The 548,626-nt window shown below is 36.2% G+C and overlaps 4 protein-coding genes, 2 long non-coding RNA genes, 3 other non-coding genes and 4 pseudogenes across 29 annotated transcripts; 7 read left to right on the forward strand and 6 right to left on the reverse strand.

The window, feature by feature from the left end:
- The first annotated feature begins 1,016 nt into the window (after positions 1–1,016).
- On the forward strand, positions 1,017–3,735 carry INSM2 (INSM transcriptional repressor 2). The gene has a single exon (XM_038544031.1). The coding sequence runs from the start codon at positions 1,017–1,019 to the stop codon at positions 2,688–2,690; it is 1,674 nt and encodes a 557-aa protein (XP_038399959.1). The 3' UTR covers positions 2,691–3,735.
- Positions 3,736–4,752: 1,017 nt separating this feature from the next.
- RALGAPA1 (Ral GTPase activating protein catalytic subunit alpha 1) lies at positions 4,753–246,871 on the reverse strand. Of its 15 annotated transcripts, none has more exons than XM_038544497.1 (44): positions 246,271–246,871; positions 206,619–206,729; positions 205,902–205,951; positions 201,151–201,208; positions 195,595–195,638; positions 194,059–194,236; positions 191,984–192,099; positions 190,206–190,344; positions 188,749–188,957; positions 186,536–186,775; positions 177,321–177,518; positions 166,194–166,331; positions 162,543–162,691; positions 159,135–159,264; positions 157,192–157,429; positions 155,943–156,104; positions 150,999–151,139; positions 138,829–140,376; positions 138,055–138,135; positions 136,935–137,059; positions 135,296–135,512; positions 134,098–134,274; positions 128,018–128,170; positions 127,130–127,323; positions 126,784–126,882; positions 126,128–126,283; positions 124,193–124,321; positions 119,425–119,550; positions 116,306–116,364; positions 112,643–112,751; positions 111,215–111,325; positions 106,942–107,010; positions 98,871–99,005; positions 98,270–98,453; positions 89,928–90,792; positions 87,512–87,583; positions 69,312–69,435; positions 60,026–60,181; positions 36,692–36,850; positions 34,865–34,992; positions 14,312–14,436; positions 8,054–8,056; positions 7,569–7,622; positions 4,753–6,130 (listed from the first exon to the last, which is right to left on the reverse strand). In XM_038544497.1, the coding sequence occupies exons 1-44, from the start codon at positions 246,374–246,376 to the stop codon at positions 5,982–5,984; spliced, it is 7,914 nt and encodes a 2,637-aa protein (XP_038400425.1). In that variant the 5' UTR covers positions 246,377–246,871; the 3' UTR covers positions 4,753–5,981. The 15 variants fall into 15 exon arrangements, with proteins under 15 accessions (XP_038400425.1, XP_038400428.1, XP_038400426.1 ...); XM_038544507.1 differs by having other exon boundaries at positions 4,757–6,130; positions 140,209–140,376; positions 246,271–246,865; XM_038544504.1 differs by lacking the exon at positions 7,569–7,622 and adding an exon at positions 13,683–13,713 and having other exon boundaries at positions 6,005–6,130.
- On the forward strand, positions 75,817–76,293 carry LOC119872837 (annotated as a pseudogene).
- Positions 185,158–185,262, reverse strand: LOC119873055. Its single transcript, XR_005363858.1, has one exon. It is a non-coding gene; the product is annotated as a U6 spliceosomal RNA (small nuclear RNA).
- LOC119873137 lies at positions 224,318–224,464 on the forward strand. The gene has a single exon (XR_005363938.1). It is a non-coding gene; the product is annotated as a U12 minor spliceosomal RNA (small nuclear RNA).
- LOC102154198 lies at positions 229,215–229,626 on the reverse strand (annotated as a pseudogene).
- Positions 235,850–236,160, forward strand: LOC100687270 (annotated as a pseudogene).
- Positions 246,872–270,446: 23,575 nt separating the features above from the next.
- Positions 270,447–301,027, forward strand: BRMS1L (BRMS1 like transcriptional repressor). 3 transcript variants are annotated; one of them, XM_038544513.1, is made up of 10 exons: positions 270,447–270,739; positions 273,918–274,008; positions 278,292–278,419; positions 280,170–280,249; positions 294,030–294,126; positions 295,180–295,263; positions 296,149–296,213; positions 297,100–297,139; positions 297,550–297,697; positions 299,422–301,027. In XM_038544513.1, exons 1-10 carry the CDS (start codon positions 270,598–270,600, stop codon positions 299,537–299,539), a joined length of 993 nt encoding a protein of 330 aa, XP_038400441.1. In that variant the 5' UTR covers positions 270,447–270,597; the 3' UTR covers positions 299,540–301,027. The 3 variants fall into 3 exon arrangements, with proteins under 3 accessions (XP_038400441.1, XP_038400442.1, XP_038400443.1); XM_038544514.1 differs by having other exon boundaries at positions 270,451–270,739; positions 297,571–297,697; XM_038544515.1 differs by lacking the exon at positions 270,447–270,739 and adding an exon at positions 271,693–271,798.
- A 10,388-nt stretch (positions 301,028–311,415) lies between these two features.
- On the forward strand, positions 311,416–311,524 carry LOC119873053. The gene has a single exon (XR_005363851.1). It is a non-coding gene; the product is annotated as a U6 spliceosomal RNA (small nuclear RNA).
- Positions 311,525–346,443: 34,919 nt separating this feature from the next.
- On the reverse strand, positions 346,444–373,594 carry LOC111096996. Of its 5 annotated transcripts, none has more exons than XR_005362839.1 (8): positions 373,479–373,594; positions 369,469–369,532; positions 363,547–363,716; positions 362,499–362,544; positions 359,072–359,163; positions 358,182–358,327; positions 356,169–356,305; positions 346,444–347,138 (listed from the first exon to the last, which is right to left on the reverse strand). It is a non-coding gene; the product is annotated as an uncharacterized LOC111096996 (long non-coding RNA). The 5 variants fall into 5 exon arrangements; XR_005362837.1 differs by having other exon boundaries at positions 373,291–373,588; XR_005362840.1 differs by having other exon boundaries at positions 362,482–362,544; positions 373,291–373,588.
- A 111,102-nt stretch (positions 373,595–484,696) lies between these two features.
- On the reverse strand, positions 484,697–485,065 carry LOC100688958 (60S ribosomal protein L36a-like). Its single transcript, XM_038544084.1, has one exon. It carries the CDS (start codon positions 485,063–485,065, stop codon positions 484,697–484,699), a length of 369 nt encoding a protein of 122 aa, XP_038400012.1.
- A 32,123-nt stretch (positions 485,066–517,188) lies between these two features.
- Positions 517,189–519,218, reverse strand: LOC111096998. The gene is made up of 2 exons (XR_005363142.1): positions 519,024–519,218; positions 517,189–517,297 (listed from the first exon to the last, which is right to left on the reverse strand). It is a non-coding gene; the product is annotated as an uncharacterized LOC111096998 (long non-coding RNA).
- Positions 519,219–527,500: 8,282 nt separating this feature from the next.
- On the forward strand, positions 527,501–528,022 carry LOC100682569 (annotated as a pseudogene).
- Positions 528,023–548,626: the final 20,604 nt, after the last annotated feature.

Raw genomic sequence — 548,626 nt, forward strand, 5'->3', positions numbered from 1 at the left:
TTCTGTAAAGTATTACTTGTGCAGGGGGAAGCAGATGTAATCCTGATTCTGCCAGTGTTTCTCACTCAATCTGCTCCATGCTAAACAGGTCAGTTAGGCACTAAGTCATGTCTCTGGGTAGTACAAGTGGAAGGTGTGAACGGAGAAACCACTTTATCTGAGGACGGTCGAAAATTAGATCCTACTTTCCCCCTCCCTACTCCTTTTTCCCGTCGGGGAGGGGACATGTATAAGCCCTGAGGACCAGGGTCCAGAAGCCGGCCGGCGTCCTGAGCTCCAGGGGCTCGGCAGCACGCACGCCCTCCGGCCCTGAGAGCCCTTCTTCCCAGATGAATTCTCATAGTGTCACAGACGCGCGCAGTGTCGATCGATACGGGCCGGCGGACGAGCTGCCGCCGTCAAGGGCAGGCACAGGGCGGTGGATTTAGCCGCCCCGCCGCTCTGCCGCGCTTCTCATCAGCCCACGAAGGGCAGGGCACGTTCACCCGTCCCCCCGCCGCCCGGGGACCCTTCCCCTCGGCTTCCCCCTCCCGGCTGGCATCCGAGCCCCGAGCCCCTCGCGTTGGGGCGGCAGGGAGGCGGCCGCTCCGCCTGGCTCCCCGGACCGTCCCCGGAGGCAGCCGAGGCAGGCCCCGCCGAGCGTCCTCGCACTCTGACCTTACCTTCCCGCATCTCGGTCCGCGCGGTGGGCGGCGGGGGAGGCGGCGCTGCCGGGCCGCGCCGAGGCCGCTTGGAGGTCGGGCGGGGGCGCGGGGCGCGGGGCGCGGGGCGCAGCCTGCCTCTCGGGCCCCTGCGAGCCCAGCCGGGCGAAACCCCGCCCCTGGCGCCCGCTCCCACTCCTGATTGGCCGGCCCAGCCTGAAGGCGACCGGGGGTCCCCCGGCCCGAGTCTCAGCTATAAAGGCAGCCCACGCATGACGGCTCTGGCGAAGCTCGGGTAGCTGCGGCGCCTGCCCGCTCGCAGCCCCCGCGGCGCCCCCTTTGCTCTTTGCCCCCCTGAGCACTCCCGACTCCACCATGCCGAGGGGCTTCCTGGTAAAGCGAACTAAACGGACGGGCGGCTCCTACCGAGTGCGCCCAGCTGAGCGGGTCTTGCCCCTGCTGGGGCCCCAGGGGGCGCCGCCCTTCCCCGAGGAGGCTTCCAGTGCCCCCCAGCCCGGTGCGCAGCAGGTGGCAGCCCCCACCTTGGAGCAGGCGGCGGCGGCCCGTGACCTGTCGGGGTCGCCCTGTCGGGCGGCTAGGGTGAGCCCGGGGGAGGGCGGGCAGGAAGGTGATGCGGCGTGGAGGGCGGATGGCAGCGGGGGTCCCGGGCCCAGCCCCAGCCCCACGAAGCCGGCGGGCGCGGAGCTGCGCCGGGCATTCCTGGAGCGCTGCCTCAGCTCACCCGTCTCTGCAGAGTCCTTCCCCGGGGGTGCCGCCGCGGTGGCTGCTTTCTCCTGCTCGGCGGCGCCAGCAGCTGCACCGACCTCGGGGGAGCAGTTCCTGCTGCCGATCCGGGCACCGTTCCCAGAGCCGGAGCTCCATCCAGACCCTGCGCCCCTCGCGGCCGCCCTGCACGGCCTGAAGCGGGCAGCTGGCAACGAGCGCCGTGCCAAGGCACCTCCGGGCTGCACGTCTGGACCTGCGGCCGCCGGAGTCAAGAAGCCGAAGGCCATGAGGAAGTTGAGCTTCGCCGATGAAGTGACCACGTCCCCTGTCCTGGGCCTGAAGATCAAGGAGGAGGAGCCCGGAGCGCCGTCCCGGGGCCCCGGGGGCAGCCGCACGCCGCTGGGGGAGTTTATCTGCCAGCTATGCAAGGAGCAGTACGCAGACCCCTTCGCTCTGGCTCAGCACCGCTGCTCCCGCATCGTACGCGTCGAGTACCGCTGTCCCGAGTGCGACAAGGTCTTCAGCTGCCCGGCGAACCTCGCCTCCCATCGCCGCTGGCACAAACCGCGTCCCGCAGCGGCAAATGCTGCCACGGTCTCTTCAGCCGACGGGAAGCCGCCTCCCTCGTCTTCCTCGACCTCCCCAGACTCTGGGGCTGTTGCATCTTTCTTGGCGGAGGGGAAGGAGGACAGCCGGGCAGAGCGAGCGGCAGATCAGCACCTGCCGGCGAGGGACAGCTCCAGGGAGGCGCAGCACCAGGACAGCGCCCCACACCAGGGCCTCCAGGTGCTGTCCCATCCCGAGCCGGCCCTGCCTCAGGTCCCCTGCACGGAGGGGGTGTTAGGGCGCCGGGTGCCTGGGTCAGGTAGTGCCAGTGGTGTCGGGGGACCCGAGGTCTTCATGTGCCCATATTGCCACAAAAAGTTCCGTCGCCAAGCCTATCTGCGCAAGCACCTAGGCACTCACGAGGCAGGCTCCGCTCGTGCGCTTGCCCCGGGCTTTGGCTCCGAACACGGTGCCCCACCGGCCTTCGCTTGCCCACTGTGCGGGGCGCACTTCCCGTCCGCAGACATCAGGGACAAGCACCGGCTGTGGCACGCGCTCCGCGAGGAGCTGCTCCTGCCTGCTCTGGCCGGGGCGCCCCCTGAAGCGCCGAGCCCAGGCGGAGCGTCCGACGGGAGTGCTCAGCAAATTTTCTCGTGCAAGCACTGCCCTTCCACCTTTTTTAGCTCCCCGGGGCTGACCCGGCACATAAATAAGTGTCACCCCTCAGAAAGTCGGCAGGTACTGCTGCTGCAGATGCCGTTGCGGCCTGGCTGTTGAGGAAAGAGATGAGGAAGATTGTGCGGTTGGCCTTGGAGGAAACAGATCATGGGAATTTCTGTGGGGATTTCTTGAAATTTGCAAGTTTACCCTCTTTCCTGCTTATGTTTTTTCTCTCCTAAAACTCCCGGTAGTCAATGTTCCGCCAGAGAAGCGGACAGCAAAATGTAAAATCCCTCTCTAGAGCAGGTAGGTATGTATCTGGTATAAACATTCGCGGTCAAAGACTGTCACTTTTAAAAAGCCTTCTTGCTTTCCCCACGAAAATAGGATTTCCCCCCTCACTCTGGAGACCCTAACGAATCCTATATGACTTGTAATTCCTATGGAAAGTCGTAGTGAATGCGTGCATGTCTCAGTATCTACAAAGGATTCTAGCTACCAAAAGTGGTAGTCGTTAATTTTTCTTTTTCTCTTGCCATCGCGGGCGCCTATGTAGTTTCTGTCTCAATAGGGTCAGATACCTTGCATTGTATATTCTGTGAATTGAAAGTTATGTGATTGGTGCCAAACTTACAGGGGGGTGGGGAAACACTCAAGACCTGTGCCTGAGGGCAGAAATATGAGAGGATGTTTGCGCTTTGGGGGTGTGTGTGTGGGGGGGGTCAACGTTCCTTCTCTCAAGTATTAGTTCATTCTTAAGTTAGTGCTTGGAGGTGGGGAGGGTGCTACTTTACTTGGAGGGAGTTGAGACACCCCCAAAATTCTCACCTTTAGCTTTTTTTGGTGTGTTTTCAGGAAGATACTTTAAAACTGTGAATAACAGCTTTTTGGAAACACAACCCATTTCCAGAAGTTTGACTGTTTTCCTTCTGTTGTAAATCTCATACAGTGTTACGTATGAAACTATGTTCAGTTTAAGGAAGATGTGAATACCTATAATTCACTATGGAACTGAATGGCGACTCAATTTTTCAGCAGCAACATGTTTTTGAATTTTTGTAAACCATATTCAGTGTACACTCTGTACCCATGCTCTAATAGCCAGAGTTTGGGACACTGGCTGAGTATCACTTGACAGATAGCCCATTATTTGTAAGATGCTTACCACCAAATAAATGTACATAGCTGGTGCTTTGTTGTGTTCTGTGTTTGTCCTGAGAATTTCATTGAACACAGGCTATTTTTCAGAGTCACATTTCTTACCTCCTTAAAGCCAGTATCCTACTTTAGAATCTTAGTGACCCATTTAGACAGAGTACAGACGGGAAAAATTGTATTTTGTAAATGAATATAATGGTGCAGAAATGCAATGGGAAAATTTGTTTTGAAATATGCCTTGCACAGACTGAGCTCCAAAAGGCTTTAAATCTAAAGATACTATACTACCTAAAAATGTCAACAGAAAATATTTCTTAAAAAAAAAAAAAGCAGTTTTATTTGAAGATGAAAAAAAAAATCACGTTAGCTGTGCAAATTAACTTTACTATTTCCAAGTTGGTATTTTTGCTCCATTTTGTTACATGTCATCAGTCCATTAGCTGTTCATTTTTAAGAAATGAAAGCACCATAGAAATGTGTAAGGTTACTTTGATTTTCCTTTTCGAATTCTTCACCTTGGTTGTGGGAAACTGTCTATATTGTTTAACCTTGTTCTCAGGGACTCTATCTTCTACATTAGCTTTATTTTCTAGTTTCATAGGAATCTATTTTTTAAGAAAACAAAAACTTAAGTGCACAGAACTCTGAAAGACTGCTTTAGAAACTGTCTGCAAAAAGTTTCCCCCTTCCCCCAAATGTGTATCATAAAACAAAGTGAAAATTTAAGCATGAGGCTAAGATTAATTGATGCTTTAACCAAGTGCATTGGGTAAAGTTTCTGCCCAGCCGTTAGGAAGGTGTAAAATTTGCCTGCATTTTTAGTGACTGTGGTAGAGTCTCTGAGAAGTTGGGATGTATCCTAACAAGGGAATTCAAATTTATTTTTTAAGATTTGCTATGTCAACCTAGGTTTATGCTTTATATCTCTCCATTATCATATAGTTCTGCTTATTAAGCCTGAAAATATATTAAAGACAAATAGACAAGAGAAATATAAAAGACAAAACAATGCTCATGGACATAAGTGATAAGAATATTTTTATTGTATTATTAAATACCATATCTTTTTCTTTCACTGTTACAAATTTGTAGATACTACATGAATGAATGATGATACATAATTTATATTTTATAGTTTGCCCGTATGATGTATTTACACATGCAGTTAGTACTGATGTCATGCTACATTTCCTTAGGAGATGCCCGTTCAAAACAAAATATGAACAAAATGTGAGCAGCTTATTTACTGTAGGAAAATATTTCTGCAGGGTGGAATGAATACCAACCTCCATCAGCAAGTTCAGTATTAATAATATTAGATTTAATTTAGACTCCTGGGTCATGTTCCTTTTTCTTTTAAAATATACATAATTTAAGCAACACATTTATATTAGAAAAGTTTTTCTTTTTCTTTTTTTCTTTCTCTCCATCCCCCCAATTACCCTCTTTTTGCTATTTAGGAAAGAACATGGATATACCAGGATCTAGCAGCCAATAATACAGGGCCACAATCTTAAAACAAAAATGGCATTTAACAGTGATACCATTTAAAAAAACAAAACATTAGAAAAATATTTGGAAGCTAAACATAAATCAAAGTTCAGCACAGTGATTTTTCTGGGTATTAAATATATCATGGCATCATCTGCACAGCCACAAAATGAGGCATTGCTTTGGGAAGAAAAAGTTAATGCTAAAATTATGTCAGTGGGAACTTGAGATGCTAAAAGACCATTTAAAGTGTTTTATTTTCATAACATAAGCAATCAATACACAACCTGTGTATTAAGATTTGCAAATTTTGCTATAATTTTACAAATGCTTAAATTTAAAAATTTACATTTGTAAAAAATGATATATTTACTGAGCCATAAAGTTGCAATGGGGCACGATAAATAAAATACTGAGACTATTTGTCCAATTATATTTTGGCTCAAAGTTAATCACAAAATTAAAAGTGAAACTGCTTAAGACTTAATTATCCAGGAAGGTAAGGGTCTAGAATAAAGCTCCACCCCCCAAAAAATATGGCAGCTTAGAGTGTTGTGTGTGTGTGTGGGGGGGAACCAACTGAATAAACAACCCAAATCTAAAATATTAAGTTACAAATTATTTAAATCCAGTGTTTTCTAAAATTAATGTTCAGGAAGAAACATGCATGCTATGGTAAACATGAAGGCCTGAAAGGGTTAACACTATGTTCATGCTAAGGTTGTTACTGCTGATCACACTGCTGGGCTGCTTGTCTCCTTAGGATTTATTGGCTGAACCAGAGGATCGACGCAGTTTCATGGACATGCGGCTTTTGCTAGTTCGAGGAGACATTGGAGAGGCCAGGTCAGCCCCATCTACCTGCGTTGCTGTGGGAGTTTCACTGGATAGAATCTCTGGGTAGGAGCCTGTGGGAAATAGCAAAAGCATTAGTACAAGCCGTCTGGCTTCTCATCATATAAGAAATAATCTTTCTGCTACTGATCTGTAGCATGGATCCCAACCCTTATTGAAGTCTTTTGAGGGGAAAAAGCAAGACCAAAACTTGCCTGTTAAAACAGCCTACTAATATTTTATTTAAAACCCAGTAATCTAGTGGCTCATGTAATCATATTAGCAAGAAAGAACCAATCATTATTTCCAGAGCCAGAACTAACCAGAGAGGTCCCTGGAAAAAGCAATGGGAAGCAAAATCTTTGGGCCAGACAGGACAGGGATCCAAAGCATCATTAGCATGCAAGGAAGGGCTTAAGAAGCAGGTGAGAAGGACCAATTCCTATCTCTGGGGTACACGGTATACCTTCATTGCTCAAACTTGAAAATAACAATACCAAATGGTTCCAAAAAGGAATTCAACACTATGAGACCATCCCATAGCTGGGTATTTAAATATGCTTCTAGAAAGGAGCAAGATAAATTCCTAGGACTGAAGGAGCAGGACAAGAACTCTGATCTGAAATTTAATAAAAAAAGACAAATTGATCTCTCAAAATGTCTCCAATTAGAAGAGATAAGCAATGCTTTTGTTTTCCTTAAATTTTTGCAGCTAGCTCTATCTAGTCACAGCAAGTAGGTAACCAGTAGAATAGATATAAAAATTTAAAAGAAGCAAACACAAAATCAAATTGGATTTTTTTTGGTGTCATTTACGAAGTAGTTCTTTACCTCTGCACTGTTTCTATGAATTATGATTCTCTAATATATAGTAATGCTACAGAATGGCACACTTGTAGGCTCTCAAATATGTAGTATAAAAATTACATTAAAAATAAAAGCCCTTCAAAAAAACAAAAAAAAATCTGCAAACAGAACAATACAATTTTTAAAATTCTGTGTATTTTAAGGTACTTTAATCTAGATTTTCTGGCCTTATATATGTGAACATTTTCTTTATGTCTGTCAGCACACACATCACACAGTTTGCAGGCTTATTATACATCTCCTCACTCTGCAGGAAAACTTTTGGCATGTCTGTTAGCCAATGTAGCGCCTCACAGAAATTTCAAGCATGGAAATAACCATACTAACACTTCCAATTAATGAGACATTTGTGCCTATACTAAAGTTATGAATATTGAACAATCAATATTGTTCCATAAGGGGTACTGAGCTTATAGAGATATATTAATCTATCTTGGTAGAACTCTTCAAAGTGTTTTTAAAGTGAAATCTATAATTATACTTAAGAATACACATACATTGTCTAGGAAGAAATATTTTCTCACTACTTGGAATCCAGGTTAATTGCCTTTCTTTTCAAAGTAATTTCTCCAACATTCTCTCTTTTCTAACTGAAATGAGGTTGGCCTTCAAAATACAAGGAGAAGGAAATATATTTCTGTTCACCTTTACTCTTCCTGAAGATCTGAATTGGTTCATACTGGACCCATACTGGAAAACCTAGAGGAGAATATGAATCCAAGGCCCTTTTTAGGGAAGCGCTGCAGATGGATGGCAGAAGGAAGGTGAAGAGCGGTAGCTCATGCTTTTCTGGTAATGCATTTTATTCCCAGCCAATCATGAGAGGCCTTCCCATGGCTGTTTACCTTGAGATGGCCAATGTTTTCTAGCGGAGGTTTTGGGAGGAAGAGAACTATCACTGCATTTCTTTCTTTGTTGTGAATGAAGAAATGGAGTAGCGAGCAGAAGTGAGAAAACAAAAGAGAAGACAGGTAACAGATATGAGAGACATAGTGCAGAATTTTACAGGTGTTAACCGAGGAGCAGAGAAGAGAGTAATCAAGTTTTATTATGGAATTGGGCATGCAATGCATTAGGGTGATGGTGTTTCACAATGGACAATGCTTTGTAAATTCAAATGTTATACTTACCAACTAACAAGTTCAAATAGGGAAGAAAGAAAAGAAAAAAAGTCTATAAGAGATTCTATAAACATCTACCTTTTAAAGTGTTCATTGTACTGGTGGCAGGCTATCCTAATCACTAAGTCATAAAACCTCCAGAGCTGTACTGTGCAAGACAGTAGGCACAGCCATATTAAAATTTATTAAAAGTTAACATTAAAAATAAAAAATAAAAATGTGGGTCCTTCGTGTACTAGCCACATTTTAAGTGTTAGGCAGCCACATGTGATTAGTGGCAACCAAAATGGACCCTGTGGACATAGAGTATTTCCATCATCATAGAAAGTTTTATTGGAGAATATTGCTTTAGAATATGCCAGAATCAAAGAATATATATATATATATTTTCCTCAAAAACAGCAATTTCTCTGTTTTCCTTAGTGCCTGCAGTGTGAAATCCCCCTTCAATAAACGGAGAGTCAAATCAGGCTTTTTAGTGTGTGTGGTATTTAGCTTATCAGTACCTCCTCACGTTTTGGCAAATCATATTTGTGGAATATACTCAGTATACTCAAATGCTATAAATACTTTACAGTTTTAGATGTAAAGAATACAGTGATCCCTACTCTTCATTTCATACTCTATTCTGCCCAAGTATTCATTTCTATCACTTGAGTCATAAAGAATGTTGATTTAATCACTTCTATTATTAATATACCCTCAAGTGAAAAGTATCTATGGGCTCCTATGTTTACGCATACTTTATCTCTAATATTATTACAGTACTCAATACACACCTTATCTTGATGGTGTAACAGATTCATATATTGTGCAGTGGTTACTATGAATTATTAAAAATAACATGCTGAATAGGACTTTGGGAGTCTATACAGATTATCAGTGGATTGTTATTTATTGTGGCTTTGTACTGCTTGCTGACAGGTATGACCGGTTTAAAACTGCTAAAGTTATTGGATAAATGATAGCCTCTAGAAAATATTGTGATTTTGAAAGTAGTTCCATTGAATATTGACCTAAGAGGCACTGTGATGTGTTAGGAAGAAGTGGGCATGGGTTAGACAGGCCCAGGTTAAATGCCAAATCTGGCATGTTACTAGCTGTTGGATCTTGGGCAAACTGACCTAAGAGGTTTTGTTTTGTTTTTGTAAAATGGAGACAATAGTAGTTTTTTGCAAGTTGTTAGGGATGAATAACTACATATATAAAGATCCTGGCACACAGCAGGTCCATAAGTAAGTGTAGCTATATAATAGAGCTACTAAGCAGGTAAGAATAAAATTTAATAGAATTTGAATCAGAACAGATGAGGATTAAAAGAGACAGAAGAAATATTTTTGAAGAAAATGACCACTTACAAAATATAACCACTGAAACGTGGAGAACACAATATACTGTTTAGTTTTGAGAACATTAAAGAATTTATCCACTCTTATGCTGATATTCCTACAATATATATAACCTTACTTGTTAAAGTTTATAGACTACCTAATAATCTTACTGCCTTAATATTGTTAAAAAGGAGTTGATCAGTGATTAAGATTAGCATGTATGCACCACCACTGGATGTCATAAAGCAAATAACATATATATCTTTTTTTTTTTTTAAAGTAATCTCTATGCCCAACATGGGGCTTGAACTCACGATCAAGAGTCACATGCCCTACTGACTAAACCAGTGAGGCACCTCTAAAATTAAATAGTACAGAAATACAGGCAAACGAAGTGGTTTCATCTTGAAAATATTCAAAAACTGCCATTATTGCAGACCTAGAATGTATCAGTCTAAGGCTTGTCATATTTTATCTCCTTACAAATAGAGAAACTGGGTTTTGTGGATAATAAATAACAGAACTAGGATTTAAATCCAGTTCAGTCTGATTCCAAAGCCCATACTTCTCCCATGGCAACGTTAGCTATTAACAATTTTTTTTTTCAGTAGATGGAAAAGTAGAGTCTTCAAAATAAGAATCTTTAGCAATTTGATTTATAAAAATGACAGGTTGTAGGATGATTTCTCTCTCTCAACAGCAAGAAAGGACTGAAAATATTTAGATTACATAAGTAATTATAACAGTTAAGATCACGGACTCTAAAGTCAGACTCTGGCTTTACCAAGTATCAAGTGACTCTGGGGTAAGCCCCTTCACCACCCCCCCCCCCCCCCCCCGCCACCGCCATAGAACTGCCATGAAGATTAAATGAGAGAATATAGGTATAGTTCTTAGCACAGTGCCTAGCACTCAGTAATTGTTCAATTATTCTTTTATTATTTTCATTACAAAAGTCTTACATCTGAATGAATATCCTATGTGGAAACTGAACCTAGTAATTATTGTCACAAAAGGTTAATAGGACTTTAAGACCAGTATTATTTGCCTCTTGGACAACACCACATACACCCGCCACATTTTCAAGTTCAAAATACTAAAAACAGGATATAATTTGGCTGCTTATAATTTCAGGCTAGCCTAGTGATATATAAATACGATTAAGAATCTGTTTTAAAAACATAGCAAACAAATATATAGCTTCTGTTGTATGTTGAAGGAAACGGACTTCCTCTTGGCACTTACACATAATATTTAGGTTATGTATAAAACAACTATCTTCTGAGGAGCTATAACGTGTTCTTTCAGATCATTTCAAAGCCTGGGAAGGGGAGCAAAGTTTAAAATAACTTTTAAAGAGGGACACCAAGTTCAAGGGGTTACCTAAAACAATGGTTAAATTTTGATAATTTATCCCATTTGAAGATTCAATGAAATAGATTTGACCATCAAAATACTATCCCATTTATATGTGGCGAAACAGATTTTGTGAATTAAGAGCAAAAGTGGAATTAGAATGAAGATTAGATGCAGCAGCATCACTTTACCTAGATTATCTCTTATTTTGATGGCATAAAAATATTTGAATCTTATTACTAATTTTCATTATTTAAATAGGAACCTATATAAATTGAAAGGAACCTATAGGTAATGGGTATGTATGCAGAGATATATGTATATTTATGTGTATATGTGCCTATATGCATAATAGAGAAGAACACCAACCCTCTCAAATTTATTAAAGAAAAAAGAAAAGAATGTGATGTTAGGGGAAAATATCTAGATTTTTGAACTACCTTTGTAACCTGGTCAAGAAAAGGAGTAATTGAATCTTAAAGTTTAAAGTCAAAGGAAAGCTGTCCATGAATATAAAAAAACTTAAAAAGGAGGTCACTGCAAAACTTTTGATATTTTCCACACACATGCCTGACAAAGATAAAGGGATTTTTTTCCTGTAATTTTTTTTTAAAATAAAGGACAAGAAAAATCTAATAATAGTTTAATGTAGTTATGGAAGATCAACAAAGTGTGACATCACAATATCTCCTTCAATGACCTTAGGGATAAAAATAATTTCCCTTAAGTATCAGTCTACTGTCACAGAGCCCATTTTGAGAAAATACAGTTATGAAATTTATGGATCAACTATGATACACAAAAAATGTTTTTTCATATTTATTTAAATAATATTAAAAATCATCCGGAAAAGAAATTTTTTTTTTTGGACTTCAGTTCAAACAGTTGGTACATTAGTGTTAACCAGAAAGCAGGTTTTAGATAATCCTGAACCAAGTTAAATAAAGTTAAAAAATAGTATTTTTCCACCCTAGTCCACTGAATAGAATTATAGGGATAGAAAGAACAGGTTATATTCATTATATGATTATCATACCGGCATTTCTTTAAAATTTACTTTCAAATTATTGCATGTTATTGATTAGCACTATTTTATATACATGGACTATGCACAGGAGAATCTAAAGTTGATTCTCAATTGCAATTATGAATGCATTTCTTCAGCGTGACAATTACATTTTATCATTATGCTAAAAAAGTAAAAATGAATCTAAAAAACTTCACAGTATTAGGTAATTTTTGCAAACCATCAGTAATATCCCTATTGCTATGATATGGTTCTTTCATTTCTTCTTTCTCCCACTTTGACTTATAACTTTAAAGGGAATTCTATCTGTATGGAGTGGTTTATGGTAGGAAAATAAAAATCTGAGATGACCGAAAGAAAAAGAGAATCATTCTTCAGATATCATGTTTTTGCTACTATAGAAGGAGCAAATATTTCGCTTTTATAGTATTGTATTGAGAACCACTCTGATAAAAATTAATGTCTGCAAAAAACCCACCAAAAATGTAGTCAGTAATACTAAAACAAGTTATTTACAGATAAAAATACTCTTTTAAAACTTAGAATGCATGTTTTTATAAGGATGACTCCTACAGGCAAAGACAACGTAAAAAAATTAACTGAAAATAATTTGTAGAATAGTATTTTTTTTGTTTTTGTAAAATAGTATTATGTTAAAATTCACATCCTTATTACAATTGAGATAACAAAAATTTAATAAAGTAGTAAAATACATAAAAAAATGAAGCCAAAAGAACCCTGACTTGGTTGCTATGTCTCAGAAAGTGAGAATACTACTTCCCATATTAAATATCTGGCCAAATGTGCAGGATAGTATGCACAATATGAGAACATTAAGAAGGACTCCAGTTGGTAAACAACTACAAAATGAAAATTGATGGCTTTTATAAATCTCAGGGGGCAAGTTAGTGTGTGGAACTTACGATTCAACTGTGTGATACATGAAAGTATTATTCATATCTATTTTAATAATGTAGTCTGCTGTTTTTCAGATACTTTTTACTGAAAAATGAAATTCCCAGTTGTACTTAACTAGTTTTTATTTTGTTCATTATTTTGGTTTTAGTATCTTTTTCTTTTTTTTACCATCATTCTTAATGCCAAACTTACTTTAGATAGGGTTGACCCCTTGATGTAAATCTTAAGACTTTTTAATCTCTTTCAAAAGATTCAACCTAGTCTAGACAATTTTCCTCTTTGCTAGGTCTTTTATATTATGAAAGGGCTCTAAGTTTTTTTGGAAAGAATTTTTATAATGGCTAATTAAATGATTACAGGAATGGAAAATTTTATCAACTGAAATCTCAATTGAGAATTAGTCTTTTTTCCCTTCCGAATAAACTAGGCCAGAAAAGGGCTACTATGCCTTTTAAATTTATTTAATATAATAAAGAAAACCTACATATCATAAAGAGAATTTGAAGGTTTCTTATGATGAATTTCAAGTATCTTATTTTTTTCTTGTTCTTTTGAACACAATTAAAATAGTCATCTTTGTATTTCAGGTGCCTAGTACAGTGCAAGGCACACAGCAGAGGAAGTATCTGATGAGTTAAGATATCCAATAACAATGCAACACATTACAAAATACAAAGACACACCATTTCAGCTCAGTAGCACTATTTTTTTTTCATGCTGAGAAACAAAAAAGGTCAATACAATAGGTGTAACTAATTTCAATCAAGGGTTGCTTCTATTATTAGTTATTTTGATCCCAGAACCAGTGTTAGTGTTTCATGCAGACCTGGGTTAGTAAGTATAATTCCGGAAGAAATTTAGTGACAATTTCTGAAATGTTTAGTATGAATGAGGGCAGTGTTAAATTTGCTTATTGTCTGAGTTACAAGCTTAGTGCTTGCTAGTTTTTTTAAAAAAAGGAAATGGGGGAAGAACAAAGGGTGTTTTGGTTGACACTTTGTCTTACCTTCAGATAAACAGAACTGATATTTAATGATCTAAAGAGGGAAAATAAAATAAATGAAACAATCATAAGGAGTGCAAAGTATTACAGAATAGGAAGGCCATGAGTCATTTATTTTCTTACTGATTTTTTCAAAATTAGTTTAATTGTAAAAATGCAGTACCCTCTTACAGTCTTTAAATATTATAAAATAATTTACTGTGCCAAGTACTTCTCAATCTAGACAGTTATTTAACTTTATTTGTAAACTGAGAGATAAGGCAATATTCTTAGCCATAACATTTGATCCTCTAAAGGTGAGAGGGAATGCATGTTCAACTTGTGTTTCTTTTGTCGATACTTTAGTAATGATCCCATGAAACACAACAGTTATTGGCCAGTAGCTCGGATAAAATGTGGTGCATGTACTTTTACGAAGATTGTTGACTTCTAAAGGAACTGCTTTTAGGTAAAAGAAAGTATAAACTAAATTTATAGGCCAAATTCAACTCTTAAATAATGAAAAATGTATTTCAATGACTGGAATCTTTTACTCAAGCAAGTTTTCTATTATTTTAAGAGTTTGAAACAAAAGGGTATTGCATTTCAAGTTCCAGTAATGACAAGTAACTAATACTTGTTTTTAATCTTACCGGCATCAGATGGTAAATGATGGTAGGGAGCTGGAGAAAAAACCTGTGCTGCAAAATCTTCAAATGTCGTTGGTTCTAAATGGTGCTGGACAATTGTTTGCAGGTATCGTGCTCTCTCTTCATAGCTGATTTACCTTCAGTTAAGGACGTAGTTAAATGCAGCTTACAGTGGAAAAGAACAGATCTTATCAAAAAGGACTACTCTGATTGCTAAGCTATTACTTCTTAATAAATGTAATTATTCACTACTCTTGCATATCATTTAAAAGTATGGCTTTTTAAGAGTAATAAAACTCCTACATTTTTAACATAAGTTTACTCTTCAGGTGATACCACTATACATGGCAGCTTAAGAGAGACATTTATTAGAAAACAATGATAATACTAAACTGTTGAAAGAAAGAAAGGTAACCATTTACTTGAGAAAAGGTTCAACTGCTATCAGGTCAGCCTAGGCTCATTTTTATCTTGTTAAATTGGCTTCAATCTGCAGATTCACTCTGAAAAGCCACACAATAAATACTAGAATCCTGCTTAAAAACGGTCTGAAATTGTATATTTTTCATTTGTAAAGACTTATTGTGAGAAATTCCTGCATATCTTCTTTTTCTAAAATCCTTGTATTTTCCCAACAATTGTTCTCATTTTGAATGGAAGACTACTGTTGCTGTAATCCGCGAATAACTCCATGCGGTTAAGAAAAATACATAGTTGAATCTGTATGTCAGGAAAAAATATCTAGTCAATTATAACACTGAAACAAGCAGGAACATTTGCAGAGAGTCCACAGGACTCCTAAATACTGTGTAACAAAGCATCTACAGGGCACTGACACTGACAGAAAAATACTGTACTTCTCTTTCACCACATTTTCTTCTCTGATATTATTGACAAGCAACCAGTACCTTGAAGTGTTGTTGCTTTTGAACAACCCACTCCAGGCTTCCTGTTTCAGCAGGCCTGATTGTGCTGTTAGCACAGAGAGGGCGAGAAAGAGAGAGAATATTTCTGTTGTTCACGAAAGCAACTATGGAAATGGCTGTCAAAATGTAGAGCAGCAGGCAGCAACATACAATTATCAGGAAAAACTCACATGCTGACTTCATGTCGTATAGTTCCTGAACTGAGAAATCAGTTAACCTTTCTTCTACAACTTTTAAAAGTTTTCCTGCTGTATCAGTGTGCTATGTTGCTGGCTTTCCATAAGACATTTATAGAACTATGAAGGCTAATAAAGATTTGCCTTATTGGTTTTTCTTTCTTCACTGATTTTTTTTTTCCAAAACCCATTATGTTTTCCTCAAAATTCTTTATTTTTTTAAAACTGCAATTCAATTACTATAGTTCTACAATTCTAGAAATTGTAGACCAAGCCTACAACCAAGACCAAGAAAAAAAATTTGTAAGGAAGATAATTGAAAGTGATTAATTCAATCGGAGCTAACACAGCCATAGTTACACTTACAAAAGGTTATTGACTAAGAGGACAAAAGCTAAGAGTTAAAGGTAAGACTACAGTCACTAGTTACTTAGACTGTGAGGTCTTTTGCCCTCTAAATGACTTGAGTACTCTCTTCTTGTATTACAATTTATTTTATGCATGAAATATTTAAATCTGAATTCCAATTTCTTACAATCCATTATTTTCAATTCTGTACACTGGGACTGAACTTTGAAGAATTCTACTTCTCAGGAGAAGATGCTATATTAAAGTGATCAGTGGAAAGGATTTTATGGAAGAAACATATTTTTGAATGTTACCTTAGAAAAGTAATATAGCACACTTTTAAAAGGAGGTATATGGTTATAAGTGGAAGAGGATGAAACTGATGGTTCAATCTAAATAATACCACATATCTCACAACTTGTTGGAAAGTACTTTTTTCATTGGGGGAGATTCACAGCTGCCGAATTTTCTGCAGTTAATAGAGTCCTTTGATTCACAGCAGTGCCCCTTGTACAAAAAATACTGGCCTTTGTGTATTACCAGAAACTAATTTTCTATTTGGCTGAAAAGGGAAAAATGGGGTTATTGCTTCTCCCTCCTACAGAGCTTTTCATTATGCCTGATGCACTCAACTTCTAAGCTCTTCTGAGAAAAAAAATAACTGAAGAGGCAAGAGGTAGAAAAATGAGCTTGTTAGCACATTAGAAGTGAAGTATCTTGGTGGGCCCTAGAAATTCCCAGTGGTGTGTTAACTTATCACTCTATGCATGCTGGCACTGATAGTCTCCCAATTGATCACTCTCTTTTCGCACCAAAGGTGCTGCCAGGAAGCAAAGGCTGAAGGCCCACAGGAGAACAGTCTGCTATCAAAACAAGCTGTTTTTAAAAGTCTGCTTGAATGGGTAAAATGCTTCATGAAAAGTAGGGTGGAGACACCTACCTGCTTTCAAAATGCTCTACTTTCAGAAGGCCTATAAATGAAATATTTTACTTTATCTTATTATATTTAGAGTTTACACAAAAATTAGGCAGACAGAAAGAAAATGTTAATATTTCTAAAGCCAGGAGGATATTTCCAATGTAGTAAAATTTAATAACGGAATGAATATCTACATAAAATACATCTGGAGTATAATTCTATTTCACTCTTACAAAACTCTGAAGAAACTCAAATACAGAGCTATACAAAATAAAATTATCCAGCTATAATGTATTAATTTTGTGTAAAAACACACGATGTATTTAATTACAAAAAATTTTATTAAGTAAAATGCTCTAAAACAATTTTTAAGAGTTCAAGTTTACGTGGCAGAGTCAGTGAATGGTTGAATTTAAATGAAAAACTAGCACTTATCACAAATTAGGCAAGTTAATGTCTGAAAGCTTCCTTTTGGGGGGGTTATCTTCAGAAAACACTGTTAGCTTAGTAAATAATTATAGTCTATGGTAACTCACCTTCTAAAAGCTAAATATTCTTTATAATTTTTCAAGTTTGATGTAGCCAAACATCGAAACAAACCAACCTAATTTATAGTACTTACATTTCTCACCCCTTTTAGGAAACATACATTAAAGAGATATAAGGAGCTCTATTTAAGCCACAGCTGAGTCCATAACAGGATGTTCTGTGATTGAGATGATGATAAAGTTAGTTAAAAACAGTGCTGTCAGCATCTGCAATGGTAACCATAATCCAAAATGGTTATTTCGTTTATCTCCTCATAATAGATGAGACACTTATTCCTTAAAAGGCAACTCTCTAGGGAAGAGTTATTAGTACCTATAAATTGAGTGGCATACACAAACTTGATCGCTAGCAACAACAGGATAGCTCAAGCTATATTCCTACTGTGAGTGCATGTTGCCATTGGCATTGAAATTAAAAAAAAAAAACTGAAATGGGTGAGATAATAGAAAGGGAATGGTAAACGAATTCAAAGCAAAATTTAAAGTACAAGTCTAAGTTGAAATACAGTTTTTGTTGTAAATTTAAAACAACTCAAGCCAAAACTAGCTAATAAAACACTATTTGATGAGGGAGACTTTTAGCTGGTAGGAATCTTTAATACAGAACTAGCCAATCAAAAGAAATAACACACAGGTGCTGCAATCATAGCAATATAATTATCCACTAATCCTCCTTCCTTCTACTTTCTGCAAAAGCAGAAAAGGAGGGAAGGAATATTGCTATTCCAAAAATAATAAAGGGAACTAAACATTTTCTGTAGTATAAATACTTTAAATCTAATTGGTGCTTCATTAATATTACTATTCATTTTAAGTAACTACTTTTGATTTTAAACTTATATGAAGGGCAGCCTAGGTGGCTCAGCAGTTTAGCGCCCGCCTTCAGTCCAGGGTGTGATCCTGGAGATCCAGGATCGAGTCCCATGTCAGGCTCCCTGCATGGAGCCTGCTTCTCCCTCTGCCTCTCTGTGTGTCTCTCATGAATACATACATAAAATCTTAAAAAAAAAAAACTTATATGAAATTACTTATGGCGCTCTGTCACTGTGTCAAGACCAGATGTCAAGAAACTGGGGTTCAATTTCAACCTAGTCCTGGAAAGAGAAGCATGAATTCTCTCTGCTGCAGTTTATCTGTATGTTAAATGGGTAATAGGGATGCTGAAGATAAAGGATATAAATATAGGGTAACCCAAAAGTCTGCCTACATCTGTGTTAAACATAGTTTTTCTGACTTTTGGTTCAAGTCTTTGTAAATTGCAGGTGCTGTCTCCCTGAGGGCAATTTTCAATGTCTGATTAAGTAATATACCTTTATTCATGCCCAAGAACTCTGGTAATATTTCTTGTTTGTGATGTGTACAGAGGGACTTTTGACTTATTCCAATGAGAGGAAAAGGATTTCTCGTGAGAAAAAGACAGTATGAAGAAAAGCTACTACAGAAGGATTATTTAGTACACTTTTCAATTTTACTAATGCGTAGGGAAGATATATACAAGGTAGATTTGGTTTTAAAGAAGCAACTACCTTTCATTTTCTACAATAATTTTCTTAACAACTGAATGTGATTTTGAACTGCTTTTGCTTGAAATTAGAAAAGGCAAAACTTTCAGTTCTGTGATCACTAATTCCATGGCATGCCCAGTAGGTTCTTTAAACATTTAGCTCAGCTGTAATTTGTAACTAGTCTCAAAAAAAAAAAAAAAAAAATGCAGGAGTGTGAGTGTGAGTGTGTGTGTGTGTAAAATGTACACAGCAAGAATGAGTATGAAGTACTTTTCACAAAAAGGAATTATGGAAATTGTAATTTTAATTTTACCTATCACTGCTTAATTTCCTCGAGTTCAGATTTAATGTTTTCTTTCCTCAATAAGAAAAAAATATTGGCTTTTTAAAGTAAAGGCGAAGTATGAAATGTTTATATCTATGCTCATTATCATAGCCTCAGAGATTTTTAGGCCCATTCTGAAATTCCTAAATTAGTAAGCACTTGCCTGCACTCAGATTTTCTGTGGCTTCTTTGCTGTTTTAATACTTAGGGATTTTATCTCCCTTCTCTGTACAGAAAATTCCAAGAACAGTAACTGTAGGAAGAGGGAGGAGAGTTCTGCCTACTGACTTAAAATTTGGAAAGCACTACTTACAATATATATCAAGTTTGTAAGATAGTTGGTGAGAGTTTTCACATCATAGAACTCAACAAATGCCACAAATCAGGGCCTCCCCCTGCCCTCAGCGCCAATTGTTAAATACCAAGTGTGTTGTGTCTTTTTCTTTGTGTTTGTTCTCCTAATAAACTAGTGGGGAGACTAATGTTACAGGGGCAGAGACCATGTCCTTCTTATTTTTACATATCCTGCACCTAACACAAGGCCCAGAAGTACTCAATGACTGTTTACAAAATTATAGAATAAATAAAGCTGGTCTGATATTTGATACACTGGTATATGCAGATAACCCCCTTCCTGTAATCCCAATTTGGCTCTCCAGAAAGCAAAAACCCTTTGGGGCCAATATAGTTGGGACTTTTCTAAGATTGGATTTATTTATTTATTTATTTTTTTAAAGATTGGATTTAGAGACAGAGTTTGAATCCTCCTGTGAGTTTGGTTCCATCCCTACCCTTGATCTTGCTCACCTTTGGAAGAAGAAAGAGTGAACGAAACACAATGTATTTATACGTAAGGTGTAATAATAAGAAAAAAGAAAACTAATAACTTTTCAAAAAAAAATCGTAATTGCCTAAAGAAGAAATTCTATAAATCTTCAAAGTAATTACAACTGATTACAATTTAGCATGGAAATATTTTGCCTCACTGGTTGGGACAATTTTTTAAATTTAAAGAAATCTTTGAAGTTTTCATAAATTCTACAGCGGTATGAAGCAAGAAATTTAGTTAATAAACTAATTCTATTCATATTTAAATGGCCATCTATAAAGAAAGAAAGGGAAAATAATGTCAAGAAATTCTCTGTAGATAAAAATCAGATGAAGTTTAATTTCAAAACTATTTTAGGCAGATCTCCAAAACTGCTCTGGTACACTATAAGAATAGATGTAGCAATACTCTTGAAAAATAATACTCAGAAATTTATTAAGGTTTTTAAAAAGACTATCTTGAGAGGGTTTATCCCAGGGCATCATTTACTGAGAATATTTTAGGACAGTCTGAACTAAAGGAAGGATATAACAATCATCTTACCAACATTACTTTCAGGAAACTTAGCAAAATCAGCAAAATGTTTATTCGGCAATAAGTCTTGCCTGGATGGAGAATACAGAGATTTGTTCAGAAAAACAAAGCTGATCTGTAGAGTTGGCACTAGAACATTGGTCATTTAATAGTCCAGTGCTCTTTCTATATCCAATCTCAATGATTTGAGTTTTGTGTGGAGAAAAGAAAAGGCCTAAGAGGCATTTTAGTTAGTTCTAGGATGGCCAACACAATGATGATTAGCTTAAATTTGAAGATTGCCATTTTTGAAAAATGTTTGTTTCTATACCAGAATATCATATATAATACAGAAAAAACCCTTGGCATGCTCTAATGAAAATGAGAAAATAAATTACCTTTGGCTTTTTAGTTCTAAAAGGCCTTGACATATCTTCAAATATTCTGAAGCAATGTCATTACACAGGGTCTTGGAGAAATAATTGAAAATAAAAACTTATTGAGATATAGGATATATGTAAATATATTTTCCAATTACATCTCTAGAATTACATGGCTATTAATGGTCATATTTTCTTGAAATATCCAGGACAATTAAATACCCCATGGACTAATAGGCACTGTTTAACCATAAGATGAAAGTAAACTATACTTGCTTACATTAACAAGATCTGGTAAATTAATACTCCATCACTTCTTTTCTTCAAGACACATGCAGTGTAGCTCAGTGAAAATTCCCCCCAAGTAAATGGAATGAATCTAGGTATTAACATTGTTTATTTTTATTATGTTAATAGAAATTCTTCTGAAAGTCTGCAACAGGTTCTAACAAATTGTGTATGATTTTTATGATGTATTATACTAATGAAATTCTTTAGTAGTTGCTACTATCTACGCAATGAAGGAAAAGCTGTGATTTGTCAGAGTAGACAAAGCTGGGCTTTAATCCATCCTTTTAACCATACTGCCAAGTCTATATTGTTTTCACTGCGTCTCAATTAGGAGACAGGCAGGACACCTGGTACTTCTTTATCTAAGTCCCATGGGCTGCCAGATGACTCAAAATCCATAACAGGTGCTAAGGCAGTGTGAGGATAGTCGTATTATTGAAAGCTGGAGTTGAATAAAATTTGGACCATATATAATTGCTCATAAATCAGTCAATTACTAAATGAAAACATTAAGTAAAAAGTTGATAAGCCCAATTCTACCAAAGTTCATGTAAATACATTTAAAAAGATTAACCTTAAATAAATAGGATTAAAAATTTAAACCTCCCTAAAGGTTCTGAAAATCTTTCCTGATTTAATAATCCAATAATCACTGGTGGTTTCTAAAAAGGACTAACATGATTATGAAATATGTATATTCCACTTTCATGAAAGTTCTATGAGTAAAATATCTAAAAGAAAAACTGAGTTACCTAGATTTCAAATTTAATGACATTAAAATTATAGATTCTAATTCTTGGTAAGATGTACTTGAAAATATTAAGTAATAACAAGACTTTAACCATCAACAGAGAACTGCTTCAGAATCACATGTATTAGATTAAGAGTTTAAAAAACATTGGAGGATGACTAGAAACATTTTGTATTGTTTCTTCTGGGAACGAAAATTTCAGTACATTAAAGTTGAGGAAATGAATGCATGTGTTTGAACTAAACACTGAACTTGGATTCTTGTTAGAAGACTGCAAAAAAGGAAAAAAATAAGTGAAATTTTACAGTGTACAATTACTTATGTGTTATCTCTACCTAAATGTGTACTAACTTAATTAAGATTTTGTTTAAATGCTATAATTATCAGGAGTACAGAAAAAGTGATTTATTATCATGGTATGTAGTTACAAAGTACAACAAACTGTCATTTAAGACTGTGTCATAGAATCTATGATAAACAGTATATTGGCTTAAACTAATGCACTATATGCCCCTAGGGAATGATGGGCTTAGAGACTGGACTTTAACAACAAAATCTACCCATTAATCTTGACTTAAATATAATCTATTCTGCAGTAAAAGGAAGAATGGGCATTCAATGAATTACTGTTTTTGAAATACTGCACTGGTGCCCATTTACTAAAAGCATTTAAGGGGACATGAGGAGATGGACGACTAGTAAATTTTACAGACTGTTACTATTTAACAAACATGCATTTGATTTTTCACTAACTTAGCAAGACTATCCCATTTAAAAAAATTATAAATAAAAGGACATGTTGCAGAAATTATAATGTTGCAATATAATTTAGTCAACTTAGGTTCAGCTGAAAGAACCATCCATGGAAATATGCTGTAGGGTCAGGCTCCTGGGGGCTGAAGTAAGCTGAAGTAGATCAGTGTTTCTTTGCATCAGAACCACCAAATGCTTGATTAGACTGAGCAGAAAAAGAAATGGGAAGGCCAGCAGTTAATACAAATACCACTGCATACAATGCTTCATAAAAAGGGAAGCAACCCTCACATTTTTAAATATACCTGAAATAGACTTCAAGGAGACGGAGAGAAAATCAGGAATGACTGAAATAGTTATGAGTTACTCATTTGAATGATAAATCCAGGATTTAACCTTAAGATTTGCTAGTTTATCTATAGGGGATTATTTTAGAACTTGGAATTGTTATGCATAATATTAATTTGCATTTCTATATTAATATAACTTGTAGGTATTCAGATATTTGGGAATTCTAAAAAAACATGGTATAAAGGAAATAGGCCAAATTTGTCTTTTATCTGAGATATGGATTGTGGTGGTTTTAATCCATTTTTCCTTATCTTAAAGAATTTTGGTTAAGATTAAAAAATATATTTTCATCTAAATATAAAAAATATAAAGCAAAACTGACTTTTCCTTTATTTTAATCTTGTGGGTTTAAAATAGATAATGGCCATGTTAACAAGGAATTACTACAGGTGGTTGCTTAAATATATTTGCTTTTTTTTTTTATAGTAGGTATGTGCTAAATAAAAGTCAACACTCCTATCAAAAGAGTAAGTAAATGTACAAACATCAGTTCTACAACAGCTATTTTTGCTCCTTCTCTATTCTGAACAGCAATTAGTAAAGCAACCCCTTCCCCTCCTCCCTAGTGCTGTCAAGCTGTTCAGAGCAGTTTGCAACTCAACAATGGTACCATTGTGAATGCTCTCTGGGCTTCCTTCCCACAGAGAGTTAAATGGGCAGTTCCTGCTGCCCATGATTGGTGTCCAGTGAAATAATACTCAAGAGCCAGGTTTTATCAGCTTCACGCCAAAGAAGTGAAGCCAGGGAACCCAAGCCTTCATATCATACTGGACCATATGCCAACCCTGATGGCCCCAAAGGTTTATCACTATGAATCAGGATCCATCATGTCCCTTGTGAAATTTCACTTCACATACCTTATGTGAAATGCAAAGCTTCACTAAAAACCGAACCTTCTTTACAATTGGCATGAACAGATGGACGGTAACAGTGGTTTGGCAAGCAAAAGTTAAGATTTAAATAGGCTGTATTCTAGTGTTTGAGAGGAAAAGCAGTTAGAAGAAAATGGGGGAGAGATTTGTGACCCATAGTTTAATTTTAATTCCATTATTGAGTTATTAAAAATTCAATGGCAAACACCTTATGTTTAGTAAAAGGGAAAGAAAGGATTAAAAGCACTGCAATTCCTATGTCAAACAAGGTTAGAGACTAATTTCAGCTTTCTATCCTTCATTCTTTGCACTCTGAAATCCGCAAATAGCATCTAAATCTACTGCTGTTTTTATATTTAAACAAAGACTAGAATAAAACTTGTACAGTATGTACTAGGTGTAGGGAAGGATAATGTGAACATACCAGTGCACCTTCATCACTAATATTAAAAAAGTAAGGGTTTAACAGAGGAAAAAAAAGTCCCTGTTCTATCACAGGTGAAAATTTAATAAAGATGGAAGCAGAGAAACTTCATTTTGTAATTTTTAAAGACAGTTTGCCCAACACCTGATAGAGTTCTCTACTTCCTTGTACAGTATGCACTATGATATGATCCAACTGTTAAGACTGGTATATGTGGACCATACTGCCACATTGGACTTGACACAACAGGTTAAGATGGTGGTAGTGCTTTCTTTTCCTTTGCTATTTTTGCCATGAAGACAATATACTATACAAATAGAATTAAAAAAATCCTCATTTATCAGTAACATAAAAAAGCATAATAATGTGTAAAAGCACAATATGATATAAAAGTACTTTACAGGAAAAGTGTAAAGGTTTGTATGCAAGAATGTGAGTCTATCATAAGACTTGAGATTATGAAAATCTCAAATGCTCTGGCAAATATATGTAAATATTATCAAACACTTAAAAAACTTCTAAGTCTTATTAAGAAAAATACAACTAGCTATTACTGTAATTAGCTTGGAAATTACTCTATGACTAAGCATTAAAATATTTTATTTAATCTATAAACCAACTCATTTTAGAAAAGGAAAATACGTTCAAGCTGTGCTCTGCTATTCAAGAAGCAAAAATTATATAAAAGCAGGAGGAACTGTCACCTTAGACACTGGCTGTTATATTATTGGTAGTAACATTAGAAAACCAAGTTTATGTTTTGTTTTCCTGCTTCACTGCGTTATCTGGTTTGGACTTCATCTGCTATTACTCTTCCCTTTGCTTTATACCACCCAATACTGAGGACCTCCTTGTATTTCTTTTGTTTTTTTCCTCCTTGTATTTTTTAGTCACATTACACTTTCATCTTTTCATGCTTCCTTGGTAAAACTATTCCTAATTTCCTCCTCCCCACTATCCTCTCTCACTGTAATAAAATTAATCACGTTTACCATCCTACTTTGTAGATATCACCACTGCTGGACTCTTCACCAGAGGGCACTTCATTTACTCAATACTCACTCATTCACACATTCACCCATACCCATCCAGAGTATAAGCCCCATGAAAGTAGTGACTATCTTTCTATCCCTAGTTTTTCTTCCACAGTGTCTCCTATATAGCAGGTAGTCAAGAAATATTTGTGAATAATTGAAAGATCCCAAAGTGCTTAGTGACCTTTGTTTTGGGTGAAGAAATAAATAATAGACTTTTATTTATTTTTACATGAACAAGTTTGAATGCCACTCAACTTCTATTGAGATAGCCACTTTGTCCCTTTTATATAGACTTATTTTATAGATTTTATTCCTTTATTTCTGAGAGGATCTTAAACATACTTATTTTAGGATTTTGGCCTTATTTTAAGGTCATTTTGATGTTGTTCAATATAGCTTTTAAAAATACTTAAATACTTAAATCTGTCATTGGTGCATTATGTGTTCTATAAGAGAATAAAAATTGAAAATATCTCTAGAATTAATATAATGAAATAGAAAAAGAAGCTGGTCATATCCTGAAGTCATTTTTGTGAGCTCCCATTATTTAAATATAGCAAAAGTAATTATTATTGGTCTATATTAGTAAAGTGATCATCTCTAGAGAATATTAGAAGATGCCATTTTCATTGGTATAATTCTATAGAATAAACTTCATTATTATCAAAACTTTATTACATATCAGAGAGACTTATATTTATTGCCTTTATATCTTTTTTTTAAAGATTTTATTTATTTATTCATGAGAGACACAGAGAGAGAGGCAGAGACACAGCCAGAGGGAGAAACAGGCTCCATGCAGGAAGCCTGACGTGGGTCTCCAGGATCACACCCTGGGCTGAAGGCAGCGCTAAACCGCTGAGCCACCTGGGCTGCCCCCTTTATATCCTTTTTAAAGGCAAAGGCGGATTTGCTAGACCAAAACTAACATCTTGAAAGGTATGCAATAAAATATTCCCACAATCATTTTAAGGAAATCTCTCAAAATACCAATAACATCATCAATTGGCATATATTGCCATTTTTAAAAAAGAACAGCTGAATAAAAGAATATATTAGAGTCATAACAGAAGTGTTTTACATATCCAGGGTCCCTGTTTAAATAATTACTCTGTGTGCACAGACTGTAAGGTTTAGGCCAGGGGAGGGGGATGTTTAATCACAAGCTTTTCAAAACAACAACAACAAAACTTTAAATAGTGATGTCCGCCTCTTTAACACAGGAGACTGAAATGCTCCCATTACAGAGCACATTGTTCAGTAAATAAGAACGTTTGTGTGATCTTAGAGAGGTCCCACCACAATGGTTAATATCAAAGGCACAAGGGCTGCAAGCATTTCAAAAGTCACAAAGCCTGGATAACTTAGTTGATAAGACATTTTATGTAAAGAATTCTTCTTTTGAAGTATGAATGACTATAATTGTAAATCTTAGAGTTTGTAACAAATAATCAATTTGTCCATGAAGTTTAAGACTTTCACTTAGAAAAAAAAAAAAAAAAGACTTTCACTTAGAAAGTATGTAGAAAGAATGGCACTTAAGATATTGAGAGCTCCTAATGGGAATCACTGATGTAGGGGGTGCAAAGGTTCAAGAAGTAAAACTGAGGACCTCAGCAGTATGTAGACTCCCATAGCTGCCCCTCCCAGCTCTCCTAAGGCCTTCCTTGCCATTCAGCAGGAAGTGTAAGCCTTCAGGACTATAGCCACTGCTGCCTCTGTCCTTAGGGAGTGGAGGCCAGGGACACTAAATTGTACTCTTCCTAAGACAACATCTGTCACTTCATGAAGACACAGGTGTCTTGGCTCATTTTTCTCCTTGACAGAGCCTGCCTGTCCCCTCCCCTCCACCTCCCCCCACTCCCCAAGAAGTGGAGGGAAAAACCTCATCGACTATTGATCTCTGAAAATTATTTTCATTAAACTGTAATGACCTCTTAATAAAAATATAATGATGAATCAGTCAAAATACACCTTTGTGTGTATGCTATTCTGGCTTATTCATGTATCAGAGGCAGTTTCTACTGTTCTTAGGTTTCCTTTTCTTTCTATCCAGCATGCTCTTATATTTGTAGCCTAGACTAATACAAACTACCAATTATAACAACAAGCAACTTATTTTTAAAAGTATATTGGGAAATGAACAGAAATTTTGTTAAAAAAGAAAAATGAAAAATGGTTAATCCATCTACCCATGAATCCATCTACCCTGTCCTGTACTACTTACAACAAATTGCTAGCCACTTATCGCTGTGCTAGAAGTTACTACAACCAGGATAAGGCTTATTAATATGTGCGCACACAATAAGCCCTATAGCAAAATATACCTACTTTGTAGATATCAAAATATACCTACTTAATATAGGTATATTTTGTATATTATATACAAAAATATAACTGTATATTATAAGGCAGTGTGTTGCTTAGTGAAGGAAACTTTTTTTTTTTTAATACAAAGTTTGGGTCATGCAGAACGAGTATGTTAGGTGAAAGATAGTAGAAGGGCATTCTTGGGGCAAAAACAAAAAGAGACAGGCATTCAGGGATGATAAATATGGTCTAGCTAGACACATAAAGGGTGTCAGTGTGATGGGAGATGAGAGCAAGGATGAGGGGCAGAGCTGGAAGGAGTACAGGTATGTTTGACAAATGCAATAAGAAATAGGAGGTTTGGAGGGTTAAGCTAATAAGAACTGCTTGCATGTAGTTAAAGAATTCACATAAGGGGATCCCTGGGTGGCGCAGCGGTTTGGCGCCTGCCTTTGGCCCAGGGCGCGATCCTGGAGACCCGGGATCGAATCCCACATCAGGCTCCCGGTGCATGGAGCCTGCTTCTCCCTCTGCCTGTGTCTCTGCCTCTCTCTCTCTCTCTCTGTGACTATCATAAATAAATAAAAATTAAAAAAAAAAAAAGAATTCACATAAGAATTTCAATACACAGTCAAGAGTTATCACAAGTCTTTTAGCATACTTACGTTTTATTTTAGAGGAATACTTCCAATGCAGAGCGTAATAAATATCATCAACTATCAGGTAACTACCAATTTTTGAGCTCTTGCTACATAACAGGCTGCTTAGTGCTTCATGTAGATAATTTCATTTAATCCTTAAACAGTCTTAAATTTGGTGCTCTTTTTACAGATTAAAATAAAATTAGACAAAGAGTGACACAATAAGTGGTTCTGGACTTTGAAACCCAGGCTGATTTGCCAACAATCAGCTTCCACATTTTATTATTTTTTTTAAGATTTTTATTTATTTAAGAAAGAGGACTGAGCAACAGAGAGCACAAGTGAGGAGGAGAGCAGGGAGCTGTATGTGGGGCTGGATCTAGGACCCTGAGATCATGACCTGAACTGAAGGCAAGACCGCTTAACCAACTGAGTCACCCAGGTGCCCCTGCTTCCACATTTTAAAATATAATTGATAAATTAAGGGCAGTCCATATTTATGAATATGATCTTCTGAAGAAATAATCTTCAAAAGACAATATACATAAAATTATGTAGTTTCTCAATAAACTCACTTTCTTCTAACACGAAATGGCAGCAATATTGATGGGCCTCCCTAAGAGGTTTTATAATGTTCTATCATAATGAATGGCAAACTACATTAGTGGAGCCAATCAATTACATTTCATTTCATTTTGGCTCTCATACTTTTGCAACAAGTTCCTTACATGTGAGTAGTAGAACTGTAGGGATAACAAACTGTGACTAATTGAAGAATGATCATTGACTTCTGGTAATTTGTCTGATAAAGTTAAACAGAAACCCAATTCTGGCATTTATAAAAAGGTCAAATCTAAACAGATTAGAACAAATCAAATAATATTGGATGGGTAGGAAAGAATATTAAACCTAGGAAGAACGTGTTTTTTAAAGATGCCATTGAATTTTGTAATATCCCCCATACTGTATATTTCATAATATCATGTATATATTATATGTATACATACAAAGCCCCTAGATATAAATTACAAGAATTATAATAGACATATTGCATTCCATCTACTAAAATCTCACCCTCTGAGGACCAGATTTTCTATGCATTCTTCCTTTATTTTTTACTCCGAAAGTAATAACTTCTTCCTTAGAACTCCCAGAGCATTTTATCTATAACCCTACCATGTCACATTTTATCTTGTGTTATAATTATTAATTTGCATATTATTTTCCCCACTATTAAATTATAAGCTTATTGGAGAAAAAAATTACCATCTACAGCTGTCTGTTGAACATGCAGGTTGGGGGGCCAATACCCCATGCATCCCCCAAATCTTTTAACTCCCCAAAACTTAACTACTAATAGCTTACTGCTGATCAGAGCCTTACTGATGACAGTTTATTAACACATATTTTGAATGTTACATGCATTTCATAATGTAGTTTTTTTTAGATTTTATTTATTTATTCATGAGGGGGGGAGAGAGAGAGAGAGAGAGAGAGAGAGAGAGAGGCAGAGACACAGGCAGAGGGAGAAGCAGGCTCCACGCAGGGAGGCTGATGCGGGAATTGATCCCAGGACTCCAGGATCACACCCTGGGCCGAAGGCAGGTGCTAAACCACTGAGCCACCCAGAGGATCCCCTCATACTGTATTCTTAAAATAAACTAGAAAAAAGAAACTATTAAAATCATAAGGAGGAAAAAAATACATTTACAATACTATACAGTATTTTATAAAAAAAAAAAAGCCATAAATAAGTGGACCTGAGCAGTTCAAACCTATGTTGTTCAAGGGTCAATTATGATTTGTCTCTACGTGTTTCTCAAATTTTTACCACTATCATAAAAGTGATCAGTAAATATTTTTGATAGAGAATAGTACAGTTTTATTTCTTGAGATGGTGGTGGTTAAATTGTAATTATTCACCATATACTACATTTAGAATAATATACTTATTTCAAATTATATTTTACAGTACAAAAGGTTAAAAAGAAAAAATGAAGAAAAATGGGATATGTGAGACAGTTAATTTTATGTCAACTTGGCTAGGTCATGGTATCCAGTTCTTTTTTATTTTTTTTTTTTAATTTTTATTTATTTATGATAGTCACACACAGAGAGAGAGAGGCAGAGACACAGGCAGAGGGAGAAGCAGGCTCCATGCACCGGGAGTCCGACGTGGGATTCGATCCTGAGTCTCCAGGATCGCGCCCTGGGCCAAAGGCAGGCGCTAAACCGCTGCGCCACCCAGGGATCCCCATGGTATCCAGTTCTTAAACACCAGACTTTGTGTTGCTGTGAAGGTATTTCTTCAGACATGATTACCATTTAAAACCAAGAGACTTTGAGTAAAGCAGATTATCCTCCATAATATATGTGGGTAGGCAGGCCTCAACCAATCAGTTAAAGGCCCTAAGAGAAAAAACTGAGGTCCCCACGGAAGCAAGGAATTCTACCTCCAGATGCTTTCTGACTCAGATTATAATATCAACTCTACCTAAGAACTCCTGCAGATTTCAGACTTGCCAGTCCCCACAAGTATGTGAGCTAATTCCTTAAAATTAATCTTTTTCTCTTTATGTATGTATATATCTACATCCTATGATTCTGTTTCTCAACATGATTATATACTGTAACTTCTGAAAATTTCTTTGTGTAATGAATCTGTTAAAAAATAGAAACAGTACACACATGAAGCATCATATTTAACATTTGTACAGTTGAAATGTCTCTAGGAGTGTAACAAAAAAATTGCTTAAAATTTTTATTTAAGGTTTAGAGTTATGATAGCTAAGATCATGAAATTAATATTATGAAATTGTTATTCTCATTGCAAAAAAAGCCCCCCCAATCCAAAACCAACAACCCAACCCCAACACACACACACACACACACACACACACACACACACACACACACTCAACAGGTAACTAACAAATGATGTCTAAGATCAACCTGAAATACCCCTCAGGTCCACTGGTTACCCAGAACCTGCCTAGAACCTGCCTATTCTTCCTCCCAGGCATTGCATTTCAATTCTAATTGCATGATCAAACCAACAAATTGGGCTCGAGACAAAAAAAAAAAAAAAAAAAAATCACCCAGCTGACAAAGACCGAGGTTGCAAGAAAATGCTTTTCAAGTACAAGTAATGCAAGAAATGACAAGTGAAGTGAAGGAGAGGTTTCAAAGCTTGAAAGACAGTCATCAATACTGACAGATTACTGTAATTCTGGCTGCCAGCATGATCGATTTGGACAGCATATGACAATCAATATTGTCCTCATTTAGTGAACAACATTAGATTCATAGTTACAGAAGATGTTCCCAGGATAAAATTTAAACTGTATTTAATGATCATAAATAGCACAATTTATGCTGTGGAATCTTAGTGGGTACTTTTATTGGGCATAAAATAACTAACACAGCAGTACAATTATCTAAATATAAGTGAGTTTATTATATATTCTTTTATCCCTTTATTTCTCTTATGAGGATTAAAGTAGTAACTGGTGGTTTTCAAAGCCTACTTCTATTTCAATTTCTGTCGTAATTTCTGTTAAGTTCTATTGATCTGTTTTAGAACACATGATTTTTTTCCTTAATGGAAACCTACCTGATTCCTCAAAAACATACATTTTAAGGTATTTCTGATATGTATTTTTTATTTAAAAGTTAAAGACATTTATATTTCAAAATCTTAAAAACACCTAGTTGTAATTTAGTATATAAGGTTGCATTTAAAAATCAAGTAATCTACCTGTATGAGATCATTTCCCCTGACATTTAGAATCAATATAGAACTTTGTGAATCCTTGTAAAAGGTGACTATGTATTTCTCAGATTAGTAAAGGCTAGGAGCACCTTTATTATATCTTTAAATAGTATGGAGAAATAATTTCCATATACCTTCTAAATTCAAGCTTCTGAGTCAAGAAAAATTTCTTTGATCTGTCTGATTTTATGTTTTTATTCTGAGTGTTCCAGAAATGGTCTCACTGAAGGAAATTGCTCGTATTTGCTGTGTAAATGAAGTGTTCATGTTTATTCTTTTCATCTGAAATTATCTCTCTTCATCTTAGAAATTTTTTCCAATGTGGTATGTATTAATGTCTCAGAAAGATTAACTATTAAAAAACTTCAAGAAACAGGCCTGAAAATCCAATTCAATCAATTAACCTACCAACCAACCAAACATAAAAACTCAATTAAAAAATTCCTTGGTTTTGGGTAGAGTTGTTTTAATACTGACTGTAATCTTTACACATAACAGAATTAATCTCTCCACAAAATAATGTACCTTATTTCATTTACTAAGCACATCTAAATTCATTACTTCATTTAATCTTCAGAATAATTTTGAGATGGGTATTATCTTTTTTATAAAGAAAGTGAAGTTTAGAAATTTGTGACTAGCCTAAGATCACAAGGCAGAGCTTGAGTTAAAATCAATTATTTTCTAACTGCAAATCCAGCCACCATACCTCTAGTATAACATGCAAATCCGAAGTAGTTCTCAAGAGTATGAACTTAGGTGCAGGAAAAAGAAATTAAGCCATAGCCCCAATACTTTTAATTCTGCTACTTGGTAAGGTATGCATCTTAAATGTTTGTACCTTGGACCAGAAATAGCTTGTGTTTGCTAAAAAAAAATTAGTTCCTGTTTTATGACACAAGAGGCAAATACAGCTTTGTCCTACAATCTTTTTTTTTTTAATTTATTTTTTATTGGTGTTCAATTTACTAACATACAGAATAACCCCCAGTGCCCGTCACCCATTCACTCCCACCCCCCGCCCTCCTCCCCTTCTACCACCCCTAGTTCGTTTCCCAGAGTTAGCAGTCTTTACGTTCTGTCTCCCTTTCTGATATTTCCCACACATTTCTTCCCCCTTCCCTTATATTCCCTTTCACTATTATTTATATTCCCCAAATGAATGAGAACATATAATGTTTGTCCTTCTCCGACTGGCTTACTTCACTCAGCTTGTCCTACAATCTAATCTCTCTCATCACTTTCCCAAAAGATTTTTTTTTAAAGATTTTATTTATTTATTCAGAAAGAGAGAGAGAGAGAGAGAGAGAGAGAGAGAGAGAGAGAGAGAGAGGCAGAGTCACAGGCAGACGGAGAAGCAGGCTCCATGCAGGGAGCCCGACGCGGGACTTGATCCTAGGTCTCCAGGATCACACCCCGGGCTGCAGGCGGCACTAAACCACTGCGCCACCGGGATTGCCCATTTTCCCAAAAGATTTAAGGCATTCTTTCAACTGTGTCTTAAATGAAATGGTGGAGGACACTAACCTTAAGTGAACATCAGGATGAGGCAAACTGTAAGGAGGCAAAAATCTGAAAGAAGACAACCTCAGAGGAGTTGACAATGTGGATAAAATTAGTTTATGGGTAATAATCTGTATATTCCTTGTATATATCTGTATGTATCTATATAATCTGTATATAACTCTCTAGAGATATTATGGAATAATAAATAGAATCATTACATTTTACAACAATGACACTTCAAATCTGAGCTTTCAACTTAAAGTGAAGATATAACTGTCACTAATAAATGCTATATCCATGTCCTTAAGCTTAATCAATGTATAATAATGCCACGGTCCACCTATAATTCCATTTCACAGTGTCAGAATACAGGAGAAATTACATAGGAATCAGACTGCTTAAGTAAATTTTCATCATCAAAAGAGAATATATGTGGCAGACTTACAATAAATCCATTTCATGTGGAACAGAACATAGGATACTTTAAAAAACCTTCCCTATAAAGCTTAACAATTTATTAAGTAAAAGAAAAATAACTGAAATGCTTTTAATCATATAGAAAAGATACATGGAAACACAAATTCGTTTTAGAAAGGAATATCAGAAAATAATTTAAAATTGTATACATATTATGTCCCAGGCATTGCTCTGAGCTTTATACGTATTGATTCATTCAGTTCTCATAACACAATGAATTAGATGTTATCATTCTCATTTTATAGATATGGAAACTGAGACTCAGAGAGGTTAAATAATTTGCTCAAGGCTAGACAGCTAAAGAAGTAATGGCCAGCATTTGAGTCCAGAAATCTGGCTCCAGAAGCCATGTCCTTAAACACTCCATATCCTCTCCTACTTCCATGTCTTTATCTTGTTCCCTTTGCCTGGAATGCTCCTCTCAATTTCATCCACCCAATTAACTCTTTATTCATCATCCTTCAGTATTTAATCCTCATATTTCTCCTAAGTATTTCCTGACACCACTATCCCTCTTCCAGCTGAGAGGCTGCTTGTCATTATACATCCGGAACACTGTACATAACTCTGTTACCACATATACACTAAAAACAGTATATTTCCTCAACTAGATTGAATACTTTATGATGACTGGTTATTTCTATACATTTAGAGTATAGTACCTCGCAGTACTCTAGAGTATTAAAGTACCCCTGATGGGGCCCTAATAATTAACCAAAAGATAAGCACTCATTAGTAGTGTATAAAAGAAAATACATCACTCAAATATAACTGCTCAAATACTAGGGAGGAACTCTATCATCTATATATCAATAAACACAAATTCACCTAACACATAAGAAATACCTACCTTGGAAAGTAGACATGTATTAGAGAAGAAACCATAATGTTGAAAAGGATACAAGTTTTGATACAATGGAATCAGAGATTTCAGAGCACGGCTTGCATTTATAGCTGTTGCTCGAACCATAATGGGTAGGACCTTTCCATTCACAATAGCGCCATCAAAAAGTGGACCAAAGAAAGGAACCTGGTTGAGAATTTAGAACATAATTTTATATTCATATTGGAGAAAGATTAAAAATTAAAATAATCAAGACACTGTACACAAAAATGGTTTTACTTCCTCTTTAGTTTTTCCTTCAGGAGAAATAGTATTCAAACTAATTTCTTCTCCATGATTCACACTTAAAAAACAAAAAATGCTGAAGGTCTATAGAGTTTCCCATTCAAAAGAACTTTGCTTCATTTAATTGACTAAATAATTCATATTCTCTGACAGTTTTCAAATTTTCGTAGCCTCAATTGTACACAAAAATCTAACACTGGAAATAAATTCCTTCTCCTCCACTGCATAAATTTAGTAAAGATAATACATTCTTATAGGCAGCAAGTTAGTTTTTCATTATTTTTGTGTGATGCCAGTTCTACTTCAGAACCTAAGAGACATTTATTAGAAAATATCTATGCTTTGATATTTGTCATTTCTACCAGATGACTGACAGTTTCAAAGTTATTCTATTTGCATATGGTTGGGACAAATGACAGCTGAAGGCAAGGATGGGAGCTGTGGATAATATAGAATACAGTAAATATTTCAGGCTTTGTGGCCATATATTGTCCCTGATATGTATTTTTTAAATTTTTAAGAAAGATTTTATTTATTTATTTGACACAGATTGAGAGAAAGAAAGCGCACCAGCAGGGGGAGTGGCAGAGGGAGAGGAGAAGCAGACTCCTCCCCCTCTACCCTTCCCCCTGCTGAGCAGGGAACCTAACATTGGTCTTGATCCCAGGACCCTGAGATCATGATCTGAGTTGCAGGCAGATGCCTAACTGAATGAGCCACCTAGGCAACCCATCTTCTTTGATTTTTAAAAAAGAAAAACTGGGGGCGGGGAGGGGGGGGGAGATCACTGAAAACAAAACAAAAACAAAAACAAAAGAACAAGGAGAAAAAAACTCATTAAAAATGTAAAATCCATTATTGGCCTGTAGGCTATACAAAAATAGAAGTGGGCCATAGTTTGCTGACCTCTGGTTTAGATAAACCCTAAACAATCTGACTATAAATTTAAATTCACATATGGGAAACTTAGTACAATTCAAGAAATTCTAAAGATTCATGATCAACTGTCAAAAAATACGTTTTCCAAAAATTCAAAAAGTATTCAATTAAAAAAAGAAAGACCCCAAAACACTACCATACTTTTTTAATATTATTTTGAAAGAAAAGACTTCTGCAACTGTGTTTCAACCCTATGCTATAAGAGATCCAACTAGAACAACTTTTTTTTTTTTGACTTTGTAGAACTTTCATTTATTAAGGAACATGACTAAATAATCATGACATCCTTAGTAAGATATATCAACTAAAAACACAGGAATCTTACATTCCTATCCTAAAGGGAGTGATTTCTTCTTATTGCATATTTTAGGAAACTATTATCATCCTCTTAATAAAAGGTAATCCTTTTGTGAGCATAGTAGAGAGGAATTTCTATTCTGGTATCACCTTAGCCTTCTCCCATTTGAACACAGTTTCTTTGCTATTTTTCCAGTTTTAGCTCCTTCTGAACTAGACTTAGACAATTTACATAGTTTCCAGAGTCTGTGTCTCATTTCTGTTTTTACAACCTGATATGCCTAGTTTAATTCTTCTGAAAGGAGAAACTCACAAACCCATAAAGAGCTCAAAATATATGAAGTGTAGGATAAGGAGTTCTTACCTCTGGTTTTTTCATTATTTGAATACTGAACATATGATTTTTCATTGGATATATTATAATAAGGACATCACCAAATTCTGTAGGAATAATTCCTCTCCTGTAGTCTCTAGTATGCTCTGACCAAACAATGTGTACTTCATCATTTCCCAAATGTCTCAACTGGAAAACCAAGAAAATAGTTGATAGTGCTTTAGAAAAAAGATATAGCTTTTCATACAGTTACTGACAACATACTATAAAAAGATTAAAAAGTAAAGAAATTAAAAAAACTCATGAATTTCCTTTGATCATTTTTCACATGCAACACAAACATTCAAAATATTTGGAGACACTGCAGGAGAAAATTTTCAGCTGTCTCCTGTCAATGAGAAGCAGAGAATAAAAAATATTCACATACAGCATAGACACTCAACTAGTAACCATACTAGTTTCCCACTACCAAACCTTTTAAAAGATTGTTTAAATGTTTAAAAAAAAATGAGCAATACAAGATTCTTCTTTTTTCTAACCACTCTTTCAAAGGGCTAATGAGCAGTAAAATTGCCTAAAGAAGGCAACAGGAAGAGAAGGGAAAAAGAAATAGATAATTCATAAACTGGGTAAATAATCTATTAAGTAAGAGGAAGTTGATTGTATATGGTTCAACAGGTTTTTTTCCAGGGTTTGCCTATGAAATGTTGTGTATAAAATTCTGGCAAACAGACTTCTTAAAATGTGTTAGACTCTCAAGATATTGTTTAAATATATTTTGTGCTGCTTACAAAGGTGCTTCTGGCAATCAGAAAGAGTTAACATTATGATAATTAAAATTATAAAAATTTAAAACATCCAAAAGTTGGATTTCTAAGTTACTAAAAAATGAATACATTACCCATTAGTAATGAGTTTCAATAAATTGTAAAGTTTTCTTCACAGAAATTATCATATAAACATGTATTTTAATATAAAATTTGGTTATCTTAGTAGATTAATTGATTCTGTCACTACAAACACTCGAGTCCATTTTTGGTGCTTATCTCACATGGGTTTCTTTACTACTTTCAGATAAATTGACATACTGTATGTGTGACACATTGAAGGTTTAGAAGCTTTGGAGGAGAGAACTAGGATAAATGCCATCAATATTTTCTGTATGAGCTAACATACAAGCAATTTTTAAAGTATGTAATCTACTTGGCTTTAAGACCACAGAGTAGGAAAAAAGTTAAATGTGTCATTTCAACCAATAAACAAGAAGTCTAATTAATGAAAGGCTCTCTTCTGTTATCCTTAACCCTGAAATTGTTTTAAAAAATTTTTAAAGTAAGCTTTACACCCAATGTGGGGCTCGAATTTATGAGCCAGAGATCAAGAGTTGCACACTCTACCAAATGAGCCAGCCAGGTACCCCATTACCCTGGAGTTCTTAACTTGGGCTCATGGGGTGTGAATATTGAAAATTATGTGTAAAATTTTATTTGTGTATTTTTCAGAGGAGAGAGTCTATCAAATAGGAATACATAACAAAGAAAGCCAAGAACCAGTGTGCTAATGTCCCTCATGGCAGTCTATCTAGAAAATCTTAATCACAATGAATGTCATTAAAGTATCTGAAAACACGAGGCAAATTCCTGAACTTTAACATTATATTCCTAAGCAAGAAATGCCCCCTCAGACACTTCAAAGTTTTGTAAGACAGGACTCAGGTTAAATCTAGGGAATAGAATCTATTATTTTAGAAATACAGTATACAAATATTTATTTTCTTTTAAGGAGACTTTTTTTCAGTTTTAAGCATATTAATTTTTTTTTCTTTTTTGGAAACCATACTTATTGTTCCTACTGTATGATGTTAGGCCTAACTATCAAAATATTGTTTAAATTTTAATTGTCAAAAAAAAAAATAAATTTTAATTGTCATTATTTACACCAAACCACACACATGTGTAGATACACACACCCCTTGAATGATATACATTTAAAATTTAGTACTTGAGCTCTGGGACATTTTTAAAAACCAAATGGATTACACAACTTAGAAGAGCCATGGCTCTATAATTTCATTTTTTAATCAAAATACTTTAAAAATATCCTTCCTATACAACCATCCCCATGTGTCAGCTTCCCTAATAGGTTTATGTTAACTGAATACAAAAGAAATGTGAAATAAATTTAACCAGGAGGGATGATCCAATCTAATTTTGATACATTAATGTCATATGCTGTACATGTTACAATAGCAGCCAGATCTAATACTAAGCTCCAGGCTATACTGAGATTTCCAAATGGCAGATTGTTCTAAGTGATATCAAGTATAATTGAAGTAATAAACGATAGTAAAAGCTGAGCACACTGTCAGGAAGAATTTAAGTATTTACTTTTTAAAATTAAATGAGTTAGGTTAGGAAAGACAAGACAACTGAAATAATGCAGGTCTCAATTTACAGAAAATTCCTTTTATTTATCTGCTACATTAACCCTTGAACTCTTGCCAAAGCTATCTATAATTTCTAGTGTCCACTTATCTAAAGAAATGAGAGAAAAGGGCAACTAAAGTTTTATCTTATAACCCAGCTTGTCTTCAAATATCTACCACAGAGTATTAAAAGTCTGTTATAGAAGTTTAATGGAAAAAAACAATATATTTTTACTAAGATGCTGTAATACAGATACTTGTGGCAAAGAACCACACATATAACAAAGTCATTCTAAATATGTTCAAGCATTCTGAAGGGAAAGCTTCAAGAACATCCTTATCATTTTTGAAAGAGTAATTATGTTGTTCTGATTAGGCATGTTTTTGTAACCTTAGGTCTTTAAAACCTGCTATATAATAAACACAAAGTGAGAAACTGCTAATCACTGCTATGCATTATCTTAGGAATTTTTGAAAGATTACTGTAAGAATGAATTTTGAGTAGTAACAGAAATTAAGAAAAATTTCAGTAGTATGTTTAACATATTTAACATAAATATATATAATATTTCATGTTTATTATTTCATGTTTATCTTTTATGGACTTACAAGTGTACTGTGTATAACTCTCCAGGTTTTTCTATACTCTGAGGACTCTCAAAGAATTCCTACCTATATGTTTTTGTACCCAGATGCCAGTCACTTCTGAAATGGAGTACAAGACTTTGGGATAAATCTGTTAAAATGATTGGCAACCAAACGATTCTTCCAACTCTTCAAATGCTGCTGAAATAATTTTATTTCAGGGTATATAATATAGGCTGAGATTATCCATAATCAGTTCATAAAGATAAAGTACTTAAATGAAATTCAACATGTGTAAAACTGAAGTCCTCAATACACTATAGAATATCAGCATTGGAAGAGACCCTAAAGCTCTGATTTCCCACTGCAGTATCCCTGACAAGTAATCCTGCTTCTGTCTGAATACTTCTAGTTGGGAATTTACACCTTCATGAACCAGCTCATTCATTTTTAAAGAGCTACAATCAAAATATTCTTTATACTGAGCTAAAATTTGCTTCCGAAAGCTAGTTCTTCTAATATGACCAAGTAAATCCAGTCTATATTCTATATATTATGTTTCCAGATATTTGAAGAATGGCCTAATATACATCTCAATTATTTCTTTTCCATGTTAAATGTGTCCTTAGTTCCTACTCTTTAGCTTACAAATCTGTTCATTATCCTGTATTATTACCTCAGTTTACTGATGTTTCTATTAAATTGTGGTATCCGGAATTGAACATATTATTAATATATGCTCTAATACAATCAGTCAACAAAGGATCACTTCCTTGTTCTGTTAACTAAATTATTTTTTACATTTTTATAGAGTTGGCTCAAATAGAAGTTGTAGTCAATTCAAACTCTTAAGTCTTGTTATTACAAAGTTCTAAGCAAGTAAAACTGACTGCTGGAACTAAAGGGAGATTTTCATATTTATTCTTATCAAATTTCACCTTGCCAGTTTCAGATTATCTTTAAACCTATCAAAGTCTTCTGTTAGCCTGACTCTGCTATTCAATGTGTTGGCAGTATCTTTTCCCAGATTTGGGTTACCCTTATATTCAATTTCTTATGTGTCTTCATTAGATTTTGGATTAAAATGTCAAGTGGGACAAGTCTGGGTAACAAAGAGCCTTATACAGCAAGTCATCATGAATGTTCCTCCTAGTTGGAATAATAGCCAACATTTATTAAATTCTTACTCTTCTAAGTGCCTTGGCATAATTTAGTTTTAACAACAATGTTACAGAGTAAGTACAATTATTATTACCCCTGTTTTTACAGGTGAGGAATTGAAGCTTAAAAAGATAAATTAACTTGCCTAATGTCACATGACTAGTAAGTGGCAGAGTTAGAAATGAAGCCGAGGCAGTCTAATTTCAGAAACCATACTTTAACCACCTTCCTATATGTCTCTTTAATAATTAATTTATGTCTCTAGGTAAGATTATATAACCAGTCATGAATATACTTACTGAACTATTTTTAAGACCACATTTCTTCAACTTGTTCACAACAAACAACTTAGCTAAATGCTTTATACTGTCTATGGCCTTCCCTGATCTAGCAATCCTATTAAAACAAATTAAGTTACTTTGATGTGATTTGTTATGGTGAACTCATGGTGGTTCCTAGTGATCACTACTTCATTACCTAAGTGCTCAGAAACCATCTGTTGAATAATCCTATTTTGTCAAGTATTGACATGGAGCTCATGAATATTAGTAATTTTTGTAGTTAGTAACTGTTCCACACTCTTTCATGAAAATCAGATGTTTGTCTATCTTAAGACTGTGTTTTCATTTTCCATGATTATCAGAGATTACATTCAATTCTAGATTTCCTCAATGCCTCAAAATATCATTGATCTGGAGCTGGAGACTAGATTTCATATTTAGTAACTACACCACCATCAGCTTACTCTCTGACTTCCCCATTTCTGTTAAAAGGACCAAATGACTAATTATAATTACTGAGGGTCAAAATCTGGAAGTCTTCAATTTCTGTTGTCCTTACAATATCTTCTAAGGAGGTCTTCACTTAAAAAAAAAAAAAAAAAAAAAAAAAAAGAACATTTGTTTCTTTTCTTTCCTTCCTATTCCCTCTCCTGTTGCCTTAGGTCATGTTAGTCCTCCTACATACCTGAAGTAGTTCATGAGTTCTTAAAAAGCCTTTCCCCCTCCTATCCACTTTTCTCCATACATTAGCAAATACTGAAACCTGACTAAATGTGTTGTGCTGCCTAGAGTGTAGATACGATGGTGAAAAAAACCCCAAACAAACCAGACATAGTCTCTGCTCTCACAAAGCTTCAAGTCCAGTGGAGGAGACGGAGTAAAATAATTAATAAATAATTAATGAGACAGATAATCCTCTAAATATACTTCTCTGGATGCAAATAACAAAGAAAAGTGATGTATAATGGTACTTGAAGAATGCAGAGAAGTTAATTAAGTTAGGCAATTTATGAGATAGTGGTATACCTGTAGAAACTGAAACTAAGTAATACTGCCTCAAGCACTCATTCTTTCCCTCATCTTCCAAACACCCACATGTAGCAAAAGAGAAACTATCAAATACTCTTCAATCATGTTATTGATTTTAGGTTCATAGGTTTAGGATTATGCATATTTTCATATGTCCACTTGCTGTCTGGATCATTCATTTTTAGTAATTAACTAAAGCTTCTTAAATAGGCATGGTGTTTAGGATATAATTACCTTAACGGGGTGGGCACTCAATACAAACTGCTAAGTATTAAAAAGATAGCTTGAAAATGCTATTGAATTGTGTGATTTATGTGTAGAAGATGTGTTTGAGAAGACCGTAGCTTGAAAACTGGTTTAAAATGTTTCACCAACCAACTGAAAAAAAGGGAAAATCCCTACTGGACTTGACTTCTAGTATAATCAAAAGCCTGGTATGAAATTTTCCTTTAAAATATTTTCCATCACAGAAACTCAAAAAAACAAAGCTATTATATTGGGAAATTTTTGGAATCTGAAGTTTTAGAGAAGGAGAAGCAACAGTTTTTAGACATGTGGGATGACTTCTTTTTTGGTTAGACTTAGACCTAAATGAGAACTTTAACAGTTCTTGGAAGAACACCAGAGGGGGTTCAAGTCTGTATGCTTGTTGTGTTGAAGAAATGGAGAAACACAGATGGGAAAGAAAAAGGATGACAGAAGAAAGAGACTTAAGAAAGGGCTCAGAGAAAGAACTAGAGTAAGACATGATCAGGTTAAGTCTAGTTATAGTATCGCAGTACTTATCCAGGTAACTTTTTTGTTATTACATAGCACACAGCATGAAAAAAGAATTATCTGCAATTACGGTATCCATTTAAAGATTCCACTTCGATGGTGACCAGAGGTATAAGTGCTATAAAGAGTATAAAATAGGGTAATGTGGTAGTGTTGCTGGGTGAAGGGGATTCTTTTAGCTAGGATGGTTTGGAAAGGTCTGAGAAACTGTCATGTGAATCTGAGAACAGAACAATGAGAATGAAAAAGCCTGATGATGTAGAGAAAGAGCATTTCAAATGGAAAGAACAGTAAGTGTACAGCCTCTGAGATGGGAATAAGCTTGACAAGCTGGCAGGTTAGGATGATAGCCAGTGAGGCTAGATTGTGCTAAATGAAAAGTAACAGATGAGATGAGATCAGAGAGATAGGCAGGCAGGTGGCCAAATTATAGGGCATTGAAGGCTATAGTGAAGAATTAGAACTTTATTCCACATACAATAGAAACCTACTGCTATAGCATCCAAATCATACCATTTGCAATGGTGAGATAAATTTACTCTGAACCACTTATTTTCCAGTTTCTTTATCCTCTATTCTTTTTAATTTTTTTTAAGATTTTATTTATTTATTCATGAGAGACACAGAAAGAGAGGCAGAGACATAAGCAGAGGGAGAAGTAGGCTCCCTGTGGGAAACCTAATGAGGAACTCGATCCCAGGACCCGGGGATCACGACCTGAGCCAAAGACAAATGCTCAACCACTCAGCCACCCAGGTGCTCCTATCCTCTATTCTTATCATAAAAGTATATTTACAGAAATTGGGGTTAAGGACAGAGTCTAAGATATTAAAATAGAATTATATTATGTAAGGCTGTTACTTTGGGATTAAAACTATAATTCCATTTATTAATCAATTATACTAACTACACTTTTACTAAAATAATGAAAATTTTATTATTATTTCTTAAATTTGTTTTTGAATTCATTTTCCAGACTATATTTAGCATAAAAGTTCTTTGGAAAGTAGAATATATTTCAATTTTATTTATAGACAAAATAAAAATAGATTTAAAATTAAAATCAGACCAATTAGGTCAATTAAAGCTCGTGTATTTGGGAAACTATTGTGACCAAATTACAAAACAGAAAATGAAGTGCTATTACACTAACAATATTTCAGAGGAAACTGACTTAAGTGCCTCTTTCTCTTCTTTTGGGGGGGTGAAGGAAATGATAGACTGGAGACTCTAAGTGGATTACAATAATCTCAACTTGATCTTCATAAAAGTTCTAAAAGGGTGATTCAGCTACTTATGAAGCAGAGTATCACTAAGTGGCCAGAACAAGGAGACCAAAGAAACGAGACAAGCTCCTCTGAACACTTTATACTAATGCTTGCAGTATGTTTGATATTTAAGAGTAAATAAAATAAACTCAGTTAAGTGATTTTTTTTTCCCATCAATCTTCCGCAGATAATTTATAGAACAGATAGCTTTGTCTAGGGTTATATGAGGATTTTTGATATGGTAGTATAATATTTCTAAGAGAGTTCTTTGTTCAACTGAATGTTTGATTCTTTTGTTCAAAAAGTAGATTCTATGTTCTAAAAATTCTGCTGCTATTGTCTTGAGCCTGAAAAAGCTTCTCTTCACAAGAAATAAAACACTATACTTAAACAGGTTCAAGGATATTTACCTCTCATTCTGAGAAAATAAAATGCTTAAAAATAATTTACAAAATCACCATATTTTAAATAAAAAGTGAGAACTAAAATTAGTTTCTATAAAATAGATATAAATGATTTTCTTCTATCAAGTTTAAAACAAAGAATCAGAGTCATAAATAATTCTAGCTTGCCAGAGGCACGGCTATTTCTTTATACTGACTGTGGACTACCTAATTTAATTAGAGGTATTAAACTCCATGTTGAGGTCAACGAGCCTTACTTCCTCCAATATTACACTTCAACCAGTGCTCATTAATGTGTCTACTGAATGGATTAACACACCTAAAGATATATCTACAGAGGAAAGGGGACAACCTAATGATATCCAATTGTTCATTTGTAATAGGACACATGTTCTAGGCCTCAACTTATTACCACTAATGTGGAATTTATTAAATTCAGGAGAAAAAATACCAATACAGAAAGTGATTTTTTTATTAAGGAGAACTGGTATAAGACAACTGGTTTCCACGATTACGTTTAAATATTTAACCTTTTATTAAAAAGAAATTGATACTATAATAGAGCTAAAATGTAAGCCCGTTAGAAAAATCTTACGTAACTAGGACTCTGAAGAGCAGATTAAGGGCAACATTCATAGTGAATTGGGAAATGAAAAACTCAGTATAAAGAGAAAAGTAAATGATAAGGGTTTCTTTTTTTCCTCCTATAAAAAGAGGGTTTAGAATAGTTATACTGAATTATGAGACCAGGTATATTTTCCCTTTCTACTGGATTAAAAGATATGTTGCCTCATTTAGTCCCAATCTGATACAGGTATTATTTAAACTGATTTAAACTACTTGAGAACTATACCTTCCAAAATGATGTTGCTTTATTACAAATTGTTTATAATTTTGATGGACTTCACTTTCATAAGGTAGGTCCTATACATGTGAAAGCAATGACATTGCTTTCTTGCTAAAACAAACCGGGATCCCTGGGTGGCACAGCGGTTTGGCGCCTGCCTTTGGCCCAGGGCGCGATTCTGGAGACCCAGGATCGAATCCCACATCGGGCTCCCGGTGCATGGAGCCTGCTTCTCCCTCTGCCTATGTCTCTGCCTCTCTCTCTCTCTCTGTGACTATCATTAAAAAAAAAAAAAAAAAAAAAAAATTAAAACAAATCAAGCCTTTATATTGCTTTAAGTAAAAGAGTCCATTTAATTATGGCAATTTTCTTCAATAAAACAGGCATGAAAAAGAAACACCCCCCCCCAAAAAAAGAAAACCCAACAGGTATAATTATTATAACTGAAATAATATGCATGCTTGCATTACAAAAATTTTAAAAATTACAAACATGCTTACATTTGAAAAAGTCACAATACTCCTGGCGTCTCAATATTAAACAATTGGAATATTATGCCATGTAACTGTGTCCTTTCTCCTTACTAAATAATTGGAAAAAATACCAGCACTTTTCCAGTTGGTAAATTACCAAAAATTTTAAATTTAGAATTAGCTTAAAAGAAAAAAAAGTCAAAAGTTTTCTTAGGGTGTGATGTCACCAAACTGGTGCACCAAGGAAGCTCCAAGCTTTTAGTCCTCCACAGAAACACTGAAAAAACATGATCTTATATACAGAAACCTCTGATTCCACAGAAACACTGTTAGAGCTAATACGTGAATTCAATAAAGTTGCAAGATACAGAATTAACACCTGAAAATCAGTTGCATTTCTATATACTAACAGTGAACAAAACAAAAGGAGATTACAATAATTCCATTTACAATTGCATAAAAAAATAAAACAATGGAAAACTTAACTGAGGAGGAAAAAGACTCATGTACTGAAAACTATGAAACAGAGCTGAAAGAATTTTAAAGATTATAGAAGAGAATGGAAAGATATCCCATGTTCATGGAATGGAAAACTTAATATTGTTAAGATGACGATATTACCCAAACTGATATAAAAATTCAATGCAATCTCTATCAAAATCCCAAAAAGTTTCTTGGCAGAAATAGAAAACTCATCCTAAAGTTCATCCGAACTCTCAAAAGAACTTGAATAGTAAAAATGACACAGAAAAAAACAAAACAAAACAAAACCCAGAATAACGTTGTAGGACTCACATTACTTGAGTTCAAAACGTACTATAAAGCTATAGTAATAAAAGCATTTAATTAAAGTAAAAAACCCACTAGGCATTTAGACCAAAGGAAAATTATAATATAGAGTCCAGAAAAAAAAACCCTTGCATAGAAAGCCAACTGATTTTTGACAAGAGTGCCAAGATCATTCAATGAGAGAAAGTGCAATCTTTTTAACAAATAGTGACTGGAAAACTAGATTATCACATGCAAAAGAATGAAGTCAGATCTTTATCTCACACTATATACAAACATTACTGTCCCAATCTGATACAGAAAGAAAATGGATTCAGAAATTAAATGTAAAAGCTAAAACTATAAAATCTTAGAGGAAAACATATGAGAAAATCTTTATGACATCAGATTTGGCAGTGATTTATAGAATGGACACCAAAAGCAGAGGCAACAAAATAAAAAATAAATTGGACTCCATCAAAATTAAAACTTTTGTGCATCAAAGGACACTATCAAGAGAGTGAAGACAAGCCACAAAATGGGAGAAAATATTTGCAAGTCGTATATTAGATAAGGGATTAACATCTACAATATACAAAGAACTATACTTCAATAACAAAGATGTAAACAACCTAATTAAAAATGAGTTAAAGATGGAACAGACATTTCTCCAAAGAAGATATACCAATGCCAATAAGCAGTGAAAAGATACACATCACTAGTCATTTGCATTTCTAATTCAAAACCACAATGAAATACCATTATGCATCTATTAGAATAGCTACATTTGTTTTTAATGGAAAATAACAAGTGTTGGCAAGGATATGCAAAAATTGGAACCCTTGTGCATTCATGGCAGAAATGTAAAACTGGCACAGTAACTGTGGAAAATAGTTTGACAGTTCCTCAGAAAGCTAAACATATGATTTCCATTATTACCCAGGAATTTCACTCATAGGTATATATCTAAAAGAACTGAAAACAGGGATTCAAACAAATACATGACAATGTTCACTGCAGCAATAGCCAGAAAGTAAAAACAACACAATGTCAGATGAATAAACAAAATGTGGTATATCCACATAATGGGATATTATTCAACCACAGGAAGGAGTGAAATTTTGACACCTGATACAACATTGATGAACCTTAAAAACCTTATATGAAATAAGACAGACACAAAAGGACAAATACTGTATGATTCCACTTAAATGAGGTACCTAGTAATGGCAAATTCATGGAGACAAAGTATATTAAAGGTTACCAATGGCTGGGTGGAGTGGGGAATAGAGTTATTGTTAATGGGTACAGAGTTTGCATTTGGGAAGATAAAGTTCTGGGATTTCCAGTTACAATCTAGTACATAAGCAGCTTAGAAGTTGCCACTCTCTCCTAACAACAAGTAAAAGGCTAAACAAATTGAAGAACCAAATACTCATCTTAGGTCAGAAGAGTTAGGTTACAGGTAAACTGTTGCCCCCAAATTGGACAGACAGGCAAAAATGGAGGATGACAAAGAAGCAGAAACCTCTGTAGGAACTTGTTGTAAGGTAGGAAAACATAAATTGTAATTGCAAATCCCTGGAGACTTAGTGTGGACAGCTGGAGGCACAGAAGATGCATTAAAACTGGAGTTGGAAATGGCAGGGATGACAGAATTACAACTATGATTAACACACTATGGGTTCTAATTTCTAATGGAAAGAGTTGACAAGGTGCAAGAACACATGAATAATGTAAGCAGAAAGATAGAAATTCTCACAAAGAATCAAAAAGAAACATCAGAGGGGATCCCTGGGTGGCTCAGTGGTTTAGCGCCTGCCTTTGGCCCAGGGCGTGATCCTGGAGTCCCGGGATCATGTCCCACATCGGGCTCCCAGCGTGAAGCCTGCTTCTCCTTCTGCCTGTGTCTCTGCCTCCCTATCATGAACAAATAAATAAATTAAATCTTAAAAAAAAAAAAAAAGAAATGTCAGAGATAAAAAACAATGTAACTAATTTGAAGAATGTCTTTGATGATATCATCAGTAAACCAGAAATGGTTAAGGAAAGAATCTCTGAGCCTGATGATATAACAATAGAAACTTCTAAAACTGAAAAGCAACGAGAAAAGAGTGGAAAAAACCAAAACAATATCCTAGAACTATGGGACAACCACAAATACTGTAGCATACATAAAAGGAGAAGAAAGAAAGAAAAAACAGAAGATTTGAAGCAATATTGACTGAGAATTGCCCCCAATTAAGGTCAGACACCAAATCACAGATCCAAGAAGCTCAGAGAATACTAAAAGCAAGATATATGCCCAAAAACCTACACTTAGACAAATCATCAAACTTCAGAAAATCACGGATAAAGAATAACATTTGACTTCTCCCCTGAAACCATGCAAGCAAGAAGAGAATGGAATGAAATATTTAAAGTGTTGAGGGAAAATACCAACACTTAGAATTCTGTACTCTGTAAAATTATCCTTCAAAAGTAAAGAAGAATAAATACTTTCTCAAACAAAAATTGAAGGAATTAGTTTCCAGTAGACCTACTTACAAGAAATGGTAAAAGAAGTTCTTCAGAGGAGGGAAAATGATGCAGGTTAGAAATGCAGATCTACATAAAGAAAAGCATCAAATAATCAATAACTGAAGGGAAAAGAAAAACTTCTATTTTTCTTATTTTTACCTGATTTAACAGATCAGTTTGTTCAAAGTAATAATAGCAACAATGCATCTGATCATGTATATTTAGGTATATATATGCTTATCTATAAGTAAAACAGGGATCAAAGGGAAAGATTAAATATACCATGTGATTTATTAGGTACTTGCAGTATCCATGAAGCAGTATAGTATTATTTGAAAGTGGACTTGGATTAGTTCTAAACGTATAGTACAAACTCCAGGGCTGTGACTAAAAAAAGTTAAAAAAGAAAAGTAGTGAACTGATACACTAAGAAGGGAGAGAAAATAGAATCATATAAAATGCTCATTTATAACTGCAGAAGGCAGCAAGAGTGTGGAACACAGAAACAAGAACAGGGTAACAAATAGAAAAAAGTAACAAATGTGGTAAATGTTAATCCAACTGTATCAATGATCATTTTAAATGTCAATGATCTAACTACACATTAAAAGACAAGGATTGTTAGAGTGGATCAAAAAAGTAAGACTCACCTATATGTTGCTATAAGAAACCCACTTAAAATATTAAGACACATACAGATTAAAAGTAAAGGGATGGAGAAAGATATACCATGAGAACACCAATAAAAAAAGTGGGAGTGCCTATATTAATTTCAGACAGAGCAGACTTCAGGGCAAGGAAAGTTATCAGGGATAGAGAGACATTATCTAATGATAAAGACGTTGGTACTCCAAGAAGGCATAACCAATCCTTAACGTTATGTACCTAACAACAGTGTCAAAATACATGAAGCAAAAACTGATAGAAGTGCATGTAGAAGAATCCACTATTATAGCAGGAAACTTTAATACTCCTTTATCAGAAATGGAGAGATCCAGCAGGCAGAAAATTGGTAAGGATATAGTTGAACTCAACAGCTCCATCAATCAACTGGATATAATTGACATTTATAGACTACTTCCTCCAACAACAGCAGATTACACATTCTTCCCAGATTCACATAGAACATTCACTAGATAGACTACATTTGGGCCATAAAACACATCTTAACAAATTTAAAAGAATAGAAATCACACAATGTCTGTTTTTAGGACACAATGGAATTAAACTAGAAGTCAACAACATAAAGACAGCTGGAAAACCCCCAAATACTTGGAGATTAAACACACTCCTAAATAACAAATGGGAAGAATTCTCAAGAAAAAAATAAAACATATTTTGAATTAAATGAAAATGAAAATGTTCTGAAAATGGATACTCGTGATGGTTATATATTGCACGTCTATGTCAATGCACATTTAATAATGGTTAAGATACGACTCCTGAGTGGTGGTGGAGTTAAAGTATCCTAAACTTACCTCATTCCACAGACACACTGAGACAGTAGCCATATCAGTGAAACCAACTCTGAAAATGACTCATAACTTGAAGACTGGCAGAACAGATTTTCCACAGTTAACAGCACAGAGGAGACCCCATCAAAAAAGGTAGGAGTAGAAATATGGCTGGGAACTCCCCCTTTCAGCAACCTCCCCATTCCACATGAGACTAATCATCAATGAGAGGGACACTATAAGCATGAAGAAGAGCAAGAGGATCAGATCTCACATCAGGCATCCCAGGCATGGGAATACCCGTAACACTTTGGCTTTGGAGACCAGTAGGGCTTAACTTTGAGAGTTTTTACAGTCAAAAGGGTTTTACTCTGGGTACCTTAAAACTGAGTTCCACCCTTAAAAAGCCAGCATAACAAATAACCCAGGAGAGACAGCATAGAATCAGCAGTTTGAGGACAAACTGGGTATGAGAAGTAGATTTATTTACTAATCTCAAAATGTGCACTGGAGGGGCAGGAGTCTTTAGGAGAATTCTCTAAGAACAAAAGTGCTGGCTGGCTGACCATTCCTTGCCTGCCTCCCTTGCAGCCTATAAAGTCAGATACCTGTGGGAAGCAGAGTGAAGATTTTCCATCTATCTTGTTGGCACCACGGTCCCCACCTCATCCAACCTGCCCTACTCCACATAAATGCCTCCAGGCATTTATTTACCTCTATTATGTGGCTCCTGCCCTGAAAAACCCTGCATCACTCCAGAGTGATTTGTGCCCTGGTGACAGGGGAGTATAACCACACACACCAGTGTGTCTACAGTTCAAGCAGCTAAACCATATAGCTGGCAATGCACTGCTGATCAGTGTCACTGCAGCCCCAGATGGGAGGTATCCGGTCTGACTACAGGCCCTACTCACCAACGGAAACCTCTAGAGGCAGAATGGGGAGAGAGCCATGCAGTACTTGGGCTGACTGCTGACACCAGTCAACTAAAAGCCTGTGGTGGCCCCAGACAGGCCCCTTAACAGGGACCAAACCCTTGCCTAGTGTGCTCACAACTGTAGGCATAGTGGGCCACATTGTAGTTGACTGGACTAAATGCAAATGCAGCTCAGCCACAACAGTAAGGAACACACAGTCCACAGAGAAGACACTGCTGAAATGTCTGGTTCTGGCGAAGAGGGGACATTGTGCTACAGGGCACCATAGAACCTCTTCATAAAGCCACTACTTTCAAGAGCAGGAGACATAGCTGACCTTCCTAATACATAGAAATAAACACAGAGAGTCAGACAAAATGAGGAAACAAAGAAATTAGGTCCTGAATAAAGAACAGGACAAAACCACAGCAAAAGGGCTACATGAAACAGAGATAAGGCAATAGCCCTGATAAAGAATTCAAAGTAATGGCTGTAAATATCCTCACTGGATTTGAGAAAAGAGTAAAGGATCCCAGTAAGACCTTCAAAAAGGAGAAAGAAAATATAAAAAAGAACCAGTCAGAGATGAAGAACACAAAACTGACATAAAAAATTCACAAGAGGGAATCAACAGCAGTTTAGAAAAAGCAGAAGAATGGATTAGTGATCTGGAAGGCAGGGTAATAAAAAAAAAAAAAACAACTAAACTGAATAGAGAAAAGAAAAAAGTAAGAAAAATGAGAATCGGTGAAGGCAACTCTGTGACATCACCAAGCATAATAACATTTGCATTAGAGATCCCAGAGGGAGGAGAGAGAGAAGTGAGCAACTGACTCACGAAATAAGAGATGAACACTTCCCTAATCTGGGCAAGATAACAGAAATCTAGATCCAGGAAGCACAGAAACCCTCCAAAAGTTAACCCAAGGAGGTTCAAACCAAAACAAAAATCATTAAAATGGCAAACATTGTGAGAAAAAGAGAATTTTAAAAGCAACAAGAGAAAATGGTTACATACAAAGAAAATCCCATAAGGCTGTCAACTGATTTTTCAGCAGAAACTTTGCAGGCTAAAAGGGAGTGGAATGATATATTCAATCTCTGAAAGAAAAAACCTGCAACCAAGAATGCTCTACCTATCAAGATTATCATTCAGCACAGAAGAGAGGTAAAGAGTTCCCCAGAGCATTCCCAAAATCATCACCACTGAACCAGTCTTACAAGAAATATTAAAGGGAATTCTTTGGAAAGAAAAGGTCAAAATAGTTGTAAGAAAATTAAGAAAAGAAAAAATTTCACTGGTAAATGCAAACATATAATAGAAGTAATAGATCACTCACTTATAAAACAAGTATGAAAGTTAAAACACAAAAGCAGTAAACTCAATTATATCTATAAAAATCAGTCAAGGGATTCACAAAAGGATATAAAACATGGGGCAAAGAGTAATAGATTCTATTTTGGTGACATCAACCTAAAATAGACTGCTATATACATAAAATGTTATATATGAACCTAATGATAACCACAAGTCAAAAACCTGTAATAGTTACACAAAAAATAAAGAGAAAAAAATCCAAGCATACAACTAAAGACAGCCATCAACCCATGATGGAAGAGAGCAAGAGAAGAATGACTAGAAAAGAGTAAAAAAAAAAAAAAAACAACTGCAAAACCAGTAACAAAAATGGAAATGGAAGTATGCACCTGTCAATGAATTTAAATGTAAATGGATTAAATGATCCAATGAAAAGACACAGGATAAATAAATGAATAAAAAAATCCACACTTATAACTTGCCTACAAGAGATTCATTTCAGACCAAAAGACACATGCAGATCTAAAGTGAAGGGATGGAAAAATGTTTACCATGCAAATGGAAGCAAAAAGAAAGCTGGGGTTGCAACACCTATATCAAACAAAATAGACTTTAAAACAAGGACCGTACCAAGAAACAAAGAAGGAAAATAATTATAAAGGGAACAATCCAACAAGAAGTTGCAATTTTAAATATCTATGTGCTCAAAATGGGAGCCCTCAGATACATAAAGCAACTATTAACAGATGTAAGGAGGAAACTGACAGTAATACAATGACAGTAAGGGACTTTAACACCCTATGTGTATCAATGGACAGACTGTCCATATAGAAAATCAATAAGGAAACAGTGGTTTTAGACCAGATGGACAGATATATTCAGACATTCCATCACCAAACAGTGAAATACAGGGGAGTCTGGGTGGTTCAGTTGGTTGAGTGTCAGACTCTTGATTTCAACTCGGGTTGTGATCTTGGGGTGGTGGGGTCAAGCCCCATGTTGGGCTCTGCACTGAACATGGAGCCTACTTGGGATTCTTTCTCTCCCTCTTCCTCTGCCCGTCTTCCCCCTGTATGCATGTGCATGTGCAGTCTCCATTCCTCTTTCTCAAACAAAAATAAACCATAAACAATGGAATAAATATTGCACATGGAATACTCCTTAGAATAAATCACATTAGGCCAAAAAACAGACTAAAATACATGCTACTAAACAATAAATGGGTCAACCAAGAAATCAAAGAGGAAATAAAAAATACATGGCAACAAAAATAAAAACACAAGGGTCCACAATCTTTGGGATTCTGTAAAAGCTGTTCTAAGAGGAAAATTTATAGGCAATACAGGCCTACCTCAAAAACATAAGAAAAATCCCAAATAAGCAACCTAACCTTATATCTAAAGGAACCAACAAACCCAAAGCCAGTATTAGAAATAATTAAGATTAGAGCAGAAATAAATGAAATAGAAACTAAAAAACAACAGAAAAGATGGATAAAACCAGGAGCTGGTTGTTTGAAAAGATCAAGAAAATTGAGAAACCTTTAGCCAGACTCCAAACAAACAAAAAAAAGAGAACCCAAATAAATACAATTAGAAGTGAAAGAGCAAAAATAACCAACACCACAGATATATAAAGGATTATAAGAGATTATGAAAAATTATTTCCCCACAAATTGGGCAACCTAAAAGAAATGAACTGGCAGAAACAGGCAACCCTCCAAAATGGAATCAGGAAGAAATAGAAAATTTCAATGGACCAATTACTAGTAATGAAACTTGAATCAGCAATCAAAAAACTCCCAACAAAAGTCCAGAGGGGCATTTGGGTGGCGCAGCTGGTTAACAATCTGCCTCCAGCTCAGATCATGATCCCAGTATGGAGTCTGCTTTAACCTCTCCCCCTCTGCGCTTATTCTAATAAATAAGTAAAATCTTAAAAAATCAAACAAACAAAAAAAAAAACAAAACAGAACCAGAGGCTTCACAGGTGATTTCTACCACATATATAAAGAAGAGTTATGATCCTTCTTATCAAACTACTCCAGAAAATAGAAGAGAAAGGAAAGCTGCCAAATTCATTCCACAAGGCTAGCATTGCCCTGATACCAAAACCAGAGAGAAATAAACTACAAAAAAACCCAACAAAACATAAAAGGAAACTACAGGCCAATATCTGATGAAAACTGGTGCAAAATCCACAACAAAATATTAGTGAACCGAGTTCAACAATACATTTAAAAAAATCTTTCATCGTGATCAAGCAGGATTTATCCTTGGCATGCAAGGGTGGTTTGATGTCCACAAATCAATCAACATAACTGCATTAACAAGAAAAAAGAATAAAAACTATGATCATCTCACTAGAGATGGAGAAAAAGCATTTGACAAAGTACAACATCCATTCATGATAAAATCTCTTAAGTAGATTTAGAGGGAACATACCTCAACATAACAAAGGCTGTATACATAAAAAACCCACAGCTAACATCATATTCAATGTTGAAAAGCAGGGCTTTTCCTCTAAGATAAAAAACATGACAAAGATATCCACTCTCATCACTTCTATTCAACATAGTATTAGCCACAGCAATCAGACAATAAAAGGCATCCAAATTCATAGGGAAGAAGTAAACCTGTCACTATTAGCAGATGATATTATGCTATACATAGAGAACCCTAAAGATTCCACCAAAAAAACTACTTGAATTGATAAATGCATTCAGTAACGTTGCAAGATACAAAGTCCATATACAGTAATCACCTGAATTTCTTTATACTGATAATAAAAAAGGAAAAACAAATTAACAAAACAATTCCATTTAACAATTGCACCAAAAAGAATAAAATGCCTAAGAATAAACTGCATTCTGAAAACTATAAAACACTCATGAAAGAAACTGAAGATGATACAACTGGAAAGGTATTCCATGTTCATGGACTGCAAAAACCAACAGTGTTAAAACGTCCATACACCCAAAGCAATCTATGAATTCAATGCAACCCCTACCAAAATACTAACAGCAATTTTTACAAATCTAGAATAATCCTAAAATTTGTTTGGAACCATTAAAGACCCCAAATAGTCAAAGCAATCTTGAGAAAAAATAAAGCTTGGAGGTATCATAATTCCAGATTTCAAGATATATTATAAAGCTGTAGTAATCATACAGTACTGACATAAAAAGACACATAGATCAGTGGAATAATCCAGAAAAGATTAGAAATAAACTCATGCTTACATGGTCAATTAATCTACAACACAGGAGACAAAAAGATACACTGGAGAAAAGACAATCTCTTCAAAAAATAGTGCTGGAAAAACTGGACAGCTGCATACAAAAATTAAAACTGGACCACTTTCCTACACCATATACAAAAATAAACTAAAAATGGATTAAAGATCAAAATGTGAGACCTGAAACCATAAAACTCCTAGAAGAAAATACAGGCAGTAATTTCTTGGACGTCAGTCATATAGAAACATTTTTGTAACTATGCCTCCTCAGGCAAGTAAAACAAAACTAAAATTAAGCTATTGGGACTATACCAAAATAAAAAGCATTTGCATAACAAAGAAAGTCATTAACAAAAGGACAAGGCAACCTACTGAATTAGAGAAAACAATCACAAATGATATATCTAATGAATTAATACCTAAAACATACAACTTAACACCAAAATAATAATCTAATTAAAAAATGGGCAGAGGACCTGAACACACATTTTTCCAAAGAAGACAGAGATAACCAACAGACACATGAAAAGATGCTCAACATCACTAATCATGAAGGAAAGACCAATCAAAACCACAATGAGATATCACCTTACACCAATGGCTAGAATCAATTAAAAAAAAAAAAAACTTATCAAGAAATAACAAGTAATGGCAAGGATGTAGAGAAATAGGAACCCTTGTGCACTACTGGTATAAATGCAAACTGATGCAGCCACTGTGGAAAACAGTAAGGAAAACAGAATTACCATATGATCCAGTAATTCCATTACTGAGTTTTTATCCAAAGAAAATAAAATGCTAATTTGAAATGACATACGCACCTCTATGTTTACTGCAACATTATTTAACAGCCAAGATACAGAAGCAACCCAAATGTCCATCACAGAGGAATGGATAAAGTAATATTGTATTATATGTGTGTGTGTATATATATTGCCTACAATACAAAATTACTCAGCCATAAAAAAGAATGAAATCTTGCCATCTGTGATATCATGGATGGACCCAGAGGGTATAAAGTAATGCTAAGTGAAATGTCAGTCTGAGAAAGACAAATGCTATAGGATTTCTTTCACTCATGTGGAATGTAAGAAACAGAACAAATGAACAAACAAAGAAAAAATGGGCAAACAGAAAATTAGACTTTTAAACAACAAAAAAACAAAACTGGTGGTTGACAGAGGTGAGAAGGGTTGCGGGGTGGATGAAATAGACAAAGGTGGTAAGAGCACACTTATTAATAATCATGAGCACTGAGTAATGTATAGAACTATTCAGTCATTACAACAGTGCACATTTGAAACTAATATGACTGTATATTAATTACACATAAATGAAAAACAATTTCCAAATTCTAAAAAAATAAAAAATTTTTTAAAAAGGTGAAAATGGTAAATATGTAATATATGTAATATATGTAATTTTTACCATAGGAAAAAAATTCCTATATGTATAGATGAAAAAACTTGTTCAATGTTTAATCCCTCAAAATTCTCTAATAAATCGAGTACTTAAAATTTTTACCATTTAACAATTTAATTTTAATTAGAATTCAACCATTTAACAATTCTTAAATGATGGTATCCTCTCCAAAATTAATTTTTTTATGATAATTAATTGTTAAATATCCATTTCAGAAACTTCTTAAGAAATTAAGGACAAACCCTCATGAATGTTTTGAAAAAAATAAGAAATCTTACTTGACATTTCTACAAAGGTCACAGGAATAAAATTTCAAGTACCATATAATCATCATGTTTAATATAGTGAAGTAAAAATATCCTGGCATAGTTTTCTTTAAAAAAACAAAAAAAATTTTTAAACAAAAAATCATGTACTTTGTTCTCTTCTCTTTGTAATATGAGATATCATTAATTTTAGACTCTGTTCTGGGGTTAAAAAGTTGTTTGTATCTATGGAGCCATGAAAATGATAATGATAAATATGAGTCACAGCTAAGTTCTTAATGATTAAATGATCTTTTCAAAAATTAATTTTAATTTCTTTTTTTGAGAGAGAGCATGCATGCACAAGCTCAAGACAGAGTGGGGGAGGGACAGAGGGAGCATCCAAAGCAGGCTCCATCCCCAGCACAGAGCCCCACATGGGGCTCAACCTCATGACCCTGAGATCATGTCCTGAGCTGAAATCAAGAATCAAAGGCTTAACAGACTGAGCCACCTAGGCACCCCTTAAATTATCTTTTTGCACTATACTTATAATTGTCTCTAATTTAGGTATGTCTTATTTCATAGAGTTTTAAAATGAATTGATGGAAGAAAGTGCTTAGTTGAAGTTTAAATGAAGTTTTACTCCAATTCACCTCTTCATCATCATCTTGTCAGTATTCATAGATCATTTTTTTACTTCTAAAAACTACATGACAAGGAATTCTTTTTTTTGTTGTTGTTAATTTTATTTTTTAAAATTTATTTATGATAGTCACAGAATGAGAGAGAGAGAGAGAGGCAGAGACATAGACAGAGGGAGAAGCAGGCTCCATTCACCAGGAGCCCAACGTGGGATTTGATCCCTGGTCTCTAGGATCGTGCCCTGGGCCAAAGGCAGGCGCTAAACTGCTGTGCCACCCAGGGATCCCTGACAAGGAATTCTATAGCAAATCTGTACTGAATATACTTTTTTTTTTTGAAAGAGATTTCTTTTTTTTTTTTTAATTTTTATTTATTTATGATAGTCACACACAGAGAGAGAGAGAGAGAGAGAGAGAGGCAGAGACATAGGCAGAGGGAGAAGCAAGCTCCATGCACCGGGAGCCCGACGTGGGATTCGATCCCGGGTCTCCAGGATCGCGCCCTGGGCCAAAGGCAGGCGCTAAACCGCTGCGCCACCCAGGGATCCCTGAATATACTTTCTTACATTTATCAATTACCTCCACTTTTACTACTCATTCCAACCTCATTATCATCCACATATTAGTTTTATCAAGTATTACTCATTTAGTAGGCAAGTTCCAACAGTATTTTAAATTGTAGACAAAAGGCATCAAGGGTTATTAACTCAATCTTATCAAATATATTGAGAGGAGTTCTAAAGTTCTTTTACAAGAGTGAGAGAATACACTGTTTTCATAGCTTAATAAATTATAAAGAGTTTTGATATCAGGCAAAAGATTATCAAGTAAAATGACCAATGATATTAAGTTGGTTACATTTAGTGGTTTTGAATAAATTGAGGAAGGAGGAGAAAGAGAAGGTAAAGAAATGCTGGACAAAGTTTTACTCTTAAAAATATTTCTCCCTAAGAAAACCAAAAGTGGACTGAATACATACAACTGTACCCTGAGGTATCTTTATAGTCACTAGAATGACTCCTTTTTTTTTTTTTTTCTTTTTTTTTAGAATGACTCCTGAATACTAGTGCTGCCTACAGAAAAATGGTGGTGTAGGTTTTAAAGGACCAGGGCCATCAAAACCACATCTCTCATAAATTCGGAGTAAAATTTTTTTCATTAATTAAGGCTTATTTTATCTGCTCAATTAGTTTTAGTTAAAATTTATGATAAAGCATGTTATATTTTAAATGCTTTGTAATGATTAATATATATTTTGCTCTCCCTCAATCTATATAACCATTACGTCTATTCATATGTAAAGAGACTTGAAATATAGTCTCACCAATTTGAACATACACAGATGTTTTTCAATTAGTCATACCTCCATTTCTTTGAAGGCAAATCCTTTGTTAAGACAATAACCTTCAATATTATTATTAAGGAAAACAGCATTTGCTCTACAATAATCCTGTTTCTCAAGACAGTATTAGATGAAGAGTGGAATATTCAGAAATAGTGCTTTTTGATCAGATTACTTACGTATTTTATGTATTTATTTTCTTAATTACTAGGATTTTAACTCAACATTTTTTTTCTCAGCACTTACTTTTTTGGTCAAAGAGTCATCAGTATCAGAAGGCATTCTTGTTGATACATGAAATATCACTTCTACTGTAGAGGTAGCAAAATATGGTGTGGTCAATCCTGTGCTTTTGTTTTTTTGTAGTCCTCCCATGAAACCGCAGTGGTTTGTAAGATTGACCTGGGAGCAATGATACACATATTAATCAACTAAACAAAACTCAACAACTTACTATTGAAATAGACTCAAATTTCTCAATTTGCAAAAAACACAGAGAAGAAAGTCATGTTATCAACCAATGCTTGATTCAGAATTATTAGTTAGACCTGTTCTGTTAATACTGGAACTTTTTCTTAAGTATTTGTGATCTCTAATTAGTAGGAGTTAATTAGGAAAGAAATCACTGCTGTACACTATGCATCTTTTGTTAGGCTACTAGGTGTTAATACTAAATCATAAAGGCTATGGGAGGACACCAAAGCCAGAGTGAAAAATCAAGTAGCAAAAATCAAGACTGGAAGTGATGTGGGGGAAAGTTTAAACAGTAATGTCACTTTGATAAGATGATTAATCAGGTGTGTTAGATTTACTCATGGAAATTGTCTTAATTTTTAGTACCTATCACATAGCTCAGAACAGAAATACAAAAATGCAGAACTGAACTTCTAATGCATTAAAAAACTACAAATTAATCTGTGCTAAGGTTTTTACACATACTTTTCCTGATTATAATTAAAACACATACATACTAATTAATATCAGGGTCACTGCATTGGGTCATATTCCCTGAACTTGTGCAATACACAAAGCGACCTGACTTCACTGTTGAAATTAAAGAAAATACTAGAAAGCAAAAAGAAACACAAAAGAAGAAAGATACTTAAAGACTGTATCTCTTTACTCAGAAAAACCACTTTATACATATGTTTTTAAAAATGAAATCTGAAATATGGATGGACCTAGAGGGTATAATTAATGCTAGATAAAATAAGTCAGAGAAAGACAAATACCATATGATTTCACTCATATGTGGAATTTAAAAGACAGAATATATGAACAAAAGAAAAAAAATAAAAAAGTATACTCTTAAACACAGAGAACTGGTGGTTGCCAGAGGGAAGGTAGGTGGGGGCGTGGGTAAAATAGCTAAAGGTGATTGAGTACACTTATGATGAGCACTGAGTAATGTATAGAATTTTTAAGTCATTATAGTGTACTCTTGAAAGTAATATAACACCATGTGTTAATACTTCAATTAAAAAATTTAAAAATCTGAATAACTGATAAAGTGAATTATAAAAACCAATTTTTGCACCATGTGACCTTGAACATGTCTCAACTATCAGTATCAGTTATAATGGCTAAACATCTGAATAACAAATTAGTTTTTACAACATTACTATAAGATTGCCTCAATCATTTATTTTTTTAAAACTTGACTCAGTAATATACTCATGTATTTAAAATTTTAAAGCTGGGGATTCCCGGGTGGCTCAGCAGTTTAGCACCTGCCTTTAGCCCAGGGCGTGATCCTGGAGTCCTGGGATAAAGTCCCACAACAGGCTCCCTGCATGGAGTCTGCTTCTCCCTCTGCCTCTATCTCTCATGAATAAATAAATAAAATCTTAAAAAAAATTTTTTTTCAAAAGCTCACCAAAATTCTTACTTCCATCTCTCATCTCTAGTACTTAGTGCCCCTTCCAGAAAGCAATTTCCTTTTTTTTTTTACAGATTTTATTTGACAGGGGTTGGGGGAGGGGGGGAGAGAGAACACACATTGGGGGAACAGAGGGAGGGAGAAGCAGACTCCCCACTGAACCAGGATCCTGACCTGCAGCTCTATCCCAGGACTCTGAGACCCTGAAGGCAGACTCTTAACTGACTGAGACATCCAGGCACTCCTCTTCTTTCCTTTATAAAAATTTACTTATTTCAGAGAAAGACAGAGGGAGCAAGCAAAAAGAGGGGGGAGAGAGATAGAAAGAATCCTCAAGCAGACTCCCCACTGAGTGCAGAACCCTATGTGGCTGGCGCTCAATCCCAGGACTCTCAGATCATAATCTGAGCTGAAATCAAGAGCTGGCTGCTTAATCAAATGAGCCACCCAGGTGCCCCCTGAAAGCAATTTCTTAACTATCCTTCCAAAAATGTTCTCTATATATCCAATTAAATTCTTTTATGTATGTGTGTACACATACAATGTTTTGCACTTTGATTTGCACTTAAAATACCTTGAAAAGTACTCATTAATAAGTAAAGAGCTTCTTCATTTGTTGTTTTCATGGCTTCAGAGAAGTTCATTTTCTTGATGTACAATAATTAACTAGTTCCCTACTTAAAGGGTATTTAGGCTGTTTCCAATCTTTTGTTATTATAGTCAATGCTGCAGTGAATAACAGAATACATGTCATGCTGCATTTGTAAAAGGAGATCTATAGAATAGTTAAAAGTGGAACTGTAAGTCAAAGGGGATGTACTCTTCTAATTTTGAAACTCAGTAAAATGGCTCTCTATAGATAGCAACAACAGTGTTTAAGAATGCCTGTTTCCCTCATAGCTTTCAAATATATTATCAAATTTTATGATCTTTGCTAATATAATAGGTGAAAAATGGTATCTAAGTATAGACCTTTTGTTTTGTTTTAGTGAATAGGTTATTTATTTTCAGGTCAACTCTCTGATCATGTAATGGAGAACAAGTCTCATTCCAGTGTTCCTTTGCTCTAAACACTTCTGCAATACTTGGTGATCCTTTTTATTCAATTTTTTAACTGGAGATCCATAAGAAGTTTTAAAAAATAATAAAAAGAGATCCAATAAAAAGAGATCCAATGTATTCTGTACCCAGATTTCTCCAGTGCAAAACTATATTAAAATCAGGATACTGGATGAGGTTCCTGGGTGGCTCAGTTGGTTGGGCATTAGAGTCTTGATTTCAGCTCAGGTCATGACCTCAGGGTCATGAGATTAAGCCTCAGCATGGAGTCTACTTCATGAGAGATTCTCTCTCTCCCTCTGCCTCTCCCTGCTCCTTGCCTGTATTCTCTCAAAAATGCAAAACAAACAAAAAATCCCTCAGGATACTGGCATTAATATGCTCAAGAAACAACATTTTCATCACCGTAAAGGTCCCCTATGTTATCCTGTTACATGAGCTATACCACTTCCCTCTTAGTCTACCCCCTTAAACCCTAGCAATGGGTAATCTGTTCTTCACCACGAAGATGGGTCATTTCAAGGTTGTATAAATAGAATTACACAGTATGTAACCTTCCCAAGAATTTGAAGATTTTCCTGTTATCTATTAATGATTTAAAATTTTATCCCACTGTAGTTAGAGAATACACTGTACGATTTCAATTATTTTAAGTTTGCTGTAGGTTTTTTTTATGGCCCAATATGTCTATCTTGGTATATGTTCTATGGACACTTGAACATGTATTCTGATGATATTGGGTAGAGTGTTCTGTAAATGTCAGTTAGATCCTGTCAGTTTATAGTACTTTTGAGTCCTTCTATATAGTACTGTTGATTTTCTGTCTGGCTCTTCTCTTAGTTGAGAAAGAGGTGAAGTCTCCATCCATAGTGTGGATTTGTCTATATCCTGCCTCACTTTATGCCCCTTTACCTTCATTTGTTTGTAATATAATTGCCATGAATATTTTCATGGCATTACATTTAGAAATACATCAGAAATAATTTTTGCATCAACCAGCAAACATAATTAAGAAAACCCAAAAGGAGAGGTAATGCCTAATATACTTACCCATATTCTTTGTCATGTTCTTTCTAGTGTTCCAAGGTCCTTTCTAACATTTCTTTTCTGTTAGTCTAACTTATTTTAGTAGTTCTTTTAGGGTAGGTTTGCTGGCAACAGGTTCTCTAAGTTTTCCTTCATCTGAAAATGTTTTGCTTCATTCCTTTACTAGCTATAGGATTCTGGCTGACGTTAATTTTTCTTTAGCACTTGTAAAATATTGCCTCTTTCTCTGGCTATTATAGTTTGTTTTTTGTTTTAAGTAGGATCCATGCTCAGCTTGGAGCCCAGTGTGGGGCTTGAACTCATAGCCCTGAGATCAAAACCTAAGTGGAGACCAAGAGTTAGATGCTTAACTGGCTGAGACACCCAGGTGTCCCTGGCTACTATAGATTTGATGAGAAATTCACTATCATTCTAATTGTTTTCCCCTTAATAAGATAAAGAACAATTTTTGTCCATGTGCTTTAAAAATTTTTTGAGACTTATTTTTCAAAAGCTTAATTACGATTGTGTCTTATATGGATTTCTTTCAATTAATCCTGTTTCAGTTTCACCCTGTTCTTCAATCTGTAGCTTTATTAAGGTTATTTCTCTTGACAAATTTGGGAAAATTTCAACATTATTTCTTCAAGTAATTTTCAGACCCAACTCATTTCGCCTTTTCTGCTGGGACTCAGATAACAGGAATGTTAAATCTTTTGTCATAGTCTCTGCTGGGTCCCCAGGGGCTGGTTTGTCAGGTCCCCTTCCTAACTGCCAGGAAGAAACCCCAGGGCTCTCAGCCACTTGCAGTGGCTGCCCTAGCAGCATAGGCCTCCTGCTAGGGTCCTAGCCCAGGCCCTGCTGTCCCTTTCCCAGGTGGACCATGAAACATGTCAGTAGGTCATCCCTGGGGATGATGGGCGGGGTTGGAAGACTGCATAATTTACTGTTCTTTAAAAAAAAAAAAAAACTTCAATAAAACATTTCAAAGCATCAAAAAAAATTTCATTGTCCTTAAGTCTTTTCTCTCTCTGTTGTTTACGTTCTTTATTGTTTTATCTTCCAGTTTATTGATTCTTTTGTACCCCCATCTCTACCTGACTCTCTTGCTGGGCACATTTACTGTATTTTTTATTTCAGCAATTAAATCTTCAGTTCCAAATTTCCATTTAGTTCTTCTTGTATCCTCCCTTTTTTTTTTAACTGAAACTTTCTATTTTTCATTTATGTCAACTATGTTCCTAATTGCTAGTCATAGCATTTCTATTATGGTTATCTCAGAATCTTTGTTATTTGGTGTTAGTATGTTTTGTCATCTTTTCATTCAGTTTGAGACCTTACTGGGTCTTGGTATGATTTTTGATCAAAGCTTGGATATTTTTGGATTATGTTAAAAGACTATGAATCTTATTTAAACCTTCAGCAGGCTGTTTTGTCACACTGCTCTGTCAAAGAAGCAAGGTGGATACTGCCTCACTCTAGCCAGGTGGACAGCAAAGTATAGGTTCCCCACTTAACCTCCGCTGACAACTGCAGAGGGGAGATCTTCATTACTGTTAGGTGGAGGAAGGAGTTCTGACTTCCTACGTGGTGTCCATTAAGGAAAGGTGTCATTACTGGTAAGGTTAGTCTCATTACTGCTGGGTGATGGTAAAAGAACTACTTCTCCACTAGGCCTCCTCTGATCTATCCCAGTGGAGGATAGAGGGGCACCTCATTATAGTAGGTAGGGACAGAATTCCAGGTTCCTCATGTAGTCTCCACTGACACTGTGGTGTGAGGTGTGGATGGGGGACTTGACCAGCTGACAGAGATGAAAGTCTTGGCTTTCTGGTTGCCCTTCTCTAACATTATTTGATACTATTCCTGCGTGGTGTTGGGGATGTCTCATTATAGTCTCATGAGGGTGGCAGGCGAGGCGGCTCCCTAATTGACCTTTGTTGTCAGGGATGGGGATGGGAGTCTTTTGTGTTTGGCTGGAGCAGAGCAGTTATTATCTAAATGTTTTCTGTCTTTCTAGGTCATTCCTTTCCTGGTCCTTTGGCTAGAAAAAGTGGGCTTTTTGTTGGGGTTCTTTTGGTCAGTGCTTGTTAATGTTTCTAGGTTACTATTTTAGATCCAAGTTGATACAGGAGACAAAACCTTGAGAACCCATCATCATGTCATTCCATGGTCCTGAATTGGCCTCTCTTCCTCTCTACCTTTCGGAGTTTTTTTTATGTTTTTATATGTAATGTCCAGAGTTTTTGTTGTACTTAGTGTGAAGAATAAGGAGAGTATGTCTCTTTGATGTTCCTCAAAGTGAAAGCTCCCACTGTACAACTTAATGGACTTCACTATATTCACGTGTAAGTAGAATCATCATCGCAGTCAATTTTAGAACATTTACATCAAAAAGAAACCCTGTACCCTTTAACGATCACCCTGATCTTCCCTCATCCCTCCAACTAGTCCTAAGCAACCTCTAAACTACTTTCTGTATGTGTGTCTGTGTGTTTGTGTATATGTGGGGTTATTTCATATAAATGGATCATAACACGTCTCTTTGTGACTGATTTCTTTCATCTAACATAATGATTTCAAGGTACATCCACATTGGAGCATGTAAATACTTCATTCCTTTTCATGCCCAAATAATACCCCATTATATGAATATATCACATTTTATCCATTCATCCATTGATAGACATTTGGGTTGCTTCCGCCTTTTTGGCTATTATGAATAATGATGCTATAAACACCCATGCTTAAGTTTTTGTCCGGGTATACAGTTTAATTTCTCTTGGATATCTACCTAAGCGTGGAATTTCTGATCATATAATAATTCAGTGTTTTACTTTTTTTTTCCAAAGATTTTATTTATTTATTTAACACAGAGAGAGCACAACCAGGGGGAGTGGCAGGCAGAGGGAGAAGGAGAAGCAGGTTCCCTGCTATGTAGTGGGGCACAATCCCAGGACCCTGGGATCATGATCTGAGCTGAAGACAGATGCTTAACTGAGCCACCCAGGTGCCCCCAGTGTTTTACTATTTGATGAGCTTCCAGATTGCTTTCCACTGAAGTTGCACGATTTCACATTCCTACTGGAGTTTAAGAGGGTTCATTCAGATTGCTCTGAATTCTAGCCTATAGTTATTAATTACCTGACCTTTTGATTCCAGCCAATCTAATGAGTATGAAGTAGTATCTCTCTGTGGCTTTGATTTACATTTCACTGATAACGATGTCAAGTGACTTTTCATGAGCTTATTGGTTACCTGCATATCTTATTAAGAGAAATGTTCATTCAGGTACTAATTTTTAAAAATTCAATTGTTTCTAATTAATGATTTGTATGAATTCTTTTTTTTTTTTTTTTTTAAGATTTTATTTATTCATGAGAGACACAGAGAGGCAGAGACACAGGTAGAGAAAGAAGGCGGCTCCATGCAGGAAGTATGATGTGAGACTCCATTTCAGGACCCAGGATCACGACCTGAACCAAAGGCAGACACTCAACCACTGAGCCACCCAGGTACCCCTGATCTATTTTGAGTTAATTTTTGTATACAGCGTGAAGCAAAAGTCCAACTTCATTCTTTTGCATGTGGCTATCCAGTTGTTCTGGCACCATTTATTGAAAAGACTATTCTTTCTCTACTGGGTGGTCTTGGCACTTGTCAAAAATTAGTTGACCACAGAAGTATGGGTTTATTTCTAGAATCTCAATTCTATTCCACTGATCAATATGTCTATCCTTGGTGCAAGTGCCATACTGTTTATTATTGTCTTGTACTAAGTTGTAAAACATGGAAGCGTAAGTACTACTACTTTTTTCTTTTTCAAATGTTTCTTGCTTTTAGTAATAGTTTTTTTTAAGCAGAAAATCTATTCATAATTTTTCTTTAGTATTTCTAAAGCAGTTTCACATACCTAATTTCAATTGAGCATCACATTGTATCTGCTGTGTAAAAAATATATTACATTTGACAAATACGCAAATAGCAACAGAGACCCCAAGAAACTCACTTAAAGGGAAATAGCATGTTGGATAAGCCATAAAGATATATATACTGAATGCTAGAAGCTTATGTACTAAACACTGTACAAGGCATCTAGATATCTTTTAAAAAGATGGATCCCCGGGTAGCGCAGCGGTTTAGCGCCTGCCTTTGGCCCAGGGCACGATCCTGGGGACCCGGGATCAAATCCCACATCAGGCTCCCGGAGCATGGAGCCTGCTTCTCCCTCTATGTCTCTGCCTCTCTCTTTCTCTCTGTGTGACTATCATAAATAAATAAAAATTAAAAAAAAATCGATGAGATAAAAGTGCCTGCCCTCTAGGAAGGTCTTATAGTCTAGTCTAGTACAGTGGTCTTCAACAATTTTGCTCATGTACTCTCTACAAGAATTTTAAGAAACTGTGTATTAAATTGACAACTATAATGAAAAATTTCATCACAAGTTTAAACTGTTGCAAAAATTATAATTTCTAGTATACTGTATGTTACATGTATATGTGCTTTAAATATAGATTCATCAAAATTGTAGAGCTACAGATTTGGCTGATACAATATATATAAAATGTCTGCTATTAACTTAATGATGTATCAATCAGCTGTCATCAAATTCACTTTGTTAGAAAATGTCTGACACTTCATGTGTCAATTTAAGTAAACATATTAACACAAGTCTCTATGACAAATACCTCCCTTCTGAATTACGATACTAAGATACACATATTTGGTACAGGAACCTTGACATGAGCTGGTTATCAGGATGACATAAAGTGCAGTGCCTTTGAATATTTCTTGATTTGCTGTCAGAGACCCTCTCAGAACATGCCTTCTTAAATGAACTTTATTTTTGGGTGACAAACCTTTCTGGGGGTAATGTAGGACTTGGGTGGGTATGTGGTATGCCTTTCTTTTACAGAGTTGAAGAACAGAAAAGATGAGGCAAGAGACTGAAAAAGCGTTCTTAGGCTTTAAATTTAGGATCTGGAAATTAATCTCCTCAAAACTAACCAAGCCAATGTGACCCTTAAAAGCCTTGGTATAGTATTAAAGATGTTCATATCTTAGTGTGAAGACCCCTTGTCTAGTGTTCACAGTTGTGAGGAAAATCCAGATCTCCTAAACCTATGAGTTAATAAGTTTAATACTCTTTAACAATATACTCACTTATAAAAAAAAAGTTAACAACTTTCCTTTCGAACTCTGACCTGTTCCAGTCTTTGAAGATGAAATATAGGGCAGCCCAGGTGGCTCAGCGGTTTAGCGCCGCCTTCAGCCCAGGGCATGATCCTGGAGACCGGGGATCTAGTCCCACATTGGGCTTCCTGCATGGAGCCTGCTTCTCCCTCTGCCTGTGTTGTGTCTCTGCCTCTCTCTCTCTGTGTCTCTCATGAATAAATAAATAAAATTAAAAAATTATGAGGATGAAATATAAAGCAGAAACAATAACAAACCTGGCATTAAGGTGTTGAGTATCTTAAAGTAATTCTTCTAAAATAAGCTAGAAAGAAATAGAAAACCATTGCTTCTAAATAAAAATACAATGATATCTGATATAATTTAAAAACGAACCTCCCAACCAAGACCAGCTACAAAATCTTCATATGCTTGACTTCCTCCTGTATTGGTGAGAATGGAATGTTTATCTTCTTGTCCTTCAGCAACATAAAATACTGCGATCTTGTGAGTCTCTCGACTGTAAAACAAAAGGTTACACCATTCACTTAATCATTAATTTATCTATTCATTAATCCAATTAAGTTCAATGTACAAAGTATGAGGCAATTAAAAGATGAAGATGCATTAAATCTTATAATCTAGAGAAAGATATGCAATTATAAGTAAAAAATTAAAAAAGTTAAAACTTGCCAGTGGAACAAAAGAAAGGTGTGATTACTTCTGACTGGAGAAACAGAGAGACACTTAAAGGAGAGAAAGTAACAAATGAATTGGGTAAAGGAAAGTGAGATCTGACAAATGAAGAGGAGTAAGAGTATCAGGAAAGATGAGTGAATGCATGAAGCATCTGAGGAGTTATCTGTTGTGCAATGTGGTCAAATCTCAGAGATAAACAGATGTGTTTTAGAAATAAAACTAAGTAGAAGTACAGAGATGACTGAGAAACGATCCCTTTCTTCAAAGTACAGAGTAAGAAATTTATACACAAATATTATAGAACTGGATGGAATAAGTGACAAGTTCTCAGATACTTTTTTTTTTTTTTTAATTTTTATTTATTTATGATAGTCACAGAGAGAGAGAGAGAGAGAGAGAGAGAGGCAGAGGGAGAAGCAGGCTCCATGCACCGGGAGCCTGATGTGGGATTCGATCCCGGGTCTCCAGGATCGCGCCCTGGGCCAAAGGCAGGCGCCAAACCGCTGCGCCACCCAGGGATCCCTCAGATACTTTCTTTTTAGATCTCCCTCAAATTAAAAATGTTCATAAAAACAAATTTTTTTTGTATGCCATTTGGCTTTCCAAGTTAACTAGGGCACACTACATTTGGTCCAAGTGATTGATTTAACAAAGCATGGGCTAATAAATTTTATGATCAGAGGTAATGTTTTCACTACTATAGTATGTATAAATTAAAAAGTAAGCAAACAAACCATATCCAACAACAAGTAAGTAAGAATTGAAATTATTTTAAAAAGTTAGTCAGATAACCAGATTTTTTCCCACATATCTTGAGGAAGTTGTAAGGTCATGGTTGTGGTTTTCAATTTCAGCAACTTAAAATCAGGAACAAAGATATTTTAGCTGCTTTCACTAATAGCAATATTTCACTTTATGTGGTGAAAACTTGGGTAACTTTTGGTATATTCAATGTATTGTTAGGATAATCTAAGTAATAAAATATAATTTGGGGGGCAAGGGAAACTTCCAGAATTACAGATTAAATATCTTGGTGGACCCTTTCCCAAGCAAAATATCAATTTAAGTAGTGAAAATGATTTTTAAAAAAATCATTTTAAGTCTCTGCATATCATCCTTAGGACATATAGCAAATGGAAAAACATTCATTCAAGAAAATCTACCAATCTACTAAGAACAGAGTGAGTCGTTGGTATCTGAGCCACAACTGCTCACCCTACCTCTTTACTTCCACATTATACCTTTACCCTGGGCATTCAACTCAGGCCAAGATAAGGGTTCCCTCTCCCCTCCAGTTCCCAGACTGGGAATATGGTTTCACCCTGGCAGACACAGGCTGCTGGCTGTGTTTCTCATCTTCCTCAGCTCCATGCTGCATAAGATCTATTCCAGGCAGCTGTGGCTAAGAGAACCATGTCTCCCTTAACTCATCCAGCTTCCTCTCTTACAATGGAAGCTCTAGGTGCAAAAGGCTGAGTTTGTCCCAATCTTGCCCATGCTAGCTTACCAGTAGGCCAGAGGTTTCACACCAGTAGGGGAAAGCTAAGAAGATGAAGAACTGCCAATCCCTCTCTAACTGTTCACTTATAGAGTGAGAGTGTTATACTCCAAGAGAAGTTGGTCCTTGACCCCAGGTGAGGTATAGTGGCAGAGTTTGGCCACTACTTGTGTTCTGCTTAGGGTGAAACAGGTCATAAAGACAAAGAATTCAGCAGCAGCTCTGCCCGAGGGGAATGATTTGATTTTGAAACAGAGCTTGGACAACTCCGTGCCTATGGGTTTGTCAAAAACAAGAAAGAGCATGGTGGAAAGCCATTAAGAGAAATTAGCACTTCCAGACACAAGTAAAACAGCAGAGTGGCCTGAAGTTTTAATGGAGAGAAGTAGGAAGAGATAGCCAAGAAGGGTCCTCTTGGGAACACAGTGAAATCTATGGGTCAAGAAGCATATGCACAGGTACTACCTTGTACCCACATGAGAGCTATCAGAGTAAGATACAGGACAGACATGAAAGCATGTAGACCTATCAACACAAGGTAAAGTCTCACAGATATTCTACCTGAACTCAGGGTTAACTCCCAGGAAGCCACAACTTAAAAACAACATCCAGTCAACCATGGCAGTCTAGAAGACTGTGTATATCCAATATTGTACCCTTTTTGGAACAACCAGAGAGCAAACCTCTAACCACTAGTCTCTGGGTAAACATGGGACAAAAAAAAAAAAAAAAAAAAAAAAAAACCAACAAAAAAAACCACTCTGAATATGACAGTGGCCTCTAAGCCACACATACATCCAAAACCAAAAACTTAACTGGTTAAGGGGGCCAAAGTACAAACTTTGATTAATGATAGATTATGCCAACCCCAAGGAGAACCTGTGGCAGCCCTGCTAAAAGATAAAAAACATTTTACAATTTTTGAGCAGGGAGAGCCAAGGCTGCACATATTGTAAGGAAATAGACTTTGCAGGATTAGTTCAGCTAAATCACTAAAAGACAAACAAATGCAAGCAATGCACTTTCGAGTCAAAGACACAAATAACACTGAAAGTAAAATAAATGGAAAAAGACACCATGCAAACAGTAACCAAGAAACCTGGAGTGGCTATATTAATATTAAACTTTAAAATGAAAAACATTAGTGATAAAGAGACATTTCATAATGTTAAAAGGTCAACCTACTAGGAAGATATGAAAATTAAAAATACACATGCACTTAACAGAAAGCTTCAAAATACATGAAGCAAAAATAGAACTGGAGGCAGAAACAGACATTTCTACAATCATAGTTGACAACTTCAATACCCCACTTTCAATAATGGACAAAACAATTAAGAGAATATCAACAGGGAAACAAAAGACTTCAGTAAGACTGTAAATGGAACTAGACCTAAAAGACATTTATACAACACTCCACAAAACAGTAGCAGAACACATATTCTTCTATAGAATACAGGAACATCCTACAGGATGGACCATATGGTAGGTCAGAAAACAAGCCTCAATAAACTTGAAAGGACTGAAATTATGCAAAAGTTATTTTCTAATCACAATGCAATGAAATTAAAATCAATAAAAAAAATTCTGGGAATTTCACATATATGTAGATATGAAACAATATATTCCTGAATAACTGAAAGAATAAATGTCAAGGGTTATAAGAAAACTCCCAGAGATGATGAAAATGAAAACATAACATACCAAAATTGATGGCATGCATGCAAAGCAGTGCTGACTGGTAAATTTATAGATATAAATGCCTATGTTAAAAAGAGATGAAAAGATCTTGTATCAATAACTAAGCCTTCCACCTTAAGAAACTAGAAAAATAGCAACTAAAATCAAAGCAAGCAGAAGAAGGAAATAATAAAGACTAGAGTGGAAATAAAATAAAAAAGAACAGGAAACAACAACAAAAAGAACAGAAAACAAGAGAGAAAAATAAATGAAACTAAAAATTGGTTGAGATGATAAACAAAATTGATAACCTTATAGTTAGACTCAACAAGAAAAAGAGATGAGCCCAATTCCTAAAATCAGAAACTAACGAAGAGACATCACTATACATATGGTACAGAAATAAAAAGGACTATAAGGGAAAACCATGAACAACTATATGCCAACAAATCAGATAACACAGATTAAATGGAAAAATATCTAGAGAGACACAAATTACTAAATCCAACTCAAGAGGAGAAAGAACTCCTGAGTAGATCAATTACAAAGAGACTGAATTAGTAATGTGATTAAAAAGGAATAAGTAAAACCACCTCCACTTGCAGATGAGATAATTTTGTATACAGAAAATCCTAAGGAACCCACTGAAAAGTTTTTAGAGCTATTAAATGAGTTCAGCAGGGTTCAGGATACAATATCCACATGTAAAAATGAATTGTATTTCTATATACCAACAATGAACAAAGCAAAATTAAGAAAATTATTTTTATAATACCATACCACCCAAAAATAATAAATTGTTTAAACAAGTACAAAAGCATTTAATAAAAAGTATAAAACTTATACTGTAAAAACTAAAGTACAAAACTTATACTCTGAAAATTATAAAACATTGTCAAAAGAGATTAAAGATCTTAAAAAAATCCCATTCATGGACCAAAAGACTTAATATTGTTAAGATAATACCCCTAAACTGATCTACAAACTTAATGGAATCCCTACCAAAATCCCAGCTCCTATTTTGGTAGAAATTATCAGGCTCATCTTAAAATTCATCTATCTGGATACAAAAGATCCAGAATAGCCATAACTATCTTAAAAAAGAAGACAAAACTGTAGGATTCATAATTCCCAATTTTAAGACTTGCTACAAAGTGGTGGCAATCAATGTACTGCAGTAGTGTCATAAGAAGAGACAAATAGATCTGTATGGAACAGAATCTTTGATTTAGAAATAAAACCTTATATTTATCATCATTGCTTTTTTGACAAAGATACCAAGACAATTTCATTGGAAGAGTCTTTTCAAGAAATAGTGCCGGGGCAACTGGATATGTACAAGCAAAAGAATAAGGTAGATTCTTACCTTGCCACTTCTTACCTCACACCAGCAATGACAAACAAAATGCATCATCTATCTTAATATAAGGTCTAAATCTATAAAAATCTTTCAAAAAGTTTATAAAACTAGCATCCAGGGCAAAAAACTGCACATGAATGTTCAAAAGCAGTTATTATCCATAATATCCAAAAAGTGAAACCAACCCAAATGTCCATCAACTGATGACTGGATAAACAAAATGTAGCATATCCATACAGTGTAATATTATTCTGCAACAAGAAATGAAGTGCTGAGAACACTGCAATATGGATGAACTTTGAAAACACTATGCTAAGCAGCCTGCCACAAAAGACCATATGTTATTTAACTCCTTTTATATGAAATGTCCAGTATAGGCACATCTATAGAAATAGAAAGTAGATTAGGGTTGTCTAGAGCTGGGGAGTGGGGGAGGAGGAGTGGTGGTAATGAGGAGTTACTGGGGATTCCTTTTGAAGGGACTAAAATATTCTAAAATCAGGTTGTTGTGACAGTTGAACAACTCTGTGAATATACTAAAAACATGTACACTTTAAAAAGGAGTAAATTATATGGTGTAAGAAGTATATCTCAAGAAAGCTGTTAAGATTTTAACTTGGAAGCATGATCCACTATATGTAAATCCTGATCCTAACAGAAAGGGAACTTCTCAATGTTCTTACCTTGTGTCTCTATCACATTTTGGTAATTCTTGCAATATTTCAAACTTTTTCATTTTTTTCAGGTAAAGGGCTATCAATTAGAACTCCTGAATCACAATTTTTAAAATTGAAAAGACAAAAATGTTCACCTAATACTATATAAATTTAAAAGCTGGGAGAAAAATGTGCCATGTAGGAAAAAATAGAACATAAATCTTTACAATGCAAAAATAAAAGAGAAATCTTCTTTATATTATCTGTGACCTTCCTACTATTTGTAAAAGCAGAGCTCAGCTGCCCTTCATGTCAAATTTTAATCCTTTACCATTCCTTTATATTTTTCTACTTACCTAGTTACAGCTGCTAAAATGTTTGGTATACTGCTATTAGCTTAATATGTGCAATAATGAATACCAAGGGAAAGATACCAGAAAAAACCCCAGAACATTAATGAACTTGCAACTTATATGCAACCATATAAGAATATGTATAGAACTGACAAAATATTATGAGCTTACACTATTGGAAAATTCCAAGTGAAGTCAGCAATAGAAATGGTAATACAAATTTTGAGATTTGAAATAAAAATATCTGGTGGTTCAACCACAAGCAACAGCAATCAGTTAATCTAGTCAAAGAAAATAAAGGATCTATAAATGGTACAGGGAGAAAAGAGTATAAACAATGTAACTTTTCATTTTTCCTCCCTAGCCCATCAGACAAGTAAGTACAGGCATACCACAGAGATATTGCAGGTTTAGTTCTAGGCTACAGTAAAGCGAATATAGCAATAAAATCAAATGAGTTTTTTCCCCTAGTGTATATAAAAGTTATGTTTACATTGTACTGTAGTTTATTAGGTGTGCAATGGCATTATGTCTAAAAAAAAAAAAAAACAAACCTTTTTTTTGCTAAAAAATGTTAGTCATCATCTGAGCTTTCAGCAAGTCATAACCACTGATAATAGATCACCATAACAAATACAATGGCCCTTTCACAAAGATGGCGCTGAAGGCAAAGAAGGAAGCCCCTGCCCCTCCCAAAGTTGAAGCCAAAGCAAAGGCTCTGAAAGCTAAGAAAGCGGTGCTGAAAGGCGTGCAGTCACCAAAAAAAAAAAAAAAAAAAAAGATCTGTACATCACCTACATTCTGACAACCCAAGATCCTGCATTTCTGAAGGCAGCCTAAATATCCTCAAAAGAGCATCCCCAGGAGAGACAAGCTTGATCACTATGCCATCATCAAGTTCCCCCTGACTACTGAGTCAGCCATGAAGAAAACAGAAGACAACACACTTGTGTTCATTGTGGATATCAAGGCCAATAAGCACCCTATCAAACAGGCTGTGAAGAAGCTCTATGACACTGATGTGGCCAAGGTCAACACCTTGATCAGGCCTGATGGAGAGAAGAAAGCATATGTTCAACCAGCTCCTGACTATGATGCTTTGGATGTTGCCAACAAAATTGGGATCATCTAAACTGAGTCCAGCCAGCTATAAATCTAAATTTTTTTCATTAAAATAAACCCCCCGAAAACCCCAAATACAATAAAAAAGTTTGAAATATTGCGAGAAATACCAAAATGTGACAGACACCCAAAGTAAGCAAATACTGTTGGAAAAATGGTGCTGATAGACTTTATTTCCCCCACTTTCTAACAATCTCTTTAAAGTAATGACATGAATCAAGGGGTTGTGGGAAGGAAACCAAAGAAAAGAGAGAGGAAGAGATAATAAGAACTGGTACAATGGTTATAAAAATCTAAGGGCAAGAGAAAGGAAATGGTCAAGCTTGGGTGACTGAAATATTTCTAAACATAATCAAGAAAATTATGAGGATCTGACTCGGGAATGAAATGGTGACCTGGAAATGGTAATACGGAGGCAGGTTAAAAATTTGCAATAAGTAGCTGCAAAATCATGCTGAGAATTGAGAGACAAAAGTACATGGAAAGAATGGTTGATAAGATAGGGAGAGATATCCCAATGAGAGGGATAACTATGTTAGGGTGTTAGGAGATAAAAGATGAGCCAGTGAAGATAAACTTGGAATAATTAGAGAATTAGGAGTTGAATACAGTAACTACAGTGTTACAGGGGAGAAGAACATTTTAAAGACAAGACAATAGTACTAAAATTTGGGGATGTAATATTCAGGGGTTTTTTTTTTGGGCAGTGAAACTGTTTCATAGGATACTATCACAGTGGATACCTATTTCTATACATTTGTCAAAATGCATACAATGTACAACACAGAGAATGAATTCTAATGTAAACTATGGACTTCAGTTAATATAGCAATACTGTTTCATCAATTTTAACAAATGTTACCACACTAGTATAACAGCTAGAAAAACTGTGTAGGGTAAAAAGGATATGTGGGAACTCTCTACTTTGCAATCAATTGTTCTGTAAATCTAAAATTGCTATAATCTTTTAAAATGCTTATTAAATTAAATTTAGTTAATTAGATAAATCAAAAGGCCTGGTGAGGACTGAGAAAATTTTAGACCTGATGGTCAAGATACTGTCAGAAGGATAGTTTCAGTAGAGCCTTGAGGTCCAAGAACGCATGGTGAATAAGACAGCAAGAGTTATGATTCCTGCCCTCATGGACTTTACCATCTAGTACCAAAGATAAATTATTATGGGGAAGAGTTAGGATATGAGAACTCACATATTATTTAGAAAATTATTTTTTTAAGTTTTTTTTTTTTTTTTAAAGATTTTATTTATTTATTCATGAGAGACATAGAGAGGGGGCAGAGACACTGGCAGAGGGAGAAGCAGGCTCCATGCTGGGAGCCTGATGTGGGACTCAATCCCAGGTCTCTCCAGGATCATACCCTGGGCTGAAGGCGGTGCTAAACCACTGAGCCACCTGGGCTGCCCTATTTAGAGAATTATTATAATTGTTTTAGAAAGAATAAGAATATCTAAGAATACTAATAGTAATACTAATAGTGTGATAAATGTTATGACAGGGAAGTGCGTTACAGGGCTCTGTGACAGCACATGGATGATCCAAACATAGACTGGGGAGGAAGGTAAAATGTTACAGGTAGTTTAGAGAAAGGATTTCAGAAAAATGATGTTTAAGCTGAGACTAAAAAAATGGACAGGAATTACACTCTGAAAAATTTTAAAGCCTAAGACCATTTTATTGTTAAAAAATAAAGACTAAAACTAAGATAAAAACATTCAATTCTAGAAGAAAAAGATAAGCTTATAAATAAAAACAAAAGACAAAAATTAATGAGTTAGAAAACAGAACATAGGGACGCCTGGGTGGCTCAGTGGTTGAGCGACTGCCTTTGGCTCAGGGCGTGTCCCTGGGATCGAGTTCCACATCAGGCTCACTGCAGGGAGCCTGCTTCCCCCTCTGCCTATGTGTCTGCCTCTCTCTATTTCTCATGAATAAATAAGTAAAATCTTAAAAAAATAACCATAAGCATAATAATTTGTTTGGATATATAATATAAAAATATTAAAAAGATATAACATTAATAACCAAAAATGTGAGGAAGAAGTATAAATTTCCTGTATGCCATCTATCAAGTTGTAAAGTCAGCTTAAAATGTTTACATAAAATGTTATGTAAGCCTTGCATGGTAACCACAAAGGAAAAATCTGTAGTAGATACACAAAAGGCTATGATAAAGGACTCAAACATACTACTACAAAAAGTCTTTAAATCACAAATGAAGACGCCAAGAGGGAAAACAAAACACAAAGGATCTACAAATAAGAAAACAATGAAAAATGGTATTTTTACCTCTCAACAACCTCTCAACATTACTTTAAATGTAAATAGATTATATTTTTCAATCAAAAGACACAGAATGGCTGAAGGGACAAAACCATGAGATCCAAATGATATACTGCTTACAAGAGACTCATTTTAGCTTTAAGGACATATAGAGAATGAGAAATCTAAGGGACAGAAAACAATATTTTAAGCAAATGGTAATCAAAAGAAAGCAAAGGTAGCTATATTTATATCAGACAAAATAGACTGTGAGTTAAAAATGGTAAAATAAAGTCACTACCATAAAGTTAAAGGGGTCAATCCATCAAAAATATAACAATTATAAATAATTATGCACCCAACATTACAGCACCTAAATATATAAACAAAATACTAGAGGAAAAGGAAAATAGTAATACAATAACAGTTGGGAACTTTAATACCCCACTCTCAACTGACAGATCATCCAGATAGGAAATCAAATAAATGAATTTAAACAATACCTCAGACTAACTGGACTTAACAGACATATACAGAACATTCTGCCCAACAGCAGCAGAATACACATTCTTCTCAAGTGCACATGGAACATTTTCTAGGATAGATCATATACTAAAACACACAAGTCTCTACAAATTCAGGAAGAAAGAAATTGTATCACATATCTTTTCCAACACAAACGAATTAAACTAGAAATCAATAAACAGGAAGAAAACTGAAAAATTCACAAATACATGGAAACTAAATGACACACTCCTGAACAACCAATGGATCAAAGAAGAAATCAACAGAGAAATTCAAACCATCTTGAAATAAACAAAAGAGGAAATGCAACAAACCATAACTTAGGAATGCAACAAAAGCAGTTCCAAGAGGAGAGCTCATAGTGATAAATGCACACATCAAGAAAAAAAGAAGTATCGCAAATAAACCACTAATTTTACACCTAAAGGAACTAGAAAAAGAACTTAAGCCCAAAAACTGAAGAAAGGAAATAATAAAAATTAGAGAAGAAAAAAATGAAATAAAGAAGACACAAACAAAACCAAGAGCTGAGTCTTTGAAAATAAACAATTTTAACAAGCTTTTAGCTAGACAAAAAAAAAAGGACCCAAATAAATATTACTATAAATGAAAGATGTTACAAATGATACTATAGAAATGCAAATAAGAGACTACAATAAAGCTATTTGCCAAAAACTGGACAACCTAAAAGAAATGGATAGGCTCCTAGGAATTTACAACCTACTGAAAATCTAAACAGACCAGAAACACGTAAGTAGATGGACGCAGTAATCAAAAACTTCCCAACAAAGAAAAGCCCAGTACCAGATGGTTTCACTGAGATTTCTACCCAATACTCAAAGAATTAATACCAACTCTTCTCAAACTCTTCCAGAAAGTGAAAAGGTAGGAATACTTCCAAACTCATTTTACCAGGAGAGCATTACCTTGATACCAAAGCTAGGTAAAAATACTACAAGAAAAGAAAATTACATGTTAATATGACAAAATTCAATATTCATTCACGATAAACACTCTCAACAAAGTGGACATAGAAGGAATAAACCTCAACATAATTAAGGCCATATCTTATAGCGCACAACTAATATCATTCTCTATGGTGAAAAGCTGAAAGACTTTTTTTTCTAAGATGAGAGCATCCACTCTCATCACTCCTATTCAACATTGTATTGGAAGTCCTAGCAGAGGAATCAAGCAAGAAACAGAAAGCATCTGAATTGGGAAAAGAAGTAGTAGGACTATCTCTTTTTGCACATGACATGATCTTATACAAAGAAAATCCAAAAGATTCCATCAAAAAACTGCTAGAACTAGTAAAGAAATTCAGTAAAGTTGTAGAATGCAAAATACACAAAAATTAGTTGTTTTCCTATACACTAACAATGAATTATCTGAAAAAGAAAACAATCTCATTTATAATAGCATCCAAAAAAATTGCTTAGGAATAAATTTAACCAAGATGAAGGACCTCCACAATGAAAACTATGAGACATTGATGAAGATACAAATTAGAGAAGATAATCTGTGGTTCATGAATATTAAAATGTTCACACTATCCAAAGTAATGCATTGATTCATTGCAATCCCTATCAAGATTCCAATGGCATTTTTTTTTTCAGAAAGAGAAAAACTATACAAAAATTCATATGGAACCACAAAAGACCTCAAGAAACCAAAGCAATTCTGAAGAAGAATAACAAAACTAGAGGCAACACACTTACTGATTTTAACCTATACCACAAAGCTCTAGTTATCAAAATCACACTGAAATAAAGATAGACACAAAGACAGATGGAACAGAACTGAAAGTCCAGAGATAAACCCATGCATATATAGTCATCTAATATTTGACAAGGGAGCCAAGATTATCAATTGAGGAAAGATGGTCTCTTCAATACATGGTATGGGGAAAACTAGATATTCATATGCAAAAGAATGAAACTGGACCCCTACCTTATATCACTCACAAAAACTAACCTGAAACATATTAAAGACCTAATATTGTAAAACTCCTAGAGGAAAAAGAGAGGGTAAGCTCTTTGACACTGGTCTTGGCAATGATTTTTTAGATATGAAAGCACAAGCAACAAAACCAAAACTTAAAACAAGTGGGACTACAACAAACTAAAATGCTCCTGCATGGCAAAACAATGATAAAGTGAAAAGGCAATCTATGAAATGGAAGAAAATATTTGCCAACTATATATATATGTATCTGATAATGGGTTAGTATCCAAAATATTAAGGAACTCATACAACTCAACAGCAATAAAACAAATGATCCAATTAAAATGGGCAAAAAAAGAAATGGGGGCCTAAAAAAAAGGATAAGGACCCAAAGACACATTTTTCCAAAGAGGATATTCAAATGACCAAGATACATGAAAAGGTGCTCATCATCACTAATCATTGGAGAAATGAAAAATCAAAACCACAATGAAATACTACCTCACACCTGTTAGAATGGCTATTATCAAAAAGACAAGAGATAACAAGTGTTGGTGAGGATATACAGAAAAGACAACCTTTGTTGTAAACTGCTGGTGGGAATGTAAATTGATGCAGCCTTTATGGAAAACAAAAAATTAAAAATATAATTACTACATGATCCAGCAATCCCAATTCTGGACATATATCCAAAGGAAACAAAATTACTATCTTGAAAAGATATCTGCATCCCTATATTTACTGCAGCATTATTTATAATAGCCAAGGTATGAAAACAACCTGCATCCAACAACAACAGATGAATGAATCAAGAAAATATGGTATACATGTATAGTTGACCCTTGAATAACAGGGTCTGCATGGGTCTACTTATAAACCAATTTTTTTTCAATAAATTCAGTACAGTACTGTAAATGTATTTTCTAATATTTTTCTATGCTTACTTTAAGAATACAACATATAACACATATAACATACAAAATATATGTTAATTGACTTTATGTTGAAGAAAGGCTTCTAGTCAACAGTAGACTATTAGTAGTTAAGTTTTTAGAGAGTCAAGAGTTATATGCAGATACTGAACTGAGTGGGGATGTTTGTTGTGGGGCTGGTGTTCCTAATTCCTGTGTTGTTCAAGAGCCAACTATACAATAGAATTCAGCCATGACAAAAGAAGGAAATCCTGCCATTTGTGACAACTTGGATGCCCTTGAGGGCATTATGCTAAATGATGTCAGACAGAAAAAAATAAATAACTGTTACGTTCTTACTTACATATTGAGTCTGAAAAAAGTGAACTCAGAGGAACAGAGAACAGACTATTTCCAGGAGTGAGGGGAATGGGCAAAATGGGTGAAGGTGGTCAAAGGGTATAAACTTCCAGTTGTGAGATGAATAAGTTCTGAGGAAGTAAAGTACAGCATGGTAACTACAGTTAACATATTATATATTTAAAAGTTGCTAAAAGAGCAGATTTTTAAAGTTCTCATCACAATAATATTAACTATGTGAGGTGATGAATGTGTTAACCTTACTGTGGTAATCATTTTGCAATATATATATATGTATCTATAAATTATTATGTTTAAACCATAAACTATCACAATGTTGCATGCCAATTCTATCTCAATAAAACTAAGGTAAAAAAACTCTAAAGGGATGATATGGGAATACATAAATTAATTTTTAAAGAGCCAAAAAAAAATCCCAAAAAAACTAAAATGAGAAAAGGAATATAACAGAATTATGAAATGTATGTATGTACGAATGAATCTAATAGTATGCATTTTGAAAATGTCAATAAAAGGAGTTTTGTAAAAAAACAAAAACCAAAAAACGCTGAGACTGACTCAAGAACTTAAAGAAAACCCAGAGCCTAATAACAATGGAACAAACTGAAAGAATTAGAAATTTTGCCAGTTGTTCCAAATTTTTAAACAACAGAAAATATTCATTTCATGAAGCTGGTATAAACCTTAATTCTAAGCACACAGTAAGAACAAATAAAAAATTAAATAAACATAGAATATGCTTAGAAATGGAGTATATCCTAATTCAAAATTCAAGTCTAGCAAGTTAAACACAATAGGAAGTCAAATGGCTCAGTAGGTTAATTCCAAGGATGCAAGAATTATTTAATATTAGCAATCTAGTGATATTAAGTACAAAATACATCAAGTGGTTAAAAAAGCAAAACTATATGAAAAGTTGAATAGATGATGAAAAAGATTACAATAACAAGGTGTCCACTCTTACAATAACTAACACTGTAGTCCAAGTTCTAGTCAATGCAATTAAACAGGATATAAAATAGGCATGAGTTTTAGAAAAGAGATTATCAGTAAGATAATTTTATACCAAAAAAAAATTTATACCTAAAAAGATCCTAATAGACAACTATAAAATGCTTAAAATAAATAAGAGAATTCACTAAAGAACTTAGATAGCAAAATATAATGGGAAGAAAACTCTATTTAGAATAGCATCACAACAATACCTCAAAAAGTAATGTCCGGATGCCAGAATAAATGAAAAACATGCCATGATTATGAAGGGGAAGAATGATGATAGCAAGTGTGAAAATTTTCCACATGAAAGTTTTATTGCAAATCAGACCAAATTATCAATGGGATTTTTTTTTCTGGAAAACAATAGCATAATTCTAACGTATCTAGAAGAATAAACAGGTGAGAATATCTAAGAAAAGAAGCTATATGTCTGAATAGTGTGAAGAAGACTGGGTCTATCAGATATTACTTGTAAAGCCATAATAAATTAAACACTAACATCTGCATAAAATTGATAAACAATTCAACAGAAATGAACAGGGGGCAGCCTAGGTGGCTCAGCAGGTTAGCGCCGCCTTCAGCCCAGGACATGATCTGGGGGACCCAGGATTGAGTCCCACATTGGGCTCCCTGCATGGAGCCTGCTTCTCCCTCTGCTTACGTCTCTGCCTCCCTCTCTCTGTCTCTCATGAATAAATAAAAAATCTTAAAAAAGAAAAAAGAAATGAACATAAACAGGTTAATATTTGATAAAGGAAACACATCAATTCAATGAGAAAAGTATGGATTATTCAATAATTATAGAAAGACTATTCTTCAATATTCAAGCTAGTTCCATTTCTTATTCCATAAACTAAAATGTATTCCAGAAAAAAGAAATATAAAATTATCATTTCAACCAAGTAATTATGGATCTTGAAGAAAATATAGAACATTTAATTGATTTCAAGACAGAATTAATTCAAAAAAGCACACTAAGCAACTGAAAAAAAGCCAAAGAAAAAAGATTGAGAAATATACTTACATAAAAATGAACAATGTGAAGTTGTTGAAAACCGAAAGCCAAACAACTAATTGGGAAAACTCTCACAATAAGTATAAAAGTTAATCCTTAGATAGACAGACATATATAGGAGAGCTCTTGCAATTAAGAAAAATTTCCTTTTATTTTTTTTTTTATTTTTTTTTTTAAATTTTTATTTATTTATGATAGTCACACAGAGAGAGAGAGAGAGAGAGGCAGAGACATAGGCAGAGGGAGAAGCAGGCTCCATGCACCGGGAGCCTGATGTGGGATTCGATCTCGGGTCTCCAGGATCGCGCCCTGGGCCAAAGGCAGGCGCCAAACCGCTGCGCCACCCAGGGATCCCGAAAAATTTCCTTTTAAACAGAAAAAGGACACTAAGAAAGTATTTGAAAAAGATTAAAATTTCTTATAAATACATGAAAAATACTAACTTCACTAGTGGTAAAGAAGTATAAATTAAAGAGAACATGATCTGCCTCTCAAGCTAGGAAAGGTTTAGAAAATGTGACTAATACCTTACATTGGCCAGGCTGAAGTTATACAAGTATTCTTACATAATGTTGGTAGGATTAGAAATTAGTAGTTAGTGAAAAGTAATTTTGTAATATGTATGGCCTGAAATAAGTTCTTATGCTTTGATGTAATAATTCTATTTCTAGGAATCTAACCTAGTGCAAGATATTAAAAATGAATGTCCAATAATCATGAAACTTGGCGCCATAAAAATTATTTTTGGAAAGTATCAAAATGCCTGAGAAAAATGCTCACAATATGATAAAGTCCTTTTTAAAAGATAACAACTTACTGTATACATATATTACTATGATTCCAGTTTTGTAAAACAAATCATATGCATATCAAAAAAGAAAAGGCTGAAAATACATAAACAAATGTTAAGAATAGTGTTAGAAGTATATGGTTTATTTTTATATTGTATATTTTCTATTATAACTAGAGAAATTAAACATTATTTTTAAAAGATTATTCTGAGAAAAGCTAAAACCCACTAAACCAAAGAAGTGAGTAAAGATTCTATTTTCTCATAAATTTTGGTAGTAAAAATGCATGAAAGGGATACCTTGAAAGGACAGTAACTGAGGATAATTTTGTTTTGTTTAAAGGAAGGTAACAAGTGTGCTTATGGTAAAGGGGTAAGTAGAAATACAAGATAAAGAATGATTAGCTTTTTGAAGATCCTAGAGAAGCAGAGAACGGAGGAAGTAGTACAGGTTGGGGGCAGGTGATTTCTGAAACTGTAGGTAAGCAAGAAAAGATGTCTCAATATAGAAATTTTAAAGAGTTATAAGGTGGAGCTGTTTGATGTGGGAAAGGAATGAATGATCTTGTTTACTTTGCAATCCTATACAATAGTGCTGGCAAGATGCTTTGCTTTTTTTGATTGATGTGTGGAGGAAGAGAGGTTAGGAACTAGTCGTCTACCAGATTGGCTTTCATATAGGAGGTCAAACATTTGAATTGAATCCTCAGTGAGGTTAGTGTAGAGATCATCTTTTGACTATAATGAAGGGCTTGGAGAGCAAAGAAGTGGTTTACAATAATTACTCTAAGCAGCAAAGTAAGAAGTGAAAAAGGGATAAGAAATCTGTCAGACAGTAGAGAAGGTACTGCTGAAGTAAAGGAGCATGAATCTACAGTCACTCCCTACACCACGCTGGTTTGATCATTTTCTCTAGTAATACACTACTGCCTAGGAGTGGATAAAGTAGATGTCAATGATTCAGATCAAGGCTGCTTGCATGGCTCAATTAGTTAAGCCCCTGACTCTTGGTTTTGGCTCAGGTCATGATCTCAAGCATGAGATGGAGCTCCACATCAGGCTCCATACTGAGCAGAAAGTCTGCTTGAGATTCTCTCCCTCTGCTCCTCACTCCTCCACTCATATGTGTGCACACTCTCTAATGAATAAAATCTTTTTTTCCCTAATGCATAAAATCTAAAAAAAAAAAAAAAAGATTCTGAAGAGAATTGATTCCAGCCATATATATATATACATACATATGTACATATAAAAACTTTAGTGGAAGAATCATTTTGAAGATGCCAGAAATGGTATTTTTATAGTTGACAATATGGAAGTTTCTGACAGGACTAGTGAAAGCAGAGATAAGTGGCAGATTGACTGTGAGAATGGAAAAAGCAAAAAACTGGAAACATAAAAGTATGAAACATCAACTAAGATGTGAGAGCATGAGATATGGATATTAAGTAGGTTGTGGATTTGAAATCTCAGAAATACAGACATTCTTCATAATGGTAACATTAAAAGCATTGCTTTATTAACGTGTTTCTAGTTAGACTGCCAAAAAAGTACTTATCCATAAATTTTATTTAGAGACTAGACAAGAAAGTAGCAAATATACATGTCAACCTTACACAAATTCCAGTGAAGTAATATTTTTTTTTTTTTTTTATGATAGTCACACAGAGAGAGAGAGAGAGAGAGAGAGAGAGGCAGAGACATAGGCAGAGGGAGAAGCAGGCTCTGTGCACCGGGAGCCCGACGTGGGATTTGATCCCAGGTCTCCAGGATCGCGCCCTGGGCCAAAGGCAGGACTAAACCGCTGCACCACCCAGGGATCCCTGGTGAAGTAATATTTTGCAGTATCTAGTACTGGTTTCCCAGAAGTCTTGTTCATGTACATCAAGAACTAGATATCATTAAAATTATGATATAATAAGATTTTACACATAAAAAGCCACATGTAAATAGATACACACCCAAAAGCTTAATGAGAAATCAGGTTTATAGTAATATAATAACCTAAATCTATCTTCTTTGTTACATTAATATTTTTTGTAAGTACTAGTTTATATTCACCAGTCATTTCACTTGAGACCTCTGACACTAATCAAAAAGAGTATATTTGGAACATCTTAGTATGGGTAAACCAAAGAACATTTTATAAGTTCAACTAGATTTCTACAATCAAAAGAATTCTGAAATGCATAAAAAAGTATAAACAATTCAAAGATACCATTTTAGTGTAGCCCTGTGTTTTTTCAAAAAGTTTGTTATTTAAAGGTATATGGAAATGAAATATAGTTTCTGCTCAGAAAGTTAACAATACAGTATTATTTACACATAAATAGAAATAGCTGTCAGTTGCTAGTTATAAATCTGAAGGTTCCCCAACAACTTACCACTGTCTTGAATCCAAGTTCCTAAGTTCTCTAAGTAGTTTCTCATTTTTCTTCAGGAGATGAAAGCTCCTCCTAAAAAAAGATTTTCATCACCTTTGCAGTGAATGACATGATGGTACCAGAAATATTTTCCACTCTACTCATGCAACCCTTAAACACTTTTCTTGCTTTTTCATACTTGTAACACAAAGGAGAACAGGCCGTTAAAAAAATATGTAAAGAATCTATCATTATGTCTACCAATTTCTTTTCTTTTTTTTTTTTTTTAAAGATTTTATTTATTTATTCATGATAGTCACAGAGAGAGAGAGAGAGAGAGAGAGAGGCAGAGACACAGGCAGAGGGAGAAGCAGGCTCCATGCACCGGGAGCCCGACGTGGGATCCGATCCCGGGTCTCCAGGATCGCGCCCTGGGCCAAAGGCAGGCGCCAAACCGCTGCGCCACCCAGGGATCCCTGTCTACCAATTTCTAAATAGATTTCTGTTAGTGGATTATGATCCACTAGTCACTTCCAATTTTTCCCTGCAGATGCTGTGAGCTTCTGAAACTCACAACCAGGAAAATAGAAGTATCCGCAGGTTCCTTTTCAAGAGTTTCCTAAAAATATTTAAGAAAGTTGCTCCTAATGAGAAATAAAATACTCACAAAATTTAAATAATTACTGAGTAAGCATATGTAATCCAGATGGAATTTGCTCTCTTCCTTGTTTTACCTTAGAGGCAATTTTTTATGCTATGAAGCAATGTAAAACTTTTACCAAAAACATTCAATACGTGCTAAATATGTACTAATTATATTCATGAAATCAATGCTTGTTGTGGTAAAACATAGCTTCCCACCTTTAATTTTTCTCAAGACAATATATGGGCCATCCTACATCAAGAGAGAGTAGAATGCACTTACATGAGTGGCAATTACCTACATTTGGACGTACCATAAGGCAAATTGTGTTCCTGACATAACACGTCTTCCTCATAAAGCAAAGAATACTCCCTTCTAATAAATGGAAGGGTTTAAATTAAATAAGATTTAAACACTAGTCAAGCAAGTAGACTCCATTTCAGTGCTTCACCTGCTTTTAAATTCTTAAAGATTTATTTGTCCACTGATACCTGAGCTCCCCTCCTACTACAAACTGAACAAGAATAAATGACTCTAACCTAGTATTTCTGATTTAAATCTAAATAAAGCCTTTTGGTTTAATTCTTACCCAACTTACATGAATAAATTTGTGCTTACTGCAAACTTTCAATGAGGCTTTTGCAACATGTGTAAAAAACAAAATTTTAGAACATGAGATACAGATTCCTTTCTTGATTAGATGATAAATCTTGAGTTAACTTCTCTGATACAAACAAGAAGAGATCATATTGCTATATGGCTAAAAAATCGGTTATGCTTATGTGATATAATAAGAAATATATATTTGGGCTCTGCCTCAGTTCCTGACACAGAACTCCTGAAACCCTTGTAACTTCTTGAGTGATGAACATAACAGGAACATCTTACATATAGTTCCTAAATCCCTTGCAATTTCCTTGGTAAAAGGAGAATCTTTTGTTCTGATGAGGTGATGCTTGGTGGGCTCCTGAGTAGCTTCAGGATGGGGATTAATCATCAGAAAGCACAAACCACGGTTAGAAGTTTAGAACTTTCAGCCATCCCTATATGCTTACGAGAAAATGCTTCCATAATAATACCTAAACTATGAGGTTCAAAGAGCTTCCTGGTTAGTCAACTCAGTTCAATATGCTGGCATGGTGGTAGACCCCAACTCCACAGGAACAGAAGCACCTGTGCTTGAGAGACTTCCAGACTTCATATTACGTACTTCTTCATCAGTCTGGGGTCCTTTAACTACCTTTTATAATAAACTGCTAAACATAAGTAAATGTTTTGTGAGCCATTATAGCTAATTATCAAACCTGAGGAGATAGTTATCTGATTTATAGACAGTTGGTCAGAAGCATGGACTTTCAACTGGTGTCTGAAGTGGGGGGGCAGTCTTGTGGGTCTGAGCCTTTACTCTGCTTGTGCTAACTCTAATTAATGCTGGAACTGCCTGGTGTGGAAAACCCACATATTTGGTGTCAGAAGTATTATAAGAAAAACTAGTTTTTCCTATTAGCTTACATGAAGGTTGGAAAAATAAGATTTTTTTTTCAATTTTATGAGCTATAATTTCTAAGTCAAAGAGTTCTACTCGTCATTATGAAAATGTTAATAGTTAATTTATTGAGTTATCTTTTTATTCCCTTGAATCCTGATAAAACTCAGTAGTCTCAAAAAGGGAAAAAAAAAAAATCTGGTCCAAAGCCAAGGAACTAATTAGTAAAGACGAGAAGACAGACTAAAATGCTTGAGCAAAAGATGAATAAGACTAATGTAAAAGAAAAATTTATCTTTTATTCTTACCTTTTGTCCCAGGAATTCATTCCCAATATACTAAGCAGCAATCTGCAATAATAAAATGCTGACTGAGGCTTTTGAGGTGTTGGTTCATCTTGTTCCACAGCTTTCATGTTTAAGTCATTAAAGTGTTTCTCAACAAATTCTTTTTCCTCTGTATGCTGCTTAAGGATAGCATTAATAACATCATTTTCCTGTTTTTCAGAAATGCACACAGGTTGTGGAGCAGGAATATTAAGTGAGATTCCAGTTCTCTGTAAGCACTCAGGACTAGTTATACCTAAATACTGCAAAAGCTCGTCAAGAACATCCTCTTCATCTCTTATGGTATCCCAAGTTGGTACAGTTTCTCTAAAACCTCTTTTAAACTGGAGGGAAATCCCATCATTTACTGTTATATCTTCTAAGCATTCATTAGATGTAGGAGGCTCTTCTGGCTTCTCTTGGCGAGACAATGAAAGTATAAGAGACGTAGGTTCTGACAAGCCACTCACAGGAGGTGGTCCATACAGGATGGCAGAATCCCATGAATATTTCCCGGACAGATCACGTACTATGATTCTGACATTTGAATTGGCCGACGCAAGGCCAGCAGATAAACCTCCTCCGGGGATACTCTCTTCTGATCTGATCTGGATACAGGACACTAAGGTTGTATTGTTCAATACAAAGAACTGGATATTTGGGCTCTCAAAGAGTTCAGGAGAAAGTTCAGTACTTTCACTGTAATGATTGTCATGATTTTCACACACCTGACTTGTTAACATAGCAGGACCACCACTCATTGGATAATGGCCCAAGTGATTTACCAGATGCGTAATAACAGTGCGGGCAGCTATAGAGATTAATCCTTGTTGCATTTGAGTTTTCACTAGAAATAAGAAATATAAGTAAGTGAGAATACGGCTGCTTTCTAGGAAGTCATGGTAACAATGATACTGTAAAACAACAAAAGGAGATTTCCTCACATTTTCAAAATCACATTCAAATATTAGAGTAAATATGAATATTTCCAATTTAGATTCTGTACTACAGGAATGATGGCAAAGAAGTAAACTCTCTTTGATGAAGTTTTGTTAATTTTATAAAACAGCCCTTTTTCAAAGTTTTGCTTATTGCATAATTTAAACTTAAGCCTTTAAATGTAAATCATATTTTCAAAGAAGGATCACAAGTATAAATCACTTAGCATATGGATTAGAAAGCCAATGAAATCCAACTGATAAGTTTATCTCATGAGTAGATTCAGAGAGAAGCATGCCTTAAATGTCATTTAATTATGGCTTTTATGGATGATATAAAAGTTTCAGAGAAAAGTAATCTTTCACTAAACTTTAGGAATCAGGATCAATTTAAACAGTGAGTCGATATGGCCAGTGTATACCAAAAAAAACTTTATTGTAAGGGAAAACATATCTTATGGGCCTGCTTATGTATTATACTTTTGTAAGATATTCTTCTGGGTCATTGTGGCCTAGTCTGAGCATTTACTTGTATGGAAGAAGCATTTTTCTATTCTTCCTTAAGCATGTTAGGAAAAGCAGGGCAGCCCTGGTGGCGCAGCGGTTTAGCGCTGCCTGCAGCCCAGGGTGTGATCCTGGGGACCCGGGATCGAGTCCCACATCGGGCTCCTTGCATGGAGCCTGCTTCTCCCTCTGCCTGTGTCTCTGCCTCTCTCTATGTCTCCCATGAATAAATAAATAAAATATTTTTAAAAAAGAATGTTAGGAAAAGCAAATAGATAAGAAACATCTCCATATGAGTAACTTAAAAAAAAAAAAAAAAACATACCAAACAGTAAAAAAAGAAAACTCAAAGAATATAGCACTTAGGGGCCTGAAATGTCAGGACCTCAAGGACGAGGAAAAAGGAGAAGGCAGGCAGAAAACAGAGAGGGAATAAAAGGAGGAAGGAAGAAGTGGAGATAGACAATAACTTGTCAAAGCCCACTAGCCAAAGACTGCCAGTGTAGTCCTAAAGCAGGGTTGATGTGGAAGCCAGTTCTGAAGTAAATGGGGTCATGAAGTGAGGACAATTTGGTGAGGATTATCTTGATACTTTTCATCCAGGAGGCAGGGAAAGAGTTGTCACTGGTAAGAAAGTATTCATCATTCACCTTAGGGTATTTAGTTGTGTTTACTGTGTTCTTGTCTTACACAATTACAGACATGATTACAGAATGACTGTGTCTTTGTATTGTTCTTCCATAGTCAAAGATCTTGTCTTAGTATGGTTTATATTCTGCAAAGATTTTAATCATTTGGGAATACAATGGCCTACCTGCCATAATAAATTTAGATTTGAGAATGTCCTGATGATCAAAGCATTATCTACATATAATAAATTTCTTAGTTTTAAGTGAAGTTTGTGATGTATTTTGGTAACTGTATAGAATTGTGTAACCACCAACATAATATATAGTAAAATTCCCAAATAAAAAAGAATAAATTTTATTTTACGTAAATTATATCTCAATAAACTCTACTTGAAAAGTTTAAAAAGACAGTACCTTGTGCAAAGCTTGTAACATACTTAAAAAGAGGCAAGAGGAAAGAATAGTGTTACATTTTCAAGCCCACAGCCCTCAAGTTTCAGAACTAACACACTGGCTACAGGCAAAGATCAGCAAGAACCAGCAGCTATACCATTAATAGCAAAAACATCATCTTCCATCATTACAGTTCTAAAAAAAAAAACCAGTTTTCTCTGGGCTTTGGTTGATTTTGAAATGTTAGAGTATCAAAATTTTCATCTTCTATTATCAATCAAGTTATAGGACTACATACATATATATGTGAATATTTTTCAATTTACTTAAAAAGTTCCAGTTACACTGAGTTGTTTTTCAATTATAAAGATGGCTAGTTCTGAAAATCAGCTATTCAACACTAGATAACATTAAATGATTAACCTTAATTCAATCCCACATTTTTAAAACCATATGCAAGCCAAGTAAAAAGATATGTCACTGGATGATGAAAAACAGAGGGGTGGCTTAAATCTAGTGTCTGCTTTCCCTTCCCTTATTATAACTTACAATTTAATGAATGTTCACGCTGTTAGGGGCCTTACAGACAATCTAGCCAATACCTATCATTTTGAACATGAGGACACAAGTGTTAAGGGATATAACTGCCATAGAAGAACAGGACTAGTCTTTTCCCAGTTCAGTGTTATTTCCATCTTTACCACAACTCTAGTTTTCGTATTTTTCTCTTTTGTTAAAATGCTCTTTTGTTTTGGCAAATCACTGTGACATATGGCAACAATGAATTCAAAATTTATTTTTTTCTTTGTACAGTAACTTCAAAATAGTATTACGTGGCATAAATTGCTATATAAAAGGGCCAGATCAATTGAAAAGCTCATTTAAGTAAGACTTTATCACATTTTAAATGGTAATAAAAAATTATATAATTAGACATTAAAATTTTTTTGATGTATGAAAAAAATTTCTGTTCTTTCTTCTTCTTCTTTTGAGTGATAAGCTTAAATAAATGACTTGTTCTAAGCAGTGTATCCTTTTTGCAGGGCATTTCTGAAGATGTGAAAGAATATAATTTAATAGAAGCAGATGACAAAATAGAGACAAATTCCTAACTTCATCTCTGACCTATGATCATGGACAAATCACATAAAACACCTTAAACCCCATTTTTTTCTAAGAATAATACAGGTTTTTAATAAAGATGAATTAAAAACTCATATACAGAGTTGGATATGAAAGAAGCAATACAAACCATTCGATTTTGAGAGTATTATAAGTAACAGGTTTTATGAATTCCTTTTTCAAACTTATTTATAAATAACCTGCGACCGAGCTCTTTCCCTAAAACAAACCTCTAAACCCAGGTACCCTGCCCATCCTATATATCCTCTTCTCAAAGGAAGAGATAGTGAGAATGCAGTTCAAATAAGCTTGTTCACAAATCTGTCATAATTCTTAACAACGAGTACACTTAAAGAATATATTTAGATTTTAAATGCAGGTAATATAATTTTCTTCCCTAAGCTGCTTCTCTAGATTTAAGATATTTATAAATATGAGAGGATAAAAATCTCTCAACTTGTTAATTGGGCAATTTGATTTAGATTTTTTGGGTTATAAGCTATAGAATATATATATCTCTCTTCTACATATCTATTTAGATACAAAGAAAACACAGGAAATTCTCTAATTTAGAATATTCAAAATGAAACTCTAAATGACTAGACTTGTAAGAAAATGCAACATGAAGATATCGATGCTTCTAGGCTTTGTGTAACTAGCATTCATTTAAATAAGTCTATTCAAGGTTGTCTTTTCAGATTGTCAGATTAAACAAACCCTACAGCATTTGCAGCAAACCCATAATTACAGATTATTATGGCATACAAAAGCAGCAAGACATAAAAAGCTGCTGCAATTCATTGCACTGTAATAGAACATGCAGAGGAAGTTAATTTTGACAAATGCTTTAAATATTAGCTTTGCATAATATGTATAGGTGAAACTATAATTAGGACAGAATGAGTCCTTTAGAGCCTCCTTTCACTCTGACCCTGCAAATGATGACTTTTTGCTAATAAGACTACTGCCATTTGACAAAAAGCCAACTTCACTACCTTGCTTTATTATTTAGTAAATTTAATAATTACGGCTACTCCTGCCAATAGTTCTCAAATCAGACTTGTTCAATCCAATACTGAGCTTATTAGGGACACTCTATGTTTAGAAATCTTGGGCCAAAAAAGTACTTGAAGATGATGAAGCATGCCTTAGACAAGGGCACAGTGATTAGTCACTTTGCCACATTAAAAAAAAAAACACAACACAGCATGTAGTCACTACAGACCACAGAATCACCTGCTGTTGGCTTACAGCTGTTCCTAAAAGGTTCTGCATTTATCTGGTCTTTTATATTTTTAAGAAAGTCCAAAGGGAACAACTTAATACATTTAGAGAATACTCCACAGAGCATTTGATATCAATATAAAACTCATCTATTTAAATCTTTACTTCTGTATCTTCTACAGTGACTGTTAATTGTATAGTAAATTTTATCTGAAATACATTAAAACCTCTCTTTACATAAGTAAACTACTTATTTCACTGTTTATGAAGTGTGTTATAATGCCCTGAATCAAACTTTACATTTTTTTACCCTAAAAGATTAGTGCAAAAAGCAACTAACCTTTTCACATAACTTTGTTTTTAAAGTAAAATAAACACTCTGGTTTACTATACCAAATCTAAAGAAATAATATATAAAATACCTATATATCAATTATGGTCTAAATTATTTTGCTATACCATACTTCCCAGTATATCTCTACTATATGTGAGTTTTAATTTAAATCTTACATTTCTATTTCACTTGTATATAGATGACGCTTGAACAATATGGGGGCTAGGGGTGCTGACCCCCTTGCAGTTGAAAATCCATGTTTAACTTCTGACTTCACAAAAACTTGACTACCAATAGCCTACTGTTGACAGGAAGTCTTACCAATGACATAGCAGTTGATTAACACATATTTTAAATGTTATATGTATTATATACTGTATTCTTACAATGAAATAAACTAGAGAAAAGAAAATGCTAAGGAAGAGAAAATATATTTATAGTAAAAAACTTAAAGAAACCCATGTATAAGTGGACCTGCACAGTTCAAACCTGTGTTGGTCAAGGGTCAACTGTATTTGTGTTTCAGACAAACTATTAGTAACTTGTGGTCAACCCCAAACCCTAGCCCTATTTCTTTGATGTGTAACTTCCTATTTCACTTGCAGTCTACATCACCAATCTATTATCATGGCCACATCTTAGATGTCTTAATCATTTATAACTATTCCACCTTTAAAAATCAAACTCTTCCTGGGATGCCTGGGTAGCTCAGCGGTTGAGCATCTGCCTTGGGCTCAGGGTGTTATCCCAGGTCCAGGGATTAAGTCCCACATCAGGCTCCCTGCAAGGAGCCTACCTTTCCCTCTGTCTCTGCCTCTCCCTGTGCGACTCTCATGATTAAATAAATAAAATCTTAGAAAAAAAAAATCAAACTCTTCCTTAACAGCTTACTCTTTGACCACAATCTCCTAGTCTAGCGATTTTCCCCACTCTTGTTTCTTAGAGCCTTTGGAGAACGCTCTTGGAGATGGACAGAAGTCAGTAGGATCCCAGGCCTCTACTCTGTTGCAGCTCTACTTTTGAAAGTTTTACAAATTGGGTTTCCTTGTGAAATTTATTTGAAGGGGTTCTACTGCTTAAAAACTCATTTTAAAAGCCATTGTCTTAAAGGGTTGCGGAAGGGGAGGAAGGTGGGGGGGATGGGGTGACTGGGTGACGGGCACTGAGGAGGGCACTTGATGGGATGAACACTGGGTGTTATACTATATGTGGGCAAATTGAATTTAAATAAATAAACAAACAAACAAATAAAAACCCATCGTCTTAACATAGTGACACTCTCCATGATTGTCAACCTCGGCTGCATATTAATCACCTATAAAGCTTTAAAAAATCCTAGCTCTCCCAAATGAAGAAATCAAAATCTCTATGGATGGGAGTAGCACAGCAGTAATTTAATGTGCAACCAAAGCTGAGAATCACTGCTTTAGCTTCTTATTGCCAACATCTACTTTCTGATTCACTGGATCACTCCATTTTCTTCTAACTTATTAGCCATTCCCAAGGATCAGTTCAATCTTCACCAAGCCCAGATTCCATGGCTAAACCATATACCAATATTCTGAAAGCCATAGCTCCCGTGTTTTTCTGCCACGTCCACCTTACTTAATGCTGACTGGTGCAACCAAAACTTTGTTGTTTCCATTTTCCGTTGGACTCTGAGTGACTTCTGCCAATCCCCTTAATTTACTTCCATTTGCTTCTGTCTGGGTCAGAATAAGGGCTAATATCAGCACCAATACTTTCTAGCTACTGTTCAGGAACTTTACCCTACTAAATGATCCCCTTCCCATCTTCCTTCTCAACTTATAATTTTGTTCAACTTTATTCATCCTTAGAACTCCCTTACCCCTGAATCATCCACTAGCTCACCACTGTCTTACTGCTTTTCTCTTTTTTTTCTCTCTTTTTTTAAACAAACTTCTTTAAAGAGTACTTTTGACAAATGGCTCTTTAACTCTTCCTTACTCTACAACCCACAGCCATCCACTTCTCCCTCCTACATCTTTGCTGAAATTAAAGTAGACATAGTTTTCAGTCTTTCTGTATTGGACCTATCATTTAAAATCATTACCCCATCTTTTTCCTGTCTTATTTCAGAGAAATTACTCTTCCAGTTTTCCTTCCTTTCCAACTTTTCTCAGAACACACACACACAGGTGTGTGTATGCATGTGCACAAACACACAAATATATATTCCTAACAAAGACCTTGCAACAGCCTCATGATTAGTCTCTCTGATCCCGAGTTAACTTCCCTAAAACCATTCTAACATAACAGAGATCAGCAAACTCTTTCTACAGAATGCATAAAAGGAGCCAGATAGTAAAAATTTTCAGTTTTATGGACCACATGATCTCCTTTGCAACTGTACAACAAACACTGCTGATATTGCACAAAAGCAGCCATCATGATATGTAAATGAACAGCATGGATGCAAAAAGAACTTTACTTACAGAAACAAGGGGTTGGCCTTGGGCCATAATCCTCTGACCTAGAAAATACTGTTGCCAAACTGCTCTTACTACTAATTTTATCATGTATATAACCTCCTTAAAACCCTTCAATGATTGCTGGGTTCCTCTAGGCTACTTCTATCTTAAATGTACATTTACTTTTATACTCATATTTAGAAGTTATTTATTTACATTTTTTCCTTATATCAGAAAGTAAACTTTATGAATGTAGACACAATGTGGCTTAAAAAAATGTTACTGAGTTCACTGCCTACCAAGAAATGTGCAAAGGGTTTTACACATATCTTATTCAGTACTCAAAACAACCATAAGGGAATGGATATTATTATCCCCATTTTACAAATAAGGAAACTGAAAGAGCCACTCAGCTAGTAAATAATAGTCAGTACCCTATCTGTTAGGCTCCAAAGCTAAATCTGTTATTCGATTATATAAATTCTATGATGTATAAAATAAAATACCAAAAAGAACTTATCAGAGTAACTTAACTAGAAGTATAAAGGGAATGTCATCACATGTAATCTTAGTAACTGTGTTTCTGAAGTTATTTCCTAAACTAAAAATGAACTTTGCTATAATACACATGGTGAGGTAAAGAGCTACAAAGTAAGACATATTCATCTCCATTATTTCTACCTACACCCTCAAATCATATTTTCAGAGAACCCAAGAAATAATATGGTCCTTTAGGAATTTTTTTTACCTTCTGTCACTGGCTGAAGTTTAGAGGATCGTTCTGAATCTGGAGAGTGCAGAGGTTCAGGCTCTTTCAGACTTTCCAAATGCATAAAAGGATCATAATCTACAGATGCCAAGTCGGAGAGGCTCATTGGAAAATACCTTGGATTGCTAAAACACTGAGCTCCATAAACACACCCATGTAATACCTGAAAGTATGAGGGAAAAATATAGTTTTCCTTTTCAGTGAAGATAAACAAAAAGAGAAAAATGCCAACTGGAATATAAGAGCTTGACAAAATTTTTAAGTATTTTAAAACTTAGTTCTTCAATCAAGGTAAAACTTAATACTTCTTAAAAAGAAGAATGAATAAAATTTAACTAATCATTCTCACATTCAACAAAGATTTGACTCCTTTCAAAAATCTGCAGTGAAACAACTGTACCTTGTAGGAAGAAATTTTAATTAGCCTTAGACACTGTAAGATAAATCTACGTTCTTAGAAAATACCTGGCTCTAAAAAACTAAAAATGTAATACTAAGAAATGCTATTTTTTTCAGTTTTAAAAAGTGTTGGTTAAAGCAAACAAATTAAAAAAAAAATAAATAAAGCAAACAAATTTACCTTATAAATGCAATTGAGGACAGATTTTTCTATTTTATCATTTTCTGCTCCTGTAGCATGGATTGGTTGGAGCAGTGTCTTTAAAGGTAAGGCCATGATCCAGTCCAGAAGGCACAGAAGTAAGGATACTACCAACTGAAACAACAACAAAAAAGATTATTATTGTAAACTCATAAAATAAGACCTTAATACCTTTTTAAAAAAAGATTTTATGTATTTATTTATGAGAGACACAGAGAGAGAGAGAGGGGCAGAGACACAGAGAGAGGAAGAAGCAGGCTCCAGGCAGGAAGCCTGATGCGGAACTCCATCTTAGACCCCAGGATCCCGCCCTGCGCCAAAGGCAGATGTTCAACTGCTGAGCCACTCAGGCATCCTGACCTTAATACTTTTAAAAGAAATTCACCAACTTATTTATTTCTTCCAAAATTTTTTTTTAATTTTACTTATTATTTATGATAGTCACACACAGAGAGAGAGAGAGAGGCAGAGACACAGGCAGAGGGAGAAGCAGGCTCCATGCACCGGGAGCCCGACGTGGGATTCGATCCCGGGTCTCCAGAATCGCGCCCTGGGCCAAAGGCAGGCGCCAAACCGCTGCGCCACCCAGGGATCCCTTCTTCCAAAATTTATTTCAGGAGCTATCAACCCTAATTCTACCATGAATATTTACTTAGATCTAGGTGACTCTAAAATATTGTATATGAGTATTATTGTGGGTTTCTTCTTTGTATTTTAGAGCCAACACAATGAAACTTTAAACATAATAAAAATAGGACTGCCAGAATTACTTTAAATTACTATAAAAATACTGAGCTTAAATGAGAACAGACATCAGTCAACTATTTAAAATTCTTTAAGGAATGGAACACAAATGCAAGATTAAGTTCATATATATTACAGTCACCTTCTACATTCCTTTTAAGGAACAAAAAGAACCAATAAAACATCACAAAACCAACATCCTCAGTATAAACACAAAAAACAGAACATCTAAACTTTAAATTATCTGTAAGTATAAAGTATGCAGCAAATCTCAGCAAGCTTTTCCCCATTCTCCTATTATAAACTTTCATGAAGAGCAAGGGCAGTTTGAGAAAAATTGTAAAAGACAGAAAAGTACAAGGTACAAACCTAAAAACCAAGCAAGAAAGAAAAAGTCATCCTAAGTGTGAGAATACTGAAAAAAATGTACTGGAAGACAGATACTGAGTAGGAAAAAAGGACTTAAAAGTACACAGAGGGAAGGTAATGCTTTGGGGAAAAAGAATGTTAAGAAGATATGAGGAGATGACCTCTGGAAAACATGTAGTAAAAAGAGAAACTTAGGATCTTGCAAGACTTAAATTTTAAAAACTGATGGACCTGCAATCTCTCTCTTCCTTAAAAAGCATCAACCAATAAATTTATGGTCTTAACAATTCCTCTCCTTAAAAAGACAATAAAGACACTATACTTTGTTGAAACACCAGAAGGGGGAGCTCTTGAAGTAGGAATCTTGTAAACCACCCTCACCCTCACCAACTTCGTCCATAGAAATAAAACTATTATGAAAAGAAAACAAAAAAAATGAGAATCTAAGCAATTCGGCTGATGAAACCCCCACCCAAAAACCTCAATTATGAAGCAGAAGAACACTATAACACAATATTCTAACCTAAATTAGATATTATCAAACAGCATTTAGATATAGGGACAAAGAAAATCTATCTTAAATCAGAAATTAAAAACTAAGAATAGATCAAGAAATGAAGAATTATATCAAGTCAGTACAAGAAGCAAAAGGACAAAATTTAGAAATGAAGCCTAAATATAAATGCCTAATGAAGAATATATTTGAAAAAAACCACAAAATATAATACAGGTATTGAAGAACAGTGGATAACAATTTAAAAATGAAATTTTAAAATGATAAAAAGTGTCAGGGAGAATATGGCTGAAATAAAAGAAAAAGAATATACAATTTATATAGAATTGGAACCTCTGAAATATACACATTAAAAAAGGTCCACAGGGGGCACCTGGGTGGCTTAGATGATTAAGATATGCCTTCAGCTCAAGTCATGATCTCAGGGTCCTGGGATCAAGTCCCTGATCAGCAGGGAGCCTGCTTCTCCCTCTCCCTCTGCCTGCTGCTCTTCCCACTTGTTCTCTCTCCCTCTGTCAAATAAATAAATAAAATCTTAAAAAAAATAAAAAATAAAAAGATTCACCAGAAGCCAGGACAAACTGACCTGCAATAATCAACTCTAACACATATTCTGATAAAGATTTAAAAGTAAGACTTCAAATATAAAGAAAAAATATCCTTAGGGCCTCCTGGAAAAAAGATGAAATAATTTATAAGGGCAAAAGAATAAAACTGACATCAGACTTCCCAAAAATAATACACAAAGCAAGGTAACATTAAAAAGAAAATAGCTTAAGGAAAGTAAATGTGAATCTAAAGATTCTATATCATTTTATTGTGCTTTGCTTTACAGGTACTGCATTTCTGATAAATTGAAGGTTTGTAGCAATCCAGTGTTGAGCAAGTCTATGGAGCACCATTTTCTGACAGCATTTGTTCACTTTATGTCTCTATGTCACATTTTGGTAATTCTCACAATATTTCTAACTTTTTCATTATTATTATATGTTATGGTGATCTGTGATCTTTGATGTTATTACTGCAATTGTTTGGGGGTACCACAAACAATGTCCATATATAAGACAGCAAACTTAATCAGTAAACATATGTGTTTTGACTGCTCCACTAACCAGCTATTCCCCCATCTGTCTTTCCTCTCCTCATGCCTCTTCATTCCCTGAGACACCACACTACTGAAATTAGGCCAATTAATAATCCTACAATGGCCTCTAAGTGTTCAAGTGAAAGGAAGAGTCACTGACTCTCACTTTATTTATTTATTTATTTATTCATTCATTCATTCATTCATTCATTCATGAGAGACACACACACACAAAGAGAGAGAGAGAGAGAGAGAGAGAGAGAGAGAGGCAGAGACACACGGCAGAGGGAGAAGCAGGCTCCATGCAGGGAGTCCGACGTGGGACTCGATCCCAGGTCTCCAGGGTCACGCCCCAGGCTGAAGGCAGTGCTAAACTGCTAAGCCACTGGGGCTGCCCTCTCACTTTAATAAAAAGCTAGAAATTTAATGAGAAAGGCATGTCGAAAGTCCAAACAGGCTGAAAACTAGGTTTCTTTGCCAAATGGCCAAGCTGTGAATACAAAAGAAAAGTTTTGAAGGAAGTAAAAGTACTACTCCAGGAAACACATGAATGTTAAGAAAGCAAAACAGCTGCACAGCTGATATAGAGAAAGTTTTATGGTCTGGATGGAAGATCAAACCAGCTGCTTAAGTCAAAGTCTAGACTAGAGCAAGGCCCTAACTCTCTTAAATTCTGTGAAGCTTGAGAGAGGTAAGGAAACTACAAAAGAGCAGTTTGAAGTTAGAAGAAATTGATTTGTGTGGTTTAAGGAAAGGAACCATCTGTGTAACATGAAAGTAGAAGATGAAGCAGCAGATGCTGATACAGAGGGTATGGCGAGTTATCCAAAGGGTTAGCTACACTAAACAACAGATTTTCATTGTAGACAAAACAGCTTTGTATTTGTAAAAGATGCCACCTAGGATTTTTGTAGCTAGAGAGAAGTCAATGCCTGGCTTCAAAGCTGCTTCTTTTGGTAGGGGCTAAGGCAGCTAGTAACTTTGAGTTGAAACCAGCATTTATTTACTATTCCAAAAATCCTAGGGCCCTTAAGAATTATGCTAAATCTCTTCTGCCTGTGTTCCACACATGGAACAACAAAGCCTGGATGATACCACATCTATTTACAACATAGTTTACTGAATATTTTAAGTCCAAGAGCTCTGATGGAGATGCACAATGAGATTAATGTTGTTTTTATGCCTGCTATCCATTCTGTAGCTCATTAGGATTAAGGAGAAATTTTTATTTCAAGTAGTATTTAAATACATTTCATAAAGCTACAGCTCCCATAGATAGTGATTTATCTTTAGAATCTGGGTAAAGTGAACTGAAAAGCTTCTGGAAAGGATTCACCACTCTAGATGTCATAAAGAACATTCATGATTCATGGGAAAGGTGAAAATGTCAACATTAACAGGAGTTTAGAAGAAGTGATTCCAAACCTCATGGATGACTTTGAGGAGCTGGAAGATTTCAATTAAGGAAGTAACTGCAAAATTGATAGAAATAGCAAGAGAACTAGAATTAGAAGTGGAATGTGCAGGTGTGACTGAATTGCTACAATCACTGCAGCATTCTTTACAATTGCAAAATACTGGAAAAAGAAAAAAAAAAAAACCAAAAACCCTGTATATCCATACATAGGAGAGTGAGTTGAATAAATGACAGTACATTCACACACTGTAGTAATGATACTATACAGCTGTAAAAAAGAACACAGAACATCTTCATGAATTGATGTATTGTGAATTTCCAGGATACCCTGCAAGTAAAAAAATCTAAATACCAAAGAATATCTAGAATATGTATCTCTTAACAAACAAGGAGGGGAAAAAATATCGTATCTGTTCATTGTGCAGAAAGAATGGATAAAACATAAACTAAAAAACAAAACCAACAGGGATGGGGAGAAAACACTAAAATAGAATACAAACTGAAAAAATAACCTGAACTATATTCAAATGAATTCTATAATCATACTAAAGTGAGGCTAAGGGGAGGGAGAAGTAACTCAAGTAACTTTTAAACACAGCTTTTGAACTATATACTCTTTTGGTAACTATATACAGGCATAAGTATATTCTGAAACTCCTTTTATTTTTCTAAAACTGCACAAAGAAGTAAATATACTGTGAATAAATGTGGATAAAGGAGTTAGGTTCTCATTATTGGGGCAGGTGGTTACAAATATGTAAAGGGAGAGGACAGACTGACCCTTGTGTTGGATTAGAATCAGAGGTGTCAAGGTAAACTCATGGTATTTTAATACACACAAAGAAATACATACATAAACACATACTATTTATTTACATGTGTGTACATATTATCTTTTTTTTAGCTTTATCTCGTGAGAGGGCCTAAGGGAAAAAACCACACACACACAACCCAATGACAATGTAAACACTTAGCTCCCAGATCTTTATTTGAGAACACTATTCCCACTCAACAGAACCAGAGTTCCTTGGGGAAATGGCTAATTTCAGTACTGAGGCAGGAAAAATACAAAATAAGTCTGAAAAATTCTGTGGTGACAGAAATTAAGGATATGCTGAAAGAATAATGAGGAGGATATGACAAAAGGATAAAGAAGCCATTTTAAAGGGCATTCCCACTGGCTAAGTCTGGGACATTTTGAGCTCTGAAATAAATAATGGTAGTAAAAAAACTAAGGATTACAATCCATTGCATAAAATAAGAATTATGATCCCACACTGGTAAGATGGATAGGGAATAAGAGAAAGCTCTTCCTTATCATAGAAAACTAACTAATGACATTAATGTAAAAGTAATGACAGAATTAGGAAACTATCCTAACATCTAATTCTGGTAAGAGTTATAAATGGCTGGCAAAACTACTTAATAAAAGGTTTAAGAAATAACAGGTTATTTATATAATCTCAAAGTATCTTCCTAAAAGATACTTATTAATTGGAAAAGGCAAACTAGCAGCCTGGCTCAAGCTCTTAGCTGCTCATCAAACTTCTGTGACTATCCAAACTGTGTCCTAAAAGAGTGGGAAATGCCAATATACCTAATCAGGCTCCTGAAGGACTACTAATTGCCTACTCCTTCAGCTTCCTGATGCAGGCTAATCGGTAGTCTGACTTTCAGGAGCAGCTGGAAAGGTTGGGACATTAGCTATATGCAGTCTAGCCCCTAACAGAGAAATTGAGAGCTGGCTATTTTTGCTTACTCATTCTGTGCTAAGCCAGGGAAACAGTCGCTGGGAGTGCTGGTGCAAACAGAACCACCCTGTTTTGTGTGTTTCCAGAGAATACATGAATGCGAAGTTCTGTCCACTCCCAGAAGTAGGTCATTTGGGAGCCACTCACTTAGTGTTGACAAGCTCTTTCTAGGGGAAAGGTAGAGACCTGATTTTATTGCTGGAGCCAGTCAGAGGGAGAATACAAGGGGAAGTGCCCACTGGTTCTTAAGAGCTTCCAGAAGGACTCCAGTCAGCACCTGGATGAAGGCTGATTAGAAGCTGGACTCTCAGGCAGCAGCTGGGAAAGTATGCAGTCAACTCTTTCATAGAGAAAGAATGCCTGTCACCTCTGTGCTGAACACTGGGGGAATAGCAATGGCAGGTGCTCACACTCCTGTTAACAAGTGCTCCTTTGTTTCCTATAGTTCTGTGGGCCTTGTGAATACAAGCCCCGTTGGCTTTCAGAGCCAGGTGATTTACAAGCCTATCCCTGGGGATAGGCTTAAAAAGCTTAAAAGCTGGGGTGCTAGCAGCCTCTGAAAGACCCTGGCAGTTGGGAGTTCTCTCCTGACTGTGTCAATGGGTTTATCTCAAGAGTGTGCCTCAATGTTTCCTATGTATTGATGTGGGTATTTCCTGATGCATAGGATCATTCAACTAGTTGCTGGATTTCTCTCAGAGAGAACTGCTCCATGTGTAGCTGTATCTTTGGCACATCCACGGGAGGAAGAAAATTCAGGAGCCTCCTATGTCTCCATTTTGGTGACCCCCTGCTCTGTTTTTCTTCGAAGTGTTCTATTTTGTTAATAACTCTTCTTACTCTATAACTTCTCAAGTGATTACATATATTCCCAGAGTTTAATACTACTCATGTGTTGATGATACCAGTAATTTTGTTTTGAGCTTCAAACTTACTACTTTAGCAATACAGAGTTGCTTTGCTCATGGTTTTGCTGGCATTATTCCTCACATAAAACATAACGAAAACTGAAATTCATCTTTCTCCAACAACTTTGCTCTTTTGAGATTTCAACCTGTATGATTAAGAGATGATGACACTGAGATCTGGAGAATAAAATGCAAGATTAGGATGTGAAAATGGAAAGGAACAGAATAATTTTCAGAGGAAAAGAATCTAGAGCAGCCTTGATTAATAGAGGTTTGTGCAATGATGGAAATGGTATATATTTGTCCATGTGGCTACTGAGCACTTGAAATATGGTTAGCACAAATAAGGAATTAAATTTTTAATATAAACTTTTAATTTAATTTTATTTAAATTTAAAGTCACGTGTGGGTAGTAGTTAGTATCCCGGGCAGCACAGATCTACTAGAATCTCTATAACATGTTATGTACTATGCCTAATATATTTTAAGAAACTAACAAATATATGAACAGAAAAATGGAATCCACAATCAAGAAGAAAAGATTTCAATAGAAACATACCTAGCAATAACACCAATATTGAATTTGGCCGACAAGGAATTTAAAATAATTATGATAAACTGTTAAAAATCTAATAGAGTAGATATAATTGATATAGAAATGCAGATTTCAAGAAAGATATGGAAAACTATGAAAAGAAACCAAATAGAAACTTTAGACTTACAAATACAGTACCTGAAATAATTAAAGGAATCTCAGAATGAATTTACTAAGGTGATTGCAATCCTGTAAAACTTTTTGTGGCCAGGGGGTAGATTTTCCTCTATATGCCATCTCTATTATACATACTCTCCTTAATGGAAATTTCGTTATTTTCTACCAGTAACAGCTATATAAAGATGTATGGTTGCCTTCCGAGTTGATGAATTTCTCAGAATTACTTATTTTCAGGCATAAACAAGACCATAATTTGGCAAGATAAAGTGAAATAATTATAAATGAATAAAATATCCTCCAAGGTTCCTCACATCCAAGAGATTCAAAGACTTTATCAAATAACCATGACTAACTTGAAATCTGAACTAAAATATAATTTGGTTACACTTAAATAATGTAAAGTGGATTTTAAGCACAAGATGAATTAATGTTTGCCATGTAAATATCTAGCTTTGCTAATTTAAAATATAAATACCTTACTAATAAAAAATAAATTAAAAAAATACCTTACTAAACATATATTAAATATCAAACAAAATTTTAATTACCCTCTTATCCATTTCATAAGATGAAGCTTCTGTACTTGGCAAAAGATGGGTGATGGTGGCTATTAGAATCTGTCAGCAAAGAAAAAAAGTTCAAACTATGTTAATGATGCATCCATTAAATGTTAGGTAAAGTGACATAAAATCTATTTGATGAAAGTTTATCCTAAATACATTTTCTAATTCTAAAGACATTATCAATGTTATTGCAAGACTTTTTTTTTTTGCAAAGTAACTTTTAATATGTAAGCTTTTCAATCATTTATAATCCTCATGTGTATGGAACCAAAATTATATACTCTATCAACTATAGATTTCTTACAAATTCAATTCAGGAATCAATATACATAAACATATATAATATGTGTTCACAGAAAAATTAGAGGATATAGATAAGCAAAAGATTTATAAAAATCATCTGCAATTCTATCACTCAAGAAATCTACTCTGCTCAACAAATTAGTTATAGAAGGAATGTACTTCAACATAATAAAGGCCATATATGACAAACCAACAGCTAACATCATTCTCAATGGTGAAAAGTTAAAAGCTTTTCTTCTAAGGTCAGGAGCAAGTCAAGGATGCTCACAATTGCCATTTCTATTCAGCATAGTACTTTAGTCCTATCATAGCAATTAGGGAAGAAAAAGAATGAAAAGGCATCCAAATCTGAAAGGAATTAGTAAGATTATTTGTCTGCAGGTAACATCATCTTATACTTAGGAAACCCAACACATTTCACCAAAAAAGTGTCAGAACTAGTGAATTCAGTAAGGTTTCAGGGTTAAAAATCAATTGCATTTCTATACATTAACAATGAAATGTAAGAAAAAGAAATTAAGAAAGATTAAGTACAGTATTTTCAATAAGTGGTGTTAAGAAAACTGGATATCCAATGCAAAAGAATGAAACTGGACCCCTATTTTATACCACTGACAAAAATTAACTTGAAATGGATCAAAGACTTAAATTTAAGACCTGAAACCATACAACTCCTAAAAGAAAACAGAGGGAAAATACTCTTGATATTGCTCTCGGCATTGATTTTTTGGATAAGACACCAAAAGCTAAAATAAATAAGTGGGACCATATCAAGAGCACCTGCACAGCAAAGGAAGCAAAGGAAAAGTAAAAAAAAAAAAAAAAGGACTTGAAAAGGCAGCTAATGGAAAATGGGAGAAAATATTTACAAACCATATATCTACATTAGGGGTTAATACATAAAATAAATGAAGAACTCCTGCAACTCAATAGCAAAAAAGCAAATAATCCAATTTAAAAATGGGCAAAGAACTTGAATAAACATTTTTCCAAAGAAGACATTCAAATTGTTAATAGATATATGAAAAGGTGTTCCATATCACTAATTATGAGGAAAATGCAAATCAAAACCATGATGAGATATCACCTTCCATCTGTTAGAATGGCTATTTTCAAAAAGACAAGAGATAACAGATGTTGGCAAGGGGGTAGAGAAAAGAAAACTGATACACAATGTTGGTGGGAACGTGAACTGGTACAGCCTTTACAGAAAACAATATGGAGGTTCCTCAAAATATTAAAAATAGAACTACCATATGATTCCCACCCACTCTATTTCCCCCCTTCCCCCCCAGCTCCCCCCAAAAAGAACTATCATATGATTCAGCAACCCAGTTCTGAAGGAAATGAAATCAGTATCTCAAAGAGCTACTTGTACACTCATGTTCACTGCCACATTATTCACAATAGCAAAGATATGGAAACAATATAAATCTGTGGATAAATGAATACAAAAAATATGTATGTGTGTGTGTATACACACACATACACACACACACACAATGGAATATTATTATTCAGCCGTAAGAAAGGAAATCCTGCCATTTATGACAACCTGGAGGGCATTACTGTAAGTGAAATAAGCAGACAGATAGGCAAATATTGTATGGTATAACTTATATGTGGAATCTTAAAGAACCTGATTTCATAGAAAGAGAATAGAATAGTGGTGACCAGGGGCTCAGAGGAAAGGAGGGAAACAGGGAGATGCAGGTCAAAAGGTATAAATTTTCAGTTATAAAAATAGTAAGATCTAATGTACAGCATGGTGACTATAGTTAATCATATGCTGAATATCTGGAAGTTGCTAAGAGTAGACCATTCTCACCATAAAAAAACAAACAACAGTTAACTAGGTGAGGTAATGGATGTGTTAATTATCTAGACCTTGGTAATCATTCCACAATTATCAAATCATCACATTGTATACTTTAAACAATCATGTTTGTCAACTATTTCTCATTTAAGTTGGGGGGGGAAATAAGGAAATTGACTCTCAGGGTGCCTGGCTGGCTCAGTTGGTACAGCATGTGACTCTTGACCTTGAAGTTGTGAGTTCAAGCCTGGTGTTGGGCATAGAGTTTACTTAAAAAAAAAAAAAAAGAAAAGAAAAGAAAAAGAAAAAGAAATCTACTCTCATCTTTCCAGACATGTATGTGTGTACATATTTGTGGGTAAATATGTTTTTTTTTTAATTTTTATTATGTGGTTTTTAAAATTAACATATATTATACATTGAATAGTACATGAATAAATTTGATACAAAAATATGAAATAAAAATTATTAAAAGATGGCAAAAAAGGCACACAATGTTACTCTGGAAATTTCCTGATCTCATTAAATTTTTTATGTGCATGCTAAAAATACATAGGTAAATTTATTATATTTTTATTGTATGCTATTATATTTCTGTAAGTTATTGAATCAAGTAGAAAAATTCCTCTGAATATACTTTACATATTAAAAGGCTTTATTCACTAACAGAATCTAGTATATTAGGGATGCCTGGGTGGCTCGGCGGTTGAACATCTGCCTTTGGCTTAGGGAGTGATCATGGGGTTCCGGGATCGAGTCCTGCATCAGGCTCCCTGCATAGGGCCTGCTTTTCCCTCTGCCTGTGTCTCTGCCTCTCTCTCTCTGTGTCTCTCATGAATGAATAAATAAAATCTTAAAAAAAAAAAAAAAAAAAGAACTTAGTATATTAGATGCATCTGCTTAATACTGGTCGTAGAACTGGGCTTCCTTTCCTAACTATGCAAATAGGTAAACCATTAGTGAAATGCTCTACAATTTTGGGATTTCATTTCTTCATTCAACTAGAAGTTGAATAATATAATAACTCTTCATCTGTAGCCACTGACCACTATATAATGAAGTAATCTACAAAAATCTGCATACTTAAGAAGTAATTAGATGAGTATTAATATATAAACTGATAAAGAAAACAAGGGAAAGGATTTTCAGGCTTTCCTAAATGAAAAAAAAATCTGCTTAAAGAATGATCTTAATTTTCAAACAATCAATCTTAAAGGGTAAAATTTTCAAAATTTTTAAATTTAAAATTTCAGAAATTTTCAAGTTTTAATATTGACATAGTACATTCACACTTACATCCTACATAATAATTATAATAGCTACAGCCAACATTTATTAAAATTTATGTCCTGTAATTTTTATGGCAAAAAGTTCTAAGGACTCTAAAGTATATTTTCTCATTTAGTCTTCAAAGCAACTCTATGAGGTTGAGTGAAGGTATGTTCAGAAGATAGTAAACTGACTCAGGTACCTGGACAACAGGATATTTCAAAGGAATCTCTACATGATTTTGAAAAGATGGGCTGAGTCCTCATCCAGAGGCTTCAAATAACCAGATAAACAACATGGGTCTTATTTTATAAGCAAAGGAAAACCACTCAGCTATACTGTTGGGTTTTGACATAAGTCATATGAATGTGAAGGATGATTTGAAGGAGAAGACCTCAGAAGCCAAGAGACCAACCAGAAAGCTACCACAGTATCACAAGAAAGAAAGAATGAAAGAGGTCAGGTGTTGTATAGGAGACACAGAATTAAAATGAAAAAAAAAAAAATTTAAAACGCAAACTCCATCTATGATTAACTGAAAAGTAAAGGGGATGAATCAAAATAATATCCTGATTCTGGTAACTGGAGGGATGTATATTTTCTCACCTAAGAGAGGCTGAATAAAGAATATATATTAATAAAGACAATGGCAATTATAAATTTGCAGGTAGCTTTTAAAAAACCAAGATCACAGTCTCCTAACATAAAATACAAGGAGATTATCATGAACTTTGATATCTCAAAAAAGCTGCCCGGGTTGCCATAACTTAGCCATGCAAAATTTAAAGAAAACCATTAAATAATTTTATATTTCAAGGTATCCAAATCTAAAGATTTTTAACAGGGCCACAATAAATGAGAAATACTCACTTGAATAATCTTCAAGGGAGAATCAGGCTGATAAACCTGAAGTCTAGGTACATAATGAACCAGCATGTGAAGCATGTTACAAGCCACATGGGCTACTGTTTTATTAGTAAACTGTAACAGTAAAAACAATTAAAAAATATTCATTAATGCATTAGCTGCTAAAAACCTTTAAATTTTATACATTTTTGTCATTGTATATTTATTAAAATATTAAAATAATAATACACAGCTGCAAAATAAAAATTGACAACACATTCCAAAAACACAATTAAGTTTTTGCGCCACCCAGGGATCCCAATTAAGTTTATTTTTAATTTTGAATGTTTGCCTCAATTAACGTTTATTACATTTTCTCTTACCTGGATTTCTGCAACAGCCTGCAAACTGCTCATTTCCTTATCAATCGTTTCCCCATTCCAATCTGCTACAAACAACACTTTCAAATTAATCTTCTAAAGAACTGCTCTGATGCTGACGTTGTCTATGCTTAAAGCTCTTGGATGACTCCCCAGTGGCATAAACTCAAACTTGTTATGGCATAAACTCAAACTTGTTACGCTTAGCTCTCTATGACCAAATCTCCCCAACTCTTCAAGCCCTGACCAAATGTCTCCACTTTCCAAGTCTTCTCCATTACCTACATCAAAGTAATCGCGGCTACCTCTGACCTCAATCAACATTTTATATGCATCACTCATTTGGTTCTCTTAGCTTTGTTTTATTATTACTCTTATTTAATTTAATCCTTTTTAGCCATCATATTATTAATCTCTTGAGTCTAGGATTTACAATTATTTTTCATTCTGGTATACCTCAATGTGACTAGCAAAGCACCTCAAACATTGTACATATTCAGAAATACTTGTCAAGTAAGGAATATTTGTACCTTTTGTGTTTAGAATTCTATATAGATACTTTAAAACAAGTTTTAAAACAAAACTAATATGCATACTTTCACAAGCAAAAAATTTACTCATTCAGACTGTCCAAAAAATCAGGTTATTATTTTTTAACAAATTTTACTCTGGTAACAAGGACAGCGCTTAACTTGAAATAATAAAGCCAAAATACTGAATAGCTCAAGAATTCAGGAAGTATTAAGGAATGAAAAGTAGGTTACAAAAATACTGATTAGGAAAAAAACAACCCTATATATGTTGTTAAATGACACCAAAAGTTGAGATAAAATAGGTTGATAACCTTATATCTTAGTGATACTAAGATATCCTAAATTCAAGAGTAGAACAACTCTGAAGGAAAAAGTCAGCATCAAAGAAATAATGTAATGACAAATTAATAAAACCATTTATTAAATGTTTTAATCTGTAAGGACACAAGATATAATTAACATTTGGAGAAAAATAGTCCTGCATTCTTTATTAATATATTCCACTAATAATATTTTCCACTAAATACATTTTTTTTTACCTTTAAGGAGACACAAATTACATTCAGAGCTTCCTTGATTTGAGGATGATGAGACTCATGGACCAGTTCTTCACAAATCCAAATACCTAAACTGCACAGTGCTACACATCTGCAAAAAAGGCAACCAACAATGATATAAACAGAAATAGATGAGCCTTTAAACAAAATGAAACCACCACCACAACCAAAATACCGACAACCAATCTAGAATGAACAAGCACTGTTTAAGTGAATCAATTTCTTATTCTGCACATTATTTCTTCTTAAGCAAGTGAAAGAAGGAGGAAAGCACATGACCACAAACTCAAAGATTAATTTTCAGTTATAATTTATTACTAAGGTGGGGATAACACACAGGACCGTTGTAACAAACCCATATTAACAAACTGATATTGCCATAAAGCTTCCCAAACAAAAATTGTAACTTTCAAAAAAGGAAAGAGAATGATTTTGATAGCACAAAATGAACTTTAGCAAAAACATGAAGCTGATGGGATGTCGTATCATTTTCTTCCTTCCTCCCTCCCTCCCTCCATCTTTCTTCCTTTGAGATAAGGTGGGGGGCAGGGAGGGAAGCAGAGAAAATTTTAAGCAGGCTCCGTGCACAGCACATAGCCTGACTCCATCATGACCTGACCAAAATCAATAGCTGGACACTTAAGTGACTGAGTCACCCAGGTGCCCCTAAATATTATTTTCATAACTCTTAAATTTAACAAAGCTGATTACAAATTCTTTGTAAAACAAATTGGCAATACAAATAAAATTCATATACTTTATAAACGATTTCCAACAGAAATAGAACCGGTAGAATTTCTTCTATTCCCTAATGTCTTATGAAACTTCATTTCCTTGTTTCAACCGAGTTTTTGCTTGAAAGGTATTATTTGATGATCAGAATCATTAAAAATTTCATCAGTGTGTTCAAGTATTAGCTTTTAATGAAGCACATACTGGTTTCCCTCAACTCCTAAACAAGTCAACTCCTTGTAGTATCCTGGTATACTTTGGCATGTCCTGATACCAACATTGTTTTTGTTTTTTGTTTTGTTTTGTTTTACCGACATTCTTAAATTCTGTAGAATGTTAAATTCCAGAATAATTGAATGCAGAAGTATCTTTCATCCTGAACATAGTGGACCAGAAATTTGTAAGTCTCATCTTTCAGTTTATCACAGTGTTCATGCTAATAAATTATTTACTAGCAAAACTACCGGTCTTCTAGGCTAATTCTACTACTTTATTTCTTCCCTATTGTTACCTACCCATTAATATTACATATCTAAATAACCAGGTTTCAGGTTTGGCAGTGGAAAGACCTATAATCCTAAAGTAATTATGAACTCTGAAGTGAAGCAAAGCTCTCCATGGGCGTAACTAACCAGCACAGACTGGGAGTAGAATGCTTATTAACACGTTTTTATAATAGAGGGGTAAGATCAATTTGTGTGTGTTTCCTACATTCCTCAAGATAGCAAAATAATCTAGATCATTTCTAGAATGGCTCAACTCTCTTCTCCTGGTCTAATTTTGGGGGATAAGCTTCTAAGACCTTACATTCCTGAAAGGAAAACAAGTTTAGAAAATGCTTCTGTTCAACTTTGGGATTTTCTTACATTTTCAAGCAAGCTATTGTGTTAATGATTTCCAAGTCTACTTACAGGCAGCTATATGTTTTAGGCTTCAGTGTTCTTTCATTTCAGAGGCAACATAGTGTTTAAAAAAAAAAAAAAAAGGCAGAAGATCTAGATTCTGAAGCTCTAGGTTCAAATCTGGTTCTGCCACTTATTATTTATGCATCTAATAAGGCTCTGAAGACAAACTGCCAGGGTTTTAATCATGGCTCTGCTATTTCTGGATGATAGGGCAGATTATTTAAATTCTCTGGGCTCCCATCTATAAAAAGGAAGACAAAAATTATACCTATATTCTGGAGCTGCTGCAAAGATTAAATGAGGTAATAAAGTGTTCAGAACAATGCCTGGTACATAACAAATGTTAGTTTTCTAAGCCATCAGTTTTTTTGCTAGCAAAGCTGGAAGAATAAAAATGATTCCAATAATTTCTGAATTGTTATGAGGATTAAAGGGAACAATGATAGGAAAACCCTTGTGAACTTAAAAGATTATCATTATTAATCATTAACACAGAAAATGTTAAAGAAATAATATTGAAAATCATCAAATTTGGAGTTAAGGCTACCAGAAATATAAATATGGGAATAATGGAAAAGACAATGTTTTCTGGAATAGCTGCCTAGTATTAAAACTAATGTAAAAGAAGGATTTACTCAGAGATTTGTTTTTAGTTAACTTGGCTACTGAGAAAAATATGCCAAGTGAATTAAAAGGCTGGAGCTATTTCATTTAAGCAAACTGCTCATTTTACATTAATTCTAGTTGCTGTTAAAAGGTTTAAATTACAATTAGAATCCAAATAGTCAAAGCCATAATCTGTATTTTTATGAAACTTGAATAAAAAAATGTGCAGGTGTTAGGAAAAAAGGAAGCTTTCCAGACATGTAGGTCAAAAAAGTAGTAACATAGACTACCGTTGAGGCTGACATATTAGAATTAGCTTCAAGAAATATAAAATATAAATTAATGATATTTTCGGGAAAAAAAGGAACATGGTGTGCTACTGGCAACCTGTTGATTTAAATCTCAGCCTTTCTGGAAAATTTTAAATAGAAAATGACAGTTTTCACTTCTTAACAAGGCATTTAGAAGGGAAAACATTCTAAAATCTTATTATTTATATTGTACTTTTAAAAAATATCCTGATAAAATATTTATAAATCCTCCTACAAGTATTTTTTTCTACAAAAGAAATCTTTTCTTTTAATTCAATTGAACAAAAATTCATTGACTACATGTCAAGGTATTGCAAAACAGATAGTGACAAATATAACCTGAAAGGAAAGTAAAATATACTTAAAATTAAAAGAAATCATTTTATTAGTTTTAAAATTTTTATTTGTTTAAAGAGAGAAAGAGACTGCATGTGAGTGAGCAGTGGGGGGGCAAGGGCAGAGGGAGATAAAGAGAAAGAATCTTAAGCAGGCTCCATGCCCAGCACAGGGCTGATGTGGGGCTTGATCCCATGACCTTGAGATCATGACCTGAGCTGAACTCAAGAGTCAGACTGAGCCACCCAGGCACCTCCCCCCAAAATTATTTTAAATATAGAAAATAAAAATACTTAAAAAGGTATTTTTATATTTTTAAATAGGATTTTATTTTTTTAATGAAGGAAGGTTTATAAAATCATGAAAAAATATTTAATGATCTTAATAATTTAAATTTATAATTCAGAACAGCTTTTGTACATCTGAAACGATGGGGACTGCCAAATAATTCAATCAACTTCTACAATAAGATTCCAAAAAGATAATAGTCATGTCATGTCAAATCTTAAAACATCTGAACTACCCAGGTGCCTGTGTAGCTCAGTTGGTTAAGCGTCTGCCTTTGGCTCAGGTCATGATCCCAGGGTCCTGGGATTGAGCCCTGCCATCAGCTTCCTGCTCAGCAGGGAGCCTGCTTCTCCCTCTCCCTCTATCCCTCCACCTTGTGTGCATGTGCACACAAGCACTCTCACTCACTCACTCTCAAATAAAATCTTAAAAAAAAAAAAAAAAAAAAAAAAGAACATCTGACCTACCGTGCAGGACCAGAAGGCTCATCTCTTGCTGAGCTTAATACAGTTTTGATTATAAGTTCCTAAAATAAAGGGGAAAAACCAGTAATGATTAAGATTTCATTCATTCATTCATTCAACAAATATTTATAAATAGCCACTATGGGCCCATGTGCTGCCCCAGGTGCTAGGGATACAATGGGGAAATTAAAGAATCTTTGTTCTCAACTTGCAGACTTTATTAATAGAGTCTAATATTACTCATAAAATTAGCTAAATAAATAATAACATGGTATGAATATTTGTATTCCACTCAAATTCTTATACTAAAGTTGAACCCACAGATATAATGGATGGTAGTAGCTGGTGCTTAGGTCATGAGGATGGAGACATTATGAATGAGATTAATGCTCTTATAAAAGAGACTACCATAGAACTCCTTAGCTCCCTCCACTCTGTGAAGACACAGTGAGAAGATGCCAGCTATGCATCAGTGAGAGGGTCCTCACCAGAATTCAACTCTATTGGAGCCTTGATCTTGGACTTATCAGCCTCCAGAACTGTGAGAAATAAATTTCTGTCATTTATAAGCTACCTAGTTGGTAGTATTTTCTTTTGGTAGTACTTTATAAAAGCACAAATAGACAAAAATAAATAATTTCTGAAATTTATAACCAAATATATATATATTAAAAAAAAGAATTTTTCCTGATTAAAAGATTAATAAAAAGCTCACTATAAGATAATTATTATTTTTTTTACTATAAGATAATTAAAACAGATTTAATTGCTCAAAAGTATGAGCATCTTTTCAAAACTCAGAAATATTCATTTAAAAGCAAACCTTTTTTGAATAATTTTAATTTGTAAAAAATTATAATGTGTAAGTTTGAGGATAAGTGCTAAATAATAGTTAAAATTATGTAAATGAATAAAATATTCAAAAGGGAGAATAAACAGTAATTATCTAAAGAGAGGATCTTAAAGTTTGTGTTTATTAGGCAGATAAAGAACACTAGTGTATTTGGGAGTCCTAGAATATGTTGAGAAGCAAGAAGTAAATCAAGCTAGATCTGTGTAATGTAAGTCAAAGTTGAAAAGATTTAGGATGGTCTGTAATACCAACATGAGACAGATACTATAGTGGCTAATTAAGGAGAGGAAAACAAGAATGCCACTAGGCTTGATAATTAAGAATCTATTTGTTCCTTTCTTTAAAAATCATTCATTCACTCATTCATTCATTTATCCAAAAAGCACTTATCAGCTACATAGATTGTAAGGTCCTTAGAAGAAGTAACCTTCTACACATCTTTGTAAACCTAGTATCTAGCCCAGTGGCTGACAATTAATCAGGTATTGTTTAAGCCCAAGAGCTTTCTATGTAGGAGATCCTGTCTTAAACGCTGGAAAGAAATAGATTAAGATACAGTACCTATCCTCAAGAAGTTTACATTCCAGGGAAGGAGGCAAACTTGTAAACAATTACAAAATAAGATGACGTATACAAGGTTCTACGTGAATAAATAAAACTTCAGAAAGTCATAGATACTTCACAAAGGGGTCTTAGGTAAACAGGATTTTGACAAATGATCAAGGTCAAAGACTAAAATTTTTTGTGTTTGGTAACTAAGAGAGACAAAAAGAGGAAAACACCTCTATATAATGGATGTTTCAGGCAGAAAGAAATGCATTTTCAAAAGCCCAAAATCGAAAAACAGCATGGTACGGTCCATGTGGCTATGTGGCTGCAGTTTAGAGTACACAGGGAACTGGTTTCAGTGAAAATGTAAAAATTAAATATGACCACTATGACATGTAATTTCCCCTTAAATCTTCAGTTACCTGACAGAGAATCATCATTTTCTTAGGCTTTTTGCTTTCTTGATTATTAGAATTACCTTTTATTTTGGAGATACCCCTTTACGAAAGTTTTTGATTTTTTAAATCATTTCAGCCATTACTACCTATACAATGGCCAGAAGATAATAAGGCTACTCTGAAATGCAGATCATAAGTAATAAACCGGGCTAATCCCTAATAAATTCAAAACTGCCTAAGCAAATTAAAACTATTACCTATCCCTGACCTTCAGGATCTTCTGAAAATAGAAGAACCCAAAGATATTACATCTGTGAAGACCAAAACTCAATTTGTATAGTTTTTATTAACTCTCATTGCAAGTTTGCATTGACCTATACAATTTTATGTGTCAGTGAAATTCACTTGTTTAACAAATGTTTCTAGAGTACCAGATGCCAAGCAGCATGTTAAGCTCTGAGGATATAGCAGTAAATAAGACCTTGTGGTGTTTATTTGTCTGAAGTATAAATCCATACACTAAACAAGTAATTACAAATGTAAAGAGAAATATAGCTGGTATGAAAGGTACATGCAGAAATCCAGAAAACTGGATTGAAAAAATTTCTTTCAGAGAAGGCAAAAGTCTAAAAAAAATTATCAGCATGACTTTTGAGGTGTTATAATGATTCAGGTACACAGGATCCCCACCGCAATTTCACAGTTTCCTACAGCAAAATGGAATATTCCATTACATTGGTTGATATATCACATTGGGAAATTAGGAAAGAGAGACAAATTTTTTGTAGGTTCAGTTTCATCTCAGTCTTAGAAGCCTTAGAAGTAGCATAGTATCTGCCTCATAAGATGTTTCATTTTTTTTTTTTTTTTTTTTTTTTTTAATGATAGTCACACAGAGAGAGAGAGAGGCAGAGACATAGGCAGAGGGAGAAGCAGGCTCCACGCACCGGGAGCCCGACGTGGGATTCGATCCTGGGTCTCCAGGATCGCGCCCTGGGCCAAAGGCAGGCGCCAAACCGCTGCGCCACCCAGGGATCCCTCATAAGATGTTTCAATAAATGTTCTGTGAGTGAATGAAAAAATCCTAAGATACTGACACATGAATGAATTCAATAATGAGAAAATGTTTCCAAAGAAGTTATAAACACAAAAAAGACTATGCTCCTACTGGACATTTTAGTCTTATGTCTGAGGTGTACAACTGGTTAACGTTCTTTCACAATTATGTGAATTTCTAAAGGAAAAGAATACAAGTTTTATCGAACATATACGGTTATTAAAAAGGCCATTTAAACACTAAAAATTAGCATCTGATTTCTTACCTTAACGTCTGTAAACTGAGACACAGCAATATCAGGAATGTTGGGATGGAGAGCAGGCAGTTCACAATATAAGTTAGGAAAGCAAACCAAAGATCCCAGAAGAACTTGGGCTTCCACTCTTGGTGCCTATGTATCAGATTTTTTAAGTCTTTAAAATGTATTTGATTATGTCATTTAAACTGCCAGAAAAGTTACTTTATTACCTAACCATATTACAAAGAGAAGTGAGAACAAAAGACAAAATTAAAAAGGAAAGAGGAAACCTAAAGATTCAGGTTTTCACTTCTACTTTCCACATAAACTACTGCTATTCTCAATAAGTATAATGAACAAAGAGCAGAGCTCTCCTTAAAAGCAGCAAATAAGCAGAAATTAGCCACAATGGGATTGTAAATAGGAATATAGCTTAGCTAACAGCATTAAATTACCCTAATTTTGAGAATAAATACAAATACTTTTATTATTTTTTAATACTTTATTTTAAAGACAACTCACACACCACAACATATTGTACTTATGACTAGATGACTCTATGTCACTAGATTGTATTTGTTACTATCTAAGGATAAAAAAGTAATTAAGGATAAAAACATTAACTGTAAGAAATAGGCACTAGTCTAGATGATGTTTATGGTATTTTGCACATGAGAAAAGCATTGCCTCTACTACTTACTAAAAACAGACTTTATGCTTGGCCTACAGATGAAGGTAACTTTTCATCTTTCTTTCTCAGCTGTATTAAGCCATTTCTGAAGTATCAGCACTGAGTATTTTCCTTCTTCTACCTTCTTGCATGTCCAAACACCAACACCTCCCTACTAATACACTATTTACCAAAATACCTATAATATTCATTTTTATATTTAATGATCTCTAACAAAAATGCTAAAACAAATCTGCTAGAAATATAATACTCCTATTCACATAAAACAAGAATTTGTCTCCAAAAAATTTTCCTTACATTTCTAAATGTGGAGTAGTACTTTATTATGATTATCAACAAAACCACTCATTTCCATATTTAAAAAGTAATCTAGATCTGCAGATAAAAGACAACACTATAAAGGGAGAAGGTAAGCTTGTAGACACTATCCCACTTTAAAATAAGCGACAGGGGTGCCTGACTGGCTAAGTCCGTAGAGCATGTGACTCTTGATCTCAGAGTTGTAAATTCAAGCTCCACAATGGGTACTGAGATTATTTAGAAGAATAAAATCTTTAAATAAAGAAAGTAAGTAAAACTAGCTATAAAAATGAAACTGATGAAAAAAAAAAAAAAAACCACCCAGTATTTAATGAAAGAGATTAGCTAAGGGTTTTTCTTTAAAGTTGGAAAAGGTAACTAAGAACTATGTGGATATAATGGGAGCATAACTGTAAAGTGATTATAATAAGGAAAGGCAAATCTAATAAATTATTTTGTGATCTGTCTGGCAGGGGGAGAAAGGAGGCTACTGGTTAACAAAAGGAAGATGGATGTGTGTGGGATCTAAAATGGAATCCAAAGAGGAAGATTTGAATTGTGTATCTCCAACATAATCCAGAGAAAAGATTAACTTTAACCTTATAGGAGAGAGATGAGGTGTCATGTTTGATTTCTGGAATAATTTGTTTTTCCATGCGGTCTTTCTCAACAAGTGTTCCTCATATAAACCACGGAAATGATTATTCTTAAAATTATTGCAAGGATGTTACAGAACTAGTATCCTTCTAGATGCATAGGAGGTATATTTAGTCACAAAAAATGGATGCCCGGGGGATCCCTGGGTGGCTCAGCGGTTTGGCGCCTGCCTTTGGCCCAGGGCGTGGTCCTGGAGTCCCGGGATTGAGTCCCACATCGGGTTCCTGGCATGGAGCCTGCTTCTCTCTCTGCTTCTCTCTATCTCTCTATGTCTATCATGAATAAATATATAAAATCTTTAAAAAAAAATGGATGCCCAAGGACATCAGGGCTTAATAATTCTCCTGCAGAATCTTGAAAAAGTGCAGGAAATGTGCTGATCAGTCACCTAGAATAACTGGCCTACAGAATAGTAATTATTTTCACAGTAAGTTGATGAAAAATTACAGTAATTCATGTATCAGTCTCCTCTGAGTTCTATCAATTTATGATAGTACCCAAAAGACTGATAGTCTGTGTACACTAATACAAAAATAGCCTTGTAACTTACCATCTTTATTTGCCTTCCATTTAATTTACTCCTAGATTAATACACTTATTTTAATATTGTCAAAGCACAGATTCAAACATCTCTTTACTTTAAAAAATTTAACTGTTTCTCTAATATAGCATTATCACCTGATCCCTCCCATTCAAGACCTTCCAAAGGTAGTCTAAGGCAGTGATTCTCAATCTTCAATGTCCATACCAATTATCTGGAATATAGTTGAAACATGCATTCTGTTTCAGTAGGTATGGAATGAGGTCTGAGACTCTGAATTTCTTTTTTTTTTTTTTTAAAGATTTTATTTTTTTATTTATTCATGAGAGACACACAGAGAGAGAGAGGCAGAGACACAGGCAGAGAGAGAAGCGGGCTCCATGCAGGGAGCCTATTGATTCCGGGTCTCCAGAATCATGCCCTGGGCCGAAGGCGGCACTAAACCGCTGAGCCACCCGGGCTGCCCCGAGACTCTGAATTTCTAACAAGCACCTAGAACATGCCAAATGTTTCTGGTGTGCAGATCACACTTTTCGTAGCTAGGACCTAAACTACCCTTCTGTTCTTTCTATCCACTACTCTCTAGATAGATTAACCTACTTCAAAAAAAGATGGGGTATTTGTCATTCCTAAAACACAGCTTACTCATGCCTGTTTTCCTCTTAGCATACCTTCCCTCATCAACATTTTCACTTCTAAAATTACTAATAATTTTTCAAGGGCCTATTCAAATATCTTTTCCATGAAATATTCCTGATATCCCTACACAAGGTCTTTTGTCTGAATTATCAACTGAATTTATTAAACTCTTATATTGCACATACACAAGGTGTCCAAATAATATTCAAACCATGTTACAAATGTTAATTTAATCCTTATAAAATTACCCTATGAGGACAATTTATAGATGAAGAAACTGAGAAACACAGAAATTTAGTAATTTGCATAAAGTCTCACGTCTACTAAGTGGCAGAGGTGGGATTTGAACCCGGTTAGCCCAGCTCTAGACTCCATGATTTTTTAAGATTTTATTTATTTATTTTGAGAGAGAGAGAGAGAGCACGTGCACGTGTGCACAAGCAGGAGGAGGAACAGAGGGAGAGGAACAGGGGATGGGGTCTGACCTGGGGCTCAATCCCAGGACTCTGAGATCATGACCTGAGCTGAAGTCACATGCTTAACCCACTGAGCGACCCAGGTGCCCCTAGATTCCATGCTTTTTAACCACTATATTAAGTGCCTCCTATTGATACTTATTTATGCCCTACATTCTATGGTTGTTAGCAATTAAAAAACACCTATATGAGCATGGTGCTGCCCTAGGTCCTGGAGGTACCAAGATGAGTAAGACATGATCACTGTTCTTATGAAACTGGAGAAACAGAGTTAATAACTAGCTATAAATACAAGTTCTTCCCTTATCTGATCATTTCTTCTAGGTGACTGCATCTAGTTTCATGGCCTTCAATAACATGTAATGTATAAGCTAATGTCTCCCAGCTTTCCACTTCAGTCCTGACATCTCCTTTGAGCTCCCAATACAATGGCTCTCCTGATATCTTCTCACGGATCTCTAATAAGCAGCTTACTATGCTCTGAATAGAACTCTTTCTCATTCACTGTTGGTCTTTTGCACAGCTTATGAGTGAAATAATGTATTTTAAACTGCTTTCTAAGTTATAAAGTAATGGTCAAGTATGGCTGATTTTTCTCTCCCAAATACTCTTAGTTTATTCTAGTAGACTTCCAATTGATTGCTATTTCTCATTTATATTTGCCTGAGTGATCTTTCTCAAATAGAAATTTGATGTCACTCCTTATATAAAATCCCTCAATGCTTACTCATTCTCTCCTTGGAATGAAATCTAACCTTTTTAGTACTATAAACCAGCTACTGTCTTCCTATTCAGTTTACCTCTGCTACTTAAATGTGTGCATCTTCCAACTATAATGAGTTACTTGGCATTGTCTCATAGCCCCATAAATGTTAAGAAAAATCCTCACATGCTGTTTTAGAGTTTACTTCTAGAGCATATTTCTGGATTATCTCACCACTGGGCCTTCTCTTTTGCTATGGCCCATTGACCTTTCTTTAGTTTCTTCCCTCCCTCTACTTGTTTCCTTAGATATCTTCAATTTTAAATTTTGTTTTGTAATCAGACTTAATCAATTTTTATAGTTCATATGTCAATTTATCAACTAATTGTAGTACTTTCTTATACTTCAAAACTTAATTTTTAAAAAAGCTATTTCTTTTTTTTTAAAAGATTTATTTATTTATTCATGAGAAACACACACACACACACACACACACACACACACACACAGAGGCAGAGACACAGGTAGAGGGGGAGAAGCAGGCTCCATGCAAGGAGCCCGACGTGGGACTCGATCCCCAATCTCCAGGATCACACCCTGGGCTGCAGGCGGCGCTAAACCGCTGCGCCACCGGGGCTGCCCTAAAAAAAGCTATTTCAATTAAACTGTAAATTTTCCTGAACATTGGCTTGTTAAATTTATTAACAAGGGCTCCTCCTTTGTTACTTTGTTGAGTCCTGTTTAACTATAGTCTGTTATATTATGAAGAGCAGGAAATAAAAACTTACATTGAGAAAAGCTGAAGAAGCCACTCTACCAGCTGCTACAATAAAATCCATAATAAGCATTGTGGCACCAGGCAAACCAAGTGAAAAAAACTGAGGTGAGCAGTGCTTGATGATTGTATTGACAATATCCTTAGATGTAGGAAAAGAAGAGAAAGAGTATCATAAATTAATCTTGAGCATTAGCTAATCAATATCCTTACAAATAGGTAACATGGAACAGTATAACAGGCAATAACTGCCTAATTGGCAAGACCAATTTTAATTCTTCTAAATATCCATGTTTAGTATCATACTCTGTCAAAGGAAGGTAAACTTAAAACACATGTTTAACTGACGTCAATAAAGCATTTTTTTTTCCACATTAGAGAGCAAGTTGGAAGGCTCTCTGCTTCAGAGGGTTGAAAATATAAGTTCCATGTGTCATAAAACTGAACTGCAGTGTGGTTCCTTCTCTCATTTACTTGCTTCCATGTGAGATCGCTGATTTCTAAAGCTATATGACCAACCATGTGGCTGGAGAGATTCCCTTTACTGGATAAACTGAAGTCCTTTGATGACAAATATCTAGCCTCAGAAATATAAACCTAGGCATTTTTGAGGGAGTATTCTTAATTTGGTTATTCATTCACTTTGCCTCTGGAATTCAACATGAGGATGCAGTGTTTTGCTGTTTTACTCAATCTGATTTATCTTAAATGAAAGGTCTCTTTGTCCAGTAATTAAGGGTATCATTTTTTAAAAATTTTTATTTATTTATGATAGTCACACAGAGAGAGAGAGAGGCAGAGACATAGGCAGAGGGAGAAGCAGGCTCCATGCACCGGGAGCCTGACGTGGGATTTGATCCCGGGTCTCCAGGATCGCGCCCTGGGCCAAAGGCAGGCGCTAAACCGCTGCGCCATCCAGGGATCCCGGGTATCATTTTGTTTGAGAAATGTTTATAACGTAGGACATTGTTTTTTTTTTTTTTTTTTTTAATTTTTTAATTTATTTATGATAGTCACAGAGAGAGAGAGAGAGAGAGAGAGAGAGAGAGAGAGAGGGGCAGAGACACAGGCAGAGGGAGAAGCAGGCCCCATGCACCAGGAGCCCGATGTGGGATTCGATCCCGGGTCTCCAGGATCGCGCCCTGGGCCAAAGGCAGGCGCCAAACCGCTGCGCCACCCAGGGATCCCAACGTAGGACATTGTAAAGTAACTATTTCAAATTAAATGCAAGAAGTATTTTCATTTTTCAGGAAGAGAGTATAATTACCTCTTTAAACATTAGTTTAATGTTCTTTAAATGAACTGCAAGTGAAATTTAACATTATGATTAAAATGTTTTATTACATTTGACTTACATATGACTTACAATCTCACATGGATATTTTTTTTAGTTTTTTGGCCAGGATCAAGAACCCCTAAAGTAGTGTTCTAGAGTCATATTTATGACTGTTGAATATAATGACTGTATTGATACAAATGCAAAGTCAATAGAATTGTCACTATGCTAATACAAACTATGGAAATAAGAGAATATGATGTGCTCTTAGTTTGGAAAAAATCTGACTGTTGCACGACTAGAGGAGCAAATCCATATGCCTCAAGTGTCAATACTTAACAATTACAAAACATGCAAGGAATAAGTATATTACTACATTAAAGGAATGCAGTCAGTCTAAGCAAAAGATGGTTTAATATCTTCAGAAAGCTAACTAGTTGTTATAACATTAGAGAAAACATACATTTAATAAACAAGTTGACCCCCTAACTATAATAGCTTTTCAACCAGGGTTCCAGAACAAATGAAGTTATATAAAATGGAAGAAACTTGTAAATAAATGACTACATAAAAGATTATTTTAATTTTAGACCTTAAAAGTTAAGAGTTAAAAAATCAGGAATCAAAGATAAACTTATAAAGCAATTGGTTAGAGAGTATATATTTATTTACCTGATCAATATGAAGTAATCCACAATGCATTATATTGTAGAAATGTGTTAGAAAATCTCTATTTGGAGAAACATCTTGTCTTCTTTTCATTGTATTACAAATAAGTTTGTAAGCATGTAATTTACCTTGTTTATATTTATCAGTCAACATGGTTGCCTACAATTTAAAAGTGTTCATTTTAATACTCAAAAACAAATACTGTAAAATTGAATACAGCAAGTAATATTTTTGTTTTCATTTATTTCTATGTTGGCCCAACTTCTTAATGAATCAATTATTAGGATTCCTGAAACTACTGTTAACATTAAAACAAAACAACATGAGTATGGATAACCACATATTGTTTTGTTTAGGAAAACACACCAAACATATTCAATAATACTTAAAAGAAATCTTAAATTTGAGATTAACACTTCACTTAAATATAAAACACAATTTTCTACATTCACTTTTGTTTTATTAAATAAGTAAAAATGATGCATCTGTACAATTTTGGTACACCCATTCTCTTTATATGACCCTCAATGACTAGTTAAAAACTAAAGTGTTCTAGAAGACTATACAAAAGCTAAAGAATCTATCAAATGTTTAACACCAATTACATATGTATTTACTAAATGAACCTTTTAAATTCATGTTTTATATATTAAGCTTACCTTGAAAAGCCAAGGTGTAAGAATTCTCAGTGGAGGAATCAAAACTGGAGGTGAAGGGGAGGTCAGGTTATCAGTTGAAATGCCGAGGTTATCTCTAATCTGTAATTTTCAAATAAAATGCAACAAACCTATAAAGTGTTCTTCCAATTTGTTTTACCTTTAACTTGAGTTCAAGTCCAATTCCTATCACTAATTATATATTTAAACATGGTTAAGTGACTTCACTTTGCTAGGTACCAGTTTATAGTAAGGAGGGTGATGGGTGGCAATGAGATCTAAGGCTTCTACTTCTTAACACTTTTCTTTCTCCTCATATGTATGTATGGTTTTTTGTTTGTTTTTTTACCTTAGCTAGATTTTGCCAAAGTTCACAGAGGTAATCAAAAACTTGAGCATGTATTTCAGGATCCATAATAGCGTTGACATCTCCCAAAATACCTAGCATTCTTCGCCACATTACAGTAGCAACATCAGCATGCCATCCTGTGAGTGTACCCCCTGCCATCACACTACAACATTCAGATGGAAATTCACTGATTTCTATAGAAAAAAAATACATGAGTGTCAGTAATTCTTCTAAAGAAAAGATCACAAAAACACAAAGGAGTCAAAATAACAATCTTAAATATCTACAAAAGTGAATTTTAAAAATATCAACATACATTAGTGCTATTTTTTCCTGATAAGATCAAAACCTCACCAGTTCATAATTCTTTATTACACCAATATTTACTTATTCAATACCACCTGTACCAGGATTTACCTAAGGAGAAAATGATGTAGATACCAGAGAGAGAAATTTGTGCTTGATATAAAGATCATATTTGTAAGTATATACTCTCTCTTTCATCAAATGGCTACTTCAGGTTGTATCATCAATTAACAGAAAATCTCAGGCTGAAGGCAGTTCCTACAGGAAGTCTTCACGAGCCTGTTTGTGCTTAAAGTCTATAATAACTGATTGTATTATAAAAAAGATACTCAATTGTCTTTCACAAAAATAAAAAAATAAGAGTCTGGTATAAGCCCACTGAAATAAAAGAAAACAAAAAATACTGCAGTTTTAACCTTCATTGTTAACATCTCCCAATTCATAATATTTTAATAAATCAACTGATTTGTCACTAACTTATCCCTCTCAAAAATAAAATTTTAAATAACTTAAATAGTAAGATCTCCTAACACTAATGCCCTGAAAGAAAAAAATGGCAAATATCTAATTTCCAAATATTGCCTAGGTCATCTGGAGTCTGAAGAACAGAATGGTGGAGCTTCTCATCAAGCTGCAGATCTTTCTGTTCCATATGATCTATATTCAGTGTGGAAGGAGAAGGTGTCTGTGACCTGGATCCCAAAGCTGAATGGACTGGAGAAGCACTTTCTGAACCTATAAAGACAATTTCATAAAAATTACCATAAAGAGAATATTCAATATCCTCTAAAATGTAATGCTTAAAACTCTATTAAAAATAAATAAATAAAACTCTATTAAACAACTGAAAAGCATCAAACAATAAAACAGGTTATAAATTGGCCAAAGTAGTAAATAAAATCGTAATATGGTATAAGATTTTGTAGTTAGGAGTATCATTTGATTTCTTCCATGGGATTCATATGGAATCAGAACTGGACATACCAATACCAGTTGACAGAAGTCATCAGTGAGAGAATGCTACTCCCATTCCTGGTCCAGCTACAGAAACTCTAGGACCCACTGCTACTCTATTTCACTTACTTCAGACTTGGGGCAATTTAAGAGAAGAGGAACTTGTTCACTGCGGCCCTATATGCTACTATCATTGCTAGCCTGGTGTACTGTGGTCCTTGGTGGTTGCACCTTCAGTCCCCACCCCCCACATTCCTTCTCAGTCCATTCTTCATAAGGCAGCAAAAAAAAAACAAAAACAAAAACAAAAAAAACAAAAAAACTAATCCGATAGTACTCCCTCATTTAAAATCTTTTATGGATTTTATGGCTCTTTACTGGCCACAGCACAAGTCCAAACTTCTTAGTGTGTGGTTTTTCAGTCTTTCTGCAACTTTCTTAACCACTCCATAATTCCCCTAGTACTTTTAAGTTCTAGCCATAGAAAGTAAACTGCTGGTATTTATCTGAACGTAGCATACCTCTGGCCTTTTTCCCTATGTTTTTCTCTGCATGGAGCCCTAATCCTGGTCTTATAGATCTGGTTAACTTATTTTTCAGGTCTCATCTTCGACACCTCTTCCAGAGAAGCCTACCCAGTGCTGATGTTTCCAGGTTGAATAAGTATTCAGGGTGAATAAGTAGTCTCTGCTATTTGCACTCATACCTCCCCATTATACTACTTATATTGCACTGACCTGAAACCTTTTAGTTTTGGAGATAGTTTTAAATATCTTCACTAGTGCATATATTTTGTGAGAACAGGGATTGTAGTCGTGTTACATACTGAAGTATTATCGCCAGTGCCTAGTACAATGTCTGGCACATAGCAGGAATTTTTGATAATTTAATTTACGTATAGCATAAACTAATACTACAGTGAACCACCATTTGTGGTGGTTGTATGGGAGTGCTACTAGGACTAACTAAGCCAGTAAAATATTATGTCTTTTCAACAGAAAATCAATAAAGAAGGATGAGCCCTAAATGATACATTAGACCAGATGGACTTAATTGATATGCACAATACAATCCATCCAAAGCAGAATACATATTCTTCTCAAGTACACATGAAACATCCTCCAAGAAAGATCAAATATAAGTCACACAACAAGTCTCAAAAAATTCAACAAGACTAAAAAAAAGGGGGGGGGGGGAGGATGCCTGGGTGACTCAGTGGTTGAGCATCTATCTGCCTTTGGATCAGGTCATGATCATGGGATGCTGGGATGGAGTCTTATATCAGGCTCTGCACAGGGAGCCTGCTTCTTCCTCGGCCTATGTCTCTCTCTCTCTCTCTGCATCTCTCGTGAATAAATAGATAAAATTTAGATGCAAGACTTGATCCCAGGACTCTGGGATCATGCCCTGAGCTGAAGGCAGACGCTCAACCACTGAGCCACCCAGGTGTCCCTGAATATTTTTGAAAAGAAGACATACAGATGGTCAACAGAAATGAAATGAAATGAAAAGATGCTCAATATCACTAAACATTAACGAAATGTAAATCAAAACCACAATAAGATATCACCTTACACCTGTCAAAATGACTATAATCAGAAAGACCAAAAAATAACAAGTACTGGCAAGGAAGTGGAGAGAAAGAAACCTTTGTGCACTGTTGGTGGGAATGTAACTTGGTGCAGCCACTCTGGAAAACTGTACAGAGGTTCCTCAAAAAATTAAAAGTAGAGCTACCATATGGTCTAGCAATTCTACTGCTGGGTATCTATCTAAAGAAAACAAAACACTAATTCAAATAGTTCTCTGCATGGGCAGCCCTGGTGGCTCAGCAGTTTAGTGGCGCCTTTGGCCCGGGGTGTGATCCTGAGGACCCGGGATCAGGTCCCACATCGGGCTCCCTGCATGGAGCCTGCTTCTCCCTCTGCCTGTGTCTCTGCCTCTCTCTCTGTGTCTCTCATGAATAAATAAATAAAATCTTAGAAAAAAATAGTTCTCTGCAGCATTATTTACAATAGCCAAGGTATGGAAGCAACCTAAGTGTCCATCAACGGATGAATGGATAAAGAAGGTATGGTTTTTATATACAACGGAATACTACTCAGTCACAAAAAGAATGAAATCTTGCCAATTGAAACAACATGGCTGGACCTTGAAGGTATTACGTTAAGTGAAGTAAGTTAGAGAAAGAGGCAAATACCATATGATTTCATTTATATTTGGAATCTAAAAACCGAAACAAAATAAAACCTAGACTCACAGACACAAAGAATGACTGGTGTTTGCCATGCCAAAGGGGAGAGCAGTATGGAATGGGAGGAGAATTAACAAGTAAAAACTAGGATCACCTGGGTGCCTCAGTCAGTTAAATATCTACCTTTGGCTCAGGTCATGATCTCAGGGTCCTGGGATCAGGTCCTGAGTCAGGCTCCCAGATCAGCAGGGAGTCTCTGCCTTTCTCCCTCTGCCCCTCCCCACTGCTTGCGTTGTCTCTCTCTCTCTCTCCATGAATAAAATCTTTAAAAAAAAAAAAAAAAAGGTAAAAGCTTCTAGTTAAAAAATAAGTAAGTAGTCATGGGGATGTAATGTACAGAATGAGGAAAATCGTAACACTGTATTAACTTTTGTCAAATCATTATGTTGTACATCTGAAACTAATCCTATGTTAAAAGATAGCTTCAGAAACTTAAGAATTCCATTCTTTAGCATAAACACAAACTGCTGAGGTCATAATGAAAATAATCTCAATACTTATCAAAAACTTTAAGTATATGACCAAAAAATCATCAGTTTTAGTCAAATGCTTTGTAAAACAAATCTATTTCTCTTATCTCCATGTATTATCTTCATCCATAAAAATCTGATTCATTTTTCAGAATTAAAACTTTAAGTGATTTTTATTAAGATCTGGTATTCTAGAATCATTACTGTCTTTAATTTTATTAATAACCATCTAGAACAGCTGACTTACAGGCTTTCTCTTCTTAAAGAATATATTTTTAAAATCAAAGTATTGCTATGGTGATATTCATGTGCAGAGACTATCCATTAAATTTTTGCTCTCATTTCCTATATTAAATTTCTGTTATAGTTTCTGACAATATTACAGGAAAATGAAAGATTTCAGAACTATTAACATCCCTTTGATAGAACACAGCTATTCTTAAAAAAGTTAACAATGTAAGAATATATGCAAATATACTTTGAGAAAATAATCAAGGTGTGTTGAATAGTTTGCATATTGATTATATAGAGTTGTACGCTTTGCTGAATTTTGTCTTTTAAATAGAAATCAATCCATGAACTGCTTTAGTTTTTTAGATAAACACCCCTACACCAATACAAATGACAGTGATCAAGATTACAATTCCTTATAAAATTTCCTAGTAGAGTTTAGAAATAGTTACTATGTGTGGTAAACATAGGTTACATATACATTAAAAATTCTTAGAAGTTCAATCACTTAATAAAAATCATAGAGGCAAAAGCCCTAAAACAAATTCTCTCTGAATATTAAGTTTTATTTTTAGAATTTTTGTCTAGAATTCCATTTTTGACGACTAAAGAGAAATAAAAAGTGATCATACTTCTTTTACCTATTACTGTCTTTTGAAAACATCATAGTCTAATTAATAATCTGAGGGCTTTAAGGAAACTAGAAGAAACCCATGTAGTTTACTAGAAATAATGTTTACAAACTCTTCATTCCTTCAGAATAGTTGGTACCCAGATTAAGACAAAGACACATATTGGTGGGATTTTTTGGACTCACAGCCTGGAAGGGTTACGCAGTAGATCCCTAAACCAGTTAGAAAACTTCTCAGCCTTTTTATTATTTCTACTTTGAAATTCCACCCTTTTCAAGGTTCATTAAATTCTCTACACTGTTCAAAAATTTAGAGTTTTGATAGTATTAAAATTTGTTTTACAGTAGAAAACAAACCCCTTTTAAGTCAATCATTTTAAGTATACTATTACATTAATTTGGCAATTTGTACGTAGTCCAGTAATCAATAACACAATCAAAATAGAGAACTGTCCATCAACATTAAAAGCTTTCTTGTGCCCAATTGCAGTTGATCCTCCACTGGCTCCTGGCCCCAAGTAAGCACTGATCTGCTTTACCACTACAGTTTTGTATTCTCTAGAATTTCCTTTACATGGAATAATAAAGTATGGTATGTAGTCTTTTGTATTTGACTTCTTTCATCTAGTATGTTTTTGAGAATCAGCTATGGTTTTACATATACTAAAATATATATTTTGTTGAGTACATTCCAATAAATAAATATTCAATGAAAGACTCCATTACAATTTGATTATTCATCACTAGTTGGTAGACACACCTGGGTTGTTCTCAATTTTTAGCTACGTGAACAATACTGTCATGAACTTTCACATACAGCTGCTTGAGATAAATAAATACCTAGTGATGGTCAAGAGGTAAATGCATGTTTACTTCTAAAAGATACTGCCATATTTTGGCACAGTGACCTTGCCATTCTGTATTCCCATTACTGATATTATGATATTTCCAACTGTTCCACATTCTTCAATACTTGGTATTGTCAGTATTTTTACCTTGAGTTAAATATGTGTGTAGCGGTATCTCATGGTTATCAACATTCTCTGATAATTAGTAATGCTGAGTATATTCTCATCTACATTTATTTTAAGAACAGCTACAATAAAAGGTATTTATTATGAAATAAGATTTTCTCTAGTATTTCTGTTTGAGTAATTTAAATTCTGTAATAACAGAACTGTGATCTCACCCAATTGGCTCCTGTCCACTGAGCCCCTATTTTGCAAGGGGTTAGGCTATAGTTCTTACTTATCCTCTAAGAGAAGAGAGGTGGAAAAGAAGAGGTAGAATGTGAAAACAAAGGATGGGTTCCTGCCCATCAAAGATTCCACTGGTCAAATTTCATCTGTTTGATTTGGCTGAGGAAATGTGCCTAATTCAGACATGCAGAAATCATGTCCAGTCTTACAAGTTTCTGCAAACACAGGATGCAAACTACTAATCTCTAAATGGGAATGGATAATCACCCATCAAAGAGAATCAAGTTACAGTGAAAACCAAAGTGAATTTTGGATCACACTGTGGAACCACTAAACTATGGGTTACTAGCTGCTCAGGATCCCTCTGGTCACTGCACTAACTTTGCAATAATGTGACCCTCCATTTCATGACTGAATTTCTTGGATCCTACCCATCATATATTTGACCACATTAAAAACCTGCTGAAAAGCATAACTTACTGTATAAATATAAAATATTAGTATATTGATATATAGGTCTTCTATTAGGCAGTATTCTCTACAGTTTCTATAATACTTTGCCAAAAAAATCTATAAAAATCTGGGCTAACTCTGAAAGACAATGAAAAGAAGGAAGTACTTCTCAACTATGTTTTATCGATTTAAAAACTGCTGCAGGAAATGCAGTGATGCAAAAATATTTAAAATTTTATATACAATATTAATTCACCTAGCCCCTTGAAACTTAGCATGTAGACTCCAGGTCAAGAAACTCTTATATCAATGTATTTTTTTTCCTCCATTGTTACATAAAGATGAATGAAAAAAACAATGCTTAAACTGTAGTAAGAAATACTTAAAATCTATCAAATAAAATCTTAAACAGATTCTTTGGTGGCTTAAAAAATGCACTTAAGGAAGATATTCCCCTTTAGTAACTTTACCAGTAACCGTTGCAACTTCAGCAGAGAAAGCTTGTTGATTAAGACTGCTTGTTTCAGAATCTATCTGAAGTGTAGTTAGACTAGCCACTTCTTGCTCTTCAGCACTCTGATGATGGCCAGAACCTGAATCCACATCAGCAGAAGATATAATCCCAGTATCAGCTCCAAAGCCAAAATCTAAAGGAAGAAGAAATGCTAGGACATAGAAGTCTCAAATACAAAACAAAAATATTTACAAAAGAAACACAGCTACTTCAGCAAAATGATTAAACATTAACATTCCTCTTAAATCTATTCTATTTACATACCACTCAGGTAAATGCAAATAATGTTAACAGTAGGAAGTTTATAATGAGAAACAAATTTTTAAAGGTTCTCACAGTTTATTACTAACAACAATAAGGACAAAAAACAGACACATATGATGTATCATCAATATTCTTATCCAGGTTTTCTCAGAGCTGGTAGTATGCTTTTGAAGAACTTTATAATCTGGTATGGTAAAAGACATTTTTGTCTTAAATCATATATTCCATTCTGAGATCAGGGTAGTATACAATCCATGAAAACAGAAAACATGTTTCTCTAATGCATCTCTTAGCTCTTCACTAACTTAGTTCCCAAGGTTTTCATGTTCTTTTGTTTAAATTTTGGTAGTCTTCACTGCATGCGGAATACATAATTATAGCAGAAAAGCTATGTGGTAATGATACAGCACCAAATAATATCAATGCTGTCTTTTAACATGAAGTGATTATTCAAGAGAGGCTCTGGGTAATGGAACACTGAATAAAACTGTACTGAACATACTACTGAAGCACTGAACTTATTAACAGTGGTTCCCAAATATAAGTGCATGAAGTAGTACCAACTCATAACCATGACTGTCCTTTATTCTAATGTCCAGTCCACTCTAATTTATTTTTCCTTTCTACATGGTCTTAAAATATTTGTTTTAGGAAATGAGAGTGATTTTTTTGTTTTTCAAGGGCTTTAAGTTTGGTGAAATAAAATAAACTTGAAGTAATTCCCTAAAACTTCCTTTGGAATTTCACTGAATAATGAAATCAAAATATGTAGGAACTCTTGTCTAAATAACGTTAGAGAGAAAGTTAATGGTTACATAATCCATAAGTCAGTTTCAAACAGAAAACAATCAACAAAAAAACATATTGCTCAAACAGAAAAAGATACTTGCTGTCAAATTTTCGGCCATCATATTGGAAAGCGCTGAATGAATCCGAATGACTATCTGAGCTGATAAGATCACTGCTCCCTGCACTGGCAGGAGAAGTCCATTCTGAGGGCACACCTGGGTCATCAATTGGGCGCATCTGGTTTTGCTTATTTAGAATATCAGGGAGGTCTTTGGGAATTTCAAGACTGCCTGGACTACTTCCTCTTCTTGTCATACTCTAAAAATTCAAGAAACAGCTTACCATTAAAAAAATTTTATTCTCATTAAACATCTGAAATCTTGAATTTCCAGGACAATCATCAAATAAATGTTCAGACTTCGGGCCTAACATAGGAGGGGGAAAACACACTAACTGAACAATTTATGTAACTGCATGGAGCCATAACCTGAAGTACTGTTGGTTTGTCTAAAGTAGAGACCCAATTATCATATGGTGTTGGGCCTAAGACTCTAAGCCTCAAAAGGATCCATGCAGTGAAGTAAGGACAGTAGAAAGAGTAAAGTATTCAAATGGAAAAATGAGCAGCAAACAGAAGAGCTAGTGGAGGGAGAAAAAATGACAGCAAAGAGATTACTCTATAATGATTATATATAATGATTCTATTATTTTTTCCCATTCAAGAAAAAAAAAAACTAAACTAAAAATAAAAGGGAAATGTAATGGAGCTATAGACATTCACTAAAGACAAGTTCAAATCCCAATGGAGACGTCCTGCATGGCTCAGTTGCTTGAGCATCTGACTTGATTTTGGCTCAGATAATGATCTCAGGGTCCTGGAATTGAGCCCATGTCAGACTCCATGGTCAGCAGGGATCCTGCTTCAGATTCTCTATGTCCTGTCCCTTACTCTCTGTCTCAAAAAACACTTAAAAAAAATCCAATTGGAATATGACTATTTAAAAAAAGCAATTCCACATATATTTATCTTTCCTTAACAATTAAGCATTATTGGGATAAAATTGTTCTATTTTCATTTTGCTGTAATTCTAGTAAAACAAAGATAACTTTAAAAGTCTATTCTGAAGTTAGCTGCAATGATTAAACATCAATATTTATGCTATCAAATTTATGGGAATTGGATCAGAAGACCTCCATTGTTATCTTTTTTGCTAAGGGTCAGCAGTGGGTAAGAAGGTAACCTATGAGCAAATATGAAAAACATAGGGAAGACTAGGAAGGTAGGGGCTTATATCTAAGTAGGTAAGCAAATAGGTATTCTCATATTTTACCCTGGTCAAAACTATAAGCCTATTTGTTTTATGTCTCTAAATAAAAAATATTATAAAAGTATAATTTAAAAATCTTAATTCAAAAAAGGGTTAAATTTAGAGGAAATTATTATTATTATTATTTAAAGATTTTATTTATTCATTCATGACAGACAGAGAGAGAGAGAGGCAGAGACACAGGTAGAGGGAGAAGCAAGCTCCATATAAGAAGCCTGATGTGGGACTCGATCCCCCGTCTCCAGGATCCTACCCCGGGCTGAAGGCGGCACTAAACCACTGAGCCACCAGGGCTGCCCGGAAGATTATTTTGAATAAAAATTTACAAACACACATACACACAAAAGTAAGTATCCTTTAGTTTCTCTACTCTCCTTGCTAAACCAAATAAATGAAATAAAACAACACTTACTGAGGCATTACCACTTCGAAGTCGTTCTGCTATAAACTCATCCATCAGATCAGGAACATTAACATTGCTGCTGCCAATATCACTATTAAGAGGAGGCAGTTTTGGGCTCATGTCCTCTTTATTGACTAAAAATAAATAAATAACTATATATAGTGAGAAAAGACTTAACTGCGTTTCCTAATCTGAAACAAACAAAAGCAATCCAAAACAAATCACCTATGCCATATCAATTATTTGCCAAACATGCATTTACGAATAATTTCTCTCCCTGTAGATTTAATTTTAAGAATTAGTAAATTGATATTTACTTTATTTAACTAAGCAGATGTTAGTCAATCTTCAGTATAACCTTAAACAGCAAGAAAGCTTATAGATAAGCACTAGTTGGAGTTAGGTTAATATTGCCTATAAAGAAACTGGTATATTTATCTTTCTTCCTGCCTCTATGCTTCTATTTCGAGCCTTAATAACTTAGAATTCCATTCTTCTCAAAAAATATCTGCAAGGAATCTATCCCTTGAATCTATGTACATCTCAGTGGGATATAAATGCATTTCAGTTTAGATAAATAAAAAAATCCATAATTGTGACATAATATCATTTATATTCACTACAAAGTCTAACATTACTGCTTTAAGAAAAAAGAGGTTTATTTTCACAAAGGTTTTTCTGTAAAAAGAAAACCCACAAAAGTTATTTTGATTTTGTTATGACTACATTAACAAAGTTTCAACCTTGGGAAAAAACTTACAGAAATAAATATTTATTTCACTATTATGCTGTTGAAAAATTAATTTCTCTGCAACTAAAAGAAAACCAGTATTGCTTATACTCCTAACGAAGTAAAAAGCATTTCAGGTCAAGAAAATACACTGGTCAAGAGTTCACTGTGAAATACCATTATCTTTATATTACTGGCCAGGCTTTGCTAAGCTGTCAAATACTGCCCTCAAGTGGCATTAATGGCTCAATGCAAGATGCATTATACAGCATTCTGTTAATCATGCTAACAAAACCATGTTAAACAAACAAAATCAAAACCTACCTTACTGCTGAAAGTTAATTTTCTATATCTGTAAAGTTATTTTAAATTTGAATCAAGATAAGAGAAGAGAGTTACCATAATCTTGCTTTCTGTAATCTGTCCATAGAGGTTCCATATTTAAATCATGATTGGCTATCATGAAACCTTTATGTACATCTAAAATCTCAGAAAAAAGAAAAGTATGGTAAGTGTTTTAAGGACTTGCATTCTATACAAATGAATGCAAAACTAAAAAGCCTACAGCTTATTTTGAAATGGCTTCTTTGAAAAGTAACTAAATCCACTTTGAGATTTAAGAAAGAATTTCTCCTTCAAGGATAACTAAAAATGTTGATGCTGGTTGTCAGACCTTGATTTCCATTATGTTACATAATGCCAAAGTAATTTTATTCCAAGAAAATATCTAAAAGCATGTAACTCATCAATAAAAATAATGAACTCAATTAGATATAGCCAGTGCCCTTTTAAATATAAACTATAAGGGGGCAGGGGAAAGTATTCCAACGACTTAGTAAACTTAATTTCACGGCTCATGTAGTACATACTCAGAAAAATATTTGATTTAGATAGCCTCTGAAAGGTCATTAAAATTTTCCTGTATCTTCCTCTTTCCTATCTTGTTCAGCAGCAAAGAGGTTTAACTAAATGCCTTATAAGGGAAATTAGTAATTTAAATAAACATTTTATGCTGGGAAAAATACAGCTGGGAAAAGGCGCATGCATAACCAAACAGAGAGAAAGCAGTGACCATCCCAAAGCTTTTTGATTGCTTATAGCTCGCTTCAGTTGCATTAAGCCAAACTGGTGCTGTCTTTCTCCTTTTGCGCTCTGCACACTGTTAGTGCTCACCTGCAGCTTTCCTTCCAAAATAGCCCATTACATGACTGTACAGATCCCTCAGTGGAGCCTCTGGTGGCATTCTGTTCTGCCTCTGTGGGGAAACATTTGCCTTCGGCTTCGAAAGAGCATGTACAACAGTTTTATAAACGCCACCCAGGGAGCCCTGCTGTAGTCCTGCCTCATGACTTGATGACCTAAGAGTACTACGACTACCTAACTGATTACTTGCAACTCCTTCTTTTTGTAATACAGTGGTGGGAATCTCTGTAGATTCCTTAGTTGTTTTACTTACTGATGCTGTACCAAGTGTATCTAGAGGCCTGTACACACCAGGTTTTACTAACTCTGTAAAACTATTTGAGCTGGTATGGAGGTTGCTGGCGCTGCTGGTGCTACTGCCACTACTACTACTGAAGCCACCAAGCTTCCGCAGTCTCATCTTCCATGGAGCCTCTTTGTTTTCCAGAGGATTATAAAACTGAACTGATTCAGTAGATGGTCTAAAAGTAACATGAACAGTATTTCGTTTTTTAGTAGTAATTTTCATGATTTTGGCTCTATGAGTTACTGTTTCAGACAAGCTCCTTTTAGTTGGAGAAAGTTTGCTAGTGTTTGTAACAGGAGGCAGTCTATGGTTAACAGGTGTTTTTAGTGTAGTTTTCTTGGTATGCATAACATGTGGGACAGTGATTTTTTCATTAATTTGCACACCCTTAACCTTTTCGACTACTGTTACATCTACACAGGCATCTAATTCTGTGGCTCTTTGTCTATACAGGTGTTTCCTTTTTTCTTTATCACAAGGGCTACCTGAGCTAGGTTCTGATGATTGTTTATCATTTTTTAGTTCCTCGGGTTTTTCGTAAGTTTTGGTTCTCATAAAACTGTCTAACTGGTTAGGCGCAACACTACTCACGAAGGCAGCTGAGTCTGGTTCTTTTTGAAACTGAGTGTTTTCAGGAGTCCCAACAAAAGAGGTGATATTTTCTGATTTACTTTCCTGGTCTACATATTCTAATTTATCTAAAGATGATCGTTCATCCCTATTTACTGCAATAATTACTTCCTCAGAAGCTGCATCTTTACCTAACTCATTTTTACTATGATTTTCCTGGTTTTCCTTAAAATATTCTTTCAAGGAGGTAAGAAGATCGTCATCTCCTTCAAGGTCAATGTACTGGATTTGTTCAAAAGCTGAATCTGCAAGTTCTACTGGATCTATTAAGTGACAAAGATGGTCATATATGCTATCACCAACTTCCAGAGAAGACTCTCTACTGTGAGTATCAGTGATGTGGCTTTCAGTGGATCTAGTTATTGAAGAAGCCTCTGTGGAACTCTGCAAGCTTGGCGCATGACGGGATGAACTGTCAATGACAGGAACTGCACCTTTGGCTCGTTCAACAGTGAATGGTTCCAAGATGTCAGAAGTACTGCTACTTCGAGGCAATGGCTGCTCCTCATTCAAAGCACCAAAAACTTCATTTCCAGTGTCTTCACTTTGTGAAAAATGTCTGACTCTAGTTGGGCGGGGAAGTATTTGAGCATCATCAATATCTGTAAAAAAAGAAAAATTATGAAGAGTAGGAACTATATGAACACGAAAAATATAGTACTAATTTCAACCATACTCTAAGCATAGGCTTAAAATAAAAAAATTCTGAGACATTTTTGTAAGCTCAATGAAATAAAATTTATTAAAAAATAGAAATGTTTTTAAATAATGATGGGCACAAGCTAATATAGCATGTAGTGTCAATGAATTAGAAAACTATAAGAATATATTTTTAAATGTTAACATGCATAGTAACAGTGAGGTGATGAAACATTTGGAAGTGCAGTTAAAGATAGAGCTGTGCCAATAAAGCAATTTAAACTTGCTATTCAATTTTTTCCTACTTAAGTTCCAAGAAGAAAAAAGTAGATCTTAACCATAGAAAGCTGATCTAAGTATTCCACTACTGTAGAATGATAGGATCTCATAAATTCTCATTTCTTCCTTACCAGGCAAGGGGCATTATCTTTTCTTCAAATCTTGCCCGTCTGATCACATATTACAAATGGAAATCTCCACCCTCTTCCAAAAGTTCTCTTTGTCCGAAAACTACTTATCTGTGCTACTGAGGTGTTTTGCTTTATTTTCTATTGTATTAAAATCTATTCATCCCTATCAAATAAAATACAGTGTTAAAAAAATTTATTTCTCACAAATACCATTTAATCTACTAGAAGAAACTTTCTCACTGGCCCTTACCATTAAGCATAGATCAAACCTTAAAAACTGTATCTATGTCTCCTGGGGCACTCTGGTGGCTCAGTAGGTTAAATGCCCAACTTTTGTTTTTGGCTCAGGTCATGGTCTCAGGGTCATGGGATTGAGCCTGCATTGAGGTCCATGCTCAGCAGGGAATCTGCTTGGGATTCTCTCCTTCTCCCTCTACCCTTCCCCCTGCTCACACGTGCATGCACACTCTAAATAAATAAGTAAATAAATAAAATCTTTTAAAAAGAAACCACTATCTATGTCTTCTTACATTTCTAAGAATCAACACATTTTAAAGTCAAAACAGACATTACAGATTATCTAATTTAATTTTCTTACTGAGGAAATTGAGGCCCAAAGAGGTAAAGCCATAAACTATGAAAAGCAGGCTTAGTGTTCCATGTCACTGCATTGTTTTCACAGCTAAGTATATGGTAAATCCTCAAAAATATTTATGAAATTGAAAATCACAAGTTGAGATACTATTAAACTGTACAGATATATGCAAATTAGAAATTTTAGAATTAAAATACAGGGTCTATGAATCCATCTTGGCCTTTATATTACCAAGAAATAACTAAAGAAAAATTTGTAAACCAGCAAAACATAATGAAAAAAGAAAGAGTCAAAAAGTCAGATGTTACTCATTAGGCTTATAATGCAAAGGTTGTAAGTAACAGAATTGTATCTGAAAATGAGAAGATTCAGATCCCAGAGTAAAACAGTGACTTATCCAAGATCACAAATTAACTTATTGATTGTGCTCGGTCTAGAACTTATTAGGTTTCTTACTCCAGACTCTGAGACCAATGTTCTCATTTATAAAATGGGGACAGTAATTCAAAATATTCTTGGGGTCCACGCTATAAATAAAAGGAAGCTGGTCCTTCCGCTATTTTATTCCTATCAACTTCTTTGTACAAGGTCCACAAGGAACCATTTTACACATAGATTCAGAACAAGGGAAGTTTGTAGTATGATAAAATTCCACTATATTCCTGAATATATACATTTGGATTCCAAGCACAGGTCAAATACACAATACCTCCAGAAGTTAAGACAATTAATTTATCATTAAGTTGAGGGGAATATTTTTAAAATGATGTTGGCTTTCTTCTTCATACACTCCACTTAGAAATTCTTTTAAATGAAAAGTGAAACATTTCCTCAGAAACTAAACATTTATGCATTTATTTATTATTACAGCAGATAACTAATGCTTATTTATGTTTTAACAAATATAAGTATTTTGGTTTTATTTTATCTCCCATAGTAGATCATAAGAATCTTTGCCTAGAGAACAGAGATTATATTTAAAATACACTCCAAGTTTCTTTCCACAAAATATCCTAATAGGACTTAAAACTATGTAATTTTCCAGAAAAATTCTTAAAAATTTTATAGTTGAGACTTTATCTGCTCCAACTGAAAATTAAAATCTTAAAAGCTTATTAAAAGCTAATATTATGATTCTAATATATGAACTTCATCAATATTATTAATATTTCATAATTTTTCTATTCTAAACAAGCCAGCAAAGATTACTGTTAAGTTCTTTTTAAGAATTTCTGCCCGACCCAGTCCCCACCTTGTATAACTAGAAAATTTAACCATTATTTCAGCCTATGTTTTTCCTGAACTTTTTTTTTATAACATATGGATACCCAATATTTTTCATGCAAGTTTAAGAGGGCAAGAGCTTAAAAAAAAAAAAGAAAAAAATTATCAACAATGTACTCTTTGAGAATTTAAACAAACAAAAACAATATTTAAGCCTTAAGTATAATTCTACATAGGCATATAAGAATACTAACTGCATAACATCAAAGAAAGTAATTGCTGACAGGAAATCAATGTCAGCATTTGAGCATAACTTACTCAAGTAAGTCTTAAATTTAAAGAAATGCCTGTATACCTGCATTCCATTAAGGAGAAAAAGATTAGTATATGTGCTGCCGAAGCAAGCACAAGGAGAAAAAGACAAAATCACAGCTAATTCTACAGTCTTTTCTACATGCTAGGCATTGTTACAAATAGCTGATATATATTATTTCATTTAATCTTCACAACATCACTGTGAAGTAGGTGTTGTTATCCCCATTTTATAGATGAAGAAACTATTTAAGTGACCTGTCTGATGTTACACAGCTGGAAAGTGAAAAGCTGGGATTTGAGAGCAAAAATTAGTCCATGTTCTAAATATCCTGAATAATATAGGTCATATACTCATGAAATAATTCATTAATTCTTTTAAATTGGCAAAAGCTAACTGTATTAAGAAATTATAAAGCAGCACAATGATTTATCTCTACAAAGAATCTTAGAAGTCAAAACATATTCAAATACAAACATTAGTAAATTATACAGAAGAAAACAACTGACAAACTTTGTATTGGAGCGCTGAAACTAAGTTTTAGGCTTAAGCAAAAATAGTGTTCAAAATAATTATGCTGCTTATATTTTCCTTTGAAAAATAGTAGTTTCTATTTAAAGTATTAATAACCATTAAATGAGCAAAACGAGAAAAAAGTTTTGTTGAATTTTTAAACGCTTTTGAACACTGATAAAATGCTTTCTATAGAGCCTTGCAACGTGTAAAATAAATTTCTTTCCACCAGTTATGTTTCTTCAGGATTTTTGTTTGTATTAACATCACAATATCCTTATTTCTTGAAACAACTCTTGTCACATAGTGGAAACTTAGTATACTAACACTGGTAGAAGGATAGTATGTCTTTATATTAAAAATTAGTAGCTACTAATTCATAAATTATCAAGCTGGTTCCTCAGGAAAATAAATCTCTTAAGTTATAACACTAACATACCACTAGGAAATTTTAATAATTTTAGAAAACAGGTACAGAACTAAGTGCCAAATCCCTTCTATCCAAAGTTAAATTCTATTCTCAGTCATAAACACTAGCTATCAGAAATATTTTTAAAGCTCCTGAATTCATAAACATCATTTATATTAGTTTACATAGAAATTTATACTATTTTAAAGCTGAGGGATCCCTGGGTGGCACAGCGGTTTGGCGCCTGCCTTTGGCCCAGGGCGCGATCCTGGAGACCCGGGATCGGATCCCACGTCGGGCTCCCGGTGCATGGAGCCTGCTTCTCCCTCTGCCTGTGTCTCTGCCTCTCTCTCTCTCTCTCTCTCTCTCTGTGACTATCATGAATAAATAAATAAAAAAAACTTTAAAAAAAAAAATAAATAAATAAAGCTGAGGTTTTTTTCCTGGATTTATCTAAAGGAAATGACAATGTCCTTTATGTAATTAAAAAATGTTTTTGAAAAAAAAAAAAAAAAAAATGTTTTTGCCTATTTGGGCAACATGGCAATGTACTTTCAAGGTGAGAACCACAGAGCATCCACATTTCCAATTTTATTACTAACAGAGTCTAGTAAAAACTCTTTTTAAAACTGGATGTTCAATTTATAGGTAATTCAAAGCAGTATCTACATCACTGAAATCATGGAAAAACTTTATGCTAATGTTTTGTTGCAACTGTATTATCTTATTGCTTGTATTTTGGTCATTGACAGTGTTAGGAAATGCTACTGATTTTTCTAAATTATTCTTGCATTGGCAACTTTGCTGAACGTTTTACAGATTCTAATAGTTTTATCAACTTGGTTTTCCCAGTCATTAAATCAGGAAGGGTCCTTCTGATGCCCCAATCTCATAATTCTCTTGCTAGAGAAATTAATAAAGAAATTTTAATTCACATACAAAAAATTAAAAGCAACAAATCAATTCCAAATAATTTTAATTTTATACCACTAAAATTTAAACCACTAAACTATTTCCTACTCTTTCATCCTTCTAATATTGTTTCCTTTATTCTTAAATTTTGGAAATGAACAAATAACCAATATATTTTTTCATGTTAAGAAAATTACAATTTTGTTTATGGGCATGTTATGTAATGCCATTTTAAGTTAGCTTCAAAGCTGTACTTTAAAAAAACTAACACAAATTATTTCAACAAAAACAAAACAAATCTGACCTGGAGTTATGCTAGAACCAGCAGATTACAGGTAGAAGCCTACTTGTTTGGTTGGAGGTGGAAAATTCTCCTCCTGATTAGGTAGAATTTAGGAGCAGGATGGGACATGAGAGGAAACATCTTCTTTCTCCTGATACTCAGAAAATAGAAGTAGAGAGATCAAAATATTTTGCTCTACAGAGCTGAATTCAAATAATGAAACACTGTTAAATAACATTAGCAGCCTATTTAATATGGCCTTGATAGACTAGAGTCTAACAGCAAATATGACAAACAAGTTAGCAGTTTTGAGAACCAGTTCAAAGAAAGTAGGTCTGTAAAACTTCTGGGTGAGAAACCAACACTACTTAATTAGAAAATAATAAACAGTTGGAAAAGCATAAACAAAGTCAGATGCCCACCCTATGTTTTTTGTATCACTTCTTTCATTAAAGTATTATTTTTGACAATAAAAGCTAATTTATTGTTTAAGAGCAATTACTGAGATTTCTGGTTTCTCTGTAATCCATTTATCAGAAACAGAAAGACTGGTTAGCCTAGAGTATTAAATGTTAAAACTATAACTCATGGGCACCTGGGTGGCTCAGCAATTGAGCGTATGCTGGTCCCGGGGTCCTGGGATGGGGTCCTGGGATCGAGTCCCACATCGGGCTCTCCATGGGGAGCCTGCTTCTTCCTCTGCCTATGTCTCTGCCTCTCTCTCTCTCTCTCATAAATAAAAATAAATAAAAGTCTTTAAAAAAAAAACAAAACCCTATAATTCAGTTAAGGAATAAGGGACAGGGAAAGCATGCTTGCCCAGACACCTGTATTACTTGTAGAGCTTTAAAAAAGTGTTAGATGTCTGTGCAACCTCCAGAATACTACATCAAAACCTGAGGCAGATGCCTGGGGAAAAAAATATTTCAAGTGTTATACATGAGTCTGTTGTTAAGAACTAATGAGACATTTAGAGAAATGCAGTTGAACTAGTCCCCAGAATTTAAGAAAAACTCTTCAGGGATATTCAGCTATCCAAATAGTGTAGTCTGTACAAAGCTATACCACAAAGAATCACACAACAGTGTAGGCTGAATGGACATCTAAACAAAAATACTAGAGGACAAAAAAGGGCTGGACACAAATAGGGTCCTTTAAAAACTGATGGTCCGGGATCCCTGGGTGGCGCAGCGGTTTGGCGCCTGCCTTTGGCCCAGGGCGCGATCCTGGAGACCTGGGATCGAATCCCACGTCGGGCTCCCTGCATGGAGCCTGCTTCTCCCTCTGCCTATGTCTCTGACTCTCTCTCTCTCTCTCTCTCTCTCTGTGTGACTATCATAAATAAATAAAAAAATTTAAAAAAAAAAAGCTATTAAAAAAAAAAACTGATGGTCCATTTTTTTAAAATCTTAGCGTAAAAAAGAAAAAAAGGAATTAAACAGCTTCTTAAGTATTCAAGAGTATCAGGTAAATATTTTTTCCAGAGAACTCTATTTCTAATCAAAAGCTAGAGTGGCTGCCTATGAGTATTTTCACTGTTTTTTGGTGAAGTAGTTAAAGAAACCTCAACTCCTGATTTTAAATGATGTGCCCAGGAAATATTTTGAGTTCATTTAGTCTGCTCATAAATGAGGGAGACATATAAAACTATGAAAAATTTTTCCTTTGTAGTTCATTTTCTTATTAATTCTCTCTGTACATTCTATAGTAAAATTTACTCAAACCTTGGAGGGAAACATAAGCAAATATTTTCATTGAAAATCTAAGACTGGCAATTTTTTAAAAATTTAGCACTATTAAAAAAAAATCTCTCTTCACAGAACTTTTTTCCTTTTCCTATCTCTCCCCGTCACCATCTCCCCTCCCCCTCACCCCCTCAACAAGCCTAACACCTGAAGAAGCAAACACTAGGCCTTCACAATTTGTCTCTAACAACAGAGGCAATCAAAAATTCCAACAATCCAGATTTCTACTATATAAGCTTGTGTAAGAATAATCCTGTCCAATTTTCATAGCTAATTTTTAAAACTATGAGGTTAGTTCAACGTCTTGCAAATTTGTTCGCTCTGGAAACATAATGCTATAGAATATCAATGTGTGTACCTGGAAAAGTTCTCCATACTCAAATAAGTTTGAGAAATAAACAGTTGGGGGCGAGTATGTGTTTGTGTGTCTCTTAAAAAACCTGACTTCTGGGGGCCTTTAATATGTTGATATATACTATAAATCTTTAATCCATTAGATAGTTATTAACATTTCCCAGAAAGTGTTGTAAATTTATACAAGTGCATGGCAAATGCTGAATTCATTCACAAGTCACTTTTCAGGAATGAAGTTTTTGCTGCTACTTTATATATTCCTTCCTCCTTTGAAGTCTTAAAAGAAAAATGACTTTTACTCAAAATAACCAAGTCTAATTATGCTTTTAGGTCTTAAATGTACGCATGCACAAAAAGTTGAAAGCAACTGTATTGTAAATTACCAATAAATAAGCACTGGGTTGGAGGATTACGTATATTTTTCATATACTTTTCTAAATAATCCATATTTTCTAGTATGATATTACTTTGATAATCAGATATCAAGTTTGTTTTGATTTAGTGACCCATATCTCATTATTTATCTCTTTAAATCCATCACAAAATGCACATTATCCCAAATGAAGGAAATAAAAACAACTAGAACTGCCACTTAGAAAATTATTTTCAAACCTTCTTCCTAAAACACCTCCCCCATTAAATTACTAAAAGGTAATCTTTCGGGGATCCCGGGGTGGCTCAGTGGTTTAGCGCCTGCCTTTGGCCCAGGGTGTGATCCTGGAGTCCCGGGATCGAGTCCCGTGTCGGGCTCCCAGTATGGAGCCTGCTTCTCCCTCTACCTATGTCTCTGCCTCTCTATGTCTATCATGAATAAATAAATAAAATCTTTAAAAAAAAAAGGTAATCTTTCTGAATTATACATTTACAGTGAAGCAAGGATTATGAAATAGGCACTTACCCCAGTTAAGGTGCTACCTTACAACATTTTAAAGGGAATACTTCACCTTTATTTTAATATTTCAGCACTTAACATGCATATCTGCCAAAATATTATGTAAGTTGCAGGGAAGGAATTTTGTAAAGCCCTTAAGATTCTGAGAAAAAAATGAATCTTCCAGGCAGTTTTGACACAGTAGCAGAGTATCTGATCGAAACATGTAAGACTTATTGGCCAAGGGGTACCTGGGTGGCTCAGTCAGTTAAGCATCTGCCTTTCTTGGCTCAGGTCATAATCCCAAGGGTCCTGGGATCAAACCCTGCATTGTGTTGGGTTCCCTGCTCAGCAGGAGTCTGCTTCTCCCTCTCCCTCTACTTCTGCTGCTCCCCCTACTTTGTGCTATCTCACTTCTTCTCATAAACAAATCTTAAAAAAAAAATAATTAGTGGCCAAAACTTATTTCAATGTTTCTAAACATTTCAAAAATGTTTTCCAGTAAATGCTTTAAAAATATTTTTAAAAACTAAAAGAAAAAAAAAAAATATATATATATATATATATATCTAAGAGAGGTTTACAACAACTTAGGAGTTTTAGTTATAGATCATGTAGTTAGTTGTAAGAACAAAACATTGGGATGCCTGGGTGGCTCAGCAGTTGAGTATCCACCTTCAGCTCAGGGCGTGATCCTGGGGTCCTGGGATACAGTCCTGCATTGGACTCCCTGCAGAAAGCCTGCTTCTCCTTCTGCCTATGTCTGTGTGTCTCTCATGAATAAATAAATAAAATCTTTAAAAAGCAACAACAACAAAAAGAACAGAAACACTGTTTGGCCAATTTACCTAACCTAAATTATAAATGAATGCAATCAACCAAAATCAGTGCTATTTACACAGTACTTAAATGGAACACTGGAGAGACAAAGTATCCAAATTCTTTATTTATAGCTGAGCATCATATGCAACAAAAATTTTTCTTCTGTATGTTAAAATTTCTATTATTCCATTTATATATTTTCTAATCTTACTACTTTTTGCATTAATAGCTTAAATTATTCAAGTCGCCTAATCTTCTTGGTGTCAAATATATATTCATTCATCATGAAATACTTATTGAGCATGTAGGTTTGGGTTTGAGGCCAAATTTTCTATTTTATTATTGTCATCCATAAAACTGCAAAGTCAACCACCAATTTCATTATAAAATTCATTAAAGGTTCATTATTTCTATCACACTTTATTATTTTCTAAAAAATAATATTGAACACTTCTCAAAAACATCATAAAGATTATGTCTAAGTAATTATCAATCAAGGTATCCTGAACTAGAAAACACAAACATATCACATCCAATAATTGAATATTTTCTCATTTTTAGAAAAGACATTAAGTTTTTTCATTTACAGTATTTTCAAAAAATACCAACAAGAGTATCTATGTATTTATGTATATTCACCCCTCAGTATGTACCCCCTTGGTTTGGCTGAAATCTCTGATCTTAATGAAATTCTGGGTGGTAGAAAGCACTTCACCTGAAATATCATTATTAATAAAAATGTGGTAGGAAGCACTTCACTTTATATTTTTAAAGCATTTACTGGAAACCATTATTTTATTATCTTATTAATAAAAATGTACCTTCCCTTTGGGGTATGTGGGTAGCTCAGTCAGTTAAGTAGTTGACTTGATTTAGGTTCAGATCATGCATGATCTTGGGGTCCTGGGATAGAGTCCCACCATCCAGCTCCATGCTCAGTGGAGAGTCTGCTTCACAATTCTCTCTTCCTCTGTTCCTCCCCCCTCCACCCTTTAATATAAACAAATCTTAAAAAAAAAAAGCACCTTTCCTTGCATAAGCCTTTAATACATTAGGAACAAGAAGGATAGAGATAGGTTGTTTAAAAGGAAAAAAAAAAAAAATCAACCCTACCATAAGTGGCAACATCAGGGAAACACTCATAAGAGTGATACGAAAGTACCTAAAAATGTACAACTAATTTTCTAAGAGCTAGCACATTTTGCATAACTATTCAACATATTTGCTTCTAAAAGACAAGACACCTTATGATTTTATTCACGCAAAATTATTCTTTAAAAAAGCTAACCTATGGTGATAGAAATCAAAAGTGATTTTGTGGAGGAGGGGTACTGACTTGAAAGTGTCACTAGGGAATTTGGGGGATAATGGAAATGTTCTATATTTTGTTTGGGATGAAAGTTAACAGAGGTGTGTGTAAGTCTCAAAAATCATGAACTAAACCCAGCATCTATATATTTTATTATATGTTAATTAAACCTTACAGACCAACTCATTCTAGTACTGGGAATCAAGGACCTGAGGCTGAAAAGCTGACCAGGTTTCGAAGGTCCTTAAAAATTGGGGCTTCACAGAATGGTTTACTTGGCTTAAAAATGAGTTCTTAGAATTCTATATACTATCATAATCTAATATAAATACAAAGATTTGTTCCAAAGCAACTCTAAGATTATGTTCTTTTCCCAATTATTACTTCCATTACTACAGATGATGCAGATGCATATTCAGGATTTACCATATCATTAGTCAAAACAATGGGAAATTAAAAGTCAAGGCTCTGATTGTTACCTTCCAAGTCATCTTTTGTCAAACATCTATAATGACATAAACATACATTACTACTTCTTTTAATCACCTGAGAAGGAAAAAACTCAACTGCAAACAGAAAAAAAATTTACAACCAAAAATACTAGACATTGGCACAGCACTAAACTTAGCACTTCCAGAATGAACTGCCAGGATAGCATGAGAATTCAAATAACTCAAAATGTTGATTTCTCAACCACTTTCCCAATTTCCCACACCTCCCCCAAAGAAATTAACTTTGAAGAGTTTATTTGATTAAGCAAAATTTGAAAGCAGAAGGATTAAAAAGTGAAAAAGGTGGTGCAGAAATTAGCAGAGGTGGCACTACCTGAAAGCTCATCAGAAAGGGGAGTGAGAACAATATCAGGCAAGAAGGGTTTGGAAGTATGGATCAGAACAGGAGCACTTTTAGCACTGCGTATATAGGCCGATGGCAGAGCACATTCACCAATGGATCGGCTTCTCATGGCTTTAAAAAGGAAAAGAAAGAAGTGGGGAAGGAAAAAAGAAGAGTGACTATAATGAAAGGATTGTGTCACAGAAAAAGCAGCAACAGAGAAAACTAAAAGATACAAAGGAAGGAAATTTTAAATTAAAACATTTCAGCACGGCAAATACTGGCAAGCTGTAAGAAAGAAACCAGAGAACACATGACATTTCGAATGTAAAGTTTTTGGTGTAAAGCAGGAAAATGCTTTTTATTATTTGCAGTTACAATAGTATAGCATTAAAAAATCAGTAGATACTTTAAATTAGCTTATATTCTCAAAACCAAGGGTTGAAAATTTCATTGAATGGAAACCCTAAAAAGAACTCAACATTATTAGTTGAAAGAAATTTTTGGTACTATATTTGGGCATTTCTCTGAGCCATTATGAGGCAATTCCAAGTCATTCTTCTTAATGAAGCTGAATTCCAAAAACAAATCATTTCTACTTTCATACTCTTCCCTACAAAGTTTCAAAGTCACCCCTAGATCATTTTAGAAACATTTTATGAAATTCATAATCTAAAGGACTGAATCTCATGGTTAGTATTTGAACATGGGAGGAAAAGAATGCTTACTCAAATTAATATCTCTTATTTACATTAAAGTGTAACATCATACAGGACGCCTGGATGGCTCAGTCAGTTAAGCAGTGGGACTTCAGCTCAGGTCATGATCCCAGGGTCCTGGGATGGAACCCCATATGGTCCCTTCTCAGTAAGGAACCTGCTTATCCCTCTTCCTTCGTCCATCCCCTTGTGCTCTTGCTCTCTTTCAAATAAATTTTAAAAAATAAAGTTTAACAGTATAATTTAAATTTTAAGTAGAGATATTTACAGAAAATAGAATTTGCAATCTAGATGAACAATTAAGTCATTGAGAAAAATAAGTTAGTGCTAATTCAAATCTTAAGCATATAATATAAAAACTCTAAAGATTAAGTTCTTAAAGATAACTTAAAAACTGGATTACAAAAAAAAAACTGGATTACTTTTCAAAAATTATATTTGTAGTTGCACTTTGTAGTCTCTTATAAGGAGGCGTCAGTTCATACAATTAAAGACAAATTTTAGCACACTTAGCAATAAATTAATGATCTCTAGTTTATACTTCCTAAACATTTTTTAAACTTAACTTTTAGTGTAGAGATTCTTAAACAAATGAAGGTATGTATATTGTTATGTATGAATAGAGGACTTAAAAGAATCAATATTGATAACATCCAGTATAATAGGAGTGCTTAAAAAAAAATCTGAGCATTAATATCAATTCAGAATCTTGGGTTTTCCTGGTTAATGGAAACTCTTGGTTCCCTGATGCCTAAATTCATTAACCTGTCACACAAGGCCCATGTGACCTGGCTGTAATAATCACTGCAATTGCAACTTCTCCTCCTGTTCTCACATGCTGCTGCCACAGAGAATTTTACACTGTTCCCTGAATCTTTCATGCTCTTTCACAATACGGCTTTGTGAAATTTGTAATATTCTTGGTCTTCCTTCTGACTCTCCTTCTTATTCAAAATGTCATCTCATCTATGAAGCTTTTCTGACACTACCATGTAATTAACTTATTAGCAATATAGTAATGAACAAAACAGTTAAGAATCCCTGCTTTTGCAAAGCTTACAATCTATTTTTTGTGGACTGTGTGTTTTTTATGTCAGCCTCCCAACTTTTCAAACACAACTATATTCTCTGACCTTTATAATCCTAGTTTTTGGCACATATGAGCTCAATAAATGTTTACTGAATGAGTATCTGTATTTGGGGAATCAAGCATAATTTTTTGAAAAAGGCTTTAGTTGTGAACATATAGAGGAGAAAATCAAAACGAAATACTTGTTTTAAAACTAAATTGATTCTTTTAAAATGAATTTGATTCAATTTTCAATTCTATAGAAGGATTACAAGTTTTCTTCTGTTTTTTCATTGAGTTACATAATTCCTTGGAAATAACAATTCCTTCTGTTTGTTCTCTCCTACCACCAACTTGAAGGAAGAACTTGAGCATTTCCCTTGGAACTTTCCATAATCACAGTGGTTTAAGTTCGTTATGATCCTAAATGAATTCTACAAAAATGTACCTCTCTATTTTTTCACTACAGGTCTTTATGCACACCTGAAAATCTGTCCAGTGTCTCACAGCCATGTAACCTGCACTATAGAAAATTACTTATAATGAATTAGCTACTAGGAATTTTGGGGATTTACTAATCTAAAGCTTAGGTCAGAAATCTCCAGAAAGCCACTGAAATTCCTACTGCCACATTCACTACTAAGCCACACACACCACTGATCTTAAATCTGTAATATGTGTTTTATGTAGATGAAAGGGCAGTATAAGAAATATAACATCAAAAAATAAAAACATATTTTCAAGCATCTAAGCATGCCAATTTTTGAAGGTTTTGTATCTTTATTCTTCCCAAAAAATGAATAAAAAAGAAAAATAGATGTATTCCACATAAATTCATCATGGATCATAAAATACACGCATTATGTCAAAAACTGTAACCTTCATTCAAGAGTTGTCATGCAGCATAGGAAATTCATGAACAGCAAGTGTATTCACTAAAAGCACCCAAACACAAAATAAATAGGAGGCAGGCAAGTCTGGCCTTTTCTCACTTCTAAACCACTACATATACTTCTCCATATTTATCATTAAATAAAATTCATATCATACATACATGTATCTCCACTGGCAGAAATATCTTTATAAGTCCCCAAACTAAGGTCCAATATTTTGAAAAACATAAACTAAGAGGAAAATCTGAAAACAGAAACAGTGATGTATTTGTTCCAACATGAATATCATAACTAACTTCTTACAAACTCATTCTAAAGTAAGTCTAAAGTATCTCCTTTAATAATGTGTTGGCATAAGCAAAATCTTAGAAGTAGTGATGAAGGACTTACTAGAATGTATACACTTTATCGTAGACTGAATTTTTACCTGTGTACACTCACTACAGATATAAAATTTTTAAAAATATTTTAAGAAAATATATACTCAAACACCATCTTAAATTAATCTGCTGCTCTTTTCAGTATTTTCCAACTTATGCAGGTATTTTTCTGAACAAAATTTTTAATGCTTCAACTTTTTGATAGGTTTGTTTAATGACCAAGCCAGACAAGGTTGTTTTGGTATAGGTACCAGAAAATAATCATAGGTATGAATTTAAGATGAGTACTTTGCTTATTATGTTTTTTAAAGATTAGAAATATGCCAACATGTTAATGATCATTTCTCATTAGTTCATTGATGCTTCCTTAAATTTCACATTCTACATTAAGCATAAATTATTTCTATAATCAGAAAGATTATATGAGGAACTCTAAAAAAAAAAGGTATGTTTTAAGTAAAACAAAGTAAAATTTTAAACTTAAAAGAAGTCTGTCCTAACCAATACACAAAAATTTTCATTAAAATCTGACATTAATATAAAATGAAGGCATTTCAGATGTAATCAACATCTTAATCTCAAAAAGTGATTCTATGCCAAAACTTAAAATATATAATTTTAATTCACCCATACCCTTTTTCCTTGTATCATTTCTTATTTTTGCTTGACATAGACAATCAATGTAATTCTATGCTTATTTTACAGGCAGAAAACAATTTTGAAAATATAATTCTTTTGAAGGATTTAAAATTAACTGTTATTTTTAATTGTTTTAAATCTTTAAAATTAATAGTGTCTTTCACTGATTATCATTAAATATAGATATATTTCCACAAAAAATGCTCCTGCCACAAAAATCACAGACTCTAGGGGTGCCTGGGTAGATCAGTTAGTTAAGCATCTGAGGGTGCCTGGGTAGATCAGTTAGTTAAGCATCTGACTTCAGCTCAGGTCATTATCTCAGGGTTCTGGGATCCAGCCCTGCGTCATGCTCCCACTCAGCAGGGAATCTACTTCTCCCTCTGCTCTTCCTCCTGCTCACTTGTGCACATGTACACATGCACACATGTGTTCTCTCTCTCAAATAAATCTTTTTAAAAAATCATAAATTGTAAAGCCTAAAGTAATTTCAAGCAACTTTGTTTCAGTCATATAAGGTATTATCATTCCCAATAAAGCCTAGGAAGAGTTCAAGATTACGTAGCTGTTCAGTGATGAAAGAAAGAAAAAAAATAGGACAAAGCCTTCATATTTTTCATTGCAGTATTCTTTCTACTACAATTCAGACCAAGAGGAAGAGAAATAAGATAGTAGCTAGGTCCAAAGCATACTGAGTGATCCTATATCCAGAAATTCTTCCCATCATTGCTCATTACTGCTACTTCCAAGATTACAGAAGTTTCTTCCATGTCTGTTAAAAGCTGCAAGGAACCTAACAACATACTCTAACTTGGTCTTAGCTATCTGCAAGCATGAATTCCAATCTAAGAATTGCAGCACTGAAAATCAGCTACCCTTATTTTCCATGTTTGTGAGTATATTCACTTAGTAGAAACTCTACCAGTTAATGTGTGAGTTCTATAAAGTGAATCAGAGTTCTATTTCGATTCTGTAAAAAACAGTTTAAAATTACTGATACCTACAGTAAAATAAGCTACATAAAAACGGTAATGTAAGATAAATCTTAATAGCAACGGATAACACAGCCTCTTGTCAGACTCTTGAGTACCCCTGAAGAAAAGGTTTTGCTATAGAAGTTTTTCCTTTAACGACCAAAGCTAACTGATAAGAAAATTATACGTTTACATACATTATCACTAAGGACTATAAACGTATTGCCCTGTACAATTCTCATTATTTTAAAGAATACATACCAACAGTTTTTTGCCGTACTATACTCCTTGCCTTTTCGGTTCCTGGGGAACCAGTGGTTGTTGCACTTCTCTGTCTCATTGGGGCTTGGCCAGGCTGATCACGACTCCATCCTCTAGAAAATGACTTGTCAACTGAAACTTTCTGAAATTCATGTCCAACTCCTAGAAATGTAGATTTTCAATCTCAGTATATTGTCACCTGATTAATAATCTCTTCAAATCATGCATGCTACCTTGCCTCAGATTTTCAGGTTTACTGGAAATGTATTATAAAGTATCAAGTTAAACATCTGTGTACTGTAAGGCTTTTCTGAACTTCAATTTATGTAAAAATCATATTCCAAAACTGATATGAAATTCTAAAATACAACCATCAGAAATAAACTATTATTAAAATCCTTTGCCATCCACTTATTCCATTAAAAAAGAAACATTTGGATAGAGAAGCAAAAAAACTTTAAGAAATGAGTTAACCAAAGCCATCCTGTGGTGGAAGTTATTAAATCTCTACCTGCCTATAATACCAGTTGAGAATTTTTTCCAGTGCAGGAAAAAATATTTTGGTCACATAATTAACATCGATGGACTACTGTTAAATATAAAATGTGGACTCAGATATAATCTCTAGCTAGCAACTACTTAAAAATGAAAAATACTAATACATTAGATTATAAAAACACGTATTAGCAATATAATCACTGTTATTGTCCCATTATAAAAACACGTATTAGCAATATAGTCACTGTTATTGTCCCTCTCCCCTTTTTTTAACACTCAAGAAAGACATAATCCACATCTAGGGAATGTCTGCTTTTAGTTAAAACTAAGAAAATGTTTTCAAAAGAATTTCTCAGATAATTCTCTTTAATAGAGTAACATGAAATCACCTTATAAATTCTAACCAAAAAAAAAAAAAAATGCATATGACAAAAACGAGCAATTTATTAATTTCCATTTTGGTTAATCATTAAAAATATTTAAGATTCTAAATTGTTTATTTAAATTTAGCTAGATATATACAGAACACTTTCTCATCAAAATTACTAATGATTTTAAGAAATGATTTCAAGAAAAATTACAAGGTACCTACACGTTTTATTACTGAAAATTTTTAATCTGGAGGGTAAATGAAGGAGGGAACAGTTAAGAGAAAACAACTTTTTACCCTCCCCCATCTTCCTAACTTAATTTTCCTAGACCAAATTATTTAAACAAATTTATGTGAAGCATCTCTATGGACAACTCTTACCTTTCCCTTTGTGCTTTTTTTGCTTCTGTTCACTCAACTTATCCAATGGTAAATCACTGAGATCCAAACTATATAAATTTCTAGCTAAGACTTTAGTTAGTGTTTCCATAGTCAGTGACCACTCAGTGGCTAACTCTTCCCAATAGGTCAATGATGACAATACAGAGAGTAAGTCATCCCATAGTTCTCGAGAGATGTATACATTTAGATTTGCTTTGATCCAGGCAACTATAAGAGTCTATAAAGACAAACAAATAACAATGCAATATGTTCAAATTCAGATATTTAATTATTAAAAAAAAAAACTAAAAACAAGCAGAATTTTAAATCACATAATATCCATGATCCTTTCTTGGTACATAATACTTATAAAGGAATTCATGCAATCATTAATATCTACTATAAATTTCATTTTAACAATTGTCGCACTCAACAATCTAGCAATTAGGACAAGATATCAAAACTGAAAAGAACTATCCCTGAAGTTGTAACTATCTTTTATGCTGTATTACATTAATATTAAATAAACGCTGCTTAAAGAGTCTCCACACTATTAAAAATTTGAATTACATTGAAATTATTTATGAATGCTTATTGAGCTAAATTGACCAAAACCTACATTCTATAACTTAAGATGAAAATCAGTATACAATTTGAATATTCTAAAAACAAGAGTTACTAGAAACATACTTGATGAGATGTTTTTGAAAAATTGTAAGTTAAAGAATAAATTAAATTTCATTTTGAAGATACCAGAAAAATTAAAAGTTCTATAAAAAAAAATCCAATCATAGGATAAAAAAACTTATTCACTGAATGGCAGAAATTAGTGATCAGCTATTACCCCTGAGACTTTATGGATTTCTACTGAAGATAAAAAAAACTATTATTGAAGAAACAAGTACCAAACAAGTACCAAAGAGTTTTTCAAAAGCTTAACTCTAAATTCTACTAAGGAATTCACATACATTTATATATTAAATGTAAGATGAAAATGAGCAGAGTGTAAAGTAATAACTAGTGATTCTTAATTCTATCTTTAAACATTCACATTACAAAAAAGTTATTCCATATAGCAAGCTAAAATTTTGCCTTCCTATGATTCCAACAGTGGATTAGTTCTAACAATTGGGAAATTTTTTAAAAAAGGGCTAATGAAGTTAAGAGGAGTTTAGATAATAAATGTAACAGGTTTCAAAATACTATTCACTACCAGCATAAAATTTCAGGCAAACAAGAAAATTAAAAAAAAAATGATTTGAATAACTATATTTATGGCCAAGAATTAGATCTGAATAGCTTTTTATCTTTGATATTAAGAACCATTTTATCCATGTATTTGTATTTAATGTGTCATCTTAAGAACATATTATTTTGCTGTTTTCCAAGGAATCCATAATACATTTAAAGTCAGGTTAGGAAACACAATACGTAATTTTTATATATTTAAAACTACCACTGATACTTAAAGAAGTGAATAAAGTCTTACAGAACAGCCTGATAAGAAAGAATCATGATTAACTACTTTTCCATTACTAAAGACCAACTTAAAAGAAAGTTTTGTTTTTCTAACAATGCCAGAAACTTGGAAACTCATAAAGCAAACAACCAGACCATTCATTACTCATGAAGCTCTCTGGCAGCTTTCTGAGATCATGTAAGTATGCCACATAAGAGAAAAAGTTAAATATCGTCGGCTTGTTTCAATGATTTTTTCACAGACCTGGTATTTCCTCCACTCATACTAGGTTCTGAGTTTCTATGTATGGCAAATAGCCTATAGATAAGCAACTTTTAATTTAGTTCTATAAAAGATCCTTTAATATGAAACAATCTTTGTTTTAAAGTTTTTTCCCCAAGTAACAGGTTCAGGGCCCAGTGAATCTTATAAAAATACATATCTATCCATCTATTTTATCTATTTATTTATTTGTTTTTATTGCCTGGAAAAGAGGTCCTGCAAGTCGACCTGCCAAGGTCATATTTTTTTTCCCCTGGAACTGTAGAAAAGCTTGTGATGGCATCTTCAGTACAGACTCCGTGACTCTGAGCAACACAAGCAGCATCTGTTCCCTTAAAGTAAAAAAATTAATTAATGTTTCCTTCTTACATAGGTTTGTTTTTGGTTAATGAATTTTAAAATTAATATTTGTTATAAAATATATTATCTTTCAATAAGTCAAATATCAAATGTCTTTCAAATTTTTAGAATTCTTTAAATATTAAAATTTAAAATTCCATTTTATAAACTATACCAGCCATTTTTAAACCATTTTTCAGTTACAAAACCCTCTCATCAATTAAAAATTTATGCAAAAGCTGATGACATGGCAGGTGAGAATGTGGAGACTGCTCCAATCCCCCGATCCAACCCCCAAAATCAAGTAGTAACCTTAAGGAAGCTGTTTGAAGAACATTTCTTCTATCTATACAATATAGTCCTACCATGATGCCTATACATCTAATCCATCTTTATAATATGGAGAACAAGCACAGATCCAGAAGTATACCAGGTGAAATTTCAAAAACTGTAAGATTTTTAAGATTAATAGGTCACAATGATCCTGACAGGTAATCAAGGACCATCAACCACTCTTTTGCCTTTTTCCATTCTTTTAAGTTTGGCCAGTTTTAAGCTCTGTACTCTCCTTGTGTACTCCAAATCAAGACAATCCTAATATTAGTTCTACTCTGCCTCTTTCTCCTAGATACTTATTATTAAGACCAGGTGCTTATTTGTACCTAATAATTTGGAAACTGATTCAACCACATGCGAAAAAAGGTATTTCAGTTTGGGTGTACAGCCAGGCTAATAGCCCAAGTCCCTATCACAGCCCTCTCTCTGATTCGTCTGCAGACCCACTCTAGGCATAGTAATATGTGGGACAGTCCATGTGAGAAATGTGCCAGAGGCAGCAAGAGATCACAAGACCTAGATGTCATCATTTTTTGGGAAGTGAACGCAGAATCAAATAGAAAAGTATCACTCAATGAAAAATATCCTGAAAAAAAAAAAAAAAAAGAAAAATATCCTGAATTTATTAATAAATAAATACATGCACTTATTCATAAGAGAAAAATCAAAGCTGCCACGTTTGTAATCTTAGGCTTTTGGCTTAGCTGTATGAAATGAAAAGCTTTTTGAAATCAACTACATATGCAATAAAGCACAGACTTCCCAAATAAATCTTAACTGATTTGTGGTCAAATCAAAACTCATTCATTTATAACTTTTCACTTTGTAACATAATAATAATTCATAAAATCTCATAAATTCAATGTAAATATATGACTAATCTCTCATAATTGACTTCAAGGGAACTTATAAATTTTTTTTAAATTCTAAAATTGTGTTCCATATAGCAGGCCACTCACTTTTAACCTGGCTCAACAGCACTGATGTAAAGTACATTTAAAAAAAAAAAAAAAAAAAAAGGAAGGAGAGTGGAGACTAACAAAAGAATGGTCAAAGTAGAACAGTTACTAGATAATAACCTAGGCTCTGAAGTCTGAAGGACGAGTTCAAATCTCAGCTATGTCAACAAAGATAAATGAACTAATTTCTTTGCACCTAAGGATCACCATATAAAATAGAGATGTTATCCACCTGAGGGAGTGCTACAAGGATTAAGATAGAAAATGCATGCATAGTGCTTAACAAGATACCTGGCATAGAAAAGTGTTCCAATTAAGCTAATAACAAACTACTTCTGGTGGGATTATATCAATGCTAATAAAGATTTTTTTCAAAGTAAAGCCATATTTTCATATGCAGCAAAACATGTATTAGGCATACTCTTTCACTAAGTACTTCCATTTTTTAAGAATAAGTCAAAGGAGAAAAATCATGTATGTATAAGGATGATTACTCTTTTTCCCTCCACCCAAAAACAAAATGAATAAACTACACATTCATCAAAAGGGGACTGGTTAAGAAAATTATGGTACATACAAATGGCTTAATACTATGTGACTACATGCATGGTTTGGGGAACCAGATATATGTTCACCAAAGGGCAAACAATGATTACTTCCAGAGAGTGAGTTTTGGGGCAACTTCAATTTTCTTTTTAAAACTCTTCTTTGGTTTTTATAATGAAAATGTATAATTTTTACAAAAACAAAATAACTGCTCTTTTTCCCAAAAGGCCTATTTTTCCATTCAATTAAATATTTATAGTATACAGGGATGCCTGGGTGGCTTAGTGGTTGAGCATCTGCCTTTGGCTCAGGGAGTGATCCTGGAGTCCTGGGATCAAGTCCCACATCGGGCTCCCTGCATGGAGTCTGCTTCTCTCTCTGCCTAGGTCTCTGCCTCTCTGTCTCTCATGAATAAATAAAATAAAATCATTAAAAAATATATTTATAGCATACAAATAATATATAAAATATTATGCTAAGAAATGTAGGAAATAGGGATCCCTGGGTGGCTCAGCGGTTTAGCGCCTGCCTTTGGCCCAGGGCATGATCCTGAAGTCCTGGGATCAAGTCCCATGTCGGGCTCCCTGCATGGAGCCTGCTTTTACCTCTGCCTGTGTTTCTGCCTCTCTGTGTCTCTCATGAATAAATAAGTAAAATCTTAAAAAAAAAAAAAAAAAAAAGAAAAGAAAAGAAAAAAGAAAAAAGAAAAGAAAAGAAAAAAGAAATGTAGGAAAACAAAAACAGACATACTTTGACATTTTAGGGCCTTTCAATTCAGAGGTAAACAGACCTTTATACAAGTAATTTAAGGATTAGGTCAATTTTGAAAAGAGCTATAACAGATACAAATACATGATGAAAGCAGTGAGGGGGAAATTCAAGTAAGAAGATGTGGGAAAAGGAAGGTGGAATCTAAAGATAGCTATTGTGACAAAAGAAAAAGATAGCAAGAATAAGCTATTCAACAGAAAAGTTTCTCTTTCTGTGGAAGAAAGAGGAATTGTTAAGCTAAAAGCCAAATCCCATTATGCATGGTAAAGTTTAGGTTTGAGAGAAAGATAGAAAAGTAGGCAGGGACCTCAATGTACATGGCCCTGAATGCCAGGTCGAGGAATCAGGCATTCATACAATCATTTACTTATTCTTTTATTTACACATGCATAAATTCATTTATTCACACACGTATTCATTCCTGAGAGTGGTGGGGGGAAGGCATCACATGTCCACTTTAGAAAAATAATCCAAGAAGGCTGATCAAAGATGTCTTCTGAGATAAAGTGGAGACTATTGTCATCATAACTATTACATAAAAGATTTACTAATAGAAGCCTTTACAATATTGTGACAAGCCCTGTTTACAGACGCTATTCCTCTAAAAATTACTATAATTATATATACACAATTAAAAATAAAGGATAAATATTTTTTACCAAGTCTTTTTGTCCATTGATACTTGTACAACCATGAACCGATAAATGTTAAGAATGCGTTTACACATATCTGTGTGCTCATCCAGAAGGTTTTTAATATCATTTGCAGGTTCAAGAAGAAATATGTTTGATGAGTTTATAATAAACACCTAAGACAAAAGAAATGATTAGCTATTCATTATAAAATTAAAATTTCTCAAAGAAAAAATAAATTCAGATGCTGATCACTACGTGATCTACAATGAACTTAAAAGCATAATACTATATATAAGGTTAATTCTGACCCTATCTCTATCAACTAGGTTGACAGGTGAAATTTAAACCCATTAAACCATTTTGTTTTTATGTTTATCCAGACAAATATAAAATCATTACTAGGCACCCAAGGAAAATAAACCAAGTGAAAAACAGAATTTTTTAAAACTGAGAGCTTTAATATAATTGCTGTCATAAAATGAAAGGAACAATAAAAACACAAAGAGTTTAGGATAAAAGATGATACCTAAATCAGGAAGAATTTTCAGAATAAGGTGTTCAATATCCTCTGTTTCATGGTTATAGGCTATGTACTTATCTGCTTTAGTAATAATAAACTGCATGAAGAGAAAGAGTACTACTGAGGTGCCATTAAATGCATCTTTTATTATAGAAAAATTTAAAAATTATAATCAAATCATTAATTATATTCTGTTATTGAAGAGAAAGTAATTATAATGGTGACAGGTATGTACAAAGGTTCTCGAATACCTTGGAGGTACAGAACATTTCATTTACTGTGAACCTAGGACATTTGCATCTTCTATACCCATAATCCTGATATAAATCCCTGAACTACATAATAAAACATAGTTGTAAAATCATGAGAGAAAAGAATATTATGCTAACTTTAGAATACTGAAAGAGATAAATCTGTAATTCTAGCCAACACTGATCAAGAAAAACAGGCATAAATAAACAATAATTAGAAATAAAACAAGGATATAATTATGAGCAATTTGGGAGGAAATTATTCCAAAAAGTAAAAAGCAAGTTTAAAGGACCTGAGGTGAAAGCCTACATAGCATGTTTGAGGAACAGCAAGGAGTGCTAAAGTGGGGAAGCAGTTGGGAAATGATGTTGAGAAACATAACCAGAGCATGTGAGGCAGACTGCCTCACTGCCAGTAGTGAAAGAGTATGTTTTCCCCCTAAACTTTGCAGACCAATCCTATTGTAAAACAGGATAAAAATGAATAAGGAAAGGAAAATGAAGACATACAAAAATATAAACAAAATTCATCAAAATCAAGGAATATTAAATGACTTAGTTTTTAAACTCTCTCAGTTTTGAAATTATCTTGTAGGCCAGAACTAGTCTGGACCACACCTTGAGGAGCAATGATATAAAGCCTTATAGATCATTAAAGACTTCTGCTTTTATGCTTAGTGATAATGCTAAGTCAGTGGAGGGGTTTGAGCAGAAAAATGGTATGATCTGACTTACACTTTACAGGATCCCTCTGGCTACTGTGTTGAGAATACACCACGGTGATAGGTGGGCAAAAGCAGAAGCAAGGATACTAATTAGGAGTTTATTGCAATAATCCAGATGAAACATCATGGAGGCCTGGACACAAGAGGTGGTATAAATGCTGAATAGATTCTGCATACATTATGATGATGACCACGATGTGTTATAAATTAGATGTACAATATAAAATAAGATGGGGGAGGGGTACCTGGGTGGCCCAGTCACTTCAGCATCTGCCTCTTGGTTTTGACTCAGGTCATGAGATAGAGCCCTGTGTTGGGCTCTGCGTTCAGTACAGAGTCTGCTTGGATTTCTGTCTCCCTCTGCCCCTCCCCCTTGCTTGCTCTTGTGCATTCTCTAAATCAGTATGTCTTTAAAATAATAAAAATAAAAAATAAAAGCAAACAAAATGGCTTGAACACCTGGAAAACAGGTGTTATAAATGAAACAAGGAAAACTATAGTAAGAGCATGTTTAAGGCTAGTTTCAGACATGTCAAGTTTGAGATGTGAAGTGTGATATCCAAGTGAAGATGCTAACTTGGTATTTGAATAATTGAGTTTAAGACTCAGGGGTGCCTGGGTGGCTCAATCAGTTAAGTGTCTGACTTTGGCTCAGGATATGTTGGGTTCCCTGCTCAGCAGGGAGTCTACTTCTCCCTCTCAAAGGAATAAAATCTTAAAAAACAAAACAAAACAAAACACGACAACTACTAGAGTTCAGACAGGAGGTCTCAGACTAGAAATAAAATTGTAGATGATCCACCATATAGATGACATTGAAAGCCAGAGGAATTAATGAGATGAGCCAGAGAGTAAGTAGAAAATAGATCAAAAAACTGATTTTGGGCACTTTAACAATGAAATGATCAGGGACATAAAAAAAATCAGTAAAAAGATTCTGAGAGGTGGCCACTGAGACAAGAGAAAAACAGGAGGGAAGCTATTCTGAAGGCCAAGTAAAGAAGAGTTTCAATAGTGAGGAAATATTCTATTCTATAAAACGCTCCTGTCAACTCCATTAAGATAGAAAAATGTACATTTGGAGCACCTGGGTGGCTCAGTCTGTTAAGCATCTGACTCTTGATTTTGGCTCAGGTCATGATCTCAGGATCATGAGATCAGTCAGGCCCAGTGTCACACTCCATGCTGAGCGTGGAGCCTGCTTAAGATTCTCTTTTTTTCTCCCTCTGCCCCTCCTCCCTCTACTTGCACATGCTCTCTCTCTCTCTCTCTCTTAAAAAAAAAAGTGTACATCTGATTTAACAATGTGGAGGTCACATGTGGCATTAACAGGAACAGTCCGATTTTAAAAAATGAATAACTGTATTGAACTACAAATCAAGAAAAAGACAACCCAACAGAATATAGGAAAAGCATATGAATAGAATAGGCAATTCATAAAAAGATACTCAATTTCAGTACTGATGAAGAAAAAGCAAATTAAAACTAGGAAACACAAACTAAAAAAAATGAAAACATTTCATATACATGGGGCAGCAAAAATTAAAATGGACTCTAAGTAAAAGGGAAAGATACAAGGAAATGAGAACTCACAAACATTCTAAAGGAAATGTAAATTATTAGAACTATGTTGGAGGACAATTTGGCAATATTGGTAAAGTCAGGATGATAATGTACAACTCCTCCAACCCAGTAACTCCAGTTCTGGGTATATATCCTAAGGAAATTCTTCCACATGTGCAAAAGAAGTACATAGGTAAGAATATTCAATGTAGCACTATTTAGGATAGGGAAAAACTGGAAACTTAAAAAAATCAACAGAAAAATGAATAAGTAAATAATCATAAAATAAGTAAAATACTAGAAAACAACACATATCAACACAACTCAAAAACATAATGGTTAATGCAAAAAGAAAGTACCAGATGATGGGACACCATGACACAATTTACACAAATTTGTCTGTAAAAGTAATATGTAATATTTACCAATACATATTTATTAGGAAGTTAAAGTTAAGGAAAAAACAAAATTAATATTTTATAATGAAAACTGACAAATGTGGATGTTGAGTTTATTAAAAAATTATACTGTACAATGAAATACTGAACCATATATTTGAAATATTTAATGATTTTATTGTAATTTTTTTTTTCTTAATAACCAAAAAGTGAACCACCTGCAAAACTGCCTGGGTACCAGCTCGTATGTTTTGTTCTATGATTTCTTCGGAGGCATTATGAAGAACATCTTGGTAGGAGCCATTTTTTGCCCAAGAAGAATTTCGAACGTGATCAACAATATCAGTCCCATTTTCCTAAAGAGAAATATCAAGTTTTTAATTTTCATTATAAATGCTGCAACAAGAGAGTAAGCTGAAGAAGTAAACTGGAAATTATCGGGTCCTTCTGCTTAGCATCTTCTTAAAAGAGAAGATATTTCACTGGATTAGAAAAGCAATGTAGGTTCACTTTTAAAAAAAAAAGGTTCTTCTAATTGACAAAAATATAAAGAAAATTTAAAACATCCAAAGGGTCAGATAAAATTTTTAACATTTTAGATACAGAGACATTTTTCTATGTATCTAATCTCCCTTTAAATAAATCTCCCTTATATAACTTACACATTTAAAAACAAGATTAATGTTACCTAAAAGTCTGTAAAATATGAATTTTGTATTAAACTGAATGCCAGAAACCAAACAAATAAAACAGAAAATAGCTTAGATTTATTTTAAAGTATTAAAATTCTTATTACCCAAAGAGAGAAGAAGAATATTAGGTACTTCAAACCACTAAGACAGCATCTTTCTGCTTAAGTTTTAGCTGTCAAAAGTCTTACGGAGTACAAAGTTCCCTCAGGTGAAAAGCCACAAAAACATACATTTCACCAGAGTTGTTCCCTTTTTTTTTTAGTTTCTTTCTGCTTTTGGTCACTCAGCAATATTTTCAAATAGTTGGCTAGTTTTTTTTTTTAATATTTTGTCTAGAGGTTATAATTGCAATATGCAGATTTAGTCTAAGACAAACTACTCTGCTATTCAAAGTACTGAAATCAGCTCTATCTCAAGCCAATATAATATATCACAGTATATTATACTCTTAAGTCTCATACTCCTATGATCGGATATCTTCTGAACATTTCTATCTGAATGACCCCAAAACATATCCAACTCAAAATATTTAAAAGTTAAGTTTATTAACCAAGTCCTATCCATTCTTACCAACCCCTCTGGACACAACAGTCACCACTACCAAACTTGCATTTTAAAAAATTCTATTCATCTATGAATGGCAGCTACCATGTTGCAAGAGAAACAAACTTCGGACACTTCCCAACTCATTTCTCTCACCCAACTAATCTTCAAGGTATATTGATTTTACCATCAACGCAGCTCTTATCTGTCTTCTTCCTTCTATTTCCACTGTCCTGGGTACTTCTCTCCCTTCAAACATTGCTAATAATTCCTAACTAGTCGTCTTGCTTCAAGGCTGGCTTCCAATCAATCTATCTTCCATTCTGGGCTTGATATGATCTTCCAAAATATGTAACTATCTGTACCATTCTTCTATTCACAATCCTTCAAAGACTTTCCAGTATTTATCTAGAATGTAATCACTGTTAACTACAATGGCATATAAGTTTCTGAACAGAGTCTAGTTCTTGCCTACCTCTTATTTCCTAGCACTCCCTCCCACCTCCTCTTAAATAGAGCCATATAAATAAATAATTTAGGGTCTCTCACATCTTTGTAGATGCTATTCACACTGTGTGGTTCCTTTCCCATTTACCTGCACTTCATATTACACTACCTCCTCCATGAAGACTTCCCTAAGCCTCAACAGAGTTAGGTATTCTGTCTTTCACACTCTAAGATCCTAACAATATTCTTCTGTAATACTTATTTTGCATCTTTGTTTTCTTGCTAAACTATAAGTTATGTGAAGGTAGAAAAGATATCCTTTCATGTTTCTATTTCAAACACTGGTTCTCCAAGTGGACATTACCATATTTTTACAGGGCACTCTCAGAGTGCTTTGTTTTCACAAAAATTGAGAATACCTTAGGGATTTAATGGGGTGAGCCAGGAAATGCTAAACATACTACAAGATAAATAAGAGTCTGCACACACACAAACTATCTTGTATTCCAGGTCTTTGAAATGTCCCATAGACACTTAATTATAAATGTGGTTTTTTATTCACTATCTGAATCTATAACTTAACTCCATTTTATAATTAAAACCAAATTTTAAAACATTTTTATATATTAAATTTATCAGAAATATATATCAGTGATTGATTATATCTTTTTTTGTTGTTCATGCCATTAGCAAGAGTTGTTGGCATCCTGAAAACTCACGTCTCTAATAACAAAACTAGTTTCAGTATTTGAGTAATCAAAAGAACACACTTATAAAACACACCTGCATTACCAGCCTTCTGTACCTTCCTCCTTTCCTTCCTCCCTCCTTTCCACTATTTAATTAGGTATGTAGATGTATTATTTTTTTTATCTATCATTTTTATTTAAGGATAGTAAATGACAAAGGGTAAGCTCAGTATTAGGCTATAAGCAATAAAAATCAGGGGAAAATAAATTGTTTAAACTGACAGCTTTATTTTTTAAAATGATGCAAAAATTGGATGTTCTAATTGATGCATAAAAATAGGACTATAATTATTTCATAATTTACATGGTAAATTTAATTTACTTCAATTATATTTCTCAGTTACACTTAGTTACATTTCTTAATTATATTTTATTTCTTTTTAGAAATAGGAAAGGATGCGCCACAACATATTACACATATGCATATGTAAATCTTGATTCGTTGAATCCCTGCAGAATGTGGTCTATTCATTCATATATTAATATCCTGTTAATCCACTGATGAGATTAATCAGCAACAACAAAAATTACCAAATCACTCCTACCCAGATTTAGTAAAATATACGTCAGTGTCACACTCTCCAACTTTTTGATTAGAATGTGGCCTATGAAAAGGATTAAAAAACTGAAGAACAAGAATTTACACTTAAAGAATAAATGATACCAGGTACACCCAAATTTCACTTCCACTCTGTCTTCCCTCATCCTTTCTCCTCTATGATTAAACTCCAGCCTTTCTTATCATAGACCAGTTTATTCTACAATTAAGGATTTTTTTAATGCTGCAATGAGCAATAGTGCAAAACTTTCCAAGAAAGAATCCAGTATATTCTAGTAGTTTAAGTACCCAACTATTAGAATAAGACAGGTAAGGGCAAACTGTAGTTTGATAATCATCCTTAAGAAATATGTACTACATACAACACTGATTTTTATCTAGTACCATAGTTTTATAGATTACACCATTTTACTTAAGTATGATTGACATGCAATATAATATCAGTTTCAGGCTTACAACATAGTGATTAAACATTTACATACATTACAAAATGATCATGACAACAAGTGCAATTACCACTTATCACTTTACAAAGTTATAATACTATTAACTATTCTCTATGCTATACTTTATATCTCAGTGATTTCATTTTATAATTTGAAGTTTGTAGCTCTTAATCCCCTTAACCTATTTCACTTATCTCCCCAACTGTCTCCCCTCTGGCAACTCCCAGTAGGTTCTCTGTATTTCTGAGTCTGTTCCTATTTTACTTTTTCATTTGTTTTGTTTTTTAGAATCTACATATAAGTCAAATCATATGGTATTTTTCTTTCCCTGACTTACTTAACATAATGCCCTCTAGTCCATCCATGTTATCACAAATGGCAAGATTTCGTTCTTTTTTTTTAGGGCTAAGTAATATCCGTGTGTGTGTGTGTGTGTGTGTGTGTGTGTGTGTGTAGAAAGAAAGAGATTCATTCATCTACTAATGGGACACTTTGTTGTTTCCATATCATGGCTACTGTAAATGATGGTGCAACGAACACAGGAGTGTACTATCTTTTTGGATTAGTGTTTTCATTCAGATAAGTACTCAGAAGTAGAATTGCTGATCATATGGTATTTTTAATTTTTTTTAGTAATCTCCATACTGTTTTCCATAGTGCACCAATTTGCATATTCACCAACAGGACAAAAGAGTTACCTTTTCTCTACATTCTCACAAACACTATTCTTTCTTGCTTTTTTATACTACCATTCTGATAGGTGTGAGGTGGTATCTCATTATAGTTTTTTTTTTTTCTTTTAAAGATTTTATTTATTCATGAAGACACAGAGGCAGATACACAAGTAGAGGGAGAAACAGGCTCCCCGTAGGGAACTCAATGCAGGACTCAACCCCAGGACATGATCTCAGCCAAAGGCAGATGCTCAACCACTGAGCCACCCAGGTGCCCCCCTTCATTGTAGTTTTCATTTGCAATTTCCCTGATGATTAGCGATCTTGAGCATCTTTTCATGTATCTGTTGGCCCTGTTTGCGTTTTTGGAAAAATGTCTATTCTGATTCTCTGTTCATTTTTTAATCAGATTGTTTGTTTTGTTGGTGTAGAGTTGTAGAGTTCTTTATGTATTTTGGATATAAACTCCTTATTGGATATATCATTTGCAAATACATTCTGTCAATCAGTAGGCTGCATTTTTGTTTTGCTGATGATTTCCTTTGCTATGCAAAAGCTTTTCAGTTTGACGTAGTCCCAACTGTTTGTTTTTGTTGTCCTTGCTTGAGGAGGCAAATTCAAAAACGTATTACTAAGACAAACGTCAAAGAGCTTAATGCCTAGGTTTTCTTTCAGGAGTTTAATGGTTTCAGGTCTTACACTTAAGTCTTTAATCCATTTTGAGTTTATTTTTGTGTATACCGTTAAGAAGGTAGTCCACCTTCATTCTTTTGCTTGTAGCTGTCCAATTTTCCCACACCACTTACTGAAGAAATAGTCTTTACTTCATTATATATTTTTGCCACCTTTGTCATAGATTTACTGACCAAATAACTGTGAGTTTATTTCTGGGCTCTCTGTCCTGTTCCACTGATCTATGTGGCTCTTTTTGTGTCAGTACCATACTGTTTTGATTACTACAACTTTATAATATAGTCTGAAATAAGGAAGTGTGTGATACCTCCAATTTTGTTCTTCTCAAGATTGCTTTGGCTATTCAGACTATTTTGTGGTTCCATACAAATTTAGAGTTATTGATTCTGGTTCTGTGAAAATTGCTATTGGTATTCTTTTTTTTTTTTTTTTTAATTTTTTATTTATTTATGATAGTCACAGAGAGAGAAAGAGAGAGAGGCAGAGACACAGGCAGAGGGAGAAGCAGGCTCCATGCACCAGGAGCCCGATGTGGGATTCGATCCTGGGTCTCCAGGATCGCGCCCTGGGCCAAAGGCAGGCGCCAAACCGCTGTGCCACCCAGGGATCCCCTGCTATTGGTATTCTGATAGGGATTGCACTGAATCTGTAGACTGCACTGGAAAGAATGGACATTTTAACAATGTTAACTCTTCCAATCCATGAGCTTGGTATTTATCTTTCTATTGTGTCTTCGTCAGTTTTTTTCATCAATGTCTTAAAGTTTTCACTGTAGAGGTCTTTCACTTCACTGGTTAAATTTATTTCTAGGTATTTTATTCTTTTGGTACAATTGTAAATGGAATTGTTTTCTTAATTTCTCTGTTACTGTTATTAATGTATTAAAATGCCACAGATTTCAGTATATTGTTTGTATACTGTGACTCTCTTGAATTTATTAGTTTTGACAGATTTTTAACAGTGTTTCCTATGTATGATACTACGTTATTTGCAAATAATGAGTTTTACTTCTTCCTTAATTTGGATGCCTTTTATTTCTTTTTCTTGTCTGATTGCTGTGGCTAGGATTTCCAATGCTATGTTGAATAAAAGTGGTAAGAGTAGGTATTTTTGTCTTGTTCCTGATCTTAAAGTTCTCAGTTTTTCACCATTGACTATGATGTCAGCCATGGGTTTTTTTATAGACAGTCTTTATTAAAGTATGTTCCCTCTAAACCTACTTGAGCTTTTATCATAAATTGATGTTGAATTTTGTCAAGTGTTTTTTCTGCATCTATTAAAATGATCATGATTTTTACCCTTCATTTTGTTAATATGGTATATCATGTTGATTATGTTGATTGATTCGCAAATACTGAACCATCCTGGCATTCCCAGTGAATCCCACTTGAACGTGATGATTATTTTAATGTATTTTAAAATGAGGTTGCTAATATTTTGTTGAGGATTTTTGCATCTATGTTCATCAAGGATACTGGCCTATAGTTTTCTTTTTTTTGTAGCATCTGTGTCTGGTTTTGGCATCAGGGTAATGCTAGCCTCATACAACGTATTTGGAAGATTTCATTACATTAATTTTTTGGAATAGTTGAGAAAAACAGGTATTAACTCTTCCTTAATTGCCTGATGGAATTTATCTGTGAACTCATCCAGTTTGGGAGTTTCTTGATTACAAATTCAATTTCATTAATAGTAATTATTTTGTTCAGATTTTCTATTTCTTCCTGATTCAGTTATGGAATATACTATATGTTTCTAGGAATTTATTCTTTTCTTAGGCTGTCCCATGTGGTGGCATATAATTTTCTGTAGTAGTCTCTTTTAAGCCTTTGTATTTCTATTGTATTAGTTGTTACTTCTCCTACATTCCTGATTTTATTTGAGCCTTTTTCTCTTGAGGAGTTTGGCTAACATTGTCAATTTTGTTTATCTTTTCAAAGAACTAGCTCTTGGTTTCATCAATCTTTTTTATTGTGTTTTTAGTCTCTGCTCCATTGATTTTTCCTCTGATCTTTATTACTTCCCTCCTTCTACTATCTCTGGGTTTTGTTCTTTTTCTGGTTTCTTTAGATATATGTCAGATTGTTTGAGATTTTTTGGATTACTCAGGTAGGTCTGTATTTATATAAACTTCTTAGAACTGCTTTTGCTGTGTTCCAGAGATCTAGGAACATTGTCTTCATTTTTATTTATCTCAAGGTATTTTTTTTTCCTCAAGGTATTTTTTTATTTCTTTGTTGACCCCACTGCTTATTTAGTAGCATGTTGTTTAGTCTCCATGTCTTTGTATTTTTTTCAATTTTTTTCCTTCTAATCTCTAGTTTCATAATATTCTGGTTGGAAAGATGCTTGATATGATTTCCATCTTCTTAAATTTACTGAGACTTGTTTTGTGGCCTAATAGGCAACCTGTCTTACAGAATGTTCCATGTGCACTTATAAAAAAAAAAATGTGTATTCTGCTGTTTCAGATGGAATGTTCTGTACATATTTAAGTCCATCTGATTTAATATCTCATTCAAAGCCACTATTCCTTTTCATTTTCTATCTGGGCAATCTAGCCACTGATTTAATGAGGTGTTAAAATTCACTATTAATATTGTATTACTGTAATTTCTCCTTTTGTCTGTTACTATCTGCTTTATATATTAAGATGATCCTATGCTGGATGCATCTATATTTATAAATATATTCTTTTGCTGTACTGCTCCTTTCATCATTATGTAATGCCCTTCTGTTTCTTTTACAGTCTTTGTTTTAAAGTTTATTATGTCTGACATAAGTATTACTACCCCAGCTTTATTGATCATTTCTATTTGCATAGAGGTTTTTTTTCTATCTCATCACTTTCAGTCTGTATGTGTCATGTAGGCAGCATACAGATGGGTCTTTTTAAAATCTATTCAGTTACTTTATGACTTTTGATTGAATATTTAGCCCATGTACATTAATTATTGATAGGTATGTAGTTATTGCCTTTTGTTCATTTTTCTAGCTGTTTTTGTAGTTCTTCTCTGTTCCTTTTTTCTTTCTTGCAGTCTTCTCTTATGATTTGATGATTGTCTTCAGTGTTGTGCTTGGATTCCCTTATTTTCTGCGTATCTGTTACAGGTTGTTTGTGGTTGCCATAGGGTTCATGTATAACACCCTATGTATTAGCCACCTATTTTAAGTTGATGGTCACTTAAGTTCAAACACATTCTAAAAGTACTATATTTTTACCTCCCCCTTGTCATGTATTATGCATTTGACACCATATTTTACATGTTTTTACTTTGTGTATCCCTTACATAGTTATTGTAAATACAGTTGATTATTACTTTTTTCTTTTAATCTTCATGCTAGCTTTATAAGTGACTGACCTACAACCTTCATTATATGTTTGCTTTTACAAGTTGTAGGAGTGCTAAAAACAATGACTCCACTGTTGGCCCTCCTTCTTGTTCATTTTTGCTTGATGACCTCTCATGGGGCTGTATGTCCCAGGCCCTTGGAGATTAATATACATACTTTAGAAATGCCTGCCAAGGCTGGGGTGGGAGAAGCTTGCTTTGGCCACCTGTGAATCTGTTAAAGATGATGCAGTCTTTAGCCTTCCACAAGATCTAATTAAAGGTTAGCTGTCAATTAGGTGCATGTGAACTCTGTGATCACATAATAATGCCCTTCTGAGTATCTCTTGCCCTATAAAATCTGTGAACTAAGTCTAGACTTTGTGGAGGATAGCTGTACAGCACCTGGATCATCATGTGCCTGATCATCTATCTCATCAGTAAGTTACCCTGAATAAAACTCTGTAAACTATATCGAGTTGCCTTCTTTGATTTCCAGTCTCAAAGTGTCTTCTCAGCTCAGGGAATACTTTACTGTACCTCCCCTACCTTCTAACACCAATAAAATGTTTTCTTTTATAATTTTATTTTTGCTTCTAGTTATGCCTTTTTCTTTTCTGCATAAAGAAGTCACTTTAACATTTCCTATTAAGGCTGGTGCAGTGGTGATGAATGCCTCTAATTTTTGTTTGGGAAATTCTCTCTAGTTCTGAATTATAACCTTGCTGGGTATTCTTGGTTATAGGTTTTCTTCCTTTGAGCACATTAAATACATCAAGCCACTCCCTCTGGCCTGCAAAGTTTCTGCTGAAGACTCAGTTGAGAGTCTTATAGATGTTCCCTTGTATGTTAGTTGCTTTTCTTTTGTTGCTCTTAAAATTCTTTGTAACTTCTGACATTTTAATTATGCGTCTTGGTGTAGACATCTTTAGGTTCATCTTATTTGGGGCTTATCTATGCTTCCTGAACCTGGATATCTATTTCTGTCCTCAGTTTAGGAAAGTTCTCAGCTGTTATTCCTTCAAATAAGGTTTCTGCCCCTTCCTCACTCCCTTCTTCTGGGACTCGTTTATAGCAAATGTTAATACTTTTGATGTTGCCCCAGAAGTCCCTCACCCTGTCTTACATATTTTTTTTTTTCCTTTTGCTGCTTGGCTTGGATGATTTCCACTATTCTGTCTTCCAGGTCACTGATCCATTCTTTTGCATCCTTTCCCAGGCTGTTGATTCCCTCTGGTATATTTTTCATTTGAATTATTGTATTTTTCAGATATCATTTTTTAAAAATAATTTCTCTTAGAAGTTCTGAATTATCCACTCTACTTCTAAGTTCAGTGAGCATCTTTTATGACTATCACTTTTAACTCTTTATCAGGTAGATTATGTAACTCCTTTTGATTTAGTTATTTTTCTGAGTTTTTTTTTTTTCCTCCTATCATTTGGATCATATGCCTGTCTCCTCATTTTGTCTGACTCGCTGTGTTTGTTTCCAAGTATTAGATAGTAGGTCACCTACATCTCCTGGTCTCAAAGGTAATAACCTTATGTGGAAGGTGTTCAGTGGGGTCCAGAAGTACAATTCCCTCCTCCCACAGTCACTAAAGCTAGGTGCCCTCTGTATGTGCAGCATGCATCCTTGTGTTGTTGAATGAGCTCTGATGCTTGGGCATTCTGGTAGGCAGGCTGGCCCCCAGGCCAACTAGTTGCAATGCCTATCCAGGACTACTATGGGTGCACTGGTGGGAGGAGGTAAACCCTGGTGCAGCTGGCTATAAAGCCCAACCATGATGTTGTGGGTTGCTGGTGGACAGGACCAGTCCCCCAGTGCAGGAGTCACTTTGGAGGTACACCACTCCCAGCCAAGGCCACCCAGTGCATGTGGCAGGGTGGGAGCAGTTTAAGAGAAGGTCTGCTGGAGGAGTGGGTCGATTTTGAAGGAGAATACCAGGGTGGGAAGACTGATGCTAGCAAGGTAGGTAGAGAATGTCAGAACTACCACCCACAAGCATTAAACTACCTAGGCTAAATGAGGGCAAGAAAATGGTACCCACTAGTATTTCCATGTCCAAAGAAAAGTTCCTACAGAACCCTGCCCCTCCAGCATATGCTCTAAGATCAGTCAATAAATATCCTTTATGGGGGCACCTGGGTGGCTCAGTGGTTGAGCGTCTGCCTTCAGCTCAGGTCGTGATCCTGGGGTCCTGGGATTGAGTCACATATCAGGTTCCCCACAGGGAGCCTATTTCTCCCTCTGCCTATCTCTGCCTCTCTTTCTCTGTGTCTCATGAATAAATAAAATCTTTAAAAAAAATTAAAATTAAAAAAATATATCCTTTATGTATGTCTCAGGTGCTCTGCAAACTGCTGCTACTGTGCTGGGTCTCAGAGTAAGTGAGACTATGTGTGGGACCTTCAGGAGCATTATCTCAGTTTCCTATAGACCCCTGGCTATCCCAGATTTTAGCCCCAATGATTTTCAAATATCCTAAAGTTAAGCTCTGCTGATTTTCAAAGTCAGATGTTGTGAGGGCCTCATTTTTCCTGTGCAGATCTCCAGGGTGGGGGTGAATGACATGGTGCTTAATCTCCTTGCTCTTTAGGGAGTATCTCTATTCCTGTGATACCAAACCACTTGTGGGCCACCAGACTAGGGGTTTTGGTTCCCAACCTGACCACATCTCTGCCTTCTCAAGGTGGCTTTTTCTTTTCTTTTTTTTTTTTTAAGGTAATCTCTACGTCCAACATGATACCTGAACTCACAACTCGAGATTTAGAGTCACATACCCCACCAACTGAACCAGCCAGGCACCCTGTGGCTTTCTTTTTATCTTTAGTTGTGCACGAGCTGGTCTCCTAATCTTTAGATCTTTCTGAGTTCTTTCTTATATAGTTACAATCTTGGTGTGTCCATGGGAAGAAGTGAGCTCAGGACTCAGCCATCCTCCTACAGTCTCAAATATCACACCTTTTAAAATGGCATCTAATTGTGATCTATACAATGGATTAAAGAACCAGGATACTGATCTCATTATTAATTTTTAACGTTGTAACATCAAAAAGCTTTGGGGCAGAGTACTGTGGTAACTGCTATTTCACCTAAGTTGCAAATATACTAAAAAGTAAGTATTGTATGTCAACATGTTATTATACTTTTGTGAAAATCTAATATATTAAACTTATACTAAAATATTTGAAGTCTTATCAGTTTACCTCTTCTCTCTTTTCTCCTTCTTCCATTGAAATAACATGGTCTGTGACACTATCAATACAAGGTAAGTCTGAAGAAGAGATCGCAATTTCTTCAGGTTCTTGCATAAACAAAGGTTTTTCTTCTTGCTGAATCCATTCTTGATATACTTTTACCACTTTTCTCATAGCTGCTGCTTCACAAATTGGTAATAAAAATGCCTAGTGCAAAAAAAAAGAGAACACATATGATACATTTTACTTTGTCACAAACCACTAATACATTTTTATCTTCTTATAAAATGATATAAATGATTTTTAAAGAGTTAAAGTCAACCAATTCATTGCCAGAATATTTATAATCATAACAACTTAGCCCTCCTTTAAAAGGTTCAAGGTATAAGAAAAAAAAAATCTCAAAGAAATTCTATTCTCAAATATTAAAAAATGAACTTTTTAAAATTAGCATGGGAATCCTCTGCAGTTTCTCCTCAACTTTGCTGTGGACCTAAAGCTGATCTAAAACAAAATTTAATCATTTGGAAAATATTAGTGATCTCCAGAGCTAAGATATTAATGCACAAATTGTCATACTACATCCCAGGTGGCTTGATGAATTTACTAAACACCAGAGTGTATATAACCCTTGTCCTTTTAAGCCCCAAAGTCTGATTTTGCCAATACACTAAATATGCATCTTAAAGAAACTGGTATTAGCCATGGCTAAAAAAAATTGATACATAAAAACCAGAGTGCCAAATTATACATTTACGATGAGAAATAACTGTCATAGAAACCAGAACATTCAAATCCATACATTAACACCTTATCCTTATGAAGAAGCACCACTAGACATCAATATTAACTGAAAATAAGCTAAGATATCATTCAAAAAATATTTCTGCATCTATATACTCAGCAAATTTTCTGTTTGTAGATGAGGTCATCTCCAGTTCTGATTCTATGACCATAAACTATTATACAACCAAAAACTATGTGGAGAAGGAATCAAAATAACAGGAGACAGAAAAATCAAATATTAATGGTATTAGCTTAAGAAAATCTGATACAGTTTTCTAACAAGTGGCTTCGCCAATGGTATATGATTTACCAGGAGCTATGCCACCTTCTTCAGTGAAAAACAGTTACAAAACATTCAAACCAAACAAGCTGGTCTCTGGTATTTTTAATATTCTTTTATAATTAACCAACTCAGACTGTGATGGACACATTCCTTAAGATTTAATCAAGTACAGTGAGCATTTGGCAGACCTGGGAATTTTTTGTCTTCTTAAAGCAATGGTTTGCATTTTGGTCCAGAACCCCTACTCCATAGATGTCAGAAAGAATAACAGGTATTCTAAAATAAGAGTAACAATACTTTACATTTTTGCAAAAATCTTTAATGTTTAGCTTAATAAAAGATGGCTGGATTTTCTTGTCTGCTTGCTTCTGCATCCAATCTAATACAACACCACATGTAGGTATCTCTGGAAAACTTCACCATACTTGTGAAAATAGGACAGTGCAGAAAAAATACATAAAATCTTAGTACTGTCATGAAAATAGTTTTGATCTCATGGACCTGAAAAGATCCTAAAGACTTCCCAGAAGCCTGTGACCACAGTTGTGATCCACTGCCTTAAAGTGACTTTAAGGAAAAAAAAAAAATATATATATATATAATATCTATATATAAAATTATACATATACACACATAAAATCTGTGCTGTTCTTAAAGGTTAAACTATTGATGTGTTATATTTATCTCACATCAAAATACCTGGGAGCTCCTCATTGTACACTCCAAGTCATGACAACATAAAGCACACTGGGTTTACTTATAAGGGGTAAATGCCTGGAGTGCATCTATGCCTATTCTATTTGAATATGGAGAATAATTTTATCATTTCAATGATTTGGGGATTTATGTTTTATAGTTATATCTTTACTTTAAAGACATATAACAATATAAATACCTTCATCTGAGATAGACTTCAATCATTATACTTGCCTGAAAATAACATCATCAACCATATTAACAAATTATCTCAAGACTTATTAGCTTCTAGAAATAAATGTTAGCCCTCAGGTAGCAATGATAAAGAACCTGGAATTCAATAATTACAGAATGTCTTCTTTTTTATTTTTTAGAGAAAGAGAGAGAAAAATTGTGAGAGCTGGGGGAGGGGGAAAGGGAGAGGGAGAGAGAATATCCCAAGCATGCTCCAACATCCAGCACAGAGCCCAATGTAAGGCTTGATCTCAAGACCCTGAGATCATGATCTGAGCTGAAATCAAAAGTTGGATGCTCAACCAAGTGAGCCACCCAGGTACCCCAACACTTAGAGAACTTCTTGATTCATTCACCAAATATTTACAGAACTTCTTGATTCATTCATCATGACTTGAGCTGAAATCAAGAGTCAGATGGTTAACCAAATGAGCCACCCAGATACCCCTCCGGTCATGATCTCAAAGGTTGCAGGATGGACCCTTGGTCCATGATGGACCCTCCTCATCAGGCTCTGCACTGGGCCTGGAGCTTGCTTGAGATTCCCTCTCTCCCTCTCCCTCTGCCCCTCACCACACTTTTTCTCCCTCTTTAAAAAATAAGTAATAAAAATAATTATCAGAATAAAAACATCTCAGAAAACTTGAGTTCCCAGCAATATCATTTAAAGATACCCCGGAATATCTCCTGCATAAAACACCTAAAAAAATACAATATACCTTTTTAAGTGAATGGCTCAGTTTGTAAGGATATTCTGAGTCTAGAACAAAATGTGAGTACTAATCCAGAGAGGAAAATGAACAATGAAGCTGTTGGCTGCTGCCTTGGACAGCCTAGAGAGTGGGTTTAAATAACCACCTGTACAAAGGTGAGACACAGATCAGTCCTACATGTAAAACTGACACCAATGAAGGCTATAACCTCAATACAAAGGTGGGCCAGGAGGGAGAAGGCAAAAAACAACGCCAGAGAAGAGTCAACGAGGAAACTTGTCTACTAATAGACTTGGGATACGGGAATCAAGGGAAGAACAGCCTTTCTTACAAATTCATATTCTCAGACTGGTCATCACATGACTTTGCTGCAAAGCAGGAAGAATCATAAATTGAGAATATTTATTTATTTATTTATTTATTTTTAAGAAAGAGGGAGGCCACTCTGGGTTGGTAGGTGGCAGTTTTAATTTTTATTTATTTACGATAGTCACACACAGAGAGAGAGAGGCAGAGACACAGGCAGAGGGAGAAGCAGGCTCCATGCACCGGGAGCCCGACGTGGGATTCGATCCCGGGTCTCCAGGATCATGCCCTGGGCCAAAGGCAGGCGCTAAACCACTGCGCCACCCAGGGATCCCTGAGAATTATAATTTAAAGTAAACCAAGGTTTGGTAGAACACATAACTCTTGATCTTGGGGTCATGAATTCAAGACCCACATTGGGTACAGAGCTTACTTAAAAATTAAATAAATAAATACAGTAAACTAAGGTTGACAGGACACCAAATACCTGGAGAAGTCAATAGCAGTTCCTCTCTGGAGGGACACAATTTTCAACCCAGGTTTCAAAGTAATTCCACAAAATTCCAAAAAAATATAAGTCCGTAACACAAAAACCCGAAACAAACGTGAATAAACAGAAATAACAAAAGGACAAAACTGCAAAAAACTTAAGTTAGTGGATTAGTGGAATAAAAAATATAAAATGAGCATTTTTAATGTTTTATTTTAAAGATTTTATTTATTTATTCCTGAGAGACACACAGAGAGAGGCAGAGACATTAGCAGAGGGAGAAGCAGATTCTCTGCAGGGAGCCTGATGTGGAACTCGATCCCAAGACCCCAGGATCATGCCCTGAGCCGAAGGCAGACACTCAACCACCACTGAGTAATCCAGGCATCCCATTTTTAATATTATAATTAAGAAAATGAAAATGAATATGAATAAAGAATGAATGAGCCACTGCAAAAAGTGAGTAGGCAGATATAAAAAACCACCATGTGCAATTTCAAAAATTAAAATATATGGAGTATGATTAAAAACTCAATGAGGGGAATTGTTTCCAAGAGTATGATGGACTAGGTAACCCAACTGATCCTCTGACTGAAAAAAACAAAATAGCAGATTCAAAGAGAAATTTAATCTTCTTAAACATACTGACTGATGAGCCAAAATGCAGGAAAAAAAATATTCAAAAATAAAAGCCTCTAAGAAATCCAAATTCAGAGAGGTTTTATGAAGAGCAATAGAGTTGACTTTCACTTTGAATGGAACCAATTACTTTGGTTTCCATGGACCTATTTTGGCAAATCTAGAAGTATACATCCAGTGGAAAAAGTCTCTCAAAAATAAAGACATTTTCAGACAGGCAAAAATTGTAAGTGTTAGATACCAATGAACATCCACTAAAATAAAATTCTAAATGATAAACTTCAAGTAGAAGAAAGTAATTCTAAATGAAAGACTGAGAGGAAAGATACTATAATCACAGAAAGTGATAAACCACATAACTAAATGAAAATAAAAACTGAATGCACAGAACAATAATACCAGGGTTAAAACACAAACATGCAAAATAGAACTGAATTATTTGATAACAACAATATGTTAAGTTGGGGGGGGGCAATTAGAGTAATAAAGTACCAAGATCCTTATACTGATAAGAAAAGGGTAAATAAAAACAATAATAACTTTAGACCTTGGGAAGTGAAGTAGTTAAAATTTATGTAGTTATCACTAAAGAAAAAGGAATAAATTATAACTTTTGAACAAAGTGACAGAAAAAGAATACAAAATGAGAAAACATCAATTAAAAAAGAAAGGAAAAAATAAGACAATAATAAAACAAAAGAAATACAGACATGGTAAAAAAAAAATACAGAACAAAAGAAGACAGTATCGACAAATCCAAACATTTCCATAACTATAATAAATATAAGTATTCCAGTCAAAAGACAAATTTTTTTTTTTATTATTATTCAAAAGGAAGTTTAATAAGAGGCCAGCTCACCTCTCCAATCTGACTGCCTCTGCCCTGGTCTTTTTTGCCAGCTCCCCTTTTTCTGCCTGCCCCTTGAGCTCACAAGGTCTTTGTCTTTGGCCTATTTCTTAAGCCAACCTCATTCACTTTTATAGCTTCATGTACAACAGGTTTGCCAGTGACTTCCAAATCTTACCAATCCCAAATTCCCTCTCCCAGAACCTTATACCCATCATCCCACCTCCCCACCGGACACCTTCACTTGGATTACCAGGTGTCAGCGGGTTTATTTTTTTTTTTTTTAAGATTTTATTTATTTATTCATGAGAGGCAGAGAGAGAAAGGCAGAGACAAAGGCAGGGGGAGAAGCAGGCTCCATGGAGGGAGCCCAATGTCAGACTCGATCCCAAGACCCTAGGATCATGCCCTGGGCCAAAGGCAGACACTCAACCACTGAGCCACCCAGGCATCCCATCAGCTGATTTAAAAGTGATCTCATTACTTTCCCCCCTAACCTTTGCCCCAAACCTGTTCCTTCTCTAGGATGCCCTTTCTTTAGTGAAGGTTCCCACCATGTACCTAGCTGCCCAAGACAAAAATCTCAAGAGTTGGCCTAGGCCCTCCATCCCCTTATATTCTTATAGGTCATCAGATATTCCTTCAACGTCTTATAAAGGAAGATTTTTAAAAAATCAAACCATATTTATAAGAGACATGCAAAATCTAATAATATAAAAGGGTTAAAAATTAAAAGATTATTTTAAAATACATGAGGTTTTTTTTTTTTTTTTTTTTTTTTACCCCCCCCCCCCTTTGCCGGCAGCCCACGCCTAGTTTTTTTTTTTTTTTTTTTTTGTAGGGCTTGATCTCCCAAGATCAGGAGTCCCATGTTCTTCTACCCATTGAAACAGCCAGGTGCCTCACAGGCTAGTTCTTAAAAAGAAAGTGGTATAAATCCACTAATAGTAAATAAAATCAACCTTAAGCAAAAATAATATCCACAGATGAAAAGGGCCATAAATAAAATATTTAATTCACATTTAGATATAAAATTTTAAACTGATATATACTTACTAATTATATAGCTTTAAAATATACAAAGAAAAATTTACGGAGATACAAAGAAAAAAATGACATATCACTGTTACAGTATAAGATTTTAACACACTCCTCTCCATAACTGTGAGATCATGTTGACAAAAAACCTTAAGTAAGGATATAAAAAAGTTCAGAATTTAATGATCATTGGATTCAACAGAGAAGAATATATTCTTTTAAAGTACACAGGGCATTTATCAAAACTGATTACACACTGAGCCATAAGTTTCAAAATATTTTAAACAACTAGTATCATACAGGCTGTATTCTATGTCCAAAAGAATCACATCAGAAATTAGTTAGAAAAAGGAAAATCAAGAAACTTTGTTTGGAAGTACAAATATTAAATAAGACACAGGTCAAAGAAGGTAGTAACGTGAAAATTAGAAAATAGTTAAAAGTGATAATAGCAAAAATGCTATGTATCAAAATTTGTAGAATGTAGCTAAAGTAGTACTGAGTGGTAAATTAATAGCCTCAAAAAAGCCTCATGAGAAAAATGTGAGACTAAAATTAATTAGCTAGGAAAAAAAAATCAAGAAAAGTAAAAAGAAGGAAATAACAAGGTGCAAAAGTTAACAAAAGAGAAAAACAAGTATAAAACAGACAACAGCCAAAAGCTCATTCCTGAAAAGGCTAATAGAACTGACAAATCTCTAGCAAGACTCATCGGGGGGGGGGGGGGGGGGGGGAAATGGGATGAATAAAAACTAACAGGAATGAAAAGGAGGGACAAGAATATAAATGCTTCAGAAGTTAAAAAGATTATAAGAGAATGTAATGAATTTTGAATTCTGTCAAATTTGAAAACAAATGCAGTGAACAAATTCCTAGAAAAAATATACTTACACAAAGGGACTCGAGAAATCAAAAATCCAAATATTTATAAAAGTCTGCTTTAAATTCTCCCATGGGATCCCTGGGTGGCGCAGCGGTTTGGCGCCTGCCTTTGGCCCAGGGCGCGATCCTGGAGATCCGGGATCGAATCCCATGTTGGGCTCCCGGTGCATGGAGCCTGCTTCTCCCTCTGCCTGTGTCTCTGCCTCTCTCTCTCTCTCTCTCTATCATAAATAAATAAAAATTAAAAAAAAAAAAATAAAATAAAAAAAAATAAATTCTCCCATAAGGGGGCACCTAGGTGGCCAGTGGTTGAGCATTTGCCTTTGTCTCACATCATGATCCCTGGGATTAAGTCCCACATCAGTCTCCCTGCAGGGAGCACCCTTGCCCTCTGCCTAAGTCTCTGTCTCTGTGTCTCTCTCATGAATAAATAAATAAAATCTTTAAAAATAAATAAATTCTCCCACAAGGGGTGCCTAGATGGCTCAGCAGGTTAAGTGTCCAACTCTTGATTTTGGGTCAGGTCATGATCTCAGGGTCATGAGATCAAGCCTTGTGTCAGGTTCCTTGCTTGGCAGGGAATATGCTTGAGATTCTCTCTCCCTCTTTTTCTGTCCCTACCCCCTTGCTTGCTGTCTCTCTCTCCAAAATAAATAAATCTTAAAAAAAAAAATTCTCCCACAAGTAAAGGACTCCAACATTATTTACCACATATCTTCCCTCTCCCATTCATCAAATATTCTATCAACACGAAACTTAAACTTGGCAACTAAAACCACTGCTAAAGCTGGACAAAATGTTAAAGCAAATTGGTTTTTCTTTCTTTTTTTTTTTTTTTAATTGTGATATTCACTTTGTTGGAGTTGTATGAAACTAAATCCATTTGTGTATAACTATACATTTTGTATTCATTAACACAAAAAGAAAGCTTCATGAATTTGCCTGTCATTAATTTGCCTGTGGTCCCTGTGCAGGGGCCATGCTAATTTTCTTCGTATCATTCCAATTTTTAGTATACGTGCTGCTGATAAAAGCACAAGGCAAGTTTGTTTCTTTAACTTAGGTTAACAAAGCTAATGCTGCCTCACGCTTTGTTTTGTGTATCAATAAGCAAGTGTACAAGGCAAAGATGTGCTTTGCCTAGACATCTTCCTGGCATGTAAAGGTATGTGGTATAGAATAAACAGCACTGAGATGGGAACTAGGATCTGGGAATTTTAGTCGCGGATCTACCAACTTACTTTCTGTGAGACTTGAATGATCCCCCCCTTCAGCTTCAAAACTCAATGATGTTTACCTGCAAAAGTTAAGTACTTTTGCTATTAAGAGCAAATGATTAGTTTTCATAAGGTTTATTTTCCACAAAATTTCTATGTAATTGAGAATGCGCACTTAGGAATTTCTAGCTATCTTTAGGTGAAATAGTTTTTATTCGTTTTCTTTCCCTCCATTTATTTATTTTAGTCCCCAAATATCTGCCTTAAGCAATTTTAATTTCAGAATGCGTTAGAGGACAAAACAGCTTCTGAAAGCAGGATGAAGGCAATGAAAGCATGCTTTTTCCGTTCAAAACCCACTTTTTATTGATTGGAGAATGTTAGATAAAATAATTTTACTATAATTTACTAATGAAATGGTAGGAAGAAAAGTGACCATAAGGTGAGTAACTAAGAAATTTGTTCTAATAATAGAAAGAGTATAGAGGATCCCTGGGTGGCTCAGCAGTCTAGGGCCTGCCTTTAGCCCAGGGAGTGATCCTGAAGTCCCAGGATCGAGTCCCATGTCAGGATCCCTGCATGGAGCCTACTTCTCCCTCTACCTGTGTCTCTGCTTCTCTCCCTCTCTCTGTGTGTCTCTCCGATGAATAAATAAATAAAATCTTAAAAAAAAAAAAAAATAGAAAGAGTATAGGGGCAGGTGGATAGATAATAAACTAAAATCTTCAAAAACTAAAATATAGAAATAACAGAAATCAATAAAGGATTAGATATAGTACATTTTAAAAATTAAATATGAACTTTAAAAAACATTTTTTTAAAAGATTTTATTTATTCATGAGTGACAAAGAGAGAGAAAGGCAGAGACACAGGCGAGGAAGAAGCAGGCTCCACGCAGAGCCTGATTTGGGACTCGATCCTTGGACTCCAGGATCATGCCCTGAGCCAAAGGCAGATGCTCAACCGCTGAGCCACCCAGGCATCCCTTAAAAAAAACATTTTTATTAAGAATTTTAAATAGCTGAAAGCCAGTATATTCAATATTAAAACCAAAGTCTATATCACAAATTAAAATTACTGAGAGGTACTTTACCTGACGAAATATCTCCGTGACAAAGTTTACATTACTTCTCTTAGAAGAAAAAACTCTGCGAACTATTTCAATGTCTGTGAGATGTTCTTCATCAATACTACAAAGACTAGATGAGCTAGGTTCTCGCTCTGTGAGAGTGCTTGTGTTGGAATGAGACTGTTCTGGTTCTGCAGTTCTGTCTGCTTTATCAGCATTATCATTTTTGTTTTCTTCTCTGGATACCAAGCTAGCAGCTGCTCTCTAAAATAAAAATGAAAGGGGGAGAATATCATCCAACTTGGTATTTTGCTTTCTAATAGCAAATACTGGTAGGACACAAGCATTCCACAAATAACTTACACCACTGTTTAAAATCGAGCATAGATTTAATTTAGAATCTACTCTAAATAATTAAGTGGCAATGCAAATAACTTACATCATTGTTTAAAATCAGGCATAGATTTCATTTAGAATCTAAATAATTAAGTGGCAATGCAAATAACTCAACATTAAGTAATACAGTGATACTCACTAATCATCTATCCACCCATAATTAGATTTTAGAATGTTTGCAGTACAAACAAGTTACAAAAAGAAATCAAAGGAATGGAAGCAAAGTTATGACAGAAATAGAAAGGAAGCCATAAGAAAACTCAAGAATGGGGCACTTGGCTGGCTCAGTTGGTACAGAATATGACTCTTGATCTTGGGGTTGTAAGTTTGAGGCCCACATTGAGTGTAGACATTACTTAAAAAAGAAAGAAAGAAAACTAAAGAGAACACTCTATATTCTAGTTACTTAAAAGAATTTACCATGACTAAAGATGAAGACTGAGCCTAGAAATAAGGTAAAAAGTATTAAGGTTGGTGATGAGGAAATTACTACCATCGTATTATAGTAGCACGGCAAATTACTTTCCAGTAAGTTACTCAATTTTTGGTCTCAGTTTTGTCACCTATAAAACATAAAGGTTTAAATAAATGATCTCAAACATGACTTTCCAATCAAAAACCCTGTGATTTTAGTACATTAAGTTCTAGGATCATGAAAAATAGTTCTGCTTGAGTTTCTACACTTAATCATTATTTGTAGAGACCTTAGAGCAAAATTTTAAGGAAAACATACCCATAGTTGGCTGCAGATAAATAAATGATTAAGGGGGATATAAGTTAAATTTTCTAAACACTAATCAACTAAACATACACTATACCTCCACTTAATTTGTAAAAGATCTAAGAAGTCATAACAAAAACACACAGTTTAAGATTTTTATTTATTTTTTATTTATTCATAGAAATGCAGAGAGAGAGAGAGAGAGAGAGAGAGAGAGGCAGAGACAAAGGCAGAGGGAGAAGCAGGCTCCACGCAGAGAGCCCGACGTGGGACTCGATCCAGGGTCTCCAGGATCACGCCCCAGGCTGCTGGCGGCGCTAAACCGCTGCGCCACCGGGGCTGCCCAGTTTAAGATTTTTAAAACTAAATGAAGAAAATCTGAGAAAAGGAAAAAAACTATAAATAAATAAACACTGCAATATAGGTAAGTTCAGAAAAAAACACATATTAAGGGAAAAGAAGAAAGTGGTAAGTGTAAAAAAGAGGGAAAACTGTTTAATAAAAAATACCAGAAGGTTAAATATCAGTCCCTCCACTGTAGAGCTGTATAATTTTACACCACATTTCTAGACTCCTTGCTCTTGTTGGTAAAAGGGGAAAGGAGATAGGGACAAGATTTTTTTTTAAGATTTTATTTTTAGGTAATCTCTACATCTAATATGGGCCTTGAACCCACAACCTTGAGCTCAAGAGTGGCATGCTCCACCGACTGAGCCAGCCAGGCACCCTCGGAGACAAGGCTTTAAATCAGGATTCTGTGAATGCTTAAAAATCAAAAAAGAACCATGATGTCCCACAACCATCTGATTACAAATTGTTTCCAACTGCAAGAATTCATGTGTACAATTCAGAATATTTTTAGTACTGCACAATTAACATAAAATACAGAAACAACTAGAAGCTGAGATTCATACATGACTGGAATTATCTCCTATATCTTCCAAGTTTTTTTCTATTAAGATTACTGACTCTGTAATTGTTAGAATTCAGATTAATAAAATGCATTTGTACAAAGAAAATATTACCATTATTTGTTTTAAATGTGTTCTACACCTAAGGTAATTGAAATCCACAGACACATCTCTTAATCCATTTTTCACAAGTTTGCCCTTTGTAGTACCTGAATATTCTTTGGCAAGACTTCACCTTCCATCCCAGGAATATGAGGTCCTGTATGTGGCTTTGGCTCAAGCCAGAAAGAAACCAGCCAACGGATGACAATAACTCGAGCCTTAATGAAAGGTTCTTTTGTACAATAGATTGCTTCATTGGTTTCAGCATCCTTTTTTATCATAACATAATGTGGCTTTGGTCTCACCTGTGGGATATCTATGAAAAATAAAAGGAAAACAAAAACCAAAATAAAAAAGGAATTATGCTTAGATACATCAACATTTTTAAACATTTGAGAAAACACTTGTGATGATATCCTTGTTTTGGAAGTAGATTTAGTACAAAAATGGCATTTTAAAATAATCTGCTAGATATTGCATGTAATCTAGAAGAATGAACCGTGTATCGCGATATACGGAAATACGTCTTCTTACAAAATATCATGAAAAATCTCAGCGAATCCTAAGTACACGGAAGTTTCCAGAGTCATTTAAAATTAATGAGAACTTGCGACACCTGGGTGGCTCAGCGGCAGGGCATGTGCCTTTGGGTCGGGGTGTGATCCCGCAGTCCCGGAATTGAGTCCCACATCAGGCACCCTGCATGGAGCCTGCTTCTCCCTCTGCCCCTCTCTCTCTCTCTCTCTCTCTCTCTCTCGTGAATAAATAAATAAAATTTTTAAAAAATTAATGAGAACTCACTTTAACTAACCTAAAACTGAGACACAAATTTTGAATACAAGGTATGAGAATTTTTCCTTGATTTTTAGAGCAAAAATATTTTTAAAGCAAATATCATTCTCAATTGCAAAGATCTGCTACTCTAATTTAAGTCCTTTCTACTGGCCTTAATGGTTATGCCTAAGCCTATTAGCTATCTAAACTTGGCAAAGCTTGAAATAGGAACATCCTTCTGTAAAAAGAACATTTCCACATACAGACTGCCAATGCCTTCTACATATGGAAGAGGTCTGCTTCTAAACCAAGATTCATCAGAAAGGCTCTAGTTTCAAGACTCAGCCACTCTGGCACAGCCACTAAATACTGGACTAAACATCATCAAAATATACAACAACATTATTATTCATACAGAATCTGAGTAAGACATATACTACATTGAACCTGTGAGGGACCTTAAAAAGAAAATTTATAATATAGTTTAAAGATCATACAAATATCAGAATTTAAGTTTAATTTATAATATCAAATATTTCTGGTGGCTTAACTTTTCCAGTCAGTGAGATCCAAAGATTAAAAAAAAAAAAAAAAAAAATCTCTTCACTCTCAGTGAAACTTTCCTACTAATAAAATTCTATTTTCTGTATGAATCAAGGTATAGTATCTCTGAACAATCACTACAAATATCAAATATTATCAGTTTTCTGTAGGTAACAAATGCCAACTTTACAATGAAGTATATTTTATTCTTATGTGTAATCTTCTACAAATTCAACAGACTACCTACCAAGTACAGGATGATATAAACTATTCTCCTTGCAGATGTTTGGGAAAATATAAGGCAAGTAATATTTCTTAAAATGTGAAAACAAAAATGAAAATCCTCTTTCTTGGTTTTCTTTGTTCTTCCATTCTAAGCTTTTTACCTAAAAATAAAAAAAAACAATCAGAATCATTCCACAAGATAAAAACAGTGATCATAAATAAGATTATAAAAGGTTACTTAAGTGATACACTAATTTGTTATACTCTAAAGCTATACAGCTAAATATATATAAAGGGCAAACTGTAGAAACTAGTATAATGCCATGTAAATGCATTATATATATTTTAAAAATCTTAGAAGTTAAAAGTGTGCTCTGAAAAATTTCAAAGTTGACTCAAACTTGGCTGACCTATGACAAATTACTAATGATCTTCCCCCCTTTGCCCTGTCCTGAATAATTCAGCCTTAAAAGTCACATGAAATACGAGTGGGGAAAGAGTGAAAGCAGTAGCAGCTAAGTGCAGTAATCAGAGGCTGACCGCAGAAGCAGGGCATCCATGAAGGGATATAGCAGAGGTGGCAGCCCAGTGGAGACTTAGAGCCTGGTAGGGTGAAGACATGGTCCATGAAGTGAAGGGGTGGAGGATAAGAGGAGAAAGAGCAGTAAAATATAGGGTGTGAGAATGCCAATAGAGTGAGGAAGATATTTAAGTACGGGAATGGTAGAGGCCCAGAGTAGGCTTCAATGAGATACCACTATACATTACTCCTTTAGAATAACTAAAATTACATACTGACCATACCAACTGTTGATGAGGATGTGAAGCAAGTTTTAAACTTCACAGATTAAGCTGTGAATGTAAAAAAATTAAGCTGGTGGAATGTAAAAAGGTACAAACATGTGGAAAACAGCTTGGCGATGCCTTAAAAAGTCAATAAATACTTCTAATAACTGGTTATAACCCAGTTATTCCACTACTAGATGTTTAGAAACTTGAACATCTAGTGTTCATGAGAAAAGAAGCTTTATGTCCACAGAAGGACTTGTTTATCAATATTCACAGTTTTATTTTAATAGCCAAAAACTGGAAACAACTCATATCACCATCAACAGGTGACTAAATAACAAAGCGTGTTGTTATATCCATACAATGAAAAACACAGCAATAAAAAGAACCAAACTTTGATACACATGATTTTCAAAATAATTATGATAGAAAAAAGAAGCCAGACCAAAAATAAGTAAATACCATATGATTCCGTTTATATGAAAATATGGAAAATGCAAACTATAATGACGTAAATCATATCTACAGTTGCATGGGAATGAGGCAGTGGTTAGGAATGGAAAATAATGTATTACAAGGCCATCTGAGGACTTTTAGGGGTGATAAGATCATTATCTTGATTATGGGAATGGCTACATGACTATATATATATGTAATATATTTCATTAAATTATGTATTTGAAATATTGCAGTTTACTATATGTCAGTTATATCTCAATAAACCAGCAAAACAATTTTAAAAATCTATGAGGCATAAAAGTTGTTTTTTAAAAAAGAAAAACTGGTAATAATAATGACAGTAACAACTAGCTCCCTTTCTAAGAGATTCATAATCCCTCCATTGATTTTTATTTCAGGAAAAGCATACAAAATATACATTGTCAAAAGTAAAAATTTGTCCTCCCTCAAGAAAATAAGTATCTCCTCTAACAGAACAATGGCAAAAGAGGGAAAAATTAGTTACCCACACGAGATGGTAAGAGGCAGGATAGCAAAGAAGATAACACATACCTGAATTACTATGTATTTTAAAAGTGCTTCAAGAAAATAGCTTGTGAGATCTTCTTGTCCTTTGTCTCCTGATTGTGGGGGGACTAGAGGAGTGATTTCCTCTATAGTGACTTGGGCTATACAAAGACAAAATTTAATTATAAAACAAATTTAACAATGAAATACTGTGATTGAAAATAAAATTTAACTATAAAACATATATGCAATAAATACTGCTTAAAAACGTTCTAACAACTGACTTGAAACAAACCTGAGATCATCTAACAGTCCATTCAACAACCATAAAGTTAAAAAAATAAAAAAAATAAAAAAATAAACAACCATAAAGTTTAATAATCAACTGTTTCATAAGCCCTTGACTGAGATGTAACAGGGATGGAAAGACAGATAGTAAAGGGCTTAAGAGTGAATCTTACTTGAAAAAGAATTTCTACTTTAAAATTTACATTAAGTGTGTCCATTACAAAAATTCTATAGTATGATGGGAAAGAACAATAATGACCCTATTTATCAATTAAAGGACATATTATTTGGGGCACCTGGGTGGCTCAATGGTTGAGCATCTGCCTTTGGCTCAGGTTGTGATCCCTCGATCCTGGAATTGAGTCCCACATCAGGCCCCCACAGGGAGCCTGCTTCTCCCTCTGCCTCTCTAAGTCTCTCATGAATAAACAAAATCTTAAAAAAAAAAAAAGGGATTAAAAAAAATAAAGGACATATTATTTTAGTAACGACCATGTTCAATGTTCACTCTGTAAAGTAGCCCCTTTATTCAAAGAATGAAATGCTATTTCCCTCTCAAAAAGGATAGCATATTGGACGCCTGGGTGGCTCAGTGGTTGAGCATCTGCCTTTGGCTCAGGTCGTGATCCCAGGGTCCTGGGATCAAGTCCTGTATCAGGCTCCTGGCAGGGAGTCTGCTTCTCCTTCTCTTTCTCTGCCTCTCTCTCTGTTCTCTCATGAATATATAAATAAAATCTTCAAAAAAAGAATTTAAAAAAATAAAGGACATATTATTCTAGTATTGACCAGGCTCACTCTGCCTCTGTGTCTTTCTTGAATAAATAAATAAAATGTAAAAAAAAAGGACAGCATCTTAGTTCCTTGATTACAAAAATCCATGTATAAAATAAGAAACGTGACCATTTTCTAAAATTTTCAGATAGTCAAAAACATTCATTATAACAAATGTAAATTCAAGAAAATTGACCACCAACTAGCTAAAGTCTCTTAAATATTTCCTAAACAGCAACTAGTACAGGCAGATTCCTAAACCGGTTTCTCAGTAAATACTAGCCAAGTAATTAAGCTCACAAAAATAGTTTTTGTTACAGTCCTCTTGGCACAAAGTAAAATACTCTTGTACTTCAATGTACATCCAAATTAACTCAAGGATACAGGATAACACATGAGAATTAGAAGTGAAAGATAAACGTAAAACAGCTTATATTAACCATGTATTTCTGATGCTTTGACATCAGGAGCCTTGTTGGCCAGGGAGAGAATGTCCCCCTCCCTCTGGGATAAACATAATTCCCAGCGATAGTAAAGATGGGCCTGAGAACATGCCTTTCACATGCAAACCAACCAGTCCAGAGTCCATACCTCCACCCCACTTCTATTGGGCTATCTTACTCAAGGCCACTATCCCCCTGACCTAATCACCCAAGGTACCTGGGTGACAATGAGGAACAATCTCTCTACACCTAAGCCTGCTGAAATTATCTAAACAAGTCAATTATAGGACTGCTCACACTGCCTCACCATGTTCCTACCTACAGAAATCATAATAAGGGCTCTTGCCTATGATGCCCTACCCCTGACTGACCCTAGAACTTCCCTGTGTAGCCACCCTCCCTAGTGTGGCATGCCCTCTTCCCTTGGGAAACGTAACTATTTCTTTATGGCAATCATCTTCTGATCTGCTGGATTCATCATAAGTGAAAAATAATAAAACCTGTATTTTGAAACTTGGCCTTGAATTACCCAGTTAATAAATATACAGACATTTTAAAATTATATTAACTACAAAGAAAAATTTAAAGTACTGATGGATAAGATCTCATGAATCTTACTTTCTTGAAGGTTGAGTGGAGGATTAATGAGATTATCTAAAGTTCGAGGTCCATATTCAGATTGTAGTGCTGAAAATCCAGGAATTAAGCATGAAAACATCCAAAGCTGTTCTTTGCTACAGTTATTCTGAAGAGCTTGCAACCATAATAAGAAAAGACGAACACCCTCTCGTCTGATCTAAAATAAAATGAAAACCAGTATTTTTACTTATAATGAAAATATTATCTTACTTTTAAGACCAAAATTCCCTAGAAGATGATTAGAGAATGGTACTTTGCAAAAGAGAGGAAGGAAAAGAGGGAAAAGGAGAAAAGGAAGGTGAGAAGGAAAGAGGAAGGGCTACAATACCCATGTCATTTACTGAGCCCTAAATTTTTTTTTCTTTTTGTGCTGAGCCCTTATTATTTCTAAATTTAAATTCATGGATTTTGAACAAATACAGAATAAACTTAACCTCTAACTACTTAAAGCTATCAGGTAATGTTTATTCTAAAATTTCCATTTGTAAAGAAAAAAAATCAGAAAATTATTTCCTTCTTGTTTACCTCCCTCTTTCCCAGCACCACTGGTCTAATCCAAGAAGCAAAAAGAAAGAAAAACTGTTCTTTGTACAATGAGTTTGGTAGAAAGTGGAATCGTTATGGGGATCCTGGTGTCCTGCTAAATCAATGTTCTTGTCCTTCAAAAACTTACCTACCACTCTCTGAAATTATCATCTACTTATTTTTTGCTGCTAAACTGCAAAGCAGAAATTCTGACCTATTACTATATTCTAAGCACCTAGAACACCCCATATACAAAAGACATCAAATATTCCAATCAATGAATAAATTCTCTCCCAGGAAGAGAACAGGAAAAGAGAAAAACATTCAGCATCTGACAGACAAAACACAAAGTTCTTCACTAAGCTAATTTCACTGGCAGCTTTGGAAATTGCCCTACCACAGCTTGGTAAATGGCCACTGTCAAAGCTGTTAAACAGCTGTCACCCTCACGGTTTAAAGAGATAACAAGAAAACAATTAGGAAGGCTTATTCCTTTGTACTGCTATATCAAGCCTTGACACCAAACCTACCCACAATCTGAAACTTTCACTTAACTACAACAAGATACTTTTGCTTGCACTGGGTAGCTTCTCTTAACCATAGCACAGTGAGATAATGAAGAAGAAGTAAAACCAACTTTTAAAATGTAGATCCTCTATTTTTCCCTACATCTTAGAATAGTTATGGTAATATAAAGAATAATTTTTTGAATGACTAAATAATTTTTGTCTTCTGGGGAACAGTGAGTAAAGTATTCCTAGTGAATCACTAAATGCAGTGGCAAACAATAGTTTTTCAACAGCCTGGTCAATCCAGTATGTATTTTCACACATACTATGTTGCTCTATTTTAAGTCAATTCACTTCAACTAAGTGAACTAAAGACAATTCAAAATTCTTTAGGAAAAAAGTTGATGTAGAAAAGGTAGAACAAGAAACTATATGCTTTACTCATAGTTTTTTAAAAGTCATAGAAAAAAATTATTTATACCTTCAAGGAGTTTCCTGTGTGGAGTAGTTTCTTTAAAATCAATCCTGAAAAGAAAACATGATTTAAAATATTCATATTTTCTTAGTTGTTTCCAAATGTCAGAGTTCTCGGTCAGACTTGAAAACATTTTAATACAAGTCCTTGGCAACCTCCAAATTATTCTTGGTGACCCTGATATCCCTCTGGCCATAATCTTGGGACCAGAAGGGCATATAGAGTCACCTTTTCAACACCCAGTCTATTGGAATTAAACATGATTTAGTCTATTGAAACAAACCATAATCTCAAAATTGCATTTAATATAACCACCTCTGTATATCTCTTATTTAAGACTAAGAATATAATTAAATGCTTTCTATATCATTAATATACATAAAAACTACTGTAGGAAATTTCCATTTAGTTAACCACATGAACTTCTACAATAATTCCTAACATTTTCATTGTAATACTTTGCTTTTTCAGAATATTCAAAGCCATCTTTAATACTTTTTAAAAATTATACAATATTTCTACTCTATAATGAAACACTGAAATTACACTAACAAACATCCAAAGGCCCACCAGTTGGTCTAAAGAAACCTACTAAGCACAGTCCTATGTTTCTTATACTTTCAAAATTTCATTTATTTACCTTATCTATGATGTTCTATCTACCAAGTATCATGGAAGCGTCCTTATAAACCAGGCCAAAGGGGCAGCCCCGGTGGCTCAGTGGTTTAGCGCTGCCTTCAGCCCAGGGCCTGATCCTGGAGACCCAGGATCAAGTCCCACGTCCCTGCATGGAGCCTGCTTCTCCCTCTGCCTGTGTCTCTGCCCCTCTCTCTCTGTCTCTCATGAATAAATAAATAAAATCTTAAAAAAAAAAAACCAACACGTCAAATCAATCTCCTCCTACTTTCCCCAGAAAAAAACATTATCCAGATTTTGGTATTAATTACTTCCAAAATATTTTTATATTAAGGCTATTTATTTATAAATCAATAAAATATTTAGAATTCATGTATTTTTTTAAAGATTTATTTATGATAGAGAGAGAGGCAGAGACACAGGTGGAGGGAGAAGCAGGCCCCATGCTGGAAGCCCGACACAGGACTCGATCCTGGGACTCCAGGATCGCGCCCTGGGCCAAAGGCAGGTGCTAAACCAGAACAAGAATTTCTTCCATAGCTATTTGTTCTAATCCTATTTTTTTATTCTAATATCAAGATTACACACATACAAGACACATACACACACAGATCAAGCCAGGATTTTATTTGGTTAAGTTTTATTTGTCATACAAAAATAAGCTTTAATATTTCAAATAAAACTATGTTGATTTGTCTCAGTCCTCTTCTTCTGTTTGCACAAATTCAATTTCTTAAAGCAATACTATGTAAACCTCAGCCTTTAATCAGCTCTCCTAAAAGGATCTATACATGTTAAATGCAGTGTGGATTGGATTTTAGAACAACAACAAAAAAAGAACGTAAGTGGAAAAGTAATCAAATCTGATTGTTTGAAATTTAATAGTTTAAAAAAAACTTTTACATTTATATATGCTATCATACAAAATGAGACTATAAGTTACTTTTCTTTTTTTTTTTTTTTTTTTTTTTTTTTGAGAGAAACAAAGCGCAGGAGTACAAAAGCAGCACAGGGTGGTAGCAGGGGAGGGCTGAATCTTAAGCAAGCACCACACTCAGCACAGAGCCCTACTTGGGGCTCAAGCTCATAACCCTGAGACCACAACCCGAGCCAAAATCAAGAGTGAGCCACCCAGGTGCCCGAAGTTACTTTTCACATCCAACGCTAGCTTCTGAAATTTATCTGTAGTGATCTATATAGCTCTCATTAATTCACTTTAACTGCTATATACTATTCCATTCCCTATGATTAATCTTATTTTATGTTAGGACATTTGTTTCCAAATTTTTGCTATTCCCAGGAATACTATAATAAAGGTTCTGTCATAGCTATAAAAATACCTAACACTATACTTAATGGTGAAAGAATAACTGTTTTCTCTCACACATTAGGAATGATGCAAGAGTATCTATCTGCTTTCACCACTTTTATTCAACACTATACTAGAGAATAAAAAAAAAGAGAATGGAAGGAAGGTAGGAAGGAAGAAAGAAAAAGAAATTAGATACTAAATTGGAACTAAAAAGATACTAAATTGGAAATATAAAAATAAAACTATCTTAAATTGCAGCTGACATGTTCCTATACACAGAAAGTTGAAAGGAATCTACAATAAAACAAATAGAATAAAGAAGTTATAATTAACTGGTAATAATACAAATGCCCATGAATTGGAGAGTAGATAAAACATGATATATCCATGAGAGAATACTATACAGCAATAAAAAGAAATGATGATACATGCTATAATATGGAAAACAAACAAAAATTATGCTAAGTGAAAGAAGCCAGATGCAAGCCACTATAAATTGTATGATTTCATTTACATGAAATGTCAAAAAAAAAAAGACATTTATTGAGCACAGAAAGCAGACTGTGGTGGTGAGAAACGTACTAACTGTAAATGGGCTTGAAGGAATATTACAGGGTGAGATAATGCTCTAAAACTAGACAGTGGTGACTAAATATTTATTTAAAATCACTGAACTATTTATTTAAATAGATGAATTTTACCTCTATGAATTATACTTGAATAAAGCTACTTAAAAAAAATAAACTAGTCATTGATTTATTTTCCTTCATATGTAAGGCAGAAATCAAAACAGTTTTAGGATTTTTCTAGATGACAAAGAAAAATGACCACTTCTGTATCTTCTCAAGTTAGGTATTATTGGAATATTATTAACCATGGCAAGTAGAGAGCCAAAGCTCTTTTGGAAATTTAAGGCTACATTTCTTAGAAGCTACAATAAAGTTGGGAAGTTCAGATGTATCAAAAAAAAAGTTTCTTCATAAACAACCTTCAAAGACATTTTTATGATTATGAAACACAAAACAGGATTTCACTATTTTATTGAGTACCTTATTATGTGCTTATCACCAATTCACATCTCTTCTATGATATAAAGTATATTCAAATATTTTGCCAATTTTTAAATATTTGTCTTATCGAGTTCTAAGAGTTCCTTATTTATAATGGGTACATTATATTTAGTCTCAAACTCTATCTAAAAAGTTTATTCTAAATGGCTTCACTACTCAGGATTTTATCTTTTTTAGCCCCTGTATCAATATCCTTCCTAGATGTCCAAAGTTCCTTTTGTTTCTGGAACTAATTGGGAAGGCTTACAATTTCAAAGTCCCACAAAAGACTTTTTTTTTTTTTTTTTTTTTAAAAGATAAAACCTGTTTTACTCATCTAATCATTAGTTAACAGACACTGGCTTATTTCCACCTTTTGGCTATTATGAAAAATAGTGCTATGAACATTAGAGTATGTTTCTTTACAGACCTATGTTTTCCTTTCTCTTGGGTATATACATGGGTATAGAATTGCTGGGCCATACAGGAGCTCTATGTTTAGTATTTTGAGTAACTGCCAGACTGGTTTCCTTTTTTTATTTTTATTTAAATTCAATTAGCCAACATACAGTATGTCATTACTTTCAGATATAGTGTTCAATAATCCATCAGTTGTGTATTACACTTAGTGCTCATCATATCACGTGCCTTCCTTAATGCCCATTACCCAGTTACCCCATCCCCTCACCCACCTCCCTTTCAGCAAGCAAACCTCAATTTATATCCCAGACTTAAGAGTCTCTTGTGGTTTATCTCCCTCTCTGATTTCTTCCCAGTTTCCCCTCTCTTCCCTTATGATCCTCTACACTATTTAAGTGAAACTATATGATAGATAATTGTCTTTCTCCTATTAGTTCACTTAGCATAATACCCTCCAGTTCCATCCATGTCAATGTAAATGGTAGGTATTCATCCCTTCTGATGGCTGAGTAATATTCCATTGTATATATTTACCATATCTTCTTTATCCATTCATCTGTCGAAGGACATCGTGGCTCCTTCCACAGTTTGGCTATTGTGGACATTGCTGCTATGAATATTGAGGTACAGGTGCCCCTTCATTTCACCACATCTATATCTTTGGGGTAAATATCCATTAGAGCAATTGCTGGGTCACAGGGTAGCTCTATTTTTAAGTCTTTGAGGAATCTCCATACTGTTTTCCAGAGTGGCTATATCAGCTTGCATTCCCACCAACAGTGTAAGAGAGTTCCCCTTTTTTCCACATCCTTGCCAACATTTGTTGCTTCTTGTCTTGTTAATTTTAGCCCATCTAACTGGTGTAAAATAGTATCTCACTGCAGTTTTGATTTATATTTCCCTGATGACAAGGGTTGTTGAGCCTTTTTTCATGTGTCTGTTGGCCATTTGTATGTCTTCTTTGGAGAAATGGCTAGACAGGTTTTCAAAGCAGCTGCAGCATTTTATATTCCCACAAGAGTGTTCGAGGGTCCCAAGTTCTCCATGGCCTCACCAATGCTTATTTTCTTGCTTATCATCATCCTAGTAGATGTGAAGTGATATCTCCTTATAGTTGTGTTTTACTTTTCCCTACAAATGATGCATATTTTCATGTGCTTATTGGTCATTTGTATATCTTGGAGAAATGTCTATTCAAATCCCATGCCTGTTTTTAAATTGTGTCCAGAAAATATTTCACTTGCCATAATGGATTAAGAAATGTGAGGCCTAAATAAAATCTATGACTTTCTTTTTTAAGAGAAACAAATACACATTTTACAAATGAATGTAAGGCCTATAACATTCTACTTAAACGATGTAGATAGGGTGACCACCCACATACTTCACATGAGAGAAGGGTCAGAAGAATAATTAGCAATCAAACCTGACACCATTGAGATACCTAAACCAGAGCCACCGATTGCTTACCTGCAGACTCCTTTCTAATGATAGAGGGGGAAAATGTCTTAGAACAAGAGCTTAAGAGCCCTGTGGTGATACTGTTATTGTTAAAAGACCAGACTCCAAGCCGGCAAGCACCCTGGCTTAGTTCAAGGTAACAGAAAGTCTGTGGTCTCCTCTCTACTTAGTCTCTGACAGTAATCCACAGCAGGGTTTTTTTTCTCCCTTTTTCTTTTTGGCCTCATTCCATGATCTCAAAAGTTCTACTCTGGCCCTTCAAGCAAAGGTTAGTTCTAGTTCCCACCACTATTTTCTGTGGAACAAACTAACTGCCAGGTGACACTGCTTGCTTTCGAATCCGGAGCCCAAATATTCACTCTATTTGACACTTTACATTTCTGTTCCATTTTTTATTCTGAGATGTTTGTTTTCCTGCTTTTATTTTTTTGGTTTTATAGTTTTATCATCATTACTAAAGTAAAGAAACAGACAGATCAAAGAAATTTAATATGCCATTTGACTGGAAATCCTTCATTTATATTTTTATCTTACACTTCCAGTAAATGCAGTCCTGCATTCTTTATATCGTTTTTACCAAAGCATAAACTATAAATTCATTTCAAATGCTGACCAACTCACTACAGAGCATTTTCATATATTATCATTTATGTCAAATGTGAAATACATATTCAAATTACTTACCAATACTGTGAAACTGCCATCGCTGATGAATTCTTTCTGGAAGAAGTTGTAAAATTTTCTAAAAATCAGTATGAATAAAACAAAAGAATGAAAAGCAAATAATGAGTCCATATTCTGTGCAATGTGAAAAACTAAACAAAAAGCTTATGCCTTTAAGAGTTTCTATGTAAAAGAGCATCACAAACACAAAATAGCATTTAAACTAATCTGACAGTACTTGCTCTATTTCAGCACGGACACACTGATCAATATTTGAAAACACCAAAAAAAAAAAAAAAAAAAAAAAAAACCCACAAAAAAACAAAACCAACAAGTTATACTAACGAAGACTTGGGAAAAAAATTAATGAAAGTTATCGTCTAAAATGATGTGGAAAGTAAATTTCTCTTTATGGATTAAACACCAACTCTAATATATTTCAAAATGATCATTTACTATTCTCAGAATTTCCGTATTGTGGATATTACTGATAAATTTTGAATTCTCTCAGACACTATTATTTGTGACATTTTGTCTCATTTTGAATAGTTCTTCCTCGTTTTGATAAAAGTAGGGAAAATATTTTGATTTCAAAAAAAATCACATCAAATATTTATACTGATTTGTGTGAACCCAAAGATACTTATATCTATGATGATTATAGGTATAAGAACAATGTTTAAAAATTCAGGATCCTTACAATTAAGCTAATACAGGTTTCCATTAATGTGGAATAAACACTTTTTATAGGTAATGCTTTCAAAACGTTACCTTTAATTCCCTTTACAAATTTCTTCTGTGTGAATTATTCTAATTCAAAAACTGCCTTACTATGCTACTAAATGATGCTATCAGTGCTTATCTGCTTGCTGAATGAGTTTTGTGTGTATGTTTCTTATTACTGCTGCTCTTACTACTGTTATTCTTTTTTTTTTTCTAAAGATTTTATTTATTCTTAGAGACACACACACAGAGAGAGGCAGAGACACAGGCAGAGGGAGAAGCAGGCTCCATGCAGGAAGCCCGACATGGCACTCGATCCTGGGTCTCCAGGATCACACCTCAGGCCACAGATGGCACTAAACCGCTGCACCACGGGGGCTGCCCACTACTGTTATTCTTTAGAAATGACATTAACCAAATGTTCATAAGGGCCAAACACTAGACATTTAATATAACAGTATCTCATTAGTCCATTCTAAAGAGAGAGTTTATTAATCTCATTTTTTAAAAATGAGAAAATGGGTTAAGTAATGTGCTTAAGTAGAAAGTGGAAGAAACTGATTCCAATCTTGATATGCTTAATCCAAAATGTGACTTTTATACTATTCTGTCCAAAAGATACTATGCATGTTTTATACTCCTCTATCTTCCACTTGATATGATCTTATTTATTTAGTCCATCTCATACAAGAGGATGAGATACACAAACGTCTTTACCTTTGCCTCTTCATATTTCTCTAGACAACAACTGTGTAATTGTATTTATTTTGTTGTGGAAAGAGACAAAATTATAAGCTGATAAGTTTGTAAACTAATCAAAAACATCCCTAAATTATGACTATTGCACTTCAGATTAAATCCCTTGTAAATAAACATGTCTTTATTTTTATGTGGTTACCATAAAGATGAAAGAAACCATGTCTAGTCAGGGAAGAAAACATTATAAATCCTGTATCATATTATTAACACTACATAATGGTGGGTTTTTTTTACTACAAAAAGAGGAACTCAATTTTTATAAATTTCTTGATTTTTAAAAATCATCATTAGTCTCTAAAGGTACAGGTCAGATGTTATTGTCCCCATTATAAGTAGAAAAACATCAGCACATAGGTTATATTATTTTTTCCAAAAGATGAAAGCCCTGTAACTAACATCTTTATATTCTAAAACAAAAATCACTTACTAAAAACAATTAATCAGTATATATTATATACAGGAAACTAAACATTATTTTTTAATAGAAGGAAGGTCCTAAAAGATCTTCCATTAACTAATCAATCCATCTCAGTTTCCTGAACACAGGACAAGCATGAATGCCTGAAGGAACATTTCCTAGAAATTATTATCTTGCCTACTCTGTTGATAATTTTTTTTAACTTATTTTTCAATCTTGATGTCTTTTATTTCCTTTTCTTGCTAGCGGCCCTGGCTAGAATCAAGTGTAATATTCAATAGAAATGGCAAGAGGGGTACCCTCGTTTTGATTTTTTATTTTTGTGTTATTTTTAGGTGGAGATAGAATTATATTTTTATGCATTTGACACCACAAAATTGGTAATACTATAAAATAGTTCAGTGTTTTACAAATTATTGTTCTATATTACTTTGGATTGGGGTGGGACAAGTCCTTATTGTTAAATAAGCAGGAAATAGCAACATTTGATGCTATACTAAACTTTACATTTTATTTTTGGCATACTGATAAAAATTAAGATCTCCTCACTTTTAAAATAACTCCTGCCTCTTCATTCTTTTTTTTTTTTTTTTTTAAGATTTATTTATTTATTCATAATAGAGAGAGAGGCAGAGACACAGGCAGGGCTCCATGCCAGGAGCCCGACATGGGACTCGATCCTGGGACTCCAAGAGCGCACCTTGGGCAAAAGGCAGGCGCCAAACCACTGAGCCACCCAGGATCCCCCCCCCCCTCCCGTCTTTCAAATCAAGCAATGAAAGGAGCATTCAAGGTATCCAAAATTAGGTATGGTCTTAAACGTGTTACTTCTGTAGATGTCCTATAGCAAGTTGACAAAGTTTCAATTTATTCCCATTTTGTTAAGTGTTTTATCATGAAAAAGTACTGGATTTTTCCAAATGCTTTTTCTCTGTCTGTTGATAATATATTTTTTGTCTTTTATTCCATTATTATTACACTTATTATATACAATTAGTTGATTAATTTTTAGATATTAAACTTTTTATTTCTTAGATAAGTCTCACTTGGTCATGTTATGTCATCCTTTTTATATGCATCTTGGTTTGGTTCACCTTTCTTTTGAGGATTTTATATCAATAGTCATGAAAATATTTTATTATAATTCTCTTTCCTTGTAATGTTTTTGTGTGGTTTTCATTGGGTAATACTGGCCTCATAGAATGAACTCTGAAATGAACCTCTTATTTTTTAAAGAATTTGTGAAAAACTGGTATTTTTCTTTAAATGTCTGGTTAAAATTCACTAGTGAAATCATCTGGGTCTGGGCTTTTCTTGGTGGGATTTTATTTAAATACTAACGCATTTTTTTTTTACTAGTTGTAGGTCTTTCAGGTTTTCTATTTCTTTTTGAATCAATTCCATTGCTTTGTGTCTTTATAAAAACATATTAATTTTATATATTAAATTTGTTGCCATCCAATTGGTCATAGTATTCTCTTAGAATCCTTACAATTTCTGTAAGGTTGGTAGTAATATTCCTTTTTAATTCCTGAATTTGGTTATTTAATTCCTCAATCTTTTTACTTAGTCAGTATGGCTAAATATTAGTATTCTTGATCTTTTGAGTGAACTGACTTCCAGTTCTGTTGGTTTTCTCCATTTTTAAAATCTTTCTTCCATTTATTTCTGCTATAATCTTTATTATCTCCTTTAACCCACTTGCTTTGGGTTTAATTTGCTCTTCTTTTTCTAGTTTCTTAAGGTGGAAGCTCAGGCAATTGATGTGATATCATTCTTCCTTTAAGTCTATAACTATAAATTTTCCTCTGAGTGCTTGGTTACCTGCATTCCTTAAGTTGTGGTATGTCATAACTTTCTATAAGCACTGATTATTTGGGGGTGTGTTCGTTAATTTCCACATATTTGTGAATTACAAATTTCCTTGTTACTGATTTCCTCATTTAATTCTAGATTAGAGCACATAATTTGAATGACTTCTGATACTTTCATTCTTTCTCAAAACATCTATGTTTTTAACATTCCCATTGTAAACAGATCAAACAAACACGTGGAGAAAGAAATATAAGCAAATTCCTTAGGGACAATCATTACTGAAAATAAAGCAGAATAGGTACCAACACCACTTACTTCCACCTGAAACTCTTAAAAAAACAAAAACAAAAACCTTTCTTTTTTCAACTGTGACTAAATCAATAACTCAACACCTAAGAAAGAATTCAGGTGTTCAAATTCTTCTAAACTCTATAAAAGTACCCAAAGTATAAAACAGTGAATTATTTTTAATTACCAATAGACCAATAACTCAATCTTGAGACACGGATTTCCAATTCTTTACTGTCTTTTAAAATTACAAGATCTAATCCTGGCTTTATCCAGAATTCTGAATTCTTGATAAAGATCAGAATGCTCCTTTCATTGCTTGATTTGAAAGACAGAATGAAGAGGCAGGGACTTATTTTAAAAGTGAGGGGATCCTAACTTTTATCAGTATGCCAAAAATAAAATGTAAAGTTTAGTATAGCATCAAATGTTGGTATTTCCTGTTTATTTAACAATAAAAACTTGTCCCATCCCAATCCAAAGTAATATAGAACAATAATTTGTAAAACACTGAACTATTTTATAGTATTACCAATTTTGTGGTGTCAAATGCATAAAAATATAATTCTATCTCTACCTAAAAATAACACATGTATCTCAAAAAATAAGAATTAAGTCAGGTATATTTTTAGAATAAAAACTGTGATTCAGCTCTTGGAAAGCATGGCAAATTTAGTCTTTTGATATAAGTTTTATAAGTTCAAATTGTTCCTTTGTATATTCCAAGAATTATTTTGGAGGAAAAAAACACTGATTGGCAGATACTCACCTCAAAAATAAAAAGTATAGCATCCAGTTCCTCCCTTTGAGACTTGTGACCTAAAACATTTTTACAGAAAAATATTTTAAATATTATCATTTTGTCCTCCCTGTTAACCACTTAAAAAAGCTTAAAATATTTCAAACACTATTTTCTCAGTGACTCTTGAATACAATGTTTAAAGCATATTCTGTTCAATGTACAGACAATATTATAGCATCCCTCCCTATTCTTTTCAATAATTAAATTTAGATTGTACATATTTATGTCTAAAAACAAATAACACACTGTGAAGGAGCACTTGGGTGGCTCAGCCAGTAAAAAGTGTCTGCCTTCAGCTCAGGTCATGATCTCAGGGTCCTGGGATGAGACCCACTGCTGGCTCTCTGCTCAGTGGGGAGTCTGCTTCTCCCTCCCCTTCTGCCCCTCCCCCCACTCATGCATGAGGCACACTCTCTTCCTCAAATAAATAAAAATCTTTAAAGCAAAAAAGTTGAGGAAACAGGTAAATAAACCTGACCAGGCAAAAAGCAAATCTTCCAAGCCTTCTCAAAACAATGAAGACAGTATTACTAACCCATACTTTGAGAGGGTATCTAAAAGACATTTAACAAAAAGAAGTGAAATAGTACTAAAATTCCAATGCCCAAGGTCTACTTTTAAGTGAATACTTATGACAATTATTTGAAACACCAACACAAGTCAGAACCAATTTTAACATCTTACCTTTCTGTTTAAGACTGGCTTCAATAGTCACAAAATTCTCGAAGAACACATAATATATATGTGAAAAATGTTGGTCAAAAAACTGTTTAAGATCGATAGATTCTGCGTTCTCTGAAAAGGAAATGAAAACAATTTTTAGTGATTACATAAATGTTAAATCATGTTCAGCAAATAGTCATAGTGGTGAGTTTCCTTCAAAAAAAAAAATTAAGAACTGCTCCTAAATTCCATTAAAATATTTGAGATGTGTATTTATTTATATCCTTGTTCTCACAACTTTAGTTTTTAAAGATTTTAGTTTTAATTTTAAAAACAGGTTAAGGGGTGTTTGGGTGGCTCATTCAGTTAAGCCCCTCCCCTGCCTTCAGCTCAAGTCATGTTCCCAGAGTCCTGGGATCAAGTGCCTCATCAGACTGCCTGCTCAGCAGAGTCAGCTTGTCCCTCTCCCTCTGCCCCTTCCCCTCATTCATGCTCTCTCTGGCTCTGCTCTCTCTCTCAAATAAATAAATAATTTTTAAAAAATAGGTTAGATCAGGTTATCATAATCTTTGTTTCCTCAAAAAAAAAAAAAAAAAAAAAAAACACAATGTCTCAGATTTATTCAAAACTTATTTTGAATATTTAACCAAATCAAGGAAAGAAGTCGTTTTAGTTCCAATTCACAGCTATGCTTCTCAACTTATCCCCAAGACAGTTTAAAATCAGTATTTCTTTTTTTTTTAAGTGTGTTTTTGGGTTTTTTTGTTTGTTTGTTTGTTTTTTTCTTTAAGATTTTATTCATTCATGAGAGACAGAGAGCAAGAGAGAGGCAGAGACACAGGGAGAGGGAGACACTTCCTTCCATGGAAGGAGCCCGAAGTGGAACTCGATCCCGGGTCTCCAGAATCAGGCCATGGGCTGAAGGCGGCGCTAAACCACTGAACCACCTGGGCTGCCCCTAAAATCAGTATTTCTAAAAGAAATTATATCTTATCTAAAATACATTTATTCAGTAAATAGGTACCTAACAAAAGACTTATAAGTAAGCATTTAAGTATTACAAAGCTTAAATAGAGATAACATTGCTTTAAAAGAATTGTCAGTATAGTCCAGGGCACACAAAAACCAAACATATAGCTGTACGCACATTAGAAAGTGTTGGGTACTGAAAGTGAAGTAACAAAGTATAATGACAACTTAGAAACACAAAATTACTTTCAAAGCTAAAAGAAGGTAGAGAAAGAAGGAAAACTTAACAGAGAATTTATTATTTGAAAAGACTTTTATAAGGACAGGACTGACTGAACATGAAGCAGTAAAAGGCATTCTATGCTTAAGACAAAAAAAAGACGACAGGATGCAGAAAAAGAATTCATTTTAGCTAGAGTTTAAACATTTTGATAAAAATAAAATTGAAAAAAAAAATAGCCTCGAAGTATGTTTAAAATGTCTGAATGCAAACTAAGAGACATGAATTTATTATTCAAAGCAATGCAGACGTGTGTGTGTGTGTGTGTGTATAATGCATTATCTATTATGCATTTGTTGTTTGGTTTATTTTCAGGGAGATTGAGAAGGTTGAAGAAAAAGGGGAATAGATAACTTTTAATATATACTTCGTATTATTCAACTGTGTTTGCAAAAAGGTCGTATTTCTTTTATAACAAAATAAATTTGAAAAAAGCACTGAGAAACAAATCAAAAATTTTTGAAGCTGGGAGTAAAATGAAGAATTAAACTATTGTAATGAAATTCAAATTAACGGTAAGTATCAGTATCAGTTCATTTCTTGAAATGTTCTTAAGGCTCAGTAGAAGATTTCAGAATAAAGTTAAATAGTAACAACATACAGAGAGCACTTTAAATTCTCTTTCCTGTATTATCTTACTCTATGAATAATCATAATAATTTTTTAGTGACATTCTATCTATGGAATTTCCCAAGACTGTTTTCCCATTTGTTCTGCCCTCCAGAAGAAAGGGACAGATGCCGTCTCCTCTCTAGTCCCTTGAATTCTATACATTTCTATCTTACAGAAGTAACTATGTTTTACATGTTTTCTTGTCTTCTTTCCAGAACTAGTCTATAGCTTTTTTAGAAGATAACAGTGTCCACCTTAGTATTCCCAAAACCTAACACAGCACTCAGCACATAGGTACTGAAATGTGTTGTACTATTGATAAAATAAGTTACTTTAACATTGTTAGATTCATTTATTAGCTTTTAAGTTTTTATATTAGAAAAGACTGCATAACCTTCTGACAGGCAAAATATTGCTTCATCTAGATTGGAATTAGAACACCCAGATTCCACTCCTATCAGTAACACTACCTGTGTGACTTTTCACAGAACTAGAAAAACATAATGGCTAACACAAACTAAATGTTTCCTATAGACACTCTTGTAAGTGATTTACAGAAATTCCTATAATTCTCACAATGACACTATGAAATAAATACTATAATCATCCCTATTTCATAGATGAGGAAACAGGCACAGAGAGTTTAAGTAGCTATTAAGAAGCAGAGACAAGGATTTAAACCTTACAGCCTCCAGGGTAAGAGGAATACAGCACTAGTAATTTAATCTGCCTATGAGAAGATATGAATAGTCATGAAATATTAAACATATTTTATAGACTTTCAAAATAAAAACACATACAACTGAGAAAAACAGGAAGAGTATTCTATTTTTCCCACACAGTAGTTTAGAGTAACAAAGACTATGAAATTAGAATAGGCTACTATAATTGGCTCTACATTTCCTGAAATTAAGGTTTCAAACGTAACTAATGTTCCAGAGGAAAGAAGAAAATGAGAGAACAATAACAAATCCAAACAAAACAAAAGCAAACATGAATCAACTCAAGATTTTACAACCTAATTTAGGAGCCAAAACAGTCTCTCTTCATTTCCTTCTCACACAGCATGTTAGGAAAGGCCGAAACTACATACTTGCTAATAAAAAATACGGAATCAAAATTAGGCTAATTTCTTTTTGACTCTGCCTATTCATAATGGACTAATCAGCAAATGAAAACTCTATTACAAAATATTTTTGATCACCAATTTACAAAATTTACATGGTGGGGGGAAAGCAGGTAGGAAACAAAACAAAACAAAAATAGATAAAGAGGGACAGAGAGATTAAGAATACAAACAGATAAAAAAAAAAAAGAATACAAACAGATAAATTATAAATAATACACCATTAGGTTCCAAAAAAGGAGGAAGGGGTATACAGGAAAGGGAGAAGAAATTGAGAAATAGGAGGAAGAGAAAAAAGGACAAAGTAGAAAACTGAGAAGTTAGAACACAGAACTGAAGCTATTACTCAAAAGTAACACAGAGAACAAGACGGAAAATATAAAGATAAGAAGAACAAACTACCTAAGAAGCTCCAAGAAGAAAATGTAAACAAATTAAAAAATATCTAAGAACTATACAATATATCTAGACTAAAAATGGCATATTGAGTCCCAAGCAGGACAAACACAAATCTACACATGAACACATTCCAACACCAAAGCCAAAATGGAAATACTAAAACAACAAAAATCACCTACATAAGAATATCAAAACTAACAGCAGACTAATCAGCCCAATAGAGGCAGAGGCAGGAAGACGATGCAACTTTATATTGAAAGAAAGAAAAATAATAGTCAATCTAAAGTTCTATATTCAGCTAAAGTACTGTTCATGTTATTAAAAGAACATGAACTCTAACATCCTTAGAGTTTAACACTTGAAAAAACTCAAACTCAAAAAAATACAAGAGATTTCTTCTTTTTTTTAATTAATAAATTTTTATTTATTTATGATAGTCACAGAGAGAGAGAGAGAGAGAGAGAGAGAGGCAGAGACACAGGCAGAGGGAGAAGCAGGCTCCATGCACCGGGAGCCTGACATGGGATTCGATCCCGGGTCTTCAGGATCGCGCCCTGGGCCAAAGGCAGGCACCAAACCGCTGCGCCACCCAGGGATCCCTACAAGAGATTTCTGAAAGAAGAGAAACAAACTCATATAGGAGCAAGAAAAGCAAAAATGAGGAAGAAACTGGAAAATATATGGGTAAATCTAAAAACTGAATGTTTAAAAAAAAAAAAAACTATCAATGCAAAAGGTTACTAACCAGGAGGAAATAAAATAATAGGCAATAATGTCAAAGATGAAATGAATGCTAGAGAGATTATTTTAAGATCTTATTTTGGGGAGCCCCGGTGGCTCAGCAGTTTAGCGCCACCTTCAGCCCAGGGCCTGATCCTGGAGTCCAGGGATTGAGTCCCACATTGGGCTCCCTGCAAGGAGCCTGCTTCTCCCTCTGCCTGTGTCTCTGCTTCTCTCTCTGTGCGTGTCTGTCATGAATAAATAAATGAAATATTTAAAAAGAAATCTTATTTTGTTGAAAGGATGATAGAAATACTAATGAACTCCAGACTTTAATATTAGTATGTTATTGAAATTTTTTAGTTACCTCTAAAAAAAGTAGTAACAAAACACAAAATTTTTAACCATTAGGAGAAGAAAATATAGAAAAGTTTATGCCAACAGAAATGAGTAAAGAAAAACACCCCAATAAAGATGAAGGAGGTGATAGAAATAAATATATAGTATTTACCAAAAAAAGTTAATGAATTAAATGCTTTAGCTAAGACATATAGTTGTAATCACATTGCATTTTAAGACACTTGCAAAATCTAAGGTATTAAAAACAAAAATTGTAACTCAAAATGATTAAAGGGATAAAATAAATCATTTGGATATAACTAAAAATACCAATGCTGATTCCTTGATAGGCATCAAAGTAAATTAAGGCAAGAATTACAATTAAAGACAGTTAATGTATTTTAATAAAAGACTGTATTTATCAAGAAGCTTTAATTCCAAATTTACACTTAAAGTTTCAAAATATAAAAAACAAAGATCAGGGGATCCCTGGGTGGCTCAGTGGTTTAGCGCCTGCCTTCGGGCCAGGGCGTGATCCTGGAGTCCCGGGATCAAGTCCCACGTCGGGCTCCCGGTGCATGGAGCCTGCTTCTCCCTCTGCCTGTGTCTCTGCCTCATTCTCTCTCTCTCTCTCTGTGACTATCACAAATAAATAAAAAAAAAAAAGTCTGAGGCACTCACAAAGGCCAAAAAGAGTGCCTATTCCCACAAACCAGACTAGAAAAACTCGTATTTCATATAGCAATTTAACCCTAGACTGAACACTACTTTAAAGCCATCCAATATATCAGAAAAACAAGATACATAAGGAGCAAATTGTTTCCAATAACTGAATCCCATAACAGGAAAAGAGCTGAAGAAAATTTATAGGTATACAAAATATCCAGGATCCAAAAAGGTAAAATTCACAATGCCTTATATATAACTGACGATTATCTGTCATGCAAAGCAGGAAAACCTAATTCGTAATGAAGAGAATCATTAAATCAGATTTTTAAAAATTTTTATTTATTTATTTATGAGAGACACAGAGACAGGCAGAGACATAGGCAGAGGGAGAAGCAGGCTTCCTGCACAGAGCCCAATAAGGGACTCAATCCTGGGACTCCGGGATCATGCCCTGAGCCAATGGCAGACACTCAACCACTGAGCCACCCAGGCATCCCCATTAAATCAGATTTAAACTGGACTTTAACAAGATGCTAAGATGAGCAGAAAGGGGCATTAAAATAGTTGTTCTAACTGTATTCCATATATCCAAATAGTTGAGAATGGATAGCATAAAAAAAAAGAATCCAAATTAAACTTCTATAGATAAAAACTCCAATGTATATGGTATAAAGTAAACCAGCTGGAATTAAGCCATATAAATAAAACTACCCAAAAGAAACACAGCAGAGAAATGATAATCCAAAAAATTAAAAAGCACATTAATAGTGCAAATGCTCTAAATATAGGAGTAACTGAAAACTCCAAGGAGGAGAGGCAGAAGAATATTTGGAGAAATAATGGCTGAAAATCTTCAAGTCTGATGCAAATCACAAATCCACATATGCATGAAGCTCAAAAAACTCCAAAAACAAGAAACATGAAGAAAAATTCACCATTCACCATGGTACATAATAATTAAATTGATCAAAACGGTAAGAAAATCTTAAAAGCAGCTATAAGGAAAAAAAGTTACATAGTAACTAACATAAAGATGACATCAGTTTTTCAACACAAACTATGCAAATAAAAACAGTATGTATCTTTAAAAACCTGTCCAGCTGAATTCTATATCCCGTAAAAATCTTTCAAAAACAAAGGCAAAATAAAACCATTTTCAGACAGAAAAGCTGAAAGAATCCATCAGCAGCAGACTCACTAGTAGAAATGACAGTCGTAAAAAAAAAAAAAAAAAAAAGAAATGATAGTCTTTCAGGCAGAAGGAAATATTATCAGACAGAAATATAGAACTGAAAATAGTAACAACGGGATAAAATGCTTAAGCTTTTTAAAATTATTTTTCCAATCTTTTCCAAAGATAACTGTTCAAACAAAAATAGTTAGCAATGCATTATGGGTTTATAATTATGTAAAAGTAAAATGCATGAAAATAAAGTATATAGTGAAAATGGAAAAAATAAAAGCCCACTATTATAAATCTTACACAAGAAGTTGTGTATTCACACTTTAAAGGTAAACTTTAATATGTTAAAGATGTATACTATAAAAACTAAAGCAATTATTAAAACAAAACAGAAAAGGTACTGGCAATGGCCAAAAAAGAAGATAATATAAATTAACAAAAAAATACTTGATGGATCCAAATGAAGACAGAAAAAGAGAAACAATGATCAACTGGGATAAGTAGATAACAAAGGATAGCAGACTCTAATCTAGCTATATCAATAATCACATTAAATAAAAATGATTCCCCCAAAATGTCACACTCTCAGATCAGATAAAAAAAAAAAAAAAAAAAAAAAGAAACATAAAAATTGTACACTTAAAATATATGCAATTTACTATATATCAGTTATGCCCTCAACAAACCTACTTTAAAAATTATATAGGTTTGGGGATCCCTGGGTGGCGCAGCAGTTTGGCGCCTGCCTTTGGCCCAGGGCGCGATCCTGGAGACCCGGGATCGAATCCCACGTCGGGCTCCCGGTGCATGGAGCCTGCTTCTCCCTCTGCCTATGTCTCTGCCTCTCTCTCTCTCTCTCTCTCTCTCTCTATCATAAAAAAAAAAAAAAAATTATACAGGTTCAAGACAATTTCCATTCATTCTCATTCCATTATGCTTTCTGTAGTGAAGGGAGGAAAGGGAATGGAATTTCAAAAATGGAGTAATATTTAGGATATGCCATAATCCACAGAATGTTTCCTTAATACCTAAACCTATGACCATCTGTGTCCACAGAAACCTGTTGCACATGTGAATATATGCTTCACAAAAATAAAAATTTAATCTCTGAAAGCACTCATAACAAATTTACGAAGGAATTTAAAGCAACATAAACAAAATCCCAAAATGACCATTTTTAAATGTTTTCACAAATGTAGTCAAGTGACCCAACACTAATCAAAAATTTCAATGAGAAATAGGGACTCCCAGAAAATAATCATTAAAGCTGATTTTCATTTTTATATAATGAACCAATATTAAAGTAAGTAAAAATGGCAAGCTCATTCTTGTATTTTACCATGTAACCAGGCACGCAAGCCAATTTCCCTATTTATAAAGTGATTTTCAAAATATAAAGTGATTTAATTCAAAATAAATCTAGGGACCTTTTTCCTGTACAAACGCTTAAGATGTTTGTTCTTTTCTTCACACTTTTTTCTTCTCACTTCACTATAAAAAGCAGATATAAATAACATGTCCTGAAGAAACCATACTTAAAACCTACTAAAATTTCCAAGCAAGCATAATAGTTTTAAGAATGTAGCTTATCTCCTCATCAAACTGATGTTTCAAGATAACTGCAGAAAAGCTCCTGACATGTGATTCTGGCTACAACTGATAGCAAGATAATAACTTCTAGAACTAAAAAGAGAAAACCCTAAAGGAAGGATTAGGAAGTGACCATAACCTCAAAATAATTATTTCTAAGTCTCATTCAACTCTATAAAGTAAAACACTATAAAGATTATTCTCCTGCCTTCAAGGATTCCACAATGAGCATTGAGAAAATGAGACATACTGAAAAAGACTCTAATTTACACAGGTACAATGCCTCATTTAAGAACAAAAGCAATTCTGTTTTATCAACACTATACTATAAGCTAAGTGCGTGTAAAACAAAAGCAATTATAATCACTTATGTTTACTTAATATTTTACATTTGTGGAGATAACACTTTTACAGTTACACATACATTCTCTTACTCATTCTCTACAAATATGTTTTTGAAACAAATATATTAACTCCATTTTATTTATTTATTTTTTAAGATTTTATTTATTTATTCATGATAGATATATATGTAGAGAGGCAGAGACACAGGCAGAGGGAGAAGCAGGCTCCATGCACTGGGAGCCAGACGTGGGACTCGATCCCGGGTCTCCAGGATCGCGCCCTGGGCCAAAGGCAGGCGCCAAACCACTGCGCCACCCAGGGATCCCTATTAACTCCATTTTATAAAGAAACTAAGTCTGAGTGAGGTTAGGGAACTTGCTCAGGTCACCGTAACTACTAAATGGCTCCAAATCAGCTATTCTGTGTCCTCAATCAACACCACCTAGAATAGTTATGCTTCAAGCAATAGGCCACAGCCTAAAATAATCTTCTAACCATTTTAAATAAAACTCATTCCAAAAGAATGGTATTTTTAAAGAATTATTTGAAAGCTACACAGAGACTGCGGTGGATTATTTGAAGATTCAGAACAAATAAATAGTCAAAGATACCAAGAATTCAGAGGATTTAGTTCACTTGTATGCATACTGCCCTAAAGTCTCTCTCCTTATATTGGCTGAATATATCCTCTTTCACTTCATCACTTAAAATTTTACTCATTAAATTCATTTGTGGAAGCAAACCATTCCAATACATAGTGTAAGGAGTTAAACACCATTCAGTTGGTACAAGCTGCTTTCCTTGTAACACATAGCAAAGAAGGAAAAGAATTCTGATATAGTTATGAAAACATGGAGGAAAGAAGGTAATATTTATTGAACATCCATTGTTTTCTTTTTTTTTTTTTAAGATGTTATTTATTTATTCATGAGAGACACAGGGAGAGGGAGAAGCGGGCTCCTCTTAGGGAGCCTGATGTGGGACTCCATCCCAGAACTCTGGGATCACACCCTGAGCCAAAGGCAGACGCTCAACCGCTGAGCCACCCAGGCATCCCTAGTTTTCTTAATTCTTATAGAAACTTTAACAGGTAAGTCCCTAATAGTATCATCTTCCCTCTTCACTCAGCTTATTAAAAAAATAAAAACTAAACTAAAAAGATTCAAGGAAACCAAGACAAAACCAAACTGGTGTTAAGTGTAAGATAAAAATTCTATGTTACTCTATGCCATTGGCTGTTATGTTAAAATTTAGAGCTAAACACAACACTGGATGGTAAAGGTAAAGTATAAGAAAAATTATTGGGAGAATGTTAGCAACAGTAGCCAATTAAAACTTCAATGTGATCAAAAAAGGGGGTAAGCACTCCCTTTTCTTTATTCCTCTACGCTTTTCCATCTCCATTACGAACTTCTCTTCCTCTGTACCCTTCCTTTAAAATGTAGATGTATATCAGGAATATATCCTCTTCCAAAGCCTTCATTAAATACTGCAAAGCTGACCTCTATCTACATACAAATATCTCTCAAATCTATAGCTTCATGCCGTCTCCTGGGAATCAAGCTTATAAACTACCTAATTACAACTCCACAAGTATCTCACACTCAACTTGCCCCCAAAGTAAATTCACCTCTCCTCATCTTCTCTAGTGCTTGTATTCCCTTCCTATGTTGGTAGTAAAATCTATCTCTCAAGCTTGACAGTCTTCTCAGATTCATTACTAACTCTTACTAACTCTCTCCACTCATCCCACTGCCTACCCCTCAACAAATCATTTATTTTCTTACCAAGTTTACCTTCCTAAATACTGCAATACATTTCTTTCTCTCTATCCTCCACCCCTCCCCCATTTAGTTTTATACTTCATGGTCTCTTGCCTGAATTTAATTAGTAGTCTTCTACCTACTATCTCTCACACCATTCTAGCCTTTTTATCCATCCTCCAAATTTTACTACCAGAATAGTTTAACTGAACTTAATTCCAACCGTCTGTATCATTGATCTGCTTAAAATAATTCCAGTTTCCAACTGCAAACAATATAAAGCCCAGGCTCAAATTACATACAAACCTATTTTTTTCATCCCTAACTTCTTATGACACAGTAAATAAACCAATTATGGCACTAAATAAAGATGCATCCATACAACTGAATAGAAAGCCATTAAAAATATTCATTAAAAAAATATTTCATGAAATGAAAAAAGTTGGTAAGACTTTATAGTGTAACAAACAAAAAGCAGAAATAGACTTTTAGAAACAGAGAACAAACTGGTGTTTGCCAGAGGGGAGGAGGGTGGGAGCAATGGGTGAAATAGTGAAGGGGATAAGGAGATACACACTTCGAGCCATAAAATAAGTAAGTCACCAGGATGAATAGTATAGGAAATAAACTCAGTAATAATTTCATACAGTGACAAATGATAATTACATTGATCATGATGAACATTTTGTAATGTATATAGTTGTCAAAGCATTATTTTGTACACCTGAAACTAATACTGTACGTCAACTATATCTCAATATGAAATAAAAATTAAAAGAACAAAGTATAGGTTAAAAAGCAGGTTAGAAGTAGGTAATTATCAGTGAATTTGCGGAATGAGGCAATCCAAAAATCTTCTCCTCCATAAAAGCAATGAAAACAAAACCCAAAACAGTAAAAAAACAAAAAAAAAAAAAAAAACAAACAAAAAAAACAACCCCACACTTTTAAAAACCTAGAAATTAACCAAAGGATTGTAACAATCAGGGACATTTGCCCAAGAAAAATAGATAAACCTTAATAAGAACAGTGAGCTTTGTGTCATTTCAAACTTACCCTATTCCCATCTTCTTCGTAGCCTTGAAAACCAACAGTCCACAATCACAGTTGAAAACCACTTATCAGTCATTGGAGAAGTCAGAACAGGAATGGAGCTCTTTCAAACCTTCATTTTAAGAGACTGATCATTATTTGATTTATCTAGCTTCTCCCTGGAAAATCCCACTTGCAAAGTTGTCTTTATTTGACTTAATTCAGAGCCCACACAAGGCAACAACCTCTTCCCTGGGAACATTTGTGGAAAAAAAAAAAAAATCAGTGGCAACTGTTTAATACCACAGCTGCCAAGGCAGTGATCACTGATGAAGCAAACAACAAGCTAACCAAAACCAAATAACAATAAAAAAAAAAAAAAAAAAAAAAAAAAAAGTTGGAGAATGAGCTATCCACAGGGAACTTTGAAATAGTCTGACAAATTAATGGGAATACAGAAGGACATGTGCATGCATAGGGCTGCAAATATGTTCTGGAGAAACAAGAGGAAGACCTAAGTTTTCACCTCTGGCTGACCTTGAGACTCAACACAAGGACATGAAGACTAAAACAGAAGTGTAAACTGTCTGGTTTAATATTGATAGTATCCCCAATACACAAAGCCCCTTGGCAAAGATTAGGAAACTTACTGATCTAGGCTTTTAAGAAGCCTGTGTTCAATCATTAGCAGACCACAAACAAGCAAGCAAAGTCAATGGTCATGAAGGAGGAAAAAACAAACTGCACATAGTTCAGTAAAGTCATAAAAGAAACACACAATAGGGCACCTGAGTGGCTCGGTCAGTTGAGTGTCCAACTCTTGGTTTTTGTCTTGGGTCATGATCTCAAGGTCATGAGATCAAGCCCTGCATCAGGCTCTGCTCAGCAGGGAGTCTGCTTGAGATTCTTTCCTTCTGCTCCTCCCCCCAACTCATGTACACACTATCTCTTTAAAACAAACAAACCTTCAAAACACACACACAGCAACAAGAACAAACACAAACAACAACAAACCCCGGAGAGAAGGGAGAAACTGGTTTCCCAAGTCACTATATTATTTAAAATGTCAAGTTATCAACAAAAATTGAAAGACACAGAAAAAGTATGTCCTATATACAAAGTACAGTCAACAGAAACTCTCCTTGAGGAAGTACAAAGATTAGATTTACTAAACAGATGGTACCAACTACTTAGGCATGATCATAAAGGAATCTGTATCTAAAGTACTAAAAGAGCAACCCAATCCAAAATACGTTATAAAAACAATTCACGGGCAGCCCCGGTGGCACAGCGGTTTAGCGCCGCCTGCAGCCCAAGGTGTGATCCTGGAGTCCCAGGATCGAGTCCCACATCGGGGCCCCTGCATGGAGCCTGCTTCTCCCTCTGCCTGTGTCTCTGCCTCTCTCTCTCTCTCTCTGTCTCTATGAATAAATAAATAAAATATTTTAAAAAAATTGTTTTCTTTAAAAAAAAAATTGACCACAAAATCAATATCATAAGCCAATCAATATGATATGCCATATCAAGAAGAGAAAGGATAAAAGCCGTATCATCATTTCAGAAATGCAGAAAAAGCACTTGATAAAGTGCAACATCCATTTATGGGGAAAAAAAAAAAAAAGGTCAACAAAGTAAGTTTAGAGAGAACATAACTTAATAAAGGCCTTGTATGGAAAACCCAGAGCAAACCTCATACTCAATGGGGAAAAACAGAGCTTTTCCCCTAAGTTCAAGAAAAAGACAAGGATGTCTACTCTCACCACTTTCAACATAGTACTAGAATTCCCAGCCACAGCAATCAGACAACAAAAAGAAATAAAAGGCATCCAACTGGCAAGGAAGAGGTAAAATTTTCACTACTGGCAGAAAACATGATACTAAATACAGAAAACTTTAAAGACTCCACCAAAAAAACTACTGGAATTGATAAATGAGTTCAATAAGGTCACAGGATAGAAAATCAATAGACAAAAAAAATCTATCACATTTCTATAAACTAATAATGAAGCAGCACAAAGAAAAATTAAGAAAAACAATCGCACTTACACCGCACCAAGAATAAATGACCTAGAAATAAATGTAACCAAAGAGATGAAAAGTACACTAAAAACCATGAAACAATGAGGAAAGAAACTGAAGCTGACACAAAGAAATGGAAAGACATTCCATGCTCATGGATGAGAAGAATAAATATTGTTAAAATGTCTATACTACCTAAAGCAGTCTACAGATTTAATGTATTCCCGATCAAAATACCAACAGCATTTTTCACAGAACTAGAACAATTAATCCTATAATTTGTATGGAACCACAAAAAAACAAAAAACAAACAAAAAACCTCTGAATGGCCAAAGCAATTGAAAAAGAAAAATAAACCTGGAGGTAGGTATCACAATTCCAGACTTTGAGTTATATTACAAAGCTGTAGTGATCAAAACAGTATGGTATTAGAACAAGAAAAAGACACATAGTCAATGGAATAGAATAGAAAGCCCAAAAATAATCCACAATTGTATGGCCAATTAATCTTCAACAAAGAAAAAAGAATATGCAATAAGAAAAATCTTTCCAACAAACGGTGATGGGAAAACTGAACAGCTACATACAAAGAAATGAAACTAGACATTTTCTTACACCATACGCAAAAATAAACTCAAAATGGATTAAACACCTAAATGTGAGACCACGTTTATGGAAAAATCCTTGATGAAAGCACAGGCAGCAATTTCTCTGACACTGGTCATAGCAACATCTTTCTAGATGTGTCTCCTGAGGCAAGTGAAAGTAAAGCAAAAACAAACTATTGGGACCACATCAAAATAAAAAGCTTTTGCACAGCAAGGGAAACAACCAACAAACCAAAAGACAACCTGCTAAATGGGAGAAGATATTCACGAATGACATTTTCAATAAATGCTTAGTATATGAAATATATAAAGAATCTAAAAAAAAAGAACCTACACAACTCAACACGGAAAAAAAACAAAACAAAACCCCAACTGAAAACTGGACAGAAAACATGAATAGATATTTCTCCAAAGACATACAAATGGCCCTCAGATACATGAAAAGATGCTCAACATCATTCATCATCAGGAAAATACAAATCAAAACCCCCATGGATATCACCTCACACCTCTTTGAATGGCTAAAACAAAAAACTTAAGAAATAATAAGTGTTTGGCAAGAATGTAGAGAAAAAGTACTTGTGCACTGTCCGTAGGAATGCAAATTGAGGCAGCACCTGTGGAAGACCATATGGAGGTTCCTTAAAAAATTTAAAAATGGACCTAGCCTATAATCTGAGAATCGCAAGACAAAGAATTTTGGAAAGCACCGAGAGAAGCAACACTTCACAAGAAGCCCCAATAAGAAAAAGATCGGATTTCTCATTAGAAAATATGGTGGCCAGAAGGCACTGAGATGACACTGTACACGAACTCAAAGAAAAAAGCTAGGAACCAAGAATTCTATATCTAGCAAAGCTTAATTAAAGAGAATTTAAGACATCTCCAAGTACACAAAAACTGAGAATTCATTACTAGCAGAACTGCCCTCTAAAAATTATTAAAGGATGTCCATTAGGCTGAAATGAAAGGATTCTAGACTAACTCAACTCCATGGAGAAAAAAAATATCTTGACATGTAAAATGAAAACACAACATTTATGGCATTCAGTTAAAGCAGTGCTAAGAGGAAAATTTACAGCTTTAAATGCCTAAATGAAAGTAAAGATCTCAAAATCAATAACTTAGTGTTCCACCTTAAGAAACTAGAAAACAAAAAATAAAAGCACATTAATTCTGAAGTATGCAGGAAAAAAAATAGAAACAATGAAAATAAGAGTGAGGATAGTTGAAATAGAGAAGAAAAAACAACACAAAAACATCAATGAAACCAAAACTGGTTCTTTAAAAAAAAAAAAAAATCAACAAATAGAAACCTTTAGTCAGACTGTCCAAGATAGGAAGAGATAAGATTAAAATTACTAATCTGGATTGGAAAAAAGGACATTACTACCAATCTTACAGAAATAAATACCATAAGGCAATACTATGAGCAGCTGTATGCTAGCAAATAACATAACCTATAAGAAATGAACAAATTCCTAGAAAACATAAAATATCAATTCAAGAAGAAAAAAACTGAGATCTTTAAAAAGTAAAAACACTGATTTAGTAATAAGGAAAACTGACCTTAAAGAAAAGCCCAGAAACAAATGGTTTCATAGTGAATCCTATCAAATCCTTCCAAAAAAGAACACTTCCAACACACTCTATGAAGTCAATATTACCCTCATTCCAAAATCAGACAAAGACATTACAAGAAAAATATCCCTTATTAATATAGACACAAAAATTCTGAATACCATAAAACTGACTATGGCAATATATAAAAAGTACTATATACCATGACCAAGTGAGATTTATCCTAGAATGCAAGATCAGTCCAACACAGGAAAATCAATCATTGCAATATACCACGGTAATATAGGTCAAAAACCACATAATTGTCTCAATAGACACAGATAAAGTGCTTGACAGGGTGCTGGGTGGCTCAGTTGGTTAAGTATCTGCCTTCAGCTCGAGTCATGATCTCAGGGTCCTGGGATCGAGCCCCACATCAGGCTCTCTCTCTGCTCAGCAGGGAGTCTGCTTCTCCCTCTCCTGTACTCTCTCCTTCTCTCTCAAAATAAAAATAAAATCTTAAGAAAAGAAAAAAAAAAAAAGAAGAAGAAAAAGTGCCTGACAAAATCCAACACCCTTTCATGACAAAACACTCAAAAAGTTAGGAATAGAAAGTAATTTCCTCAATCTGATAAAAGCCATCTATGAAAAATCCAAAGTTAACTTCATACTGACTGGTAAAAGACTGAAAGCTTTACCTCTAAAATCATAAACGAGACAAGGATGTCCCCTTTTGCTTACTATTACTCAACACTGTACTGGAAATAGTAATCAAAGAGCTTAAGCTTTCATGAAAAGAAATAAAAGTAAAAAAGAAGCATTACATCTCTATTCACAAATGATATGATCTTGTACATAAAAAATCCTAAGGAATCCACACACACAAAAATCTATAAGAGCAAAGAAACAAATTCATCTAGGTTTCAGAATATAAAATGAATATACAAAATCAATTGTATTTTCTATACACTAGCAATGAATAATCCACAAGTGAAAATAAGAAAACAATTGTTTACCACAGCATGAAAAGAATAAAACATTTGGAGATGAAAGAAATGTAAAATTTGTACACTAAAAAGTATGAAATATCACTGAGAGTCTAAAGACCTAGACAAATTGAAAGATACTCCTTAGTCAGAGACAATAAGTAATATTGTTAAGACGGAAATACTCTCAAATATATCTAAAGATGCAATGAAATCTCTATCAAAATACAAAGTGTCTTTTCACAGAACTTAACAAGCTGATCCTAAAATTCATAGGAAAACACAAGGAACCCAGATTAATCAAAACAATCTTGAAAAAGAACATCAAAAGCTACAAACTTCCAGTTGTAAAATAAATCATGGGGATGCCATGTATAGCATGGTGACTACAGCTAATAATACTGTGTTGTATATTTGGAAGTTGCTGAAAGGGCAGAGTAGATGTTAAAAGCTCTCTCCAGAAGAAAAAAATTGTAATCGTGCGTATGGTGACAGGTGTTAACTGGACTTACTGTGATGATCATTTCACAACATACACAAATAATGAACCATTATGTTGTACACCTGAAACTAGTATGTGGATTATACCTTAATTTAAAAAAGGAAAGTAGTAAGAGCAAAATTAGAGAACAGATGCTTTCAAATTTCTAAACTTACTATAAAGTTACAGTAATCAAGACAGTGTCTTACTGGGATAACAAACAGAAATGAATGGAATAGACCTGTCTAGAAATAAACTCTTACATTAATGGTCAAACAATTTTCAACAAGAGTATTAAAACAACTCAATTGGGGGAAAATATGCTTTTCAACAAATGGGGCTAGGAACAACTATCCATGTGCACAAGAATGAGGTGGAACCACTATTCCATACCATACACAAAAATTAACTCAGAATGGACCAGAAGTCTAAATGTATAACTAAATTTAAAAACTCTTAAGAAGAAAACATGATCTTGAACTAGTCAGTTATCTTGTACTAATGACACCAAAAGCACAAGCAACAAAAGAAAAAATAAACTGGATTTCATCAAAACACAACTTTTTTGCTTCAAAAGATAATCTAGGGAAAATAAGACAGTTTACAGATAGGAGAAAATATCTGCAAATTAAACATTTCACAGGGAACTAGTATCCAGAATAAACAACTCTCAGAACTCAACTATAAAATAAAGTCTAACTCAATTTAAAAAGTAAAGGATTTGGGGGCACCTAGGTGACTCAGTCGGGTTAAGCGTCTGCTTTCAGCTCTGGTCATGATAGCAGGGTCCTGGGATTAAGACCTGTCAGACTCCCTGCTCAACACGGAAGTCGGCTTCTCTCCTCCCTTCTGCAATTCCCTCCATTCGTGCACACACGTGCTCATGCTCACTCATTCTAATAAATAAAATCTTTAGAAAAAAAAGGGGAAGAATTTGAACAGACTTTTCTCCAAACAAGATACACAAATGGCCAATAAACACCTGAGAAGATGCTCAACATCATTAGTCATCATGGAGAAGTAAATCAAAAACAAATGAATGCCTTAAACTAATGAGTAAGGAAAATAATGCTTCAACGTCATGCCCAAGTCCTCACTGTTAATACTACACAAATTTTTGAGGTCAACTTTTTCCCTAAGGTGACTTGCCTACTTTGCAAGAGGCTTGGGAGTCACCATCTGCCTGTCTTTCCCTAACACTGAAAGAGTAGACTGGTATAGAGGTAATAAGTGAGACTGGAAATGCTTGTTTCCCATAAATAGAAAATAGGATTAGCCTCCAAGTGAAAAACAAAAACAAAACAAAGAAATCACAATCAGATATAATTTCTCATCCACCACAATGGCTATACTCAGCCATAATAAAAAGCATGACAAGCATGTGGGAAATTTTCATTTTTACATTGGAGGTAGAATATAAATGATGCAGCTGCTTTGGAAATGGTTTGGCAGTTCCTCAAAAAGTTAAATATAGAATTACTGTATGACCCAGAAGTTTAATTCCTGGAACAGTGTATACCCAAAAATCAAAACACAACCACACAAATGTTTGTACATAATTCCTAATAGTCAAAAAGTGGAAACAACCCAATGTTCACCAATTGATGAATGGATAAATAAAATGTGGTACATCCATACAACTGAATATTATTCAGCCATAAAAAGGAATCAAGTATTATTAAATGCTAAGACCCTGAAAATATCATGTTAAGTAACAAAAAAGCCTAAACACAAAAGAGCACATATTTTATGATTCCATTTATATGAAACATCTAGAATAGTCAAATTCATAAAAATGGAAAGTGGATTAATGGTTGCCAGGAGCAGAGAGTAAGGGGAAATGGGGGAAAGAAAGCTAAAGGATGCAGATTTCTGTTTCTTCCTTATTTTGCTGATCTATTCCTTTAAGCTAGTCTAATAATCAACCCCATGACATCCCAATTTGAGATGTGCCCAACCTTAACTGGCAAACTGAATCTGAGAACTGGAACTTCTAGACTAGTCTGAAAAAGAATCTGAGAAAGAGAAGAGAAATCAGACTGGGGAAAAAAGTACTTTTTTTTCTAAGTCTAGAAACTAAAAGCTTTTGTATCACTAACCACTGATGTTTACTGTGAACAAATGCATTACCCTTCACTTTTACAGGGTCAAAAACTAGCTAGCTATTAGTATACCACTATTATTATAAAATAATCTGTTTTTTTTTAAGATTTTATTTATTCCTTTCCAACTAGGGCCTGGCAGAATGACTCCCGCAAAGAAGGATGGCAAGAAGAGGAAGGGGCCGTTCTGCCATCAACGAGGTAGTGACCAGAGAATACACCATCAACATTCACAAACGTATCCATGGAGTGGGTTTCAAGAAGCGTGCCCCTCAGGCACTCAAAGAGATCTGGAAATTTGCCATGAAGGATCAGATATCATTTCTCATCCACCACAATGGCTATACTCAGCCATAATAAAAAGCATGACAAGCATGGTCATGCTTTTTATTAGAACTCCAAATGTGCACATTGACACAGGCTCAACAAAGCTGTCTGGGCCAAAAGAATAAGGAATGTTCCATACCGTATCCATGTGCAGTTGTCCAGAAAACATAACGAGTATGAAAATTCACCAAACAAGCTCTACACAATGGTTACCTACGTATCTGTCACCACTTTCAAAAATCTAAAAAAATCTAAAAAAAAAGATTTTATTTATTTATTCATGAGAGACACAGAGAGAGGCAGAGACACAGGCAGAAGGAGCAGCAGGCTCCATGCAGGGAGCCTGACGTGGGACTCGATCCCAGGTCTCCAGGATCACGCCCTGGGCTGAAGGCAGTGCTAAACTGCTGGGCCACCGGGGCTGTCCATAAAATAATGTTTTTTTAATTGAGTGGTCAGACATTAGAAGAATAATCAAAATACACTGCTACTACTATTCTGGATCCAGTTCTACACCTCTAAAATAGAAAATAATTTCTCAATTCATGTCCCTACAAAGTCTTTTGGATACTGAAAATAAACATATGCACATTTGGAAAGTATATCACAATGAATAAGGGAAAATACTATTACAAATTCCTACAATCTTTCTTTTTTATATTCCTATTTCATATTTAACATGATTCTTTTACTGTACCATCAACTCCTTTACTTTTTATAGTTGCCTAAAATCTAGCAAAGCACTATATATTTATTCAAATGGTTGCTCAGACCCAGTATTTTCAGAAGAGTTTTAAAGAAAAAAACTGCAACACACACAAATGTATATTTTCCTTAAAAACATTTTACAATAAATGGCATGTTTATAAGCAGCAGTTTATTTTAACAACCAACTTGCCTCTAGAAGGCTCTAAAGACAATTAATGGGAAAGGAAGGGTGACTGGAAGTCTTGAACCTATGATTTAAAAGGATTCAGACAATGAGGACAAATTTTTGGTACCGTAAATGTACCTTTTACTAGCTATTTTACTTCAGTTTTGGGTGGGAAGGGAACGAGTAATGTTGCTAGATGACACAATTTAAGGATTTCCTTGTGTTTATTTGACATAAAATACCAACAATGAATTTTGTTTCCTTTCATTCAATTCTTATTTGCCCAAAATGTAACTTTTAAATAATTTTCTTACTTATCCTCTTTTAGCAGGTTAGAAACTGAGAATAAAAAAGTACAGAACCTAAACCACCATGAAGATCATCCAGCCATTTGCAACAACATAGATATCACTAGAAATTATAATGCTAAGCAAAGTCAAAGACAAATATCATTATGATTTGACTCATATATGGAATTTAAGAAAAAAAAACAAATGAACAAAGAAAAAAAAAAAGAGAGAGACAAACCAACCAAAAAATAGACTTTCAACCATATAGAACTGTTGCCAGAGGAGAGGTGCGTGGGGAGGATGGGTCAAACAGCTGGAGATCAAAGAATGCACTTCTCAGGATGAGAACCAGGTGATGTACGAAACTGATGAATTATATTATACACCTGAAATTAACATAACACTCTATGTTAACTGGAATTAAAATTTTTTAAAATTAAGTCAGGTAACATATGTAAAATGCTTGGTCCAGGACCTGCCACATATAAATGGACAAAAATATTACCTATTATTATCAATATATGACAACTGCTTCTATAAAAATGTTCACTCCTTAAAAACTTCTCCTATAGATAGTGAAGAGTGGCTGTGTAGCTCAGTTGGTTAAGCATCTGCCTTCAGCTCAAGTCATGATCCCAGGGTCCTGGAATCAAGCCCCATGTCAGGCTCCCTACTTCTCCCTCTCCTCCCCGGTAATGCTCTCTCACTCTCTCTCAAATAAATAAATAAAATCTCAAAAAAAAAGATAGTGAAGAGATAGAATCATATCTGAAATGTATTTGGTGTTCATGTGAAAAAGTCAACCTATTATGAGAATCCTAACACTTCTTGAGACTCATACTCAACTGTAGTAATATACCTAAAATCCAAAATCAATCTCCAAATAATGGATAGTTACATTGGTTCATATTTTTTGAATCTCATTATACTGAACTGTAGTAATAGATCTAAAATCCAAAATCAATCTCCAAATAATGGATATTTACATTGGTTCATATTTTTTGAATCTCATTATACTGAACTGTAGTAATAGATCTAAAATCCAAAATCAATCTCCAAATAATGGATATTTTAGGTTGGTTCAAATTTTTCACTAAACATTCTAAACATCGCAGTGTTCCTACACACTTAACCACTTACTTCCTGAGAATACTAAGAAATGAAAATACTAGCTTCAAAGTATATGCACATGTTTATTTTAAGTAGGCTCCACACTCAACATGGGGCTTGAATTCACAACCCCAAGATAAAGAAATGCATGCTTAACCAAGTGAGCTAGCCAGGTGCTTCACATATGTACACTTGAAATATTGATACTTAACAGTCAAAATACCATCAAATTTACATTCCACCGCCAATATTATGAGAGGGTCTTTAAAAATACAAAAACAAAAAGTTTATTTAAACAGGATGCTTGGGGCAGCCAGGATGGCTCAGCAGTTTAGTGCCGCCTTGGGCCCAGGGAGTGATCCTGGGGACCCGGAATCAAGTCCCACATCAGGCTCCCTGCTTTTCCCTCTGCCTGTGTCTCTGCCTCTCTCTCTCTCTCTTCTTTCTGTGTCTCTCATCAATAAATAAATAAAATCTTTTAAAAAATAAAATAAAATAAACAGGATGCTTGGGGTGTCTGAGTGGTTCAGTCAGTTAAGCATCTGACTCTTGATTTCACCTCAGGTCATGAGATCATGCCCTCACGAGATTCAAGCAGCAGAGTCTCCTTGAAATTCTCTCCCTCGCCTTTCGCCCCTCCATCTGCTCATGCACACACACATGCTTCCTCTCTCTAAAATGAATAAAATCTTTTTAAACATTCAGATTCTTGACTTGAAGGGGAAACTATCTAGGATTCATTTCTTTTAGAGTAATTTATGCCTGATAAAGACAGACTGACCTACATGTAACAGCTTCATACAAAGTTATAAAATTTTGTTTTACAATGATAAATTAAAAAACATCTCCAATTGAACAAAGTATGTAAGGATTTTCATGTTCCATTTTTGTTAAACACTGAGAGCAAAATAACTTACTGGAATATAAAGAGCTGAATGAGCATGCCACTAAGGGAGAAAGAAGGTATCTTCACAGAACCAGTATATTTCCCCATTCCATCTCCATTTGATGTCAATCAAAACATACCATTGACCATTTAACTATAAAAAATACAATATGCTTGTGCACATTCAGTTACTTCATATACAATTAAGTAATGAGGAGCGGGAAAATGAAAAATCAAGAAAACTATACTGCAGCAGTCAAGATGTGGTGGAACCAAATTGCAGTTTTCTCATAGAGAATGTCTTGGTCTGGAGAAAGAGCTCTAGAGTAAAGTAGTAAGTTCTCCTTTTAGTAGACTCCTCCTTTCTGTTGCTGGAATATATCAACTGTATTTTCATCCTCCATTTCCAACTGTGCAAGTATGTCTGTTTCACTAATTGGCTGCCCTCAAATCAGTATCTGATTTGCCTCATTGACAAATCCTGCCATTCACAATAGGTTTTCCATTAGTTTAGTGAGTGGTGTATGCCTCTTAATCTTAAACTGTACCACAGAACCATCTTGCCCAATCACCTACTAATAAATAATGATCGTTGTTCTCAGTCTTGACTCCTTCCTTGGGCTTTTCATCAGCAACAGTAAGCACCAGAGTCTCCTGAGCTGCCACTTCACCAGAGTGGTACAGGGCCCTCACTGAACCAGTATACAAACAGCCCCAGGAGCAGCAGAAGCCAGCAGAGGTGCAGAAGGGAAAGGGCATGCCAAGAGGGTCTGTTTTTAATATGTCTTAACAACATACGTTGATTTTTTTCCAAATTTAATATTTAATAGCCCACAAATTAAGGAATTAATTCTCTTAAATTCGTTGCATAGGTCTCATAGCTTGGTGTTTATCTTTTAACTCTGTTACTATTAGTAATACAAAATACTTTATATAGGCAAAATTATCAAGCATTTCTGTGATGATTTTTAACTTTGGTGCAAGTTTTGAGAGTGGTCTTCCCTATCCCAATATATAAAATATATTTCTTTCCCATTTTATCCTGAAGAATTAGAACTATTTTGAGCTTATTTTGTTATAAAACATAAAGTAGTTATCTAAATACCGCTTTTTATACAGAAGAGCATTCTTTTCTCTTGATCTTTATCTAAACCACCACTTAATGAGGTGGTCACATGAGCTCCAGTAGCAAACAGAAGTCCCCCTTTAAAATTTAACATCCTTTTTAAATGTAACTGTCCTTGACTGTAAAAAAGATGTGCAAGTCTTTCTTAAATAAAAAGAGCCTAAGTAAATAAATGGAGGCTCCTTGCAATAGGAAGAATAGATATCCTACTGATGTCAACCTCCTCCAAATTAAACCTACAGATCCAAGTCTATCAAATAAAAGATCCTAACAAATATTACTTAGGGATTTAACAAGCTGATTTGGAAATTCATATGTAAGAGAAAAAGGCTAAGACACTAAGATATCTGTACTAGTCTCCTGTGGCTGCTGCAACAAATTAGGGCCACAAATTTGCTGTTCTGTGCCATAGTTACTCATCTTATCTATCTACAGATCAGTGTAACAGCTAACATGTTTTTGGTCTATCAAACAAGGTTTCTAAAAATTAGATGTTATATAAGAGTTATGAAGATTTCTTTCAATGAGGGGAGATTATCTGATAATTTCTACCATAATGCTATAAACATTTTTCAATTAATGTCCTGTTTTTTTGTTTTTTCTTTTTTACATAGTACAGATTTCAGGTTCTGAATCAACTTTTCTGCACAGGTACTAAACAACCCAAAGTCTCTTTCTGATCAGGATACGGACTATAAATGTTTTTTCTACCCATTGTCAATTAAAAGGAAATTGCTCACAAAAATGCAACTCTGTTCTCCTCATATCTAACATATTCATTTTTGAACTACATGATATTTACTAAGTACCCAGAATATGCCAGGCACTATGCTGAGTCTAGGGACATGAAGATGAAAGACACACCTCTGCCCTCAGGAAGATATGATACAGTCATGCAAATAAATACATTGTAATAAAATAACCAAGTTACTAGAAGTAAACAGCACAATATAGGGAAAGCTCCTATGCCCATCTGATGGGGTAGGCTTCACCAAAGCTATGATTTTGCCCTAAGCAAAGAGCAGAAGCTTTCAGGTATAAGAGTGATATGAAGACAGCATGGCACTGTGAATATCATTAGCAAAAGTACAGGCATCACAGAAAGTGATTTCTGATTAATATTGCTGAAATGTAAAGTATCAGAGAGGATAACAAGAAGTTAAAGAACAATGTGGCAAAGATACATTTATGTTGTGACACTTAGATTTTGAGAGGTCTGTGGGATACCCTTACATCCAATTATCTTTTTCTACCACATTGTCAAAAATGAAAGTTCCAGGTTTTAGTAACCTGAAGGATGATGATGCCATTTAATACAAAGAAAGAAAAAAAGGAAAAAAATCATTTAGATTGTAAAGATATTTGAAATGAGAAACAGATCTAACAAACATACTTATTATCCCTATTTCCTATTTTCCCCAAGGTCTCTATCACACAGATCCTTCTAGAAGATGTTAGTTAATATATGAACACACATGTATATAGATAAACCATGACTGAATTTAGAAAAAAGAAAAAAATGTTTTTTTAGAAAAAAATGTTTTCTTTTTCAAGACACTGAAAACGTAACCCAAGAGGTTTCTCTTTTCACTTTAACTGCTAGGAAATCTAAGAACCAAATTCAATGCCTTAGAGCTTTAATCAGCTCATCTCTAGAACCTGATGTTTCCTTTCTTTAAGTAGTAGCTATTCAGTTTTCTGTTTTACCACTAATTGTTCTATTGCACATTTTATGCAGTCCTATAAGCTACATAAAATCATTCAGATGCAATAAAATCTTTAATAAAAAAAAAGTTAATGCAGAGACTGCTTACAGTATTTGAACAGCTTATTTTAGTAAGCAAATAAATCAGTAACATTTATGGAAATAATCTCAGTAAATCACTTCAAAATACACAAAGATAAAGTAATTCAACTAAGTCAAATTAATTTTTAAAATCAGTATGTCTCAAATATAAAGAGCAGATAAAATTAAGAACATAAAAGTCTAATTTCATGTATATAGAGTTACTAATTTTGCCTAGCAAATTCTTAAAAACATATTCAAGTATAAAATCAACTTATCTTTATAAGCAAATTATAATTCACAATGATTCCTACACTTCCAAATTTTCATTCATATCAGTTCAAATTTAATCTATATCATTTTTAAGTTTTTATTTATTTATTTATTTTTAATATTTTATTTATCCATGAGAGACAAAGAGAGAGAGAAAGAGGGAGAGAGAGAGGCAGAGACACAGGCAGAGGGAGAAGCAGGTTCCATGCAAGGAGCCCAATGTGAGACTCGAATCTGGGTCTCTAGGATCAGGCCCTGGGCTGAAGGTGGCGCTAAACCACTGAGCCACCTGGGCTGCCCTTAAGTTTTATAATTTTTTAAAATAATTTTTAAGATTTTATTTATTCATGAGAAATACAGAGACAGAGAGAGGCAGAGACACAGGGAGAGGGAGAAGCAGGCTCCATGCAGGGAGCCCAACATGGGACTTGATCCCGGGTCTCCAGGATCACACCCTGGGCTGAAGGCGGCGCTAAACCACTGAGCCACCTGGGCTGCCCCCTTGAGTTTTAATTTAATGAACATACAGTATTTGCTTCTATCTTTATACATTATCATTTATATTTACTGAATATTTGTTATTTTTCTTAGGATATTTTAATTTAATTCTTTGTGAAAATATTAATATATGCAGATTGGAGGAAAAACAATCATTTTTCAGTAATCAATTGATAATAAATTTCTTCTCTAAATATAAAAAAAGTAAAAAAATGGGGACCAAGTTGCTTTGTATGAAGCCGATCTTCAGTCTAATTTGTGTCAGAGAACCTCTTATTATACAGTATCTTGAAAACATGTCTTAGGGCTTTTTGTGGTTTGTTTTAAGCAGGTATGGACATCAGGTAAGGAAAATCATTCCTGACAGATGGCACAAACAGGTACATTGGGACTGTTCAAGCTTACTGACTTAAGAGTCTCCAGGCTACAGTGAGAAGGGAATCAGGCAGAGCCAAGGGAGTCCATAAATTGAGAAGATCAGCTGACAGTCCAGGGAAATCAGGATAATCAGAATTCACAGGACAAAGCACCAAAGAAGAAAGAAGTGCACACAGTAAGAACTCAGGATACTGGGAAAGGTCCCCTTCCAGTATGATTGTAACATACTTAAAAGGAAACTCCCAAGACAGGAGAAAGAATTATGTGAAAGGGATCCCTGGGTGGCGCAGCGGTTTGGCACCTGCCTTTGGCCCGGGGTGTGATCCTGGAGACCTGGGATCGAATCCCACGTCGGGCTCCCGGTGCATGGAGCCTGCTTCTCCCTCTGCCTGTGTCTCTGCCTCTCTGTCTCTCTCTGTGTGACTATCATGAATAAATAAATAAAATCTTCAAAAAAAAAAAAAAAGAATTATGTGAAAGAATTTGAGAGAACAGTACCAGATGATCCCAGAAGACTGAGAACAGCACTTGTTCCCAAGAGCTGAACCACAGAAAAACTCATAATTTGCAGGGCATGTATTGGGTAGAATACTCAGGAAGATGCTGCCTCATAATAGGTAATAATTAGCCCTAAAGAGATCCACTCAACAAATCATAAAAGCAAGACCTGAAATGCTCAAAGTGCTTTCAAGTACTTTAACTGCATCCCTGAATAAAGCTCAATAATTTATAGGAATACAAAAATATCCAGAAGCTAAGATCATCAAATTCACAGTATCAGATATCCCAAGATTAGTGAGCAAAGAAGAAAACTCAAGATAAAGAATATTATCAATTGATTAAAACTGACCCAGACTGACAAAGTTAGAATTACCACAGAAGTATATTGTTACTTTAATTGTATTTCATGTGTTCAAGAAATTAAAGACATGTAGATATGATTTTATGCTCAAAGTGAAGTAGATAAAAACTACATCTGATATGAAAAATTAACAAGATTAATGACAGATGATGACATGTAGCAGAATACTAGTGAACTTGAAGACAGCAACAGAAACTATCCAAGATAAAACAGAGAAAAAAGAACCCCCCAAAATGGAAAAGAACATCAATTATTTTCAAGCTACTACTAATACTACCATTATACTACTAATACTTTCCCAATATACCAATCTAATATTAATACTTCCCTCAAATACTAATAAATGAAATTCAAAAAAGAGGGGGAGAAAGAAGTGGGGAAAAAATGACCAAACTTAATGAAAATGTAAACCCAATGTAAGCAGTTCAATGAACCCTCAAAAACAAGAAATACTAAGAAAACTACACCATGGCACAGCTGTTCAAAACCAGTGATGAAGAAAAAAATCTTAAAAGCAGCCAGAAAAACTTTTTTAAATGTTATGTGCAGAGTAAGAATGATAGCAGACTTACCAGAAATAATGCAAGCAAGGAGCACCTAGCTGGCTCAGTCGGTGGAACATTTGACTCCCGATCTTGGGATTGTGGGCTTGAGCCCCATGTTGTTGTAGAGATTAGTTAAAAATAAAATCTTAAAAAAAAAAGAAAGAAAAGAAAAAAGAAAAAAAGAAAAAGAAAAGAAAGAGAATACAAGCAAAAAGACAGCAGAGTAAAATCTTTAAAGGACAAAGAAAAAAGCCATCAACCTAGAATTCTAAACAGAACCAAGTATCTTTCCAAAAAGAAGGCAAAATAAAGACTTTTCCACAAAAGTGTAAAGAATTCATTACCTACAGACTATCATCACAACAGAACTTAAAGAAGTCCTTCAGGTAGAAACAAAATGATAATGAATGGATGGAAATAACTATCTCTGCAAAAAAAATGAGGAGCAAATGAGAAACGATACTGCATAAGTAAATACATGCTTTCTTATTATTATTTAGAAATCCTTAAAAGGGGCACCTGGGTGGTTCAGTCAGCTAGGTGTCTGCCTTTGACTCAGGCCATGATCCCACATCTGGCTCTCTGCTCAGCGAGGAGCTTGCTTCTCCCTCTCCCTCTGCCCGACACTCCCCCTGCTTGTGCTCTCTCCTTGTCAAATAAACGAAATCTTAAAAAAAAAAAAATCCTTAAAAAATAACTGCTTAAACAAATTAATATTGTATGGGGCTTACAATGTATATAAATAAACGTATAACCATTAAAGGCTGAGGGGAGAAATGGAAGTACACTCTTACTGAATTGTTATACAATATGAGAAATGATGCAAGTGGTGTATCACCTAATAGATTTTGGTAAGGTAAAGATATATATTATAAATTATAAAGCAATCAGTAAAATAATAAAATAAGAAATTATGGCTAATAAACCAACAAAGGAGATTTTTAAAAGAATCATAAATGTATTCAACTAATACAAAGAAAGCAAAAAAAAAGAAAGGAGGGAACTAAAAACAGGCCAAATAGAAAACAAACAGCAAGACAGATTAAAACGTAACCAAATCAATAAAGACATTAAATGTACATCATCCACATATGAATGACTACTTATTAGTCTGAATCTAACAGAACAATTGCAAAGTAAGGAGACTGGGTCAGTAATCAAAAGCCTTCCAAAGAGAAGTGCTTAGGTGGTTCAGCTGGTTAAGCATCTGCCTTTGGCTCAGGTCATGATCTCAGGATCCTGGGATCCAGCCCTATGCTAGGCTCCCTGCTCAATGAGGAGTCTGCTTCTTCCTCCTTCCCCCTGCTTCTGCTCTATTTCTCTTTCTCAAATAAATAAAATCTTTAAAATGCCAACATTAAACAAACAAAAAGGCCTCTCAAGGAGAAAAGTCTAGGACCAGATGGCTTCACTTGTGAATTCTACCAACATTTAAAGAGGAATAATTACCAGCCCTTCTGACTCTTCCATATGACAAAAGAGGGAACATTTTATAAGGCCAGCATTATCCTGACATGGTTCTGCGCTATCCTACGTCCACGGACCTCAACAAGGGCCACAAAGGGAGTAAAAACGTGAGCAAGCTGAGGCACAGCCACCACTGCCACAGGCGCCTCACCAAGCGCACCAAGTTCGTATGGGACATGATCTGCGAGGTGTGTGGCTCCGCCCGCGACCCATGAAGCTGCTCAAGGTGTCCAAGGATAAGCGTGCCCTCAAGTTCATTAAGAAGCAAGTGGGAACGCATATCCATGCCAAGAGGGAGAGAGAGGAGCTGAGCAACTTGCTGGAGGCCATGAGGAAAGCGGCAGCCAAGAAGGACTGAACCCCTCCCTCTGTATGTAATAAATCTTTGAGGGCGTAGCAAAAATAACCAATTACATCAAATTAAAAGGTTGTTTTTATTTACTTGAGAGAAAGAGAGGGAGCGAGAAAGAGAACATAAGCAGGGGGTCAGGGCAGAGGGAGAAGCAGACTCCCCACTGAGCAGGGAGCCCTATGTGGGACTCAATCCCAGGACCCTGGGATCATGATCTGAGCCAAAGGCAGATGCTGAACCGACTAAGCCACCCAGGCGTTTCTGCACAGCAAAGGAAAGCATACATAAAATGAAAACGCAACCCTAAGAATGGAGAAAATATCTATAAACCACGTATCTAATAAGGGATTAATATCCAAAATATATAAAGAACTCATACAACTCAATAGCAAGACAATAATCCTATTTTAAAATAGAAGATTTGAATAGACATTTTTCCAAAGACATACAGATGGTCAACAGGTACTAGAAAAGGTGCTCAATATCACTAATCATCAGGGAAATGCAAATCAAAAACACAGTGAGATATATTTCACACCTATTATCAAAAAATATATATATATATTGGCAAGGATGTGGAAAAAAGGGAACCGTTTTATACTGTTGGTGGGAATGTAAATTGGTACAGCCACTGTAGAAAACAGTTGGGAGGGCAGCCCGGGTGGCTCAGTGGTTTAGTGCTGCTTTCAGCCCAGGGTATGATCCTGAAAACCCAGGATCAAGTCCCACGTCAGGCTCCCTGCATGGAGCCTGCTTCTCCCTCTGCCTGTGTGTCTGCCTCTCCCTCTCCCTCTCTCTCATGATAAATCTTAATTAAAAAAAAAAAAAAAAAAAAAAAAAAAAAGAAAGAAAGGCAGTTGGGGGATTCTTCAAAAAATTAAAAACAGAACTGTATAATTTAGCAATCCCACTTCTGGGTATATATCTGAAGGAAATGAAATCATCAAGAGATATCTGCATCCCCTCATTCACTGCAGCATTATTCATATCAGCCAAGATATGGAAACAAGTCATTCCAATGGATGAAGAAAATGTAATATGTGTTTGTATATACATGCAAACTTATATATACACACTACAGTTATATATACAATGGAGTATTATTCAGCCACAAAAGAAGAAAATCCTGCCATTTGTTACAACATCATGTTAAGTGAAATAAGTCAGAAAGACACATACTGTATGATTTCCTTTATACATGAAATTAAAAAAACAATTTTATAAAAACATTAAAGAATGGGGGTTGCCAGAGGCAAAAGGTGAGGGAAATGGGTAAGGGTGGTCAAAAGGTATAAACTTCCATTTATAAGACAAATAAGTTCTGGGTATATAATAAGAGCATACTAACAAAACAAAACAAAAAGAATGTACATCATCCAAACATTTTAATTAAAAGTAGAGTTTACCAGGGATAAAGAGATTATTTCAAAATGGTGAAAGAATCAATTTAGGGGCGCCTGGGTGGCTCAGTCCATTAAGCATCTATCTGCCTTTGGCTCCGGTAATTATCTCTGGATCCTGGGATCGAGCCCCACTTCAGGCTCCCTGCTTAGCAGGGAGTCTGCTTTTCCCTCCCCCTGCTTGTGCATGCTCTCTCTTTCCCTTTCAAATAAATACCACCTTTAAAAAATCAATTTACCAAGGGGAAAGAATAATCCTAAATGTTATGGCACCTAATAACTTTAAAATACATGAAACAAAATCTGAAAGAAAAGTAACAAACCCACAAAGAAACTTCAGCACTCCCTCTCAATAATTAAAACAAGTAGACAGCAATTCATCAAGGATATAGAAGTCTTTAATGACACTATCAAACAACTTGTCCTAATTGACATTTTTAGAACATTCAACTCAACAACAGAATATCTATTGTTTTCAAGTGCAAATGAACCTGTATCATGTTAGAACATGTGGGACTATTAAAATCAATTTTAAAGAAATCAAATCATAATACATGTTGCAATTAAGTTCCAAATCAATAACAAAGATATCTGAATAATCTCAAATATTTGAAGCTAAAGACTACTATTGTAAATAACCAATGGATCAAAGAAGAAACCAAAAGGCAAGACAGAATGTACTATGATCTAATTGAAAATGTAAATACAAATACCACAATTTTGGGATGCTACTCAGGAAATACTTGTATCACTAAATGCCTACGATGGAAAGAAAAAAGGTCTCAAACCAGTAATCTCAATTTACATTTTAAGAAACTAGAAAAAGAGCAAAGTAAACTAGAACTAAGAAAAGAAATAAGATCAAAGCAGAGATGAAATAAAAACGGAAAAACATAGAAAAATCAATAAAGCCATAAGCTTGTTCTTTTAGATTAATAAAAATGATAAGCCTTTAGTCAGTCTGATCAGGAAAAGACAAATTATCAATATCAACTTTAAAAGAGGGGCATCACCAGATTCTACAGATATCAAAAGAATAATAGAGTATTATGAACCACTTTACGCCTATAAATGACAACTCATATGAAATAAAACTTCCTTGAAAAAAACAAACTACCAACGCTCACTCAATAGATAACCAGAATAGATGTCTTTCTAACAGAGTAATTAAAAATAGTGCTTCAAAGAAAACTGCAGATCCAGATAGCTTCATTAGTGAATTCCGCCAAACACATTTAGGTAAAAAAATAATTCTACATGAATATTTCTCAATTAATACTGTAAGGCTAGCACTACACCTGGTATCAAAAACCAAAAATATTACTAAAAAGAGAAGCACAGGCCAATACGCCTCATGAACATAAATACAGAAATTATAAGCAAAATTTTAGAGTATCAAACCCAACAATATATAAAAATGACAATTCATCATGACCAAGTGAAGTTTAATCATTTAATCCCAGGACTGCAGAGTTGACCTAACATTTGAAATGACTACAATTCATATTAGTAAAATGAAAAAAAAAATCTGTTTATCTCAATATAAATAGAAAAAGCATTTAACAAATCCAACATCCATTCCTGATCCAAATTCTCAGCAAAAAATGAAACTTTCACCTCAACATGATAAAAACGCATCATTCTGTATGATAAACTGATTGCTTTACCCTGAAGATCAGGAACAATACAAGGATGCCCACTCTCACCACTTCGCTTCTACATTGTGCTAGGGGTTCTAGTGAGTTCAGTAAGCCAAGAAAAAATTAAAAATAAAAACATCCATGTTGGAAAAGAAAATGGCTTTTTATTCAGACAAGACTGTTTACTAAAAAACCCAATGGAATCAACAAAAAATTAATGACTGAGTTTAGCAAGACTAAGTGAGTTTAGCAAGACTTCAGGATACAAGCTCAATACACAAAAATCAGGGGCACCTGGCTAGCTCAGTAGGAAGCACAAGCAATTACTGATATTGGGGTCATGAGTTTAAGCCCCACGTTAGGTATAGAGATTACTAAAGAAGAAGAGAAAAAAATTTTTTTAAATTGTATTTCTGTACACTAGCAAAGAAATAAAGATACCGGGGATCCCTGGGTGGCTCAGTGGTTTACAGCCTGCCTTCAGCCGAGGGCGTGATCCTGGAGTTCCGGGATCGAGTCCTGAGTTGGGCTCCCTACATGGAACCTGCTTCTTCCTCTGCCTGTGTCTCTTCCTCTCTCTCCCTCTTTCTGTGTAACTCATGAGTAAATAAAAATCTTAAAAATAAAAAAATTAAAAATAAATAAAAATAAAAATAAAAATAAATAAATTTTTAAAAATTAAAAAAAATAAAGATACCATTTACAACAGCATCAAAAGTTGAAAACATTTAAGGATAAGTGACAGAAGATATCCAAGACCTAATACAGTAAGAACTACAAAACACTGCCAGAGAAATTAAAGAAAGCCCTATATAAATGAACAAACATACATTGTTCATGAGTTAGAGAACTCAATATTGTTGTCTATTTTCCCCCAAATCAACCAATAGATTCACCATAATCCCAATTATGGTGAAATTTTTATTCTTTTTAAAGAAACTGATAAGCTAATCTTAAAACTCATATGGACATGTAAAGGGTCCAGATACAGTTCCCATCCCTCTACCTCCAAAAAAACCTTTGAAAAGTCAGAACAAAGTTAAAGGAAGAACACTATCTGATTTCAAGATTATGTTACAGTAAAAAAAAAAAAAAAAAAAAAAAAAAAAGTGTGTGTGTGTGTGTGTGTGTATACACATAGAGAAGGAGAAAGGAAAGAGAGAAGAGGGAAAGGGAGGGGTCCGGGCTCTAACACAAACATCACTGGAACAAAATAGAAAGTCCAGAAATAGGCCCTCACATATATAGACAAATGAGATTTGGAAAAAAAAAAAGTGCAAAGGCAATTCAGTGTAGAAAGGGCTTTTTCAACAAATGGTGCTCAGCAACTGGGTATCCATTTGCCCACACACCCCCTGCCAAAAAAAAAAAAAAAAAAAAAAAGCCAGTTCGTATCTTAAACCATATTTACAAAGTTAACTCAAAGTGGATTACAATAGATCCTAAAATACAAAATTTCCTGAAGAATAGCAGAAACTGTGACTTTGGCTTAGGCCAAGATTTAGATCTAACATCAAAAGCATAACCCAGGGCAGCCCAGGTGGCTCAGTGGTTTAGCGCCTCCTTCAGCCCAGGGTGTGACCCTGGAGACCCTGGATTGAGTCCCACATCAGGCTCCCTGTGGGGAGCCTGCTTCTCCCTCTTCCTGTGTCTCTGCATCTCTTTCTCCCAGTATCTCCCATGAATAGATAAATAAAATCTTTAAAAAAAAAAAAAAGCATAAACCATAAGAGATAAAACTGATACATGGACTTAATCAAAATTAAGGATTCCTACTCCTTCAAAGAAAATGTTAGGAAAATTAAAAGACAATCCAAAGATTGGGGGAAAAAATCTCTGCAAAATATGTATCTGATAAAATACTTATATTCAAAAACATAAATTTTTCAAAACTAAATGAAAGCAAATGACTCAATTTAAAAATAAGTAAAGCAATGAAAAATAAAAATAAAAAATAAAAATAAAAAAATAAAAATAAGGGCAGCCCGAGTGGCTCAGCAGTTTAGCGCCACCTTCAGCCCAGGGCCTAATCCTGGAGACCTGGGATGGAGTCCCACATCAGGCTCCCTGCATAGAGCCTGCTTCTCCCTCTGCCTGTGTCTCTGCCGCGCGCTCTCTCTCTCTCTCTGTCTTTCATGAATAAATAAATAAAATCTTAAAAAAAAAATAAGTAGAAAATTTGAACTGACATTTCAAAGAAGTTATACAATGGAAAATAAGCATATGAAAAGAAGCTCAACATTATTAGATATCAGAGAAACAATTATAACCATTACATACTTATAGTGGTCAAAATTCAGAAGACTGGCCATACCAAATGGTGTTCATACATGTGTGAAGGAAATGGAACTCTCATACCCTGCTAGTAAGAATGTAAAATTGTGAAAAACATTATGGCACTTTCTTATAAATTCAAACACACAAGTGCTGTATGATCCAGCCATTCCACTCCCAGGTATTTATCCAAGAGAGAAGAAAGCATGTGTCTATACACAAGTATACCTCACAGCAGCTTTATGCATAATGGCCCAAATCCGTATGTCCATCAACAGGTGAATAGATTATCAAATTGTAGCATATCCAAACAATGGACTACTACTCAACAACAAAAGCAATATACTCCTGACACACCACACACAACAATATAGATGAATTTTTTTTTTTAAGATTTTATTTATTGGGATCCCTGGGTGGCGCAGCGGTTTGGCGCCTGCCTTTGGCCCAGGGCGCGATCCTGGAGACCCGGGATCGAATCTCACGTCGGGCTCCCAGTGCATGGAGCCTGCTTCTCCCTCTGTGTCTCTGCCTCTCTCTCTCTCTCTGTGACTATCATAAATAAATAAAAATTAAAAAAAAAAGATTTTATTTATTCATGAGAATAAATATTATTTAAATATTTATTCATTTATTCATATACACACACACCTTGTGAAGGTATATATACATATGTGTGTGTCAAAATTATTCAATTGCATGCTTTCAGTATGTGCAATTTATTGTATACCAATTACACACTGATACACCTATTAGAATGATCCAACAATAATCAATGTATTTATTAGATGAATAAGCACTCATTTTTCTATGTTTTTTTTTCTATGTTTAAATCAGAAGACTAAAATGTTACCTTACCACAGAAGGAAATTAACATTTAGTGGATATCCACTATATTCAGGCATTATGTTAGCTACTTTACACATGCTAACCTAATTAGTATCATTATCTTAAGGCTTTTAATTGAAAAAAGGGGGTATGGAGGGGGGAGAGGATAACAAAACTTTTGAGACTAGACAAGGCTTTATCTTTTAAAAACTCTAACTTCCAGTTCCTACAAATAAAATATATAGCAGTATCAATAAACACAGCAGATTTAAATCTAAGTCCTTCAGAGTCAAGTTCTATAAATTCAGCTGAAACATCTCACGTGTCCCATGGGAACACATGCCAGGAAAAAGATTTAGACTGGATGATTAAATTATGTTTTCATATATTTGGATGCACTGAATTCTCTATAAATCCCCTAACTTAACGGCAATTTGTGTTAAGGGTTAAAAATATAGTTCAAATGGGACCAATCAAAAAAATAAAAATCCTGTATAACTAGCAATGCCCACTTTGCAAACTAGTTTACTCATAGTGTTTTTATGTAAAACCTGCACCTACTTCCTTAAAGGATTTGAAATGGCTCTTTCATCCTCAAAATAAGGTACCTGATTGGTGGACCTCTAAGAGGCCTTATAGCTTTTGTCACTCTAATTTCTCCCACTCCTTTTCTTAGGAATTACATTAACCATATTTCAAACAAAATAACTGTAACCACCTAAAGATACAGAAAATTTTCTTCACTTAATATAGCAGAAACAAGTACAACATTTGTTTTGGGGTTTTGTTTCAAGTTTTAATTTAAATTCTACTTAGTTAACACATACTATTAGTTTCTGGAGTAGAATTTAGTGATTTATCATTTACGTATAACACCCAGTGCTCAGCACAAATGCCCTCCTAATATCCATCACTTATTTAGCCCATTCCCCCAGCCACCTCCCCTCCCCACTCAGTTTGTTCTCCATTGTTAAGAGTCTCTTTTATGATTTGCCTCCCTTTCTTTTCTTTTCACTGTGCATCTGTTTTGTGTCTTAAATTCCACATGAGTGAAACCATATGGTATTGGTCTTTCTCTGATGGACTTATTTTGCTTGGAATACACACTAGCTCCATTCATATTGCTGCAAGTGGCAAGACTTCATTCTTTTTATGGCTGAGTAATAGTCCACTGTGTATTATCTGTTTATCAGTCGATGAACTTTGGGGTCTTTCCATAGCAAGAACGTTTGGAGATCCATCTTTCATTCCATATTTTGACAAGGTTTCTAACTCTCAACACTACAGACATTCAGAGCTAGAATACTGTTGTGATGTATTATTCTGTGCAATGTAAGATATTTAGCAGCATTTCTGCAACCCACTAAATGCCAGTAGCCTCTCCCCTTATTTGTGACAACCAAAAGTGTCTCCAGACACTGCCAAAATTGTCCCTAGCTGAGAACTACTGGTCTAAAACGACTAAAGTGTAAAGAGACCAACCAAAAAAACACTCTTTTCTTTTTTGGAGAGAGAGAGTAAGAGCGGGCATGTGCGAGCCAGCAGAGAGCGGCACAGGGACAATTCCAAGCAGGCTCCATACTCAGTGGAGCTCAACATGAGGCTTAATCCCATGACCATAAGTTCATGACCTGAGCTATTATTAACAGTCAGATGCCTAACTGACTGAGTCACCCAAGCACCCCCCAAAAAACACTAACTATAAAGAACACACACGTTTACTGGGGAGGCAGGAGGAACAGGTGAAGAGAATTAAGAATACATTTACCTTGATGAGCACTGAGTAATATATGGAACTGGTGAATATATTGTACACCTGAAACTAGTATAACACTGTTAACTACTATGGAATTAAAATAAAATTGGGGCACCTAGGTGGCTCATTGGTTGAGTGTCTGCCTTTGGCTCAGGTCCTGATCCTCAGGTCCTAACATCCTGGCCCGCACTGGGCTCCCCACAGGGAGCCTCCTTCTCCCTGTACCTGTGTCTCTGCCTCTCGGTCTCTCATGAATAAATAAAATCTTTAATAAATTAAATTTTAAAAATAAATAAAAACTTAGCACGGAAGTGCTATAATCTCTCTGTATGGATCTCCTCCACTGACAGAGCAGGGAGTGTGTAAGTACAATATTCTGTATTTGAAGCTTAAGGATATTTTAAGTGTACACAGTATATGTTCCATTTTTTAAAAGCCCATAAATTAATAAAAACAAAAGGGGTTTTTAAAAATTATTTTGTTTTCAAAACAAGGAAGTTAGAGCCTACAAAATATCTAAATGTGTAGCTCTTATTTTAGACCATGTCACCCAAATGGAAAAAACTTTTATGCCCAAGAAGTACGTATTAACCACTCCTTGACCATTGTATAACTAAACAATATGGGAGTTAATATAGGAAATGTCAATACTCTATAGGAACTCAACTTATAGCTCTGCCTTTACTCAACCTACAGTTTGTCCCAAGTAGGTGTTAAATTCCATTAAGCCTCCAATTTTAAACTGCCATTATCTGTGAACATTTACATTCACACACTGACTCTCTCTGTTGCACCCTATCAACCAAACCTTTTCTTCAATGACTTAACTCTCAAGTAGAATGAAAATAAAAAGATCACAATCTCAACTATACTTTAGATTTCTACTTTCTTGAAAACAGGATCTCTTTTTATATCGCTAAAGTGGATTTAATTGCTTTCTTATTCCACAGGAATAAACACGACTTACCTGTGATAAAGATTTGCTGTCATAAATGTAGGAAGAGTAAAAAACAAACTGAAGACATGAAATCTGGGCTCCAGTTCTGGCTCTGAGTAGCTGGATGACCACCCAATATTCCCAAACTTCAGCTTTCTCATTTGTAAAATATGGAGTATAATAATATCTACTTCTACAGTTATTGTGAGGATTAATCATAATTCATGTGAAATCATTTTGTAAGCCGTACAAAATGTTGGTCTTATTGGTAGTATGAATAAAACAACAGAGAAACCCGCAGATCAAATACAGGACTTACTTATATCACTAGTTAAATGTCACTTTTCAGAAAAACACTCATTAAAGAGTTTAAGATAATAAACTCTGAACTAGGATTCAGGCATCTATCTGGGTTCTAAACTTAGTTCTGCCAGTAACTCTGTATCAATACAGCAAAGTAACTTTCCTTTTCACCTCAAATTCCATCTAAAAAGATCGAAGTATTGGACCGGATGTCCCATAAATATTATATATTATTACAGCCCTTGTCAGCCTATGAAATGATTAGTATACAAAAGTTTCGTTTAACACTTATTACCACAACTCAGTACCGTCTGGCCGGCCAGCCAAAGAGATATAGACGGCAACAGAGGGTAAGAAAAATTTAACTGAATAAAAATAGAACTGTATACAATTCTCGAAAAGCAAAGGAAACTATAAACTACTTTGTTTTCTGTAATTAATAATCATCTTCCTTCTGACAGTAATGATGAACAAGGTACTTTAACAGAAGGGCGGGGTTCTTGCCCGAAGATTTTTGGAAACCAGCCACTTCCCCAAGAGGTGTAACTGCTTCCTCGCCCTCAGCAGCCAAGAAACTTTAAAGATTAAGGTTTATATTGTTTGGCTTGGGGGGTTTGTCCCCCCCCTCCAACTTGGACGGGGACGGCGGTAGTCGCCTGACAAACATATTCTATAAACACCATTATCGACAACACCAAGCCTCCGGAAAGTCTAAAAAAAGATCTAAGTTTTTAGAGTAATGCTAGGATGTAAAAACGAGCTCGGACTCTTAACTCAAAATTAGATAACCCCGTGTTGGTGGTGATTCGGCTTTGCCAACCGCCAAGTTTTCCTTTCCCCAAATTACCCGCCCTCCCGCGTCTCTGCGGAGGCGACGCCTCGCCCTCTATTCCCGCACAGCGCCAGGGCGGGCGCGGAGCCCCCAGGGGCTCCCAGAGGAGGGAAGGCCTCTGGGCGCCACCACCCCTCGCTCCTCACCGATGACGATGCGCAGGTGCTTGAGACGGGTCAGCGCGTCCTTCTTGGTGTCCAGCACCTTCTGGGTAGACTTCTTCACGTCCCCGTGCGGCTTCTTGGAGAACATCCTGCCGCCGCCGCCACGGCCGACTCCGGCCCCCTCCCGGTCCGGCCCCGGCGGCGAAAAGTGGAGCGAGTGGGCGGGGAGGATTCTAGCGTCAGCAGCTCATTCACTCTCCAAGCTTGCGGGCCCCAGCGCGGCCGATTCCTCCCACATCCAGGCCAGGGCCGCCGCCTCCACCCGCCTCGCGCCGCGGCTGCAAGGCACCTTCGGTTCCGGCTCCAATATGGCGGATCTCCTCTCCCAGTCCCGCACCGAGCGAGGGAGACCCGGCAGGTCGGCCGCCGCCGTCTCCGCTGCCTCCTGAAGCCGCCGCTCGCAGCCACAGGCCGGGGCCCGGGACCCGGAGCCGCGGAGGTGGGGCTCTCGGCGGCCGCAGCACAACTCCTCTCCCTGAGGCCCCCTTAAGGTTAAAGCTTCTTTAGCAGCTTAGACACTGCATACGCCGAAACGGAGACGTGTGCGGTGATGAGGTTTCACGACTCTGCCGTCGGTGGCGAATGGTCCCCGTGGCAACCGCCTTCTGACGCCAAGGCTTCTGACGTCATGCCAGCGTGAGATCATCCGCGGCATTACCCGTACCTTTCGTTTCCTGTGTGAGCTGCTAAAGGAGGAGCCGGAGAAAGTCGGGAAGGGAATTACCGCGCGCCATTGTAAGCGTTGTAAGGGACTCCTGGCCAAACTCCCGGAATGGTGTCGTATACGTTTTGTTTAAAAAAGGTCCTTCACCTCCACTGTTTACTATGTCATAGTAACTTAAAAAATAGTTCCAAAACATCAAAACAGACGTGCAATATATTTTAGATGCCAATTCTTTGAAGGCGTTGGATGTAACACCCCTTCATTTCCTAAGTTGAATTTTGTTTAAAGGATTTCTTTGGCTTTTGCAAAGTGATGATGGACAATTTATTGTAGAGATTTGTAGGATTGTAGTGCATCCTCTGGGTTAAAGTTATCTCGCAAACGAAAGAAAATAAAAGTATCTTGCACAAAGAAATGAAGCCCAAAAGCCTGCAGTAACACAGTGCAAAATTACAAGAGAAAAATCTGGAGGACTTTGAGGGTGAATTTTCTTAATATGTGGAGTTCACAAATCCAGGAGAAAATTGCTAAGGAGGACATAGAAACATTCATAGAGAACACAAAATATCACAGAAATGTATAATAACTAAAACGTGAACATGTCGGCACCTGGGTGGCTCAGGCAGGTGAGAAGCTGACTCTTGATTTCCACTCAGGTCATGATCTCACGGTCCCACTTTGGGCGCCCCAGTCAGCAAGGAGATGGCTTGGGTATTCTCTCCCTCTGCCACTTGCCCCATTCGTTCTCTCTCCCTCACTCTCTCTCCAAGTAAGTCTTTTTAAAAAACGTGAAAATGTTCACGAATTAGTAATTTTTAAAAATCAGATTAAAACATTTGTAAGCAACTTTTAAACAGCTTTATGGGAGAGTTGATATACGACTAACTGCACCTTTTCAATGTGTAGAATTTGGTAAGTTCCATATTTGTAAATACCCATGAAAACATCACCACAATCAAAATAGTGAACATATCTATCGTCCCCAAAACTTTCCTCTTGCCCCTTGATGATTCCTTCCTTTCTAGCTGATCTCTGGTTCCCAGGTGACACTGATCTACTGTCACTTGGAGTTACCATCTTCTAGAGTTCCATATAGATGTAAACATTCAGAATACTTTTTTTTTGGGGGGGGGGGGGGTCTGGCTTCTTTCACCCAATAAAGTTTACTTTTTAACAATGTAATGTCTTATCAGTCAAGTTAGTGAAATTTGCTTTTAGATTTGACATCTTACTCCTGGTGAGTGTGACAGAGATGCTCCTATTGCTCGCTGGGAAGAAGCATTACTTTCTATAAGCTTACTGGAAATTAAAATTTGGCATTATGTATCAAGACACTTAAAAACATTTACATACTTTGCATCATTAGTTCCACTTTTAGAATTCTATTCTAAAAAAAAATCACAGGGCAGTCCGGGTGGCTCAGCGGTTTAGCGCCGCCTTCAGCTCAGGGTGAGACCCTGGAGACCCGGGATCGAGTCCCACGTCGGGCTCCCTGCATGGAGCCTGCTTCTCCCTCTGCTTGCGTCTCTGCCTCTCTCTCTCTCTCTCTCTCTCTCTCTCTCTCTGTGTGTGTCTCTCATGAATAAATAAATTAAATCTTTTAAAAAAAATTAAAAAATCACAAATGGGTAAAATGGAAAAAAATATTAACACATGATTTACAACATTGAAAGATGGGAAGTTATATGAATGTCCATCAGAAAGGAGATGAAAATTACAAATATGAAGTTTTTTTAATGACATGGAAAATATTCAAGACAATATTAAGTGAAAAAACAGATACAAAACTGAAAATATATGTTATCAAAACTGAAAAAATTGTGGATAAAACGTAATTAGAAAAAGATGAAAAAATACTCCAAAATTGTGATTATATCTGCGAATCATTACATTACATTCATTACAGGTGATTTTAGTTTTTGTCCTTATATTTTGCTTATATTTCCTTAAAAGCATATATTGATTTTACAATTAAAAAAATAAAAGTAGCTTTAAGGAAAATTAAGAAAATCTAATGTACCAATTATAAACTAACAAGACAAATTAAGATGTATATGTAGGAATAAAAACTCCTTGAAAAGAGGGCTTTTTTCAGAAAGTTGTCTTTATGTCCTACAATGGCACAGAATAAATATTTGTTGGTTTTTAAATTTTTATGTTTATATTATAAAATGTTTTCTTCTGATAGTTTGTTATCTGATCCCATGATTCTATTACTTATTTGGTTATTTTAGTTATCTCTGTCCTTGCCTGTAACCATGTCTTTTCTGAGATATTAATCTCAAATTCAAATATACTCAAAACTATTCAAATTCAGTACATACAAAACTGAAACTTGTCAGCTTTGTCCTCCTTTCTCCCAAAACTGATCTTCCTGCTTCATCGATATCTTTATTGATATCTTTATTGATAATACCACTATCAACCCCGTTTTTCAATCCAAAAACTCATATCACCTTAAATCTTCTTCTCTTTTGCCTCTCTTGTCCAGTTACTAAGATCTGATGATTCTACTTCCTAGATATTTCTTGATTTCCTGTTCTTTCCATTATCACAACCTTTATTCAGGCTCAAGTTTTCACTATTTCTAGCTATGGGTGCTAGAAATGGCAGTGGTTTCCTCCCCACCTCCGTATCTTGGTAGGATTTGAGCATCCACTCAGTTTTAAGTAAATTTTAACAGTTAAACACACACACATACACACTCAGAAGTCTTATCTCATTGCCAATATTTTTTTTAATATCTGTCTTAATATCAGGAAATGCATAGCACTTCAGGTCAAAGAATAAAATTCACAGAGGGACTTAACTTCAAAAAACCTGGTAACATGTCCAGATTTTATAACTTGAAGACTAGTCTCTTGCTCTTTTCAAACTTACTAAAGTTTAGAAAAATTATGTTTTAAAAAAGCAATTAGCTACCCTGATTATAGTGGATGAGGGTTGGTTTGCCTGCCTACTTTTGATAATCATACCCAGGTTTTCCTTTGGAAAGCCACCCCTCTCTTGGTCTCTTTGGATCTCATGCCCCATGGCCCCATTTAGACTTCAGTACTCAAGCACACCAGGCAAAGCAAGTGTGTTAGGAACCAGCACAAGACTAAGTCAGTCCAATAAACTCACTCCTACAACTATTGAGAAAGAGAAACTCTCTCTTTTCAGGATGAAGGCCTGGAACTGCTAGGAACCAACATGTGAAAAGAATCTACTGGGGATATCACCAATACTCCAAGAACAGAGGAAGGAGATAATCAGAAGAGACTGGGTTTTGCTAACATTGTTTGGGCATTTGGATTAAATTTGTCTGAAGTGCCGTGGTCTTTTCTATTTCACAGGCCAATAGTTTGTGTTAGGTTTCAGTTACCTGCAACAAGAAAAGTTTTGATTTATATATTTTATTTTTTAAAATTTTATTTATTTGTTTGTGAGACACACACAGAGAGAGAGGCAGAGACATAGGCAGAGGGAGAAGCAGGCTCCACGCAGGGAGCTTGATATGGGACTTGATCCCTGGACTCCAGGATCATGCCAAGAGCTTAGGGCAGATGCTCAACCGCTGAGCCATCCAGTGGTCCCTGATTTATATATTTTAAAGATATTTGGTAGTCTGAATAGGGGTTAGAAATTTTTAAAGGAAAAAAAAAAAAAGAACTGCTTATAAACAACTTTGCAGCCCTCTTCTGAAACCTTCCCATGGCACTTACTTTTCTCTCTCTCAAGATACTCACCATACTCCATGCTGTAATCATTCTATGCTTCTTCTCCCCTATATTTGACTGTAATCTCTTCTTAAGATAGGTTTTGAGAAGACCTTGGATTGTGATCCATAATCCAAGGTTCCAGGAGTTTTCTCCCCTACCTGCTTCCCTCTCTATCTTCCTGCCTCTCTTTCTCTCTCTCTGTCTCTCTCTCTCTGTCTCTCTCTCTGCCTTCTCCAATGGTACCTCGCATATGGCAGGCACTCAATACGTATTTATGGCAAGAATGAATCGATGCTGGGCACTCAGTAAGCATTTACTGAATTTATGCAAATAATAGAGTTGCTGTTTCTGCTGTCAATTCAGGAACAGTAACCTGTTTGGGATTTGGAGGTGGTCACCAGAGGAGCAGAGAAGATGGTAGGAGGACAAAGAAAGGAGAAACAATGCTTAACAGGGGCAGGCCAGAATGTAAGCAAAACTTTGCAGGTTTTGATTCATAGGAAATTAGTTCTATGGGTTTGTTGTTGTTGTTGTTGTTGTTGTTTTATAGTTTAAGGTGGAATTTTTAAAATCTTTTATATTGATCTATTTCTCTTTTAAAAAAAGATTTTATTTATTTGAGAGAGAGAAAGAAAGAGGGAGAACAAGTGCGGGGAGAGGCAGAGGGAGAAGTAGACTCCCTGCTGAGCAAGGGGTGGAGGAATCGTGACTTGAGCCAAAGACAGCCACTTAACTGCTTAACCCACTGAGCCACCCAGGTACCCTATGTTGATCTATTTCAACTAGAAAACTTGCTATTAGGGTCTTAAAATATCAGAATATTGTATATGGTTAGAGATAAGAACAAAGATGCAAAGAATAAGATAAAAGGAAAAGTAGGCTTTATTAAACATTTCAATGATTTATCCATGAAAATTAGCACAAATTGTGGTCACCAGAGACTCAGGCAGAAATATAAACTTGGAGTTTACCGTTTGAACAATTTATTCTGTCCTTAATCTATTACTTAGAATATTTTCATGTGCTACTTATGTGTTTCTTTTATATATTTTTTCCTATTTGCTATCTCATATTCCAATTTTTGGCTGCAAACAACTCGACATTAAAAAGACTTATAAGCAGAGCTATTTATGTTTTCTACAAAATTAATCCCAGGTTCCTTTTCTATTACTTGTGTTCTTTTTTCCTTTTTAAACCTCTTTCCCTTATTTGCACCCCATATAAACATGGATATGTTATGCATGTTTTTCCTCTGCAAAAAAAAATTCAGAATGTCCTATTACATTGGGACCCCTGGGTGACTTAGTGGTTGAGTGTCTGTTTGCCTTTGGCTCAGGTTGGGATCCTGGGATCCTGGGATCGAGTCCCACATCAGGCTCCCTATAGGGAGCCTGCTTCTCCCTCTGCCCATGTCTCTGCCTCTCTTTCTGTGTCTCTCATGAATAAATAAATAAAATCTTTTTAAAAAATAAATTTTTATAGTAATCAAATATTTCATCATACTTTGGACAGCCTATTGCTATGGGTGAGAATGTAGGAGCAAAACAGTTCTACAGGTAGTCTCACTTTTCATGAAATTATTTTCTAGAGGAAAGTTTTCAAGAACAGTTTTAATTTATATCACCCAGAGTTTTACTGATTTTTTTAAGCAAATGCAGATTCTTTGAGTGACCCATAAATGTAATAGGACTTCTTTTTTTCTTTTTAAATTCTGCAAAGAAGAGAGCTATAAGAAATTCTGCCAAAATTATGTTTATAAAAAACAATACCTTGAGGGTGCATGGATGGCTCAGTCAGTTGGGCCTCTGCCTTCCGCTCAGGTCATAATCTCAGGGTTCTGAGATAGAGCCCCACAAAGAGCTCCCTGCTCATCGGGGAGTCTGCTTCTCCCTCTCCGTTTATCCCTCCATCCTGCTTGTGCTCTCTCGCTCTCTGTCAAATAAATAAATAAAATATTTTTTAACAGAAGCTGTACTTTATTCAGTAGGAGCTTGTTTCAATGGCAATCTTAACCATTTGTTAAAAGTTTACAAAAATATATTCAGTTCCTACATGCAAGGCTTGTATGTTAGTATCATCAAAGTGGCAGATCTTGCTTGTTTTAAGGAAGCATTATGATAGAATGGGAAATCAGTGAATTATTTAAGTGGTATAGGTTCCAGTTCTAGCTCCTCTCAGCATCAGTTTTCTCATTAGTAAAACAAGATAACAGTTTTGTACGTTCAGGGTTTTGTTAAATTCAGGAAATAAGGACAGTGTTTGCAATCATTTGAAATTAGATTACTCTGAATTAGACATTCCACTTCAGGATTTACTTACTCTAGGGCCCTTGGCATATAGTTTAATCTCTCTGGGCCTCATTTTCCTTATATGTAAACTACATCCATAATTGTGATAATTAGGTGAGAAATGGTATTGAAAATTACTTCTATAATGGCTGACATACTGTATAAAATTTCTTATCTTTCCTTCATACCTTTGTAATAGAGCAGTTTGTGTAATTGTTTAAAGATTTGCTCTCCCCCTAGACTACAAACTCCCTCAGGAGAGAGACCATATAGATTGTTTATTACTTTTTTAAAGGATTTTATCTATTTATTCGTGAGAAACACGGAGAGAGGTAGAGACATAGGCAGAGGGAGAAGCAGGCCCCCATGCGGGGAGCCTGATGTGGGACTCCATCCCAGGACTCTGGGATCACAACCTGAGCCAAAGGCAGACACTCAACCACTGAACCACCCAGGTGTCCCTAGATTGTGTTTAAAGCTATATCCCAATCTTCTTACAAAGTGCCCTTTATAAAACTGCTCAATAAATATTTGTTGAATGGAAGAATGAATGTTATGTTCCCATTTCTTTATTTTATACAGGCACTCAGTAAAAGTTTGGCAAATGAAATAATTTCAGAAAATAAAAAATGTAACATCAGTAGTAATCATTATATGTCTGGCATACCACAAAAAGGAAACCCATTGTAAAACACATTGGCATAAGTGTAATTTCAACATAGCGCGCCCAATCCACCACCACCTGATTTTCTTTTCCCAGTGATGTAAATACTAAAATCCTCTGAAACTATAAGCTCTTGGGACGCTTGGGTGGCTCAGCGGTTGAGCGTCTGTCTTTGATACTGGGCGTGATCCTGAGGTCTGGGATCTAGTCCCACATCGGGCTCCCTGCAGGGAGCCTGCTTCTCCCTCTGCCTATGTCTCTGCCTGTCTCTCTCTCTTTGTGTCTCTCATGAAAAAATGATTTTTTTAAAAAAAAAAAAGAAAGTATAAGCTCTCCCCTCTGGAGACATATTTATTATGAAAAGAAAACCTCAGAAAATAATCTTTGAAACATTACTTGTGAAAACTAGAATTTAAAACTTAAGTTTAAAATCATGAGTATTCCAAGAAATATAGGTCATCATCAATCTCCCAAATGTGAACATGTTACATTACTATTTTTTATAAAGTCAAGTTAATTCAAGTTTCAGATTTTTAAAATTAATATATCAATTTTTAATAGATTTTATTTTTATAGATCAGTTTCAGGTTTTCAGCAAAACTGAGAAGAAGGTACAGAGATTTCCCATGTATTCCCTAGTCTCACACATACACAACCTTTCCCATCATAACATCTCCCACCAGAGTGGGACGTTTGCTACAACTGATGGACCTACATTGACATATTATTGTCATCCAAAGACCATAGTTCACCTCAGGGTTCACGTTTGGTGATATACTTTTTATGGATTTGGACAAATGTATAATGACATGTGCCCACTGTTATAGTATACGGAATGTTTTCACTGCCCTATAAATGCTCTATGTTCCACCCATTCATCTCTGCCCCTAACCACTGACAACCAGTGATCTTTTTACTCAATAGATTTATTTTTTTATAATTTTTAATTTGCAGGAAAATTGAACCAATGACATGAAGAGTTCCCATATGTCCAATTCTCACATAGTTTTCCCTACTATTAACATCTTATGTTAGTGTGGTATACTTATTATAATTAATAAATCCTAAAAGTAGGATTTTATTAAAATTAAATTTTCTGGGCAGCCCGGGTGGCTCAGCGGTTTAGCGCCACCGTTGGGCCAGGGTGTGATCCTAGAGACCCGGGATCAAGTCCCACGTCGGGCTCCCTGCATGGAGCCTGCTTCTCCCTCTGCCTGTGTCTCTGCGTCTCTCTCTCTCTCTCTGTGTGTCTCTCATGAATAAATAAATAAAATCTTTTTTAAAAAAATAAATTAATGAAATTAAATTTTCTGCTCTGTGAAGACACTGTTAAGAGAATCAATATTTGTATGTTATTATCAACTAAATTCTATTTTCTTATTTTTTTAAATCTAATATCCTTTTTCCATTCTGTGATCTTATCCAGGATTTTCTTATTTTTCTTATTTTTTTTAAATCTAATATCCTTTTTCCCTTCTGTGATCTTATCCAGGATACCTTATTATGTTTAGCTATCCTTTCTCCTTAAGCTTCTCTTGGCAGTGATAGTTTCTCAAGTTTTTGTTGGTTTTGAAGTCTTTGAGAGTTTTGAGAAGTAGTCAGATTTATTGAAGGATGCCTCTCTACTGAAATTTGTCTGATGTTTTTCTCATGATTAGAGCAAGGTTATGGGTTTTAGGGAGAAAGATCATAGAGTTTAAGTGTCATTTTCATCACACCATATGAACAGTACGTACTATCAGCGTGAGTTATCACTATTAATATTGACCTTGATCACCTTGCTGAAGTATTGTTAGTCAGGTTGACAATTTTTTTTTTTTTGGTTTACCTTTCCCATACCACACTTTTCAGAGGGAAATCACTATGTGCAGTCCTGATTTCTTAGCTGATTGCATTTTATTATACAAGCGTGTACATTTACTTCTATTACATTAGACATTGTATCTGTTTTTCATTACTTGTGAATGAAAAGGTCGAAATGCCAACTGTATTGCAATAAGAGTAAGAGGAGCTTTGCTTACCAAGTGAATCCTAACGAAACACAAATGGCAAGGATCTGAAGTTGGCAGTTAGAAAGTTAGGATCCAAAAGAAGTGATCAAGAGATAGACCAGCAGTTCTAAAAGCTTTTGATGTCAGGACCAGAATTATTGAGGACCACCAAAATGCTTTTGCTAATCTATTACACTATTAAAAATTAAAGCCAAGGAGTGGCACCTGGATGGCTCAGTCAGTTAAGTATCTGACTCTTGATTTTTGTCTCAGGTCATGATCCCAGGGTCATGGGATGGAGCCTCAGTAAGGCTCCCAGCCCCACCTCGGGCTCAGAGAGGAGTCTGCTTTTTCCTCCCTGCCATGCTTCCCCCACCTCCGCCCCGCAAAACCCTGTCCCACACTCTCTCTCTCAAATAAATAAATAAATAAATAAATAAATAAATAAATAAATAAATAAATAAAATCTTTTTAAACATTTTTAAAAGGGGCGCCTGGGTGGTTCAGTCAGTTAAGCATCTGCCTCAGCTTAGACATGATCCCAGAGTCTTGGGATTGAGCCCTGTGTCAGGCTCCCTGCTCAGCAAGGGAATGTACTTCTCCCTCTCCCTCTGCCCCTTATGTGTTCACTCTCTCTCTCAAATAAATAATTAAAAAAAAATTTAAGCTAAGCAAACTATAAAACTCTGATGAAGAAATCAAAGATGTAAATAAATGGAGAGATCTTTTATATTCAAGGAATAGAGCATTACATTTTTTTAACATGTCAGTTCTTCCCAGCTTGATCTATAGACTCAATATGATACTAATCAAAATCCCAGTAAGCTACTTTGTAGATACTGAAACACTGATTCTAAAGTTTGTATGGAAAGGCAAAAGATCCAGTATAGCCAAAAAACAGTGAAGAATGTAGAACAAAGTTTCTACATCTTGATTCCAAAACTTACTGTACAACTACAGTAGTCAAGACAGCATGGTATTGGTGAAAGATTGGAGCAGAATAGAGAGCCTAGAAATAGAACCACATAAATATAATCAACTGATGTTTGACTAAGGAGCAAAGACAATTCAGCAGAGAAAGGATAATCTTTTCTTTTCTTTTTTTTTTTTTTTTAAAGATTATTTATTTGTAGAGAGCACGTGCGCATGCACTTCAGCAGAAGGAAAGGTAGAGGGAGAGGGAAAATCCTGGAGCAGACTCTTTCCTGAATGGGGAGTCTGATGTGGGGCTTGATCCCAGGACCCTGGGATCATCACCTAAGCTGAAATCAAGAGTCAGCTGTTCAACCGAGTGAGCCACCCAGGCACCCAGCAAAAAGGACAATCTTTTCAGCAAATGGTGCTGGAATGAATGGACATCCACATGCAAACTTGTGGATGTCCTTACACCTTTCACAAAAGTTAACTCAAAATGGAGCACACCTAAAGGTAAAATACAAAACTATAAAACTTCCAAAAGAAAACAGGAAAAAATCTAGGTGAGCTTTCACTTGGTGATGAGTTTTTATTTTATTTTTTGGTGATGAGTTTTAAGATATAGCACCAAAGCACAATCTATATAGGAAAAAAATTGACAAGTAGAATTTTATTAAAATTAAATTTTCTGCTCTGCGAAGACACTATTAAGAGAATCACAAACAAATCTATGGACTGGGAGAAAAATCTTTGCCAAATACATATCTGATAAAAGATTTGATTAATATACCACATACAAAGAACTCCTAAACCTCAACAATAAGAAAACAAATGACCCAATTAAAAAAATGGGCAAAAGACCAAACAGATATCTTACCAAAGAAGATATACAGATGGCATATAAGCATATGAAAAGATCACCAATATCATTCGTCATCAGGGAAAAATTAAAACAGCAGTGAGGTGTTACTGCACACAGAATGACTAAAATTCAAAACACTGGCAACACCAAATGCAGGTGGGAATGCAGAGCACAGGAACTCTTATTCATTGCTGTTGGCAATGTAAAATAGTACAGCCCACTTTGGAAGACAGTTTGGCAGTTTCTTGTAAAGTTAAATATAGTTTTACCATATGAACCAGCAATTGCACTCCAAGATATTCACCCAATTGATTCAAAGATAAGTCCTTACAAAAATCTGCATGCAAATGTTTACAGTATCTTTTTTTCATAACTCCAAAAAACTGGAAGAACCAATATGTCCTTCAATAGATAAATGAATAAGCTAACTGTGCTGCATTCATACAATGGAATATTATTCAGCACCCAAAAGAAATCAAGCCATGAAAATGAATTTTAAATGCACATTCCTAAGTGAAAGATGCCAGTCTGAAAAAGCTATATACTGTATGATTCTCGTTACATGACATTCTGGAAAAGGCAACAGTAAATGTCAACGATTAGCCCAGGCCTGCAGGAAATGGGTAAAGCATAGGGAATTTTTTAGGGTGCTGAAATTATCCTGTATGATACTGTAATTGTGGATACCTCACTCTATGCATTTATCAATATTCATAGAACTTCATTGCACACTCAGTGGACCCGAATATATGCAAATTAAAAGAAATCATTTAGGAGATCAGAGAATCCTAGTTGGGACATAGAATGTGACAAAATGATCTAACTGTATCACAATGTATGAAACAACCTCACTGAATAAGTTGGGGGGAAAGGTACTCATTTGGAAACGAATGGAATCTATGAGACTAAAGGCTAAAGAGAATGTGCATAAACACTATTCTACGGCAGCCCGGCTGGCTCACCAGTTTAGCGCCGGCTTTGGCCCAGGTCGTGGCCCTGGAGACCCGGGATCAAGTCCCACGTCGGGCTCCCTGCTTGGAGCCCCCTTCTCCTTCTGCCTGTGTCTCTGCCTCTCTCTCTCTCTGTATCTCTCATGAATAAATAAATGAAATTTAAAAAAAACCCACTGTATTCTAGTTGATAAAGTTCATTACCATTTGGGTATGGGTTAACAATTCTGATACTGCTATGCATGTATACTGGAATTAAAGAATTAAATAAATGGATGACATATGGTGGGACTCAAGGTTCTCACTGTTGGAGTTGGAGTTTTTCAGATAAGTACGAGGAGGAGGGTAGAATGATTCACCTGGTAATGGATTCAAGCTGGAGACATCAATATGAGCATGTTTTCCTAGATACAGATAGTTATCTATGTAAATATTTATAAATATGTGTATAAAGACAGATTAGTGAACACACATCTTGCTCTGTCAGCTGAGAGGGCTTAGATGCAATGACACCCCAGTAGCAGCAAGCACACCTTGCACCAGATCTTTGTTTTCAATGCCACTTTCTGATAGAACCAAGACTTTTTGGAATAGTGGCTGATTCTAGGACTGGGGCAGGAAAAGACAAGTTCAGCCTGGATGTTTTTGTAGTGCCAGAAAGTGAGTAAATGCTACACACACACACACACACACACACTCAGAAATCATATGAGAAAAAAAAAAGAAATCATATGAGTATGTTAATTGAAAGAGCATGCAGTGGTTAAAGCCGAAACAATGTGAACAACAAAATGAATAAGGTAGTATTGGATTATAATCCAAAATATAACATAAATATCCATGATTACATACTGATATAAATAAATAATTGAATAAATAAATAATGGGGACAATGAGACAAATCTCCCATGCAAAAAGAATTCCAAAAAAATATATGTAGATACTCAAAGAGATGGAAAATAGACCTACTTCTTAGATGTGGCCTGCACATAATGAGCTTCTCCCAAAATGTACAGAATGGAAGGGGCAAGGGGAGTGACTTTACAGTGGAGAAACAACAAACACCACCTTGGCTATGTGTGACCACGGTCAACATCAACAGTGAGAAGTTACCCTGACAGTGTGTGCCCTGGATTTAATGTGATGAAAACAGCACTTCACCTCTGTTGGTCTTCCTCCCCAAAACCTATAGCCTCATTTAAACTATGAGAAAAACATTACACAAGTCCCTAGTTGGTTAGTGTTCCTCAAACTGTCAAGGTTATCAAAACAAAAGAAAGTCTGAGAAACAATACTAGCCAAGAGGAGCCTAAGGAGAAATGACAACTAAATATAATAAAGTATTCTGGATGGAATCCTGGAATAGAAAAAAAAGACGTTAGGTAGAAGCTAAGGGAATCCAATAAACTATGTAATTTAGATGATAACAATAACGTATCATTACTGGTTCTCTAATTGTAACAGATGTACCATACCAGTCATCAATAAAGGAAACTGGATGCAGCATAGGAGTACTCTGTGTACTATGAGCTTGATTTTTTTCTAAAATCCAAAATTGTTGTAGGGGCATCTGGCTGGCTCAGTTGGTGGAGCTTGTGACTCTTGATTTGGGGGTTGTGAAGTTTGAGCCCTATGTTGGCTGTAGAGATTACTTAAAAATAAATAAGGAGGACCTGAGTGGCTCAGTTAAGCATCTGACTTGGGCTCAGGTCATGATCTCAGGGTCCTGGGATTGAGCCCTGAGTCTAGCCCTGAGTCAGGCTCCATGCTTGGTGGGGAGTCTGCTTTTCCCTTTCTCTCTTCCACTCCCCCTGCTTGTGCGCGCTCTTCTCTCTCTCTCTCTCAAATAAATAAAATCTTTTTTAAAAAAAATAGATAAATAAAAAATAAAACTGTTCCAAAAAAGTCTCTTAAAAATGAAATCTGAGAAAATTTAAAACTAGTTTAATACTGAAAAATAACAATGATAAGCCACTGAATGAAAACATTCATGATTTTTTTTGAAATATGTATTTTTGAACAGGCATATCTATGAGAAAATAAAAATATCCATTTTTTCAAAACAAAGAAAATTTGGTGAGAGTGTTATTGTTTTACTTTTTTTTTTTAAATCTCTGTAATATTTGGCTTAATAGAAGGTAGCTCACGGGGGGCCTGAGTGACTCAGTCAGTTGAGCACATGACTCTGATTTCAGCTCAGGTTATGATCTCAGAGTCATGAGATCAAGTCCCGAGTCAGGTTCCACATTGTGTGGAGTCTACTTGTCCCTCTCTCTCTAGCTCCTTGCTCCTCCCCTGCTCCTATATGCCCCTGCTCTCTCAGTCTCTCACTCTCAAAAAAAAAAAAAAAAAAGAGAAGATAGCTGGATATTTACTCATGATGCCATATATTCTTCTTTTTTTAAAAGAAGATTTTTAAAAAGACTTTTTTCATCCATTTGACAAAGAGAGAGAGCCAGCACAAGCAGGGGGAAACAGCAGACAGGGAGAGGGAGAAGCAGGCTCCCTGCTGAGCAGGAAGCCCAATGCAGGGCTGAATCCCAGGACCCTGGGATCATAACCTGAGTTGAAGGCATCTGCCACTGAGCCACCTGGCACTGAGCCATCAGGTGTTCTGATATCTTATATTCCTTTCATTGAAGTATGTTAAGAAAAATGTGGTCCCGGGCAGCCCCAGTGGCTCAGGGGTTTAGCGCCGCCCCTTTAGCCCAGGGTGTGATCCTGGAGAACTGGAATCGAGTCCCACGTCAGGCTCCCTGCATGGAGCCTGCTTCTCCCTCTGCCGGTGTCTCTGCCACTCTTTCTCTCTCTGTGTGTTCCTATCAAGAAAAAAGTGGCCTCATATGGAAATTGGAAAAGGGGAATTTAAATTTATTTGTTTGTTTGTTTGTTTGGTTATTTGAGAGCGCACAAGCAGGGGGAGGAGCAAAATGAGAGACAGAAGCAAACTCCTCACTGAGCAGAGAGCCTGATGCTGGTCTCAATCCCAGGATCCTGGTATCAGGACCCAAGCTGAAGGCAGATGCTTAATTGACTGAGCCACCCTGGCACCCTGGGAAAGGGGGATATTTTAGTAGCTTTTTCAGATAATTGTCAACAATACACTAAAAATAAACTAAAATCAACATGTGGTAGTTTTTTTTAAAGATTAGTTGCAATGTGGATCATGGAGACATTTCAATAAACTTTTTATATTCTTTACATTGAAAGGATGCACTTTAAATGCATCTTCTACCCAGACGTAATTTTGTAATATTATGCAATTGTTATTTGGAATTGTTCAGAGTTATACAGATACTCCAAATGTCAATACAATTAATTAAGCAATACAAATATATACTTTTAAGATTGTAGTTGTTTATTCATGAGAGACACAGAGAGAGAGAATGGCAGAGACACAGGCAGAGGGAGAAGCAGGCTCCATGCAGGGAGAGATGCGGGACTCGATACTGGGACTCCAAGATCATTCCCTGGGCCGAAGGGGGGCGCTCAACTGCTCAGTCACTCAAGTGTCCCGCAATACAAATATTTTTAAAAATCACATACATCAGGGATGCCTGGGTGGCTCAGTAGTTAAGCGTCAGTCTTTGGCTCAGGTCGTGATCCCAGGGTCCTGGGATCGAGTCCTGCACCGGGATCTCCTCAGGGAGCCTGTTTCTCCCTTTGCCTATGTCTCTGCCTCTCTCTGTGTGTCTCTCATGAATAAATAAATAAATCTTTTTTAAAAATCACATACATCAGAAAATCCTTTAAGTATTGGGTGTTGGGCAGCCCAGGTGGCTCACCGGTTTAGCGCTGCCTTCAGCCCAGGGCGTGATCCTGGGATCCCAGGATCGAGTCCCATCTCAGGCTCTCCGCATGGCGCCTGCTTCTCCCTCTGCCTGTGTCTCTGCCTCTTTCTCTCTGTCTCTAATTAATAAACAAACAAATAAATAAATAAAATCTAAAAAAAAAGTATTGGGTGTTATGTTCACCATGGTGGATAAAAGTTTTCCAAATTCCATATTTTTTTCTGGAAGCTTGAATTTTATCCTTGAAATCAAACAATGTCAACTGTTTTAGGAAACAGGCTCATTTTACTTATCTGCTTTGTGAAAATATTTTCCAAATATCCATCTCTGAATAACTTCAGCTTGTCAGTTAGTTCATTCTAGTCAAAATGTCAGTCCTTGAATCACATTGCTAGGTCAGAGCACAACTCAACTGCACAGGTGTTTTTCCTGAAGGTCACCATTGCACTTCAGTTTGCAGCACTGTGCTTTATGCTACTTCCCACTTTGTCAAGAAAATGTTTAAAAGTACTCAGTACTTGGGATTTCATAAATAATATTTTTTGCTGCTTCATCAAGGATGTTTGTAAGTGAAATTCACAGTGAAGAATACAATGAATATTAGTAAACTTTGGTGCCACTGTCTTTTTTTTTTTTTTAAGATTTGATTCATTCATGAGAGACACAGAGAAAGAGGCAGAGATATAGGCAGAGGAAAAGCAGACTTCTTGCAGGGAGCCTGATGCGGGTCTCAATCCCAGGACCCTGGGATCACAACTGGAGCCAAAGACAGAGGCTCAACCACAGTACCCCTGGTGTCACTGTCTTCATGCTCTTATATCAAGCATTTTGACCATAGCTGCTTTTATCCACCAGTTCTGTAGTTGATGTATTTTATACTTTCATTCTGTTGTAATTTCATAGATTATGATTTAATTTTCAGAGAAAACAGGCAACATTCACACATAAGTCAAGAAGCATTAGAAGAAGTATTATAGTGGCTCAGGTCATGATCTCAGGGTTGTGAGATGGAGCTCTGTGCTGGGCCTGGAGACTGCATAAGATTCTTTCTCTTCTCCCTCTGCACCTGCTGTCAACCGCAGGACTAAAAAATTAAAGAGAAAGGAGATAAGTAAACTATATCCTATATCTTGTCTCTCATTTAATCCATTACTAAGTTTTGTTGATTTTACCTCCCAGCTCTCTCAAAGTAGTCCATTTCTTTTCATCACACAGCCTCTGCCCTAAGTCACTATTACCTTACCTTGACATCTGATTGACTTATTCCCTTCCCTTTTTCCTATCCAATACATTTTCCACTAAACAACCAGTGATCTTTTTAAGATCTGATCTTAAAATTAATGTAATCTTAACATGAATCTAATCTTATCATCTCATTCTACAAACTTCCCAACGGCAACTCCCTGCATTTAGGATTTCAAAACACTCCTTTACCATCATCTACCCAGCCTTGTGAAGTATGGCTTTTGCCTATATTACCAACCTCACCTCAGACCCTTTTCAACCTTGAACACTAATGACCATCCATCCACAGTGATTTCTTAATTCCATAAACATGAACACGCTAAGCACTTTGCTACGTCAAGAACTTTACATATGCTATTCCTTCAGCTTATAATATTCCTTCTTTCCCTTCTATCTGGGCTAACCCCTACCCACTTCTTAAGTCTTACCAGACATATTACTTCTTTAGAGAGGCCTTACCTGATATTCACTCCTCATCTTACTCAGGTCTCCATGCTATATACTCTCATAATACCAACAGAAAGCACATCTCAATTTGTATGGTTAATTTTTAATATTTATCCCTCCACTTTTCTGTAAGCTCTATGCAAGCATAGGCTGTGTCTGTTTTGTTTACCAATCTCTTAAACTAGCATACTACCTGACATACTATATACATTAGTTAATATATAAATGAATATGAGGGAGGACTTCTAAGAACAGATAAGAAATTACAATGGGATATTTTAAAATATTCATTGCTTCCATTAAAAAAGGCATGTTTTAAAGAAAAAATTAGCTATTTTAGTCTGAACACTTTCAGCTATAAGTAGTAAACAAAATTAAGCAAAGCAGCATCAGTAAAAAGAGGAACTTATTGGTTCATATAACTGAAAGTCTAATGATTAACATTGAACACATTTGGATCCAGGTGCTTACATTATATCAGCAGGAATCTTTCTATTTCAGCATTGCTTGTCCTCTGCATTGGTTCCAATCCCTGCTGCCCTGTTCCAGGGACATATGGAAGGAGAAATGACCCTAATAAACTTAAGCTCACAGGCTTAATAGAACTTTTAATTTCATAGGACAAAACTCCTTCCTGATAGCTCCAACAAGAGTTCTGGCAATGCCCATCATGGCCTGGGTTGGTCTACATGTCCATCTCTGAGCTAGAAAAATATAATATTCTGATTGGTCACCTGAGCCATGTGGGCTGAATAGAGCAGAGGGGGTTCTTTTTTTTAAATTAATTAATTTATTAGACAGAGAGCACAAGTAGGGAGAGCAGCAGAGAGAGAGAGAGAGAGAGAGAGAGAGAGAGAAGCAGACTCCCCACTGAGCAGGGAGCCTGACTCAAAGCTCAAAGATCCTGGGATCATGACCTGAGCTGAAGGCAGACATTTAACCAACTGAGCCCCCCAGGTGCCCCACAGAGGGGTTTCTTGAAGGTTCTTTGAAGCTATTGCTTCAGAAAGGGGATGGATAGTGGGAAGGCCAAAACAAAAGATACCCACTTTATACAGAAAAATTATCTTTAGAGGAACAATGCAGATTAAAAATAAAACTGTATAAAATATTTACCCTTGAGAAAAATCTTAGAGACAAAATTTCTCTACTTAAAAAAACATTAGATATTGCCTACAGAAAAGAACATGATAATTTGAGCGATGAGACAGTGGAATAATAATAATAGCCTAAATACGCTAACAAAAATGTCATAAAATTATACTTGAACTAATCCCAGAATTAATTTCTGCAAATAGAGAATTGATAAAGAATGGATCCTATACCAGTGAATAGGCTAATTAATTCAAGCATCTTTAGGTGGTTTCAATCTTAAGCAGTTGAAATCATGGTATCATATAATCGGTATAATCATAATTTGGTCTCAGCTAGCAGTCAGTGTAGGTCCCTAAAGGCCCTTTAGTTTGAATGATTAAAATGTTTACCCTGATTTGAGTACTAGTTATTAGTTGTAGCCTCTGGTATTCTGCCTTTGTTTTTCCAGCTACCAGCATCTGGCCTGGGTCAATCCCTACAGTTTTGTGGATTGTACATTGATGTCTCAGCTCCACCATGTGGTGACAACTGGAATTAAGTTTGCCTCCCCTTGGAGGCAGGATCTACTGATTAAAAAAACCAATAAACACAGGGAACACGTGAATCAGAGTGGGTTTTTTTTTTTAAAGGACTTCTAGCTGTATCTGTACATCTACTTTATTCAGACAAGGATAAAATTTAAAAGTATACAAATGGAAATTTTAATGTTTTTCTTCTGGTCCCCCAGGATATACTTCCTGGATACACACGCCCTACTTTGGAGACTGGTGTCCTAGAGAAATCCTCATGCATAAAGTCCAAAAGTTCCATACAGCAATATTCATTTAGGCAACTGTTTTTTAAGAACAAAAAATTCTGACGCAATGTAAACATCCATTAACAGGTAAATGATAAATTTTAAAATATTCATCCAATGGAATAGTGTAGTCGATGGAATACCTTATAGTAGGTTAAAATAACTGGATTAGAGCTACCCATATCACAGTGGATAAATCTCACAATATTGATGAGTAAAAATGAAGTTGTAGGACGACTATGTGTAGTGTACATTACTTTAAAATTGGAGCACTTTAGAACATGTTAAATAATCCTACAACGGATTATAGATACATGCATATACAAAAATAGTGTGTACACGTGGATCATAAATCACCAATGTTAGGATAATGGCTTTTTTGGAAAGGGAAGGGGAGAATTGTAATTGAGGAGGGGTCTGGAGTAAGTCTGGTAAAATATAAGATTTGAGAAAGCTTAAAGATGGGTACTGTGTTATATATATAATAGTCTGAATAACTTACTATGTGTTTAAATTATAATACAATATTAAAATATTCAATAAAACAATTTTAAAGATTTTATTTATGTATTTGAGAGAGACAGAGAAAGAGTGCAAGCTGGGGGAAGACAGAGGGACAAGCAAAGTCCGTGCTAAGTGCGGAGCCTGACACAGGGCTTGATTTCACCACCTTGAGATCATGACTTGAGCCGAAATCAAGAGTCAAATGCTTAGCCGACTGAACAACCCAGGCACCCCACAATAGAAATATTTTTTAAAAAGCTACCCCAAAGAAGATATGGGAGAAAAACTAAAAAGATAATGCCAAAATTATTTTATATCTACTCTATACCATAGCAAAACCAATAGGAGTGGAGTGGTATAAAATTATATACTTGAATATTAAAATGGCCAAGAATTATGATAGGCATTCCATTGGAGGGAATGAGCTGAGAGGTAAAATCTTCAAAAAAACGGGGGAGGGGAGGTGTGACCTTGAGGGTTATGCAGATGATAGCCACAAGCAGAGATGTTGTGTGGTATCCTGATGTTTAGGGAGGAGAGAGGAAGGATCGTATTGAAGGAACAAGGAGGACAACAAGCATACCTACTCCATGACAAGGCTCAGTGGGAGCAAGGGTGCAAAGGAAGTAGGTCCTAGGGGAGAGCCTTGTTTCCTTTAGAACAAGAAAGTTAAGGGTCTGTTCAGAGAAGAGGTGAAGATATAGTGGATTTTGCTCATGGCAATAAATAAGTATGAAAGATTAATGAAAAGTAAGACTTAGAAGGTACCTAATGATTGTGTAAGTCCCATGAAAAAGGTAAATTGTTACCTAAATGTAAAATATCATTACTACGTCTTTAACTGCCTCAATCGAGGAAACTTGATTCTACTTTCCTAGTTTTCTTTACATAATTTGTATTTTCCAAATGGACAATATTCTTGTCCACTCTTAGTAATTTTTGTTTCTCATGGTTCCTCTTATATTCCCTACATATCTCTTCTAAAATCTGTTTGAGGAGTGGGGAGAGAAACTCTTCTTTTAAGCAAAACCCCACCATGTAACTCTAACTGCATAATATCCTATTATTCTGTCTGCAATAGACACAAGTATAATAATGACAGGAACTTAAGAGCTGGAGGAAACCCTAAAGATAATATAATGCAAATTTCTCATTTTACAACTGGCCAGAGATTGTGTAGTTTGCCAAATTTAATTGGTTGGTGACTAGCAGAAACCAGCACTAGAATCTATATGCTTCCTCTCCAACTTCTGTTTTTCTTTGAACAGCAGAAACAGAAAGCACCTGCTAGAGGGGCACTGTTCCTTGATGGTCAAATGCAGGTTCTGATGTCAGACTCTGCAAGTTCAAATTGTAAATCTGCTACTTAATAACTGTGTGACTTTGACCACGTAATCTAACTGCTCTGTGTGCCTCAATTCCTTCCTCTACAAAATGGAAGGCATAATTGTATCTCCTTCATACAGTTATTACAATGATTAAATGAATTAATGCACGGGAAGAGTGACCAGAAATCTAAACTATTGTTTCATTTAACACATGCTCTCCTAGCTGCTGATATAACAGATTAACAGAGGCCAGGGATTTTTTAAAAAAGATTTTTTAAACGTAGTACCTCAGGCAGCCCTGGTGGCTCAGTGGTTTAGCGCCGCCTTCAATCCAGGGCATGATTCTGGAGACCTGGGATCGAGTCCCACATCAGGCTCCCTGCATGGAGCCTGCTTCTCCCTCTGCGTGTCTCTCTCTCTCTCTCTCTCTCTCTCTCTCTCTGTGTGTGTGTGTGTGTGTGTGTGTGTCTCATGAATAAATAAAATATTTTAAAAAATTCTTAAAAAAATAAAAGTAACATCTACACCTGACATGGGGCTCAAACTCCAACCCCCAAATCAAGAGTTGCCTGCTCTACCTTCTCAGCCACTCAGGTACCCCAACAGAGGCCAGAGATTTTATCCACAACTGTTTGTGTTTGGTCTGGAGTTTAAGAAACCAAACGCAGCCCGGGTGGCTCACCGGTTTAGCGCCCCCTTCAGCCCAGGGTGTGATCCCGGAGACCTGGAATCCAGTCCCACATCAGGCTCCCTGCATGGAGCCTGCTTCTCCCTCTGCCTGTGTCTCTGCCTCTCTCTCTCTCTCTCTCTCTCTCTCTCTCTCTCTCTCTCTCTCTATGAATAAATAAATAAAATCTTAAAAAAAAGAAAAAAAGAAACCAAACCACCACCACCAAAAAAGAAAAAAACCAAACCCAAAAAACCATACACCTGAGAAAATGTTTATAAATCTAGATAGCTCATATAGAGACCTAAATATCTAGTATCTCTCAAAAATTGGAAGGTCCAACATCTAAGCCAGAATTTTTATATAATAATTGGCTGGAGCTGGGATCCCTGGGTGGCGCAGCGGTTTGGCGCCTGCCTTTGGCCCAGGGCGCGATCCTTGAGACCCGGGATCGAGTCCCACGTCGGGCTCCCGGTGCATGGAGCCTGCTTCTCCCTCTGCCTGTGTCTCTGCGCCTCTCTCTCTCTCTCTCTCTCTCTCTGTGGCTATCATAAATAAAAATAAAAAAAAAATTAAAAAAAAATTTAAAAAAATAATTGGCTGGAGCTAAAACAGTTGCCCCCTTTAATCCGCACCACTCACATAATGTATATCCATGTGCTCGCACCGTTCCAGTTTCCATCTTTGAACTTTACCTGACTTTAATGTATGTTTCTGAAATTGTATCCCAGACTAAGACTGTCTCTGCTTTCAAGGTACTCACCATCTAATTGGTGGGGCGCATCAGCCAAAAAATTCACAATACAGTGTGATAGAAAACAAATATAAAGGACAAAGTACAGCAGCAGTCTGAAAAAACATGAGTGCATACTGAATGGTGGAGGTACTGGTTTGGTAATGCATGTTGTCAAGAAAATGCCTTTGAAAAAAAAGAGATGGGAGAGGATTGCAGAGAGAGAATAGGATGTGCAAAGACATTGGAATGGGTGGGGAACTGTGTGTTTAGCAACTGAAGAGTTCAGTTTTGGAGAATCTAGTAAGAAGGAGAGAAGTAGGCTGACACTAGATGATAAAAGCCCCTTAATTTGGATTTTACCCTACAGAAATTGGTAGAATTTGAAATGGTTTGTCATTAAATTCTCAATCTAACTTTAATGCAGTTATGCCTGGATACCCTTACCATTCTCCTTCAAATGTCTTTGGACTTCGTTGGAGAAATAAATGCTGTACAATTCACAATATTCTATGAAATATTTCAATAGCAAATTACCACTTCAAGAAGCAGCTCTGTCTTCTAAAGAGTGGCTAAAATACAATTTTTTGATTTGCCTGCAAATTAAGTTTCCTTATCTGTAAAATGGGGATAATAATAGTACCTACCTCGGAGAGATTAAACCTATGGAGAATTAAACTCATTATGACTCATGTAAAGAACTCATCAGGGCACCTAATACAGGGTAAAAGTAGTCAGTTAATAGGAGTTATTATGATTATGGATTATGATATTTATTGAGACTTCCTTGTCTATTTTACCATCATTGAGAAAAGCTAACATTTCATTGAGTCAAATGTGTATTTTTCATCGAAAATTTAAGTAAAATCAAGCCTAGTGGCATCTTCAGGCTGTATGTAGTAAAAAAATGAATGCAAAAAATACTTGATGAAAATGGCAAGATAAAACTTCCTCCCTTTCTATATTGTTGATTGCAAGTGTTTCAAGAACGGTTTAAAGATTTTTGTGCAACATAAAAAGTACAAGTCATCGTCTGCACTTATTAATTAAAAAGCTTATTAACGATAATAAAGGTGCTTAGGTGGAAGTTTCTCCAGTTCCTCCAGGCTCAAAGAAAGGAAGAAAACCCTCAGGCAAAAGACCTTCTCACATCTGACAGTAACATCTTGGATGGCACTGGAGCTTGGACAATCATTTGGCGGGAAAAGAATAAATACGGTCCAAATTCACACAATCTGTTTCTGTTTAGTTTATAAACTGCGAGCGAGTCTGTCAGGTTTTGTGCCTTGTGGGACTTGAAGTCCACAAGCAAGAAGTGAACAGGGTTGCTGAAGCTTGGAAGGCGGCAGCCCCTGCAGGGCTGAGCAGTAAGGACTACGACTCCCGACACACATTGCAAGGCCGCGCCGTAATTACGGGCAACCAACCATCCCGGAGCAGGGGAAGCCCCACCCCCCCGGCTCGGAGGACTGCCTCCACCAATGGCAGAGCTCCCAGCTCAGAGCCTGCGGGTTAGGTTGTGAGGCACGGGCCGGGGGCGGGGAGGAGCTGAGGGGGTTCAGAACGCGCTCGGCCGCTGGGTGGGTCGGGGCGTTCGGCGCGCCCTTCATTGAAGCGGCGGTGGCTGGGCTGGGCGCCGGGAGTGGGAAGCGACGGCGCGGCTGGAAAATGCCAGTCCATTCCCGAGGGGATAAGAAGGAGACGAACCATCACGATGAGATGGAGGTGGACTACGCCGAAAACGAGGGGAGCAGCTCAGAGGACGAGGACACGGAAAGCTCGTCGGTCTCCGAGGATGGAGATAGCTCAGGTGTGCAAGCCAGCGGGGCCGGGAGCCGGAGTCCTCGCGCGGGGCGCACGACAGGCCGCTCTCCGCACGCCGGGCAGCTGCGTCCTGCTGGGAGTGCGGGGCGGGGAGAGAGGGAAGGGGCGGAGACTGGCTCCCGGCCCTCGGCAGCACCCGGACTCGTCGTGGGGCGCTGCCTGGCTCCAGGCGGGTCCCTGCCGGCGGGGCGGGACCGGGCGCGGGCCTGGGCTCGCCCAGCTCCGAGACGCTGCGCCGCCTTGCTCGCCGTGGGACCCGCCCAGGGGACCTCCGGGCAGTGCCCGGGACTGGACCAAAGCGGGAAATGCCCCGCAGCTTGTTTGGAAGACCTTGGAAATGCCTCTTGGCCCCAGACCACCGACTTCTTTCCTTTTTCTTTTCTTTTCTTTTTTTTAATCTTTCCAACCCTTCTCAACATGGGTGGGTTGTCAGGGCCGAGATTAGTTAGATTTGTGCTGGCTCTTGCTGGTTTAGAATTTGTTAATCGCAGTTTCCAAGCCTGTCAGTCAATACTTGACATTAGCACTCTTGCGGGGGCTGGAGCTGTCCCATTTACAGCATCTGTCTGAACTTTGCAAGACTAGAGGAGAGCCCACGTCAGGGGTGGTTTTGGGTCTTCATATATGCTTATAAATTGGCCGATTTGGAGCAGCTCTGAAATTTTCCAAATCTTTATTCCTGCGACCTTTTCTGATTTCGGGCTGCTTCAGGTTTTTTGGGTCGGAGGGCAGATTAATATCAAGGTCAATTTTGCAAACTTTTAGGATGGTTATTAAAAAAAGAAATGGGATATGTGATTGCCTGTATTATTTTTCTTCTTTCCATTTGACGAGGATGAAACTTTAATTTGTCCTGGCCTGATTTTGGCCGTGTAAAGCGAGGATTTGATGATGGTCAGTTATTGCCCTGACACCCTCTTTTTTTCAGGTTTCTCTTTCAAAGGTCTCCATGAAAGGATGTAATTTCAATCAATAAATTAGCCATCTCCAAATAGGCATTTATGAGTGATTTCCTTGAGCTGCATTGGGCACCACTCAGTATGAGGTATAAATAAATGGTTATGATCTGATCTCAATTAAACAGCTGTCATAAATCAGTACTTGAGTAAACTGCCAGATGAATACTTACCTGTAAACAATGCTTTAGGATTTCAGAGGCAGAGGAAATCTTTTCAGAATAGGGTGGCCAGCAAAGGCTAGTTGAAAACGTGGGCTTACTTTAATTATCTTGGAGAATGGATAGAATTTGGATGGTATAAATTCGGGTGGTATGTTGGATTGGGAGGAATGTAAGAAAAAGTGCAAAGGCTAGAGCTTAAGGCTTAAAAAAGTGAGAAACCAGTTTTGTTGGAAGAAGGACCTGAACTAGAAAAGGAAAAGAAGATACAAATGTGAAAGATTTCCCAAAAGGCACAAAACAGAATTGATGTATGCAAGTTTAGGAGTGAAGGTAGGAGAAAAAGCCCAGGTACAGGGAAAATGGTAGTAGCATGAATGGAAATAGAAAAGTGAAAAATTTGAGATGAAGATGCAAGATAGAGTATTTCAGACATGTTGTTTATGAGGTGATGGTGGTATATTTACTTCAGAGTGTCAATTGACAGTTGGAAATGTGGCATTGGAACCTGGCTGGGATTAGAAGCATAATTTGGAAGTCATCTGCCTAGCCATCAAAGTAGGTGAGATTTCAAAAGTGAGCAGTACAGAGAAAGAACATCTAGGCTGTACGTAAATACATTTTCTAGATCTGTAGAACACTTGATCTTCAAGTGTTCTTTGTTTTTTTGATGAGAACTAGGATCTCACGAAATGACATCTATTTGTTAAAGTTCTCCCTAATTTTTACGCTGGCTTTTGTAATTTTTCACTGATTTTTATTCTATCCCAATTAATAATGGACAACTTAATTTTGAAGCATGTAATAACAATTTGAATTACAAGTCAATTTTTAAGTGCAAGGACATCACTTAAATTATGCAGTTTTGCTTCTTGTGAAAGCATTTCTTTTCTGCTATATGTCTTTCATGTTAAACTTCCAGTTTTGTTCTTCTCAAACATTGGTACTGAGCAGATCCTAAAGCTACAAAATAAACTCTACTATCCAGAGATATTGGAAAATGAGTCATCTTGAGGGACCAAGTTTTAAATAGCCAAGGAGTAACCTATTAAGAGCCAGAAATAATTTTAATGTTAGGAAAGTTAAATGAACTCTATAGTTACTTGCTGTTTGAAAATAACTGAACATAACTTAATTCTTTCACATAGTTTGACGTTTATTTGCAGATCAAGATGCAGATCATCTTGTGTTTCACTTATCTTGAAGTGCTGAATATATGTGATGTAAAAATAGAAGATATGGAATATAGGAAGAGAGCTGCTGATTAACAGTTGCTTTACTTGAAAAGTTTGCTTGTTTTTCTCTTCATTTTCCTTTTTTTCTCACAATATTTTGGGGAGAGGGAACAATGAGAATCTGAGTAGGAGACTAAGATATCTTGTAAATAGAATGAGATTAGTTTTCTTTTTATGTGACTGGCAAATCAGTCATGTAAGCAGTTCTGAAAGAATTCCAAAAGTGTTTTTGAGCACTATTCTTTAATGGACATAATCATTTTGGTGCTTAAGTTCTGTGGAGTTGATGGAAAATAAGCCCAGAATGGATTAATTACTTCATATAGTATAGCTTGATGTCAGCTCTTTAAAATGATTTAAAAATGAATAAAAATAAGAAGGTCTAGAGATTGCTATAGCTTTAACTGTCATTTGTACTTTAAGCTGAAATCTGTAGTGGAAATTATTTTGGATAAATGTTTATTTTCTCTAAAGGCTTTTTAAAAACATTATTTATTTATTCATGAAAGACATAGAGAAAGACTGGCAGAGACACAGGCAGAGAGAGAAGCAGGCTTCATGCAGGGAGCCCAAAGTCGGGCTCGATCCCAGGAACCTGGGATCATTCCCTGAGCCGAAGGCAGACGCTCAACTGCTGAGCACCCAGGCAACCCTTTTCTCTTAAGGCTTAATATAAGCCTTGCATATCTAACTTCATATTATAGTTTTGTGTGTGTGGTTTTTTTGTTTTGTTTTTTACCATTTGAACTAACATTCAGATAATTTGGAACATAAAATTAATTTCTTCTTTGCTATTTGCCTTTTATTAACAGAAATGGATGATGAAGACTGTGAAAGAAGAAGAATGGAATGTTTAGATGAAATGTCCAATCTAGAAAAACAGTTTACCGATCTCAAGGATCAGTAAGTAGTAATGTCAGAAGGTCATTGTCACTGAATCTCAATCATGTCATGTGTATATTAGCACAAGAGAAATTATATTCACTCTGAACTATTTTCCTTTTTATGAGACTGATCTGAAGGAGGCTTCATCTATAGTTTTTCTGCTGAAGATCTCATTAACTAAGGGTTTTGAGGCAGGTTTTTGGGGAGGTATAATAAGATTATTATATGTATATGGGTAATTAAAATGTTTCTCCTGGGTTGCACCTTTGTTTCTAATCTGCTTCATTTTTTTCTTTAAGTAATTGGATAAAGATAGCATTTTTAAAATCTTAGAAGAAGAGAATATTTCCCCCAAAATAGCATAATGATTATATCAACATTGGATAGTACATACATATTTTCACATTATTTAGTTTGCTTTTTGCAGCAGCTCTGTAAGGTTGGAAGATAGCTTTATCTCCATTTTATCTGTGAGAAAATTGATGTCAGAAGAGTGAAGTGATTTGCCCATAGTTCATCAGAAACTAAGCCAGGTCTTCTGCCTCTAAGTACTATGGTGTCCTTCTACTTTGGAGGCACATTACTTTGGAGGGCACATTACTTTGGAGGAAATATAGTAGAATAGAAAGAGCATAGGCTCTGAACCCAGGCTTTCTTCAGAGGTTAAAAAGGTCTAATAGTAGCTTTTTTATTATTAACTGTGAGGATTGTATGAACAGTATGTGAAATTCTTAGTCTTGGCTGGCACATAGCGGTTGCTTATTAGATACTGTTTTCTACCCCCCTCTTCGTAATACCAGAACTCTAATGAACAGTTACTTACACAAGAATGAGCCGTAGTGGTTTGAGAGAACAGAACAGATGAAGATTAAAAAAAAAAAAAAAAAGAGCTTTTACTTTGGAACTTGCTGGCAAGGTCATGGGGCATAGCTACATATTGGAATTGTAAATGAAAGAAACTTCTGAGAATCTGGACATCCTAATTGATTCAGAAGCTGGCTCTTCATGAATTCTTCATAATTTTGCTGCTTATTCTATTCCACTTCTTCCCTAGAGAGGTCCAAAGAAGAGATGAAAACATGTTTAATATCTGGAGTTATCTGCCAGACTAAAAGGGGACAGATTTATTTACCAAATGAATCCTGCCGTTTATGCCGTTTCTGGTCTTAACTTTTATTGGTATGAGAGGTGAATATATAAATGTTTCAAGCTAATGTGCAACAAATTAATATAAATAATCCAAAGTTTAAAATTTTGGCTTTAAAAAACATCATTTTTTTATTCTAAAGATTTACATTATTAATTTTAAATTAAAATTAGTTTGGATCCACAGAGGATCCATTATTTGGGCAACATGGAGAGTTCATCCAGGATTATTCTGGACAAGAGGAAGCAAATTTATATTTTTGTATTTTAGTACAGGTAAGCCATGAATGAATAATTCTCATACAATTAATTAAGATATACCTATTGAGCTTTTAAAGTATATTTTATGGTTATCCAAGAAATGAAAATTATTGTATAGTTCTAGTATAATATATTACAAAGGAACACTTTGCAGCTTGTCACTCTTTAAACTTAATCTTGTTCATCTTGAGGCTGGGAGTTGCCTTGATTTTGGCTTTCTTGTGGCTCATTATGACCACCAGCCAGGTCCCCCCACCAGCCTCATTCATCTCAGAAAGTATTAAAAGGAGACCTGTTACCACTGTTAATACGATTCTTTCTCAAGGACTTGGAATTCAGAAGTATGTTTTAGAAATAATTACTCTTCATACCAGGTTTATAATTATCTTATTTTTTCATCTGCCCCAGTTGCCTCATTGCTATTTTTATCCTGTTGTAGTGTACACCTCTGCCTCAAATCCTCCTTAGATGAGGTGGGAAATGTAATAAAACAACAACAACAACAACAACGTGTTATCCTGCTTCTTCTGTTCTAGCACCATAGGACATAAATAGCACTCCCTTCACAGGGCGGAAAATCCATCATCTGCAGTTTGTATGCTGGTGGAAAATTCTTCCACCTCCTTAAGAAGATAGAGGAACTTACACCACCCAAGTTTCCATTTATTTCAATGTTCCATAGCCAATAAAAATGAATTGGGCATCTACTCTGAATAGTATTGTGGTTGTTGGTAAGGGACCCCTGATTCTTGCCTTTGAGGAGTTTATATCTGAATTCCAAGGTTGTTGAAATGATACTGATTTTGAGGAATCTATTCTTTTAGAAAGGTAGTTAATTGAATGTTGTTAATTCACATATCCTGTTCATTTAAGCTGCTATTCACCTATCTGGGATACCTTATTGATATTTTAAGTTTGATGTTTTTCAGGTGCAGTCATCATTTGTCTCACTTTTTTAGCATTTTGCCTAAAGTTGTATTTATGATCTCAAAAACTATAAGTATTATGTTGTAGTTTTCTGAATTTACACATTTTTTTATCATCGTATCTTGAGTTTTAGAAAAATTTAACCCAGAGATGATAATGTATTATTGGCAGTTAACTCAGATAATTTTTTCATTTTTGTTTAAAAAAAAATTTATTGTATTAACACCCAAACTTACTCAATTCCTTCAGAACCATCATATAAATCTTTATGCTGATTATAATCAGTTATAAACCCCAATATTGATGGTGTCTATTTTAATTCTAGTTAACATACAGTGTTATATGAGTTAACAGTGTTACGTTAGTTTCAGGTGTACCATATTAGTGCTTCAACAGTTCCATACATCACCTGGTGCTCATCACAATGTACCGTTTAACCTCTACACCTATTTAACCCATCCCCATCCCCCTCCCTGATTATCTTAATTGTATTGGTTTATATTTTTAAGAGGAAAGAGAATTTTATATGAAAGCCAGGTACTCTAATGTTTTCAAAAGCCAACTGGTAGTTACACTAACACCTACAAGCATAATCGGTGGTTTCTTTTAGCAGTTACTACATGCCTTTCTTATGACATATTCTTCATTCAACTATGATAAAGTAGTGAGTGGCCAAAAAGAAAAAAAAAAGAGTTTACAAAATAATCTTAAATTGTGTTTTATTTTGAGAGAGAGAGAATGCACATGAGCAGGGGGAGGGTGAGGAAGAGAAAGAATCTTAAGCAGGCTCCATGCCCTGTGTGGAGCTCCATCTCACAAACCTGAGATCATGACCTTAGTGGAAATCAAGAGTTGGATGCTCTACTGACAGAGCCACCCAGGCACCTCCGTGATCTTGAATGGTTAATCTGCTTTGAAATTTTTAGGCTATCCTTAAAATGCCATAAAGCCAGAATTAAAAGTGCCTTTCATAAAGAATGGCAATGTAAACATCTTCCTGTTATTTTTTTTTTAAGATTTTATTTATTCATGAGAGACAGAGAAGCAGACACATAGGCAGAGGGAAAAGCAGGCTTCACACAGGGAGCCGGATGTGGGCCTTGATCCGGGGACTCCAGGATCACGCTCTGACCCGAAGACAGACACTTAACCGCTGAACCACCTAGGTGTGCCACATCTTCCTGTTAAAAAGAGTTAGTTCTATTCTTTAGGATTATTGCCAAAAATAAACATTGATTTGTCACAAGTACTCAATCATTGATAATCAGGGTAAAGTTATTGGTATGACAGCTGGCAAATTAGGGTATTTGTATGTAAATTCATAAATACAGCAACAGGGGTTCCCTACCCCAGTTTTCATTTTCCGCATCCGCTGAGCAACTCCTTTTGTTATAGCTTTTTCATTTGCAGTTCAGACAAACTGGATATGCCAGATCACAAGTTCTGTAGCCTTATTTTTTACCTCCATCACTTTATTTCCTCTTTGTAAAAATCGTAGGCCGAATATAACATGGACTCCTTTTCTGGAAAGATGGAGAGAAGCTAGAGAGTTATTTATTTTGACAACTAGTAATGCCTATATCTAAATTATTTAAAATGATTTCTTTGTTTCTTTTAAACTCAGTATTTAAATGACCCTTTCTCCTAGAATTGATTTATTGTTCTGCAGTTAAAACAAAACCAAAGATCTAGAGTGCAAAAAAGTAGTATCTTAGTTGTATTTTTTGTATGGTGAATTAATCATTAAAAAATGATATATCTAAAAAAAAAGAAAAATATCTACTTTGTGATTATGTACATAAAACCAAATAATGTAACTGAGTTTTTCACTTAAGATTAAGACAAAGATACATTTGGTAGGTTATTAGTATATGAATGATATTAGGAAGAGAGAATGTGTAGAAATGGTAAATTGTTAGCCTTTGTTGGGCTTTTAAAATTAATATTTTAATTTTTGCTTTGTTAAGACTTTATAAAGAACGATTAAGTCAGGTGGATGCAAAACTACAAGAAGTCATAGCTGGAAAAGCACCAGAATATTTGGAACCACTGGCAACTTTACAAGAAAATATGCAAATTCGTACAAAGGTAGCAGGTAGGAAAGTGAAACATCTTTTCCATATAGTAGAATATGAACTCTTCACTAGACTTGAAAGGTATTTGTCAAGTGAGTGTTTCTTGTTAATGAAATCACAAATATATTTATAGTGAACAGAGTATTTCACTCAGCCCACAATTATTTTATTAAATGCCTTTTGCTTTCTTCTGTTGCTGTGGGAGACCAAAAAAAAAAAGTCCTCAGATTGCTCACAGTGTTGTTGAGAAGATACTTCCACATGTAAAACAATTAGAAACATGATTCTTTTATTAAGAGCAAATGTTACTATTTTAGTTTAATTTCTTGTTAGATAAATTAAGATTCAATTTAAGTGCTTTTAGTACTTTCATCTATAAGAGTGATAGGATTTTTTTTAATTTATAAAAACACCTACAAAATGTTTGGTCAGGATGTTATGGAATAGGGAATTAGTGTTCAATCCTATATTTTAATGATAATTTTTTATGTTGGTAAGTTTGGTCATTCATTTGTGGCTATAAATAAATGAAGAAATACTATACTTGTGTGGTTAAATTTCAGTCTTCTGGTTGTTGGGATCCAGCCTCAGAACTGTGCCCTAGCACTCATGACAAAAGACACATCTATTTGAAGATCACTTATGATTATTCATAGTTAGACTAAGACTGAATTTTAACTAATGATATGCTGATTCTTTTCTTTTTGAGGGAACTAATTGATCCTCCTGCACCTATTATGTAATACCTAAGGCATTGTTCATTATAAGTTCTTTTTGTACTAAATCTACCATAAGCCAAATATTATTCGTGAGTGCTTAATATTTACATATGTAGGTAATGTGATACTTAATTTGCTGTCTTTGTGCATTGGCTTAGGACCCTGAAAAATAAACAAAGTCCTTAATATTCTTTGACATTCTAAAAGAACTAAGTGAGACTTACTGGATGTTTAGGAAATAGTACTTGAGTCTGTTATTCACTTTTCTACTCTGTGGCCTCATTCATTTACTTTTTGATTGTACAAAGAATAGTGTGTGTGAATATGTAGCTAATGGCATAGTCTCATGCCTTTACTGGACAAGAAAAATCACATTTCTAGGGTCAACTGTGGCACTGAGTTTGGTATATGTATCTAAAGCTCTGTGTTTGCTGTTTTTGTGACAGTGTTTTGCATGCCATGTTGCCTACTTTATACTATTATCTTGGTAGCTCTAAGTAAACTCTCTTGAGCATCCATTCTCTAGATAAAACCCTGTTAGGAGCACTCAAACATCATATCAGTTTATACATTTTGTTATCAGTTTGTACATTTAATCTTCTTGGAAGCTTTGGACTCTGAAAATAAAAAATACTTTAAAAAATAGTGGTTTTGTTGGGTATCCACTTGTTACTTTGAGAATATATGATGAATGAAACCAGAGTTTATTGACTATTTCCGTTATGAGTCCTGAGAGATTACTTTTCGCAGGAAAGGGGTTTTATTTTCATTTTGATCATTCTCTATCAAACACTTAAGGAGTATTCTTTATAAGAACTAAAATTTGCATTGTAGTTTCTTCCTAGTTCTTAAATTCTTAGTTCTCTAGTCTGTTTTGATATATATTTTAACTGAGCCTTTTTATTTTTAGTTTTTAAAGATTAAGTTAGAATCATTTGTCAATTCCTTCCTGATTCATCTTATAAAATACAGTCAGACAGAATTCCTGTAGGGAAGGGATAATGAAACTCATTACTGCTAACATAATCAGAGTGATTGTGTTTGGTTGCAGGAATCTATAGAGAGCTCTGCTTAGAATCTGTAAAGAACAAATATGAATGTGAAATTCAAGCCTCTCGCCAGCATTGTGAGGTACTGTTATTTTACTTAACTTTTAAGCTAATTTCAACTCTTCAAGTCTCTTTCTGAGTGCAGTAGTTTAAAAAGTAAATAAAATAAATGAGACAAAATTAAATCGTACTGTAGCTTCTCACTTGTGTGAATTTTTTTTTTTTTAATACAGTTGCAGTGGAAGCCTTATTGGAAGTAGGACACAAAGAAGGGACGATAGAAAAGAACTAAGTGAGATAATTTTAGTTTTGCAACTGCTACCTTAAAAAGACTTTGTAATGATCATATCGTTTGGCATTGCGGAGAATATTAGTGCAATTAATATAATATTCAAGTTAAGACTCAAAACATGTATATCCAGTGGTATTGATAGAATGTTGGGTTTATTAATTTGACTCTCTAGATTTATTTCCACATCTTAGGGCAGAATTTTCTATTTATGGGGAAAAATTGATGTATTTTTCTTTATGTTCTCTATTGGAATAGTGTTTAAAAAACCTGCTGATTTCACAGATAAGTTTTTATATAACGTAGACAAGATATAAATATACTCTTGGAAGTAAGAGAACAAGTTCTATCATGATTCTTACCTTAATTTGTTATTTTACTATATTTTTGTAAATCATTAAAATGCCAAGAGCAGATAGATATAAAATGATGGAATGTCTTTTTTTCATTTTCTTGATTACAACTGAGCTGAAACATCTTTTTGATGTTTACTGGCTGCTTGGATTTGTTTTCCTAAGAAGTGCCTGTTCAAATCTTTTGCCTTTGTTTGGGCTATTACTATTTTTCTCATTGACTGTAGAGGATCTTTATATATTCTAAATACAAATGCTTTGCTGGTTATATGCTTTGCAAATATTTTTACCCAGACAATGGGATGCCTTTTCACCCTTTTTGATGACATGATGAACAAAAATTTTATATTCTAATGTAGCTGAATTTGTCATTTTTCCTTTATGGTATGTGCTTTTTGTGTCTTTCCCACTTTGAGATAAAAAGATGTATTTTCGTTTCAAAGGTTGAAATTTCGCTTTTTAATATTTAGATTGCTAACCTACCTCTAATTAATTTTTGTGTGTTATGAAGTATGGACCTAATTTTTTTTTTTTTTGCATATGGATAGATGATGTCAACACTATTCTATACACCATTGTTTTACCATGAATCAGCAATTCCATCTTTTTCCCACCATCTCTCTTTTTTTTTTTTTTTTTTTTTTTATATCAAATGTCCACTTACCTGGCAGCTTGTTTCTGGCTGTTCTAATTTGTTCCATTCATCTGTTTGACTATTTCTACACTGATAGCATAATATGTTTTTTACTGCTTTCAGTCTAGTAAGTCTTGATACCTCAATAAACTGATAATTTTACTTTTCTCTTACACTTGTTAAAATTTTTTGTTGTTTAATAACATCTTTTAAAAAATTACTGTTTATTTCCTGTTGCTGTATAAGAAAAGTATTTTGTATATTGATAATATATCCAACCTTCTTGTCTACCTCTCTTCTTAATTCTAATAATTTAATTATAGATTCTTAGATTTTCCATATAGATAATAACATCATTGGTGAAAAATGGCAGTTTGTTTTTTCCATTCTAATCCTTGTCTTACTTGTTTTACTTGTCTTAGTGGAAATAGAACATCATGGGATAGAAGGAGTGAAAGCAGATCGTGGTTGTGTTATTGATTTTAAGGGAATGTTGCTTATGGTTTTCCAATAAGTATGATGTTAACTGTTGGGTTTTGATAAATGCTCTTTTTATCAAGTTAAGGGAATTTACTTTAATTCTTGTTTTTTAAGTATTGTTTTTTGTTTGTTTGTTTTTGGTTTTTTCCAGGAATGGTTGTTAGGTTTTATTAAATGCTTGGTCTACATCTATTGAATTAATCATGTTTTTTTTTCTCTAATGTTAAGCCATCCTTGGATTCCTGGAATGACTATTTTTCTTATGAGTTAACAGATTCAGTTTGCTAATATTTTGTTTAGATGCTTCATTTCTATGCTTGCCAGTAGGAATTAATTTGTTTTTAAAGATTTTATTTATTTATTCATGACAGACTCTCTCAAAGAGAGAGAGAGTCTCTTTGAGACTCTTTGAGACTGTCAAAGAGAGAGAGAGTCTCTTTGAGACTCTTTGAGACTGTCAAAGAGAGAGAGAGTCTCTTTGAGACTCTTTGAGACTCTCTCTCAAAGAGAGAGAGAGAGAGAGAGAGAGAGGCAGAGACACAGGCAGAGGGAGAAGCAGGCTTCATGCAGGGAACCTGACGTGGGATGTGATTCTGGGTCTCCAGGATCACACCCCGGGCCGAAGGTGGCGCTAAACTGCTGAGCCACTGGGGCTGCCCTAATTTTTTTTTTTTTAAAGATTTTATTTATTCATGAGAGACACACAGAGAGAGAGGCAGAGACACAGGCAAAGGGAGAAGCAGGCTCCATGCAGGGAGCCGGATGTGGGACTCGATCTTGGGACTCCGGCCTCACGCCCTGAGCCAAAGGCAGATGCCCAACTGCTGAGCCACCCAGGCGTCCCATAATTTTTAAGTCTCATACTATCCTTGATTTGTTTTCAAGATCCATAAAATGAGTTAGGAATATCCCATATTTTTCTCTTTCATAGAAATATATTTTTAAGATTGCAATTATCAGTTCCATGAGCGCTTAGTACATCTTGTCTTTATGGTATATATATTTTAACAATCTCATACTTATAGAAAAGAACTTTCCTGGTGAACATGAGATTGAGTTGGCAACATGAGCCCCATCACCCCTGACAACAAACGAGAGTCATTCTCTTCTATAACAATACTACAATCATCAAAATCAGGAAATGTACATTGATATTACTACCATCTAATCCTCAGACCCCATTTAAATTTGAGCAGTTGTCTAAGCAGCACTCTTTATAGCAGAGATCCTATTGAGAATACTTATTGTCTTTGTCATTACATTTAGTTATCATGTCATTAGTTTCTTCAATGTAGAACAATTCTTCAGTCTGCCTTGACTTTTGTGATCTTTACAAATTTAAAATTTCAGTCCAGTTATTATGTAAAATGTTCATTTTGAATTGGTCTATTTCTTCATGATTAGAGTTGGGTTTTGCCTCTCAGTAAGAATATCACAGTAGTGATGTGTTCTCACTAAATTCTATCAGGCAGCGCACAATTTTGATATGGTGATATATACTTTGATCACTTGATTGAAGTGCTGTCTTCCAGGTTTCTCTAGTACACTCATTTTTTTCACATTGTGATTAATAAGTATTTTGGGGAGAAGTACTTTGAAACTATGCAAATATCTCATCTCATTCCTTGTAACACTTTAAATTCATTTGTTTACATAAATATGGACTGTTTCCTTATTTTTTTGTTTGCCTGATCTTTCAGTTACTGAGGGAGGTGTGTTAGAATTCTCTGTGTGATGGTGGGTTTGTTAATTCTTTATTTTTTTTCTGTTATTTTCTTCTTTATGTCCTAAGAAAATCCACATATTGTTCTTTTCACAATAGTAAAGTCATTCACCGTTTCGGATCTGGAGGCCAAAGGTACTGATGATGAGATGCCCCACTATGCACTGTCTTGGATTCCTTTGATCAAAAAGGATGGTATAGTCCTGGAGACTGAATGCTCATTCCAGAGCTCCCAGCTAAAACTTATCTCCTATGGAATTTCTTTTATCTTTTTCTTATGTTCTTCTTTAAAAAAATTTTTTTAATTGTGCTAAGAACACTTAACATTACATCTACCCCCTTAACAAATATTAAGAGTGCAATACAATATTGTTAACTATTGGTACAGACCTCTAGAACTTAATCATGAAACATAACAAACTTTATGCCCACTGAACAGCAACTCTCTATTTCCCCACCTCCCTAGCCTTTGGCAACCATTCTACTATCTGCTTCTCTGTTTGACTAGTTTGTATATCCAGTGGCATGCAATATCTGTCCCTATGTGACTGGCTTATATCACTTAGCATCATGTCCTCAGGCTTCATCCATGTTGTAGCATATGGCAGGACTTCCTAATTTTTTTAAAGACTAAATAGTGTTTCATTGTATATATATACCATATTTTCTTTATCCATTCATCCTTCAGTGTGCATTTGGGTTGTTTTTCCCATCTTGGCTACTGTGATTAGTGCTGCAGTGAACATGGGAGTGAAAATCTCTGAGATCCTGATTTCAGTTTTTTTATGGAATATACTCAGAAGTCAGATTGCTAAATCATATAGCTCTATTTTTAATTTTTTAAGGAAACTCCATACTGTTTTTCATAGTAAAACCACATCATTTTACATTCCTACCACCTGTGCACAAGGGTTTCAGTTTCTCCATATCCTCACCAGCACTTGTATGCTCGAGTGTGGGAAGGGGCAGTGAGAGAGAGAGAATCTCAAGTGGACTCCATGTTGAGTGCAGAGTCCAGTGAGGGACTTAATTTCATGACCCTGAGTTCATAACCGGAGTGGAAACCAAGAGTCAGACTCAACCAGTGGAGGCACCCAGGTGCCCCACATGCTGTGATTTTAATTTGGATTTTTCTGTTGAATAGTGATGTTGAGCATCTTCTCAGGTACATCTTGGCCATTTGTCTTCTTTGGAGGAAGGTCTATTCAAGTTCTTTGCCGATTTTTAAATTGAGTTCCTTATATATTTTTGATATTAGCCCTTTATCAGATAAATGATTTTTAAATGTTTTTTTCCCATTCTGTAGGTTGCCTTTCCACGCTTATTGTTCCTTTGCTATGCAGAAGCTTTTTAGTTTGATATAGTCCCACTTATCTCTTTCTGCTTTTGTTGCCTGTGCTTTTGGTGTCATATTAAAGAAATCACTTCCAAGAACAATGTCATGAAGCTTATTTTTTAAGTTTTCTCCTAGGAGTTTTATAGTTTCAGATTTTACATTTAAATCTTTAATCTGTTTTGGAGCACCTGGTGGCTCAGTCGGTTAAGTGTCCAACTCCTGATATTAGCTCAGGTCATGATCTCACCGTTCTGAGATCAAGCCTCACATCAGCTCCACACTCAGTAGGGAGTCTGCTTGACATTCTCTCTTCCTCTCCTTTTGTTGTCCCTACCCCCAATCATGCATGCTTGCTCACTCTCAAAATTAAATCTTTGAAAAAAAAAAAATCTTTACTCCATTTTGAATTTATTTTTGTGTATGGTAAAAAGTAAGGTTCAAATTTCATTCTTTTGCTTGTGGCTGTCCAGTTTTCCCAGTACCATTTGCTGAAGGGACTAGCCTTTCCCCATTTATTCTTTGCACCCTTGTTGAAGGTTAGGTGACCCTGTGTACATGGGTTTATTTCTGGGCTCTGTTTTCATTGGTCTATATGCCTGTCTTTATGCCAGTACATACTATAGGTTTTTAATAAACTTTGAAATTAGGAAATGTGAAACCTCATTTTGTTCTTCCTTCTCAAAAAATTTTTGGCTATTTGTATTTTTGTTGTGGTTCTATATTAATTTCAGGCTTTTTTATATATATTTTTTTTAAATCTTTATTTTATTTTTATTTATTTATGATAGTCACAGAGAGAGAGAGGCACAGAGACACAGGCAGAGGGAGAAGCAGGCTCCATGCACCGGGAGCCCAATGTGGGATTCGATCCCGGATCTCCAGGATCGTGCCCTGGGCCAAAGGCAGGCACCAAACCGCTGCGCCACCCAGGGATCCCCTTTTTTATATTTCTGTAAAAAAAGATCCATTGGGATTTTGATAAGAGATTGCATTGAATTTGTGAATCACTTTGTGTAGTATGGACTTTTTAATGATTTTAAGTCTTCCATCTAAGAACATGGCATGTCTTCCTTTATTTGTGTTTAATTTTTTTTATTAATGTTTCATAGTTTTCAATATGCAAGTCTTTCATCTTCTGAGTTTATTCCTAAGTATTTTGTTCTTTTCGATGCTATTGTAAATGGAATTATTAATTTTTCATTTTTTTATATTTCTACCAGTTTTTGCTTTATATAATTTCTTATATCTTTATATTTCTATCAGTTTTTGCTTTATATATGTATATATATATAAAGTATATAGAGGCTATATTAAACTCATTTTAGAATTTTTATATCTCTTAATAATTGTAGCATTGTATCCTTTTTAAATGTACTTTTCTATGTAACAGTGATTTTTGCCTTAAAGTCTATTTTGTCTGATAATTAAAGTAGCTATTCTTGATTTATTTAGCCTGGCATTTGCCTGATAAAAGTTTTTTTTTTTTTAAGATTTATTTATTTGTTTTAGAGTGGGGAGGTGGAGGGGCAGCAGGAGAAGGAGAGAGAGAATCTCAAGCAGACTCCCTTCTGAGTGTGGAGCCTGACATGGGGCTTGATCTCACAACCCTGAGATCATGACCTGAGGAGAAACCAAGAGTTGGATGCTCAACTGACTGAGCCACCTAGGCATCCCTTACCTCATAAGAAGTTTTTTTATCCTTTTTCTCCTCCAATGTTTTTATGGTCTATATTTTAGGTGTGTTATTTATAAATAAATAGAACATGTATTGATTTAAAAACTATTTTAAGGGCAGTCCCGGTAGCTCAGCGGTTTAGCGCCCGCCGCCTTCAGCCTGGGGCGTGATCCTAGAGACCTGGGATCGAGTCCTGCATCGGGCTCCCTGCATGGAGCCTGCTTCTCCCTCTGCCTGTGTCTCTCCCCCTTCCTCTGTGTGTGTGTGTGTGTTTCTCCTAAATAAATAAAATCTTAAAAAAAAAAAAGTATTTTAAGAATCCCTGTCTTTTAATCAGTAAATTTAGTCCAATTATATTTGTAGTGATTATTTTGCTATATAATACCAACTTCTTTTGTGTGTTCTATTTTTTCTGCTTTATCCTTTTTTATTCTTTCCTGACCTTTCCTGGGTATGTGTGATTTATTGAGTTTTAAAAATTGCATCACGGAGCACCTGGGTGGCTCAGTTGGTTAAGCTTCTGACTTTGGCTCAGGTCATGATCTTGGGGTCCTGGGATCCCACCCCACGTTGGGCTCCCTGCTCAGTGGGGAGCCTCCTTCACCTTCTCCCTCTCCCTCTGCCCCTAGCCCCCACTCATGTGCTCTCTATTGCTATCTCTGTTACTATCTGTCTCTCTCTCAAAAAAATACTTTAAAAAATTGCATCATATGTTTATACTATTTCTATATTTTATGATTAGCTTAAATTTCCAGCATGCATATCTACATTAGAATCAAATATTAATAACTCTGTCCTCCTCCTGAATTATAAAGGACCCTTGAACTCTCTTACCTTTAGTTACTCCCTCCCAAAAAGTAAAAGTTAGTTTTCAGTACTTTAGTTCCATTTTGCTTTTTAATCCTTCAAGTGAAGTATTATTTTGATCTCATAGATTTAGTTCTTTTTAGGTTTATGCATATTTTACTAATTTTTTGCTCATTGTTTTTGAGTTGCAACCCTGCCTTGCAAGTTCCTTTTTTTGCTTCTTGAAGAACATCCTAAGCATTTCTTCACTGAGAGTCCCTTGGTGGTAAGCTCAGTTTTTACTTGTCCAAAATAACTTTCTTTGTAATAATTCTGGAAGGACAATTTAGGAGGATAAAATGTTGTAGGATAATAATTATTTCCTCTTAACATTTTTAGGATTTTACTTTTCACAGTCTCTTTAGAAGTCTGTAATCATTTGTAGATAGCTTTCTTCTTTCCTTTTACTATTTTTATACTCTTCTTTATTGTTCTTCAGTTTCTTTACTATGTGTCTCCATAGAGATTATTTTTCTCTCCTTAGTTAGATTTATTGTGCTTTCTGAATTTAGGATTTGTTTTCCATTAGTTCTGGAAATTTCTCAGATACTATCTTTTCTGGTATCGCCTTTCTTTCATTTTCTATGCTTCCTTCTTCTGGAACTTGAGTTAATCATATGTTAGTCCTCATTTTATCTTCCATATTTCTTAGTACTTAATTCATATTTTTTACTCTATCATTATCTGAAGTTCTTCAGAGTCTAATTCTGCTGGGGTTTTTTTCTCCAAATTTCTGCCAAACCTCATAGCTTATCTCCTATTTCATAATTCTGGACTATAGCAGGCTTTATTGGTAGGAATTCTGTGAGCCTTGGACAGAGGATGTAGTTCTACAGGTAGTATCTGGTTTTATTTCTGCTTGGTTTGTTCAAATAGGCATTTTGGTGTGCCAACAACACATGACTATTTTAATTTTTTAGCTTGGAATTTCCTAGAAGATGCAAGTTATCTACATTTGAATCTACAGTATGTAGAGGTCAGGCCTAAGATGACATATTATCAGAAAAAACCTTTTTTCCATTGATTATCTAACCAACACAGATCAATTTCCCTTAGGTGAATCTTTTCTAGGCTGCCTTTTCTTTGAAGGTATAACCCTGCAGGGCTATGCAGGAATCCCAGTTCTTGTTCCTCACTTTGCTTAGGCCCCAGATCTTTCTCTTTTTCCCAAACAGCCACTAAAAACCATTCCTCTACGAACACCAGCAAATACCCTCAAGGAAACCAGAGCTTCAGCACCATGTTTTTAACAAGCTGGTTTCCTGCTCCTTGTTTATTTTTGGTCTGTAAGGATATTTCTTAATTTTTTTAAGAGCTTAACTATACCTTTATTTATTTATTTTTTTTAAGATTTTATTTATTCATAGAAACACAACTAGAGAGAGAGAGGCAGAGACACAGGCAGAGGGAGAAGCAGGCACCACGCAGGGAGCCCGATGTGGGACTCGATCCCGGGTCTCCAGGATCACGCCCTGGGCTGCAGGCGGCGTTAAACCGCTATGTGCCACCGGGGCTGCCCTTAACTATACCTTTAAAAAGAGGTTTGTGGTATTTTATTTAGGATATCTGTGTAGGTGTGTTGGGAGGTTTTGTTTTTGTTTTGAGGATATGTAGTCTATATTGTCAGAAATAAAAGTAATGTATCTTCAAGTAATATTTTTTACTTAGACAAATATATTGATATTCTTTCTCTTACGTAATTTTAAAATATTTGTTTATTTGAGAGAGCAGTGCCTTTTAGAGGAAGGGGCGGTGCAGAGGGAGAAGGAGAGAGAGAATCTCAAGCAGACTCCCTGCTGAGTGTGGAATCCAATGCAGGGCTCATCTCACAACCCTGAGATCATGACCTGAGCTGAAATCAAGAGTTGGCCACTTAACCAACTGTGCTACCAAGGCACCCTTCTTCCATCATTTTTCAGCTTTGAAAGTCTACCCTTCTCCACAGAGATGCTAAATAATTACCTAAATTTCTTCTAATTTAGTTATGGCTTTTTTTTTATTTTTAAGATTTTATTTATTCATGAGAGACGCAGAAAGAGTCAGATGTAGGCAGATGGAGAAGCATGCTTCCCGTGGGGAGCCTGATGTGGGACTTGATCCCTGGACCCCGGGATCATGCCCTGAGCTAAAGGCAGATGCTCAACCACTGAACCACCCAGGTGTCCCTATGGCTTGGTTTTTTAATGCTTAATATAGAATTAATATTTTAAGTGATCTTTGCTTATATAATTAATATTTGTCAGTAGTTCAAGGGAATTTTAGAGGAAATAAAGGCTGGAAGAGAACTCATATTTATTTAGAGTATTATGGATTTTATATTCACTTTCATAATCCTTATCACAACCTTATGAAGTAGGAATTATCTTGATTTTTATGAATAGGTTAACTAAGGCTCCAGAGGTTAAGTAATTTGCTTGGGGTTACATGTATAAGGAGCAGCAGAACCAGGTTGAAATCCTTTGATCTTTCTAGTCATTCATACAGTTTACCATTAAATCTGAACTTTGCTATTCAGGGCTTTTTATCTGCTTATTACTTAGTTCTACATTTGGCTAATATAGAAGTAACTGGCAGGCAGGGGAAGTGGGAAGAAGGGAGACACATTGCCAATTGTCAAAATAAGTTTGATTAGCAGCAGATAGAAGGGCCAGGAGTAAAGACTAGACATGTTCACATGGCTATGCATACAGGGAGTATGCCAGAAAACCACAGAGGCAATCGAGGCAGCAGATGGTTTGTGTCAAATTAAGGAAGGAAATCACATTTATAGAATACACAGTGTGCCAGACACTGGGACAGGTGGTGATGCTTTATTTAGGTTCTCTCATTTAAGCTTCCCCACAGAGCTGGGGATGAGTGTTAAGATTGGCAGCAGGTGGTAGCAAAGTCTCAGGTTCTTGATGGTTCAGGGTTAGGATTCCAGTTCTTGAGCAAATTGAGGTTCATTAGGGCTCTGATTTTGGTTATCTAATCATTTAATTATTTTTTTCTGATGATAATATTAATAAGTATTGAGAAAACTTGAGAAGTAAGTTTAAAGAAGTAAATATAGTGAACCATAATCTACCAAGCAGAGGACATTTGTTAATAAGTATGTGCATGTTTGTATAATTGTTTTTCACGCTGCTGGTATGACTATATATACTATTTTGTATTCTGAATTTTTTTACAAGTGGCATTTCATAAGGATTTCCCTATACCTGTAAATATATTTTTTTTAATTTTTTAAATTTTAAAGATTTTATTTATTTATTCATGAGAGTCACAGAGAGAGGTAGAGACATAGGCAGAGAGAGCAGCAGGCTCCTCATAGGGGAGCCCGACACAGGACTCAATCCCTGGACCAGGATCACGCCCTGAGCCGAAGGCAGACGCTTAACTGGTGAGCCATCCAGGCGTCCCTGCCTCTAAATATTCTTAAACATTTGCTTTTAGCAGATAATATATGAACATATTTATGAAGCTTATAATGAAACACAGCAATCCCTTCTCCCATCTCTAAATTCTACATTCCAGCAGCAGTGATCTCTAACTCTTTGAGTTACTGCTTCTGGAATTTGCCCTCATTTCTAAATACCAGTTTTAGATGGTATCTGTTGGTTTCCTGGTATGAAAGCAGAAGATTCCATAATAGTTTGCCTCATCTCATTCTTCTAATACTGTTAGGTCTCAATTTTTGTTTTGTTGTAACTATAAATAATGTTTACTGAGCCAAGAGTTATAACTCTATGCTCAAACTTCCAACTCTGTTTGTAGCCTCAGAATTAATAATTGCTTCATTTATTTTCAGTTTTGTCATTTGTTTTGAGTCTCCAGCAGATCTATGAAAGCCCCCTAATGCTGTTTTCCACATGATCAAAGGCATCAGATAATACTGAGGAGCATCCCCTATACCTCTAGGATCTCCTGTCCTGCTCCATCCTGTGCCCTCCTTCAGATGCTTTCTAGGCCAGCTGCATCTCTGTCTTCATGGGATATCTTTTTAACCATCACCCTAGAAGTTCCCTTTACATCTTCCCCACTGGATCTTGTTTTTGTCTTCAGTTGGGTAGAGTAGCTCCTTGGGAAAAAGTGTACAGAAATAAGGTTTTTGAGACCTCTTGTATTGGTTATCCATTGCTTTGTAACAAATTACTCCAACACTTAGTGACTTAAAACAACAATAAACATTTATTATTTTGTAGTCTCTGTGGCTAGGAATTTGGCTGGTTGGTTCTGGCTGAGAGAGTCGCATAAAATTGCAGTAAAGAGGGCAACCAACAAAGCAGTTACCTGAAGGCTTGACTAGGATCTGGAGGATTTGCTTCCAAGATGATTCACTCACAAAGCTGGCAAGTTTTTGCTGGTGGTTTGTTGGAAGCCATAGTTCTATGGGCCTCTCCAAATGCTGCCTGAGGGCTCCCAGGACCTGGTGACTGCATCTCAGACTGATCCCAGAGAGCAAGATGGAAATGATGATGTTTTTTATGACTTTTTTCTTCCACATTCTATCCATTAGAAGTGAGTCACTAACTCCTATCCACATTCAAAGGAGTAAGTATAGGTGTGGAGATTGGAGGGGTATGGAATATTGAAGCGAAATATATAATTATAATAAGTATTTTAAGAAAGCTAAATTTCCTATTGAACAGAGAAGCCTCTACAAGGCACCAAAGCAAGGGAGTTTGGATGCCCTCTCTTTTCCAGAAGCCTCTACAAGGCACCAAAGCAAGGGAGTTTGGATGTCCTCTAGCTGCTGCATTAATGACTTTCTTTCTTGCTCAGGAAAAGTTTTTGAGAGTTTTATAGGGTTGAGGATAAGAGAGAAGGACGAAGAAATAAGAATAGATTCAAGGCACTTCTATCTACACACTTCATACTTACAGTATCTTTAGAGATGTCTTCAAAGCTTCAAATATTTCAGACTTACTGTGTTTGTTTATTTTTTTTTTAATTATAAGGAATGATTAGTGGACTTATTTTAGAATTTTTGCTTGACCCAGGGCAATTTTATCAATAGAAAGGAAAGAGACCGTACCAGTTAAATTTTTATATTCTTAAAAACAAAATCTTTATCACTTCCAACTCTGCATTAGGAGTCATCTTTGGTTGGAACATCTATTTATAGCTGTCACACTTATCTTGACCATAGCTGGGGCTTGCTCTCCCTTTTTCTCTGATATACAATGTTTCCCAGTGCTTGTAGCAAAATGTAGATAAGGCTGGAGTATTTCATAAGGCTTTACCAAAGGCAGGGGAAGAAGTAAAAGGAAATAAGCATAGAGGGTAGCATGCAAGGAGATGATTTTTCATAGGAGATCTAGTTTTAGTCTTCAGCTTTGCTTTCTCTCACTCCTGGCTTGCCTCAAGATGATGAAAGCCATCTTCTCTACCACTCAGGAGAACCTTCAAGCATGTGCAGACTCTAAATTTCAAAACCAAAAGAGAGGATTTCATGATTCACACTAGGAGTGCTGTCAAATGGGTGTGGCCTGTGCCTTCCACAAGAAATCCTAACTGTATTCCAGTAGTCTCTAGGAGATGATCATATCTAATGGTATATCAGTAGCTTACTGTCCTTACTAGAGCAAGTGTGTGGTGGATAGGTTGGGACTCTGTCATAAGCTTTTTATAGAATGAATCTATTTATTATACTTATATATATTTTATGCTTTTTAAAATAAGGGATACATTGTTTTCTAATTAAAAGAACAGTGGGCTAGAACTAGTAGACCTGAGTTCTAGTCTGATTTGCCAGTAGTAAACAGTCTCTTTTATAAGTCCTTCAAACTTTCTATAGCTTCGTTGAGAGATTTGAATATAGTCTACAGTTTTATGATTAACTATCAATAGATTTTTTAAAAGATTTTATTTATTTATTCGAGAGAGAGTGAGTGAGTGAGCGGGAGAGAGCATGAGCAGGAAGGAGAGAAGCAGGCTCCCCACTGAGCAGGGAGCCTGACACAGGGCTCCATCCCAGGACCCCAGAAACATGACCTGAGCCAAAGGCAGACACTTAACTGACTAAGCCATCCAGGTGCCCCAACTATCATTAGATTCTATAATCTATCAAATGATTATAGAATTCATACCCGAGTCTTTCTCTTTGTGGTACAGTAGTCTGTTTTGTATGATGTTGAGATACTAGTGAGGAATAAAGGCCCAAAGGTTGCAATGAGAAAACATAATCCATTTTATGATATACCTTAGAGGACAGCTTCTCCATTATACTGACAGGTAGGACCTGCATATATTTAGAAAGGGCCATTGGTGCTTACTATGAGTTGTTTGTAAAGTAAACATTTACCTCATCTCACATATAAATTTAGATATTCTTAAACAATTTAATTGTATCTCTTTAAATCTATACTTAGATTCTGTGCTTTCTGGTTTTATTTCTTTCATGGTTTTGGCATTTTAGCTTTAAAAATTTTAAGTTAACGAACAAGAGCGTCATGTGTTAAAAGTATTTTAAGAGTAAGTTATTTAATACTCATAGTTAAGACTGGTTTTTTACTTCTACTTATGCATAATTTTTTTTTTCCAGAGTGAAAAGCTTTTGTTATACGATACAGTCCAGAGTGAACTGGAGGAGAAGATAAGAAGGCTTGAAGAGGATAGACACAGCATTGATATCACCTCAGGTAACAGGAATGACATGATTATGATATTTCCTTAAGTGACACTGAACCTGTGATTTACTGTAGTTTCTTATAATATCCTAGTCTTCTAATATAAACAGTATGTAAATGAAGGATCCTAATGAGAGGAGAAAGAGGAGACTTGTAAAGAATTTGATAAGCTTGTGATTGATTGTGTTGTGTTGATTTTATTTGAATTCACATTTCAGAAAGACAGAAAATGGGGCACATGAAAAGGGACAGAAGAGAAATGTGAGAGACACTATAGGAGTAAGAATAGTTCACTTTAAGAATAATGAGAATATTTTTATAATATAAGAATGGTATTGGAAGACAGCTACAATATATATTCTTCCAAGTGTTGAAAGATCAGGTGGAAGAAGGAATAAAAACCTTTTCTTTTTTGTATCATACAAACTGGAAATTAAGGTAGATTTCTGTCTTAGAAAAAGGATAACTTATTAATAATTAGAATAGTCCAACATTGAAGTTGGCTTTTTCAGGGGTATTATGGAAACCCTTTCTACATTGGGTTGACGATGTACAGGGTTATCCTACAGATCTTGTATGTATATTATTTTACCTCTTAAAAAATTTTATTTCTTTGGCATAGAGTAGGCAAAGGAATCAGATAAGCTGAACTCTACTGCCATGGCCCCAGTCCCCACTACTTGGGTGACTATGAGCAACAGTTACTCTAGTTTTTCTAAATCAGTCTCCTTGTCTGTAAAATTGAAACAATAGGAATGAATGCCTAACTCAGAGATAGCTTTGAGGATTAGATGACACAATGCATGTAATGTATATTTAATAAAGTACCTATGTTCATCACTTATTGGTCATTAAAGTGCCCAGGTGACTTTTACTTTAATGAAATTTTATAGTCATATGTGTATATACTTAAGTTTATTATATATATATATATATATATATATATATATATATATACACACACACACACACATAGCTACATATGAAATACTGCTACCATGAAATTACATAGCTTTTTCCCCTGCTTTGATCTCCAGCAGCTAATACTTAATTTTTATTTGCCAGAGCTATGGAATGATGAGCTTCAGTCAAGAAAAAAGAGAAAGGATCCTTTCAGTCCTGACAAAAAGAAGCCAGTTGTTGTTTCAGATATCCTTTTCTGAATTCTTTTTGCCTCACTATACATTTCTGCATTGTGCATAGCTTTGTATTTTTATTAGTATACATTGACTTTATATGATCCTGTAGTAGGTAAAAGATGACTTATAAAACTGGTTAAAGGCAGAAAATATAATTTAGATTAAGAGGGGTAGGGAAGAAGTAGAAATTTAGTCATGATCTCAGCTTTGAAAGAAAATTAATATGGCTTTGTAGTTCACAAAAGCTTTGTTGTGAATCAGCTGTTTAGCATATAGCATGATTGTTTAATTCACACGTATATTTTTTAACACTTTCAATATTTCTGAAGTTGGAATGTATTTATTTTAAGGCTTTTTTGTTTTTTGTTTTTGAGAGAGAGAGAAAGAGAGAGAGGGGAGCAGTAGAAGGAGAGGGAAAGAGGATCTTAAACAGGCTCCACACCCAGCATGGAATCTGATGTGGAGATCGATCTCATAACCCTGTCATCATGACCTGAACCGAAATCAAGTTGGACACCTAACCAACTGAGGCACCCATGTGCCCCAGAAATTGGAGTGTTGTTTAAAGTAATATGTGTTTTCAATCAAGGTATTCCCTGTGGTACCCTCCCCTTACCACTCTGCCTTTGCCCATCTCCACCTCAAAACAGTGATTAGGTTGGTGGTATATCTTACAATCAGTGATAACAGAGAATTAACAGAATATGGTTATAGCATCTGAAGTACTGGAATATATTTATCATGGTACTAAGTTTTTTGGAGAATAATTTGAAGTCAGAATTCAGCATGCCAAAGGATTATATCCAGAAATCATTGTTCCAATTCTCTGAAAAACAGAAGTTTGGGAATTCAAAGTGTGAAATTCTTACAGCTAAGTTAACCTTGACTTTTCTACGTCCATATATAGTTTATATGCTACAAGATCTTGATATTCTTGAAGACTGGACAACAATTAGGAAGGTATGATTAAAGAGTAATGGAATACAAGTACCTTTTATAGTGAATTTTTAAAGATTTCTCTTGTTTTTTACTAACACATCAAAATATGATTACTGTTAATATGCTTTGCAACATTCTATAGCAATTAATGCTAATACAGATAACAATGGATTCTAAGAATATTTTAGGAGAGACATATCAGCAACTTGATTGTATTTTTTCCTGTAATAATCTAATAATTTGTGCAAAAGTACAGAAAAGCATTTATTTTAGGTTGCCCCAAAATAACAATAACCTTTCTGTGCCTTGTCCTTAGCCCATTCCTGGCTTTATAGGGCACTCAATAAATATTTCTTGAATGAATGAAAGTGAGTGTTTGAACCCTTATTGTATGTCCTTTTTATTCTGTCATTAAATATTCAAGAATTATGGGATTTTCTGTGCTTGTTTAAAAGTAGAGACTTATTTTTTGTATTAAATTTTTCCGTTTGGGGATCCCTGGGTGGCTCAGCAGTGCAGTGCCTGCCTTTGGCCCAGGGCGTGATCCTGTAGTCCCAGGATCAAGTCCCGTGTCGGGCTCCCAGCATGGAGCCTGCTTCTCTCTCTGCCTCTCTCTCTCTCTCTCTCTCTCTCTGTCTATCATGAATAAATAAAATCTTAAAAAAAATAAATTTTTCCGTTTTCAGAAACTTCTCAGTTGAGAGAGAGAATTCAGATATTGATAACACCTCTAGGTGAAATGGTTATTCTTTATATTCCTTATGGTCTTAGACATTAAAATTTATTAGAGGAGCTGAAGATTGTATTTCACTTTTAGCTACTGAGGTCATCAGTAGTGTTGTAGACATTAAATAGATCCCAAATTTACTTTATCAGTCTATTAACTCTTTCTTCTTTTTTAATTAAGGCAATGGCTACACTGGGTCCACACAGAGTGAAAACAGAACGTAAGTCATTTGATCTACGTTTAGGAATCTTGTCTGTGAAGACTTGTTGAATCAGGGCTAAGTCATCCACATACTAAACAGTGCCTCCATTTCATTTCATCAGTGAACACTACTCCTGGAATTATGATATTTTAAATCCTATTTAAAATTGGCACTAGTAACTGATAATGTACCTGCTTCCCCTTCTGGCACTTGCCTAGTTAATTAATGGTTTATTGTACATTGTATAGCTTCATTTTGTAGTTATATTAAAAACTTTGTGAATTATATAGGAAATGAAGAAATTCTCTTGTTTCTGTCATTTACCTTTGTTATCTAAAATATTTTTAGTGGTTTTTTTTCACATATATGCATGGACTGGTGTTAATGTTCTGCACTTTTGTTCTGACAATATCTTATTAATATAACAGTTTTTGAACTGATCCCTTTAGCACCTGTGAAACTGGAAAAACATTTACATAGTGCTAGATCTGAAGAAGGAAGATTATATTATGATGGTGAATGGTATATACGTGGACAAACAATATGTATTGATAAAAAAGATGAATGTCCTACAAGGTAAAAATTATCATTCAGTTTTGCTCAGTATTATAGTTTATAACACTGTTGTCAATAAATATTTGCCCCCTCTGTAGTGCATTCATAATACACCATTCATTAGTTGCTTAAAGATCCTTTTCTCTTGGCATATGATTTGGTTAGCATGTGTGTATACCAGTGTTAATATTTGTAGACTAATGTCACGTATTAAGTTCTTGAGCACAAGCATTAACACAAGAAGAAATGTTGGAATTATTTAGCCAGGTAAGTAGTGCTATTTGTTCTTAAAGTAGATGATGAATTGTTAGGATTTTAATATTATGATCTTTAAACCAGCCTGTTAGGCATTTTGGGTGGACATATTAATCGTTAACTTTTTTTGCATGTGTTACAGTATGTATCAATTAGAGTAGGAAAGGAATGTAAATTAACGAAAATACCCTAAGAGTCCCAGGAATTACAGTATAATTTGAAAACTGAAAGCTGCCTTTTTAAAAGGCTCAATCTGTCTAAGCTTAAATAAGGTTTACATAATTATATAGCCTTCTAAGTTTTTGTGTTTTTTTAGAGATTTTATTTTTTTAAGTAATCTCTACACCCATTATGGGGCTCAGATCCACAGCCCTGAGATCAAGAGTCCCATATTCCACTGACTGAACCAACCAAGTGCCGCTATAGCCTTCTAAGTTTTAACTGGTTGTAGCCTTTGGAAAATATTAATGCTAATTACTGCTTTTGTTCCTTCAGTAGTTTAGGATTTAATTCTGAGTGATAGCCTTCTTCAGTAAGAAAGTATCTTTTTCTAGGTATGAATGGTTAATGCAGTGTTTTCTATTTAAAGAAGAATACTCATTTTCCAAATACAGTAGTTTTACTTGGACTGTAATTTCATCTGTAAAGTTTTAGGATACTAGAAGTATTGTGTATAGTAATTTTCCTCATAGAAGCCCACTGAGCTAATTCCTAGGTTCTATGTGATACCCCTAGATCTTTTGCTTTATCTTATTGCTTTTAAGACATTTTACTGATTACTTAGCATGTGATTTAAAAAGAGATGAAATAGTACAAGAGGATTAAACACAAATCTATTTTTAAAAATATCTCTACATAAAGATAAAGTAGTGTCAAAAAGAATCCATGTAAGTACCAAAAAATGGTTTGACACCGGGAATTACGAATACCAATTAGGAATTGGTATTTTTAAGATTTCCTACACTGGGTGTTATACGTAAATGATGAGTCACTAAATTCAATTCCTGAAACCAATATTACACTATGTGTTAGCTAACTGAAATTTAAATAAGAACTTAAAATAAGTGGATACTCTGGAAAACTAAAGCATTTAAAAAAATAATTTAAAAAACTGGAATATTTCCTACAGCTGGGGGTGATATAAATTGGAGGTGTAAAAGTATATAATTAGTGTTTTTGGCTCCAATGTGTGTTTTGGGGGATGGGTTGGTGTGGGAATGTAGTAGAAACAGTGTGCATTTAATAGTTCTAAGAGTAAATAAGACCAATTCTATTAAGGAAAGAAAGGAGACTGTCTCTTAAGTGTTGCCGACTCTGGTGTTTTTGACCGCGTGCCCTGCTGGTAGTGCAGCATTGTGGTAAATGACAATTATGTACCTGAATCCACTCTTGCAGTCCAGCTATTCTGATTTTATGGCTTATACTCTAAAATGAGTGGTGGAGGTGTACTGCAATTCATTCATTCATTCCTTTTTTCCCCCCCTTTTTAGTGCTGTAATTACAACAATTAACCATGATGAAGTTTGGTTTAAGAGGCCTGATGGAAGCAAATCTAAGCTTTACATTTCACAGCTACAGAAAGGAAAATATTCAATTAAACATTCATAATCATGATTTAAGTGTTATCTAAAGCTACCTTATTAGTGTTATCAAGTGTGATGTGCCATGGGAGTTAAAAATGTATTCAATAACTTAATATTCTCATCAAATCATGAGAGACTGTATTTGTAGGTAGTACTCTAAGTAGACTTCATATTGATATGTCAATGAGACAGTAATAAAAACTTAATCATGATCATTACATTTATTTGCCTTTTAGGTCCAATGACCAATAGGTATATACGGTAGAGGTTTCTTACTAAATTTTTTGTTTTTTAAAAACATTATGCAAATCTGTCTTATCTTTAGTGAACTCTGTTGCTAAATGGCTATATTTGTCTGCAGTTTCTTTGATTTTTCACATCTTTGTCATTTACTGTGTTTGTAAATAAGCCTGATAAAATGTTTCTTATAAATGGTTTGTACTAGTACATTAGTGTTAAATCAGAATTGAGATTTAAACATATATACGTGAGTATGTATATATGGCATCATCAGCTAATTTAGAACTGATGGCCTTTCTTTACAATCTTGTTTTACCCAAAATTAAGCTATTGGGTTTGAAAGCTTAAAGGGAGCACTTTTGTAGACTAGCAGCTTTCTTTCTCCTCTTCCTTGATTGTATGGTGGTGACCTATTTTTACAAATTATACTTAATGTTAATTAGTAAAATTAGCATCAAGTAATAACAAGCTTCTACCTGTATTTCTTGTGAACTTTAGAGGGCAGGTATTTATGCCTGGTATTTATGATGCAGTATATAAGTGGTGAATAGTAACTGACAGTATTGTGGTGCTTGCTGTACATGTCTGATCTTTTGAAACAGATTTTTAGTAAGCATTTTCCAGAGGTAAAACTAGGTTCTTATCTTAATTTTATTCCTAGGGCAAACTAGACAGGGATAATTTTCTTGAATCTATTCCCAAATTAATATTTTTATCTTTGGTGTTTCTACACTTTAATAAGGCCACTTGGTGCAATTTAGAAAGTATTGACCTCTCTTCCTTTAGCCACATGCAAAATTAATTTCTAAAACCTCAGGAACAGTACAAAGAATTGAAACCCTCAATATGGCAGCACAATTGGCTGTAGTATATATTAGGGTACAACCAAATCAAGTTTTCCTGGTGGTCTTGTGCACTTTAATTTCTGTTATAATGAGACTGAAGAGGATGAGAAAGAGAGCTACTTATTAACACTTAGGGCAGGAATATCTGCATTATTCCGTTTGTTTTCTTACTCTTTTACCTCTGCAAACATCTTCCTGTGCAGATCACTACTTCACAGTTGCCAAATGTTGAAATATTTGACTTCTGAAACTCGTTATCAGCAAAGTTATATACTTTGTTCTGTTTCTAATTAACCTTAGCAAATGTACATAATGTCATAATCCAATAGTATTTGACAGTACTTATGTATACAATGTTTCATAAGCATTTTTAATAAGATTTGTATTTTTAAATTTAGTATATAATAAAAAGATGTGTTTGAGTGTCATTTGTAGTGTCTTGAATTACTCCTGTGTAAATTCTCAATAACTTGTTCACTTCTACGAATGATTTGAGCCAATTTACATTAATAGGTACAGAGAGTTGTAAGTATTGAACAAATGTTTCTGCTTCTCTAAGCCACAATTCAACCTCTGTTGGGGTATATTTAGATATTCAAGATGGCCAAGTTATGCTTTATTTAAAAATATGCACATATGTTATACTTTAATAAAAATGCACTGTATATGTTCTGAGATTCTAAATAGAAAATCTTTATTTTAAGAAGTATGATTTAGTGCATTAACTTTCAAAACGTCTACAACTGTAATCATCTATAAAGTACTATAAAATAAAGTACTACAAAGTACTATAAAATATATTTTTAAATTTCATATTGGCAGTTTGCCATTAGATTCTGATCAAAAGGTTTTAGGATTGTTAGAATCTGTGAAGTGTGATATTATCAGTTGCTGTTGCTATCGTTATGTTTACAATCAGCCTGTTTTAGGATCAATTTATGGTCCTTTCCTGCCACAGCTCAGTATTTCATAGTCAGCCCACCATTTCTTGCCATTTCCCATTTAAAAAACACCCCACCAATCACTAATCCAATGCATCACTAATAATTATTAGCGAATTAAGAGCACAGTCCTCATTCTCTCCCATTGGTGGCTTGGGCTCTGAGTACTTTTCGTTGCAGCCTTTTTCATATGAAGGTTGTTCTGATACACAGATTATTCCTCAGAACTGAAACATGGAGCACCTGGGTTAAGCATCTGCCTTCGGCACAGGTCATGATCCTGGGGTCCTGGGATCAAGTCCCACGTTGGGCTCCCTGCTCTCTCTGCTTCTCCCGCTCCTTCTGTCCCTCCCCCTCCTTGTGCCCTCTCTCTCTCTCTCTCTCTCTCTAATAAATGAAGAAAATCTTAAAAAATAAAACAATGAGGCTAATGCTTAAAAAAATTTCAAACACCACTTAGAGAATTGTGTACATCTCACTGATAATTATTTAAAAAGAACAGGGACATTGGCTGTTATTTCCAAGAATTTATTTGTGAACCCAGTAAGTTCCATACACTAAAACTGAACTAAAATGAATTTATAAGGTAAGAAAATTAGATGCAAGATGAATATATTAAGTAGGATTTATGTAGTCCCATGCCAAATTGGAATATAAACTATTTTAATTGCTAAAGATAGGAGATTAAAATATTTTTTTAAAGGAACATGAAAGCTTAGAATGAGGTTAGAGAAAAACACATGTTCCTTATATTGTCTTTATGGATGAACTATAGGAATTGTGGCTGGTAGGTCAGGTGAGATTAACTGAGGCAGTTACCCCCATTGGTCACTGTGGCTTAGTCTGAGTCACAGGCCCCAAAACTTGAACTTTATATATCCTGTTAAGGGCTCAATTGTACCTCCCCTCTACCCCATACCAAATTCATATGCTGAAGCAATTACCCCCAGCAGCTCAGAATATGACTGTATTTGGAGATAGCGTCTTTGAGAGGTGAGATTAGGTAGACTCTAATCTAATTTGACTAATATCCTTATAAGAAGAAGAGATTTGGACATCAGACATGCACACAGAAGTGACTGTGTGAGGACAGAGCAAGGTGAGACCTGTAAGCCAAGAGAGACCTCAGAAGAAACCAAACCCGCCGACACCTTGATCCTGGGCTTCTCACATCCAGCGCTATGAGAAAATAAGTGTCTGTAGTTCAAGCCACCAGTCTGTGGTATTTGGTTAAGGCAGCCCTAGCAAACTGATACATGCCCCCAGGTGACAGCCCTGGGGAGTTAGGATTGAAGGGGCAGGCAAGCGTCAGTTTAATAATTTAAACTGGGAAGTATAATTGAGAAGGAGACCTGGCTCCTGAAGTCTGTTCTTTCCTTCTACGAAAATAGATGAAAGCAACCCTGTGATCAGGAGATTTGTTTTGGTGAAACCAGAGTTGTCAGTTCATTGGTGAGGGTATCTCCTTTCCAGTACTGTGCTGGACACGTTGCTGTCATCTTACCGTCGACTTTCTTTTCTTTCCTGGTGCCCTGGTGACCAAGATCTCTTCTCTGTTGATGGGTTGTGCAGGCCCTGCCCACATCCCCCCTCTAAGTTCTTTCTATACCGTAAGCTTTCCAGCTCTGGCCGGTTTACTAGACCAGAATGGACCCTGACTCACGGGCAGCCAGTGATAGTACTTGAAAGTTTTAATGCTTGCCATCTACCGGGGACTGTATTTAATGTATAAATAAAGTTATTTAATATTTTACATGTTTAAAACAAAATGAACGTAATGTAAGAATTCTAATATGTTTACTCTTTAAGAATTTATTATATATTAGGAATTTCTGGTCATGAGGTTTTTCACAAGGTACCAAAGGCAAAATACTGTGACAGAACTTATTTTTGGAATGTTCTAAAAACAGTTGGTTTTATCTCAAGTTGCTAACCTTTCTGAAAAATGTGTCTTTTCCCTTCCCATCTGCCCATCTACCCATCCATCCATCCATCCATCCATCCATCCGTCACTAGAAAGCAACTATAAGTCTAAAATTTCTTTGCTTCTAAACTTGAAGCTAATATATTCTCTTTCAAAGACACATTTTAGGGGATCCTTGGGTGGCTCAGTGATCCTAGCGCCTGCCTTCGGCCCAGGGTATGATCCTGGAGTCCTGGGATCAAGTCCCACATCAGGCTCCCTGTGTGGGGCCTGCTTCTCCCTCTGCCTGTGTCTCTGCCTCTCTCTCTCTCAGTGTCTCTCATGAATAAATAAATAAAATCTTAAAAAAAAAAAAGACACATTTTATTATTAAGTAAGGTCAAGGGAAAAAGTTTTGTAGGAACAGTCTTTAAAGTTTAAGTTTCCTTTTCTTATTCGTTTTCCTCTAATACAGGTTTGAGTTGGGTGACCTTGCCAGCACTCTCTTGAAGAGAGAAGTGTAATTCTAGTCCAGAAGCAGGCCACATGGTAGCTTTTCATCTCTACCAGAAAGATTATAGTTTATCGTATTAAAATGCTTAGAAAACCAGATCCTTGAGCAGAAGCTAAATGACATCTGCTATTAGAGGGATCGGAAAAGAAATACGATATTTCACTTGTTATTGAAAGAATTTGAAAATGGCATTCTTAATGGCAAAAACGGTAAGTGCTTTCACTTGTTTGAGGATAAATTTATGATTTCAGTATATTATGTTTAAGTACATCTATGGGCAATTGCACTTACTAAGGAAAACTGATTTTTTTTTTTTTTTAATACAAAGACTTTAGGCACTGTTTAAGTTACTTATTGACTACATCAGTTTTTGGTTCAGCTTATAGCCCATGGTGTTAACTTATATTTTATAATTATATATGTATATATAATAACAGTATCCACTACACAAGGGCCAACTTGGTTTGGGTAAACTTATATATGTATATATAATAACAATATCTACTACACAAGGGCCAACTTGGTTTGGGTATTTCCTAAACCCACTTGAGCTGTACCCTCTTATGCCCAAGGGGTCTGTTGGGGATCCTCAGGCATATAGGAAGGGGAGCTCACTCACCCTACTTCCCTTTCTTTAGATCTCTCCTCTCCCTCCCAGTGAAGCTGCTCAAGGGCATTCTCGGCAGTGATCATGACCCAAGCCCACTCTGTGCAAGACTGCCAAAGCAGGAGGAGACCCAAGAGAGGCTGCTGTTCTGGCCACTCTACCTGCAAGATTCCTCCTGTACTCAATTGGTTCTCTGGACTTACTCTTTTGTACCTCCATTTTGAGCTTTAAAAGATTCTGTAAGATTCTAGCCCTATATTGTTTTTCTGTCAGGTAAATAAAATACAGCATAGCAGGACCTATTATTTACACTAAAGGAATAGTATGTGTATTTTTTTAGATTTTCTTTTTTACTTAGATAAGGAGGAAGAGACAGGCAGGCTCTGTGCTTAGCAGAGAGCCTGACACAGGAGAGCCATCTCACAACTCTTGAGAGCCAAAATCAAGAGTTGGATGCTCAACTGACTGAACCACCCAGGCACTGCAATCCTTTTTATTTTTATTTTTATTTTTTAAATTTATTTATTTATTTATTTATTTATTTATTTATTTATTTATTTATTTATTTATTTATTAAAAAAGATTTTATTTATTCATGAAAGACACAGAGAGAGGCAGAGACACAGGCAGAGGGAAAAGCAGGCTCCATGCAAGGAGCCTGATACAGGACTCAATCCCAGGACCCTGGGGTCACGATCTGAGCCAAAGGCAGACACTCAACCACTGAGCCACAGGCATCCTCCACAATCCTTTTTAAATATGTCTTGGTGATCATTCCATATCCACCCTCAAAGATCCAGTTCATTCTTTTTAATGACTGCATTGTATTCATTTTATGGAATTAACACATGGAATTCCATGGTATGGAATTGATGAACATTTAGAGTTTCCCTTTCTTATCAATAAGGCCAAAGTGAACACTCTTGGACATATATTTTTGACCTTGGGAAAGAATATATTTGTAGTATAAATTTCAAGTAGAATTGCTTGGTCAAGTGGTAGGGGATTCTTAGAATTTACTAGATATTGCCAAATTTCCCTGCAAATAAATTGTACCCATTTTACACTCCCAGTAACCATATACAATGGTGCCTATTTCTCCTTATCACCAGAAACACTGATTCTGGTAATTAATTTTCAATGTCATTCTTCTACTTTCTCTTTATTTTTTTTCCTTCAGGCTGTACGATAACCCTCATTCAAGCTCTTTTTAGAAGTCTTCACTCACTTCATTGACTTCAGCTACCACATATGTTCTGACAATCCCAAATCTAAATCTCTGCCCTCACCCGAGTTATGTACGACAAGTAACCCGCTGGGCATTCTCATCTGGTTGTCACACTTTTTGAACTTAACACATACAAAACCAAGTACTATTTCTTCTTCACATCCCTTCCCCCAACCCTGCTTGTATTCCTCCTCTGTTCCTGCTCTTGATTCATGCTGCCATCTACCCACATTCAGGCCTTGGGGAAGCTATGGCAGCTGACTACACTCATGGGCTTCAGAACAAGACTAAGTGTATGTGAACTCTGCCACTCACCAGTAATTTGGCCGTGGGCAATTTCTTTTTTTTTTTTAATTTATTTTTTATTGGTGTTCAATTTACTAACATACAGAATAACCCCCAGTGCCCGTCACCCATTCACTCCCACCCCCCGCCCTCCTCCCCTTCTACCACCCCTAGTTCGTTTCCCAGAGTTAGCAGTCTTTACGTTCTGTCTCCCTTTCTGATATTTCCCACACATTTCTTCTCCCTTCCCTTATATTCCCTTTCACTATTATTTATATTCCGTGGGCAATTTCTTAACCTTTGTGTGCCTCATAATGTCCTCATCTGAAAATGAAAATAATACTTAATGTTTCATAGGGTTGTGATGAGGATTCAGTGAATTAATATATGCCATGTGCTTAAAACAGTGGCTGTTACGTGATAAATCCTATATAATGGCTATTTATATATTTTAGCTGCCCCTATCTAATTATCAAGTCCTATAGATTTTAACTCAAACATTTTCTGAAATCACCCTCTTTTGTCTCATGCCCCAGATGCTGCTCTAATTCAAGCTTTTAGTATAGTTTACTGGGATGATTGTGATGGCCTAATTGGTCTCCTTGCTTCTTGCCCTTTTTCTTTATAGCAAATGTTATGTTTCTAAAACCCAGAACTGATTTTTCCTTCTTCTTCTTCTTCTTTTTTTTTTTTTTTTTAATTCTCTCCTGGGCCTCAATTCTTTTGCCTGCAGGGCACTGTAGTTCCACTTTTTCTAAGAAAGGCTTTTCCCTGAACCATGTGGCTCCCAACAGGAGCATCCATTTCTCTTATGGTCTGCCAGTCTCAGTCACAGTTGTTGAGACCAGGCAGGCATGTAACTCAGGCTGGCCCGGTTAGAACCCATTGCTGGATTTTTCAAGCTGTAACTGTGGAAACAGAAGCAGTCTTCCTTCCATATTGTACCTGAGAAGACAACGAAGTTTGAGGACTACAGACAATTACATTTCCTGCCCTGTGTAGAAAGACAACAGGGAGCTGAAGAGATGGAAGACAGACAGGTAGTTTCTTGGCTTTTACCTTCCTGCTTCCAGCTGACCCACAGTCCATGTGTACCATGATCTTTCTTATGTTACATGAGTCTTCTAATGAATTCCCCCCCACCTTTTTTTTGTGAGCTGTGTTTCTGACCCTTGCAACACTTATCACAATCACTAGGGCTTCATATTCTGATTTTTATCTTAAAAATTATAATAAACTTGTAATTTCACCACAAATTCAAGGAATAAAAATAATGGGGATATTGGTAGAGTTGCAAATGTAGATGTGAGAAAGCAAAAGCTAGGAAATGCTTGGCACTCACTGCTAGGCCTTGGAATTGTCCTGTTGAACATAAACAACCTTATAAAGCACCAACATCAAACTAGGCCACTCTGCGACTGTGATGAAGTGAGACAAAAACAAGCCCTTCTCCCCCTCACAGGCTTGTCTAAGTATAGATAGAAACAAGGTCAGTCTGCAAAAATATGAAACCTCCCCCTAACATGACTGACTGCTTCTTCTGAATATACTTTATTTTTTAATTTTTATTTATTTATGATAGGCACATAGAGAGAGAGGCAGAGACATAGGCAGAGGGAGAAGCAGGCTCCATGCACTGGGAGCCTGACGTGGGATTCGATCCCGGGTCTCCAGGATCGCGCCCTCTGCCAAAGGCAGGCACTAAACCGCTGCACCACCCAGGGATCCCTGACTGCTGCTTCTTTATCAATTATTATCTTTGGCCTTGCTTTATTCCTCCTGTTTTATAAATAAGATTAACCAAGATATCCAATCACAAAATTGCCCCCACTTCCGGACACTTCCTTGAGCCTTACCAAAAATCTCCTAATAGAATCCTGTAAGTCCTTTTTGAAATACCTTCTTTCTCAGCCACCCACAGTTTCTGGGGTCTATGTTCTCTCACTGCAGTGAGCAGGAGGCCCAGCTTGTTTAAACAGGTAAGTTCAGGGTGGTCTTTGGCTGGAGGACATTGACACATGGAACTTTTAAGTCAGTTTTTTTGTTGAAGGGTTTTTCATTAGATTTAACCAAAAGATCCTGAAGTATATTTTGGATAGTCTTCTAGGAGCTCCCCGTGTATAATTACAGTTATAATGACTGATAAACTGTAGGCTTTGATTTTCAATTACATGTTGTAGAAGAATCATAAAAGATAAGACCAAATGAAAGCACATCTCATGAAAGACATTTGTACTGCAATCTAAGTTAGCACTTTGCTTCAGAACCAGAAACTAATGTTAATATTTCTACTGCATTAACCAAGGACTCTCCTAGAAATGTAAAAGCTATAGTATTAATGCATTTTGATTAAAACCTGAAGGTGGCAGTAAATTCCTAGAAAACTTAGGCACTTAGTTTAGAATTTGTATTTTTTCTTCTAATTATTCAAAATCGTATAGTGAGACTGAAGTTGCATTTAATTCTATTGCGTACTAATTAAGGGATCTTCAGGAATAAGATGAAGTTCTAAACAAGGATTATATTGTTATTACTGTTTACCCACTGAAAAGAAGTCACCATGTAAAAGGCTTAGGAACATTGCAATGGATTATACGCTTTAGAGTTACTATAGAAACAAAGTATATAATTAAACAAAAGGAAACTACAACTTTTAATACAGTTCAAAGTCCTCTGAAGGGATGTGGCATTAAATAGATAGCTTCTATTTGTCTATTAAATTTATAACCCTGTGGTTAAGCATTTGCCCCACACATTCCCGATTTTATCCTCAACATTCTTAAAATAGAATTTTGTATGGTTGTGTTTTTACCCAAGATCTACTTAAAATCAATAGACTCTCTAGACTTATTAATCAGGAATGGCCTAACTGATAATACAGAAAATTTACAAAGAGCTAATTAATAAATATTAATTCATATTGGAAAATGACTTTATTGATCTTTTATATAAAGATCTAAAACTAGATTGTTTCATAGTCTCTTTTCTTGAAGGTAAACCCTGTCACTGGTATATTGAGTTATACCCAAAGTTATTGTGAAGTTTTAATGATCTCAGTACATAGGCATGAGATTATTAGAGCTTTGAAAATTAGGAACCATAAAATTTCTATGATCCTTTTAGAAGAAAGTTAAGCAAGTACTGTATACATTAGTGTGTAAATATACAAAATAGTTAATTTTGGTGAGCAAGATAAGTGATGTTGATATTTTAAATATCTTCCTACAATTATGCTAATACATGAGTACCAGTTTAGAAATTACTAAAATGGATTATTTGAATTTTCAAGACATTATTTCATTCTTCCATTTAATTTAACTTTATTTTTTAAGACTGTACTATAGTAATAAATTATTAACCACAGTAAATGTAAATTTAATTTTATTAATCCAAGAATTTATCTTTATTCTTTTTTAATCTCTTTTAGGCCATTAGAAACTTCACATAATGACTGAAAGAGGATTAGTTATGAGTTTGTTGGTTTTGACCAGGGAAAAATGTAAAGTTAGAAGCATAGACATGCAGCATATATTTATTCCAGAAATACACCTTGTTCATAATAAAAATGTCCCAATTATTTTTATTTTTATTTTATTTTTTTTCCCAATTATTTTTAATATAACAGTTCTCAACAATGATAAATGACTAGTCTATTTCTTCTTCAAATAGTGTTTAGATTTGTTTTTAATAATTGAAAACTTGTAGAAACAAAACAGAACAAAACTGTAGACCTTGTATAATTTAGAGCTATTTTAACTTATAAGTTAAATAGTGCTTGAATTCCATTTTGTTAGTTGGAGAAAACAATAGTGAATATAAATATAACTCCCTATGTGTGATCACCTTCTTGCAAATATGGACCAGTGAAATCTGCAGTAGCTCATAATTCTTGATTAGTGGTGGTTAATACTGGCTGCCAGCAGAGGGCACTTTGAGGTTTATCTGTCAGAATTCCAACACCTTGGCTGAGGAATATGGACTATTTGCCTTCAAACTGATTTCCTAAGAGTGAAGATATTTCTAATATTTCTTTATTCTCTATGTTTTCTTGTCTAATTTTACAAACCCCTAGACTGTCTGGCAGGGGATGAGAAGGCTAAAAAACCAGCTGCAGTTCCCAAATGACTGCATGAGCAGATGTGTAAGAGCTGGTCCTATGGGGTGAGATTTAAGGGAGGTAGGAAACTCTGTGCATTTTTTCTCCCAGCCCCTTTCAAACTCCATCATCACTACCAGCAGTTCTCCCCTAGAGATCTGTATAGGGCCCAGAAATAAAAGCATGTGGTTTTATTTTTTTTTTATTTTTATTTATTTATGATAGTCACAGAGAGAGACAGAGAGAGAGAGAGAGGCAGAGACATAGGCCGAGGGAGAAGCAGGCTCCATGCACCGGGAGCCTGATGTGGGATTCGATCCCGGGTCTCCAGGATCGCGCCCTGGGCCAAAGGCAGGCGCCAAACCGCTGCACCACCCAGGGATCCCAAGCATGTGGTTTTAAAAAGTCTAGTTTAGTCAATAAAAAAATGAACACCAAATGAAAAGAGGAAGCCCAAGGGGGGATCAGTGCTGAAGTAGCCTTACAGGCAGTGGTTTTCATACTTTTTGACAGAGATACACGTCTTGATATATTCATGTGTGTGTATACACACATGTACAGCACATGCATATAAAACAAAAATATCTTGAAACAGTATTTACCCTTACAATGTATGAAACATATATATAATTGTCTTTTTTTTCAAATGGGCTCTACACCAATGTGGGGCTTGAACTCAGGATCCTATGATCAAGAGTTGGATGCTCCTCCAACTGACCCAGCCAGACATCCTGAGCTACATTTAATTTTTAAATACTTAAATATAGGAAAAAATAAATTCTAACAGAATTTTTCAAGGAAACTGATAAACTTGTTTTGGAAATAAATGTGGAAGAACAAAAAGCCAAGGATAGACAAATCACTTCCAAGAAGAAATGGAATTAAAATTGAGCAGGATAGAGACAGCAGAGATGAAGAAAAGGGAAGGGTCAGACTGAAGTGGGGTATGGCACTAAAGTGGGGTATGGTTTCTTGGCAGTGAAACCAAGAAAAGCTCAGAAAACAAGCTACCTTATTATTGAGCACCATACAAAAATAATTAAAGAGGGAACTCTGTGATGTTAAAGAATGTTTCCTGTACTTTGCTTAGTATAGATGCCCAGGAAAACCATTTTTATATAAAAATAAAAAGTATGAAAGTCAAATCTCAAACAAAATTATTATAATAGAGAAAAAGAAGTAGACTAATGTTCCTCTGCTAGAAAGACATGCCCACAATACAGATAAAAATAATGATCTACTGTGCTCACTCAGGCAGCACATACACTAAAATTGGAATGACATACGGAGAAAATTAGCATGGCTCCTACACAAGGCTGACATGCACATTCACAAAGCAGTCCATATTTAAAAACAAAAAACCAAAATAACTATGATCTACTATTTAAAAATAACTAAAAGATATTAAGAAAATGTTACAAGACATGAAAAAATAAAATACATTAGTTTTCCCTTATTCACGGTTTCATGGTCTGTGGTTTCAGTTACCCATGTCACCTGCGATGGGGAAACAGATGATCCTCCTTCTGGCATATCATCAGAAGGTCAGCAGTCTCCTAACACTGCATCATAATGCCTACATCATTCACCTAACTTCATCTCATCATGCAGACATTTTATCATCTCACGTCATTATAAGAATGGAGAGTATACAATATTTTGAGAGACAGAAACCACGTTCACACAACTTTCATTAGAGTATATTGTTATAATTTTTTTCATTATTAGTTATTGCTGTTAATCTCTTATTGTACCTAACTGTAAATTAAACTTTATCATAGGTATGTTTGTATAGGAAAGAATATAATATATAGATATGATGGTACAGTCTGTGGTTTCAGGCATCCACTGGGGATCTTGGAACAGATTCTGTACAGCTAAGGGGTATCTACTATATATCATAATTAGAAAAACTCAGAAAGGAGGCATCAGAACTCGGCAAAGGACAAAAAAATTTTTAAAAAATCATTTCAAAAGTGAAGACTAAACAAGAAGGAACACAAGAGTGAATAAACCCATCACATATTCCCTTTAAAAGAAACAGAAAGTGAAAAGAGGAAAATTAAAAAACAAAAAATCAATTAAGTATGGGATTGAAGAGATTCAAGAAGATGAGGAGGTAACAAATACTTGGATGGACAAAGAAGATTGGTTATATGGATTATGGCACCCTTGAAAAAGAAAGCCAAAGCAAAGAAACAGAACAAATACTAAATACCCTAATTAAGAAAATTTTCCTGAAATAAAAAAGATTTGAGTTTCACACTGAAAGCATAACTGAGGATATTGAATCAGAAGGACCAGTGACAAGACACATTCTAGTAAGATTACTGAACTTAAAGGAAAAGGAACAAATTGGGGAACTATCTAGGAAAAAAGAGCATGTAACTTACAAGAAAATTAGGGTATCCCTGGGTTTTTTTGACAAAATGCTTCATCCCAGGAGAAAATGAATTAGCATATTGAAGATATTTAAGGAAATAAAGTGTGAGCCAAGAATTTTATATTCAGTAAGACTAACTTCAGAAATAAAGGGCACAAATTGTTGCCAACAAATAAGAACTCAGGGAGCATTATTCCAGTGAGTCCTTCCTATGGAATCTACAAGAGAATGATCTTCACACAATCAAAAATGACTAGACAGACATCAAAATAATGACTGATGAAGATGAAATATATGGTTAACATAAACTTCAAATTAAAACACTTCATTTTTCAGCGTATATCTACAACTTCAGTGTGAGATGCTATTTCTTAGAAAGTCTACTACCAGTTTTTAAAATTATCTCACCAATAATTGTGTCACAAAAATCCGACTTGAATAAATGCATGATTCTGATCTGATTCAGCAAAGAAGTCACTCATGTCACTGATGAATTAGATTCCTTTTTTAAGAAAGATTTTATTTATTTATTTATTGAGTGAGTGAGCATGAGTAGGAGGAGGGGTAAAGGGTGAGGGACAGAAAGAATCTCAAGCAGACTCCCACAGAGTAGGGAGGACAATCCCACAACTCTGACATCATGACTTGAAATGATGAAATCAAGAGTCTTGATCATGAAATCAGGAGTTGGACACTCTACCCACTCAGCCACTCAGGCGCCCTGAATGAAATTCCTTTTAACATGAATGTTGGTTGCTATTTTTGTTTCTGTTAATAAGTAAGACAAATGTGAAACAATGAAGATGCATAAGAGAAGTTCACTCATTTATCAATGACAGCAAGTGACCTCTTTGATGAATTGGGTAATAGTTTTCAAATAGTTCCTCATTTTTGGGGTGCTATTCAAAATGGCTACAAACACTATATCCTTCTAAGTTTAATTTGCATTATTAACTTTTTTTTGCATCACTTTTTAAAGTCTGGACAATCATAAAAAACAAATCAAGTCCTAATTTGTATCATTTACCAATTTCTGTGGTGTGAATATTCCCACTATGGCTGATTTCAGGCAACCAATGTGCTATCACTGAATGCAGAGTTGAGAAGCCTTGTGCAATACTTACCATTACAAATGGTAATATAGAGTTTCCACCATGCAGATATAACACATGTAAATAATCTGAAAAGCCTAGCTAGTCGTAGCATGTAGCAAAGTAATTAGGAACTGATGAGTTTTGATATTTTCTACCTTTACTTTAATATATGTAGTGGTTAAGTTTATATAACTTAATATTAAAAACCAACTTGCAAAGTTCCTAAATCTTTAGTAATTGACCGGTATGAGCTGGTATTAGCTGGTTCTAGCACACCACTGGGTAAGAGGGAGAAAGTGTAGTATGTAATGGTCTGACAAAGTAAATGGAGTATAACTATCTTAAGAATAGAAGAGTGAGTGAATTTTTAAAATGTTTTCAGTAACCATATTGGTGGTAATATTAGTATTATTCGAGACTGTGTGTGTATTATGAGATAAAATAAGTGAGTACTTATGAGATATTAATTTTATCAACCTATATGTTCTTGAGAACCAGAATTTTCATATGGAAAAGAGATACAAAGATAATAGAAAAGAGGCTACATAAATCTTGAGTTGCAACTGGAACTCTCAATCTGGATGCAACAAATATTTTACATAGGTTTCTTAATTCTGTCTGCTGAACAGACCTAAAAGCAGTGATCAACCCAGCAACAATAAGCATCCTTTGTGCCCAGATTGTGGTACAATCTATAATTCTTATTTTAATTTTCATTAAAAGAAACCAGAGCTTCTTTTTTTGAAACCAGAGCTTCTTAAAAAAATGGTCAAATCTAAGATTTGAGCAAGAAATGAACAAAACTAGCCAAGAATGTCCTATATTACCAGATAGAAAGAAAACTATCAAATACTACTAGAATGTCAAATGATTCAGGATCCAGCTTTTTTTTTTTGTTTTTGTTTTTGTTTTTGTTTTTGTTTTTGTTTTTCAGGATCCAGCTTTAAAGGGATCCTAGTAGTCAAAGGTGGGACAATTGGAGTTCAATAATGACAATTATTACAATAGATTGAAGCCCATCAAGATATTTATTTTTTTACATTTTAAAAAAGATTTTATTTATTTATTCATGAGAGACACAGAGAGAGAGAGAGGCAGAGACACAACACAGGCAGAGGGAGAAGCAGGCTCCATGCAGGGAGCCTGACATAGGACTCGATCCCTGGTCTCCAGGGTCACACCGTGGGCTGAAGGCGGCGCTAAACCGCTGAGCCACCCGGGCTGCCCCCATCAAAATATTTAAATTGCAGAGTTCATAATGATTATATGTGAGTGTGTAATTTTTGGAAATGACAAAGAAACAATTCCTTATCTTGAAAACTGATGGATAAAGGAAAGGAATCCAACATCTATCCTGCTTTCTTATATGAATTGCACAACTTGGTGATAAAAGAGTAGATGAGCATGTTAATATAAAGGTAATCCAACAAACAAAATGATAGAATTTGCATATCACCATTTGGCGATTTCTAATAAATGGCTATACGCACAAAAAATCATTGACTTTTAAGTTCATAAAATAGATAATCAGAATTATATGCCTCTTATGGTTCTGAACTAGAGTCTGATCCAGTCTCTGGATCCAACTGACAATTTACAGAAATTCAGAGGACAGAAGAAAATCTTGAGTTTTATTAAGAACATGCAATCAGCAAAGTCCAGTCTGTGGGAAACTCTACAAGTGAAATGAAAGGGATAGAAAAACTTACAGAGGAGGAGATACTTAAAAGATGTTATAATTTTTTTTAAACCAGCCAAGACCAACTGATAGTGTGATGGGATGCATTTTTGGGTGACAAAACTATTTTTACAAAGCAAGGAATTGATTGTTATAAAAGCCAGATGGTGGTTATTTATGTGAGAAGAAGGGTTGTAACTAGGATGGAACACATCGAAGCAGCTTCTAGAGCTGCTGGCAAGATCTACTTCTTGACTAGGGTGATGTTTGCCTTATGATAATTTCTTGGGTTATACATTTGTTTTATATGATTTTTATGTCTTCACATTTTATTTTACAATAAAATGGTTCTAAAAAATTATTTCCAGGTGGATTTTGGGTTTGCACCAACATACTCAACCATGTTATCTATGAACCAGGCTTCAATTTTTTTCTTCCTCTAAGGAACATCTACTAGGCCACACATGTGAGCTGAGAGAGGTGTTGGTACAACAGAGGCAGGCAAGTGGGCAACATGTTTGTGTTATTTATCTGTGCCCTCTGTATCTGCTTAGTCCTTTCTGTCTCCCCTGCCCCAACTTACTTATACTGTATGCAATTCCTGTTGAATAGCTCTGGTCACATAGTCACTTACTGTCCCATGGTCAGTGCTCAGTCTCTACTAAGGCCCAATAGCAAGTCAGAATCTGCATTTCAAATGATATATAAATTTCTGCTGTTATTCCAGAATAGTCAGGCAAGTTATTTGAGACTTGCCAGAGACTGCAAAGCATCCTTGTCTACCACAAACACTTTGAGCACACAGTATTTGCTGGATTGTAACCTATATGCCAGGGCTGTTTGTAGCACAGACTAAGACTGCCACAGACCCCTCCCTTCCTCTTAACTGACAGCATTTGGAGTCATCTGAGCAATGGTTGTATTCTCAAATGTGTACGTGGTCTCCAAAATCTGAACATGGCTACTATTCATTGTGCCTTTCTTAATAGGAGATGCAAGATTCAGTAAGGTGTTCTTTATCTTAGATAGTACACCTCAGGGTGACCCTTTAATCCAGTCTCACTTAGTATGGTAACTTTATTAATGGGGCAGTTCCTCCAGTCACTTCATGGTCATCTTCCACTTTCTAATGCACATATTCCTGATCAGAACATTTAGAGTACTTGCCCCCCACCCCAATCATCTGAATTGATTAATAAAATGCCCCAATATAACTGACCAGCATAGTATTCTGTGTAATGTCCAAGCAATGAAAATTCTTTTGACCTATATTGAAATGGAGAGCAGGAGAATTAAGTCAGCCAATACAATCTTGGGACAAGACCATGAATGTGTAATGTCTGGTACAAGTGAGTGTTGAATTGCTTCTGATCTTTTTTTTCCTGATAAGGATATAAAAGACTACCTTTGCCAGATTAATGGCTACATGCCACATGCCAGAGTCTGTCAGTCTGTTCCATTAAACATAGCACACATCAAAATCACAGCACAGCAGCTGTGACTGGGGCTATCACTAGGTTCAGTTTACAGCAGCCTACTGTCCTGCCATGATCTGTATGAGTTTTGCTAATACTGTACCTGAACGTTAAAGGGATATGATGAGGACTACTACACTATTTTACTTTTTTTTTTTTTTTTTTTTTTTAGAAACAGAGCACAAAAGGGCTTGTGTGGGGGCCAGGGGGAGACGGAGGGAGATAGAATCTTAAGCAGGCTCTATGAGCCTGATGCGGAGCTCCCCACCCCCAATCCCTCCCTACTTGATGGTGATGGCACCTGGGGCTGAATCTCAGGACCCTGAGCCGAAATCAAGAGTCAGACGAGGATTACCAGACTGAGCTACCCAGGCACTCCTCTCCCTCATATTTTAAGGATATTATTACTCTGACATTTCATCCAGGATATAGTAATTTTAGTTTACTAATAATTTACTGATGAATTATTCTGAATCTTAATTTTCAAGTTCTATGTATGATGTTTGTGTTGCTATGAACAAAATCTACAGTAGACATCTTAAAGACTAATAAGTTTCTAAATTTATTGCAATACTGTAAGATATAATGAAATTTTATAAAAGTAAAGGTATAGTTTAAATCTTTTGGTTGATTTATATAAATAATTGAACACACAATATTCCACAATTCTAGAAGAGTATTTTTTTTGGGGGGGGGAGCACTATGAATGATTTTCTCTTTTGCACATATTTTGCTACAACTGTCAAGGTTCTCCAGAGAAAGAGAACCAATAGGATTTATGTTGGAAAAGATTTATTATAAGGAGCTAGCTCACTTCATTACAGAAGCTGAGAAGTCCAACCATCTGCAAACTGGAGATCCAAGAAAACTAATGGTGGAATCCTGTCACCAGAGGTGGGTCCTTGGGCCCCAAATAATAGAAACTGCCTACTGGGCCCTAAAGGCAAGAGGACATGCAGGGCTCCGGCTCCAGCTAAACGGAGACACAATACCAATTTAAAGTACTTTACACAGCCTGCGGCAACATCAGTAAGACTCTGCCTTTATCCCATTCCAGTCCAATATGCTAATGAGGGAAAGAGAAAAAAGTACTTCGTCCTGATTGGTTGGTAGGGCCTCATTTTGATTGGTTGGAAGGGCTTGGCCTTGATTGATTAGAAGGACCTATCCTGATTGGTTGATATTGGCAGGCAACTCAGGCAGCTCATTGGTGTTTTTTTGGAGCCAGGTCTCTTAAGTTCTCTTTGCATATGGCGCTGCATCCTGGTTGTTCTCTGTGAGACGAAGGTTTGATGGTGACAGGCAACAGAAAGCGCTCCAGGTACATAGTTTTTCACTTACGGCTTGTTCCGATAGTCCCTGTCTCAGGCACAGGCTAAATCCAAAGGCCCTGAGAAACGGGGACAGATGGCATAAAGACTATTCCAAAGGCAGGGGAAGACTGTTCCAACTTAAGAGGCAGGAAGTAAAAAGGGGCAAATCCCTTTCCCCCTGCATTTTGTTCTATTTATGCCCTCAATGGATTGCATGATGCCCACCCACATTGAGGAGTTCAAACTACTTTTCTGAGTCCACCAGTTCAAATGCAAATCTCATCTGGAAACTATCACATATACACTCAGGAATAATGTTTAATCTGGGCACCCTTTGGTGCATAAAATTAATCATCACAGGCAGGTAACTGTGTCTATTTTTTCCTTCTTTGGTAATTTGAATCGTTTCTAAATGAATTGTTAAGTTTGAGGGTGTTAAAAAGTGTACATATATTATTAGAAATTGAGATGTTTATTTGGATTTTGTAGATTTGTTAAAATAATATTTAAAGAAAACATTTATTACTAGGTCTTCCATATAAGTGTTTCTTTGTAAAAATAAAGCAGTTTAGGGGTGCCTAGGTGGTTCAGTTGGTTAGGCATCTGCCTTCAGCTCAGGTCATGATCCTGGGGTTCTGGGAACTAGCTGCATGTTTGGCTCCCTGCTAGTTGGAGAGTCTGCTTCTCCCTCTCCCTCTGCTGCTCCCCTTGCTTGTACTTGCTTTTGTCAAAGAAATAAATCTTAAAAAAACAAAAACAAAAACAAACCCATAAAGTAGTTTAGAGGTACTTAGCTGGCTCAGTTGGTGGAACACATGACTCAATGTCGGTGTTATAAATTTGAGCCCCACATTGCATGTAGAGATTACTTTAAAAATAGAAATCTTTTTTTTTTAATGAAGTAGTTTAATAAAGTCTAAGATTACTTATTATTGCAGTGAATATTATTCTTTTTAGAGATTTATTTTAGAGTGCATGCATGTGAGTGGGGGGAGGGGCAGAAGGAGAGAGAATCTCAGACTCCATACAGAGCATAGAACCTGGCTCGAAGCCTCTATCCCAGGACCCCAGAATCATGACCTGAGCTGAAATTAAGAGTCCCATGCTCAAGCAACTGAGCCACCCAGACTCCCCTTAATATTATTACTTTTTAAATCTCCAGATCCAGCACTTGAACTTGAATACAGCTCTGGAATTTTTATTTTTTACTTTATAATTGTTTTCTTCTAATAATAAAACCATCCTTTTAAAGAAAAATTTGTACCAGTTTTGCCATAGTGTTACAATGATTATACTAGAGAAATCTCACATTTCCTAATATCCCTTCTAGAAAGCTTACTGGAAGTCTGTAATGAAACATTTAAAAGTCTTGAAAATCCTAATACTTTTTTGCTAACAGCAGAAAAAATGCTTTCTTAGTTCTCATAACCAACTGTGAATTCTGTTAATATAAAATTAAACTGGGAACATTCAACAGTAATTCTCACATTAAGGTGATCAGATTGAACATCAGATCACAGAAATCAAGACCGATGCCAACAGACAAAAGATTGAATGACTCTTTCTTAGCTATTGTGTGTATTTATCACATGTGCTCCACTATCTTTCAGACCAATGATGGTAGTTGGCTGCAGTGGTTGTTGCAATATGCACATTTCTTGCTAAGGATTCTTGTTTTGCTCTCTGATATTTTCTATTCTACTGTGATAGCTGGTTTCTAAGATGGATCCCAGTGCTCTCAACTGGTGTTTACATCCTTGTGTAGTCCTCTCTCACCCTCACTGTGTAGCCAAGTTGGGTATTACCAAATGATGGTGTGTGACTTCTGAGGCTTGGTCATAAAAGACATTGTAGTTTCTCCCTTGCTGTCTCTTGGATCACTCACTTTGGGAGAAGCTGGCTACTGTGTCATGAAGACACCCAAGCAGCCCCATGGAGGGTCCATATGATGAGTGTAAGACATTCTGATTGTAAGGCACCTTGTCAAACTTGTGAGTGAGCTGTCATTTCAAGAATGTTACATAAATGAAATCATATGGTATGTAATTTCTGGTTTGGCTTTTTAAACTCAGCATAATTCCCTGGCATGGGACCACAGCCTTTTCTGTGTCATTTAGCTGGAGTAGAGTGGTAATTATCTAGAAGTTTTCTGTCTTGCTAGACTGTCTCTTTCCTGGTACTTTGCCTGTAGGGGGCAGATTTTTGTGGGGTTTTTTTCTGGCTGCATCCGTAGACGATAACAGGTTATACCACCTTCTTCAGCTCCAATTCTGAGAATATAGGAGACAAAACAGAAACAAAACTCCAGGGAACTAACTATCATGTTAATTCCTCAGATCCTAAGTCCTTTAGCCAATCTGCATGTCTTTTCCACCTTACGGTGTCTTATGTTTGTTTTATATATGTTTTCAGTTGTAGTTCGTGGAAGAAATAGGGAAAATTATACCTGCCCCATCTATTAAGAATTGGAAATCCCCAGGGCTGCCTCTTCACTACATGAAAGGAGAATATTTTTTATGATGTAGCTTTATACTTTTTTGTTTTTGTGGTTTGAATATTTTAGTTGCAGGAGAGAACACATTGGTCTTTATTCATTTGTCCAACTCTTATTATTCAGTTAAAACAAATAGAAATAAACTAGCTCTTTGGATTGTCTGTGTTACTTCTGGTTGTTTTTATACCTGTTTGGATGGATTGAGGGAAGTGCATCAGAGAGTCTGGAGGATCATGAGTAAACAGTCTTGCTCTGGTTCCTAAGGTATTTTTAGGAGCCTCATACTCATCAGAAACCTCTTCTACCCCTGAATTCTCTCCCCTAAGTCTTATAAAATGTTTTGTAATTGACAAATTCAACATGGGCTCAATTGTCTAAGTAAACACACAGTGAATGACAGACAGTTCCTATATTCCTTCACCTTGTTTCATGCTGCCCCTTATGAATGACTGTCTGGTTTGGGGAACTCAGCAATACAGTACTGACAGCTTTCTGTAATTCCAAGTAAAGCCCTCAGGTTCATTTTGAATGGTGGACAGACAGGAAAGGATGTTTGAATTAGCACAGAGCCAAAATTGAACCAGGATTCATTCTTCACACAGGGTGTAGAGAAATACCCCACCAGTGCAATAAATTATTATAAGACAGAAATTACCCACTTTTAATATAAAAAGACATTCAAGCTGAGGCTAACTTCTGGGATCTCTAATGTCAGTATTTTTACTTTATGTTCTTCTTGTGTTCACCAAGGGAAAGCAGCATCAATGTTAAACTAGATTGGGGGCTTGATTTGGGGCTTTTGCCCACAGTCATTTGAGCTCTCCTGTCTCTTCCCTGCTTTATCTTTGCTTTATTTTTCAAAATATACATGATCTTTTTTCTGTGATCTCTCTATACTTTCTATTCATTTAATCTTTTTCGTAAGAATACCTCAATATATCTACTTTTCATACCCTTATCCCAGCCTTCATAAGATTGATTATATTACAGTCACCTAACATTAGTGACAATAACTACTTTTTGCTTTCCTTTGTACCCAGAGCTACCTTCTTTCAGTAGTGGCTGCAAGAGAAGCCAGAGAACAAACTGTCCTTGTTCTTCTAAGATAATTTTTAAGGCTTTTGTAGTGAGTGTTAGTCTTGTTCCACGTAACCCACTTTCTTTCCCTTTTTTCTATTTTGCATGGGTGTTCACTTGTCTCGATTATCAAAACCTGGTTATCCCTACACCTATGCAGTGTGACTTAGATCTATTTATTTCTAGAACCCTGAATTTTTCTTGGTAATTGATATCTCAGATTCCCTTGGCTAACCCGATCTGTTACCCAACCTGAGGCTTACTCAAGACCAAAAGTTTGTGGAATCTTTACTGTCTGATTCCTAGACTTTGCTTATTTTTGAATATCCCCCTCAATGACTAGCTTTGGGTCCCTTAACATGTTTCTCATCTTCACCATTTCTCACACTATTACATGTGGCAACTTTGTGAAATGTGAACTCCTTTTTGTCAGACTTGGACTTATGACCCTATCTACCCACCTCCACGCCTACATCTACACTTGGAAAATTTGACTTTCCACATCCAATCAATCATGAAACCCTGTCAATTTTGTGTTCTAGAAATTTCTAAAACCTACTCCCTCAGCATTAGGTAGGACTGCTTCAGCTGATAATTAACAGAAACAATTCAAGCTAGCTTTGCAAAAAAAAAGAAATGTATTATTCTTTATCACTAGAAAGGTCCAGAGATTAAGTAGAGTTAATTAGACCCATATATTCAAACAGTGTCATCAGGAACCTGCCTTTCTCCATCTCTCAGCTTGGGTTCCTTCTGTGTAGCTTCACTCTGTGGCAGGCAGAATTTTTTATGGTGGGAAAGATGGTGCTCTGCAGCTCCAGGCTTACATGGTGCTTATAGACCTAATCTCTGGGTCAGGAAACTAGGGGACTGGGGTGCAGGGATGAGAAGGAGACCTACTTTGGCAGGATTGGAACTTTTTCTACCTTGTGCTGATTAAATAAGTGCACCAATACATCATCACAAATTGTATTACGAACTGGAAATTCAATCCGGAGAGATATCTGTTGAGATATGAGCTAAATAGGAAATAAAAACTCTGTTAAGTAGGCAGAAGATGAGAAGGTATGGACAGCAGTATCAAATACTGCCAAGGGGATGAGCAAGTGAAGAACTGAAAAGTGTCAATTGGATTCAACAACATGGAAGTCAGTGAGGAGTTTGACAAGGGGATGTTTGTTGGGACAAATAGGATGTGGTGGGTTGTGAAATGAAAGGGAGCAGAAAGGGAGGGAGCATGGAAGAGAGGTGTGGGAAGACTGTTGGGAAGGAGCCAGTGGAGTGAGGCAGTTTGAAGATCCAGGGTAGAGGAAGGCACTTGAGAAGTCACAAGAGGTAGGCCACTTCTCCCTCTGAAACAGGAGGGAAGGAAAGAAGATTCATACATAGATAGATTTGTGTTATTGTTCTGGTGGCAGGACTTGGAGGGGGTCCTTTTGATGGCTTTTGTTTCTCTATGAAAACAGAAGTCTGATTGCCTCAGATTGCCTGCTGAGTGATTCTGCAGGGCCGAGTGGGGAGGGGCATGTGTGGCAGGACTCAGAAGTTTGAGAAGAATAGAGAAGATTTTTATCTGTGTTACAGAGGTGTGGAGAAGAGAAAAGTAAGACAACTAGAAAAACATAATTCTGTAGTTTCTTTTCAGTGCAGAGAGCCCATTTGAGGTTGATGACCATAAAACTATAGTAGCTTCCAGCTACTTGACTGTGATTTTTCTCCAGCAAAGCTCATAGGACAGTGGGAGGAGGTAGGAAGTTGGTGTTACGCAAGGCCGGAAGGACAATGGGGCAACGGAATTTAAAACTGTGCTCTTAATCTATAGTCTTTTCTGCCTTCTTTGACAACATTTTCCATTTCTTTTATAGATATTGATTTGATCAAATAATGCTTGTCATTTTTATTTCTTAGTAAATTCTGTATTATATATATATAAAGTTTTAGCATAAAGTTATAGACAATATTTTGTAAAGAAAAGAATCTTTCAGCTCTATCATTATAGCCTGTTTCATTCCTTACTTTTTGTATATATTTGTTCTTTCTCTTTCTTTTTTATTTTTTTAAAGATTTTATTTATTCATGAGAGACACAGAGAGAGAGCAGAGACATAGGCAGAGGGAGAAGCAGGCTCCATACAGGGATCCGGTGTCTCCAGGATCACACCTTGGACCGAAGGCAGTGCTAAACCACTGAGCCACCTGGGCTGCCCTGTTCTTTTTTCTTGATTAGCTGGAGGTTTTTTTCTTTTTCTTTTTACTCCTCAGAGAACCCATTCTTTTAAAGCCATCTTTAGTGTTGTTCATGCTTCTTTCTGTTTCCTGTATTAGACAGTTGCTGTGGGGGGAGAGGGACACATTTTGCCCATTTGTACCCCTAATAACATTGGACTGTGGTGTCTTCCACAACCATGGGATTCAATTCATTTTATGGAATTGGCTTACATTTTAATGTGTGGTCATTTTCCTCTAGATTCTCTAAAAGAAACTAGGGACTTTACTAGATTTGCCCTAGTTTCCTAGTTTAGGACTTATAGGTTTTTCTACTTCAACAAATTAGTAGAAAAGTTTACAAATTATGTTTTATAGACTAAAAGACTACTTACTGTGGCCATGTGGGAAAAGGAGGAGATACCAAAACCCCCTATTTTTTGGTTTCTGAAATTGGAATTAAGAGCTAATGTTTGAATTGCCAATCTAGCTATCAACTTGGTGGCTTTGGGAATAGCTTCACTGCAGAGTACTAGGTGGTGTGTATACAATAGAATTAAAGAGGTTAATTTTCCTTCTGCAAAAATGTTTTGGTAGAATGTTAATGAGTGGGTGGGATAATGGGCATTCGGGCATTCTTGTTCACTATATGGGGAGGTGAATATCATTATGGCTTATATGAAAAGCTATTTCGTAATATCAAAAGCCTTAAATATGTGCATATTTATATATCCCAGAAATAATACTGCCAAGAATGTATCCTATGACAATAATATAGAGAAGAAGGCAAAGATATGTGTATATACATAGATATTTATTGCATCACTGTATAGAGTAGAAAATGAAAACTGAAATTTTTGAATAATAGTGATTTGTATAGATTCTAATATAGCAATATAATAGCTGGCATGTCATGTAAAAACAAATGTATGTATATAAATATATATATTATATGTAGTTATAATATATAATTTGTAGTTTAAAAACTGGATAAAAGGTTTTAGTCAAGGTAGCAACAGGATACAGATGGCACACTCAACTTGAGTAATGTGAGAGAGTTCAATGTAGGGATTATTTACAAGGTGTAAGCAGGATATAGAGAAACAACAAGGAATGGTATAGAATCGGGAGCTGGTGAAGGTGTGGAGGATAGGATGTTCTTACCATTGCAGGTCTGCCTGAAGGGGCTAGAGGAAGGGGCTGTGAGGCAGGGAAAGCTACGTGGAAACACCTTTTGACAGGATTTATGACTTTTCTAAAGGCGTGTAGCCTTTCCACAACAACTGTACAGTGTGGGTACTAAGAAATGAATGTCTTGGCCTCTCCCTCCCTGCCCTTACTCTATTACCAGTGTTCTTCATTCACTGAGCTCAAGCAGAAGTCAGCCTGCAAAGGGGTTCCTTGATACATCCATATAGATCAGTCTCCTTAGGCACAGAGCAGGGTGGCAAGATTGAGAGGGGATCTGGAGGGGCAAATGGAAAATATCCAGATCAACAGAGGTATACAACATGTTAATAGAGATTACCCTGGGCAGTGGGATTATCGATGGATATTCTTCCTCTTCTAATTTTTTGAAAGTGAACACATATGATTTGTATAATTTTTTTTTAAGTTTAAAAGTTACTTTTCTTCCCAAAGGCATAGTTTACCTTAAATCATCTTAAAATTATGAACTTGGTTTGCCAAAATTCAGTTGTTTTGTACTTACACAGCTGAATGCCCTCTCTTAACCATTTAGCCCTTAATTATTTAAAATTATCCTCAAGGTTTCTTTAGTTAGAAAATAAAAAGTTCACCTGATTCCCCAATGTTAGCATGTGGGGGTGGGGTGGGGGGTAATTGGGTTTATTTGGGAATGCTTATTGTCTCTTGATGAAATTCTTGGGACCACTGTGACATTTCATTATATATAAAAATAGTTTGAGTTTCTCAGAGAAAAGGAGCTTTAAAGACACAGTATAATTCTATAATCCTGATGGAATATAGAATTTAGTTGGATTAATAGATAGCATCATTAAAGCATTATTTTTGAAATGAATTTATTAGCCCAGCTTAAGATAAAATAGCCTATGTGATGTCTTTCTGTGGTATATAAAGAAACATTTATATTATTGATTTGTGAATACTGATACCCATGGAGCAGCTTTATTTTATTATTTTTTTTTTTTGGAGCAGCTTTAATGTATACTTCTTTTCCTTCCTTCCTTTATTTATTTTTAAAAAGATTTTATTTATTTATTCTTGAGAGACACACACACACACAGAGAGGCAAAGACACAGGCAGAGGGAGAAACAGGCTCCACGCAGGGAGCCCGATGTGGGACTCGATCCCGGGTCTCCAGGATCAGGCCCTGGGTGGAAGGTGGCGCTAACATAAATATTTATGTATTTTTTTATTGGAGTTGCCAACTGATAGCATAACACCCAGTGCTCATCCTGTCTAGTGCCCCCTTCAGAGCCCGTCACCCAGTCAGCCCATCCCCCCGCCCACCTCCCCTTCCACTACCCCTTGGTCGTTTCCCAGAGTTAGGAGTCTCTCATGTTCTGTCACCTCACTGATATTTCCCACTCATTTTCTCTCCTTTCCCCTTTAATCCCTTTCACTATTTTTTATATTCACTGTATGAATGAGACCATATAATGTTTGTCCTTCTCTGACTGACTTACTTCACTTAGCATAATACCCTCCAGTTCCATCCATGTCGAAGCAAATGGTGGGTATTCGTCCTTTCTGATGGCTGAGTAATATTTCATTGTATACATAGACCACATCTTCTTTATCCATTCGTCTTTCAATGGACACCGAGGCTCCTTCCACAGTTTGGCTATTGTGGACATTGCTGCTATAAACATCGGGGTGCGGGTGTCCTGCCATTTCACTGCATCTGTATCTTTGGGGTAAATCCCAGCAGTGCAATTGCTGGGTCGTAGGGCAGGTCTATTTTTAGCTCTTTGAGGAACCTCCACACAGTTTTCCAGAGTGGCTGCACCAGTTCACATTCCCACCAACAGTGCAAGAGGGTTCCCTTTTCTCTACATCCTCTCCAACATTTGTTGTTTCTTGTCTTGTTAATTTTCCCCATTCTCACTGGGGTGAGGTGGTATCTCATTGTGGTTTTGATTTGTATTCCCCTGATGGAAAGTGATGCGGAGCATTTTCTCATGTGCTTTTTGGCTATGTCTATGTCTTCCTCTGTGAGATTTCTGTTCATGTCTTTTGCCCATTTCATGATTGGATTGTTTGTTTCTTTGCTGTTGAGTTTAATAAGTTCTTTATAGATCTTGTACACTAGCCCTTTATTTGATATGTCATTTGCAAATATCTTCTCCCATTCTGTAGGTTGTCTTTTAGTTTTGTGGACTGTTTCTTTGGCTTTTTATCTTGTTTAAGTCCCAATAGTTTATTTGTGCTTTTGTTTCCCTTGCCTTCATAGATGTATCTTGCAAGAAGTTGCTGTGGCCAAGTTCAAAAAGGGTGTTGCCTGTGTTCTCCTCTAGGATTTTGATGGATTCTTGTCTCACATTTAGATCTTTCATCCATTTTGAGTTTATCTTTGTGTATGATGTAAGAGAGTGGTCTAGTTTCATTCTTCTGCATGTGGCTGTCCAATTTTCCCAGCACCATTTATTGAAGAGACTGCCCTTTTTCCAGTGGATAGTCTTTTCTGCTTTGTCAAATATTAGTTGACTGTAGAGTTGAGGGCCCATTTCTGGGTTCTCTATTCTGTTCCACTGATCTATGTGTCTGTTTTTGTGCCAGTACCACACTGTCTTGATGATCACAGCTTTGTAGTACAACTTGAAATCCAGCATTGTGATGCCCCTGGCTCTGGTTTTCTTTTTCAATATTCCCCTGGCTATTTGGGGTCTTTTCTGATTCCACACAAATTCTTAAGATGATTTGTTCCAACTCTCTGAAGAAAGTCCATGGTATTTTGATAGGGATTGCATTGAATGTGCAAATTGCCCTGGGTAGCATTGACATTTTCACAATATTAATTCTTCCAATCCGTGAGCATGGAATACTTTTCCATCTCTTTGTGTCTTACTCAATTTCTTTCAGAAGTGTTCCGTAGTTTTTAGGGTATAGATCCTTTATCTCTTTGGTTAGGTTTATTCCTAGGTATCTTATGCTTTTGGGTGCAATTGTAAATGGGATTGATTCCTAATTTCTCTTCCTTCAGTCTCATTGTTAGTGTATAGATATGCCACTGATTTCTGGGCATTGATTTTGTATCCTGCCATACTGCCGAATTTCTATATGAGTTCTACCAATCTTGGGGTGGAGTCTTTTGGGTTTTCTAAGTACAGTATCATGTCATCTGCGAAGAGGGAAAGTTTGACTTCTTTGCCAGTTTGAATGCCTTTTATTTCTTTTTGTTGCCTGATTGCTGAGGCTAGGACTTCTAGTACTATGTTGAATAGCAATGGTGAGAGTGGACATCCCTGTTGTGTTCCTGATCTTAGGGGAAAGGTTCTCAGTTTTTCCCCATTGAGAATGATATTTGCTGTGGGGTTTTTGTAGATGGCTTTTAAGATGCTGAGGAATGTTCCCTCTATCCCTGCACTCTGAAGAGTGTTGATCAGGAATGGATGCTATATTTTGTCAAATGCTTTCTCTGCATCTATTGAGAGGATCATATGGTTCTTGTTTTTTCTCTTGTTGATATGTCTATCATGTTGATTGTTTATGAGTGTTGAACCAACCTTGCATCCTGGGGATAAATCCGACTTGGTCATGGTGAAAAATCCTCTTAATGTACTGTTGGATCCTATTGGCTAGTATCTTGTTGAGAATTTTTGCATCTGTGTTCATCAGGGATATTGGTCTTTAATTCTCCCTCTTGGTGGGGTCTTTGTCTGGTTTTGGAATTAAGGTGATGCTGGCCTCATAAAACAAGTTTGGAAATATTCCATCCCTTTCTATCTTTCAGAACAGCTTTAGTAGAATAGGTATTGTTTCTTCTTTAAACAAATTTGATAGAATTCCCCTGGGAAGCCATCTGGCCCTGGACTTTTGTGTCTTGGGAGTTTTTTAATGACTACTTCCATTTCCTCCCTGGTTATTGGTCTGTTCAGTTTTTCTATTTCTTCCTGTTCCAGTTTTGGTAATTTGTGGTTTTCCAGAAATGCATCCATTTCTTCTAGATTGCCTAATTTATTGGCATATAGCTGCTCATAATACATTTTTAAAACCGTTTGTATTTACTTGGTATTGGTTGTGATCTCTCCTCTTTCATTCATGATTCTATTAATTTGAGTCTTTTTTCTTTTTAATAAGGCTGGCTAATGGTTTATCTATTTTATTAATTCTTTCAAAGAACCAACTCCTGGTTTTGTTGATCTATTCTATAGTTCTTCTGGTCTCTGTTTCATTGAGTTCTACTCGAATCTTTATTATCTCTCTTCCTTCTGCTTGGTGTAGGTTTTATTTGCTGTTTTTTCTCCAGTTCCTTTAGGTGTGAGGTTAGCTTGTGTATTTGAGTTTTTTCCAATATTTTGAGGGATGCTTGTATTGCGATGTATTTCCCTGTTAGGACTGCTTTTGCTATATCCCAAAGATTTTGAATGGTTGTATCTTCATTTTCATTAGTTTCCATGTATCTTTTTAATTCTTCTCTAATTTCCTGGTTGACCCATTCATCTTTTAGCAGGATGCTCTTTAACCTCCACGTGTTTGAGTTTCTTCCAAATTTCTTCTTGTGTTTGAGTTCTAGTTTCAAAGCATTGTGGTCTGAAAATGTGCAGGGGACAATCCCAATCTTTTGGTATAGGTTGAGACCTGATTTGTTACCCAGGATGTGGTCTACTCTGCAGAAAGTTCCATGTGCTCTTGAGAAGAATGTGTATTCAGTTGCGTTCAGATGCAAAGTTCTGTATATATCTGTGGCACAATTTTTTAAATTGCATTTTCTGTTAGTGCACAGAAACTAACAGAAAAGATGGGGATATGTGTATGGCATGTAAAGATGTCATCTGCCAAAGCCAGTGATAAAAAGAAAATATTAAAATCAGCCAGATAAGAAAAAAGACATTGCATTAGTTTCCTATGGCTGCTAACAAACTACTTTAGAGGTTTAAAGCAACCCAAATTTATTATCTTATAGTTTTGTAGTTCAGAAGTCTGACATGAGTTTTACTGGGCCTAAAACAAGGTATCACCAAGGGCTGCTTTCCTTTCTGGAAATTCTAGGAAAGAATGGGCTTCGTTGTCTCTTTCAGTGTCTAAAGGTCACTCACATTCCTTGGCTCGTGGCCCTTTCTCCATCTTCAAAGCTAGCATACAGCATCTCTGTGATCCTGCTTCCATAGTTACATTTCTTTCTCACTCTATTCTGCCTCTCTCTTCTACTTTCAAAACCCTTGTAATTAGATTGGACTCACACAGATAACGTTGGATAAATTCCCTATTTTAAGGTCATCCTATTAACAACCTTAATTCTATCTGCAATTTTAATTACCTTTTGCATCTAACCTACCATATTCATTGGTTTCATGAATTAGAACATGAGCATCTCTGAGAACCATTTTTCTGCTGACTATAGTCCATTTTTCTGTCTCCCAAGTATATCTGTACATGTCTCACATGTAAAATAAATTCATCCCATCTCAAGATCTCCAATTATAGCATCAACACAAAAGTAAAACAGTTCATCTAAATCTCATTAGCTTAAAATTCCGGAATCATCATCATTTAAATTAAGTAGGGTTTTTGTTGTTGTTGTTGTCGTTGTTGTTTTTACTTACCACATACATATTACAAACAGAGTAAAAAAGATAAAGATTACCACAGACTTCTCATCTGAAACAATGTGAGAAAATAGTGGAGCAACCTACTTTCAAGTAGTGAAGGAAAAAATGGTCCTGTAGAATTCTATAGCCAGCAAAAATGTATTTATTTTATTCATTTCAAAGGAAGGTAGAAAAAGGAAAAAGGGAAAAGAACAGATGGACCATATAGGAAAGCGGTAATGTGATGGACTTTAACTTAACCACATCAATGATGGCATTAAATTTGAACAGCCTAATGATAAGGCATAGATGATCATTTTGAATAAAAGCGAAACTCAATAATATGCTGCCTACAAGAAACACAGTTTAAATATAAAGACAAGGGACAGTAGGTGGCTCAGTAGTTGAGCATCTGTCTTTGGCTCAGGTCATGATTCTGGTGTCCTAGGATCGAGCCCTGCATCAGGTTCCCCACAGGGAGCTTGCTTCTCCCTCTGCTTATGTATCTGCTTCTCTTTCTGTATCTCTCATGAGTAAATAAATAAAGTCTTAAAAAAAAAGACAAATAGGTAAAAAGTAACAAGCAGGAAAAGATATTTCATGCTAATATTAGTTATATAAAAGCTGGAATGGTTATTGATAACAAAGTAGATTTCAGAACAATGACCTTTAGTAGGAATGAAGAATGTGATTTCATAATGATAAAGGAGATTATCATGAGGCCTAATAATCCAGAACATTTATACAGCTAGCAAAACTTTGGAATACAAGAAACACAAACTGATGGGACATCAAGGAGTAGACAAATGCACAAGTATAGTCAGTGATTTAAAAACTTTTCTCTCAATGATTGGTGGAACAACTAGACAGAAAATAAGTGACGACATAAGAGAATACTATTAATAACTTGAACTAATAGTATTAACAATGGTATTAAACAATACTATTAAGAAACTTCAACTAATTGACCTTTTAAAAAATCCCATCTAAAAACAGCAGAATGCATACTCTTTTCATATACAACATATCATTTACCAAGGTAGACCCTATCTTGGAGCATAGAACATGTTTAAATGAGAGTAAAGATTTTCATGTCATAAAAACATATCTTCTCTATTCACTATGGAGTTAAAGTAACCATCAATAACCAAAAGATCTCTGGAAACTAAAGAAAAGATTTCTAAATCCTAAATCCTAATTCACCCATGGAACAAAGGAGAAATCAAAAGAAAAATTAAGTATTTTGAAGTGAATTAAAAGGGAAACAAAATGTGTAGGATATTGCTGCTAAAGTAGTACTTAGTGGGACATTTACCGTACCAAGTGAAAAGAAGAAAAGTCTCAGATAAATGATCTCAGCTTCCACTTAGGAAGCTAGAAAAAGAAGAGCAGATTATACTTATAATAAACAGAAAAAAGAAATAATAAAGACTAGAAACAAATGAAATAGAAAATAAAAATAGGAGAGAAAAGTCAAGGAAACCAACAGCTGATTCTTTGAAGAAAACAAAGTGACCAACTTCTAGTCAGAATGATGAAGATAAAAAGGAGCTAAGACACAAATTACCAATATCAAGAATGAGAGAGGAAATCACAATCTGTCTTAGAGCTATCTAAAGACTAAAAAACTATTTCAAACAACTATAGGCCAATAAGTTTAACAACATAGATGAAATGGAACAACTCTTTGAAAGATGCAGACTACTAAAGCTCCTTTGAGAGAAACAGATTACTTCAATAGTCTTATATCTATTAAAGAAATTGAATGTGTATTCAATGTAGTTAAAAACCTTTCCACAAAGAAAATTTCAGGCCCAGGTGGCTTCATGGTGAATTCTCCCAAGCATTTAAAGAAGAAATAATAGCAACACTCCATGAACACTTCCAGAAAATAGAAGAGAAAGTTCTCAATTAATGAGAATGAAGACCAGAATTACTGAGACTAGAATAACTCAGATACCAGTAAGAGGAGAGGCATATCTCTTATTAACATATCTGCAAAAGTTCTAAATAAAATTTTAGCAAATCAAATTCAACAATATACAAAAAGCATACATTGTGATCAGTGGAGTTTATTCTAGGGGTATAAGATTGGTTTAACATTTGAAAATCAACCAATAAAAATCACCATATTAACAAACTAAAAAAGAAAAATCATATGTCCATCTCATTAGATACACAAACAGTATTGGAAAAGATTCAACACGTATTTCTGATAACTCTCAGGAAGCTAGGAATAGAAAGGCACTTCTTCAACCAGATGAAGACCTTCAATGAAAAATCTAGAGCTAACATCATACTTAATGGGCAAAGAATTAATGCACTCATTCTAAAATCAGGGACAAAGAAAGGATGTACGTTTCATCATTTTTATTCAATATAATTTTGAATTATATTGAAGATACTTGCCAGTGCAAGAGGAAGAAAAGGCATCTAGACTAGAAAGGAAGAAGTAAAACTGCATTTTTTGGCAGATGACATGCTGAAAACCTTGTGGATTCTACAAATATGATACTAAATGTGACTATCAAGTTTGTAGAACATAAGCTATTCAATTATTTTATGTTATAATATACTAAATAACATGTATTATATCATGTGCTATATATTATAATTAATTGTATTTCTATACACTAGCGATGAACAATTAGAAATTGAAATAAATAATATTTATATAGCATAAAATATAAAATACCTAGGAATAAATCTAACAAAAGATGTATAACACCTATAAGCTGGAAAACTACAAAAATATTACTAAGTGAGTTAAAGACCAAAATAAATGAAGAGGTGTACCCTGTTATGCATGGGAAGGCTCAATATTGTTAAGATGTCAAGTATCCCCAAATTGATCTATAGATTCAGTGCAATCTCAATAAAAATCTTAGCAAATTTTATTATAGAAATTAATGAGTTGCTCTTAAGGTTCATATGGAAATGCAAAGGATATACAATAGTAAAACAGTTTTGAAAAAAAACAAAACAAAAACAAAATTCATGGGCTAATATGACTTTTGTTCAAAGCTTATTATAGAGTTACAGTAATCAAGACGGTATGATCTTTGGGGTAAAGAGAGATGAATAAATCAATTTAACAGAGTAAGAAGTCCAGAAATATATATCCACATTATTAAGACAATTGGTTTTTGACAAAGATGCAAATGTAATTCAGTGGAGAAAAATCTTTTAAACAAATGGTTCTGGAATAATTAGGTATCTATATGCAAAAAATAAACTTTCATCAATACTTTATACCATGTATAAAAATAAACTCAAGATAGATATAAATCTTGAGGCATGTGGGAGGCTCAGTTGGTTAAGCATCTGACTCTTGGGATCCCTGGGTGGCGCAGTGGTTTGGCGCCTGCCTTTGGCCCAGGGCGCAATCCTGGAGACCTGGGATCGAATCCCACGTCGGGCTCCCGGTGTATGGAGCCTGCTTCTCCCTCTGCCTGTGTCTCTGCCTCTCTCTCTCTCTCTCTTTCTCTGTGTGACTATCATGAATAAATAAATTTAAAAAAAAAAAAAAAAGCATCTGACTCTTGATTTCAGCTCAGGTCAGGATCTCAGGTTGTGAGATTGAGCCCTGGGTCAGGCTCCATGCTGGGCTGGGGGCCTGCTTAAGATTCTCTCTCCTGGGTGAAAGACCTAAATGTGAGACAAGAATCCATCAAAATCCTAGAGGAGAACATGGGCAGCAACCTCTTTGACCTTAGCTGTAGCAACTTTTTGCTAGACACACCTCCAGAGGCAAGGGAAACAAAAGCAAATATGAACTATTAGGATTTCATCAGGATAAAAAGCTTTTGCACAGTAAAGGAAGCAGTCAACAAAACTGAAAGGCAACAACAGAATGGGAGAAAATGTTAGCAAATGGCATATCAGGTTAAGAGCTAGAATCCAAAATCTAGAAACTTGACACTCAAAAAAATAAAAAATCTAGTCAAGAAGTGGGAAGATGGCATGAATAGACATTTCTCCAAAAAAAGACATACAAATGACAGACACATGAAAAAAAATGCTCAACATTACTTATCATCAGGGAAATACAAATCAAAACCACAATGAGATACTGCCTCACACCAGGCATAATGGCTAAAATTAACAACTCAGGAAACAACAAATGTTGGTGAAGATGCAGAGAAAGGGAAACCCTCTTACATTGTTGGTGGGAATGCAAACTGGTGTAGCCACCCTAGAAAACAGTATGGAGGTTCCTCAAAAAGTTAAAAATAGAAATACCCTACTATCCAGCAATTGCCCTACTAGTTATTTATCCAAAGGATACAAAAATAGTGTTTTGAAAGGGCACTTGCACCCAATAGCAGTGATGTCCACAATGGCCAAAATATGGAAAGAGCCTGGATGTCCGTCAACAGATAAATGGATAAAGAAGATGTAAATATATATACAATGGAATGTTACTCAGCCATCAAAAAGAATGAAATCTTTGCCAAAAATCAAGATTTTTTTTTAATATTTTTTTTTCAATTTTTATTTATTTATGATAGTCACAGAGAGAGAGAGAGAGAGGCAGAGACACAGGCAGAGGGAGAAGCAGGCTCCATGCACCGGGAGCCCGACGTGGGATTCGATCCCGGGTCTCCAGGATCGCGCCCTGGGCCAAAGGCAGGCGCCAAACCGCTGCGCCACCCAGGGATCCCCAAAAATCAAGATTTTTAAGAGGGTATTACGCTAAGTGAAAATAAGTCAATGAGAGAAAGACAAATACCATATGATTTCACTCATGTGGAATTTAAGAAACGAAACAGATGAACATAGAGGAAGAGAAGGAAAAATAAAATAAGATAAAAACAAAGAGAGGTAAACTCTAAGAGGCTCTTAACTATAGGGAACTGAGGGATGTTGCAGGGCAGATAAGTGGGTGGATGGGGTAGTTGGATAATGGGCCTTAAGGAGGACAGTTGATGTAATGAGAACTAAGTATTATATGCAACCGATGAATCACTAATACACGCACTGAAACTAATAATACATTATATGTTAACTAATGTGAATTAAAAAAAAGAAGATTCTCTATCTCCCTCTCCCTCTGTCCCTCCCCCTCTTCCTAAAAGAAAAGGTATAGATCTTATGTAAAATCTAAAATTATAAAATTGCTAGAAGAAAATATACAAGAAAATCTCTGTGACTGTGGCTTTCGCAAAGATTTCATGCATATTAAAACAATCTGGAAGAAACCTTGACAAATTGGACATCATTAAGATTAGAAACTGCTTTACAAAGACACTATAAAAGAATGAAAAGAGAAACCAAAGACTGGGAGAAAATATTTGCAAAGCATACATCTGATAAAAGATACATAATCCAATTTAAAAACAAGCAAAAGATTTGAACAGACATCACCAAAAATATGTAAGATATCAAATAAACACATTAAAAGATGCTCAACATCATTATTCATCAAGGAAATGCAAGTTAAAACCACAATGAATACCACCACACACCTTTTAGAATGTTTAGAATGAAAAAGACTGACCTCATCAAGAGTTGATGAAGATTCAGGGGAACCAGAACTGATATATGTAAAATGGGAATATAAGTGAGTACAACTAGTTTGGCAACTGGTTAGGCAGTTTAACATAGCCTTATCATATAATGGTCATCTGATCATCATCAGATGATCATATCTGGTCATTTTACTCCTAGGTGTTTACCCAAGAGAAAAGAGATCTTATGTCTATACATAAGGATGTTCTTAGCAGCTTTGCTTATTAAGGCCCCAAAATGCAAACAATCCAGGTATCCCTCAATAGGTGAATAGATAAATTGTGTTATATCTATGCAGTGGAATACTACTCAAAAATAAAAGGGAATGATGAGTACAACAACACAGATGAATCTCTAAATAATGCTGAGTGAAAGAAGTAAGACATAAATAATAACACCTATGTAAAATTCTAGGAAGTGCAAAGAAATTTAAAGTGATATAGTGTATTGATGAACATAAGAGAAGGGAAGGAAAAATGAAATAAGATGAAAACAGAGAGGGAGGCAAACCATAAGAGACTCATAACTATAGGAAACAAACGGAGGGTTGCTGGAGGGGAGGTGGGTAGAGGGATGGGTAACTGGGAGATGGCATTAAGGAGGTCACTTGATATAGTGAGCACTGGATGTTATATGCAAGTGATGAACCACTAAATACTACCCCTGAAATAATACACTATATGTTAACTAACCTGAATTTAAAATAAAATCGAAAAAAAAAAAAAGTGATACAGTTCAGATCCTTGGTTGCCTGGGGATGAGGGAGGTAGGGCTAGTGAGGGAAGGAATAGACAATACAAGTAGGAATGAGGAAAAGTTGTGCATGCCTATATACATATTTTAAAACTTGCACATACATAATCAGTTTATTGTATTGTATGGCAATAATTCTCAAATAGAGGTTCTTTTTTTTCCTCCCAGAAGATGCTGTATATTCATTTGTTATTTGTTCAACAGGTAATGGGTTGTGATTATGATAAAAATCCTTGGCATATATTTTTGAGCTAATTTTTATATGTAAAATGTTAGTTTAGGAGACACAAAAGTTTACAAGACCATTTTTTTTTTCAATATTTCCCTTCGAGTAGAATACACAGTCTTACTATGCAATTATCTTTTGGATATTATCCATGGAGTGTTAGCCAAGCGTTCTAGACCAACAACAATTTTCAGAATCTTTTTTCTTTCACTGTTATATAAATAACAGTGATAAACACTTTCCAATGTTCACTTTGACAGAATGTGAAGACCTGAAATTGGTTCATTATCTTTTCTGACTTGTCTCCTTTCACATCCTCAGCAGGCAGTGTGCATGTCACAGAATTCTAAAAAATGTGTACATTGAGGTGGTATTTGGGCTGTTTGGGTTCCTGGCAATCCCATGATGTTTTCATTCACGCACAAAGGGGGCTTTTAGAAAGAAACTGAAGATTTGTTTCCTATGAAGTAATTGTTTCTTTTTTCTTTGATGCAAATAACATTTTTTGAAGCTCAGGGCACAGAACGTACTTGTGAATGTTAAGTGTTTGAGAGCCCTGGAAATTCTGGGTAACAGAGATGTATGAAATTTATCTTTGAGGGATAATGAAAATTTGGGAGATTCCCTTCCCCTCAACTGGCTGGTTTCTAGTTTTGGGTTAAAGAGGAGTCCAGGGATTGAGTCTTCATTTAAAGATTGTTCTCCAACTTTCATAAGTGGTGCGTTTCAGTCGTAAAGGAGTGAAATCAACCTCCTCACAATATGTTTTGCTTCTATTCTAATCTGGTTTCCCTCAATTGCTGGTTTCCTCGAATTTCAGCTAAACTATATGATAGCTGACATGGAATCTAAAATAATTGTATTGGTCATTGTGTTGCATTTCAAGAATGCAGGCATGAAAGAGATCTCTAAAGGTATTAACAGGGTAATGGATACATAGCTGTCAATGGACATTACTTTTCTCTTTCTTTCCCTGTAGTCAATCATGTACATTCATGGCTCATAATAAGCAAATGTGACTGATATTCTAGGTAGAGTCAATCAAGGAAGCTAGTTAGAGGCAGGTAGTCTTTCACTTTCTAAGACAGCTATTAAATGTCTCTACATTTCAGATGTCAATTGACATCTTTACATTTGTTTGCTTTTTATTTTTTTTTCCAAAATTGGAGTTCAGATTATGTAACCTAAGACCTTGCACAATACTCATTAAATTATTTTATTCATGAAAATTATACAAATGTGTGTGTGTTGTGTGTATATATATATATATATATACACACACACATATGTTTTAAAACAATTGCTCTGGTAGAAACCTATAAAAAATGCAACATAAATTTTATCAATTAGGGCACCTGGGTGGCTCAGTGGTTGAGCATCTGCCGTTGGCTCAGGTTGTGATCCCAGGGTCCTGGGATCCAATCCCACATCAGGCTCTCTGCAGAGAGCCTGCTTCTCCCTCTGCCTCTCTCTGTGTGTCTCTCATGAATAAAAAAATAAAATCTTTAAAAAAATTTTTATCAATTATATTCTGTAACATATTTTTCAAGTCATAAAATGCTTGGTAATTTGATTTTCATATATTTTGCTTTATTTTTGCTCTTGGCTAGAATGATCCAGATACTTGAAATATCTGTGGCTCTTTTCTTTTAAATTGCAAAGCATTTCGAAACATCTACTTTGAATATTATCAGAGTTCAGTGCTACAGATAAGAAAAAAAGACCAAACTAATAACTACCTAAAGTTTAATAAAAAGTCAAATTATATATAAGGTATATGTGTATCTCTTAAACATTTTTGAATCTAATTTAGTCTGGGATCTTATAACTTTTCACCTGGATGCTTGAGATATCCTTTATTTGATTCTTTTTGTGCTCAAACTATACAGTGGGTCCAGTGATTCCCAGTCCCTGGTGTTCATGTCCTGTATAATCCGCTTCCCTTGAATGTGAGCAAGACCTGTGGCTTGCTTCTATTCTAGCCTGTAGAAGATAGGAAAGGTGAAGGGATTTTTCAGATGTGATTAAGGTTCTGAATCAATTGTTTGCAAAATCAACTGATAATCAAGATTATCCTGGGTGGTCCTGATTTATTCACGTAAGAGCCCTTAAAAAATGAGGGTCTTGGCCTTCCCTAAGGTAAGACACTCTCTCCTTTGTTGGCTTTGAATAAATAGATTTGACAAAGCAAGTGGTCATACTGGAGAAGCCTGTGTGGCAAAGAACTGTGAATGACATTTTAGGAGTTGAGGGTGACCTTCAGGAAGAAGCTAAAACCTTCAGTCCTGTGGCTGCAAGAAAGTGAATTCTGCCAACAGCATAAGGAAGCTTGGAAGTGGGTCTTCCCTGGTTGAAACTTTGATGACTCAGCTAGTGCTTGGATTGCAATTTGGTGAGGCCTGGAAGCAGAAGACTCAGGCTAAGCTCAGCTTCTGACCTATCAAAACTGTGAGATAATAAATTGTGTTGTTTTAAGTTGCTAAGTCTGTGGTAACTTGTTACACAGAGCTAGGAAACTCATAGAGTTCCCTCATCTCTAATTTCTTCTAATTTTTCTTTCCTGCTTCATTCATTCTGAATGAACATTTTGATAGGATTTCTCCTCTGCTTAAAATCCTACAGTAGCTTCCTAATGGCCTAAAAGATGAGGTCTAAACTTCCCATGTGTATCAAGAGTCTTCATGATTTGCACTCACCAGACTTTTCCTCTCCTCATGCTTTCCTCTTGTGTACACCTTGTGCCTTTATAATGGAAACCATGGTGTATCAAACACTCTTTCACTACTGTTCCTTTGTATATGTCCTTTGCCTTTGATCACCTTATCCCCTCCACCCTTTGGTAGGCATTAGGGTTGTTCCCCAGTATTCCTATTCTCTTACTCCTGGGTAAAGTGTATGATGGCACTTCTCTTCCCCATCAGAGCTAGGTGTAACCATGTGACTTGCTTGGGCAAATGAAAAGAGAGCAGAGGTGACATGTGTTGTAGGTAGAGACTTGGAGAGCCAGTGCATTATTTACAACATCTCCTTTTCTTGCTTAGAGCAACTGGTGATGCTCCAGATGGTGGAAGCGCTGTCAGTCTGGGTCCCAGAGTGAGAAGACATGAAGAGACCCCAAGCTAATCTGATGGGTTTTGAGAACAGCTATAAATCTTTGTTACAAATCAACACGATTTGGGAGGTCTTTGGGTTCTGTGGTCTGTCTTACCTTATACTGACTGATCCATCACTTTTGTGGACATACACATCCTATAGGACTCCACTCAAATGTCTGGCCTGTCTAGGTGGAGTGAAAAGGCTTTCTTCTCTGTGTTCCAACAAATCTTAAATATACCTCTTTATCTCTTTGGTATCTATCTCATAGATTGCTGTAAAGATTACTTGAGTAAATATACAAGGTGATTATTAACAATGACTGGCACACCGTAAGTGCTCAAAAACGATTAGCTGTTATTATTATTATTAATTATTATTATTATTATTTTATGGTACTTCTCTTGTTTTATTACAATTACCTTTTAAATGTTTGTGTTCTTTTAGATTGTGCTCATTTGGAGGGCAAGTATTATGTTCTCTTTTATCATTGTATCATAGACGCCTGGTCCAGTGCCTAGACATAATAAATGTATAGTTGACATTTACCAGAAATTCCTATTTCTAAGTTTCTTCATATAGAATTGTTATGCTAATATGGGTATTTTGTTACCAAAAATTTTAGACAGTGTGAATAAGAAAGTTGTGTTTTTCATAGCTGTTGAACAATGAGGAACAGTTACTAGACTACACTGAAGATTTTAGTAAACTTGAATTCAGTTTTTGACCTTGGACAAGTTATTTAACCCTTTAAGCTTCTTCTTATTCCTCATTTGTAAAATGGATACCTACCTACCTCATTTGATTGTTATAAGGAATTAAGTAATTTTTGCAAAATAATACAGTACTAGGCACATAGGGAAACATTTATTTATTGTGATTTTTTTAATTGCTTGACTTACATATATTGTGAAATAATTACCACAATAACTTTTGTTAGCATCTGTCATTTAGTTACAATAAAAAAAGCCAAAAAAGAAAAAAATTTGTTGTTTGTTGTTATTGGTTTTTGTTTTCACCTTTGGCTTTTTTCCAGCTTGCTTGAACTATTTGCTTCGGTGTCTGTTTACTAAAGTAGAGGTCTAATACTTTCCCCTTTATTTTTCATAGAAATGATTGGATAATTAATCATTTTTACCACATCCCTTGAGTTTCACACTCTGATTGCAAGTAATATGAAATAATATTGTGTATATTTAACCATTTGAATTAAAAATAACACCAACTGTTTCTACCATAATTGTATAAGAAATTCACTAATGTACTTAGCATTCTCAATGTAATAAAATTCTACAAAGAAAACTGTGCTGTCCAAAGAGATGTTAGAAGTGAAAAGCACATCTTACATATCTTTCCTGCCAATATCACAATTACATCGTTTCTATCTCAAAGAACCAAGTATTATCTGTATTAAATCTAGATATACCATTTTTTACAGATCCTTGCATCCTTAAAGGTAGCTGCCAAAAATACTCTCAATGGGTAATCTTTAACTCATTCTAGAAAGCCTGTTCAATTCTTTTCAAATGAAATTGCAATCTAGTTAAAACTAAGTGTCCCTTTAGAAACAGAATAGAAGAGTGAAGAAGATTAAAAAAGAAAACGGTCCCAAAATGTGACTCATTCCTCTGGTTTGAGGTTTTAAAGAGACATGCAAGGGAGAGCAGAATATAGATTTTCATTTCGTGGTGAGTAAAAAATTACCTTAGTGGTAAAGTGGATACCGTTTTGCATGAAATACTGCAATTTCTTGAAAGAGTAATCTAAAAACTTATTTGGATTGTTGTTAGCAAAGTTCACACCAAGTTTCTTCAAAACATACCTCCTAATCTTTTCCCAGACTTCTCACAGAACTATAATGGCAGAATGAAGAAAATATTTTGATACTAGAAAATATTTTTTCTGCATTGTAATGAAACCTCCGATTATCATAGTCCGTTATTCTAGCAAGGTTTATGTTGTGAACTCTTAGTCTTTCATATACCATGTTCCAAAATTAATTGCAGTACTCTGAAATATAAATTGTGGTGAATGAGCATTCAGAATTGATTTCTTATAAAATGTTTTAAAAGTTAGAAGTATCCTTAAATGGTTGGGCCAGTTTTTAATCTACCTAACTTTTAGAAGAAATCGAAATGCTTTGTTTCACCACCTCTTACAACATTTCTGTGACACAGATTTTCTTTTTGTAAAGCAGGAATAGAGTTTATTGGTACCATAACCAAACGTGATACAGTGGATATATGAAAAATATGAATCTTATAAATTCTTAACTAAAATGATTTGGTGAAAGCTGTTTTGTTTATGGATCTGTTATTTTCATACCAGAAATTTCCAGATTAGAAAATTCATATGTAGAATTGGTAATTATATATTTATTTGAATACATAATAGCACTTGATTATAGTGCCACTGTCACCAATATATTCTGATGTCATAAAGGTTAATATCAAATATTTAAGAATCTAACTTTTAGGAAGTAATGATGTGATGGCTTGTATTTATAGCACTTTATGTACTCATCTAAGCAAGAAAATCAGAACAAAAGCAATTTCTCCTAGAGTGTAATATTTACTTCCTTTTCTATTAAAGACTGCACAAAAAGAGTAATTTGGAAAAAGGCTTTTATGAACAAAACATGACATGTTTCAGCTTTCTAATTTATAAGAATAACTGCATTTGCAGAGGTATAATTGTGAGCGTGAAAAAGCATGATATTTTAATGTGGGGAAAAGGTCATCGTTGTCATAACAATCCCTTACATAGTGTAGTGTGTGTGATGTGCTTGGATTTGGATATCAGGCTGACCTGGGCTTCTTCACAGGTTTCTCCTTCATGCACTGTGGAACAGGGAGGTGATTCAGTATCTCTCAGGTTTGTCACTTATAAAGTGGCAGTGATAGCATCTATCTCCCAAGATAACATCTTGCTGTGAGGTTTAAATAAATCCTTGTTGAACATATTGCCTGGTACAGGGTAAGCACTTAATACCTATTACTATTATTATTACAAGTGTAGTACTTTATACTTTACACTTTACAAAGTACTTTCACATACAGTCTCTTATTTGAGATAATTAGTTCCTGGATGGTAGTACAAATTTTATCACAGAAAGAACTACGTGCAAATATTTAATAAGCATGATTGCTATTGGATTTGTTCAGATGGAAAAGCAGTAGATTACATTCCCTTTGCTTTGATGTAAGATCACAATGTGTTAAAGGCACTTTTTTTTTAACTTAAATTGCACCTGACTTCAAATCGTTTAAAGACACAATTTCATTCATTCACCCTTGCCAGCTTTTATCCCACAAAGCTATCTTTTATCTTCACTTTATATTTGGGGAAGAGAAATGTGAAATAACTTCCTAAGGTCAGAGGGCAATCAGCTGTATAACCAGCCCTCACCTGATGATGGAATACTCAGAGTTTGCTATCTCTGTTCTGGCTTTTGATGAATCCTGAAATTTTCAGATCTTGTTGGTAAGCATTTGAATGCACAGAAATGAAAAGCAGACAGTAAAACAGTGATGGTGTGAATGAAGCCTTTGGTAGCAGTCCTGACATCCAGTTTTGTTCATTTATGCCTTTAATCTTCTCAATGATCAGCAAGTGTCAAACCCATGTTAAAAAGTACTCTGTAACCTCCAACCTTAAGAAGATGGAAAATGCTTTGGGGAGTAGTTAAAAGCCCCATTATACATTGAGTACTTTTTTTTTTTTTTTTTACGAGATTTCCTGAAAGTATTCACATTTCACCCAAAGGTTGAGAATTTTTTTCTCTCTTGGTCTAGATGGAGTTAGGTTCTTGCTAGAAGGAACCAGGGAAGTACTGGTAATAGTCTCAGATTTACCTGTGAGAACACTCTCTGTACAGTGGTCTTTCTAGAGGCAGATGACAATTGCTGCCATTCTCTCACACCGAAACATGCTGGTAATAATTGTGGCCAATTTGCATACTCAGCAAAGATGTTTGGGTTGCAGTTAAGCTCATTGACAAATTTCAGTTTGTTCGTGGGGAAAAAATGTTCTATGAGCCTTGTGGGAAAATGGGACATTTGTTGAGCCACTGTTATTCCATTCCGATTTCACCACATTGCTATTTATGAATGGCTTCCTTTTAATTAGGTGTTTAATTTAAAACAGAACTAGTGCCTATAACAACCCCCAAAGCACAAACTTGGAACATTAACCATTTGGTGGTGGAGGTAGAGGGGTTCAAAAAGTCTTTCAATCATAAAGCTATAATTGATTGGCACATAAAAGAATCCTTTATTATTTTACAGGGTAATTAAGAAAACAGTATGGAAAATGGCTTCCCCTGCTAAATAGAACCTAATTTGTTTTTCAGAATTACTTTTTTTGGTAAAAATTTCTACCTCAATGAACATATTTATTTTTAGTTTTTGAGTAGGGATAAATTAGAAGGGGTCTTTAATTTGGGTATTTAATGAGAAACCTTATTTTACAAAGCAAAAAGTAAAAGTATTTTAAATTTCTTGTTCCTTTGCAGGTAGTTTCTAACTCTAAAGCCATGTTGTAGGACAAAAGCAAATGGAAAAGGACATTACATTATTAATGGTCACAGGAACAAAAGCACACTAAACTGAGTCATCAGTAAATCACTATAACCCCAGGACTCTAACACCCTTAAGGAAAAACATGGCATGCATGGCAAATAATGCTTTAAGGGTTTATTTAACAATTTTCCCCCCAGAAGAAAATTAGAAGTGTTTCATGGAGTCATTCTGAGATAATCTCAGAAGTATTAGCAAAAAGGAACTGGTCTGTTTTATACTTCATGGGGGAAAATGTTCGTATTTTAGAATAGCATTCTGTGATTATTTTTAATGGGAAAATAAAATATAGGTGACTTCTCCAGGAATCAATATCCTCTTTTCTCCATTCTTGGTATTTTGCAGGCTGATTAATTTGCAGAGGTTGGGTTTGATTGCTGCTGAAGTAGAAAGCATTATAGATTCTCTGTTATTCTTCATTCCACTTGGCTGAGGTCTATGGTTCTATCTCTATGTATTTATCTACCTTTCCACATGGTGCTTAGCACTGTAGCTCTGGGCCTCTCCTAAACATATTGTGAAAATCTATTGTACTGAACTCTCAAGTCTCTTGCTGTGAATAGGTAACTACTCTCCCCGCTGCCACCCGCCTCCCCAACCCAGGAGAGCTGTTCTGTTAGGTAAAGGTAAATGAGCCAGACAGAAACAGGCATTTAGAAAATAGCTTTGTGTGTATATGAAGGATGTATCCAGCTAAGTTTTGAAAGTGAAAAGGGGAGGCACTGAAGGTCATAAAATTTATAAAATTCATATAGCAATTAAAGAAATGATAACAGATGAAACTTGCTCAACATCTAATGTCTGCATTCGTAAATGGTTGAATGGAAGAGCTCAATATTTCCAATCCTTGACACCCCTGGCACACTGTCTCGGTCATGGTTATCTCAGATAAAGATTTTTTTTTTTCAGTTTCTAGTGAACAGTTAAATACATGAACTGTATCATCAATATTTTCTATATCACCTTATTTCAAAAGTTTGAGGGAAATAAAGCATAAAAAAAGGGATAGTGTTTTTTGTCTAGTCTAGCCAGGAATATTTCTGACAGATCACTTCTTTAATCAAATACCTCTCTATATTTGAAATATTTCAACTTTAAATAGCTGAATTATTGAAAAGTCCTCTGACTTTTAAGTGTAGGTATTTTGAAGTTGTGTAAATGTGTGTATTGAAAAAAAACTGGGTAACATTTGTATAGCTTCAAAGATTATGTTAATTTAAATACAGACTGAATCAAGTATAACAAAAAACCCTTTCAAATAACTTGATCCACTTTTTAGTCCTTTGATAACTTATTTTACAGCTTATTAGAGTGACCATCAAAGCCACATTAAAAATGCAAACTGTTTAAAGTCATGCCATTTAGAAGGATAACTTGGTTAGTTTAGAAAGAAAACTTGGTTATAAGCTAAATATATCTCTTATGCAGAAAGAGACTGGTGCCTTAATAATTATGGTGATCTGTAAATAAGGAAATATTGAAAAATTCCTCAATGGAGTTGTTGAAAATATTCATATATAATATTTGATCCATTACAATTTCTGAAAAATAGAGCATTAAATATTTTTACATAAAATCTACATATAAAGCATTCAGAATTCTTTCCCAGAAGCAAATCCAGAATCATATTGGTGAATAAACACTTTTATTGCTCCAGCAAACAGCTACTTAAGAAATCTGCTCCCAATTAACCTTATAGACAAATGAAAAAACGTCTTCTAAAAATGGACACATTTATTTCTGTAAATATGTAAATTCCTTAGCATTTCTACAATGTTGAAATAAACTGTTTCAATCTGTATTTATAGATCAGAGTTGGGAGCAATTTTTCTGTCCTTTACAAACAGCCTTGACTGCTTACTCTGAGTTCAAAACTGCCTTAAAATGTGTCATTTTTTTTTGTATACAAAAGGCATTCTAAAATTGTATTATGCAGTTATTGTGCTGAAAGAATGACCCTTGCCATTCTTTGTTTACTGAATGTCAAATTTTCATTTGTATTACAGCTGTGTACCATAGCAGTTTCGGTTTTGTATGAAGGGCAACTAATGCACAAAACAGTCAAACCACAGAGCAGTAATTAGTCTGGAAAAGATCAAAGTGTGCTCTTCTAAATCCAGCCAATTTGCTCTGGGTGTGCAAAACCAATAGTCTTTCTTTTGCTAAGGTCTCTTATTAATTTTTGCTTTCGTTTGTTGCAGAGCAGCTGCTTTACTGTCAATCCAACATCCTGCTTAAAAAAAAATCCATTTTGATGCCACAAATGCAATTTCAATGGGTTTCGGAATAATAACCAGCTTTTTTTCACCCCACTTCTAGGAGATAGAAACTTGAAATGAAAGTTTTCAGCATCTGTAAAGTGAAAGAAAGCAACATAAGGCATAGCCCTGTTTGGATTTGTTGCTCTAGAAAGAGCTGAAGAAGTGTGATCTGTAAATACTTCTGCTTTTAGTGCTTTTAACCAGCTCTACTCTTATCACTATATATCTATTGCTCTCTTCTCTTAATATGAGTTTTTTTTTTTAATACTTATGGTCACATTGTAGTTTTTCACAGAAAAATTGAATGATCCAAATTATTAATTAAGTTTGATCCAGCAGAAAAAAATCCTTAAACTAATAGTTCGCACATCTCAGGATGAAAACACGAAAATAAGAACTATCACTTGCTATTTTCTTGGTGTAATTATTATTATTTTTGAGTGCGTATGGGAGTGGTAGTTGAAGGTGATGAGTAAACTTCATCATAGGAGGTAAGTGAATAGAACTTGTGAGGGGAAAGTGTACAATATCACTTACAAAATGAAATATGATCTTAGAGAACACATTTTAAGTGTAGAGTATGCATCTCTCCCCTTTTGCCTTTCTGTCATTTCTCCTCTCAATATTCTCTCTGGCAAAAGTAGGGAGATAAATAAATTGGTTAGATTATTGATTCCTATTGATACAGCAGCTTTTCTGAAATTGTTACCTTGAATTCTGCTCAATAAATAAATAAATAAATAAAAATAATTTTCTCGAATATTCTTGAATGTTATCATGTATCAGCTGAATGAATATATTTGTACGTGACTGGTATTGCAGCAATTTTCCTGGCTTCACAACAAACCATTTAAATTTGATTCTGAGTTATAGTCCACTCCAAATATGTGCCAAATATTTTTTTTAACGTCAATGTCACTAACTAGACACTAAAATAGAGCCAAGTAAAACAAAAAGTGTAATGATAACACAGAATTAGCATAATGAAAAGAACTACATACAGCAATTTACAGTAATTAATTCATAAACAAATATGTAATGTCTGTGAAACAACCAAATAGGTTTGTTCCAGAAATGTTTTCAATCAAACAGGAATTTAATGCTTTAGAAAAGCAGCAAAATGATCATACAGAGAAGTTAAGGTATATCTTTCTTCATGCATACTAAATGAACTTGAGCTTCAGAGCTCTTCATCTTTGTATTTTATTTTTTTTAAATATTTTATTTATTTATTCATGATAGTCACACAGAGAGAGACAGAGAGGCACAGACACAGGCAGAGGGAGAAGCAAGCTCCATGCAGGGAGCCCGACGTGGGATTCGATCCCGGGTCTCCAGGATCGCGCCCCGGGCCAAAGGCAGGCGCCAAACCGCTGCCCAGGGATCCCTCTTCATCTTTTTATAATATTAATTCATATCTTATTAACATCTGTTGTTACCTCTATCGCCCTTGTGATATATTCCACCTTTCCCACTCCATTCCATTATTTGAGGGTCCAACTCTGAAGATGATAGTGTGTTTGGAATAAATCTATACCAGAACTGAAATAAATGTATCTAACTGACATTTATAGCTGCTATTAGATAAAGTCAAATAAAATCCATTTTAGGTTCATTTCAGGTTCAAATAAAATCCTATTGATTACCTTTCTCCAGCATCATATAGACCTTAACCTGAATCTCTCTTTTAAGAAAACTTAAGGAGAACCTGGATGGTTCTGGTGGTTGAACACCTGACTTTTGGTTTTGGCTTAGGTCATGATCTTATGGATCATGAGATCAAGACCTGTGTTGGGCTCCATGCTCATCAAAGGAGCTTGAGATTCTCTCCCACTGCCCTTCCCCCCACTTGCACTATTCCTCTTTCTCTCTAAAACAAACAAATAAATATTAAAAAAAAAAAAAAAGAGAGAGAGAGAGGGAGAGAGAGAAAACTTGAAATGAGGCATTTAGCAAGTAAAGTAGCCCAGGGAAGGTGCACATAATCTCATTTAGAAAATTGTGAAAATCTTTGGACTGAGATTTTTTTTTTTTGAAAGATTTATTTATTTATTTTAGAGATAGAGAGAGCAAGCAAGGGGTGAGACAGAGGGCAAGGGAGAGAGAATCCTCAAGCAGACTCCCTGCTGAACGCAGTGCTCCACACAGGGCTTGATCCCAGGACCCCAAAATCATGACCTGAGCAGAAATCAAGAGTTGGTACTTAACTGATTGAACCACCCACATGCCGCTAGACTGAGATTTTTAAAAATTGAATTATAAGTGACATATAATATTATATTAGCTTCAGGTATATAGTGTAATGATTCAGTATTTGTATATATTGCAAAATGATTACCACAATAAGCCTAGTTAATTCTATCACCATATATAGTAACAGAACTTTTTTCTTGTTTTGAGAATTTTTAAGATCTACTGTTAGCAACTTTCATATTTGCAATACAGTATGGACTGAGATTTTATTTATTATTTATTTATTTATTTATTTATGATTTTATTTATTTATGATTTTATTTATTTATTCATGAGAGACACACAGAGAGAGGCAGAGACATAGGCAGAAGGAGAAGCAGGTTCCCCGTGGGGAACCTGGTGGGGTCTTGATCCCAGAACCCCGGGATCACTCCCTGAGCCGAAGCTCAACCACTGAGCCACCCAGGCATCCCTGGACTGAGATTTTTAAAGAAGATATCGGGGAGAATGAGACATTCTAGAATACTCAATAGACTTTTTTTTTCCCAAAAAAAGAAGAGAAGGTAATAAGCAAACTATGGACTGGTGGTCTTATTTTCAAGTTAGACTGAATCATTGAGAAGGTGGTTTGTGAATCCTTGCAAAAGTCATTATCTCTGGCCAATGAAGTAAGGCAAGAAAAAGATATAAAAATTGAAAGACTGGAAGGGAAGTGACAGAAAACTTAAGACAATTAACAGACACTTAAATCTATAAAAGAGGTTGCCATATAGATCACCAAAGGCAACAACAAAAATATCAACAGAGTTCTTCTATACTTGCACTAACCAAAAATATAATGAGACATATGATGCCTTGCATTATAGCAACAAAACCTGAAGTATCTATCTAGAAATTGACCCAAGAAAATGTGGAAAATACTTAGAGAAAAATGTTAAAATTCTTTTAAAAGACACAAACTTTTGTCTAATGTTATCATAGGTTTTCGAGAAGAATTTGAAACATGGCAGGCACTGAAGAAATATTCATCGAATGAATGAATGAATTAGAATAAAGATGCCAATCTCATCAATGGGGAAGTTAAAATTGTAGAGCACTCAGTTATTTTATTTTGTTTTTTCAGTGCAGATCAGATATGGGGGTGGGGAACCTGTAAGGAAAAGAGGGGATTGGAAATGTGGTACAAGGAAGAACATCAAGAAAAGTAAAAATAAAATAGTTGGCATGCAGGTTACTGATGATGATAGGGTGCCATACAATCAATAATAGGTATCTGAGAGCCAGGAGGGGCAAAAAGACATGCCATGAAATTTTTTATTATTAAGAGTTAGCAAGTGATGATATAAAGCTGGAACCTATGGTTGATGTTCTTGATGGTCATCACCATCCAAGCAGAGCTCCATAAACCTTTTGATGTGTTGACTTGAGCAAAGCAAAATGAGATAAGCACAAGGGGAAAGTCCTATTCTTAGGTCCATAAACTTAATGGCAAAAACACAGCATAAAGAGAAGTGCCTTAACAATATCACATGTGAAAAAGATTTAAAAGCTAATTTTATTTATTTATTTTTTTTAAGATTTTATTTATTCATTCATGAGAGACACAGAAAGAAAGGCAGAGACACAGGCAGAGGGAGGAGCACAGGCTCCATGCAAGGAGCCTGATGTGAGACTCGATCCCAGGAATTCGGGATCATGCCCTGAGCCAAAGGCAGATGCTCAACCGCTGAGCCACCCAGGCATCCCATAAAAGCTAATTTTAAACTCAGTATGGATTCACAGGATAATATAACTGATCTTTCTCTCCTCAAACTAAAGAAAAACAATCTATTTTAAAACTGCTTTAATAAAGTAACCAAGAAAAAAAAATAAAGTAACCAAGTGTAATCATACAAACTGACAACTTCCAACTCTAAGCCCAGTCTTCTGCCATCAGTACTGATCTCCTACAGCATATTAGATTTAGTAGGTATATTAGCTCTTTCTTCAAACCCTGCTGTTCTCTTAGTATTTTCTAAGGGAGGGCCTATCTGGGTGTGAACACTATTACCAATGAAGTCACTTATGGCCTAAACTAGGGAGTCGACTCATTATTTAGGTCTTTCTCTGATCTTCACATAAAGTTGGTTTTCCAAGTTCTAGTCACTTAAGCCCCTGTTCATCTCTCTGTCAATTGCTACTGTTTTAGTTTAGGACTAATTATCTCTACTTGACTGTCAAATAGTTTCCTAATTTGTCTGTCTCCAGGTTTGCATGGTTGTCTACACCATTTCTCGAGTATGCATTCAAAACACAAGTGTAGGGGTGTCTGGGTGGCTCAGTGGTTGAGTGTCTGCCTTCGACCAGGTCATGATCCTGGGATCCTGGAATCGAGTGCCGCATTGGGCTCCCTGCAGGGAGCCTACTTCTCTTTCCGCCTGTGTCTCTGCCTCTCTCTCTGTGTTTCTCATGAATAAATAAATTAAAATCTTAAAACAAAACAAAACCACAAAACACAAGTGCGGTCATGTTGTTTCCCAACTCTAAACCCTTCAGTAGACCTTCATCCAGTCTTCTTGTTGTCCATGTGCCATATCTATAAGAATGTTTGGAGTGGCACCTGGGAGGCTTAGTCAGTTGAGAGCCTAACTCTGATTTCACTCTGGTCATGATCAAGGTCGTGAGATTGAGCCCCAAATCAGACTCTGTTCTCCACTCAGTCTCCTTATCCCTCTCCTTCTGTTCTTCTTCTTTCTGTCGCTCAAGTAAATAAATAAAATCTTTTTTTTAAAAAAAAGAATGCTTGAAGCATGCATATTCAACATAAATGTGTAAAAGTAAGTATATAATGTAAATATTATTTATTTCACAGATCATAAAACATACACAAAACAAACTCAAAAGGATGAGATCCAATAGGAATTTAAATCATTTAAAATATCATTTGTTAATAGAACAAAAATAACTAACCTATTTTAGCAGTGTGCTTAAATGTGTTTCATTATTTTTTTTTTTTTTTTAAACTTGGCTTGGGATGCCTGGGTGGCTCAGCAGTTGAGCGCGTCTGCCTTTGGCTCAGTGCGTGATCCCTATCCGGGGATCAAGTCCCACATTGGGCTCTCTGTGAGGAGCCTGCTTCTCCCTCTGCCTATATTTCTGCCTCTCTCTCTCTCTCTGTCTTTCATGAATAAATAAATAAAATCTTTTAAAAACTTGGCTTAGCATTTTTTTGAGATAGTGATTTGAAGTTCAGTTTATTTTGATGTTTGCTTTTGATTGCTGCAGTGGTTAAGCACAGGATACTTCAAAAACAAATAGAAGTGCATCACTGGCAATAACTAAAATACAATTTTTATCTTTCAGTCCCACTCATCAATTATTCACATCTCTTTCTTTCTGAAATTTGGGTAATATATTTTTATCTTCCATAATTTCAATTAGTTGTTATTGTGAGCTAACTAAAAGGTGTTATATTTCATTATTTTTTTAACCAAAAAACCCCTTGAAACCTTTTATTTACAAAATTTTAGAACAAGTTAGAGAATTGAATTTTCATGCCTTTTTTAAAAAAGATTTTTATTTGAGAGAGAGAGAGAGAGTGCAAGCATGAACAGGGGGTGGGGTAGAGGCAGAGGGAGAAGCAGACTCTGCTGAGCAGGGAGCCCAACATGGGGACCATGGGATCCTGACTTGAGCCGAAGGCAGATGCTTAACCAACTGAGCTACCCAGGTGCCCCAATTTTCATGCTTTTAAATGTGCAGACATGAGAACAACGCTTTCATTTTCATTGCTTTTGGTAATGAAGTCACACAATAATGGAAATATTGCCATTTCAAGTATGCTCTGTTCATGTTTCTTTTGAAAAACAGTTGCTTTTTCATTCACTGTTAAACTGTCACCTTTATTCTGAAATGGCAGATTGTTTATTTATTAAAGACTTGATTTTTTAGAGCAGTTTTAGGTTTACAACAAAATTGATAAGAAGGCACAGAGATTTTCCATATATCTACTGCTTCCACACACATTTCCTCCATTAGCAATATCACTCATCAGAATGGTAGACTTTCTACCAAAGATGAACCTGCACTGACAAGTTATAATTGCCCCAAATCCATAGTTTACCTTAGAGTTTATTCTTGATATTGTACCATCTATAGGTTTGGACAAATATGTATTAACATATATCCATCATTATATCATCATACAGACTATTTCACTGCCCTAGAAATCTGTACTTTGCCTGTTCATCTCCTCCCATCCCCACCCCGACAACTGATCTTTTTACTGTCTCCATAGTTTTGCATTTTCCAGAATGTCTTATAGTTGGAGTCATACAGTATATACCCTTTTCAGATTGGCTTCTTTCACTTACTCATATGAATTTAAGTTTCCTCCATGTCTTTTCATGACTTGATAGCTCATTTCTTTTTAGTGCTGAATAATATTTTATTGTCTGGATGTACCACAGTTTATTTGTCCATTCACCTACTGAGGGACATCTTGGCTGCTTCGAAGTTTTGGCACTTATCAACTAAGCTGATATAAATATCCCTGGGAAGATTTTTGTGTGGACATAAATTTTTGACTTCTTTGGGTACATACCAAAAAGGGTGATTACTGGATCATATGGTGAGAGTATGTTTTGTTTTGTTTTGTAAGAAACCACCAAATTATCTTCCAAAGTGGCTGTATCACTTTGCATTTTCACCAGCAATCAACAAGAATCCTTGTTACCCCACATTCTCTTCAGCATTTGGTATTGTCAGTGTTCCCGATTGGGCCATTCTAAGGGGGTAGAGTGATACCTCAGTGTTGTTCTAATTTGCATTACTCTGATAAAATTTTTTGGGGAGAATCTTTTCATATGCTTATTTGCTATCTATGTCTTTGGTGATGTGCAGGCTCAGACTTTTGGTCCATTTTTCAATTGAGTTACTTGTTTTCTTCCTGTTGAGTTTTAAGAGTTCTTTGTATATATTGAATAACAGTACTTCATCAGATGATGTCTTTTGCAAATATTTTCTCCTAGTCTTCTAATTCTCTTGATACTGTCTTTTGCAGAACAGAGGTTTTGCCTTTTAATAAGGTCCAGCTTATCAATTGTTTCTTTCAAGGATCATGTCTTTGGTTTTGTATCTTAAAAGACATCACCATGCCCAAGATCATCTAGGGTTTCTCTTACATTATCTTCTAGAGTTTTATAGTTTTACATTTTACATTTGAGTTTATGATGCATTTTGAGTTCATTTTTGTGAAAAATGTAAGATATGTGCCTAGATGAATTGTTTTGCATATAGATGTCTACGTGTTCCAGCATCATGTGTTGAAAAGACTATATTTACTTTATTGTGCTGCCTTTGCACCTTTCAAATTCAAAGAGCTGTGACTGTATTTATGAGAGTCTGTTTCTGGACTCTTTATCCTGTCCATTGATCTATTTGTTTATTTTTTCGCCCAAACCAAATCTTTGTTTTCCTCCTTCACTACTGTGTTGGCTATTTGAGGTCTTTTGCATCTCCATAAATACTTTAGAATCAGTTTGTTGCTATTCATGAAATAACTTGCTAACATTTTTTTAAAGAAGATTTATTTATTCATGAAAGACAGAGAGAGAGAGAGAGAGAGAGAGAGAGAGGCAGAGACACAGGCAGAGGGAGAAGCAGGCTCCTTGCAGGAGTTGGATGTGAGACTCCATCCCAGATCCCGGGATCACGTCCTGAAGCTGTAGGCAGACCTCAACCGCAGAATCACCCAGGCGTCCCAACTTGCTAACATTTTGATTGATGTTTGTTTGTTTGTTTATTTATTTATTTTTTAAATTATTTATTTATTCATGATAGACATAGAGAGAGAGGCAGCGACACAGGCAGAAGGAGAAGCAGACTCCATGCCGGGAGCCCGATGTGGGACTCGATTCGGGGAGTCCAGGACTGCACCCTAGACCAAAGGCAGGCGCCAAACCGCTGAGCCACCCAGGGATCCCCGATGTTTATTTATTTTAAAAAGTCCACCTGGTAGGTTGTATGATAATGGCAAATTATTCTCAGCATAGGAAAAGTGAGCAAATTTTGGACATCTGTTTGTAAAAGGAAAATGTGCAACTCATCTTTATATATGAAAGTTCTTTTTCAGTTCTTTGCTGTGACATAACAAATCTCTGTAATACCTCAGATTTTCATGATAATTTTTTACCTCATTGATAGGTGATATTGAAGTATTATAAAGATGTGGACTGCATTTTAAAGGCTTTGTTTTTATAAAATTAATGCCATCAACAAAATAAAATGTTCATCTGTTTCACCATTTTTGCACCTAAATTTGCCTATAATAATGTAGTTAATAAATTTTACTATGGTGCTAAATTTGTCACTTAACCCTAGAGCCTTTTTTCTCTCTCTCTTCGGCCAACTTTCTCATTTTACACAGTATTTCTCTGACAGAGTGTTTTCAAAAGATGTCAATACTAATGAAAATGTATACTCTTTAGTACATTTTACTTTATTGGCTCACAAAAAAAAGTTCATATATTTCATTATTGAGAGTGTAACAAATATCAAGAAGAAACATATTAGAAACACATAGTTTTATTCTCAGATGTTTAGCAAATGTCTAATACTCATTTCTTCATTTAGCTTTGTTTTCCATTTATTTATCTGATGCATTTTAATCAGTCACTGTCTTAGGTTAGGTTCCCAAAGAAGCAGATCTTGAAAGAAGGAGTTGAGTGTAAGTTTATTTGGGAAAAGCAGATCCCTGAAAGCATGGATAAGGGATGGCAGGAGTGAGAAAAGGAAGAGAATGATCCAGTAAAGGAGATATCACCAAGCAGGTTCCTGCTATGGGCCACTAGGGCTCACTCCCGCTGGAGAGCTCAGGAGCTAGCACAGCATTTTTCTGAGTTGTCCCAATTGAGGCACAGATAAGAGCTATTGAGCACTTCTGGCTTACCTATTTGTGGATCTAGAGAGCCCTCAGATGGAGGGCTACCATGTATTAAGATGCAGTCTCCAAGGCTTAGGGACAAGGTACACAAAAGGTATGTAAGCATTAACAGATGGCCTTCCAAATGCTTTGGACCATGTTTCCTAAGAAAGAACAAGTATTTTTAACCAAAGTTATTACTGTTAAGTAAAAGTCTTGCAAAAGAAACTATTAATCTTTACCAAATCTAGAAAAAATTTGTAAGGTCTTCATATTTTAGATGTAAATCCATACCTTAAATAGTCTTTATCGTATGTATATACATGTATATACATATATATGTCAGTGATTTAACAGATTTGAATGTATTGTTAGTATTTTTACCTGACAAAGAGATTATACCATGAGTAGAAGGATTAATTCTGCGCTTTTCTTAACTCTTATTTTGCTTACCCTGTTAGTGTTATCTTCAGTTGGAGTTCCTTTGAAGAGATATTAAGTCACTTGTCTATTTTATAAGTGTTATTTACTTAAAAGTAGATAATATAATCCATACATATACTTAACTAGGCACCATAAAATGCAGGGTTTTTGATAAAAGTAAAATGAATAACAGGATGATGGCCAATTGTCCAGCCTTCCATTTTGTAGAATTCCCATTTTTCCTTCAAGATGGTTTGCTTACTGTATATGACATGTGACAGTTTGATATTCAAACCTATTGAGTTTGCTAGTGTCAATTCAAATGAAATATTAGTAAAGCTTTACATTTTCCTAATTCTTGGGGTAAAAATCAAATAAAATAGAAAATCTCATATTTTACTCTAATGGATCATTTTGTGCATTTCCTGTGGTATGTACACCCCAGCTTAAAGACCACTAGACTATAGGACAAAGTTTAGATGCCTTAGCTTGACATAAACAGTCCTCCACCATTTGGCCCTTGCCTACTTCTCTAACCTAAGATATTGCTTTGTCTTGTCTTATGCCCTGCATTTCAGTTATAACGAACTTTTTGGAGTTTCCTGAATTTATCATGCTTAATCATAACGTCAGAGCTTTTGTTTATACTATTGCTTCTTCCCAGAACACTCTTTCTCTTTGAACTACCTGGCAAAACCTTCTCTCTGAAATTTTTCTGGCTCTTTCCCACTCCCCAGGGAGCGCTGGAAACATACTTTTTGGAACACTACTATATTGTCAACCTTAGCTTTCAGCCCTTTTGTTGAACCTGTTTGCTAACATTCTTGGCTCTTCCCATAGATAGATTATCATCTCCCTGCAATCAAAGATGTTGTCTAGTTTATCTTATGTCTTCAGCATATAGCTTCAAACAGGCACACAATCATGCTTGTTGAATTAACTATGGGAGCATAGTCCTATTGTACACTGTCTTGGTTGGCCAGGAGAGAAAATTGTGTTTATCTCAGGGTGCCTCTTGAAGAAGGTCCTGGAAACCTGATGTGTAGTCAGAGGAAAAGAATCCAAACAATGTTATGAGAGCAACTGCAGCCTGGGACCAATGTATAGAATAACAGGGAAGAGGGATTTGGTTTTAATATAAGGAAGAATTATTTAACAATTAGAGCTGCTTAAACACAGGATGAATGGCTTTGGGGGTATGGTGAGGTTGTTGTTGTTGTTGTTGTTGTTGTTGTTGTTTTGCCAGTGGAGATGTTGAAATAAAGCCTGAATGGATAACCTTCTTGAGCAGATGAACAAGTGCTTAAAGCATCTGGAGTGATCATGGTGAGTGGAGGAGAATTTAGCTAATCTTTCGATTGTAAACAATCAAGCTGAGATTTGAAATCATTTGATAAGTCTAGTAATAAGTTTAAACTTTAATAGATATTGCTTTTAAAAAAAGCAGTAATGCTATTTTAAGTAAACAATTCCTCTGTAATTCACGGTCTCTGGATCTGGATGAGACACAACTGGAATTCTGCTTTGCCTTCCTATAAGCCAGGCTAAGCAAATCTTTGCACATTTGTTAATGCTGTTATTTTTCTTTGTGAATACACTCACAGACATTTAACTTACTTCTTCTTTTCACCAGAGAAGTAGGATACCTTCACTCCATCTAACCACGGATTTAAAATTTATAGTCTGAGGGTCCATAACAAAATGATAGTGTCTCTTGAGTACTGGAGAAGCAGCAGGTATCTTGACCTTCTACATATGCAGGGCTTCCCGAGACAGAATTTTAAAATAAAACATTGAATCAATGAAACTTAATTCAGGAAATACATAATAAACATATCACAGGTATAAATAACACTGTTGATTGTATAAGCTAATCTAATTTAAATACCTTTAAAAGGCATGAGTCTTATAATATAGAAACTGAGGTTCAGTGAGGTTGAAGGCACTTGGCTAAGTGCTGTACAACTAATTGGTTTCAAAATCTAGACCACAGTCTATTACATCTAATTCTACTTCCATGGGTTTCTCTGTTTTATTACACTTCCTCAAAAGTATAGCAGGTGGTCCTGACCATGACGAACTTTTGGAATTTTATGAAGAGATAAGACATATCCATAAAACAATTAGAGAACAACAAAAGTAAAATCAAGTGCAAGAAGTGTGTTACAGCTAAAGAGGAACTTGGAAGGTCAGTAAGGTGAGAAATCACAGGCTAACAGATATGGACATTTTTATTAAGAGCAACTTTGAAAATAGCTCTGAAAGATAATTAGGTTTACAAAATTTTTCTTTGGTTCCCAAAGTGCATGTTCGCTTTGTCCACATTCACCCGTGCCTTTCCTTCTCTTTTATTTCTTTTTAGTTTTACTACTTTCTATCATACTGACCAATAGGACACAAGCATCTAATTGCAGCAAATTCTTATACATTCCAAGTGACCCCCACAAAACCAGGTTGCCATGGTAACTAAACAAAAAGGGACTAGAAAACAGAAGCAAAGTATTTACTTAATGTCTGATGGGCTTTCTGCACGATTTTCATTGGACCTGTTGCTGGCTTTCTTTTAGATTTGGGTGCCAGGCACTGCTTATTTTTTAAGCTGTTAAAAGATTAAAAACTTTATTAGGGCCTTTCATATAGAAAATGGAGTGAAGTCACAGCAATAATTTTTTAAATACATAAATCTTATTTAGAAATGTTTTTAACCCAGAAGCTTGCAACTCTTGCCAATGGAATTCAAGAGAACAGAAGGGCCATTTGATGATAGTAAAGAGTCTTTTAAGAATGTTACAAAAAAGGGAGGAAATAGCAGATTTAAAATAATTTTGTTAAAGATCTTGTTAAAAATAATTTTGTTAAAGATTTTGTTAAAGACTTTGCCATATCAATAAAGTGTACACTAACCAGTTGGCATAGATACTTCACTGCTAATTATTTTATGTATAAAGTCTTTAATTAGTAGACTATATAATTAGTACAATCTACTGTGTTCTAGCTAGTTTTAGCCTTTTAGTGAAGAAAGATTTTGACAATGAAACACAAAGCCATTTAGGCTCATAAAATATGCCTAACATTTTTTTGAATTGGGGAATAAGACCCACTCCCTTCATCCCTACTATTGTCTTGGTACCCCTTTGAAGTGCAAAAACATTAGAACTTCAAAGGCAGTCCAGGAAGATGGCATCTATAGCTTATGACAAGCTCTGAAGGTGTAGACACATACACTGCATGTCACTAGTTGGTAGGTTTGCTTGGGATCTTGGCACAACTGACTCTTCATTTAAACAAAGATAACTGAAATCTGCATATAATAAATAACTTCATCTGACACTTGCTCTTAAGAATCACACATATATTTTGCAAAGAAGCGATTCTACAACATCAATGACATTTGTAGGATTAGAAAACAAAGGTGTTTGGAAGCTTAGTTAGGAGGGAAAAAAGTTATTCCATAAAGGCATAGGTCTTCTATGGAGTGTTGCTGCTCTGTGATACAGGTCCACCCACTTGCATATACAGAATTAGCTGTATTGTACTAAAATGCTTTTTTTTTCATCTTTCTATGTTAATTTTCTTTAGCCACTGAGCATGGGATTCTTGGAGCAAGATTTTCCTTCAATGAAAGGACTTGTCTCTTAGGAATAGAGTCAATACAATGCCAAGCTGATTCTACTCTGGGGTCACGAGGTAAGAAAATATAATGTAATTTTTTTCCATATAAAGCCACTTGTTTGTAGCAACAATGACAAAATACTAGGATAATGTTCATTATGTATGTCTGTATTAATACTTCAAATGTGATTTATCCTGTTTTTGTACTTTGGGGTGTCTATCTAATCATTCTTTTTTCTGAATTGGGCAGGCTGTTTATGTGGAAGATGTTAATGTGGCCTTCACCAGTATCATTGCTACCTTTGTAGCTATACAGGAAGATTAGAACCAATGTGATGGCTAATTCCTATATGAAATATTTCTGTGTTGTAACTCAATTCAGTCATTCTTTGGAAAGGAGGTGGTAGGTTTGAGTGAAATTTTGGAGTTAGGATCCAATAAGAACACACATCATTGAGTTCCATCCTAAAGGTTAGTTGAAACAGATTTTGCTCTGAGGGCAGGGTTGGTAGGTATATTCCCATCCTAAAATTCCTGCATATGATTTCCAGTACATGTACAGAAAAGGCCAGGCTTTAAGGGCCTGAAGTCAACATCAAAAGAATTCTGTGAAGTGTTCTTTACTGAGGTTAGGGAGATTAGGGGTGTAACTTGGTCCTTTGTCTATCTCCAGAGAAAAAATGTAGGCTGGAAAAAGGAAAGTGGTTTTTCTAAATTCTTTCTGATTTGTCCCACAGCAGCATTTAAATACTTCGGTTTCTGACCTATGAAATGATTGATACTGACTTTCCCTTGTTTAACTAGGATTTATTCATTGTTCCATTGCTGTCTAGTGAGCAAAATGCTAATGACTTTTCTGAGATATAGTCTTAATTAATAGTCTCAATTATCTGAAACATTGATTTGAAGTCTTCAATAAGTGGCCTAAGGATAATTTAAAAAATTACTCCCCTCCTCCAAACAACATCCCCCACCATCCCCATTCTCCCCCACACCCCACCACTTCCACAGCAGCCTTTCCTTGAGTGCATCAAGGATCTAGTAAAACATCAGCTGCTTTCCATTTTTTTTTTTTTATTTGTTAGCCAGAGTCTCCTGAGGCTCCTTATTAATTCCCTTAAGTATCCAAAGGAATACCTCTCTTTCTTTGGCTTCCTCTCTCCCACAGGGCCCATTATCTCTATTAGCTGGCCTTAGAAGAAGGGACATCCATGACATGGCATAACTTCTCTGAAGTCAAGGATGCCTTCAAAAGCAAAGTTTAGGTGGCTGGGGGGGAGGAAATTGGGGAAGGGCACAACAGGAAGGGGGGAAGAAATTGAAAACAAAGGGACAGCTGGGGATTGGCCTATTCTTTCTGGGCATTCTGTGGAGCCTCTTCAGAGGCAGTGAAGAGAGTAAACTCTAGAGGCATCTTTAAAAAAAAAATGCTGTTTAAGTTTCTGACTTCTTTTTATTTTTTAAGATTTACTTATTTATTTGAGTGAGAGAGAGACACAGAGAGAGAGAGAGAGAGAGAGAAGGGTGGGGTAGGGAGGGTCAGAGGGAGAGAGAGAGAATCCCAAGAAGTCACCCCACTGAGAGTGGAGCCCTGACTCAGAGCTTGATCTCACAATCTCACAATCCCAAGATCATGACTGAGCCACCCAGGTGCCCCTAAGTTTCTCCCTTTTTAAGCTGATCTACACAAGTAATAAAGATGAGAGAAATAATGCAAGTCAGGTGGCAGGTATGAACCTAATCTAGTTTTCACTCAGGTTTGTTGTGGTTTTGAGGGTACCATTGCATTCTCTGGAAATAGACCAGAGGAACCAAAGTGGATGAGTTCTGACATCTCATGGTTGCAGTTTCCTGGAGCAAGATCTAGATACCCTCAAATGCTATTGTAGTTAAAGGAGCATGGGCTTTATAGATATCAGCCCCAGCAAGAAGCCATAGATTTTTTAAAAACTTAAGTTTACACCTTAAACAGTGTTGGGTGAAGTACGACTAAGAAGGAAGGAAATTATGGAGAGAGAAGACAGGAAATTTTTTTCTTGATTGAGTTATTTGAATTTCATTTTTCAAAAATTAGCCGGTAGTTTCTCTTAATAGCATGTCATGCAAATATTTAGTTTATCTTAAGGAATTGAGGGCAAAATTCCACTTCTGAGGAATAAAAGATTGAGGATCAATGAACTTTAAAAAAATTAACTATTAAAAAAATAACTTTTTCTGAGTACAAAAACAATCCATGTCTATTATAAGAAATAAGGGAAAAGAAATGAATTCCACATTACATAAAAATTATAATAATTTGCAAAACCTTCTTTAGTTGCTTACTAGCACTGGAAGATGAGGGACAGGTGGAGAGAAACCTTTTACGTGGCTGCAAAGGAAAAAGAGAAAAAGATTTTTATGCTAGTGGTTCTGTGACACCTGTTACCTTTTCTGTAGTGCCCAAGAACCACTGTCCCTGAATCTTATCATCAGGCCCTTAATATATGAGAACAGCAAAATTGTGTGGGAATCAATTTGGGGCTGCAGTCCTAAAAGAAGTCTCCTCTAGGACAGCTGTCCAGCGCCAGCTGCTGGCTTGGTAACCAAATATAAGGCCCTGGGAAAACCTCTATGCAAAGATTAGATAGACAATGTGGGCCCCAGAGAGTTCCCCCCACAAAAACCATCCCTCTTTAACATGGATCAAAATGAGTTCTCAGGGCCTCCTCTGTAGTTGGGAGATCCCCAAGGTTTGCATTCTGGAATATTTAAGGATCACTTCCATGTGGGTTGAATTCCATTTTGTGTATGAGTGTGCATCTTGTGCTTTGGCCTTTATCCCTCAACAAAATTAGAGTTTTCCAGAATTAGCTGAGATGGTGAGATAGCCCTATAGTCTCTGGCATATTGGTATTTTTGATTCAAGAGTAGAAAAATGTTTTTGAGGAAGCTGAAGAAATAAAATTGCTTTTGTATATGTTGACTTGTAGTGAGTGGGCAAACAAATTGTTGACTGTTCCAGGGAGGCTGAAGTTGTCACGATCGTGGCCTCACTCTGCAGGCTGTCACCATGATTTAAGGATTAGGGATACGGGATGCAGTGGTACTGGTTCATTTCGGTGGCAAGTTTGAGTGATAGTAGGATTATAATTTTGGGCTATTCTTCTAGGTTGATGTGTGGGAATACTGTATATTTGTGAATAATTCAGAAATCCAGGGGTCTTAAGTGAAATTAAAAATAATTATGAAAAGCCTGACTTGTTGGTTGCTTTTATGTTTCTACTCAGATATATTTAGAAGGAAAAATGAGAGTTGTACTATCCTTTTCTTTTCCCTTTCATTTGCCCTGATTAGGGGAGGAGGAGCTGCAGAATTGGTTTAGTCATCATACCTTCATAATTTTGTTGCAGTTCAAGATGTTCTCTTGTGAGAGTTAGCAACACGGGGCTGTAATGTGACATCTGTTTCACATAATCAAAATATTCTTTTTCTGAGCTAAAATGCCTTTTTAATGCTTTGGGGATGACCCTTGAGACAATGCTTTATCTGCTTCTGTATGGTCTATGAGAAAATAAAAGGGCTTTAAGAAAGCTTTTCAACAGGAGATGTAAACCTCAGAACAATTGGAAACGAACAATGTCCATATCCTTTCCCACCTAGAATGTCTTATGTGAGCTTGCCCCAGAACCAGAGGGAGAGGAGGTGTATCTGCACATTTATCTGCAGGTTGGAAGCTGGAGAGAGGATTGAGTTGCAGGTGAACTCTGTACGGTGATTTCGTATTGAAGTGGCTGCCTCTGTGCCACCTGTTGCTGGCATGATTGGAGCATTAGCCCCGGCTCAGCCTCTGCACCATTGATAACTCTGCTTAACGTCACCCCGGGGGAGGCTTTATTGGAAGCCCAGTCACTTTGCCTCGGCAATGGTGTACATTGGCGCCCCATTCAACCCTTTTTTCTGACATTAGCCCATTTGAATGGGCCACCAGTGAAGCCATTCAGTGAGAACATGCCACCGGGGTTTCTGGGTGGCCTCAGGCTGAGCTGAGAATTCTCGTTAATGGACTGCCAGACTTAGCCTATTGAGGTACATGAACTCAGTGACCAAAGAAAAGTGAGACAAAGATGTCCCTCACAGGAACATGTAGGTCAGAAGTGGACAAAAGCAGACATGGACCAGTCAGAGCTATTTGATTACTGAGCTGAAAAGGGAACACGGATCCCCGTGGGGGGGCAGCGCAGCTGATTTGACAGATCTCTCAGAAATGCCCGCACACTCTGAGAGCAAGGCATTTACCAGAATTGCAGGTGGTGTGTGAAGTTATTTTAAAGATGTTTTTTCCTTCCACTTGTCTTTGTGGTAATTTACTATTTGGTAGTACTTAGAAAAGGCCCCCAATAACTAGAAAGAAAAGAAAGGGTCACCAAATTGAACTGGAAAAAGCATTCTAAAAAGGGAAAGGTGATCACGGGCAACATTCCCCATACCACTGGTGCTGAGTTAGTGTCAAGCTCTTACGGGACCAGAAAATGTGCTTTGGGAACCAGAACTTTTACATGTACAGGATTATAACTCTAATCTATTAGCATAATTTCCAAACCTTTTACTCTAAGATAGAAGATAAAAAAATACAGGTTTTTGAAGCTTTGCAAAAACATAAAGGAAAAGAACAATTTTAAAAAGATTAAGGAATCATTTGGATCAACATGTTCAATAACAGCATGCTTAATTATGATTGACCCCACATTGTTGCTTCATGCCATGTAAGTTTCTGTAGGAGGAACATTGGTCCCTCAAACTTAAATATGTGAATATGCAAATATCTAGAGATATAATATTCAGATGCACATGAAATTTGAAAAGTGTTCTGTAATTTTTCAAAGTGGCATTTTATTTATTTGTTTATTAAAGAGTGTATTTATTTATTTATTTGAGAGAGAGAGCACAAGGAGGGAGACAAGGGGGAGAGGGAGAAGCAGGCTCCCCACTGAGCAGGGAGCCTGATGTGGGGCTTGATTCCAGGACCCTGGGATCATGACACGAGCCACAGGCAGACGCTTAATGGACTGAGCCACCCCGGTGCCCCCCCAAATAGCATTTTAATAACTGTATGAACAATTCATAACAAATCAAGCCTACTTGCTAAAAACTTGATTTAAAATTTTACAACCTCTTGAGATAGCAATATATGTTAAAATGTTTCAAATTTTGGTTTTATAAGATTTTGGGAACCTAAAAATGCCTGTAATCCTGTTCTATAAGAGGAGCTGAGAAGAAAGTATGTTTTTTATTGTCATATATCATGCAACTATTTTTGTGAGGAATGTATTCAAATTTAAAAGTGTGATAGAAGAAAAAGAGTTACGTCTTAACAAAGAGTCATATCCATTTGTATTGAAACAGGATTTTATGAGGGAGACCACTCCAGGGTCCATTTTAGTCTACTGTATCCACAGTGTGATTGAGACCCACAAAGATCTGGTGGATTGCCAAAGGCCCACCTAGTACCTGGACTTAAAAGTAACACTTTATCTCATGTTTTATCTAGAATTGTTTCATTAGAGTAGGAATCAGTCTTTTTTTTTTTTTTTTTTTTTTTAAGGGCTTAGAATCTTTAAATTTAGGAGATGTCCTACCTTGTGTTGAGTTTACTAAGGGTAAAATTGATTTACACTCCATCTATCTGTCTATATTTGTTGCAATACTTTGATTAAATGTTTCAACATTTTAAAGCTCTAGTAAAAGACAACAAGAATAATGTCAAAGTTTTGACTTCCCTGAAAAAAAAAACCCAACCCTTTGAAACCATTCAGCTTTTCTCATTTTAACATTTAAAAAGTCAATTCCCAGGGCACCTGGGTGTCTCAGGTCAGTTAAGCATCAGCCTCTAGGTTTCAGCTCAGATCATGATCTCATGGGTTGTGGGATGGAGTCCCACAGCAGGCTGCCTGCTCAGTGGGGAGTCTGCTCGAAGATTCTCTCCCTCTACCCTTGCCCCCACTCATGTGCATGCTCTCTCTCTCTCTTTCTAAAATAAATCTAAAAAAAAATCAATGTCCTTTCCACCCTCATAAGAAATCTTTAGCTTTCTTTTGTTATATCCTGACTAGTCTACTTCTAATATTCCTCCTTTAGCACACTTAAACTATGTGGTAGAACAATTTTATCTATTTGTGTTATTTGGAGCAACTTGCCTTTGGAAATTTCAGTGTGAGTCCTCAGCTGCTTTCTAGTGAAGGGTCCAGAATATGCCACCCCCAGATATGTCCCTTTGGCATAAGGATTATTTTGAGCTGAAGGCAATGAAGAAAGGCATAGGAAGAGTTCTCTGTCAGGATCCCTGGGTGGCTCAGCGGTTAAGCAACTGCCTTCTGGCTCAGGGCATGATCCTGGGGTCCCGGTATCAAGTCCCACATCAGGCTTCCTGCATGGAGCCTGCTTCTCCCTCTGCCTGCGTCTTTGCCTCTCTCTCTCTCTGTGTCTATCATGAATAAATAAATAAAATCTTTAAAAAAAAAAAAAGGAAAATTTCTCTGTCCTCCCCATTTCTGACCCTAAAAGCAGGGCAGAAATTTCATTTGTAAAGACGTTCCCACATCCTTGTACCAGGAGGACCAGAGAGAGCACAAAGATGAATCTGCCTGACAGACCATACTGAACAGCCGCCTTCCCTCAATTTACCACTCCTGGGAGCTCTGGCCCCCTTTCCTGTGTCTAGCCATTTCTCCACAGTTCATCACTCTTGGTTAAAGTGATATATAAGCCTCCCCTAATCCCAGTCTAACCACTGCTTTTGGTTTTCACTTCTTTTCTGTGATGCCCCCATGCATGATGTTATTATTAAGATCAATATACCTTGTGTGCCTTTTTCCCGTGAATGTCTTTTACCTGTTTAATTTCAAGGATTCCATGTTTTGAATCTGAGAAAGCAGAGGAAAAGTTTTTTCTTCCTTACACTAAGTAATCACTAAATTCTCCCCTTTTGCTCCAGTAAGGCTTATTGTATTGCTTTTTCTCCTTTGGTTTCCAACTCTCTAGCATATTGTTTTTCAATGATGTCTTACCCAACATTTTATTTTAAAGATTTTATTTATTTATTTGAGAGAGTCAGAGCATGAGTGGGGTGGAGGGAGGAGCAGAAGGAGAGGGAGAAGCCCAATGATGTGGGGCTTGGGGCTCGACCCCAGGACCCTACTGAGCCACCCAGGCATCCCCTCAATATGGATTTTTACTCTCATTTGCATTATTCTTTTCAGTTTAAAATTTAAAGTCTCAAATGCCTCACCGTTAGTTAGAAATGACTTGGCAATGAGTGGAACAGTCCCACTTTAACATCATCTTTTTACTAACTTGGAGGAGATGTCTTAGATTTAGTTAGAAGAAATGGCAATTTGTAAAATTTGAAGAAGCTATTTTTTCTAGAAGTAATTACTCTTTGGGTTCTTTTTTTTTTTTTTAAAGATTTTATTTATTTATTCATGAGAGACACAGGGAGAGAAAGAAGCAGAGGGAGAAGCAGGCTCCATGCAAGGAGCCCGACATGGGACTCGATCCTGGGGCTCCAGGATCACACCCTGGGCCGAAGGTAGGCACCAACCCACTGAGCCACCCCAGGGATCCCCTCTTTGGGTTCTTTTTTAAAGGACAGTGGCTTTAAATATCTAAACTTTGTTTGAAGGCACTGTCAAAACAAAATTGGGATAAATCAGTCCATTACTATCTGCTGAAATTGCAAAGCTTTCTCATACACAAATTAATGGAAACAGGAGTTAATTTGGATTTCCATCCATTTATTTTATTTTTCCACCCGTGAAACTACTGGGTTTATTACTATATTAATAATATAATAGCAGTTTCCATTTAGCCAGTGAAACTATGTATGAGGGAACAGTGTTAAGCATTTGACATACCTTCTTTTATTGAATCCTCATAACAACCCTATGAATTAAGCACTTTATTATCTCTGTCTGACAGATGGGAAAACTTGAACATTGAGAGGTTAAGTGATTTGTCTAGGGTGACCTGGCTGTTAGTGGGGAATTGGACAGTTTTTGGAAGTAGTCTAGTCCTGGTTCCTTTGAAGAAACAAGAGCCTCATTAGTAATTATATCTTACTGTGCACTGTGAGTGCCCTTTCTTTTTATATTTTATTGATGACAAATGGTGCCTTCCCAGCGGTTCAAGATCTCTAAGGGCACAGACAAGGGCAGGAAATGAAACCTAGATACCTCAGACTACCAGGGTTGCAGCCAACACTCATGACCAGAGGGGCTATCGTGGTTGAAGGACTGTAGGACATGCTCAGCATTCCAACCAGTGCCTGGGTGTATTTTTATGAGGAACTTGTTTTTCAACATTGGCAGCTGGCCAGATAGATGTGCTAAAATGCCCATATTCTCAATATTCTTATTATGCTTGCTGATTCTGATTTCCCTTCCTACATATCTCCATTTCTTTTATCATTCAAATGGTCTATCTTCTGATTTGGTTTCTCTAGGGCACAAATGAAAATATTTTCTGATTGTGAAATCCAAATTATCAAACAATGCACTATAACCATTACGTTTCAGTTGTTCAGGAGATTATTGTGCTGTGAAAATTTCACCCAAACTTCTGGTTTACTCACCTTTATAGTTTTCACCAACTGAAGAAAGAGCAGCAGGTGTAATTACCCATTTTGATAAATTGAAGCACAAATCCATCACATTTTATATTAACAACAGATGAGGTTCAAGACTCACTATCCCAAAATAATTACTTTGGCATATTGAATATTTTAAGCTGAAGGAACTTTAGAAACAGCATGTGCAGGAAGGAACTTTCTGACTTTCCCCCTTAAGCAGGTCATAAAACCTTCATGTGAGAGGTGATTTTCCTATACCTAGAGAAAAGGAGCATCCTTATCTCTAAGGATGAAGGGACACAGAAGAATTTGAATGAACAGACATTTGCTAAGCTTCCCCTAGTTTACTACACTTCCCCCATGCCTTTTGTCCCATCATATTTTCCCACAATTTTTGCTCTTTATCAAACCTAATATAAAAATTCTCAGATTTAATTATTTTTGGGAGTCTTCACTTCCTTTTGAAGGCTCCTGTGTCATGAAAAATGTATATTAAATAAATTTGTATGCTTTTCTCTCGTTAATCTGTCTCTTGTTAGAGCAGTCCCAGAAGAATAGAGGAAAAAGATATTTTTCCTCCCCTATACAACCTACATGAAAGTGTTATAAATGATCTGAGATTGCTTAAGAAATAAGAGGACAAGCTGATCATAGGAGAAAGCTGACATGTTAAAATACACTCCTACCTACCTCTGGAACTTCAGATTACTCCAAAGTAGGTGGAGAGTTGGCAGGAATAGCTGGTGCCATTTCACTAAGGAGAAACACAAAACATAAACTTTTTTACAATCACCTTGGGAATTTAAAAAAATATTGAGGTCTAAGTCCCACTCGAGACCAATGAAATAAAAATACCTAGGGGTGGTATCCAAGCATCAGATTTTTTTAAAAGCTCTCCAGGTGATTCTAATGTGTATTCGGGATGGAGAAGCACTGATCTTACATAGTATACAGATGAAATATTATTATATTTAACCATGTATAACTAGGCTCTTTAGGAGATACAGAAATTAGGGTTAAGCCATGATCCCTCCCCTTAAGGAAATTTTAATTGGGTTGAAGACAATCTTGCCACAAAAATGGTCACAAGCAATATAATGCAGTCACTCAATGTTAGTAAATGAGGTCATAGTATCAATAAAGAGTGCTTACCAGAGTGTGTAGCCTGTAATGGAAGCTAAGTAACCTCCAAATCCTATCCTCATTCCACCATGTAATATTATTATGTAATAATAATAGCACCTTCTTGTGTGCCAGACATTTTTCATAAACCTCATTAAATCTTCTCAACTGCTTATCAGTTAGACACTTGTATTTCACTGCAGAAACCTAAAACTTGGAAATGTTATTTGCCTAAGCTCTGGGAGAGGCTTTGAATGAGGTCTGGTGCACCAACATCCATCCTCTCTAACCTTTAAGCTACATTGTTTGGTCTTGGTAGGCGCATGGTCAGTAGTTAGCATGAGCTGCATGCCGTAAAATGTTAAACATTTTAATATTCGTTACATTTCTTATTTTTTAAAGTTGTATATTTTGAAAAATTGCAAATCACAGTAAAATTGAAAGAATAATACATTAAATGCTGTCTATCTTTTATCTACATTAATCAATTATTAACATCTTACTGTATCTGCTTTATTTTGCTTTCTGTTTATTTATAGGCATATCTCATTTTATTGTGCTTCACTTTATTGTACTTCTCAGATATTGTGCTTTTTTACAAACTGAAGTTTTGTGGCAACCCTGTATTGACCAAATCTGTTGGCCCATTTTCCCAACAGCATTTGCTCACTTTGTGTCTTTGTGTCACATTTTGGTGATTCTCACAATGTTTCAAACTTTTTCATCTTTATTATGATTATTATGGTAATCTGTGATCAGTAATTGCACTTGCCAAAAGCCCAGATGATGGTTAGCAATTTTAGCAATAAAGTATTTTTTGATTGAGATACATACTTTTTTTAGACATAATGCTATTACACTTAATAGACTACTTAGTATAACTTTTATATGCACTGGGAAACCAAACAATTCTTTTGTCTTGCTTTTCATTGATATTGCTTTATCAGGGTGATCTGGAAGCAAACTTGCAGTGTGTTAGTACGGGTGTGCCTTTACATATGTATATACGTATCTTTTGTTGTTGTTCTCCTCCAACCATTTAAAAGGAAGTTGCAGACATTGTGCTAATTCACCCATGAATAATGCTTCAGCATGAACTGCCTGAGGATAGGGACAATCTCCCATATAACCACTAGGCTATTCACACCCAAGAAAATTAACACTGATTCAATTTTGTCATCAAACGTACAGCCCCATTTAAAAATTTTCCAGTTATGGGGTGCCTGGGTGGTTCAGTCCTTTAAATGTTCAACTCTTAGTCTCAGCTCAGGTCTTGATCTCACAGTCCTGAGTTCATGCCCTGTGTTGGGCTCCACTCCCAGTGTGGAGCCTACTTAAAAAAACAAAAACAAAAACAAAAACTCCAGTTATACCCAATAGGTCTATTTAGTTGCTTTTGTTGAAGTTTATTAGTTTCATTTGGTTGTGATGTTTAGAGATTTTTTAGACTGTAAGTAGTCTCTCCTGTTTCTGACACTGACTCTATTTTGAAGATCTAGATCTGGTGCTTTGCAAATGTCTCCTTTTCTGGGATTTATCTCATTGTTTTCTCATGATTGGATTCAGGTTAAACATCTTGGCAAGAATACTGGGTAGGTGATGTGTATTTCTTATTGGATCCAGCAAGAGGCACATATGCAGTTGTCCCATTATTGATGGTGTGAAGTTTGATCACTTGGTTATCGTGGTGATGGCATGTCTAATTTCTCCATTGTAAAGTTAACCTGTGTGGACATATTTTTAAACCTGTGGTTTTAGCATCCATTAGTGATTCTTAAATAGTGGGTTAAGAAATGGTGATTTTTTTCAGTTCTGTCATTTTTAAAAATATCTATTAGCTGTTGTATTAGTTGGCTCAGGCTATCATAACAAAATACCTCCGACTGGGTGGCTTAAACAGTATAAAATATGTATTTTCTCACAATTTTGGAGGCTAGAAGTCCAATATCAAAGTATCATCAGGATTGGATTTTGGCGAGGCCTCTTCCTGGCTTGTGGACACCTGTCTTCTTAATGTCCTCACATGGCCTCTACTCTGTGGTGTGTGGAAAGAGAACTCTTTGGTGTTTCTTCCTTTTCATATAAAGACACCAGTTCTATAGGATTACAACCCTACCCTATGATCTCATTTAACCTTAATTTTATCTCTCTCAAGGCCCTATCTCCAAATATAGTCACATTGGGAGTTAGGGCTTCAGCATATGAATTTTGGGTGGGACATAATTTATTCCATAACAGTTGGTATTCTTCTGTGAAGTAGAGCTTTTTCCTCTTTTATTTTTCCCTTTCTGTCCTCTTCTCTCCCCCACTTATTCTTTTTGAGTTTCACTATGGACTCATGGATTTATTTTTCACTCAATATATTATTTCTGTCATTTATTTTGATGCTCAAAATGGGATGTGGCTTCAAACTAGCACCAATATTCTTTTGACATGACTCTGTTGGTGTTTAAGCATTTCCTTGCTTCCTTGAACAAGATGTTCAAGGAGACTTTGTATTTTCCCTATCTTAACCATTTCTGTATTCAGTCATTTCTCCAAGGAAACTTGGTTTCTTTTAGTGGGAGATGACACTGTCTGGGTGATCATTATTACTAGCAATGATTACCTTGTAACTCCGTTATTTTTAATACAATTCTCTATACTATAGCTATAGAAATTGTACCAATAAAGACTTTTAAATTAGAGACTAACTCTTCAAGAGTACAATCAGGCATTTAATAAACCTTTGAAAAGCTTTCAAGTGACTTGGAACATAACATATATCTAGTAAATATTGATGAATGAATGAATGAATGAATGAATCAATGGCCTTGAATTATGCAGTTTGCTTGGTCTGCTAGGAGGGTCTTCTAACTCAAGTGAATTTGCCCAGGCTTAGTGAGTAGAGGAGATTGGGATTCATTCTTATATTTTATCTACGTTTTTAGCCTGTAGCTTATTGAGAAAAATCCAGATTCCCATGTCCTGACTCTCTATAAACTCTTATGACTGTTTTCCCAGGAAACGATTCTATGGATCTTCTCACTTCTCATCTGTGGTTCTCAGTGCATCCCTTCAGATTTCTAGGGGATGAAATAACTTATCTTGAAAAGAATACTTGAAAAGAAATATTTTTCCTGGTTTTACAAAATAGCTAGCTAAGGAGTATTTTTTTTCATAGATAAAGAGAATCCAGTTAAAATGAAGCTAGGAATACAGATTTCAAAGCTCTTAAGACTCTCGTATATTTAATATCTATTCTGAGGAACAAGGATTCAGCCACAACCACTCTTTGAGGATCTATTTACTGTCAAAGTGTAATTGGATTTTGATATAGCAGTTCATTTTGGTGGGGGTGAGGATGGGAAGGTGATTACAAAGTAACAAACAAAATGTAAGTGATGGTACCTTTGAATTTTTTTTTCTTTTCCTGCTCCTGGATCTTTATAGATACTGGGAATAAACCCCCTTATCCCCCACCAGTGGTCTTAGAAAACAAGGCATACACTTCAACTACTTCTGCTGTGAATAATCCATTGAAGCCCAACAGTATTATGCTAGATTCATCAGTGTTCACACAAAGGTCATATCCTTACATATCTCTTTGAATTTGTGGGACGCATATGGTGTACCACTTCTATAGAAGAAATATTTTCATTTTAGAATTCAACTTTTGTAACCTTTGGCAACATGTAGTATCAATGGCTCTTTGTTGTTCAAAAAAAAAGTAAAACTGTAAGCTATCCCCAAGGATATGCAGGGCGTTGCTATAGCAACAGAATCTGCCTCCCAGCACCACAAGAGAAGCTATGAATAAAAGATGGTGTTCTAAGGACAACAGAATAGAAGAGGTTGTTTCGATCTCTCTAATACCTGAAATTTGCTGTTATTTTGTTAAATGCAAAATAAAAATCTTGGGTAAAGACCCAGTTCACTAAAAGGATGAATTTCTATATTGTACTTCAGATGTCATGGGGAAAAATACATGCTGAATAGAATCGGCCCATGGTAGAAAGACCAGGGAAGGGCCAAAATATTTGATTTACGTTTTTTTGTTTAGTTTTATACTTCAGATAAAAGAACTCAAAGACAAAGATATTACTTTGACATACAAAAAGTGGGACTATTTTAAATTCTGATCCAAAATAGTCTTCTGGTTCTATGCTTAAACATAAGCACATTTTACATAAATGATAAGGCAAAACAAAATGCTCTAATTTCAGCTTGCATTGTCTATTCTGAATCCAGTTACTTCATGTATACCTACTTTGGTCATTGAGTTCTAGTTCCTAAAAGCTTCACTGTAACTGCCTATCTACCTACCAACCGAGCTAGGTTTATGATACTGGATATTTTAGGACCCAAACTTTAAGATGATAGCTAAAGATTTCTGATGATACAGAAATGAATGAACTTTTAATCTCCCTCTTTATACACACACACACACACACACACACACACACACACACCTTCCCACATGTATCTTTATATCAAGTTTAGTTTTTCAAAAACATATTTTTTGTTGTGTGAAGTTATTGGTAAACTTATTCAGAGATGAGGTAAAGAACTTACCCTTCTGCAAGTGCTTATTTTCAATGTACTGAGAGCTAAATGAAATTATTGTCAGAGAAATGACTATCAGAGCAAAGCAATTGCTATGGACTGAATTGTGTCCCTCATCCCCCTGCATATGTTGAAGCCCTAGACCCAGATGTGACTGTATTTGGAGATAGGACCTTTATGGAAGTAATTAAGGTTAAATGAGGTCATAGTAATATGACCTTGATCTGATAGGATTAGTGTACCTATAAGAAGATAGAAACCAGAGCTTTCTCTCTCTCTCCCTGTGTGTGCACACACCAAGGAAAGGCCATGTGATCACACAGGAAAAAGAAAGCTTCACCAGAAACCAATCATGCTGGTACTCTGATCTCAGAATTCTGCCTTCAGATCTGTGACAAGAATGAATTATTGTTGTTTAAGCAATTTGGTCTATGGCATTTTGTTATGGCAACCCAAGATAACTAATACAGGGATTAAACATTTGGTATGATTATTTCCTTAATTTTCTTTCAGAGTCAAAATAAATAAACTAGTACACAAAAAACTAAACAGCACACTAAAATTTTAATAATGGGTGGGAGGAGCATAGGTGATTCTTTTTTCTCCTTACTTTTCCACTTACTTTCTATATTTTGTTTAATAAGCATCCATCACTTTCACAATGAAAAACAATAAAAATTTAAAAATACTAGGTATTAGAAGAATCTGTAAAAATCCTCTCTCCTTTCAAGAAGAATCTCCTTTCAAATAAACTAGTACACAAAAAACTAAACAGCACACTAAAATTTTAATAATGGGTGGGAGGAGCATAGGTGATTCTTTTTTCTCCTTACTTTTCCACTTACTTTCTATATTTTGTTTAATAAGCATCCATCACTTTCACAATGAAAAACAATAAAAATTTAAAAATACTAGGTATTAGAAGAATCTGTAAAAATCCTCTCTCCTTTCAAGAAGAATCTTATGGGGTTTATAGTAAGAGACACTGACTAGTACAATAAAGCTAGACAAGCCAGGAATTAGAAATCTAAAAGCATACAAAGAAGAAGGAAGTAAATACTCTGACCATGAGATTTAATATAGTTATGGTAACGGAACCTTAAGTTTAGCTCTGAGTTTCCTGGTAGTAAGTAAAGAAATAGTGGATTAGAAAATTCTCAGTATCTTATCTAAAGAAAGTATACTAGCACTTTGTGAAAGAACATTTTTCCTTCATAAACTGCTAAAAAATCTTGTCATGGTATGTTCTTATTTGTATAAAACATGAAAAGAATATTTTTAGATGCTTGTAAATAAAAAAAAATGTCTGGAAGCTACCTGGGACACTATTGACGGTAATACAAAGTTATCAGACACTTTTGTTGCTTGGCACACTTTCCTCTTCTTTAGATGACAATATCCTTCTCCCTGAAGGGAATTACTCCTCTTCCGTTTCAGTCATGGAGTTTCTGGGTGCTGCCAACCACAGTGTTCTCTTGACCTAAATCAAGACAACCAGAGTATGTCCCAGGGATTTTTTTTACAGGAGAAAAAAAAAATTCCCTCTTCCTATTGGATGACAGTGATGCAAAGATAAGATCCCTGTCACCTGAAGCCCTGTCCTTCGCTACCTGAGAAAACTAAGAGGATAACTATGACATGCATGTAGAAACATAGGCAAGAATTTCACACCCCAGGTCCATTCTCTGGGGCCCTTGGTACTGCCCTGATTTTCAGGGTGGTTGTTCTGGTTCCTTGTCCTGCTCTGGTGGCCTTCAAATTCCTCCCTTGCACTGAACTTCCTTTAAACTATAGGTCTGTCACTTGCAATGGAGAGAATCTTGACTACTTGGATACCTCTGGATTGGAATTGTATGGACAGGAAAAGAAGGGTATGAGAGCTTTTATACTGCTTGAAAAATATTTTTTCACAATAAACATATACTATATTTATAATAAAAATACTAATAGAAATAAAACAAGAGAAATTTATCATGAAAAGTGTGTCTAAGAAGCACTGAACAATAGAGACCATGTCTACAGAAAATTAAAGGTACTAGGGCTTTATTCATGTGTCCATTTCTTACATTGGGCTTTGCTAACATCTGAAAATAATGCTGAAGTGGTCCTTGATGAAGTAACTAAATTAATGTGGTCCTCTCCTTTTATACTAGAACACATTGTAGAATATTTAGAGGATTGGACAGAGAACAAATCTCAGGCTAACAGCCAAGGATGTAAGGATCTTTGATAATCCTGGGTGAACTTTTCTGATAAGATGTGTGTGTATACACTGTTAAAGGCACAATGATATGCTTTGGATTGCAGATGGGGAAATGGTAGAGATGACATTATTTTATGAAAGAAGATATGCTGAATTGTGTTCTTAACTAAATAAAATATCACTTTGCTTGCAAATGGATGTGGGTCATGAGGTTCCTGCAGGCTGGTCCAAATTTTCTTCAAGAGGCAATTTCAGATCTGCTGAAGTCCTTGTAAGTATTTTACTCAGACCTTAGGTTAGTGTAAGATGGATTCAGCACATCGCAGGGGAAACAGACTTGAACTCTACACTTTTCCATTTTTATTCACCGACACTTAAAACCTTAGCAACCTCCCAGTGCTGGGTTCCTTTTGTGTAGCTATACATCCAGAGATCCAACTGTTTTTTGGACTAATCTGTTTGGAAGTACTTCAAAGTCAATATGTCTAAAATTGAATTCATTATGTATGTTGGAAATATGTTTTTATTCCCTCTCTAGTTTTGGATATCTCTAGATATCCAGTCATCCAAGCCAGTGACGCGGGAGTCATTCTGGATTTCTTCCTTTCCCTTATTCCCAATATATAATTGATGCCTCTCTTAAATGCTTATCCATTTTGTCTTTCTTCTCTTCATCTCCACAACCTATGTTTTTGGTTCTGCCCTAAGTGTTCCTCATAGGATTAATTAATGAACTCAACAAGTATTTATTGAGCGTCTATTATGTGTCAAGCACTGTGCCAGGCTCTGAGGATTAAGGTGGGGGGAGGAGCAAAACCAACAGCACTTTCCCTCAGGAAGCTTATAGTCTAGGAAGTTTCTGCAATACATTTCAACTGGTGTCCTTGCTGAGAGAACACATGTCCAGTTCATCCTTCACTCTACTGCTTGAGTGCTTTCTAAAATTCAAGACCAGAATGCAAATCTGATTTAATTAGTTGCTTTTAGGATAAAATAGAAACCCCTTAGCCTGGCACACAAGTCATGTACCGCTTGGCTCCTGCCTCTGTCTTCAGTCTCATTTTTTTTCGTCATAGCAGCACAAAGAGTGACTTAAGACTGACCCTTCCTCCAAAGCCACCACTGAACATATGTCATTATCCACACAAGATCCCATAGTAGGTAAAATCATGTGTATTTATAAAAGGAAATGGAAAGAAAATCTGTATTTTTTTCCCTCTCCATTTTAAGACTTTATATTTGTTCGTTGGCTCAGAAAATAATGGATCCAGATACTTGATTTGGAAGTTCCATTGCCCTTTGTTAAATACTCTCTTAAAAATAAAAGGGGATTTACAGATGAATTATTAGGAATCACAAGAGATTTTTTTTTTAAAGATTTTATTTATTTATTGATGAGAGACCCAGAGAGAGGGGCAGAGACACAGGCAGAGGGAGAAACAGGCCCCATGCAGGGAGCCCAATGCAGGACTCGATCCTGGGAACCGGGATCACACTCCTAGCCAAAAGCAGACGCGCAACCGCCGATCCACCCAGGCGTCCCTCACAATAGATTTTGTTAGTGTTATCAGATACAAGTTCAACACACAAAAAAATTAGAAAATATAAAAGGTAGTGTCATTCAAATAGTGATAGAAACTTTAAGGTAGTGAGAATATATTTGACAGAGGTTGTGTAAGACCTTAGAGAAGTCAATTAGAAAAATTTACTGAAGTAAATTAAATAGAATTAAATATATGGAGATATATAACAAGTTTATGGATGAGAAGACTTGATATTAATGTTATTTTTCCACAAATTAATGTATTAAGTCAATTAATTCTAATAAAAGTTCCAACAGGTTGTTTTATCTTGAAACTTGACAAGTTAAAACCAAAATTCACATGGAATATAAAGTGCCTACAAGAGCCGAAATAATTCAAAGAATTGGAGGAAGGATATCTTATTGGATAGTAAGGTTTAGTGTGAAGTGATAGCAGTTAAAACAGTGTAATACTGGCACAAAAATAGGCAAGTAGACCACATATACATGTGGAACATTGGTATATAACAGAGATAGCAACATAAATCAATAAGGAAAGTATAGATCTTTTTATAAATGGTACTGGGACAATTGACTATATGGAAAAATAATTGAATATTTATTTTGCACCATATACAAAATTAAATACTAAAGGGATTAAAGACCTAAAAAAACAAAAACTTTAAAACTTGAAGATCTCTTTAATCCCCAGGTTAAGACAGAATCTCTTACATTGAAAGCACAAGTCAAATAGGAAAAGAAATATATTAACTATATTAAAATTTATGTAGAAAAGGCATCATAAAAATTAATCATTTTGAGTAGATATTTGCTATATATTACCCCACACTGAATTTCATTAACTATTACTGAAAAACGTGCCTTAATTTCTTTATTTTCTATCCGGATGAAGAGTATTATTATGTATCCAGTAATTCAAGTAATTGTCATTATTAAAATAAAAATTTCATTATTTTATATGGAATAAATTAAGAGGCAAGTCAATGAGATAAATAAACATGACTGCATAAAAAAGAGCAAATACTATAAAAAAGCTGAATCATGGAAGAAGAAACCCTAATAATAAATGAAAAATACTCAATTTCACCTGTGTTAAGGTAAATCCAAATTAAAACAAAAAGGTACTACTTCATGCCCATCAGATTGGCAAATTTTTACCAGTCTGGTAGTCCCAAGCATTGGCAAGAATGGCATGAAAGAGGAGCTGTCATATGATGGCAGCAATCTGGTAAGACCTGATGATGTGAAAGATGTACAACCTTTAGTGATTCCACTTTTATATAGCACCCTAGAGAAACCATCATACACTTATAAATGTTTTTATGGTTGCCCTATTATAATAGGAAAAATTTGTAACATCTGAAACTTCCTTGAGAGTTGCATAAATGTGTGTCAGTCCATTGGGCTGCTCTAACAAATTACCACAGACTGGGTAGCTTATAGACAGAAAAATTTCCCACAGTGCTGGAGGCTGAAAGTTCAAGATCCAGGTGTCAGCATGGTTACCTTCTGGTGAAAGCCCTCTTCTTGGTTCATAGCCAGCACCATCTTGCTGTGTCCTCACATGGTGGATGGGCCTGGGGATCTCTCTGGAGCCTCTTTTCCAAGGCACTGACTCCATTCATGAGAGCTCCCCCCTCATGACCTAAACCCCTCTGGAAGGTCCCATCTAATAGTATCTCCTTGGGCATTAAGATTTCAAAATATGAATTTTGAAGGGATTCAAACATTTATACCATAACAATGCATTATTATATATTCCCACATTTAATGTAATTACTGATATATTGAGGTTATATATTTACTGTTTTATCCCTTATTTTGTATTTTTCCCATGTTCGCTATTCTCTCTTTTCTCCTCTTTTTGGCTTTTATGAATTAAATATTTTAAATTTATTTTCCCCCTCTTAGCTCAATAATTTTGCTTGCTCAAACTATTCTTTAAATGGTTGCCCTTGATATTACAACATGTATCCTTGTTTGACTAAAAAGATCTATTATAAATTACTATTTTTACCACTTCCCAATCAATACAAGCTTTGTAGAACACTTAATCTTATTTCATGCCCTCCCTTGCCTTTTGTGCTATTTGTTATCATTTTTTCACTTCTACATATATTTTAAACCTAGATTACCATTACTGATTAATTTTTAAAAATATTTATTCATTTATTTGAGGGCGAGGGGAGGAGAAGAAGAGAGAGAATCCCAAGAAGACTTCCTGCTGAGCACAGAGCCTGACATGGGGCTTGATCCCAAGACCCTAAAATCATGATCTGAGCTGAAATCAAGTCAGTTGCTTAACCACCTGAGCCACCCAGATGTCCAGCCACTATGATTTTAAAAAGTTAATAATCATTTGAATTTGACCACACATTTACCTTTTCTTGTTCTCCATTAAATCCTGCATTCCTGTGCTTACATCTGAAATCATGGTATTTTTGCCTGAATAACTTACTTTATAGTAAGTTTGGGTCTTTTGGCAAGTTCTTAGAGTTTTTATTTGCCAGGACATATTTTTATTTTTCTTTCCTATTTGAAGGATATTTTGCTAGGTGTGTAATAGCAAATTGGAAATTGTTTTCTTTCTGCAATTCAGTGATATCACTGCATTTTCTTTGGTTTCTTTTTTTCTGTTGACAAGTCAACTAACTTATTGTTTTACTTTAATTGTAATGTGTCTTTCTTCTCTGGCTCCTTTTAAGATGTTCTCTTTGACTTTAGCTTTAAGCAGTTTTACATGATGCATTTAAGTGTGGTTTTCTGGATTTCTTCTGCCTGTGTTTAAAGAGTTTCTTTAATCCAGGGTTGAGATGGCATGGCTTTTGTTAGTTCTTGAAAATTCTCATTGAGCATCTATATCATTCTCTTTTACTTCTTCTCTGAAACTGATTGTACAGATACTAGCTATTTACCATGTTCTACATATCTCTTATACTCTTTTTGCATTTTTAAAAAGATTTTGTTTATTTTAGAGAGAAAGAGTGTGCATGTATGGGTGGGGAGAAAGAGGGGGAGGGAAAGGGAGAGAGAATCTCAATCAGATTTTGTTTATTTTAGAGAGAAAGAGTGTGCATGTATGGGTGGGGAGAAAGAGGGGGAGGGAAAGGGAGAGAGAATCTCAATCCATGTTGAGCACCAGGACTGATGTGGGGCTCAGTCTCAAGACCCTGAGATCATACCCTGAGCCAAAACCAAGAGTTGGGTGTTTAACTGACTGAGCCACCCAGGAACCCCCATTTTTTTGCATTAAAATTTTTTTCTCCATGTTCTAGTCTGATGTTATCTTAGTCCAGATAGGAGTTAGTTAGTTAATTAGTTTGTTTTAATGGTACATAGAGTGAAGGAAAGTCATTGGTTGAATTAAGGAAAAAGATGTTTCAAGGATGGATTTAAGTTTTTTTGGGAGCTGGTCTATTTCTGTTTTGCTTTACTGCAAAGGCATAGCATTTGGGGGGTTCTGAACTGAAAGCCTGGGGTATTTATCAGATCTTCTCTTCTTTATTAGGCCTTAAACTTCTATTTTCATCTCTCTAGCACCAAAAGACAGTTGATAGCTTGGCTTAGATTTAGTTGTTGCTTTCTGATTGGTTTCTTGGTTTCTTACCTTTTGTGATTTAGGAACCAGTAAATTGCTCAAAGGGAAAAGTGGCCAAGAATTTCTAGCTAATTTCTCTGTGATTCTCTTTTTTTCTTGGATCCTGTTCCTAATTCCTAACTGTCTTAAATTCTAATTTTTATCTTTCTGTCCCTATAGGATTGACAAAATCTCTGAGCCTGTTTTCCACCTGACTTTTTAGTCCTGAGCCTTTCAGAAGTTGGTAAATGCCTTGAAAGAAAAGGTGATAGGAGGTGTCATGATCATTCCAATGCCTTTGTCTTCTCTCAGGGATTAGCCCTCCCATTCTGGAAACCTGACTGCTCTCAATGCCTTAGAAAATGACTTTGTTTTTATAACTTATTGAGATTTTCTTGTTGTTCCTGGTATGAGGGTTGGTTTATAGATTAGTCTGCTAGCTACTCCAGCAGAAGTCCTTAATCTCCTTTCTATTTTTTTTTTGTTCTTTTCTGTCGCTGATGAGTTATATCTAAGATGACATTTTCATTCATTACAACAGGTAGCCTCTAACTGATTCATTACTATTAATTTATACATAAGCAGAGCAAAATATCTCAAAATGAGTAATAATGTTGGAATTTAGCATATCTCTGAGAAAAAGATAAACTATCTGTGGGAAACATATTGATAGATTTTATAATGTCATTGAAACTCAGCAATGAGGAAGATTAACTTGTAAAATTTTTCTTCATTGATTTTATTAGCTTTTTAGGTCTGAGAATTATTTTTTAGTTTTTTAAGATTTTATTTATTTATTCATGAGAGACACAGAGAGAGAGAGGCAGAGCTGAAGGCGCACTAAACCGCTGAGCCACCCAGGCTGCCCAGAATTATTTTTTTAAATGCCTTTTCATTACCCTACTGGTGAATAGTATTTCTTTGTGGCCCGAATTTACTAAATCAAGAAAAATTTATCCAGGAGTCAGATTTTAATTATACTAAATACTCTCTATCAATTAACTCTGTAATCTTACCAGTGTAAATTTTATAAAAATTAAGAGGTGGGGCACCTGAGTGGTTTAGTCAGTTGAGTGTCTGACTCTTGATTTTGGCTCAGGTCATGATGTCAGGGTTGTGAGATTGATCCCCATATCAGCTATGTGCTGGGCATGAAACTGCTTCGGATTCTCTCTCTTCCTCCCCCACTTTCTCTTAAAAAAAAAAAAAAGGAGAGGAGGCAATGTAAGTTAGTGGAAAAGAACATGGATTAGGAGTTCAAATATCCAGTTTCTAGTCTTGTTCTGCCATTGATTGTGTGATTTGGATCATACAGATTTCTTTGGGCCTCTGTTTCCTTAACTATAAAATAAAGCAGCCAAATTTGTCAGTGGTTGTGGCAGGTTTTATTTTCCAAAGATGGCTATACCAATCAATATATCCTATCTCACATATTCTTAAAATGTTAGTGACACTACTTGCTGAGAGTGGGGTCTGTGTTCTTCCTCACACTTTCTGCCTTAATCTGGGCAGGAATTTGTATACTCCAAATAATAGGTTTTAGTAGAAGTGATATTATGTTACTTTTGAGGCTAAATAATTAGAAAAAAAATTACAGCTTCCACTTGGCTCTTTCTCTCTTGGGACACTTGCTGTTGGAATTCAACAACTCTGCTGTGAGGAAGACCAAATTAGTCCTCTCAGAGACACAAGATGGAGAGAGACCCATAGGGAGGGAAACCATTTTTCCCATTTCAGTTTCATTCTGTATCCTGCCTCCAGAGGTAACTGGTATACCTCTAATTCCCGGATCCTTATATAGAATTGGATTGCTTCTTGTTGGCTTTCCTTATTATAATTACTTAGTTTCTAACTTTCTCTAGTCTTCTTGGTTATATAGGCCATTCATCCTTCTGTTTTCCAGAATCCAAAATTTTGTCTTTATCTCTCATTTGCTGTTGTCTATTCTCCTGTGTTCTTTAGCCTTGGAGTTTCATGTCTTTTTATTTCTTTTATTTTGTTTAATAGGATTGAGAATGAAGCAAAAATAAATGCTTATATTCTGTGCTCCATGTGTAAATGTAGGTGTTCTCTTTCCCTTTCTAAATTTTATATTATAACTCTGCTTTCTTCTTTGTCTTTGCATAATCTTTGAGAGTTCTGATTTTAACAAATACTAAAACTTCCTGCAGGGTCAGGTATTTCCTATGATGTTTCTAATGAGATACACTGTTGGATGCTTTGTTTTCAGTAGCCCATGGAGAAAAGAATGGGAATTAAAAGATAATCTCCCACACATATATGATCAGTTGATTTCTTTTTATTTTAAAAATAACTAATAGATTTCTAAAAGTAGTTTTAGGTTTACAAAACCCTGAATGGAAAGATCAGTAGATTTTTTTTTACAAAAGTGCAAAGCTAATTCAGTGGAAAAGGGATATCCTTTCAACAAATTGTGCTGGAACAAGTGGATACTTATACACAAAAAATAATGTGTACCTCACACCGTATACAAATATGAATTCAAAATGGATCATAGACCTAACTATAAAATCTAACCCATAAAATGTAAAGAATAAAACGGGCGAAAGCTTTTATGACTTGGGTTAAACAAAGATTTCTTGGATTTCTATAAAGGATTAAACATTCTAAGTGTTAGTGAGGAAATGGAGCAACTGGAATTCTCATACATTGCTGGTGGGATTGTAAAACATTTTGGAAAACAGTAAAGTATGACCTACCTTATGCTGCAATCATTGCACTCAAGAAAAAATGAAATGCATATGTCCATATATTGTACACAAATTTCACAACAACTTTATTTGTAATAACCATAAGCTTTGGCAGACAATTCAAAGGTCCATCAACGAGTGAATGGATGAACTATTATATTTTGAAATAATGGAATATAACTAGTAATGAACAGAAATTAACCACTGTTGCATGGGCACTATGAATAAATCTGAAAGTAATTGTGCTGAGTTAAAGAAGCCAGCTTTCAAAAAGTACATATTATATGATTCCATTTACATTACATTCTAGAGTATGTAAATTACTCTGCAGCAATAGTAAGCTGATTAGTGATTACCTGGGAATAGGGTGGGGCAAGAGTGGGAAGGAGGAATTATAGTGGGCAGGAGGAAACAAAAGAGATCCTCCAAACTCAGGATGACTGTGTTCATAATCTTGATTGTAGGTGACGATTTCATATGTGTATTTCTATATTAAAACTTACCAAATTGTACACTTTAGATATATGCAGTTTTTTAAGGTCAATTATACCTCAATAAAACTGTCAAAAAAAGGCAACCTAGGCATTTTTGCCCTGAATGTGTTTTAGTGGGTTTAAGGAAAACAAAACAACCCAAAGTTAAATGAGAAATTCTGTCTCTGAAGAGTTAAAAAAGTCGTCATTAGAAAATGCTCCATCAACCTGAAGTGTTTCTTGCCTCTTCTCATATGGAAATATAAAATGATGACTAAAAACTACTCAATATGCATGCCAAATTGAAGTTGATTAACCTCTGACCTTTACAGATCATTTAATGAGGCAGCATGCACACTGGCATGAAGAAGGCTCTGTCAAAATGCTGAGTTTGAGATGATTCCTTTTCTGGACCTCTTTGTTTTGCTCCCAGCCCACCTAATTTGACTCTTGTCATGCTTGTAGGAGGCTGGGGGCTTTATGTGAATCCCAATCAGTCACAGTTGTTGGCAGAAACAGCCTGGTGGAGAATGATAGTGTATAAAAAGATGTATGTGATCAACAGAAAATAAAATTTCCTTTTGTCTCTGGTGAGTCCAATTTAGCAATTATTATGGTATTTGAAGAAAATGTCAGTGTAGTCATTTTGTTTAGATTATTTTGTATCTTGATGAGCTAAGAAAGGAGAGCGAATGCCGGGATAGGTGGTGTGTGACGGGGAGCCGACTGAATTTTCTGTGCTGTACACAAAGACTGAAAACAAATTGCCCACAGATTGAAATAATTTCCATGGGGTCACAGATGTCAACAACATCTTTCAGAATTGGTTTTCTTTTTAAAACAGAATTTCTTTCATGATGTTGTCCAGCTATGAAAACGAGCCTTGCATAAAACATATTTAGAGCCTTCAAAGGCTCACCGAGCTCGTGGTGATGTGTCATCCTTTTATATTATTTATTTCTCTTGCTATTGTATCGTTATCATCCCCGTCATCATTAGACATTTATTGATTGTCAATGTGCAGGGACAAACAAAACCCCACAGACACTGAATGTTTAAAACAATGTGAAAATTAAAGACTCCCTTTATATAGTCTCAGTGAATCATGTGACAGATCTGGGAATGATGAAACATTTATAATTCTCACATAAGCAATGAAAACTTTTTAAAAATTAGCTTTTAAAAGCAATAGAGTACCACAGTTAGTGGATGATGACTATTATAGAATATTCCTGTCTTTTTTGTATAAAGCTGTCTCAGGAACTATCAAAGCTCTTCAAATGGAAGCAGTAATTTTGGCCTTAGTTTCACAGAAACTACTTGTTATTGGGAAGGCCATGACGTAAGATGATTTTTTTGTTCATTCATATGGTTGAGATAAAAAACATAAACTCGCAGAGGGAAAGTACATCCTGTCATCTATCTCACTTCTTTAGTGGGTGTGCACTCATTTTTAGCATGTATCCATTCAATAATACTTACTAAGCAGGTACTATCTAGGAATACCTACAGGTAATAAGCAATTACTTTGGTGAGATATAGCACAGAGGTATGATCTAGGCATTCTGAGATGCACAGAGGAGGCCCCTAACTTCATGTAGGGGGTGGGGGTGGTGCTCAGAAAAGGCTTTCTGGAAGAAATGATGTCTTAGCTAAGATCTGAAAGATGAGCAGGAGTTAACAAGGCAGAGGGACTAAGGAAATAGAAGGCAAAGGCCGAGGCCAGCACACATGATGCTCAGAGGGGAAAGAGAACTTAGCACTTTTGTAAAATGAGATGTCATTCAGTCTGGTTGGGGAACAGTAGTGAGGCATGTGTCTTGGGAGGTAAACAAAGGCCAGAGGAAGGCCTAGAATACAAGATCAATGGGGACTCACTGGGGGAGTCCTTTGTAGTTCACCTGCCTAATTTCACTTTTGAAAGGACTTAATATTGTCCAATGAGAAAAAAAATAGATTTGAAAATGGATTATTACAAATCTGTTTTATTATTCATTAATAAAATGAAAATTTATCAAATATATGAATGATAATAAACACATTGTGATTTATTTGTCCCTTACTAGTATTAGAGGTAGTTTTCACTTTATTTTATTGTAATAAACCTTTTGAAATAGGTTCTGAATATATCATTCAGAATTTAAAACCACAGCTAGTAGGCTACTTCCCCTGCAGGTTAGGAAACTAAGAAAAACATCTTCATGAACCAAACACATTCATAGTATTCTCACAAAGCACAGGTTCCATTTTCCAACTAAAATGGGCATGGAAGGGACAGCAGAATCCTATAACACTTACTTCTCTTGTGAGTTGAATTTGTATTTTTATAACTTAGAAAAACTCAATGCAGTGAAGAGATGGAAATTAGAGCTAGAAGTATCTGTGTTTTCAGACTGAGACCTGTAGATCTGTCTGTAGATCTGTTTTTTTTTCTACATGTTTATGCAGGAAGCATTGTATGAAATAGTTAATTCATGAACCCAGTAAACATTTATGAGTGCCAACCTTGTGCCAAGCATGATGCCAGAAGTTTGAGCAAACCAGGCTGACACAGCCCATTACCCTCATGTAGCATATAGTAGGTCTATGAGGAGGAGACATAGTAACCAACTGGTAAGTGAGATGCAAGGATGGTTAAATGTTCTTATAGTGAGTATAAAACTTCCCGATGCCTGGGGCAGTGGTGAGTGCTCAAGTGCAAGGTAGAGGAGGCTTATATCGATACCTCTCTTTAGCCTCTAAAGAATCTCTGTGAATCCTGCATATTTGTATGTTCATGGTCCTTAGTCATCAGGACTTCATTCTTTTTTGATCTGGCTTCTTGTAGCACTCCCAATTTTTAAATGTGTTTTTCCTCTGCAAATTAAGAGTTCTGCTGTTAAGAACCTCTCCATTTGTGTACTAGGAGGGCTGACTCAAAAGTTAATTGATCACTATAGGATCAAGGAAGAGCCTGGAAGTTAGAGTTTAAATGGACCCTTTGTAGAGAAGCCATGAAGCTTGGACATAGGCTGTGCATGCTGTGATTCTTGGTGGTAGTCAAGCCCCAGACTGTGTTTTGTTCCCTAGTTAAAAATGCCTTCGAATTGTTATTATTAGTTTTGCTTTACAAAAGTCTAGTAAGTTGAAGTCCATGACCTTGTTTAATTGATGAATAAACTTAGATCCATGGAGATTATTTTTGTTTTCAATAAAATATTTCTTCTTTTATTTTTCTTAGTATCCAGCCCTGTTAGTTGGATCCATGGAGATTAAATGGAATGATACGTCTACGGTTCTTGTATTTTCCTTAAATCATGTCTTATTTGTCCATGCTAAATTAGGGGATTGTTTTGATTGTAGAGTAGCCTTTTTAATTAAATACATGGATATGAAGCTGAGCCTATAGTGGACTTACTATGCTAAACCATGGGTAGACCTATACCTTATAAGCAGTTTGTGCATCTTTGATGGAAATAGAATAATCTTAGGTGGTGAAATGTCATAGAGGTGATTTTTGTTTTAATTTCTTGAAGTTTAGTGGGTAATGAAATTTGTTTGAAGGTATATATAAATGTGGGAGAGCAAAGGTGTAGCACTATGGTGTTTTTCATGAATGTTTTCTTTTTCATTACTGGAAACAAAATAGTCTTCTGTCCTAACCTCCCTCTAGCATTTTGCCAAGATGTCTGTGCCCTTTGCTTCTGGGACTCTGTGGTTAAAAAAAAATCATAGCCAGTCAGATGGCATGTGTGTTATTTGATACATTACAAAGAAAAAAATTATATATATATTTCACTAAAGTTGGCTTCTATAAGCTGCATGTCTGAACAACTAGTCTTTTTTATAGAGATAAAACTAGATTTCATATGGTTATGGACTCTAACAATTCAAATCCATTTGCTCACTCTTGTTGGTGCATGACTCATGGAAATGGATTTTTTTCCTTTAAGGCTGCACTGTGGGTATTCACAGCGAAGGCAGTCTTAAATGCTTCTAAGACTTAATTAGTGGAACATTACAGACACACGGGAAATCCCCTTGCGGTAGGGTTCTCTATTATGCTGCCGTGCTTGATATGCTTCAAGCATGGTTTCTCCACTTTAGAGAGAAACTGATGTATAAGGTGGCTCTGGGAATTAGTAGAAACCTCTTAACATTTACATAGAGATATAGGCACAGTATGACTAATGGATCCTGTTTGATTTTAAAATATTGTCACTTTTGTTTCCTATTTTGCAAAACCCAAAAAAGTTATTTAGCAGACAGAGCCCAAGGGTCCACAAGGCATAAGGATAAATCCTCCCCATCTGACAGTATCATAGTTACAGAGTATTTAATAATCTTGTGTGACTCGTATATACCAAAGCTCTGGTATAATCTCAGAAAATTATGATTTCAGAAATACCAGTACAATCGGTTGCTTATTGTATAACAGTATCAGACAGCATGTCTGACTTTCTTGTTGAAAAGAGCTGTGTTTAAGGCCTGGACCTACCACTTACTGGCTATGAGATCCTGGACAATTTTTTTTTCTTTGACCTCTCTAAACTTGTGTTCCTCATCTGTAGCATAGGGATAACAAGAGTACCCATCTGAGAGGGCGGTTGTGAGGATTCAGTGGGACAGTGTAGGCAAAGCACTTAGAGTAGATCCTGGCACAGAGGCAGAGAGACACAGAGGCAATTGTAATTATGCTTCTGTCAGCCTTTTATGTGCCCAAATGGGCCCTGAGCAAAAAGGACCTTCTTTGTAAATTTGCTTGTGATTTTCTTTTTCTTTCTTTCTTTCTTTCTTTCTTTCTTTCTTTCTTTCTTTCTTTCTTTCTTTCTTTCTTTCTTTCTTTCTTTTTTCTTTCTTTCTTCTTTCTTTCTTTTTCTTTCTTTCTTTCTTTCTTTCTTTCTTTCTTTCTTTCTTTCTTTCTTCTTTATTTATTCATGAAAGAGAGCAGGAGGAGGAGCAGAGGAAGAAGGATAAGCAGACTCCATGCTGAGCATTGAACCTGATGCAGGGCTTGATCTCATTACCCTGAGATTATGACCTGAGCCAAAACCAAGAGTTGGACATTTAACTGAGCCACTCAGGTGCCCCTGTGGTGTTCCTTTCAATTAGGAATTTGTTTGCTTGAAGATAAACGCCACAGTAGTTATTAACTCATGTTCTCAAAGTAAGAGAGACCTTAGGAGCAACAGGGTGAGATGGAGAATGCCTTAGCCAGGGGTCAGAATATATGGCTCCTGGTCTAGTGTTTGGACTAACTATGAGATTTAATTTTTTTTAATTTTTTAAAGATTTTATTTATTTATTCATGAGAGACACACACACACACAAAGAAAGAGAGAGAGAGAGAGAGAGAGAGAGAGGCAGAGACACAGGCAGAGGGAGAAGCAGGCTCCATGCAGGGAGCCCAACGTGGGACTTGATCCCCGGTCTCCAAGATCAGGCCCTGGGTCGAAGGCAGGCGCTAAACCGCTGAGCCACCCGGGCTGCCCCAACTATGAGATTTTAAACTCTTAAGAGTTAGTTCCTCATGTCTCCAGTGCCAGGCACACAGGGACTTAATTTTTTTTTTTTTATGTCTAGATTAAGGAGTTAATCTGTAAAACAAAGTGGATGGAACAGTCTAATCCAAATCCTCTTTCAGGGTTTCCATTCCTACCAGAGAGTCTCTCAGTGACTAAACATTTCTTCGAATGCTGCCATTTGGAGCTTTCTATGGGGGTACTTCCAATTGAAGTGATTGGCACAGACACCAGCTTTGGGTGGTGGTGTGCTTATGGGAATGGCAGTGGTTTAACTATAGAGGGATAAAAGAGATGGTTTTGACAGAAGATGCCAAAAAAAGAATTGCCATGCGTTGGCCTGTTATATTTTCTTGTTATTCTCTTTAGCTAGGAGTAGATTCTATCAAGCTCTGGCGTACATGTTTATTTGAATCTTTTGGTAATTCTTTTCTTTTTTTTCTTCATTATTGCCCTTGATATTTTAACTCAGTTTCATGAAAGATTTTCATTGAAGGCAAGTGCAGAGGGAGGAGGACAATAAAATGGCTTAACCTCATCATGGACTCTTAGGCATGGTCCTGAGTCCTTAATATTTTCAGGGATGATCAGATTACTTTCTACTCTTTTGGGGTTGGGCATAAAAGCAATTTATGAGAACTTGCACTTGCCCTTGTGTCCAAGTGTGATTTGAGATATGTTTCTTCCACATCCATCATCATACTAGGGTGTGTGAGGTTGCCAGGATCAGCTATAGAAACTAAGCTGCCTGTTCTTTCATCTGAGATGAGCATCAGCAAGAATGGTTCACTCAATAAAGTAGGGCTTGAGAGAGGAAAAAAGGAACCAGAATGGTGAGAAATGAACATTAGATTGGTTCTGTTGAGGTCAGCCTTTTAAGGAAATAAAGTTACAGAGATATATATCATAAGTCAAAAGTTACAGAGATATATATCATAAGTCATATATATATGCATATATATATATAAAGAAGCCACCATTTTTATATATATATATATATATATATATATATATATATATATATATATATAACTTACTATGTATCAGGTACATAAATAAGTCACCTCACTTAATCTTCAAAATACCCCATGAGGTAGATGCTATATTTATCCTCATCTTATATATAAAGAAACTAAAAGACAGAGAGATTAAGTAATAATCTAAGGTCACATAACAAGTAGTAAAACTTGGGCTTTAAACTCAGAACATCTTACTCCAGAGCCTGTAATTAAGTACAGATAAAACTTATAAATATGTCATACTCTGGTTGCCCTCAACTCAGGCAATGTGGGACCAAGCTTTGCAGGAGTCCTGCATCTTGAACAATGCCACAGTTGTACTTTCACTGGAGCCCAAATAGACCCAGCAAGGGCAAGCCACTTTTAGAGTTACTTCTGAATCTGGAGTGCCCTACATTCTCACCCTACATTTCTGTTAGGAACATCCTTGCCTTCCTAGGGTCATACTACAGTGATTTAAGCCAGAAACCTCATGATTCTACTTCTCAACCAACTATTTTGAGCTCCAGTTGAAATGTAACATCCTATGCCATTTAACGCCAGTGTAGGAGGAACGTCCACCTACATTCCAATAACTGTCTTGGTTTTGAAGAGAATTCCATACTCAAATATATCTGCTCTTTGTTCTCAGTCCCCCTTAGAAAAATACTGTGATCAATAAAAATAATGCTTATGTCCTCACTCTTGTTTGCATCCAGGTATGGCCATATGATTGATGTTTGCCTGTGGAATGTGGACCGATAGGGGTCACTTCTGAATCTGGGTCTCAAGACACTGGACATGCTTCTACATGTCCTCTTCTCTTCCTCCTCCTCCCCTTCCTTTTCCTCCTTCTCCTCCTCCTTTTTTGAGTAGGCCCCACACCTCATGAAGCCCACTGCAGGGCTTGAACTCACAACCCTGAGATCAGGACCCGAACTGAGATCAAGGACCAGATGCTTAACTGACTGACCTACTCAGGCACCACTTTAAAAACAATTTTTTAAAAGTAGGATCCATGCCCAACAAGGGGCTTGAACCCATGACCTTGAGATAAAGAGCTGCACCCTCTTCTGCCTGAGCTAGCCAGGTGCACCTCTTTCCTAAGAGCTGGAAAAGTGCCAGTACCCAGCTTTTATCAGACAGGCAGGACCCTACACTCTTCTTATTCAGAGTATGGTCCACAGCTTGGCAGCCTGACATTATATGGGAGCTTGTTAGGAATGGAGAATCTCAGGCCCTACCCTGGCCCCTAAACAGAATCTGCATTTTTAGCAAGAGCCCCAGCTGATTCACCCACACATTAAAATCTGATGAACCAACAACAGAAAAATCCTGGTTTTCTGAGTGATCACGTGGAGTGTGGCTTTCCTGATAACTGGTCCTTTCATCTCAGGATTGTTGCATAAGAGAGGAAGAAGCATCTATGGGAAGCCACCATAATTTGAGGTCTCTTTGTTGCAACAGTTTAGCCTTCATCCTAAGGAGTGCAGTGCTGTTATCCTGATTTTAAGGACAAGATAACTGAGATTTGGAAAGTGTATCATCAAAGCCCTCACAGGAAATGGAATTCAACTTGGATTGTTGGAATAAAGAGATTTTCCTAAAGCGAGGTGGGCAGGGTTAAGGACAGAGGGTACAGGTATAGGGTCCTAGTATAGGGTCCCCTTTCAACAAGTGAGCAGTAAAGGGAAGGAAGCCACTGGTAGCTGGAAGTCACAGTCTAGGAGTCGAGAACTTGAATGTATTTATAGGCAGAGGGAAGGAGCAGTGAAATATAAGAGAATGAGGTAAAAAGAGATGATCAGTGGGATCTTGAAGAAGGCAAGGGGCAGAATGAAAGCATGGCTTATGGGGAGAGGACATGTCTGTTTCTCTGAGATGGGGGGAAGGAGGAACAGATGTGTGTGGATGCGGTCAGTCTGTGATGTGCATGTGTGACTAGCCTGAAGAGAGCTCATGCCCTCTCTGCGTAGCAGACAGGTCTTGTGCTGAGAGAGAAGAGACCATTCCCCTGTGTTTGTTGAGGAGATTAGGTCTGAAGCATGTGGTGGAAGGTGATGAATGGGTGCAGGGAAGGGCTAAGGTCAGTCTTACAATCTCTCCTGCTGTAGGACTTCTGCTTTGTTCCTGGGCACAAGGAGTTAAATTGGAGAACCATTCTGAGCTTAGAAAGTGTGGATCTGGTGAGGAGTCTCTGTGTTAGATACATTTTGGTAGATCATTTCCTCAGAGTAAAACTGGGCAATGGCATCATATCCTGAACCACCATGTATATTTTATTTTTTATTTTTTTTAAATTTATTTATTTATGAGAGACACAAAGAGAGAGAGAGAGAGAGAGAGAGAGAGAGAGAGAGAGAGAGAGGCAGAGACAGAAGCAGGCTCCAGGCAGGGAGCCTGATGCGGGACTCGATCCTCGGACTCCAGGATCATGCCCTGGGCCCAAGGCAGGCGCTAAACCACTGAGCCACCCAGGGATCCCCAACCATGTATATTTTAAAGCACTAAAATTGTATTATTTCTTTGCCCATTGGCAAAGCTGCACCCTGGACCCAGGGCTTGAGCCCATGTGCTCACCTGGTTGCTTCAAGAGAATGAGACCATGTGCAATAATAGAGCAGCCCACTTCAGCCTTCCTCATTCAAGCCTCCATTCAGAGTCATATGCGGGAAATTTGCTTGGAAGTTGCCATAACCAGAACTGGCTGCCAACAATTTTGTGTATTCTGTGCCAGACGGCCTGCGAAGATAGGGACTTGCCCTGGGAGATTCAAGTTGCTGGCCACCTACTCTGTGGACTCCAGTCAGGGATGCTCAGGCCCCCGGGAGGTTGCCATTTTATAATCATCTCCACATTAGCCAGCTTTGCTGGCCAAATCATCAGGCCAGCTGGTGGCTTCTCTTTGGCAGCTGTTTTAAGAAAAGGATTTCTTTTACAGAGACAATGGATTTTTTCAACCATGTTTGAATGGATTTGTGATCTCTCTTCCAGTGCTGAATTGCTTGTCCAGTTTAAAAAAAAAAAAAAAAAAAAAACGTAAACAAGGACACTTAATTCTCAGTCTCTCTGTAACTTCTGACTCTTAAGTCTGTAGGGTAAAAAGGTTCTGCTTTGTACTTGCTGGACATAGCCATTATGGAATAATTTTTTATGTTGGTACATCATGTTGTCACACAAGGAAAAATTTCTACCAGCATAAATAGTATGATTATGCACTCTGCATAATAATTATGCATTGTGCAATTACCAGACATTTATTTAATTATATATTGTTTTTTAAAAATCATATATTGTGTTTGACATGAATGCATTCAATAATTTTATATAAATTCTTGGTCTTTTTCTTAACTCCTAGAACTAACTAACTAGGTCCTCTTGGAGAATGACCTTGTTCTGAATGCTGTTTCTTTTTTCTTTTTTAATATTTATTTATTTATTTATTTGAGAGAGAGAGAGAGAGAACTCACATGCCCCACAAGCGGGCAGAGGGGCAGAGGGAGAGGGAGAGAATTTCAAGTAAGATTCCCTGCTAAGCGAGGATCCCCCCTAGGGGGCTCAATCCTACGACCTGGGCTAAAATAAAAGATCAGTTGCTTAACTGAGTGAGCCACCCAGGTGCCCCTTTGAATGCTGTTTGTTTTCAACAGAAAATATAAACTCGATTATTTAATGGTTTGCAAAACAGAAACCATTTAAAATTTGGTTCAAGAAATACATTAAAACAAATTACTAATAGATTAATCCACACAACATGGGCTTTTAGAACTTTCTCTTTGACAACTTCTGCCTTTTTGACAAAATTCCATTATGTTATTGTGTTTTTTGTTTGCCAGTGTAATGGGCAAAGTGGGATGCTTTTCATAAGTGACACTCAAGTAAAGGAATGACGATGTCTAAATTTACTGCTTTAGTTTTTGCACGTATTTCTGGTTAGATAGTACACTTATTTTGTTTATGAAAACTTAAATTTATTTTTTAGTTGTAGGCAAACATATCCAAAAATAACCATGCATGGAAAAAGTGTTCATAGGTGTTATGAAATGGAAAAAGTGAGTTATAATATGTATAGTATGATTCCCAGACTTATAAAACAAAGAAATATATTCCTATCTAAATATGCAGAACTATATTGACATGTATGTAGATGTGTAAAAAATAATTGGAAGATATGCTGAGATTTAATTTCATATTTTATAGACTCTTTCTTGCATTTACTGTTTTCCTGGATCGAGGTGCTTCTCGTGTGTGGGCAGATGGGAGTGGTCCTCAGAAATAAAGGACACACTGCTTCTCAGATGTGGGTGGAAACTGAAGCCTCCTGATATAATTGAGGTGTTGAGAGAGATCACATTATTTTTCAGAGAAGATAAAAAGGTGCAAAATTAGCAGCCTGAAATACCTGAACCCTATTTTTTCCCTAAAAATAAAAAAATGCTATCCATTCATCTATTCCCTATTGTTATACTTTCAGCAGTGTATAGTTGAGATTTGTTTAAAATTTACTTAGTCAAAAAAAAAATTACAAGTAAAGGAAATTTCCAAGCAATGAATACAGACAACAGTTTGTTAATCTGTGGAAAATGTCCTTGATTTAAGTCAAACAAATCCCATTCACTATATTACCAGTTATTTTAATGAGAAGGTGATTTAAGAGAGATAAATGAAGAAAGGCCAAGGAAGAAATACAGGACATATTGCTGCTGTGGGTCTCAGGCTTGTCCTATGCGCCACACAAACATGCATGTTTAGGGATGTATTAAGTTGTTACAGAAGAGATGCCAAGTGCTGAGCAGATTCATAAATATAATAGCAGATTATTATAGCAAAGACATTTTATTGCAGCCCAGGAGCCAATATTGTCTGATTTATGAAGACCTAAAACACACCTACAATTTAAAGTAGGCCCCCAGGGAAGCTCTTGGTGAGCCATCAAGCCCAAGGCAATTTATTGGCAGAATTAAATTCTGGCTAATTTCCTTAGTGCCAGTGTGTCCAGTGCTCTCATTAACTGCACTAGTTACCGATGGAAAATACGTCTTTCAGTGCAGGGCACTTTGCTGAAGTGGAGCCAGCCTCCTGCGAAGTGCCTGGAAGATTGGTTTGGAGTATTCTGAAGTGGTCTGGGGTTCCCCAGAGACTCATAGCATGGTATAGTGACTCCTGTCAGGGGCTCCTTTGGCCTCAATGGAAAGTTCTGAAGTGAGACTGTGCTAATGCCAGGCGTGGTTGCTAAGACAGCTTATGTGTATTATTGTGTGGGAAGAGGAGGATCAGCGACACAGCTCCCCTCCCATCCCGGGGAGAAGGATGTGAAAGGAAGAGCAGGGACCTGGAGAAGAGATAGGAAGTAATGGAAGTTGAAAGGCTGGGGACGAGTCTGGAAAGGATTCCAGGCACGGTCACCTCCAGGGCAGAAGAAGCTGTAGTCAAGGATAATCGCAAGCCAGAGAGCATGCAGTGTTTTGAATTCAGGTGTCTCAGGAGAGTGGAGAGAAGTGAGAGGAATGGGAGAGGAGACAAAGATGCCAAGGTTTGCTGCAGCGAGCCAGGGGAAGGGGACACTCAGGTGGAATGGGTGGGGGGACATCAAAAATGCCTTTGCATTTACCGGGTGTTTACCCACACAACACAGGCACACAACACTCAAAACACTCAGGGTGTATGTTTAGCCACACAATACAGAACTTTCTCTGGGAAAATTTCTGCATTTTGGACAAAATCCCAATATGCTGTCGTGTTTTCTGTTTGCCATTGTAACAGACAAAGTGGGATGCTCTTCAAGAGTGACTCCCAAGTAGCGGCGTGAAGATGCCTAACTTCAGTCTCTAAATGGCTAACAGCTTCATGCCATGGGACAGGGAGAGTCAGGATGCGGGAAGATTGGACTTTAGCCGGATTGGAGAACGTGGCTGTCACAGAGATGTGGGTGTTGCACTTGTGGTAAAAGACAGCAGAAATACTTCAGATTTATTCTGGAGTACTTCACCTTTTCCTTGCAAGCAAGGGGAGACTAGTTTGTGTATCACTTCAGGCATTGGTTTGACATTATCTGGGATGTGGAGAACTCTGAGATGAAGAAGATACAGGGCGAATTGAGAGCAGGGGTGTCATTGGAGCCAACAAAAGAGAGTGTAATTAGAATCCTGAGAGCACAACCCGAGAGGCACAAGCATAAAAAGGAGAAAGAAAGGAAGAGTCAAAGATTCTCCGAAGGATTGTAGTACAGCTCTAAGAAATCGAACAAGTTAAAGTAGATTTATCAGCAGATGTCTGGAGGAACCTACTAGAATAATTTACTTCATATGTTTAAGAAAAACAGCTGCAGAAAATCAATAAAGGGACTAGTGAGGAATCAGGATGGAATAGGGAGGCATTTTTCAAAGGATCCTCCAAGCCCAGGAGGCAGCAGGGAAAGCTATTACATCTATTATGACAGACTCTGTTTTAGGATGAGAAATTCCACCCTTAGTTATTATAGCATATTGTGAGTTACAAGCTGCAGGTTGGTAAAAATTCGAGGACTGTATACTGTTTACGTATTTGCCTGTGCTCTCTGGTTGAGGAGAAGAGACTCCTGTTCTTACTCATTTTATGATAGTCTCATCTCTGTAATTCCCTGTATGTTAAAATAGCATACTTTGGGCAAAGTATTATGAGAACTCTCTCAGCAGTGTCTAATTTGAAGACTTAAAAACAATAGGTGGTTTTCTAAGAGGAGTTAGATTATTTCATATATATATTTTACATATTATATGTAGTGAATATACTCTTCTATGCATTTTTTTTTATTTGGGTTGTTATGAAAGCTACTGTACTACGCTGTAAAGTTAGTAATATCTCTCACTTTTTAGTTTCTACAGCTATAGGGCAATACTGACATACTTTGAAAGGTAACGTTGGAAAATTGTGTTAATCTTTTCATTATTAGATTGGCTTTCTAATACGAGAGAGAAAGCATACTGGAATATCTGGTTTTCGTTTTTGCTTCCACTATCTGAATTCCTTTCCCATGTTATAGGACATTTCTGATAGTTGGCAATCACTGATGCTTAATTTCCCTGCTATCCAAGCAGCTGTGATATAGACATGTGACTGAGACTTGGCCAATAAGATGCATGTGCCCGGGACTTTGAATTGGGAATGAGTAACAGAGAAGCAGGGAAAATGGGAGTCCTTTTGCCAACAGGAAGAGTGACAGCAACAGCCACCTGATGGGGGCCGTGGGGATAGCAGTGCCAGGGGTGATGTAAACTGGAGCATTGACTGCTTTGTCGTGTCTCACTGTTGGGTTCTGTGGTATGACTTTGTTTAGCAGTGATTGTGGCTGCATGGTCTTCCTGCTCCTGCTCATTTTCTGATCTTAGTCTTCTAGTTTTCTCTGTGACTTTGTGAGCTAACAAGAGTTCCTCTGATAAATCTCATTTTTGTCTAAATCGGTCTAAATCAGTATCTGACTTACTATTACATTTTATGTTTGGTAGGTTTACCACCCTGAATTGAGGGGAACCCTGTTTTTTTTTTCTTTCAGTCCTTTGACTAGATAACAAGGTGACTGGCAGTCCTAGTTTGCCAAGGGCTGCAGGAATTCTGGGACACATGACTTGTGGGCAAGTCTCTGTGTTGAGTTGGTCAACGCTACTAAGTAGGTTATGTAGCCTTAGACATGTTTCCAACCTCTAGGTTTCTTCATCTGCAAAATAGAGGCACACCTGTTATTATGAAGGTCAAATTAAACAATCACGATAAAGCACTTTGCAACATGTGAGGGGCCATACAAAAAAAGCAAGATGCCATTATTGTTGAGTGGTTCTAGAGAAGCATCCTCAGTGTGACTCTTTAGCCAGTGTAAGTGTGTTTCCAGGACCATCTGCATGAGAATAATCTGTTAGAATACATATTAAATGTTAAAATGCTTCTTAAAAATGCAGATTTCTGGGCTCCACTCCAAACTTCCTGAGCAAAAATTTCTGGGCATGGGTCTCAAGAATCTGAGTTTTAAAAAGTTTTCTGTTGATTCTAATCCACAGTACAATTTGAAGATCCCCCACCTTGAGTGGAGAAGGAAGAGGGTGTAAAATACCGTTTCCCCTTATTACTGCACCTGAGTCTGCCCTGAGTTCTCTGTTCTTCACAGAGAAACACATTTTACATTCTTGCTGCTCAAAGCGTGGACCATGGAGCCTAAGTGCTGGTGTCACCTAAACATTTATTAGAAACATAGACTCTGAGGCCTACTGAACCAGAATGTGCAGTTTAAAAAGATCTCCAGGGGATCCCTGGGTGGCGCAGCGGTTTGGCGCCTGCCTTTGGCCCAGGGCACGATCCTGGAGACCCGGGATCGAATCCCACATCAGGCTCCCGGTGCATGGAGCCTGCTTCTCCCTCTGCCTGTGTCTCTGCCTCTCTCTCTCTCTGTGTGACTATCATAAATAAATAAAAAAATTAAAAAAAAAATAAAAAGATCTCCAGGTGATGTGCATGCATATTAAAATCATATTAATGCTCTGTATTAAGTTAATATCAAATAGAAGGGAAAGGGTTTACTTGTCAGGTGTAAAGCTTTGGCCCAATAGCTCAATCTGTCTTCTTTCCCCTGCTCTCAACCAACTAGGGGTAGACCCAGGAATCAGATGAATGGGGATCGGAATGCCATTCTGTTTACTAAGGAAAGTTGTGTTGCAAGACATGACTTAGGTGGAGTCAAGTATGCTTATTAACCCTTTCCTGAATTGAGTGTAACCTCCCAAATATCAGGCCTCCCTGGCAGCTCTGCTTCCCTAAACTCCCACATGCGCAGGGCACCAGAGCATAAATTACCCTCCCTGTAGGCAGGCAGGGAAGGGCTGACAAGGTTGAGAAGCTGGGAAGGACTGAGCCAAGGCTGCCAAGATTCTACTTCCCATCCTGATGGAAGCGGACCAGATTTTCTCCTCCTTGCTATGAGGGGAGTCAGGAGTCCTGTCTAGGCAAGTCACTCTACCTATTTCTCCTTCAAACATCAGGATATATGAAGATGATGAAAGATCCTTCAGACACTTGGGAGACTAGGAATCGCTTTGGGCAGTCAGCCCAGGTGGCCTCAGAGTCACTTTGACACGTGGTCTGCGATGACATCTTGTGGAGTCTGGGTAGGCAGCCCCCATCTACCCAGCTGCCTCCTTCTCCTGTCTTCCTATTACATGCTGGTTCCACAGCTGCCAGGGGCGGGGAACCCCATGGAAACCCAGCTGGTGGCTACATCTGCACATGAACCTCTGGAGGCAGAAGCCATTTAGCAGAGTTGTAGATTTTTGAGGCGAGAGGGCTGCATTTCATCCCTTGCTAAGAACAGGTCACCTTAAAATCTTCTGTCTGTGAAGAAGCTGCTTTTTTTTCCCACGCATAGGCTTCTCACCTCCATTACATGAAAATGACTCTGATTTCAGACTGATTGCCTTATGCCTAATAGTATGTTAGTGATATGCAAAACCAGGCATTGAACCCCAGTGTGTCTAGCATCATCTAATCGTTTAATTGGCCATAATGATTTTATTATCTGGGTTTTAAAATGGGACAATCGGCAATTTTTTCAAAGTGCTTCCAGGTTGATTACATATGTAAAAAGGGAGGAGGTATGTAATATCTATATGCCCGGTAACTGCTTTTTCAAATTACATTCATTCCTCTTTATTTTATTTGAAAGTGTAGGGAGTTCAATATAGTTCAAGGAAAGCATTGTGGTAAACAGCCAGCTTAAATGTGAGCAGTGTAAAGAGCAGCAGCTTGCAGAAATATTGCTATAGATACTAAGACCGTATCCTGCCTCGATACAGACCACACATAATTGAATCATGTTCAATAGAAGGCCATTACAAAACCGAACTTATTTGCAATGCTAATGTGGGGAAGACAGCTGTCACAGGGAATTAAATATGATCATTCAGAGCTTGAATAAATGAGGTGTCCATTATCTTCTGGCTGTGTTGCAGGCTGCTTGAAGAACACAAATAAATGATACTGTTGCAGTAACCAGCCCATGGTTTTGTTTTTTAGTCATAGAAATATGAGAGCGATGGAGGTGGGGGTGGGAAGATAGGGACACAGAAAATAAGCCTGACAGATAAAAAAGGCAAGTGGGCAGAGTTTTATTTTCCCTTTACCCCTAAGAAACCATGGATGCAAGGACATAATCAGAATTCTATTTTTGATGCCTGAAATAGATTTTAATTCTATTAAAGATCTTTTTCAAGATTCATCCCTTCTCCCTAAGACTCAAATCACAGCCAACTCACAAAGGAGGCTGAATGTGAAAGGGTAGAGTCGGGTGTAAACAAAGCTAATCCTTTGTTCCTTTCCCAAGGCCTTCCTTCTCATCCAAATGGATAATAAAGATAACAGAGAACTTCTTCATGGATAATCAATCTGCCAATGAGCATAAAAGGTACTTGGATCAGTGCTAGTTTTAAAAATGCCATTAATTATCCAATTAACAGAAAGGGAGGCTTTTTTTTTTTTTATTGGCTCTAAGCAACCTATCTACAAATTCGTTTTCTTACATTAATAGCATGGAGATACTAAGCCGTCATCTCTTTGACACAAAATAGTTAGAAACAATCTTTTAAACAGCACTTAAAAATAAGACCCTATCCAGATAGAATATCTAATACAAGTAATTCTAGAACATGTAGTATTAGTTTGAAATTACATGATACTGTGGCTGAGGGAGAAAACTCATCCTCCAGTGAACAGTGTCTGGTAAGACTGGCTGGTCTTTCCTTATGAAAGACAGCTCCCTGTGCAAAATGACTCCTTGGAAGTAAGCGTGGTCTGCAAAAAAGTCTTTTGCTTTTTCTAAATTATCAGCAAAGTTAGAGGCCATCAGAAAAATAAAGTAAATGGATTGTGTTTGTATCTGTTTTTGTATATCCTAAGGAACTTAGCATTGGACATTTTGTGTGTTGTGGCATATGAATTTATGCAGCATATAAATTCGTTTCAAGAAGGTATTCTATTTGTAGCTTCTAAGGACTGAGTCCCCCTAGTGCTGCTGGTCTGTTAATTCTAACAGCTTGATTTCAGGCATTTGTATAATATTTTAGAAATAGAATATGAATACTAACTAGAATTTCAAGCATTTCCACTGTGACAGAGCTATAAATAAGGATTATTCCTCCAGGGACACCCAGGTGGCTCAGCGGTTGGGCGCCTCCCTTTGGCCTAGGGCATGATCCTGGAGTCTGGAGATCGAGTCCCACATTGGGCTCCCTGCATGGTGCCTGCTTCTCCCTCTGCCTCTCTCTCTCTCTCTGTGGTTCTCATGAGTAAATAAATGAATAAAATCTTTTTTTTTAATAAAATCTTTAAAATTCCAAATTCACAATATAGTATCTTTTTTTTTTTTTTTATCAAAGCTCATATATTTTTGAGGTGCTTAAAAATCTTTTCCTTTTGGGGCACCTGGGTGGCTCAGTTGGTTAAGCATCTGCCTTTGACTCAGGTCATGATCTCAGGGTCCCTCGTATGGAGCCCTGTGTGGGGCTCCCTGTTAGCGGGGAGACTGCTTCTCCCTCTGCCCCTCCCCCTGCTTGTGCTCTCTCTCTCTCTCTTTCTCTCTGTGTGTGTTTCTCAAATGAATAAATAAAATCTTTTTTGGAAAAAAAAAAACCCTATTCCTTTTGAGAGAAGACTGTTAGTGGGATATTTATTGTGATGGGAAGAGGAAAAGAACATTGGCCTAAAGGTTTTAAAATAATTCTTTCTAGAGGCCCCTTTGTAGCTCAGTTGGTTGAGCCTCCAACTCTTGATTTCAGCTCAAGTCAGGGTCTCAGGGTTGTGGGATTGAGCCCTGAGTCTGGCTCTGTGGCTCCGCGTTGGGATTCTCTCTCTCCCTCTGCCACACGCATGCACTTTCACTCTAAAAAATAAATAAAATAAAAAATAAAGAATTCTTTCTAAAACCTTGGAAAGAACGTAAAGGAGTCATGGCATCTTAATGCCTATTCTAGAGAGCTGCTCCTAAACCAATGAATACAGAAGTTGTCCTGAATTCAGGATTTCTTACTTATTAGAAACTTGAATAATTTAGTGTGGGACTAAGTAGATATTCTGGCCAGAGCCCCAAGCTTTTTTTGAAATGAATTTTTCTATCTGGTTGTAAATATCATACACTGTTTATGGTAAAAAATTTCGAACAATACAGAGATGAATGATGTAGTAAGTCAAAGTCTCACATAATCCTAGCCTTCCAGAGATAGTTCTGGACAGCCTTAACGTACATCATTTCAACATTTTTCCTATGTGTACACAAATCTTTTCCCCTCAAAGTTGTATGTATGGTATGATTCCACGTGTTTTATTCACTTAGTTGTATGTCATAGACATCTTTTCATAGCTGTACAGATAGATTTACTTACTTTTAAAAAATGACTGAATAGTATTCCGTTGTATATAATAATTGAGTTAAACCCAGGGGTTGGCAAACTATGGCTTGCTGGCTGAATTCTGCTCCCCTCTCCTGTCTGTTTATGTTTTATTGGAACACAGCCATTCTCATTTGTTTATGTATTGTTTATGGCTGCTTTAGTGCTACAATGGCAGACTTGAGTAATTGCAACAGAGACTGCATAGCCTGAGAAGCTGAAAGTATTTACTGTATGGCCCTTGACACAGAAAGGTTGCCACCTTTTGATTTGACCAATCATTTATTAGTTGGATGTATACATGGTTTCTAATTTTGAATCATAAAAATAATGCTGTAATAAGTACATTTGCAAAGCCATCTGAGTATTCACTCGCTATATCCTCAGGGTAAATTCCAAGAAATAGACTGCTGAGTGGTGCCTTAATTTTTATAGACCACTAGGGTTCTAGTTAATAAATTCCTATTATAAATAGTAACCTGTAACAACCAATTCTTAGTGGCTTAGATTTTAGAATCAGGAAGACCTGAACATACATTTTGGGCAGACAGTCATTAGCTGTGTATTTGAATAGGATTTTTGAGTGCAAGCAACAGAAATAAATTCTACTAAATTTAGGCAACATTATCAGGTGTTGTATAGCTGGAGGTTAGCTCATTGGGGCCCAGGATGCTCAAGTCTTGCACTTTCCAAAGAAAGGCCTATCTTCAGAAGGACTGGCCCTTGACAGGCTATGCAGATAACCTTGGAATATCCTACCTTGGAAGACTGTCTTTGTATTTTGGTGCTTTGGGCATATTGACCAGACGGTGTATGCCAATAGTGGGACTTATCATAAATGACTGTTTTATTCCCCGAGGCCCGGGACTGCACTGACCTCAGCAGGGCTGGAGACTGAGTTGTTCTGATCAGTCACACAGGTAGCACACACCTGGGTGACTTACCCTATGAAGAACTGTGGACACCAAGGCTCCATTGGTGAGCTTCCCTGGTTGACATGTCACATGTATATTGTCACACATTGCTGCTGGCAGAACTAGGCACTGTCCATGCAGCTCCACCAGGAGAGGCTCCTGCTTCCTCCTGGACTCCACCCGCTGTGCCTCCTTCTCTTGCTGATTTTAATCCATCCCCTGTTGCTGTCATCAACCATAGTGGTGAGTATGGCAGCTTTTCTGAGATGTGAGTTCTAGCAAAGCTTCAAAACTGAGGCCTTGGGAACTCCTGACTCAGATATGTATATAGTGAGTAGCTTGTGCATATAATAAGAAGGCTAGAAAGTGAGGCTAAAATTCAAGACAGAATCTGCACAGAAAGCATGGTCCACTATCTTCTTGTCAGGCTAGGATGTTGAAGTAATTGGGCTCTAAATTGTCTGTTTGTGGTACCCTACTTAAGAGTCAAAGTTCCAGGGACTGCCAGCTTAGGGCATGTGCTGTCTGCCCCGTCTCACTGTGCTGGTAGTTGGCAGGATGGTCTGAGCATGCAAATCTTGAGCACCCCTAACTATTGTTATAGGAAAATGGTGCACACATCTCAGACAGCAAACATTTATCATCAATCATTTACTACTGTTCTCGGCACTGGTTCGAGACCAAGAAAACATCCTTGCCTTTAGAGTACTTATGTTCTGCTAAAGGTAATTCTTCAAAAGGGAATTGATGTGCTAATAGGAAGGAATAATGGATGCTGGGTAGCCAAAAAAAAAAAAAAAAAAGAAAAAAAATAGCAACTGTATACTTCAGTGTTCAGGTTACTCAGTTTCCTCCTCTGCAAAACGGGGATAATAAGGACCATCTAATCAGACTACTGCATGGATTATATGCGATACTCTTTCATGCTCAGCCCACAGAAAACACCTAGTAAATGATGTTTATTTTTCATGGCTAAGAGTGAGAGCTCTAAATTCTGAAGTCAAACTATCAGGGTTTGAGTTCCAGGTACTCGTTAGCTGTTGATTTTATGTTATTTAACTTCTCTGAATTTGAACATCTTCTCTGAGGGGGAACCTATGCAATTAAGCAGAGCCTTATGCTTGGTTTAATGCTTTACTGCCACTGCCTTGAAATCCCTAATAATTTTGATCAAGGCGCCCTGCATTTTCATTTTGTACTGGACCTTACAGGTAATCCAGCTGGTCCTGTCTCTGAGCTTCAGAGTCCTCATATATAATGGAGATAATAATATATGTTATGTTATTTTTCAACCATCTCATTTTAATTATTTTATTTTATTTTTTCTAAAGATTTTATTTATTTATTTCAGAGAGAGGGGTGGGGAGTGAGCACAAGCACGAGCAGAGGAGAGGAGAAGCAGACGAGCAGAGGAGAGGAGAAGCAGACTCCCTGCTGAGCAGGGAGGCTGAAGTGGGGCTCCATCCCAGGACCCTGAGATCATAACCTGAGCCCAAGGCAGATGCTTAACTGACTGAGCCACCTAAGCACCCCTCAACCATCTCATTTTCTTAGAAAGATTTAATTTAGTTTAATTTTTAAAATATTTTATTTATTTATTTACAGAGAGAGAGAACATGTATGCACAGATGGAGGGGCAGAGGGAGAGAGAGAAAAAAAATTCTTAAGCAGACTCCCTGCTGGGCACAGAGCCCAATGTGGAGCCCAAACTCATGACTCTGAGGTCATGACCTGAGCTGATTGAGAGCTGGTGGCCGGACTGACTAAGTCACTCAGGTGCTCCAAGATTTTTTATTTATTTATTTATTTATTTATTTATTTATTTATTTATTTATTTATTTATTTATAAAAGATTTTATTTATTTATTCATGAGAGACACACAGAGGGAGAGAGAGAGAGAGAGAGAGAGAGGCAGAGACACAGGCCAGAGGGAGAAGCAGGCTCCATGCAGGGAGCCCGATGTGGGACTCGATTCCGGGTCTTCAGGATCACACCCTGGGCTGAAGGCGGCGCTAAACTGCTGAGCCACCTGGGCTGCCCGATAAAGATTTATTTTTAAGTAATCTCTACACCCAGTGTGAAGCTCCAGCTTAGGATCCTGAGATCTAGAGTCCCACATTCCACCAACTGAGCTGGCCAGGTGACCTTAAACAGTCTCATTTTTAACTCTTAGCTTAAAAATTTTTATTCTTTTCCATTTGTCTCCTTTTTAGATATAATATATCTTACTGTGCTCATATGAGTCCATTTCATTTATTTTATAGAGATAAAGCAAACTTCATTTCCTGTAGAAGATAAGATGATAAGTTCATACACAGTCCCATGCTTTGCCATGAAGAATCATACACTGAATGTTTCAGCATCTTTCACAGACAAATCAGTGTTTTTATATGGGGAAATTGTTGCATTTAAAACTGAAGATGTAACAAAATGTGGAACCATTCATAAACTTATGTAATAGGGATATAACTGGCCCTCGAAGATTGGTGCTTTGATGTAGAGTGTGGTATGAAAGCCAACTTCAGCACTGTTACATGCCCTCTTAGAACTAATTCTTGCAATTTAGGTCTCTGCCATCTAGGGCAGAGAGAAATAAAGAACCATGTCCCACAATTCTGGAGAAGATAAATTTGAATGAAAGATTGAAAAGGAATAAACTATTTCAGAGTGCTTCAAGCACAATAGTGTAGTTGTCTTTATAAATAGAATACTTGTATTTAATTGTCACCCATCAGCAGGTAGGAAGAGAAATGGAGAAAAGTGAAAATAGCTTTATAGATCAGTGAAGGTCTATTGAGGTTAATAGGAGATCTGACGTAAGCATATTTCAAATCCTAGCAATTTAACATTTTTTGTATTTGGATTTCTATCTTCAACACTAAGAGATTAAGTGTTAGGAATGAAATCTTATACTATTTGGAGTCCCAGCCGAATTTCTTTAAGAGCTCTGAGGCATTAAACACGCCAATAAAGGGTATGTGTGTGTGTTTGTGTGTGAAGGTATGAAGTACTTGTGACTGCCTCATCATGAGGTAAAAGCACTTCGAGTTTGCTTCCCTTGGTGGATTTATGAAGGCCTATATGCAAAGGCACAGAATCTCTTAATTTGGAAAACAGGGTCTATTTAAATTCAGAGAGAAGCTGTATTCAAAACTTAGAAAAAAATGCTTAAAACTAATTTTTAAAATACCAGTGGAAGCATGGTTTATAAAAAGTAAAAGCATCTGAATTGAGCTAAACAATTAAATTACTAAAATTCATTAATAAATGTTCCTCCTAACTTCATGACCATGTGATTAGAAATGAGAGAAAGGAAGAAAAATGTGTAGCGCTACCTCACGTGGAATGGGAATGGGGGGTGAAGGGCATGAAAATGGTAGGCCCTTCTTCAATGAGGAGCTTTTAATTTTGCAATTAATAAAATATCTGCTTTATTTTGTACCACATTTAAGCTTACAGCATTACCCCCACTTGAACTTTAACAAAGAAGAGGAAAACGAGCAGTTAGCATGGGGTCCAAGGGTAGCAGTGTGAGAAGAGCATGTGCCTTTAAAATTCATTGTTCATTAGTTCATGTTTGTAGGCTGAAAGCTTCTCATACAACCTCAAAGGTCAACGGTGTAATAATGCTCTTTTTTACCATGATTATTATAAATATTACCTTTTGCCACTTTGACAGAGCCACTTTGAAAAATTACTTTTGAAAATAGTTTTTCTTCAGTGCTCACCACCACCCTGCTCTGGTCAGAATGGCAAAAGGGAATTAATGGCTGTGAATCATGATGGGAAGCAGGAGGATACAGAATCCAATAGGGTACAGGCCACACACAGTGTACGTGTCAGGGAAGGGGGTGAGCACAGAGTAAGAGAGTATCAACGGTTTCATTTCCTGCAGTGGGACGGTGATTGATTTCAATTCAGAAGGTTTAGGGTTGCATCTGGGATTCAGTAGAGCTGTTTGTAGAACATTGAGTGACAAATACTTTTTGTGTGTTAGGTATATATGTGTTAGATTTTTCAAAGGCACCAGAGATAACTTGAATCCATATCATGGAGTTAGAGTGTTAGGAAGAAGTCCATCTGGGTTCTGCGGCATACATGGGTATGAGAGTACCCATGGGAGAGTAGTCTCAATTTTAGACTTAGCAACTTTTTTATTTTTTATTAAGGTCAAGAGAAGGATGAAGGCGGCTGATGCTTAGAGTGGGAGGCCTTCGAAAAGAAAGCTTCTTGACGATGATCCTAAAGAAGAATGTGCTAAATACCTTATAAATAGCAGAATTTTTAGGAAAACCACAAATGTGAGGCTGAAATCGAAAAATGGAATACCTCCTACAGTATGGAGCATGGAAAATTTTCAAGAGGGATTTTATATTTTAAAAATGAAATATTCTTGATTTAATTATAACTTTTGCTATAATGTAATTAGGCAAATATTAGATTGCTGCCCTGCTAACTTCACTCCAGGCGTTTATGAAGTTCTAGCTATGTTAGAATTTTTCCTACTTGGTTTTGTCATTCGATAAACAGCGATCTCTTATATTCACTGTTTCAAACTTGATGGTGTCACACAAGTAAAACTAAGACATACTATCATAGTTGTCTAATTTATAGAGTGTTACATATAGGGACAAATGCCCAGACATAGAGATTTAGGTGTCTGAAAGATATTCAATAACCCTTATAATGAAAATCTTTCAGCCATCTTTTCCTTCTAACTGTTGCTCACTGATTGATACTCTCTAATAACCAGCCATTTCTTCTTATCCTGTTCCTATCCTCAATATAGACTGGGTCATATTTTTGCTTTTGAAAGGGAAAGATGCAGGGCATTCCAAGCAGATAAAAAGCACCAGCAGGGGCACCTGGATGGCTCAGTGGTTGAGTGTCTGCCTTTGGCTCAGGTTGTGATCCCAGGGTCCTGGCATCGAGTCCCACATCAGGCTCTCTGCAGGTTGCCTGCTTCTCCCTCTGCCTATGTCTCTGCCTCTGTGTCTCTCATGAATAAATAAATAAAATCCTTAAAAACAAAAACAAAAATAAAAAAAGCACCAGCAAAGGCACATGGACATGAAGGTGGCAGAGTTGCTTAGTGTCTGGGGATGTGATACGATGCTTTAGTGGGAGCTATTGTGTGGGAGGTGAAGTTAGAAGGAGGACATTGTGGAACTGCAAAGTAGATTGAGGTCAAATTGTAAGGGCCATTAAAGGTCTGTGATCTGTGATTTTGAAAAGTGAGTCTGGTGGCACTGTGGAAGCTGCATTAAAGAGAATGAAGTATAGTAAGGTCAGAAAACCAATTATGTTGTTGCCTGATGAAAGAAGATGAACAAACTGCCTGTGTCAGCAGGAAGGGGAAAAGGATGAGAAAGTTATTTCCTGGGTAGAGTTTGAAAGGATCTGGTACAAGATGGGTGAGATGGTGGAGGATAAAGGATGAGTCAAAGATGACCTGAACTCAGGTGGCCTTGTGGTTCATTACTGAAGTGGGGAACTCGGGAGCAGGACCATGATGGGGGTGGAGGGGTTCTCAGGATGGGTGAATTCATTCTTAGGGCCGCCATAACACCGCACACTGGGCGGCTTAACTAGTAGAAACTTATATCTCATAGTTCTGAAGGCTAGAAGTCCATGATCAAGATGTCCCAGGGTTGGTTCCTTCTGGAGGCATATTTGGGGCCTCTCTTTTAGCTTTTGGAAGTTCCTTGGCTCATGGCAGCATAATTCCAGGCTTCCCATGGTGGTGTCCCTTTGTGAATGTCTGTGTCCAGATTTCTCCTTTTTATAGGGACACCAGTGACATTGGGTTAGTGGCTCACTCTACTCCAGTATTATCTCATCTTAACTAATTCTATCTGCAGTGACCCTATTTCCAAGTAACATTATATTCTGAAGTATTGGAAGTTAGGACTAAATCATATGAATTTTCAAGGAGACATAATTCAACTCAAAACAGTGGGGTAGGTCATTCAATAATGATTAGCTTCAGATGTGCTGAATTTTAGGTCCCTGTTAGCCCAATGTCAAGCAGGCTGATGATAATGGGGACGTGAGCTGGATACATAGATTTGGTCATCATTCACATATAGGGAATACTCATGTACTGAAGAATTTTCTGAGGAGTATTTTCTGTGGAGAATTTTCTGACAGAGTGGAAGCATTTGCCTGGGGAAGAAGAGAAAGAGGAAGGATATAAATTCATTGGGTATATCTTTAAGAGTGAGGCTTTCTGCTCAGCACTTAGATACTTAATCTCACTTAATCTACATGCAGACCCAGTGAGGGAAGTTTGAGTGGAATCTGAAGCCCATGGTCTACACAGCAGGAGGATGGTAAAACTGAGATTTGAACCCAGGTTTATTTGATTTCACTAAAAGTTGCTGCCTCCTCTTGGGGAGAGAGTAGAGGATAAGAAAAGGACTGGGGAGAAAACCCAAGAATTTGTAGAGTTAAAGGGCTGGCAGTGGGAGCCAGTGAAGGGGAAAAGGGAAGTGATAACTAGTCAAGAATGCCACTGGAAATCCAAAATAGAGTTTCAAGGAGCGGGGGTGGGGTGGGGGGGTGGGGGGTGGGGTGGGAGAACCACAGTATTAACTATTTGAGGCAGGCTAAGGACCTAGAAGTGTCTCTTTGGTTTAGAGACACTCTCTGATCTTTGAATGTCCATTTGATTAAGAAGTGAAATCATAACAAATTTTTGTCCACAGTGATTACCCACAACAGATTCACTGTAAAATAAGAAAGAGAATTACTGTCAATTTTATTCCAAGTTCACCACAGTCAATGTGCTGTTGAGGGAGAAACATCAATTCTGACAAATTGCTCTATTAACACATATACTATATCCGTATATATACATGACTTAGTGATGGCTTTGGAGGCAACTTTTAATCTTAAATTCTGAGCATTGGGACCTGGCACGAAGGTTGAGGGTACACACTTTCCTCGTATATGTGTGTGTGCTGCTGTTTTGGCTGCTAGGGCATGCTTTAATTTGTATGAGCAGGTATACAAGCTAGTGGAGAAATCTAATGAGGACGTTTTAACGTGCAGGTTAAGGCATTTTAGGACATGCAAGGTTATTAGGTGATAAATAAGCACTTACTGGCTTGTGGCCCATACCTGTTTTATATTCACTTCAAAGAAGAAAATTTTCATTAAAAACAAAGCAGTTAAAATGTCAAGGTGCCCATTCTCTTTTTTTCAGACTCTCCTTTTTACATTACAAAATAAGTGGATTGAGTGAGGCATAAACTGCTGCTAAATAAAGGCTTTTCTTGGCATTCCTTGGAGAAATCCAATCCAAGACCAGTGGTAGAGGGTGATTTACTATATCCACTACACAGACTATTTCTTCTAATTATCAGCATGAATGTAATTACTTACAAGCATCTCAGGCTCCTATGATCATGTCCCTTAGAGCATTTCATCTTTAATGATTTTCCTTGATAGAAAGCCAGTTGGAAGATTTGTTGCATAACATTGCTCAACCAGAAAGAAAAATACGTACTTCTCAGAAGAAAGATCTGTGTGCTTTCTTCTCAATGGTACTTATACTCTGCCAGAATTTGATTAGGAGCTATCTTGGCACAAAGATCACTAATGACCGAGTCAAATAACTTGTATAGATTAAACAATTTCTTGGAAAAAATACAATATAGTATGACATTCCTTTTCCAAGAATATTGAAGTTCAGAATTGTAACCACTTACGGTGAATTGTTAAATCCTCCTACTTACAAGGACAGAGCGAATGAGAGGGAACAGGGTCTTGGGGGAGTTTGTAGATTCTTAGGTGAGGTAGTGTTAAGGGAGGAAATTTCTTGCCTGGAGGTAAGACAAAAGTGTAAACTCGTACAACAGATTAAGAGTTTTCAAGCTGTGGGGGCACCAGAGTGATGTAGTGGCTGAGCGTCTGCCTTTGGCTCAGGTGGTGATCCTGGTGTCCTGGGTCCGAGGATCAGAGTCCTGCATCGGGCTCCCCATAGGGAGTCTGCTTCTCCCTCTGCCTGTGTCTCTGCCTCTCTCTGTGTGTCTCTCATGAATAAATAAAATCTTTAAAAATAATAAAAAAGATTTTCGAGCTGTAGGGGACGTGAGAGCATATGTACTCCCCCTCCCTCTAGAAATGAATGGACTACCCAGATAAATTACAGCCCACATGCTTGGTAACTTGGCTCTGGTCACAGTTCCGTTGGTGTTGCAATCTGTGGCCAGGCCTCCGATTCCCTCCCGGTGGTTTTTCCATTGTCACTTCTTTCTCTAGGATTGACAGAAACATTTATAAAAGCCTACATCTGTCTGGCACAGTTGAAAAACATGTTTTAAATATTAGCTTTCTAGGTAACTGAAGTTTGTTCCTTAAGCATCACTTGAATGTTTTTTTAGTGGAATTGGTCATCTTGAAGAGTATGCCGAGCATAATTCAGCTCTTCCTTGAGGAATTAGTATCATTAGAAGCATTAATTATTTTACTGTAATGGAGCAGAGGCCACCGTTGCCCTCTGGAGTAGCTGAGGTGAAAGGACTGTTGCTAGCAGGTGGTGATTCGGCTGCTTCTGCTGTCCTGGTGTTGGTGTGTCCCATCACCATCTCACCACCTCTAGTCCCTCTCCAGCCGCAAGCTAGCAGGCTTTCCCAGGCTGCTGGTGCTTCCCCCTTGCTGAAGGTGGTGGAAAGCCTCTGCTGCAGAATAAATTGCAAGATTCTGTGATCACTGTGTAGTCAAGGACTTTAGCTTTCTTTCTGCTTGAAAACTGAGCCCACTAAAGTAAAATACTATTCATAATCTCTATAGCTTTGCGCTTTCTTTGAGATGTTATGTGGTGATTTAAGAAAATTAATTTGGCATTTTCCCCACAGGCCATCTAAGAAGAAGGATTTAAACGTTGAAAATGAGGTGAAAAGAAAATGAGGTGCTTACACAGAGTCCCTTATTTTCCTAAGTTACTCCCGATTACTGGCTCAGTATCTCTCCCACCTCAGGATTGTCTCCTGATCCTGGGAGAGGTTTTGGGCTTTGCCAGTGTTTCTTAAGCTTCAGCATACACCAGATTCACCTGGAGGTCTCTTTAGACCACAGATTACAGGGTCCCACCCTTAGAGTTTCAGATTTAATAGATCTGAGGTGAGCCCCAAGGTGCCACAATTGTAACAAGTTATGGGGGTTGTGCAGGGGATGCACACTTTAAGAGCCACTGAGGAAATCATCATTCTCCATTATTCTCCAGAAAGAAAGGGAGAGCCAAGAGGAACTGAGACTCTGTGGGCTTGCAGGCACCTGCTGTCAGAAGCCATTGTCCAGAGTATTCGTGGAGTCTGCCGTTTGGGACTCTGGTCAACGTCTTCTCTCATATCAGAGAACAGAGTCAATTCCTAATCTTTAATTTGGGAGTATTGAAAACCTGTACTTTTGCTGGTGTCTTCAGTAGCAAATGGGCTTTATTCTTGCTTTCCTATTCCAGAACATTTATTATTTAACTGGATTTTTTTGCATATACATTTCTGGAATTTATTACGTAATTTTCAAAATCAAAGTATAAGCTTCTGACATTTACAGTCACAGAGAACTTAGGTACGTACCTCACAGACCTCATTTTAACTCCAGCTATGTTGATTTTGATTGGTCTCTCTTCCTTACCTGCATGCGTGTGTTCATGTGTGCACAGACACACACATTCTCCATAGGAACTTGGGCTGATACTGCCTAATGAACTCATCCTCAAGAACTTCAACATCCAAAGTATTGACACTGCCAACCTCTTGACCTCAGCACATCCTATGGAAGCATTGCCCCCAAGCCTCTTGTCTGCAATGAGTTCATGATTAAGGACAGTAGCACTTGTCTCTCAACCTCCCTACTCCCAATTCCCCAGTGCCTCTCTGCCTCCTCTGGTTTACTCATGCTGAGCATATCCTAGGAGACTGTGTGGCATATAGAAAGGCCATGGACTTTGGAGTTAAATGCACCCAGGTTTGAATCCTTTCCAATCCTTTCCAAACTCAAGATTTGGATCTTGAGTCTTTACATCTGTTGGATGTGGATGATACCTACATTACAGGGTTGTTGAGAGGGCTAAGATATTGTTGTGATGCAGCTAGCATGTAGCAGATAATTAGCGAATGAGAATTCATCACTCTGCAGACACTTCAGCCACTCACAAGGCTAGTCACACCTTGGATCTTAACCTGTCACTCAGATTTGCTCTGCCACTAGGGCCTCAGATCTGGAGATCTTCTCTAGAGCCACCTCCTGACACGGGTAGGCAGAATGGCACGGGGATGCTAGAATCACAGCAAGGCATTGGGGGTGTGAGAGAAGAGGGTAGCAGAGTACCCAGTCTCAGAGCTAGTCCCTCTAGCTCACAGCTAGTACATCTCATGCCATTGTAAGATTAAGGAATTGACTTAGACAATTTTGAAAGTGCCTCCATCTCCAATTCTCTGGAATTGTAGTGTTCTTTTCTTCTGAGACCCTCTATGCCCAACTGAGTCTCTTCATTGTCACCACCATGACCTCCATATCCTCTGTATTTTCTCAGCCTGCCAGCTCTCATCCCAACAAACTTGCTTTCTATCCTGCTTTAACTTCAGTCTTGCCTCCTTTATTTTCCTCCCATAACTCCTCTGTCCTAGCCAAGCCCAACTACCCACCATTTCCTAGGGTTTTTTTTTCATAGCATGCTTTTCTTTTTAATCGAATATGTTATTTTTTTACCTCATTTTTTTATCTGTCTCCCATACTAGAATATAAACTCCTTGAAAGCAGAAACTTTTGCTTGTTGCCTTACCCCTGCACCTAGACTAGGGCCTGGTTTTAGAAGGTACATGATAAATTCTTGCTGAGTGGATTCTCAGCCTTCCCTTCATGTTTCCACGTGTATATATTCCTTAGCATCACCCCAGTTTCTGATTCAATATGACAGGGGCAGGAAGTCAGTTAGAAACTTAACAGTACTGTCTTCAGGACGATTTTTTGATCTTAATGGGGTATTTGGCTGACTCTGAGCCCCTCCTTTGGCCATGAGCTGCCTACCAGAGGCAGCTGTCAGGGCTGGTCTGCTGCGCGCCCCCCAGATGATGGTAGGAATGGAACCACTTGCTACCTTCCTGGGGCTCTGTCCCACCAAGACACTGTTTCTTCCCATCAGGCTTGTTGCTGAGATGCCTCAGGCCCCAGGATTCTCTCATTAAAACAACATTAATGTGAATTCTCTTCAGGGTGGATCAGCTAGCCTCAGTGATGGAAAGGCTAGGGAGGTGGAAATAAGGAAGAAAGTGTCCTGCTTTCAATTGCATGTCTGATGCTTGACTTCAGACAAATACATTAAAAATATTTTTTCAGAGACTATCACACACAGATGTAGTTTACAAAGAAGCCTGAAGATAGTTTCTGTTTCCTAAGAGGTTCCAGTCTAGTTGGAAAGACAAGACTCTCATGAAACCTTTCATTTTATCTCTGAAATATTTTAAAATGTGCTTGCTTCTTTCCATCTCCACAACCCACAGCCAGTACTCTCCATAATCCGGCTCTGCACCCGAGTTCTAGTCATCATCCTCTCTTGCCTGGACTACCTACAGCTTCCTATTTGGTTCCACCATTTCAGGTCTTGCCACATCTGATTTATTCTCTCACAGGAGACTTATTTTTCAAAATCCAAATCCGATCATAGTGCTCTCCTACTGAACTTCCTGCCAGACATTGGATTCAACTGGACACCTTACCTTGACTTCTTTGGAGCTGTCTTTCCCTGTCTACCACCCCTTTCTCATGTCATGGTACTCTCCCTTAACCCACTGTGAGGCAGTCACAACAGACTTTGTCTGATCCCTCAAACTTGGGACATCTTTCCCACTTACAGGCCTATGTGCATGCCCTTGGTCTGCTGGAATTCTCTGCTTCGCCACTGTCTACAAGGCCCTGGTCTTCATAGGACTGACTCTTTTCCTTCTCTGAGAACTCAGCTAAAAATTGAAGTCTCTGTTGTCTGTAAGAGCTTTCTCTGAAACAACTTTCTTGGTCATTGCATTGTGGGGCATTATATGTTTCCTTCATAGACCTTATCACATACTGCCCTGATTACCTATTTATTTGTCTGTCTTTATCACTGGACTGTAAGCTGCCTGAAGTCAGGCATCATGCCCTCTTCAATGTTCTGTTCTTATAACCTCAATACCTGTCAAGCAGAGTGCCTGATATACAGCAAGCCTTCAATAAATTTTTTTAAAGATTTTATTTATTTATCCATGAGAGGGGGAGAGAGAGAGAGAGAGAGAGAGAGAGGCCGAGACACAGGCAGAGGGAGAAGCAGGCTCCACGCAGGGAGCCTGATGTGGGACTCGATCCTGGGACTCCAGGATCACGCCCTAGGCTGAAGGCAGGTGCTAAACCACTGAGCCACCCAGGGATCCCCTTCAATAAATATTTTAACACTGAACAAATAATGGCAAGGCACCTGGCTGACTCAGTTGGTAAAATGCATGACTCTTGATCTTGAAATTTTAAATTCGAGCCCCATGTCAGGGGTAGAGTTTACTTAAACAGACAAATACATTAAACAAAACTAAACAAATAATGGCTACGAGCTGGACATGATGTTCTGTAGGATGATGCTATCTCTCTACGTAAGGTGGCAGATCACTGAGAGATTTTATTAGTTGTATTTGTGATAACTGTGCTCTGTGCTGATTGTTTTCAGGATACTTTTATACAATTAACATTTAGAACAATTAGATACTTTAAAATTACATGAAATCCTAAAATCAGTTTAAGTGGTATTTTCCGTCAGATATATTTGGATTTGTCAGGTAGCTGGTATTTATCAAACACTCAAATTCATAAAGTGTGTATGTATTGAAATTGTAGTCTCCTTTTCCCGAGAAGAAAGACGATTGGACTTTGAAGGAAATGACATACCTTTCCGATGGGTCCTGCACAGAACTACTTTGTCAGACCCCTTCCAGACAACCTGGGAGCTGAGGGTGGCTCTGTCCTTCAGTTCTTCTCTGGTAAGCAACGGATTGTAGCAGTCTTGCCGGGTGGTTACAAAAGACAGCTTTCTCTGTTGCATCAACTAACAAAAGATGGTTATTTTAAACATGTGCTGTGGACTGCTTAATAAAATCCCCGCTTTATATGGTTGTAGGTCATTGTGCAAACATGCTCTATGTAGGACTGAGTGCAATGTATATTTCTGAAAGAGCAGCTGCCTCTCTTTTCAGCTGACCTGATATTGATTCATCGTCCTTGCTGGATTCAATGGCCTGCTTAGTGGCATCGGAACATGGGCTCGATGCCTGTTGGCAGCTTCAGCTGTCTGGGTGCCTTTCAGTTTTATCCCTTTGATTGTAGAGCAGTTTTGTGTTATTGATAAATTACAGGTATGGTACTCAGAGGGAGGAAAGGGGCAGCTCGGAGTGAATGGCGGTGCCCTTGGGTATGACGCTCACTTGGACTCATCCATTAGACAATCCTATGTAGTGAAAGGTGTGTTTATGGGATTAATTATTAATCACATAACAGGATAGGAGTTACTTGATGGCTAATTATAACAGTGGATGAGCACATAAAAATCATCATAATAAACAATATCATCCCTGTAGGACCCTTCACATGAAATCAGTCCTGCCAGACAAATAATAGTTATTTACATAACATGGAATATTAAAAAAAATAGACCCTAAAAAACCGGCAACCACCAAATAAGCAAAATGGAAGCTAATAAAAATTAGTACCTTAAAAAAAAATCACTGCAAGCTATGTTTTCTGTAATTATACCAAGCCCTAGAGTTTTAACCATGTAATAGTAATTTTTCCGTGTTTTTGCCGTTATTGTCCTTTTGATTTACTTAACTATGTCTAACTTGAACAAACAATGTTAAGTGGGGAAACAGATGCGATTAAATAGCCTGTAATTATGTTTTTAGTCAACTGCTACCATCACAGACTCCTCCTGCTACTCGGACCAGAAAAAAAGTGACCTAACTGATTTCACCAACTGCTTTGCCAGGCCCTGATGCAGAATAGATGGCCTTATTAAGCAATCAAAAAATCAGCCATTACAGAGGAATGGTAATCAGCAGTGTTTATACAGCTCACACGCTAGCCCCACAATACACAATCAGGACCATGAATTCTGCTAATTGGGTACCTTCTGCGTCCAGAGGTGCCTGCAAAGGGAAACAAAAGGGACTCGAAAATTAGTGTTTGTAGCAATTAGTTTCTGTCTAAAGGCTTAGCCCAGTTCAGGGAAACCATGATTCAAACAGGGATTATTATAGCAACTTTGGTATTTAAATGTCTTCTGCCATTATTTGAGATAGGATTTAGCTTGGCGAAACTAATGCAGAATCGTCCTCTTTTTTTTATTTACTTAAAATGATTTTTGTTTTGAACTTCTCAAAAATCAAAAACCATTAAGCCATTTGCTGCTTTAAATTTTCTGGCATTCAGTGTTTTGTTGTTGGTGTTGTTGTTTTTTTTAAACCTATGATCTTGCTCAAGACCAGTTGAAAAGACTGTTAAATACATGTATTGTTGGGGAGCTCCGTTCAGAGGAATAATACAGTGGAGTTTGTTGTGCCATTATTTCACTCAGAATGCTCTGTAGTTTAGTGGGGGAAATACAGGGTATAATTCTTGGTAGAGGAAAAAAGGACAGCAAGTGTTTTATTTATAAATATATGTACAAATTCCCATTCTAAGTAATAGCACTAAACTAGTCCAGGAGGAGAATGTAGGTTCTCTGTGTATATTTTATCTGAGTAAACTAGCAGGGCATTTCCAAATGAGCTCCACTGAAAGCCCAATGGATTTTTATAAAATTAATTACAAAAAGCCTTTTGCCCTTTTCTTCCCTTTTAGTCTTTAGCATTTCTGATGTAATAATCAGATAGACAAATCTCTGTGCTTTGCTTCTGTCATTATAGACTCCCTGCTGGAGATGCTAAAAGGGCAAATTAACAGTAGCACAATTCAAGGGACCTCTTCACCTCCCATGGAAAGCATCAGCTGCAGGTTCTTGCTTTCTTGAAGCTCTCCACATGGTTGCAGAAGGATCATAACGACAACGACGACGAAAACAACAACAACGAAAGATAAGGAGAGGAAAGGAAAAACCTTATGATTAAGAAGACTGAGGAAATATTTGATGTTTCGTTTTCTGTGATTTATTTTTTTAACTTTAGATTTTTAAAAAGATTTTATTTATTTATTCATGAGAGACACAGAGAGAGGCAGAGACATAAGCAGAGGGAGAAGCAGGCTCCCTGTGGGGAGCCTGATGTAGGACTCGATTCAGGACCCAGGGATCACCACCTGAGCCAAAGGCAGATGCTCAGCCCCGAGCCACCCAGGTGCCCTCCTTCTCCATGATTTGAAGGCTATATGAGCAAATGACAGTTTGTCTTTTTAAAATTTATTAATAATTTGCTCTCTTTAATTACTTAAATGACGGTTAATCAATGTGTCAATAAGTATAGTACAATTTTTATTATTAACACCAAATTTTACACTATTGAGACAGAAATTCTAGAAAGAATCATTGGTACTTTGGAGACAATCAGAATGATAAGTGTGATAGTTTTAGAGACACTGTGACAACATTTTACTCCTGACTGATTACATTACATATTGATATTAGTGAGCATCAGTATGTAGTGCAATCAGTCAGGAGAAAATGAGTGAAATGTGAACTAATGAGAGCTAATTGTATCATATAATAGCAAGGACACAGAATTCTATCAATTAAATTAGTTTGAGATGAAACAAATATGAATATAATAATGTTTATAATAATGAGGCAATTAGAGCTAATGAAATAAATGTTAATAAAGAGTAGGATCCCTAGCCCATTTCTGCCCTTCTCCTCCTGATTCCTTTAAACTTTGGGTTTTGTTATATTCACTGGATCCTTTTCAGTCATTGATGCTCTGTGTTGGAGACGATGGGATGGAAAATATAAATCTTCACAGTCTTCATGTTTCTTGATCTCACTCTTTCAGAAGGCTCCTCATGGTCTGGCACACTTCTTGCCAAGGTACTCATCCCTGATGAATAAATCATGTCTTGTTCCAAGGTACTTTTGCTTTCATCTGCTGTCTTTTCTTGATCTGGGATAGAAAACTGGCACTTGTCATAAGTGTGGATCTTTTCCTTCTCCGTATATTGGAGAGCTGACGGCCCAGGTCCATTGCTCCTCCATTGTGTAATCCAACTGGATTCTGCTTAGTAGCTGCTTCCGTGGTGTCCTTACATCTTTGACATCCATTCCACTTAATTCCCTGATATAAAGAGTCACAACTGTGATGGCAAAGCCAGTTTCTTAGATACCTGGTTGAGAATGTACTCTCTTGGAGAAAATATACGCATTATCTCACAGGAGATGATTTTGGAGACCTAACTTTAGTATGGTAGATTATTGGCATTCGTGAAAATTTTAAATTTTTAAAAGATTTTATTTATTCATGAGAGACACAGAGAGAGGCAAAGACATAGGCAGAGGGAGAAGCAGGCTCCCTGTTGGGTACCTGATGTAGGACTCGATCCCAGGACCCAGGGATCACCACCAGACTCATATTCTGTATTGCAATTTAGATTTGAGCCTAATATTCTATATTGCTGAGCACCTCATAGAGCAGTTCCTCACTGGGGAAGATGAAGCAGCAGTATATTTTCATCAACTTGGAAACTCATCCATTTAGCTAAAAAGACTATCTCCGAAGGATTTATACAAATTAATGGATTAAGAAAAAAGTACTTTTTTGTGTTTGGCTATTATGTTATGAAGATTGCATGAGTAATTAAAGGGACAAATTTTAGATTTTAGAAATTTCCACTTGATTATTTGGATATTACTTTGGGTATTGCACTTGTAGTTGTCCTCAGTTTAGGCTAGGGCTAGTTAGTGTTGATGAATGATATTTGACTTCAAAGTTGGTAGAACTTTGTGCTGTGAAAGTTTCAACCAACTTTCTCATTTGGCTACCATGGTTGTTGTTGTTTTTTTTTTTTTATCATGCATATCATGCGTGTTTTTGCTTTTGTTTTTGTATCACGTTAAAAAGACATCAGAATGAGCCGTGAGTTAATGTTTCACTTGTAAAAGGTTATGGATTACCCTCAGCTGGTTTCTCAGGCTGACACAGTGTTCATGATTAGAAGAATGAAAACAAACATGAATTGAAAATGTCACTAACCTTTATTGGGCCCTGAGAATCCCAGAGCCTGCATGACAGGAGGTTTTCCTGTTTTCAACAGTATAAAGAAGATTGAAACAAAACAGCACGGATCTTGGCTATTTACATCTTTTAATGAATGCTCTTCACGTTTGGGTTCCTTTGTCCGTCTCCCAGTTTTCAAGGGTTTAGCTGTGAAAAGTGTGGATGGTATCACATACTCTTCTAAACCACGGAGCAGACATCTGTCTAGGATGCTTTTTCCTCCAAATTATGCTCAGTGTAAAGGGCATCTATACAGTTGTGCATGTATAAGGTCACCGATTATCTATTCTCAATGTTCCTCAGTACTGAGTTGGAAAGTATTTTCAGATATACTGTAAGTAAAGCTGTGCGTTTAAGTGCATGTGTGGTGAAGGGATATTTAAGATGAGATCTAACATCTTGCCGTGATGGGCCCATTAGATTTGATTTTGATAGTGCTGTCTTTGAAAACCTTTTGTGATTGGTGAACAAATACATTCATTCACACAGGTCTCAGACCCTCGTTGGACTAGAGGGAAGTAAAACAAACTTAAAACAGTCTGTTTATATGAGCTGTAGAGAGTTTAGAGATTAAACTGTGATCTAGGAGATAGCACATCTGACCAGCTTTCAGTTTCTATTTAGATTCACTGTCATTCTTTCTTTATAGTGACTTGGGATTGGTTGTTCTTGGCCTAAATATGAACAGCCATGCAGTAACTGAAATGTTAGTCTGTTTCTTTCCCCCTTAATTTCTCTTACTCCTGCTGCTTGATATGGCTGTCATACCTTGTGACAAATTGTGCTATACTTTGCACCGATTTTGTAGGTAAATTACCTATTGGAAAATACTCAATAAAGATCACTAGGGAAATCTCAAAATAAAACATATCCCTTCATCTGAACTGTACATATATAGTGGAAGAGAAATTTTAGACTTTTACAAATTCATTTACCCGTTCCTGAAATAAGATGAGTTCTATGGACCCATGCTTAGTCCTAAATACTACTATGTCAAGGTGAACTCTGCTCTATGTGGATTTAAAGACGTTCTTTGGTAGAGTGTAAGTATTTGGGAAACAAATCTGTGCCTTTTTATTCTCACTTTATCTAATTATATATTGTTCTTTTAATACAGAATTTTTTTTGCATTTTAAAAAGTCAAAGGAGGGATCCCTGGGTGGCGTAGCGGTTTGGCGCCTGCCTTTGGCCCAGGGCGCGATCCTGGAGACCCGGGATCGAATCCCACGTCGGGCTCCCGGTGCATGGAGCCTGCTTCTCCCTCTGCCTGTGTCTCTGCCTCATTCTCTCTCTCTCTGTGACTATCACAAATAAATAAAAATTAAAAAAATAAAATAAAAATAAAAGATCAAAGGATTCTTTTGGCCAGAAAGCATTTCCACTTAAAAATATGGAGCATTTTCTATTTGTATTTAAAAGTAGCCTTAAGGGCAGCCCGGGTGGCTCAGCAGATTGCCGCTGCCTTCAGCCCAGGGCGTGATCCCTGGGTGCCGGGATCGAGTCCCACGTCGGGCTCCCTGCGGAGCCTGCTTCTCCCTCTGCCTGTGTCTCTGCCTCTCTCTCTGTGTGTCTCTTTCTCTCTGTGTCTCTCATGAGTAAATAAATAAAATCTTAAAAAAAAATAAAAGTAGCCTTAGTAAAATTATATCTAATTAATAATGTGATAAGATAAAATGTACCCCCAAAGACTGAGCATTAAGACCAACTTTATTTTTAAGCATGAAGTTAAGAAACTTACTTGATGGGTTGAAAGTTAGTATTTGTGATGTTACTTTTTACTCCAAAGTGATACTTTTGTTATTTCTATTTCATATTCTATTTCATAACAGTAAAGTAGGCTTTTTAAACTCAAAATCATATTTCCCATCTGGAAAAATGTTTAGTTTTTTTTAGATGAGCCAAGTTAATCAGGTTTCAATTTAAAGGATAGTAGATCTGGAACTGGGCTCTAGTTTTAACCCTGTGCCTGATGACTTGTGTAAGTTTGAGAGTCACATAAATTTTCTTTATTCAAAATTCTTTTTTATTGGATTGTTTCTCCCCTCAGCCCCCGTAGCAGTCAGAATAGTCTAGGTTATACTGCAGTTATAAAAAAGTCCTAAATCCTAGTAGTTTGAAAAAACAAAGGTTTAATTCTCATTCCCATAGTTAGTAAGGCGCAGTTGCAAGCAGTGTTACGTCATTGTTGTTCTTGCCCTAATACTAGAATGATGGAGCAGCCTCTGTCTGGAACATTGGCCATTGTCAAGGCAGAGGGAAAAGAGAATGTGAGGGAGCACATACTAGTTCTTAACTACTACTAACTAGTTCTAACTACTACTACTTAACTACTAGTTCTTCTACTAACACTATTGGCCGAAGCAGGCCAATCTAGCTTCAAGTATCAGAGAAGTACAATTCCACCGCTTCACTGAAGGAGGAGACACTGCTGCCTATCAATAGCCTTAAGACTACCATATACTCTCCTCATCCACTACCCTACCTTTATTTACTTATCACATTTTAAAATAATATACTGAAAAATTATTAAAATTAGAGAAAACTCCTCACAATCCTATGACCCTTACACATCAAACTTTTATTTTGGGGCACCTGGGTGGCTCTGTTGGTTAGCACCTGCCTTCAGCCCAGGTCAAGATCCCAGGGTCCTGGATGGAGCCCCGCCTTTCAGCTCCCTGCTCAGTGGGGAGCCTGATTGTCCCTCTGCTCCTCCCCCTGCTCCTGCTCTCTCTGGCTCTCTCTCAAATAAATAAATGAAATCTTTAACAACAATGAAAAAAATCATTTTACTTGTTCAAGTTTATATAAATGCCTTGTCAATGTATATAATCTTTATGTAGTTATATTGATTTCTTCCTGTTTGTGTTGGTTAGACAAAGTCACAAATGACTCTAAATGCTTGTGTTATCTAGGAGGTTTGTTTTAAATATTATGTTGCAATGGGTTTCTAACCTCTCTATGGTTATAATATCTTAGTTTTAATTTTGAATAATGAAATTAATATAAAAGAGAAGTTGGAGATAGATGTATAAGATGATAAAATGTATGTGGAATATCTTGAACTACTTTACAGATGATTCCATAGTAGTTAAGAATATCTTCATGGGTATGAGTGTTACAATAGACCCAGATAGTTTTAAAAAGAATCTGATGTGGGCTTGTTTTCCTAAAATTTCAGTTAAATTATATTATTTTCAATATAAAACCTTATATTTAGGTTCTTTTATTTGGAATTGTGGAAGGGGATTACAGGGTTTAATTTCTGCAGGTCAAAAAAAAAAAAATTTCTGCAGAGTTGTCCAAAGCCAGGATTCTGTGAGGAGTAAAGTCAATGAATGAAAAGGTGCATATATGAGAAATCTTATTGTGTAAAACTTCCAATTTAAAACTTTAATTTTCAAAGTGTGATCATGAAGTGGTACGTAGGCTGATTTTCTTTAGTATTAATGTTTGTAATATTATTCTGCTGAAACCTTTGTTTTTTGTTATGGATAAAACATTTATTTGTGATAGGTAAAATAAAGCTCATTGGGGTCTTATCAGTAGCAATGCCATTTTTTTGCCTTTCAGCTCCTTCTGGAGAAGTTTGAAGTAACACTAATCATGAGTGGGTTTGAGTGGTCCAAGCAACATATACCCAAATGAAGTGGTCTTCGGATGGAAGAAGTCTCTGGAAGTTTGGTAACCATTGATTTGCACATATAAGTGCCCCTTCTTAAGAAAAATTTTAGGTGCTGCGTCCCCAGTACCTAGAACAGTACCTGGTACCTAGCAGACATTTAATAAGTATTTGTTGAACAGGTGAATATCTAAAGGTTGAAGCTAGAAACTTTCCTTACTTCATGCAGAAGCTAAGAGATTTTTGTTTTAGTGTGATACTTTAGTCAGATCAATGTCCAGTGTCAGCATCCTTGGGGAGTCACTGCCCTAGACAAATTTTTGCCTAGAAAGATGTTAAAATGGAAAAATAGGGGCTCCTGTGTGGCTCAGTCAGTTAAATGTCTGCCTTGGGCTCAGGTCATGATCCCAGAGTCCTGGGGTTGAGCCCTGCATCACACTCCCTGTTAAGTGGAGAGCCCGCTTCTCCCTCTCCCTCTGCCACCTCCCTGCATGTACTCTCTCTATTGCTCTCTGTCAAATAAATAAATAAAATATAAATAAATAAATAAATAAACAAACAAACAAACAAAATGAAAAAATAGAGGATTTTCAAGGATAAGTTTGTGCAGTGATAAACAGTCTTTAAAAATATTTCATTGTCCATATCCATTCGGGTGGATATTATTTTAAACACTCACAGAAAATAACAAATGTTGGCAAGAATTTAGAGAAACTGAAACACTTGTTTCAGTTAGTAGAAATATAAAATGGTATAGCCACTGTGGAATATGGTACTGTGATTCCTTTAAAAATTAAACATAGAATTGCCATATGATTAATCAATTCCACTTCTGGGTATATTCCAAAAAAGAATTGAAAGAAGGGACTCAAACAGATAATCTGTACACATATCTTTTTTTAAAGATTTTATTTATTTATTCATGAGAGACACAGGCAGAGAGAGAAGCAAGCTCCCTGCAGGAAGCCCAATGTGGGACTCGATCCTGGGACTCCGGGATCAGGCCCTGAACTAAAGGCAGACGCTCAATTACTGAGCCACCCAGGCATCCCTGTACATATATCTTCATAGGAGCATTATTCATAACAGCTGGAAGATGGAAGCAATCCAAGTGTCCGCTGCTGGGTGAATGGATAAGCAAAATGTGGTATAGACACACAATGGAATACTATTCAGCTTTAAAGAGGAAGGAACTTCTGACACCTGCTGCAACACAGATGAATCTTGAAGACATTATGCTATGTGAAATAAGCCAGTTACAAAAGGATAAATCCCGTATGATTCTCTCATATGAGCTATTAGAATAGTCACATTGGTAGAGACAGGAAGTAGAAAGATGAGAGCCGGGTGCTGGGAAAGGCAGGAAGAGAATTATTGTTAAATGGGTACAGAGCTTCATTTTGGGAAGGTGAAGTGGGGGAGATGGGTGGTGGCAAGGGTTGACAGCAACGTGCACATATTCAATGACACTGAATTGTACACTTAAAATTGTTAAAACGATAGAATGTTGTGTATATTTTTTTCACAATATTTCTTTTCATTGTTAAGTTTGCCACTGACTCCATGTGGGTAAATCCAACAATCAGTTCTTAGTTTTCACCATCCTGGGCCCCACAGTATCATTTGACACAGATGATATTCCCCATTTCTTGAAATACATTCTTCATTGGGTTTCCAATGAATCACAGTGTGTTGGTTTTGTTGTTGTTTCTTTTTGTTCCCTGTCTCACTGGGTAGTCCTTCCCAGTTTTATTTGCCGTGTCATTTTACAGACACTGCATGTTTGAGTGCGCCTTCTCTCTGTGTCTAAACTTGCTCTGTAGGTGGTCTCGTGACTCAAAATATCATCCAAATGCAGATGGCCTAAATTTATATTTTCAGCCTCTGCTTTTCCCTTGATGTTCAGATGCACGTAGATATATTTTTAAAGATTTTTATTTATTTGTTAGAGAGAGAGAGAGAGAGAGAGCACAAGCAGGGGGAGCGGTAGGCAGAGGGAGAAGCTGAGCTGAGCAGAGAGCCCAACGTGGGGCTCCATCCCTGGACCCCAGTGGGATCATGACCTGAGCCGAAGGCAGACGCTTAACCCACTGAGCCACCCAGGTGCACCCAGGCTCATGTAGATATTTTTAAAATAACGCATTTGTTTAGATGTCGATAGGCATTTCAAATTTAACCTATAAACAAAGCTTGATTGTTGTTCTGCCTCCTAATCCTGCTTTCCACTCATTGTTCACCATTTCTGAAAATGGCAGAACACTTCACTTGGTTGACAAACTTTGGTATTTTTCTTGGCTCTCCTCTTGCTTTATACCCTGTATCTAATCCACTGACAAATCTTGTTGGTAGTTCCACCTTCAAAATAAATCTCGGATCTGACTGCTTGTGACCATTTGTCCTTCTGGAACCCTGTCCGAGCCACCATTGTCTTCCTCCTGGACCATTACAGTGGCCTCTCAACTCATTTCCCTGTTTCCACTCTTATCACTACTCCCTTCCCCAAGTCTAGTCTCTACCTAGGATCCCTAGTTCTCCTTTAAAAATCTAAGTCTGATCATGACAAATGCTCTGATTCTCCTAATCTCACTTAGAGAAAACTTTAGGAACAAAGAATCTGATTCTCTTAGCAAAATATATAGGCATTCTTTTGTCAAGCAGAATTCTTGGGTTTGCTGTGCGACCCTTGCAGCCCATGTATAATGATTCTCTGTGATCCAGAATTTACGGAGAATGGTCATCTTGCCAATAAATGGTTTCTTGCTCTCCTTTCCTTGGGTCATGCATTTCTTTTAAGTGGCCTAGTCATGTGGTGATGATAGAGCTAGTAAGAAAATCACACCCTCTTCTCTTATCTTTCATGATTTTCAACCTAGTGCCAAGATTTGAATAGGAGTAAGCAGACGTTTATAGTCACTTTGAGCTTACTGCTGTCAAGTTAAATGGTAAATTAATACACTGTCTTGCTTGTTTTGCCAATGATTTTTTAAAATGATGTTTTTAAGTGTTCTTTTAGTAGGTCCTTTTGAGCCCTCAGTGTTTTGGTTAAGACCAGTTTACATCATGGTCCATCACTGACTTGCATTTTCTATCCAGGTTCCTAAGAGTGAGCCTGGGTCATCATGGTCTCTGTTTCTCTTACCTTCTGAGGGCCTTAAACATCTGAGAGATGGGGGTAGCAACATCTCAGCTAGGGCCATTGAAAATGACCCTTCTCAAGTTATTTCCTGGGTTGACACTTAAGATGTTCTCCGCATATTTCTAGTATTTGATTCCAGTTTGTTTTAAGTGTCCTTTATAGTTGGACATACGTCTTATGATTAAAGAAAATAGTTGTTTTGTAGCATGTGGGGACAAGTCACTTAACTACCCCTAGCCAAGCATGGTGCCTTAATGGTGTGGACAGGGAACTGAGACTCCTTTGGACTCCTTTTGAGAATATGCCCCACGTAGCCTAATAAGTTAGTTATCTGCTTGTTAAACCTGCGAGAAGCAAAGACTGTAATTTTTCTGATACTTAACAGAGTGGCTTCAGAGCAAATCCAATGATATTTTTCTTGTGTCCGAGCTGATATTTCAGCTATTTGACAGAGCAGTGTCTCCTGATTTGTCCAGGTTGTATTTCAGAGAAATGCTCTTTTTCTTTGTAAGCTGTAAACTGGATTCCATAAAGCACAGAAAGCACTGACCTAGTTTTTCTTTGAGCTCTTGTGACCTTGAAGATGAATTTTAGCGATGTGGGAGCAAAGTGTGACAGCATCTGTAGAGGGAAAGGCATAGCTGGCAGCTTTCGAATTGGCTTCTGGGAGTATCCCAATGTCTCAGTCTGACTCACAAGATGCCTTCCACTGTTCTGAAGCTTACAGCACCTTTAAATGGTGCTAGTTATTTGAATATTGCTTGACTCCTTCCAACCCCTTTAGGTCTTGGAAAAAAAAGAAAAGATATGATTTTATTGGTGGTGAGGGTGGCTAAGTACACACCACTGGAAACTGACGTTTTCTATTTTCTCAGCCCAGGCAAGCCATTAACGAGCAAGCTTTCCATGTGCTTTTCCCCAAATTTAACCTGGTGGGACCGTGCTTGGTCCCAACTAAGTAGTTTGTGTTATGCCCTGATATTCTGGGAAAAGGAAAAAATATTCCAACAAGGAATCCAAATATGGTACCGAGTTGCTTAGACTAGCCCTAGGGTATGCTAACTGTAACCCTAAATTTAGGCATATCCTGGAATGATATGGCACTTTGTTGGTAATTTTGTGATGCTTATGCTTTTTTATGCCTTTTCTGGCCTATGCAAATACGCACTGGACTGAATCTAGCTTTGTGTGCTTCCATTATTTTATCAGTGACAATTAACTCAGAGTTTTACTCTGAATATTATGAGGAATTCCCCTTGCTATTCTTGCTTGAAAAGGCCTTTATTATCTATTATTATTTATTATTAAAACTAGAATTCTAGTTTTATTATTTCCTTTCATTCACCCATAAATTTTGGTGAACAGCCTCTATGTACCAACCACTGGGCTAGTTGCTGGTTTGCAAATGATGTCTGCACTCATGGAGCTTACAGTCTATTGGGAAAACATACAATATGCAATTATATGTATAATTATTTGATTTGCCTTATGAGGGGTCCTTCATGTGTTGGTTTAGATTTCACTTTTTAAAAAAATGTTTTTCTCTGTTGTGTTCTCAATTACTTTCATAAGAAACAGATTTTCTTTTAAATTATAAATAGAAATCCTATTCTATTCGAGTAAGGTTTATACATTTAAGTTTGGCTTTTGATAAAATTCAGCTAGACACTACTTAACATGCTGTTGGCAATAAATATTAGAGATTTGGTGATATGATAAAACTTGACAACTATTTGGTACTTCTTTCTAATTGGAAAATACTCTTAGTTATTAATAAGCATTTATTGAGGGATTTATTTGTGCATGTCACTGTGCTAGGGGATGCAGTGTAGCAGATGCATAAATATATCTGCAAAATGCTTCATATATAATTAGTGATATAAAACATGTAAAAAATCACCATAATATAAGATAATCTGTGGTTAATGTCTTCAGCACTATAAAAAGAACAATAAGAGATCGCAGGAAAGAGAGGTTTGCATTTGATTACATGAGTGATTGAAGAAGCTTTATGAAGGGGGTTATGTTTCAATTAGTTTTGAAGGATAGGCAGATTTAACTTTAAAAATCTAGTTATGATAGCTCATTTTTTTGACAGCTCATTTTTTATAAACTTTGAATTTATATAAAGTCATAAAGAAGAAAACAAAGAGCACAGCCAAACCCCTCCCAGGAAGCCTGAGGACTAACAACACTCTTCCCCTTTTGTCCTCTGTCCCCAGGGGGGTTGGCCATGGGTCATTTCACCCATCTTCCACCCCAATAGAACTGGCAGTTCCGGAATGGTTCCCTGCCTGAGTTGAGGAGTGGTGATCTGTTTTGTTGGAGCATTACCAAGCTGCCAGGCATACCTGAGGAAGAAAACGGATGGCTCAGCTGCAGACAGTGCCAAGGGTTGGGCTGGGGAGGGTGGGTGACCAGCATTCCTACCATGTGGTACACCAAAAGGACCCGAAAGTATCTCTTGGATCAGATGGACATTACAGAGGGTCACTGGACGTAAGTTGGCTCACTGCTTCCCAAACACTCCTGGGGGCTGTTAGCTGAGCAAAGGAACCTCAAGGCAAAAGGCCGTGGGCAGGCTGCTGAGGCAGGGCCTGCCAGAGGATGGCCAAGTCAGACCTCAGACAGATCTCACCATGACACAGCACTGTGCAGTGTGTAGAGCCTCCAAAATTCCAGGAGCACACCTCTCACAAGAGCTGGCATTTGAATCCAACCACAGAGGGTAGCACTGCAATCCAGTGAGAACAGTGACAACCAATACAAAAAGGAAAGGGGTTCATTTCCTCTGTCCTCCTTGCCCCACACGGCAAAGTCAGCACTTGGAAGAGCTAGCTGGTAGAGGGTGGTGCACAACTTCTCCCAACCAGGCTTCCAGAACTGAGTCCAGCCAGCACTAGGGAAAAAGGGACAGAGAGGGATGGCAAAAGGTGTCTGGTGAAAAAAAAAAAAAAGGTGTCTGGTGGAAGGAAGGTCTTAACATAGAAAGGAGAATGGAGTTTTACAAAGAACGGGGAGTCTTGAGAACTGGAATAAGAGTGTTGCTAATACTTGAAAGCAAGTGAACATTTAGGGGAACTGGGCATAACCCAGTTGTCATTGGATGAGCACAGCAACTAGGGCAAAATGGTGTGGGACAGAGCACTTCACAAAGCAACCTGGGGTGAAGGAAGCTGGGAGAGGAAGGGGGAAGAGTGAGAGGGGGAAGGGGAACTGGGAAGTAGAAAGGAAATAAGACCGCTTAGAGGTTACTGGTCATAGGGCCAAGCAGGGGTACAAGCCTTAACCTTATGGTTCTCTGTACTCTGATGTGGGTGGGAAAAACTCTAACACAAAGTTTAAAAATATTGGCCTTACCTTATTTTAAAAACCTGGTGTTTAGATCACTTTATGTTTGGATATATTCTATCGATTTTTTATTTTCCTGTTTTGTTTGCAATTTTTAAAGCATCATGTTTTTTTTAAAGATTTTTTAAAAGATTTTTTATTTAAAAAATAAAATAAATATTATTTATTTACTTATTAGAGAGAGAGAGAGAGAGAGAGACAGGCAGAGGGAGAAGCAGGCTCCATGCCTGGAGCCTGATGCGGGACTTGATCCCGGGACTCCAGATTCACGCCTTGGGCCAAAGGCAGGCTGTAAACCGCCTGAACCACCCAGGTGTCCCAAGATTTTTATTTATTTATTCATGAAAGACACAAAGAGAGAGAGAGAGGCAGAGACACAGGCAGAGGGAGAAGCAGGCTCCATGCAGGAAGCCCGATGTGGGACTTGATCCCAGGACCCCAGGATCACAACCTGAGCCAAAGACAGATGCTCAACCACTGAGCCACCCAGGTGCCTCTTACATTATTGATTTTAATCTCTATTTTGTCACTCTTAATATTCTTCCTTACAAAGTGTTTTTTACTGCAAATTTTGATCATGTAAGGAATAACTTATAAACAAAATTGAATGGATATCCTTTCACCATTCTCCCTGGAATCAAAATTCCCTACTTCTATCTTCTGTCCCCCAGTGCTCCCACTCTCCTTTTAGCTTCTAAAAATTATTTAGGTTAAAAGTATTTCCTAAATACTCTGCTAATCTTATTGGACAGATCACACATTTGATTTGCTAACTGTTGTGACTTCTTGTCAGAGAAGAGACAACTGATCTCTGCATATTTTCTAAAATATGCAGTCCTGCCACATCTCCTATGGCAGTGTGTCAGTATATAATAGTTTCGTGTATCTTGGACTCAAATATCTGGTCTGATCCTGGTTTTGTTGAAACCCATTTTGATGCTATTCTGACTATAGTCAGTTCTTAATTATTTGCAATAAAAGAAGTCTAAATGTGAGTTTAAAAATAATTATTATAAAAAATAATTATTATTCTTGCATTTCGATACAAGTGTTTGTGCTCATATGGTTACATCTAATATTCTCTTCAAGTCATTCTAAAGAGACCTGCCTCAAGATACTCAGAAAATTCTCTCTTGCATTTTTTCATACTGTTTGCTTCTTCCTAATACTTTGCTGTCTCTATACTGAAGAAGTGGTTCTGTGTTTTTTGAAACCTTCTTTGAAACAAAAATAATTTTTCTGTTTAAAAAATTTCCATTAAGGTTATAGAAGACAAACAAAGAAAAGCTAAACTAAAATCTCAGCAAAACAATTAAGTATAAAACCTTAGATGAAGAAAATGAGATTTACTTGGAACATCTCTACACAGGGCAACCTTGGTTCTTAAAATGTTCCTGAAGCCTGGCTCAGTCAGTTAAGCATCTGCCTTTGGCTCAGGTCATCATCCCAGGGCCCTGGGATGGAGAGTATGGGGCTCCCTGCTTGGAGGGAAGCCTGCTTCTACCTCTCCCATTGTTCCTCCCCACCGTTTGTGCTCTTTTTCAAATAAATAAATAAATAAATAAATAATCTTAAAAAAATTTTTTTAAAGTTGCTGAAGACCTATCTAGCATGGTTAGACCTTTTGAAAAAAAATATAAATCCATCTCCTACAAGAAACTAAATCTGCGTACATGTGCATAAGGGTTGATTTATTCAAGGGCTTAGTATACTAAGTTCAGTTTTTTAGTGGTAGAGTCTTATTAACCAAACTTTTGACAGTTGTACAGATATAGTATTTTATTAATCTGCAATAAGAAAAATCTAAGGGAAAGGGAGCGCTACCTGTAGAGCTACCTCAAAAGGCACCCCAAGTATTCCTTTTCCTGTGTTCCATACAAACCAACAAGTTCATTCTTTAAGGATATTATATATTGATTAGCTTAAAGTCAGGTTTTAATTCTTCCTATTTCTGGCCTAGGAAATGTTTAGCCTTGATAATACCACTTAGGTATATATGATTCTTATGTACTGATTTTTAGTTAAATTTCAAGAATCTTAATTATGATCTTAAGTATAGCCTACAAAGAAAAAATTATTACATTATGCTTTGCGATAATATATAAAATAACATACATTATTTTATTTGGTCTAAGATGCTAAGTGGAAAACTGTGTAAAAATTATGAATATATGTGTGCATATATACACACCACACAGATACATTTTTTTTTGCTCATTAAGATAAATGCTTTTAAACTGCCTTGATTGGGGTGTTTTGCAGTCTGTTTTTGACAAGTTGAGTTGAGTAAAAGATCCCGGAAACCACTTGTTGAGAGCATTAACAGGTAATTCTGCACTGGGCTAATGTTTAGGTAAGACGATGTATAAGTTGTACCACTCCACAGTATGGTAAAGGCTCCAGCACAGTGATGACATCATTTAGTGACCTCCACTGATTATTTCACCACTTAACATGTTAAGGTAATTCACAAATAATTAATGAGTGGATGTTTTCTAATTATATAATAAGAAAAAAGTACCATTTGTATTTTAGAAGTTGATGATAAAGAGGTTTAAGATGATCAAAATTGTATCAATTACAACTATGATCACAACTCAACCAGCACAGACTCATTTCACATGACAACAGACATTGGTGGCCTCCCTTCCCTGTACAGTGTTGTACTCATACCCCAGCTATGCAAACATTATTCGCAACTGAATTGCAATCAGCTCTAATAGTATAGTATCTTAAAATTGAAAAACCCTTGAAAAAATAAAAATAAATAAAATAAAACTCCTTTTATCTACAGTAATTTTAACTAATGGAAAAATTATCACAGATCTTCACTCAAGGCCTATACATCTGAGGTGGTCAATGAAAATTTGTGGTTGGATTAGACAGATCACTGCACTTCATCTGTTCACGGTCAAATGGCCCGGGTAGTCTGAAATATAGTATTATAGGAACAACTAGTTTCATAGGAGGCAAAAAATATTCATCTTAAGGTTCTATGTCTCTGTGGAAAACTATTATGCAGATGGATTAACTTTTATATATTATCTTCCCTTGCTGAAGGCAGTGTCTTGGCCAGTGCCACTTTTCTACTGCATTTCATTGAAACATGGTAAAAGTCACTGGGCATTCACATACAAAAATGTGTGGTCACATACAGCACTTTTATCTTTTTTTTTTTTTTTACTGTGAATAGCATTTTAAAGATAGTTTTAAAAATGATCTTTATATTTATGAAAATTTCAGAAGTGCCAAATCGCACACACTAAAGTTTATTTATTTATTTTAGTAATTTCTTCACTCAACCTGGGACTTGAACTCATGACCTTGAGAACAAGAGTCATATGCTCTTCCCACTGAGCCAGCCAGGCATCCTACAAATCACACAAATCCCCTTTTGGGTTTTTTACAATTAAAATTTAACATTTTCATATTTCATCATTAATAGTCTGACTCCACATCCAAGGAGTGGATTGAGCTTTGCTAAATGGAAGGCCTCAGTGGGTGCTCATTGTCTGAAAGCCTCTTTGTTTGTTTTTGTGTTCTTCTTGTTGACTGCCACATGCTTGCACTAGCCTCTCCAGACTGAAAAGCAATTGGGTATGTTCTTGATTCCCAAGCTTTGGTAGTTGCTATGGGGATCTGATCAATGAACTCAGAATTTGGGATCTCAGATCTCAGAATGTGGGCATTTGGCTTGCCCCATGAGCTCCCCACATTGTATAATGCTCCTCCCAAGTAACTCCTCCTGGCCGTTTCCTATTCCTTCCAGTAAGCAAGTGGCAGTTTTACCATAAACATTTTCTGTATCAAGGAATAACTTTCCATAAACTTGTGCAGCCTAAGCTAGGTCTTTTTTTTTTGAAAGGGGAGCCCAGGGGCCCCTGGGTGGTTCCGTTGGCTAAGTGTCCAATTCTTGATTTCAGCCCAGGCCATGATCTCAGGGTTGTAAGATCAAGCTCTATGTGGGGGCTCCACACTCAGTGGGGAGTCTTATTCAGAGTCTCTCTCTCCTACTGCCCCTCCCCCCGACTCTCACGAGCTCTCTCTCTAAAATAAAATAAAATAAAATAAAATAAAATAAAATAAAATAAAATAAAATAAAATAAAATCTTTAAAGGGGGAACCCAGAAAGGAATTTCAAATTTGATTTATATTAAACAGAGCAGATGTTCTTAGACATCAGCAAATCTTACTGAAGTCTAGTGTTTGCTCCAGTTTTCAACAGCTAGGTACTCCAGGGAGCTTCTCACTCTTGCACCCTTGCTACTACCTCCTTGGTCTTTCACCTCCTTGCAGCTGGAATCCTCCAACAGCAACCCTCTCTCCCACAGCAAAGTGTGTGTCCTGGGAGGCTTATTCTCTTCCTGCACCACCACTCCTGCTCCTGCCACGACCTCAACTCTGATTCTACAGTGAATTTGTCCAAGGAAACATTTGTATAAGGTACAAAGATACGAAAATGTGTACAAGGTGTGTGACAGATAGTGGGGAGAAAGGTGGAACTCCCTCAAATAAATCATTTTTATTTTATCACTAATCACATCTATTTAATCTTCAAAATGATTTTTGTTGTTGTTTTTAAATGGAGGCATTCCATACCAGTAGACCCTACTCTTAATGTTTTCTCCTATGGTTGGCATTTAGAATGTTTGTCCTTTTGCAGAAAGCACTACAATGAATATATTTGTGTTTATGGGTTTTTTCTTTTGTTCAATTAAGTAAGATAATGTATGCAAGGTACTGAGCACAGTGATTGTAGTTTTATTTTATTTCCTAGGATAAATTTCTAGGGTATTTATTATTAAAATGTACGTACAATTTACTGGCTCTTTATTTGTAGGGTCACATTGCTTTTGAAAAGGGTTATACAACAGTTTTAGCCACATTTTAAAACATGCCAATCTAAGCAGCATCAATGCCTCAAGTTTGTTACAAATACCAGCAAGAATGAGCCTTGCTCCTTTGTGTGTATTTTTTTCTATGAATTGTCTGTTTATAGCTTTGGCCTTGATATCTTTCTTAAAAATAGCAATGTTACCGTCACTTATACTAGTTTTATTTTCTATTAAACAAAACAAGACAATTTTTCATATCTGAATGTCAACTTTACCTTTTTGACTTCTACATTTCAAGGATAGGAAAGTTCACATTCTCCATCGATCTAACAATCCTTCCATTCTCTATCTACTAATTTTTCAAAGTATTATCTTTCTATATTTATCTCTCTAATCTATCTGGAGTTTATTTTCTCAAATGGTGTAAAGTGAAAAATCCATATTTTTTTGAATTTTGATTTAATCACCCAAAGCCATTTGTTCCATAATTCTCACCTATTTATAACATGCTTTTTTTTTAAATAACGTATTCATGTTTAAACAGTGTAGTTTGTATATTTTCAATCTCTCCATTCTGTTCTATTGAGCACAATGAGCCAATGTACACCTGTTTTAATTCCTTTTGCTTTATAAATTTAGCTCCTACAGAAGTTGGTTATATGTCTTTCTTACTATGTTGTTTCCACTCAGACAAAGGCTGGACAAATTGTGTTTAGTGCCATAAGACATGATTGTGTTGAATTGTTATAATAATAAAGTTGTTTGGATTTTTATTTGTAACTAGATCTCGTAATAAATGTAATTATTATGTTATATTTTATTTCCACAATCTCTCATGGAATTTGTGTTGTTTGTTTGTTTTGAGGGGATGCTCTTAAATACCAATCTCCAATCTTAAAAACTTCTCAATTACTCTAGAACTTATGGTTCTATATATAAAATTTCAAAACTATATAAAATTTCAGAAACAACTGTGGGTTTCAGGTATTTGCCACCTAAGGGGACTTTTGTATTTTTTAAGAATTTGAGATGTCACTCCACTCCCATATGGAGGTTTTAGAGATGGCCATGTGTGTGTTTAACCAAATTTTGCTCAGAGAAAAGATTTATATATTTTGTTCCTAGTTTTAGATACCTTACTTAGTGTAAAAGGTAGGCTAAACATATGCTTTATCTCTGCTCTTTTCCAAGATTCCACTGAAGTTATAGAATAAAGAATAACTTCATAATTGTACTGGAAAACAGGAAAGGACAGTGTGGATAAATGGGCGAAAATGTTCACTTCCATACACAGTAAGAGTTTAATTGCCTTAGTCATTATTTGGAAGGCAAATTTGGTTGTAGATACCAAAATTAAAATGTGAACTAGCCATTACACCCTTAGGAATATGTATTCTAAAAATATTTAAACATATGTCCAAAAATGTATGTGTTAAGATATTCAACAACCTGAATCATCATCAAAAGGAAAATCATTAAGTAAATGCACAAATGTGTATATCCATAGAGATATTATTTGTATGATTATGAACTTTATATATAATAGTAGTATATATATGGCATTAAAATGTTTTGAAAACATGTGCATACTAATTTCTGAGTAGGGGCCACCATGAGGGGGGAGTGAGACTTAGTTGAGGAGTTGTGAAGAAGTAAGATATACTTAATTTGGTTTTGCAGTATACTTTTAGCATTATTTGAAAATTTTTCAAGTGAGGCTCAAAAGGTTGAATGATATACATGAGGTTTCCTCCTGCTAGTTTTGTTTTTCCACAAATCTGACATCTTAGTTCTCTTTGCTTATTCTTATTTAGATGATTCTATCTCATGATTTTTGTCAATTTTAAAATTAGAGTGACTCTAATGGGTAAATTGTTAGAACTACCTTTTTTCTCTTGGTGTGTTTATGAAAAAGTGTAACAACCATTAAAAACATACTATAACTTGTTTGTTCTGCATTCTCTTGAGACAAAATGTTGATCTAGAAACTGGATTCAGTTTTTAAATAACACAGTTGTTGTTTTAATATTTAAGTGTCTGCAGTACCCTGGATGCATTATCATATGTAGAATAGGCATGTTGCGCATTCATTATTTCTCCAGTACAAAGTGAAAAAAACACACAGAATGAGGAACCAAAGGAGGAGCAAACGTATTTTATTTATTATGATAATCCTTCTCAAGTCCTCTCTCCTGCTTTTGATCTAGGTGAAAGCAAGCTGGGAACGTAATTAAACCAGTGCTGAGTGAGACAGGAGATAGGATGCACAAAACCCCCTGATCCTGGCCAACTAGATGTTGAAGTTGAAGTTAATTAAGAGCAATATACAAATAATCTCTGCAAATGGTGACATTTATAAATGCATTTTGAATATTCTGAAGCAGTTATGTAAATCACCAAGAGTAAGACTCTAGGGGAAATGTAAAACATGCAGGCTCACCTTTTAATACCTTTTGGTAATGTTTTCATTAGCTTTAATGTTTGCCAGGGGACTGTGAATCTGGAGGTAATCTGATGACAGAAATGTTGTAGCCCTGTGAGACGTTGAGCCATAGAGGAGGGGGCTGCCAAGAATGAGACCTGGTGTTAAGGGTCAATGATAGTAATAATAAGGAAACAGGTGACATTCTCTGTGGTTCTGGGGGTGGGGGGTGGTTTGAGCCTGCCTGTGCTGGAAGAAGCAGAACTAACAAGATGCTGAGGAATTAACACTTGAAAAAGGGCAAGGCCTCAGTGTTCACAAAGGTTCACTCCTTAGATGGACTTTGGGAATGGGGATGACCAAAATGATAACCACGAGGCTGTATCATTTAAGTTACTTATGACTTTTGAGGAATTTTAGTGCATGGATTTCAATAGGACAAGGAGAGGGCATGTGGTTCTTGCTGTTAGTATGTAGCTGGGGGGAACAAAAGGAGATTATTTAATGATACTCCTATGATCCTACAGTCAGCCAGTGGTGGCATAGGGAATTAACTGCAGTCATTTCTCATTCTTACTTTTATAAGATATCTGCAGATTTTAGGGGTAGCAACCTCTGGCACAGCTGCTCTAGAGAATTCTGATAACACATGATCATGAATATTTCCTAGTTCCCCTCTCCACACTTTGGCCTCTCGGTCCTTTCACATATTTCCTCTTTCTCCTTTGTCATTGGCAGAGATGGACTCCTTATTTAAGACCTTTTGCCATTTGTGATGGCATGGATGGAGCTAGAGTGTGTTATGCTAAGTGAAATAAGTCAGAGAAAGACAAATACCATATGGTTTCACTCATTTAAGAAAGAAAACAGGGATCCCTGGGTGGCGCAGCGGTTTGTCGCCTGCCAGTGCATGGAGCTTGCTTTTCCCTCTGCCTGAGTCTCTGCCTCTCTCTCTCTCTATCATAAATAAATTTAAAAAAAAAAATGAAAGAAAACAGATGAACCTATGGGAAGGGGGAAAAGAAAAAAAAAGGAGAGAAGGAAGCATAAGAGATTCTTAATAATACAGAATGAACTGAGGGTTGATGGAAGGAGGTGGGTGGGGGATGGGCTAGATGGGGGATGGGTACTGAAGAGGGCACTTGTGATGAGCACTGGGTGTTGTGTTTAAGTGATGAATCACTGACTTCTACTCCTGAAACCAATGTTGTACTGTATGTTAACTAAGTAAAATTTAAATTAAAAAGAAAAAGACCTTTAATTCTGCTCTCCTCCAAGATGTTTTTTTAAACATCTATTTTTTAAAAGTTTGTATATATGTGTGTATATATATATATATATATATGATCCATATGTATATGAGTATATGATCCATATATATGGATCACTAGAAATCATTAGTTCTCTTACATGCTGTCACTTCTACCCTTGTTGAGTATTGCTTTTTTGGGCAGGGGGAGGGGAGATTTGTGCTAAGCTATTTTATGTAGCTCAGAATTGGATTTCTAGAGTCTCAGAGACTTAGGGAACTGGAAATGTGCTCTACATTTTGCCTATCAACAAAGCCTAATCAAGAATTCATTCTTTGCCAGCAACATTCAAAACAGAGATGATTCCAAGCTGTGGCTTGGAAATAAACTCCTTTTATTGCATTTCAATTTATAGTGTTCTGTGCCTTCATTTTGTACAAATATTCAGGGAATTTTCCCATTTAGAAGAATCTGATGCACAAATTAAGATATTTCAAGTAACACCATTCATGATCTGTAAGGAAATTATTACAAATTGACATGTGATACTATTCTGAGTTCCTGACAACAATCTACTTAGAATATGTTCTACAAATATATACACATGTCTCACAGGGAGATTGCTTTTGGATTAACAGCATTAATTTAATGAGATTGATTTATGAATCAGACCTCAATTTGCAACTTGTGTTTGCAAAAATTTGTGCATGTAGTTTTTTGTGTGTTTTATGCGCCTGTGTGTTTTTTGTTTTTGTTGTTGTTAGCTTTCCTTTGACTTTCTCCCCATAAGTAACCTCACAGGCTATGGCCAGCAGTATTGTTTGAAATTATTTTTAAACCCTAAGACAAACTCTAGGTTATCTGGTTTGTAGTAGCAGAATTCAGTAACATTTAAGAGCAATATAAACAATTTTTAAAATGCTCATGACGATGGAACTCTTGCTCAATTTAAATAATACAAAATTTTGGAAACTGGTATTTGCAAATTTGACTTGTCGATCTGCTTGTTGGAATAATGCTTCTAACTAAACACAGAAAAAAATTGAGTGGAAGAAATGTTTCAATTCACAGAGCCAGAAAAAATAAAATAAATCTCAGATACTCACATTAAATTAACCCTGGATTTATCTTGCTAACATGGCAAGTCATTATATACTTAACACAATTGAGATACATGATTTTGATGAGCAGACCATTTCTTGAAACAATATTTTCACAGTACATGAAATATAAGAGCTTGGGATAACACCAAATTAACCCTGAGGGAGACAGTCATTGAAATGCTCATGATTTTATATGGGAAGCTGAGCAGAGTAAAGCTGAAGATTCGAATATATAGACAGACAAGCTCCCAAGCAGTGAACAGATGAGTTCTCAAATTCCATTTAAAAGTCAGTAGTTTCTAATTCGGAATTTTTTCACAAGAATGATAGTGAATTCTCAATACTTTTAGTTAAGCAGTAGGCAGTTCCTAAGTGCTTTATGTGAATTGTTTCATTTAGTTCTTTCAAAAAATCCTAAGATTTAGGTTATAATTAACCTAATATTATAGAAGAAGGATCAGAGACACAGAGAGATTAAATTGTCTGAAGTCATACAGCTGGATCTCACTCAGGCAGTTTGACTCCAGAACCTGTACTTTTAACTACATATAGAGGTGAGTATATTAATCATGATTAGGTTCTATTCTGATGATCTATTACTATGTAACAATCAACACCCCCCCCCCTTCCCTTCCAAAGACAACTATATTTTACTCACAATTTTGTGGGTTAAGAATTCAGGAAGGGCTCCTCTGGACAGCTTGGATTTGCTCCAGATGGTGTCAGCAGAGGTAGCTAGATTGGGGCTGGCTGGGGCTAGATTGGCACTTTCAGTGTGGTCACTTAAATGGCTGGCAATTTGGTATTGGCTGTCAGCTGGGACCTTGACTGGGACTGTTGGTCGGGGTCCTTGGTTCTTTTCCCCATGGGGTTGTTTAGGTTCCTCACAGGATAGTGGCTGTTTTGCAAACATGAGTGTTCTAAGAGACAGGAAGTGGAAGCTGCTGGTTTCTTATGGCCTGGGCCTAGAAGAGTAGCATAACATTATTTCTGCCGTATTCTATTGATCAAAATTGTGACAGAGACCACCCAGATTCAAGGAGAATGGGTCTACATCTCGATGGACAGAGCGGCAAAGAATTCGCAGCTGTCTTTAATCCACCAAGGTACCCAGAAGAGACCATAAAAGCTCGCTTATGTAGCATGTGACCTAGATTAATGTTTCTCGAACTTGTCTTTACCACTTCTTCCTCTATCAAGCTAGTTTTATTGTTAAGTCTTACTTTTTTAAAATATAAGTTTTCTTTCAACTATTCAGGTCTATGATTCTTTGAGACATGAATGTATTATTTTTAAAGGAAAAATACCTGGAATATAGTTGGGATTTTATATATGTTTATCATTTTTCCTTTTACTTTAAGGCAACTGTAAGATTTTACAAATAATGAAGAATTAGCTACAGTTCAGAGGAGCAAAATGGATTAAGTTTTTTGAAAGTACAAATATTCTACTTTATCTTTTACAACATACACACTTCGTTTCCTAGTTTGTCATTTCCTTGTCTGTCATCAAACATCATGCCTGTGAGCTCTTTGGGGCAGGGGCTCTGTCTAATTCATCCTTTACACTATATCCCCAGAATAAATATTATACCCTGGGAAATAGCAGGTACTCAGTAAATATTTGGGGAAACTTAACAAAGGCAACAAAACATTTTGAATGTATCTAGAATAACATACCAATAACTCTAATTTACTAATAGATGTTTGTTTTATTGAGCATCTATTGTGCTGACTCCTAAGGAAGCAGAAATGTATCTGGTGGTATGACAGTTGAGCAAATGTACTTGTCATTTTAAATGTTTTAATACACTTGTAAACCAGGGACACATATCATTCTATCTCTGATGAAGAAATTCAAATTGTGTATAGAAATTAATATTAATGCACGATTGTATATCTACCAAGGGTCCCTATTGATCTCTACCTCAAAAGGTAAGAACTCTTTGTCTTTCTAGTGAAAATGTATTTTAATCTAATTGCATGCCATTAGGCATTTTCTATTTAGCTGAAATTAATACTAATGCCAGCCACTTAGCCTGAAGTATCATCTACTCATTTTGATGTAGAGTTTCCCTCTTCATTTGGTCTTCCTTTTTTTAAAAATCAGAAATGTTAAAGAATAAATAAAACTGAATATGCAGAGCACTGCTTAGTTTGAAAATTGACTTTCTCAATGCAAGGGATAAGTTTGCACTTTTCTGCAACCCAAGGTCCATGGAACCCTTACTGTTAAGTTGCTCCATAATACATATGAGATCTCTGAAATTCTGGTCTGACAGTTCTGAGATTACTCAATCTTGCTCTAAATTCAGAATGCATCTTATTCACATATATAAGGAAAAAGCTGTAGAAACTATTTTCTTTGAGGGTAGATTGAAATATTTGATGAAAAAATTGCTCCGTGAGGATAAACCAAGAAGAAGATGGGTAGGCAAAACTAATACTTTTGCATTAAAGTAATGCATCTGAATCTTTGCATTAAATCAATGTTTTCCAGAGAAACAGACCAATAGCATATCTATATTTATCTATCTATATCTATCGATTGATCAATCAATACTACATAGAAAGAGATTTATTATGAGGGACTGGCTCACATGATTATGGAAGCTGAGAAATCCCATGATATTCAATCTGCAAACTGGAAACCAGGAAAGCTGTTGTTATAGTTCTAATCCAAACCAGAAGGCCTGAGAACCAGGGGTATCAATAGTGGTTAAGTCCCAGTGGAGTCTGAAGGCCTGAGAACTGGGTGGGGCATGGGGGAGTGTGGTGATGGGGGTGATGGTGTAAATCTTGGTTCAAATTCAAAGGCTTGAGCACCAGGAGAACTGATAGTGAAAGGCAGAGAGCAAATTTACCCTTCCTCTGCCTTTTTGTTCTATATAGGCCCTCAACAGATAGGATGATGCCCACCTGCAATGGTGAGGGAAATCTTTACTCACTCAAATGATTCAAATGCTAATATCTTCCAGACACATGCTCACAGACACACCCAGAAGCAATGTTTTACCAGCTGAGCATCTCTTAGTCCAGTCAACTTGACACATGAAATTAACCATCACAATCTTTAATTAAAGCATTCTTATTTGAATAACTAATCTTCAGGACAGCAGCTCTCACATTTCTTGATTGTGAATCATCCAAATTTATTATTCCTCTTCTTATTAAAAAATTTTCCATCTCAATTACATGCTTCAATACCTGTTTTGTCTTGAGTAGCCATTATGATCTAGCAAAGCAATGAGTACAAAGGGAGTACAACCCTGATGTTTATAACAGCATTATCAACAATAGCCAAATTATGGAAAGAGCCCAAGTGTCCATTGACTGATGAATGGATAAAGAGATAAAGAAGGTATGTGATACACACACACACACACACACACACACACACACATATATGGAGTATTATACATATAATAAATAAAATAAATAAATTTAAATATATATGGAGTATTACTCAGCCATAAAAAAGAATGAAATCTTGCATTTGCAACAACATGAATGGAGCTAGAGAGTATTATACTAAGTGAAATAAGTCAGTCACAGAAAGACAAATACCATATGATTTCATTCATAAGTGGAATTTCAGAAACAAAACAGATGAACATAGGGAAAAAAAAGAGGCAAGCTAAAAAAAAAAAAAAAAAAAAAAAAAGAGGCAAGCTATAAAACAGACAGACTCTTACAGAAAACAAACTGAGAGTTGTTGGAGGGAGGTGAATAGGGGAATGGGTTAAATGGGTGATGAGTTAAGGAGGACACTTGTGATGAGCACTGGGTATTGTGTGTAAGTGATGAATCACTGAATTTTACTCCTGAAACTAATATTACACGGTATGTTAAATAACTGGGATTTAAATAAAAACTTGAAACTACAAAAAAAGAAGGAAAGGGAGTGCAAAAGGAGTATCTCAAATAAACTCATTTGGCTACCCATTTTGTGTTCTATTTTTTTAAAATATTTTATTTATTTATTCATGAGAGAGAGAGAGAGAGAAATAGAGAGAGAGAATGGCAGAGACACAGGCAGAGGGAGAAGCAGGCTCCATGCAGGGAGCCTGACAGATCAGGCCCTGGGCTGAAGGTGGTGCTAAACTGCTGAGCCACCCAGGCTGCCCCCATTTTGTGTTCTAATAACAGCTCTATGGACTATAAATTTAGAATTATTGGGTAAAATTAAACATAGACGTTTATTGTCTACAGATTATATTATTGCTTGTAGTCTTTTAATGACTGCCATGAGTAATAAAGAATTAGCTGTTTTATAAGTAGGAAGGCTAACACTGAGAGACACAGGATGATGAGATAGAAAAGATTTTAAAAATAGGAATTTTTAAATCTCATAAAAATGTATGGAAGGTAGTCTGAAAATCAGTAAAGATCAGATATTTAAATGATAATGATAATGATACAAAAAGGTAATAATAATAATAATGTAACTCCAAACTCATGCTCTAGTACACGTATTTGGAAGTAAGAATATAGTCGGATGGAAAAATTCAGAGAAGTAACTAGTTTGAGTTAAATGCTCTCCTCTTTTACATACTTCCCCTATCCCAATCAAAACACTCTAGCACTGAAATGGAAAATGATGAACTAGGGCATTAAAAACAAATCTCACAACCAACTTCATTAAGGCCAATTGCAAATGACTTATCTTAGAGAAATGAAGAGCACCTTCATCCTGGCAGTTTCAATGGGGGGTTGCATTTCACAAGCACACACAAAATATTATGAAAATGAGCATGTGTGGAGGTTTAATAGCTAATTTTCCAAGTTGATTATCTTGGCCAGTTCATTGGGATGCTCTTACTTCTTAGCTAATTTAATTTGTTTCATCCTTTTTATTGTCTCACTTAAATAGCAATTAGGGGAGACAGCACTCCATTTCGCCTCCTACTTGCCCCTTTGCTAAATCATGATTTCACCCTGTGCCAGATAGTTACGGGTATGTGAAGAGATGGCACTGGTAAAAGGCAGAGTGGGTGAACATACTTGACTCAAGCCTGAGTAATCCAGGGAAAAGTTGCCAATGATCAAAGTGTGTATGTGTGTATGTGTATGGTGAATACCTTTCAGCAGTTTGCTTATTCAGATATTCAGAAATGTGAAGCATTCCCACTTGGAAATCCAGATTCACCTCTATGATGTCAACCAATATGCTATGGCTATTTAAAAGCTAGCTTTCAACCTAGGTAAAATATCAGAACCCATTGATTTTGTAGTTCCTGTTCAAAACTATATATTTGTCTATGCGACCAAAAGCTATTAGATGCTATAATACTTTTTAGTATATTGTCATTTTAAAAATGCTTATTAAGTATTTGCTTATGTGTAGCCCCACCTTAGGTGAGTCAGAAGGGTCTTCTATGATATGGAGTCCTCTGCTAATAGACTTTGCATACCAGTCTTAAAACTGTATTCTAATGAGAACAGTATGAGAGGTCTCAATTCAACAAGTATAGATTCTATGCCTTTTTTAATAGATAAAAAAGTAGAATTAGTCTCTGTTTGCTGACAGCTTTACTTGGGGATGAAAAGACAGACAAACATAAAACAATGCAAAAAACATACCACGTAGCTGACTGAAGACTCTTTGGTGCAAACTGGTTAATGAAGTTAGGCTGGAAAACTCCTTGAGGTGGTGAAGAGAGAGTCATTGACATGGCCTGGGTGTCAACCAGGGGGCTTCTCTACAGCCAGCTGGCCCTCGCAGCTTTGTGAAATCCACAAAAAGCCAAAATAATTGCCCATGTTTCCATCCTCCTCCTTACTCCTTGCGTTCCTATAGTTCAAAGTGTTAAGTGAAAATTGCAAACACCAGCTTCACTGGAACTTGTATCATCAAGGAGAAAGCAGAAAGGTATACATCTTCAAAAGAGTACTTGCCCTTGGGTATCTCATGATAAAGCATAAGAGAACTCTATAAACCTTTAGCATTTCTAAGTTCCTTTGTTTATCTTCCATTCTCTTGAATTTATAGGAGTCTACCCCTCCTCAAATTGTAATATGATGAAGTAGTAATCATCACAAAGCATGGTAGTCTGACTCCCATAGAAAGGAAAATGGAGCTCAGAAACCCCACTGAAAATGTGTCCTCAACTCAGCAATTTTTGCCTTTGTGTTGTAGTTGCCCAGCAAGAACAAGTTGTCTCTATAGCAAAGAGGAACTTGTCACATGACTCTTTAGGGATTCTTATAACTAGATGGTAGTAACTTTAAAAGAGGTGATTATATACTGGGTGAAGGGCCTTAGTGTGTTTCTGAAACATAGGAGATGCTCATCATTTACTGAGTGAACAAGTGAATAAATGCATAAGTGAAGACTGAAAGGCCATTAGGAAGCTTGAAGATGGCAACCCTCTTTCCCGGACTTTGTGGTGTAGGAAAATGAGCAGCCTTCAATTTAATAGAGAAAACAGCATCCTCAGTAGCAATTTTAGCATGTAGGTAGAGAGAGAATTCTGGGAAAAGACTGAGAATTTACGGAGGTTTATTTACTTTGGGGTTGGAATTCTAGAAGGCATTCTGGAAAGGATTATCTAGGAGGGCAGCCATGAGAAAATCACTTGCCCAGGGAGAAATACAGAACCAACTCAGACTAGGAAGATGGAACAGAAGCAATGACTAGAAGGGTTTACACTTTGAAGTTCAGGAAGACCTGGATGAAATACAGAGTGGGCTAAAATGGCCTCAAGCTTCCACTGTGAAATTGTTTCCATTCTGCGTCGTGTGAAGGATGAGTGTGATCTCATCATCTTCCTTCTGTCCCACAAACTGCCAGAAATGCAGAAATTAGAGACAAACACATAATAGGTGTTCAACACAAATTTATTGGTAGTGTGAATTCATTAAGAAGTATAGAAACAGGAAATGCAGGGTACAAGCTTGAAATAGATCTTTATTGCTTCTAATTGCTAGGCCTGCCTTCTGTTGCCAAATCAATTTTGGCAAATTAGTTGGTATACTTGCAGCACTTTCCTGTGGAAGGTACATCTGACCTCTTCTAAAGTACCTGAAAGGGCAGAACTGAGGACACATGCTACAAGTCAGAGGAATGTAGATTTCAGCCTAAAATATTCTAACAGCTGAAGCTATTCAGAATTTTTAAAAATGCTGCCTTAAAAATGTCAAAAATTCCTCACACAGAAAAAATGCCAGTAAAACTCAATGACTGTGTCTCAAGGATTAGCAAGGGTCCCTGCATTGAGAAAGAGCTCAGTCCCTTCCGCCATTAAAAGTTAAGAATTGGGTGCCTGGGTGGCTCAGTTGGTTAAGCATCTGCCTTCGGCTCAGGTCATGATCCCAAGGTCCTGGCATGGAGCTCCACATCAGACTCTGCTCAGTGGGCGGGGGGGAGGGGGGGGTCGGGTCTGCTTCTCCCTTTCCCTGTGCTCCTCCCTCCTGCTCATGCTCTCTCTCTCTCTCTCAAATAAATACAATCTTTTTTTAAAAATTAAAAATAAATAGAGTTTAGAATTATTTTTGTTCCTGATATGGTGATAGTCTAATGCAATAAAATAAAAGCAAACTATTTAGGAAAGGAAACATGGGCACAATTTTTGAAAAGGGCAACAGAGAAAAAGATTGCATGTATAGTATCATTATGGAAGCACTTGCCAATATGCATGGTGCAGAAAATTAGAAAATGTGTTGGGCTGTAATAAGGAACTATTTAAGATGTACTTTGCAGAATGTAGGAGCAAATTTGAATTAGGAAGGGAGACTAAGGCGGATTGGGGTCATTGAGAAAGGCTTCACAAAGTGGCTCGTTGTTTAAGCCAGGCTTCCGGGAAAGAGAACTGGGACCTGTGCAGGGAGAGGTTCCCCCAAGGAGGGCTGAGGCTTGAGTGCCAGCTGGAGGAGGAGGCTGCTGTGAGCCTGGCTTGCAGGGGGTTTCGGGAGGAGGCCTAGTGATTGGGTTCACTCAGGCCCTCTGTGCGTGCTTTGAATGGAGATGATGGGAACAATCAATGGTCATTTGAGGGAATGAAACGCACTTAACTTCCTCTTGTCTGAAATCCTGCAGTATCCTGAGTTCCATTGGCCTTCCAGCTAGGAGACCTGGGAGTCCCAGCTGGGTCCCTAACTAGCTGTTTAGTGATGACACATCACTTCACCTCCCTGAGCCTTATTTTCCTCAATTATAAGGCAAGGGAGTTGGTTAAATCAGTGCTTCTCAAACTTTAATGTACAAATGGGGGATATTATCCAAATGCAGCTCTGATTTCAGAGGTCTGGGGTAGGGCCAGAGGTTCTGTATTTCTAATCAGCTCCCAGGCAGGTGGTGCTGATACACTTTGAGTAGCATGGGGTTAGATGAACACTACACAGATAAGTTTTAATTATGTTCTCATATCGCCTTTAATGGTTGTTTTACACTTGTTTTCTAACCAGGTTACAAGGTTAAGAGTGTCTGGCACAGAGTTTAGTCCATGGTGGTTACCCAATAAATATTCATTTACTAACATACAGTTTCTCCCATAGACACTGTGCTCACCTAGAAATGCAGTCCTGTTGATTGTTTGATCCTGACTTTCAAACACGTAGTGCGGGTTTCAGAAATCATAAAAGTCAAAGAAAAATCCCAGGACTTTCCTAGATTTTGTCTTTCAAGGCTCCTGCTTCTTCCAGGATCAAAGGAAATAATGGACTGCAGAAGTACCTGACTGTCTGTCACATTGCTTTAGAAAAAAAACAATTAGGTTGGCTTCCCGTATGCTGAGTAGATGCAACGGAGGTTTTTCATTCCATTAACACTCATTCCATGAGTCATTCTAAATTCTTGAAAGTATGCCAATGAACCCCAGTTAATTTACTGCAATTGCCACTGGTAGCATTTTGCCTCTGCAGGTAATCAGCAATACTGTAATCACTTATTTCACAAAGAAAGTGCAGTTGCATGGTTTATTATTTATGCTACCATTTTGTTTTAATATTGTTATTGTTCCTTTTATAATAAAGCATATAGATCTCTATCCTAAAGACTGAAAAATAGGAGACTTTAGAGTTCTTGAGCTAACAGTAACAGTATAGTAATGGTATTGAATAGTATTTTGTAATAGTATTGAATAAATATGGAAGATGGTATTATTGGTTTTGGGGTTGATGATGTTAATTTAGAAGCGCCCTAAAGAGGTTGTACTGATTGCATACACATATCTGATTACTTGAGATTTTTACCAGACTTAAGATGGCTTCCAACAAAAAGATCTATGACAGTTGTAAGATTTCTTTCACCCCTATGACACCCTGAAACCTGACCAAAAGTCATTTACATACAGGACAATTGAAGGTGGCGAAATGACATGCACCAAAGGATTCCTGAGTTTGCAGCTTGTCAATTAATATAAGGCAATGTTTATGAAAGACAAGAAGAGAAAATATCAATTCAAAGTCTTTCCATCAAAGTGAGCTAATAGTCCTGTCACATCAATTTGGTATGAAACCTCTGCTAATTAGAGAACTCCATTACAATGTCAAGCTAATAGAATGTCAGTATAAGGCTGAATTTATTCTGTAAAAAAAAAAAAAAAAAAGGCGCTCAAGCCATATCTAAGGATTACTAAGGATTGGCTGGGAAAAATGTATTTGAGTCACTACATTTTAGATGAGTGTCTGCAATCCATATCCAACTAGTTTGGTGAAAAGGAGGACTTAATGGAAAGATCTTGAGGGAGTTGCCATAATTGAAAGAAGAGCAGGGCGACCCAGTCAGAGGAAGGCCTTTTTTTTGGTGTCTACTTCTCTTGGTGCTGGCTTTATTCTCTCCCACTGCTGACTAGCTTTCTCTGCTTGGCAGTTAATAGGGTTATTGACACCTTGTTGAACAGTTTTCCATTTTACAACTTTTTTCCCACCGGTGAGACAGGCTAACTCTTTTTCCCAGATCCATTTCTAAAAAACAAAACAAAACAAAACAAAACAAAACACAACGAACACAACAACAACAACCACAACAAATTCTGAGGAAGAAATGCAATTGGCCATTTCAGGCGGTTGCTCACCCTTGGACCAATCAACTGTGACAAGGAGGGCTGGATCATATATGAGCGCACTGGCTCCCACTAGAAGCACATGGTAGGAGTGGGGAGGGGAGCAGTAATTTTCAAAATAAGGATGGATGATGTTTTGGCCAGAAGATAGAGGACATGGCTGAGTGAGGGCTCTAATGTCTTGGTCGACAGTCTAATTTGGGGTAGCTTCTTATCGTCGTTTTCTTTAATACTCCTTATATCCCCTATTGGTTGTAAATCCAAGGTTGGGAATTCTGTTCTAGGTGTTCTTTAGTCCCCGTCAGGTAAGCTGTAGGGATCTTCATTCTCTGCACCTTAGAAAATAAAGCTGCCAGAGTGTTTTCTGGGTTCTACACTTGCCTGGGTAGTAGGGCTACTTTTGGTTCTGTGATTGCCTAGCTTGAGTGACAGAAAGGGAAAGAAAATGCTGACTGATGGAATATGCAGTCGGCAGAGAAAGGACTCTCACAGTCTCCTCATACAAGTCATCTTCCCACTCCTCCTTCCCCTGTGCTGCCACTGGCCACGGAACCTGTGTGGCCCTCCCAAGTAGACGGCAAGCCACGAAGGAGCCAGGGACAACAGCACGTGTCTTTAAATTCTGGGAAGCTCTAACTACCGTCCTTACACAGGGCAAAAGTATAACAAATATCTGTGGGGACATTAGCTTAATCCAAGTTTAACCTGCACAAAAAAGTCAAAGAGGTACTTGGAGCTGCATCATGATTTGTAAACATCTTCAAACATGAACATTTTACATCTTGTTATTGTGTCCAAAGAGAATAACAGGGCAGACTCATATTTGTCATTCTATTTGTCAACCGCATAATGTATTTTAAGGAAGAATATTATAGTTGATAGCAATTTTAATTATTCACCAATAATGAATGAATCTGGGTCTCTATTTAAGCAATGCAAGATTTGTATGATTCAAGCATATTATCTCTTACAAGCAAACACTAATGAGTTCTATGAAGGTAACAGATTCTAGAAACAGAAGTAGAATCCAAACAAATGTGTTCATCAGTCTTACTTGTCTTCTGATGATAGATACATCTTAAGCTGGACACATGTCCAGATTTGAACTTTAAAACACAGATATTATATTTTAACAGAAAACCTTACAATAAATCAACTAGGTTACTGTTTGTTGTAGGAAAGAATGGGTTCCTGATGCTTTCCACGAAGATATTGCTTGCAAAGATAATGCTTTGCATTTTTTCCTAAATGGAAATCTTTTTATTGTTTTTCCTGATTTTACAAGTAACACAGTGTCATGGTAGAAAATGTTAACAATTCAGAAATGAGTATTAAATGTAGACAATTCAAATCCCCCATGATCCTAATCCCTAGAAATAATCATTGTTCACAACTTGACGTATGTGTAGTCATTTTAGTCACAAGCCCTTGTATGGCAATTACTATATGCTAAGCACTTATCTAAACACTTTACAGCTGTACCTCATTTAATCCTCATAACCACCCTACAAGGTAGATAGTTTACTTACAGGGGAGGAGATGGAGTCTCAGAGGCTTTCATAACTTGCACAAAGATGCATAGTCATAAGTGGCTGAGTTGAGATGCAAACACAGTCTGACTCCAGAGTCCATGCTCTTAACGCCATACACCTTTCCAGATCTCTGTTTATGCATATAATGAAAATATATGTAACATGTTTCCAAATTCACCCACCTCCTGTGGCCAACCTTTCCTTTAACACCCACTTAAAATGGCTCAACACCCCATTTCATGTGAAGTGGGAGTCCAGTGTGTCTCGTCTGCAATACTTCTGTCATTTCCTGGAAGTGTTTGTGTGGAATCTGAGTTGTACTGCCCGGCAGCACCACATCTAGGCATTTGCTCTCCTCTCTCTTCATCTCTGGACGCCACCTCTTTCTTCCTGTCCCCAGAGTCCCCCTGGCATAAATAAGGCAATTGTGTGTAGAGAACTTTTCCTGAAGATTTGGAGGTAAAAGAGAGGATTACAAATTAGAAAAAAAAATGATTATAATATTTACAGTGATTGTTCTCAGAGCCTAAGGGAAAATGAAAATGTAAATGTTTTCGAAGTATTTCCTCCTTGGGCATACACCATCTCTGGATAGTACATACTTTCCTGTCTTGTGAACTTTCTCTCAGCTCTGTCCCTCTGTTACTTTTTCTCTGTCCAATATCTGTGCCTCCCTTTATACACACGCTGTCACTCTCAAATACCAGATCGTTCTTCCCTTATTATGTAGAGAGTGATTTAGCTCTCCTTCTAAATTTTCCTTTCCATTTCATGCTAAATAAGTAATCTTTCACAACAAAAACATTTTATGGTGGGAACTTGTTTTCCAGGGGTTCTCAGTAGGGATGGATTTCATTCTCCAGAAGATATTTTTGTGGGAAACAAAGATTTTTCCAGCCACAAATGTCAATAGTGCCAAGGCTGAGAAACCCTGGTGGACAAGAAGTGTCCACCTTCCTTTTGGGGATTGTTTTCTTTCAGTTGGACAATTTAGTTTTGATGGAGCCCTAAGCCAAGTACCTACTTTCAGACTCAAATGGCAAGGACCTTACTCACTAGGTTGGGTCCTCGTGTGGAGCCCCACTTCCGTGGCCATATGACCCGTAATGGACATTTGGATCAATCTACACTAATCCTTGCCTGGGGATGTGTCCTACAGGTACATTCCTGCATGTGTGCATGGTGATTGACCAGGATATTCATGCAGAATTGTTTGTAATAGGAAAGATCACTTACCGCCCAAATGTTCATCAACAGGTGATTGATTAAATTATGGTAAAGTCATACAAAGAAATACTATACTGTGGTAGTTTGTGCAGAGCCAACTGGGCAATCTAGAACATTTCCCAGAGTACCTTTCCTGTAGGATACTAAGTTAGAATTGACCCAAAGAGGAGTCGACGGAAGCCTTGAAAGATGGAAGTGATCAACATCATTACACTCTTAAGGTCATGAGAGTGAGATGCGGCGCCAGACAGACTCAGGGGTGCAGGTGGTTTTCAGCAAGCCCTCACTCTTTTTTTGCTCCATGTCCAACTTTGCTCTATATCCTTTTCTTTGCTCCAGGTCTTCCTGACTGATGCTTTGCCACAGACCCACAGAAGGACTTCCCCTACCCCCCCATTTTCCTTTGTGGTCCTATTTTGGCAGCAGGATGTACCCGGCTTCTTAGATTGACTGGTTGGTGACCTCTCTGAAATGTCAACTCCTTTAGATCTTTACTTCCCCAGCTACCCCCCAACACTTATAGAGTCTAATCCCTATAATATATCCCTAAAATCATAACTCTAAATGGTTTTGCTTCCCTGATCGAACCCTGGCTGACACAACTGTATAACCTTTGAAAGCAATGAGGCAGCTCTATATACTGATGTGAATTGATCTCCTAGATATATTAAGTGAAAAGAGCAAGGTGCTAAACTGATGAAAAATATTACAGATAAAGCTAGAGTCCTTTTTGACCAATAGCTCTAATCCTGGTCCCCATTTCTTTTCCCCAGAGGTAAATACTGTTATTAACTCTAAATCAATTCTTATGGTCTGGGGAAGAGTCCTCAGCAAATTGCAACTCCTATAGGAGTTGTTTTGACAAGATTATTTTATTGACATATAAGTAACATAGAATAAAATGCACACATTTTAAGTGCTCACATTGGTGAGTTTTGATAATTGTATAAACCTGTGTAGCCATCACCCCAAACAAGATATAGACCATCCCTCCTTATTTCCCTGTGCTTTTTTCTGGTCACTTACCCTACCCAGTTCTGCAACCACGATTTCATTTCGTTTTTTTTTTTTTTTTAAGTTTTTATTTATTTATTTATTTTAGAGAGAGAGTGTGAGAGTGCGCTGGGGGTGGTGGCGGAAGGGCAAAGGGAGAGGGAATCTCAAGTGGACTCTGCACTGAGCATGGAGCCTGCTGTGGGGCTTGATTTCACAACCCTGAGATCATGACCTGAGCTGAAACCACGAGTTGGTTGCTTAACTGACTAAGCCACCCAGGTGCCCCTCCCCAATCTCATTTTTATCTCCATTAGTTTTACCTGTACTTGGCTTTTATATAAATGGAATTATGTTTTATGTACTCTTTGAGACTGGACTATTTTTATTCAGCCTAATGTCTTTGAGATTTGTCCATGTTGTTTTGTGTCTCAGTAGTTGATTCTTTTTATGGTTGAGTAATATTCCTTTGTATAGGTAGGCCAGAGTCTGTTTATCCACTTCCTGTTGATGGACATTTGTATTGTTTCCAGTTTGGGGCTATTGTAAATTCTTATAGCATTTTGAATGTAACTAAAAAGAGATTGCTGGGGCCATTATTTGTAGTATTTTAAAGATTGTGCAAAGCACTACCTCAATTTTCACATAGAACTTTACCTCCTCTACAAAGAATTGGAAATTAAGTAAGAAGTTATAATCTCTATTTTTTTTCCTAAAGTATTGCCATAATTCTGGGTAAGATGGATTATTTATTCTTACTTTGCAGATGAAAGAGTCATGCCACATTTTTAAAGGACTTCCTGAATCACAGACGGAGTCACTTGGGAATCTAGGAGCAGAGGTCCTAGAAGTATAATAATAAACCTAGAGCCAAAGAGGTCAGGCATGGTGTCTTTGGAGTGCCATCTTACTGGATGCCACAAGGTGATTATCCAGAACTATAGTCCTTGGGAAACAGCAGAATCCTGGATCCCTGGCCAAAGGCCACAAATCTTAAGTGCAGTTTTTAAAGGTATGAATGGAACAGTTCTAAGCCTGGACCAGAATGTAATTTAAATTTTCTGTGACATGGTGATGAGAATCTTTCCTGGAATTATGAGAGCTGAACTAACAGCTCTCAGATAATTGAAGTATAATAATAAACCCAGAGCCAAAAATGACTTCTTCTTTCTTCTGTGATTGGATTTAAATGGAACTTTTGCTTTTAATTCAAAGTAGATCATTAAGACCATTGGAACTCTCTGACTTAGAATGCTTCATATTTATTGGAAATTAAAATAAAAAGATTTTTGTTCTTCTATAAACTTTAAAGATAAATGGATTATTTTCCTTTTAACTCTAATGTTAATTAATGGGGCTGACACAATGGCATCAAGAACATTTAATTATGTTTCTTATAATGATGTAATCACATAATTGTTTTAATAGGTTAAGTGATCAGCAGCCTACTCTTATCTGTTCTTGCAGCAGCTTTATCCTGATTTCTTCTTTGTGAGGTAACTTTTTGTGCTTTAAAAAATTTAAGATAAACTTTTGTTAAATTAATATGCTAATGAAAAATAGTATGTATTTTTCAATAACTGGAGATTTTCTTGAAATTCATCAAAAGATCTGATATTAAGAGATCTGTTTTTATGATAGCTGTTGTTAAATCAAAGATATTGATGAATTTTAACTTTGACTGTTAAATGTCCAGGCTAATGGGGTGCTTAGAAGATAATAAGAATCATTTGCTGAAACTATTTTTAAGGAAGTCTCAGTTAATAGAACTGATTGTTTAAAAAAAAAAAAAAACGAACTGATTCTTGTAAATCTCCTTCTAAAAGAGGGCATTTCTTTGAAAAAATGCTCTGGGCTCAAAGTTTAAGATCTACAGTAATTTATTATGCTCTCAGAGTCTGGTCTTGAGCAATTTAATATCATTGTGGTAGATATTTATTTACCATTGAAGTAGGAATCATTATTTGCTGACACTTTATGATTTTTCTTCAAGTAGTCCTATTAGATGTGATAAGAATAAATCAACTTAATTTCATCATAATGCTCATACTTTATTTTTCCAACAGAGGCAGCAAAGCAGTGTTTTTTCTATGTTATACATCTAGCCTTTTTCCCCCCTTAGTGATGTTTTTTCAGTTTGTGCCTTAGTGGTAAAAATATGTATGGCTTCTAATTTAAAGGACACTCAATTTGGAGCCGAGAATAATCTTTAGATGTTCTTTAAATATTTTGAGTGGGTCAGTGCTCTCAAAGAATTGCTTTCACCCAAATGCAGAGTCTGTTTGCATTTTTGTACCATAGAATAATAGACAATGCAAAAAAAAAAAAAAGAATAGACAATGCATTTTCAATATCATTATTTACCTGTAAGTTCTTTACCTTTATTTTCTGTTCTCTCTGCAAGTTAAGTGACCAGCCCAAGGTCAGAGCCAGATTTAGAGCTTAGAATCTGACAGCCATGAGAATGCTTTATTCTGAGCCAAGCCAAGCTTCTTCTTCAGTAAAGGAATCCGTGGAGGGCTCAGCTTTCCTTTCTCAAGATAACCACTCTCTGAGATAGTAAGTTGCATCCTTGTTAAACATTAAAAGAAATTATTCATCCTTGTTGTTTCACAACATTCCAACAGTGCAGAGTGTAGGCTTCTTTGGGAGGGGTGTCCACTGAATTCCGGTTGCTATAGAAAGCTGTGGGTCTGAATTTTAGTGGACCACTCTGTATTAATAATATAGTAGTGGAGGGACTAAAAGTCCGAAATGACAATGCATGTGTAAAAAGAAAACATACATGATTTGCCTAAATGAGAAAGTACTCTGTCCAGTGTCTTCCCTGACCTTACTGGATCCCTACAACACTTTATAGCCTAAATGAGCACACATTTTAGAACCTGTTTATTATCTGATACTGTTTACTTACTCTTTGGGTATCATCCTTGCCTCCTTCAGTAGGTATTGATCTGTTTGACTGCCAGAACTTTTTAAGGATTTTATGCATAATCATGTGCTCTTTCTTTCCCAGCAATACCTACTTTCTGACTTGTGGAGCGTGGTTATTAAGAACTTAGGTTCTGGAATCAGAGTATTCTCTATATTACAGAAGTAACTGTATTAGTTCTTCTGCCTGCTAACTTTGGGATCTGAGACAAATTCCTTAACCTCTTTGGGCCTCAGTTTCTTCATCTGTAAATGAGAATGACAATGGTTACTACCTCATAGCTTTGTTTTGAACTTTAGATGAACATTAGATGACTTAATATACATGAAGCACATAAAAAGCATTCACTATTGCTATTTTAAGACATCTTTAATGTCATTGACATTTAGGTTAGCCACAATTTATGGGTTCAAAAAAACCTAAAGATTCTATTCCCAGTTGGTCTAGTACCTCTGTGAGCAGTTTTGAGTTATAATCGAGTGATATGGTTCTGGAAAGTTCCCAGTTGTTCAAATGAGCACATGTGAGAAGTGGAGCTGAGTTATGACTACAGTCATTTGGAAGAGTTTTGGCCTAAGGTTAAGATGAAGTAAATGGATTGATTCAGAGGTCATGGCAATAGGTTAGTGCTATATACTCAAAGTTATCTTAGCAAGAAATATTTGAAGATAATTCATTGGAGGATTCCAAAGCTTATAAAATCCTGAATTCAAAATCTCTTTGAGCAAAGTCCTTGAAAGTTGTAGTAGGTCCCTTAGTTGAAATCCAGTAACCCCAGCTTTGGTTAAATAATCACGTGGTTCTGAAGTAAATGGTGGATGGAGAATGTGGCTGCTTGTATCCAAAGATGGCCCCCAATGAAGTCTGCTTTCCAGTACATACACTTGTTCAGTCTTCTTCTACCCATTACTCTAGGACGGTCATAAAATTTGCTTTTGACCCACGGAATGCAGTGGATGTGATACTCCAGGACTTCTATGACTAGATCATAAGAAGCTTTCTAGTTTTAGGCTGTTCTGTTGGAATACTAGCTCTGGAGGAAGCCAGTCATCAAGCAAAAAGTCCAATTGTCCAGAGAGAGCCATACTGAGAAGCAGTGGTGTGCCAAGACAGTGAGAGAGGCCCACCAAGGATGTAGAGAATAAGGAAGGGGATGCATTGGATATAGAGAATTTAAAAACAATATTAAAACCATCTAAAAATCAGCCTGCTTTTTATTATTACCATGCACAACCAATTCTAAAGGGTGGTAAAATATTCCTTCCCGATCTCACTCTCTTTGTCACTCGTCTATCTCCTGTAAGCCGGTGTTGTGAAGCCCAAGGTAGCCATATGGAAGAAGAGATGTCTGATCAGCCTCCAGAGGCTCCAGCCATCCCAGGCCAGGCACCAGGCACAAAGAGAAGAAGCCATCTTTGGTGTCCAACCCACTCTGGTTTTTGGAAAACTCCAGCCCCTGCTGCCATCTGTCTGCAATTGCACAAAAGGTCAAAACCATAACCATTAAAAAATAATAATAATAACCATTCAGCTGAGCCTAGTTAAACCACAGAACTCTAAGAGATAATATAAATAATTGTTTCAGGCTACTAAGTTTTGGAGTGGCTTATGATGCAGCAGTTGATAAGCAGAAGAGAAAGGAAACATGTAAGAAGGAAAAAGTCTCTCCCATCTCTTTTCTTTTTCCTCCTTCCAGGAATAACATAGCACTCAAGTATCCTTTGCTGTGTAGGGTATCCAGAGATCAGGTTATCTTCGTATTAACAAAAATACTTGATTTCACCACTAGATGGAAATTATATCATATAGATGTTGCCAAGCAACAAGGGATTAAAAACCTCTAAGGAGTAACCCTAGAATGCAAAGAGTTTGGTCAGCCTGCTAAGTTCCTGCTTCACTTCTCTTTTAAAAACTGGTTGTAGGAAGAAGTGATGTCCATGGGGGATGAAGAGGAAGATCTCTAGAGACCTTAAAAAGACAGAGCATACTTCATGATTATTAGCCTGAAATGATGAATGCACAAGAATGCCAACTTATAACCTTAAAAACAGTCATTGTGATTTAAAAGGACAATAATTTTTAGGAATAAATACTAGAAACTTTGTCTCCTCTCAACCTCACTTCATTTGAAAAAGCACTTGTAAGGGTTAAAATCCTTTTCCCTGAAACACCTCAAAGCTTTGGATATTTATTACAACACTCAAATCCATATGTAATAATGTCTTTCTAAGCTTTACGAGCGTATTATTGGGTGATAAGCAAATTCAGTATTTTTGAAGGAAGAGAAAATCAATAGGCTGATGGTGCCTATAAGCTTTCCTTTGGCTGGTCAGAGATTAGGGCCAAGACAGGGGGAATCTTACTAAAGGCTTTGGGGATAGCTTAGTAGCAGGTATATATGAAGACCCTTATGATCAGCATAAAATGTATGTCCCTTAACTGACTGGAGGTCCTTTTCATTATTTCCTCTGGGTGACCTTTCAGCCTTCCATTTTTCCTGATAATTAGGTGGTTTTGTTTTGTTTTGTTTTTTTAATTTAAAAGATGTGTGTGTGTGAGGTAAGCTCAGTAGAAGTCAGTAGGAATTGAATGTATTTTCAATGCTTTTAGCAAAACCTGTGTGTACCCCTAAACATACACATTATGGAGGTACCCCTAAATATCCCAAGGCTTTCCTGAGACGTGGGTACTGAGGGAGAATAACCAAGCACGTGAGTGGCAGAAACCTGCCCTCAGCCTGCCAGCGTTGCTGTGGTGAGCACTCTGCCCAGCGAGCGTGACTAGAGCAGACCCACCAAATCCCATGTAAGTGGTCAGAGCACAAATGAGGCTGTCGGTGGGTAGTCCTACCCTATTCATGAGCTCTTTCAGAACAATTTTCATTACTTTTTTTAAATACTGTTTTTGGCAAACACTTGCTACTTGAAATAAAAAATGCATGAGTCACCTACTGGGATAGGCACAGTGTGTGGTTCATTGAATTTAGCTAAATTGTGAGTCATCCATCAATAGGCCTCTTGGTGAACATACTTGTAATAATTTCACACGTTACAAACAAAAATCGGTATGATTTTCAAGATTCTTGAAGCTATTTCCCTTGGGGATTTTTTGGATTCTGTTTAGTGTTGTTGTTGTTGTTGTTGTTGTTTGTCTTGCTAGGTGGTGAGAAAATTGTCTGGTTTTCAAATGGATCCAAGGCTTGTCTCTGTCATGTTGTAAAAGAACTTTGATTGGGGAAGCTCAAAGGGGAGGGAGTGAGGTAGAATGTGAAGCTGGATACATGAGTTGGGGGAAATAAGAATTAATGATGATTATTATTTGTCCTTGCTGGATCATTGGCTTGTAAGATTAATTTTGGCCTCTGAAAAGTGATTGGCCCTACTCTCAGAACAGCTGCAAGTGTACACATTTGTGCCCCCTTTTTTCTTGATAGGGGAGGGCAGGGCATGGCGGTTACCAGTGTCTGTGCACCACTGCCCTCTATCGGATGGCACTAGTGTTTCTGCGGACCTGTGCCCAGATGGAATGAGTGACCCTGGTTAGATGGCTGGTGACCCAGGCAAATAAGTAAGTATTGGACTAAGACCAATTGTGTTGTGGGTGTTATAGTTGGCCTGTATAAACCAAAAGAGACCTCTTTCTGGCTAGAGCAGTGAGTCTAGGGTTTCTGGCCCCAAAGTCCCTTGCTTCCATTCTGGTGTCTGCCTGGTAAGAGGCTGTCATCTGCTGTTGAATAGCATGACAAATGTGATTAAACTGCTAAACCTCTGTTTTTTTTTTCAAGAAGTGAAAATAATTACAAGAGAAAGCATCCCTACCTGTTCATTGTGAGCTCAATAAAACTGTAAAAAAGACTTTTGCCTTTGGCTATAACCAGAGGTGAGAGGTTTTACATGGATATATGATGAGAAGTTATGGTTCTTTGCAAAAAAGAATTAAGGTGCCAATATTAACAGGATGTATGCAGGAGGTGCAGGAAACTGGCTGGGCAGCTTGCTTTGTGTTGGCATCTCTCTCTGCCCTTCTTTACCTTCTCCAGCAGGACTATGTCCAGGCTGCATCCTGGGGGTCCTGACTTGCCACTACTAGCTGAGTTAACTTGGGAAAGTTGTGTGACTTTAAAACCTCATTTTTCTCATGTGTAAAATGAGGCACTTGGAACAGCTGATTTCTTAGGATCGTGTCATTTCTGAGATGCAGTAAATGATCTTTTCTCTCTAGATGATAAGCACAAAATTAGTTAATTTAAATATCATGTGCGCCCTTTTAAGCAAATCACTTTATTTTGAAAAAGCAACGTGTTCACTGTGATGATTTAGCACCAGGAGGTGTGGTGATGGAAACAGATTTGGCTACTTTGGTGCTCTAGTCCTTTCATGTACCAGCTGGAAGGGATAGGCGTCCCAGCGGCCCTGCCAGAGGCTCTAGGGCCAGCAGATGGCGCACTTGCCCAGTCCACACGTTTTCCAGGCTCCCAACAGTACTAATCAGCATCCAGAAACAACCGCTACTCATGTTTGAATAAATCGCAATACTTTCTAGGCTACTAAAACCATGATTTTTGAGCTGGAACATTCACTAATATTTAATATTGTTTCGAAGGTTGTTAATCTATAACACTTTTCACTGCTACGAGCACTCTTCACCTGGGCGTCAAAAAGCCCTTAATGAATTGGCTTATTTTTTTTCAGGTGGAATCATTAGTGTGGATGGTAAGTTGGTTAAGATCACAGCAGAAGTAGTACAAATAATTCAGATCATACTTCTTGGTGATCTCTTAAAGTTGACATTCTTACTCTTCCTTTCTTTAATGCTCGCTTCTGATTGAGGAGGAGAATATGCGAGTGTTGGGGGTGTTGACTGGGGATGTGGGAAGAGGAAGTGACACCTTCCCCACTTGGGAGCATTGTCACCTTTCACAATCACTAATTCTTGAGCTCCACAGCCTATATGTGGAAAACCCTGTGATAATGTATTGGCGTTTATTGATTACTTGCTTTGAGCCAGGCATTGTCTAAGCAGTTCTTCTATATTAGTCATTTAATCCTCCCAACAACCCATTGAGGAGGCAGAGTGGGTAAGTAGCTTGCCTAGAGTAACAGATCTTTGTAGCTTCCTGGGCTCTGAATTAAAGTGATAAGAAGAACAAATTATTTTTTGGTGGTGACCACTCTAACCCCAGCTATTTTCTAGCTAATAGATCATGAGCTGATTTTTATTTTTATTTTTAAATTATGGGAAGCTATGGGAACTTTGATTATATCACCTCAGCCTTGGCAATGTCAGCTCATGAGGTTATTGTCAATTTAGATGACATCTTTCCACAACCTCATTCTTAGGAGAATGTTCACCGGAAATGGCAATACCTGGTGAATGAAATGGGGAAGTTTGGTGATTTAATTACCCCCATATATTCCAAGCACTCACTTTCCAGTAGCCACCAGCAGCATCAGGAATGTGTAATAAGTAATCAACATTTATTTATTGCAGAAGACTACAGACTGCTGCTGCCTGCCTCCGTGCCAGGTACAGGCATAGGTTTATATAACGAATCACAGCTGTGATTTACAGATGAGGAAACCAAAGTTAGGAGAGGTTAGGTATCACGGTAAGTGGCAGAGTCAGGATTCAAACTAGCCTGTGGCTTCTGATCCATGCAGTTAACCTGGAGGCTGTCCTACCTCCAGCAGCAGGAAGCAATATGTTGGCAGGAAGGAGAGCAACTTAGACTCAAAGACCGAAAGGAACACTTATGGTGTTGATTCCCTCTGACCTAACAAAAATTCTGGTATTGCAAATAATTTCTAAAATAAAAAGTGAGAGTAAACATAGCTAAGTTAACTATTAGCCTTGATATAGGAGACTAGGAATTATAAAGAACAGGAAACTGCAGGGACATGTACAGATGTTTCTGTAAGTGAGTTCTAAAATTTATTTAGAACAATGATTCATTCTTCATTTTCACTGAAGGCTAAACAAAAGGAAGTTGCATTTTCAGAATTGTGTTTGAGTGGACTTTTGTTATCATTACCCTCCCAACTCCTGTAATGACATCAGCCCCCACTTCATCTTTCCGAGGGGAGAAAGTTTCCTTAACTCTAATGTGCATGCACATCACCCGGGGATCTTGATGTAAATCCAGTTCTGCTTAGGTAGGTCTGAGGTGGGGCTTGAGAGCCTGCATTTCTAACCAGCTGCTGATACTGCTTCTCTGAGTGTCACTGTGAGTGGCCAGAGTCCTCCTCTGGGTGGTCTGGACTTGGCCAGATAGGGTTCTTAACTCTTCTCCTGTGCACACAGACCTAGGAGAAACCTTACTTTAGGAAGAGGCAATGAGGCCGATTCACTGAGAAACACCCAGATGCCAGGTCTGTCCTGGAACACCTCAGTCACACAAGCCAAAAAATTTCCTTTTGATTAAACTAATTTGAGTAGTTTCTGTTACTTGTGATTAAAAGGGTTCTAACACGGAAGTGATTTAGGTTTGATATAAAAGAGATTCTTTTCTGTGGCAGGAGGGTGGTTGCAACTCTTGCTAAAGATTATTAGGAATAGAAGATACTGAGGTGATTTCAGTGGGACTTCCAGGAGACATATTAAAATATTTAATGATTAGTGTGGCACTGACAGTGACCAGTGAAAACAAAATGCCAACCACAGTGACATTCCAGTGAGCACTAGTTGAACTCCAGCCATGGTCTCCTGGATGCCATTTGTAACAGGTATGGGATCTGCAATATTTTTGTATTGGCACCAAATTCTCTGGGCATACGATTTTTCAAAAGAGGTTTTTTGGAATGCTCATAAAGATATGATGTTCTTTTACTGCTTATAAATTTAAAACTTCTATTCTCACTCAGTGTTTTTACTCCAGGTGTAGTTTTCATGTCAGGTGATCACCATTATGCTTTCTAGAATAATCTTCAGAACCTTCTTCTATAAAGTTAATTCCAACATACAGAGCCTTCAAATAAAATAAAACTATCTTGCATTATTCTAAATGTATTAAGTAGAAATTAATATTACAAAAAAGTAAGCCTTTAATCTTTAGGATTTTTAGAATGTTAGGTGAAATTAAAAATGATACTACAATTTGATTTTATTAAACATGGTAAAAAACTTACCAAAAGAAGCCCAAGAAGAGTCCATTTTTTCAGTTACTACAACCATAGTGGACTCTATATATGCTTTTAATTTTACCAAGAATGGAAGAAATTCTTGTGGATTGTTGGACAAAGAACAATGGTGAAAAAAAAAAAAAAAGAACAATGGTGATGGGGAAGTTCTGTAGACTCGTAATCTGCCTTAGGTCTAATCTTTTTTCTTCCTTTCTTTCTTTCTTTCTTTCTTTCTTTCTTTCTTTCTTTCTTTCTTTCTTCCTTCCTTCCTTCCTTCCTTCCTTCCTTCCTTCCTTCCTTCCTTCCTTTCTTTCTTTCTGTAACCTCTGCACCTAAGTGGGACTTGAACTCATGATGGTGAGATCAAGAGTCATAGGCTCTACTGACTGAGCTAGCTAGGGCCCTGGCCTGGCCCTAGTACTCTTTCAATGCTTTCTTGGCTCACTTAGAAGTTCAGGGATCTGGGTTTAATCTGATGACTTTTTGGTATTCCACCCTGTACCTCTACCTCACCTTTCTCTTTCCCCATTCCCTGGGCCCCAGTCTTTTTGCCATAGCATTTTGTACAACAAACCAAAGGGAAAAAAGGTCTTCCTAGGAATAAGGTGCTATTCATTGTTCTTAAAGTGAACACTAAGGAAGTTCATTAACAGAGAGTAAGACTCTCCAGAAAGAGTTAAAAGGTCTTGATGTAGGGAAGTGGTATTCTGGAACAGCCTGGCATTGTTCTAGTCCAGAAGATGGGTAGTTTCTAGATTGAGGACTGGAAATATTACCAGAGAGCTGTGAGTCCTGAACATACATCCAGCCTTATGCATGTAAAGCTCATGTACTGGGCTACTGTTTTCTAATACATGGAGGTGCTGCTTTCATGATCAAATTACAAATTATTCACAAAGTTATATGGATATGAATTCACAGTAGCTTTCTGTTGTACTTTTCTTAATATAAATATAAACTCTAAAATACAAGATCCAAGGTCTAGATCCTGTGGTAGTCTACTCCTTTAAAATTTTAAGTGTGTTAAAAAATAGGTCCATAATTTTTTTTTTTCAAACAAAAGAAGTTTAATACAAAGTATTTAACATGAGGTATTGGAAGGACTGGAGGAGCAAAGAGAAGATTCTGTCAATGGGAGGGCAAGCAGGAAATTGGAAGGAAAGGGGACAGGGAGAAGGCGTGTCTTCTGTGTTTGGTGGAGACATCCTGGGGCCCCTGCGGGTTCACAGATGGTGGGCCTGGGTTTCTGCTCAGTCATCACACTTCCAGCCAGACAATTGTGGAATACTTTGGCTTTGCCTCTCCATTCTGCTGAATGATAGCAGCTTCTTGCTCTTTATCTCTAGAGGCCTCCACCCAGAGGTGTGGGACTTGCTTGAAATTCCATACAGACCACGTTTCTTTTCACTTTTCACACAGCCAGATCACAATTCTGGCCTCCTAAAACTCACCCCACAGGAGAAGGAAAGATTTTTGTTTCTAAAGAAATAAGGCCAGAGTTTAACTATAGAGAACACACTGATGGTTACCAGAGAGGAAGTGGTGGGAGGGATGGGAGAAATAGGTGATGGGAATGAAGGAGGGCACTTGTGATGAGTACTGGCTGTAGTGCAGAAGTGCTGATCACTAAATTGTACACCTGAATCTCATATAACACTATGTTAACTAACTGGAATTTAAATAAAAACTAAAAAAAAAAAAATAAAGAAATGAAACCAGGGAGACTCTAGAATAAGGAACACTAGTGACATGAGGCTGTCTACAGATGGAATGTGGATCCTCAGTACACCTTCCTTAGCCTGTTTCCAAATCCCTGGCAAACTACCCTGCCTCAGACAGAGGGTTGCATTTGTGTTCTCTAAAATCTGCACATCTGCAGCCTAGATACTGACATTTGGGGTTACCTCAGTGAGGTCAGCTATTTAATTTCTTTAAATTACATGCATCTATTTTTTTTTTTTTTACATGCATCTATTAAATTGTAAGAATGGTGTGTGAAGATGTCCAATGTCCTCCTTGGGTGGTTTGCCACTTCCTGGGGTGTGTAGTCATCCTCCCTCTGTCCTAGAACACTTGTTTTCATGACATTTTTATCGGTAACTTGGACTTTAAAAAAATGAAAACTGAAATTCTTTCAGCAGCAACTGTTTTTTTTTTTTTTTTTTTTAATTCCCTGAACTGATCAGAGGGTGCTCTTTATATATCCTTAGGACTGTGAAGAATTACCTAGTGGCAAGATAAGAGCTCATTAATTAAATATTTCCATACTGGACACTCATCATGCCTGACAGTTCTCTCATTATGTGCCCCTGAGAGGGATACTAGTTGTCAGCAGCTGATGTAAAATAATTTGCTCACTGCTGTAACTGGAGGAGAAAAGGCTTGATAGCAGTTTTTCATGTCTATTAGGTAAATTATTTGAGAAAAATGGTTTTGCACAGAAAGGAAAGTCAAAACATCTCATGTGAAATCTTAAAATAATTTTTTTTCATGACAAGAAAAAAATTAACTTTCTTCAAATGTAAATATCTTTGCTGGTACCCTAAGGACTCCTCCACCTTAACATTTGCTACCTCTTTCCTTAGGTACATTTTTCTATTTATTATATAGAGAATATTCTATATGCCCTCATGACCTATAACAGAAATGCTGAGGATAAAGAATTCAGGTGTTTTTAGTGAATGTTATGTAAACTGAGAAATCCAATACTTTGTGTGGACTTTTTGGTGGGTGAGATGTCTGGGTACTCTTCGACATTCTTTTCCTTGACAGAGATGAGCATATTTAAAAATCCATATTTATGTCTATGATCTACATCTATATCTGTATCCAAACCTGATAAAAAAGTTTGCTTTGTGATTTCATTTTTACATTAATTGTAAAAATAGAGCTCTGATCATTTGGCCAATCATGCTGGTTTCCATAAATAAAACTAGCAGATCACATCCTGATTCCATAGCTGATTACAACCACATGCAGAAGAATGAAACTGGACCATTTTCACCTACCATACATAAAAATAGACTCAAAATGGATGAAATATCTAAATGTGAGATAGGAATCCATCAACATCCTAGAGGAGAATACACACAGCAACTTCTGTGACCTCAGCCACAGCAACTTTTTGCTAGATAAATCTCCAAAGGCAAGGGAAACAAAGGGAAAAATGAACTAATGGGACTTCATCAAGATTAAAAGATTTTGCATGGCAAAGGAAACAGTTGACAAAACTAAAAGACAACTGACAGAATGGGTGAAGATATTTGCAAATGTCTTATCAGATAAAGGGCTAGTATCCAAAATCTAGAAAGAACTTACCAACCTCAACACCTAAAAAAAAAATAATAATAATAATAATAATCCAGTCAAGAAATGGGCAGAAGACATTAACAGACATTTCTCCAAAGAAGGCATACAAATGTCTGACAGACACATGAAAAAATGCTCAACATCACTCGGCATCAAGGGAAATGAAAATTAAAACTGCAATGAGACTGCCTCATACCAGTCAGAATGGCTAAGTCAGGAAACAGCAGATATTGGCAAGGATGTGGAGAAAGGAGAACCCTCTTACACTGTTGGTGGGAATGCAAGCTGGTGCAACCATTCTGGGAAACAGAATGGAGGTTCCTGAAAATAGAGCTACCCAATGACCCAGCAATTATATTACTGGGTATTTACCCTAAAGATACAAATGTATTGATCTGAAGGGACACCTGTACCCAATGTTTATAGCAGCAATGTTTATAGCAAACTAAGGAAAGAGCCCAGAAGTCCATTTACAGATGAATGGATAAAGAAGATGTGAGATATATCTCTCCATATCTCTATATATCTATATCTATCTATATCTATATCTATATCTATATATCTCCACAATGGAATACAACTCAGCCATCAAAAAGAATGAAATCTTGCCATTTGCAAAGATGTGGATGGAACTAGAGGGTATAATGCTAAGCAAAATGAGTCAGAGAAAGACAATTATCATATGATGTCACTTGTGTGGAATTTAAGAAACAAGAGGATCATAGAGGAAGGGAGGGAAAAATAACAGATGAAATCAGAGAGGGAGACAAACCATAAGAGATGCTTAATCATAGGAAATAAACTGAAGGTTTGCTAGAGGGGAGAGGGGTGGGAGATGGGGTTAATTGGGTGATGGATATTAAGGAGGGCATGTGATGTAATAAGCACTGGGATTATATAAAACTGATGAATCACTGACCTCTACCTCTGAAACTAATAATACACTATATGTTCATTGAACTTATATTTAAAAAAATAATAAAATAATGCAAAGGAGGGCAAATCTTGAAGGTCATCAGAGATTTACCTCCAGAGCAGCACTGGATCCAAGAGTCTTACAAACAATTCCTGAAAACTTTCCTGAAAGAGATACTATTTTACATATTTCAACACTTCACAATTGAGTTTTCTAATAACTCTGAGCTCAAGGAAAACAATGTATAAAACTAACTTGATACAAAAGTATCAGATTAGAGAAACAAAGAAGCGGGACTAAGGTTTATTCTGAAATACAGGTATTGCAGATGTCTTGATGCCCCATCTACATCTGACTTCCACTAGAGCCAGTCCTTAGCTCTTTTGCCCTTGGGACATCTCCCAGCTGTGGGGATTGAGCAGTCTGGAGGCAGATGCAGCCCAGAGGTGTGGGGAGTTTATGCCTCCAGAGGCAACTCTCAACCATGGGGGTTCAAACTCAATGAGGATGAATTCCAAGGTACATTGTACATGATTCCTCTGAGGGACCTCGAAAGAAACTGAATCCCAGTTACCCTCAGTGGTCATCGACTTATCAACGAACCCTTTATTTTCTTCTCCTCCTTGCCTGTCTCACTCTTACCCCTCCCTCATTCCAGTTTCCTGGTCACTTCTCAAGTAGACTACCTATACCAACATACCTGTATCTGGCTCTGCTCTTGGGGAAACAACTAAGATATAGAAATTAGTCAATATTAGGAAATCTCTTAATTAATTTCATCAGTATGTCCAAAGAGAAAAGCTACATAATCCTCTTAACAGATTTTTAAAAATTCACTATAATTCAATATTCATTCTGAGAAGAACTTTAACTTCTGTTAAAACTTGAATGGACAAAAAAAAAAAAAAAAAAAAAAACCTTGAATGGAAAAAATTTCCTTACTATCTCTATCAGAGTTCACTCAAAAAAAAAAAAAATTGAAACTGCTCTAGATATGTAAGACAAAAGAAATTTGATACGGGAATTGATTATAAGCATAATGGAAGGATGGGAGGAAGTTAAGGTCACTAAAAACAGCAACCATAGTGAATGACCAGTATCATTGGGCTTGAGGGACAATGTTTCCCAGCAGCAAAGGGAATGATGCCACAGAGGCTCCTGCTTTTTGGTCTGCTGCTATGCAGGACTCAGGAGCCTACACCCCCCTGCCGCTCCCCTCCAAGTGCTGTTGCTGCTGTTGCCCCAGATATACCATCAGAAACTGGAGGTAGGAAGAGGGTTCCATTCTTGCCTTTTGGTCTCCCACCAGTGCTTTTCCATTGGCAGAAACGACTGCCAAAAGTCAGCTGGTGAGAGTATCTGTGAAATGAAGTTTTTGGTATTCAGCCCCCTTACTATCTGTGTCAAAGCACAAACTTGGTAACCCAAATTGTACAAAACTGAAATAGCAGCTTGGAATATTTTCCTTTATCATCAGGGACCAGATAAAGATGCAAGGTATCACAACTCCTTTTAAAAAATAGCTTTATTGACATATGCATATTATACAATTCATTCATTTTAGGTGTACAATTCAGTGATTTTTAGTATATTCGTAGATATATGCAACCAACAGCACAGTCAGTTTTCGGCAATTTTTATCACCTTAGAGAGAAATCCTGTACTCCTGGCTATCACCACCCACTCTGTCTCCACATGTCTCTTCCATCCAGCCCTAAACAAGAATTAATTAATCTATTTTCTGTCTCTTTAGATTTACCTATTCTGGATTTTCATATAAACATAATAGTAAAATTAATTAATTAATTAAAAAAAAGAACATCCATTGCTTACCAGAAAAAACAAAAAACAAAAAACAAAAGAACAACGTAATAGTATAATACTTGGTCTTTTGTGACTGGCTTCTTTTGCTTAGCATGTTTTCAAGGTTCACCCATGGCTAGTATGTATCAGTACTTCACCCTTTATGGTCGAATAGTATTGCATTGCATGAATATGCCAATATTTCACAACTCTTATTTAATATTTTCCTTAAGACTGTAAATAAGTTGGCTAATATTTTTCCTTAAGTTTCCTTTAAGTTGTACCTCTTTTTAAAATATTTTCCTTTAAGTTATAAAGATAAGCTTGACCATTGGAAATAAAAGAAAATTACCCTTGTTTTCTGATTACAGGATTGTCTACATTGAAAGCCAAAAGGATTAAAGAAAAATGATAACTAATTAAAGAGCTCTGCACAGTGACTTTCCTGTATAATAGCCAGTTAGCAAATACTGTGGAAAAATATTTCATCTATAATACCAACAAAATCTTCTATGCTCATAAACAAAAGTAAGATGCAATGTGCAGAATACACACATGCACACACACATACACACAAATCTTCTCAGAGACATGAGATTTCCATAATGAAGCCATCATGCTTCTGCAGTAAAGAGAATATTGTAAATGTAGTATAAATTAATTTGTAAATATGTTGCTTTCCTTTTTTAAAAAAAGAATTTATTCATGAGAGACACAGAAACTTCTCCCTCTGCCTGTGTCTCTGCCTCTCTCTCTCTGTGTGTGTCTCTTAGGAATAAATAAATAAATTCTTTTTTTTAAAGAGATTACCCAGAAGAATAAATGGATAGGAATATATCATAAAATAAAAAAAAATAGTAAAGTAAGAGGGAACTGCATTATTAGATATTTAATATAAGTAAAAAAATAATTTAAGCGGTCTATTTATATATCAAGAATAGAGAGAATAGTCAGTAAAATATAATACATAGTCCAGAGGCAGTGCTAAGTACAAATGAGAAATTATATATGATAAAGGCAAAATTAAGATTCATCATTATTATTCAACAGGACATGTGACTAGTGCTTGTAACCTTGTAGTCATGAACACTCCTAGTTGCAAACATTAAAAAAAACAACAACAACAATTTAGAGCGCCTGTGTGGCTCAGCTTGTTAAGGATCTGCCTTTGGCTCAGGTCATGATCCCAGAGTCCTGGGACAGAACCCCAAGCTGGGCTCCCTGCACAATGGGGAGTCTGCTTCTCCCTCTGTCCCTCCCCTGACTCATGCTCTCCTTCTCAAATGAATAAATAAAACCTTTAAAAAAAAAAAACCTCAATTTAATAAGCTTTCTTGTGCTATGTTAGGTAACATTATTAAGTAGCTTTTGGAATTTTCAGAGCTGAAAGAAAATAACTGCCAACATATAATTCTACACCTAGCAAAAGTATCCTTCAAAGAGGAGGTGAAATGAAGATATTGCCAGGTAAAAACTAAGAGGATTATTCACAAACATATTTGTACTAAAAAAAAAGTACTAAAGGGAGGTCTTTGGGCAAAGGCAAAATGATCCCAGATGGAAATAGAAAAATACAGGAATAAATGAAGAACCACAGGAGAGATAAATAGGTAGAAAAATATAGCGGGGGGGGGATACCTGGGTGGCGCAGCGGTTTAGCGCCTGCCTTTGGCCCAGGGCACGATCCTGGAGGCCCGGGATCGAATCCACGTCGGGCTCCCGGTGCATGGAGCCTGCTTCTCCCTCTACCTATGTCTCTGCCTCTCTCTCTCCCTCTCTCTCTCTCTGACTATCATAAATAAATAAAAAATTAAAAAAATATATAGGGGGGAAATTCTATAGAAAAACCAAATCAATGATGAGTTATTGGGTTTTAAATATATGCACAATTAAAAGCATGAAAATAAGAGTTAAGGCAGTGGTGAGGTAAATGGAGTTGAAATATTCTAAGGACCTAATACTGTCTGGGAGTGACAAAAGAATTGCATATAGATAGTAATGTTCCTTATTTTTAAAAAAAGATTATTTATGTGAGACTTGATCCTGGGACCCCAGGATCACAACCAACAAAAGGCAGATGCTCAACCACTGAGCCAGCCAGGTGCCCCTAGATACAAAGGTTCTAAACAAAATATTTGCAAACAGAATCTATCAATTTACAAATATATATATATATATATATATATATATATATATATATATCTCACTATCAAGCTACTTTTATTCTAGCAATGCAAGGTTTCTTCGATATTAAAATGCATTAACATTTAAATCATCACATTAACAGAATGAAGGAGAAAAACAATATGATTTTCTCAGAAAATGAAGAACATACAGTCAGTAAAATTCAATACTTACATGTATAGAATAGAATAAAAGTAGAAATAGGAATAGAGAAAACTTTCTTTTAAATTTTTTTTTAAATTTATTTATTGACAAGAGACAGAGAGAGAGGCAGAGGCATGAGCAGAGGGAGAAGCAGGCTCCCTGCAGGGAGCCTGATGCGGCACTCGATCCCAGGACCCAGGGATCACAGCCTGAGCCAAAGGCAGATGCTCAACCACTGAGCCACCTAGGAGCCTGGAGAAAACTTCTTTAATTTGAAAATATGTGTCTTCAAAAAACCTACAGTTAAATCATAGTGGTGAAAGACTGAAAGCTTTCCCTCTGATCCCAGGAATGAGACAGATGCCTTCCATCATTATTTCCTGGAAATTCTAGGCAGAGAAAAAGGCAAACAAAAGAAATAAATATATACAAATTTGAAACAACAAATACATCTTTTATGAGTTGTAAATGTCATGATTACATGTCTAGACAATCTAAACAAATCTGCAGAAATGCTATTAGTGAATTTTGCAAGGTCACTAGATATAATATCAATATATAAAATTCAAGATATATATTGATTATATACATATACATAGCAGCAAACAATTAGAAAATGACATTTTAAAAATATCACATCACATCAGGGATCCCTGGGTGGCGCAGCGGTTTGGCGCCTGCCTTTGGCCCAGGGCGCGATCCTGGAGACCCGGGATCGATTCCCACGTCGGGCTCCCGGTGCATGGAGCCTGCTTCTCCCTCTGCCTCTCTCTCTCTCTCTCTCTCTCTCTGTGACTATCATAAATAAATAAAAATTAAAAAAAAAATAGCAGCAGACAATATTTACAACAAAATGAGGTGATAAAGGGTGGGAGACACAGAGATGTGCTCTTGAAGCAAAGACTGGCTGCCCAGCTATGAGAAGCTTTCAGCTATTTCAGGATCTGCCTCAGCTGCAGAGAGCTGCCTTGCCTGAAATCCCGCCTTTCCCAGGGCAGGCCACTTCCAACAGCTGAATGAGATGTGATATAATCTCGGTGCTGTTTGCACCCACTGTGGGCAGTATTTTCTCCAGACGTCTGCTGGGTTGGTGGAGGCATTGCCTGACTCACACTGCAGTTGTAGCTACAACTCCTTCTGCCCCATCATTCCCTTCAACAGCGTTGTTTCCTAACAAGCACTTTGCCCTCTAAATTCCATCATAATGGATGATTCTGGCAATCTGAGACATATTCACCAAACTGAGACATAAGGCATTCCTGTGAACTTAAAATATAAGCAAGCAGGGAAAACTACCATCATAATATCTGCATGGGATCTGCAACTTCAATGGGGAAAGCAGAGGGAAACAATGTAGTGTTTGACCTGAGAAGAGCAGATCTCCATCCTGACCATGCAGGATTCCCTTCTTAGCTAGGGTTCCAGATGAGTATGACAAGGATAATAGATGAGGGGAAGAGTAGGTGTAGATAAAGGTGGGAGATGGGGACATACCCCAGGAATATCAGACACTAAGCAGCTATAGTTTTGAACACAGAAAAAGCAACAGGAGAGGAGTCTATGAAGTTAGAAAAGTTGCCCAAATTATGCCTCCATATAAAAGTTTAGGAAAACTAATTTCATGTCATAAATAAGCCACATAAAATCCTATGTAGAATTATAAGAAAAAAAAATCACTGTTATAGACAAACCATTCCAGAAAAACAGGTCAACAGAACAGATAAAAGCTGTAAACTCCTATTTCAATGTGAGCTAAAAGACATGAAGAAAATACAAGACATGACCCACTCACCACCAAAAAATCAGAATTAGAAAAAAAAAGATAGGATGTGATAGGACTCAGAAAGAATTAGAAGAAGAAATACCAAAAATAAAAAAAATAAAAAATAAATAAAAAAATAAAAAATAAAAAAAAAGAAGAAATACCATACGATCCAGCAGTCCTGCTTTATCCATCCAAAAGAATTGAAATCAGAATCTTGAATTGCTATCTCCACTCTCAAATTTATTGCAGCATTATGTACAACAGCCAGGACATGGAAGCAACCTGAATGTTCATCGAAAGATGAATTAATAAAGAAGATGTAATATATAAATGCAGTGGAATATTATTTGGCCTTTAAAAAAGAAGGACATCCTGCCATTGGTAACAACATGAATGAATCCAGGGGACATAAGGCAAGTGAAGTAAGCCAGACATGGAAGGAAAATACTACATGGAACCACTAAAATGGGGAATCTAAAATAGTTAAACTCATAGAAGCAGAGAGTAAAATGGTGATTGCTAAGGCTGGGGCATGGAGGGGGGCAGAAATGGAGAGGTATTAGACAAAAGCTATGAAGTTTCATTTATTCAAGATGAGTAAGTCCTGGAGATTTACTATAAAACAGACTGCCTAAACTTAATAATACTGTATTGTATACTTAAAGCTTTGTTAAGAGGTAGATCTGATGTGAAGTGCTCTTATCACAAAATAGGATAGATAGATGATAGATAGATAGATAGATAGATAGCAGGAAGAAACTTTTGGAGGTAATGGATATGTTTATGCCATAGATTATGGCGATGATTTCACAGATATATACTTCTCTCCATATTCAAGTTGTATCAATAAATATATACAGATTTTTCTATGTCAATCATACCTCAATAAAGTGGTTTCTAAAAGAAAAATTAGAAACTAAAAGAAAACAATAACTTCAGACATAAATACTGAACTTGAAAGAACACAGGGGTTAGCATTTTAGAAGAGCATTTAAATATTTTTTTTGTTTATCATGCACATGGTTACATGCTTATTCATGAACATGTAGACTTCCATTCTTAAGATATACACACAGAAAAATATCAGTGAAAAATGATAGATTATGACATCATGAGTTAGAAAAAAAAAAAAAATAAAGTTCCCTCACTCCAGAGGAAGAACGTTTAAGGTTATCCAGCCAGTCTTCCTGCCTTTCTTTGCACACTGGAATACTCTCTTGCCCAACTTGCCAAGGACTTTATTGCCACTCTGACATGGGTTAGAATCTTGCTGAGTGATCTTGGACAGGTTATTCAACTTCTCTAGGCTTCATCTTCTTTAACTGTAAAAGTAGATAATATATATAATCTACCAATGGTTTAATGTACTAACTAATGTCTGCAAAGGATCTGGCACATAAGTCAGTGCTCAGTAAATATTAGCACCCTTTCTTATCACTCATGATTTGACCCTCCACTTTATCATATTTAATACGTATTGTCTTATATTATGCTCTGCTTGTTTCACATGTGTGATGCTGAGTTTAATGTGTCCACTTGGTGAGGTCACAGTATCCAGATATTTGCTCAAACATTATTCTAAATGTCTCTGTGAAGATTTTCTTAAAATAAGATTAAGATTTAGAATCAATAGCCTGATTAAAGTAGACTCCCTCCAGAATGTGGATGGGCTCATCCAATCAGTCGAAGGCCTTAATTTTAAAAAGGCTGACCCTCCCCACCTGGGAAAAGGGAAATCTGCCAGCAGATGGCCTTCAGACTCAAGTTGCAACTCTTCCCTGGGTCTCCAGCTACCAGGCCCATTCTGCAGAATTTGGACTGGCTGGCCTCCACAATCATCTGAGTCAATTCCTCAAAATAAAAGTCTACGTATACATACTCTATCAGTTCTGTTTCTCTAGAGAACTCTAACACAGCACGCAATGTGTAATTATTTAGGGCTTTGTTAATAACAAAGCCTTTAAAGGTGGGAACTGCTTACTTTTAAATGTTTCTTATAATTCCTACCTACATGCAGCATCTACCGCATGATAAGTTTTTGCTAACTGCTTATAAAATGAATGATTGAATGTACATGTGAATACTGTAGAGGGAATCTAAGGGGAGAAGGCTTTCATTTAATTTAAGATGTTTTATACATACAAAGTTTACACAAACCTTGGGAATTTAAACTTCTTTTAATTTGTTACTAAACAGATAAAATCTGTGGCTCTATGACAAGTATAAAGGGGAGACATAGTTCACGAGTTGGGATGTTGGCAGATGATAGGTACTTTGAAGACTTGTATTGGAAATAGAATATGTAGCAAATATGGAAGTAGTTCTGTGTGATCGCCAGCCATGGACCCTTGAAAGATGCTCTAAAACCAACCAAATTAAATGGGGATACAATATTATCTGTTTATCTATCATCATTTTTAAGTGACCAGAGGCAAAAAATGAAAAAAATCAGAGGGGCAAGAGAAAAAGGCCACTTCAGGGCACCTGGGTGGCTCAGCAGTTGAGCATTTTCCTTCTGCTCAGGTCATGATCCTGGAGTCCTGGGATCGGGTCCCACGTTGGGCTCCCTGCATGGAGCCTGCTTCTCCCTCCGCCTGTGTCTCTGTCTCTCTCTGTGTGTCTCCCATGAATAGATAAATAAAATATTTTTTAAAAAGGCCATTTCTTGCACTGAATTTCCAATTTGAATAAAAAATTGAGTTTAAAATCTGTTACAAAGGATCAAAGTGACCAGATTACAAAACTAGAAGGAATAAAAATGAGGTTTAGAAGCAGCAGACAGGAACCTGGCTCAAAAAGCAAGCCGCAGCTGTTTGTCACTGAAGAGCTTTGGAGAAACGAATCAAAACACAGTAAAAACTGAAAGTTTTCAGCAATGATGAGAAAGAGACAATGACCCAGAAACTCAATGTCATCCAAAAAGAGACTGATGGTCTATGAAAGAATCTCTGAAATGTCTTTTGTCCCACTCCAGGCCAAATGCTATGCCCCAAAGCCACCCCCTTTCCCTTACCTACCTCATCTCATGAATCAAACCACACTTGTTTATGACTGGGAGGCTTGGGGAGACAGTGATGCTTTCAAATTGAATACATTTGATGCATTCTCCAGTGATGGCCCTCTGTGGCTCTAACAAAGGCCGTTCAGATTCTAGAGGCTGGGACTTTTGTAGGGGCAAACAGCTGAGAGAAGAGAGAAGCAGGCTTTGTGCCAAGCCCTAAACTAAGCACTCCATATAGAGTGAGAATCTGAATTGGAGTGGTCTTATCTTTTACTTATGTGAAGACCTGCTTTCTTTTCCTCTCTTCTCATTCTCTCTATCCCTCTTGTCTTCCTCTCTTCCTTCCAAAAAACAGTTAATTAGCTGGTACTATGTTCCCAGTGCTGTTTATAGGTGCAGAGATGCATCAATAACCAAGACAAAGTACCTGTACTCATGAAACATGAGTTCTAGTGGGGGAGAAACATGTATAGCATATAGATAATTTCAGACAGTGACAAGAGCTAGATAGAGAGGTACTGAAAGGATTGGGCTGGGAAGTCTTCACATCTAAGTTGAAACCTGAGTGATTAGAAGGAGGCAGCATACAGAATTCTATGGGAATGTGATTCCAGATAGAGGGGACAGAGTCAAGAATGTGGTGTGTTTGAGGGATGAAAAGAAGATCAAAGTATCAGGAGCACAGAAGGTGAGGTAATAATGGCAAGAGATGAGGTAGGAGAGGATTGCAGAGGTCATATCACATGTGCTTTGGAGGCCAAGGTAAAGAGTTTGGATTTTATTCTAATTGTCAAGGGAAGCCATTGGCAGGTTTTAAGCAGGAGAGTGATGTGATCTGATTTATGCATTCCATATATCTTTGACCTTTTCACTTGAACCCTGGCTAGTAATTTTGAGCCTAACAGTGCCATTAGAAAGCCTCAAATTACTAGCTCTAAATCAAATTGATCAGAAGTGCTGTCACCCTTAGTAGAGAGTAGAAGTCAACATAGGAATCAACCCAATTTAAAAATGAGCAAAGGATTTGAATGACATTTCATAAAAGAACATATATCAATGGCTGTTAAGCACATAAATAGATGTTCAACATCATTAGTCAGGAAAATGCAAATTAAAATCACAGTGAAGCGTCACTCTACACACACTAGAAGGGCTAACATTAGAGGCAACAATACTGAGTACCAGGAAGGATGTGAAGTAACTGGAAGTCTCATACAGCGCTGATGGCACTGCATAATGGTACAGCCACTTGGGAAAATAGTTTAGCAATTTCTTATATTTTCACTTCGCTATATGATTAAAAAATCCACTCCTAACTATTTACCCAAGAAAAATGAAAGCATATGTCCACACAAAGACTTGTACAGAAATGTTCATAGCAGCTTTATTCATAATAGCCAAAACCTGAAAACAATCCAAATATCCATCAACAGGTGAATGAATAAACAAATCATGGCATATTCATGCAGTGAAACTCTCCTCAGCAGTACGGAGGGATGAACTACTTCTACAAACAAGCATGGATGAATTTGAAAAATAATTGTTTAATAAATAAAACATTGTTTAATAAAAGCCAGAGGAAAAGACTATATCTAATGTGGGATTCCACTTATATGAAATACAAGAACAGACAATAATCCACGTTGACAGGAAGGAGATCAGTGGTTGCCCAGGGCTTGAGGTGAGACCATAAAAGCCTTGAGGAAATTTTGGGAGATGAAGAAATTGTCCTATATTTTGACTGTGGTGATGGTTACACTTGTGTAAACTCATCAAACCATATATTTTAAATGGGTGCATTTTATTTATGTGAATATAAAAACAGCAGGAAATACTTGCAGTATATTCCCATGAGGGAGCCCTTACCTCTCAGAAAAGCTTGTAACCCCAGGCTCAGTCAAGCCTTGTGTGTTGTCAATACAGAGACACACCTACCTTCTTTCTTTCCTTCCTTTTACCCTTCCAACTCCAAGCAACCCCAAGGCTTACTCTGTCCTCCATCCTGATCCTTGAATCTTTGGTCACAGAATTTTCCTGCCTTGTCATACAATTTACATCACTGGGCTCCATTAGGGTGACCCAGAGATCTCATCTTCCAGGAGCTATGGATCAAGTTGGTATAATCAGCAATTCTTTTGGGAATATTGGCTAATTCACCCTCTTACACCCTACTGATAGGCTCATTTCCTATCAGGTTATTTTGAAAGACTTCTAGGATTAATCCATTCTCATTCTTAATCTAGTTGCTATGTTTTTCTGGAACTATTCAGATTATTATAACTCCCTGTACTCATCATTTATTCCTTACATTGATAGAAATACATGTGTATGCTTTGCAGACAGATATATCCTTCACAGAGGAAACAGACTCTCATAGATGCCAACAGTTAAATGTGCTATTGCAGAAAATAAAGAGAAGACTTTTTCTCTATCAGCACCCTAACTGTGGGGTGCCTAAAATTGGGTCTACCACTTGAGTAAGTGGCTGAGTTAAATATTTTGACTTGAATTTCATAACTTGTCACAGTGATCCCATTGGCAGTAGAGTGGTGGGTTGCCAAGAAGGCAATTAATTATCTCTCTGTCTCCCTGTGTATTTAAATTTCGTTCCCTCTTCCTAAAGGAGGTGATGCTACGGCTTACAACTAATACGCTCTTGCAGAGCTCTCCACACCAATTAGAAGGGTTCTGTGTTATGACACTCTTTGATAGGATGTTATGACACTCGTTGATAGAAAGCCGCTGTCCCATAGAAGCGGAAACTTCATCAAAAGCACCGAGAATCAAGGGTGTACTCTAGATACCCCGAATGGGAGGGGATTGTGCTCACTGGGTCTATCAAACAAAGCTCCTCCCATATAGGTCTTTCCATGCAGTCCAGCTGGTTCCCTGCATTGATCTTCTAGCCCCACCCTATTAAATGCTCAATTGAGGGGGAGGCCTGTAACCTAGCATTTCTGAAGTCACTACTTGGGACTCTCATGTGTTTATTGAAAACTCTGAAAGTCCTTTTTTGTGAAAGGTGAAATTGTCTGTAGCACAGCAGTGGGCAAAGGGGTTGGGGGCTAATTCTTGATGAGAGTCATGCTTATCACTGGAAAAAAGTGAGAGTCATTGCCATAAACTATACTATGGCACTTCTTCAAATCACGAATTTTAACATCTCCAACTCTAATTTCCCTTTAGAAAGGCTTGCCTATGGTCTCACACCAAATTTCCCTGTCTGGAAAATGGGAAATATAATCTTGGAGACAGATGTGAGATCAAATTGATATTTACCTGGCAACCGAGATTCTTAGATACTCTTACATTCCAATTATTGGGTCAAGAATTGCATAGATAACTCGATTCATGAGTTGTTTCTGTCCCATTTCTTCTTTAGCTTTAACTAGAGCCAATTCAAACAATAAATGATAACAAACCAAATGACATAAGATTAGGGGTTCAAAATGTACTGCTTTTTCCTGTTCCTGAAACTCTTCTGATCCAGGCATTGAAAACAACATACAGAACCTCTCCTTAGGTAGGTGTCAAGTTTTACTAGAAGATATACATTTAATTCAACTGCCTAGAGTCCTGTTGGGCTGGACAATTCCTGACATTGATGTACCCATTCTCATCAGTACTTTTGAATCCAAATACATTCTAATTAGACCTGTGGTGAAGGATTATGTTGAATTGGATGATAGCTTTCGAAAGTGAGTAAAAATGTTTATGTTAATGGTGGTGTCCAATTGCTCACTTTCATCTTGGAAAGTCTTCCAGTTTTTATTCAGAGAAGAAGAGTTCTGGTATGTTTACCCATGGTACTTCCTAATCCTTAGATTCTGGCAAAGATTACCCTTTTATATTCTTATCCATCAAAACCTAGCAGTCATTACTATACTGGTAGGCTTTTCTTTTTTCTTTTCTTTTTTGCCTAATATTTGAAGTGTGAGATACATCAGGAAGTGATGAAGCAATGGAGTAGAGCTAGACTATGAGTCAAGAAGCCTGGATTCTAGTATAAGCTTTGTTATTCACTAGCTGTATAATCTTGGGCAGATCACTTATTCTATGTCTTAGTTTCCTCATATGTTAAATTGAGGTGATGATGACGACTTTAAATGGGTAAAACTGCATGGAAGAAGTTAAAATAGATCCAGGCATAGACTAGATGCTGAATAAATCTTTGTTAATTATATATCCAAAAAAATTAATGTCTGTAGCTCCCAGTTTTCACAGGCTCTACAGTAGCGCTAAGGGTTAAACATATGTTTGCATTTCTTAGAACCAACAAAAAGCAGAAATTGAGGAACATTATGATAAAAAGATATTAGCAATAAATTCTGCAATAGGCATTTGTTTTTAATCCTTCGATGTTTTCAAAGTTACTGGCATTTATATACATATTAGGGTTAAGATAGGAATAAAGGAAATGATACTAAAATAGGTGAGGCATATTCCTGCCTTCTGAAGGCTTTGGCCCATCTATCATCAACATAAGAAATCTTTTTTTTTTTTTTTAAAGATTTTATTTATTTATCCATGACAGACACAGAGAGATGCAGAGACACGAGCAGAGTGGGGAAGCAGGCTCCATGCAGGGAGCCCAACCTGGAACTTGATCCCGGGTCTCCAGGATCACACCCTGGGCTGAAGGCGGCGCCAAACCGCTGAGCCACCCCGGTCTGCCCAACATAAGACATCTTTAATACTGATGCATTAGTTCTCTACTACATGAACTTCTCAATTTCAGAAGAGAATTTTTAATTTATTTGAGATTGCTTGAAATTTGTTTGAAATCTGTTAAGAGTTAAAAAATTATAGTATTACAGAACTTTCTACTTGAAGTGAGAGTTAGTAGCTTAATCTAAAGTCATTTCTGTCATTTTTCCAGCTACTTCTCCATTGAAATTCCCCCTTAATCATTACCTGTACTCTTATCAAGAGCTGAAGTTAAAAAATAAAAAAGAGCTGAAGTTAATCTCAGTCTGTGTGTGTGTTCTCCTTATTTGGTTACTTTATTAGTTCTGATGCAGGCTAAGTTTCTGTAACAAAGAGACCCAGAGTAGCAATAGCTCTGTCCCATGAGTTCATTCAAAGACCTGGGCTAGTAAGTCACCTCTGTCATACAGAACATGTGACTTCCATGTTAAGCATCCAAGGTAACCACCTCAATTAGTGATTTTTCAGTCAGGAGAGTAGGAATAGAGGAGGTCTGTAGCAAGCAGCTTTATCATTAAGGAGGTAACTTGCAAGGTGCATATATCACTTCTTCTCACATCTCATTGGCCAGAACTTAGTTATGTTGCTACTTCTAGTTGTGAGGCTGGGAAATGTACTATCTAGATGGGTGGCAGGAGAAGAGTCTATTATTTATGTTGTTTATTAAAAAAAATTTTTTTTAGTAATCTCTGCACCCAATGTGGGGCTCAAACTCATGATCCCAAGATCAAGAGTTGCATGCTTTTCTGACTGAGCCAGTCAGACACTCTGAGATTCTATTATTTAAAAGAAGAAAGAGACGATGCACACTGACTAATAACTATCAGTCTTTGCCATATTCACTTATTCTTCCATCAATTTTATTTTTTTATTTTTATTTTTAAAAAAATTGCTCCACAGGGGAATTTTATTGACAGCACTAGTTTATTTCCCTCTTAAAAAGACCAACTACAGGGGATCCCTGGGTGGCGCAGTGGTTTGGCGCCTGCCTTTGGCCCAGGGCATGATCCTGGAGACCCGGGATCGAATCCCATGTCGGGCTCCCGGTGCATGGAGCCTGCTTCTCCCTCTGCCTATGTCTCTGCCTCTCTCTCTCTCTCTCTGACTATCATAAATAAATAAAAATTAAAAAAAAAAAGACCAACTACAACCAAATGAACATAATGTCAATATTTTATTTTTTTTAAAGATTTTATTTATTCATGAGAGAGAGAGAGAGAGAGAAAGTCAGAGACACAGGCAGAGGGAGAAGCAGGCTCCATGCAGGGAGCCTTACATGGGATTCGATCCCGGGTCTCCAGGATCACGCCCTGGGCTGAAGGTGGCACTAAACCACTGAGCCCCCCGGGCTGCCCTAATGTCAAGATTTTATTGTCTTCATAACAAAATATGAAGCTTGGAATTGGATCACTTGGCCCTTTCTCTTCTTATCTCCTCCCAGTTGAAAATGCTTGCATCTCTTAGTAGCCAGCATTCTCTTAGATCTGCACTTGGGCTCCACACATTCAAGCCTCAGCGCGATCTTCCTTGTAGTTTTAGCCTTTTTCCAGAAAATCGGCTTAGTCTGCCCACCATAGCCACTCTGCTTCCTGTCATAACACCTAGAGTTATCCAGCTTTCCCTGGGCATAAAGAGAATCTTTGCCTTTCTTGTACTGTGTCACTTTGTAGGGTTGATGCTTACCACACTTCTTGCAGAGAGTCCGGTGGTTTTTAGGAACATTCACCATCTTTGCAAGAGCGCTATGGGCAAGGAAAGCTCTTCCATCAATTTTAATTCATATGTGACCACTGGTCTTTTATTCACACTCTCACTGGCTAAATAGGGATATGACTGATAATTCCTGCAGGCTGCTGTTGAACCAGGACAAGAATACGAGAATGTTACTGATCTTTGGAATTAGTTTCTCTACCTATTATCTATCTATCTATCTATCATCTATCTATCTATCTATCTATCTAATCTATCTATCTATCATCTATCTATCTGCCAATCTATCTATCCTCTATCTCATCTGTTTGATTTGTTCTGTTTGCCTCAGACTCTGATATAAGTTTGAACCTCTTGGTTTTGGGTAGATTCAATTTAGTCAAGGAATCTATAGATATTTTATTGGGAAAGTAACTGCATGTTAATGAATGAGTAGGAGTTAAATAAGAGTAGAAATAATTATAAAGCACCTGTCAAAAGTGAAGTGCTATAGAAATGCTAAATAATGACACTAATAAAAAACTGATTGTCGTGACTCCAAAGGAAGTGTTAAGTTGGAGTGTTTTGACGTGTATGGCATTTGAATGATCTAAATAGGTGTTTAGACACACATGAGAGACTGTTCTAGCCACTCAAGGGAAACAAGAGTCTGTTCTACCCACTCAATATTTTGCTGCTTCCGTGAGAATTTTATCATCTTTAAATATTATTTTAAAAGTAAGGATTGTGATGTCTTATTAAATTCATATAAAGGAAGGACATTGTCTACCAAAAATGTGACATTTTTCTCAGATTGCCTGGCTCTGTACCTTCAGTTCCTGGAGTCTCTGCCTCTGATAGAATCCACTGCTCCTGAACCTGTGTGTTGACCAGGCACACAAGAGTTAGGACTGCGTATCAGTAACTGAGCTCTTGGTAGAGTCAGAGCTTTGGATTAGGCAACTTTCTTGTTTTAAAACATCTTTAAATATGTCAACAAGAGCAAAAAAGCAATTTAAAAAAATAAAGACAAATCTTTACATACTTATTAAGTATAGGAGGCCACATCAAAAACAAAAATGTGGTGATTTGAATGTTAAGGGAAAGAAATATGAATGGATTATATTGTTTATAAGTATTAGTTGTTTTAAGATAAGAAAAGATAGATACTTTGAATTGTAAACCTCTGAATGTTTGAGATATCCTCAAGCTCCAACACTATCAGTACCCATACACGCTTTGATTTAAAATATTAATTTTAGGAGCACCTGGCTGGCTTAGTTGGTAGAGCATGTGGCTCTTGAGCTTGGGGTTGTGAGTCTGAGCCCCATGGTATAGAGATTACTTAAAAATAAAACCTTTTTAAAATTATTAATTCTGAAGTATTATTTAGCTTCTCACATGGGGCACAAAAACAAAACAAAACAAAACAAAAAATTAAGTATTATTTAGCAAAGTGGTGAAACCTCTGGCTCTGGACCTGCTTAAGAGGGTTGTGAGAATTAAATGAGGTAATGCATGTGACGTGCTTGGTTTAGTGCCTAGGATATGGGAAATACTCAATGTTTTCCCCTTTTTCAGAGCAGTTCTTCCAGTGCTTTGTGGTCTTCAAAGTGGGTTCTCAATCGTACATGGTGGTACAGGGTATACTATCAGAATAAATGAAAGAAAAAAACCCAAACTGATCATCTAACTTTCTGACTTTCTGGTAAGTGCTTAGTAAGAACACCTACTTTCAGATTTGTTATAATATATTTTTTGAAGACATATTTGTTTGAGAGGGAGAGAGAGCAGGGGGAGGGGCAGAAGGACAGGGAGAGAAAGAGAGAGAATCACGATCAAACTTCCCCCCCTGAGTGCGGAGCCCAATGGGGGCTTAATTTCATGACCCTGAGATTATGACCTGAGCTGAAATCAAGAGTCAGATGCCCAACCGACTGAACCATCTGGTGCCTCTAGATATGTTACGATAGATTCCAATGAATAAATCCGGGTGTTTTTTCTTTTCTCCTATTTAACTTCCTATTAAAGTAAACAGATGGAGACAACAGGGGTCACAGGTGAAGAAAATTGGCACTATAATGATTAATTTCCTCTCCCAAAGAACATTTGGGTATTTTCCTGGTATCCCAACTGGTTACTTGCAGTTTTTACAGGGAGGCCTGAGGGCTAAGGAGGGTTCAGGAGAGGGAGTAGTTGTATCTGCTGCTCCCTCAAAATCTCCTGTAGTAGTCACAATATGGGTGATAAGGAAAACTCCAAATTGTCACTCTAAGAAGCCCTATCCCATGGCCTGCAGTGCTGGAAATCCCCACAGTCCTGTGAACACTTCAAGGGCAGGAATATATCTTACTAGATTTTGTTTCTCCTGCATCCAACACTGGCATACAGCTAGTGCTTAATAGTGGTTTATTAATCAAATACCTCAAAGTAAAAAAAACTTCTTTATAATTTTGTGTTAGATTTAATTTTATTTAGATCTTGCTAATGCTAAGAGATTATATTATCTTCGTCTACTTTGTACTAAATAATTTTATAAACAAAGACAAGGTTTATATTCACTAAGGAAACTTTTAAAAAAGCAACCCATGAAAAATCTTTTTTAAAAATTAATTATGGTGATCCTTGGGTAGCTCAGCAGTTTAGCACCTGCCTTTGGCCCAGGGCATGATCCTGGAGTCCTGGGATCGAGTCCCATATCAGGCTCCCTGCATGGAGCCTACTTCTCCCTCTGCACGTGTCTCTGCCTTTCTCTTTCTGTGTGTGTCTCTCATGAATAAATAAATAAATAATATTTTTTAAAAAAAGAAAATTAATGAATCCTTGCCTGTTATATGCTTTGTAAATCTCTTTCCTCCTAAAGTAAAAAAGAAGTATGGATCCAAAATAAAATGCTATGGAACAGACATAACAGCCTGAGGGGACTGAAGTCATCCCTTCGTCACTTTAAAATGTAGATCTATCTACTTAGCACTTAGTTTTTTCAGGGGATGCCTCCACCAAATGTTAAATTAAAACACCTCTACGGGCAATTGAAAAGGCAGATATGAAAGCACTATAGACTCTTCAGAATGGAAGTGTTATATTTCACTATTCTATTATTGTTTGAGAGTGGAATGCTTAATTCCTTGTTGGAGCCTATTCTCTGAGGTAAAAATTTTATTTTTTAAAATTATTTTTATAATAGAGAGAGAGAGAAAGAGAGAAGGTGAGAAGAGCAAAGGAAGAAACAGAGATAGAATCTTAAGCAGGCTCCACACCCAGCGTGGAGCCTCACGTGGGGCTCCATCTCACAACCCTGAGATCATGACCTGAACTGAAATCAATAGTTGGACACTTAACAGACTGAGCCACCCAGGCACCCCTCTTGTGGTAAAAATTTTAATGCTTTCTCCTTGGGGTAGAGGTGAAGGCAGTGGGGAAAGGGGCTCAAATTTGGGGGTTTCTTTCAGAAGTTGTGCATAGGGGGTTCTCAGAGCAACTATCTGTTCTTGTTGGCTGTAGAAATCAGGGTGGTGGTTAGCCTTTTTGTGCAGTTACCCCTGAGCCAGGGCATGGGCCCAAGAAGGAATTAGACACAATCTACAGGATGTGGCTCACTCGGTGGGTTCTCCAAGAGAGTACTTGGACCTACCTCTTGACCCACCTTTATCTTTCAACAAAAGGAGGAAAGTGAGTTCCTTCCGGATCTTGTTGAGATGCTCCTTGGTGCTGGGCTCAGGCAGGATACAGCCGCTGAAGTGTAGTACATTTTAAAAACTCTTTCTGGGAAATGAAAACATAATTTTGAAGTAGTCTGTAATATTGAAATGCAGCACTTTGCTTCTTTTCGAAGCAAGTCTTGCTTTAGGCTCACTGAGTGCAGAAGGGTCCTCAAGGCGAAGAGGCTCAGAGACAGCAGGAATGGGATCTTAAGAAAGGTATCACTCATTTTCTGAAACAAATTGCTCTAATTAAAAAAAAAAAAAGTGTCACGTTAGCAAGAGTAGCTCAATTGGTAATGTGACGGTGGGAATAAGTTGTAAAAAGCCTCCATAGAAATATCTGGTCTACTGATTTGTAATTTGCTGTTTTGAGTTGTGAAGGAAGGGATTGGAAATTGATAGCTAGTGGTCTCTAACACTTCTGGCCATTCCCTAGCCTTTCACTCTGCTCTCTCAAGAATAGAGACCTTGGAAAAATTTCTCCTCCATCTTCCTTTCCATTTTCCTGTCTGAATATTTGGCTGCAATAGGGAGAGATGGTTTAAGACAAAATTTTTTTCAATTTATGTCTATTTTAGCCATTACCCACAAATTCCTGTAAAAGTTTGAACACTTGATGATTTATTAATTTGTGCATTTGTAAGAAATTCTGTGCTCTTAATACTGAAAGAGCACTACCAAAAGGAAAAAAATAACATTTGTCGAAATACATACAATATTTGAGATCTGTGTCTACCTAGAAGCCCTATCCCACTTTCATCAATATTTATATACTTGCTTTTGTTTGATTCCATTTGTGTGAATTAAAATATTTTGCCATCTGTTTGTAGAAATGATAAAATTTACACAACTTTAATTGAATCAGATTGTGTATTGGTATAAGAAATTGTCATCTGTTTCATCATAGGCAACACCGAAGCAAAATGCTATATTGATGTAAAATATACGTGTTGGAGGATTATAAATCTCTTCAGGTTCTTGGAAGTATTATGCCACATTTATAGACCTTTTTTTTTTTTTAATACCAGTGCTTTTTCAAATTTAATGTGCATACAGATCACCTGGGGATCTTGTTAAAATGCAGTTCTAATTCAGTAAGTCTTAGACAGGGCCCAAGATTATGCATTTCTGACAACCTCTCAGTGCTGATATTCTGGAACACATCCCATACTTGCAGAGCAAGCATCTATATACATTTGCATTTTCAATTTTTTGGTCCCAGTATGATTATATTGGTTGGTAGAACTCAAAGTTGTCTTTACTTAGCATGATTTAAGTTATAACAAAATTTGCAACTTTGGCAATGAGTTGACAATTATCAATCTCCCTCTTTTTAAGGAAGAAAAGCTGAGATCTCAGCTGGTGTTCATTCTTGGTACTCTCAGATACCTTCTGTGGTTGTCTAATGGGGCTCTGGAGCTTTTCCAGTCTTCTAGTCACGTGTTCTTGGGGAAGCCTAAGGCTCTTTCTCTTCTTAGGACTTAAGGTACTTTAGACAAGCCAGTGATCCCATGTTGCTCTCTGAATTTTCATTTTCCCCACTTTTAAAATGGAGGTAAAACATTTTTCATTAGCCAAAAATGGTAAGAGTAAGCTGTTAAGTTTGAATGTTTAGTGATTCTAACAATCTGTTTTGCTGGAAATAAAGGGACTCAGGGAGTATGCAAACAAAACATCCTGAAAAAGAGCAAGACTCTCTTATCCACTGGCTGAGACAAGCTTGGTGTTCTTTGCAGTTTTTTTTCCCCCACCACACAAAAAGATTAAATTTTCTAGCCTCTCTTGTAGATATTTGGGACCATGAGGCTGACTTTTGGAAAATGGAATATCAGCCAAAATGAGGAATTCTTTTTCTAGACTTCATCCTTAAAAACCTTCTGCATCGGGCAGCCCGGGTGGCTCAGCAGTTTAGCGCCGCCTTCAGCCCAGGATGTGATCCTAGAGACCCGGGATTGAGTCCCACATCGGGCTCCTTGCATGGAGTGGAGCCTGCTTCTCCCTCTGCCTGTGTCTCTGCCTCTCTCTCTCTGTGTCTTTCAGGAATAAATAAATAAAATCTTTAAAAAAAAAAAACCTTCTGCATCAACCGCTAGTCTTCTCCTGCTTTTCTTTGGTGGCCTTTGAAATCACAAATGCCAGATTGTCAGCTGCAAGATGAAAGCACCTGGGTCCCAGAGCTTGGAGGATAGTTGTCCCAGAGAGCCATATGATCCATTTTGGACTGTGGTGGGAATGAGAAATAAGCCTGGATTGTGTTAAGCCACTGAGATTTTTGCAGTTGTCACAGTAGCCAGCATTAATAATTCTGATTAAGATACCTCCTGAGATTTTCTAGATGTGAGGAGGGATGAGGGATGGGAGAGCGGATAAAATGAGAGAAGAGGGTTGGTGGGCTTGGAAGAAGAGGATTGGGCGTGAAGATACCTTGTGAAGAGCAGGAGAGCCTGTGTCCAGAATCAATCTGGTGTCTACCTGTAGAACTTCCCTTACCATCACTGAAAGCTATGTTTACTGTTGGTCCTATTGGCATATGGAAAAGGCATTCTTTCCTCAATAGCTAGTAAATCCCCTATCAACTGGGCTTAAAACTCATCTGTACTTCAAGACTTTGGTTACTACAGAGCTTAAACATGTTAACTTCTCTCTTTCTTTTCTTCTCTCCTTCCCTGTATACATAAAGTTCCTGGAGTTTTGTGAACCACATAGCATGAAGAGGGTCCTAAATATCATCCAATAGGGGGATGGTGAAATGGAAGGAAAAGATATTGGTGTAAAAACTGTACAAACTATCTCAAAGCAAGGAGAGTGATAAAAAACATATCATAAAAATTACTAACGTTAAATGGTGTTTAATATGTGTCTGGCATTGTGCCAAAGACAGACCCATTTCATCTCATTTAATCCATCTATGTGAGAAGTTACTTTTTAAAAAAATTTAATAAAAACTGAGACACAGAGAAAGTAAATAAATTGTCCTGATCCCACAGCTAGTAAATGAAAAACACCACAGCAGTTTCCTACTGCTTTTGACCAAATACCTTGACGTGCTTTACAAAATCCTATATGAGCTGATTCTTGTCTGTAAATGTTTTCCTTTTGTAGTTTGTTTGTTTTTAAACTAGTATCATTTGCTAATCTTTCAAATCTCAGCTCAAAAGTCACTTACTTAGGGAATTCTTAGGGAATTCTTCACTGACCAACTCCCAATCTGAAATTCTGTCAAGTTCCCCTGCTCTCCACATTCTTAGCACCTTGTACTTTTCTATCATGGCACTATCAGAAACATTTATTTGTATTATACTTGGAGTACTGTCTGTCTTTTCTAGAATGTAATCACTGTGAGGCAAGGACTAATAGCTCATTATCTCTGCCTGGCACATATAAAGCTCACAGTAAATGTTTGTTAAGAGAATGAATAAAATGAATGACCCTTAGGTTTTAAATTGGCCTCTAGAATAAATATTGATGGAAGATGGGATGAGTGCAGGAGAGCAGGTAAAGAATATTGCTGTTTGAAGAGAACTATGAGAACCACATCACTTACTTGTATTCTTAACAGTTTCATTGTGTTGAAAGGAGAATTTTGTTTTCTTTTTTTTATTCTTTTCACAGTTCTGCAATGAGTGGTACTCTTATTATTTTCTGACGATAGTATTCTTCTATAAGAAAACTTGGGGTTTTCAATCTCCTGAGTGACCCTGAATTTATTACAAAGAATCCTTGAATTTATAAAAAATATTGGGCATTGTATATAGATTGATTAAATGGCATGCCTTCACATATGTACACTACTATTTAAAAGATATATGTAGATGCTATTATAAATAATGCAATGTATTTACAAGCATTAACAAATCCACAGTAACTTTTTATAGTCATGTATTTTCCTCAATTAGCAGATACTAAAAAAGTATTTTCACTTCTTAATATTTTTTAAAAATGGCTCTGTTCTTAAATGGTGAAAACTTCTAAAGAGAGTTAAATCTTCTAACTCTATTATGAACCTAGTTTGAAGATATTGAAACAGAAATAATCTGTTAAGATCCAATGTTCTAATTTTATATTGTATTTTTAATTCTTCATGAAAATAGTTTTCTTAAATCAAGGCCATCTCTGAATTGGGTTTGATTTTTCTTTTTGTGAGATATTTTTTTGGCTGGTTGGTTGTTCATTCTCTCCTGAGCTTCTTTGTGATACAGAGTACTTAGAGACGAATTACTAAAGGCAAGAATTGATAATTAAGGGAGATTATAAATTGACTTCTTACAAAATCAGGAAAATATTGTCATGCTATGAAAAATTTGTATTTGTTCGTGTAATTACCAATTTGACTATGTTAGCAGTAATTAAGAAAAGTGAAATCGTGGCTTTTAATAAATCAAATTTCTTACTCTATCTCTTTAATCCATTCTATCTTTGTATATCTCCAAAATAATCTTCCAGATTCCTTATTTTAACATTTCAATTTGTGCTAAAAAATCTGCAATGGCTCTAATTACCTACAATTTAAAGCCCAAGTATTTTATCTTAGTACGCTATATTCTTCCTAATTTACTCTTCTGTTCTTTTTCCTCAACGTGTCCCAACAAAGCTGCTATAGTGGGGAGGTTAAAGATCTGGTTGGAAGCAAGAAAAACTCAGGTCAAATCCTGGTTGTACCACTTGCTCCGAAGTGCTGGGCTGAGTGCCTAACAATCAATCCATGTCATACTCAAACAACAAGGCAGCCCTGTGAGGGGCATTATTAGTGTTACCTTGATTTTGTAGGTAAGAAAACTAAGGTTTACAGCAGCTAGATGGCTGGTCCAACACCACACAGATCAAGTGTATGGGCTGGAAAATGAGAGAGGTTTTCAATTTCTGAAAATAATTTAAAAATGTTGATTTTTCACAAAAAAATAAATGAGCCATAAATCACAATTTTGAATATACTTAAAAAATTTAAATCTAACTAAATAAGAGAATGTGAACGGTACTATAGAAATAATGAAGTGGAAATTATTTCCACACTTTTGTCTTGGAATTTATTTAGGAATAAAGCCTAGCATTGGTAGTAGACGAATAATGTTGACTATAGCAGGATGTGGGGACAGAACACCAAATAGAACTCAAGAACCTCTTTGAAAGTTTTGTTACTAGGCATGCCACTTAGCCTCTCTGAGCCTTAGATTTCCATATTCTAGGTGTGCCACAAGAATCTTCTTTCTGGTCTCACAAGATTAATTTGAGGATATGTGAAAATACTAGAAAATGTACTAAAAGCTGTGTAAGTATAAGATACTATTATCTATTCAAGATGTGACTAATTTTTAATATCAATAGAGAACAAAATCATACTATTTCCATCATGGGACTAAACTTTGATTATAGGGATACTTTTCTCAGGTCACAATATTTTTTTCCCATTTTTACCTATATAACTGTATAGATAGTTTTAGTTTTATTTTTTTAATATTTAATTTATTTATTTGGGGGAGGGAAAACAGAGGGAGAGGGAGAAGCAGACTCTGTGTTGAGCAGAGAGCCCTATGTGGGGCTCACAATCCCAGGACCCTGAGATCATGACCTGAGCTAAAGGCAGATGCTTAACTGAACCACCCAGATGCCCCAGTTTTATTTTTCATTAGCACAAAAAAACTACATTTTGGTTTTTGGGTGGATTAATAAATTGTTTCAGAAAATTGTTGGAAACTTAGTCAGCTGATTAATATTAATAAGCAATTTGTTCATGAGTTTTTAAAATATACTGAGGAAAACTTTAGCCTTGCACAATGTCTTTGGCTTTTTCCTTTACCCTCTTTATCGATGTCCTTCCTCACTGTTCCCAAGTTCCTCATATAAGAGAGTAATAAGCAGACAAATCAACATTCCTTTCTGTACAGCAAGGTCATTGGTCAGTGTACAAGAGAGTTCAAAGTTCACAGAATCTACTTATTTTGGCTTTTCAGCATATGTGGCTTTGCCTGATTGTAGCATGTAAAGTCAAAACTATACTCATATGGGAAGAAATGAAGAACTTAAGTCTCTAGTTTTTGCATAAAGACAGTAAAAGAAGAAAACATGAAATGCACATTTTCCATAACTACTGCACATTACTTTGCTTTTGCATGTGGGATAGATTTTGTGAAACCAAGTTAGTCATTCACTAGCATTTAGCCCTAGTATGATGTGGCACATAATAAACAGTACCAAACACAGGCTCTGTTGCATAATGGATAGCACATTGGACTTCTAATAAATAGTACCAAAGATGTGAAATACAAAAAAAATGATTCACAGAATACAAAGCATTTATTCCAAATACTCATTAAAATAAATGAAGAATAATAAATGAAAATAAATGGATAAGCCATGTATTTTATTTTATGCCCATACTTGGAATACTTTCATGTATTTAGAAAAGAAAAAAGTAAAAGATATGAATACTCTCCATGAAGCTGAACCAAAGCATTGGAGAAGTTTTTACTATAAAATTATTGTCAAGCAGAAGTACTTATGTGCTCGATTTCAAGATGAAGACTTTAATGTTTGTTTCAACAAATTAAGTGCTTTCAGTGGTGATATAAAACTATAGGTTCAAAACTGTTTTTGAAAGTTTTTAAAACCAAATGCAGTTGTTCTTTTGAACACACACACACACACACAAATAAAAGGATCTGGGCTCATTTTAGGGTTTCCTTCTATGCAGGAACCCTTTTTCCAACTTCACTATGCCTCTTCCTCTGAACTGTTGAGTAAATGCCTTATCAAAATAAAGGTTTCTTTCCTTTTCCAAAGTCATATTTCAGATTAGCTGATACAACTAAGAACATACATGCCACTGTTTACTTTCTAGCATGGATATGCTGGTAGGTTCAAACTCACCTGCTGACGTTGCAGAATGTACTTAGCCAAAGTGGCATTTAGGCAAGAGATAAAGAAACAGACAAGGGAGCTTCTCTGAGAGTTCTGAAATCAGGCCCTACCCAAGTTGAGTAAATAGAATAAGAGGGTTTGTGTTTTTGTTTTAGATTTACGTAGCTTCTGAAGTCCCTGGAAAAGGGTTTTGCTCATTGTAAGCACTTAGTATTTGTTGAATGAAAGAAGGAAAACTCAGGGAAGAAAAATGACTTCCCTCTACTTTACTTTTCCATAATGGTGGTGATTAATTAGGGTGGAACTATCCCATGCTGACCTTTTTGAGTAGAAGTGGGATGGAGAGAATGCGTGCTCGAACTTGGATCTCCCTAAATCACTTCCCCTGGTTTAGTATTCATCTGGAGGAATTCCTAGGGACCTGAGGTAGGACCCTTTCTTTGGCTCTGTTTTATATTCAATGCATGTTTGTTTGGTAACAGCACATCTCATCTTTCTAAACTGCCAGGCTTGGATGAATGCAAGTGTACTTCTGTTTTTAACTGTCTCCATCCAGTTATTGAAATAGAGCTGCTGGTGTACTTCGGTCAGAGGAGGAGGATATGAGTGGAAAAAACATTTGCATACCTGAGACTTACTTCCTCAAACATTGCAGTGTGGTGTTTCTCCTGTGTTGGAAACACAGGAATGCTTTCAGGTGGGACATCATTTGCCAGCCTTGACAGATTTCCCTGACATGTTATCCTCACATAATTCCATGGCCTGTTCAATCCCTTCTTCTGTCTCGGGCAGCAGTAACTGCCAAGATTTCCCATAAAATATGTTTTCTAGGTTCTTCTTTAGTCTTCATTGGTGCCTGAGAAGAAATATCCAAGTAATTTAGATGGTCTTGTAGGTGTGGATTTGCCAATATTTCTCTCCTCTTCCTTCCAGGTAATGCATATTTCTAATTCTAGATCAAATTAAAAGTCTAGTAGAACCATGATTTAAAAACCAAACTAAAAACAAAACAAAACAAAACAAACTGCAGTTATCTGTGATTCCCATCGCCACTCTCTTCTCATGAGTTTCCCTCCTGTGGATTCTAAGGTCATTGAAAGAATATTGAACTTATCAAAAGCAAAATATGTCTTTAGATATCAAACATTAGTTTCAAGGGATTCTTGGGATTTTCTCTTAGTGGTGTTATGAGTTTTAGGGATTTATAGTTAGATGTGTAGAAAAAAATAATTAAAAATAATTAGAAAATTATTTCTACCTGAAAAACTTAACAGCAATTATTATTTGAAAAGTTATTAAAATCAGTATGGGGATAATAAAAGGAATTTTCATTTCTCATCTATACAAAACTTTGGAATTTTCTTTCTTTGGTCTTGACAACTTGTGGCTTTATCCTGTTAATTATGAAACATTTTAATGGAAAGGTGTCCCTTAGTTAAGGGAAGATCAATAGTTTCCTGAGTATGATCATTTTTTCTCAAAGAGAAATTTCTTTCACTAAGAATTAAAATACAAAAATAAAATGTATTAAATTTTTTAAAAAAGATTTTATTTTATTTATTCATGAGAGACACAGAGAGAGGCAGAGCATAGGCAGCGGGAGAAGCAGGTTCCATGCAGGGAGTCTGATGTGGGACTCGATCCCAGGACTCCAGGATCATGCCCTGGGTCAAAGGCAGGTGCTAAACAGCTGAGCCACCCAAGCATCCCTAAAATGTATTAAATTAAGTGGAAAATAGTTCACACAATTTTCTTTATAACTTGCAAATAAATATTTTATCTTTGTCTATGTCTAGATGCTGTGATGTCATTGAGTGTTTTGTAGGCATAGCTGATGATGAAGCAAAGTAATCTGTACACTGTGTGCAAGTTATACCAAGATACAATATTAAACCCTAATTCTTGTCTCTGTGGTTACTAAAGTTAAAGGTTCAAATTAGGAAAAAAGGTGGTTGAGAGAGGAGGTCTTTACAGATTGCTCATTCTTTAAATATGTAGAAAAAGTTCAAATATCTAAATAATAATCTTAATATTATAAATATTATTAATAAAACTTAACAGTCAATCAACAATAACATATTTTATTGTAACATTGAAATAAGAAAGAAATGTGGGGAAGTTGTAGCATTTCCCACTGTTAGTTTACAAATAACAATATTTAAGCACAAAATATTAAACCAACATAATTAAGGCTCTTATACCTCAAGAGTCAGTTAGCAATAATATTGAAAGTATCTAAATTACTAAATGGTAGAGGAACATACTCCTGTGTAGTCTAGCTGCACCAAAATAGAAATGTCTAAATTGAAGTCAGAATAATGTTTTCAAAAGAACAAATCAGGCTTCTGCAGTTGGTTTGAATAAGATGCCTGAAGTGTGAATGTATAAAGTTGACTGTCATACACCATGACCCCTCTGGAGCTCTCCTCTGCTGGGTTCATGCTTCTATCATAAGTGTAGCTTCTTGAAGGCTAGTGTGAGAGCTGTTGAGTGGAAGAGTAAATTTCCTAATATTTCTACTTCAGAGAGTGAGTGAAAAAAAGGGAGGGGGGCTTAAAAACACATTTTTTTATGCAAACATTTTTTGAAGGTTCAAAGGTGGATGGGTGAAAGTTGCGTATGTCAAGTCTAGTAGTACTTGAGCAGCTGCACATTTCCTACTATAGAAAAAATGGTGATCTTATGGTTGGTTCAGATGTACACCTCAAGATAATTGAAACTTTCACCAGGGGTTTTGGACTTTCTATAAGAAAAAAACAATAATTGGAAATTGTTCATTGTGAATACATTAGATTTGTACAGACAAAACATTCATGAAGTGCAATTATAGCCAGTGTTGCTATATTAGTATGAATGTTAATAGCATGTTTGTTTTTGAAATGGGTTATGCATTCTGATAAATGTCTGCTTTAATCTAGTCATCTGTGTATCACTTGTCTAAGTACTCTCATTTAAGATGCCATATCCCTTCTTGTAGCAATAAAGGGGTAAAGCAACATTAATATTAAATAATTAGAAAAACAAAAGGGGAATGATTAAACATATTTACATAATTGAAATAACACTGTGTCGCAGTGGGAAATCGGGACAATGTTGTCTCCTTTCAAAGTAATTCATAATTCAGATTTTTAATTATGGCATATTCATTCATTTAAAGATGATTCTGGATGAGAGGGCCACTAATGAAATACAATCATTAGCATCTAAACAAAGTAATTTACAAAGTCTCCTTTAGGGGAAAAGATTTCTAGAACATCATCAATCACACGAGATATGCAAAAACAAGCAATTAAACCACACACAAGAACTACAACAGCCTTATATATCAGTAATGTACACATGAAAACATAACTGATTACAATGATTAGACTAGGGTAGTGTGGTTAATTTGTATTTTATGTAGTGATTCCATGGAAGAATGCACCCGGACAGACACATTACACACAAGAGGAACTTCATTTCATTAATACTCACTTAAAACACATGACCAAAAACACCCAAAATACAAACCTTGAATTTTGAGTCATTGCCTATTCATCCACATGGGATCAAAATCCTACATGGGTTGATAAAACATCTTCCTTTCTCCTGCATTTCTTTTTGCCTGCTGTTTACTTTTATAAATTGGCAAGATGTGGAATTAGGAAAGTATTTTGTGAGAGGCAGGTGCTGCCTTGGTTTCTCATTATTTGTTCAAATCCTGCTTTAGGCTTCCAATGACAAAGTGCTTCCAGCCCTTACAGGGTCAGTGATTTACTGGCTCTTCTTCCATATACACAATTACAGATCATTAAACATGCAGCAGGACTAAATGGATAGTACAATTCTCTGACTATTAATGCTTGTGTGTGGTATCTTGCTATAATTGCTGAAAACCTATACTACTTACTTCTGCCAGTAGATTTTTCTTTGTGAAGGTGGAAGGAAGGCTTGGGTGGAAAAAGAGAAGGAATTAGGAGAGTGGTGTTGTGCTGAGGAGGGGGGAATCCGTGGAGGAGGCTGGCACCCCTGGTGTAAGCTGAGCCGCCTTCGATAACCACCAGCTACAGAAGCCAAAATATGCTCTATTGGGTACTCAAAGGATAAAAATACTGGTTAATTTTCAACAGCGCTCCTTCATTTGACTTTACAATTTACAACAGTGAACATTAATGCAGGAATAGCTTGGTTGAGGAGGAGTTTAAAATTAGAGCCCCTCTTCTCATTAGCCCCAACAGCCTGACCCAGGGTGACTGAGAAGCAATTTGTCGCCAGATTCTCATTTTGCTTCTGTTATGGCTCCTTGTAAATGAAGCGCGGCAATTTATTGTAGCACCTCTAGGAGTCAAGAACATAATGTGTAAAACACATACAAAAAAAAATCTTTCTTCACATTCATTAACACCCAGCACATAGAGGCTGTTCACTTTTCCCTCTAATGAAGTGTGTGTGGGGGGGGGGGATCTTAAATCTAAAGCTTTCCATCATGTGAAGAAGTCCTCTTCAGGCCATTAGACAGAGGCTGAGTTGGATTGAAGAAAGGTCATTGACAAAAACAGAGAATGGCAATATGAGGAAAAATAGAAAATGGATAAAGGAGGAGACTTTAGAAGCCTCAAAGAATGGAAAGTACATTTTTGGCATCCATGATCAACCCTTCTTGTCTCTCAGTGTATTTTCTGTTATCAGTGAAGAAAAGAGTAGACGGCTTTTTATATAGCTGGAAATTGCTCTACTGTTTGGCCAATTCTCATTTCTTCACCCCTGATCTGACCTTGTAAGCGGCATTAAGTTAGGTTCATTTGAAGATCATATTGTCTCTAATCTCTAAAACATGTTTGCTTATTTTCTCTCCCCTCCCACAGCCTGTGCAAGAAATTGCGGTGTCCGTGGTTTTAATGCATTCTGGCTATGTAATAGGCTGTTCTGGCCCAGGGCTGGCCATAGGCTTTTATCTTACTTCTGTGATTAATTTTGATTAATGGTTTGGTTTGTGTGGGGTTTCCAAATGGCACTTCCAGATGAACCTAATAACAAATTACTATACAGAAAAAATTGCAAGAGGGTCCAGGATTGCCCTTTTGGATTAAATGCTGTAAGTTGTCATATACTGTACTTGCATGCTCTTTACCCATTTTATGATGTAGTAATAGGCACTTAAAACTTGTGGCAATCATAGTGGTCTTTTAAAACTCATTTTAGAAAAAGTCAAATATTGAGGCATAGAACCAGGTGAAAAATATAGGTAAAATTTGAAAGATTTTCTTTTGAGGGTTTAGTGAGTGTTTATGAAGTGCCAGGTACTGTGCCAAGCAGATTAAATGACTTAACTAAGTTATTCCTCACAATACCAGGTTAGTATAATTAAAGTAGGAGTAGGAGACTATAAGCAATACTATTGAGTACAATTATTATCTTCCTTCCTCTCCATAGTGTGGATGAGGAACCTGAGGCACAGAGAGGTAGAATTACGTGCCCAAAATTGAAGGGCAAGAAAAAGGCCAACCTAGGATGCTAGCCCAGGCCATATGTTATAACGTCCTGTACACATCCTCTCAGCACATTGCTGCTCATTGAGGGCATCTTTTGTTTTAAACTCCCAGAGCAAGTATCTCTTCATGCTTCTATTAAACTTAACAAACATCAATGTTTGTGATGGTACAGGTTAAATTTTCTCTTTAAAACATTGAAGTTTATAATACCAAAGCACTTAAACTTCTGTTTTGCCGAATGTATCAAATTTACTATAGGAAATAAAACATTATTGTCTCTTTTCTGCCTAACCCAATTGATCAATGTCCATTTTTATGTTGCCTTATTCTCCTCCCATTACCTTTCTTAGTCCCATTCTTAGTACATCTGAGATTTAGACTGGGGTTGCTTCAGGCAGTTGAGTTTTGGTTTTTAATATTTTATTTGTCCTCATTCATAAACAGTGTGTCTACTAAGTAAGCATGGTTAATATCTGAAGGTCAAAATTTGTCACACACAAAAAAGGTGTGATTAATTAATTTAAGAACAGTTGTCTTAGGCAATTTGGGTGGCTATAACAAATATGCAATAAGTTGGATGACTTATCTACAAAATAAATTTATTTCTCACAATTCTAGAGGCTGGAAGTCCAAAATCAGGATCCCAGCATGGTCGTTTCTGGTGAGGGCCTCCTTCATGGTTGCCAATGACTGCCCTTTCACCGTGTCCTCACAAGGGGATAGAGAGCTAGAGAGCTCTTATTTTTTTCCTATAAGGACATTAATCTCATTTATGAGGGCTCTACCCTTTAGACCTAATTACCTACTCCAAGGCCTCAACTCCAAATACTATCGCATAGAGATTACGGTTTCAACATGTGAATTTGGGGAAGACACAAACATTCAGTCTATAACAACAATTCCACTAAAAAACCTTTTGTTACAATTCTCAATTTCATCAATCATGCCTTTGTAATGAAGCCTCCACAAAAACCCAAAAGGAGGAATTTCAGAGAGCTTCTGGATTGATGAACACCTGGAGGTGCTGAAGATTGACACTCTGGGGAGGGTATGGAAGCCATGAGCACTTTCCCATGCACCTTGTGCTATGCATCTCTTCCACCTGGCTGTTCTTGAGTTACATCTTTTCATAATAAACCAATATTCTATTTAGTAAAGTGTTCCTCTGAGTTCCGTGAGCTGCTTTAGCAAATTAATCAGACCCAAAGAGAGGGTCTTTGGAATCTCTGACCTATAGCAATTTTGTCTGAAGCCCAGGTGACAACCTGGGCTTACCACTAGGATCTGAAGTGTGTGTGTGTGTGTGTGTGTGTGTGTGTGTGTGTGTGTGTGTGTGTTGAGGGCAGGGAGTAAGATAAGGGCAGTCTTGTACGACTGACCCCTTTACCTGTGGAATCTGATGCCATCTTGAGTGGATAGCAGTTGTCGTTGTTGGGGAAACACGTCTGCCTCCACCCTCACACATTAGAAACTGGGGTCAGAACATCCTTAATAATGAAACAGTGTTAGCTCTGTGCTGAACCCCAGCATCATCTAGTGATTGTGATGGTGTATATCTAGTTCTGTTGGACTATTTGCTCCACAAGGACAGAATGTGTCAACCTTAGTGTATTCTTAAAGGAACAGTATGGTGTTGCCATGAAGTACAAAGTTGTCACTGAAGGAATGGTTCTTCTTTAAAAAAAGAGCCTGGAGCATCTGTGCTCCGAAAGCTTTAGACAAATGAGCAAATATGACATTGGCCATAAACTGGTGGGCAAACAACTTCTAATTGTTTATTATTTCACTTGGAGCTATTCAATTTCTTTGAATTAACTGTGATAGTCTCCATGTAATTCTTACTTTCTTAAAATGTAATATGATTTCTGAAGGACAGGAGAAAAGGTTTCTTACATAATGCTTTGTGTTCAATAGGCATTAAATAAAAATTGTGGGTTAATACCCCAAACCTTTGTTAATTCCTTGACAGATTAAAAAAAATATTTGTACCTACTGTATGCAGCCAGAACAGGCTAGATGCTGAGCTAGATGTTGGGGATATAAAGATGAAAAATTTCTGTTCTTAAATTTAAGAACAATGAGGGGATACAGACACAGAAACAGATGCAAAAAGATAGCTTTCTCACTGATTATGTCCTAACTGAGGAGCCAAAGCTTTGTTTATACCTCTGGTTATCTGAGATTGTATAGTTGATATATTCAGATGATTTGGATTTATTATCTACCTTTCACAAAGCTGCTTTGGTGTGGTGTAGACCCCAAAATACAGATCATTAAATCAATCATGCTCAGAGATTGAAATAAGTACAATCCCTGGGATCGAGTCCCACGACAGGCTCCCTGCATGGAGCCTGCTTCTCCCTCTGCCTGTGTCTGTTCCTCTCTCTCTCTCTCTCTCTCTCTCTGTCTCTCATGAATAAATAAATGAAATCTTAAAAAAAAAAAAGATTTATAAGTACATTCAGTATCTTCAGAGTAGGCTCACTCAGTAAAATCCGAATCCAGCTTCTATATGATGCCATCTAAGTATTTGAGGGTTGTTCTTATGTGCCCATAAAACCTAAGAGGCAAATTTACAGTAAAGCTAAATTTCAGGGTACCTCACCCACATGGAGCCCTAGAAACAAGTTCCTATAGGCCTATGTCAGGAGGACTTGCCAAAAGAAGATATTTTAACCATTGCTGTCTGTGCCTTTCCAGTTCAACTTCCCATCCATCACACTTCCCCCTCAGGTGGGGTTCTGCATTAGTGGCTTTGAATAGTTCTTGGATATAACTAAGTGGAAATGTATTTGGAATGCATATTATTTGGAATTCAGTGGGATCCATTTATGTAGTTTGCAATCACTTCTGTATACAGTTAAATTATTCTAACTGCTATCATCCTGACTTGAAAATTGAAATGAAATATATGGAATTTCAGAGGGTCCTCAATAGTCACAACAACTGTGAAAAAGAAGAACAAAATGGTAAGATTCATATTTCTTGATTTCAAAACTTCCTTTAAAGATACAGTAAGTCTTGGGATACCTGGGTGGCTCAGTGGATAAGAACGTCTGCCTTAGGCTTAGGGTATGATCCTGTAATCCCGGGATTGAGTCGCACATCAAGGTCCCTGAATGGAGCCTGCAAGTCTCTCTGCCTATGTCTCTGCCTCTCTCTTTTTGTGTCTCTCATGAGTAAATAAATAAAATCTTAAAAAAAAAAGGATACAGTAATCCAAACAGTGTGTTTCTGGCATAGGATAGATATATGGACTGATGGAATAGAATTAAGAACCCAGAAATAAACACATATATGTTATCAGTTGATTTTCAACAAGGGCATCAAGGCTACTCAATGAGAAAAGAGCAGTTTCTTCAACAAGTGATGTTGAGAAAACTGGATATCATATACCAAAAATTACTTAAGTATTATGTAGCCAGGAGTGCCTGGCTGGCTCAGTAGGTAGAGCTTGTGACTGTTGATCCTGGGGCTGTGGGTTCAAGCCCCATGGTGGAGGTAAAGATTACTTTAAAAGAAAATAAAATCTTTTAAAAAAAGTATTCTGTAGCCAAAAAGCAGGAGAAAAAGTATTATAGAGGTGTGTCAAGCAGTTAAGTAACATAAGTTATTACATTATTCTTATGGATTTTGTGATAATTTTTCCAAGTTTGATCCCTTATTCTATCTAAATAAGTATTCACTTTCATTTTGTATTCAATTTTTTCTTTTATTCTGAAAGTGCTTCCTCCTCCAAAATAGTATAAGTTTTGGGCCCTGTTTGACCTCTGAAAGTTAGGTAGTGAGTCTCTAGTGGCCCAGATAGTACATACAATGACAAATGGAGTAAGGCTGCTAGCTAAACCCACTTTCTTAGCTGGGTGCCCTCAACATTGAAAATTCTACACACACACAAAAAAATAAAATAAAATAAATAAAATAAAAAAATAAAAAAAAAAGAAAATTCTACACAGTAGCCCTATCACCTGCTATACAAATGTTTCAAATGAGGTTTGAGCTTCTCAGTATAAAGTAGGGCTGTCTTCTCCTTCTAGATACTAGTTTTTCAAAAGTGTTAATGACTAGTTTTGTGTACTGAAGTGACTTAGCATTCTATGTTTTTATTAAGTGAAGAAGTGTTTATTAGGTATAAACTCCACTCAAGATTTTGTGATAACCAAAAAGATGAGTGACACCAGATTCTGTCCTCAAATCATAGTCTAGTAGGGAAGCTAAGACATATCTATGTAGTATAATACAATATAAACAGTGATGAATCTCACAGAGGCTCTCAGAAAGTATAATGATCATATAATGTATTGTTTAAACTGGAGTATTTTGAAAGTGAAAGAAGATGCTGCTGATAATAAAACTGAGACAACAAGCATAAAGTGGGACAGTCCCAGGCAAACTAAGACTTATGATCACCCTCGTGATGGGGAATTGTGAGAGAGGAAAATCATAGTGGAAAGGGGCATCCATGATAGTTTTATGTGTCAACTTGACTGGATCAGGGGATGCCCGTATATCTGGTTAAACATTATTTCTAGGTATATCTGTGAGGATGTTGCTGAATGAGATTAGCATTTGAATCAGTGGACTCAGTAAAGTAGATCACCCTCCCTAAAGTGGGTGGCCTCATCATGTCTTTTCTTGCCTTTCAACTGAGATTTATATAAGCTGCCATGTTTCTCAGGCCTTTGTACTCAGACTGAATTATACCACTGGTTTTCCTGAGTCTCCAGCTTACAGAAGGCAGATCATGGCACTTCTCAGCTTCCATAACTGGGTGAGTCAATCCCTCATAATAAACCTGCTTTCCTATCCCATTGGTTCTTTTTCTCTGAAAAACCCCTACTAATAGACCATCTATGTTAGAAATAAAGACTGAGCCCAGGGGACCAGTGAGTGACATAAAGACACAGGAAGTAACAAATCATCAGATTCTGATCACCATTTTTTCTTAAAGTTGACTAGACCACGGTGCTCCCTACCCCTCAGAGAAATGTCCATTATCTTAGGACAGTTAAAAAACTCAGATAAATGCTAATAAGATTACACATCTCTGAGTATTCCCTTTCTAAAGTCATGTGTCAAAAAGTATTTTTTTTAGCAATAGTTGAAAGCATTTTCTTAGGAGATGGTGTTTTATGATCAAAGGCTGTTTTGAAATTGTAACATTATACTGTCTATCTTACCTTTATTGGGCGTCTGCAACCTGATTAGTTTCTTAAAAGATTATTATTTCCCTGTGTTCAACTCACATGTCTGCAAGAACAGGGATAAGAACAACCAATCAAAGCCCAGAGTTTAGAAATGGCCAACTATCATGAGGAATAATCCATGGACTATTTTAGATAAAATTCTGACAGCTTGCTCTTGTGACAAAGATGTTAACAAGGAAAGAAAATGGCACTAATTTAATCTATTCTTATAGTTCATTCTAAAATGAGACTAGCATGACACCAAGTTATAATAATAAATACTATAGTAATTTCACAATTCTTCCTACATGCTGTTCACACTTCTTTCACATGCAAATTTGCCATCCATTGCTTCATGACAGTGATTTTAAGTGCATTAAAGAATTCTGAATTTTCTTATACTTGATCTCCTAATTATGTTGCAAGAACATACGCAGAATAGTACCATATGCTGGCATTTGTCTGATTTATAGCATCTCTTCATACAGTGGATTCCCCTCTTCTCCTGACACAAATCTGGGTTCGTGGACATAGTAACGCTAGTATGATTTGATTACTACTCTTAGAATAATTAGTATAGGAGTAATAATCAAATAATCACTAGGAGTAGTGAAAGAAAGAAGTAACATTTCCCAAAAATTAAATCAATGTGAAATACCCAACATCTTTACGTTGTAATACAAATTTACATTTATAAAAAGGTTTTTTAAAGGCGTGTCTGAGTGGCTCAGTCAGTTGAATGTTCAACTCTTGATCTCAGCTCAGGTCTTGATCTCAAGTCATGAGTTCAAGCCTTGCATTGGCTCCAGGTTGGATGTGAAGCCTATATAAAAACAAAACAAAACCCCACAGAGAACATATAAAAGATATGTCTAAAGATTTTTTTTTTATTTTTATTTTTATTTTTTTTTACATTTTTTTTTTTTATTGGTGTTCAATTTACTAACATACAGAATAACACCCAGTGCCCGTCACCCATTCACTCCCACCCCCCGCCCTAAAGATTTTTTTTTTTAAAGATTTTATTTATTTATTCATGATAGTCACAGAGAGAGAGAGAGGCAGAGAGACACAGGCAGAGGGAGAAGCAGGCTCCATGCACTGGGAGCCCGATGTGGGATTCGATCCCGGGTCTCCAGGATCGCGCCCTGGGCCAAAGGCAGGCGCCAAACCGCTGCGCCACCCAGGGATCCCTGTCTAAAGATTTTTTAGTTTTTGAGGATATGTTTGAAAAGGCTACATTACCATGAAGAAAAGATATTTAAGATCATTGCTTCTGGGTATCCCACTTTCCTCCAGTGCTTTCAGGGCATTGCCCTGGGCTGGTGCACTCAGTGCAAAGCACAGCATTGGTGTCATGCGAAAGAAAGCAGAAATGGGATAATTGCTTAAGGAATATGAAACCCAGGCCAATTGGGATTTTCTCATTTGTGTCAGTGAATGCTAGGTCTACTATTCTGAATGAGGTTGGAGTTTGGCGTGGCCTTGAAAAGAATGAAAAGTCTGGAGAGAGTCCCTTTCCCTGACTTAATCTAGCTGATGATCCATGAAAAGATAGTATCCAAAGGTAATTCAAAGTAAGTTTATTGGAAAATCCTTTACTTTGATGAAACTATGGAAAAGTGATCGTCGATCTCATTATATGCTTTTATTTTTAAATACTATGTCATGCTTGGTGATTCAGTGGCGAGATATTGTGGGGCAATGAATTAAAGTGTCTACTTTCTTGGAAATGACTCTTGTACTTTTCCTTGTGAACAGAAAATCATGACTGAAGGAGAGATCCAGGTGACAGCCCTTCCCACCCATTTCTTTAGCATCTTGCCCACCAGGAAAGTGAAAACAAGGCTCTGACTCTGTCAGTAACTTCTCTGCGTGCTTGTTTAATTAATTAACCACAGCCTCAGAATTCAGCTTAATAGCCTTAATTATGCAGAAAAACAATACACTGTGTAAATTAGTATACACCAGACGTGACATAATTACTAGAGCAGGGTGGACAACATTTTGTTGAAGAGCTGCTTTAAATGAGTCATTTCAATATTGAAAATATGTTTTTTGTATTTGAGAGCTAATGTGCTGAATTGTTCTTTCAGAAACCTGGTTCCAATTGCTCTAAAATGCCAGGTAGGTGGAAAATAATAAATTCTGTGTCTTTTGAGATAAAAACCACATTTCGTATTATACTGCTGGGTGGCACAATCACTGTAATTTAGGAAGGTTGCTATTATTGTATGAGCAAACTTTTTTTTGTATTATTACTGTTTATTTTAATGCAGGGACATATTCTCTAGTAGACACATAATGAAAATGGCCTTGTATTAAAATTGTTTACCTGCTGTTTGCTGAAAGGCGTTGTAAAAATTAGAAACAGAAAAGACCTCCTGTGTCACCTAGCCCATCCCAGGCAGGGCAGAGAAAAAGATTATACCCTTTAGCAGCTTTGCTAGGGAGCCAAAAATAGATCCCACTTTTCACATGTCTCACTGAGTAAATTGTAGGTGGGAGGATGAGATCGTTTGTGTCAATTCAGGAGGAAAAACAGTATTTCCACAGATGTTGAGAAAGAGGGGTACCAATTTATTGACAAATAAATTGACTGAGGTCCCACATTTGAGGGATTTAAGGTCAAAACAATTTTTTTTTTAATTCCTCAAATTGATTGTGCTGAATTGTGCGTTTAGAGTTTCCCCGTTTACTTATCCAATTATCTATGTAAGTACGTAGGCATTGGAAACCGAGTGGAGAATGTTATTCTTTCACTCTGGAGATAAAGTGCAATGAAATACTGGATTGCTTTGAATTTTACTACGTCCTCTTTTCCTTTCTGAATCTTCCCAAGGTACAAAGGAGCAAGAAATGGCAAAAAAATGTACGTAAAAGCAGGAAGAAGTAGATGAGTCACAAGAGGCCTAGAGAATTCACACCAGAATGAGCCCTCAGACATCAAGGGTTGAAGTGACACTGCAGTGATAAAGCTGAATTAGCCCTTAGCAAAATTGTGAAGCAGTCCTGGTTGTCCCTTCTCTTGGTTTCGGAGACATTTCCTATCCTTTCCTCCACCCTTTGCCTTTCCTGTCAGTACCCATCATCCACTGCCCCTTTTCCTTTCCGTGGGGCCCAAGGGCCTCCCCTCATCAGCGAACATCTTCACGGAACTAAATAGGAAAAAACCCTGATGTTAGATATTTACCTACCTATTTTACAAATTCCGTGTCTCTCTTTGGCCCCTTCCTCCACCACCAATTCCGTCAGACCTCGACTGTGATTAAAAAAGGGGTTACTTAGCAAATCTTAGTCACTTAAGACTTTCAAGGGCTTTCATATTAAAAACTGTGATAGGCAGTAGCTAAATGTCCCCAGCGATCCCCACCTCCTAGTGTCATCCCCTCTTTGAGTGTGAGCCCGACCTAGTGCCTCACTTCTAACGGAATGTGGCAAAAACGATGAGATGTCACCTCTGAGTTTAGTAATAAAAAGATGGTGCTTCTTTTTTTGTTTTTTTTTAAGATTTTATTTATTTATTCATGAGAGACACACAGAGAGAGAGAGAGAGAGAGGCAGAGACACAGGCAGAGGGAGAAGCAGGCTCCATGCAGGGAGCCGACGTGGGACTCCATCCGGGGTCTCCAGGGTCACGCCCGGGCCTAATGCGGCGCTAAAGCACTGGGCCACCCAGGCTGCCCGCTGGCTTCTTTCATAGGACCTTGCCCTCGCTCCGGCTTACTCTGAGAGAAGCTGCCTGCCATATTGGATACGTCCCGTGGGTAGGAACACAAGGAGGCCTTCCGCCAACAGCCCGCGAAGAACGCATCCTGCCAATGGCATGAGGAAGCTTGGAAGCTGATCCTTCCTGGGTCAAGTGAACCCAGACTTAATTCATGGCCTGCCTACAATTTCACGAGTGACTCTGAGCCAGACCCATCCCAGGTTCCTGACCCCCAGAAACACTAACTGTGAGACAGTAAATGTTCATGGTCTTAAACCACTAAGTGGGGCACAGATTACACAATGAATAATAAACAATGAACCATCTCATTTATCACATAAAGATGAATTTCAGTTAAAATGATAATCAGTTAGTTCAAGTAGTTAAGCAATTAGTTAAATTAGCCCCGTATTGCAAACATCAGAACTCAACCAGTCAGACTTGCGGGGTGACTGCTTGGCAGAGGAGCCAAAGCAGGGAAGCTACGACCAGAGTAACTACCACCGGAAGTCTCGGTCATATCCCGCCCCGCCCGCCCCCACAGGCGGAAGTACTTGGCAGCTCAGTGGGCGTGGCTTGGCCTGGCTGTTGGGGGCGCTGCTGCCCCTGCGTGGCTTCGTTGGGCTGCCCTGGCTCCAGCGAGGAGAGCCTCTCACCCAAGGCTGCAGAAGGGGTCGCCCCTCACCTGACCACGAGGTACCTGGCTGACCGCCGGCTCCTGTGGGTTTTGACCCTCGGAACACAGGGCTAATGAGGCTAAATTTGGAATTTTGGACCACATATGAACCCACGTAGTCGCTTAGATTTCACGTCGTGTTAGCTTGGCTTGTAAATTTTGACCTTCATTTCAAGGGAATTCCCACATTCTGCTGATGGGGAACACTTTCTCAAGCAGAGTCTCTCGAGACTAGTGCTCTAAGAAACACACTTTGGGAAAAATTGATAAGGTGTTTCCTGTTATTGGACTTCTAGATTGTTGGCAGGTTTTAGCCATTGTAAGTAACTTATCTTTGGGAACATCTTGAATTATTTCCTACAGTACATCCCTAAGAAAGGAATGGCTGGATAAAATAGCATGTTAGAAAATTTTGATAGAAATTCTTAAATTACTCTGCTTCTGAAATATTACACCAATTTTTGAGTCCCACCATAGTGTGTTTTCCTCAAACCCTCTCATTGGAAATTGCTATATTAAATATTTGTCAGCTTGATAGGTAAAAATTTATGAATTTTAAAATACATCTACTTGATTATTAATGTAGTCAACTATGTATATTTTTGTTTGGTGAATTGTTTATTTTTGTACTTTGCCCTTTTTTCTCTTCTTGGGTTCTGCTTTTTTGTCATTATTTGTGGAGTATGTAATTACATGTATGTAATATAATTACATGTAAATATAAGTGCCTTGAAGACAGATAGCTGAGTAAGTGGTTGGAATAGTGAAAAAAAGGACAGAGATTGGAAGCACAGTATTTTAGATAGCCTGGTTGAAAAGACTGCTCAGAGGTGACATTTGTTTTGTTTGTCTGAAACATGTTTTATTTGCCTTTGTGCAAAACATTGTCCAGATGCATCTCCACCCTGCCCATTGAGCTCTTCTCCAAGGGGTTGCCCTGTATGCACAACATTAAAAACTTCCTCTGACTTCCCATTGAGCTTGGCAATGCGGAGCCCAGCAAGAAGTCAGAAGGGAAGAAGGAAGAGAAATTGGGGTATATTTCCCTATATCTCCTGCCCCTTTCCCTCCACTCCAGCCTGATGAAGGTCATTGCTTCTGCCAAGGTAACTTTCTTTTCTTGAATCAGATTTGAGTGTGCCATCTATTTCCTTTTGGGATCCAGTACTAGAAACTACCCATATCCCTTCTGCTAAGTCAGTTTGCCCATCTTCCCACTGCTGTGAATGTTTGCTGCTAATGGCTTATGACTACACATTTCAGAAAATTGCCTTTGGGCTCAGGGAGCCCCCTTACTCTGAAATTCCTGGGTTTTGGCTCTCTCGCCCTGGGGCAGCTTGCAGTCCTTGACTGGCTTATGTAAGGGACAGAATACAAAAGCCTAAACTCTTAGCCTGGGTGACTAGGAAAAAACAACAACAACAAAAGTTGTTGAGTCATTTTACCAGATACTAGGCAGTAATATGAATCTGTATTATTTAAAACCTTGAGGTACTTACCCAGGTAGACAAATAGACTAATACAGAATAAAGAGACTGAAATCAGGCCAGTGTATATTTGGGAGTTTTATATATGAGAGTGGTGATAAAATCAGAGAAGGTTGAACTATTTAACAAATAATTCTGAGGATATTGGCTATGATACAGTACGACATAAATTTAGATTTCCATACTAGATACCAAAAGTGAAGCTCTAAAACTTTTAATAAAAAAAATGGGAGAATTTCTTTATGCCATTAGTAGATAATTGTATACTAAAAAATATGTTGATATTTTGCAAAAAAAATTATTTACATTTTCCCAATTAAAATATAAAACTTCTGTTTGATAAAAGGTGACAAAAATACAAGCCCTAGAGAAAACAGCTGTGTCATATTACTAGTAAAGTATCTATGTACAGAATATATAAAATGCTTTTAGAAATTCAAAATCTCGGGATAGCACTGGTGGCTCAGTGGTTTAGCACCACCTTCAGGCCAGGGCATGATCCTGGAGAGCCGGGATCAAGTCCATGTCAGGCTCAGGCTCCCTGCATGGAGCCGGCTTCTCCCTCTGCCTGTGTCCCTGCCTCTCTCTCTCTGTGTCTCTCATGAATAAATAAATTTTAAAAATCTTTAAAAAAAAAAGAAATTCAAAATCTCAAAAATAAATATTGTCAAAAGATTTAATAATTAATTCACAGAGGAAAAAGATAGATGTCCAATAAATACATGTAAAGATGTCCAGCTTCTTTAGTAATTAGGAAATGTGAATTAAAAAAAAGATACAACATTTTATATTTTAAAATATATTACTTTTGATAATATCAACTGTTAGTGATAACATGGAGGAATAAGAACTCTAGTGCACAGCTGGAGGGAGGGAAAATGGATATAATCACTTTGGAAAGCAATTCCAAATTTACTTGGAAGTAGCAAGTAAAATCATCAACGCATATACTCCCTAACTCAGTCGTTCTACTTCTGGGGCTGGCTTATCAGGGAGAAACTGTTGTTCAGACATTTTGTACAAAGATGTTAATTTCTGAATTATTTGTTAATTTTACAAGGCTAAGAAAACCTAACTTTCTGACAATAGGGGAATGGAAAAATACATGGTAGTTTAGTACAGTGGGAAGCATAGGAATGAAAATGGATGAACTATATTTGAATGTATCCATGCGCACAAGACTATTTTTCTTTAAAGATTTTATTTTGAGACAGAGAGTACAAGTGGGGCTGGGGGTATTGGGGAGGGGGCAAGCTCTCCACTGAGCAGACAGCCCCATATAGGGGCTCATTCTCCAAACCCTGGGATCACGACCTGAACTGAAGGCAGACACTTAACCGCCTGAGCCACCCAGGCATCGCCACAAGTCTTAAAAACATAATCTTGTAGGTGGAAAAAAAAAAAAAGGTGAGTATAAGTATAGTACCAAAGATTTAAGAAGTTTACTCAAAAGAAGAACAAAACATGTATGGATTTGTTAACACTTCTATTAGGCACTTATTCTGGATAGATAGGGATGGAAAGTGGAAATACAAATACTTGTATTTGTAATGTTCTATTTCTTTGAAAATAAAGATAATCTCTTTTTTTAAGATTTTATTTATTTATGAAAGATACACAGAGAGAGAGGCAGAGGGAGAAGCAGGCTCCATGCAGGGAGCCTGATGTGGGACTTGATCTCGGCATTCCGGGATCATGCCAAAGGCAGACGCTCAACCACTGAGCCACCGAGGTGTCCCAGAAAATAAAATCTGAAGAGAATGTTAAATAAAAGCAAAATATTAATAGAGATTTAATCTCAGCAAGTATATTAATATCTGGTATATTTCCTGTAATATTTTATTTGGCATAAATATAATAGAACATTAAAAAAGAGCACATGTTAAAAATATATAGAAAAAATTTACATGAACAATGAAAATAATAAATCTTTAAATGATACCTAAATTGTGTTAACAAGGCTCTATAACACCAATTAAAAATTTGTTAGTGAGGAAGATACTTGATGTAAAGAATTAATCAATACTGTCTCGGTCTTTAAAAAAGTCAGAGCTTTTTGCCTCACGTGGGATAACCATATGGTGCTTTCATACTTCAGAACTCCCCATGGGAGTAGTTTTTTCAATCCCGAAACCAAAACATTAAAGCAAAAACATTATCTCAAAAGGTAAGAGAACACTGAAAGCAGTATTTTGTAATTAATATTTTTGCTCTAACATTTTCTGGGATTTAAAAAATGTCCCCAATAAACTCTGCATGAAAAATAATTTAAAAAATATATTATCTAGCATTCTTGCTAAGTAATTTGCTATCAGTTAACTATTAAAAATATAATATTGTGGGACACCTAGTTGGCTCAGCAGTTAAGCACCTCCCTTCAGCCCGGGGCGTGATCCTGGAGTCCCAGGATCGAGTGCCACATCGGGCTCCCTGCATGGAGCCTGCTTCTCCCTCAGCCTGTGACTCTCATGAATAAATAAATAAAATCTTTAAAATATATATATAATATTGTTAAAAATTAAGATACAATATAAAAAATAATAAATTGAAATAGCATGCATTAAAATATTTAAAATATATTATCTAGCATTTTTAGCTACACTGGGAAGATGTTTTTTCAAGATATCTAGTCCTCTACATTGTTGGAAACAAGTTGGAGGTGATATATATGCAGATACTTGAATGTGATAAAGAGGCAAGATAAGTCGTGTAGTTTTGCAGGGCATAGTAAGGATTTTGGATTATTCAGATTTTGGTGGGAAACCATAAAATAGTTTGATTTGAGGAATGATGTGATAGGATTTACATTTTTCAAAGTGTACTCTGTTCTATGGAATATAGTTAGTAAGGGGGTCATTTGGATTTTGAAGTAGTCCAGGTGGGAAATGATGATGACTTTATGGATTATCATCTCTGTTCCTAAAACAAACACAAAAGCACATGGAAATTATTAGCATATCTTTTATTACCAACATCATTCATGCACTTATTTCTTTAGCTGCTATGACGCAGGCCACTTGGAAGAAGAATTCGTGTAATGGGATTTTTTAATGCCATAATTTTACTTCTGCAAACTCTGCTTCCATTAATTATTTTCAACATGGTATGTTTTAGTAAATTCCACAGTTAGTCTTCTTGGTTAAGGTAATTTCTCATCTAGTTCCACAAATTACCTGGAATATATTATTGAATTAAATAGAGTATCTGGGTAGAAAGGCTGTTTATGGGCAGGGCATCAGTTATTGCACATAAGTACCATTATTCATCATTATGCTCATTACAGTACAAAGGCTTTATCTGCTTTTGACATCTTGCCCTTTAAAGCAACCCAATTTTGGCTGCATGTGCAGGTTTAAGACGAAGTACAGCCCATTTTTCTAATGATGGTGCTATAGAAGCTAATGGCAGCATAAACCACTCTAGACAACTAAGAACAACTTGAGTAGTACTTTTAAATACTTTTAGAAGAAAATCTGAAAACCTATCAAAAAGGAAAAATGGAAGTTTACTTTATAATCAAAGAGCTTTTAATTCTTGTTATTACCATCATGGATAGAGAAAAAAGTAAACACACCTTAATATGAGTAGAATTTATGCACATGTGTGTGCATGGGTAATCCTCCCTACAGAGACCTTGGTTAGTAGAAAGTATGTATTATGAGGAATCAGAAGTTCAGTTCAAGTATGAGTCAAATTCTGATTTGGCCTTTTGTTGAGTGACTTTTGGCAAGTCAGTTTGTTTCTTGGGCTGATTGCTCTAAAATTTCACAGGTCTATAATCTGTTTGCATAAAGAAGGGGTGATCAGTACCCATATGACAGGTGTCTCATTTGTGAATAACTGGTTACAGCTGTGATGTTTGCCTTTGTAAGTATGATCCCCAGAGGCATCGACCTCAAAATTTTCTGTCTTCTGCTTGTGATGTGTCACAGGCTTTAACAATAATTTTCCGGGGATCCCTGGGTGGCTCAGCAGTTTAGCGCCTGCCTTCGGCCCAGGGTGTGATCCTGGAGACCTGGGATCGAGTCCCATGTCAGGCTCCACGCAGGGAGCCTCCCTCTCCCTCTGCCTGTGTCTCTGCCTCTCTCTCTCTCTCTCTCTTTCTCTGTGTCTCTCATGAATAAATAAATAAAATCTTTAAAAAGAGAAAACAGTAATTTTCCATGATGAAGGTAGTGCTGATAATGAAGTTGGAAGTACATAAAATTGAATGTTCCTTCTAAGAATGTCTTAAGAAATACTACTACTGGGAGCATAACCACCCATGACACTTTGTCTTTTATTTTATTGGTGATCTGTTTCCTGTGGAATATTGTCTCCCTAAAGAAAGCACAGGATAAAGATTGACTATTAGATAATTAACTTCAGTGCTGCTTTAAATTTTCTATTTATGCTTTACTAGTTTTCTGTTTGTGCTTTAAGTTTCTGAGATCACTTATCTAGGATTAATAAGAGGCGAGAGTGAGAAAATGTGATTATAGGAAGGCATGGGTAAAGGAGAGGATAAAAATAAGTTTCAGAGTTCAGGTTGGGGTAGTTGGAAAAAAATAAACTTGGAAGTGTGAAGGTGGGAGAGAGGGGAGTATTTTTTCTATTTACTCAAAAATTGTGTGATTTTAAAATTTATTTATTTAGTTGTTTTTTGAGACAGAGAGAGAGAGAGAGCAGAGGCAGGGGCAGAGGGAGAGGGAGAGGGAGAGGGAGAGGGAGAGAGAGAATCTTGGAGCTCCATGGGGTTTTCGATCTCATGACTCTGAGATCATGGCCTGAGCTGAAACGAGGGTCAGATGCTTAACCAACTGAGCCACTCAGGCACCCTAAAAATTGTGTTTAAAATGCAGGTCTTTTCTCAAGTCATTCATCCACTAATTGATTGAATATTTATTAAATGATGTTATGCCAGGTGTCAAGGAATCAAATACAAATAGTATATCATCAAATAGAGAAAAGAGATCATAGATTTACAGAAGAGATGCAAAACAGAATTCTTTGGGAGCCTGGAGAGAAGTTATTCTTGAGCAAGTCAGGGAAGATTCTGGAAAAAAAGGTCTTAAAGGATGGGCGGAAGTTTTTTGTTCTATAGCAAATATTTAATGAATGTCTATATTGAGACAGGATTTCTTCTTGCTTCTGGGAATACAGAATTAAAAAACACAAAGTCCTTGGACTTGAGGAGTCTTCATTCTGGAAGGAAAGGGCAGAAAATTAGCATACGGTGTTTGCTTTTTCTTCATAAGTGTTACAGAGAAAAATAAAGCATAATAAGAAGAGTTGAAAATAATGGATGGTGATATAGGGCAACCCTCTTGGGCCCCCTCCCTCTTCAGGAGCTTTGTACTTTCAATAAACTTTCCTTACTATTACTTTGTTTTGCTGCCCACCAAAATATGTGTGTGTGTGTGTGTATATATTGCTATTTTATATAGTGTATATACAGGAATGTGTTCATTAAGAAGATGACTTTTGAGCAGAAACATGATGGAAGAGGTGCAAGCCATGTGGATATCTGAGGTATCTGGCAGGCAGAGGAGACAATGAGCACAAAGGCCCAGATGTAGGAGCATGGTCAGTATGTTTTAGGTACATCAAGGAGGCCAGTGTGGCTCCAATAAAACAAGCACAAAGGAAAGCAGTAGAATATGAAATCATAGAAATACTGAAGGAGCCATTTTATGGAGGGTCTTGTAGCCTATATAAGAACTTTGAATTTTACTCCGAACAAGGTGAGAAGTCACCAGAAAGGTTTAAGTAGAGCAATATAGTGATATACTGCTGGTAGAGAAAGATTATGTGTGAATTGGAGAGGGAGCAAGTAATGATGGAAACAGGGAGACTTGTTAGTAGGTTATCATAATAATACAGTTGAAGAGTGGTAATTGCTCAGATCTGAGTGGTAACAGCAAATGTAGTGAAAAATAGTTGGATTTGGTATGTATTTTAAAATTAGAGCCCAGGGGATTTGCTGGTGAATTGAGTGTAAGATGTAAGAAAAAGAGAAGAGTCAAGGATGATTCCAAAGTTTTTGACGTGGAGTAACTCTAATATTGACAACTAATGACATGGGATAACTGATACGGTTAAGACTGCAGAAAAGAGCAGGTGGGGGAGGTCTGAAAATTGTCTTAATATGTTAAATTTTAAAAAAAATGTTAAATTTTAAGTGTTTATTTATTAGACATCCATGTGGAGATGTTGAGTAGTATATTGGCCATGTGAGCCTTGAGTTCAAGGGAGGAAGTGGATCTAAGGAAATGAATTTGAGAGCCATCTATGCAGAAATGGCATTGAAGTCCTGGAACTAGATGAGATCTCCTAGGGAGTAGGTGAAGATAGAAGTTTTAGTATGAACCCTGAATTACTCTTACATTTCATGCCTCAGATGATGAGGAAGACACAGTAAAAATGAGGCCAAGAAAGAGCAGCATTAGCTTAGAAATATGAAGAGTGAATGATGTCCCAGAGGCCAAGTGAAAAAAGTATTTCAAGAAGAGAATTTGCAATGTGAAATGCTGCAGATTGGTCTAGCAGCATGAATATTTATGGATTGTCCATTAGATTGTTGACCTTCACTAGAATAATGTTAGTGAAGTTATGGGGACAAAAGCCAAACTGGAATAGTTTCAAGAGAGAGTAGGAGGTCTTGGCAGCCATGTCAATGGCCATGGATTTGAGATCAAGAAATTCCAGTTCTAGTTCGTAGACAAAGGTAGTTTCCTGTAGAATCACTTTGGAGACTAGAAAACCCTTAAAGAAAAACAAAATAAGTTTTAAATTCTAAGTAGTTAACATAGACTGTTATATTAACTTCAGGTGTACAGTATAGTGATTCAGTAGTTCCATATATCACCTAGTGCTCATCACAAGTGCACGCTTTAATCCCATCACTTATTTAACCCGTCTCCTTACCCACCTCTCTTCTGGTAACTATCAGTTTGTTCTCTATAATTAAGAGTCTGTTTCTTGTTTTCTCTCTCTCTTTTTCCTCTTTGCTCATTTGTTTTGTTTCTTATAGTCTATATATGAGTAAAATCATAAGCTATTTGCCATTCTCTGACATATTGCACTTAGCATTATACTCTCTAGCTCCATGTCATTGCAAATGGCAAGATTTCATTCTTTTTTATGACTCAATAATATTCCACATTCTATATATTATATAAAACATTATTGAGTATTCCACATTCTATATATTATATAAAACATATGTATGTTTATATTATATATAATATATAATACATATATATGTGTATACACACAGACACACCCTCCCCACATCTTTATATACTCATCAGTCAATGGACACTTGGGCGCTTCCATAATTTGGCTATAGTAAATAATGCTACTCTAAACAAATAAAGCTACTGTAAACAAATAATGCTACTTTTGAATTAGTGTTTTTGTATTCTTTGGATAAATACCCAGTACTGCAATTGCTGGATCATAGGGTAGTTCTGTTTTTAACATTTTGAAGAACCTGCAAACTCTTTTCCTCAGTGGCTGCATCATTTTGCATTCCTACCAACAGTGCAAGAAGGTTCCTTTCTTTTCTACCTACTCACCAATTGTTGATTTTAGCCATTCTGACAGGTGCGAGATAATATCTCATTGTAGTTTTCATTTGCAATTCCTTGATGATGAGTGATGTTGAACATCTTTTCATGTGTCTGTTGGCCATGTGTATGTCTTTGGAGAAATGTTTGTTCACGTTTTCCACCCTTTTTTTGTTTGGGTTATTTGTTTTGGGGGTGTTGAATTTTATAGTTCTTTATATATTTTTGGATACTCATTCTTTATCAGATATGTTATTTGCAAATATCTTCATTCTGTAGGTTGCTTTTTAGTTTTGTTGATTGTTTCCTTTGCTATGCAGAAGCTTGTTACTTTGATGAAGTCCCAATGGTTTATTTTTGCCTTTGTTTTTCTTGCCTCAAGAGACTTGTCTAGAAGAAAGTTGTCACAACTGATGTCAGAGAAGTTATTGCCTTTGTTCTCTTCTAAGATTTCTATGGTTTCAGGTCTCACATTTAGGTCTTTAATGCATTTTGAGTTCATTTTCGTGTATAGTGTAAGAAAGTGGTCCAGTTTCATTCTTTTGCATGTAGCTGTCCGGTTTTCCCAACACTGTTGAAGAGACTGTCCTTTTCCCATTGGATATTCTTTCCTGCTTTGTTGAAGATTAATTGGCCATATATATAATAGTGGGTTCATTTCTGGGTTTTCTGTTCTGTTCTATTGATCTATGTGTCTATTTTTGTGCCAGTACCATACTATTTTGATTACCACAGTTTTGTAATAAAATTTGAAATCTAAAATTGTAATGGCTCCACTTTTGCTTTTCTTTTTGAAGACTTGCTTCTTTTGTGGTTCCATACAAATTATGGGATTGTTTGTTCTAGTTCTGTGAAAAATACTGTTGGTATTTTGATAGGAATGGCACTAAATATGTCGATTACTTTGGGTAGTATAGCTATTTTAACAGTATTTTTCTATTGATCTATGAGCATGGAATGTCTTTTCTTTGTGTCATCTTCTTTCTTCCATCAGTGTTTTATAGTATTCAGAATACAGGTCTTTCACCTCTTTGGTTAGGTTTATTCCTAGGTATTTTATTGCTTCTGGTGCAATTGTGAGATTGTTTTCTTAATTTCTCTTTTCTGTTTCATTATTGGTATATAGAAATGCAACATATTTCTGTAGATTGATTTTGTATATTACAACTTGACTGAATTCATTTATCAGTTCTCACACTTTTTTGGTAGTCTTTTGAGTTTTCTATATATAGTACCATGTCATCTGCAAATAGTGAAAGTTTTACTTCTTCCTTACTGATTTGGATGCATTTTATTTATTTTTATTGTCTGGTTGCTGTGGCTAGGACTTCCAGTTACTATGTTGAGTAAAAGTGGTGAGCATGGACATCATTTTCTTCCTGATTCTTGGAGAAAGGCTTTCAATTTTTCCCTATTAAAAATTATGTTAGTTGTGGGTTTTTCATTTATGGCATTTATTATGTTGAGGTATGTTCCCTCTAGACCTATTTTGTTGAGGGTTTTTATCATGAATGGATGTTGTACTTTGTCAAGTGCTTTTTCTCTATTGAAATGATCACGTAGTTCTTATCTTTTCTCTTATCGATGTGATGTATCATGTTAATTGGGTTGCAAACCACTCTTGCAACCAGGGATAAATCCCACTTGATTGTGATGAATGTTTTTTTTTTTTTTTTTTTAACGTATTGTTGAATTCAGTTTGCTAGTATTTTTTTGAGGATTTTTTTGCATCTATATTCATCAGAGAAATTGGCCTGTAGTTCTCTTATTTCGTGGGGTCTTTATCTGGTTTTGGTCTTAGGGTGATGTTGTCCTCATAGAATGAATTTGGAAGATTTCCTTCCTCTTCTGTTTTTTGAAATAGTTTGAGAAGAATAGGTGTTAACTCTCTTTAAATTTGGTAGAATTTGCTTGGGAAGCCATCTGGTCCTGGACTTTTGTTTATTGAAGTTTTTTGATTACTGATTCAATTTCTTTGCTGGGAGTCGGTCTGCTCAAATTTTCTATTTCTTCCTCTTTCAGTTCTGGGAGGTTATATGTTTCTAGGAGTTTATCCATTTATTCTAGGTTGCCCAATTTGTTGACATAGAGTTTTTCATATATTCTCTCATAATTATTTGTATTTTTGTGGTGTTGGTTGTTAATATCTCCTCTCTGATTTGTGATTTTATTTGAGCCCTTTATCTTTTTTTTCTTGATAAGTGTAGCTAGAGGTTTATCAATTTTACTGATTTTTTCCAAAGAACCAGTCCCTGATTTCATTGATCTGTTCTATTGAGGTTTTTGGTTTGTTTGTTTTTGTTTTTTGTTTTTTTGTTTTTTTGTTTTTTTAGTTTCTATATCATTTATTTCTTCTCTAATCTTTATTATTCCCTTCCTTCTGCTGATTTTAGGTTTTGTTTGTTGTGCTTTTTTCTAGGTCCTTTAGGTATAAGGTTAAGTTGTTTGACATTATTCTTGTGTCTTGAGGTAGGCTTATATTTCTATACACTTCCCTCTTAGAAATGGTTTTGCTGCATCCCAAAGGTTTTGCACTGTTATGTTTTCATTTCCATTTGTTAACATGTGCTTTTTGAATTCTTCTTTTATTCCTTGTTGACCCATTCATTGTTTAGTAGCATGTTATTTAAACCTCTCTGTGTTTGTGATCTTTCCAGATTTTTTCTTGTGGTTGACTTTTAGTTGTGGTCAGAAAGATGCAGGTATGATTTTGATCTTCTTGAATTTGTTGAGGCTTTTTTTTTTTTTTGAGGCTTTTTTTTATGGCCTAATATGTGATCTGTTCTGGAGAATGTTCCATGTGCACTTGAAAATAATGTCTATTCTGCTCTTTTAGGATAGAACGTTCTGAATATATCTGTTAGGTCCATCTGGTCCAAATGTGTCATTCAAAGCCGTTGTTTCTTTGTTGATTTTCATTTTAGATAATCTGTCCATTGACATAAATGGGGTGTTAAGGTCTCCTACTATTATTGTATTATTATTGAATAGTTCCCTTATGTTTGTTAATAGTTGCTTTCTGTATTTGGGTGCATAAATATTTACAATTGTTATATGTACTTGTTGGATTGTCCCCTTTAGTATTATGTGGTGTCCTCCTTTGTGTCTTGTTACAGTCTTTGTTTTAAAGTCTAGTGTGTCTGGTATAGTATTGCTACTCCAGCTTTCTTCTGACATCCATTTGCATGATAGGTGTATCTTTATCCCCTCACTTTCAATCTGCAGGTGTCTTTAGGTCTTGAGTCTCTTGTAGGAAGCATATAGTTGGGTCTTTTTTTTTTAATCCATTCTATCACTCTGTCTCTTTTGATTGGAGCATTTACTCCATTTATATTCACAGTAATTATTGATAGATATGTATTTATTGCCATTTTATTACTCGTTTTATGGTTGTTTCTGAAGATTGTCTCAGATCCTCTCTTACCTTTCTGTTTTTCATGGTTTGGTGGTTTTCTTTAGTGATATATTCAGATCAGGGAAAATATATTTATTCTTTGCATATTTATTAGTGGTTTTTTTAATTTGTGGTTACTATTAGGTTTGTATATAACATCTGTATATAGCAGTCTATATTAAGTTGATGTTCATTTAAGTTTGAACCCCTTCTTTACCCTTCTCCTCCCCAGACTTTAGGTATATGGTGTTCTATTTTATGTCCTTTTATTTTTTGAGTTCCTTGACTGAAGTTTCACAGAAATATTTATTTTTCTGCTTTTTATTTATTTTTACTGCTTTTTCCTACCTTCATAGTGTCATTTTTGGACTTTCCTTTCCAATCAAAGTGGAAAGAGTATCCTCTTTAATATTTCTTGCAGCAGTCATGAATTCCTTTAGTTTTTTTGTTTGTTTGGGAAACTCCTTATCTCTCCTTCTATTCTGAATGATAATCTTGCTGGATAAAGTAGTCTTGGCTATGGATTTTTTTCATTCAGCACTTTGAATATATCATGCCATTCTCTTCTGGGTTGGAAAGTTTCTGCTGAAAAATCCCCTGATAACCTTAAGGGTTTTTTTTTTTTTTTTTTTTTTTTTTGTATATTACTGTCTTTCTTTTGTCTTGCTGCTTAAAAAAATTTTTTTAGCACTATATTTTACCATTTTAATTACAATATGTCTTAATGTGAGTCTGCTTTTGTTGATTTTGTTGGGGATTCTCTGTGCCTCCTGGATCTGAATATCTGTTTCCTTCCCCAGATTAAGGAAGTTTTCTGCTATGTTTCTTCAAATAAATTTTCTTCCCCCTTTTTTCTCTTTTCTTCTTTTGGGACTTCTATAATATGACCCTATGATAGGATCACTGAGTTCATTAAGGATGTTCTCATTTTGCATAATTATTTTTTCTTTATTTCTTTCTTTTGTCTAGTTTGATTACTTTCCATTACTTTGTTTTCTAGGTCATTAATTTGTTCCTCTGCTTCTTCCAGCATGCTGTTCCTTGCATCAGGCATGTTTCTAATCTCATTTATTGCATTCTGTATCTGACCTTTTTACCTCTGTATTAAGGGTCTCATTGATATCTTCCACTTTTTCCTCAAGTCTAGTGAGTATGCTTATGATCACTGCCTTAAATATTCCATCAGGCATGTTACTTATAAATGTTTTACTTAGATCTCCAGCTGTAGCCTATTCTTGTTCTTTCATTTGGGACAGATTTCTTTGTATTCTCATTTTGTCTAAGTCTCTGTGCCTGTTTCTCTGCATTAGGAAGTCAGTTATATCTCCTATTCTTTTTTTTTATTTAATGTTTGTTTATTTATTTATTTAAGAAAGCGAAAGAGTGCACAAGTAGGAGGAGCAGAGGGAGAAAGAGAGTCTTAAGCAGATTTTGTGCTGAGTGCAGAGCCTGAGGTAGGGCTTGATCTCACAACCCTGAGATCATGACATGAGGGAAAACAGAGTTGGATGCTTAACTGACAGAGCCACCCAGGCCCCCCATATCCTGTTCTTGAGGCTAATGGCTTTATGAATAAGAGTCCTGTGGTGCCCTGCTGTGTAGTATCTCTTCTTCCCCAGGGACTGGAACTTCCAGGAATATCTCTGATGTGTGCTGCATGGGCTTTCCTTTTGTGTCCTGGCTGCTTTATCCTTCAGGCTGGTTATCTGCAGAGTCTCTCCTTGCCTGCTTTGGACAGTGATTGGTTCCTGGTCTGAATGTAGTACGTTTTAACTAGGTGTGCTCTGGTGTGCTTTTGAAGTGAGACCTGTCCCCTGCTTGGGAACTGAGGCTTTGCAAAACTTCTGGGAAGGGAGATGCAGTGTTGGCAGGGATTTGGGCCTCACTTCTTGGGGAGGGACCCACCACATTGGGATTGAGGTGAACCTGACTGGGAAGGAGGAGGTTCCACTGGAGCATCAGGGTTTGGGGTTTAGTATAAGCAAGTTAGGTAGTAAGTATAAGCCCTGCACTGGTTCCTGCAGGTGGCCCTGTGCTTATGCTAGGGGTGAGGTGGGGAGGGAAAAGGTATCGGCTAGGTCCTTTGTTCCCACAGGGGTCTCTCCTTGAATGCTGCCTCTCTGGCACATGCTCCAAGATGAGCAGGTAACTTCCCCTCTGTATGCCTTAGGTGCTATTCAGATCACTATTTCTATGTTGTATGTCCATGGGCTATTTGCCATGTCTTCTCTTCAAGAGGAACCTCAATGTGTCTGGGCTCTCCTGAAGTCAAGTCTATTGACTTTTAGAACTCCAGGCTTTAAGCCCTACTGATTGCAAGAACTTCAGAGATTTGGCCTCTCCAGCTTGCCTAGTCAGTTACTATGGGGATTCATTTCCCCTGTGCACTTCCCTATGTATTGTAGTCTGTGTCTTGCCCTTCTCCATGACTGAGGCTCCCTCTCCACAGCAGTGACACTATCCATTTCTCTACCAAACCATGTCTCCATACTTACTACCTTCTTCAGTGTGGCCTCTTTTCTGCCATTAGTCGTGGAGTTTGTTCTGCTAGTCTTCAGGTCAGTTTCTGGGATATTTAGGATGATTTTATTAGTTATCTAGTTGTATTCATGGGACAAGGTCCTCCTATTCTGCTGCCATCTTCCATTAAAGAAAAATTTATAAAATTCTCCCTTGAGGAAAATTTTGAAATGCTTTATGCAGAAATGTACCAAAAGGATATTTGGTATATAGAATAAGGAGATGGCTAATGGCAGAAGAGGCATTAGAAAAACAGATTTAGGGATGCCTGGGTCGCTTAGTTGTTAAGCCTTTGGCTCAGGGCATGATCCTGGAGTCCTGGGATTGAGTCCCACATCGGTCTCCCTGCATGGAGCCTGTTTCTCCCTCTGCCTGTGCTCTGCCTCTCTCTCTGTCTCTGTGTGTCTCATAAATAAATAAAATCTTAAAAAAAAAAAAAGAAAAACAGATTTAGAGATCTAATAGATGAAAAATTAGAAACTTTTTTTTAATGGAAAGAAGATAATTGGGCTCTGGATAAGGGATTGTATGTGACAGTAAATTGCCCTACAATATCTGCTTAACCACAGGGTGGTTGGTGCTGGTTCTACTCTATTGCGAAATTTACCTAAAACTGATGCTTTCTTCCCAAATACCTTTTAAGTATTTGACAAGGTAGTTAGGGAAAGGCCTTATATTTTAAGGCTCCTGGAATTATTATTAAAAATTATTTCTTTTAGATCTGTTTAGTCCCTAAGAGGGTGTTATATTTTGCTTTTTAATCCTTGTATGAGTATTTTACTTCTAGGGCTCATCTGTCCTGACCAAATCCATAGGGAGGCTCATGATATAAAGTAAAAATGTCACAATAATGTTCATTAATAAGTGGATGTTTTTATGCTGGGAATATTTTTAAGCCTTAGCATTATTAAATAAAAATTTCATTATCATAAAGACGGATACAATTAAAAATAGCCACTCACTTTTCCCACTCTTAAATATACTAGTTTACTTCCTTCTTTTAAAAAAACTAGCACAAAATATAAAGTGGAAAATATTCTGGCTTTTGAGAAATATGACTTCTTTCTTTTTGATTTAGTTTTATTTTATTTAAATTCATTTAATTAACATATAGTGTATTACTAGTTTCAGAGGTAGAGTTCAGTGATTCATCAATTGTATATAACACCCAGTGTTCATTACATCACATGCCCACCTTAATGCCCCATAACCATTTATGCTATCTCCCCACCCCTTTCTCCTCCAGCAATTCTTAGTTTGTTTCCTATGACAAATATGACTTCTTGAAATATTTAGGTTATGTCTGAACACAAAGCATCTTTCTAATAGAAGGACAATCTCCTTGTTTCTATCCAGTAGTAATTATGAAACAAAATGTATAAATTCAGTAACTTACCTCTTCTACCTCTAAAATAGAAAGTTCACACATTTGCTGTTTGGCAGAGAGATATAGGAAGAGGGAGAAGAAAGAGGAGAGGAGAAGAGGAAGTAGAGTCAGAGTATAGACAGGTTCATCATGTTTGATGTTAGTAGTTGTGATAGACTACTGAAATGGCCACAAGTTCTTTCCATTCCTGTATATATGCTCTTTTGCAGTATTACCCTTCAGGTCCTCCAACAAAAGTTGGCATCTACTTGTCTTGAAGCTGGGTTGTCTGCATAACTTTATTTGGCCAGTTGGACACTGCAAATGTGTTTGCTTTCATGCTGTACTTCAAAGAGGTTTGTACTCTTGTTATACTTGAAGCTCTTAGATAACCTATATGCTAAAGGTTGAGAAGCTTTGTTGAGGAGACCCAACGTACTCCAGCCAATAATCAGTCATGATCTGGCTGACAGCCCAGTAACCACCAGTCATTTAATTGAGGTCATCCTTGAGTATCCAGCCAGCAATCCAAGGCATGCCACATTATCCTGCATTTCATGTCTGGACCCACCCAGCCTTTAGTGAGGTGCCCCATGGTGAGGTACCACACCAAACTTTGAGCCGGCAGGGGTTTTAGTTTATAAGAATTAAGTGTGGCTAGCACCCACAAGAAGGTGGAGTGGACCATTGGGATCTCAGTCGATCCAAGAAGTGGAACAAGTTCACAGAGTCCCCTGCAAGTAAATGTGTGACACCAGAAAGAGTGACACCAAGCTCATTTTCCTACTCAGGAAGACCTCAGCTCCCAAGAAGGGAGACACCTCTGTTGAAAAACTCAAATTAGCTACCCAGTTGACAGGACCAATTGTGCCCCTACAGAAAGACTATAGGAAGGAGAAAACTAGAGTCATCTCAGAGAAGAACTTCAAGGGTTCACCAGTGTTTGTGTGGCCCGTGCCAATGCCCAGCTCTTTGGTGTCTGGGCAAAAAGGGACAAGGAAGCTGCAAAACAGGATGTTGAAAAGGATAAAATAAAGTGCCCTTGGCAACTTTTGATAAAAATACATATGTATTTCTAAAGCCATATGCAATTAATAGCACAACATCAAAATATTTAAAGCGCACATTGACAAAACCAAAAAGAATAACAGGAAAATCTACAATAATGAAAAAAGATTTTTAACACATTGATAGGAAAAGGGACCCCCCAAAAAAAGAAAAAAAATTTGAATATAACAATTATAAACCTGATATAATTGATATCTATAAAACAGTATTCTCAGCTACTATAGAATATATCTTCCCAAAGATCTTAGCAAAATTGATCAGGCCTTGCATTTTTTCTACTCTGAAGTTTGCATGCTTGCCTGATCTAATATTTCTAAACCCTCTTCCCCTTTTTAAAAAATATCTAACTTATGTTGCTTTTCACTGAAATTATATGGTTCTGTCGCTACCCTTGTCTGAAACTTAACCTGTAGGGTAACTGGGATGCTAAGCTTGTAAAATGTTCTCCTTTTATCTTCAGTGTATCTCCTTAATCCTCTTTCAATCTGATTCATTTATCTTGTTATGATGAGAATAAGGTGTAACCTTGTGACTGAAGACTTGGTTATAAAAAATTGGCCATAAAAAATTTCAACACATTTCAAGGATTAAAATCATATAGAGTATGTACTTTTACCATTGTGAAATTAAGTCAGAAATCAGAAATACAAAGATAAGTTTAAAATCCCATAGGTAAAAGAATAAATCATAGTAGAAGTTTGAAAACAATTACATTTTAAAATTTGTCCAACACATCTTAAATGACATGTCAAGAGAAATTTATAGTCTTACTTACATGTGTAAGAAAAAAAGATCTGAAAATCCATGATCTATGTACCCATCTCAAGAAGTTAGAAAAGGAATAGCAAATTAAACCTAGAAAAGAGAAAGAAGGAAATGATAAGGACAAGAGCAGAAAATAATGAACAGTTTAGAAAGAAAATCAATAAAACCAGAAGTTGATTCTTTGAAAACGCTAATAAAATTGATAAATCCTTAGTAAAAATATGATAAACAAAAGAGAGAAGGTATTAATTACCAATTTGAGGAATGAAAAAAAAAGATATTTTAGCAAATTCTAAAGACATTTTAAATTTTAGCCATAGGGAATAAGCTGATGCTGGACTTGTCCTGCGATAAGCAAGTAGGAAACTGAATATAATTTGTGGAAGTTGCTATGTTTAGACATGGGAATATGATCCTGGAGTAAAAAAATACAAACAGGTGAGTCCCATGAACACCCCTGCTCTTTGACTGGAGAGGCTTCCCAGATTACAGCATAGGAAGGGGCAAATAAGACAGAGCACAGAGATCCCATCAAGAGGACTGAGATTAAAAGTTTGGGGAATTAAATAAGGCAACTGGAGTGTGTGAGACATGGGAAAGGGAAGTCTGCAAATAAATAGCTCCAGATGTCTGGTTCTTGAGTGTGTTGCTGAATGCTGAATGGTGCGTGAATAAGGTGAAACTCATGGGGCATGGTAAAGAACTACTGAGCGATTCTCTCGTTGCTCACACAGGTTTGGGAGATGTTCAAGTTCTGACTGACTCAGATAGCTCTTTGGATAATTCTACTAGACATTTATAGAGGAAGTAATGCTAATTCTATACAATCTCTTCTAGAAAATAGGAGGAAAAACTTCCTAACTCATTTTATGAGGCCAGCATTATCCTAATACCAAAACCAGACAAAGATGTATAAGGAAAGGAAACTACAGACCAATAACATTCACGAACTTAAAGATAAGAATTCTAAACAGACATGATGATGTACAGATCAAATTTTAAGGAATTACTAAAAAGCTACTAGAACTAATGATTGTCTCTAGCAAAGTACAGAATGCAAAGACACTGTACAAAAATTGCATATATATGTGTGTGTGTAAGTAAGTATATAGGCATACATAATACTTCCATATGTAATACATGTGCATGCACACACACCCCACAGTAGAAAGTGAAAATTTTAAAACTAGCATTTACAAGAACATCAAACAAATGAGAGACTTAGAAATAAATTTAACAAAATATGTGAAAGACCTGTACACAGAAAAGACACAGCAATTAAAGAAGACCTATATAAATAGAAATATCATTTTCTTGGATTGGAAGAATCAATATTTTTAAGATGTAAGTCTCAGATAGATTTATATTTCCAATGCAGTTTTAATGAAAATCCCAGCAGTCTTTTCTATGGAAATTGATAGACTGATTCTACAATTTATATGGAAATGTAAAAGATCTAGAATAGTCAAATGATTTTGAAAACTAAGAACAAAGTTGAAGGACTTACATCTGATTTCAAGACTTTCTGTGATGAATCACTGAATTCTACTCCAGAAACCAATATTACACTGTATGTTAACTAACTAAAATTTAAATGGAAAAAAAAAAAAAAGACCTTCTGTGAAGCTACTACTGGTAATCAATACAGAGTGGAATTTATATAGATTAAGGACAGAGTAGAGAGTTAGAAATTGGTCTGTTGCTGTTTGATGGAGGTGCAAGGTAATTAAATTTGAGACAGATAATTTTTTCCATTAAATGGGGATGGGAACAGAATATACAGGTGGAGAAAAAAATGTACCTTGACCCTTAACTGACTCCATATAAGAAATTAACTAAAAATGGACCTAAGCATAGCAATAGACCTTCTAGAAGAAAACATGGGAGAATGTTTTCACGTTTTGGGGTAGCCAAAGATTTCTTAGAGTACAAAATACATATAAGAAGAAATTGATTAATTGATATTTTTTGTTTGTTTTTTCTTTGTTCATTTGTTTTGTTTCTTAATTCCCACACAATGAGTTAAATCATGATATTTGTCTTTTTCTTACATACTTCATTTACCATTGTATCCTCTAGATCTATCCATGTTGTTGCAAATGGCAAAATTCTGCTCTTTTTTATGCCTGAATGATATTCAAGTGTGTGTGTGTATGCCCATCCCATCTTTATCCGTTCATCTACCAATAGACACTTGGGTTGTTTCCATATTTTTGTGAGTAGTGCTACAATAAACGAACATAGAAGTGCATATATCATTTTGAATCAGCGTTTTCATTTTCTTTGAATACCCATTAGTGGAATTACTGGATCATTCTATTTGCAACTTTTTGAGGAACCTCCCTACTGTTTTCTATACTGGCTGCACCAGTTTGTATTCCCACCAACCATGCACAAGGGTTTCTTCTTCTCCACATCCTTACCAACAGTTTTTATTTGTTGTGTTTTTTATTTTAGCCATTCTGAGAGGAATGAGTGATAGCTCATGGTGGTTTTGATATGTATTTCCCTGATACGTTATGGTGAACATCTTTTTTATGTGTGTTGACCATCTGTATGTTTTCTTTGGAAAAAAGTCTGTCCATATCTTCTGTCCATTTTTATTTTTTTATTTTTAAAGATTTTATTTATTCATTCATGATAGACACACACAGAGAGAGAGAGGCAGAGACACAGGCAGAGGGAAAAGCAGGCTCCATGCTGGGAGCCCGACGCGGGACTCGATCCCGGGACTCCAGGATCGCACCCTGGACCAAAGGCAGGCGCCAAACCGCTGAGCCACCCAGGGATCCCCTTCTGTCCATTTTTAAATTGGATTATTTATAGTTTTGGTATTGAATTTGTATAGGTTCTTTATGTTTTGAATATTAACCCCTTATGGGATATGTAATTTGCAGATATCTTCTCCCATTCTGAGGATTGTCTTTTTCTTTTTTTTGTTTTTTTTTGTTTTGTTTTTTTTTTGTCTTTTTCTTTTGTTGATGGTTTTCTTCACTGTGCAAAAGCTTTTTATTTTGATATAGTCCCAATAGTTTAATTTTGCTTTTGTTTCTTTTTCCAGAGGAGACCTATCTAGAAAAATATTTCTACAACTGACATCAAAAAGATTACCGCCTATGTTTTCTTCTAGGAATTTTATGGTTTCAGGTCTCACATTTAGGACCTTAATCCACGTTAAGTTTATTTTTGTGTGTAGTGTAAGAAAGTTGTTCAGTTTCATTCTTTTGCATGTAGCTGACAGTTTTTCCAACACCATTTATTAAAAAGACTGTCATTTTCCCATTGTATACTCTTACCTCTTTTGTCGTAGATGAACTGACCATATAATTGTGGGTTTATTTCTGGGCTCTCTGTTCTGTTTTATTGATCTATGTGTTTATTTTTGTGCCAGTACCATATTGTGGTTTTTTAAAAAAAAATTTTCTCTAGGGGCTCCTAGGTGGCTCAGTGGTTAAGTGTCTGCCTTTGGCTCAGGTCGTGATCCCATGGTTCTGGGATGGAGCTTGCTTGTCCCTCTGCCTGTGGCTCTGCATGGAGCTTGCTTGTCCCTCTGCCTGTGGCTCTGCCTCTCTCTCTCTGTGTCTCTCATGAATAAATAGATAAAATCTTTTTAAAAATTCAATTTAATTAACATATGCTATATTTTAGTTTCAGAGGTAGAATTGGTACTATGTTGTTTTGATTATTACAGTTTATAGTATGTCTTAAAACCTGAGATTATGATACTGTCACATTTGTTCTTTTCAAGACTGCTTTGCTATCTGGGATCTTTTGTGGTTCCATACATGTATTCTAGTTCTGTGAAAAATGCTGTTGGTGTTTTGAAAGGGATTGCATTAAACATATAGATTGCTTTATGTAGTATGGATATAAAAGTTTTGGTTTTTCCAATCCATGAGCATGGAATATCTTTCCATTTGTGTCATCTTCAATTTCTTTCATCAGTGTTTTGTTGTTTTCAGAGTTTAGAGCTTTCAGCTCTTCGGTTAAGTTTAGTTTTAAGTATTTTTTTCTTTTTGGTACAATTGTAAGTGGGATTAGACTTCTATATGCTTGGGATATTATATAGAAACCTATTAGTAACCACAAATCAAAAACCTATAATAATGTGGTATATATATACAATGAAGTACTACTCAGCCATCAAAACAAGAAATCTTGCTATTTGCAGTGACGCAGATGGAACTAGAGGATATTATGCTAAGTGAAATAAGTCAGTCAGAAAAAGACAGTCACCGTATGATCTCACTTATGTGTGGAATTTAAGAAACAAAACAGAGGATCATAGGGGAGGAGAGGAAAAGATAAAAGATGAAATCAGAGAGGGAGACAAACCATAAGAGATTTTTTTTAGAAAGATTTTATGTATTTATTCATGAGAGACACACAGAGAGAGGCAGAGACATAGGCAGAGGGAGAAGCAGGCTCCCCAAGAGCCTGATGCAGGATTCAATCCCAGGACCCCAGATAACCTTAAACTGAAGGCAGACTCTCAGCCACTGAGCCACCCAGGTGTCCCACCATAAGAGACTCTTAATCATAGGAAACAAAATGAGGGTTGCTCAGGTCATAATCCTGGGGTCCTGGGATCAAATATCAGGCTCCCTAGTAGGGAGTCTGCTTCTCCCCCTCTTCTCCCTTTCTTTTGCCTCTCCCTTCTGCTTGTGCACACACACTCTCTCTCTCAAATAAAGAAATAGAATCTTAGGAAAAAAGGAAAGAACTACAAATTCAACTGTAAAACAGTTAACAAAATGTCAGTAAGTATGTACCTATCAATAATTACTTTGATATAAATGGACTAAACACTTCTAATCAAAAGACATTGTGTGATTGGATAAAATGCAAGACCCAACTATATGCTGCATACAAGAGATTCATTTTAGACCTAAAGATACCTGCAGATTGAAAGTGAGGGGATAGGGAGGGATACGTCTATCATGTAAATAATAGCAAAGAGAAAGCTGGGGTAGCAATACTTAAATAGAACAAAATAAGATAATAATATGAAAAATTAAATTCCAACAAATCAGACAATCTAGAAGAAATGAATAAATTCCTAAAAACATATAACCTCCCAAAACTGAAACAGAAGTAGAAAATTTGAATATACCCATTATCAGCAATGAAATTGAATCAGTAATCAAAAAATTTCTAGCAAACAAAAGATTAGGACCAGATGGCTTCACAAATTCTACCAAACATTTAAAGAACAATTAATACCTATTCTTAAACTATTCTAAAAAATAGAAGAGGAAGGAAATCTTCCAAATTCATTCTATGAGGCCAGTATCACCCTGATTAAAAACACACGCGCGCGTGCGCACGCGCACACACCCACACACACAGATAAAGACACTGCAAAAAAAGAAAACTACAGGGGCACCTGGGTGGCTCAGTGGTTGAGTGTCTGCCTTTAGCTCAGGTTGTGATCCCGGGGTCCTGGGATCAGTGCCACATCAGGATCCCCATAGGGAGCCTGCTTCTCCCTCTGCCTATGTCTCTGCCTCTCTCTCTGTGTCTCTCATGAATAAATAAAATAAAATCTTAAAAAAAAAAAAAAAGAGAAAACTACAGGCCAATATCTCTGATAAACATAGATGCAGAAATTCTCAACAAATTAGCAAACCATATACAACAATATATTTAAAAAATCATTCACCACAATCGAGTAATGTTTATTCCTGGGATGCAGTGGTAGTTCAATATTCATAAATCAATCAGTGTGATATATCACATCAACAAGAGAAAAGGTAAGAACCATATGATCATTTCAGTAGATGCAGAGTAAGCATTTGAAAAAGTACAACATCCGTTCATGATAAAACCCTCAACAAAGTAGATTTAAGGGGAACACACCTCAACATAATAAATGCCATATGTGAAAACCCCACAGCAAACATCATACTCAGTGAAAAACAAGTTTTTCTTCTAAGATCAGGGACAAGGATGTCCTCTCTTACCACTTTATTTATGGTAGTACTGGAAGTCCTAACCACAGCAGTCAGAAAAGAAAAAGAGGTAGAAGCCATCCAAATTGATAAGGCAGAACTAAAACTACCATTGATTATAGTTTTGCCTTTTCCAGGATTCTCTATAGAGTATGTAACCTTTTTAAAAATAACTGGCTTTTTTACTTACCAATATGCATGTAAGTTACCTTCATGTCTTTTTATAGCTTGATGACTCATTTCTTTTTAGTGTTGAATAACCATCCATTGTCTGGATGTACCATAGTTGGTTTATCCATATACCTATTGAGGGACATCTTATTGCTTTTAGTTGAGGTAATTATGAATAAAACTACTATAAACGTTTTTGTGGGCCTAAGTTTTCAACTCAGAGTACATACCTAGGTGCCCATTAGTACTAGTATGGTAAATCTTTCTTTAGCTTTGTAAAAAACTGCCAAATTGTCTTCCAAAGTGGCTGTACCATTTTGCATTTCTATCAGTAATGAATGAGAACTCCTGTTTCTACGTCCTTGCCAGTATTTGGTGTTGTCAGTGTTTTGGATTTCGGCCATTCTGATTGGTGTATGATGAAAACTTACTGTTGTTTTAGTTTGTAATTTAATGACCTATAACGTTGAACATCTTTTAATATGTTTACTTGCTATCTATATATTTTCTTTTGTGAAGTGTTCACATTTTTTTGTCCATTTTTTAACTGGGTTGTTTGTTTTCTTATTGCTGAATTTTAAGAATTCTTAGTATATTTTGGATATAAATCATTTATCAGGTACATGTTTCATAAAGATATTCTTAGAGTTTGTGGCTTGTCTTTTTATTCTCTTAACCATGTCACAGAGCAGAAGATTCACAGAGCAGAAAATTCTAACTTTAATGAAGTCCAACGTATCAGGTTTTTTTTTGGATTATTCTTTTGAATTGTATCTAAAAACCTATTGTCAAACCCAAGGCCACTTAGATTTTCAACTGTGGTATCTTCTAGAATTTTATAATTTTGCCTTTTATGTAAGATCTGTGATTCACTTCCAGTTAACTTTTGTGAAAGGTATAGGATCTGTATGAAAGATATTGAGTCTGTGTCTAGATTGTATGTATGTATGTATGTATGTATGTATGTATGTATGTATTTATGCTCTGGACATCCAGTTGTTCCAGCACCATTTGTTGAAAAGACTCTCCTTTCTCCTTTGGGTTGTTTTTGCTCCTGTAATTTTCCTTTCTTATGTCTTTATCTGGTATTGGTATTAGGGTACTGCTGGCCTACTAGAATGAGTTAGAAAGTATTCCCTCTGGTTCCGTTTTCCAGACGAGACAGTAAAGAATTGCTATAATTTCTTTCTTAAATGTTTGGAAGAATTCCAGTGAAACCATCTGGGCCAGATGCTTTCTGTTTTGGAAAGCTATTGTTGATTCAATTTCTTTAATAGATATAGGCCTATTCAGATGATCTATTTTTTTCTTGTATAAGTTTTGGTAGATTATACCTTTCAAGAAATTAGTCCATTTTATCCAAGTTATCAAATTTGTGGTCAGAGTTGTTCATAAGTTAGTTATTATCCTTTTAATAGCCATGAGATCAGTAGTGACATCCCCTCCTTCATTTTTTTTCTTTTAAAGATTTTATTTATTTATTCATGAGAGACACAGAGAGGCAGAGACATAGGCAGAGGGAGAAGCAGGCTCCCTGCAAGGAGCTTGATGCAAGACTAGATCCCAGGACCCTGGGATCATGACCTGAGCCAAAGGCAGACTACTACTGAGCCATCCCTCTACCCCATCTTCTTTCATTTTTGGTATTAGTAACTGGTATTTTTTTCCTTTGGTTAGCCTGGTTGAAGATTTACCAGTTTTACTGATCTTTTCAAAGAAGCTTCTTTGGGTATTTTGATGTTTTCTATTATTTCTGTACTTTCAATTTCATTGATTTCTGCTCTGATTTTTAGTAGTTCTTTTCTTCTGCTTGTTTTAGGGTTGTATGGCTCTTTCTATAGTTTTCTAAGGTAGAAGTTTAGATAACTGATTTTAGAACTTCTTTTCCAATTATATACATTCAGTTCTATAAGTTTCCTTTTAATTACTGCTCTCACTGCATTTTACATGTTTTTTGTTTAAAGCTTTTATTTATTTATTCATGAGAGACACAGAGACAGAGGCAGAGACACAGGCAGAGGGAGAAGCAGGCTCATGCAGGGAGCCTGATGTGGGACTCAATCCTGGGACTCCAGAACCACACCCTGGGCCAAAGGCAGGTGCTAAACCCACTGAGCCACTCTGGGATCCCCTTTTTACATGTTTCTATAGATATATTTTCATTTAGTTAAAAATATTTTTTAAACATTTTATTTTTTTATTTGAGAGAGAGAGTAAGCGTGAACAGGGGAGGGGCAGAGTGAGAAGCAGACTGACTCCCCACTGAGCAGGGAGCCTGATGTAGGATTCCATCCTAGGACCCCAGAATCATGACCTGAGTCAAATCATGACTTAGCCACAGGTGCCCCTAGTTTAAAATATTTTTAAAATTTTCTTGAGATTTTTTCTTTGATCCATATTTTATTTAGAAGTATGTTGCCTAATATATGGTTTTCTTTTTTCTGGTACCTTTTGATTATTGATTTCTACTTTAATACAATTGTAGGATGAGAGAATACTTTGTATTATTTCTGTTCTTTTAAATTTGTATAGCTGTGATTTATGCCCTAGAATGTGGTTTATCTTGATGAATATTCCATGTGAGCTTGAGAAGAGTATTATTGTGCTGTTAGATGAAATATTTAATAGTGTTTTTGGCTTCTAGCATTTTCTTTTATTTTTTTTCTTAGAGTTTCTATCTCTCCACTTACATTATCTATAAGTTCTTGTATATTGTTCACGTTTTCTGTTAGAGCTCTTAACATACTAATTATAGGTATTTTAAATCCTGGCCTAGTTAATTCTAAAATCATGTCAAGTCTGAGTCTGTTGCAAATGTTTTTTCTTGCTTATTAATGCCCCTTTTAGTTTTTTTAGATTTTATTTATTTATTTGAGAGAGATAGGGAGAGAGAGCATGAGCAGGAGGCAGAGGGAGAATTAGGCTCTCTGCTGAGCAGGAAGTCCAATATGGAGCTCGATCCCAGACCTCTTGGGTCATGACCTCAGCTTAAGGCAGATGCTCAACTGACTGAGCCACCCAGGCATCCCGTGCCTTTTAATTTTTTGTTGAAAGGCAGACATAATATATTGATTGGGTAAGAGGAACTGTGGTAAATAGGTCTGTAGTATGAGATTTTGTTTACCTGGCTAGAAGTTAGACTGTTTTTGTTTGCTGTGGCTTCAGGTATCAGAGGCTTCAAGTTGTTCTAGTACCTTTGCTTTTGTTCCCTCTGTATATTTGGATTTTCCTAGAAACTTTTTAAATAGTCTGTGTCTTGCAGCTATCTTAGTTATAATCCTTCTTATTATCCTGGAGCTCTATTGTTACAGTGGTAAGATATTAGGAAGGGAAAGCGTTCTGCTTAATTATATACACTCACACATGCGCACATATAATACACATACACACACATATATGTGTGTATTTTATGGCAAGAGCTATGACTTTCAGAAGAGGTTCGTGGGCTCCCCCATTCCCATCCTCATGTGAGACTGAAAGACTAGCAGAGGCTGGCATTGGCTCATTGTCCTTGCCCTGATCAAATAAAGCTTTTGCAAGGTAATTTCCCTTAGGAGCTGGTCTTTGTTACAGAGAACAGAAAGAAAAATAGAATGCTCTAGGCATATTTCAAAATGGATAATTTCCTCCTGTGTATATTTCAAAATGATTACTTCTCCTCCCCCAGTTGGAAGCAAGAGGGAATTTTTTTTCTCAGATCCTCACCATGACAACTTAATGGGGTTTCTTGAAGATAAAACTCATGAAAGTATGGGTATCTCCCTAAGGCTTGGCCCTCTGATGTTTTTAACTTTCAAACTAGTTCACACTGAGTGTCCAGCAATTTGGCAATTACAATTTAAGCATCCCTGTAGGTACCGGCTCCAGACAGTAGCTTCTGCTCCTAATAAGTGGTGAGTCTCTCTATTTGCCTGTCTTCAGTTTTTGAGGAAGTGGTTTGCTCTGTGACCAAAATTTTAAGGATCTAAGAAGAGACATTGATTTTTAGTTTGTTCAGATTTCTTGGTGTGAGGACAGGAGTGATGACTTGTAAGATCTTTATAGTTGGAGTGAAAATCACCAAAAGCATTCTATATAGAATCTAGATCTAAATATGAAAAGTAAAATAATAGAACTTCTGTAGTAATCACATATAATTGTATCTTTATGACTTGAGATAGACAAGTATTCTTAAACAGGTCAAGAAAAACACTAATTATAAAGGAAAATATGGAAAATTGAACTTCATTAAAATTTAGAACTTCTGTTAATCAGTGGGCATCATTGAGATGGTAAAAATACAACTACAGAGTAGGAAAAGGTATTTGCATACAAATAAGGATTAATATCCAATATAAAGAACTCCTACACTAAAGACTTATATTCAGAATATGAGAAGGAATTCTACAAATCAAAAAGAAAAAACAGCCAATTTTTAAAACGGACTGAAGTCTTGACCAGGTGCTTCCCAAAAGGACATCCAAAGAAAAAAAGAAAGGAAGAGAGGGAGGGAGGGAGGGAGGGAGGGAAGAAGGATTGAAGGAAGGAAAAAGAAAGATTGCCATGGGAGCAGTCTGCAGGCTGGTTTCAGAAGAGATAAGAATGAAGGATCAGAAGTTAAGTTATTAGTAATAGTCATGTGAGAGGCAAAGAACTGAACTAGTATGGTTAGAGAAGAGACTGGCACAGTAAACCAAAATCAGGAGTACAAAGGAGGAGCAGTTTTGGCTGACAGAGCATGTGTGTCCGGGGTGGGGGTAGGGGGGCAGGGCTTGGAGGGTTCAGTTTGAAACACATTGATGGGGCCCCTGGGTGGCTCAGTCAGTTAAGCATCCAACTCTTGATTTTGGCTCAGGTCATGATCTAAAGATTGTGAGATCGAGCCCTGTGTTGGGCTCTGCACTGGGCATGGAACTTGCTTATGATTCTCTCTCCCTCACCCCCTGTTCCTCCCTAACTCTTTCCTCTATAACAGAGCAAAAAAAAATTTATTGAAACATATTGGGATTCAGCACCCTTTGGGATACCCAGGTATGTCTCATAAATAGTTCAAATATCTAATTTCAACATTTATGCTTGTCATTTGATAGTTTCTTCAATTTAATTCAATAAAGTGAGTCAGCAAATGGAATCATTTTACCTGTAATACCCTCCTTTACACAAGAGTTCCCTATATCATATAAGTAAGACTAGTGCCTTAATAAATTTCATGCTCTCCACTGGTGCTTTATCCCACTTAAGGTGAATTTTCATGGCACAGATTTCAACCTCAGAAAAAAGGCATAAATTCTTGCAAGAACTATAGAACTATAGAGATGAAAATTAAATGACCAAGGGTGGGAATCCCTGGGTGGCTCAGCGGTTTAGTGCTTGCCTTTGGCCCAGAGTGTGACCTGGAGTCCCGGGATTGTGTCCCACGTTGGGCTCCCTGTGTGGGGCCTGCGTCTCCCTCTGCCTGTGTCTCTGCCTCTCTCTCTCTCTGTGTGTCTCTCATGAATAAATGAATAAAATCTTTTAAAAAATAAAAAAATAAATGACCAAGGGCTGTAATTACATTATCATTAAAGATTTTGGAGTTTAAGAATTATACTATTGGAGCTCCACGGTAATTAAATGACAGAAATATTTTTCCTCCTTATCCATCTATATACCTACCCAGTGCTAATCAAGAGAAAAGATATTGAGATAGAAGAAAGAAGCCTTAGTAACAATTTGAGATTACATGGTAAAAACTTTCTTATCAAGATAACCTAATCAAATGATGATATACAAGCTAATTTAGGTATAAAGTAGCTGGTTGCTACCTTAACTCTCCAGTTGTTCATGAGTGGCTCTTATACATTCTTTTTATATATATATCATTAGTCTTTAAATTACAATCATTTGCAGCATTAGAGACAATCTGAATAAACCATTGTCCTAGATGACACAGGAATAAAAACTGTATTAATAATGGAAGAAGTCCAAATTTCAACCCATCTGCACAGCAGAATTTGTCTAATCTTACTGTTAGATTTGCTTGATTGAAAATCTCTTCTCTTTCTCTATATCCTACAGAACTTCACGAAGTAAACCTTAGGCTTGGATGCCCAGGGTGATGGCAGTATCATTTAGGGTTTGGTTATTAAGTTGTATGACTAAATTGTCAATGAAAGCAATTTGTGGGATCCCCGAGTGGCTCAGCAGTTTAGTGCCTGCCTTCAGCCCAGGCCGTGATTCTGGGGTCCTGGGATCGAGTCCCACATCAGGCTCCCTGCATGGAGCCTGCTTCTCCCTCTGCCTGTGTCTCTGCCTTTCTCTCTGTGTATGTGTGTCTCTCATGAATAAATGAATGAAATCTTAAAAAAAAAAAAAAAAAGCAATTTGTATTCCTAGACAGTTTATAACAAGTCGCCTTATACTTTTTTTTTTTTTTTTTTTTGTTAGGATGTTATCACTGTCCTTGGTTTAGACAAAAAAAAAATCAAATAAAGAAGTTACATGATTTCTAAGACCATGTTGTCATCAGTCAGAGTTTGGACTGAACACCTAAGTCTTGATTCAAGACCACATCAGTTCTCCAACAGAAATATTTTTAAACTTACCAGAATTTCGGTAAAATATGAATGATGGCAGTTTTTTTTTCTTTTTGAAGCAAAATTTATCAATCTTTACATAGTTACTTAAGAATTGAAAAATGAAACAAGGTTAAAACATAATGCAGGAGTGCTTGTCTTAGTTTTTGTTGTATAAATTGAGTGAAATATAAAATAAAAAACATAAGTGGGGAGGATTTAAAAGGGGACACTAAAGAATATGTCACTTCTCCCTATCTCTTTCTTGCTTTTCTGATCAGGTTACAATTTTCTGCTTTTTAAAAGCCTTTTCCCTATGAAATCCAACCTCAACATTGGAAAGTGGAAAAAGCATTTTTGACACCCAGTGGAGAAAGAAAGGAAGGAAGAACAAAGAAGAAAAAAAGATGTTAAGAAAGGAGGAAGGATGGAAAGAAGGAAGGAAGGGAGGGAGGGACGGAGGGCAGCAGGAAGAAAGGATAGAAGGAAGGAAGGAAAATCTAGACACAGAATATAACAGGAATGGACTAATTTCCAAAGGTTAAAGCTGAGAACATACTGGGCTCTGATTTTAGAGGCATTCTGCCCATACCTAGAGGGACTTTTGACTTAAAACTGTGGAATTCAGCATTCTGTTATGACTGTTTAATGATATAAAGGAGTTTTATTAATATATTCAAGGTCAAGAAATGTTTCTTTTAAAAATACAAGGATGTGAATCCTCCTTTGTCAAACTCATTAACAGAAAATGATATCTTCTTTATTTGTCAGTGGGTTCCAATCAATTATTATCTAATGCAAAAATAATCCCAGGAGCTAAGATTAAGTATTGTTTAAATCATGGAACCAAGCCCTATAGTCAGACATGACCTCAATAATGCAAATGTATTTGTGAATCGCTGGGAAGACAAATTCATTTATAACAACAGACAGTGTCAGGAGAAGATTAAAATATATATGCACCACATAGATGAAATAATTGTAATCAGGACAGTGGAATTACCACAATTGGAGAATTTCACTGAATAGCTGAATTTCATGTATAACACAATCAAATTCTCTGCCTCATTCTGTCTCACCAGTGTTCATTTCTTGGATGTTCTGATTAATTTAAACTGTGGTTAATTGAACACTGAAATATTCAGAAAACTATAGACAGGAACAATTTTCAGTGGACAATTTCCACCTGTACTTATAAGATTTAGAGGCCATAGAGATAGAATTAGATAGACGAAATGAATTATATTTTTACTAAATGTCTGTCTGGAAGTAAGAGATTTCATTTGTGAGAATGTAAAGGAATGAGCTATAACAATACTAAAGGTTTTTTTTTTTTTAAGATTTTATTTATTTATTCATGAGAGACGGAGAGAGGCAGAGACACAGGCAGAGGGAGAAGCAGGCTCCATGTAGCGAGCTTGATGTGGGACTTGATGTGGGACTTGATGTGGGACTTGATATGGGACTTGATATGGGACTTGATCCTGGGACTTGATCCTGGGACTCCAGAATCATGCTCTGGGCCAAAGGCAGGCACCAAACCGCTCCGCCACCCAGGCACCCCTAACAATACTAAAGTTAAAGCATTTGTTTAGGGCAGCCTGGGTGGCTCATCTAGCCCCGCCTTCAGCCCAGGGTGTGATCCTGGAGACCCGGGATGGAGTCCCACGTCGGGCTTCCTGCATGGAGCCTGCTTCTCCCTCTGCCTGTGTCTCTGCCCCCCCCCCCCCCCGTGTCTCATGAATAAATAAATAAAAATTTTTTTTAAAAAAGCATTTGTTTGTAAAGAGGAATATAAAAAGTTATGAATGAATTTCCGTGTTCATTAGTGGAAAAGATTTAGACAGTTTATAAGTTGCAGTCTTGAACTAGGCTTGCATTCATGTGTTATTTTCTTATAAGGGAAATTTATTATTCAATTGCACTTTAAAAGCTAGTCATTCTTTTCATCATGCTAAATTAGAAAATGTCAGTAAAAGGTTTTAAATGGGTTAAATTATAAATATTTTTTAAAACAACTATCCATGCTTTGATATTTATAGATTTACGATTCTCAATTTTCAGATCTAGGCAGATAATTAAAAAACACTGGTTATCTCAGTCTCTACATACATTTCTTCACTGTTCCCTATGTCCCCACCCCTTTAGCTAAATTGCTCAGTAGTTCTGCATTTCTGCCAGTAGTCATCACAGTATTTTCATAATATAAATAACTGGAAATATGATATTTTCATAGTTTTGGTAATTTACTATTGATAAAGTTAATGTCATAAGACAAGTTATTTCATCAGGTAACATCACATCTTATTTTGACCAGAATGTGAAGCTAGTCCCACTTATCTTGCTCCCTTACTAGAGCAATGTATTGGTAGTTATAGATTCATAATGCTTCAAGGTTTATTAATTAAAGCTCAAAGATGTCTCAAAGATGAACTTACCCTGTCCTCCTCATCTACATAAATGTTGACCAACCGTTTGCCACTATTATCATTTAAGTGGTGATATTACTAATGTAAACATTTATCAGAACATCAATCTGTGTTACAACATGCCCAGATATGTTGTCTTTAATCCTCATGACCATGAGCATTTTTTCCCCATGTTTTCCTGATTGGGTTCAATCATCATTAGACACTACAGAACATCTGAATTGTTGAGACAGGGTTTATGAGGACAGTCTGAGGTCTGCCAGTAGTTATTAATAAGAGAGATCAGCAACAAGATAAGCGATAGGGCATTAAATGGTGCTAAGCCTTGGGGCGTCTGAGTGACTTAAGGGTCTGCCTTGGGCTCCTTCCTGATCCCAGGGTCTTGGGATCAAGCTCCATATTGGGCTCCCTGCTTAGGGAATCTGCTTCTCTCTCTGTCTCTCTATCTCTCTCTCTCTGCCCCTCCCCATCACACACATCTAAATTGTGTGTGTGTGTGTGTGTGTGTGTGTGTGTGTGTGTGTGTGGTCTATCTCAAATAAACTCTTTTTAAAAAATGGTGATAAGCCTTGATGTTTACACCTGAAATAGTTCTATAAAAGGCATGAAAATATCAAATGTTATTCTTGGAAGTGACCTTGGTCTGTCCAGACTGATACTCTTATTTTATAAGTAAGGAGACACAGTGGTTCATTTGACTACTGCAAGATCACATAGCTAGAAAGGGAATATTTTCTGGGATCCCAAGTTAAAAGCAGCATAGGTGAAAGTGGAGAGAGTGAGAAGTAGATGGAACAGTTCATAAGACTTGTTAAGACTATGATGAAAAGACTTTGGAGAAAGCAATGAAAAAGCAAGAATATGTGATACTTAGAGAAGGTAATCATAAGGTGGTATCTTTTTTGTGTACATGCCCCCACCACACCATCCACAGCTGTCTGACTGAATGTTAGAACCTGGCTGCATGTTTGTCTGAAGTCCTCTGATCTTTCTGTCTCTACTACTTCTCTAGTAACTCAATGGCATTGTGTGTGTGAGAGAGAGTTTGTGTGTGTGTGTGTGTGATTATTTACATTTTGACTTTTACCCTCATTTATTTACCCCCAACATAATGGCAACAGATTGAGAGTTAACAAAAGAGAAAAAGAAAGAAAGAAAGAAAGAAAGAGAAAAAAAAAAAAAGAAAAAAAGAAACAAACCCTGCAATATATGACAACTTGGATGAACCTTGAGGACATTATGCTAAGTGAAATAAGCCAGTCACAGCAGACAAATATTCTTTGATTTGATTGAATCATGTAAGCATGATTCTGTTTATGTAAAGGCATCTAAAATAGGCAAATTCATAGAAGCAGGAAATTGAATGGTGGTTTCCAGGAACTGGGGCGAGGGGAAGATGGGGAACTTTGAATCAACAGGTATTAAGTTTTAGTCATGCAAGATGAGTAAATTTTAGAGTTCTGTGCTTATACTTTACAATACTTTTTTATACACTTAAAAATCTGTTTGAGAGGATAGGTCTTATGTTAAGTGTACCTATCAGAGTAAAATTTATAAATAAATAAATAAATAAATAAATAAATAAATAAATAAATACCTAGCTTCTAATCTCAAAAAGCATTTAAATTTAAGAATGAGTCAGAAGGAAAGACAATTACCACAATTATTTAAAGAAGACTTGAAATGTACATATTTTACTGATTACCTGTCCCTTAACTGTGATGAAATAATTAGACAAATGTGACTTGATCTATTTATTTTTCCTTTTTGGTTTTTGTAAAATTGATGGAATCTTTAAACATCTGCTACAGGAAGATAATGAAACTAGTGATTTGGGGCAGTAGAAGAACCCATGGGAGGAAGTTTTACATTTGGTGAGGCAAATATAATTTTTACAAGGCTTACTGCTTTTGAAAGCTCTTGAAAATTTGCTTAGTGGTTTTGTGACTCCTGGAGCATATCAAACATTGAAAAGCTATCAGTGAATAGGATGAGAAATTCTCTCAAATGCAGTTAGAGGTACTGTAAAAACTAGTAATTCTAAACCTACTACCAAAATTGCTCAAAAGAACTACCATCACAAAGTGTTTATATGTTTGTCTTATCAGTCAACCAAGATGAATAGTAAATCCAGAAAGTGTTACTATTATTGCTTTGTCCATCCATCTGTTCCTCCATCTGTTGTTCACAGACATACCAGTGTCTATGGTATGCATGATGTAATACTAGGTGGTATACTAGAATATTCTAGGTACCATAGCACAGCAGCATGTTCACAGATTTCCTTTGATGTTAGACTAAGTTTTTTAAAAAAGATTTTATTTATTTATTTATTTGCAAGAGACTGTGTATGCAGGAATAGAGAAGAGGGGTAGAAGGAGAGGGGGAAGCAGACTTCCTGCTGAGCAGGGAGCCCTAGGTGTGGTTCAATCCCAGGATCCTGGGATCACCACTCTAGCTGAAGTCAGTCGCCTAACCAACTGAGCCCCTAGACTAAGTTCCTGATGCTTTTACAATAAAATATGCCACAAAGGATGTAATGATTAAACATAATTCTTCCAAAGCAGAGCAGAATATTTGTGAATTACCTATGTCTGAAGTTTTAAATGTTATAAATCATTTTTGTTTTTACACAAGTAATATATTAACCCATTTAATTTGTTAAAAAATCACATACTCCTGGGACACCTGGGTGGCTTAGTGGTTGAGTGTCTGCCTTTGGCTCAGGTTGTGATCTGGGGGTCTGGGGATCAAGTTCCACATCAGGTTCCCTGTGAGGAGCCTGCTTCTCCCTCTGCCTATGTGTCTGCCTCTCTCTCTGTGTCTCTCATGAATAAATAAATAAAATCTTTAAAAAAAATCACATACCCCTGACAAAGCAAAAATACTGTCTGCCAACCTTGGTGTGTATCCTTACAGATAGAAGGAAAAATATATATTTCTGTAGTTGCTGTGTCAAAAGACTGATAGTGTATGTATTGTTCTGCTTCCAGCTTTTTGCATTTAATGCATCTAGGAGATAATTGCTTCATCATTGCAGTCTCTGTGGTCACTAGGGAATGTACTTTTATTGTTGGTATAATAGTCATATTCATGTATTAGGCAGAAAAAGAAACTATAATATTTATCTTGATTAATAGTGAATATTGTGGTTTTCATTCTAAATTTCTGCCCTTCACCTGAAGAGTTGAAGAATTAATATAGAAGTGTAAACATTGTTGCCTCACAAGAAAGTTAAAATTACAGTTCTCCTGATAGAGTTGTCATTGGGGAAAACACCATCTGAACTTTATAGTGACTGACAAATTGGCTTGGGACAGGCAATTCATATCTTCTGGCTATAAATTTTAAAGTGATTGATAAGGCATATATCGTATTCTCTCTTTCTGTGGGATATGAGTTTCATGGTTGATTAACTTTGTGGCTGAGAGGTTAAACTCTTACATGTTAGAACAGGTGCCTCAGTGAAACCATTTGAAATCTAGCAATGCTGAATGCAAAGGCATTTAAATAGTTTTCTTCTCTTTGCAGGATGGTTAATCCTATTATGATTTTACCAATATATTTTATATTGAAAGCTTAATCATTTTCTAATAAATTACTAAGAATGCAAAAAGCTGGCTGGTTTATTTCCTTTTGTTGTGATGAAGTTCTGGAATATAGGCGAGGTCCAGAGCTGACGACCAAGAAAGAATTCTTGAGCTGTCTTTGGTGCAAAATGATGGTTTTATTAAAGCACAGGAACAGGACCCATAGGCAGAAGAGCTGCTGCCCTGGGCCTGTGAGGGGTGGCTGATTATATACCTAGGAGTTGGAGGGGGTTGGGGTTGAGGATAGCAAACTCTCTAAGGAATTTTGGAAGCAAGGTTTCCAGGACCTTGAGAGGGCTAGCTATTATTGGGAAAAGGTCACTTATCACCCTCTAGTAAAACCTGAGTCATGAGACCCTTCAGATGTATATTGGTGGGCCATGTGTTTGGAGGATGATTGCCAACACGTATCCTGGAGGTTTAGAGATAAAGGGAAATTTCTAAAGGAATTGTTATATGTTAAAGTAAACTTACAGGCTCCTGGGGGTCGGGCTAAGATTGCCTTTTGCCCTTAGCAAAGTATGAACATAGAGGCAGTTGAGTCTCTAGAGCAACATCCCTTTGCCTGTTTCAAGGACTTGTCAATGTGCTGCCCCAGGCTCGTGCCTTGTCCTCAGCTAGCCCTGTGTTCCCCCATCAGTTGTATTAGTTCTCTTGCCTTCTTTGCACTCTGGTGAAAAGATGTTGATGTATAACTTCTCTATACATGCCATGATCAATTATGTGGTTATAGATGGTTTATTCTAGCTGGACATCCAGAATCACAGGGAAGAGAATACAGTTTCATTCACAAAGAAGACTAAACCAACTTTGACTTCTGCATCGAGTGCTTGGAGTTGGTTAACTCTGCCAGTTTTGTGTTCAGTCCTGGGTGGAATGTGGTCTCATTCTGCAACTGCATTGCCAAATCCTAGCTTCTCAATGTTAGCCAGACCTGCCTTCTTCCCCAGGGGCCTGAGTCTCCTCCCAAAGCTCAGGGGAGTGTAAACAAATCCCTTTCTCTCAGGGTTACCTGAAAAGCCAAGTCATCATCCTACACAATAGAATAAGCTGGTGAAGGAAAGAACCAATCAAACCTCTTTGATTCTAAGACTTAGGGAAAGCACTTAGAAAACTCATAGTCTGCCCATCAGAGGGGAAAAAAGGCTCCAATTAAATGGGAAGAGTACTCATTTT

This window comes from Canis lupus, chromosome 8 (genome assembly GCF_011100685.1).
Source record: "Canis lupus familiaris isolate Mischka breed German Shepherd chromosome 8, alternate assembly UU_Cfam_GSD_1.0, whole genome shotgun sequence".
Lineage (NCBI taxonomy): Eukaryota > Metazoa > Chordata > Mammalia > Carnivora > Canidae > Canis > Canis lupus.

Bases quoted from the DNA above. Each gene is read 5' to 3' on its own strand.
- INSM2 (XM_038544031.1), top strand. From the start codon at position 1,017: ATGCCGAGGGGCTTCCTGGTAAAGCGAACTAAACGGACGGGCGGCTCC.
- RALGAPA1 (XM_038544497.1), bottom strand. From the start codon at position 246,376: ATGTTCTCCAAGAAGCCGCACGGGGACGTGAAGAAGTCTACCCAGAAG. The intron at 126,883-127,129 runs GTAAAAAAACAA...TGAAAATTACAG, and splicing joins TTTGGCAAAATCTAGCTAAG to ATTAGAGATAACCTCGGCAT. The intron at 34,993-36,691 runs GTAAGAACTCCT...ATTCTCAACCAG, and splicing joins AAATAATGAAAAAACCAGAG to GTTCCTTTCTTTGGTCCACT.
- BRMS1L (XM_038544513.1), top strand. From the start codon at position 270,598: ATGCCAGTCCATTCCCGAGGGGATAAGAAGGAGACGAACCATCACGAT. The intron at 270,740-273,917 runs GTGTGCAAGCCA...TTTTATTAACAG, and splicing joins CGAGGATGGAGATAGCTCAG to AAATGGATGATGAAGACTGT. The intron at 295,264-296,148 runs ATATCCTTTTCT...TGACTTTTCTAC, and splicing joins GAAGCCAGTTGTTGTTTCAG to GTCCATATATAGTTTATATG.
- LOC100688958 (XM_038544084.1), bottom strand. From the start codon at position 485,065: ATGGTGAATGTTCCTAAAAACCACCGGACTCTCTGCAAGAAGTGTGGT.